The sequence below is a fragment of the Ornithodoros turicata genome, chromosome 6, assembly GCF_037126465.1.
Source record: "Ornithodoros turicata isolate Travis chromosome 6, ASM3712646v1, whole genome shotgun sequence".
NCBI classification, from domain to species: domain Eukaryota; kingdom Metazoa; phylum Arthropoda; class Arachnida; order Ixodida; family Argasidae; genus Ornithodoros; species Ornithodoros turicata.
Genome location: NC_088206.1, coordinates 30,533,856 through 31,072,069, shown reverse-complemented (window position 1 = coordinate 31,072,069; position 538,214 = coordinate 30,533,856). Strand labels below are relative to the sequence as shown.

Genomic DNA, 538,214 nt, shown 5'->3' with positions numbered 1-538,214 from the left:
TCCTGTGAATAATAACAATAATGATGTAAATGTAATGAGTTGAAACAAAGTAAAACAAAACATTAGACCATTAGGTCACCCAGTCTTTTACGATGATTCGTGCAAACAAATCGAGCAACAAAGGGGGCATCTTCCAAATATCACAGTCTCACTTCACAACGCACATACTTTGTTGTCAGATTGCTAACATGTAAACATAACTGCAACTGACGTAAATATAACTGCAACGCCAAGCAACCACCAGACACTTTCCATTGGTGACGGCGGTACAACCAATACATGTTGCGGTGAATCGCTAGAGGCCCACGTAACTCGTCAGCAAAACTCTCAAAGCCACGGAGGTGCGTCAGTTCCTTTTTGTGAACGGCCGCAGATGAGACGACGAATACATTCGATGAACAAAGTACAGCTCACATGTCATACTTGCCAGTTCAACTGTAGCAGACGATTCACATGCAAAAAGCTGTTCATTATAGCATGTTATCCGAACGCCTCCAACCAAGAAAACGTAATGCTTCAACTTCAACCCTCAGACGCGACCAGAGACCTTGTTACCTTGTATGCGCGATTGGACGGCGGCAGTGGCGGCAGCCACAGCGCGAGCTCGCGGCATTACTTGCCATTGTGCAACACCGGTGACGTAACGGGGAACCGAAGTGCGGTCTGTACAGTTACACCATGGACAGGGAAATATGCGCAGGAGAGGATGAACGCGGAAGAGACATTTCCAGCGCGCGCTCCTCGCAGAGTGGAGCGATTTCGTCCGGAAAAATTTGTGGCATATTAGTTTCTCTGCGGGAAGAACAGTTTCCAGCGAAAAAAAGTATCGTGGTTCGGGAAATTTCATAGTCCCTTTAAGCTGCTGGGGCTCAAAGGAAAATATCGATCAATCGTCTGCTATTAAGAACATCTCAAATACTTTGTTAAATGATTCAAGATGTCCACAAGGCAGTCAAGCAAAAGACCAATCAACCATGAAGTATTATCTATTCCATATAACTCTGTAGTTCATCTACTGCTATAATTTAATTACATTATAGTTACGCTACATATACATTAGATTATGTGTAATGTTTGACTACAAATAAAATACAATTTTGCATTGCAGTTCTTTGGATCTACCGTTGCTGGGAACAGCAATCCTGCAAAGGGGCACCGGTTACATACAAGCTAACCTTTGTCCGAACAGGCCGCTCTAAGTGAAGCCACTTCAACCGGTCCCAGCTCAACAATGAGGTTTGTAACCAGTTTCAGTCGAGACTGCGGCCGGCCAGAAACCAGTTGGGCCAACTGGTACCAGTTGATCGAACTGGTTTCTGGCTGGTCGCAGTCTCAACTGGTACCAGTTGGCCCAACTGGTTTCTAACCGGTCCCAGTCTCAACTGGGACCGGTTGCAACTGGGACTGGGTGAACTGTGTTATCGAACAGGGACCAGTTGTCCCAACTGGTACCAGTTGATCTGGGACCGGTTGAACTGGTCCCTGTTCGATAACACAGTTCAACCGGTACCAGTTCAAAAAATTTTCGCCTGGGATAGCTTTCTTGACCGTGCGATTCTCTTCGCGCAGGGAGATCACTTCATCGTTCAGGAAAGACACCTGTTTTTGTAGATCCAACAGCAAGGTGCGAAGATCGTCATCAGTGGCAGAACCTTTCGGGGTCGGGGGATTCTTAACCCTAACGTCGGAAGCCGATGTAGAGCAAGTTTCGCAGACATATGGTGCGTTACCGGCGGACAGTTCTACATATTCGGTGCTCAGAAGGTTTAAACATGTCACATTGCACATTCAGAACAACGCAGGGACTGTTGCTTACTGGGAATCCTCTCAGAGCAAACAGCGCATGATTCAAACCTGGGCGCCATCTTGGAAAGTAAGGTGACAAAGTTGAGTATATTTTAGAAAGAAGGTTGAGGTGAGGTGAGGAAGATACTTTAGAATGCAGGTTGAGGTGAGGTGAGGTGAGGAAAACATCTGTGACGAAAATTGAGGTGAGGGCAAAGATCATGAGGGCATTTGCACACCTCTGGTCGTGAGTGATCTGCGTACCATGGTACTTCAGGGGTACGGCCATCTCTCCTCGGTCGGCCATCGTATCTGCCTTCAGTGGGTACCCGGGCATAGAGGGCTACACGGAAACACTTGTGCTGACGCGGCTGCGAGACGCGCCGCGCTTGATGCGGCCACGCCGGTGTCCCTACTGTCGCTCCTGGTGTCTGCGTGTCGCCTGCTAATACGGCGTCGTTGCGGCGACGGCACCCGTCAGTTTGTTGCAGACGCTACCGGACCTAATGCGTTCCTGCAGCCCATCGACCCCTCACTGGAGTTTGTCATCGGCTGCCGCTGTACCCGCGAGGAGGAGTCCCTCCTACATCGTCTTCGGCTGAACGTTGTCCTCACCCGTTCACTCCTGTTCAAAATGGGCCGCGTCCCATCTCCCACTTGCCCCTGCTGCGCCGTAGAAGACGATATCTCCTATCAGCTCCTGCACTGTCAGCGTCACCACCATCATCGGGCCGTGCTCTGGCAACACCTCTCAGAGCTTGGGTGCACGGACGGACGCACAGACGTTTTGTCCCGCAACACTCCTTGGCCCCGTGCAGCAGCTAGCCAGTGGAGTGTCACAAAAGCGGTGCTCCGCTTTCTGCGTGATACGATCCTCCTGGGCTTCCTGTGAGCCGAGCTTCTTTTTCATGTTTTCTTGTTTTTATTTGTTTATTTATTTATTTGTCTTTTTGTTATTCCTTTTTCTTTCTTGGTTATATTTTGACTTTTATTTTTTTTAATTTTTATGTGTTTAGGGAATAGCAAGCCGGCGTGGTGCATGGCTGATCTTTCCCCTTTCTTTTTGTCTTTTTCTTTTTTTTCTGCCAATAAATCCCCCCCCCCCCGGCTGTTGACCCACAATTCGCGTGAACCTTTATCACGTCATACCTAACCCTTTAAATACCATGCCAATGATGCGGAAGATGCCCAGACGAAGTACAGTCTATATGCTCCAAATATCGTCAACTCTCGTCCTGAGGCATTTCCCTTCAAACAAGTGCCTATGTATGATGTGCTCTAAAACCTTAGACCACGTGTGCAATATGCTCACTGGTCTGTAATTATTCACCAGCTGCACGCTAACCGACTTGTGCATAGAGACAACTAATGAAGAATTCCACTGCCTTGCTAATCTATTGCACGTGAGGAACCAGCTGAATATATACATAAGTACGGGTGAGAAAATATCACAGTACGCCATAAGGAAGACAGCATGAATGCCATCAAGGCCAGGGGTAGTCGTTGGTTTAATCTTACGGATTGCAGCGCGGACATCATTTTCAGTAACCACGAATGGAGTCACGCAAGTATGGAGTTGACTCACAGAAGTATACATAAACGCAAAGTGAGTCGCAAACAAATTCGCGAGAGTTAAAGGATGAGACTGCACTATGTTGCCGTCATGCAATGAAAGCATTGCACCACGACCACGTGTATCTTGTTTATGCCACTTTCAAAATTTCCCAGTATTTTAACATACGTCAGCTTCCATATTGTCCAGATACTGTCTTCTGTCACTTGCAAGAGATTCCTAAATAAGTGAACGAAAAGCAACAAAGCGATCACATTCTGACGTATGTCCATGCTTTTGAGATTTTTTTATTGTAGTATGTTTTCTTATTCAAGCACGAACAGAAGAAAATCAGGTAGGATATTTGCAACGACGAGGGGTGTAGTACGGGACAACTTATACAATACTATCTGGAACGATAATGGTAAAGCGAGAAACTGCTATGAGGGCCGGTACATCATAAGAAGCAAGGTGATGATAGAGCCCTACAAAATCACCTCTGTAGAACGGGGAGGGCCAGGAGGCAGGGAATGAGCTCGAATACGTGGCAGTATGAGATAGACAAAGGGGGATGACAGTTATCAACAAGAACAAGAGGTTATAGAGCACATGCACAGAGGCGCTAAACTTGGAGAAGCATAAGTCTAGGGTGTGGTCATCCTTGAAAAAGAAAAGAAAGAGAGAAAACAACAGGAAAACGATGAAAGCGAACAAAATCAGGAGCGTACGACAAAGGCGAGCTGAACAGGAGCCACTTGTTACCCTGTCATGACCTAGGTCAACATATGGGCGTTAAATTCACATGAGATATGAGATCAAAATTTTGCACGTAACATGAACAGGTTTCTAACCCACAATTAGGCCGCCGTTCCAGGTCCTTCCGCGACAACCTGAAGTCTCGCATGGCCAGCCTCGGGTACTCCATCTCTCTCGCTACACTACTTGGCACACGGAGCAGTGGTGTAACCGCGGCGCTTCTCCACTACCTACGTGATACAGGCCGCGAATTTCCAAACTCGCTCCTGTACGACAGATCGCATCTTCAGGGTTTTCTGCCGCCGCCGCCGCGCTAACTGGAGGCGGCGGCGGCCGATCTGTTGTACAGGAGCGGGCTTGGAAATACTCATACCCGTCTCCTCAGCGGCCTGTGACATCGTGTGTGGACGGCGGAAGACATCTGACCCCCATCGCCTTACTTTTAACTACCGCAGGACCACCCTCTAACGAATGAAGTATTAAGAAATCGCAAGCCGTCCTTTCCGGCTCACCTTTCCTGTGAAAATAAATAGATCCCCCCACACAATTAGGAGATCAGTGTTGCGCATTTAAATCCGGGGATTTGATTTAAATCTGGATTTAAATCCATCAAATGGCTCGTGGATGTGATTTGGGATTTGATTTACGGGGAAAATATGGCGAGGATTTGGATTTGGATTGAATCACATTTTTAACAGATGATTTGGATTTCGATTGAATCACATTTTTAACAGATGATTTGGATTTGGATTGAACCACTATTTTGGCAGATGATTTGGATTTGTTATGAATCACGTTTTTTCCGACGGAATTGGATGTGTATTTGGTCAAGCTCCTTAAGGGAAATGGCTGGATTTTGACTACTGCGAAATTTGACGTTGCCGGGTATGCAGATTCTTTGTCAGTCGTATCTGAGGCCGTCTCTATAATTACATTTTTACAAGACATTTGGATGAATTGCATTTCACATATGTTTGCACATGACGCAATGCAACTCTTAATGAGGAGAAGGTTTAAAAAATGTTTGGATTTGGGATGGCTTGTCTTTCATCCCGCCATCTCGGTTCCCAATGTCCCGCCGAAAGTTCCGTTTCGTTCAAAAAGAAATCCCGTGATTTTTTGATTGCGTGAAACAGTCTATGAACACTGTCTGTAGTCTGCTTCAAGCTTAAGAGGTGGTCTGTCTGTCAGACAGACCACCTCTGAGGCCTATAGACATCTTTCCTTCAGAGCACTAAGAGTACGTCATGCAATACTCTCACACGTAATCACATGGGCAGTTCGACGTTTAATTCACAACGGTATCACAGCTTTCTATGATTTCTTAGAAATGGAACGTATTGGAGAAAGCGCACCACTGGGTCGCTGAGCTCAGGCAAAGTACGTTCGAGGAAAGGGCTACCATACACGCATTTTGTCTGTTTTGTTGGTTCTGAACTGCGACTGATGTCACGTTCTGGTGTCCCAGAGATCGCTAAAACAAGTCCCGAAATGTGCACATGAGAACCAGTCGTATGAGGTCATTGTGTCCAGGAACAGGAATGTGAATGTTTGTAGCCTTTTTTCATAGTGGCCTGCTTATGGTCAACTTGATGCCACCGCAGAACTTGTACCGCAAGAATGAACGACGAAATAGTCCTCTATTTAAGCGAGTGTACAGTAGATGATGATGTTTCCCCTCTCGGCTATTAAATGTCCGCAGCGGCCCGCTACTCGCTGCTTTCGGAATTTAGCGAAACATGTATTTGCAGTACGTGGAAGTTCTGGAGCAGTTGAACGAGTGTTCTCTGCAGCCAGCCTGATCAAGACCGCGAAAAGAAACAGGCTGCATCCAGCTACATTGAAGCAGCTGGTCTTCCTGAACAAGAACCTGAGAGAATAAAACTGCTTACGCGTGTTGGGCGGAGGTACTATTGAGTTTGTTATAACACAACTGCGGAGTGCAGCACGCAGCCATCACATTTAACGTAACATAATTCCCGACAGGTGGCTTTATCATGTGTGGCGAGTAGGCGTATTTGACAAATGTTACTCCCGTATCCACGTGAAAATAAAATATCAGCTTCAACCTTCGAATCGCTATGTTGGCTGTTCATACTCTTCGCTGCAGGTGACGTTTATAGGTGTTTGTACCATGTCACGAGCCTTATCCAGCGAATGCATGCAGTAATTGTATACCTTCTACACATGGTCAGATGCATGGTACAGTTATTTCGGGAACTTTAGCCCCCGGATTCGTTGACGGATTTGATAAATCCGGATTTAAAATGATTGGATTTGTTGCCTCAAGTTTAAATCCGGACTTGATTTGGATTTATTTGCGGTGTTCTGAAAAACAGGGATTTGATTTAAATCCGATTTGACTCGTTAAATCCGCGACACTGTAGGAGATATATCTCGAGAGACACAGCGTCATAACCGCACAAGCAGCACAATGTACTGAAAGTCGAGTGCTATGGGGGTAGACAGTATGTGTCTTATCAATGTACTTTAGTTTCACAGATCTGTTCAAGGCCTCACCTACCCTCCACCCCTATTGCACTCGACTTCCAGTACATCGTGCTGCTTCGGCGTCGTCAAATATGCATGCACTCTTCCGAAAAACCATGAGCGCAGGTGACCTACAGATTGCTCGGGAGGCTCGTGCTAAGTACACTTTAAAAAGACGAACAGAAAAAGAAGGATATTTGACAGGCTCTATCTCCATTTTCAATTTCTTCGTCTGCACTAAAGCATTCACCATGTAAACTATGAAGTTGAAAATTGTGCGAATAAAGAAATATTAACAATATTTTTCAATATTAACAGCGATCGTGAACGTCGGTTGCTATGACATGTCTGCGAGGCAAACTGGCCGTGGCTTTACCGACAAGCGATGCTGCCGATAGCCGGAGGGCCTTTAAGGGCAAGCCGCAAAATTTGCCACCAAGCTTGCAGACATCGTCGTGAAATATGTTTTAGTTTGACCTGGAGCTATAAGATCGTATCTACATGTTTTCCCTCTCATTTTAAACCATTTAACAATTTTGTTATATGGGCGCAAGGTAGAATAATGCACCTGCCAAATTTTTAATTCAGGTGCCATATTTAATCCGAACGCAAAAGTTTTAATGCTGGCGACAAATAAAAAAATCTGCATGTAACATTTTTAATCCGCGCCCCATTTATTTTGATTTTAATCCACCAACGAAAGAAACTGCTGTGTATTTGATGATGCGGCGACTCTCGCAGGCAGCGATATGTGATCGTTCCGTAGTTGCGATAGCAGGGCCAAGACAACTGTACTGCATGGTATTCTCTGTTGTGTTCATTTTTGCCAGCGTTCTTCCCTGACCATGTAGTGCTTTTCACATTACATATACCCGGCTCAAAGTACATAAGACATTATCAGGCCAGAAACGTCGTCCGATGATTTGTGTTCATGCTCAGAGGCACAGGACAGCCATAATTTAAAAATGTATTCATGTTTCTTAAAAAAAACGTATGAGTTCACGTTTCACTGATGAAAACTGTCGTTTAGTCACTCGCAATTTAAAAGAGAACATGTTTACATCGGAAACAAAACCTTGTGAATTTTCGTTTGTCGCATGCAGTTCGACGACCGCGTTTCGCTCGTGTTTGATAATTTCCTCTCGGGGAGGGGGGAGGGGGGAAGAAATAGGATCATGGAAATCAAATATGAAGTTCATGAAATATGAGCTATCGGAGTCTACATCTACATACTGCTAAAGCTGGCATTTCTAAGGTGGAATTAGCGGCCCTTAATTGTCCCAAATCCGTATTACTGTGACAGTAACATAAACTAGTTACAGTTTGACAGCGTATGCGGCTGTTATGAATAATATTAGCCATACACATGGTGCACAACAATCCATGAAATCGCTTTTCCTGCTTTGTTTGTTGAACCAGAACAGAAGTTCCCGTTCGTCTTTCGGCTCGTCTGTTTTATGTAATGTCTGCTTTTGCATTCTATCTGCGCGAAACAATTTCAAAGATATCCACTGTGCAACTATAATACAATGTATACGATAAGATTGATAAACTCCCAGCAGTGACTTCAACATTTTTGCAGCAAGCGGGTTGGTCTATGTCGAGCTTACTATCGATAGGTGAAACTATCGATAGTTTTGAACAAAACTATCGATGCTTAAATGAGTAGTCCTCTCAACCATTCATAGTATATCGATTTCAAGAAAAAATCTTCCCGGGAACAGCACCACAACCGATATTGCCCCGACGACCTTTTTATTGGCCGCGCATTCAAAGACACAGGCCACCGGGGGGTGGACCGCGTCTCTCGCAAATCTAAAAGACCAGTTCACTTTCGCCTCCCTCGCGTACGTACAGCACAAAGGAGCGAAACACTGTCGTAACGGTAACGGACATACGCCTCAGGAACTCACACTGCCAGCAGTAACTTGAAAGCACCTAGCGTACAAAAGAGGCATCCCTTCCTGCAAACATTGTGTTTTTTACTTGACATGCCGCAATTCCGTTGTCAGGAGGGTTGATGAATCAGCGACATTTTAGCCCGTATGAAACGTCCGATCCGAGTGTCGCGCATGCGTTCGGGAGACCCCGTATAGGAGACACGTCCAAGCAGTCAGGGAAGATCGCCGCAGTGAAAGCGTAGAACCCACAAGATAAAGCTCATATGCGTCTCTCCCTTCTCTCCAGCTGATCGGGTGCCCCGTGGTCAGCCGGTTCCGGAAAACTCTCTAGACTACTAGCAATCATGCGGTAAGCGGTGACGCCGCCTGCCTTGGCGCTTCGCCCTGTGCATCTGCCTCGAATAAAGATGGCATGTCTTAAAATGCATTTGTCACAAAACCGCGCGCGTCCTGAACAGATAATTTCGTTCTGCGTTCACGATCTAACATCACTTGAGTCAAACAACAAGGAAAATATAGCTGTATAGTCTTTTAAGGTTTCTAGATGAAGGACTACCGCGGGACACGTGGGAGGATTAGGCAATTACTCAACTTACTTAACTTTGTTGCTCCTGAAAGTCAATACGGTGGTTTCCCTTTGAGTCTTACTTACGTGTATAGTACACAACGTTGCTGACGTTATATCCCGGGCTGGATCTGAGAAGGTAGTCTTGATTGTACCGAGCGACTCTGCATGAAAAGAAGGGAGAAGCCAAGCCAAAGATATACATCCTCGGACTCATAAGTGACAGGCTCCTCACTATTGGCGGTAAATTCAAAGGAAAAGGTCTCGTCGCACCCAGACGTAGATAATCGTAACATATTTACTTTTCATATGCGAACAGCACGACAACACCAAGGTATCCCAGTATTACTCACATTTGTCCATTATTGTCTCTGAACGCAAAGTTGTACGTTGCCACCTTATTTTTGGCTGGATATAGCTGCCTTTCGACGAAACAAGTGACACCCCCGCCTTCCAGGTAGTTCTTGTAGTATACGTAGTAGGTATACGGGGTAGCGAAACACTGTGACACAGAGACCACATTAACGTTGTGATTCTTGCAATACAGTGAGAAGCAATGCGCGATACCGATCTATATGCTCCAGAGACATATTAGGAGCGCGTCTAAAATTTTAATTACTGGAAAATACTGAAAAGCAGCAGGCATGCAGTTTGTTTTGGTGGCGTAGCTTAACAGCCTGCTCCTTGAAAACCGGTGCAACAAGTTATACTTGAGGCAGAGTGTTCATTTAGCAGCAAAGGTGCGGTAAAAAGCTCGGTGCGACGTCTTTTGGGAAGGAATACCTAACTCGTAAAGCAACTATGATCGACGTCACTTAGAATGTTTCGCTTTCTCCTGATGGCTACGTAACCGGCTGTTTTTTTCATTTAATGTCATTTTCATTGTCATTTCATTTTCAGTGTCATGCGCATGCAATGTAGTTTTGACGCCTTATTTGATGTACAATGAGAAGTCAGTTGCAGCTTCGGCACAAAGTTACCTGTAGCTTTCAATTTTAATTTCCTAAAAAGTACATGAGACAATTGGGACGAAAGTTATGACGTACAGTTCTGACGGCATAGACTATACGATAGATAAATTTTCTGAGATTGCACATCAGCAGCTTCGCTGTACCTTTAAAAGGCAAGGTAATTCGGCTTACCCTCATGAGATGTGTTCTCATATGTGGGTTTGCGATCATGTAATCTCAAACCAGGGTTCGGAAAAACCCGGGTTTTTTTAAAAAAGCCCGCCCCAGTGGGTTTTTTCGGGTTTTTCGGATGCTGGGATTTTTTTTTCGAACTGCTGCATATGGCACGCAACAGCCGTCCTCCGCCTATTTTTCATGTTTCTGGAAGAAATAATTGTTTGCCGCTGTAGAATTTACGGTAAAGTAACCTCCGAAGCAGTCGTCCCTTTTCCTTCTTTTCTTTTTTTTTCCCTTCGTTTCTGTATTTCACCCGCGTGTGGGCTTTATTGGGTTTTTCAGCCCGGGTGGACCCAAAAAAACCCGGGTGGGTTTTTTTAAACTGAGTCCATTCGGCGAACCCTGTCTCAAACCCACGGAATAACCACAGTGGAGGTAGTAATCAGTGTTCGATTCCATCAATTCGCGCCGCCGCGGTGTCCTTGTGTGGGGTGTGGTGGTTCCCATCACACCATGGTGTGATGGGAACCACCACCCCTGAATACTAAAAGTAGCGACAGTTCCTTCTGCCCTCCCCCCACGCTCTCTTTTCTCATTTCGCCTCAACAGTATAGTGCCGCCTGGATGACTGCACCGTATAGCAGACGACAGCCGCGTTTTAGCCGCGCCATGGAGGAGAGAGAGGAGCCCTATTGCTTTGAGAAATGAAGCCGAGATTGGGGGACACTCCAGTAACATCACCACACACCTTCCTCGCTTTCGGTTACATACATCTCTATGGGAGCCCCCAATGCATATAGTTCCGGAATATTTGGAGAGGTGTGATGGTAGCGCGCCAAAGTTGGCGTGTGCAAAGCGCCCTCATTGGACTATTCAGGTAACGTGACCCCCGCGTGGCTCCAAGGAAGCAACAGGTCATCTCCTATCCTCACGTCACTTGCCCCACGCTTTTATCTTCTGTCGAAGAGGAGTTGGGGCACCTCCTTTTCTTCTTTCCTCCATGAGCTGCGCTCAGGTAAGCACAACGTTACTGTTTGTTTTGTTTGCGCCTTCTGGATATGTCTTCTTCGAATGTCCTCGCGGAATTTAGTACCACGATGAAAACTGAAGTGTCGAGGTAAAGTTAACTAAACAAACGCATTAAATAAAGCGCCAACGTGTTTGTGGCAATGAGTAGATAAATTGGAGAGAGGCATCACACGCGTACTAGACGATGATCGCTCGACGGATAATTATTTATCCGTTTTTTTTTTGTTTTTTTTACAAACTCCTCATTGAAGAAGTCTGTTTGGAAGGACGCCCTTATATTCGTCTGCTTTTTCTATTTTGGTTCTCAGTTGCTTGTCGTGTCAGAAAGCATCTACTGCGGTCAAAACACCTCTTTTCCATAGTAGGGACATACCGACGGCATGAGAAGTAAGAGTAGCCAATCCCAAAATTCGCGGTCACCCCCCCGCCGGCGCACTCCGTCACTATACTCAGCCGCTATGCGGGAAGCTGCCTTACAGGGTGTTAATTCAATGGGGGACAGCGTTTATGCCAATTAACAGCAAAACAGAATAAAATTTTTAAGATGTCATCGCCTAATAGAGAAGAACACCATGTAAAGAACCCCTGGAGACATGAAAGGCACCAGCAGAATATAAGCCTAGTGCACCCTGGCCAAATGAATTTTAATGCATTGCGCCTATGGGGATTCCGTCGATTTTTGCACATCGCCCATGTTTAGATACGATTTTTCGACAAAGCGCAGTCAAATTCTGCAAATGTCATCGCCTATTTTCGTTCAGTACGTCCTCCAGGCCACATACCAACCACGGCACGATGTGTGAGTGTTAATCCTGATGCACCCAGGGCCTTCAAAGTTGCGACTCAGACAGGGTTCCCCTCCTAGGCGCTCGACGGACTAAGTCCCAGTATTATCGTAATACGCATGCGCTGAGACTGTACGGCCGGTCTGAAGGAGTTCGAAACGAGCACTGTCATTTTTTCCAGAACTCGAAGTGGCTGACAGAACAGACAACTTTTTCAGTGAGTAATATACAAATGATACCGTCTTGTATTTTATATCGCTTTTATATTAAACTATACAACTTGATAAAACTGTCCATTTCGAGTGCCGTTTTGGAAGTGATTTTGTCAAACGCGACCTTTCAGGGTGCAACAGGGGAACAAGATACGGGGTTCAAACCTCGTGATCTTACTTTCACATATACATACACATATACATTACGTTATATAATCAGCTTAGGATGATGAAATTCGCCATTTGGCCGTTTTGGAAGCGATTTTGTCAAACGCGACCTCTCAGGGAGCAACAGGGGAACATACGGGGTTCAAACCCCGTGATCTTAATCTCACATACACATACTACAAAATCAGCTTAGGACATCTTTAATATTATTTTTATATCAAATAATATTAAGCCTCGAAGTTGACGAAATTTGCCACTTGGTCATTTCGAGTGCCGGTTTGGAAGACATTATGTCAAACCCGACCTCTCAGGGTGCAACAGGGGAACAAGATACGGGGTTCAAACCCCGTGATCTTAATCTCACATACACATACTACAACATCAGCTTAGGACATCTTTAATATTATTTTTATATCAAATAATATTAAGCCTCGAAGTTGACGAAATTTGCCACTTGGCCATTTCGAGTGCCGTTTTGGAAGCGATTTTGTCAAACGCGACCTCTCAGGGTGCAACAGGGGAACAAGGTACGGGGTTCAAACCCCGTGATCTTCCTTTCACATATACATATTACAAAATTAGCTTAGGACATCTTTAATATTATTGTTATATCGAATGATATTAAGTCCCGAAGTTGATGAAATATGCCAATGGCCATTTCGAGCGCCGGTTTGGAAGCGATTTTGTCAAACTCGACCTGTCATGGTGCAACAGGGGAACAAGGTACGTGGTTCAAACTCCATGATCTTAGTTTCAGATATACACATTAGAAAATCAGCTTTGGACATCTTTAATATTATTGTTATATAAAAATATATTAAGCCCGGAAGTTGATAAAATAGGCCATTTGGCCATTTCGAGTGCCATTTTGGAAGCGATTTTTAAAACGCGCCCTCTCAGGGTGCAACAGGGGAACAAGATACGGGGTTCAAACCCCGTGATCTTACTTTCTCATATACATACTACAAAATCAGCTTAGGACGCTTTTTGCTTAGGGAGTGTCGTTTCGGAAGCAGTTTCTTCAAACGCGACCTCTCCATGTACGGCCTGGCACCAGGATTAAAGGGGCTTCGCACGTTTTAAAGGGCTCGATCTGCTGCCGAGCGTTGCGGTATCCTCTGTTACAATCCCAGTACAAGCCGTTCGTAGTATCTTTTTGGCACAATGATACAAGTCATTTGAGTCATTGTAAAGGGCCCTGCTGCTGCCTTTTCCAAATTTTGCGGTGGTTTCCGATGCAATCACAAGAGAGGGGCATAACATAAGCCGTCGCGTCTTTATAGGTGTGTAAAATGTCGGCCACCATGATTAAAGGGGTTTTTGTCCGTTTTAAAGGGCTCTGCTGTAGCCTTTTATGGAGTTTGCGGCCGCATCCGTTATAATTCCAGTAGAACGGCAATAGCATGCATAACCCGTTGCGTATACTTATATGACTTTGGAACTATGATACAAGGGGTATCGACCGTTTTAAAGGGCTCTGCTGCCGCATTTTCTGTATTTTGCGGTTGTCTCTGTTACAATCCCAGTAGAACGGTATTGCACAAGCCATTGATGACATGTCATCGGCAGCATGATACAAGAAGTCTCGCCCGTTCTGAAGGGCTATGCTGCATCCTTTTCCCGATATTTGCGGTCGCCTGTGTTATGATCTCGGTAGAATGACATAGTATAAGTTGTTGATAATATGACTGTGATAGCATGACACAAGGGGTTTTGCTCGTTTAAGAGGGCTCTGCTGCCACGTTTGCCGAATTTGGCGATCGCCTGTGTTATAACTCCAGCAGAATAGGATTGCACAAGACACTGGTAACTTTCTTTCTTTCGCTCCATGATACAGGGAGTTTCGCCCGTTTTATAAGGCCTTGCTGCTGCCGTATCCACATTATGCGGTCTCCTCTTGCGCAATTCCGGTAGAAAGGCACAGCGTAAGCCGTCATTAATATGCCTTTGGTACCATGATACAAGGGGTTTCGTACGTTTTAATGGACTCTGTTGCTGCCTTTTCCGCATTTGGTGGTCGCTTCTGTTGCGATCCCTGTAGAAGAGCATCATAAGCCGTTGATAGTATCTGTTTGGAACCATGATTAAAGAGGTTTTGCCCGTTCTAAAGGGCTCTGCTGCGATCTTTTACGGATTTTGCGGTCGCCTCCGTTACAATCCCAGTGGGAAGGGCAATAGCATAAGCCGTCTCGAATATACCTTTGACACCATGATACAAAGGGTTTTGCCCGTTTTAGAGGGCTCTGCCGGCGCCTCTTCCAAATTTTGCGGTCACCACTGTCAAAATCCCAGTACAAGGGCCTAGTATAAGTCGTTGATAATGGCTTCGCTATGCAGAATACACCAGTGACTCTTTGTGGTGTATTCCATGGGTGCCCCTGCCATCATCGGGGTTGCAGAAAGGTTACTTTTTACTTTTCTCAAAGAAGTTGGCAAGTGATGCAATGTTTCAGAAGGATACTGTGGTGGTGATGGTGAAAGGGCTTGCCGTTGTCGGCCTCGCGTATATGGGCAACGTCACGACTGGCGCCCTGGTGAAATGTGCGTCCTGGGCAGACTTCTAGGGTCACAGTGGGTCATTTCTTGCAGGTCGAGGTGTAAGCATACCATGGACTTGTTTATGCGTGCTGCACTTCGAGAAAAATTGGTTGATTACCATGAACAGTGAAATTCAAAGGGCTTCGTAACGGATATGTTCTCAAGCGGTGAACCACCCCAGGCCATAGTCATGAACTATTTGTTGTTGTTGTTGTAACGGATGTGTATTTTCATCTATGATGTCTTTTCCTCAGACTTTAGCACCAGTGCTCGTAGGTGTCTGTTGCCGTGTAAATGTTCGGACTGCCGGTGATTTGCTGTGCAAGTTCACTTTTGTGCCCCGTATCTTGGCAAGTTTTTTTCCTTGCCGTCGCGGCTCTCTCATGCTGAATTCAAACGGAAGGTATCAGCCTTTGGTCCGTTGCGCAACTCGTATCAGCAGCGAAGAGGAACGACAATTTCTTCTTTGTCATTGTTGTTGCGGCTGGCACTATCATCAATGCGCATAGAAGCCAAGATGCGGTACCCGGCGTGATAACATGTCTGCGTGATTTCGAGTGGAGAGAACCATAGGGTGGTATATCTATATGGATACATATCTATGCGTATGCATTGGTGGCCAAGGTGTATCGGGAAATCTCATGAATTACAGGGGAGTGGTTGGAAAAATTCAGGGGGAGCGTACACCTCCCTGGGGGGTGGGGGTAATCACCCTGGAAAGGACCGCAATTATCGCAAAGTACCTTAGCGTAAACAGCTGAGCGGTATAGTTATTAGGCATTCGCATATACAATTCGTCAATGAGAAACTTCACTTGACACACCAGCAGAGACAAATGAGCTTCTTTTCCAAATTAGACATTGAAAATTTGAAAGGCGTTGCAAGTTCTTCGTACATAGTTCTTCGCGAACGATTATCCCAACGTCCAGGAGCACTGAAATTGTCGGTTTACACACTGTATTGCTGATTTTGCTTGCATTTTCAACGTGAAAAAGAAAAAGGAAATCAGGGAAAGAGAAATAATTAAAAATATTCACACAATGACCCTCGAACATAACTACTCCATCTATTTTTTTTCTTTTTTCTCACTGCGCCTCTCTGTGCTCAGTATACAGTTTTTCGGGCATGATATCCGGAGAGGCTGCTGCTATGCTGTAAGCCCATAAACTTAGTGTAATAATTAAGATGATGTCATTCTCTGCACTTGTCTCCACTATAACTTCTCAATTATCATATTACTTACAGTGTAGCTTATCAAAATGCACGTTCAGACCAGATCGCTAATCGCTATAACTACTAGCTGAGGTTCATGAGTCACAAGAACTGCTCGAATGTGAATGTCCTTCCTAACGTCGACAGGAGCAACACTACATCGAGCAAGGGTAAAAACAATGCCTGAAAACCTGGTTTCATTCCCACTTCTTCATTATTGGTGTGCGTGCGTGTAGGGGGGGGCAGCTTTATTCTATTTAGTGGTCAAGAGCCCTCGGGACACAGAATAGCTGACTGCAAGCCATGCACATGCGGCCCGCGTGTGTGAGAGCCCTGATTGCCCTGATCTAAGCATTACTTCATCTTAAGCGAGAAATAAATAATGTACTCGAGGGCGCGTAGCACTTGTTTAGCGTTATCTCCAAATCTGGTATTTAGTTCTGCTCCAAAATATCTGGTCCAAAGAAGTCGCGTTTGATCAAACTATTGCCACTCGCATCGCCACAGCACTCGCAGACGCCAAACTGTCCGTATCTTCCATTTCATTTAGTAATAATTCTGGATATAAACGTGATATCGAAGATGTCATCACTTAATTACGTAGTCTGTGTATCCATGCTTAATAGCTATGAGTCCGCGGCCCATACCTGATTCCCTTGCCAGAGCCCGCGAAGTAGCGTTTGGTCAAATCATTCATTTTCAAGCGACCAAGCGACCAAGATCAGACACAAGTCGCTCTGTTGTTGTTTCGTGTTTGTTCTTTGGTCGCTTGTGGATTTACACCAACCAGCCCAATCTATATACTTCAGACATTTTGCCAAATCGTCGCCGAAGAGGCACTCACTGGCACCAATTTGTCAGTTTCCTCTATTTTAGCTCGTAATAACTCTTGATACCAATTTGATACTGATGGTATCATCATAAAATTACGTAGTCTGTGTATCGTCTGTGGATCATAGCTGCTGTCCTTGCTGCACTCTTAGAACTCGCATTTAGTGAATTTGTCGTCCAGAAGGCTATCACAGGCGCCAACCTGCCAATTTCATCCGGCAATCTCCCGATATCTGGAAAGTCTCATGCTCGTTCCCACAGTTATACATCAAGTCTTATTCTTTATCTTACGCGAATGCTCCCGGGCGTGTTATCGGTGTTGTTATCAGGTCGGGGCGCGGAAAGGGAATTGTTCGCCTCAGATTATGTCCTCCTCTCCCTGCCCAGATCTGTTCCTCCTCACGTACTCACGCACCACCCTGTAAACTTAGCTTCCTTGCGTAGTCCTCTGCTATCAGGTCAAGCCGGGTTTCAGAGGGGGTGTCCCTGAATGCTGCTCTTGTGTGGTAGGGCATTGCTTAAGTAATTATGCTGTCCTCTATTAAAGATCTGATAGGTCATACTTTGGGTTAATTCAAACAACCTTGAAATATTGTAGTGTCATGTTTAGCGTATTGAAAATCCGCTCACTTCGAACAGCGCCCTTGCTTGGCTTAGACGAGTTGGTACAACTTGATTCAATAAAGTAAAGTGGTCTGGGACAAAAAAAGTAACACTCAAAAAAGCATCAAACATCAAAAGGAGTAACGCCAACGGGAGTTTCAACAAACACCACTGTTCCGCGAGGTTGCTTTACAAACAGGAGAACGGTATTCAAATACACTGCACAATTTTACATTCTCAACAATGCATGCAATATTCATTGACTGCATAAGCATGACCCATCCGTGAAATGGTCCTAACCAAAAACAAAATTTCTCAACAGCGGCGCAACCGCACGCAAAATGTGGCTACGGAGTAAAGATGAAACCTTTGCACGGCGACAGCATGAGCAAGCTAAGACAAAAGTAATAAAGGTGTATGCTTGACAAACAAAACTACTGCGAAGCCTTTTCTTCGCAAAGCTGAGATGGTAGCGTTCCCTTATAAATACGGAAAAAGCTCTTGCCTTCACCATATCGTGCAAGACAGCCGAACGGACAGCAATTAATTTTTCCATAAAACACTGAGGGGAAGAAGATGCTATGGCTTATGGCCCACAAGCCATAGCACAAAATCATTGAATTTTATCCTGAAGAAGGAGGAGCTTCCTCCGAAACGTCGACCATCTGTATTTTTGTGACTTTGTAAATCTAAGGGATACTTGTTTCTGTTAACCAATGCATTAAACGTCTAACTGTTTTACTTCCGTTCATGTAACTTCCGTATCTATAACACGTGACCTTCCGACGCCACTCGCTCAAACGTCGCTCACCTGCGCACTGCTGGCGATGGCCCAATAAGGCCGACACAGCTGTTCAGTTCTGGTGCAGCGACTTTTGGGATGTATAAACATCCACGTATAAATTGGGACGTATAAACGTGCAGCCAAAGAGCTTCTGCTACTTGTGTTCCACTAATATATATATATATATATATATATATATATATATATATACATATAATAGGAAAAAAAAATCGCCGGAGCTCTTTGGCTGCACGTATAGCATATGTCTGAAACTCAAACATCGCCATGACAGTACTGGAGAGCTGTTTCGGCCTTCTTGGGCCTCATCAGCAGTACGCAGGCACGCAACGTTTGAGTGGATGGTGTCAGAAGGACACCTCCAAGGACGTGATTCCTCCTGTCAGGGTGAGATAACTCTGAGTTCTCTCACCACTCGCACAAACACGGAATCACGTGTTCAGTCAGGGAGGAATCACTGGCCAGTACTGGCATGGCGATGTTTGAGTTACAGACATGCTATACGTGCAGCCAAAGAGCTCCGGCGATTTTTTCCCTATTATACTTCACTGGCTTTGCACTGGGCTTTCAGTGAGTAAGGCCCAAGTAGGCCGAAATAGCTGTCCAGTACTGGCATGGCGATGTTTGAGTTACAGACATATATATATATATAAAGTAGGTTGACAACATTTATACAGTTGAGAAATCTTTATACATATCGAAACGTCATCGAAAATCCGAAATGTGCAAGAGGATTCAGCATACAAATATGTTTAATATTCATATAATAACAAGTAAAGTGAATTACTTACCACATCGAGGTTCTGGTAGTTTGATAGGTCAGGCCTTGCTGCTGCACTGGCGGTGGCCCTGAGAAAGGCAGAAGACAAAATTACGATTGCAACGCCTATTGTAGCTGGCATTATTGCAAGTCAGGTAGCTTTCCCAGCAGCAACAACTGGGTTCCACTGATCGTGTATCATATACAGAGAGCACCATATGAGTCTGCGCGCTTGCCCTACTTTATGAAAATCATGTGGAAGTCAAGCTGCCACCCTGCGTGAACGCGGAAGCGTATCACCATACGACGGGAATAATGCGTAGGTCATTGCCCTGTCGTTGACCTGCGGATGGTGCAAAGCAGTACAGAGGATAGTGCTTCCGCGGTGTCGACACTATCAACGTGTCGTGTACGAAAGTTGGAGTATTTTGGTGGCTCCTTCTATCTAACTAGAAATAATCACATCACCTTGTAACGTATGAACATGGGATGCATCTGTATTTCCTCCTCAAAACATGGATTGAGCATTCATAATGACGTTGTAGAAGTTGGTCCTCACTGATGCGTTTTGACGCACAGGCATCCGTTCCGTTGGCCTGTATCCGTCAGTTACCATGGCAACGAGTTAGCGGACAGCTCCCACGCACGGACGTACAAGAATTCGCAACGGCTCAACTTTTCCGCACAGCAGCGCTTTCGACGCAGCAAGGAGACCAATCAGGACGGCGAACCTGATGCATGTGCGGCTTGTACTTGGTAGGTAAACAGCAATGGCGGCCAATGGAGCAGCGTTGTGTGGTTTTGTGTATCTGGTGCTGCCGTGGGAGTTGCAGTGCAATAAATGCTCTGCAGCGAAATAGAAGTGACACGACGGGGCTAGGTTATAAAAAGGCGATGCAGTGTGAAAACGTGTGTTCTTGTCTCCTTCAATTTCTGCTGCAAGAGTAGCGCCGCCGAGGAATACTGGGCCACAAGAAATTTAGCGAATGCATCGCACAGCGCCACCGTTTTCGGATCTTTCGTACCAAGGCACCACAGCACGCAAACAAAACGCTTTTGAAACACAATGTTCAATCGCAGTGCCTTCACTGTGCCTTCGTCTGTGCTTTCTGGGCACCCACTGAACCCACGTTGATGGCCTTCGTCGATTACATGTGTCGACCACCGTCAACCGACGGACTTCTGTCCGTGGCAGTGAGAACATATCAACGCACTGCGCTGCATTGCGCACTGAGGATGCGTGCCAACGGAACGCATGCCTGTGCGACAAAACGCAGACCCGACCGGGAAAGCTCGGGACCCTAATGGGAGTTTTGGCTGAGAACTGGCGGATATCGCTAACATTTTCCCGGCTGCTTCCCCATAGCTTCAGATAGGAGAAACTAGAAGGTAAGGATAAATAGGATTCTCTCCCGACCTACTCCCGTCCGCGAGCCAGTACTCGGAAACGCACCGCTAGCGCTGTTCTGTTCTCCGTTACTTGGCGATTTGCCATTACCGGGCGGTTCCGTGCACTGCGGTGATGTTCTGGACATAGAGTTAATATAGGAAGACTCTAGAGAACGTACTTGGCGCGCCGTCAATGGGATTCTCTCATCCCCGAGCGTGACCTACCGGGCGTAGCCATCCGTTGGTCATGGACAGTGTTGGTGGACGAATTTCTGCCCCCTAACTACAGCGGAGCTGCTCCGGTTGTTGCCAACCCTGTGCAGTCACGTGGTATAACAAACGGGCCGATGGAGGGAACGACGCCCAGTGTAGGAAGCGAGGCAAGCCGTGTATTGAGTACGTACGAACCTTCGGGATACGTGCAGAATTGAGTAACGCTATCGGAATCTTAAGGTAAACGTCGTCATATCAAACGTGAACCATAGTTTATCTATGAGATTACCTACTACACCACCAACCCTCTGCTGTCCACCGACACGTATACCCAAGCAGCACAATGTACTGAAAGTCGAGTGCAATAGGGGTGGACGGGTAGGTGGAAGGACTTGAACAGACTCGTGAGACTAACATTGATAAGACACATACCGTCCACCTCTATTGCACTCGACTTTCAGTACATTGTGCTGCTTGGGTAAAGATGTTTACCGCGTATGACGTGTTGTGTGGCGTTTGTATACTTTGCGAGCGAAATCAATAAATCGTTACGCATCGTAACGAATGCAGGCATGCATTTCCGAAGACAGCAGTAAACGAAAGATAAATACAGATGAAAGATAAACACAGTAAACCGTCTTTGCGAACCAACGGGAACTGGAAATAGGAAAACCGAAATCACCCGCCATTCCATGCTCTTTTCTGTCGAGTTTCATGATAACAAAGTGACGAATGAACAACAGAACACGAGCAAGTGATGTAGTAGGAAATATTCACTGCTTATTTTCTCACAAGTACATATGTGATACGCATATAGTACGGTGAATTTAGATAGCAAGTGATGAATTTAGGAAAACGAGCACGTCAGGTTTGGCGGAATGAAGCAGCCAACGGAAAGCAACGCCTTCCATGACCAACGGATGGCAGCTCCCTTGTGGTCACGCTTCCCTGAGCGAGTCCGACCCCCCTGGTTCTGGCACAGAGAAGTGAATCCGCGCCGCCGTGGACGATGCAACCACGTGATTTCCACATCGCTCAGTCGCGGTTGCAACTAGGGTTGTCAATCCAAGCTATTTTTGCAGTCCCGGATTTCGGGATTCTTTGCTGTCGATCCCAGAAAGGGATTTCGGGATTGTGACGAGTTCAGGTGGTTCTTCCAAGTATAAGCCTGCGCGGATCAGAATTATCTGACCCGCATCCGACCCGTACCAGCAGGTACACATCCGCACCCGACACGCAACCCGCGTGCCGTTACAAACTGAGACCCGCATCCGCCCGCAGCCCGCAAAATTTTTCCAAAAGTTCACCCGCACACGACCCGCTACTCGCAGCGCGATGAACGTTGACCAGTAAACTGAGAGTACTCCCTGGTCTACGCCTGATGGTTAGCTGTGTCTGTGTAGATGGCTTCTTGTACGACATCAGCGCAGGGGGCAAAAAAGTGCAAATGCGTGTTGATTTGTGACTGGAAGGATGATGATACGAAATCCAACATGGACAAAGAAGGACACACATGCGCTGTTGCACACTAACGGTGTGAGCGTTTGTTCCGCCCTTGTCATCGACGTTTTACGTCATATTTCGAGCCACTGCAGTACAGACGCGTAAGAAATTGAGCAACTCTGTGTACCTTCTATTAGTGTTTTGGTAAAATGCGTCGACCGCACCCGAATCGCTCACCGCTCCGCAGTCAACAATGGCGCCGGTACCCGACCCGACACGACGCAGAAACCTGGACCCGCCACCCGCAACAACGTGCGGGACACCCGCGGGTCCCGCCGGCCGTGCATGAGTCTACTTCCAAGTTCATTTACTTCAAGTCAAGTGACTATATCGGCGTGTTGTGCGGTGTTCATGTGCGCTTTGTCAATTCAACCTTTTCCTGAAGGAAAGCACTCGAAAACTCGCAGTGTAACCACATGGTAAAATAGTGACGGCAAAATGGTTACATTTTATTGTGTTATTGTTTTGTTATGATGATGCCCACTCCCTTTTTATTCATGTGCATGTGTTGCACGTGAAACAGCAACAACAGCAACAACAAAAAGCAAATGAAAGAAACGGAAAACCCGAACGGTTTACAACACCGCCGCTGCGTGCCTATCACATTGTACAATGATTAAAACACGACCTGAGAAAGCACAGAGCAGAGGCGGAGAGTTTTCATTTTCCCAGGGGGGGCAAGGGCGCACCGCGAAATACAGTAAGTACTCTGCCGGGTGGGGGGGGGGGGGGACATGTTTATTCAGAAAAAAAGAAAGGTAAGCCAGATGGATGTCGGTGTGTTATTCCAAAAAAGAGTGAAATGGGGAAGACAAAAAAGCAAAGAAAAAAGAAAGCAAAAGAAAACAAAAAGAAGGAAATAAAAGGAAAATAAAAATGAAGAACACAAAACTGAGGCTGAAGAATCACACACTCTGGCGGGATCTCATGATGTATGCAGAACTGGTATAAAAATAAGAGGAAGGAAGAACAGAAAAAAAGAAAAAACAGAGAGAACGTAAACAGTGAACATGTGCACAACTGAAGGCATTACGCCTTTGAAAACTGACTGCAAAAGGAACAAAATGCATTGAATCATCGGTGTTTGACCCGAAATGCGCGCAATATTATGAATATGGTCAATGAAATGGAGCAGCTGGAGTTGAACCCGCTCCCACCGGATATGCGTTCCGAAGATTCTACCGTTACACCTCACTGGCAGCTGCTGGTACCTTTCCGACTGCTTCGTTTCATTGATCTGATTGCTTTGGGCGAAATTCAGGCTATGTGTGTGTCATTCTCTGTGTTTCTTCGCCTCACTTTCTACTGTGATAATGAGTATGGTGGGCGGATACATATTTTCAAATTGCAAGATGCATTTTTGGGGTTGGTGTCTCTTCGCTCTTTTGACCCGGGCGCGCCGAGCCCCAAAGGTTGGTGTCAGTCTCTTAGCGGGACTTCCCGGGGGAGGCGGCGCCCCCCCTAGTTCATGTTCCGGTGGGGGCAAGGGCCCCCGCGCCCCCCCCCCCCGCAGTCGGCGCCTATGGCACAGAGCGTCGAGGGTGGTTTACCCCAGTTCAGAGCGAACTTTTGTGCAATACTGGCTGCCGAACTGAGGTCCGTTCAGCTCCTGTGCTAGAAGAAACGACAGTGAGCAAACATCACGCACGTGTATGCAGTGGTCCTCTGCCATCTCCAGTAATAAAAAGTGCGATTTCCTTACGAAGGAGTGAGTCTGCGCATGATGGCTTTCAGGTGTTAGATTTTCCTGTCATATTTGCTCTCACGAAATCTCGGAATTCTCCGGAAGAAATCCAGGGACTTCGGGACGTCAAAAATTGGCCCGGATCCCGGGATTCGGGATATCCCTATTTACAACCCTCGTTGCGACGGACCGTTGAAGGAGTGAACGCTGGGCGCCATTCTTCCTTCCTTCCTTTCATTCCTTACCTCAGGTCGTACAGAATAACAGAGGGGAGTGGTATATAATGCATCAACTATTCGCGTTTTGCGCGACCTGTAGGTGGCGCATCTTAATTCCAACATAGCGGACGTATCCAGGTTGTCACTTAGTTTCGATTTTGAGATTTCTGAATTGCAATGTTGATTCTCGATGCGTTGAAAGCGAACGAGTATTAAACGCTGCTTATACACATCTGGCAGGCGTAACCGAGTTGCCAAAAGAGAAGGCTGTAGTTGTCGCGTATTATTTGCGAAGTTCCGGCGTGTCAACCACGTGATCAACCACACTTCGTGAAGGTGAATTCATGTTTACCCGTTGCGAGGCCGAAATAGCAAGCAGCGAGTGTCCTGTGCTGCAGGAATGTCAGAGTCATGCAAGCACAGGATATCTGTGCTGATGCTCTCTTAGAGATAAGATCTTCTAAGTGTGTAGCGCGTGTACGAATGTAGTTTAGAATTGACAAGGTAATGTTGTCACATCCGTGTGTCACTGGTGCGCATGTTTTTGGGAACCTTGACGAAACGTCGCATTCTTTCTGCATTCTTTCCCAAGTGATTTGACGCGCTAATACAATGCACAGTTACAAAACTGACTTGGTATACGTTTTCGCGCTATTCCTTGCGCTTTATTGCACATAATGGCTACACAAGTTTGAAAAATATTGTTCTGTTTTGCCTAGACTAGGTTTTGCTTCCGACGTGACTTGCAGAGAAGTGTGCTTCAGAAAAAAAAAGAAAAGAAAAAGAACGTTCATCAGATATGTAGGCAGTACTGCTCACAAGAGCTCTGCCATACACACATAGGCATTGCTGCTCTAACAGGTTTGCTCATTTTGCGTCGCTCAATCCATCTCTTCTGAGGATGCGTTATAGTAGGCGGTATTCCATGTGTGGAAAGAAGAAAACGTGGAAAGACAAACTGGCTGAACCCTCGGCGCGCATTGTCGCATTGTGGCACAGAACAAAAGTCGTTTGGTTTTCTTTGCTGGTCGTTGTCTGCATTGTTTCGTTCATCTATGATTTCAACAGCAAAATACAGGTGCAGCTGAGCGACCCATGCGAAAAGCAGCAAGTTCTCCGCAAATGAACGCGGGGTCGGCCGTATGTACGAGGGTGGTTCCATAAGTTTCCGGCCCGACCAACTTTTAATAGTCATAGAGACGAAACAAGTGTATCACTTTTCGACATAGTCACCCTTAACTTCGATGCGCTTTTGACACCTTTCAACCAGCATTCGTATACCCTTCAAAAAATAGTCCGAAGTTTTGTCCGCAAAATGCTGGAAAACTGCCTCTTGCACCTCACTATCGTTTTGAAATCTCCGTCCTCTGAGATCCCTCTTCAAGTTTGAGAACAGGAAGTAGTCACTTGGTGCCAAGTCTTGACTGCAGGGTGGGTGGTGGATTTCTTCGAAGCCGCACTCCTTCAGTGCAGCCTTGGCAACAGAAGCCGTGTGGACAGGGGCATTGTCCTATAGCAACCGGACACCTCGACTCAACCTGCCGCGCCTCTTTTCCTTGATGGCGTCTCGCAGTCGGTGCAGGAGTGAAGCATAATAAGTCGCATTCACTGTGGTGTTCCTCTCTTGAAGTCGATGAGGAGGATCCCGTGACAATCCCAAAATATTGTTGACATGATCTTCTTTGTGGATTGTGTGACCTTGGCTTTTCTTGAGGGTGCTTCTCCTGGTTGCGCCATTCCATCGACTCCTTCTTCGAAAGGGGATCATAGTAGAGCACCATAGTCTCATCCCCTGTGACAATTGACTTTAATATTTCTTCTTCGTTCTCTTGACAGAGCTCCAAAAACTCTTTGGCACCGACGACGCGCTGTTGCTTTTGAACTGACGAGAGAAGTCGTGGCACCCATCTCGCACTGACCTATTTCATGTGAAGGCCCTCGCCGATGATGCGTAAAACGGTTGTTTTGGAAAGCCCCAGCCTTTCTGAGATTTCCTTCACCTTCAGACGCCTGTCGCTCAGCAGTTCCTCCTCGACAAGAGACAATTTTTCTTGTGTCACCACTTCCACTGGACGACCATTGCGTGGATCATCTTCAGTGGACTCTCGCCCCGGTCGAAACTGCTTAGCCCAGACTTTTACCGTTGTGTACGACGGAGAGGCTTCCCTGTACACGTTGTCCAGTCGCGCTTTAATTTCTCTAGGCGAAAGTCCCTTTGTTGTCAAGAATTTTATCACAGCGCGGTACCCGGTATCACCGCGGTACCGGTACCGCGGTATCACAGCGCGGTAGAGTGCACCCTGGCTGTTTGAAATGCCGCTCTCCAACCGACAAAAGCATGGAGAGGATTGAGGGTGTTGCTCCGGCCCTCCAACAGATGGCGCCACGCGTTATTAATCGCATTTTCAAATTCGCGCGCATTTTCTACCTCGGGCCGGAACCACTCTCTCCTGGATCGGCTAGTCCCGAGTTTCACCGCTGTGCGGCGTTGATTTGGCGAAAAACGCGAATAAATATAATCCTTTGAGTAACTTCCGAAACTTCGTAGGATGACGGACGACGACGGTGGAGGTGGGCTTAGCAGTCTTAGGTACGAAGGAGTTAGCATAATAACTTGTAAGGCCAAATGGAACGAATAGTTTCTTAGACTGGTCTAGGTAATTGGATATGCGATGAGGAGGGGAAATCGAGAGTATCTAGGAACAGCGTTTTGATAGTAAAATTTATGAAGTAAAGAAAGGCGGGCGATGATATGGCAAGCAGAAAGAAGCGGGAGAGAGGTCCGCTGTTTGAGGAGTTACGCTAGAAAGACGGGAATAGTCAGGGAAGATGAAGCGGGCGGCTTCATTTTGTTGCCGTATTCGTATTCAGGATTTTTGCCGTATATATATATATATATAAAGAGGGGGGAAAAGCCATTAAATAAATAAATAAATGACGCTAGACGTGTTTGAAATTCAAACTTACAGATTAAGATGGCTTCTATGGCTGCACGTAGAGAAACAGATACTCATGGAACGATGCGACAGCACCAGAGGACACGTGTTTCGCCGTGTTTGCGGCTCGTCAGTCCTGGGTAGCTGCGCATCGTTCAGGATTGGCAAACCAGGGGTCACTCAGCGAGCGATATACACCTGCGAGGGTGACTGAGCACTCCTCAATGCCACAGTGCTAGCCAGTGAATTATAAAGAGGGGAAAAAGCCATTAAATAAATAAATAAATGACGCAAGACGTGTTTGAAATTCAAACTTTCAGATTTAGATGGCTTCTATGGCTGCACGTAGAGAAACAGATACTCATGGAACGATGCGACAGCACCAGAGGACACGCGTTTCGCCGTGTTTGCGGCTCGTTAGCCCTGGGTACCTGTGCATCGTTCAGGATTGGCAAACCAGGGGTCACTCAGCCAGCAATATACACCTGGGAGGGTGACTGAGCCCTCATCAATGCCACAGTGCAGGCTAGTGAATTATAAAGAGTGGAAAAAAGCCATTAAATAAATAAATCAATGACGTTAGACCTGTTTGAAATTCAAACTTACAGATTAAGATGGCTTCTATGGCTGCACGTAGAGAAACAGATACTCTCTACCTCACTCAGATACCTCTTTATAATTCACTGGCTTGCAGTGTGGCATTGAGGAGTGCTCAGTCACCCTCCCAGGTGTATATCGCTCGCTGAGTGACCCCTGGTTTGCCAATCCTTAACGATGCGCAGCTACCCAGGCTTACCTAGCTTTTACATTGCTTCAAGTGTTGGAATAACTTTCCATCCATCTAGCCCTGATCAGATGGCATCTCGTCATTTACAAATGGAATCATGACCTCTATAGTGACTATAGAAGACTGCCTATATCACTGCCTATATGGGAAATCCCTTGGGGAACTTCCTCGAACTGATTGTTCCTTGCTTGATTAGTGGCTTCTCGTCAGCAAGCTATCTGCCCGCCGTTGTAGCGGCATGTTGTTTGGCTCGGAATGTGCCCCATGGGCCGACTTTTCAGGCTGCTCGAGTGACATTTGCGTTAAAGCGTCTGAAGAAAGCGCACTGGAATCACCGAAACAGCACTGCCCGCGCCGGGATTCGAACCCGAATCACATTATAGTTTCGGCGTTGAAGGCGCTCACTACGCACTGAGATACTGTGCTCCAGGCTACCTTTGCGCACGCGCTATCTGCATAGTCAAAAATCACACGGACGTTCCGTCTAAACAAAACCTGTTCCTCGGTTCAATAACATCGGTCCCTCCTACCACACCTGGATTATCCATCTTCGTCGATGCAATGCATTGAATGCGATTTAGACTCATTCTAAGGGGAAAAAGAGTAAATGGATAGCAACTATGAGCGCGTTAAAGGGAGACTGCGCAAGGATTCTAAAAAATAAAAATAAAGATACCGAATACAACATTCGCATTCATTTTGTGCGAGTAATTAATTCGTAAATGATGACAATAGCAAACCGAAACCGAAATGTGAAGAGCACAAAACAGAGCTCCACCGACGACCCTCTGTTTACAAACATGTGACGTCACGACGCTAAGGCGCTTTGTCAGGAAGAGGATTCCATTACGCCACCCAGCATTGTCGTCTGCTTCAAAGCCTGCAGTCTTTCTCCCTCTCCGGATGCCGGATGATGTCAGCAGTGTGTTGCTTTCAGCGCCCTCTCGCTTCACGGATGCGAAGCGCTCGCTTCCTAATAATTGGTTTGAGTAAAGTCGGCACAGTTTCGGACCGAGATATTTCGTAAATATGTTCCCGATATCGGGAAGATTACGGATATACCACAACCTTTTAAGTGCAGCTCTTGAGCTCAGGAACAGCCGTCCTTTTAAGTAAACTGTATCACTCCTTTTCGTGAGCGTGCTATTCGACTCTCCCGTGTGGTCTTTCGTCGTAGCAGTCATGAGAACGGAGCGGCCACGCGTCACGCATCGTATCCCGCGCCGAAGGTTGGTTTGTTCGTGACTTTACGGCAGTCTCGTCATAACCATATGGTCGTCGCGAGCGAGAGACGAAAGAATTCTTGTCCTTCGACCCCCGCTTGATCACTGCTAGCACGGTGCTGCGGTCAAACATGGCAGGTCTCCATGCTCTTGTTGCTATCGTATAGGAATAAGCGAGCGCGTAGCATCCAGTGGATTCCGTAGACTTCGCGAAGCGTTGAGCAGTGCAGTGGAGACCGCTTTGGAAAAAGGTGTCACAAGGTTCCGAACTTGATAAAAGTGATGTGTTTGTTCTGTTAGTACAAGAGCTGTGTGAGCCAGCTAGGTACAGCATCCTGTGCAAAGAAAGGTGTTGTAATCAAATATCGATTTTCAGTATACCCTATATGTATGAGAAACTTGATTCTCTGGGCATTTCTCTAGCCATTTCATAAAATGCCTGGGATCATTTAACGAAATAAACGTTTCTCGTCGCCGTCGTCGTTTCTAGTTCGCATAATTTCGACCACTACACTAAGCCTGCAGCGTTTTAGAGGCTTTGTGTTGTTGTGCCCACTTGATGCTGTTGTTCAAGCAACCCGTATCACTTTGCAACTGTCCGTAAGTGGAAGCGTTTCTTCCAACCGCCATCAGGCAAGTCACTCTCATTTGAAATATCAAAGAGTGAAGACGTGGCCCTGCCTGGATCTGAAGCCAAATCGCTCTTCGTATTCAGGATTTTTGCCGTTTCAGGTGTGTAATTAATATAACTGTGAAGTAATATGTTCGACTGTGCCATGCATTCTGATTGTCCATTCTACTCGAGTACCTGTCGTTATCCAGATAGCCTGCAGGTAGATCTATCTGCAGGCCATCTGGACAACGACAGGGAGGTAGAACGTCAGATGAAACTGTTAGCGACTGAATGCTTTGTGCAGACGGCATGTCATATGTCTCGATGCTACTCTACATGGGTATGCCGCCATCGTGTTCAATGTGGTGGAGACTGATGCACGTCATGACAAGGCTTGGAAGTGCTTTTTCGGAAATGAAGACATAGGTGTGCTCTTTTTCGTTGTTATTCATAGTTCGATCATTACCAATTTTGTACCCCCATGAGTTCAACGCTCAGGTATGTCGATGATAAAGCGATATGCTATGAAAGGTACGTGCTCATGAGTGGTGAATAAAGTGGATTGTTGCTTCTATGTATATTTTGTGTGGGTTCATGCGGGTACTCATCTACCACAGTCATGAGGCGGTTTCTTCGCAGCACATTTCAGAAAACAAAAAGACTGCACCGTTTTCCAAATTACCATAACGAGTATCAATGCAGTTGTCATGTCAGCATCAACACAGCTCTGACGTTAGCATCAGCCAAGGTAGTTCTGACGCTAGTATCAGCATCAGAGCATGCAGCTCTAATGTTAACGTCAGCCTGGACAGCTCTGATGTAAACATCATTATCAGAGCAGCTTTGATGTTAACATCAGCTGATGTTAGCACCAAAACAGTGTCCCAAATCACATTCAGACCTGATGTTACTTTTCTCAATAGGGTTGGAATCAGGTGGGCGTAAGTCGCCATCTTCCCATGCATTTCTCCCAATTGAGGGCGTCAAACACGGGAGGCAGCCAGTGCGAAGGCGAAGAATGCGAAATCATCGGTTTCTGACCTGAGGAAACGTATTTTGAAGTTCTTGATCTACAATAAGCTGCAGAGTTTTGTGAAATTGGTTATTTGTGGCTTCCGTGGCTTCAAGCCTTGTTTACGTCGTCACGCTTGTTGGAGTAGTGTTGTCGGTGGTGTATTTTGCGTGTCATTCCACGCTTTTATCGTGAACAGTGACCTGCGTTCGTTTTTGTGAATTCGTTTCAAGTTAAAGTAGAGGGAAACCTGCACAAAGTAGAGGGAAACCTGTAGGTGAATGAAAGAGCAACACACAACTTTGTTGCAACAAAGACGATCTGGTTATTAACGCAAGTCACAATTTCATTAGAGCACAGTGCAGTAAAATTAAGCTGTTTCACGAAGTAGTCGACAGACAAGGAGCATGTCAAAACATAGATATGGATGCTGTTCCACAGGCTAAGTCTGAACAAACAATACTATCGTCTGGCTTTTTTGGTTAAGTATGCTCCCGAAATAAGGGAAGAGAAATGTGGGGGTACCGTCTTTCAGTTTCCAAACTGTAAATGAGGCTGACACCAAGTGCTATTGATGTATTTGTGTTATGAGCTTCGTCATTTTTTTTCTCTTCTGTCTTAGCAACGAGCGTCACAATTTATGGTTACAGATGCCAAATGTTCTGATATCAAATGTGCCTTGCACAGTTTTTTTGCACTAAAATAATATTGCATAACACGTACGCATTCTCATTGCCACTAAATAGTCGATGTGAGTCGATGATTGGGGTTCCAACAGAAATCATGTTCAACCCAAACTGGGGTTCAACTTGTTCGGGGTAATAATCAGTAGGAGATGAGTTTAACTCCAGTACTCTCTTCCATTTTTTTTTACTTTGCATTAAACATATCCCCCCCCCAGCACTCAAACTGTCAGTACTCCCCATGCTAGGATTTCTCGCATGCCGTGACCGTGCACGTGACGGGGGAGGAATGGCGAATACGTCCCAACAAACCGCGTCCTGATAGGACCGTTTTAGTCCTTAATATTAGGCAGGGAACCCATTCGAGGGACACCGCGGCGTCGCTTGATGGGGTTCAACCACCACCTCGAGCAGGGTTCTCTGCGCACGCAACAATGAACACCATCCAGCGCTGGCTTTCTTCCGAAATAGTGCCCCAACGTTTGAAAAAACAGCGCTACGAACGCGTCTCTGCACACAAATTCCGAACCTTTCAGCAAGATGAAAGAAATAGCCAGTGTTGCATCTATACGTATTGCATATTTTCTGCTTCTGTTTGGTCCAAACCCCTCCACCTACTAGACCACATGAATCAGGACAATTTTCTTGGTGGACACAACCTGTCTTCTGGACCAGTAACCAAGTCTGCTGATCCACTAGCCTCGCCTACTGGACAAGAATAATGTTTTGCCTCCACCAGTAACCAAATCTGCTGGTCCACTAGCCTACCAGTAGCCCTATCTACTGATCCAGCAGGAGTTATTGACGGACCAACAGAAAATCTTGATGGAATTTTGAATAGATATGTCTCTGTCTCTCTAGCGCGCTTGCGAAGCCAGGAGACTGACCAGCGCGGTCGCCGCGCTGATAACGTCGCGGGATTAACGCTAGCACTATATCCGTTCTTGTTTGCTAAGGCCAACGCCGTTTTATGCCCAGACAACCAAAGAACATCCCACGAATATCCTGTGGGCATTCCCTTATGGACGTTCAAATATTCCTGGTACATTCTGCGGATATTCCTGGGTAGGCCCTCGCAAGTACGTGGGTCCCATTTGTCACGTTCCTGGGAATGTCCGAAGAATGCCCCCACAAACGCATAAATGCCCTTATACCGGTCGTTAATGTTCTTTTAGATTATATTGATATACTCTTATTATTTTGAGTAGATTTGATGTTTAAGACAGATTTGCATATTTATCATATTTCTATCGTTTGCTTTCTTTTACATGTTGATATACAGCTTTGTGTAAGCATCCGCACTTAACACGGTGTTGGAGGCCTGCATAAAAAGACACAGAGCACATACAGGGTGTCCCAGAAAACGTGTCATCGAATTATAATAAAAAAACTACACTACCTAGAGTCATGCAGTCAATGGCATTTGTTCTTACTGGGTGTTTGCCACCTCCTAATGTGAATGTCGTGTAACGTAAGTTTAATTATGCAAATTTTTGCGTGCCTAAGTCACAAATTTGCCAAGTAAAGGTCACTTTTTTACCCCACCAATGTCAAGAGCGTGTTTAATGTACTAAAATTAATGATAATTGACAGGGATATTCAGAAGCTTTACCATTGGAAAAAATAGCCGAACATCATGCTCCACGGGGGTCGCACAGAATAGCACACGATGAATTTTTCAGCGCAATCTTTGTCAGTCCGACGAAAGGAGGTTGGAAACCCAGCCCTCCCCGACATCGCAGAAAGAGATAAAACACGAACGGCGTATCACGTCCAACTTTCGCTGGGATAATGCTTTCCCTCTCCCAATTTTAGGAACTGTTACTTTTTCTACTATCACTCTGTGGGCTGGCTTCGGAACCTCCTTTCGTCGCACTGAGAGCGATTGCGCTCAAAAAGTCATCGCGCGTTATGGTCCGGTGTTCCGAAAAGCATGGTATTCGGCTATTTTTTCCGATGGGATAGCTCGTGAACATCACTGTGAATTGATGTGTGAACCCACTGTGAGATCGTGAACATCACACTGGGCTGCTAATATGGGACCAATATGGGGAGCGCAACCAGGCTTCATATTGGACCAATTTGTGTTGCCCATACTGGCAGGCCCATTTTGCACATATTGCGCCAATATTTCCGTGATGACGCCAACGTGGAATCCGCGTAATAATAAAGCATTATCCGGTTTAAAATCCACCACTGATATTACTTCTCTCTTGTTTTTGCTTTTTCATTTCTGCGTTCTTATTAATCCACGGTGCATAGCATTACAAAAACAACACCGCATCGCCCTAGAAACGAAGAACAGGTGCTATGCCCGTGTTGCTGAAGGATCCAGGCAGTCGTACTGCCAACCGTACGACAGGACAAGCGAACGCTTGCTCAAATCACATTTCAAAAATTGCAGTGCTCTCGCCCTAAAAACGAAGAGCAGGATTAACTAGTGCTTGCAGTCAGTACCACGGAATTCTCACGGAACTGCCTACGCCAAACATTCCCCAGAAGCCTTCATTGGGATCGCAATAGCGTATGCACCTAAAATTTCCATCCCGCTCCTACAGTACAAAGGAGCGAAACACTTTCGTGAGGGTGACGGACATACGCCTCAGCAACTCACACTGCGTGCAGTAACTTGAAAGCACCTAGCTTTACACAAAAGACATCTCTTCCCATCAAACATTGTGCTTTTTACTTTACCTGCCGCAATTCCGTTGTCATTAGAGGGACCAGCACAGTGTCCCGCATGCGAATTAGTTGTAGGACGCGTGATTTCGCTCAAACGACCATGCTCTAAGTCGGTTCCATCGACAGACATCGAGAAGCAAGCCCAGTAAACCACATATGCCCTTTAGACATCCAGAGGATGGTTCAGCTGGGACGTTTAGTATGTCCAGTGGATATCAAGATATATCTAGATTACGTTGAAAATACGTACTATAGATGATCGAATGCTTGTCCGTCCAGATCACGTTGCAGGTACGTTGCAGAGGTATCCCAGCTGGATGTTTCTCCCCTCGAATGAACATGCATCTGAAGCACATATGGATGTCCACTGGACGTTCTATATGAACACCGCCGTGCACTGTACATGCTATGCATTATGATACAACAAATATTATTCATTTCACCTGAGCAGCAAACGAATTTCACAATGTTTCAATCCCTTGGTCGTAACGAGGTAGCAGTAATTCAACACAGCGCCGTTTTGGGTGTAGTCCCGTATCGGGACCACTCGTTTTTAAAAATTAGTGAAAGCGTTAGGAAGGTAAATATTGCATAGAAGTGGAAGAAGATCATATACTGAATCTAAAAATGTAAGAATTTTAAAATTCTGCGGACTAGAAGTTTTTTATACGCATTTCAACAACCCCATCTGATTCACTTTTAGCGCGGGAGAAACACTGGAATGCTAAGCCTAACGGACTCGAAACTTGCCATCTTGCAAGAGGTAGGGTCGTTGGATTGGGCTAAATCACCTTTAGTGAGGTTAGTCTAGGTTAGATTCTGCAGGTTGGGGGGGGGGGGGTTCGGGAAGGCGCTGCCCCCCCCCTCTAACCAGGCACGCACAAGGCTGTGCGGGCGTCTAGACAGTGCCTCGAGTTAGATCAGAAGGTGCTGAGTAAAGATGGCGAATCGCCTTCAAGAAACGGGCGATATAATTCAATTTTCATACGTTTCACGTACTATACGAGGGTAGTTTCTGTTTAATTTCGTTACTGATTAGCTCCTCTTTCACGTTAAAGCGTTTGATTTTTGGTTTTATTCTTTCTTCATTAAAAAAAAAGCCAATGGTCCCGATATGGAACTAGATCCGCAGTTTTAAGTCACAATTCTTCTAATACACTGAACAACAAATACTTCCAACACGAATCTCACTGAAATTGCTTGTAACGCTGTACACACAAATTTGTACTTTGGTACTTTCAGTATCCCATTAAAATTTACAATCCCGACACTCTTGTCTGAAGTCGCATGTCAGTAGTTCCGCAGCCCATATTATCTTTGCGGTGCTCGAAAGTTATATATAAAGTTAATATTGGTATGATACAGCGCGTACGCGCAGCACGACATTTCAACAAGGATGACAGTGCTTATAGGGTTCTCCGGACGTCGTCACATGCTACCAAACTATGCAACGAACACAGAGTAAGACCAATACCAAATGTACCCACTTGTTCTGTTAAACGGAGCCGGAGTTCCAAGCACAAAACCACAGAAAAGAACAAAGACGCGCGTGGAGCGAACACGGCGAGTATGGTGAGCTATAGGCGAGTACAGACAAAGAAAATGGCGGGCGATGATACCGATCACCATCCGCCGGGAGCTCCCATTGACGCAATGGTCCAGGGAAAATCGCGTGTGCCCAAACCACGTGATCTGCAGGAGACACTCACAGCGTCCCAGATCAGCAGCTAGGGGAAAAAGCTCGGGTCAAGTGCGCATGCGCAGACCGACCTCCTTTCTCAAACTCCTTCCCCTTCTCTCCTCTCGACCCCCCTACCCCCAGCTTCGTCGGTTTTTCTTCCGCGCTTCATGTAGAGCAACGATCATGTTGTCCCAAAGCAGACAATCAAAAAGCGATGGTGTATGATAATTGATAAAGCACGTTTATTTGTCCTCGGGAACTGCTTCGAAAAAGTTACAGTACATATCTTTTCACGTCTTGTAAGTAGTAAGTATTCAACCCAATTTCTACACAGAAGATCCACGGCAAGTATTGCACTTTTTACTTTAAAATTACTTAAAATTTTTTTAAAAATTTAAAATTTTGAATAGTGCAAAATCTAACTCAATGCAGTACTTGCCGTAGATTTTCTATGTAAAACTTGTGTTGTAGAAAAAAATAACTAAACAGTAAGGGAGCAGACAGAGATAAATAATTTATTTGAAAATGAACGACGCCATCTTGAAAAAATCACTTCGGTGCGGGTGACTGGGGCAGGACGCTTGCAGAGGCAGGGGGCAAGCTAATTGCGGACGAGATGGCACCACCACCATGTGGATATGTGTGTAAGAGAGAGAACAACAAGATACTAGTGTCAGGTAAAAATGGCAACACTGTTCAACAAGTCTAGGTATGCCAGAGCGCGTGGAAAAGGCCTAACCCCTACTGCTAAACAGCACGGAGAAAACAGTACACATCGGGGAACAGGCGACCGGTTAGGCTTAACCACAGCGTCATCACCTACGAAATTCAACAGCTAACACAAGACCACAACCACAAAATGCCAGGCTCACAACAGTAAACGTACATCAACAGGCTTGGCACGCTACGGGTCACCGCTGAACAAGTCTAAAATATGCGTACGGCAAACATGCGAGAAAAGGCTTAACACGAGTGCGGTCAAACAACGCGCAAACATCGGCAAATCACTCGTTGGTCACCGCTAAACAAGTCTAAACATGCACATACGGGGCATGGCAAACATGCGAGAAAAGGAGCGCGGTAAAACAACGCGCAAACATCGGCAAATCACTCATGTTTTCCCCCGCGGCGACTGCTCCATCCGACAGCTACGCAGAAACTGAGCGGGCGCGGGGACTGCGGAGCAACCGAGCGCACGTCTGCTCTCCACGGCAAACAGTGAGCAAGTGACTGAGGCGCCGCGCCGCGGCAGCTATGCATGCGCGCCCGCGCTCCTAGAGTCCTCTGCGCCGCCCGCCCACGCGCAGGCGGGTGGTTTCGGTTTCTCTCCTCTCGGCTCTCTGCTCCTTCCACTGCGCGCGCTCCTAGGGGCGACGGGTGGCTTCTTCGTTTCGGTTTTGCTCTCGTTTCTTTGCACGTGTTTATTTGTATAAAGGCAGCGCGCACTGCACTTGCGTCATCAATACGTGAAGATGTTCAGCTAACACTCGTTACAAAATTGTTCCTGCACCTACGGTTCTGAACTGTTCAGACTACGGTTCAGAAGTGGAGAAGGAATGTTTTAACAGCGAAAGTCCCCGCAACGAGCTCGTCATCACTGCTTTTCGCTACGCGATAGACATGATAGGCTTTGGTAATATAGGAGAGATCTCGCCGAGTCCGCTGCAGGAGATGTTACGTCGGATCTACGCCCGTTACAGGAACGTCTGTATAACGGTTCCGGACGGACCCCTGGGACTGATGAGCGAATTTGTGAGCTTGGCCAACGCAGAATTCAACCACATCGCTGCAGACATCGTGGACCTTCTCGCTCGTGCCATCGCTCATATTAAGTACGCCCTGCGGAAGCAGTGACATTTGCAACAGTCTACATCGTGAACTTTGTCACAGATTTATTTAAATACCGTTTGGTTATCGACATGCAACGCATTAAACAGTCCGAATAACTTTGACAAGACTCTGCATTTTTTTCACTGATACATCTTTATTGAATACATGCAAAGGAGTTTGTCGATAGATGACTGCACCCTCCCTGACTTGTCTGATCTCACGAACAAAACATTACGATATGATCAGACGTGCCAGTAAAGGAACGGGGAATCTCCATCGTAGCGTTGTCACTGCGCGGGTCACTACACCAGTATGATGACGGAATGGTCATTCTTTTCATATACCCATTCTGCTCCCACACTGCCACGACGACCCGTGCTTCTCCTGTCTGAGAGAGAACGAGAGAGAGAGAAGCGTGTCTCGACTAGAACTTTTATTCTCGATTATATGCGCATGCAGCTCTTTGTTCCACGATCAATCGATGCCTGACGACGACGCTCTCGGGCTCTCTTCTTACCGTATTCGCAGCTTCCATAAGGGAAGGAGTGTATGGCATCCACGAGATAGCGCTTGTCATCGTAGGGGACCAAGCTCTTCTTGAGTCTTGAAATGATGTACATTGTTTGCTTTGTACTCTGGATGGTGCACTGCTTCTGAGAGACTGCCATTTCATTGAACAGAGAATCTCGGTACACTTCGTGCAATGAATGTTTCCTCACCACGTCTTTCTTAACTGCTTTTGCTCTCGCGATCTGTTTGTGTGTCCCATTCAAGAGAATGCTGTACATTTTGACTCGGATTGCTACGACTTCCTGAATAACTCCGCCTCCCGTCTCGTCTTTGAAGTACCCCATCTGATTCGCGTGCTCGTCGTTGAAATGCAGGTGGTCTGGTGAATAGGAGGACAGATCTAGCTCACTCTCAATTTTCATCAGCTGCTCCTTCAGGCTTTCACACGTGAGAGAAAAAATTATGCTGTCCGTATCGCTATAGATCAATTGCACTGGACACGTCAAGCGAGAAAAGAGCGACTCGTCGATGAAGCTGTACATTCGGACTTTGGATATCTCTAGAATGGCAAAGCCCACGTAAAGGGGGTGCGTGCATTTAACCCTCTTATTCTGCATCTCGTACAAGATGCACTTGTCACTCAGAATGTGGAAATGCTGACTGTTGATGGAACTAGCTTTTCGGAGCGCGGTTTCTTTGTAGTAGGCAATGGTATACTTTTCCATACGTCTCACATTTTGTATTGACTCACCGAACGTGCTGTTCGACATGGCTTTGTACAGATGTCGCTAGAATTTCGTGGTGGCAGCATTCCTCAACGCAACGTTTCTGTGCACGAAGGTTCTCAAAAAATTGTCTTGACGGAACGAGAGGCTGCTTTTTTTTTCATGGAGGAACATTTTTTTTTCATGCTCAACCTCACGTACAGAGCGAGCAACGCATAATGAACGACGTAGCGTTCCTTGTCGTAGCACGTCAGCAAGAGTTTCTTTGTGGGAGGAGCGCTCAGCATCAACGCATCTTTCAAGTGACGCTGGTAGGGGGAGAGTTCGTTCTCGTCCACGCACCTGTGTTCTGGTGCCAGGGGAAAATCCCTGGTGAGCGCGTGCAGTTCTTCGGGATACGACACGTCTACCACGAAGACGTAACGCACTTCCGAATCGTGAGGAATGTTGAGAAAATCGATCTTGCTCCACCTCGAAGGATCGACCCACTCAAAACCACCTGTTGGGAGATGGAAAGTCATCGCGTACGGGTACAAACTGTTAATGTCGAGGTACTGGATAAAAGTCTTTTCTTGCTGGGGATCGTAATCGTCACACCCCTCGTGATTTGCACGACAGTATCTGTGGAAGCTGTTACAAATGCCTCCCTTCGTTTCGTACATCTCGTGATCGCTCATGAGCTCGAGTTTGACTTTGGTGAACTTCAGAGCACTACTCCACGCGTAACTGACGAGGGACACGGTGCGTAAGATACCTAACCTATCCGTCTCTAGCGCAATCTTTCTGAAATACAGTACGACGTCACAGACCTGACAGGCGTCGAGCGTGACATAGAGACGCGTGTAACCGCCGCGGTTCTTACATTCGAACAATTCGAAAATGTCGAGGGCATACTGATAGTCCTCCTCCGTGATCTCTTGGTCATTCAGATCACTTTTGAAAGCTGCCTTTGGCGGTAGTGCTGGCAAATTGTATGCTTCAAAACTGTCGACGAAGGTGTACGGATAAATGCCCTTCCTGAGGAGGCGGCGGAAACGGTCATGAAACATTTGATGGGTACAATGAAATGCGCTCTCGCCGCCGATGGCGAGGAGAGTTTCCACCAGGTTAGACAAGGACAGGTTGAAAAACTGCATGGTATCGCGGAAATGGAGATCGCCAATGTTGAACCCTCTTTTCTTTTCCGAGCTCGAAGCTAAGATCCACGGTTCGCCCATATTTAGAACGTACATGTGGCGGAGAAGGGAGCTCAAATCGTATTGTAGGTTGTGCACGCACACGACGCATTCTTTGGTGTTACGACCAGGGAAGGATAACGGATGTATTTTGGTTACAGTTTCCATTCTCGTTACTGCTATATTTTCGTTTCCGTTATCCGTTTCTGATACCCGCCTTTCAATTTCGTTTTCGTTTCGTTTCCGTTGCTGTTTCTGGTAATGGAACGGTAGTTACAGAGCTGCAAGAGGACAGCCCGTCCTCCTCTATCAGCACCCTGTTTTGCCCAAGTGCTGCTTCGGTGTCACGTGTACACACTACACAAGTAATTTTATGTCGTTGGGATGCGCACATCTTGCAAGATAAAAATTATATATATATATATGTAGCAACATGTTTTCAGTCTTCAGTCACTCTGAGTCCAGCAACTCAAGACGGGCGTAACTTTCACCCTGTGTCGCATTCATAAGCGGGCGCTCTTGATAGTAAATATAATACTGCCATGGCCATGGTGAAAGGAAAAAAGCACAAGATAAGTAACTAAAAATCATAGGCTGGCATCCTCGTGCTATAGTGGAGTATAGTCAAGTGTTGATGTCATGGAGTTATGGGGACTGGGGCGTGGTAAGTGAGGGATGCACTCTCGAGATCCAATATTACGCTTTCTTTCCATGCTCTCGTGTAGTATTTAGAGCATTACTGGGAATGGAGTCATCAAAATACAAAAGCAAAAAAATGAAAAGTCACTCAAATGTCATGGCACAACAGGAATAGCCATTACCCGAATTCAATACCGGACGATAAATTTGTTTCCGTTTCTGTTTCCGGTAATGGAGGACCGTGGTATGCGTTTCCGTTTTTGTTATCGTTACCATCTCCAATTTCGGTAATATACCGTTTCTGTTTCCGTTACCATTACCGTTACCCTTCCCTGGTCGTCTGTACTTTGCCCACCCCGCCTTCCGTCTTTCGCGCCTTTTTTCTTTGCGATGTCGCATATGACAATGATACCATCGACGTTGAATAAAACATTACACTAATGTCTGGCTTACACTCTAGGTCGACTTCTATATGGCGACAAGAAGGCCCAGAGTGGGATTCGAACCCAGGAACCTCCTGCACTGGTCGTGATACACTAACCACTAATTCGTGCTGCGTGACGTTTTTCTTATCGCGGGGTTCGTGTCTAAACACGTCCAAACATGTCCAAACACGTTCACTGACGTTATAGAGAGTGAGAGGAAAAGTTTTACTATAAATGTCGAAGCGAACGTTTGATCGTCATTCTCGTGCCATCATGCTCAGCTTGGTAGATCCTCGTAAGTAATACCCATGACGTCATCATCGAAATGCTTGAAGAGTTTCGTTTCCAGTTTACAACACTTTTGCTGCGCGTGAAGTCATTTTTTTCCCGCCTCATATATTTCGGGATATCGGCAGTGCCCTCTTCTTCTGCACCAACTGCGGTGGATGTGGTCAAAAGGTATGCTTCCTCGTTATTTTTAATACGTTCTATAACCGGTTCCATTTTTTTTTTCAGAGCAAAAGCATTGGATGGACCGATTGATACGCCCGTTTCTCGGCTGTCGGATAGTACCGCTCGACGTACGTTGCAAAGGACTTGGACTATTGAAGGAAGATGGAGAACATGAAAGAATCCAGAAGGTGTGGGTTCGACTCCTACAGCTGGCTAACCTTTTCAGTGACTTTCATCTTTCATCGAAAATGGAAAAGATGGACCATCAGTGTCACTCTGTGACTGAAGAAGATTGTACGTGTGTGTTTGAGATAAAAATACGTGTTTCTCACGTTCCTTTCGTGCATATTACCAATGGCTACTGACGGGACATCTACCCCTGGTCCTAACCTTCAAGCCTCCTCCGAAGACCTTCTTTTTGCGGATAGGCGATCAGCTGACCACCTGTCGTTGCGATGGACTCTTGTTGAGAAACCCCAGCCATTGGTTATACTCGAGCCTTCGTCCGTATTTGGGCAGTCTTCCCGGCTTCGAAACCAATGCTGCAGATTGATTCATGTATAACCTCTCACGATAAATAAATAAAAAAAGGTTGTGTATATACCCTCATTCCGTCTCAGTTATGACGCCCGAGCAGAGGTTTGCAACCTTTGTGCACACGCGAATGTATCGGGACTTGCTGCGATTACGTGATTATATTCACGGCGATGGGTGCGAGGGTGACTTTCGCTCGATTCTCGAGACGATACCCTTACGTCTGTTCACCGTCAGTGGGAAGATTGCAAAGAAAATGAAGCGTTTCGTAGATTACAAGCTCGAGCTGTTGGAAAAGTATAGACGAGGAGAGGCAGTCAACCCGTGTCTTATCAACGCGGGTTTCAACCGACCTATCGTCCGTCATTACTGGCTTTTCCACACATCCCTCGACGTCACGGTGACCGGCGACGAGCGTCGGGTGAGCACGTTGGAAGATCGTCTCGCAAGCGTCTTGCGTATGTCGTGAAAAATAAATAGACTATTTTACGAAACGAGTTCGCTCGCGAGGAGACGTTTTATTGTTTCGTAATTCTCTTCGAGGTTACAGGAAAACATGGATACACAAATTTTCAAGCTGTAGCGTTTCGACATGCGCGTGGCTACGTAGACACAAAAAAGCCCACAGAAAGGCAAAAAGGGCGACTGAATGCGCTTGTTGTTATACTCGTCCACTATTAAGGTTCTTCGAAGGTTTGCTTCGATGAGGGGAAGTCCGTAGCTGTCGAAAAACACGGCAGACCCGTCGTAGTTTTTCAGGTAGAGCACCCAGTGCTGCACACGGTTTCTTCGCTCTTCCGTATTGATGATTAAATAGCCGGACTTCCGTAAGACGTAGGCTTCGTCCGAAGCGCAAATGCCTCTCAGCATGGAGGAAGCGAGGGGATTCAGGGACACGAGTTCCAAGATTTTGCTCTTGTACATTTGTTCTATGGGAAGGTGACGGTACGGTCCTTGTCGACGTACATCAGCTTGGGACACTCAGAAATCAAGAGGACGGTGACCGCGTGTGGAAGGGCTTTAGCGAAGCGTAATTGCAGGCGAACGTTCCCTTTTCGCCTCGTTCAAATGCGAAGGAGAGGAACACTTGTCCACGTGCAAGTTGAAGTAGAGAAGGAACCCGTTCGCTTTAAATTGGTCATAGCTGTACTTGAAGTGTTTTTCACCCAGTTCTTGCAAGAAGTTGAAGTAGGGAATTTTGACGAGGTCGTTCTTAAAGACGTACTCGGCTCGCATGCTGGCCGTCCACGGAGAGCATCGAATGAGACGGGTCGTAATGGCGGAATTTGTAGGGGTTCGACTGCATGTCGCCGAGAAAGTCGGACGTGGCGAGCAGGACGACGCATAATTTCGGCACCCTTTCGGGGTAAACGTTTTCAAAGTGAGCGTCCAAGCTCCCGGCACTCAAACTCCGCACTTTGGTTTCCAATCCGCGTAACACGTAGATGGCGGGCGTGGTCTGAAGCCGCCTCGCGTATTCCAAAAACAGGGAAGGTGCAAGCGTCACCTTTTTCAAGTGTAACGTCATTTCTTTAATGTCCACCTTGTGATTGTACATTTTCTTGTCGTTGCGGGCCGATATGAGTTTAAATTCGTCGTTGTTTAACAGGAAAACGACGCGAATTTCGACGGCAGGTACCATCAGGCGCGGCTGTTGAAACAGGTCGGTATTGATCTGTCCAACCAGGTTAAAGTATTTTCCATCCTTCGTCGCTTCGTAACATTGTTTTGGACCGCGAGTCGTCCTCGACAAAGAGTCCAGCCGCGTGCACGGTTTCTTGACTCAGGGGCGTGGAATGAAGCACGACGTCCAAAATACTCCTGTAGGCATACAACTCGTTGGAACTGACGAGCTTGTTGTTCGCATAAACGGTGACCGCCTTAAACATGCCGCTCAACAGATGGTTTATTGGGAAAACGACATCTTTCTCGTCCATTTCTTCCCCGTCGTCACAAACAATGCGCGCGGTCAACGACACGAAGCTGCGTAGAGGTCCAAGTGGGCCCTTTGCAAATTTTGAATAGAAAATTTGATAACTGTACTATTTACCCCTTTGACCGGATAAAAGAGTTGGTATGAAGTATCTTCCACGCCGTATTGAATGGAAGGGGGTTCGCATATCATTACGTCACTCGTCAGAGAGAGCGGCGACCGTTGCGACTGTTGTTTGTCTTTCGTTGACGTCATGATGGACTGAGCGCACAGCGGATGTGTGACCTTTACGGCGTACCAAAGACATCTGCAGTTGCGTCGTGTGTCGGCACCTTTTGTTGTCTTTTGCGCCGTTTCTTTCCATTGTTGTTGTTTCCAGAGCCCTCCATGGAATCCAGCACGTCTCTGCCCGTTGCTATGGCCGTCTTTTTTACTGCGCGCGATATTCCTTCGCCGTCGGCCAAATTCCGCGCCAAGCGCTTCAACGTTCTCTTGGCGATCGGTGTTATTTGCTGCCAGATGGGAACGATAAACTGGGATATGTTGCTCAACACACCGCCCCCTCGTTGGAAAAGGGGTCCCGTGTACACGGGAATTATTTTGGGGGAATTACGGTACATATTTGAAATGCAACGTTAAATTGGTTCTGCCTTTGGACCGCCACGGCAAACGTCTTCCCGTTTCGTCAGCGAGAATGATCTTCACTGAGGGAATTTCGAATTGACCAGGTTAAAATACTGGATGTTATCTAACGTGTAGGTGATGACGTGCTTGTCTTTCTCGTAATAAAAGGGTAGTATTTTTAATATCAGTTTTTTCCCGCTCCCTACGTACGTGGGTTCCACGATATCCGTGTAGACGATTATGTTGTGAAACGGGAGTTCCAGGAGTACCTCGACGGAGCTCGTGGCATCCTCCCCCGTGAACACGGTGCGCGATTCGAAGCCCCAAAGCACGGCCAGGTACTCGGAAAGTCTTAAAGTGGAGGTGGCCTCGGAATGCCGAATTTACATTTCTGTTCGGTTCCATCGAAGCTGAAGAGCGCGCGTTCGCCTACGCTCTGGTTAATCGCATCCAGAAGTGCTTGCGGCGTCGCATAATAGCCGGGAGGCAGATGAACTTGCAAAGATCGAGGGATTTTCGTCTTGATCGTGAAAGAAAGTTGGCGCGCTACGGGAAGAGAGACGCGAAGCGTTTCTCCATGTCCCTCGACAGGTGTGAGCTGTAGCAGCTTGACAAAGGGTTCCGGTACGTGCAACCCTTTCGGCGTTTCCAGAGAGTAGACGTTATCCGCGAATTCTAGCGAGGCGGTCAGCTTGTGCGTCTGGAAATACTTGTTGAGTGTGTTACGTAGAGACGTGGCTTCCGAATTCAAAGTGACGTCGCCGAAAGCGACGGATGCGGCGTGCTCCAATAAGATGGATGTGGCTTCGCATTCGCTCAATTTGGGAGGCTTCACCGCACGACCTGCTTCGCGGGACTCTAGCGAGACGTCGAGCAACTGTGCGAGCCCAGGGGCCAATTCCACGGCTTTCACGTCTGCGGGATTGACGAAGAAGTACCGCGATTTATTGTACGCGAAAGAAATGTTAAATTCTGAAAGGGCTTTTCCTAAATCTCTCTCGAGATCCGAGGTGACACGAAAAGTTCTACCGGCTTCGACCATGTCCTCGAAAGAAACCTCGATTTTCGCATCTTGCCTTTCGTACCCGATATTTAAAAAATCATTGCTTATGCTGAGATCCATCAGACCGACTTTATAGCGATTCGAGAGCTGAAGTGGACTATCGAAAGCTACCGTGAAGGCGTTGAGTTTATTCGAGGGAAACTTATCCATGCTGGCGTTCGAGAGCAGGTGGACGTAGATGTCTGACATCATTTTCCAAACTTGACCACGTCGCTGCTCGGAACCCAACTGTCGTGTTCTTTGTCGGAACCGAACCAGAGAACCAAGGAGAAGCTCTGACCATTCACTTTCTTCTTTCTCAGCACTTTTGTTACTGGCCAAGGCTGATTGGCGTCTCGGGTTACGACAAGTATCTCCTTCGGGTAGAAAGATCTGTCCACTTCCTTACCTCGGCAATCTTCCAGATGCACGACGGGAGGGGAGGTGTCTCTCAGGCGGGAGACGGTGAAAATCTGAGGCGGCCAACTTCCTTCCAAGCTCTTTTGAAAACCTTTTCTGTGTAGTAGGACCCTCACTTTATCTGCCACTTTGAGCTTCTTTTTCACGGAGGGTACGACGAGCTTCCCATTTATCTTATTGAACAGCTCCAATTCGTTTTGAGGTGTGACTTCGGACGGGCTGATGCCCAACGTCCTGTGTTTGGTGTTGTTGTAGTCGCGCACGATCTTGGGGAGCACGGAAACGAAGTGGTATTTTCCGGTTACCCTAAATTGGCAAAATATTTTGTCGCGTAAAGTGCGTATGACCCATTCCCCCTGCGATGCCTTGATTACGGGAGAGAAGGTGGAATACATGTGGACCTTCTTTCGTGACAGGTAATCCTTGACGATCTTGTTGTAGAATTCCCCTCCTGTGTCGCAAAAGATGTGTGTAGGCGCGTTACCTCCCCGAAAAAGTCTTATGGCCCTTTTCATTTCGGCGGGGCACTTCGTCTTTAGGTGGAGGGTGCGCAGAAAGCGGGAGAGGGAATCGATCGCTACGAGAATGTAGCGGTAGCCGCCGTTGAATCTCTTGTATTTTGAAAAGTCGGCGAGATCCATTTGCCACACGTCGTTGATCTTGAGCGCGATGATGCGTCTCCTATTAAACTTTCTTCTGACCGGATGGTGTAACGTGTAGGCGTCCAGCTTTCTGAGAATGGCGAGAGCCTTGTTTTTGCTCATGTGACGCGCTTTTCTATAGCTCATACCCCTCTGGCTGAGATTGACCCCCTGAGACTGGCTGTTGAGGCTCGCGAGATTTGGGCAGAGAAATCAGGCGCGATAGTTTCGAGACTTTGGGGAACCAGGAAGGTTTCTTTCGCGTCTTATGTTGCAACAAATAATTGACGAGTTCGTAAATGAAGGAGTGCCTGATGGGCTTGCCCAACACGGAGACACAACCCTCGCGATCGCAGGAAAGGATTCCGAGACGACCCTTTCCGCTTCCTCTTCCTCCACCTCTGGAGAGAGGAGCGAATAGTCAAAGTCATTTGTAGCATCGGACGCCTTGTTTTTATTGTCGTAGGGGTCGAATCCATACTGCTTGAGAATGCGATACAGTGTTTGCAGTATGAGTTTCACTATGACGTCGTCACTCTCCTTCGAGAAAAGAATGTTCCCGATGGAGGAGGTGGTCGCTTTAATTCTCTTGGCCACTGGCGAATAGGTTCAACACGGCGGAAAGTAGGAGAGGAACCACCGACGAAAGAATGCCCTGTCCTCGCTGCTGAGACAGATAGCACTTCAAACGTTGCAGATTCTTGTGAATCTTTTTGTAGGCGAGCCGTCGTAAGAAGCGTTTGTGCTTCTTCAAACGCATGGACGTATCTGGAGCTAGAGCCACCTTTCTGTTCAATACACTGAGGCAAATTTCGGAGAGGTGTTTCATGTCGGACGAAGAAGAACGTCTCAAGACGTCGCGGAGGGGGTAGACTCGAGAGTACTTTGAATAAAGTGAGGTGAGGGCGGAAGTTCATTTCAGAGCGTAGATATATTGACGTTCACCCGGAAAGATATTGCTACGCAACCTGTGGTCCTCGTCCGTATAGTTGTGAAGATCCACGAGTAAATAAGCGTGGGGCGACGACATCGCTTGTTTATATGCGTCCAGAAAATACTCCAATCTTTTTCTGCCAAATAGCTGTTGCCCGATATGTTCCATCTGGTGCACGCTGCGCACGGTGTGCCACAGGACGACGTAACTGGCGTTGTAGGATATAGTTCTAAAATGGCTATACTGTCGAAAAAGATGTTTTGAACGAGTAAGAAGATGGGAGCGTTGGCGTGGTGAGAACCCCGAATGAAAAGATCGGTCACCTCCTTCAAGGAACCGGCGTCGGTCATGTGATCGTCGACGACGATCAGCGATGCGTGCGACGTTTCCCACTCCCGTGGTAGCTCCTTGGTAAATTTTACAGAGTCCCCAAATTCGTCGTGCATGCTCGGCGGAGCATATTTCTGTACGTAGAATATTGTCCGTAGAGGCTTGTCCACCACGTTGCTCAGGTTCCTCAGCACGTTCGCAACGAAAGTAGATTTGCCGCACATGGAGAGGCCGCTTACGATACAGCAAAAAGGATGACGGAAACAAAAAGGTTTAGGGGAAGACATGTTGCGTGCGTACACGTTGCACGAAGAAGCCGAAGAGACTGAAACTCGTAAAGAAATGCATTGCTTTTATTTACACATCGTCGCGTCCTCTAGATCGGAACTGCGTTCCCAATACAGATTATCGAGGCTAAAGTTGGACTTCTTTTTCGTCAGTGTGTCCGCCGCTAAGATGCAGTAGAGCGTGTTCATCTTGTCCTGACACATTTCTTGACGTGCTTGCAACCATTCCATGCGGTGGACTTGAAAGGCTTCCTCCATGATGCCGCGAATAAATTTGCGAAGTTCTTCGTTTTTTGTGTTTCCTTGCTGACGAGAAGCACAGGAGAATAAATCACACATGGTGTTTTCTACGTATCGGTCAGAATGATGATGCAAGCGCAGTGCGCGCTGCCTTTATACAAATAAACACGCACAAAGAAACAAGGGCGAAACCGAAACGAAGAAGCCACCCGTTGCCGCTAGGAGCACGCGCAGTGGAAGGAGCAGAGAGCCGAATCTACCCGTGGGCGGGTGGCGCAGAGGGCGCTAGGAGCGCGCACGCGCACGCGTAGCTGCCGCGGCGCGGCGCCCCAGTCACTTGCTCGCTGGCTGCCGTGGAGAGCAGACGTGTGCACGGTTGCTCCGCAGTGCCCGCGCCCGTTCAGTTTCTGCCTGGCTGTCGGATGGAGCAGTCGCCATGGGGGAAAAGGTGAGTGATTTGCCGATGTTTGCACGTTGTTTTACCACGCTTCTTTTCTCGCATGTTTGCCGTGCCCCGTACACGCATGTTTAGACTTGTTTAGCGGGGACCAACGAGTGATTTGCCAATGTTTGCGCATTGTTTGACCGCGCTCGTGTTAAGCCTTATCTGGCGTGTTTGCCGTACGCGCATGTTTAGACTTGTTTAGCGGTGACCCATAGCGTGCCAGGCCAGTTGTATGTTTAGTGTTGTGAGCCTAGCATTTTGTGGTTGTCGTCTTGTGTTAGCTGTTGAAGTTCGTAGGTGATGACGCTGTGATTAGGCCTAACCGGTCGCCTCTTCCCCGATGTGTTCTGTTTTCTCCATGCTGTTTAGCAGTAGTGGTTAGGCCTTTTCCACGCGCTCTGGCATACCTAGACTTGTTGAACAGTGTTGCCATTTTTACCTGACACTAGTATCTTGTTGTTCTCTCTCTTACACGCATATACGCATGGTGGTGGTGCCATCTTGTCTGATGTCTTGCAACTAGCTTGCCACCTGCCTCTGCAAGCGTCCTGCCCCAGTCACCCACACCAGAGTGATTTTTTCGACGTGGCGTCATTGATTTTCAAATGATTCTCGCCCAATCAGCGCGAAGGAAGACTGGCGCCAGTTCTCGGAGACCAATGAGCATCCATATACTTATACATACACATATATATATATATATATATATGACCCACAAGGACGATGACCCCACTCCTCGACCTGACACAAAAGCGCTCTGGAATTTCCCCAGTTGAAAACCGCCAGGTGGCGGGAATTTCCTCCAACCGACCACGTCATTCTCAGGCCCCTTATCAGCCTCCTGGCCACATTTAGCTCTTTCGTCCCGAGGAAGGCGGAGCTTCCGCCGTAACGTAGACATCCTCCCCAACTTTTATAATTTTTAAGTTTTAATAAACCCCTTTTTTGTTACTTCCCCTACCTTCGTCTTCTGTCTCCCATTTATTTCAACTATAATTACGTAGCCGTCCGATCCAACTCCAACTTTTCAAGATATATATATATATATATAGGTACTAACAAAATATGAGGCAGACAACGAAGATGTAGGAAGTAGAAAAAGGGGGGAGTTATTTATTTACTAGTGGAAAGTTAAGGGGGAAGTCAACGTTGCGGCGGAAGCTCCGCCTTCGTCAGGACTGCTTCCTGCGTCCTGACGAAGGCGGAGCTTCCGCCGCAACGTTGACTTCTCCCTTAACTTTCCACTAGTAAATAAATAACTCCCCCCTTTTTCTACTTCCTACATCTTCGTTGTCTGCCTCATATTTTGTTAGTACCTATTTAATTTCGCGGTCGCCCGAACCCCTTTCTTCCAGCATATATATATATATATATATATATATATATGCGACCTTTTATTGACAGGCGCAGGGAGTTCCAGTGCAACCCCCGGGCGTTCGAATTTAATCGGCGACTGGTAAGGTTGTGCAGGAGCTCCCCGCACCTGTGTTACCTCGACCACGGCTTCCAACACCAACGCCCACCCCACGTGCTAGCCGCGGACGGCCTCCACCCCAACTTCGAGGGCGTCCGACAGATCAGCGCTCATCTTCAGGACCTCGTCCCACGGCTCCTCCGACGACTGCCACGACGACGACAGGACAACCCTGGAGTGCCGGATCCGGTGTGGCCTACACTACAGGAAGCAGACTCCCTCCTTCAACAACGGCAGCGACGAGGAGGCCGCAGCACCACATCGAAGCACGACTGACTAACCGCCGGTGAGCGTAAATTTTCCCAACGAAATAGCGACGTAACTCCCGAGACTGAAGCGTTCTTTAGGCTCCGTCAAGTATGCGATAAGAAAATACGCTACAATTCTCACTGCGCCGCACTCAAACTTTACAAAGAGCAAGAAAAAACTCCTAGAGGGTTGACCATTAAAGTGAACCCGACATTCCCCCTCGATGATAGACTTTCCCGTCAGTGGAATAACATCGTTCAAAATGCCTCTACTGCGCTAATAGATGTACTAATCTCTCATTGCGATGACTCTATTAACGAACTTTCTCGAGAAGCGAAAATCATCCACGATACGACGACATTATCCGACGCCCATCAAGAAAAATTGTCAAAATTTTGCAGGTCCCGTGAACAGCTCGTATCGAGAACTAAACACAAAAAGCTTGCCAGGGACGGAGTATGCTCACCTATTTTAGCTGATAATAATGAAACGCCTCCAGAAAGTATCTCGGTAAATAAACACCCGGTCACTTCTACTCAATTATTACTGCCCCAACTTCAACGTGATCATGATGGTTGGACGGTGCGGCCTCTTCCGTCCAACAACGTGTAACTGTATCACAAAACGTTGTGAACTTGTCATCCCGCACCCTCACCGACTCAGAATTCTCACTTCTGAATCGGGGTCTGTCATTCTGCCCCAACAACGCTAAACTAAATGAATATCAACTCCATCTTGATTTGGACAATTTCGCAAGACGTATGCGCCTAAAAGAATATTTTTTCGACAAACCTAACTCCAATCCGAATCCCTTTAAACCAACTTCTGATTTCACACCCGATGCCAACCGCGACAAAGCCCTGGATATGTACATCAAGGCTGTTCAAAGGGATGTACTTGACGCATACAACAATCCATTTAACCGCAAAACTAAACCAAATTTAACAGCAGCTGAGCAGCGCAGCCTCTCCGACTTACAGAACTGTGGCGATATCATTATCAAAAGGGCAGACAAGGGAGGGGCAATCGTAGTGATGGACAAACAGGACTACCTTAACGAGGGGTTCCGACAACTGGGCTGTAACACGTTCTATGAGACGCTTGACAGTGATCCAACAGATAAGATAGCTGCCGAAATCACCAAAACCCTAAAATCCCTAAAAGCGCGTGAAATAATCGACTCCTGCCTATATGAATTTCTAGCCCCCAAAAACCCTAAACCAGGCAGGTTCTACATGTTACCGAAAATCCATAAACCAGGAAACCCAGGGCGACCTATAGTTTCCTCAATCGGCACCGCCACGGAGAAAATTTCTAGCTTCGTTGACCACCTCCTTAAAGATATACCTCCCCGATTACCCTCATATATTAAGGACACCAACCATTTCCTCGAAATACTTAGCAAATGTGAACCACCCAATGCAAGCTTGCTTGTAACGCTAGACGTTACCTCCCTTTACACTAACATCCCACATGAGGATGGCGTGCTAGCAGCGAAGGCGGCGTATCTGAAGTACTCCGATCGCGCGGTTGACCCATCTGTATTACCAACTCTACTCAACTTGATCCTCAAAAATAATAACTTCGAATTTGACGGCCGCCACTATCTACAAATAAATGGCACAGCTATGGGAACCAAGATGGCACCAACGTACGCAAATATTTTCATGGGTGCACTAGAGGAAAAATTTCTAGCCGTGCGCGACAAAAAACCTAGTCTATACAAACGCTTCTTGGACGACATATTCATGGTTTGGCCACACTCCGAAGAAGATCTCACAGGATTTATTCGCGATTTCAACCTGGTACACCCCGCCATGAAGTTCACCCACTCCTTCTCGGCAACGACTGTTAATTTCCTAGATGTAAAAGTAACCTTAACCGAGAAGGGGTTTTCCACTGACCTGTACCGAAAGCCAACTGATGCTCAGCAGTACCTTTCCTTTAACAGTTGCCACCCGCGCCATACTAAACTCGCCATTCCTTATAGCCAGGCACTCCGATACAGGAGGATCTGCTCAGACGACGATGTTCTAAACAAAAACCTCGCGGAATTAGAGCAGACCTTCGTTAATCGTAATTTTCCACCCAGTCTAGTAAGAGACGCCCTGTCCAAAGCACGACAAACAGACCGGAGGAACTTATTCGGTAAACGCAACGACGAACCCAAGGGCGACCGCGTAAACCTTGTTCTTACCTTTGGTGCAGGCGCGGGTAATATTAACAGTATCCTCCACCGCCACCATAGCATCCTTCTGCAATCTGAAAGGACACGACAAATATTTGCCGAGAAGCCACGAGTTACCTACAGACGTGCCCGCAACCTCCAAGATAGACTAGTCAACTCCAAAGTTCCCAAACCATTAACACCTACGGCGGGATGCCATCCATGCAATGGTAAAAGATGCCAAATATGCAAATCAATGCAAAGCACGGCAGCGGTCAAGAGTACAAACTCCGACTTCTCCCTTAAAATCAATGGCGAGTTTGACTGTAACTCCAGTAACATTATTTATATCATTCAATGTACAACATGCTCCGCGCAATATGTAGGTCAAAGTAAAAATTCATTCAGGATTCGATTCAATAACCACCGATCAGATGTTTCGAAAAAAGGTAGCCTCCCGGTTTCTCGCCATTTTAGTCGACCCGGTCATTCCATTAATAACGTCGCACTTTTTATTTTAGAGTCAAATTTCACATCCGATCGCTGCAGAGAGCAACGCGAATCGTACTTGATCTACAAATTCCAATCTCTAATAAATGAGGATAAAGGAGTGCTATCAACTGTAAGAAGCATATCCGGATAACTTTTTTTCTGTATGTCCTCGGAGTGCCCGCTGCCTCTTTTCTTCTTTTCTTTACAGTTGGACACAATGACTCTAAGAACACCCCGGACAACAGGTTTTCAACGAGCGCGACCCAAGACTCTGACACGTAATCTCCCCGGCCGATGACCCAGGAACCTTCCGGAATCTTCCAGAACATGACTCACTGACGACTGCCTCGCAGTGGAATTGTACCAACTGTGACGACACTTTTGTAACCTTTTAAAAGACCTTGTACATAGATTGTCGTCTCAGTCCCGAAGAAGGCGGAGCTTCCGCCGAAACGTAGACTTCCCCAGACCCTTAGTTTAAATGCCAGCTTAATAAATAACTTCCCCTACTCCCTACTTCAGTCTCTGGTGTCTTTTCTCCCCTATATATATATATATATATATATATATATACATACATACATACATACATATATACATATATATATATAACGCAGCCAATTAGGGATCCTCAGATCGGCCGCGCCAGTGGCAACGATATTTTGGAAGCGGTCCCAGGCAGCACAGCGCGACGACCCAACGTCGGTGCGCTGGCGGCGACCCACCCGACCGGGTCGGCTCCCGACCATGGTCCGGCATACGGTTTGCAACACGGGGATGTTAATGGTCCGTTATCGGCAGCCTGTATCGTACCCCAACGATTTCCCGAGGTGCAGCCAATCCACACTTACCGGTACCTCCTACTCCTCAAACAAGAGTTAATTTGCGCGATTTTTAAAAACAAAATCAATATGTCATTGTAGAAGACTCTTTATTGCATCATAGTCACAAGATACATGGGTTCTTTAATGCATCACTTCACCAGCAATGAAAAAAATTAGTGTTTCATTGAAAGTATATAACCACCAGTCCCGCATATGCACTATTTACTTCACAAATATTCACTTAACACAGGTTATATGGAACAGAGATAGAAGTTGGAACTCGTTGCCAGTTAAGTTAGACTGTTGAAAGATGGAAGTCACTGAAAAGGTTAGCCAGAACATAATTGTAGGCCGGTTCCACGTTAGCTCAGACAGGGAGGTCCCATGGACCTCCTGAATTTTCATGATTTTTTATATATATTTAGACGCTCATCGCAGATGATGATCGACATTGGTAAAATTAATCATTCGAATACTTTCCGTGCAAAAAATCGAGAACTCCAGCCCTGAATTCGATTGTTGCAATTTTGCCGTGTTTGCACGTGTATACATCCTGAGTTTTAAAATATATCATAGTGCAATTTTTTTGTGCTTTAGTATACCTACCTGCCAGCACTCCGAGCGCAAATTTAGGCGCACAGGTGCAACACAGTATCGTATAAAAAGCGGCGAACATGCTCTGTTGCGCTGTTTTGTTCGAACTTCGACGCGTTTTGCGCTGGCTGTAGATATCTCCGACACGTTCGTACGCAGTGGGGCCGCGTTTTAACGCGCTAATCAGCAGTATACGCCTTTGGAGAAGAAGTTTTTGCGTTAGATGAAAGGCCTAACGTCGGGCCATACCCTAGCAAAATATATACGAAATCAAGTGGGACCTTTTTGAGAAATAAACGCGCAAAATCTATGTTTATTTCGAAATATGCCTAAACGTTTGCCTATTTCAGCACATGCCGCTAGGAAGTATATGCAGGGTAGATATATCATATGAAAGAGCATTAAAAGCTAAGTAAGCTGATACCAAGTATTGCGATCAGGGAGATCTATAGCCAGGGATATCAGGCGTCGAAATTAGGACAAAAGTGCGCGAGAGGGCATGTTCGCCATTTTTTATGGCACACAGCGTTGCACCTGCGCGCTAAAATTTGCTCTCTGACAGCTGGCCTGTAGGCATAATAAAGCAGCCTCAAAAAATTTCACAACAATATCTCTTAACACTCCGGAGGTATACGCATGCAAACACGACAAAAACTGAAACATCCGAATTCAGGGCCGGATTTTCTCGATTTTTTTGCACGAAAGCTATTCGGCAAAAATGTTGATCATAATATACGATGAGCTTATAAATAAAAAATACTGAAGACCCAGGAGGTCGATGGGATCTCCCTGCCTGAACTGACGTGAAACGGGCCCGTAACTAAATTTCAAACGCAGTTACACGTAATAAAACGTAATGAAAATTGACGTGAAGTTCCTAAGCTACTTTAGAAATGTAACAGGTTCCCTTCAAGTTATTTTCTACTTAATATATACACTTTTCAGCTCTTGACCTGTCTATATGGTTAATTCAGACCTTGCTGTCACAATGGGCGATTCAAGACGTTTCAAAATAGCCTTGATATACAAAAATGATATCAATATCTGCTACCACAAAAGAAGCCTACATTTATAGGCTTCTTTAGGGAGGGATTTGATGATTTTGATCTCATAATAAGGCACATGAAAAAGGAGCACAAAGCAAGTTTATGCTCTACGAGTTGTCCCCTACATACATATCATGGAACCGTGCAAAGTTTTAATCCTGCTACTCAATGCCCTCTATCATTATCAATACACTGCTTATCGTTAAGATGCGCGATACCTGAGCTTCCTAATGCTCTAAAACATAATTTGTAACATTCACCGTGTAACAACGGGAGTTAGTCGCGCCATGCACGTGCCATCTTTCATCTCAAGTCATTGGGGGAGGATTCAGCCTTGGATGTTTGTAGACCAGAATCGAACAAAAGCAACTTCGAACTTTCTTCAAGTTACTTTGACGAACTTAACCCCCCACCCCCGAAACAAAAGAAAAAGGCAAAGGAACGAGCTCCTCAAGAAGTTACTGGAGCTCAAAAGCAAAGAGCTATGCAAAAAAGTTACTGAAATAGCTAAGCCGAGTAGCCCAGTTACAGTATCGAATTACTGGTAACGAGTTACGCCCAACAACATGGAACACGTGAACACCTTGAGAATCCGTACTACATGTGTCATAATGGTTCTATACCTTCTTTAAGAAAATAGAAGAAATATTTGCACACCTTTGCTAATACGAGGGCAACATACACACAATTTGGGAACCACAATCTAAGAAAAAAGGTGTGAGAATGTGGTAACTTCCTTAGTTACCTCCTAAGCCAACATAGCGTCTGATAAGGGGGGTAAAAAGGTGGCAAAAGAAATTATTTGTTTGTTTGGGCTAAAGGTGACAAGGCCTTAACACTGCTAGCGAAGTCGAAACAAATAAAGTACGTTGGGTTGGACAAGAGTCACGTATTATATTACCCAGGTGAAGAGATTGGCTAGTGGCTACTGAGGGAACCTCCTGCGGACTCCGTGTTGCTTCTAGAGCAGTGGAAACCATTTGTTGGTTGCGTTAGACAGGGACGCTTATGTGTCACAAAGGGTACTTGTTGCAGGCATTAGCCTACCAGAAAGGGGTGGACATTGCTGGTGGGCAATTGCACCGAAGCCGTGAGATCTCTCTTCTGGTGATTCAGTGCTTTCTGAGGCATCGGCCAGTAATGGAACTGGAAGGCAGAGATACACAGTAACATACCAGAGAAATATAGGCGAAAGCGCCATATGCATGATAGCAATGGTCCCAGCATGTAGAATGGTGTTGTTGTTGTTCTGTGCAAAGACAAGTCTCGAAAACTGGACCCAGATGTTTATCGTCCGATTACTTTACTGACTAGCGATTATAAGATTTTAGCTAAAACTCTTCTATTGCGCGTTTCACCTCTGTTGGAGAAGGTGTTACATCCTTGCCAAGCATGTTCCGTCCCCGGCAGGTCCTCAGACCTTCATAGAATCGCTCTTCGTGATGCCATCCACTGGATGCCCATCACTGCCATCACTGCATGATGCCATCCACTGGAACAGTGGTCATGCCCCGCTGTGCTGGCGTCATTCGATCAGTCCAAGGCATTCGATCGCGAGCGACACGCATACCTGTTCTCTCGGCTGAGGGCATATGGGTTCGCCGTTGCTTGGGTCAGGTATGTGGAAACGTTGTATAGGGGCGCTAGAAGCGTTGTCTCTGTCGCTGGCGGGCTGTCGTCCCCCTTTGATGTAACTTGTGGGGTCCGTCAAGGATGTCCCCTCTCTCACGCCTTGTACGCCATTGCCATCAACCGTCTACTCGAGAGACTGTGCTCGCTTCCAGTTACATTGCCACTGCCCAATGGATGCCACCCACCTGTTTTTGCGTTCGCGGACGACATCTCTGTGATCGTTTCTCGCGAGTGTTCCCTAGGGACCGTTTTGAAGGCGTTTGAGGATTACGGAGCCGTTTCAGGGGCAAGACTGAATTGATCAAAAAGTACAGCACTGCTTTTGAACCTCCAGCCTTCCTGTGGGGCTCCTTTCTGTGTTCCAGTGAGGCCAGAAGTCAAAGTTATTGGCGTGACTTTTGATTGCACTGGCATATCTACCGCAAATTGGCCACGAGTGTTTAATCGTTGCAGAGCAGTCCTGCGGCAGCTTAAGTTTGTTGATTTGCCCATCACGTTTCGCGCTCATCTGCTAGTGGCCTGGTACTACAGTCGCTTGTGGTTTTTAGGAGTCGTTGCCACACCGCCACGACTAATCCGTACTACCATCACTAGGCACGCGTTCCGTTTCCTCTGGGGCGGTTCGGTGGAGTGGGTCGCGAGATCCCGCTTGCACCGTACACGAGACCGGGGCGGCTTTGCCTTGCCGGTGGTGCTCGACAAGTGCCTTGCACTTCAGTCGCGCGTTTATTTCGAGGCATTGCACACTCCCGAACACCCAGCGTGCGCATGAGTTCAGTACTCTCTGGGATTTGCTACCAGGTGGTTCGTTGAGAGCCCTAGGTTTCGGCCTAGGTCCGAAGTCCTGCCTCATCAATACAGTGCCTGTGTTGATGTTGTACGGCGTTTGCGACTCCAGCTTCCGGACGCTGACATCCAATTATGGGCTGTCAGCGATTTTTATACAGCTATCCGGGAGTTGGAGTCTGGTCTCTCAGTTCCTTTGGTGCCGACGAAGCTGTCTTGGCGTCGAATCACTGCGGGCTGGCTAGATGCCCGCCGCGCCAGTCTTCAGTGGAAGTTGGCCCACGACGTTCTTCCTCTTCGCGAGCGACTACATCGTTTTCACATCTCTCGCTCTGACGGTTGCCCGTCTTGCGGTGTGTGTGAAGCCGCAGAGCACTGTTTCAGGCGTTGTCGTGTTCCTCTTTTGCTGTGGCGCAGAGTAACCCAGATATTTCAGCTGTCGACTGTCGCCTGGGCCACCTGGAACCGTTGCCTGTTTCGCGCGTTCAGTGTAAACATTTGGCTTTATTAATTACCGAGATCAACTTCCAAATTTCGATCCGTCGTTGCCGGCTGGCTTTCGGTGGCCCAGACTTCGGAGACGCAGCTATATTTCAGGCTGTCAGGGCAGGGCTTCGTAGCCACATTGTCCGTGGGCAAGCACTGTATGGTCTTGTGGAGTGCTCTCGCCGCTGGCTGACGTCTACTCGTCTTTTCCGCCACGTTCAGGGTGAGTGGCAAATCATGTTCTAGCCAGCTCGCTAGGACCGTACTGCACTCTGCAGCGGCTCTCCCGTGTTTGGATTGTTCGCTTGGTATGGTCAGTACGAAAAGCAAACTCTCCTAGAGAGTGTTATCTAGCTTGTAGGACTGTAACGTAAAGTTCCTCCATAGGTAGCTCTACTGCTTGATGACAATACACACATATTAGCGCGCATTCCCCAGATAGCGTCACACTTGTCCTGTCTACAAGTGTGATGTTATTAAGTAAGTGCTCTAATATGTGGCATGATCACTGATACGCCATGTTGACCTTCACGTGAGTTCGTAGCCAGGTCTGAACTCACGCCTTATCAGATGATTGTGATCGTGGGTTTCGAGGCCAGAAATGCCGAACAATGATCGTAAGCACAGACACTGCATTATACAAGTATCATAGTGGCCAGGTTACGACTTACTGAAGACACCTTTTAATTGTATGCTGTACTTCCTCCAATACAACCCGGGGGTATCCTTTTCATTATCATCTGCTTAGCTTTCGACATTATGTTGAATTGACACATATATGATTTGGCCAGAAGCACTAGGTTCCCGTCAGCCATGAACAAGGTACGACCTCCACCTCATTGTGGCCCACAAAGTCGGTGATGGCAAAATGCATCAAAACAACAGATCACATGATGTGTGAACAGATGCAGTAGACACGCGTCAAGCTGACCTGTACTGGCACACTGCCGTCCTCAGATTATACGGTCTCATATATCAATGAAACACAGAGCTTGAGGGGGCCACAAAAGGTATTCGTGAACTCGACAGAAAGGTAGAATGAAAAATCATGCATATTAATGGAGAAAGGTGTAGCATATTCAACAAAAGTAAGACATGAAATCAAACGACATGGACACCTGAGTGTTTCATACCGCATCTATAAACATTTTTACTGCGCGTGGAGCAGAGGAATTACAGCATGCTTGCCCCCGTAGGGAATCTTCATTGCTTTCTACAGGGTGTTTCATTTAAATCGAACCCCACTTAAAAAATAACGGCTGATTGCATCTCAACGAATCCAACTGCGTAGCATTACTAGTAGCCTAAAGTGTTTCAGATTATTTTTGTGCCGCAATTAATTAATTAATTTGTTGAAATTAATTTTATAACTTTCTAGTTACGAGTATTACAACGAAGATGCCAATTGTGAAGTTGTAGGCGCTGCCATGAGAAAACGAGTCAAGTGGCTTGCAACACTCGAGCTCTAAAGACTCGTTTTTTCCCGGGTCTGCAGAAATGCCCGGACTTCCGAAACTTGGATGGAGCACGTTTCCGTCACGCCAAAAGAGCGCTCGATCGCAGCGCCCTCCCACGTCCACTTGACGAAAAAGGAGATATGCGATCCATTCCACATACACTCTTATCTATCATCCTTGCATGGTGCCATATCTGCTAGACGATCAGAGGGCGCAGTGACGATGACAACGCGGTGCTTTGTCTTTTTATTGTTTGTTTGATTCCCTCCTGTGTTTTCTTCTTTCGCCGTGGTGCAACTGAAAGTACGGAACAAGGAATGTTATCTTTCAACCGAAGCACCTTGATTCTTTGTTCACTACGTCTCCGTACACGCACTCCTTGTTGGGTGCTCTGCAGGTCAAATAATGTCCTATTCCAACGAAGAAAGACCTGACATGGTGCTTGCACTAGGTGCTGCACAGAGCAATAAGAAAAAGGCAGTGAAGATTTTTCAGGTGTGGCATCCCGGCAGGAGACCAAACCCTGCGACGATTGTTCGTCAGTACGAGACGATAAAAGAATTTGGCAAGTTTTCCCGAAAGCGTCATAGGTCATCGACACCTTCAGACGACGTTCGAACCAACATTCTGGCGTTCTTTGACCCACACGCTCTAGCCAGCATCCGCGAGGTCAGCAGTCAGAGTGGCGTTCCGTTGTCGACGGTGTGGAGGGTAGCAAAAGAGGCCTGCCTCCAACCTTACCACGTTCAACTGCATCCACAGTCGCAGCAAGGAGACTTCGAAAACCGGTTGCACTATGCCAACTGGCTTTTGCGCACTGTCGGTCAGAACCCGCAATTTTTGAGTAACAACTTCTGGACGGACGAGGCAAACTTCTCCCGGGACGCGCAGGTGAACCTGCACGACGCTCATTATTGGAGTACCACCAATCCCCATTGGCTTCGCATGTCCCATCATCAATACAAATGGTCCCTCAACGTCTGGTGCGGCATTTGCGACGCGACCGTCATTGGACCAGTCTTCCTTGATGGGACATTGACCGCGGACAGATACCTAAATGAGGTTCTTCAGGACCTCGTGGAAGAGTTCTACGCCAACCTCCCACTCGTGCGATATGGCCAGCTGTGGTTTCAGCACGATGGCGCTCCTGCACACAGCTCCAGCCCACCTCGCGCCTATCTCGACCACGCATTTCCTAACCAGTGGGTGGGAAGGTTCGGACCAGCGCCATGGCCTGCCAGGTCCCCGGACCTTACCCCTCTGGATTTCTTCTTATGGGGATATGTGAAGGACCGCGTGTACGTCGAGGACACGACAACACCTAATGCCCTCAAGGCGAAGATCACTCAAGTTTGTCGCGAAATCCCCGAGGATATATTGCGGAGGGCGATCGAGAACACAATCAGGAGATGCCGATTTTGTGTGATGACGCACGGCGACCTCTTCGAGCACCTCCTCTGAATGTCCATAATATTGTTTCTGTTATGTTGGAATACATGTGCGAAATACAGACTCACGTTGTTGTTGTCATTAAAATAAGTTACACCAAAAAGAGGCAATTACTTCTATCTTGCTCTTTTCTGTTTTCCCTGTGCAGCACTTAGGGGAAGCATCATATCCGCTGGCTCTTCGCTGAAATAAAGCATTGCTTGTGCCAGAAACCATTTTACAGAGAGCGGCTATAAATGAGCAAATGCGTAAACGTTAAAAGAGCGGCTGAACAAATGCCACCCGTGACAGCTCTTCTTTGTGTTTTCTGGTTTGCTTGCTTTTTTCTTCTTTTTGTAAACACATGCTACAGGTTCAAGGTTCTTCCGTGGAAAGGTAACCTTCCCTGTCGTATTCTTTGAGTTGCTTCACGGTGAAAGAATGAAAAAAAGAGGAGGAAATCAAACAAACAATAAAAAGACAAACCGCCGCGTTGTCATGGTCAGCGTGCCTTCTGCTAGCAGATGCGGCACCATGCAAGGGTGATAGATAAGAGTGTAGGTCGAATGGATCGCATATCTCCTTGTTCGTCAAGTGAACATGAGAGGGCTCTGCGATGGAGCGCTCTTTTGACGCGACGGAAAGATGCTCTGTCCAAGTTTCGGAAGTACGGGCCCATTTCTGCAGACTCGGGGAAAAAACGAGTCGTTAGAGCTCGAGTGTTGCAAGCCACTGGGGGGGGGGGGATATAGGTTTATTGCAAAACAAAACAAAAAACACGAAAGAGGGGAAAGGTTAGCCACTGGATTCGTTTTCTCATGGCAGCGCCTACAACTTCATAATTGACATCTTTGTTGTAATCCTCGTAGCTATAAAATTAATTTCCACTACTTAATTAATTGCGGTACCAAAATACTTTGGAACACTTTAGGCTACTAATAATATATACATTTGTTTTATTTAAATGCGCACATAACGACCTCGAGCCTTGTAATGTTACAGATTGTAAACAAGAAGCATCCCAATACAAACAACATCAGACATTAGAATCACTCTAATAGCTTAACAGAACTCCTGAATCGAGAAAATGTGTTAAAAATCACAACATCGTGTGGCATATGGTTGTAAGCAATTTGCAACCTGGATGATGGTAAAAGCTTCAATTGAATTAGGTGATAAAATAGCGAAACCTGTCGGAAACGTCTAGTCGGCACATGAAATGCTAGACAAGCTAACTGTAATACTATGTAAATGCTAAATGCAATACTATGCAGTCGGTTTCGTTGTGATGCAATGAGCCGTTATTTTTAAGGTGGGGTTCGAGTTAAATGAAACAACCTGTATAGGCTGTCTAATAGCCAACATTTGATATCTGAAAGGTCAGAGGCCACAAGTATTCCTACTCTTGAGGATTCAAATGGCAAAAGGTATAATTTGTCCTTCTCGAGGTACTCCCGACCAATGACACGTGGCTTAACAGAAGATCTGAGCTGTGCTATATTCATCACTTCAACAATGCTGTCTCCCATGCAGCAGTTGTCTCCCAGACAACCAGCTACGCTGTCTGGTTGTTCTGTGGACGTCCTGGTTCGGATGTTTCGATGTTCACAGGTCATCCAGCCTTGTCCATGGGATGTGCAGTGGATGTTCCGCTGACCGTCAAACTTGCATCCATGGATGTCCTGAACTTATCCTAAAGATGTCGTTCCTGACATTCCTGGTACTTAGTTGGGCTCTACTTAAGGCGATATCATTTCATGCATTGTACTGGTGCTCCTGTCGATTTTGGTCCAGAATCATCAGTGCAGCCAATATTCCTCAATGTCACGTAAAGCAAAAGTGTAAAGATCAAAAACCTTTATTAAAGGCGCCTTTGAATGAAAATATTGCATCCAAATATTTCACAGATTATACATAAGGGAAAAAATTAGCCGGAGCTCTTTGCTGGACGTATAGTATATGTTTGTAAGTGCCTGCGTTGTTCTAAACGTTGCCTGCCTGTGTACTGCTGACGATGGCCCATTAAGGCCGGAACAGCTGTCCAGTACTGGAATGGCGACATGTCCTTAAAGACAGAAGGTAAGTGCATACAGGGAGAGACACGTAAAAAAGCAATGCAAGTGTTGTTGTCAGAAACGGAGTTTCCACGCCCGCCCGTCAGACCGTCGATAAACCTTGCGCACCGACGTCACTTCTCTAGGTATATCTGTCTTTTGCTTGCGATCGACTCTTGGCTTGGCCGCTTGGCTTCTTTGGTTTCGTTCTCTGTGCATCGTACATTCGCAAACATCTGTTATGTTTTTGCTAACCCGGAAACAAAGCATGTGACAATTTCTTTGGCACGACGTCTATACTGAGGATTTCGTCCACGAATGTTATAATAGGTTACGCGTGACTGCAGAGGCAGTTTGGGATCTCGGCACGAAACCGTCTGAAGTGAGATGCCCGACACCCGAATTTTGAATATACCACGAAGGATCAAGGTAAAAAACGAGAGCAAAAGGTAAGTCGACGTTCAGACTAAAAAATTGGAAGCTTCAAGAATCGATGTCGCAGCTGTCCTACTGCGCTTCCTCTGATATAGCCACGATTAGCAACACAACAGTATTGATAATCTAACTTGTGAATTACCACAGGTGCACGCTGAAGGCAGGGTCTGGCTTGCATCTGGTACATGAAGGATTGCTGACACGTTAGTTACAGTCCAGCTGTCCACCAACAGTTTTGACAATGCCACAATTTGAGTATTCACCTATATTCTACTTTTCATGGGCGCTCTCATTCAGACATCTATGCACCACTCTTAAATCTGCCCTCAGGGTGGAGAACAAAGGTCGCTATTCCGATTAACTGCTATCTCCCAGTTAAATCACTTTTGCTGTCCAGACACTGGTTCCTCTGGATGGGGTGGTACAAGATTCACTGCCTGGTATAGAAGGTACGTTACATTAGTTTAGTTAATTTGCCTTTTACACATTTTTGTTACTGTTAGGCTGTTTTGTTGCTACAATCCTTTCTGACACGCAGAAGCTGGTGTCGTCTCCGATAACGTTTTAGAATTTTCACTGTCATCAACGTTCATTGAGGAAGGTGCTTTTACTATCTCCGAATTTTTCATTGAGGCTAGCCCAGAATAGCCCAGAATTCATGTTAACATTGTCTACTCTTAGTAATTCACTGTCTGTGTTCTGAGATCTAAGAAAATGGGAAATATTTATATGTCACATCTTCAGACTGGGTGGTGGTACTGGATTGGCATGTAAGCTAAAATACCTGCATTCTATAATACTTGTGTTGCAACGTACTGTAGTGGGCAATGCCACACTCACTACATTTCTAGTGGGTCTACTGCACAAATACAGTGTGCATACTGCATATTTCAATATGCAAACACACCTGAGCAGTGCTGTGTAGTCGGTTTATCCGAAGTCCATAACCTTACTACAAAATCCAGAGATGCACAGAGAAAGAGTAATGCACAGGTATCAGGCGATAGAGATTCACAAGAGAAGGAGACGGTTGAGAACATTTAAATTTTATCGAGACGAGACTTTCTTGCAGGAGGCCTGCACTTCTTCAGGTCTAGCATCATGTTACAAAATTCCAGAACATATAAGACATGATGTACGGTAGAGGCGAGGGCTGGTGCGAACATAAAAATACAAATATATATAATAAAATAAAAAAGGGGTACGACTTCATCAGCTTCAAACAGACAAGGGACGAGTTGACACTGTTTCCCTGAGTGTCGCCCGTGAATGCCTTTTGTGCCAAATATTGTCCTCGCCAATGTGGTCATGCATGTATTATGCTACAGTGTCTTGTCAAGTCATCGTCCCTTGTCTGATGGAGTCGTACCTCCTTCTTATTTTATTATATATGTTTGTATTTGTATTTTTATGTTTGTTTCAGCCTTCGCTTTGTACCTTACAACATGTCTTATATATTCTGGAATTTTGTAACTTGGTGTCAGACCTGAAGAAGTGCAACCTTCTGCACTGAAAGTCTCGTCTCATTAAAATTCAGATGCTCACAACTGTCAGGAAGCGGTGTTTCTCAACACAGCTTATTAGTGGCCTTCCTGCACTACTGCTGCGGCCATTAGGCGTGAATGGTAAGCCGCAAATTATATTCACTGTACTTTTATCCTGTTCAAGTTCTGTCAAAGGAGCGTGTAATTCCATTCAGTGTAGTGATATAGTTCATTACTTCCTTAAATGGGAAGAATGGCAGCGCATGAATGCAAGAAGGAAACTGTCATGTTATGACAAGTGTTTTTGTGTTGTACACTTAATTACTTACCTTTTTCTCAGCTTTCACCAGCGTATCGTGTCAAGCCACGTTGTATTAATTTGGATCATGTTCATTTTAGTAGCCAGTGCAGCTGTTACACAGTGTGAACATTTGCCCGTGTGTGTTTGTCTTTTCACCGCGGCCCTTGGTTTTCCTCCCTGATGTCAGGAATAGGTTGTGAAAGGGTGAAAGAGCACACTATCGCCTCTTGCGTCCAGGAAAAAGAAAACAGAAAATGCAACCTAAGATAAGGCAGTTCCGATAGAGTCACCCGATACACTTGTTTTTGGTTTGCTTCCGCAAGTTAAACTCATCTTCGACGCATGAGGCGGCACTGTGCTCCTTCACCCTCTCACATTGGGAGTGAAGGAAAGACGCGTCTCCGAAGATTCGCAATGAACAAAATAAAGAAAGAAATGGTGTTTTTTTTGCGGACGATCTATCGAACAGATTTTTCTTCTGAAAACGGTTCCAGTATCAGGTGACCGAAGAGACCAGATGTCTTCATTGGGGCAACTTCGTAGCTTTTAGAATTAAAATGTAAATTATTGAAAGTTAAATAGAGTTTGCCTTGTCCTTAAAGCCTTAAGAGTTTGCCAATGTCCTCCTGAGAGGTGCGCTTCAGCATATGCTATATTGCAATTGATTTCACCTCGGAAAAAGTGATATAGTTGTTAGAAATATGTTCGCATTTAGCTGGGACACCCTGTAGAACGAGGAGAGGGGTAAGATATATAGCCCTGTTTTTCTTATATGTGATTCTGTTGGTTAAATTGTCATTTGTTTAGCAGCATGTCAAGTTGTATACTTGAGAGCAGCGTGTGGGTGTATATTCCAGAGTCTTCTAATAAATATATCAGTTGAGAGCTAGCAGGTGTGTTGTAGCTGACTCATCCTGTCCTTCGCTGCTATTGCCATGTTTGCTATTGCACAAAAAAAAGAAAAGAAAAAAAGACAATAGAAAAACATGAACAAGCGACGTGGAAAGCTGCCTGTTCTAGTGCTCACATGGAGGCAGTGCAACGACGTAACATGTTCTATTCATGAACTGTACGTAGGAGTACAGATCAAAACGGTAACCAATTATACAGATTTCTCTGAAACTATTTTGTCTTTTGGAGCTTTGATTGTGCAGCCTATTATTGGAGCTTTATGTGATTCCCCTCTTGAAATATTTTAAGATTGCTGATCCCGTACAGTTCGTTAATTTTGAAGCTGTAGTGTGCTGAGGTACAAAAAAGAGAATTATCATATATGCATTTGAATATAAAGGAATAGCTTGTAAGTACTTTCCTTGTTGACATTCATATTTCCACCAGGTCCCAACATTGCTGATTGATGAACAATGTAAATAAAGAGATTTATTTGCTTGCCAAACAATATACAAGTGTCGTCTTTTCCAGTGAGATATTCCGTGTTCACGAGACATAAGTCGCAGGGCAAGGTGTTGTACGGTCACAATGATGGCAGAGTCTAGCATTGTTTTTTCCCACTTCACATACAGGGTGTCCCAGAAAACGTGTTATTGAATTTTAATAAAAGAACTACGCCACACAGAATCATGCGGTCAAAGGCATTTGTTCTTACTAGGTTTCTGCCACGTCCTGATCTGCATGTCATGTAACCTAAGTTTAATTATGTAATTTTTTGCGAAGTGAACTCGAAAATTTGCCAAGTAAAGTTAACTTTTTTGCGCCACCAATTTGCCAAATTTACTCAAATTAATGATAATTGACAGGAATATTGAGGAGCTATCGTATAGGAAAAAATAGCCGAAAATCATGACCTACGGAGCTTGCAGAGGATAGCGCGCGACGAATTTTTCAGCGAAATCAGTGTCAGTCCGACGAAAGGAGGTTGGTCCCCAGTCCACACCGGCATGGTAGAAAGAGATAACACAGACATAGCTTATCGCGTACGGCTTCGGCTGGGACCATACCTTCCCTCTCCCAATTTCAGGAACTGTCACTGGTTGTACTATCATTCTGTTGGCTAGGTTTCCAACCTCCTCTCGGACTGACAGCGATTGCGTTCAAAAAGTCCGCGCGCGTTGTACTCAACTGCCCCGAGGACCATGATGTTCGGCTATTTTTCCCGACAGGATAGATCCTGAATATCGCTGTCAATGGGGTAAAAAGGTGACCTTGACTTGGCAAATTTCCGAGTTCACTTCGCAAAAATTTACATAATTAAACTTGGGTTACATGACATGTACATCAGGAGGTGGTGAAAACCTAGTACGAACAAATGCCGTTCACCGCATGATTCTAGGTGTCGTAGTTTTTCTATTAGAATTCAATGACACGTTTTCTGGGACACCCTGTATATTCACTGTTATCCGTGTGCACACGTATGACTGGGAAGGTACAGCATGTGCATAAAAAAGAATTTCGTATACAGCCACACATATGGTTCAGAAGATTAGATAATGCACTACACAATATATGCCCAAGCATATACATTGTACTTCATGTGCGATGGTTATGCTAAAGCATAACTTCCATGAAGACTCTAGTTGCACGGGTCCAGTAAGACTGTCCATTGCGAATCGTTTGGTAACGTGTCTGAAACTGTAAAGGGAAGATGCCATCGAGAATGCTGCAGAAAGGGTTGCATCTTAAGAATTGGTTATCGTCTCCTACATGATAGATATTGAATAGTGATTTGTGCAATAATTCCTGAGTACGGAATTAATTCAGAGGCTGACCAGTGATGTCACCCATGACGGCAGTGACATAAATTGTCTCTAACACTTTTACACTCCATGGGCTTAGTTGTAAGTCATAATAGCACTCCGCAGAGGGATAAGATGCACCCACTGATTCTAGCTTTGCTATGCCCTAACTCTTGAGACCCCCCAAAACAAGCTTTCTAAGTGGCAATATGTGCTCTGGCATTTCATGTTCGTCTGCATGGTGTGCGACCACGTGGCTTCTGGAGCTTTCGTGTGCATGCTTTTGTGCTACGGTGCTCATTAAAAACAAAGTTCAGATGTTAGACATAAAATGCAGTAGGATCAATCATTAATTCTACTGTTTATGAAAACTGCGCCTCCTGCTCTATAAAGTAATTGCGCTAGTACTTAAACTACCATCAATCAAGTGATTTAGAACTGCCTTTGGGCCGGTTGGTGAATCACTGATGCGGGTAAAAGTGCTAAAACGGAGAGGGACGAAAGAGAGATAATGAGCGGAACTTTCAAGTATTTATTCACGTCCCCGCCGATCAAACGACAGGAAAGCCATCTCGGTGTCTCCCAATCAAATGGTGGCTGTGCTCACGCACCTGTCTCCCGCACTCCTGTTTGTCTGATGTCCGCACAGGTCTGATGTGCAAATTGTTACCATTTTGTGTGGTTCAAAATTCCTGCCACTCCTCAGCAGAGGTCTCAAATCCTGATGAGGAAAGTCAGCAGGAGTGATCTCCCCCAAGAGAGCGGCCTAAGCAGCACCCTGATCAGCCTTTTCATTCCCCTGTATGCCTACACGGCTGGGTACCCAACAAAGGGTCATGCGATGACCCCTTTTGAGCACTGTCTTGGCGAGACATCGCGCTTGCTGGACAAGAGTGTTTTTTTTTTGTTTGTTGCAGTCCACAAATAGAATGCAGAGCGCTGGGCGAATCTGTGTAGACGATACGGATGATTTAATTCAATTTTCAAGGATGAAGCCAATGATTTCTGAAAAGCACTGAAAATTGAAAAGCTCTGCTGTAAGCGGCTTGCATTTGTGACGTTCTCAGTCACCATGGCGCACGATACACCGACTTCGCTCTACGCTCCATCTGTATTGAAGGCAGCATTGTCGCCGAAGCTTTCCCTCAAAGTCTCAAACTCCTGCTTCAAATCTACAGTGGTTGTATTTCTCTTGTCGTACCTTGTTAAAGAAATGTCTGACGGTATAACTGCCAAGGAGGTATTCTTTCGTTGCATTTTAAAAGTGAAGAATAATGGAGCGTAAAACCGTACATCCTGCCGTGTTCGCAAACTAAATGGACGAATGACTCTTGGCCTGTTCAGGAACATGTGTTTAAAACGGGTCTCCGTAACACATCAGAGTGCAACGTGTTCTGTGTAGCAGGAAATTTTTAGTGCCTAGAGGACTCCAAGGTATGCCCGTCGTCTTTCGAGAGACCACTCATTGCATTGCACATAGAGACTTTGCAAAGGCGATGTTCAGAATGCTCCCAGGATTAATCGAAGGAGTGGTGGTGAACAGGATCTATGCATTTCATAGCAGTCTGCCGGGCTGACCCGTACACTATGACCCCATAGTCAAGTTTAGCCCTGACAACACAGATGTAGCCGCGGTGCAGTGTTTCACGGTCTCCGTCCCAGGATCTGTGGGCGATAATCTTAAGAGGGTTCAAAGCACTCACACATCTAGTTTTCAATTCCTTGATGTGGGGAACAAATCTGAGTTTCTTGTCAAAGATGACACCAAGCAATTTGTGTTCGCTCTTCACAACAAGTTCTTGACGATTCATTCTAAGCGAGGGATCGGGGAACAACCCTCTGACTCTCGAAAATCGGATACAGGCAGTTTTTTTCTGCTCAGAACTTGAAACGGTTATTATTTGCCCACTTTACAAGATTATTGATGGTGATTTGACGTTGTCTCTCACACCTCGATATACTAGCAGAAGATAATAAAATTTGAACATCATCCACATATAGAGAGTATGTAGCCGAAGGGGGAGTGGCGTTTGCAATGGAATTTATTTTAAAAATAAACAGGGTGACACTGAGCACAGATGCTTGCGGGACGCCATTTTCTTGTACAAATGGGCGTGATAGCTTTGCGCCAAGCTTGACCCTAAACCCAGACAGAACACTATCTCCTGCGGACGTCCGAAACAGATACCAAGGTCCATGTCCTGAAATGGATGTCATGTGGACATCTCTGGGAGCTACATGAATGGACGTCCCCAGGCGTACATCCACAGGATGTGCCATAACGGCTGTTTGAAGAATTGTCCGAATAGTGTCCCTGACGGGATGTTACATGGATGATTATCGTAGGAGAGAGAGAAACATGGCAAAATGTGTCGTGGCGTGAGTTCGATTTTCAATGAACCAACTGAATGCCTCACAACAAAAGTTGTAAGAAACACAGATGTTACGTCATGGTGAGTTAATACACCAAGCAGTTGTTCAGTCCACTGTTATTGGTATACGCAATCGCATTAAACTTATGCACCTCACCTTTTAGTTTGACTCGCAGGCAAACTGGACTCTCGAATTTGTGAAAGCTCCTGAGACAACCAATATATAGTACCTGTTTTCGCTTTGGAAAGGTATGGCACTGCCTTTCTAAGTGGTCTTCATGGTTCTAGGAGCTTGTATAAGTACGTCTTTATTTTTAACTTCATGCTCATTGTTTGTAACGGAAATACGAGAAACACACAAAAACGAGCAACAGAGAAAGAAATATGCAATGGCCGAACCTGAACCAAACTGGCAAAAAAAAAACACCTACAGGCCTTGTAAGAATCTGTCCACTTACGCAGCAACTCAATAAAACAGTATCAATAATAATAAGAAAATGCAGGACCCTGAGCACGTACGCAAGTAAGTCCGTGCAACGTCCGGGCATCTCCGTGTAACTTCCTGTGAGGACAGACGACGGATATTTGTGGGAAGTCTAAACCGTGGCCATTGGGAGATGTGGGGGACGTCCGTCGGAAAAATGTCTGCCTCCTAGGGAGATCCGAATTTCCGGGAAAGGATATCCCCAGGAGCACCACGGGAAGTTTTGTTCCGTTTGGGAAGGTGCGTCCCCGAAGGAAGTCAGTGATATTCAGCTTACCATTCCACCAGAGCACAAATCACGAAGGATACCATACCGCCATGTGGTATCATAAGCCTTCCGCACATCGAGGAAAACTGACACGCAGAGCTGCCTTTTCACAAAGGCTTCTCCAATGGACGTTTCCAGGCGAACAAGATGGTCAACAGTGGAACACCCCGCTCTGAACCCACATTGGTATTTGTCTAACAACCCGTTTTGTTCAGTGACAGGCGCTGGGCCCTGATGTACTAAATACAGTGCATATGTACCTGGACGTACCATATACGATGCGTACACTGGGGCAATAACTTTTCAGTGAGCCTCAGGTCTTCACTGTTCCATAAATAATATGCAAAATTCTCATCACGCCTGTTACAATACTTGATTCATATTGTGTACCTCCCCCGCTTAGCAGTAGTTTTTCGCACCGCATTTTGCTACTGTTTGGGACGATCTAACGTTTGCTTTTAAAAAGCATGTACTCCCGTTAACATGACACAGCAGAACACCTATACATGGCCAGAGTCCAGATGGTTCGTTGCTTCTGCAAATCCCCTGTAATTTGCTGCTGGCTGTCCATCAATGTCCACTTTGCTAATCACGTGCTCGTACACAACTGAAAAAGAAAAGGTAGCATATTGAGTATGAGAAGCGAGAGATGAGAGTGACGCACCGTTCTGCATCACTTCCCAAACAGAACAAAACCTCCCGGGGTGTTCCTGTGGATATCCTTTGACGGAAATTCGGATCTCCCTGGGAGACTGACATTTTTCCGACGGACGTCCCCCACATCTCCGAGTGGCCACGGTTCGGACTTCCCACATACATCCGTCGTTTGTCCTCACAGGATGTTACATGGAGATGTCTGGACATTGCACGAACCTACTTATGTACATGCACACGTTGTGTGGATATACAAACATCCGTAGGGGAGAAAGACAGTTTTCATAGAAATAAGCATTTTTCTGCCTGCCATTTTGTTTTAATCCCCGCCTCCGCACCTTTTAATTTCTGTTGCTCCTCTTTGTTTTTCGTACATGCCATGACGGAGAACGAACGCAGCGTTTTAGTCAGAAAAAAAAAAGACGTATAAGCTCCGACAGGACCACCCAGTCCCAGAAGCTCACTTCGAAAGACAGTGCCAATTCCTTCCAAAGAGAGAACAGATACTACATACTGCTTGTCTCGCGAGCACCCCCATATTCCAGATACCTTCTCGCCTGTGAATCAAAATGATGGGTGTGTTGTCTAAGGGGGGGGAGGGATTTATTAGCAGAAAAAAAAGAAAGGGGAAAGGTTGTTGTCTAACCTTAATTCGATTAGGCACGCATACAACAACGAAGTGAGAAATTGCTTGATGTATTAACTCGCTATCAAGACAACGTCTGTGTTTCCTACTGGTTTTTGTTAGAGACATTCAGCTGGTACATCGAAAGTCAAACTTCGCAGTGCTACATCGCCACCAGTTTCTGTCTCTCCCGCAATAAATTATCCGTGTAACATCCCGACAGGGATCTAGCTCGGACAATTCTTGAAACAGCCGTGACCGGATATCATGTGGATACAGATCCTGGGACGTCCATGTATGAGGCTCCCAGTGATATCCAACGGATATAGATTTCCGGATATGGACCTTGGGATCTGTTTCGGACGTCCACAGGAGAAAGTGTTCTGTCTGGGTTGCTACTGTAGTGCGAGTGTAACTTAAAAGCGGCCCGGTAGATTTCAGACACTTGATAGGGCAGTGCAGCAAGTGATAATGCAGATAGAAGAGAGTACGCAGACTAGCTGGTACATAAAGAACAACGAAAATCCAAGAGAGAGAGACAAAAACACTTCACATAGACACAAGTTATTAGCGATATGAGACGAGAAATGCCCCCGTTCTCCTGCCCCAAGAGTTGGAAAAGTGTACACGACAGTACATCGTAGTCATGATGACAATCACACTCCACATGCAAAATGGCTGCAGTGACTAGTTCCTGCGAAGAGCGAATTGTAGCAGGAAGAAATCTCATCCCGACCGAAATGCTAACACGAAATGTTATGATGCCGATCGTTCACTTACGTGATCTTTAGATCTTTTGGCCACCTTCGCGTGTCGTCGACCCACTCCATGTCTATGTTTGTTGTTGTCATTGCCTACACATGCCACAGAAGTATTTGTAGAGATGAAGATATGCAGGTTACGTTGTGAAAACGGCTCCCGAGGGAAACGCGCGACAAGGCAAAGCCGAGAGAGCGGACGCGGCGCAGCGTTTCCAGCTGACAGATTCGGCTTTTGAAGGCGGGCAATGGCGGCCGATCACGTGATACCAACATGGCGGCGCCCACATCGACCTTCGGAAAAGCGTGTGTAAAAAAGGTTCTAGACCACATAATTTTATAATTCTTATATTTTTAGAACCGGTGTATGGCTTTCTCTCACTTCCATGCATTATTTCAGTTTTAACACACTCACCAACTTTTAAAAGGCACTAGTCCCACTGCTATAGTACAGCCGAACAGGGTTTCAGATCAAGGCAGGAGCGAGCAGAGAACTTGCCGTCGTCTGCATCCTCGTCCATCGGCCTCGATCCGCAAATTGAGATGCTTCTTCTTCGTCAACAGTGGCTCATAGTTCACTGGGACACTTATTTAATCACAAGATCTTATCACACTATGAGAAACGATGGCGTTTTCTTCTGGGAGTTTGGCCCTGGGGTTTCCTTGGACGGGAGGTTGTCAGCCATATGCCAACACAGTTGCCTTAGAAGCCGGCTCAGGACGCACATTCTCCAGGGCGTCAGTCGTGACGTTGCTCACCTTTGTGAGGCACCACCACCTACTGTGACTATGACATCAGTATGACAAACGGAAAGGAGAATGTGATGGCGGGGATGATAGAGGTGGTGAATGAGGACCACTTGAGTGTGTGTGTGCCATAATACTCAATAGATGGTGGGTGGAGGGGTCATCGTGGGTGGATGGGGAATGATGCAGGATTAGCTATAAGCGGCGCCGGCGGGAAAGAAAACATTAACACCCCTCTGCCACAAATCTATCACAAACCCAAGTGCTCTCAGAAAAAAAAGCGAGTATGGCGGACCCCCTTGAGGGTGTTCATGCTGGTCACACATATGACGACCTTTTGAGGTGTTTAGACTACTCCAATTGTAAGGGTGCTTTCTTGACAACGTTGCTAAGGGTGTTCCCTTGACTCCCCTCCCCGATGGTGTTCCCCTGACACCCTTCGTGCAGATCGTCCCTTGACTGCCCTACAAAGCACATTGCAGAGAACACTAAGCACTCTGTTTTCCACTCTGTCATGAAGTGATGCTACTTAATTGGTCTTTTTCGTGTGTGTGTGTGGAGATACTCGTCTCTGTTGCACCACGTTACAAAAACAATAGTGCCCTCGCCCCAAAACACGAAAAGGTGCAGTGCCCCTCCACCTTTGTATTGCTCAAGAATCTAGGTAGTCCACCCAAGCGGAACATCCCTACACCAGTACTACACCAACCCAAATTTTACAACCCGCTGCTATAGAAAACAAAGGAGCGAAATACTTTCGTAACGGCGACGCCTCATCAACTCGCAGTGCATCTGCAGTAACTTCAAGGCACTTAGCTCTACAGAACAGATATCCCTTTCTATCGGACATTGCGTTTCTTACTTGGCTTGCCACTTCCTTTGTCATGAGGGAGTATTTCCACGAACATTTTCCGTCGAATAAAACGACCGATCCGAGTGTCAATTACAGTTACAACAAGAAAGACTGCATTGTAGAGGCGACACCTTTAAGAGCACAAGAAAACAAGATGTAGGTACCAGCATGCTTGGAAAGTTCCAGTAGCTGTTCCCCAGTACAAGGTGCTCCCCTTTACATGGATATCTGCCATCAGCGCCTCTTTTGTTTCTTTGTGCAACCAGGACTTGGGAAAGTTAATGTCCTCTGCAGAGATACAACTACTTTGGCCATATCAGACACAGGCTTGTTCGACTCCTTTTTTTTTTTCGTTATTTGCAGCTGTCTCTCGATAATCTTAACAAGTGAATAAATGTACGAGGATGCACTGTTGCATAGTCCGGAAGAACCTCGTCATACACATTGCGGAGTGAGGCTAACACCCCTCGATGAAGGGGGTAATAATAATTTATTTTTCATCACAAGTTAAAGGGTACACGCAACATAGGGCAATAAATAGGTCACGGAAGGGTATCGCCCTCTCAGTTTGCGAGGGTGCCCGAGCATCATTTGAGTCCCCTTTTTCTAAGCGGCAAGATGGGCTCATGTCGCACATGGCGCACCGATGCGCACTACATACGTTAGCCAAATAAACGCGCACCGAATTGGCACAATTGGCACTCTTACGAGACGTCTGTGCAGTGAACACTGGTAAAGAACTGTACCTTCAACGTCATTCCTGCGCAAGCTGTACCCAGATCTCAGTTTTTATATGTCGTCAGCGCTTCCTCGACCCATCACATCTATCATCTACAGGCCCCGCCTCCGCGTACCATACAGCGGCCAACTATTCTTTGAGCTCGGCGAGGTTTCATCCTCCAACTGCAGTCTGTGTGGTGTAGTTGAAGACGTGTATCACATACCCCAATACTGCCCGAGGTAAAGTGCACACGGTCGTACCCGCCGTTTCCTTGTGTCATCGCTGGCCTGCCTGGATAATCGCCCATACTCCACCGAAAAGATTCTTGGGCGCTGGCCCGGAAATCAGTTCATACCTGCCAAGCGCGCCCTTGTGCAATTCCTCGTCTCGAAGGACCTCCTTGACACCCTGTGACGCTCGTCGTTTTTCTCTTCCTTTTTTTCTCTTCTTTGAGATTTTTGCGTTTAACTCTCCTGCACTGTTGCCTTTGGCGCCAAGTTCTGTGATGATGCCTTCATCTATACGGCATGTCTACGGCGACGGCATCCGCCTGTTTCTTGTAGACGCTATTCGACCTCCTGCATTGCTGCAGTCCCTCACTGGATCTTGCCACCGGCTGCCGCTGTACCCGCGAAGAAGCGTCCTTTCTACATCGTCTTCGGCTGAACGTTGCCCTCACGCGTTCACTCCTGTTCAAAATGGGCCGCGTCCCATCTCCCCACTTGCCCCTGCTACGCCGTAGAAGACGATATCTCCCATCTCCTCCTCCACTGTCAGAGTCTCCATCATCATCCGGCCGTGCTCTGGCAATGCCTCTCAGAGCTATTCCATCATCTATCCCCTTCATCTATTCCATTTCGAAGTGTATAGATTTGTGCTGCTTTCCTTTCTTCTTTTCCCCGCCCTCCTTTCCCATCATTTGTTTACATACAACGAGCCCGGAATAACGCGTCCTGGAGTAGCCAGTTCCGAGCGGCTTTCGGCTAACATCTCCATTTTTTGTTTTACAAACCGATCAATTAACTCTTTTTGAAGTCATAAGTCTGAGGCTGGAACAACATAGAAGGGACAATCACATACAAGGCCTCAAGGTGCCTAAGAAATTAACGATGAAAGATGGAAGTCACTGAAAAGGTTAGCCAGCTGTAGGACTCGAACCCACATCTTCTGGATTACCGGTCCAGGGCTCTACCAATTGAGCTAAGCTAACACGCCAGTCTAGTGCCTAACCAGTCACTCTCTCTATGAGTGAGGGAGAGTGACTGGTTTGTCCCTTCAGATGACGCAACCTTGGAAGCCGCTGAGAAGGCGTGTTAGCTTAGCTCAATTGGCAGAGCCCTGGACCGGTAATCCAGAAGATGTGGGTTCGAGTCCTACAGCCTGGCTAACCTTTTCAGTGACTTCCATCTTTCATCGTGCATTTCCTTATTCATCTCCCACAGGAACAGCTTTCTAGTAAATATGAGAATAGAAAAGAAAGGACAGTGTACCTGTAGCATAAAAATACGTAAGATTAAAGGTGTAGCTGCACCGCGGCTGCCACCCCAGTAAGAGCCCGCTACTTAGCTTAAAAACAGTTCAGGCGATGAGTTTTTAGTTCACGTGTGTACTCTCGCCAGCCATGCCGCCCAAGACGTATCACCCCGACAGCGACAAGGACGAAGCGCCAGTTGCAAGGCAGCTGCTTCGGCAGATGAAGGTCCTCAGCATTCTACTGCCGCAGCAGCTTGGCAGCAGTACGTCCGCCACCCAGCAGTCCTCGGAAACCACGCTACGTCTGAACCTGACGGCATCGGCATTTTCAGGCTACTGCGATGCCATGTACGTCGACAGCTTCCTTTCGGACCTGTAGGCTTGCCAAACGGTCGTTGGAGCAACTGACAACGTCGTCCTGCGCCGGATATTTCACGCTGCACTGGTAAGCTCAGTTGCTTCATTGCGTAGGTCTCAGCGTTCATTTGTTTCTAGGACAGAATTTAAGCGTATGTTTCGAGTGTAATTTTTACCGCCGTATTACCTAATGAGTATGCGTGAACTAGCAGCCCGAATGCAACATGCGGAGGAGAGCCTGTTGGAGTGTATCCAGGCAACCCAAGAGTTATACCGCAAAGCTGAACCTCTTACGACGGAAACCGGGAAGGTGGCCCGTGCTATTCGTCAATGCCACACTCGTTTGAACGGCTCTTTTACACGTCCGTTTTTGTCGCCCGTTTGCTTCAAAAATAGAAGCTAAGGGCAATCGAGCCTTGCGGGTCCCAATGAGTCCGTTAAAAACACGAACGAGAAAAACGTCGTGTGAAACAGGCCTAAGGAGTTGAGGAGGTGGTGTTCCCCTACATGAGTCCTGACCGGCGATGATGGAATGTCCCAGCGGGCAGATGGACGTGGCCTCACACTAGGACGGTGCCGGTAGAACTGGCTGCCAGGCGCAGTAGCGCGCGGCAGCAGAGGCGCGTCGTCTTCATCTTCCACGGGCCGCCACATCACTCCCCCCCTCAGACGCGGAGCGGTGCATGCGGTTGAGGTCCGCGAAGATACCATGAAGAGGAGAATGAGGACGACTCGTGGATGGTGGACGATTGGAGACACGGCTTGCGATTGTGGCTGTTGATGCAGCAGCGGGATGGCGGGAACAAGGGCGCTGCGGTCCGGGCGGGTTCCAGAGATGAGTTGTGAGTGCTGAGTGGTTGGGTGCTTGAGTGCGTTGTGTGGCGTTGAGTTGCTGCGTTGCTTGTTGCTGAGGGAGTGCGTTGACTGATCGTTGTTAGGAGCTGTTTGTTGCTGATTGTGTTGAGTTGCTGAGTGGGCGACAGTACCGCGACCGGTACGACAGCGTGAATGCCGGTTGCCGCCAGAGAAGTGCCGGGGAGGACCATCATGAAGCAGGTGGAGGCCGGAAAGTCAGCTTACTGTGGTCTCCCTGCGGGTCCCCGGTGGAACAGTGGTCCCGGTGCGCCTTGTCTGCTAGAGGGTGGTTCGCCGCTGGTTTGTCGAAAAATTTAGGATGTTGCATGGCCCAATTACGCCGAACATGGTGTTCTTTGTTCGGGTCACCAAATGTAGAGGAGGTGGTGTTCCCCTACATGAGTCCTGACCGGCGATGATGGAATGTCCCAGCGGGCAGATGGACGTAGCCTCACACTAGGACGGTGCCGGTAGAACTGGCTGCGAGGCGCAGTAGCGCGCGGCAGCAGAGGGGCGTCGTCTTCATCTTCCACGGGCCGCCACACAGTATTTACAAGGTCGAAGCTTATCTTCCCTGGATGACCTTGCTGAGAAAGTCTGTAGCATCCAAGCAGATTTTTTGTGTCGGAATCGCATACCACCCATGCACCACCTAGGCAGGAGCAAACACTGGAGCCTATTTGGGCATGGAACGGGCCGGACAATCACTAGACATGGAACTAAACCCCAGCGGGATTGTAGGAATACACTGTGGTTCATCCGTCAGAGCGGCATGTCGTGCTTTGGACCCCTTTGCATATGAACAAAGCAACCAAACGCGGTCCGCTCAAGCCTAGTACCGCGCACGCTAAGTCGGTGAGGCACGTCATGTACGGCGGCAGGACCGGCGCGACTTTCGACAGGGTAACAACGCTGGAATACAATCCCTTTGTTACAGTTGCGTCGAACGCGGTCATTTTAGTCGTAACTTCCCGCAGCAAACGCAGGCTGCACCCCGACAACCCCCGTTCGGAAACTCAGGTCGCCGGTGGCGTCAATTGGAAATGACTCAATTCTGTCGTCGGCTGCTGAAAGCATCGGTAAGAGTCAAGTGAATTCTAACCATGCTATCCCGTCTGGTAACGCAGTGGACTCGGTCCCGCTCGCATGCCGAGCGCAGGATGACATATGCAACCTTGGACCGTTTATTGTGGTGCGCGTCAATGACGTTGCAACTTTGGTGGGCACTGTAGCGGTGATATGCCTGATAGGTGACAATAGCAGATGAAGGAGAAGTGACGATGACATGGGTGACACCATTCACAATTTTTTGCCAGAAACGAAACATCAGCGTACGCACAACCTGGAATTACCTAAGACTGTCCTCAGATGATGTGGTACCAGCCGGAGGAGCCGTATGCCTCATCTTGACTGTGAATGTACAGAGCGTCATGCAACGCTTCCTATATCTGCCTGGACGGGCAGGGTTGATAATCCTGGGACGAGACTCCATTATCCGAATTGGACATGTCCTGTATGTATGTAGCGGAGGCTACCAGCACTAGGATTGCGACGCGAACAGTTCGGAAATTCAAGGCTTGCATTCGGAGTACGGGTGAAGGTGTAATTCGAACATGAAATGTTCGAAAATTGGCGTAGTCGGAGTAAAAATGTTACGACTTGAGCTTTCTGTTTGCGTCGTCGTCGCCAAATACTGAACGATAGCCAAAATCAAAGCTACCTTGAGCCACATGAAGATGATGTAAACAACATCTCATCTACCATTAGAACCCTCCATACACAGCGCATAGCTCCCAAAATCTCAAAAACCTGATACGGTCCCTCAAAATCCACTTTATTCAATTCTAAAGACAGGACAAAAATGGAGGGAGGCGTGGGAGGGCCCTGCAGTAAAAGCTCTCCGTAGAACCCATAGTTTGGGATAGGTCACACAGCACAGGGCACAATGCAAGTATACTTGATTGGACAAAAAAATAAAAAATGCGACGTTATGCATTTCAGCTGGACAATCAGGGTCTCCCTGCTTTTCGGCGTGTCCTGGCTACCGTCAACTTCTACTGGTTTCGCGCCTGACTCCTAGTTGTTTGTATTCTGAATTAATTAAAGCAACTTCTCATTAAAAATGACATTTCATACATCATTCTGATTCAAAGGTCTATGTATACAAAGCCCACTGCGTTGAGCCTGCTACCACACTGTCCCGAAGTCCGAAGCCGCGAATCGAACGCGCTCTTTACGAGTGAATCTCGTGAGTACATACTACTGCGTAATGAGAATCTCATATCGCTGGAAAGAGCGACAACCCCCCCCCTTCCCCCAAAAAAAGGTGGCAACCTTAAGCATCACACAAGCGGCAGCAACTTCGATCTGTTCACGAAATGGATGACCCCTGACACGAAGCGTAAGCGGACTTTTAAGGGTACCGAGGACGACTGTTAAAGGCGAGAACGGGAACCGATCGCTAAGGGCCGTGACCCGATACAGCAAACCGTTGAAATTTATCTCGGAGATGAATAATCGATGCGCGGCGATCCATTTTTCGGTGCAGAACATTTAACAGCCATGATCGTACCTGCTGTTTTGGAAGAAACTCCGAGTCTCTTTCTAGGAACCGCTGACAGATGCTCACCAAAGCATTGCTGCTATTCTCACGTATGTTCACGGAGAAGCCAGGTCTAACCCATGCTGTAGTGCACAGGATAGAAACAGGCGACGCAATGCCCTGGACATGTAATCATCGGTCTTTGAGCGTTCCCAGGCGCAAGTTCCTAGATGCTGGGCCGGACGAAATGATCGAGACTGGTGCTGCCCTGCCTGGTTCATTGCAGCCCGTGGGATGCAAACACTAGTACGCAACCACTTTGCGTTCTCCCGCTGTTGGGTCATCTACGTGCAGCCAATGCGCGTTGGCCTGCCTATGCGTACGATGTGCTATGCCATTTGCGTGTTGCAGACGTCTCGCCGAGCCCTGAACTCGGCGGACTCTTCGTGGCCGCCACTAAGCGCCATACACTGACTGCGCTCGCACCTGGCTTTTCTTTTACAGCGATAGATGTAAAGTGGAGGTATATTTATTTTGTATCTCCTCTTCGATTTGCTGCTGCCAATGGCGCGTCGAATAAAATGCCAGGAGCTACGCCTTGACCTTTACAAAAGTTCCCTCGTACAGCTGTCGCTGTAAGTGTAAGTGTAGTCCTGCACGTCGCCTGTAACTGTGTAAGTGGTCTCTCAGTAGAGTACACGTTGGCGTTAAGGATGCTTTATTGTTCATATGTATCTCGCTGAGTTGTCTTCGGGGTGAGGAACTTTACTACATCATGGCTTACACATAACCGATTGCTTCTGCGTGAAACTGTAACTTACATATGCCTTTCGTAACATGTTACGCGTACATGGGCTGCGACTATTGGAAGTCGACAGAAAGTATACGTTGGATTAACGGGAATAACGTTTCGTCTATTGCGCCGCGTTTGAGATCAATTAGTTGTAGGTACTGTTATTGCTCTGTTTGGGAAATATAGTGCACTATGTAAATCCTCTCCTTGAGCATTTCAATACATATCAAAATATATTTCAATAATCGCGACCCTACAGAATTATACGTCGCACTCCCGCTGTCTCATGAAGGCCGAAGAAAGCCATTGGAAAATTCCTCCAAGCTTCCTGTGATCGGGATTCCGAGCAGAATCCCAGAATATCTTCGTCCTCTTGTCCATGTAGTAGCGGCGGCTGCGAAGGAATAGAAGCAACTGGTCACCATTCGTTGCGAAGGCTGTTGTAATAGAATTGGCTCTAACTGGAATAATTGGGGGGAAAAGAAGAAAGATGGCCCTACGTCATGTGTGGGCGTGCGTTCGACCGACAAAATATTGTTCTGCACCTCATGAAAGAACAAACGCTTTTGGATTGGTCTCATACATTTGGTCTCATTGGTTGCATGGGTCGTGTTCGTCGTGTTCGTGGTGACCCGTTCGTGATCTTCTTTTGAGGAAAGTAGATAGCGAAAGAGGAAGGTGAGATTTACTTCTGTACATTTCATTTTAAAGTGACTGTAAAGTGAGATATTTTGAAACATTTCCACAATCTTTGTTTTGGAAGCTAACGAAATAACAGGAAGTACTCCCTGTTCTCTTTGTTGGTTAGCAAGCATGTCATTTCTTGCACAACGCACTTCGACATTATCTATGGAAGACAGGGGGTGAACAGAAAAGAGGCCCCGTGATTGGACCGACGAGAGGGCAACCCGCAAAACACGTCACCGTTGTGCGGGCACATCGCGTTGTTGACTGATTCCCTTTCGTCGCCGAGCCTAAAACCATGCCGGAAGTCAGTGAAGTACTTGAAGTACTCAAGTAGTACTTTAAGTACTTTTTAAATCCTGTACTTTGTACTGCAATTAAAGTACTTTTTCCCCAGTACTCTCCCACCAAGTACTCAAGTACCCAAACTTAAACTCCAGACAAAAATCACAAAGGAAGTGTCAAAATCGCTTTTGTGCTTTCAAAGAGCATATTCGAAGAATAAAATCCATTCTTAATTCTAAAGTGTTAACAAAGAATTAGTTCTTCTATGTTTATGTTAAAGGAATGTAATGCAAAGGCACGCACACAATATGACACTGCAAGCGGCAGCACGATTATTTAGTCTTGTTAAGGCCGTGTTCTGATTGGCTGTGCAGGGAATGACGTTTTCACACTTTTCCACAGAGAGAATTCTGGTACACCCTCAACATCCGGCGTCTGCTCAACGACGAATACAATGACACCACAGTTTCGAAGTCGAGTGGAACCGATGCAATCGTCATTTTAAGTGATTTGCTGCGAAAAATTTGCCGGAGACGTGGAAAGGCGCCTCAGAGTAGCTCTGCAGCTGAACAGCAGCTACCAGCTCTGAAAGCAGTTCTAGGCAGATGATAACATAAATAAACGTGAAACAAATGTCACGTTCGCAAAATATGAACTGTTCATAAGATAATATAACTATTCGTATAACGTATGTTTCATAACGTAAAACAGTAAGACGGTTTTGCAAAAAAAAATTTATGATCCCACTTTGCACCGACTGCTCATGGTGTGCATGAAGTCCACAACAAGACAAAGAAATTCAATGGTTACTGGTTCTTTGGCGCTAGTCTTACCTGCGCGGTGCGCACGTAAAACCGCTAGAGCATACCATTCGCCAGGGGACCGCAGGACACTGTTAGATTGCGCTTAACGCTGCTGATGGCAAATACAGGACTCAACACACAGTCTCAACACACACGTGGAGCAATTGTTAGGCAATACGTATTGCGAGGATGAAACCATTACCAGTTATGGTTCTGGTGTGTGGACTCAAAATCCCTACACCACCCCTGATAGGGCTGCTTCATTGATTGGTAATGCAGTAAATATACCTGACGGCACCATGGCTGTCTTCGAAAGGCTCTCTGTCGTGTCCGAATATGTAGTAGTCATGACCCCTAAGGAGGTCCGCTTCCTTGCAGTGGTCCCTGCTAACTATTTCCCGATCGTACCCTTGCATTTGGTCTGTCCACTCTTCACCTGCGAAAAGACTCTTCAGCGAAATGCATGGGCACAAGAAGAGGTCCTTACCTTCCATAATGACCTTAGATACCCTGAAGGTGATTCTTCTGAAACCGTTTATCTGCCTATTTTCCAGAACTCGTCCTTTCCACACTGCGTGAAGACATGCTCATTGATATGAAAGCTGACTGCAGAGAGTTGTGCCTCATGGTAACCGTAGGCAAATGCGATAAATGTGACCAGTAGTTTATCCAGACTCCCCTCCCCAACACCCCTCACATGCTGTGCAACAGCCCCCTAACTTTTTTCCTGTGTACTGCTGTTACAATGTAACTGCAGCCCCAATTTTTTGCACCCCCCTCCCGAGCTTGCGGTTCTGCATAAACAACTGAGTATGATGATGTAAGAAGAAGCTCGCACAACGAGCCTACAGGCAGATTCATATTACTGCGTACGGCTACGTACAGAAAGAAAATACAACTGCAATGAGTTGTGATGTAATGCTAGAGAGGATAACGCGCTGTTGGGCTTCTTGTGCAGAAAATTTTTTTGGAGTTCCTTAAGTAGCACAGATAACCGTCTCGCAGCGTAGTCACCCGATGTGAAAGTGGAGGAACCGCGAGCCCGCAGTTTGTCCCTCAACGAGTTTGAATGTCGCACAACACGGCAACCGTCCACCTTGCGCCTGGATATGCTCTCAGGGGGACATAAACAAGCTTCCTGCTCCGGACCAGTGGACGCCATGCGTCTACTGATGTTTATTTACTATTATTTTTGTCTTACAGTGGCCAGGAGGACCTGTGCTCGTACCCCCCAATGTAATACTACTGCATAAAAATAAACCTACTGCTAGTAAGCTAGTCTTCTACTAATACCTGCCTATGCGCCAACATGGGAAGTCCGAGAACGACAGTTTGTTCCTGTCGACAGGCCTACGCCACGACCACGATCTCCCAACTTGGCAGACTGCCATAAATGCGGCTGCGCCCAGGGTTCCTGTGCCGCTATCTATCATCCGAGCTGAGTTTTCGGCGCAGAACACATGAATTTCCGAAGATGTAAGGTTGAAAAACACGCCACTATTGGGCAGCAGACATGACGTCGCAGAAAGGCAGCCAACGGAAATTTTGATGCAAGTCTAAGTGATGGATTGTCCCAGCCGGCAGATTCGTGGCCTCACGCTAGCACGGTGCCGGTCATAGAAATCACAAGGAGAGACGCTGCAAGAAAAGCTGGGAGTGAGAAAGTAATAGGGAGAGCGATGGAATTATGCAGTGGCGAGACCCTCTCCCAGCGTCCAAGTCCGAGAGGCGCCATGATTGAGATTGTGGATTCGGCCTCAGCCTTTCCACGCGTAAGGAGGGGGGGGGGGGGGTGTCGAAGCAGCTTGCCGTTGTTGGCCGCACTCAAGCGGGCATCATCACGACTACGAGGGAGAGGAGAGTTCACGATTTCAAAGTGAGGCGTAGGCATAATGACCGATACTGATAAGACGGAGGCACACTGTAGATGACAGGTGCGCTAGAGTGGTCTTTCCGCGAGGCCCGTTTCTTGAAGAAAACGCACGAGGCCGCGTAAGTACCATGAGCGTTCGGCGCTGTGGTATCTAATCCAATGTAACTGGTGCTCGCTTCCGCTGGGCTCCGTGTGTGAAGTGTGTTTGTTTTGTCTGCTCTCACATTTGCGCTTAGATTGTGTTTTATTCCGTAGGGAACGAGTATCATACGGTTTATACCTTGTGCTGCGACATGAAAAAAGCGGCGCACGGAACTCGTAGGAGCACCGTTCGTAACACGCTAGGCCTACCATATCGATCATGGTGGCTCACATGTTGAGATGCCCGCCTTCGCTGGCTTAGTTTCTAGTTATTATGAGAGTCCTAATGTACCGGTACATGGAGGAAAGAGGAAAAGGATATGCTCAGCGGCTTTTCGACAGAAGAGAGAAGCGTGAGGGGGGAGGGGGATATGTGTATTATAGAAAATATTAGCCTGCGCTACGGCGGCTTGCTATTCCCAGCAAAAAAAGAAAAAAGAAGCGTGAGGCAAGTGACGTAAGGATAGGAGGTGAGCTGTAGCTTTTTTGGAACCATGCGGGAGTCACGTTAACTGGATAGTCCAATGAGATCGGTTTGCACGCGCCACTTTGGGGCCATATTTGCGCACTACCACCACGCTATATATAAACTGGTAGCGAAAACAAGCGAGAATACCAAATCAGACCCATCGGCAAGGCTACCATCATGAGACGCGACCGACCCTGGGTGTTGGGATTAGAGGTACGATCGTAAAAAAACTTTACAACATAGGCATGGCGTGTGTGTGTACTAATAGGTTATTCATATTTTCAATGTAGAAACAACTACCTGTTGCCCACTCGTGCGCGTATACGAAATCATCTACCACCCCAGTACATTTCCGTATCCTGCTCCCCTGCGCATGTGTCACAGTGGGCTTGTTTATCCGTGCATCTCTGTATCTGTGCCGTTTGTTCGTGCATTGTAATACGAAGTTCATACACTCTGTGGGCTAAACAGGAAGCGACGTTCACATCTGGGAGCTGCAAACCAAGATTAACATGTGTGAACAGATGGATACAATGCATCCCCTGTTGCTGGTCCCGCGAAAAAAAATTGTTACGGCACGACCAGCCAAGATGGCGTGAGTGCTAGCAGGGATCTGATGTGCACCAACGATGACATGTTTTTTGGCAATGGGCCCATTATAGCCACTCACTGAAGAAATGCAAACGTCTAGTCACTACGTGTACATATAGCTCTAGGTGAGAAATGGACCTTAAGCCATATTCCTAATTTCTGTGTGGTCATCAGGATGCCCTTCTATTTGGAGTTGTCAAAATGATAACTGTATGCATTTTGAATTGATGTATGTCATTAAACCTGATATGGTTTATTTCTCTCTGTTCTCGTCTGCTATTGTTGCCCTGGGTGATTATACGGTTTGGTCAGGAAAGGGGAATGCAACGCAAACGAAGTGCACGAATGTAAACGTGCCGCGGCTAATTATGCACTGCTTATTAGTCATATTGCTGACGTCATCTTTGACGTCATTTATTTACAATTGTAGCAGTCTGCACAACAGATGGCTGGCGCTGACCGTCTCTTACATGGCGTCATTCTGATGACGCAGGGGCTTATGGGAGTTACGCTTGATATACCTTGTTACCACCACACCTCTCCATGTATTCCGAAACTACGCGTTGGGGGCTCCCATAGAGATGTATGTAACCGAAACCAGAAAGCCAGCGGTGATGTCACTGGAGTGACCCCCAATCTCGGCTTCACTTATCGGCGCAGTTGGGCTCCTGGTGGTGGTGGTGGTGGTAGGGCTTGCCGTTGTCGGCCTCACGTATGTGGGCAACGTCACGACTCACGCCCTGGGGGAATGTTCGTCCTGGGCCGACTTCTAAGGGAACTGTGCCGACATATGTCTGGAAGCGTCTGAGGAAAACCCAGGAAAAATCCCAGACAGCACAGCCGGCACCGGGATTCGAACCCGGGTACCTCCCAGTCTCGACGTGACATGGCCAGCACGCTAACCACTGAGCCACGGGAGCTGGTCAGTTGGGCTCCTCCTCTCTTTCCTTCCTTCATGTACCGGTAGAATTGACAGGCCAATGTGGTAACGCGCCACAGCAGGGGCACATCATCGTCGTCGTCCACGGGCCGCCACACATCTTTTCTGACCCGCGAGGTTGAAAGCGCTCTTGCGCACCATAATTGTGCGCTGCACTCTTACTTTGTGTGCGAATGTGTATCCCATGGCTTCTAATTCGAACGTCGACACCTCCTGACATATTCTTGAGCCCTTCCACGCTTACTCGTAAAAAATGAGATCTTCCATTCTTTTTGGATTGGAAAAGAAAGAAAAATATGGAAACATATGGAAAATTCTTTTTTCTTTTAGGTTTGTAGGTAGGTATTGCCTTTTCGAGAAACCGAAACTCAACTCAAGAGCGCGAAGCCAACCCTCAAGAAGGTAACTCGTGTAGTTACAACTGTTGATGAGATACTAAAAAGGCTGATTTTCGTAAAGTGATGTAGTTTTTCGAGAGAATTCCGACGCTTGTGATCGTGTCCCTAAGCGTTGACTGTATTTATCAAATTTAATGTTTTTTTTCTCGTGTTGTCAAGCATTCCGGTTCGTTCGGGTCAACCTGTATAGTGCATTTAGTTCGAACTTGGACACATACCGAAGTCGTGCTCTTTGCAGGCGATTTTCCGCAACAGTTCTCTGGCAGCGCTATTGCCGGTTCTTCGCAGACTTGCGAAGGGTTCTTTTAACGGGCAACCGTCTGTAACACAATGCCTTGGTTAGTGCGGGTAACATAAGAGAGGCAGCGAAGTTACCTTCTGCACATTGGCACTGTGCACCTTCACAGATGACTTTCAGCAGGGGGCTGGTCAATGCTGGAGCATACAGTTGCGAACAAGAGTGCACTGGAATACATACCATATTTCAATCCGTGTATTCCCACGAGCGACACACCCAATAACATGCGAAAGATGCGAAAGACGTCCTATAGCCTTCAGATGACACGTAAGTGCTGGACGCTATGTATTTTCGTGCACTACAAACCGTAGGGAATATACTGCGGCGCAATCACAAGATATTCCGTAGCAGACGACTGGAACAGACGCAGATGGTGTCTGCTAAATGCACCGTGTGCCACTCTCGATATTCTGGCACCGTGCATATGCTTAACATAGCACGCGGCGGAACTTATGCCCAGTGTTTTAACTTTTTCTTCCGCAACGATATTCCGTGAGGATGTCACTGGAATATCGCTGAAATGGTAATGGTACCGTGATGTTACACGTAAGGTTTGTCTGCGCAGTGTAGCGACAAACTGCGGATAATTTGGAGCGCCGGAAATCTCCGACGCACGTTTTATGCTTTGCGCAAGGTTTTATGCTTTGTTCTGCTGATCTTGACACATCATGTCTTAAAACGCATATGACATTTGCATCCGTCACGCACTCTCGTCATGCAGTTTTCACAGCGAGTGCTGTAAAATGGAGGTATAAAAGGGAGATTCTGGAGTCGGTGGAAGAGTTCCCGAAGCACCCAGTAAAGCGCTTTCGTCCGCACCTCACAGGGGGCGCCTCAGGCTCACGTCGTACAAAGCCGTTTAGAGAGCGTGCTGGGCGAACACGTCACAGCAAACGTCACCGCACACGTGACCTTAAAGATGAATGATGGTGATCGGCGGATAAACCTTTCGTAAACAGCGCGTGTGCTCTTTATGTGCGCCGTTTTGGACGTTTTTCGATCCCGGTAATTTTTTTTATCCGATGATCTCTCAGTAAAACGCACAGTTTTTCACGGGAGGGCTCTGTAGGGAGGGGTACTGTTTACCTAAGATGTGATGACGACCCCGCGGCAACACACGCTGAGCCGATGTGACGTACTTAAACTAAGGAGAAACGGGATACCGTGTCGACGAAGAAGCACCGTATAGTTTACGTTGGCAAAATACGTTCATTTCTTGAATGTACGCCAACTGGAATTTGGAAACAAGCGCTAGAACGACATATAAACAAACAAACAAAACACCAAGTCACATGACCTCAAAATGGCGTTGCCTATGACGTGTGACCACGACAAGATGGTGGTTTTGCGAAAAGCACACGCTTGAGGGTAGTTATAACGATGGCGAGTGTGCGTTACCCCAGTGGCGGAGAGGAAAGAATCCGTCGCTCTGCGCATAGTTGTACACTCTGGCTACTGTTTCGCCTTAGCTAGAAAGCAAAATAGACAGGCCGAGTTGTGCGGTAGCTCTGCGTTGCGCCATTGTGCGATGAGTTGTCCGGTTGAGCGTTGAGCCGTTTTTTCGTATGTTTCCTCATCCTTGTGTGTGTGTGTCTTTTCTGTGCTCTTCATACTCAAGGAATATGATTCTTACTAGAGATAGGACGAATCCAGAATTTTCAGAATCCAAACCCCAAACCAAGGAAGGTTCTGCGAATCCACGAATCTTACGAATATCTCGAATCTTTGGAATTCTTTCTTTAAAAAAAGAAAAAAAAAAGGGTTTAAGAAGCAAGGGGAAAACACTTCTGTAGTAAAGTGTTTCGAAGCAGAAGTTGATAACTTTGTTTAATGAGAAGCAAATTAAATTATAGAATTATAGTTCACATTCACGAGCAAACATACCCGTACACTTCTTCCTAAATGTAATTTATTTAACATGTTGTTCATCGACTACAGCAAGTACGGAAATTCTCGAGTCTGAATTCTTTCCGTGAAACTAAGAAACAATCAAAAGCAAAACCATGTTACCTGAGTGTTTCTGCTTGAACTTTTTCAGTCTAGAGCAATGTAAACAAACAAACAAGAAAACACTCAGCGACGAATTAGGCTTTCGGTGGACTCCGGAGGCGCCAATTTAAAAAGAAAGAAAGAAACAAACGTGTTTGGTGGATTCGAGAGATTCGATTCGCCGTTTTGGGCACTGGGATTTGGGTTCCCTAATCTCGAATCCCTGCCTAGTATTCAAGAATTCGCTTTCGTTTGGCCCATCCCTAATTATTACAAGTCGACCCTTTCATGCGTTTTTCTGTATAGTTCGGAGACTGCTGCATGGGCGCGGGATCTATAAAGCCATGTGCTACATGCAATCATGCAGAGTACGCACAGTAGAACAGAGGAAAATCAACTAACCGGTGGAGAAATGTTAAAGGGGCTCTAAAGGGGTGGTAGGTCTCATGGGCTACTGGAAGCAGGTATATTCCGTACACAATGTTCATTATTTCGAATATACTCGCAACGCAACGTAGGAATAACAAGTGCGCGCTAATTGTGGGGTATCTGTAATCAAGAGTTTCACGTAAAAATGACGAATGGATACATTCTAATGACGAAATGTCTCATCTGCCACTTGAAGACCGCGTTCGTACGTGCGACTCGGTAGCTCCACCTACTGCCCAACCCACAAGCAACCTTACGTCAATCGGAGAATGTGGGTTGAATCCAACCGGTGGTGTCTTTCCTTTAGCTGCTGTTTACCAAACTTTAGTCTGTTTATTGCGCCAAAAGATCATCAGTATCTTCAAGAAATGGCTATTGACATGTTTTTGTTCCGTTAACCAAAAACTATATAAATATTTTCGAGCTGATGGTGGTCGTGCTAGTGAAAGGGCTCGTCGTTGTCGGCCTCACAGAGGTGGGCAAGTCACGACTAACGCCCTGGCGGAATGTGCGTCCTGGGCCGACTTGTAAGGGAACTGTGCCGACATATGTCTGAAAGCGTCTGAGGAAAACTCATGAAAAACCCCAGCCAGCACAGCCGGCACCGGGATTCCAACCCGGGTACCTCCCAGTCTCGATGTGACATGTCGAGCACGCTAACCACTGAGCTACGCGAGCTGACCCTGCAAGATTTGAGCCCATGAACCCACGGACGAAATCCCATCACGCCATCGGGAGTCACGTGGCAATGGAGGAGGAGTGTCGTTGGGAGGAACCCGAGAGGTCTGCCTGCCTGATTAGGCGGCATGTTTCTCGGGAAGGGAAAGGTGGTGGAGAGGAGGAGAGGAAAGGGTGAAGTGGAAGACCGAGCGTAATCCGCTCGGAGGGAGGGTCCATGGGCCGACTTCAGGGGAACTGTGCCGGCATACGCCTATTACACATCTGAGGGAAACCCAGAAAAAACCCCAGACGGCACAGCCGGCCCAAGGATTCGAACCGCGGACCTCCCAGTCTCCAAGCGCACGCGTTACCGCTGCGCCACCGGAGCTGGTGCGTGGCAATGCTCCTCTTCATCGCAGCTTCCTGCAGCTTCCCTTGCGTCGCGTTGATTGAACAAAGAAACGCGGGAAGAGGCAGTTCCCGCAATATGTTTGCTTCGATAATTGGGGGCGCTGGGGGTGACGTACCCTTGACGTTTTGCGCCGGTTCGGAAGTAGGAAAGAGGAACCTTCAAACTGGCACTTTATTCGCGTTTTTAATTACAAACGGCACAACGAGTGAATCTATAAATGGTGAAGGAACCTTTCATATCGCGAAGAGGCATTTTTGCACTTTAGTGCTCCTTTAAGAGAAGAGCCTCAGGCACAACAATAGCAGATAAATACACTTGTCATTTGGGTGGTTCTTCCGCCACAGTGTGTGGAAAATATTTTTTTATTCCGTGTTAACACCGCGAAGCAGCTGTGGCAATGAGCGGCGTACAGATGAGGACAGGGAGAGAAGACAGCAGGAAAGAGTGGAGGACAGGGGGGTTAGTATGCGTCATTCGACTGACTGGAAAAGAACGTCACGTTAATTCTGCTACACCCAACATGTTCCCTGTAATCAGGCAGTTTGTTGTATCTCATTCAAGTAGTTTCTGTTCTTTCTAAAATAAATAAATAGATAAAGGATGCATGAATGAAGGTCTGCACCAACATTTCTGCGACGGGAAGAAAACGAAAGATGCAAGAGTACTGGTGCGGGCGAGTTGCTTTTGGATCAAACGTAGACATGATGCTGAAAGAAGACAGGACGCTACACAGATAACCGCTTTGTATGCTTCGTGAGCTGCACATTGCGAGTTTCCAGCTCGTGTGCTCAGTAGTTAGCGTACTGGCCATGTCACGTCGAGACTGGGAGGTACCCGGGTTCGAATCCCGGTGCCGGCTGTGATGTCTGGGGTTTTCCCTGGGTTTTCCTCAGACGCTTTCAGACATATGTCGGCACATTTCCCTTAGAAGTCGGGCCAGGACGCACATTGCCCAGGGCGTCAGTCGTGACGTTTCTCACATCTGCGAGGCAGACAACGACGAGCCCTTTCACAAGCACCACCACCACCTTTGCGAGTTAACCAGCACACTTCCGTCTACTTGGTATCCCAGAAAACGTGTCACTCAATTATAATAAAAAAATTACGCCACCCAGAATCAGGCGGTCAACGGCATTTGTTCTTACTAGGTTTTTGCCACCTCCTGGTGTGCATGTCATGTAACCTAAGTTTAATGTAACCTAAAGTCATGTAACCTAAGGTGAATTTTTGCGAAGTGAATTCGAAAATTTGTCACGTAAAGGCCACTTTTTTACCCCACCAACATGAAGTCCGTGGCGAATTCCCTCAAATTCATGATAATTGACAGTGACATTCACGCGCAGTGGCTAAATAACAACTTTAATTTAAGCTTAAATTAAAGTTGTTATTTAGCCACTCCAGAAAACCCAGAGCATTCCAGCAGGGCACGACTTTTTCGGCAGGCAAGCGGAAGGCTGCAAGACTAATAAAAGAAGAAAAAAGATAAAAAAGTTGTTATGTTCATGCACAACATGCAAAGTTCCGCCCTTAGCTCCGTATGAACCGTAATTTGAACCGGTTACCAGTATTTTTTTAAAGATTCAGTTCCGGTTCAGCTCCAAGATGGCGTCGACTGTTTCGGTTCGGTTCAGTTATGACTACTAATGTCTACTAATGACATACACATGAAGTAGATATAAGAACTAGGGATCAATGACAGTTTTGAGTAGCATTCAAGAAGTCACATATATTATAACAATATACTAATCAACCTGAGCTATACAAAGTGTCCACCCTAACTGCAGAAATCATCGCTGACACATAGCGCTGTCCAAGAAAAACTGACTACTCTCCTATGACGTTTGTGTTACAAACAGGTTCTGTATTCTAAGATTGGGCTGTAACACAAACGTCATAGGACAGACATAGGAGAGAGCCCTTCTTTAACATCGCTATGTGTTAGAAATCATTTTTACCGTTATCGTGGACATCCTGAATGATCAGGGATGAATATAAATGCATTTTTTGAATGTTTAAATATAGACACAAAATACTTTGTGGAAAGCGATATTGAAATGCTCTGCATAAATACACTTGGATATGATTATTTAAATACAAAATATCAATACAGTATTTAAATACCATAACTACTACCATAAATACTGTGAGGAAGTCATCTGGAATTACAGAAACAATAATGATCATGACAAATAAGCAAAGAACAAGATCAATTACTTGTTATTTATCATGGCGATTTTAATATTAGAAATTTCTCGAAGAATCCATCTTCTAGGTATCTTCTATTCGGCCATAGAATCAGTTTCCCAAAGGAGAACACCTCTCCACAGATGCCGATGAAGAAAGGCTCGTATTAAACTTGACGGTGATGCTTCGTACAACAAGGTAGTCACGATCGTTGTCCGCAACAACAGTGAAAAACTGGCCATCTAAAATTGTTTGTCGCACAGGGTAACTTTAAGATATGAGTCGGTATTTTACGTATTTAGGAGTGTTTATACGGTATTTAAAAAAATAAATACTGAAACATGGTATTTAAATATAATTATAAATACATTTTTTTTCAAGTCTGCATATAAATACAAAATATAAATACATGTATTTATATTTTAAATACTATTTTAATTACAATGTACTTAAATACTGCCCATCCCCTGCTGTATATAAATGCGAGGAGGCAGACAAATGAATGGATACGTCGTCGGCTGCATGGTCGGCTGTGCGACTTTCGGTCTTTCAAATTTTCTCTTTTTCATGTTTTCTTTTTTTTTCTGTCTTTCTTTCTTCTGTCCTTTTTTGCTGAGTGCATTGCGAAAGCAAACTATCTGAGCTCAAATACAGCATGCGTCCGTGTGTAGGACGCTGCAAGATAAACTGCCAACATGCGCGTGTGAACTTACAAAAGAGCATACCAACGTGGTTTTCTTTGTGCATTTGAAATAAAAAAGGTAAAAACAACCACACTGGCTGTATTTAAAAATCACGAATTGGTCGAAAATGAGTCGAACTCTCTGTTTGCACTTGCCCCTTGCTCTCTCTTTGTTTCACAGACACTTCACTCTAACGGCGACATGGTAGGACGGCGGCGGTCAGTGATGAACGATACCGGGCCTTTTACATAAAGACCGCGGTCTCAGAATCGCACCATTCCAATCCAACTACCATTAAGAGTCATTTGCTGATTAACGTGTATTCGCGTCTCCTGACTGGTAACCATACAGGGTGTCCCAGAAAACGTGTCATTTAATTATAATAAAAAAACTACACCACCTAGAGTCATGCGGTCAACGGTATTTGTTCTTACTGGGTTTTTGCCACCTCCTCATGTGAATGTCGTGTAACGTAACTTTAATTATGTAAATTTTTGCGAGCTTAAGTCGGAAATTTGCCTAGTAAAGGTCACTTTTTTACCCCACCAATGTGAAGAGCGTGTCTAATTTTGTCAAATTAATGATAATTGACGGGGATATTCCGGGATATTCATATATCCCATCGGAAAAAATAGCCGAACATCATGCTCTACGGAGGTCGCACAGAATAGCGCACGATGAATTTTTCAGCGCAATCTGTGTCAGTCCGACGAAATGAGATTGGAAACCCAGCCCACCCCGGCATCGCAGAAAGAGATAACGCAGGCATGGCTTATCACGTTCGACTTTCGCTGGGATAATGCTTTCCCTCTCCCAATTTTAGGAACTGTTACTTTTTCTACTATCACTCTGTGGGCTGGCTTCGGAACCTCCTTTCGTCGGACTACGAGCGATTGCGCTCAGAAAGACATCGCGCGTTATGGTCCGGTGCTCCTAAAAGCATGATATTCGGCTATTTTTTCCGATGGGATAGCTCGTGAATAGCACTGTCAATTATCATGAATTTGAGTGAATTCGGCACGCTCTTCATATTGGTGGGGTAAAAAGTGACCTTCCCTTGGTAAATTTCGGAGCTCAGTTCGCAAAATATTTGCATAATTAACTTTACAAGGTGGCAAAAACCTAATAAGAACAAATGCCGTTGACCGCATGATTCTAGGTGACGTAGTTTTTTTATTATAATTCAATGACACGTTTTCTGGGACACCCTGTATATCAATATCAATGACTAAATGAGTTAGGCCGAGCTAGCAGGCTTGATTGACTGTTATATTCCTGCCGAGGTTCTGCAAACAACCCAGTGGGTAAGTTAACCACCGCGACTTGAGCTACGTGCAGGGGCAGTCAACCCAAACCGGTAAATAATGGTTATGCTGCTGTCGTAACCACTACTAATCTTGTCTTTCATATCGCGCAAAATCTTTCAAAATCTTGAAGGACCGTTGACGTCGTCCTGCCCACTTCAAGTACTGTACCGCACAAACGGAAGTGTGCTTTCACCTGCCTCTTGTGCTTCATTCCCACCTGTGGCCCCTGAACCGGTTCGCGAACCGAACCATTATAGTTGCCTTCCGGAGCTGAACCGGAACTGAACCCTTATCGTCGAACCTAAACCCGAACCGAACCGATAAACGTTTCGGTTTCTACTCTCTGATTGCAGACGCGATGGCCGAAAATGAGGAACACAAGCGGCGTGCGACACACGAAAACATTACTTGCAGCATGATCACTTGACAGGGTTTAAAAAAAATCGCGATTTAAAAAAAATGTTAGATTTATTTTATTCAAACGGGTATTTAAATCAGCCTTACGTATTTGACCTTCTCCGTCATAACAATGAGGTATGACGACAATCCGTGAATAAATACGCAGGTATGGTGGTGACAGGAACATACAGTGGAACAAGGGGAGCGCAAAGACATCGGGCAGGTTAAACACAAGAATGACGCGCTCGTCCGTTCTTCGCGTTTGTTGGTACTTGGCTACCGCAAGTAATGTGGCCGAGAAAGTGGCTCGTTTTGTCTTTGTCACGAATTCGTCATTTCCAGATTTCGAAAACCTGCATTTCGTGCACGTCGTCGAGTTACTCGGGCTAGGGTACATACCGCCTTCAAGAGAGGATATCGGCGGGAGGTTATTGGACAAAGTGTATGAGCTTGACATGGAAGAGTATGCGGCCATATTTGAGGGGAAAGTGGTAAACCTCGGGCTTGACGGTTGCAGTAACGTGCATAATGACGCCGTAATATCTGGATGTGTCACAACGGACGATGGAGGGGTTTACCTCACCGATGCTGTGAACACTACAGGATGCTCCCACACTGCAAAATACCTAAAAGAATTCACGGAGGCTACGGTCACAAATGTTCAGCGTAAATTTTGATGTCATGTTCGAAGCCTTGTGACAGACAACGCCGCGAATGTTGCCAACACGCGGAAGCTCTTGGAGGAATCTACCGAGGAGCATTGTGCTTGCTTTCTCACGTACGGATGCAGCACCCGCCTTATCCGTGTTCTAGCAAGGGATTTGGCTCGGAAAGAGGTAAAAGAAAACGTAGTGACAGTTGTGAAGTATTTTCGTGACCATCACTTCACATTAGCTGCACTGAAATCCGCTGGTGCATCGAAGCTTATTTTGTCGCAAGACGTGTAATCAATATAGAGCTAAAGAGGCGCGTGGACGGTGATGGCGATGTGATAAAGAAAAAAAAAGGGGGGGGGATATGAGCCGCAACGAAGTTGAACTGGCTACCCCAGGACGCTTACACAGAGACAATACAGATGAACGGGTTAAGGTGATGGAGTGCAGCATGTTCGCTCGTGGAAGACAATGTGAGAACGCTAAAGCCAATATCAGTCGCCCTCGATAAACTAAAACAAACCACATGCTCCATCGGAGACGCTGTAGAAGTTTGCGAGAAACAGAAACCTTAGCACGTTTCTCGACCAAAAGGTGAGAGCTACAGGCCGTACGCCAAAGACTTGGTCCAGCACTTAGCCTTTAAGGACGGATGTTGCCTACAGGCAACACAGCACAAAATATTTATTTTCTCTCATATGGTTCGATTATCTGCAGGTTTCGTGGTCGTGAAGAATCCTCGAGTATCATTCTAACAGATCTACACCACCGTTCTGCGCAAAAAATGTACAAATAGTCGAAAAGAAGGAAGAAGTTCAGCGCACTACCTCATGTTATGGTGAACTAGAAGTTCACCATACTCATGTCCGTGGTCATTTGTGAACTGTAATTTGGTGTTGCCTTCTTGATTTTCGGCAACCGGATGGTTCAGGTGTCATTAGTTGGAGTAACACAGTCGCCAATGAATGGTTTTGAAAAATGCACTTCGCGATTCTGCCTGCAATTCAATCAATGACAGTATTCTGTTCAGGAAGTAGGAACCGCTGTCATTGAAATGAAGCTGAACCATTGTGCGCCCACATGAAGTAAGATGCAAAGCGTTCGAACTGTTGGACATCGTTCATGTTGGACGGACGATCTAAGCGTGTTGCACTCCTCCGCAGGCAACTCAAGGTCTAACTGAACTGCTCGCGCGCGCTGCACCTGTGTAGTGCTATTTTGTGTCCGAAGTAACTTGGAAGTAACGCGTTCTTTTTTTCAAGGAACTCCGTAACTGCGAGTTACATTTCAGGCTGAAGAACTTCGTTATTAACTTAGTTACATTTTTCACACGGTAACTTAACTTGTAACGAGTTCTTTTTGACGGGTAACTTCTCAATCTATGTGGTATACACCGTTTTCCTGTGGACGCCGCCATATTGAAACGCGGCGCCGTCTAACTGGGGGAGCACGTTGAAAACTGTTTACCACACATGCCAGAGAGAAGGAAAGCACACGGGCCGTATGCTTCCTCCCTGGTATCGATTTCCTCCTTGCTGGTGTGTGCTGCGTAAGAAAGCGCTGGGTGTGAGGCTGGCTGGAAAACGGTGTATACGTCACGGGCAATGTGTCACGTGCCCATCTTTTTTAGTTTCCCGCCTGCCTTTCTGAATTCCCGCCACTCATTATCTCGCCATGACCGTAACGACCGCCTTGGAAATACTATACAACCGTCCTCTAGAGTTTGTGAAGCTCCTCAGAGAATGGCCGAAGGATCTTAGACAGCGTGCTACAGCCGCTTTAATAACATTTATTGTGGACATTCCAGCGCCTCTAAGTTTTTAGACTTACTGATTTGTATTTTCAATTGTTTTGGAGTAACCGTATCCTGTGTTTTGTGGACCCACCATCTCCATATTTTTCTTTCCTAACTCCAACTCCATACAAAATAGAGGGTATTTTAATCGCGATTAAAATCGCTGGTTTAGATCAGAGTGATCTAGATAGCGCAACCCTGTCACTTTCTCACGGTTGCTGTTAGCAGAGCGGCTTTCTGCTGCTGCTTTACAATAGATACTCGCACGGCTCTCTTGCACATGTGCCAGCATGTGCATGTACCGCATGCATTGATGCTGCTGCGAGTAACGTCTCGTTGCGACAAAGCATGCCGCCATTACACTCGGCAAGATGTTCGGAAATGCTCACCAAAGAGTACAATAGCCTTAACAAGAACTGAACACGTTTGCAGACGAAACATGACAGACAGACATGACAGAAGACATGGATGCCCGTATTCACCAGTCCCACTTAGCCACTGGTTTAGTGACGTCTGGTTTAAGTTGATCACGTGAGTACTTCGTCCGCCAATCACGAACAACCACCCCGCTGGTCTAACCCGGCTACCGTGAGGCGCATGGCGGGCTCCATGGAGTTTGTGTGCACAACGCATAGGCCTAATCTACGCATCGCCGAAAATGTTTCGGCGAAATACAGGTAAGTTTTGACTTGTAAAGCTACTAGAAGCGTTCGTAAGGCGAATGTTGTTGCACTCCAATCAATATTTGCCCTCAACGTCTCACTTCGTTCGCCGTTCACACGACGTAAACCCGGCGGCCTAGCCATGGTCTAACTCCCATGTATTTGCATAGGACTGATTTAAACTAGGGGTGGGGGTAGTTTAAAGCCGGTCTACCGCGGAGCAGCTGTGAATGAGCCTTTCGAGAAACAACCCAAAAATAGTTTTTGCTGGACGCTGGCCTAGTTTTCAAGTCGAAATTGCGCAAATTAAGCAAAAAGAACGTTGTGAGGAACCCGTGAGCGAAGTAAGTGAATAAACCCGCCGCTGAGTTAAAAGTCGGTATGACGATACGATGATACGATGACGGTACGATCGGTATGAAGTGGAATTTTGAAATCCGCTCTCCTAATTTAGGACCAACATCGTCAAAGTTAGGGATGTCAACATTGGCAGCTAGACACAAGTCACTTTCCGATCCAAAGCTGACAGGAGGTCGTGCACAAACAGCTGTTACCTCCAGCAACAAAAACGACACTGATTGTGCGTGGTACTTTTAATACAGCCCCTAGTGCCTCTGTTATACATCACTAACAATAGTTCGTACACAATCACACATAGCACAATCTCTCAGCACATAGCTGTGCAGTTTATAACTGCGTAACTACGCAGTGCATAAATGCATGGGGCACATGCACAAATTTTTCAGAGCTTTACCATCTGTATTTCAGGTTGTCTGCAATACAGGACAGTGTAGAAAACTGGGAACAGTCAGAGAACTATAGCATGACTTAAAAGCTAAAAAAAAAAAAAACTATCCAGAACACTGTATAGAGCTGCTGATGTAATCGTGCAATACCTTAATTTGCACAATTGGACAGTGGCAGTTCTCAGAGCAGCCTTGCCAAAGGAGAAGCAGAGGTCACGCGGGCCTCTCATGTGGGGGGGATATGTTTAATGCAAAGTAAGAAAAAAGGGAAGGGAAAGGTTAGCCACGGTGTGGGCTTGCTATTCCCTAATGCTTTCAAGCAAACAGAAGAAAACAGCTGGGATACAGAAAATTATCAAAAAATACAGAAGAAACAGTTCCTTCACTAATCGTTGCGCATAGGACGCATCAGAGAATGCCCAGGAGTTTAGATTCCCGAAGGAATCGTGTCAGCGCAGACGTGACTTCAGCGTGCTGGGTAGGGCCAAGTAGCACAGCGAGGGAAAGCTCTCGGTAGCCTAGATGAGCAAGGCGGCGCCGGAGACTCGATCGGTGGTCTTCGTACCGCTGGCAGGCAATGAGAATGTGTGGCACATCGGCTTCTACGTTGCACGTTGGGCAAAGAGGTGATGGGTAGTGATTCATCTTAAATAGGAGGAGAGGAGTTCGGGCCACATTCAGCCGCAGCCGATGAAGCAGCGATTCCTCGATGCGCGGGATGCGGCCAGGCACAGCATATGTCATTAAAGGGTCAATGGATTTAAGGAAGGCATTGGTTCGTATAGCTTCTTGCTGAAAGAGCTGTGTGCGGTTGGCAGTGAAGCGGCGGATTTTCAGCTGGCGCATAGAGTGCGCAAGGGGAAAGACAGTTGGTTGCTCAGCGTCGTGGGCTTGCCGAGCAAGAGCGTCAGCACGATCATTGCCTGAAATTCCGACATGGCTCGGAATCCATTGGAACACCACTTCGTGTCCCAGTGATACAAGTTCAGAGTGCAGGGCGATGATCTTGGTGTAGGTGTCACTGATGACTGCGGCAGAGTAAGCGGCCAGCGCCTCCAGAGCCACTTTACTGTCGGTGAGGACCGACCAGCCCTGGGCGCACACGAGGAGACATGTCTCAAAGCGGCCAGTAATGCGAATGCCTCGGCCTCAGCAGATGACATAAGAGGGAGCTTGAAGCCGTGCTCAGCTCCATCCTCTGGGATGCAGAAGGCAGCAGACGACCCAACTAGAGAGACTGAAGCATCGGTGTATATTTGGGTTCGATGCCGGTGGTGACTGTAGATGTGGAACAAGGTCAGTTGGCAGGCCACAACTGTTGGCACAACCTTCTTTTTCCTAAGGCCCGGAATTGACGTTTGTACAGTGGGGTAGTGAAGTGTCCACATGGGTGGCGCAGAGGAGGTCCGGGCGGAAGTTGAGGGGATGTTGCTTCGTAAACGGCAAATAGCTTGACCGAATGCACATGCGGGATAACGTTGCGCAATGTCACAGAGGTAATGGGCTGGATGGCGGGCAAGATAACGTGTGTACGCGTGTAAGGCGACGCTATCGCGAATAATAAGCACCGATGGCTCGCGTGCCTCCGCCAAAACAGAGAAGGTTTCGGTTGTCTTTGGCACTCCCAAACAGAGACGGAGACTTCTGGCTTGAATATTGAGCAGCTCCCGCTCGTGAGTGTTGGAGAGCCCATAAAGGACAGGCAGGCTATAGCGCATAACGCCAAGCAACAGGGAGCAGTGCACACGATGGAGGTCAGCACAGGACGGGCCCCATGTGGATCCACAGAGGTGCCGGAGCACATTACAGTAGATGCGGGCGCTAGCAGAAAGGGAGTTGATCTGCCGCGACCATGTCAGTCCCCTATCAATGATGATGCCTAGATACCGATAATGCGAGACGTAGTTCAGTCTAGAGCCAGCTAGGAGTAGGGGGTACTTGGTGAAGGAGCGACCCGTGAATGCCATAGCTACTGTCTTAGCCTGCGAGACCGACAACCCACGGTCAGCAAGATGAGCCACAAGAAGGTCTAAGGCATGTTGCAGACGACGCTGAATGGCATCACGGCGCGCTGCAGAGGTCCATATGCAAATGTCATCGGCATAGATCGTGATATTGGTATGCTTGGGCAGAAGAGAAGGGAGATGTGCCAGGATGACATTAAACAGGAGCGGGCTGAGGACGCTCCCCTGTGGAACTCCACGATGCACAAAGTAGTTGGCACTGTCACCATCTGCTGTGCGTACGAACACAGACCTGTCAGAGAGGAAGGCTTGCAACCAGGTAAGGGTACAGCCACCCACACCAGCTTCTTGAAGCGACTCGACTACAACATTATGGAGAACACTGTCGTATGCTTTCGCTACATCCAGGAAGACAGCGGCCGTTAGGAGCCCATCAGACTTGCTTGCTGGATGGAGGAGACGAGATCGATGACGTTGTCAATCGCGGACCGCGCTTGCCGGAAACCAGCCATAGCTTCAGGAAAGAATCGGGTGCTCTCAAAATACCAGTTCAATCGTGCGGATACCATCCGTTCCATAACCTTCCCGACACAGCTGGTGAGGGCAATTGGGCGGAAGGCATCAATGGCGTGTGGAGACTTGCCTGGCTTCAGGAGCGGCACTATCATTGCCTTCTTCCATTCTGCTGGGAAAACACCATCCCGCCAACAATTATTGTAGAGCTTAAGGAGTGCGTGTCGGCGATGGAGGGGTAGATTTTGGAGGGCCTTGTACGTAATACAGTCAGGCCCAGGAGAGGTGTGAGGGGGTGATTTCCTTAGGGCAGCCTCCAACTCCATGAAGGAGAACGTAACATCCAGACATTGCTCCTGCGAGGATTCCAGGACGACCGGGATGGCACGAGCTGACGATCCCTGCGACATCGAAGCTGTCGTTAGACGGGCACAGTATTCGTTTGCAACGTCGATTTCCGAGCGTGAGGTTGCTAGCGCGAGTGCTTGAAAAGGGCGCCGTTGAGCAACAGGTGTAGAGAGTGCCCTGAGTATCCTTCATATTCTGGAAAGTGGCGTCCGCGGAGACAAAGAGCTCGCAAAGCGCCGCCAGCGGTTTCTTGCAAGGGTGGCCAGGTGTCTCTGTATGGCCTTCTGAATACGTCGTGCTTCAGCGATGTGACACGGGAGACCGGAACGACGAGCCTTCCGTTCAGCCCGACGACGAATAGCACGCAACCGTTCATACTCTGCATCAATAGCTGAGAAGGCGATGGGGACACGGCGCGCCGTTGTAGTGCGAGTCACCGCATCGGTTACGACTTCAGCAAAGGAGGAAGAAGTCAGATGCTCTAGCTGCTGGTCTCTGAAGGCCCACTCAAGGGTGGACCGAAAGGCGTTCCAGTCGGAGCTCTTGATGCAGCGTGTAAGTGGGGAGCGCTGCGCACCACGAATGTTAATCAGCACAGGGAGGTGATCGCTGCCAAGGAGTTCTGCACCAACTTGCCACGAGAAGCGCCGCGCTATAGATGAGGACACTGCCGTAAGGTCCAAGCACGAAGACAGGCGCATTGCCTGAATGAATGTTGGTGACCCATCATTGAGGAGGCACAGATCCAAACGCGTAAACAGAGACGCTAACTGCCGGCCCCTCGCATCAGAGCGCGTACTTCCCCAGAAAACGTTGTGGGCATTAAAGTCCCCGCAGAGCACGTAAGGAGGAGGAAGAGAGTGAAGTAGTTCTTCGAGACTGTCTGTGTTGAAGGCTGACGCCGGCGGCAAGTAAAGAGACAGAACAGTGACGTCCATAGAGCCCAAACGGACTGTGCAGCTGACGCACTCTCCTCTGCCATTCGTTTGCAAGGGTCTATGTATGACGGGTATGTCAGAGTGAACGAAAAGGGCTGCAGAGCTTTGACCTTCACCAGGCTTGGAGACGTACGTTGTATAGCCAGATAAGCGAAAAGACTCGGATATCCTGCATTCGGAGATGCATATCAAGGGGAACTTGTGCCGCCACACGAACTGGCGGAAATCGGGGAGCTTAGACGGCAAACTCCTCGAATTCCACTGAAAGATGGTAGTTGACTTGTACTCCACTGCAGCTAAGCTAGCTCATGCACTGTTCGCTGAACATTCTCAGACAGTCCGTGCCCACACAATCAGTAAGGAAGGAACAGTAGCAGGTAGGGAGAAAAGACAGAAGACAGAAGAGAGAAGAGAAAAAGACAGAAGAGAAGGGGGGACAAAGTATGGCCGGTGTGGAGGTAGTGTTATGACGAGCTATGCCGTTGCCTGCGGCCTCTTCGAGGCGACACCAGCATCCACCGAGCAGCATTTCCGTCCGCAATGTCGGACGAATCTGTGTCGCCCGCAGATGTCATCTCTTCATTAATAAGTGTGTCGCTCGAGTGCTCCAAGGGGTCGCTTGGAAGATCAGGTCTTAAAGCTTTGACGACGACCCCAGCCGGTGACGTCGATGGCTTCCGCTTCGAAGAGCCGTCACGGTGGTCCATAGTGTCCGCGAACGCACCCTGGGTAACATAACGAAACCAGCGCTAACACACACACACACACACACACACACACACAACACACACACACACACACACACACACACACACACACACACACACACACACACACACACACACACACACACAGGTGGCGGATGTAAACAGGACTGCGCAGTTCGTTTTCCGTCGTGCGCCCGAACAAACGCAGCCAGCGAAGCGATGCTTTAACGATTTTTTTAAAGATTTGTGACACCCGGTAAAGTACCACGTCAATTTCTTGAAACCATAACACTATAAAAGTTATGCGTGCGGGAGTCCGATGCAGGATATGGCCACCCTTGCATCAATGTTTGCTGCTTACTTACAGGCAGCCTACCGTGATGATGCGCCTGCACACACGCTGCGCACATGACACGAGACTTGAAAGCGTAAAAACACGCTGCTGACATGCCCCAGCGATCGAAAGGCTATCTTTATTGTTGCAATTCACCACACAGGCCACACAACGAACGATAAACAAGCGATGGTCCATGGAGGTGCAGTTATTATAGGCAACCACACTCGACGACCAAACACTGACAAAAGTACAACGATCCCCTCCACGAGAATACGTACTCCTGCCTCTTTAACAAACGCGCTCTTTGTACATTGTTTTAGCGATCATATTAACAAACACAAAGGCAGGCTTAACCGCCGGCTACCCACACACCATCCCGCAACCACCTGTAGCAGCGCCAGCGCCGCCTGAACTTTTCTTTGTCAACCTCATAACAAAAAACCGGGAGTCTTCCTCTTCGCGGCCCTTCCGTCGTCTGCTAATTTCTCCCTCCCTCAACCATCTCGTGACAATGTGAATAATGCGCATGCGTTGTGGTCAAAGAGCTTCAGAGCCGGAGAGATCACGTGATCAACTTAAACCAGACGTCACTAAACCAGTGGCTAAGTGGGACTGGTGAATACGGGCAGGAGTGTTTGCTGCATTTTGTAGCTTTTTTTCCGTATCTTCCATTTCGTATGAAATGAACAATAAAGTAAAAAAAAACATACAGGGGCGTCAGAAATCCTCCAAGGTAGAGGAAGCGAATCCTATCCCAACCCGACCCAACATAAACTAATCTAACCTAACCTAATCTCACCTATTCTAATCTTACCTAATCTAATCTAATGTCATCTAATCTCACCTAGCCTAGCCTAGCCTAGCCTAGCCTAGCCTAGCCTAGCCTAGCCAAGCCCAGTCCAGTCCAGTCCAGTCCAGTGCAGCCCAGCCCAGCCCAGCCCAACCCAGCCCAACCCAGAGGACAGCACTACGGTGCATGGTTCTAGACTGCGAAGTGCACCAAACGCAAAAATGGGAGTCATTGATGCGCTTATTAGAAATGTGTCGTCCCTGCAATCCGATGACGATGGAGGTTGTAATGCAGATGGGGAAGGCCACCTCGCGTTCTTTATTACTTTGAGGCGAAAAGTAGCACGAAGTGAACTACTTGTTGATAGTGTAATTAAATGCCATGAGTCAAGTTCATAGGAGTAAGCCAGCGGTGGAGTGTTTCTTTATTTTTATGTTCTCGTCAAAAGGGCAAAAATTGCTTAAAGACTCGTTGCAGAAATACGCACTAAGGAATTATTCACAAAAGGAAGAGCAAGCCATCCTTTCTGGCTGACTTTTCCTTTCAAAATAACAAGATCCCCCCCCCCCTTGCCGCAGGATGAGCCTCCAATCCACAAAATGCTTCCCTGCGTTGATGAAAAAAAAAAAAACAAGTCGACGCACTTTGCTGGAGCTCAAATTCGCGTTTTCCTGTACGTCTGAGCAATACACCTCTACCAGAGAAACGTCATCATGACGCTGATAAACAGACCGAAACCGAAACAAATCGGAAGAGGAGAGCTGGGTTCCACGAATGGGCACTTGTTCGTTAACCTCCTATTGAAAGAAAAGTAGGACCGAAGGTCGCGTCCCTTTTAGGAACCATCGTAATGCCCTCACGACCGTTACTTTCCGACGTGGCTTTGTTCGCCTCTAGCATCGAGCGTAGTTCAACTCTACCAAATTGGTGGCGCTGTCGAACACTATGACGTCATTTGTTTACAAACAGGGAGAGGTCTATTGGCTACTGAATGGCGTGTCGCTACTCTTTGCGCAGCAGGTCCGCACATGCAGTATCACATAGGGTAGTATGGTGGATGATATCTATTCGGGTAAATTTCGTCTTCTGCTTTTTAAAGCGGGGTGTTCATTTTTAGCCTGCGGTGACACAGCTGAAAGTGAATCTGTCTCGGACGAGACTTGACATGAAAGATGGGGTGGCGAGTCCCTCAGAACGAAAGTTCAGGGCTTGACATTCCCGCCTTCCCCAACCCTCCGACGCCTCTGAGCCCATGTTTCTGAATGAGGCCCATGGTAACCAATGGTCGGGTTTATCGTCGCGCCGCACGCAAATCCTATACGGTCGCAGCGCAGGAACGCCCTTCGTCTGCTGCAATGCTATCGCATTTCGTATTCGTTTGGCAGTGCACCCAAGAGTATGTTCTTTTCTTTTGGCGATAGATACACTCAAGGGCTCCGCTGTACCTCAGATTGACTTTTATTAAAGGTCTCTAGTATTTCTATTCATAAGGTCCTGGTGTTTCAACTGGGGACGGGGACCCCGCCTAACTAATTATCGTGACGCAATATTCTCGTTAACGATGAGTCAACGCGGATAATTTTTATTTTTTAACCACTTGTACCTAGTCACTAACATACTTACTTGGATTGTAGTAATCATAGACCTTCACTGCTGCTGCTTGCACGTTGTTCACCACGTAGTTCCGCTCGATGCGGAATTCGACGCACGTCTGTTGATCAGACGATATCTGAATGTAGAAAAAGCCAATTAGGACCCATTCCCCTGCAACGCAAATGCAGAAACCTTTTCGAAGTAGAGCACAATGTGCTTGTCTTGAACATCATGCTTGTCAATTATTTTGTCTTCACGCAGCTAAGGATATGCAAATAATGGTAGGTTAACCATAGGCGACCTGAAATAGAACATGCTGCGACATGCCTTTTCCAAGTCTTCTACTATGGGCTCAAATCCACTAAAAAGACCGATGTCGACCACTGCCATGTTGGAATCTCCGTCGCCAAGGTACCTGGGTGTGTTTCATAATTAGTTTCGCTATATACAGTGAGAAGGATGGCAATCAGGGTACCTGGTGCAGACCTTCACGTCATACGTCAATTTGCTTCGTCCCCGGCGAGAAAGAGGGGGCTCTTCTTCTGCCGAGGCGTCCACGTCTGCGAGAAGAAGTCGTCAGCGCTCAAACGACTGCTTTTCAGTGCAGATACGATACTGAGCGATAATATGCAATGGCAAACCCGCGGGAGATGTTGTAAAACGTAAAATGAAAGATGTCATTCACGGGCAGGATTTCCTTACGTGTGACTCTCGTACATCAACCAATCCCCCTCTTCTATAGTAAACATTTCCGTTGCATTTAAAGTGTGCAAGCTACCGACCAGAATTTTTTGTATTCCGTGTTAGCGCCGCGGAGCAACTGTGGCTATGAGTGGCGTACAGATGTGGACAGCTGGAGAGTGGACAGCAGGACGGTGTGGGGAACGGGGGGAGGGGTTGGTATGCGTACTGGGTCGACTTCAGGGGGGACTGTGGAATATTCGTCTGGAAAGCCTTCGGGAAACCCAGGGAAAACCACTAACGTGCGAGATGCCTTAACCAACTCGGCAACGCCGCTGATCCACCCAGAATTACAAGTTCACAAATTGTAATACCCGTTACACTCTAATTTTCCCCATTGCACAACAAGCGCAAATATTACTAAGCACGCATACATGTTGGAAATACGCAAAAGTACTAGCGTAATAGAATACCACAAGGCTGGGTACGAAACTTCAAAAAAGTATCTTCGATACCGATACCCGATACCCTCAAAAATTGTATTTCCGATACCCATACAAGATACAGAACCGAAATTGATTTTCGATACCGATACTCGATATTGTATCCTCGATACTTCGATACATCACTGAAATCCCAAATATAATAAAGCTGGTAACATGACCAGGGAAGTAAACAAAAACTTCTCTGTTATTTCTGGAAATTTTTATAGTGCACTCTTTCTGAAAAAAAAACGTATCAGACTGCACGGATAAAATGAAGCAGCACTGTCTGAGCAGCTAGCCTTGTTAGAACTTTAGATTGAACTGAAGCCATGGGTACACTGAAACGATCGCTTCCATATGCAGCCTAGCAAAAAACAATTCTTTAAGGTAATGTTCTTCCTTGGTACCGGTCTGTGAGTAATTGACTATACAGATGGCGCACCGGAGTTCGTCAGCCATAGCTGAAACTTGATTTTCGTAGTTGGCCGTTGTGAATTGTGAGCTGTACAACGGGCTAGAGTGCTCAAGCTAAGCCGGTAGCTTTTCTTTCGGCATGACAGACGTGGAATCTACACTTCAAGTTAAGTGGACGTGCTCTTGCGCACTGAGCAGGGGGACATCGGGCAGCGCAGTTCCAGAAGCCCTGAGGTTGGTCCCCTGTAAGTCCGCTATGGATGACGCCGAGCGTTTGCGGCGCGCCCGCTATAAAAGAGACGGGAGATATTTTTCTGGAACCACGTGGAAGCTGCGCGCGCCCGCGTCCCAGAGCACGGCCCAGGGCCTCCTCTCCCGGCGATGGAGCGCGCGAGCGGACGTAAGCTTCGAGCGAATTTATGGTCGACATGCCTACACCGCTGCGGCCTGGCTTGTACTACCGCCTTAGCGAGTGCCGCCGACCCTAAGTCTCACAACAGTCTCAATATTTGTGGCTTTTTTTTTAAGTATCGGGTATCGTTAAAATACACGATACACTGAAAATGTATTTTCGATACCGATACTCCGATAGTTGCATTTTTTGCACGCTATACATAATACCGTTACAGAAAATGCATCGAAAGATAGTATCGAAGATACATGTATCTTCGATACTGCCCATGACTGGAATACCAATACATGTGATACTGTCTGCGCATCTGTGATTCTGTTCTGTCCATCGTAAGAAGGCCAGAGCCTCTCTTGTTAGTTCTTTGACTACGAAACATTGCGCATGAATACCTTTTTTGACGTTAAAATGTCTAAGTTCGGTTGGGTAACCCAGGTCAAAATTTACTATGCAACGAAGTTATGTCGAATTTCATGACGCGATGACCCGGCGAGTAATAAACCGATAGCAACTAACTGGCTTTATCCAGATAGCTTACACGTGTAAGCTCACGATCACCGCGCGATCACGCTGAACAGGGTCACCACGGCGGCTGTTGTAGTCTGTGGGTGTGGCGTGCGCGTGCGAAAGAGACGTAAATAGCCGCGTTTACATGCATTCGACAGAGCGCATCGAGTTGACTGTCGAGTCGAGTCGAACTCGACCCGACGCTGTTTACATGAACTTGCTCCAACGGGAGACGATCGCAGCGACGCTCCGCGTCGAGTCCAGCTTCCAGCGCAGTGAGAGCGCCTTCCGGTTCCTGTTTCTGCTCACGTCTGCCGCCGCCTGCGTAGAGCGATGGCTGTACTTGATCCCGCAGTTCCTCGCGTCCGGCGAACTCGACCCGACAGTGTTTACATGAACTTCGCCCGTCGAGCGGACCTCGGCAGTATTGACTTTCGCTCACTCAAGTTCACTCACCACCCACCCAGTTCTCAATGGTAGAAGTGCAAGGGTGCAGACGAGCTGGTACATTGTGAAAACGACGATAAAAACCAGAGACACGGAACAGAAAAAGACAACACGACATGGGTTGCTGTGTCTGAGAACGTGTCGTGCTGTCTTTTTCTGTTCCGTGTCTCTGGTTTTTATCGTCGTTTTCACCCAGTTCTCAGCTCGCTCACTCACGCTCACTCACCGCCCGCTAAGCGTCTTGCGGTCTTACGGCTGTTCCTTATCTTTCATCAACCCCGTGTGTCAACCAAGCGGATGAACACGAAATTGACAGCCGGATAGCTGATCCAAAGGGCGCATTGGTGCCCTGCTCCGCGCAAGAAATATGTAAACCGAAAAATCACTAAGTATCGACGCAGTTTTTTTTTCTTGCAATATTTTTCGCTGAAGCTCCTGATGCGTAAAACAGAGGTTCCGTAATTTTAAATTAAAATTCCGTGCGAATTAAAATTTAAAAGTTAGGATGTTTATTTAATTAGTGAGCGTATGCAAATGGGCCGCTCACTACTCAGTTCATAGCCCCACTGGCCACTCAGCTCCAGACTCGCGCACTCACGCTCAGTCACTGGCCGCTCAACTCTCAAATCGCGCGCTCACGTTCACTCAGTGCGCACTCACGTTCACTCACTCACTGCCCGCTCAGCTCTTGGTTCGCTCAGTCACAACCCATTCACTTCTCGGCTCGCTCACTCATGCTCATTCACAGCCCGCTCAGCTCTCGGCCCGCTCACTCACGGTCACTCACCGCCCGTTCAATTCACGGCGCGCTCACTCGGGTTCACCCATGGTCCGCTCAGCTCTCGGCTCGCTCACTCGGACTCACTCATCGCCTACTCAGCTCTCGGAACGCTCACTCACGCTCAGTTCATTAGCCGAATCGGTCGTGAGTGAGCATGAGTGAGCGCGCTCATGAGTGAGTTTTGCCGAGGTCTGCCGTCGAGTCGAACGCGTCAACCCACGCCATGCTGTCGAGTTGACTCTACTCGACACGACGCAGAGTCAGCTCGACCCAACAGCGTTTACGTGAGAGAGTTAACTCGGCTGTTCAACTCAACCCGCTCCTGTCGAGTTCATGTAAATGCGGCTAATATAGGGGTACGTCTACCTTGCGGGCAGTCTGTCTCGCGAACGCGTGAAGCTAGGACGCCGATCGAGGTGTCGTTGGAAAGGAAAGGAAAGGAGGTCGCTTGAGAGGATCTTAAGGCGCAGATATAGTCCAACGTTTTTGGCGTCGCAGTCAGCGACAGCCGAAGTCAGACACGCCAAGCAAAGCGATCGGGGAAATATGTGTTTATAGTCAGACACGCGTCAGCAGTGGCCTGCGACCGTTGCGCATGCGCAAAGTCGCTGTGACTGCAGCAGCGCGACTGCGACTGCGCTGATCTGACTGCGCGAGCGTGGTCGGCGAAAAATAGAACATGTTCTATTCTGCGCGGGCGACGTCCTAGCTCGTTGAATGCCGTCGGCCGCGCTAGCCACTGGACTATAGAGGATGTGATTTCCCCCGGCGTAGCGCAACTGTGCAGCGCGCGTACGCGCAGCACAGTTACGTCGGACTATATCTGCGCCTTAACTGTACCTTAGGCGATATCGTCTCCCAACAAGAATAACTACAATTTTATATGTTTGAAAAGTTGCAATATCAAAATTTGGCTCGGGGGGAACGGCGATCAGAAGAAAAGGCGGCTCGAGAGGAACCCAAAAGGCCCCCAAAGCCCAGCACCGAGCGACCGAGAGAGCTACGGAGAGAGGCGGAGTGAAATTCGGCGGCCGGCGCGCGCAGCGATCCCTTATCCTCTACAAGCCGGGCAACTTCTGCGACTTGTGCGAGTGTGAAAGTGACCTACAAGGACAATGGAATGCATCCAGAGTGGTAGTGGTCGTGGGAGGGGAGCTCTGCACCGGGGAGGAACCAGAGCTGAGGAAAGGAATCGAAGACCATGACGTTTTCATGTAAACCACTACGGCTCGGTCATGGCTAGGCCCGTTCCATATTTTTTCTTCTTTTCTGGGGGATGGGCAAACTTGGGAAGAGGGGAGCCCTGTCATGAATACACCCCGGGTACGAAACAGTTACAGGATGAGTTTATAACTCAAACGTCGCCATGCCAGTCCTGGACAGCTGTTTCGGCCTTGTTGGGCCTCATCAACAGGACGCAGGCAGGCAACGTTTGAGTGGATGGCGTCAGAAGGTCACGTAACACGTGATTCCTCCCGTCAGGGTGAGATAACTCACTCACTGAAAGCCCAGTGCAAAGCCAGTGAAGTATAAAATGAAAAAAATAGCCGGAGCTCTTTGGCTGCACGTATAGCATATGTTTATAACTCAAACGTCGCCATGCCAGTCCTGGACAGCTGTTTCGGCCTTGTTGGGCCTCATCAACAGGACGCAGGCAGGCAACGCAGGCAGGCAACTCAAACGTTGCCTGCCTGCGTCCTGTTGATGAGGCCCAACAAGGCCGAAACAGCTGTCCAGGACTGGCATGGCGACGTTTGAGTTATAAACATATGCTATACGTGCAGCCAAAGAGCTCCGGCTATTTTTTTCATTTTATACTTCACTGGTTTTGCACTGGGCTTTCAGTGAGTGAGTTATCTCACCCTGACGGGAGGAATCACGTGTTACGTGACCTTCTGACGCCATCCACTCAAACGTTGCCTGCCTGCGTCCTGTTGATGAGGCCCAACAAGGCCGAAACAGCTGTCCAGGACTGGCATGGCGACGTTTGAGTTATAAACATATGCTATACGTGCAGCCAAAGAGCTCCGGCTATTTTTTTCATTTTATACTTCACTGGCTTTGCACTGGGCTTTCAGTGAGTGAGTTATCTCACCCTGACGGGAGGAATCACGTGTTACGTGACCTTCTGACGCCATCCACTCAAACGTTGCCTGCCTGCGTCCTGTTGATGAGGCCCAACAAGGCCGAAACAGCTGTCCAGGACTGGCATGGCGACGTTTGAGTTATAAACATATGCTATACGTGCAGCCAAAGAGCTCCGGCTATTTTTTTTTCATTTTATACTTCACTGGCTTTGCACTGGGCTTTCAGTGAGTGAGTTATCTCACCCTGACGGGAGGAATCACGTGTTACGTGACCTTCTGACGCCATCCACTCAAACGTTGCCTGCCTGCGTCCTGTTGATGAGGCCCAACAAGGCCGAAACAGCTGTCCAGGACTGGCATGGCGACGTTTGAGTTATAAACATATGCTATACGTGCAGCCAAAGAGCTCCGGCTATTTTTTTCATTTTATTAGTTACAGGATGAGTACGATGTGTAACTAGCCTGAGAAACAAATGCCCGTATTGTAAGAGTGAGGTACAGTTAGATTAAAGGGACGGTCTCGTATAGATCGAGCGATTCCGAAACTTAGCTGAAATTATATTCAAGAGTGCTACAGAAACACAGTCGCTAAGTTTCAACCAGAACAACGAAGTGGTTTTCGAGAAATTTGAAGAAATATGCCGTGACAGCAGACGACGGAAGTTGCAGCTGGATTCAACTCCCTCTCATGCTGCGTCACATCTGACGTGGTTATGGTATTTATGGTGGCAGGCTCAATCACAATCACAATGCTCAATCACAGTCGGAGGTGTATGCGCTTTGCGCTTGGAAGTTGTCACGCGCGACGTCGTAATGTCTGACAGCAAATTTAGCGATAGTGACGGGTCCCTGTTACTAAGCGGTGAAGATGAGCTCATCGGCGCCGACCGATTGACTAACGGGGACGTTGATGAACCTTTAGCTGCTGACCCTTTGCCACAACAACGTGGTTAGCCAGTGGAGAAGTGGATGATCCGGAATCGATTGACGGGTAAGACTCATCCATAAAAGCGCACTTTTTGCGTATATATGTTCCGCCTGATCGTGGCACCATTCTAAATTGTACAAACATTGCAGGTGTGTGTGTAGCCACTGCTCGCCAATACCAGGATGTGTTGTGCGCACAATCCGGAACCTGTTTCGATCCGTCACGTACACATGGCGTTGTATTCTCCTGACAGGTGTTGTAAGGTTTGTTTTTGTTGCGCAGTTTTTTATTTGCATATAAAAATGTGTGTTTCATGGTACGTTACGCAAAATTTCAGACTTGGGCATTTCGTCATATATGTATCACAACTTGGATAGTCTTCTGAAGGAAGCTCTCTCTATCCATTCCCGCAAGCGGCAGGAGGTTGTCAACGTGATAATTTAAGGCTTTCCATTCATGTGATTACACATGGAGCAAATGACAAAATCAAGGATAAGCTGATCTACGTCAACGTCTTCAATTACCCCGGCCTATGAAAAAAAAGCCCTTTTCAGCACCATCCAACATATCTGCATCAAAGACCATGCTTCTGCATCGAATAAGCCCTTATCATCATTGATGATTATAATATTTCATATCAAAAATACCTAGACGTGCATTACGAATGTGCAAGATGAAACAGCCTTATTTTTGCTAATGTTATGGCAGTGTGTTCATGAGCCCATACTGGCTCAGATTTTGATTGTGTCAGGGGTTGCACACTAAGATGTCCAGCACGTTGAATATAAAAGATTTGGAAATGTTTAAAAACTTTCAAAAATATCAAAAATACCTAGACGTCCATGACAAATTTGTAAGATGGAGCAGCGGTTTGCAACTTGTCGACATGTCGTCAGTCTTATTTTTGCTCATGTTACACCGGTGTGTTCATGAGCCCATATACTGGCTCAAATTTTGATTCGATATCAGGGGTTGCAGACTAACATGTCCAGCACGTTGAATATGAATGTGGAAATGTTTAAAAAATATTAAAAATACCTAGACGTGCACGACAAATTTCTAAGATGGAACAGCGGTTTGCAACTTGTCAACATGTCGTCAGTCTTATTTTTGCTCATGCTACACCGGTGTGTTCATGAGCCCATACTGGCTCACATTTTGATTCGATATCAGGGGTTGCAAACTAACATGTCCAGCACGTTGAATATGAAAGATGTGTAAATGTTTAAAAAATATGAAAAATACCTAGACGTGCATGACAAATCTGTAAGATGGAACAGCGGTTTGCAACTTGTCTACATGTCGTCAGCCTTATTTTTGCTCATGTTACACGGGTATGTTCATGAGCCCATACTGGCTCACATTCTGATTCGATATCAGGGGTCGCAGACTAACATGTCCAGCACGTTGAATATAAAGGTTGCGGAAGTTGAGTGTTTATGTAGTCATCTGTTACTGTCCCTTATTGTAATGTACGTCCACAGCACTGACCAATTGTGTTAAAATTGGTTTGTTGGTATCGGGTAGTCATAATGATGTTCAAGCAGCAAGCTCTGAGCAACCTGTCGCCCTGTCCTGTCAACAAGGTTGTCTTGCCTTTTGCTGCTTGAACACCATATAATCACAACACTGATTTGTGGATATAACTTACATATTTATATTATGCAATACTTTTCTCACATCAGCAATGTGCAGGGAAAAATTAAATAGAGCTGTGAAGCCGGCGAATTTGAGTTGTTATATTTGTGACCCATTAATAGGTGTTGATTCTGGCACAGGAAGGAGTGCCACTCTCATCAGTTACTGTCAGCTACTGAAGGGGTACAAGACAACATTATTGACCATAGTTTGGCGATATACTGCTCCGGTAGGGATAATACCTTAGAGAGGCTATATGCAAAACAAACTGATGTAGCCTGCTGGATCAAGCACTTCCTTCTCGCAATACTACCGAGGTAAGCGGGACTGCCGTTTCGTGCGGTGCCGACAATTTCTGTACACATCACTTTTGGCTATCATCAACAAAGTAATACCTACATTTCAATACTGCGCGTATCCAGTTCTTTGGACACCGTTGCCGCTAACAGTTGACTGCGTGACGGTCGACATCTTTTAGCTTGAGCTGCGTCCGGCGCCGTCCCATGCATATCGTGCTCGCAGAACGTCTCTTACCTCATATGCATCGTGAACGAAACGTGCGGAGTACACGCACGCGTGTGACAATCAGACCTTTTGTTGAAGATGCTTCGAGTATGTGACTCCCACACTTTCGTCGCATTGTCGTCGACAAAAGAGTTGTTATACACCCGGGTTACATTTCCACCACCTCCATACGGAATATTCTTTTCGCAGGTAAGACGAACTAAAAGTGCTCAAAATACCGAACGATACGAGACAAGTTAGTAAATAAGCGTCAACTGCCTTTATTAGGTGGAGTCATCCACGTAAACTCCCGCTCGAAATGAAGATGCGAGACATATTGACATTGTTGTTCGGCCACATTTTACAATACGCGTCTTTCGTTTGACCAGACCACATGCAGCAAATTTATTGCCGTCGCAGTGATCCTCGAGCACCTTTTGGAAGTCGTCTGCTCTCACCGCTGCAAAAAGGCGCGAGAGCAGACGATTTGTTCATCCAATAAGCGGTCTGCCATCGTAACGGATATATCTGTTGCCAACAGAAATCGCAATGTGCTGGCGCTGTTCTTATCAACTTAATTCGTTTATTTAATAACCGTGACGATTCTGAACGAGCGAATTCACAGTATTACGTTTTCAGCAATGAGGAATCGAATGGTACGCTTTGTGCATGGGCCAGGGGGTACGAGACCGTCCCTTTAAAGACAAAAAAATCGATGGGGAGTGAGCCGCCTTTCTACCGCTGCAAAACACGGGCGCAAGGAAGATTAGCGAGCGCTTTGGTCTCTCGAAATAGATCCTTGCGGCATTTATTTCATTATTTTGCATCTGGTCGTTGTGGGGTAATTCTATAATAAATGTTATAGGAACCCACATACACACACACTCGGTGGCACTATTTACGATACTCAAGATAGCCCTAACAGTCTGCAGTTTCCTTTCATGATTATGCATAAAAAGCGCAAGAGCCTATGTTATGAGTGCTACCTCTGCAACATAGGGATTGCGGCGGCAGTCATTTTTGTAACTACCCTCAAGCGGACCACATTCATGCCTTCCATAGCCATTAACGGAAATGTACACTGACGGGTCAGTGAGGCCAAGTTTGCCGACAGCGGCGTGCTATGTCCCTAGCGAATATTTCAACCGTGCGTCTCTGCCTCCCTATGAAACGTAGTGTGTAAAAGCTGGGCTGTTTGCTATTCTTGCTGCCTCGAAGCATATGTGCGGAAGTCATTGAGCAAGAGAATGTAGGCGGAAATACGGAGACGGTGTTTATTAGCAAGGCGCCGGACACGGACTGAGAGGCAGCCAAAACCAGCCTTTGTTTTTGAAAAGGAGTTAGGCTCGCGCCATGTGACACACGGCAGAGCGGGACCTCTTCGTCCTTTCCGGCTGGCTGCTACATATGTCTGCTTCTGCGCCTAGTGCCTGGACGGTACTCACTGACAGCAAAGCACGGTGCAGCAAAGCGACCCTAGCTGTCCTGGTATCTTACTCTGTCGAGATCGTCTAAGTTGTGCATTCCATGATCCTCGTAATGTATAATGACCTCCTGTCCTCGGGTCACGCTGTGTGGTTTCATTGCATCCCGAGCCATGTACTGCAATATCCGCGGTGATGCCGCACTGAAACGTGCCCATGCGTTAGAGCCGATTCGTGGAATACATATCTCGACATCCGCTTGCCAACTGCCGCTACGCCACTTCCTTACTGTCAGCACGACCAACCACTTTCCAAACAGCACGCCAATATTGCTCCAATATTGGAGCCATGTGTGTTGCCAGAATTACCAATATTGGTCCAATGTGGGACCAATATGGGGAGTGCAACCAGGCTCCATATCGGTTCAATATGGGCAGCCAATATTAGCAAGCCCAGATTATCCATATTGTCCCAAATATTTTTGATAACGCCAACGATGAATCCGGGTAATAATAAATCATTATCCGCTATAATATCCACTACTAACGGTAATGATATTTATGTCGTCTTTTTCAATTTTCTGCGGACCTTTTAATTGATTCACGTTGCGCCACGTTAAAAAACAACACTACCTCGACCTAAAAACAAAGTACAGGTGCTGTGCCTGTCTTGCTCGAGGATCCCGGCAGTCCCAAAAACTGCCAATGGCAAACATCCCTGTGAAACCTAAATTGGGATTGCACTAGTATATATGACTCAACAACTCCCAACCCGCTCCTGGAGTACAACGGATTGAAGCACTTTCGTAACGATGACGGACATACGGCTCAGCTACTCAGACTGCCTGCAGTAACTTGAGAGCACCTGACATTACTGAAGAGACATCCCTTCCTATCAAACATTGTGTTTTTAACTTGACCTGCCGCTTCCGTTGTCATTAAAGAAACCTTCGACATTTTAGCCCGAATGAAACGTCCGATCCCAGTGTCGCGCACGCGCATTAGTTGTAGGACACGGATTCTGCTCAAACGACCACGCTGTCAGAGGGTTTGACTGTTTGGCATCGCGAAGCAAGATGGCGGCTGCTTGCAGCAAGTGGAAAGTTGCGTTGAGTTGCAGTGCATGTTGCAGTGGGATTGCCAGATATGTTGACTGTTTCGAACAATGTGTATCATCTGTGGGAACTTGTTGGGTGTAACGACGTATTGAGTTGGGCATTTCACACGCTTCAACGTTCAATCTTGCCGTGTTGATTGGGCACTTGGTACAAATGCCAACACGGGCACGTCCCATTTTCTGCATTTTCAGTCAATATGGGGTGCACACGTGCAATATGAGGCCCATATTGTCGACATTTTCCCTATATTGGCTCAAACTTAGCAATATGGGGCCCATGGTGCCGACATTTTCCCCACATTGGTTGTAACTTGGCAATATGGTCCCCATATTGCCAAGTTTTGGCAAAACTAGTCCCATATTGACAGGTATCGCCAGTGCCCATCCAATATGGGTCAAATATTGTGTGCTGCCAGGGTTCTTGGGGTCCATTGACCCAAAGGGACCTCACCTTCTCATTGCTAAAGGACCACACAGTTTTTGGTAATTGTCAATTGTAATATGATGAAATAAAAGAAAGAAAGAAAGATGGAGTACACTATCTGCAGCGGTGTCTATAGGAGGGAAGAATATGTCCGCCATCGACTCGCTGTAACGTCGCCAGTACTCCGTCGCTGCTGTTCAAAATGGACCAGGAACCCCTCCCCCCCGCCCCCTATGTTCCCTATGTTCCACCTGCAACGTTGAGGCAGACATTCGACACATTCTTCTCGACTGCCGCCGTTTCAAGAACTTCCGTGACACACTCAAGTCTCGCCTGATCTGCCTCGGATATTCGAACACCTCTCTTGCAACATTACTTGGCGCACGCACCAGTGGTATAACCGCAGCGCTTGGCAACTGCCGGCGAGATATCGGTCCCCTCAGCAGCCTCTGCCATCGTGGGTGAGAAGGCGGAAGACATGTGACCTCACATCTCCTGATTCTGACTACCCCGCAGGAACTTGATTACCCACTAAGGAATTATGTACTGAGCAATATGAAGCCGTCCGTTCTAGCTTCTAACTTTTCCTGCCAAAATAGATCCCCCTCTGCTTACGCGTTGTAGGCAACAGCATTTTGAGCTCGTGTGATTTTGTTTTGTATTTCGCTCGCGCTACTTCTTTTTCGTCATTTTCACACGCGACGGGCTTCCGCGTTCGCCACGTGGTGGTCCGAAGTTTGTGCAAAACCGAAGACACGTGCTGGATAAGATGGCCGACAACGAGGTGATCGCGCACATCGAACAGCGAATTGTAATGAAGTTTCTCATGAATGAAGGCGTAAAGTCATCTGAAATTCACGGAAGACTTGAGGCTCAGTATGGCCACGATACACTTAGCCGCAGCAACGCGTTTGAGTGGTGCAAACGGTTCCGAGACGGCCGTACATCAGTGCAGGACGATCCCGGCCGGGGCGGCTCAAAGCCCAGTGTCAGAGTTCCTTAGAACATCCAACTTGTGGAGCGCCTGATTCTCAAGGACCGACGGATAATATGTCTCGAACTGGCTCGAAGGGCGGACCTTTCTGCAGGAATGTTGAACACTATCATTCGTAAACGCCTCCAGTTTCAGAAGGTTAGTGCGCGTTGGGTCCCGAGGCAGCTCTCCGTGTTTGACCGGCACAGAAGACTGGAAATCTCCCAGGAGCTAAGGTACCGTTTCGTCACTGAAGGACAGCCGTTCCTTGATCGGATCATCACGTGCGATGAAACGTGGGTGCACCATGTCACTCCTGAGTCTAAACGCGCATCCAAACAGTAGAAGCATCCGGGTTCGCCAGCTCCCAAGAAGTTCCGAAGCACCCCGTCTGCGGGTAAGGTCATGGCCACGGTTTTCTGGGACAAGGCTGGCGTTGTTCATTTTCTGCCCAGTGGCACCACCATCAATGGTGCATATTACTGCAGGTTCTCAGGGGTGTGCATAAGGCACTGAAGCAAAAGCGACCGGGCCTCATCACCAACGGAGTCCTCCTCCTACAGGACAATGCACGCCCGCATACCGCTCATCTCACGACACGTTCCTTCCCGGGTACACCCACATGACTGGGTACCCAGCAGAATGCTGAAGACAGAACCTTTTTTATTACCAAACCAGGAAGGCACTGTGCCTTCTGTACGAGAAGGTTTTTGGACATCCCTATGTTGCCTACTGCTTGAGAAGAACTCAGAGGATCTGTGTGGATCTCAGAGGACGATGATTTGGTGTGACTTTCTAAGATTTAGTTCAGTGCAATGATTATTCCGTATACCTCAGCATTAAAAACTGAGAGTATATGAGGTAGACGATGTGACTGTGTGAGTCCACCGGTTACCACTGCACATGAGGCTCAGGTGCGTGTTTAGGAACCATCACTGCAAAAAGCTCTGTGTTGCCCAAGACTTTCTTTAAGGGACACAAACTCCTGCTAGAGCACAACAGGTGGTGTGTCCTGTATCTTGAACATAGTCAGGGAACGATTAAAACATGGAGGAGATTGCCACGGCGGGACCCGTGGGCTAGCCTCTACTACGGTGAAATCATTATGTGGGAAATTGTAATCCTCGCATCCCTGAAGAACACACATGCCAAATGGTGGGATAACGCTGTGCTTATTAAGAAGGAGCTGCTTGAATTTACTAAATGTACGCGTTGTAAAGCAAGGGTAAAACTAATTACGGAGGTTGAAAACGACGCACACAGACAGCATTGGCGTCGTTTAAAAACGCTTTTGCCGCCGATCATGGGAGTCATTAGATCACGTGTACGCTGAGGCTTGCAATGACCATCCCACAATACATTATGATAGCAAGGCACTGTACGGTCTATTCCCCTATGCCTATATGGTCGGAGTCACGATGAAAGGGGGACTACACTGCAAACATTTATCCTGGCGGGATGAAAAATACTTTACCATGACAACAATAGAAGCGCCACGGGATACATCCGTTGCACAATTCCTAATTTGTGTGCGAAGGAAACTACCAATTTGCATGTTCCCTCTTGTTTTCTTTTCAACGCCCCCAGGCCAGGTGCGTCATCGTGGGATATCTTTCGCACGAACCAATGGGAGGACGCTTCTTGAGAAAGAGAAAAGGAAGAAAACCGGAAACTAGGACGCCTTCCCATATAAATCACGAGCGGTGCAACGAATAAATCCAGTGCCTCAGCGAAACGCGCCGCTTCGAAAACATTGTCGCCACTGGCTTAGCCACTCCGAATATCCCTAATTGGCTGCGTGATGTATGTGTAAATATGGGGATGCTCATTGGTCTCCGAGTACGACGTCAGTCTTACTTCGCGCTGACTGGGCGACAGTAATTTGATTGAGGAGCGATGAGTCGAACGGCCAACGGAGGAGAAACGAGAAACGTTGGAGGTCGAAAAAGTTTGAAGTCACGCGTGCTCTCTCGGACCCCGACCGTTGTGCTCGCAGACGCTAGCGGATGGTTTCGATGGTTTTGAATGCTTTCGATTTGAACGTAACGGCTAATGTGAACACGGAATGCCTGATCCAGCTGATCATCGCAACACTCGAAAGACGGACATGACAGGGAATCCCTGCAGCTCCAAAGGACATAGAAATCGTGAGGATGTCGGCACTCCTCCTTCAGATGTCACGCAGGTGAACGGTAATACAAGTCTGGTTACTTTTTGTTGAAGGATGTAATGCAGGTTTATCGTGTGAAGTGAATTACAACATTTACAACTCACTCTAGAACGTCAGAGGCGTTTCATAGTCCGGTGCTGTGCCGTAACTTGTGCATTTAGGATACGCCACTAATCAATTTATATGTGCTGAATATACTAGTTGTCCCTCACGTCTCATCAATTTATTTATTTATTTATACATATGCCCTCAAGGCCCAGAGGGCACTGAAGAGCGAGGTTGGAGTACACGATGCAAGGTTAAAGCACAGTAACAATCGATAAACATTCGGACGCAACAAAAAGACAATAAACGAGCAACTTCGACAAGAACATATTAATGAGATAAACGCGACAATATACAATGCCATTACATGTGAAGGAGATCGCACAAGCTGTTTTTGAATTCTATACTATTAGTAATCGCAGTGACAGAACGAGGTAAACTATTCCATACTGATGAGGTGCGAGGAATGTATGAGCCCTGGAATGATCTTGTTCAAGAACGCACTGCACCTACTTTTTGACGGCGATCAACGCGAATGGAAATGTACGATGGTGGAGTGATCAAAGAAGATTTTAAAGTTGCGTTGTGATAGCAAATTTTATGGAACAGGCAGAGGCGGAGCATTTTCTGTCGCAAAGAGAGATCTGTTAATCGTATGTTAGTTTTCATAGCGGTGACACTGGCAGTGGGATTGTAGTTGCCTAATATGAAACGGGCTGCTCTGTTCTGAACTGACTCAATTAGTTTGATGAGATTATCTTGATCAGGGTCCCAGACTGAGGCAGCATATTCTAGTTTAGGCAAGACAAGTGTTTTATATAGCGTGGTCTTCACGTGAACCGCGGCAGATGAGAACTTTCGACGAATGTAGCCCAGGGTGCGGGACGCGGTATTAGTTATGTACTCAATATGCGTACGCCATTCAAGGTTGTTAGAGATGAAGACGCCCAAGTATTTATAGCAGGAGACAGACTCAAGAGGGATGTTGTTGATAGTATAGACCTGACCAGTTACATTGCTGCGGGACACCGTTACAAGCTTGAATTTTGTTAGGTTAAGTGCCATTGCCCAACTGTTACATCACTCGGATACTTTATTAAGGTCGGCCTGCAACAGGTCAGCATCATGACTGTTAGTAATTTCTTGATAAATTACACATTCATCTGCGTAAAGCCGGAGAGACGACGTAATATAATTCGGAAGGTCGTTTATGGAAATTAGAAAATGAAGGGGACCAAGGATAGAACCTTGAGGCACGTCCGAGTGACTACATGAGTGAAGTCAGAGTTATCATTTACAGATACGACATGTTAGTAACGTTAGTACAATATGTTAGTACACGTGTTAGTAAGGAAAGAGCGAATCCAAGCTAGGATAGTGTTATCGATACCAAGACCATTTATAGTTTGTGGAGCAAAAGCGGGTGGGACACCTTATCAAATGCCTTTGAAAAATCTAGGAATAAGCAGTCAGTGTGGGATCCCTTATCAAGCGCATGCAGGCAAACGACATCGCTTGCTGGCGATATCACCTGGCACACAGCTTGCATAATCAACACATCCGCCGCGTTGATAACACGGTCAAGGCAACACTCATAATCTCGTCATACACCGCGCCTAGCTAACGACGGTCAACCCTGTAACACGAAAGGGATAGCTAAAACACTCTGTTCCTCTAATTCTCCTAAGCGCCGCCAGGGTGTCTCTCCCTGTTCCACAGAAGCTGCGTTTAAGTTAACCTTGCAGCAAGCAGTACATATATTTGGACGATATGTTGGGGACACCTACCTTGGCTTCCCACACGGTTCCTTGGATTAAGATTTAGGGGTAGCGAAATCGGACTTTGAGGCCTCCGGTAAGGTGGTCGAGACAGGCTGAGCACTGGAAAAAGAATGGAAAGTGAAAACAAAACAGTTATTAGAGAAGCATTCGAAAATACTCTTTTTGCCTGTGGAAACGTGTATAGAGAAAAAAGGCAAAGAAAAGCGCAACTTACTTTCTCTTCCCCAAGACGGCGACCGTCGCTCTGAATACATGAAATAGATTGAGTTATTAATATACGTGTGTCCTTTTACCAATCGGTTTATTCTCTTCAATATGTCAACTGGACAAAGAAAGACAAAGACACGTACTTCTGTCAAAATCGGAGCTATCAAGTCCCAAGTCCTCCAATAAGTCACGAGGGAAGTCCAGGTTCCGGTCCTCGCGTTGCTTCGTGGGCTGATGCACATCGGCTTTTGCAGTAATGTTGAACTGCACATGGAAATTGTGTTATTGTTGTCCTTCGAACATGCCATTTAGAAAGGTTCAAATAGGTGGCACTTGTGCCCATCCTCATTTATTTCGTTTCAAGTTCATACAGTACACTGATGATCCATTCGGGTGGCAAGATCGTTCTTAGCTGCCAACGCTACCACGCCTTTTCTCTTTCACTGAAGGAATAGCAAGTCGGCTTACTTCTCCACTGACTAACCTTTCTGTTTTTTCAATAAACATATCCCCCCCTCCCTCCCCCCCTTGGATATCGCCGCGATGTCATCTAAGGCGCATCTAACATACGAGAGTGGTTTCATAAGTTTCCGGCCCGACCAACTTTTAATAGTCATAGAGACAAAACAAGTGTATCACTTTTCGACATAGTCACCCTTAACTTCGATGCACATTTGACACCTTTCAACCAGCATTCTTATACCCTTGAAAAAATAGTCCGAAGTTTTGTCCGTAAAATGCTGGAAAACTGCTTTTGCACCTCACTATCGTTTTGAAATCTCCGTCCTCTGAGATCCCTCTTCAAGTTTGAGAACGGGAAGTAGTCACTCGGTGCTAAGTCTGGACTGTAGGGTGGGTGGTGGATTTCTTCGAAGCCGCACTCTTTCAGTGCAGCCTTTGCAACAGAAGCCATGTGGACAGGGGCATTGTCCTGGAGCAACCGGACACCTCGACTCAACCTGCCGCGCCTCTTTTCCTTGATGGCGTCTCGCAGTCGATGCAGGAGTGATGCGTAATAAGTCGCATTCACTGTGGTGTTCCTCTCTTTGAAGTCGATGAGGAGGATCCCGTGACAATCCCAAAATATTGTTGCCATGACCTTCTTTGTGGATTGTGTGACCTTGGCTTTTCTTGGGGGTGCTTCTCCTGGTTTGCGCCATTCCATCGACTCTTTTTTCGAAAGGGGATCATAGTAGAGCACCATAGTCTCATCCCCTGTGACAATTCACTTCAATATTTCTCCTTCGTTCTCTTGACAGAGCTCCAAAAACACTCTGGCACAGACGACGCGCTGTTGCTTTTGAACTGACGAGAGAAGTCGTGGCACCCATCTCGCAAGGACTTTTTACATGTGAAGGCCCTCGCCGATGATGAGAAAAACGGTTGTTTTGGAAATCCCCAGCCTTTCTGAGATTTCCTTCACCTTTAGGCGCCTGTCGCTCAGCACTTCCTCCTCGACAAGAGACAAATTTTCTTGTGTCACCGCTTCCACTGGACGACCATCGCGTGAATCATCTTCAATGGACCCTCGCCCCAGTCGAAACTGCTTAGCCCAGTCTTTTACCGTTGTGTACGATGGAGAGGCTTCCCTGTACACGTTGTCCAGTCGCGCTTTAATTTCATTAGCCGAAAGTTCCACTTTTATCAAGAATTTTATCACAGCGTGGTACTCGATTTTTTTCCATTTTAACTGAAGAGTGCACCCTGGCTGGTTGAAATCCCGCTCTCCAACCGACAAAAGCATGGAGAGGGTTGAGGGTGGTGCTCCGACCCTCCAACAGATGGCGCCACGCGTCCTTAATCGCATTTTCAAATTCGCGCGCATTTTCTACCTCGGGCCGGAAACTTATGGAACCACCCTCGTAACACAGCACAAACAACCACGATCTTGATAACAGCATCTTCAGTAAGCAACGTCCGCCTTCGAAGTGTTTGAGTAACAACGGAGACCCCTAGACCTCTCGTGGAACACCCCGAAACGTGCTCTTTCAATAGTTAAGCTGAATCCCACTGGGGTGTCTGCTCCCACTCCGCCGGTCGAAGCCACGTTCAAGTTAAGGTTGCGGGGAGCTGTACCTTGCAGAGCACTTCAGGAGCGACCATCATGTTGTACTTGAGCTTGACAGATAGAAGGCCGCTGCCGATGCCGCTCGCACTCACGTACATTTTTCCAGTTACATCTACAAGCTGCAATGGACGGAACAAACCATGTGGTTAGTTATAAGATTGACTACGCGACCTCAATACCGAAGTTATTACTTCGTGTTGTGATCACTTACACAACACTGGAGAGATTAGGAAAAATCTTTACAGGAGCAGCACTGAAAGAGATACTGCCCCCAATACAATATTGGAATTCATTGCTGATGTGCCTACGTTAACGTTTGTCAGAGCTGCTTCACCGACACGCTATTCTACAATTACTTGCACAATTCTTTTAAGGGTGACCGTGCACCGGAGAAACGAACACAGAGACACCTATGAAAAGTAACTCATGCACCAATTTATTGCCGGGGAGGCAGTAGTCGAGGCTTACGATGGCAAACGAACGTGGAAACTTGGGGTAGTACGTTGGTGCATGACTAGAGAATATACCGGCGCAGCACTCCGACTGGTCATCTCGCTATACATGTTGACAAGTTCATGTGTACCTTCATGTTTGAAAGAACTGTACTCTCGGGGTGCTATCGCGAACGCACTCCACGTTAAATCCTTGAAGCGTACCGCTTGGGACAAAAGTATACGGAACACCACGGTGTCGCATTTCTCCATAGGAGCGACACCCCAGTAGCGAGCAGGAGCGGACACACATACTGAGAGATGGATAGCACATCCGGTCACCCATTTCTTATTTGACCTCTTCCTCATATCTAGCGGGGGCCCGCACCGATGAAGGAATACGCCAATGCTATGTTCCGCAAACTTATGTCCCAAGCTGTACCACATCAACCAAGATGAGAGCGATCAGTGCGTAAGTTCCCCTTCTTTTGCGCTTTTAACGGAATAAATGGCACATTTGCATTTGGGCAGTCACTTGTGACGGCTGATAATGTGTGTGACCTTCCATTAAACCAGATGGAAGTTCGGCGTCGTAGTGTTTGTCTCATCTGCGTGTGTGTTCTATTTGTGCCGGTATATTCTCTAGTCACTTACGATGGAGGGCAGTTTTAGCGAAAACACTTCGACCTACTTAATCAAGTGTTGTTGTTTATCGTTTTTCTAACTGTCTGAACCGAAAAGGAAAAGCCGCGCGACCATGCAGTGCAACAGGGGCCTTACGTCCAGCTGCTGAAGAATGGCGGCATTGTCTCTCCGAACACGGATGCTCTTCTTGAAATCACGCTTGTCGCTCAGAGTGATGTTACACATGAGGTCCAGGTAGGAATCGCGTGTACTAAGGGCGTACTCTGACAGGGCTTGCAGGGCGACCACCGTGTCCTGATAATAAGATGCGGGAAAGGAGTTGTGGCGAAAACACGTACTCAATTAATGGTTCAAAAAATCATACTTGCGTCGATTGAAAGGAACCAGAAGCCGTGCGATGCATGTTGAGCCAATTGACGATGGTATTGCTGGACTCGATGTCACCGTGTTTGAGATGGGCCAGTAAAGCGTAGCTGCTGCCCTCAACAACGAGGGCTGTTGCTTCCTCACCCGTACTGCGAGTGTTGAGGTCTGGCACCAATAGCATGAAAAGATACGGCATATATCCGGACCTTCAACTGTAGTGAGTTTTGCTTACGCGTCACATCCTTTATGAAAACCATTTGATGTTTTCTAGATACACTAGAGTTGATCAATAAAATGCAAACTGGTAGCCGGTGTCACTAAATTAGGCAGAGCATACACAAAGTATGCGGGGCGAGATGCTGTAGCATCTTGTGAGTGCGGCACTCGCGACCCTATACTGTTTTTTACACATACGGTAGGTGTCAGAATGATTTGAGTGGTGATTGGACATTACCCGTTTGCTTTCTTTATGCATCCTACTAGCCTGCTTTAGTGTAGTTTAGAAGGCAACGAAACGAAAACGGAGAAGAATGAAGTCATCAACACAAAAATGGTGATCAAGGGGCAAAGTGGTGCAACCAGTAACTACAAATGCTCAGTAGAATAAAATATGGCTAACAGAAATTTTGAAGGAATTCATGAAACACGATGGTTGTTCTTCTCCCTTGCTTAATATTTCCTTCTTGTTAAGGGGGCTGGGGCGGTCGCCGCCTATGCGTTCCGGTGCTGATAGAGGAGGTTGACCGAAAGGAAAACCAGCACATGAATTTGTATTCATTGTATATTACGTGTAATCATTTCGTTTGCTCAGCTTATAGGCATGTTGCGCTAGACCTCATGGCACAGCAGAACTTGCGTCTCAGCGCCTGGTGTGGTGGACGCCTCATAATACGGCCGCTCTGTAGCAGACGGCAATCTTCGCAGTTCATGAATCTTTAGTAACGGAACAACGTTTAATTCCCAAAAAGCCCGAACCAAATTGCCATCGGGCACACACAACTCGAAAACGACAAAACACGCGCACACATTCTTTTTAATCTTCCTGGTTAGTTCATCTCAACACAGTTCACAGGTTATTACATTTCTTCTCCGCGGGATTCCTCTCGCCGGGATCTCTTCCGGCTGGAATATCGACACTCGCCGAAGAGGCAATCTCTTCGGCGAGTGTCGATATTCCAGCCACCCTGGTGGGCTCCTGGTTCACTCAGGGTGTTCTCTCTAAGCGCTCTGTTGCAGCTCTTCCGGCGGTGACGCTTCCAATTGTCCTCACGAGTTGGTCGCTTCCTGTTGCGGTGATGGCAGCTCGAACGGCCAGCGCGATGCACGGTTCAGGTGCGAGGCTCTGTGTAAGACTGGTCCGCAAGTACTTGGGTTTTATCTTGACGTATGTGATCGACGTGTACCTTAACACATCGATTGCTTATCTGCACAATGTAAGAAACTGGTCTGTGTCTTGACATGCTACGGCCCGGTACCCAAGACAGCTTGTTTCCCTGGTGGTCCCGCATAAGGATTCTATCGCCAACGCAAAACTGACGTAACTGTATACGGGTCGTCTTGTCATGAACTTTCCTTTTGGGCTTCTTGGCGTATGTCGACCTCTCTCCATAAACCAGACTTTAACAGGCCCAGACTTCTCCGCAGCTGTCTTTTCAGGAAAAGTTCAAGTGACGTTCTTCTGGTGACGCTGACACCATCCTGCATGAAAGCAAGAACCGTGCCAACTTCGCCTTGCCCGAGAGTCTGCCTTCGTTACCCGTGGCTACCTCCTTCCTCCAAATTTGGTTAAACACCTTTCGGCTGCTTCGTGTGAAGCCGGGTGGTACGTTAAAACCCGGATGCGTTTTTTCCGCTCGTCTCTAAGAACTGAAAGAACTTACTTCCGTACGAAGCGAAGCGGCCACGCAGTAGGTCGGTGGGTAAGGCCTCGATCCATTTCGAGTGGCTGCCCATAACGATAAGGTTATTTCTTCCAGCCATCAGTGCGTAGTCGATGTGTATCCTTTCCCATGCTTTCTTACCCCCGACCATGGGTGTAGTGGTGCTGGCAGGTTTCTTGTCACAGCATAAGCGACGCATCCAGAGACGTAAGACTCGATGTCATCGTCCATTTTCAGCCATTTTGTGCCTTTGCCTTCATGCGATGATGCCCGGATGCCATTCGGATCAAGTTCGTGCAGAATTATCTGCCGTAAGCCAGGGGGAATAATGACTCGCATTACCCACACGATTGATCCCTGATCCGCAGTTAGCTGTTCTCTCCTTTCGAAGAACGGTTTCAGTGCGGCGTCTGCCATGTTCGTAGGCCAACCGTGTAACAAAAAATCCAATACCCGGGCCCAACCTGTATATCGTACAGTCTGCCGCGCGATGTCCCAACTACATAGTGGCAGTTCGCTGAACTGAGAGATCATGAGAGTATCTCCTTCAGTAATTTCGTTGCCGCATTCTTCAGTTGGCAACCTTGATAGAGCATCAGATTTTGCGTGATCCTTAGATTTCCTGTATGTAATCTCGTAGCCGTAAGCTGACAAGATCAAGGCCTAGCGTTGTAGTCCCATGACAGCTAGTGCCCCTATGCCCACCTTCAAGCCGAATATTGTCACGAGGGATTTGAACTGTGACCAACGTGAACTTTCTACCGTACAGATAGCGATGAAATTTCTTCACTCCGATCACTGTGCGACGTAAAGTCGCCTCTTCTACGTCATAGACCGTGTTTCTGGCATACGCTTCCTCGTGACACCGGTGTCGATATGAGCGTCTTACCTGCGACTCAACTCCGTCGCCGCCGTGAGCCTTGCTTTTTACTGAAGGCTGAGAATGCTTCGACCATTCCTGTTTATGGCCAGCAGTCCTTGACCCTCAACCTCGGCCTCCGCAGGGATTTCCGTTGGCTATTTCGGGTCGACTGGTTCACGGACTTGTTCATGGACTGGTTCACGGACTGGTTCACGAACTGGTTCACGAACTGGTTCACGAACTGGTTCACGGACTGGTTCACGGACTGGTTCACGGACTGGTTCACGGACTGGTTCACGGACTGGTTCACGGACTGGTTCACGGACTGGTTCACGGACTGGTTCACGGACTGGTTCATGGACTGGTTCATGGACTGGTTCATGGACTGGTTCATGGACTGGTTCATGGACTAGCTCATGGATTGGCTCATGGATTGTCTCACGTCGCCGACGTTTCCGAGGTTATCGTTCGTGATTTTCTCACTGAATTCCAAGAGCCCGTCGACTGCTTCCGGAGGCGCCTTCTCGATTATTCTACTCTTCTACACCTTTGTACGTTCACGGCATTCGAAGCCCTGTACCAAGCTGCCACACACTTTCATACTGTGCGCCTGAGTTGTTCTATTCGGCGATTCTCGAAGCTTTCCGGACCTCACCAAGCCACCGGACTGGACACGCCATGTGAGGTATGATGTCGTCCATCATGTCATTACATCATGTCACATTCGCCCGCGCCGTCTCGCCCCCGAAATGCACACCATCGCGAAGGCGGAATTCGAGCACATGCTCGACCTTGGAATCATCCACCCATCCAGCAGCAATTGGACTTCACCACTCCATATGGTGCCCAAGAAGACCGGCGACTGGCGCCCCTGCGGCGACTACCGCGCTCTAAATGGTTCACAGTTCCAGACCGCTATCCTGTGCCGCACATCCTTCATTTTGCAGCCCACCTAAAAAACGCCACCATCTTCTTGAAGATCGACCTTGTTCGCGCCAACCACCAGATATCTATGGCCGAAGAGGACATCCCGAAGACAGGCATCGTCACGCCTTTCGGGCTATTCGAGTTTCTGAGTATGACATTCGGGTTAAGAAACGCCGCCCAGACTTTTCAGCGCTTCATTGACTCCATCATCCGGTACGTACCATTTGTGTACGCTAACACAGACGATCTCCTTGTTGCTAGCACCACTTCTGAAGAGCATGCTCAACACTCACGCGCTTTCTTCACCCGTCTGCAGGATCACGGTATTGTAATTAACGACGCTAAAAGCGAATTTGGGGTTTCGGAAATTGATTTCCTGTGCCACCGCATCAACCAGCATGGCATATGTCCCCTAACAACCAAGGTCGCTGCAATTCGGGATTTCCCCCGGCTGACATCTGTCACTCAGCTCCGCCGTTTCCTCGGCTTAGTCGATTTTTATCGCCACTTCCTGCCTTCATATGCGACGACCATGGTCCTCTTGAGGCCTTACTCACCTCTGGCAAGCGGAACTCTTCACACTTACTATGGACTTTTGACGCCACTGCTGCTTTCGACAAGATCAGACAAGCCATCGCCGATGCCACTCTTCTCATTCATCCCCGGTACGATGTCCCAACTTGCATTATGGTATATGCGTCGTGTGTTGCCGTCGGTGTGGTGCTCTAGCAGCGCGTGTTTTCCGTCTGGCAGCCCATCGCCTTTTTCTCGCGGAAACTGAAGACCCCCGAGACCAGTTACAGTACGTTCGGACGGGAACTTCTTGCAATTTTTCTTGCTTTGAGACATTTCCGCCACTTCTTGGAAGGGCATACCTTCACCGTTTACACCAACCAAAAGTCACTTACGTACGCTTTCGCATCGTCCGGTACCGGATACCTCCCCCGCGAAATCCACGGCAATTATCGTTTATTTCCGAGTTTACAACGGATATACGCCACGTTAGTGGCATCACTAATTCTGTGGCCGACGCCCACAGCTGCATATGCTCGGTCAATTAGCTCCAAGCTCTATCGTCAGCTATTCTCTCTCTCGACCTGCTTGCAACCGCGTAGTCGGCTGACGAAGGGGTAGCTAACCTTCGTTCGTGCAGCAACACCAGCCTCAAGCTCGAGGACGTTCACCCTGCCTGGCACGGCGTCCCCCGTCGCTTGGGACACGTCTCTCGGCTCAGCATGTCCTTTCGTGCCCCGACCTCTTCGGCGGCCGATCTTCAATCATTTTCACGCCCTGAGCCACCCTGGTGTCAATGTCACCCAGAAGCTCATCGGGTCGCGCTATGTCTGGCCGAAGATGAATGCAGACATCAAGTTTTGGGTGCGCGCGTGCCTGCCCTATACCAGCGTATCAAGATTCAACGCCACACTCGACCAGCCCCGTATCATTTCTGCCCCCAGATCATAGGTTTGATCGCCTACTGGTCGGCCTCTGCCACTGTGCAAGGGTTACCGGTACATTTTTACGGTCGTCGATCGCCATACCCGTTGGCTTGAAGCCGTTCCTGTTCCCGACTCGACAGCTCCCACGGTCGCCTCCGCCCTTGTTAGCGCCTGAATCTCGCCCTTCGGCGTGCCGTCAGAGGTAACGACCGATCGTGGGAGCCAAGTCGAGTCTGCCCTGTTTGGCGCCTTGACCATCGCCCTGGGCAGACGACGAATTCACCTCCTGCCTCCAACGGTCTGGTGGAACGGTTGCAGCTCACGGTCGCCTTGCGGGCCAATAACACCACCCCTTGGCCAGAGATATTGCCCGTCGCACTCCTTGGCATCCGGGCTGCCTTTCGGCCGCATCTTGGGTGCACGGTTGCCGAAATGGTTTATGGAACCACACTGTGCCTGCCTGGCGAGTTTCTCGCTCCCTTCGCAGACCCGGTCCCCGACACCACTGTTGACTATGTTTCCCGCCTCTGTCGTGTCATGGCTGATCTTCGACCCGCCCCGAGCCGCTCAGCAACTTGCTCAGCCAGTTACGAGCACTCTGATTTGAGCACGTGCACTCACGTTTTCGTCCGCTGCGATGCCCCCAAGAGGCAGCTGCAGCCCTCGTACTCTGGGCCATTTCCCATCATCCGGAAGAACCCTAAGCACTTCACCGTCTTGCTTAACGGCCGGCGAGACACCATCTCGCTTCACCAGTTGAAGCCCGCCTACCTAGAGAATCCTGGTCTCGTTGCACCGATCACGCTTCGTAAGCCGGACGTCTCCTTACCCTCATCACTTGTACATCCCGAACGCCCGTCGTCGACGCCCGCTTCCCGTTATGTCTCTTGGGGCCTTACTCTTGCGCGCCGTAGCGCTCTATCGCTATCGCTATCGATCTGTATCTCGATCGCTAGGGGGGGGGGGGGGGGGCGCTTGTAGGGCCCGTATGGCCAGTGTCATCATCGGCGCCGGAAGCGCACTTGGCGCCAGCATGAAAACCTCGCGGTCAGTTTGATTCTGGCCGCCGAACGAATTGCCTGTCCCTCTCTGACTCATACTGCCTAGTCGCGACACGCGCTTCACTATTGCATGACTGACGTGACGTCCCAGTGAGGCAAGCCGAGGGAAGCATCTTTTCTTACCCACGTAGCTGTCTTGGGCAACAGGATTTCGCTCTGGATCTTTCCTGAGAATATGTATAGGACTTGTGATCCTAATACCTGCTCCTCCTGACATTTTTTTTATCCATGCAAGCCCTTCCGTGGTACTCTAAATATGTACTAAATATGTACTCTAGAATATGTATAGGACTTGTGATCCTAATACGTGCTCCTCCTGACATATTTTTTATCCATGCAAGCCCTTCCGTGGTACTCTAAATCAGGGGGCGTACCCTTTGATTAGGTGCGAAGCTCTCTTTATGTTGTGCGCGTGCGCAGTATCCCTTACGTACGCAAAGGCGATAACGAACGATGCACTAAGACTCAAGGTTTAATCGAAATCCCGGTTGTAACATTAACTTCGAATGTGCAGGAACGAGAAAATTAGATGCAGCATTCTCTTTAATGAACCTTCTGTGTGCGTTATTTGTCCTGCGAAGAGCTGTACGTTTTATACCAATGTAAATATTTCCAATGGTGAGGCTTTGCAGATCGAAGGATGTTCTTTGAGATTCTCCCAAAAAGGGAATTAGCCACGTTATTCCTTTCAAGTGGCTGTTATCAGATTCCTGGTCTTATATTTAGCAACTGAACTCGCCTCGCTTGCGTAGTGGGCTTCCAATGCACTAAAACTCACGAATGCATTGTCTAGTACGATATAGAAAAAGGAACGCTGTAGGCAGTGTACTAGTGTACGGCGGGTACTACTAACAAAGCTTCGCGTGTTCAAATCACGTTTTTCTCCCTGAATGAAGAGGCTGAAGAAAAAAAACAATATAAGTGTCCGCAGTTGACAGGAACGTGACGACTCCTGATTTGGCCTACTATTTACAAGTTATTTGGCCTACTGTTATTTAGTTTGTGACCTGTCTAAGAGCGCAGGGCTCCGCTACAGTGGAACATAATTAATTGTGGGGTTGGAAGCTGTACCTTTATTGTTTATAGCGTTCAGAGCTCACACTACACTGCAGCTCCGTGAGGGAAACACACACTACACTGGCTACACTGCAGCTCCGTGAGGGAAACATTCACGTATGTTCATATGACACTATGTTACTAATAAACTTCAGAATGCTCAATGATGATAAGCATGGTCAAACAATTAGCCCCCTGGGGCGCACCTGCAGAGATATAGCAGCTATGTTTTGTACACAACCGGTAGGACTTTTGCCGAGACGCTTTCTTTCTACTTCATAGATGATGCGAGTTCGTTTCAATCGTGTGGTCGTCCTTTACCTGTGTCATAGTACATCCTTTCCTTGAGTATGTCCATGGCATCTTTGGCACCGCGGCCACCACTCAGGCTTAGGGAGTAAGCTACCAGGGCAGCGATGTACGGCTCGTGCACGTCGTAAAGTCGCTGATTCAAGAAGTTTTCCGCCCGCGTCGTGGTAACGCTCAGCACCTGGAAGGTATTCCCTACTGAACGTAATACAGCACCAGCTCACGCGGGCACTCGCATACGCTTTTCCCCCTTGCTTTCTAAGCAGGATAACACCTCTCGTTATTTATGGAAACCATATCTGTTTTACGTAATTAATGGAGTGTCACTGCAATCGGGGAGATAGGGTACAGGCGACGCCACTGTTTTGCAGTCAGCTGTGCAACACATGCCATCGGCACCGCCACACACGCAAAGTCATTCTGACATGTCTCATCGATCAAAACACCGATAGAAAACAGGAACAAAGGAGGGTAGAGCTCCCATCATTCCTGTCACTGTTTTCTAGCCGTGTTTCGATCGTAGTGAACGTTCACGAAGCACACCCTGTAACGCCTTGATCCCTTCGATAACTTATGAGTCCCGTGATCTGTTCGACCTGCCTGAAGTGGCCGATAGCAACAACTTCTGAGATCCGTGGTGCCTCAGCTGTGCAGCATGGCGTCGAAGAAAAGGTAACAATGACCAACAGCTGTGGGGCTGTACAGGCAAGTGAAGACAGAGCCCCAGAATTAAAAGTCGTGCAATAAACTTGTGTTGCCGCTGCATTTGGCCTCCTATTCAAGTCACTTATGTTGTCAGTTCTACTCTACGGAGGCATCCCTGCGAAAAACCGGGCCGTTGATACCCCCAGTGCTCCACAATGATACAAAACCAGGTACAAGAAAAGAAGAGTATTTACATCGTCTGGTGCGGATGCGAAGCATTCGTAGAGTGCGAGCAGCACAAAGGCCGTCATCGGGATTTTCCCACGAACTCCTCCCTGCACAGAAAACAAAATGAAGTTGGCGCAGTGCTAAAACCGGACTTTGTGCTTACCAGCATGCTCTTGTGCATGATAGGCTTGAGTTCCTCGAAGCTACCGTCCGCCAGTTGTTTAGACGCCAACCATTGCATACCACTTTTTATGACGACCGGGTCGACGGTTACATACGTCCTCGCTCTGCAGAACACTCGCATGACGAACGCCGTCAGCCTGCATTTGGATAAAAGGAAAGCGACAACGTGTCAAGCACGAACTTTCCCAAAACTCCGTGAAACCTAGCGCAATTGTTGGACTACCCCGGACTTCCCCTTCGTCCGGATTGACAAAATGACACGCGATTCCCAAAAATAAGTGCAATCAACAGACAAGGGGCCTTCTCTAAGGTGATTAAGGTGTCCTGCTCAGTGTGATTGTTGGCAAGACGGAACAGGGAAGATCGTGAACGATCATAAGCGTAGTCTTCCCGGCGTACCTTCCACTATACAGTAGCACAGGTATTCGTATTTAGGTAAACGTTGAACACATACGTGTGCGAGAGTATGTATTTTCTCGAACGCAATGGGTGTCTGGAATTTTCTTCAAGGGGCTTACCAAACACTGCTCGCCCTGTGCCTGAACGCAGAGAAGGAACCGTCTTCTTGGCGATACGTCAACTGTTGCTCATAACCTATTTTAAAGAACACTGCAGATTAAACAGCAGTATCTCTTGTTAGGAATGTCTGTCATACCAATGCGCAGATACTGGTACGCAGTCTCTTCAATGGTCTCGTTGCTGTCTCCTTTCTGCTTAAGGTAGTCGAGCGTATACAATGTGGGAGCCATGAGCATCATGTTCTGTTCACCACATCCCCGTGGCATGGTGATCAGCGTCTCCAGGTTGTCGAGTGTCGTATGCACAGATGGGCCGAGTTTATCGCCTATGCGAGGAACCGTTTTCACCTGTTTTCAGCTGACCAAGTGTGTACTCACCGATCACAGATACGGAACATTGCTTGGTATCTGGCACGGCGTCCGGTGGAAGGCGAGTGTTGACGGCGATTACTTGCACCTTGGCTGCAGGGTCCAGAGAGTCTACGGCAAACGACAAGCTCCCATAAAATAATACAGGACAGTGTACAGGCGACGTACCTTGGAAGCTATCTCCTCGTATACTTCTGGTTTTCCTGCGTCGTTCGTTAGTGGGATCGATGGCGACCGATATACTCTTCTCCACCGTAATTCCTTCGGGCTAGACATGACACAATAATACTCAGCGTTATACGCAAACAATACTAATAACACTAATAAATACATTTCAAATATGGCAGTCGTCCAAAAGCCCAGACACGGCGGGAATTGAAGCAAGCTGCTGCCACGCTGCTCTCTCGATTGCTGGTCGAGTGCGTTTCCCATATTTGAGTTGTTCACATTCTCAGACACCTTGAGGTTTGTGTCGTGTTCGTCTGCTTGTGTTCCAGCCTCAGAACAGTTACTTTCAGTCGTGTTTAAAAGGAAGTCATGAAGCTCTATGAAGCTCCTACAGGCGGATTTCTAATTTGTATTCGATCCTATGAAGGTTCAATGTCTAGTACATGCCACAAACGAAGGGGGTAATAAGGGGCTCGTTACTGTTACCTGAATATATTAGCGGGACAGTAGCCGTAGCCAGCAAGTACAAAGAAAAACTAAGGGATATTTTAGTGCACGTTATGGACACTTTCAAGTACAGGGTTACGCAACGAAGAGTATGTTTTTCCTGCGCTTCATTTCACGCTTTATTTCATGACGTTACGTATCTAATACATACCGTTTCCAGCCTTTCACTTCTTCTATCATTAAACATACCCCCACCCCCCCATATCACCATATGCAACTGGCAGGGCTTCGCCGACTCTTGCATATTCCTCATAACGTCAAACAACATTGTGCAATAATACAGCCAATACAGCAGAGGTTTGAACCAGCGAAACCGCTCTGGCTACGCCGCTGGGAGCCCACAACATCAATATTGACGTGTTCAGTTTTAACGTTCGATGCCCAAAGGTCGCGCTTTATTGCGTCTGGCACTATATGCGCTGAAAATCAATCGCATTCGGTAACATAAGTAGTTTAGTGCATCATCTCCGGGGCTTGCTTTCAAAGCATTCATTGCCACTGTACACTGTTTGAGGCAGAACATTTTGTTGTACTTCAGCAGTGAAACTGCTTCAGGGGGTGCTGGCTTAGGTGAGGCTAAGTTAGGTCAGATCATATTACGTAGGCAAGTTCAGGTTAGTTTTCGAGTTTTCGAGGGGGGTTTCGAGCCACAATGGGATCATAAAACTAATGCGCCCCACTCTGCATGTCCGACCATCCGGCTGGGGGAAGAATGTTGTGAACATCACATACGTTCACGAGCCATCTGGTTCAGAGGCAAGAGTACGAGAGACACTGGTGATACATGATTTTCCCAGAGTGTGCTTCTGGGTTTTTTCGAGGATGAATCCGAAAGACCGGGCTCTACAGGTTTTCCCGCACATTTTAGTCCAATTGCCATCTGAATTAGTCCAGGTGCCATCTGAAATAGTCTAAGCGCCATTCAATTTAATCCGGGTGCCATCTGAAAAAATCCAGATGCTATGCAATTTAATCCGTGTGCCATCTGAATTGACCCACGGTGTTTTTACGCACTATAACCGTGTATACAACGAGGGGCATCCCCGCAGGATATTCTACAGACGTGTAGTGGAAGGAAAAGTAAAAAGCTCCTGACGGGACTTAAGTTCTGTTGCGTCTTATGTTGAGCACTCGCACTGCGCCGAGATATCGGAAGTTGGAGGGGAAGTATATATGGAAGGAGACGACACCATTGGTCATGTCACCTGTCACAAGATATTCCTCAGCAGACCACACCATTGGTCATGTCGTCTGCTAAGGACTATCTGGTGACTGATCGGCAGGATATTTCACGCGGTTAGCAGAGCGCGAAAAGGCATGATGCTCATAGCAGACGACACCGGTGGTCCTGTCGTCTGCGATGGAATATCTTGTGACCCTGCCGCAGGATATTGACATAAAGACATCACGCACATCTTGCAGCTTAGTCACAAGATATTTCAGAAGCAGGCGACACTGCTATGTGAGTCATGCCTTTTGGTGCTCTTGTAACTGTGCGGAATATCTGCAGCATGCCAGGTTGTGCCCGTGCAAGTTATGCGATCTTTCGAAACCCAGATATCACGGGCTCATTCGCCAGCTCTTTTAAGGGAAAGCAAAAAATTCAGTGAAAAAGAATGAGCCTAGAAATCACGGAATGAAAAACTACTAGTGACGATGGATGCCTACAAAAAGAACTTGAACACCCGAAGAAAGAATGCTACGTGGACAAGTTTCTTGCTGTCGCAAGGGATTCTGAACACGGCATAAAAGCGAAGCTTCTCATGTAGAGCACTGCACGGGCCTAATTTTCAGGCCCGTGCCCGGTCCAGGCCGGCTGCAACGGCCCGCACCCGGCCCGGGCCTGACGTCTTCTATAGATTTCCAGCCCGTGTCCGGCCCGACTCGGCCGGCCCTGGCCCAGCCCATACCCGACTGTTTCCATGCTTAGGCCCGGTCCCAGCCCGCCTCTGCTCTATGTGTTCTCGAGGCTCGGAGGCGTATTTAGATTTACTAAAAAGCACAAATGGTACTCTGGTACTGTGATGTTGCACGTAAGGTTTGTCTGCACAGTGTGGTGACATGTTGCACATGCCGCAGGGTAGGAATGCGGATAATTTGGACCACCTGGGGTTCTTTTGATGTTCTGGTCTCTGCTCTGGTCTCCCTTCAAATGCATGTATTGAAAGAGCACAGCGCAGCGAGGAAAAGGACGCAGCTAATTGGTGGAGAGTGAGGAGGTACGCTCTGTGTTTTACAGGCTGTGTCTCTCTGCCGGCAAGCCGCTGTGTGCTTGGCGCTTCCTGGCTTGGCAAGGCAACGCGCAGAGGCGCGTGGGCGATATGTATGTACCTTGCGGATCAAGAGAGACTCATTTCCGCTCTATTGCGCATGCGCCGGTGTTATGCCCCCGTGTCGAGCTCCTACGCGAAAGAAATATGTCAGAACACCTAACCTAACTGACCCTCGCGCCGGACTCTCACGCGAACGAAATATGTCAGAACACCTAACCTAACTGACCCTCGTACAGGACTCTCAGGGGAACGAAATATGTCCCAACACCTAACCTAACTGACCCTCGTGCCGGACTTGCTCAGCGCGCCCGCCACACCAAACGTCCCCAAATGTGTGTGAGTGCACGCGTGAAATCCACACCCATTACACGAAATAAGCATGATCACATATAAAAAAGTGATAGCTCTCAGATGAGAATACCATGACACACCACACCCAATGAAAAAAAAAGAAACGTGAAATTAAAATTCAGCTGTCCGGTCTCGCCAAATATGTTCGTGTACATGCCCGACCACGATCGGCGTTGTGAAGCCCGTACCCAGCCCGGGCCCGTTGGCTGAAACCAGAGCCCGGCCCAGGACCGCATAAAAAACGCAAAGCCCGGCCCGGCCCGGCCCGACCCGCGGGCCGCGCCGGGCTCGGGTTTTCGGGTAAGCCCGGGCCCCTGCAGTGCTCTATTCTCATGAACCAAGCTGTAAACTACGATGCCAAGCAACACAAGTGGTCCGAAGCGACCATGCGACACTGTGTAATCCTGCGCAACTTTTTAGCGAAGTCGTACGAATACATGAGGGCAGAAAACCTCTTTTCCCTTCCCTTCAGGGTTACACTTCAACAGTACCCGGGCAGCTCTTCAGGCGGAGTCGGCTTCAGCGACGTGGTGACGAAAAGACTGCGCACTGAGGGTGAATCCTTGGTCACACCTGAGTCCCGAATGTGTAGCCTCGTCGTGAACGAAATGCACATAAAACAAAAACTTGAATATCACAAACAAGGGGACTCCTTTCTTGGGTATGTTGACATGAGTGAAGACCTTGAGCATCTTTTGCACAAATCTGAAAAGGATCAGCTCGCCAACTGGCTCCTGTGTTTCTTGCTGTGTGGACTCCACGCGATCTCAGATCCCAGTGGGCTACTTTTTTACAAAGGGTTGCACTGGTGACTTGATAGCAGAAACAGTGAGGCACGCCATTAAGAGGACAGAGGAGATAGGATATCATGTCGTAAGGCTCGTAACAGATAATCATGAGGTCAACGTTGCAGCCACGGAGGTATTGTCGAAAGGGGAGCCCCGAACACGGGTACCACACCCTGCGGACTCCTCGAGAAGTCTCGTGCTTGCCTTCAACCAAAGCCACATAATCAAGAACATTTTTTCCCAGTTTTTGGCCAAGGACATGGGCGCCAACAAGGAAATTTCATCTGTGTAGCTCAAGGCGTTGTACAAGACGCAAAAGGGGTCCACAGTAAAACTAGTGCGCTTCCTCACCAGGAAGCACATCTTTCCATCGAATATTGAGAAGAATATTGAGAATATTGAGATGGGCATGAAAACTGCAATTCTAGTCTTTTCACCAAAAGTGACAGCAGCCTTGAGCTTTATGAAGAACCAAGCGGGGCAGACTTGTGACTTACAGTTTGCGGACACAGGCCCGACCATCGATTTTATGTCCACCATGTACAGATGGTTTGTCATCATGGATGTGAGCAAATGGAATGTGATGTTGACAGTTCTGTCAGTGCACCGCGCAGTGGCGTCCCCTAGAATTAGAGCGTATGCAAAAAAGCCCAAGAAAACAGATTCGCGTGCGTTGTCGGTGAGCGAATCATACAGTTGTGCAAGCATACCGTTGAGCAATACTTCTTGGCCCAGAGAGCTCGCTCTGAATGTAGCTCCAATGAAATGCCAGTGTATCTCCATCATCGCGACGAGGTAAACCGGGCGGGGGGGTGGCGGATGGTGACGAGGTCGTCTATATTTTTATGGGCCGAGGGGCGGCGAAGTTTGGGAACCACTGCCGTAATCGATGCTTTTTTCGGTATCGAAGTGCGCCTCACGATGCATTTTTAAAACGGTATCGGAAAAGTATTCTCGTTGAAAATGATGGTAACGCGATCTTCGTATCGTTGTCAATACCTATACTTTTTCAGTGCCCCCCCCCCCCACTTTCTTCAACGACCATATTCCTTACTCTTATTCATTGTCACTGGTCCGCCTATACCGCTCGACAAGAAGCATGTGGACACATCCACGTATTCAGTAACGCAAACTCTACCACACACATGTTTATTTTTTCCTTCGAACCTGCCCCAGCAGCAAAATGTACTGAAAGTCAAATGCAATAGGGGTGGACGGGTAGGTGGAAGGCCTTGAACAGAACATGATGAAACTAAAGCACAAACACATACCGTCCTATTGCACTCGACTTTCAGTACATTGTGCTGCATTGGTGGAGGGAATACAGCCGTTGTTTCCAGACGCACAAATTGCCAGCCACCCCCAGTACCGCGTCAAGGAGCGAGCCGAAGAGGGAGAGGAGAATACGGACCTGCCCTTTCAGATTCCTTTTCAATGCTTCTGCTGATAACGGCAGCAATGTTAGAAGGCCACAGTCATTTTAAACAACAGTGAGAGGGCAAACAAAAATAGTAGGGTCGTCGTGTGCTCTTAGCGCTTCTTGTATTAACTCGATGCTGTCTTACAGTAACGACAGTGTTTACCTTACCGTTTCCTTTTTCATTTCCGGAACATTTTCGTTTCCGTTATTCAAGAACTTTAGAGTTCATAAAGTGAGATGATAAATGGAGAGTTTCATCACCAGAGTTACGCTACCCCAATGTTGGTGGCGATGTGGGGGATGAAGTAATGAGACCCTTCACGGTAAGGATCGAAGTCCTATGGTGTCCGAAAACGTCAAAAGAGCTTTGAGGGCAGAGCGTTGGTGGGCTGTATTTGACCAGGGACCAAGCAGTTTTGATAGAGAGAGGTAACGAGAGTCAAGCTGATTAAGAGACACGGAGAGTGCGGTTCGGGAATGTCGGTAGTGTGGGTAATGAAGAACAATGTGCTCTAGATCTCCTTGTAGATCCTGTCTAGATCTTTTAGAGCACCGCAGAGGCAACATCTTGGAGAGTCAACTTGTCTCAAGCGGTAACGCCACTCAGCTGTAAAAGCCACATTGAGTCACATTCGATGAATTAATGGTGGGAATCCAGGGTCCATTGGTAGGAAGCCAGGGATGTCACGAGACGTCGAATAATGGAACGACGGTCTCCTCTCAAGAGTGCAATACTCATCCGTGCCCGAGACGAGAGTGCTGCTTGTGCGGCGATATCGGCCTGTTCATTCTCCGCTACAACACAATGGAGTGGAATCCACAGGAGAACCGGAATGTTCCCTGCTTCGTACACAAGGTGGTAACCGGGGCAACACACTATCCTGGTCCATTTTTGTCAGGACACTGGTGGTGGTGGTGGTGGTGGTGGTGGTGGTGGTGGTGGTGGTGAAAGGGCTCGCTCGTCGGCCTCACAGAGGTGGGCAGAGGTCGGGACACTGGAACTACCGGTCTTATATAGGACTACGTTTACCATTATTCTTCCAATAAACTTTGCTGCGTGGGAATGCTGGTCCAAGGTTGCCATGAACCGGTCAAGGCGATGCGAAAGGTGCCGCCCTTGCACGACGTCTTCGGTTGGTATGACAAATGCCGTTGCGGACTTGGTGTGCTGCCTGGGCAGAAACGGCAATATTGGCCCAATATTGGACCAATGCGGGCTGCCAGGTTGACCAATACTGGTCCCATATGGGCTGCCAGTAAGCCAGCTGCAAGCGGCGCTGAATGGCAGCTCTTGATTTTCCTACTGTCCAAAGGGTAACGTCAACTGCATACAGAGAGAACGCCACTTTGCGAGGAATTATCGATTTTGGGGAAGCCATCACCACATTAAAGAGTGTCACCACATTAAAGAGATCTGGAATATATTTATTAGACGGAAGGGAAAAAAAACGGGGGAAAGGTCAGCCAAACGGACCTCGGCAAGAGTGTCGGGCTCAGAATGCTATCTGGGGGACACCTTGCTGAACATAATGCTTAGGGGTTTGGCTTTGGGATATACGGACAGCTACAGTTCGGTCCGTATAGAAGTCTTGGAGCCAGATGAAGAGCCGACCGGATACACCAAAAAAGTGCGAGGCGTGCAACACACAAATGTGCGAGACGGTATCATATGCGCTTGATGTCCAGGAAATTCGATACGACGATCCGCCGATGAGCAGGAGCATGGTCGACAACTGGATCCATGAAGCTTCGGTGACGACGAAATCCAGCCATTTCATGAGAGAACACAAATTGCTTTTTGAGCCAGCAGTCGAGACGATGCCAAAATATTCCCTTCACCAGTTTTCCATACAGCCTGTCAGGCTCACAGAGCGAAAGGAGGATAGGGCATTTGAGGGCTTGCCTGGTTTCAGGACGAATGTCTCCTTCAAGGTAGATGATAGAGATCCCTGTTGCCCAGATGTATTATACACATGAAGGAGAGCTTGGAGTTACCGCTCGTCAAGGTTTCGCAGTGCGTCATAGGTGATTTTATCTTTGCGTTATTCGTTTCTGGTACCGGCCACTCAATTTCATTTGCGTTACTGTTTCCGGTAATGAGATGCGTGATGGGGAACCATGAACAAACATCACATAAAACCTTGTAGGCACAGTGTTGGCACGCCGTTCTAATTTTTAAAGCACCCAATGAGGCCACACTTCGTTACTCTTTCTATGTCATTCCTCCACAGTCGCTTCGCGACGCTAACACGGAATAAAAAACTTCATGTTCAATCCATTGGTAGATACGACACAAATGCATTCAACTTGAAAACCCTTTGGGATCTCCTCTTCACAACGCTACACAACTCTTCACACGACCCTACACAGTGCTAACGTAAGACAGCATACGCAGCCAAACGAGCCCTTCGGGCTTTCTCAGATTTATCTTGGTGGCGGCGTCTCGCAGCCCCAGCCTTCTCTCACCGCCGCTCCTCCGTACAGCTTTCATAGCCCATGGCAGGCCCACGCAGGCACGCCTCAAACTGTCGTCCACCGCAGCTGCACTGCCGGCGCGTCTCGACGCGCTCTCTACACCTCTCCTTCTTTCCCTTCCCTCTCCATTCGCCCCGCATGCGCGCCTTCATCCTCTTCTCTATGACCTACTTCTGCTCGCTGCACTCTCCCTCCCCGCAATAAGCACCTCTCCCCAACCTACTCTCCTCCTCTCCCATAGGAGCACCTCTCTTCACTTCCGTGGCTACAGACAGACTACGCCGCAATTCTTTCGTACGAGGACTCTAATGGCAACGCATTAATAACCACGCTGTGATCAGCAAAAGAGTTGTGGTCAACGAACAGAGGTCAAGTCCTTCATTGCACAACTAAGCTGCCGTGTCGCAGTTAGTCAGTTAGACATTTCCTGTGCTATTATTCACTTCGGATATGTTTCCTTGGTCATTCGACTAAATGGTATACAGGGTGTGTCAGAAAACGTGTCATTGAATTATAATAAAAAAAAGATCCGCCACCTAGAATCATGAGGTCAACGGCATAATTTGTTCTTACTAGGCTATTGCCACCTCCTGATGTGAATGTCGTTTCATTTGCCAATATTTGCAAATTGAACTCGGAAATTTGCCAAGTAATGGTCACTTTTTTATCCCACCAATATGAAGAGCGTGCCGAATTCACTCAAATTCATCACGCACAACGACTTTTTGAGCGCAATCGCTCTCAGCCCAACGAAAGGAGACCCAGCCCACAAAGTGATAGTAGAAAAAAGTGATGGTTCCTGAAATCAGGAGACTAAAAGCATGATCTCAGGAGAAGCCGGACGCGATAAGCCATGCCTGTGTTATCTCTTTCGGTGCCGCCGATGTGGGCTGGGTTTCCAATCTCCTTTCGTCGGACTCACAACGATTGCGGTGAAAAATTCGTCGCCCGCTATCCTGTGGGAGCTCCGTAGAGCATGATGTTCCGCTATTTTTTCCGATGGCATAGCTCCTGAATATCCCTGTCAGTTAATTTGACTAAATTAGGCACGCTCTCCACATTGGTGGGAGAAAAAAGTGACCTTTATTTGGCAAATTTCTGAATTCAGTTCGCAAAAATTTACATGATTAAACTTACGTTACATGACATTCACACCAGAAGGTGGCAAAAACCAAGTAAGAACAAATGCCGTTGACCGCGTGCTTCTAGGTGGTGTAGTTTTTTGTTTTTTATTATTATACAATGACACGTTTTCTGGGACACCTGTATATGTGACCCTGGCACTAACGTAATTGTCATATCGGCCTCTGTCAGCTGACGGAGGGACCACGGTCTGCTAGGATAACAGAAGGAAACTGTGAGAACCAGCTACTGATAAACGCCAAGCAAAGTGTCTGAGCTACATAATAAACATGGTGTCTTTAGCTGCAAGATTGTCTTCTCCCAGTTTCCTAATATAAGTCGGGTGTTCACGTAATCGAGATTTCGATGTTGCATCATCATCCCATTTTTGTGCTACTTGGCCCTACCCAGCACGCTGAAGTCACGTCTGCGCAGACACGATTCCTTCGGGAATCTAAACTCCTGGGCATTCTCTGATGCGTCCTATGCGCAACGATTAGTGAAGGAGCTGTTTCTCCAGTATTTTTTCATAATTTTTTCCAGCCGTTTGTGTCTTCTTTTGTTTGCTTGAAAGCTTTAGGGAATAGCAAGCCCACACCGTGGCTAACCTTTCCCTTCTCTATTTTTTTACTTTACATTAAACATACCCCCCCCCCCATTTTGGTGTGTGAATTTCTAGCAGAAGTATCGAGCAAAGTATCGCGTAACTTCTTTTAGTAACTGTACTCCGTTACAATGAAAAAGAAGTATCGATACTGGTATTTCTGTACTTTTCACCCAAGTAACGAATATCGGTATCGCGATCTCATATTTCGGTAACGGTTACAACACTGTAAACGATTCAATTAAACATAGAGCGACGAAAACAACACAAGCCTCACATTTGCAAGCACATTTGCAAATATTGCGAATATACCAATATTGAAAAGTTGCGTATATTTACAGCTATTCGTCGTACATAGCTAAACACTGTGCACAATAATTTTTGAGCATTATACTTAGAACATAGAATTATGTAGTACATCAAGTATGCTCCATTTATATTGCATTTACGCTAGTTATTTGGCTGCAGGACAGATAGCTAACCCTAATGTCACAGCAGGATTGTAGTACTGGAAATCATAACATGATTCAATGAGAATACATGTGCTGTCATTTGGCAAGACGATGATCCGTCATTAATGGGGCCTGCCTAGCTATGAGCATTCACGGTCATTGTGCTTAAAGAGTGTTTGATGAGTAATGTTTAAATCAAAATATGCAAGGGAAACCTACCACAACGTAGAGTGTCTTCTCTACCTTATCCCTTCCTCCAGTGGAGGTGATGATGACCCGCAACTTGAATTCTCCTTCGCGCAAAGGAACGACGGGAAAAGTGACACTGGAAGCCGAATTAGCCGCCACGTTCACTGGTTGCCGTTCCGTTCTTTCACCCGCGGCAGCGCCGGTGCATAGTCCGTCCACGCCGTACATGTACACTCTGCCCTGCATGAAATAATTGCGTTCCACCAATGAGGCCGCCACGATGCACATTTCATCAATTTCATTGTAGTGGTTTGTGTGATTGCGCCACCCACTGGAAGAGATACCAACAGCCCCCTTCCAGTGTCATCACACAAGCAGTCCGTTAATAACGACAACGTCGTCACCGGGGACGAGGACTTCCATGATGGTCGATAAGTTGCTAGGTAAAATTTAAAAAATATTTGGAAAGGTTTCCATGATGGTATTCAAGCTGTGTGATATTGCGAACAGCCAATTTCTGCCCTCAATAACATGAAGCTCGCTGTTCAAACGCACATGCAAACCAAAGCAAATGTACCATGCTGCGCACTTAATAATAAGGTCGAGCTGGCATACAAAAGATAAATAATGCTGACACTGTGGAATAACAAAATCTCCTCTACATTTGACAGCTCAGTCCGGTGAACAAGTCGGCCTTCTACCATCTCTATACCGGAAGCGCGAGCTCCAGCAGCATTCTGTAAGCCTACCAGCACAGGTGTGGTCATCTTTTCTTCTAGGCTGTCTTCTTTGCAACCAAAGCACCTTTACGATAAATATTACGCCAAATTGTGGCTTTGCAGTGCACACTCGACAACTCTGACCATGAACGACGCCAAAGTGCATGGTCGACCTGTGGATTAGAATAGACAAAAATGTGTGTAGATTAATTGAGCTACTCTGAGGGTTCTTTAATGTGCGCCTAAATTTCAGCACACCGTATTTAAGAGCGAGGCAAAGCTTACAGGTACAGTTTCCCAATCTCACGGTCTCGTGCTGTTATGGATTTCTGTGAATTTATCTTTTTTTCGGTAGCAAGGCTCTGTTTTGGCCGCTGTCGAGGGCTGCCCGTTTTTTACTGTTTGCGAGAGTGGGCAGCTTGCAGGTTACACAGTTTTCGGAACATCCTTCCTTTTGTGCCCGTGTTGCTCCTCAAATGGCGTATCAACCACCAGCGGCATGGCCGAGTGGGCTAAGGCGTCCGCTCGTTGGTGGTAACCAAGGTCGTGCTGTAGACTGGGAGGTGGTGGGTTCGAATCCTACCGCCGGTTGTGCTGTCAGAGGTTTTCCCTGGGTTTTCCGAAGACTTTCCAGACGAATGTCGGCACAGTTCCCCCTGAAGTAGGCCCGGGACGCATACTAATCCCCCTATCCCCTACTCCTTCCTGCTGTCCTCTCTCCGTCTGTCCACATCTGTACGCCGCTCATAGCCACAGTTGCTTCGTGGCACTAACACGCAATAAAAAAAGGCCTATCGCTACTGGGTTGCCTCGGTTTTCCTTACGGCCTTCGCATCAAAGGCCTTAAATGTGACTGCCTTAGTAGGGTTCTGCAATCTCAGAAAAAAAAAATGTGTGAAAATGTATCTTTTGTAGTTACCAGCCTACCAGAAATGCACTCTGATGGCGAAGATCGAAAAGGATGTAACAACGTTCCTTTGTGAATGTGCAGTGGGCTGTATGGAGAACCGGAGAACTGTTTCGAGGTTTGCTTAGTGGCGATCAGAGGTGGGCGTTTGTCCTCACTAGCCTCGCCCTCACCTCAAAATTTTTCTTACAATTTTTCCTCACCTCACCTCAATTTTTGCTTAGAAAATTTTCCTCACCTCACTTCAATTTTTTTCGAAATTTCCCTCACATCACCTCACCTCAATTTTTTTAAAGCTATTTGTGTATTCGATGTGAAGATTGTGTATTCGTTGCGCGTTGGCTTTGAGTGACAATGTAAATGCATATACCTCAAGCGTGAGTATATAAAGGGTGCGGCACGAAACGTGTCATTATAAGAAAACGGCTTAACGGAAAAATATGGGGTAAACAACTTTCTTCTGGACATTTAGCTTGTCACCAAATACAAATAGTTTCATCAATTTGCGATTGAAATACATTTTCGAAATTGAACTCATTAAATTGCTTAGTCAATATAACGTTCTCTTTTATTTCTTCTTCTTCTTCTTGCTGGAGGATTTGGCCTAGTCAATCACAGAAAACGCTTCGTGGAACGATTGTTATACCGATAAAAGTTGAGCGCGGAAACTTGAAAGTTGAAAGCGGAAAGTTGAGCGCGGAATAAAAGCGCGGAAATTGAGGTTCAATTGCGGGTATGCGAATGGCGCGCAAAGTCGGGCGCCAGAGCAGCGGCGAGAGAGGAGGGCAGTCCCCGCCCAGATGAGAGACAGAAGCTGCGGAAAGAAGGAAAGATATCCCGTGTACTCGCGGGAAAAGTTTTCATAAAGTGTGCGTTCATAAATTTTTCCTCGCCTCAACTCAAAAAATTTTCGCATGGTTTTCCTCACCTCACCTAAAAAAATTTAAAATTTCCTCACCTCACCCCAAAATTAAAAAAAGATTTTCCTCACCTCACCTCAAATTTTTTTTGAAAAATTTACTCACCTCAAACATCACCAGAAAAATTGGCTCTCACCTCACCTCACCTCAAATATTGCGCGGTGAGGATGAGGTGAGGGTGAGGAAACCCTCATCCTCGCACGCCCTCGTGAGGGTGCCCATTACTGGTGGCGATTAATGACATTTGTCTCCACACTGTAAAAAGTTGCTGTAATTTTAACGGGCGTTTACCTTTAGACGGCTATAACAACGTAAAACAATGCTGAACGGGACATCGCGGCCTGTTCGTGCGTCTGTGCAGCGAAAAATTTCAAATGCTGCCTTCAAACGAAGATGGCTGATTTATGCGATATAAGTGACTATGTATCTTACTTATACATAACATTTGACTTATATACTCAGCTTGTGAATCAAACAGTCTGTAACAACAAAAGCTCTGTCATTACAGGACTAGGCAATGTACGAGCAAATATCGGCGCCGCGACACGGAAAGTAAATAGACGTTGGGCTGACGCAACGGCGACGAATTGAACGGATGTGCAAACATTGTGGTACCATCGTTGTGAAATGTTCACGGCACGTGATGGCGCTTTCGTGCTTTTTACATTGCTCAGCGTATTGGCACGACAGCGTGTATTTGCATTTGCGGATATATATATATAATTTACTTGCGCGTCCACATATTTATGCTCTTAGGTTTCCTTACCTGCAGGTGATTTGTGGGATTTGCAGGTTGAAACTGCTCTCATGTTTTCAGAACCCTTGTTGGTTGTATTGATCACTATAGGGACGCATGCACATCGGACGAGGAAAATACCATGCTCTCACGTTTCACGGTTGCATGAGACGCTAACGTATTTGGCGCAGATATTTGCAGGTCCAACAGTACATCAGATCCATCCGTGGGTCCATCTGTTCTCAGAAAGTTGCAAGCTTGGTCCCATGCTTTCGTAAGTTTTGAGATGGGTACGTGTGTGTTTGAAGCGCTTGTGCATGTCATACGAAGTGTTCTCACGCCCGTGTACAGCAGGTCAGCAGCGTTTTGTGCCCTATTTTGTGCCATATTAGTGATGCCTTGCGGCCTTTTACAGCCGTACCCTTCAATGTAAAAAAACAAAATAAAAAACGCTGAATGATTTTAATAAATAAATAAATAATCTGTACGGAAGTAGAATGTATTTTTCGTACATCGAATGTGCATACATGTATCACCACGGCCAAATTGTATGCCATGTTTCCCGTACACACACGGTATAGGTCATATAAGAGATATGCGTTAGAGCACTGCACGGGCCTGAATATACCGGTTCGACCCGGCCCGTACCCGAAGCCAGCGGGGTGTAGGCGGGGCGTACACAGCGACTTACCCGACCCGAGCCCGACCCTGTTGCCGAAAACTCGGCAATGCCCGACCTGTACTCGACGCCACGGGGACTTACCCGACCCGAGCCCGATCCGGCTGCCGAAAGCCCGGCCGAGGCCCGACTCGCATCCGCAATGTGGCGGGCACCGTACACTGCAAACAGCACAAACTACACATAGTTGGAACGCACAAGCGCAGCTTTTAGTGCGGTTTGTACTTGTTGCAGCACGTGGTCTTCGAGTCTAGCCACCTGTCCCCGGTACACGCCGGAGCGAGGGCGAGATTCATACGATGGCGAAGCCTAGAGTAACTCGACGCCTATGTTGTAGCGTTTTAGCAGAAAAACGGAGGGGGCACCCGGGTACATGGTTGCTTTGTCTTGAAAACGTATGCTGATGATTAAATACTGCGAAAGAACGGCTCACAAAACTGGGCGCAACAGAGGCCCGACAACTCTTGGGCTGACGCGAGCCCGCAGTTGAAACGGCTTTCAGGCTCGATTTCGGCCCGCGTGCCGGTTCGGGATTTCGGACCAGTCCGGCCCTTTGCAGTACTCGAATATAGGTCCCATATCTCCTATGACACCTATATTCCCTATAGCCCCATAAGACCCATAATTCCTATATCACTTATGGGTCCTGTACCTAATAACATCAAAGGGCTGTATTGGGGTAGTTGGTACAGAATAACTGCTGCGAAGAACGGCGAGAAAGGCAAGAACAGGAACGACGCAAGCATCAGCAGACTCTCAGCTGGGGTTTTACTAAAAAAAAGGTATAAGTACACAGTATAGGGAGCGGATCCGAAACTTTAAACAACATAAACGTGGTAAGTTCAAGCACGTGCGAGACAGGTCGAGATATTGCGTCGACAAAACACAAAAGAGAAGTGGCGCCGTTGTCGCCCCTCTTTGCAGCAGTTATTCTATTATATCCAATAACATCATAAGTCTAGGCCCTATACAGGGTGTCCCAGAAAACGTGTCATTGAATTATAATAAAAAAACTACACCACCTAGAGTCATGCGGTCAACGGCATTTGTTCTTACTGGGTTTTTGCCACCTCCTCATGTGAATGTCGTGTGACGTAAGTTTAATTATGTAAATTTTTGCGAGCTTAAGTCGGAAATTTGCCTAGTAAATGTCACTTTTTTACCACACCAATGTGAAGAGCGTGTCTAATTTACTCAAATTAATGATAATTGACAGGGGCATTCAGGAGCTATCCCGTCGGAAAAAATAGCCGAACATCATGCTCTATGGAGGTCGCACAGAATAGCGCACGATGAATTTTTCAGCGCAATCTTTGTCAGTCCGACGAAAGGAGGTTGGAAACCCAGCCCACCCCGGCATCGCAGAAAAAGATAACGCAGGCATGGCTTATCACGTCCGACTTTCGCTGGGATAATGCTTTCCCTCTCCCAATTTTAGGAACTGTTACTTTTTCTACTATCACTCTGTGGGCTGGCTTCGGAACCTCCTTTCGTCGGACTGCGAGCGATTGCGCTCAAAAAGACATCGCGCGTTATGGTCCGGTGCTCCGAAAAGCATGATATTCGGCTATTTTTTCCGATGGGATAGCTCGTGAATATCACTGAGAATTATTATGAATTTGAATGAATTCGGCACGCTCTTCATATTGGTGGGGTAAAAAAGTGACCTTCCCTTGGCAAATTTCTGAGTTCAGTTCGCAAATATTTGCATAATTAAACTTGGGGTACATGACATTAACTTTACAAGGTGGCAAAAACCTAATAAGAACAAATGCCGTTGACCGCCTGATTTTAGGTGGCGTAGTTTTTTTATTATAATTCAATGACACGTTTTCTGGGACACCCAATATATATAAGATTTTTCAGTAGGGCTTTCCTCTCTAGATGAGGCATAGTTTCCTGCTGCATGTGGTAATGTTACTCCCTGGCATAGGATACAACTTTACACCCCCACTAGGTGTAAAATGTTGTAACCTTTTAGTCATAACATATGCGACGACCAGTTTCCCCCTAAGAGGTATAACGACTCCACCCTCTTTTTCTGAGAGGCGACACGCGGCGATCCCGGTCTTCTGGCACATAAGGGTTTGCCGTATGTAGGTAGAAAGACACTTATGGTAATACGGGAGGGGCCGAAGTGTGACCAAGTTTGATATCGGTGCTTCGGAAGGACAAAAAACAAAAAGAAAAACTCCATACATTTTCTGCATCCTAGTTCTAATACTAATTAATTATTGTGAGTATATTTATACGAAAGGTGAGTCAGCCTATCTCTATGGCCGGTGGAGAAATGCTGCACGTGCCGCAGGATAGCATTGCGGATAAATTGGACCACCAGGGGTTCTTTTGTCGTGCGCAAGAAATGTCCGACTCACGGAGCTGGAAGCAATGTTTACCACCCCCACATTGCTACCGTTCTCGACCTGGACATCCTAGTGCTCTTTCTCAGAATAACTATCACAAGACCATACTCCGCGACTCCACTGCTGGATGAAAACGAATGCTGACCCTGAGCGACGACTGGCCGTAGTTGTAGACGGTTACGAGAACCTCGATCTGTTCGTTTCTGACGACCTTGTAAGGCACGCTGACTTGGAGGAAGACGCTCCTGAAAGACCGTACGTCTCTGGGCTCGGCGACACACAGGCCGCCTTCAGGAGACACAGACACAGCCTGCACCGACCAAGTCGTGATGCTATGAGGAAGCGATGACTCAAATTCTGCAACGCCATCAAATCTAAAGAAAGGAAACACGCATATAGATACAGTAAATAAGTTTCAGAGGAATTGTCTCACGGAACAATTTTTTCCTCGAAAAGCCAGGTCTCCTGAAAGTTGTGCCGCAGATATATGTTTTCGTCATCGAACTCTTCCTCTAGGAGAGCACCATCATCAGGTCCCTTTGGGTTCACCCGGGCTCGATCAGGAGGACCAGCATAACCTGGCATTGCTGCCAAAACTGTAAATGAATGAGCAAACACAAGGGGCTTGAAGCGGACACCGTTGTCTTGTTCATTGATTAAAGAGTAATAAGGTAATATTAACAAAAGTAAATAGATGCCCCCCCCCCCCCCCACTTGTTCTCCAGGAACTACCACGCCAAATATTTTCGTAAGGGTGCACCCTTCCCCTTCTTTCGCTCTCTTTCACACTCTTCGAAAGAGTGGATGATCTTTGAAAGGCGCGCGGAACAGAGGGTGAAGAGAGGACCCTTGTGTTCGTCCTTCTTTCGCAAGACATGCCGCAGCAAAAAGAGAAACAATTATCATTATTACAATTATTACAAACAGTATCACCTCAGTGCTCCCGCAATGCAAAATCATCGCAAATAGGTCGCTCACTATGAAAGATATTAGAAGACTTCTAACTAGACTAACTAGTAGAGAAATGAGTGAGTCGGTGTACCAGGTTCTGTCGGGGTACCAAGTTCTGTAACAGGTTCAGGTACAGTTTCAAGTTTCAGTCAAGGTATCTCCGGAGCTGACCTTTAAGGTTGTACTAAGGTGTTATAAGGGTGCAATGGTTTAAGGGTGTTTTGCCTTACTGTAAAATGTTTAACATTGGCGTGGAATAGGAATGGCGTGTACACCGAGTCTTAATTTTCCCTCATACCAAAACCAGTAAGAAACACAAACGTTATCTTGATGGTGAGTTGATACACCAAGCCAATCCTCAATTCAGTGTTTTGTGTATATAATCAAATTAAACTTAGACATCTCACACTTGGTTTTGACTGGAATGCGAGCAGGGCTGTCAAATCTGCAGACACTCGCAAGACAGGCAATGTATACAGTATCTGTTTTGCTCTTAGGAAGGAAATGCCTTTCTAAGCGAGCTCTTGGTTCGTCATCCCATGTATGTTATGTTTCAAATTGATCTCTAAATTTAAGCGCGTATATCATAATCCCTATATCAGACCGTATATTGGCCTGATATGGCACCACTTCGTAATTGCTATCATGCAGAACACAATGCATTACGTGTTCATGTTATGCATTTACTTTTGCTGATATGCATGATACACTCACTATGGCACACTCGTTACGCCACACCAAAAATTGAATCAGTTTCAGTTATAGGGTATCGTCCAATTACCAGTGTAGACCAACAAGCCGCCCGCCCGCTAAGTAGATGTTACACCCTTTCAGAGGTATGCATGTGTGTGCGTTGTGAAATACACCCTGAGAAGTAGGTGTATTTCATTACACCTACAAACTTTAACACTCAAAGGGGTGTGAGTTATGGTACACCAACCTTACACTCAAAAGGGTGTAAAGAAGTTTAGTGTGTTCCTGTAGCTTCCAATCATCTCCTGAATTGCACTGTGCCATATTCCAAGTCTTCCGGCTATAATGTCCACAGTCGCACGCTTGTCGCCTTGAATAACCGCATTCACTCTCTCTTTGTTGTGTTAATTGAAGCTGTCCGAAGGCGAGCGCTCCGAGGCTAATTTTCGATGCTGGCGTCTCCACATTTTAAATGTTTCACCCATCTCCATCCACACCAGCTGGCATCATACGAGACGTGGAAACACTCCGGGCTGGAGCGCCTCAACTCAGCTTACTCTCAACGACTCCCTGTGTACACAGATGGATCAGTGTCTCAAGGCAGATCAACAGCAGCCTTTTACACATTTTCAGTTTCTTTTTTGGACTAGCAAGCCGGCTCTTTGCCTGACTACCTTTTCACTTCTTAATAAACATAACCCCCCACACACACACACACACGAACATCAAAACCTTGAAGTGGCGCATAAAAACTCCCCTATGAAACGTCATACACCTTGTCGGGGCTCTTCGCCATACTGACCGCGTTGAATCATATAGCGCGTTCCTCTCGTCGTGTCTGGACCTCACCGTCACCTCGGCGTCCTTAGCGCGGCGGCTCGTCTGGCGCGTGGATGCTGACACACTCGGTAGCGACCACATCCCAGTTTTGATCGGCGTCCGGAGCATTCGCCACATTATTATACCATATTGCTGTAAAACATGTGTTTCTCGCCATCACTGCCATGTGATATCGCGGACCCCAGGTGTTCTCAAGCAACAGAAATGTAGCTTTTTGCCTGGGGCCACCGCAATCTTGTAGATGGGAAACGGACAATAAAGAAAAAGAGGCGTATGCTATGCCTCATGGCGAGATGTATCCCTACGCGGCACAGCCAAGTCGGAGCTCCTCATTCACGGGCTTCCCGCTCGTCATTGAAGGTTCACCACTGCCATTTGTCCTGTACTGCAAGTCGCTGGGCGTGGTACTCGACCGTGACCTTTCCTGGTCTCGCCACATTAAATGTGGCAGCTTAAAAGTGTGCAGCTCGCCCCCCCCCCCCCCCAAGCACTTCGACATGAAAGAGATCCACAGCCAAGATCAACAGCTACGTGGCGGTTCTTCGTTGCCTCGCTGGTTTGCGATGGGGCCGGTCCTTCTTTGACCTCCGCCGTGTCCACCAATCCCTCGTGTTGGGTTATCTCCGGTATAGCTTTCCGATCTTGCATGATATCAGCCGAAGCAGAAATCGAAATGTCCTCTTTAGCCAAGCCAGGAGCCTCCGCATCTGCTTGGGAGTCCACCTTCGACCACCGAGACGTACTCTTTTCTAGCCGAACCACGCGAACCGCCGATCGATGTCCTGCTGGACGGCGCAACCCTCCGCGTTCTCGCACGGTACCTTACTCGGCACCCTCTTCACTACCTTCGTCAAGTCGGCGAAGACTGCCCGGCCTCTGACATCGGTCGTGCTCTCGTTCGCCTCAAAGGGTCCGTCCCTGCAGAGTTCTTCCTGTCCTTGCACGCCCAGGCGATGTGGATGCTTGCAAGACCCGAGGTCTGTGCCAATATCCCGGGCCTCCAGAGGAAGAACGATGTGCCTGTAACAGTAGCCCGTCAGTTTGCGCTCGAGCATCACAGTTCGGCCTATCCGCAGAGCCGCGCCATCTATACTCATGGGTCGGTTGCGAATGAGTCATCAGCAGCGGCCTTCTACGTCTTGCAGGAAAACCGTGACCTCGCCCTCCGACTTCCCTACACAGTTTCCTCCACGGATGCGGAGCACCTTGAACTGCTTGCCGCTCTGCGGCATATCGCTGAATCTGTGCCTGATGCGTGGGTCGTCCTCACAGACAGCAAGGCGTCTTTGGCACTCCTCTCGGCATACCACCCGAGTGTCGTGAGTGATCTGCGTACCATGGTACTTTAGGAGTACGCCCACCTCCCCTCGGTCGGCCACCGTATCTGCCTTCAGTGGGTACACGGGGGGTACAGGGCTACACGGAAACACCTGTGCTGACGCGACTGCGAGACGCGCCGCGCTTGATGCGGACACGCCGGTGCCCCCTACTGCCGCTCCCAGTGTCTGCGTGTCGTCAGCTAATACGGTATCTCTGCGGCGATGTCACCAGCCAGTTTCTTGTGAACGCTATCCGACCTCATGCATTCCTGCAGTCCATCGACCCCCCCCCCCCCCCCAAGCAGCACAATGTACTGAAAGTCGAGTGCAATAGGGGTGGACGGGTAGGTGGAAGGCCTTGAACAGATTCGTGAAAGATGAATAATTCGTAAACATGGATAAGACACATACTGTAGACCCCTATTGCACTCGACTTTCAGTACATTGTGCTGCTTGGGCACTCACTGGAGTTTGTCATCGGCTGCCGCTGTACCTGCGAGGAGGAGTCCCTTTTACATAGTCTTCGGCTGAACGTTGCCCTCACCCGTTCCTTGACGTTGCCTTGCCCTCATCCGCTGCCCCTGTTGCGCCATAGAAGATGATAGCTCCCATCAGCTCCTCCACTGTCAGCGTCACCACCATCATCGGGCGGTGCTCAGGCAACACCTCTCAGAGCTTGGGTGCACGGACGGACGGACAGACGTTTCTCTCGCAACACTCCTTGGCCCCGTGCAGCGAGCTAGCCAGTGGAGTGTCACAAAAGCGGTGCTCCGCTTTCTGCGTGATACGGGCCTCCTGGGCTCCCTCTGAGCCGAGTGTCTATTTCATATTTTCTGTTTTTTTTAATTACTTATCTTTTTGTTATTTTTTTTTCTTTCTTGTTTATATTTCTTTTTTTGTTTGTTTAGGGAATAGCAAGCCGGCGTGCTCTATGGCTGACCTTTCCCCTTTCATTTTCTTTTTTTCTGCCATAAATCCCCCCTCCCCATTATAGCGGGATCAGCGCCTGGCGCGTGGACTGTGTTCACGGACAGCAATGCGTCGCTAGAAGTCGCACCCGGCAGTCTCAAAAGGGCGCAGTACGCTTAAACAATCATATCCGGTCCATCAGGCCGTCGATGGATTTAATTGCCACACATCACCGCTCCCGTCGAGAACCGTCCATTCAACACCACCCTTCGACTTAAAGGGGCACAAAACAGGTCGACGAACATACTCCAATTATTATGCCTAATGAAAGAGTGTAGCTCATGATATCCAAATATGAAATTCTTTTGCTTCCAGCGAGCGTCTTTAACGCGAAACAATGCCATTCAAAGAGCATAATCCGCGCGAGCCTCTCCTTATCCTTGGAACCGGGTCACGTCACTATATTTCAGCGTATAGCAACGCCGAATTCTAGGCGCTGGAGGTGGGGGAGACTTCGCTCTCGTAGCCAATGACGGACCCCACCGAGACAAGCTGCAACTCGCGAGGGAACCGGTTACGGGAACATCGCGGTGACCTCGCGGAGCAATACAGCACAGAAAACATAATGCGCACGTGAAATAGAATATTGAGGGTTTTTGGTACAGTTTGAACTGGCTACCTTAGATTGGACAAGTGGGAATATGTTTAGAGTTGACCTCACTTCTCGATATTACAAAAAAAAATAATGTATAAGCGCCCCGCATTCTAAATGGTTGAAGATGCGCGACGTCAAAATTACGTGCCGCTATTGTCGCCAGGACATCGCAGGGCGGGGCATGAGGGCGAAAGAGTGCAGTGAATATTCAGTCGGTTTGGAGCCATTATTTACTTTTTTTGCGACAACATTTTGTTGAAAACGTTCACAGGCGGCAACGTATCACAATGTATTTAAAAAAAAACACCTGATCACAATGTACCTGAGGTATACCTGTTTATTGCCCCTTTAATGTCGCCAGTACACTTGTGCTTCTCTATAAAATCAGTCCTCTCCACTCGCCCAAATGCCTTACTTGCGCTGTTGAAGCTGATATTTCTTTTCTGCTCCTCGACTGCCACAGATTTGACATCTCTTGCGCTGCGGTGCACAGACTTTTCTCTGGCCACTCTGCACGGCCCAGTACCACGTCCCGCACAGCGGTCTGGGACCAAAGCAGTTTTGACGTTCCTGAGCGACACGGGTCTCATGAACAGCCTGTGGACTCAAGTCTTGTCGCATCATTCGTCAGTGCCCCACCCTCATCTCTCACCCTCATGTGCACTAGCCTTATCTTTTCTTCAATAATCTTTGTCTTTAATCTGTCTCATCCTTCTTTCATCTTTTGTTAGGTTATCCTTTATTTCCTAATTCTTTTCGTTTCTGATTATTTTAATTTTCCTTCTGTTTTTTTTTTAAAGGCAAGCAGCCATACGGTTTGGCTGACCTTTCCTCCTTTTTTTCTTTGTTCTAATAAATATACGAGGGTGGTTCCATAAGTTTCCGGCCCGACCAACTTTTAATAGTCATAGAGACGAAACAAGTGTATCACTTTTCGACATAGTCACCCTTAACTTCGATGCACTTTTGGCACCTTTCAACCAGGATTCTTATACCTTTGAAAAAATAGTCCGAAGTTTTGTCCGCAAAATGCTTGAAAACTGCCTCTTCCACCTCACTATCGTTTTGAAATCTCCGTCCTCTGAGATCCCTCTTCAAGTTTGAGGACAGGAAGTAGTCACTCGGTGCCAAGTCTGGACTGTAGGATGGGTGGTGGATTTCTTCGAAGCCGCACTCCTTCTGTGCAGCCTTGGCAACAGAAGCCGTGTGGACAGGGGCATTTTCCTGGAGCAACAGGACACCTCGACTCAACCTGCCGCGCTTCTTTTCCTTGATGGCGTCTAGCAGTCGGTGCAGGAGTGAAGCATAATAAGTCGCATTCACTGTGGTGTTCCTCTCTTTGAAGTCGATGACGAGAATCGCGTGACAATCCCAAAATATTGTTGCCATGATCTTTGTGGATTGTGTGACCTTGGCTTTTGATGGGGGTGCTTCTCCTGGTTTGCGCCATTTCATCGACTCCTTTTTTGAAAGGGGATCATAGTAGAGCACCATAGTCTCATCCCCTGTGACAAATGACTTCAATATTTCTTCTTCGTTCTCTTGACAGAGCTCCAAAAACTCTTTGGCACAGACGACGCGCTGTTGCTTTTGAACTGACGAGAGAAGTAGTGGCACCCTTCTCGCACTGACCTTTTTCATGTGAAGGCCCTCGCAGATGATGCGAAAAACGGTTGTTTTGGAAAGCCCAGCCTTTGAGATTTCCTTCACCCTCAGACACCTGTCGCTCAGCACTTCCTCCTCGACAAGAGACAATTTTTCTTGTGTCACCACTTCCACTGGACGACCATCGCGTGGATCATCTTCAATGGACTCTCGCCCCAGTCGAAACTGCTTAGCCCAGTCTTTTACCGTTTTGTACGACGGAGAGGCTTCCCTGTACACGTTGTCCAGTCGCGCTTTAATTTCTTTAGGCGAAAGTCCCTCTTTTGTGAAGAATTTTATCACAGCGCGGTACTCGATTTTTGCATTTTAACTGAAGAGTGCACCCTGGCTGTTTGAAATGCCGCTCTCCAACCGACAAAAGCATGGAGAGGGTTGAGGGTAGTGCTCCGGCCCTCCAACAGATGGCGCCACGCGTCCTTAATCGCATTTTCAAATTCGCGCGCATTTCCTACCTCGGGCGGGAAACTTATGGAACCACCCTCGTACGTCCTCCCCCCCCCCCCCCCATCTCTGGACACTTCTAGCACCACCGCACCCTCTTGCATTGGCACGTTGCAGACTCTGATGAATTTCGGCAGCAGGTACGACTTCTTTAAAGGTACTGTAAAGCAGTAGACAAGCATGATATGCCGGAGATGTGACTAGAGACTTTGTTGCTTCTAAGTACCATATGCGGAACCATACGACCGACAACGCGCTATAAATATTTTTAATTTGCGTTGAAAGATGCGGCGTAGTGGAGCGGTGCGACGCCTGATGTCAAACAACCTCCTGTACAGCGGGCAACGCTGACAATTGGTATTACACACTATTACGTCGGAACTTCATTATTTTAGTAATCATATTATTAGTCTTCCTGTTTACCTATGCATTCTGACACCCCTGTTAACAGTTTAACCTGTAAACTCCTGTCTTTGCGAAGTAACCGAGCGCTGGCCGCTGTTCGTAGGAGGCTCTCCCTACTTCTCAGCTACGCCTGCGCGCTCCTTCTGTTCGCGTCCTCTTTCGAACGAACATACGCTCTCTGTGAACCCCTGTGAACAAACAAGTCCCGAGGCTCTCTGGCTTCTTGAACGTCTGACACATTTTTTTCAACGGATCAGCATTTCATTTCAGTCCGCGTATCCGTTTATCCTCAGATGTGGGCCGTTGTGTGGATTGCAGGGGCGGATTTTATGGTGGATTGTTATGTCGGGCCCAGTTATATACGCATGCAATGTGGTTGCCGCCGTATGTCAGGAGTTCATTTCGAATACCTAGTACAGTGTTGCCCTCAATCTTTAATTGAAATTTTGTAATTAATTGCACCGTCGATTGGAATGAAACTTGCGCAGTTTTTGTCCTGGTGGCTTGGACTATCGAATAGCCGCACTAAATAACATTTGATGGGTGCTGCCTTTAACTAGAAATATTCCATGACAGCTGACAAAACGACATATCGTTATCGGCACTGTTGTTAGAAGTGCCGGTGGTCACGTGATTCCAGATAATTATGTCACAAGACTGTCAAGGGTAACACAACAACACGCGTCACCCGTGGCGCTGTCCCCTTTGTCTGCTTTAGCGGCTGATTCGCAAAAAAAGAAAAAGGAAAAAGTGGGTTATTACTTTCGGCACGACCCCCGTAGAAAAAAAGGTAGAAAAAAAAATCGATCATTGCAAGGTCAGATGAAGGTTGACAGCACAATACGGCCACTGGCTATGCTACCTCATCGAAAAGTTCCCTTTAGAAAGCTACAAGGACTCAGAATAATAGAGAAAGTAGAAGGCAAAAGCCCTATACCTTGGATGTCACGAGTCGCGGTGGTTCCAAAGAAGAACGATCCTGTAGCAGTTAGACTGTGTGTGAACATGGGAGAAGACAGCAAGGCAACCCAGCAACCACCTCAAGTGAGGTTCAATACCCCAGGTCTACCACACCGGAAAGATGTATCGACTCAAGTCCTCTGGCAACTTAGTCTAGACCTAATGGAGAGATCGGCGGGTAGAGTTCAACTTTTCACCGACGCATCTACAACGACATCTGGCTCTTCATGTGTGTTTTTCATTCCTGAGATGGGTGTCGAAAGATCAGCACGGCTGTCACACACCACTTCGGCTTCAGCATGTGAGCTCTACGGGATCCATCTGGCACTAAGCTTCATCATTTCTCAACCCACGTGCTCTCAGTGGTCTGTGTACAGTGACTCAAGATGTGGCCTAGAATCATTGGCCTCTATGCTTATCACAGGGTATCTGGCCCTAATTGTTCATGATGTGCTGCAGCTATATAATGCCGCAGTATCACAGTGACATGATATCATATTACAGTGGATTCCTGGTCACTGCGGCATAGCAGCTAACGAGACTGCCAATGCTGCTGCGCGCCGAGCACTTCAACACGGTCACGTGCAAACAAAGGCCATTTATTTCTCCACAGGGGACGCAAAGAGAAAGATACGTCAACTGAGATAACAAATGTGCAACTCTTCTTGGCTGACAGGATCTGCTCGATCTTCGCTGTTGTACAGGGTCCACCTGAGCTACGCTACCAGGTACCTCCGTAGTTTCCTCGGCAAGCAGCATTTCTCCTGCACAGGCTCGGGCTGAATGTTCTGTACAGCGGTCGGTTGCTCTACAAACTGGCCAAGTCCCCATCTCCAAACTGCAGTGAGTGCGATGTTGTCGAGAACACAGAGCACATCTTCCTCAGGTGCTCCAAGTATGCCGACAGTCGCAGGACACTAGAAATAAGTCTGGCTCGCCTGGACGCCCTGCCATTCGACCTTCCTTGGTCCTCAGCCATTCAATCACCAAGCGGCTGCATTGAAAGCGCTCCTATGTTTCCACGAAGAAACTCGAAACAGAAATTTTGTGAGACTTTGTGGTCCCTCGTTTGTGACAAGTGTTCCCACTAGTTCGGGATGTTTTTCTCCCCCCCTCCCCAACCACTGGGTTTTCCCCTTTTTATTTATTTCGACTAACTGCGGCTAAGTGGTCTGGGGTAGCAAGTCTGACTTTGTCGTGACTTAAATCCTCATTTTTTCTTTTTTTATCACATCACATCACAGCAAGGCTATACAAAGGGAACGACACATCATATAGCAAAGTACCTCTAGCCACCTTAAACTAACTCTCTATACGTCTCTAGTTAGACCCCAACTTGAATATGCCTCTGTAGTGTGGCACCCTCATCTTTCCTCGCTCACCAAATCACTGGAACAAATACAGCACAGGGCTGCAGGTTTCATACTTAGTAACCTCCATCGCACGTCGAGTGTGACATTAATGAAACAACATTTATCGCTATTGACGCTTAAAACACGACGAAACATCGCCACCCTCGTAATGTTTCACAAGATCTACTTTCACAACCTTGCACTTAAGCGTGAATTAATATCTCCCCCGCAATACACGTCAGCTAGATTGGATCATCTGTATAAAGTCCTTGTCCCGTCTGCTGTAACGAATACGTTCGCCAATTCATTTATCTCCCACTCATCAGCTGCTTAGAATCACCTTCCCCTCAACAATCTGTAACATTACTTCCATCACGCAGTTCCATGTTGCACTAACGGATCATCTCGCTTACCTCGCATAATCATCTTTAGTTCTGTCTCGATTTGTTTTGCCTATGTATGTGTACAAATAGCGAGCTCCTATTGTATTACTGTATTATAACCCACTCCCCTCTGTAGTGTATACCTTGAGGGTAACATAAATAAATAAATAAATGAATGAATAAAGTTGGGTCATGTCCTCACAATATTAATAGTGACAAATATTTCTCCAAATCGACCTAAGAGGCCAAGTGCCTACCACAAGTCGGTGCTGGAAAAGTATCAAATAGAATTATTACGTTTTTAACGTCTCTGACTAACCTTCTTGAATCTAAAAAGAAGAGTATTAGTGTCGACGGCTTCGATGCTATGATACGACGTCCCTACGTTCTTTCTCTTGTTTTCTCATCGGTACTTTAACGAGCCGTTCGAAGGTAGAAGCTACTGCAAGGATGACACGCCCACGGAACCCATTCGAACTGAGAAGTTTACTGGGGACAACAAACTATTGCAGCAGGATAATTCCGTACTTTGATCAACTCTGAGAACCACAACATTTGCTCACATCGAAGGCCGAGAGATACTAGCGGGAACAAGAGGATCAACAAGCTTTAGAAAGTATCCAGCAACCAATGAGAGATGTTTGCTACTTGTATATTTCGATGACGACTCAGCAAAGACGCTCGGGCGACAGACATAGCTGTAGTGCTAACCAGAGTGCCAAACCGAACCCGAACCCGAACCAAAAACCGTACCCGAACCGTTAATTTTGCCGGAACCGAACCCGAACCGAAATTATTATGATACTGTTGAACCCGAACCGGAGCAGAACCGGAAAAAATAATTGTGGTAACGGGTTCGCAACGAAATGGTTCGGAAATAAAAGAAGTCAGCATACGAGTTAAAGTTCCTCTCAATCCCCGAACGAGGACACATCAGTCTTTTTTTCACCTAGCACTCAAACGAGAACGTATAGTAGGTATGTGTTCCGCGTCTTTTTTAACACGTTGAAGCGCAGTTGTCATTGTGAACGCCGCGGCTAGCTCTCCACCACGCTCTGCGGCGTCCGCTGTTCAGAGAGCACGAGGCACACAGACGCTTGGCAAACGCTGGGTTTCCAAGCAAACGACGCAGCAGTCTTCTACTAGTAACTGCTGTATTTTGTGAAAGGGGAGTGGCCTGCCATTGACCACCGAATTAAGCAGGGATGGAGTAGGCCAGTTGTGTAGCACTCACCCAACATTGCCATCTACAGGTGAGCAGTAAAAATTAAACAAGTCAGAAACATAAGAAGTAGAGAAGGAGCATACTGTTGTGACTTGAGATATCGCCATATTGAGCTTCCCGGGGTACGCGAGCGGACATCTTCCCGAGGGCCACTGGAATCCTTCCACTCCCTAATGAAAAGGGTAAACAGGACGGCTTCCCGGAATCCTTCAAGGCTGGAACCTCATTCCTAAATAGCGCTGGCTATTTAAGCCGCCACCTGCAACCCACGGGTTGTCTGTCTATACAATCATGTAAATATATACACGTCGTCTCTCTCTCAACCGGCCTCTGCCTCGATTTGTCTACCGTATGGGGATCTCGCCACCTACCTCCTCAGTGGCTCGCAACAACTGGATGGCAGCGACGGTATCGACTACGGCGCTCGACTGGTGATCAACAGCGGAACGGAGTTCACGGTCATGGTGTTTGCCCGTGGCCAGGATTAGAATTTTGAGTCAATTAATTCTATTCCGGGAGTCCCTCTGTTTATATTAGCTGAGTTGTGTAATATATCGGAGGTGTGTGCGGACAACATTACCGTTGGTATCATGGATTTAATGCAATTCCTTAGGACCGATTTGCTTCGTGTGTGTCGGGAATTAGTGTTAAAGGGGCCGTAAACAGGCCACCAAACATTTCTGAAATAATGATACCCCATTAAAGAACGCAGATCATAATACCCAAATATACATCTCGTTCGGCTCTGGCCAGCTCATTGACCCATATAACGGCTTTCAAAGATGAGTAACCAGCGAGCCTCTCTCCACCACGCATACGTCACATGGCTACGTAGCGTTTTGCCGTCCAATCGGCGGGCCGAGCTGCGCACATGACGTTTCAAATTACCAGCCAATACACATACTTCGTTATCAGCTGTGAGTCGGAGCGCTCAGTTTGTTTGTGTGAAACGACGTTTTGCGATCTTAAGATTCCGAAATTCAACGTCATGACATCTTCAACGTCTCCGGCTGGCTCAAACGTCAACAGTTGGGCTGCTATCACATGACGCGATTCGAACCCGGGTTCCTCCCAGTCACGACGTGACACTGCCAGCACGCTATCCACTGTACCACGCGAGCTGGTGACGCGATGCCGCGTGGCTCAAACCAAAGTACGGCAGCCCAGTTGTCGGAACCATTCGAAGATGACGAAGATGTTCCATCGCGCACCCACCTAAGATTCCGGAACTGTAGTCCCGGATATTCATTCGCGCTCGTGGTGTGCTGCGTGCTACTGCCCAGAAAACGTAGTGCGCGTATGATACCTAAATTAAACGCATTTCTTTTTCAGTTTGAGGCTGTAACTGTTTAGACTTTGAATAGAAGAGGATTCACGCTCATCTAGTCCAATTCCGCATTTAAAATAGAATCATACGTGGAACACTCTATCGTAATTGGTGAGGAAAGCTCTACGTCAAAATGACGTAAAGTTAGAGCGCGGGGCGGAGCTAAAATGCGAAAGAGTGCAGTGAATACTTCAGCCGTATGCAAGCGCCTTTTGTTTTTGAGCGTTAGCAATTGCAAGGAGTTTTCACTGCATAAGTTTCAATAATATAACACAAAGAAATGTGCACCTTCTGTACCTGTTTACGGCCCCTTTAAATGAAATAGGTCCATTTTTTATGTTTTTATTTTACTTAGGCGATGACGATGTACTGTAGACCCTCCAACATATAAAGGAAGAGAAGGAATGCGAAAATAAGGAGAAAGAGTTGGAGAAGCTGAGATTAGAGGCTGAACTTAGTCGTCAGCTAGCCAGTCAATCACAAAGTGTGCAACCCACCGTCAGGGCCGAAAACCTTGATATGTTGAGGCTTCTTCAGCCGTTCAAAATAGGGCAAGACATTGGTCTATTTTCGGTAAATTTTGAACGTGCGTGCGAAAGGGAAAGGTATGCGAAAGAATCGTGGCCGGCTAGGCTTCTGACAGTTATTCCTTGTGAAGCAGCCGATAGTATAGCACGTTTGTCCGCGGAAGAACCTAAATGCTATGAAAAGGTCAAACAAAGCCTACTAAAGCGGTTTCGGTTGTCGGCAGAGTCATTCCGCCTAAGGTTCCGTGACGGGGAAAACAGAAATGTGAACAGTTACGCTGAAAGAGCGTTTGACTTCAAAGCTAATCTCCGAGAATGGGTGAAGAGCGCAGAAGTATTTGGGGACCAAGAAAAGATATTGGAAGCTATTGCCTCGAGCAGTTTTTCAATGCGCTTCCAAATCAGGTGCGGACGTGGGTCAGAGAAAAATCCGGGATCGTGACGATTGAAGCAGCCGCAGATTTAGCTGACGAGTACATCGCTTTGAGGGGGGTGGACCTAAAGGACGGGAAGGCGTCTGGGAGACACAAAAAGCAGTTCCCCGAGAACGGCCGAAAACGGGAACAGCGAAACAATGCCGTGGAGACGTCTAGCCGAGAAAACCCCGTAAGCGAGGAGAACAGGCGTAGAGAAAGGAGAAAGTCGCGATGAAAGACAGGGTAAACGCGTTCGAGAAGAAACGGCCTATTATCTGTCATAGATGCAAAGAAGGAGGCCACATCGCGGCAGCGTGCAGAAAACCACGGGTTATTCTAGCTTATGAGAGCGAGAGCGGTGAAGCAGAAGAGGACGACCTAATGAAGCCTTATCTGTATCAATTTGAGGTAAACGGTCGCCCTTGTACAGTTTTAAGGGACAGTGGTGCTAGTCTGGATTTGCATTGCTAGTCTGGAATGATGCATCCGTCATTCATCTTGCCCAAGCACTATGTATCGAAGTGTGTCTGGATCCGTCAGGTCATAGAGGAGCAGACCGTATGTCTGCCGGTAGCTCAGGTGTTCATTAAGGGACCTTTCGGAGAATTCAAAACAGAGGCGGCAGTTACTGACAAACTGCCTGGGAAGTACTTGTACTTGTTGTCCAACCGCACCGCTCATTTAATGCGCAAGGCAGGCGTTAAGATAGAGGAGCAGAAAGTACTCGGTCTAACGAGAGCGAAAGCACGCGAGATCAGGGCTAAAGAGGAATCAGAGGAAGATGTGAAAGTTGCTGAAATACAACAAGTAAATCGGACCGGTAGTTCTCTTAGAGATGATGACGAGGAAACGAGTGAACCCAGGGACGGCGACCCTGCAGCGTGAGACTCCTACCAGGTCGGGGAATATCTTGCACCGGCGAACGGAGCGCTGAGAAATCTAGTTCGGGTTAGTAAACTGCAGCTCGTCAGGCTACAGAGGGAAGACGCGACACCCAGTAAACTCCGGAATGCACAAGAAGAGGGAATTTCTAAGAGAAACGTGAGCATTGTTGTCGAAGATGGGATACTGTATCGACATTACGCAGATCGAAGGGGTAAAGCAGTTGATCAGTTGATTGTACCACAGGGGTTGCGCGGAGACGTTTTAAGATTATGTCACAGCAATTCATGGGCGGGACACTTGGGTGTGCGCAAGACTAAGCAGCGTCTTTTGCAAGAGTGCTACTGGCCAGGGTGTTTTAAGGATATGGAACAGTATGTGCGAGCTTGTGACACATGTCAGAAAGTGGGCAAACCAAACGACGTTGCAAGGCTCCGCTAACACTGGTACCTGTCATCTCAGAACCATTCCAGTAATGTGGTTAGTAATTGACGTTGTCGGCCCACTTCCTGTTTCCAAGTCAGGCTGCAAGTTCACTTTAACCATGATATGCCTAGCCACAAAGTTACCTGAGGCAGTGCCCCTAAAAGAACAATGCTCTTCCGAGATCGATGACGGTCTGCTGTCAGTGCTCGCGCGCATCGGATTCCCGAAGAAATTCAGTGTGATAGTGGATCGGTATTCACGAGCACACTGACAACCACATTCTTGGAGAAGTGCGGGATCAAAGTGATCCATAGTTCATTGTCCCACCCCCAAAGTAATAGTGTCGAAAAGTTGCACTCCGTGCTAAAGCGAGTCCTCCGAGCGCTGACCCATGAGCACAAAACGGATTGGGAATCAGGATTGCCAGGCGCGATGTTCGCGTTACGTTCCGTGCCACACGAGACAACGGGTTTTAGCCTAACAGAATTGGTTTATGGGCGTGAGATACGCTCTTCTATGAGGCTATTCAGACAAAATTGGGAGGGCAAGGAAAGCAACAATACCGTTATTGAGTACGTTTTGGAACTGCTGCAAAGACTGCAGGATACAGGAGAGATTGCTGAAGCAAACATGCGTGAGTCGCAGGAACACGCCAAGACGTACTATGACCGCAACGCACGACAGAGACTATATAAGGAGGGCGATAAGGTGCTAGTTCTGCGACCAGCAAGGGCAAATAAGCTCCAGGTGCACTGGGACGGGCCTTTCACGGTCCTACGGAAATTATCAGACACGACCTACATGGTCGAATTTAGGGGCAGAAAGAAAGAGGTGAGAACGTACCATACGAACCTCATGAAGCCGTACGTCGACTCGACTCATGTCGTAAGTGTGGCTCTAAACGCGCCAGAGGAAGAGCCGGCCGAGATTCTTGAATGGGGTGAGATTCGCTCAATAGCACCCGGAATAGATGAAGCTTTGAAGTCGGTAGTGAAGGAAGAAATCTCTCCGAGTCCCAGTTAAACGACTTGCGGGAGCTTATAGGCGAGTTCGAGCAGTTGTTCTCCGACAAACCAGGAAAAACGGACATGATATGTCACAACATAGCGTTGAATAGCGAAGTCCCCGTATGCTCCCGACCTTCCAGGATATCTCCACGCCTGGAGGAAATCATGAAAGGAGAAATTCAGCGCATGCTAGATCTAAAAGTAATCGAACAAGCTGAAAGCGACTACGCGTCACCCATGGTAATAGTTGAGGCTCCGGGCAAAGAGGCTAGGCCCTGCATTGACTATAGAAAATTGAATTCTGTAACGAAAACGCAGCTGTATCCCATCACAAATCTAGAGGAACGGGTCGAAAGGGTTAGCAAAGCCAAATTCATCTCAACTTTGGATCTTGTCATAGGATATTGTCAAGTTCCAATGACAGAAAGGGCAAAACGATACGCGGCCTTCACGACGCCGATGGGAACTTTTAGACCGTTAATGCTAAGTTTCGGCCAGAAAAACGTGCCGTTTTGTTTTTCTCGTTTGATGGACCAGGTACTACGTGGGGCGGAGAAGTACGCAGTCCCCTAACTTGATGACGTAGCCATATTCTCCTACTCCTGGTCGCAACACGTGGAACTCCTCGGCGACGTCTTCAACAGGTTGGGGCGTGCCGGATTAACGTTAAAAGCGGCCATCTCGGACAAGCCGAAGTCTTGTACTTAGGTCACAGAGTTCGACAAGGTCAGCGGAAGCCAGACGAGTTAAAAGTGTCAGCCATTGCACACTTCCCGAAACCTCAAAACAAGATCGAAATGCGCGCCTTTTTAGGTCTTACGGCTATTATCGGAGCTACATTCGGCAATACTGGGATATGGCTAGTCCACTAACGGACGCACTGAGAAAGTCAGCTCCAACGCAGATACAATGGGACGCGGCCAAAAGAAATGCATTTCGTAGCCTAAAGGAGGCGCTATCCCAACCACCTGTCCTCCTATCACCAGACTACACCAAGCCGTTCATTGTCCAGTGGGACGCGAGTAACAGAGGAATGGGGGCCGTGCTATGTCAGGAGGACGAAAACAAAGAAGAGCACTCCCTCCTGTATGCGAGCAGAAAACTTTCACTTAGAGAAGCATATAGCGCTTCGGAGAAAGAGTGCGGATGCTTGGTGTGGGCGGTTCAAAAACTCGAGTGTTATCTTTACGGTACACAATTCATTCTGGTAACCGACTATTGCCCACTCACATGGTTGAACCAAATGCCGGGCAAAAACGGTCGGCTCCTTAGATGGAGTCCAGCACTTCAACAACACGACTTCGTTGTGCGGTACAAAAGGGGTAGGAAGCACACCAACGCAGACTGTCTCAGTCGTTGTTGACTAATGTTTTAGTAATAATGGCGAGAAGGCTGAGTTGCACATAGCTATTTCTGATTCTTGTAAAACATATGAGTTTGTGTCTTTCTTGTTGCACTGCTCGGGGGAAAAAAAACAAAGTGACAGTAAAATTGTTTATTTTGATAAAGCCGAGGGAAATGTGTTCTCCTACCAGAAGGGATGTTGTCCGACGAAAAATTCTGGGGAACCTAAATTGGTTAAAAGATTATTTAGCTTACAGAAAACCTGGCTAAGTGGTGAGATGGTTAGATCGCTCTAAGGTTGTGTACCTGGACTGTGGATTTTTGTTCTGTTGTTTCGCCGGTCGTAGCGTTCTTCAGGAAACCGTAACCAGGTGCCTTTTGAAGCTTGAGCCATTCACATTGGAGGAAACAATAGGTTGCTTTCATCTTCGAGGGTCCTGCACGAGATAGCCAGACCCGGCCAGCCACTGGAAGTCTTGAATCTACGCTCGGCTTCTGAAGAAGAGTACTGGTCTTCTCACCTCAGTCATCATGTCTTCTCCCTGACATTTCACTTGTTGAGGAGATTGTGTCAACTCTTTGATCAGCGGACTTTGTGCTGTGTCTATTGGCTGACTGAAAAATACCACCTCGCCCGTCTACCAGTGTTGGACTGCTTGTGCGTCCGAGGTCATCCCGGGGCGGCGACGAGCTGTTGTGACTTGAGATATCGCCATATTGAGCTTCCCGAGGTACGCGAGCGGACATCTTCCCGAGGGCCACTGGAATCCTTCCACTCCCTAATGAAAAGGGAAAACGAGGACGGCTTCCCGGAATCCTTCAAAGCTACAACCTCATTCTCACTACGCGCTGGCTACTTAAGCCGCCACCTGCAACCTACGGATTGTCTCTGTCTGTACAATCATGTAAGTATATACACGTCGTCTGTCTCTCAAGCGGCCTCTGCCTCGATTTGTCTACCGTATGGGGATCTGACCACCTACCTCCTCAGCGGCTCGGAACAATACGCAGAACGGCTCCTGTATGATTGGTGGGGGTTTGAAAAATAAAGATAAATAAATAAATAAAAACTGGTACACTGCTTTGAGCTGGGACAGAACAGGGCTGGCAGACTTATTTCGACATGCTTCAGTACGGTTTCAGAGCGATTCATGCGAATGCAGAGTGCCGGTCAGTACCGTCGTCTATGTAAAATGCTGTCCATCTTATTGGCTTCCTTTAAGTGTACCTTGCTGGCACTGTGCGTGTGAAAAACGCGATTTTGGGGTAGAAAGTAGCAGAACTACACCGCTTCGTCAGCGTGGACGCTATTTCGAAGTGTTCGTCCATTTCTCCTTTCTCTCGCTAAACTAAACGCCTGGCTAAATACCTCGCCACTGAAAACGTCAATGCAGACACCAGTAAGCTACTAGCCACGCATTTCCTTATAAAAGCAGTTTTATGGGATATATAAAACGGAAGCGTTGAATAGGATCGATGGTGCGAACCGGAACTGAACCGGAACGGAGTCCAAGCAACGCGAACCCGAACCGAACCCGTATTTTTTGCGGTTCGACACCATGGTGGTAACACAGGAAACTTCAAAAGGTTGTATCGAACACTTCAGGCCGTACGTCATCGGTGAAGCTTTTATGGTGACACAGGTGATATGCGTTTGGTGTCACGATTAGTGAACCCAAGATCATCTGTGTCGGCAAGGTTATTTAATTACTGAATGCCCTGCAGTTCCGCTACGCATACCATTACAACTTTTGCAACTAATTCTACAACGCTACACGCGCGCGCGCACACACATGCAAACATTAAAGCTCCTAATAAATCGTGGATCTTCCGATCCATAGGGCTACACAAAGTATTGCACGGTCTCTCTCTCTCTCTCTCTGCAGAATTAGCCCTCTTTGTTCTTTCAATCGCCATGAATATGTTTGAAAGTGAAAGAAAACCTGAGACAATCTTTTGAGAGAACACGATTGGGAATCTCCAAACCAGAACACAACAATCACTGTTGATGAGTAAAAGAGGATAAGCGGAAAATGCGCCAGTCCACAGAATACTCCAGCGGAAGATGCGACAAACGTCATTGCTTTTAGCTGCCGCTTTAGTATATATAAGTGCTGAACGTCACGTCTTCTCGTGCACTGCTATCCCGGGAAATATGTCCTGGAACGCAGCCACAAGATATTCCGTAGCGGACGAGAAGAGACGCATTCCAACGGAAAGAACATAGTCCTGCATGATGCGAAAGCTCAATATAATACGCGGCGAAACTTTTTCCCGGTCAGCAGTGTCTTTTTTTGTGTGTGTTCTTCCACCAGAATGTTCCGCAGGGATGACACGAAGCGCATTGTATCGCAATTTGTGATGGTATGATGGATGTGCAGGGATACATTTCTATACGGGATTCTGGGAATAGCGGCAAAAATCCTGATCCGGTCAGAGGGATCCCGGGATTCACATATAGAAATCCCGAAATCCCGGGATTGTAAAAGTGGCCCGGGATTCAGAACCTGTATTCTTCGGCTGGCTTGACACCGCAGGACGATGTTGCGGTTACGTGATATCGTTTACTGGCACGTGTTCTCGGCGCCGCCGCCGGAGTTCAATGAGTATGTGAGCCGCCGCCAGGCGAACTCGCATTCTAGGGAAATCAGGGTACGTTTTTCGTCCAACACGAGGGGGGAACCGAGTGGATGCGAATGTAGGTTCGGAACACTCCGTCTGTCTATGCGGGTGCCACGAAGGGTGCGTACGGAGACGAGCGCGAACGGTGGCACCCCACCCGCGGCGGCGGAGCGAACTGTGCAGTGTGGATACAACGCCGTTCACCAGCTGCCAACGCATGTTTAGCTGATTTCAATGTTCGTCAACGGAGGGACAGCCCTAAACGTTGCCTGTCCCGAAGCGTGGCTACGACACAGTCAGATGAACATGAAATTCGTAATGAGTATGTTCTCGTTTAAATTTGTGCGCGCTACAAAGGTGCGCGTGTGATGCGGTGCTGTTACGGACGGGACTTGCCTTCCAGTTACCCTATCGATGCCAAATGCGACTCAATCTGGCTTTTCCAGCTCAGTGACGTTTCCGCTTGAGACAAGTTGACTCTCCCAGATGTTGTTACTGCGGTGCTCTAAAGGATCTGGAACACATTCTTCTTCATTGCCCACACTAGCAACCTTCCCGGACCACACTCTCCGGGTCTCTTAGTTAGCTAACCCTCGCCCCTTTTCCCTATCAAAGTTGCTTGGTGCCTGACCGCATCCAGCCCAAGCTCGAGCGCTCTGCGTTCAAAGCTCTTTTACCCTTTCTGGACACAATCGGACTTCGATCCTTATTGTGAATGGGCTTATTATTTCATTCCCCACATCACCCCCAGCAATGGGGTAGAGTATCGTCTCAGGCGATGAAACTTCCCATTCATCACCTTAAAATAAAGTTGTTGTTGTTGCTATTGTTGTTACAGGTATTTGGTGCGGTGCAGAATTACTCAGACCAATCTGGTTGCTCACGGGTACCGTAAAATTTGAACTGAATTGAAAGATAAAAAGTGTTGCGTCATAGAACGAGTGTGCTGGCAACGTGTACAAGTACATTTGAGGATAATGAACACTAGCATCCACTACAGAGTTATTCGATGCATATCAACTTTCCAATGGTAATAATAGTTGTCAACAGTTTTCTTCCTTTTTCATTTATACAAATACCAACAGGACTGCAATTGTGTGAGGTGCAAGCTTGATTGCCCCCCCCCCCCTTCCCGCTTTAGGAGCTCAATATTGCGTACCTGCACAGCGCTGTCATCAGCAATAATGTAAGGTTATCTTGTGTGTGCATAGTATTTCATTTCGGACTCCAGCAGGATGGTGGTGGTGACGCGATAAAGAAAATGTGAGTTACGACGAAGTCGAACTGGCTACCCCAGTACGCTTACACACAGAAAACTCCACACTCCACAGAAACACTCCAGCAGGAATTTGTATGTATTCGTATTTGTTTCATTAATGTTAGTAGTGTTCTTGTATTGTACAGTGTGATGTCTAGATCCATGAACTACTTGTACATTGGAAATCATACAGCAGTGTAACACCTTTGTACGAGTGAGGCAAAAGGTTCCAAAGGTGGAGTGTCATGTTTGACTGACGCTCCCAGCTCCAGTCGGGCTCACACTTCGTAGCCGCACACGATATCTGGAATCGAACGACTCGTACACGAAAACCGGCGTGTCATCATCGAGGAAGTGGCTGAAAAATTGAACATTAGTCACGGTTGGCGCACCATACCATTTATGACATTCAGAAGCAGCACAAAGTACCCGCCAGGTAGGTACTGTGTGGATATTTGTGAGATTGTGCGATGCGGCTGCGAAGAAGCCGATGCAGATGCTTTTTGTCAAAGGTGAAGAATGCTGCATCCACTAGTCCCACCCAGAGAGCAAGTGAGCAAGAAAGGAGAGGCGATGCACCAAGGCCAAAGAAGCTCCCGGCATCTCCAACGGTGGGCAAGTTCATGGTCACGGTCTTCTGGGACCATGGAGCTCAAGACTGGAACATTACATGGCCGAGGGTGTACCGTGCATCATATCGAGAATTGCTTGAGGACCACGTGACGCCCACAATCAGGTGAAGGCGTCGTGGTTTGCTCACCTGTGGTGTGTTGCCGCAGTACGACAATGCGCGCCCCCACAAAGCGCGTACGTCTCAAGCAAATCACACGTCTGCATTTGGCGTGCACTCCGCATTCGCCATACTCACCGAGCCTCACACCGGGTAATTCTCGGATTCCCCCCCCCCCCCCCCCCGGGAGGGGCTTTCGCCAGAATGAAACTCGCCACTGACGACTACACCTGAAGGCGGTGGTGCATGCCTGACGTCGAAGTCAGTCAGAAGTTATTCTCTTTTTTTGTCTGCTCCTCGCGGCATCCATGCGTCGGTGGAACGTTTGCGAAGCTTGGGCGCACATGTGTTAATGGGGAAGACGAAAAGTGACGCATTGCTTTTTATCATGTCTCCAATTTTATGCACATAAAAATAAATTGTGGTTGCTTTGTGATTCTGTCTCGTTTTAAACACGACAGGAAATCCTGTAGCTTATTAGGGCAGGTTGAGAAGGAGGAATGTTCTTGCTTTACAATGTGTACAAGCAGTGCGGCTCTTGCTTACTGTAGTTACGATTATTCATTGTTAATGATAATTCCTGGAAAATTCCTACATCTAAACGATGCTTTGCGTGATCTTAACAGGCTTCATTGTTTACTTACCATGCGAGTCCCGGCAGCAATCGCGAAAGGCATCTGCACATTCGTTCGCCCGGGGCTCCCTGTTGAGAAAGCGACGTACAATTTCAGCTCGCGTCCGACAGTCTCTTCTGAACTTGTCCTCGCGTTGGCCCAAGCTGCAACATTTCTGCAGATATATGTCCGTGTGTGAAGCACCTGTGCGCAACAAGAGAAACAATATTCAGCCTCCTCCGTATCATACCCCTTGGTATGCTCCACGTACACTTTGACAAGGTATTTGCAGGGTATCAAAGCCAAGATTAATTAAGATACAGCGTACAGAGAAAGGAAAATCTTCAGCCTAGAGTACACTCTTAAAAATGAGGGGGGGGGGGTGTCGAGGTAGCTTGCCGTTGTTGGCCGCACTCAAGTGGACATCGTCACGACTATAGCAAAAAAAAAAAAAAAAGGAAAAGAAAGTGGGAGAAAGGGGAGTTGAGGACTTCAAAGTGATGTAGAGGCAGGATGACCAGGCGGTACTGATGGGACGGAAGCACACTGTAGGTGAGAGGTGCACTAGAGTGGTCTCTCCGCTAGGCCCGTTGCTTGAAGAAAGCGCACGAGGCCGCGCTTAAAAATGAACTTCACCGCATAGCACGCTCCTAGCCAACCATCATCTTGAACGATATCGTTATCTGCCCTGATTTGTTGAAAATGGGGGCGTACGCCTTTTTTGTGACACTTATGCTGTTCATAATTGTCACAAAAAAGGCATACGCCCCCGTTTTCAACAAATCAGGGCAGATAACGATATCACTCGAAATGATGGCTGGCTAGGAGCATGCTATGCGGTGAAGTTCATTTTTAAAAGTGTATGAACTGTCCAAGAACAGTAAAATATTTTATTGAAGACTGGAGGATGGGCAAACGTTCAAGATATGTGTACGAAACGGAGATATAGTCTGTTGTTTTACAACTTCGCAAATATACTTTGCAATCTAATAACATGAGTAGTATTTTTCCTGTCTTCTTTCGAAAAGGCAGTTCAGCATCTATACACTGCACCGTGTGCTATTTCCTCAGATATCGAGTTGAAAAGTATTACATCAGCCTTCCATCAAACTGCATGGGTAGACGGCACTTAAGTAGTACACCGTCATGGCGGTTTCGTCGCTGCCACACCGTCGACGACTACCCGCCCGCGCCTGCACGCAAACAATACATAGATATTTACTAAAGTAATATTTTTTATTGCGAATTGTAATCCCAGTTCACGGCCCCTCGATCGCTCCTCTCTGCTCCGCTGGTACGGCCTGCCGATGTGGGGAGAGAACAATAGAAAAAGCGTGACGAGGGAATCGCCACATTTCCACGTTAGGGGCGCGACGGAGCGGGGGTTCCCCGTCGGATTTGTACGTTGCTCCTATGGGGTTTTTGCCTTTAAATTGCGTTCCCAATTAAGCGACTTGCGGACAGGGGTGTAAAATATCCGAAATTTTTACCTTTATGCGATACAGATTCATCAGAGAATATTAGACAGCGAAATAATAACAATAATAATATGCCGTGAACGATAACTCGAAAGTTTTTTTTTTTTAAATTTTTTCCGGGGTATAACCTGACCTGCTTTCTTGCGTGTAATTATCATTTTATCATGTGATTGCGGTTCTGTTTGCTTGTGCTGTCCTGACTGATTAATGTAGCCTCCCCTGCTTGAGAAGTTGGTTCGGCCTGCACTATATGTAAATAAACGAACAGAAAATAATAAAGCAATTGTAAAAAGGACGGCTATCTGGAACATTCTTTTCAGGAGGAATTTAAAAAAATAGTCCAACTAACTTTCCGTTGTTTAGTGAGTTGTTCGTCATACAGATAAAATGTGGAATGTCTTTTATATGGTCTATCTCAACAAGGCATATGTTTTGTTGATATTTTGCCTTGTTCATGCATTATATTTTGCCGGAACGTTTGTTACTCTTTTTGGTCGTTATAGCGACGTGTTATTTCCGAGCGGTCTGCATATCGACGTGGCAGCATGTTGCAAGGGGGTGTCGTGTGTCCTGGGCCGACATGAGTGAAAAACCAGGGAAAACATCAAGACAGCACAGTCGGATTGGAAATTTTGATGTTTTTTTTTTTCGGCGTCGTGTAAACAAACAAAAACAAATAACAAAATAATAACTAAATAAATAACAAATAAAGAAAGCTTGTCTGCTTTTTTTTTTTTTTTTCAGGACATCGCGTCTCTCCTTAATTAAAGTTCTGTCGCACTTGCTTCGTGATATGTCGCTGATATGCTTAAACGGGTATGTACACATAGTCGCGCTGTAACTACACTTATGCCAGCACAATGGGCCATCTGCTCATATTTTCGTCATGGAAGGAACAAAACTAGTGCCGTGGAGAAGTCAAGATGTGCGTCCGTGTGCTCGAGGCGCTTTTGGTCTCCATCTGGTTGCGTTTGTCGCGTTCTGAGCTCACGTCTGAGCGCGTTTTCGGCCACAGACGCTCTCTGTGCTTTGCTTCTGCAGCATCGAAGTTCACAAGCATATACAATCATTCAACTGGTCACGCACAACTTCGTACAAGGTACGCATTTACTTCTTGTTTTATCGATACACACTGCAATTGTTTCGGTCGCTATAGGCGAAACATCGCTAGTTTGTGTTATTTACGTACTACTCATAAAGGTTCCGTATTACGTGTTGCTTTATATTGATACTTTCATGTGTTTGTGAACTTCCCATTGGTTTTGCAGTCAGTATAATCTTGAAAGCGAGTTCGGGATTATCACCACAAGTACCAACGGGGCTGTTATTCCTTTTTTGACGCTGCGAGGCGCTTATTCCTCGCTGAATAGTTCGCTAGCTTGGAAGTATTACACAATTGAGATCGCGAAACGCGTCATTTTCTTGCTCGCCCGTTTAAGAGTCGCTCGTTCGTGAACGCAGTTTTATGTTGCAGTTTTGCGTGCATAAACGTGCTGCATTTTATCTGTCATCATTATCTAGGATGAAAACTAACACTGTGTTTGTTTTCACTAGGTTCGTACGCATGCCCCTTATAACGACATGCCTAAGAACTGCTGCGTACCACGCTGTAAATCGAACGCAAAGCACCATCGTTCTCTGAGTTTCCACGAGATACCTTCAAAGCCTGAACTTCGCGAAGCCTGGTTAAAAAGGATATCTCGTGATGGTAATGAAAAGGGAACGTCCTGGAAGCCAAGCTCCCGATCAGTTGTTTGCTCAGTGCACTTCCAGGAGAGTGACTACAGGATTGGGCAAAAGCGTAAAACCTTGCTGCCGACCGCTATTCCCTCACAGTTTCCGGCTACCCCTCGTACATGCTGCCCCTAGTACAGCCAGAGCGCAGACAAATGGTCCGTATGGACGTCAATGCGCTTGACCATTATGAGCATGTCATTCCAGCAGCCCACGTTGCGCAACCTGACTGCATCCCTGGACCTTCCTGTAGCACAGACCTTCCGACAGACGAAAACAGAGACCTTGCAGCGAAAAAGGAAGGAGGATGTCAAACGATATTTGACTTTGATAAATTTACTGAGGAATGTAAAAGAGACGTTCACCGTTTAAAGATGCAAGTGGCAAGGATGAATAAAACCCTGCAAAAGCTGCAGGAGACGTGCGATGATGTTAGGTATGAACTAAAGAAGTACACGGAAGATGTCTTTGTTCAGGCAGCAGTGAAACTTGCCGCGGCTAGTGAGGATGATAAATCAGCCCTCTTCCTGAAGCACCAGCTCCTGAGCTTTGGCAAGTCTCGTCCAACATGGCCAGAAGCTGTGTTAAGAGAATTGTGGGCTATGGAAGGCGTGCTCCACCAAAGGGTTCCAACATGTAAGAAGCCGTAAGCTGGTGAGACTTCCGTGCAGAAGCACATTGCAGAGGTACATTGGCGTCTCAAGTGGAGAAACAGGGGTGACTAGCGTCATAGCTCAGCGCTTATCTGCTGAGCACAACAACGTGGCGTCGGACAGGGAGGCATATTGCTCCATCATCATCGATGAGATGGCAATTCAGGAGAAAGTTGTCTATGACAGGCAAGTTGATCGCGTATTTGGCCTTATAGACAGTGATTCAGCGGCAGTAGCGGACACTCCGCCAGTGGTAGCCAACAAGCTGTTGTGTTTCGTACTAAGAGGTCTGGCCACAGCATACGTTATTCCAGTCGCATACTTTTTCACTCGCTGTCTCAAACATGAGCAGTTACTAAAAATGACCACTGTAGTTATGCGAGCAGTTGAGGAAGCAGGCTTTTCTGTCGTCAGGCTGGTCACAGACAATCACCAAACGAACACTGCAATGTTCAGAAGCATGTCTGGATGCGGCACACTGCAACACATGGTTCCTCACCCATTTCGTGAGGGTGACCCGCTATTTTTGTCGTTCGACCCCAGTCATATCATCAAAAACCTTCGAAACAACCTCCTCGAGCGAGAAATGCATAATGGGAAAGAGACCATCAAAGGTGGCTTCTTCCTGACAGAATTGTACAAGTTGCAACATGACTTGCTAGTGAAGCCAGTTCGCTTTCTCACACGGAGCCACGTCAATCCAACCAACATCGAAAAGATGAAGGTCAGCCGAGCGACACTTCTCTTTTCATCTGTGGTAATAGGAACACTTCAGTTCCTGAAGGACAGTCCCAGCTGCCACTAGAAAGCTCCTCTCTTTAGTGATGCTGGGGCCACCATCGAATTTATGGAGATGATGAGGAAGTGGTACAACCTGCACAATATTAGCAGCTGGAAGACTACAGACATCAACATGAAGCCGTTCAGTGACCCGGAAGACAGCCGTCTACTTTGGCTCGAACTGGACTTCCTCGACTATCTTGAACACCTGAAGTCAGCGAGCTTGAACTCGAAGTGCCAGTTCCTGACCAGGGAAACGTACCAAGCCACAGTAATGACGACTATGTCAACAACAGCACTTGTCGACTACCTGCTCAATGCTGTTGGGTAAGTGACATTAAGACTGTTAAGTTATTCATTAAGTTCATGCAGTGGTTCCCAATTTTGACATATTCTGTATGTGCACCCTTCTCGTCATCGTCATCATGTATTTCTCTCTCTCTCTCTTCTTAAGAAATTTAACGGAATTCGTAACAATTATGCAGATTCCGGTACGTTCTGACAAGGCCTCTGAACAGCGACCCCGTCGAGAGCCTTTTCAGCTGCTTCCGCCAATTCAATGGCGGCAACGACAAGGTCGATGCAAGGACTGCTGTATTCACAGCGGAAAAGTTGCTCAAGGTTCGTGTCTTACGCACAGCAAGATTTACCTGTCTCGGTTGTAATTCACACATAAATTTGTAAGCCGACAAGGATGCTCTCGACTTCAGGTTGGCATCCTAGAAGCAGCCCGGACCGGAAACGCTCCCGAACGGTACGAAAGTCGGGTCACTTTCAAGAGTGCTGCCATCAGCAGGGAGGAGGAGGAGCTCTCGCCAACGATCCCAGAGGAAAGCCTTGTCATACTGGATGCCCGATGTGCAGCACAGGGGACGAGTGGTTCGTCTTGAAGATGCTCCAATTGTGTATCTTGCAGGGTACCTGGCTCGTGCTTGTGAAGAGAAGGTCAGTGACGCGCGTGGAAACAATTAAGTGTGGTGAGACTGCTTATTGGGTCATAATGGAAATCTTGTAGGATTCTGTTGAAGCATTTTTCTTTTTTACCTATATATCACAGGCGTGGAGTTCTGCTAACACCTGATCGTATACGTTGTTTGCAGGTAATTTGCCCTGAATGTCAACTTCTGCTTCATGATCCTGCTTCGGGCAACGGACTGTACGAGTTCCTCCACAATATTGATTTTGGTGGCCTCAAATACCCATCACTCAATGCTGTGTGGTTGTGTAAAGTCATCTGCAGGTTTCTCCAAGACGCAATGAGGAATCCAAACGTGCATCGTTCGTACCGCATCGCATCGCTTTTCTTGGACACGGTCCTTCCCCGCCTTTAGTCATGCACTGTAATGCAGTGCAGACTACACTCCGGTGATCACTGTGACCAGCTATGTCGGATATTTTTGACAAAGCTTTAGCGCCCACTGCTTGCAAACTGGGCAGGTAATGTGACAGCCTCAGTGGAAAAGATAGTGAAGTACATACGAAAGCCACTATCTAGGAAGTTTCTACGTTTCTAACTTTTGCGTGTAGTTGTGTGAATAGTATTGTATATAGAATTACATCATTTCGATTAAAAAGCTATGACAGCAGCGTTGATGTCGTTTTTGCAGTTGAGTTCTACGACCCAGCGGACATCCTCTGGAAGGAAGTATGTAACTACAAGATCACAAATTGCCTGATATTCATTAATTAACTCTTTAATTAGAGAATTTCGTACAAAAGCGAGATAAGAGAACGGAAGAACATCCTCGTTGGAACTACCTTCATCACTCCAAATTACGTGGCCGTCTCACGTGAAGTGAGCGCTGTACTTTTTGGCTCATTTGTATATCAAAATTTGGGTATGGACATTATAATGTGTGCGTTTCAGGATTTGTTAAACGTGAAACGACTTTCAACTAGTTTCCCAATCTACTACCTCGCTTTTGCCCGAAATCCCATAATTAAACCTAATAAATGAATTTTAGGTCATCTTGTAGCACACCTTCTTTGATAGGATGTCCGCCTGGCCGTGGAACTCAACTGAAAAAAGGACATCTATTGCTGATCCCTGAGCCTTTTTATAAAAATGCTATAAAAGTTTTTAAATGATAGAGTTGTGTTCAGATGCTTACACGTGCGTGCTGGTGTGGGCGCGATTGCTTGCTTCTGTCCTGTCTTTTTTTTTTTTTTTTTTGAAGAACAGACAGTTTTTCATGTTCACCTGCGTTGTGGAATTTACGCCCAACTTAACACGTTACCACCTGGCACACACGGCCGTTACAGAGTTATTTCATACATTGTAGCATATGCATTCCCGTTTTTCACCTTCTCCAAATGCACTGCGTAGACCGGCTGGCATACGATGCCCCTCGATCGTAGTTTCGTCTACTTCAATGACGTTCATTCAGCGTTATAGCTGGCACGCATACACAGTTCAACTGCACGAGGAACCAGCCGCCCTGACGCACACGAATTCGATAGCAGGACACCTTGCATGCCGCTAGATTTCGGCGACATTTACAAGAGGTAGCGCACAGAAATCACCTTAATTGTTTGATCAGCCTCAGGAATTTATGTCTGCTGTATTCACACCGCACATACAGAACGATAATTTCCCTGAAAATGAAGCAAAAGTGCATCTATAACCGCACACCACATGGGTAAACACGCCTGCGAGCGAGCGCCGACAACCCCCGATGGTCAGCGCCCTGACTGAGAATGCGGGAGGAATACAAACGTTTCCGATCACCGGCGCGGGGGAGCATTCGGCAGGCCGTACCAAGCGAAGCAGGGAGAGCGATCGAGGGGCCGTGCCCAGTTCTATCGCTTCTTCGTCTGCCGCTAGATACCGAACGTCCGCGAGCCGACATGCAATGAATGCACATACACAGGTGTACCCTCGAAAATATTCTTATTACCCTAATGGAATTGAATTCAAGCAACTCATCTCACATATGCGAATATCTTTTTCGATTTCAACCAACACGCACTCTCGATACCAGTTCCAACGTTGTCTTTGATCCATACCAACGCAAGGACCTGAAGAAATAAATGAGACTAGTGACATCGCGACAGCGCTTTGCTTACCTCGTTTTAACGAAAACATGATCAACCAATGAAGTTATTAATTTTTTTATAGTGATACACAACTAAGATAAGTATTTAAAGAGATTGAAACATTTATTTTACTGAAAAACAAGCTTTCGGACGGAGTGTGTCCTTCATCCCCTGATGAAGGACGGCTTGTTTTTTTAGTAAAAGAAATGTTTCAATTTTTTAAAATACTTGTCTTATTCACTTGCGAGTGCTAGACTTCTCCCATTTTTTCAACTGCTGTAAAGAATCGAACTTTGAACACTGGTGGTGGAATTGCAATTGGAATAGAATAGAAGTGGGAGTAGAAAGAAGAAAATGGAAACGTAGGTAGCACTGGTGCAACCAGCTGTTCCGTGACGCTTGATGTGTGACAGCACTGAATGATTTAAAAGATTAATTTCAGCCCGGATGTCATTGAGGTAGTTCGCCAGGGCACACAGCGCTAGTTGTTGGTGCCGCTTTGGCCAGCTCCCCAGTACCTTCTCAACACTAAAAGGTCACTTGTCAAGTTTAGCAAGGGCATTGCATTATATCCTTGTTGCGTCAATGATGATGTTGAATGAATAGCTGTGTTGTGTAAAGGTATGATGATTGCTGGATTGCACCGGCCTTATTCATGTAGAGTATGTCATTGTTTCATTGCAAGCTCGAGACTTAGCTATATGGGATATGCGCAAGCACGTGGTGATAATGAGGGACTTCAAGGTTGATTTATTACAAAACTCCGCGGCATCCCAATATTTAGTTCATTTGTCCTCATAGTGTAGTAGAAATATTATATCCGGTGCCTATACTAGAATAACAACTACGCCTGTAACACTATCAGATCTATGTCTGGTAGGTGGTGTATCCATGTTTCTGTCACTAGGTGTTATTACACCAGATATCAGTGATCCATTTATTTATTTATTTTTGCCCGCGTGATACACCGAATGAACGGCGACACATTAAACTATAACTTTTTTTTCTCCTATCATCATCATCATCACAGTACAATCAATGGTGAGAACGCGAAAAAGGCACGAGACAACCGACACGAACAGCGTACACAGCGTCCCTTTACCATGATCTCTCCATATTGAACTTGAGCCAACATGTTGTTCATCTCCTAGCTCTCCAATCAATAGTTGAAACTTAAACTACTTTAGAGCACTGATGACTGTGTGCGAGATGAAGTCACTGATGAAGCGGATTGTGATATGATATGTTTTACTCAAAGATAAAGCTATGCTATGAATATTTATTTATTTATTTATTTCCAGACCTTCAAAGGTCCCTTGTGGGACATTACATGGGTTGGTGGGTTACAACAATAAAGGGTTACGCCATCGCGAGTATGACGTTGCTTTTCCGACAGATACTGTTAAACATGCTAAAATGAGAAAACCTGAGAGGAATGACGGCACAGTTTCCCCTGAGTTCGGCATGGGACGCACACTAACCACCATCTTTTTCATTCTTCCACGCCGGCCTCTTCCCACCTGTCCGCGTCTGTACGCCGCTCATAGCCATATATACTTCGCGGTGCTTGTGGCGTATGATAGCTGCCTGTTGTCGCGATCAAAAACGCCCCTAACACGTGTCGCTTTTGCTTGGTTGTTGATATCTTGTTATGCGTTCGCAAGCGGATCTATTTAAGCGACCTCTGTCAGTATTCAGCAGGCACTTGCTCCGTGAGCCTGCCGGTTGTATTTTGTTCATGATCTCGTACTGGAATAAAGCAATTCCGTCTCCTCAGCAGCTATAGTTCCTGCATGTAAACACAACAGTGCTAACACGGAATCAAAAACGAGAAACATCATAGGATACAGCTGGGTCATGCAAACGGATCACCGTTAAAGGGACTATCGCATCCCGTAACGTGTGTATCAGACCGATACGGTAATGTTCCTCATCGCTTCACAGTCAACTTGGCCAAGTTTCCGTTCCGAAAACAGCTTACATATTAAATAAACGAGTTTTAAAGATTCGCACTCTCTCTGCAGCTAACACCATAATGACGTAAGGCAGGCAGACGATTGGGAGCGCAGAGCAGGGGATTGTCTCCGCGGCAGTCTGCATGGCGTTCGCATCGCAATACGCTAGGTTTAAAGTTCTCAGTCAATACGCAATCTTTCGCTTACCAGTGGGAGTTCTGACGTGACTTGTTGCGTGGAACACGGTGTTACGCTCCTGGCTGTACAAACACGTCCGACGCTAACCAGAAACAACATGTTTCATCACATGTTTCAAGTTTTCATTATACATGCAGGTGGAGAAAGCCATAATTTATGTAACCACCGTTCCATATCTGTTCTCCCACTATTTTCGAAAATTCCGGAGATTCTTCAATGAAAGATGAGCAAACTACTCCATATTTTGTTTTTCAATCAATCAATCGCACATATTTGTAAGGGATCTTCTGTTTAGTGAAGGGCTTCAGCAGGGCTTCCGTAAAATCAACAGAATCTGCCTTAGTAAAGGCAAATAAATTATTTATCGAATATGGAACGGAAATTATATATGACTGGATTATTTTCGTTTCTCAAACGTCTTTGACTCAGTTAACCACAACATTTTTTAAGGAAATTACACATATGTGGGTTACGTGGAGTAGATTATAGCTTTTAAAAAGTTAGCTTGAACGCGGAATTCAACATGCCCAAGTTAACAATACCCGACATGACCGCCGAAGTATAACAACAGCTCTTCCCCAGGGTTCTACTTTGGGACAGACCTTATTTTTAAGATACAGGGCGTATTTTTATATTTTACATAATTTTTATAATAAAGCTATGTGACCTATCTGGACGCGGTTTTCGCAGATATGTTATGCGACCAGGCGGGCAGCCAAGTGGACATCCTCTCGAAAAGCGCATGCAACAACTGGACGACTAACTACCTAAAATTAATTAACTTATTAGATGTTTCCGGGGAACGTGAGGTACCAGAATTGCAGCCAGCTATTATGTAAATCCGGCCTCTTTTTTAAACATCCTGAAATGAGCACGTACTTTGAAACATCAATCGTTAAATTTTCTTATGAAAATGAGCCGAAGCCAGAGCCACACACTTTTCCTGCAGAAAAAGAACGACGGGCGTTCGCGTTGGAGGGCTACGTGTTTTGTAGCGACGGAGCCGATGGGAGTAAGTTGTGATCTGTTTGCCAGATAGACCGCTTTCCGCATGCCGTAAGCGATGTCGTTTCTGCGCTCGAGAACTGCGTAGTTCTGATTCCGGCTCATTTGCGTATCAAGATTTCGCGATTTATATCTTAAAGTACGCGTTGTTTAAGGATATTTAAAAAGAAGGTGGTTCAAATAAGGATAGCCTCCAATTCTGCTGTCTCGCATTTGCAAGAAAACATCGAATTAAAAAGTTAATTGATGAATTTTAGGTCATTAGTCGTCCAATAGTTACATGAGCTTTTCCGCCTGCAAAAATGTCATCAGTGCTCGTCTCACAGCTTTAAATATATATGTATATACAAATGAAAAATAGCCGGAGCTCTGTCGCTGCACGTTCAGCATATGTTTGTAATTTGATTGTGCACTCCCAGCCTCGCCTGAAAGTGCACAATCAGATTACGAATAATAATATATATGTAAGTAATAAATATATGTATATATAAGTAAAATAATATATGTAAGTGGTAGAAAACAACACCCTGTATATCAAGAGTATATTTTTTTATGTCCCTAGTACACCGCACATAATGTATGCGGGTGACGTTTCTCTATTGCTTGCTTGCACAAGCCGCATTCTTTTCGCCTCCACTCCTGCTGTAAGAGGGCAGCATCTTAGCATTCTTTTTGGGATGCTCAACCCGTAGCCTCGCATGTGCCGTTGCAGCTTGCACTGTCTCGGCCCCAAACGAGAGAGAAAAAAAAGAAACGCGGTCGACTGAGCTGGTGAAAGGAACTTCGGTTCTTTTCATGACGTCATATGATGACACGCTAACATCACGACAACAGTATCCTGTTGTTGTGACACAAACCTGTAGAGCGTCACGTCACAGCACCAGTGTTGTCGGTGGCAGTTACAGTGTAGTGTTTGCCAAATATAACAGAAAAGGACTCACGTGAGCGCAACATAATGCTTCTACGCTTCCGCACTCGTGCTTCGCAACTATTATCTGAAAACAAATGAAAGAAGGGCACATAAAGCAGCATGTTGTGGGACTCTTATGGACACCATGTCTTACCAGGATGAATAGTGTTCTCAGCTAAATGATGAGAGATGATCACTACACCCGCGTTGGCGATCACAGTCTCCGAGGTCAACCCACCACCAGGACCGCAACCGAGGTCATGGGATCTAAGCGCTGCAAAAAGCTGCACGATGTGTTCCAATTATGAGCGCGATTCAGGCACAACCCCATTGACTCCAATTCCAGCTAAAATACAAAGCAACGACTGGATAACCGAGGCAGAAGATCATGCTCATGGAGCTGACAGCATGTATTCAGCAACAATAACTTTAAGTTGATGATCATGATTGAGGTGTTTCATCGCCACATGCGATACTCTACCGCATTGTCCGCGGTAATTGTGCGAAAATATAATGTTGACGGAAGTACTACATTGTCTAGCAAACGAAGGGAGTTGCCTCAGGACAGGAGCGCCGATATTTCGAACAGAGACTGTTCTTCTTCTGGGCACCGTCCTCATCATTGGCATGGTATTGAAAGGGTCAGGTGTGACGTGTTAAAGGTTCATGCGAATTGTGGGTCAACAGCCCGGAAGGAAGAAAGGGCCGTACGGGCTCCTACGGCCGGAGTGTGTGTGTGTGAGAGAGAGAGAGAGAGAGGGAGAGAGAATACCTGTTTATTTACAAACATTGGAGCTGAGTGACACCTATAAGGGTCTGCTGCTCCATTTCTTGAAAGCGTTTCAATAACGCATAAATAAAATAATATACATACAGTGTTAGAGTGTGGAGGGGATTATGTGAACGGAGTGATCTTTGCTCCAGAACGATTACAGAAATGAGAGGTTCACGAACAAGGGAACGAAACGGCAGAACAGGCAGGAATTGGCAAGCGTTCCGAAAGATAAGGAGGTTAGTGGTTACGTGGGGAAAATTCCAGAGCGAGCAAAGCATTTTTATATATATATATTCCTAATAAAAAGTTATGAGGGCGATCCAGGCACAACCCCATTGACTTCAATTCCAGCTGAAATACAAAGCAACGACTGGATAACCGAGGCAGAAGATCATGCTCATGGAGCTAATAGCATGTATTCAGCAACAATTTTGCCACAACTTTTCATTACGTATATATATATATATATATATAAATGCTTTGCTCGCTCTGGCATTTCCCTCACGTAACCACTAACCTCCTTATCTTTCGGAACGCTTGCCAATTCGTGCCTGTTGTCCCGTTTCGTCCCCGTGTTCGTGAACCTCCCATTTCAGTAATTGGTCTCGAGCCAAGATCACTTCACATAATCCCCTCCACACTCTAACGAAGCGGCCATTCACTGCGGCCGTAGAAGCCCGCACGGACCCTTTCTTCCCTCCGGGCTGTTGACCCACAATTCGCATGAACCTTTAACACGTCACTCCTAACCCTTTAAAGGTCAGATATGCCGATTTTGAAGTGCCGCAGAACTGAGCGATACTCGCGCTGTGTGTTCATTACCGAACACTGAATATGTGTGCGAAATATCTTGCTCCAACTGTTCGTAGTTTTTAGAAAACAATTTTTTTAGTTCCCACGCCCGGCCGTCAGACCGTCGGCAAACCCTGCGCACGGGCGCACCGACGTCACTGCTCTCGGTTTATCTGTCTTTGGCTTGGCATGGACTCTTGGCTTGGCTGCTTGGCTTCTTTCGTTTCCTCCCTCTGTGCATCGTACATAAGCTAACAGCTGTTATGTTGTTGCTAAGCCTGAAACAAAGCATGTGAATGTTTTTTTTTTTTTGGCACAGCGTCGTTTGGAAAGTGCACTTTCTTGTTCTGACCTTGCCTTTTATGGGCTGGAGCGATATGATTCGTGAATATGCCACGGCGAAATTGTCGAAGATGCGACAGTGCTACGCTGTTAGGACAATTCATCGGAGCATTCAAGTGTTACCTATTATAAGCTGCCAAAAGACCAAGCAGTGCGAAGCTCTTGGCTGACAGTGGTGCCTGCTAATTTCCACTGCAAGGATTTCGTCCACGAATGTTATCATAGGTTACGCGCGACTCCAGAGGTAATTTGGAATCTCGGCACGAAATCGTGTGATGAAAATCTGAGGTGCCCGACGCATAACATTTTGAACGTGCCACGGAGGATCAAGGCGAAAAACGAGAGCAAAAAATGGTAAGTCGAGGTTCAGATATAAAAAATAGCAAGCTTAATGAATCGATTGTGCAGCTGTCCTACTGCGCTTACTCCGATATAACCACGATTAACAACACAATAGTACTATTGATGATCTAACTTCTGAATTATCACAGGTGCACGCTGAAGGCGGAAATGAAGCATGATCTGGCTTGCATCCGGTCATGAAGAAATTGCTGACATGTTAGTTGTAGTCCACCTCCACCAACAGGTATGACAATGTGATGTTATAATTTGAGTATTCATCTATGTTCAACTTTTCATGTGCACTCGCATGCAGACATCTTGACACCACTTTTAAATCTGCCCTCAGAGTTACAACCTGTGCTTTCAGGGTGGAAAACAAAGGTCGCCATTCCGATTAGCTGCTATCTCCCAGTTCAAGCACTTTTGTGTCTGGACACTGGTTCCTGTGGATGGGGTGTTACAAGCTTCACTGTCTGATACAGAAGGTACGTTACATTAGTTCAGTTAATTTGTCTTTTGCACATTTTTGTTACTGTTAGCTGGATTACTGTTGGACATACAATCCTTTGACACACCGAAGCTGATGTCGCCTCTAATAACGTTTTAGAATTTTCAGTGTCATCAACGTCCATTGAGGAAGGTGCCCTTACTATCTGTGAATCTTCAACTGAAGAATAGCCCAGAATTCATGTTAACATTGTCTACTCTTATTAATTCACTGTCTGTTTTCTGAGAGCTAAGAAAAATGGAAACTATTTATTTGTCACACCTTCACACTGGATACTGGTGTGGTACTGGCTTGACATGTAAGCTAAAATACCTGGATTCTACAATAATTGTGTTCAACTTGGTGCATTACCGTGGGCAATGCCACATTCACTACATTTTTAGTGGGTCCGGCGCACAAATACTGTGTGCATACTGCATACATACATACTGGTCGATAGGCAAAAATACCTGAGCAGTGCTGTGTAGTCTTTTTACCCAAAGTCCATATTCTTACTGCAAAGTCACAGTACGTAGAACAGCAATGTGCAGGTATGCTGCGATAGAGATTCACAACAGAAAGAAGACTGTTGGGAGCATCTAAATTTTAATGAGACGAGACTTTCGTGCACAAGGCTGCTCTTGTTAATGTCTAACATGAAGTTACAAAATCCCATAATATATAAAACATGTTGTAATGTAGAGAGCGAGGGGTGGTACAGACATAAAGATAATTATATAATCATATATAATAAAATAAAAAGGGGGTACAAGTCGACAACTCAATAACTCTACTTATTCTCTACCTTACAACATGTCATATATTCTGGAATTTTGTAACTTGATGTTAGACATCAAGAAGTACAGCCTTCTGTGCAGAAGTATTCTTTCTGTTGTGCACAATCATTATATAGTAAATGCGACTATCCATTTCTTGTCATTAAATGTTTTTCCTTCCTTTCTTTCTTTTTTTCTGCAGTGATGAGCATCCATAAGGACACATGCCAGAAAGGGAGTCTCTTTGGGATGACAAACCCTCATCACCTCATGAGGATACAATGGTTGACGAATGGTTCTCAAGCACATCGAAACTTCCAACAAATAATTCATGAAAAAGCCAGTCAGTGCTAGCACCAGGAATTGAACGTGGACCGTCCTGCTACCAGTCAGAGATGTTCAGTGGCGTAGTCACGGGGGGGCTAGGGGGGGCTCGAGCCCCCTCTACCTGCCACGGACCGACCCACACAAATCGTGCAAATCCGAGAACATAATATATGGGGGGACCAGTGTGACTATCGCGAAAGTTCTTGCAGTTCATGGCGTCTATCTAAGAAGCACTCTTGAATGGTTTTCAAAGTATGAGCTTTTCAAAATACTTCCAATCTTGTGACACCACTTCATTGGTCATGACAGCCTGTACATGTAATCGTACTGTGAACGTCTAAATCAACTATTTTCGTTCCCTTTTTTAATCCTCAGTTTGCAGTGTGCACAAGTGTGTGTGTGTTGTCGACACAGGATCAGCGGGGGGGGGGGGCGAGTTTTCGTATCGAGCCCCTCCTACCTTTGAGGTCTGGGTACGCCACTGGAGATGTTACATTTCAGGCGCTCATTGACTTTTGGTGAATTACTTGTTGACTTTGTCCCAAGGTGGAGCTCGCTACAGCTCATTTGCTATCTGTTAATGTTGTGGTGTGTGTTGCGTTTTTCTCTTTGTGTGTTCCAGATTCAGAACGGTTAATTTGGATCAGGTCAGGTACGTTTCATTTAGACATGGCAAACATAAAGTGGTGTTTCTCAACACAACTTAGCAGTGGTCTTCATGCATTACTGCTACGCCCATTAAGCGTGAATAGAAACCTGCACATTATCCATGATGTAAAACCCCAAGACTAGGGAACACGAAGGGACAGACACAAACATGTCCCTTTGTGTTCCCTAGTCTCGGGGTTTTACATATGCATCATCTTCACCAGCTCGCTTGCTTGCAGCCATTTTTTCTGCACATTATGTTCACTCTACTTTTATCGTGTGCTATATAATCTTGTTCAAGTTCTGTCAAACACCCTGTAATGCTATAAAGAAATTCAGTACACTGTTTGTGTGGGTTGAATGGTAGCGCATGAATGCAGGAAGGAAACTGTCATGTTATGGCAAGTGTTTACGTATTGTACATTTAACTACTAATTTTATTGGTTAGCTTTCGCTGGCGTATCATGTCAAGCCATGTTATATTAATTTGGAACATGTTCTTCTTAGTAGCCAGAGCAGCTGATACACAGAGAGAACATAGCCCGTGTGTGTTTGTCTTTTCCACCGCAGCCCTTGGGTTTCCTCCCTGATGGCTACACATGTCAGGGGTAGGTTTCAGAACCGGTAGTTCCCGCCAAGTGTGAATTGCTTTTCAGGGGATCATCACGCTGGCAGATGAAACATATGGTTTAAATTATTTGCAGGACAGGAATTGCGCAGCTTCACACAAATACTACTACTACGACGTAAGAGTGGTTTCAAATCTAGCTTTTTTGTGTTCCTGACATTATCGCACAAGATGTAGTATCCACTATGATCCTTTATGTGGGGGGTATGTACAGTGCAATCAACAGATGCTATTTACAAATCTGTGTTTTCTACTGTGTTGAAATGGGGTAGTTTGTATCTGAGAGCCATATTGAAATACAGGCCCTCGAGAAACCTGGCAACACATTGCAGGGACTCTGGATGCTGCCTAAATTTCCAGAACACACAGCTCAAGGCAGCGGTTAAATAACAAGTGGTTAGAGAAATCCAAGATAGTTGCATCCGTAAGCAGTCCGCTGTTGGATTTGCTTCTGTCAGAGATACGTTATCTCAGAGGGAACGCACGGACACACTCAGAATGATACTAGGGCTGCCTGTGAAATAGAATGAGGAGAGGGGATGATATATAACCGTTTTTCTTGTCTGTTATTCTATTCGTTAAATTGTCATTTTCTTAGCAGCATATGTGTGTATATTCCAGAGTCTGCTAATAAATATATCAGTTTAGAGCTAGCAGTCGCATTGTAGATGTCTCATCCTGTCCTTGGTTGCTTGTGATTCACTATGGCCATGCTTGCTATTGCAAAAACAGAAAACAAAAAAAGACAATAGAAAAACACGGAAAGAGCGACCTAAAAAGCTGCCTGTTCTAGTGCTCACATGGAGGCAATGCAATGAGGTAACATGTTCCATTCATGAACTGTGCATAGTAGTACATATCACAACGGCAACCGATTATTCAGATTTTTCTTGAAGTACGTTGTTTTTTTTTAGCTTTGTTTGCACAGTCTATTATTAGAGCTTTATGTGATTCCCCTCTTCAGATACTTTAAGATTGCTGATGCTGTGCAGTTTGTTAATTTTGAAACTGTACTGTGCTGAGATACAAAAACAGAATTGTCATATCTGCATTTGAGCACATAGGAATAATTTGTAAGTACTTTACTTGTTGACATTAATATTTGCACCAGGTCACAACATTGTTGATTTATGAAAAATGTAAATAAATATATTTATTTGCTTGCCAAACAATGCACAAATGTCTTCTTTTCTAGTGAGATATTCCCTGTTCACCAGACATAAATGTGGAAAAGTTAAAGGGGCACAATGATGGTAGAGTCTAGCGTTGCTTTTTGCCACTTCACATATATGCACTGTTATTCGTGTGCACATGTAGGAATAGGAAGGTAGAGGATGCACATAAAAAATTTCGTATGCAGCCACACATATGGTTCAGAAGATTAATTAGATGATGTCCAAGCATATATAATTGTGCTTCATGTGCAATGGGTATGCTAACGGATTGCTTCCATGAAGCCTTTTTATTTATTTTTATAAATTCTTTTTATAAATGTTATTTCTGATTTTATATAAATTTCATATTACATATTGTATACTTATATTTTTATAAATTTTAACTAAATTAAAAATTAAAATTTAACTAAATTAAAAATTAAACTAAAAATTTATTTAAAAACTCAAGTTACACGGCCCCTGTAAGAGTGCCCTTTGCAAATGGTTTGGTAACGTGTCTTGAACTGTAAAGGTAAGAGGCAATCGAGAATGCTGCAGACAAGGTTGCAACTTACATATTGCTTACGTCCTACATACAAAGTGATTTGTACAATAATTCCTGAGCACGGAATTAATCCCGAGGCTGGCCAGTGATGTCACCTAGGACGACAAGTCACATAATTGCCTTTAACACTTTTACACCCCATGGGCTGAGTTGTGAATTGAAAGAGCACTCTACAGAAGGATAGGGTGCACCTGATTTCTATGATCTATGCTATGCCCTAACTGTTCAGACACCATATTTCTAAGTGGCAATATGTGCTCTGGTACTTCTTTTGCGTCTGCATAGTGTGCAACCACATGGCTACTGGAGTTTCGTGTGCATGTTTTTGTGCGACGGTGTTCATTACAAACAATATCCAGATGTTAGACATAAAATGCAGTAGTTTGTAGCGTACCACACAACGCAGCGTGACATGGGAGTGTGTGATTCAAAGAAAGCTTCTGGAAAATGCACAGAATCCCACAAAAAGTTTAAACTGTGATTTGTATTTCGTTTTACGTCTTTCGTCGTTACATACCATCGTCGACGCTGTTGCACATTGATAAATCGAACGTAAAACTTGTCCCATAGCAGTATGCGGTTTCTCAAATATATAGCACAATTTTCCTGCAGTAATAAAACGCTGTCGGCATTTTCTTGCTGACACGGCTGTCGAAACGTCAGCCTCTACAATGGGCAAGTGCTGTAAAGGGGCTAACGCAGACGCGACTTGATACAAATTGTACGTGCTCACACAAACGACGAATTCCAGTCACAACATCCCACAGAGGTTGGTTCGCGAATGAGTTCTCAGCTGCTGCACTGTTTACTTATCGCGGAACGGTGGAACCCGGCTGTCCGCCATCTTCAAGCACAGATACGTGAAGCCGCGAGAAGCCGTAGCTGAAATCCACTGACAAGTACGAAGGCGCGTACACGTCACAATGCCCGTTCGGGTGCATCTACGTCATAAAAATGGCTGCGCCCATGTGTGTTTCGGAATGAATTACCTATTTTTTTGACATGGTACTGTACTGAACTGAGAGAATGAAGGTGTATTTTGGGGAGAGCTGAATGTGGGCTTTCAGAATATCACAACCGTTTCGACTATTTGGGATATCGGCATAGCTGACCTTTAAATACCATGCCGATAATGAGGACGGTGGCCAGAAGAAGAACAGTCTCTGTTCGAAATGTCGGCGGCTCCTGTCTTGAGGCAACTCCCTTCGTACTTCTCTACCGGTTCGCTGGATCTCTACACATCTACTGTCCAGAAAAGTTAGTAGGGCTTATAGAGCAGAGCGTTAGTGGGCTGGATCTGATTATGGACCAAGAAATTTTCTCATTAACTTTCCTCATGCGTTCAGCTTTGCTATAATGTTATAACAAGGGCTGTAGGACTTAATACTCTTTATCTACACTCTTAAAAATGAACTTCACCACATAGCACGCTCCTAGCCAACCACCACCCCGAATGACAACGTTCTCGCCCTAGATTTGTTGAAAACGGGAGGAGGAGCCTATTTTGTGCCATTATGCACGGCACAAAATAGGCTCCTCCTCCCGTTTTCAACAAATCAGGGGCGAGAACGTTGTCATTCGGGATGGTGGTTGGCTCGGAGCGTGCTATGTGGTGAAGTTTAAGAGTGTATGAGTATCCAAGCAATGCACCTGGCTCCAGACACCTGGAAGCTTCAATTTCCGTATTGTTAACACACCTGACTCGGCACTAACTCCCGTAAGTACATGTAACGGTGAATGCTTTCAGAAATCAAGAAAGCGAATGTTATCTCGTGCAGAGCTGCACATATATTTTTAGCTTCGTACAAACGCGGACAAAAGCTACCAAACGTCTGCATCGAATTTCCAGAAAGATATTCCGAGTATCCTATAAAGAACATAAAGCATTTTGGGTGACCACGACAGTGTGGGAGACGAACTTCGCTCTGAAAAAAAAAACAAAAAAAAACGGATGAAAATGTCATCGTGGGCGCTTCAGAGTGCGATCCATCGCGTCTGAACCATCAGACGTCACACAAGATTATCTGAGGACATCGAGAGAATTTGTGCAAACTGAATCGAAAAGCTGCGCGGCATATCTACCTCTCTTGTGTGGTCGTAACATGTGTAGCGCGATTCCATGAACCTAGGGACGCGCCAACTAGTCCAACAGCACATTTTGTTAAGCTATGAACCGAAAACACCGCCAACCAACAAAACAACAACGGAACATATGTGTGTCTGGCGGCAACGCAGAAAATAAAAAATTCGGGGTGAGCTCGAACCCCCTACCCCCGTGCATGCGCCAAACAAAAAAAAAAAAAAAAGAAGAAAAATCTAACTGGCGACGATCACGCCGGAGGATTGTGGGACTTTCGGCAGTTACCTTCTGGAAACTTCTGCCATTATCGAGGAAGGCTTTGGAAAATTTTTAATTGCGGATTTTTTTTTTCATTTGAACTTTGAAAATTGCCAAGCGAACCTCAGTTTTGTGTAGAAATATGAAGTCCTCCACGGATAACGACAGACCCAACAAAAATTATGCACAGTATCGCAACAGAAATAGTCGAAAAAAAAAAGTAAAAATTACGCTTTAGGCCAGCCTGCTTGATTTTCGCAAAGAAGCGGGCACGAAATATGCCTCTAGAGGAGGAAGGGTCCCCGCCTTCATCTGTTTAGCCTTCTTTGTGATAAGGCGGTTGTTTCGTTTTCTTTGTTATAAGACGGTTGTCACGAGCATCAGGGCCAAAGCGGGGGAAAGAAAGGTAAAACAAGAGGCGGGAACGCTTCCTCCTCTCCCCGTACCTTCCGTGTGCTCTTCTTTGCGACAATCGAGAAGGCTGTGCTAAAGCGCAATTTTTACGATTTTTTTAGACTGCTGCCCGTTGAGCATACGTTGCGCATATGCTGCACGTTGAGCACATGCAGCCACAAAGCTTAATAAAGCGCGGAAATATAACTGTTACAGATACTCACAAGTCCCAATTGCTGCAATTTATAATAAACGAAGAGAGCGATGTATGTAATACCGGATGTAATGTAAGGACGTTGCGAAGTACGTACGATCATGTGACAGATGTCAGCGCTACAAAATCAAGTACCGTCAATGAATTGACTGGATGACGTTACCAGAGCACTCCCTCGTGCCTTTCGAAGTTATCCACCTAGACTTCGCGGAACTCAAGAAGAAATCCGAGGGAATAAAAAGAACGCAGGCATTTCTTCTTGCGATCGACCAATGCACACGTACCGTAGCCACACGCCCTGGTGGTGAAGACGCTAACAGCGTTATTGCAATGTTAGAGCGGCGAATGTTTATGAACACAAAAGTCATTATCTGTGACAATGGACCTGCCTTTACTAGCAGACGTCTTTCAACATGGGCTCAAGAAAGGGGAATCAAAATCAAGCTCACGGCGCCGTACCATCCTGCAGCAAATGGCCTGGCCGAACGCGCCATCCGCGACGTTAAACAGTTCATCGGCCTCAACCCCGACTTCCCTGGTGGATGGCGTCTGTGCCTCGAGGCGGCCACACGCCACCGCAACCGTTCCCACAACACGGGAGACGGCTGACAAGGAGCTCGGAATAGCTGACGCACTTCAGTTGAAAGAAGCAATGAACACATCCGTGCAAGAAGCGAAGTACAGGAGACGGATGAAGCACTACTTCGACCGTCGCCACAGTGCCAGTGTCCCTGACATTCAAATAGGTGACCTTGTGTTTGTGCGCACTGGACTTCCCGGACCACAATCAGTCTTACATGGTCCTGTTCCTGTCGTCCAGACAGCCCATAAGCAGGGCATACTTAAAACGATTGGGTACACACACACACCAACGGACAGTTTAGACTTGCCACTATTGCCAATGTGTTTAGATACCATCCCAGGAGGGATGAACCCGTGACCCCCCGGCCCTTGTAGCCAGCCGGGAGAGACGAGGAAGAAGAGAAGAGGTAGGATAGAATAAAGGAGAAGGTTCTGAGACAAGAACTGTTACATTGGTGGGGTAAAAAAGTGACCTTTACTTGGCAAATTTCCGAGTTCAGTTCGCAAATATTTACATAATTAAACTTGGAGTACATGACATTCACATTAGGAGGTGGCAAAAACCTAAGAAGAACAAATGCCGTTGACCGCATGATTCTAGGTGGTGTAGTTTTTTTATTATAATTCAATGACACGTTTTCTGGGACACCCTGTATAAGGGCAGTACAAAGCTACAACAGCATACAATTATTCTCGCAAACCCAAATCCAATCTTACCTCAGCTGAGCGTCGTAGTCTTTCTAATCTCAAACAATCGAAAGACATAATTATCAAAAGAGCAGATAAAGGGGGGGGGGGCAACTATTGTAATGGATATGCAAAATTACATCGATGAGGGGCTACACGGCTTATGATCTAACGAAGCGCGAGGCACTCGTGAAATCGAGCACGTGATGTATGACGCGCTCTTTTCGTTAACGTGACAAGGGCGTAATCTCTCAGTCCAGTAACGATCGAATGAGATCGTTTGTCTTACGAGTAGGTCTACCCACTCGTTAGAATGTTAACTATCTTCATTTGGAGATTTGCAGAAACAGAATTTCTACAGTAGCGGATATGTATTGCTCCACGACTGTATACAAAAGGACATCCTGTCCCTTTCATGGCATGCACACCAGTGGTTTCATGAGGGCTGTGAGATATTCTCGAGAAGATGCAGATCAAGACGAGAAAGAAGACGAAGAAGTGACAACGACAAGCCATAGACAAATCATAGACAAATCATGCGAGCTATCCAAACAAAATTAAACAACCCCATTAGTCGAAAAGATTGCAGCCTCGTTGGCAGCTGTAGTTCGCTCAGGCCGATGACATCACGACACGTAAGGGCTCGTAACGAGCACGACAGCCTCAACGAAGGAGGAGCAGAGATTGCGCCAATTGCGCCACAGCAGAGCGTCGATAAGGATCTTCGTTTCGTTATTCCTACCGACTCGATGACGTTGAAGCTGCCAAAGAAAGATGGCGGAAGGATACTTCGCTTGGGCGATCACACAAGCGGCTAACTGTGTCCCACGGACGTGATGGCGCCAGGATGCCTTTCAACTGGACGAGACAGATTTTGTAAAGTTGTTCCGTCCGTCAAGAAACGCTGTCCGCACCGTTTGTGAGGACTTGCGACTGCAGTACTATAGCAGTGGGACTGGTGGCTTTTAAAAGTTGGTGAGTGTGTTTAAAAGTGAAATAATGCATGGAAGTGAGAGGAGACCATATACAGAGTCTGAAAACATGACAGCAACACGTGACATGACAACACGTGAGCGCTCGCAACGTGCACAATAACCACAAAGAAGGAGCATCACGAGGAGCAGAGATTGTGACCGCAGCAAAGCATCGATAAAGTTGCTCGTTGCGTTACCCTGAACGACTCGTTCAGCTCTCTCGTGTCTCGTTCAACGTCTCGTTAAGTTGAACGTGCGAAACGATTAAGCCCCCAGGGAACCCTAGCACTACCGGTGGCGCTAGACAAGTGCCTTCCACTTCAGATGCGCGTTTATGGCACTGCACACTTCTGAATATCCAGCAATGGTGGGGTTGCCACCTTTTCCGTCGACCAATACGGAACACAGGGGGTGTTGCAAGCGCAACGCAGTGGGCTTTGTGTACATAGACCTTTGAATCAATAAGATGTATGAACAGTTTTTAAACAAAACATTGCTTTATAGTTATCTGAGACTACAAATAACTGGGCGTCAAGCGGAACACCAGTAGAAGTCTATCGCAGCCCGGTCACGCTGAATGGCGAGACAAGCAAGAAGGCCCCTGTTTGGCCGGCTGGAATGCATAACGTCGCATTTTTATTGGTCCTGTCAGTTTGATTTCCATTGTCCCCAGCGCTGTGTGAACTATCTGAAACTATGCGTTCTATGGGGAGCTGTTACTGCCCCGCCATCCTCCATTTTTTGCCCCGTCTAGGATAGCACGAAGTGGATTGTGTAGGACCGAATCAAATTCTTGAGTCTTGAAAGTTGAGCACTGGGCACAGGGGGTTGTAATAATAGGTTCTCTCCAGCATATTCATGTGCATCAACGTGGCTTTGATTGCCCAGTTAAGCTATAGCTCAATCTTTGGTGACGATGATGTAAAACACGGAGTCGTAACGTTTTTACTACGACTTGGCCAGTTCCCGAACATTATATGTCCTGATTACACCTCCACCCGGACACCGAACGCAAGCCTTGAATTTCCGAACTGTTCGGGTGAAATCAGGACAGGTGGCAACCCTAAGCAACGGGGTAGAGTATAGCCCCTAGCGATGAAAATCCCCATTCATCATCTCAAATATACGAGGGGTGTTCAAGTCAAACCGGAACTTTCTGTCTCCTGAGTGTACAACTAGCTCGCGCTACTTCTTTTTCGTCATTTTCACACGCGACAGGCCTCCGCGTTCACCACGTGGTGGCCCAAAGTTTGAACAACAGTTTGCAAAACAGAAGACACGTGCTGGACGAGATGGCCGGCAAGTCATCTGAAATTCACAGAAAACTTCAGGCTCAATATGGCCACGATACACGTAGCCGCAGCAAAGCGTTTGAGTGGTGCAAACTGTTCCGAGACGGCCGCACATCAATGCTGGGCGATCCCAGCCGGGGCGGCTTAGAGACCAGTGTCAGAGTTCCTCAGAACATCCCACTTGTGGAGCGCCTGATCCTCAAGGACCGACGGATTACATATCTCGATATCAATAGTGCATATAGTGCGATCAATAGTGCATATTACTGCTAGGTTCTCGGGGATGTGCATAAGGCGCTGAAGCAAAAGCTGCCGGGCCTCATCACCAAAGCAGTCCTCCTCCTACAGGACAATACACGCCCGCATTCCGCGCAACTCACGACACGCACCTTACAGGAACTTGGCTGGGAGTTTCTGCCACATCCCCCTTACAATTCAGACCAATGAAGGCGTTCCTTGGGAGCCGCCACTTCAGCTGCGACGACGAGGTCACAAATGCTGTCCGACCATGTCTGCTGCACGCCAGTACGGATTTCGACGCTGCTGGCATTCCAAGCCCTCGTGAAACGCTGGGAGAAGTGCATTAGTGCAGCTGGAGATTACGTTGAAAAATAAAAATAATTTCTCGCATGTAAGTTTATTTTACTTTTGCGAAAAATGAAAAGTCCCGGTTTGACTTGAACGCCCCTCGTAGTTGTTGTTGAACACCCAGCGTGCGCATAAGTGCAGTACTCTCTGGGTTGTGCCACCGGGAGGTTTATTGAGGTTTCGGCCAAGTAATAGTCAAGTCCTGCCTAGTCAATACGCTGACTGTGTGGATGTTGTAAGGCGTTTACGACTCAAGCTTGCTGACGCTGATATCCAGTTATGGGCTGTCAGCTATTTATTTTGATACGGCAATCAGGGAGTTGCAGTTCGGTCCCGGGGATGGCTAGATGCCCGCTGCGCCAATCTTCAGTGGAAGCTTGTCCACGACGTTCTTCCTCTCCGCGCTCGATTACGCTCTTATATATCTCTCGCTCTTATGGTTGCCCGTCTTGCGAGATGTGTGAAACGGCCGAGCACTGTTTCAGGCGTTGTCACGTCCCTCTTTTGCTGTGCCGCAGGTTAACGCAAGTATTTGAGCTCTCGACTGTCGCCAGGGCCACCGCGCGGTTCTTAAAACCGTTATCCGTTCTGCGCACTCTGCGTAACCAATTGGCTTTATTAAAAATACGGAGATAAACTTGGAGGTTTAGATCTGCCGTTGCCGGCTAGCCTTCAGTGGTCCAGCCTTCAGTGGCCCAGGCTTCGGAGACGCAGCTATATTTCAGGGTGTCAGGGCAGGACTTCGTAGCCACATCATCCGCGAAGCAGGTCCCGTGGAGTGCTGCAGCCGCTGTATGGCGTCTATTCGACTCTTCCGCCACGTTCAGGGTGAGTGACAAATCATGTTCTAGACTGCTCAGTAGGACTGTAGTGCCCTCCGCAGCGACTCTGCCGTGTTTAGATTGTTCGCTTGATATGGCCAATACGAACAGCAAACTCTCCTAGAGAGCAATGCCTGTAATCATCACAAGGGGTCTCTACCGGACTGCTACAAGGCTTTAAAAGGTTTCCTCTTCTCATGAACAGTTCCTTCACGTTTTTTAAAGCTGATGAGGATGCCCGCATAGGCGTCGAAACGTCCTTTTCTTGTTTGTTTTTATTTGTTGTGCAAGCCAGTGTGACGCAGTAATTAAACATCATGACCCCTGGCTTTTGGTCTATTTTCATCTCCTAGAGAGTGTTGTTATCTAGCTTGTAGCGATTTTAACGTAAAGTTAGTGTGTGTGCGTGAGGATTACATCCATAGATAGCTCTCCTGCTTGATGACAATACACATGCATCTGCGATTCACACAGGTTCTTTGCCATTCTGTGGCGGTAATCTGCACCACCTTGCTTCACATCTGTGCTTTTCGCGTGCGGCTTTGCACGTGCGGCCTTGCACGTGAAGTTTGCGTTTCGTAAGCGCGGTTAATTTCTATCTGCCTCTTTCCGCTGGTGGGCAGTCGATAAATATAATTCCTTGATTTCTCCTTTTAAAATCATTAACAAATCGCAAGCCGAAATTTGACTGAGGGGTCACGACTGCTATAGATAACAAAATTTGCAAAACAAATCATGAATTTGGAATACACGTATCGCGCTGAAAACCTTAGAAAATGCAAGACAAAAGTTGACAAGAGGAACAAAACATACACAATTAGCATACTTCGAGGAAGTCGTACTGTCCACAGCTCAAACAGTATAGGCCCTCGGACGATCCATTTCTACACCTGAAGGGTGCAAATTTGACACACAGGGCGCTAAAGTTAGGACTGAACAGTACCACCTTGCCAAAGGGATTAAACTCCACACATTTGTGGTGTGGACTAACATTTGTGACAAGCCATTACCACCCTAAAAGGTATAAGAAGACAACCTTTTTTTTTAAAGAGTGTGGTTGTGCTCTAGTCCGGATGGCGGTTCCACAATCTGCGGAGCCGCGGTGATTTGATTACATCAAGTTTCTGTTCTCCAGCAACTGCCAAACCTTCTCATATTCCTTGTTGACTACCTTTATAAGCAGTTGACGACAATGCAATACAGACAATTTCTTGTTACGTGGCGAATAATCTGCATGGACCGCATCTCTGGTTCACAGTCGTGCTTTGTGCTCGATCTTGTGCTAGAATTTGTGCGCGTGCGTGACCGGTTATGTTCTTCCTCTTGTTATCTCTCGTGTTGATTGTTGTTATTGAAATACATATTGTTCTAGTTCCGTTGTATATTCTAACTTGTTGCCTATAGATAAATAGAATGTTTCTGCTTTCCTCTAATAATATACCATGTCGCGGGTATATTATATACAGGGTGTTTCACAAAACCTGTCATTCCGACTTAATAAAAAGACGGGGCGGCAGAAAAATATGCAGTCAACGCCATTTGTATGGCAACTAAATTTGCTACCTTGCAAAAATATTCTCATTTGATTTTGATTAAAAGAAATTGAATTTCTTTAATTGAATTCCAAAATTTCCCAAATCAACCTAACGTTTCTTTTTTCTTTTTTTTTACAGAATTAGAGAGCCCGTAGCGAACTTAGTCAGATCCACCAAGAAATCCGCTCGATGTTGCAAATAGAACTGCCAAAGTAAGGTCACGCAATTGAGGCTTCAAAGTTTCGGGTATTCAACGGCGCACCAAATCAGTCGCAAAGATGCGCGGAGGGGTGGACATGCTCTTGCCCCGTGAAGCTAGAACAATTTCTCGCCGGACCGGCGTGCAGGGCAAGACGCGCCGATAACACGGCGGGTGTCATTCCACCATACGTTGATAAGCGAAAAAAAGAAAAACATTACGTCTCTTTTTTTTTTGCCCTCTTTTTTTTTCCGACCTTCTATCTTTCATGGTGGCAGGAGCCTGTCCTCCTCTCCGCTAATCTTTGCGACTGATTTGGTGCGCCGTTGAATACCCGAAGCTTTAAAGCCTCAATTTCGGGACTTTTTTTCGGCAGTTCCATTTGTAATATCGAGCGGATTTCTTGGTGGAACTGACTAAGTTCGCTACGGGCTCTTTAATTCTGTAAAAAAAAAAGGTTAACTTGGGGAAATTTTGGAGTTCAATTAAAGAAATTCAATTTCTTTTAATTAAAATCAAATGAAGATATTTTTGCAAGGTGGCAAATTCAGTTGCCACACAAATGCCGTTGACTGCATATTTTTCCCTCGCCCCGGTTTTTTGATAAAGTCTGAATGACACGTTTTGTGAAAGACCCTGTATAACAGTATACCAGTGATGGGCAAATAATATACCTTTAGGGAGGTATAGAATTACTATACGATGAGGAAGTGGTATAGAATCGATACTTCAAAAGGTATTCGCCTCAGGACAAGTTCTCTACACAAAATGCAAAAACAAAAAAGATAATTTTTTTAAACAGTGCAGTGGACCACGCAGCCGTGCCTGCACCGTTCGCCATAGAAGAAATTTGCATTTGAGGAACAGCTTACTCTGTTTCTGGTGAGAAGGTCCTTTTTTCTGAGGATGTAAACGGCTTGGTCCACGGCAAGAATGCCCACGAGTGTTCCCTCTGTACCTTTCACTCTGAGTGTACCTGCCTCTCCAGGTTCATGCGTCTTGAAAGTTGTCTCTATTTCAATCTACCCAAGGAAATATGATTGTTACATGCACCTATTCGATCTGATAAAGCCTCACCTGCGAGCTGCCTGTGCAGGTTCCTTGAACTTCAAATGCAAGGGCATCTGCCAGCAAGTGACCTTTGTAGAAGGCATAGACCAGTACCCTTGATGTCGGAGACATGTTGTACGTCAATGTGAAGTGGAGCGGCATTCCAGGCATGATAACGCCATAATGTTCCACATGGCCTTTACTTAATACCTGCAACGTTTTTGCGTTCAGGTCAAAGTTCAAAGACGTGTATCATAAACTTACCACAAAGTAGAGAGGGTACATCTCTGTTGGCATCACTGTCACATGGCCTTCGAACTGCTCTCCGACCTACCAATGAGAGCGTACTCAGAATGAGCAAGTGCGCCAGAAGCAACATAGGAATCCAAACTTTCACACTGCCCGCGTACAAAGCATGCTTTATAATATCTCTTCATAGTGTTCCTGTAGTCCTGACTGTCAAAGAGAGGATACTGGTATCGGCGCCAAGCAATTAAGGACACGGGAGCCAACGATTCTGCACAGGCATGTGTGTTCTCAATGACTTGGTGCCCAGTCTTGCAGCCCGTGAACGCTGTCCATACAGGGGGTTAGGATATACTATGTATTGCAGAAAGACGGGAACAGCTGAAGTCTCTTGTTGATGATGAGGTTTTGTGCGAAAAGCTTCGTCCTTCCACTACGCCGTGGGTACTATTAGAACTGTCGATACTAACTGTTACCGCAGGACGAAAGCCGCCGCCGCGGCGGCTCTCATCCTCAGGTACTTCCCTTAACATTTCCTTAACGGTTCAGTGGGTCTTCTTTCCTTCTACGATACTAACTTCGTTTTTCTTCAAGAGCTATCTGTGTATACCACTGTAGCAGCTATTACTGGCGCAGTTTCCACATGCTAACGTACAATCACTCTAGCATAACGCCGTAAAATGTTAGCGTGATATTGAAGTAGTCAGGTGTGTGTAGTCCAGCGTTCGTGTTTTAGTTTGTTTCAACGCCACGTGGTATATTTCGTAATTCCACGATGTTGAACGTTTCGTAGTAGTAGATGGGAACAGAACACGGAACCCTTACAACGCGCAGTTGATGAAAAGGCAGCAGCAGTGGGACTCGAAATTACATAACCCGACTTACTGTAAGAACTGCTACCGCTGACACCGTGCTAGCCACCCTAGTCACACAAGCCATACTAACATACATAAGCGTACGCACGCATTCTCTTGCACTATTGCCAGCTACACACTCAGAAGACCGATTCCGTTCACAGGCTATTCCTTCAGCTTTTCCACACAGATCCGGTGGATTTTCTACCTTTCTACAACCACATAAACGGATGTGTTCGAATCCCACTGCAGGTGCCTTTTTATATAAGGTGTCATTTTTAATCGATATAGGCGATTGGGCAGCCACGCCTAACCTACTCTTACTGCTGTTTCATTCGCAGCCATATCAGCCACGTCCGATATGAACGTTCCGATGCGTAGTGGGCGAATTCAGGCCTTGCACAAGGAGCGCCAAAGTAGACAAACTGAGAGACACACAGAGGAATCGCAAAGGCAACGTCCGACGAAGAAGACACAACACAGCGCCACAGCAACGCATGCTAAGGTTGTTCGAAAAGGCAGAGTTTACTTTCTGCCATTGCATCTTTATGTCCCTACTAAAATGAAAGGCATGAGTGGCGGCGGTGGTGACAGTGTGTCGTCAAATCAAGGACATCAAATGCATTGCGCTGCAGTCGGGGCAAACAGTGCTCGACGAGAAACGCATTACCGCTCGGGACGACAGAGGCACTCAGACGACGAGATTCCTCTGTCAGAGATCGCACAGACAAGACGCTCGGGATACTGTGTCCATTGAGCGACACCCCAGCAGCAAATAGGAGTGGACAGACATAATGAGAGATGGATGGAATTGCCGGCCACCCGTTTCTTATTCGATCTCTTCAATGATTGCAAGCAGGGGGCCGCTCAGATGAAGAAATACGCAGGTACCGTGCTACCTAAACTTCTATGGACAATTGCGGTTGATGAGGTACACAGGAACGCTGTTCCCAGATACGCAGTTTTGGTGTCGGCAGCTACGTTTGGCATTTAGCCTCGCTCTCACCATTGACGAATCCAGAACCCGCGCCAACAGGAGTTCCCGGCTGTCCTTAAAGGGACTATGAAACGATTTTTTTCTTCGTTTCGTTCGAAAGAAGACATTTTTCTGAGTCTAGAACCGAAATTTTACTTTCGTCGCGCGAGCGGATTTCTCGGGAGCTAATTTAAACGGAGCGGCGAAGGGAGGACAGCTGGCGCCGCGCCGTGGCGAGCTGCCGAGCGGAGACACAACCGGCAACTTGGCGCGACCACGGCCGGCTCAGCAACACGTCATCGTGACGTGTTGCCGAGACGAGGAATCCCGCCGGGAGCATGCGCCGTAGGATCCCTCGTATGCGTTCATCGGGAGTGGAAATCTCCATGACAGCAGCTTTCGCGCGATCGGCAGATTTCGGCAGTGGCGGCAGCCACAGCGCGAGCTCGCGGCATTACTTGCCATTGTGCAACACCGGTGACGTAACGGGGAACCGAAGTGCGGTCCGTACAGTTACACCATCGACAGGGAAATATGCGCCATTTCCAGCGCGCGCTCCTCGCAGAGTGGAGCGATTTCGTCCGGAAAAATTTGTGGCATATTAGTTTCTCTGCGGGAAGAACAGTTTCCATCGAAAAAAAGTATGGGGGTTCGGGAAATTTCATAGTCCCTTTAAGCCTCAGAGTTAGAGTTCTGGCGCTAGACATACAGCACGACTCCTCAAAGCTCTTGGTAGAAACGCTCGAGCATAGCAACCATTCAAATTTGTATCCTCTAACAATAGTAAAAAACTTTTATATATAACAATTATATAATGTTTGGGGCTATCAGATCATAATGCTATCAAGACATCATATAATTGAGAAGACTGATTTGGTACAGAATACTTCATTCCGAATTGTAAGAAAGTCGAAAATCGGTTTACCGTGTACCTCTTCGCAAGCTTCTGCGGAAAGCCCTAAAATCCGATAATGCTGTCCGTTGGCGGAAGAGCGTTACTCCCAGTATGCACTATACCACAGCTCTTAAGACTAACTGGTGTTTAACGGGGTCAGAACCTTGTGAAACCGACTACTTCCATCAGTCGTGGAATCTGGTACCGTGTCGTAGTTTAGTTTAAAATAATACTATAAAGCTCTTTTATAGCAGTTGTTCAACATCAACCTAAAGATCAGAATGTTTGATTCAGTGTGTGTTGTACCCGTTACCGAAATATGGTATCGCGATACCGATACTCGTTACTTGAGTAAAAAGTATCGAAATACCGATATCGATACCTCTTTTTTAAAGTAACGGAGTACCGCTACCGTTACTAGAAAAAGTAACGCGATACTTTGGGCGATACTTTTGTTTGAAATACGAAGATGATGCAGCATAGAAATATCCCTTACGTCAACAGTCTTGCAGTAAAAAGACAACATATTTCATACGTCCACACCTTATGCTTGACTTTTATCAATAGCTGGTTCTCGAAGTCGTCTTTTGCCATCCTTGCAGGCCGTGGTCTCTCCGGCAGCTGACAGAGGCCAGTGTGACAATTTCGTTAGTGTCAGGCCCACATATACCGTGGAGTCCAATGACCAAGGAATCCCATCCCGAGGTTAACAGTTAAGTTGCCACAGCATATGTGAGCGTGACCCACTGCGTCACGGCAGCTTATCAGTGGAATCCAGAGCGCACTGTCAAAGACTTGACCTCTGTTCGTTTACCTCAACTCTTTTGTTGAACACAGCGTGGTTATTTCCTCTAGTTTCAAAGAAAAACATTGAACATGTGTTTGGTATAATTCCATGAATCCGGTAACGGAGCGCGTAGGCGTGTTCACAGGCTTCTTGTTGAGGGCTAGGCGAACCACTGACAATGAATAAGAGTGAGAAATTTGGTGGGTGAAGAAAGGGTGTGGCAGCAAAAAGTATCGGTATCGGTAACGATACAGAGATCGCGTTACCATAAATTTGTAACGGAAATACGTTTCCGATACTGAATTAAAAAAGTATCGCGATACTCACTCCGATACCGAAAAAGTATCGATTACTGTAACGGCGTTACTTGTAACGGCGATACGTACAACACTGGTTTGATTGCATTCGGTTAATGAACTATATTTGAGCACCTGGTATCTCCTCCTTGTATCGATCCTGTTGAGTGCAAGGGTTGCATTTGTCCGTGAATCATAAGTCTCCAGATTAATGCTGTTTTCTTCTTGTTGGTGGTACGAATACCTTGGGTCCGCCGTCCGCACCTAGACAATAGAGTTAAGTGCTGTAAACCGTAATTTTAGCCGTCGGAACGGGTTCTTTACCTTGCACTTGAGCCGCTTGTGATATGCATCCGTTTGAATGAAGAATATCGCCTTGCCTCCGTCGTCGGTGATGGAAAAGTCTACATCAACCGGAACCCTCTGCTCGCGTTCGTTCAGCACCGTGATTTGCGTGCGCACTCCAGAGGCCGGGGTCGAGTTGGGGTGTTCCACTAGAGCCTACATTCCGTAAATGGTGTCTAAAAGATCTGCATTACCCAGGCTTGTACAATATAGCTAAAAGTGTATTCAAGTTCCTGATCACCAGTGATGGGCAGTACTTGAAGTTCCAACTATTTATGTGCTACAGTAAGTAAATTTACAAGTTCTTGTACTTTACCATCAGTAAGTTTCCAACAGTGTACCTTGTACTGTAACTTTATTTAGTACTTTCCCATAAGGTACACGACTGGAAATGCAAACACCAAAAGAAAAATATTACGTACAATTTCTGTCAAGAGACAGTATTTTCGAACAAGTAAATGGATTGCTGTCCTACTTTGTCTGTTGCAAGAGAAGTGAAGGTAAATACATCGAGAAACGAAAATGCTTTCCACTAGCTAGCTGGTTGCCTGAGCAGCTGTGAACGGAAATTATGTTATCTGTTATACAGTTCATATTCATGGGTAAACACTGGACGTCAGAACTAGCATTTGCACCAAATGCTTGCATTGGCATTTAACCAATCAAAACATGAGCACTTTATTACACTTTGTTTGTACCAAACGGCGACGCGTCGCGCTATGCAGACTAACATTGAAATCTAGAAGAGGGAACACGTCTCAAAAGAATATAACTGAACTAAGAAAGAGATGCAACACACACTCTACGTTAGTCCTGTTTTTTGCACTTGCACATCAGTTGCAAGCTTTCCCTCTGCAAGATGTACTGTTTGGGACAAGGTTGTTTAAAATCTCCAGCCCGTAGCAGAGCGATCCCCTATCAGCGATGTCGAGCGCAACGCAACTATACCAATACCCTCTCCGAGGGGAGGCTGCGCTCACTAGCAGACGACGCTAGCTCTCACCAACTCCCCGTTGAGCCCATAGCATAGGTAAATTCACACAACACGGGGCACATCACCAATGAGAATGCAGCGATTGCTCCCTCAATCCTCCAATCAGAAGTCTTTCCCTCCGGCTTGCAGCCCGACCGGTTCTGGCTGTTGCTGACTTCTGTTTTCCATACTGGCCTGTACCGGCTACCCCTGACCTCTAAGTCTACTAGCTTTCATGCACGCCGCAAAGTTATTCCGTGATCCCCAAACAACTGTGAAAAGTGTCGTAATGAACAGAAATTTATTTGAGTCATTATACTGACACAGTCGGCAGGTTGACGCATTTACATGCACTGAGCGTAGAGTCCATTGCGTAGCGCTTCCTGGCACACTGGAACAAAGTTCAAACTTGCAAAATATCGACACAGCTTATTCCCAGCAACGAACAACTGTCACATACTTGCGCACAATCCCTTGATCATCATGACCTTGCCTGCTACACGTCAAACATAAAATGCTGCTGCTTCATGAATCCTATTTTCTTGTCCCCGCTATGCGGATCTGACGGCGCTCGAACATGTTCATCGAGCCAGAATTCACGACAACACTGAAATCCGATTGTAGAACCGTAGAGAACCGTAGAACCGTGTAGAATCCGTTTGTAGAACGATGCTTGTATCGAGAAACAGTACAACACGATCGAAGGCACCATAATACATGGATACGACGGCGAACGCACTTGCCTCCCAACGAAAGACACCGCCGACCCGGCGGCTGCCGTTCAAATTTCAAATGAAACCGCCGAGGGAGTACGGAGCACGCAGGCAAGGAAGCGCGAAGTGCCGTTTTTAAATTCCGGCAACCAATCCGGACACCTTTAGGCGTCCGATCAATAGAGAGGCACGGATTGCTCCGTGCGCAGTAACACGGACTTTGATACAGATTTTGCGAGAGCTGTGGGGGGCTGCTATTAGTACAGTTCCTTTGTGAGAATTTGGACAGCAGTGTCCCAAACAGTACCAACTTGCCAAGATTACTGCCCTAACTCAGTTGCAATGTAGTTGACAAGTACTTTAAAGTACAATTCCCAGTACTTTTACTTTACTTGTAGTACACTTAAAATGTAGCACTCTGTACTGTACTTAAAGTACTATTGACCCCATGTACTTTACTTGAACTACAGTTTCTGGTACTTTGCCCGCCAGTGCTGAGCACGTACCACAAAAAGTAACTGGGTAGAATACTAAATACACAACCTTGCAAAATATTGGAGTGGAATAGTAAATACTGACAGAAGTAACTTGTTGCCATCAAGATACAATCAAGTTACAGCTTGTGAAATTCGCTGTCGTGCGAACATGAGGGTGTTGAATAAATAACCTTACAAATTCAAATTCCGAGCTCTATCACAAGCTTAATATTCTTGCAGCGGGTGGTAGTGCACGTCTTGTACTGTGCATCTCGTGTCTTGAGACCTGAGCCTGGCACGTGCACGCACCTGACATTTGATTAATAATGGCTGCCCCGCTTCAGGTTTGCACCGAGGAGGAGAAACGGTCAGTCATCCGCTTCCTTATCAAGGAAGGTGTGAAGCAAAGCACGGAGAGCTAATATTCTCTAAGACCTGACTCACTGTCTAAACGTTCAAAACTACATCGGCAGAGTTTCTACGATACAAACGTTAAATGATCTCGTTCATCTGACACGTGCGTGTACATCAACACTTTTGTTGCAGGCAACAAAACCATGGTGCCAGTTACAGAAGCTTAAGCTGAAAATCTATTCCGCTATGTCTGTCCTACGCTTTATTAACACCACCACCAAAGCAAGCTTACGCCCGGGACTTGCGATGTAGTCGTCATCATGTTCGTTGTGTTCCCCCCACTTAGGACATGAAAACACTCAAAATTTACTATCAGAACGTTAGTGGTTTACGCACAAAAGATATCAATTTCATTCGTGCCGTATTTGAAGATGATCATAGTGTAATATGCTTAACTGAAACCTGGCTCTGGCCTGGTATACCCAATAGTACTTACATTCCTCCGCCTTACAATGTATTCCGCTCTGACCGCTGTACTCCACAAGCACAACGTGGAGGCGGGCCTCTAGTTGACGTTAACACCCTCTTCCCTGTTTCCGGCGCACTGACCTTGAACTAACTGATAAATGTGTTTGGATTGAACTCAAACTCGACAGTAACGTCAAATTACTAATTGGAATTCATTCACCGGCTTTTGATGCAAGCTTACTTGACAAGTACGACAGTGCTCTTGATCGTAGCTATCTCGGTCTCGGGACAAGACCAGTACGATCATCTCTGTAGCCGACGGCTGTGCCATTAATTCTGACCCTACATTTGTTTGCAACGGCTTTGCAGGCCACTTCTCTTCCGTATACGCTAGTTCTATCAGGACCGGCAATAATGGTTCCCCATCTCGCGCACCCGACTTTTGTAACACTATAACTCAATTCGCAGTCTCGGAAGACGACGTCCGCTTGTCCATACGAAAGTTACAGCTAACCACAACCTCCGACCCAGATGGCATACTCGCCATTTTTAGAATAGAATAGAATAGAACAGAAACAGACAAAAAAAATGGAAACGTAGGTCGCACTGGTGCGACCAGCTGTTCCGTGAGGCTTGCTGTCTGAAAGCACTGAATGATTTTAAAAAAAAATATTTCAGTACGTATGTCATTGAAATAGTTCGTCTTGCCGTTTTTATCAACGCCACGACAACCACGTACACTTAGACTATTTCTCTCAGAACTCAACGTAGTATATTTAGCTTTAAACGTCAATTCATCAAATCACTGTAAGGTACTCATCGTCGATTTGGATAGGCCAACTCTGGAACAGTATAATTTCAGGCCTTTGTCCACGACGACAATAGGTAAAGCCGTCGCCTGTTTAGTGGACGCACACTAGGGCACGTCAACGCAGTGGCCCAGTGACTTATAGGGAAACGTGAGGCACAGTGAGGCATGGGGAAGAGTGTTACATTGCTCATATCTGCCTGATTCGGGAAGCTTAGAAAAGCGAAACTGTAACTGTGTCCGTCCTACGGCACAACATCGTCATCAGGTCACGTGGGAATCGGCAAGCAATCGCCCAACGGTATAGGCAAATCATATTGACCGGCGTGTTTCAACGAAGAAAACAAATATTTTGATGACATTTCTTTGTGGTATACAATGACAGTGACTTGAATCCTACGTATTATGAGTACAGTAGATGAAACCGGAATCACTCAGAAGTAGAACGAAAAGATGGCATGCTGTTTGCTGGCGCTCAGCCACGTGCTGATACGCGCATCTCAATAACTATGTGATGGGGCACGGTGTTACGGGAGCACATAGGGCACACTGAAGCAGTGCACTCCACGGTGGTGAATAGTACGGCTACTACATAAAGTCGCCTTTCTGACAGGAGAGAGTTAGTTTTCTGAGGCAAATCAAGAAAAGACCGAATTCGTTTGTCGAACCCGAAGTTCTTGATATGGCACTGCTAAATGGGGGCGATATTGTTGACGCTTTGCCTAGCCCACAGTGCGCTCTCGCCAGCAGGCGCCTCGAGCTCTGCTACGATGTTCGAAGTTGACTTTGCATCAATTAATTAGTTGCATGCCCTTGGTATTACACTCCCCCACTGGTTGTAACACTCTGCTCGAGCCTGGGGCACGCAGTGAATTTTTCGTATATTTTCGCAATTTGTCGGGGAATCTCTTCAAAAATTACGTGTATTTTGTATGACCAGTATCAAACAAGATTTCACCTAGCCAGTGGAGTAAAAAAAGGAAAGCTTTCTTTCCAGTAGAAAAAAAAACAAACAAGAAATCGACAAACATTTTCCTCTCACTGTGCCTCACGTTCCCCTACACCTCGTACAATTGATACCTGAGCTAATACTTGATACATGTCTACCGATTGCATACCAATAGAATCTCTCTGTTCGATTATGGCCGGGATGGCGCGTGCCAAAGTATGCAAGTTACTGAACTTCTGTTACATCCTGCAGATACTTGCGGTGCGAGCTATACCTCGCTGGATACACCCTGGTGGTAAGGTACACCTGGTGGTACATACTGGTGGTAAGTAACACCAGTTACTTACAAGGATTATAGGTTTGGTCGTTAACCTACAATAATCCCTCACAAACTGAATGCTTTCGATCGGGATGCGTTTGTATTTACTAGCTCCATTTACCGACCTTGGTTATCTAAATGCGCACTCTTCTCAGAGTTTTCACTTACAGTTGTGCTCGTTTCCACTTCTATTTGATTTTACTTCTGTATTCAGCTTTTCCTGCTTCTTACCGAGACCAGAGAGCGGAGCTACTCTTTTTCCTACTATTCATAAGCTGGATGAAATTTCGTGATTCCTTGTGTCTTACCACGACGATGGTTCTGGTGCCAGGTCTAAAGTCCCTGGGTGTCGACTTGAAGGAGATGATGTAGGGCGAGTTGGCAAATACGGCCATGTCGTTAATGGCTGATTCTCTCTTCCCGGTGGCTCCGTCCATGACGATTACCTCGACGACCAGCCGATTACCTCTTACCATGGGTGCCCAGCGCTGGCTCCTAGGCATCTTTAAATCCGCTGTCCTTATGGTAAAGGACGTCGTTCCTTGAACAAGCTGCAACGTAGAGCTAGTATGATTCATGCAAGGCAAAGCTCTTCTAAAGCAACGAAGCTACCATTCTAGCGACGGTCACCAGCAAGGTTACCCAAGGTATAATACAACATTTTAGACGAAACCATAAGAAATGGAATATAAAGCTCGAAAGTTACCTTGCATTAGCAGGCGCGTACTCAACGAATTTTTCACGAATGAATAGCGAAAAATGGCGAACTTCCAAACATTTCCAAAGGTCCTGTGTCTGTGCTGGTTTGGTTAGATTAGATTTGTAGCATCGTCAGAATTATTATGACAAATATTATTGTATTATGTATGATATATTTTGGAGAGGAGTGTAATCTTATTGGGAGTGTTTTTTTTTTTGCATTTACACATTTTTATAAAAGTATGAGAGCAGCATAGACTTTCATTTTTGTGGTTCAGTTTGACGTCCAGGTGGACATTCTCACGAAGAGAGTATCTAACTACTAGATGACTTAACTTTTAATTAACTTGACTTTCATTTTTAATTTTTTAAGTAACTTCACCTTTTTCATTGCCTTTTAAATAAGGACATTTCTGGCCAAGGCGACATAGCAGAATGATAGGCAATCCTCGTTGAAGGGCATTACATTGATATAAAATCCTGAAACGCGCATGTGCGTTGAAATCTCCATCGTCGAACTTTGACAATGTGAATAAACCGAAGCTAAAACCGCGGCGACCGGGAGCGCCAGGAGCACAGCCCTCATTCCATATGAGAGGGTCAACTGCCTTGCAGCGACGGAGGTGGTTGGAGTATATATAGGTGGTCTCCTGGTCAGATGAACCGCTCTGTGGCCCGGATAAGCCTTCGTCGAATAATAATAATAATAATAATAACAATAATACCTTTAGTAATGTGCCCAACAAGAGCCGAAGCCTTAATAATATTACCTTTATGAACGTGCCCAAGAACAGTCAAAGCCTTGGTGCACTTAAAAAATGCATTACTTATAACATATGACATATATATACACACATATATACATACATATACAGATTAGGCAACACATAACATATTCAGGACATATTCAGGAACATGAACATAACAGGAAAATATCCATGTTGATACATACAGTACAGACATAGATATACAGTACATGGCACTAAAAGGAACGAGAAAAAAAACTGTACAACTTCACATGTTACTGAGTGAACGCTAGAGGAGAGTTTTGAAAACGTTTGTAAGGCAGTTAAGGCTATCAAGAGAGGAGTGAACTGCATTTGTCAGTTGTTGAATACGTGCGATCGGATTTGCAGACATGTGGTGGGATAGGTACAATATATTCGTGCCTGGTTACATTGACAGATACAACGATAACAATAATAATAATAACTGCGATCTCGTCGGAGAATGTGATGCCGTCGTGAGGCGCACGGTTTTGATTTAGGCTCATTTGCATATAGCGAACTTCAGTTATGGATATTTCGTGGCTCGCGGAAGAATTGCTTTCAACGAGGATTGTTTCCCATTAAATAATTCCCAAGAATTAATGAATTTTAGGTAATTAGTCACCTTGTAGTTACATAATTTTTTCGAGAACATGTCCTTCAGACCGTATAACTCAATCGTAAAAACAATATCGAACCTGCTGCTGTCATAACTCTTTTTATACAAAAATATGTAAAGGATACAAATGACGCCCTGTATACTATGATGTTTACGCAGCATAATATGTAATGTTGTACCACATTTACCAAACATGACATCGAGAGCAAATTTCAAAGAGTATGCGATCCGCGAACAGCAGAAAGAAAGAAAAAAAAAACTATCGCGGAACTTGCCAGAACAGCGAGTGCAGCCAAATCGAAGAGACAGTATGAGGGCACGATGCAAACACTAAGTGACCAGTGACCAGCATACTCAAGCGTGAAAAAGTTGCGTCCCAACTTTCAGTGTGGGAATTTTGACACGGAAGACGCCGGAAAATCAGGGAGACATCGAAAAGTTTCAACACTCGAAATTGTTTTCGGGTCCTAGACCTCATTTTTGATAGATCGGCGAATCTGGGCTAAAGCAATTGCAGAGACCTTGGGTATATCCAGAGAACAAAAAGGATGGTATGCGGAAGCTATCCGCCAAGTAGGTGCCGAAATGTTTGAATGCCGATGAGAAGCAGTGCCGAATGGATGCCTCCAAGTTGATTTTGCAGCATTTTGAGCGTTCTATAGTGACGTTTTTCTTGAGCTACTTGTTACGATTGATGAAACATGGTTGCATCACTATCATCCTGAGATAAAACAACAGCCCATGGAATGGCGGCACTCAAGTTCTCAGAGGCCGAAGAAATTCAAAGCTCAAGGATCAGCTGGAAGGGCCATGGACACGGTCTTTTTTGGGACAAGGAAGACTCTTTCATAACTGACCACCAGTTAATGCAGCGTACTACTCTAGCTTGCTCATCCAGTTAAAAGGTAGTGTAAAAGAAAAACAACAACTTTATTTTGAAACGGAAAATGGGGAGGTTCATTGCCAGAGGCGATACACTACCCCCACTGCTCGTGGGGAGGTGGGGAATAAAATAACGATCCCCTTCACAATAACGATCGAAGTCCGGTGGTGTCCAGAAATGTCAATAGAGCTTTGAGCGCAGATCGTTGCTGGGCTGGAGTGGGCCAGGGACCAAGCAATTTCGATAGAGAGAAGGGGTGAGAGTCCAGCTGACTAAGACTAGGAGAGTGCGGTTCGGGAAGGTTGGTAGTGGGGGCAATGAAGAAGAATGTGCTCCAAATCCTCAAGAGCACCACAGTGGCAGCAGGTGGGAAAGTCAACTTGTCTCAAGCGGTAACGCCACTGAGCTGTAAAGGCCACATCGAGTCGCATTCGGTGCATTAATGCAGCATCTTGAAGAGAGATGTTTCGTGGCATGCAGAAAGCGAGTGTTGAATCAACTCTGCTCAACATAGATGGGGGAGAATGTCGGTTGTCCGTTGGCGGGAAGCCAGGGGTGTCACGAGGCGCCGCAGAATGGAACAATACTGCTCCGTTTCCGATACGAGAGTGCTGCTTCTGCGGCGCTGTCGGCCTGCTCGTTCCCCACGACACCACAATGGGCTGGAACCCACTGGAGAACTAGCCTATGGCCTGCTGCGTAGACAGTATGGTAAGCCATTAACACATCTGTGACTAGGGGTGTAAAAGAAAAACGAAAAGGGAGGCTATGCAAAAGCGTTCTCCTTCCGCCATATGCGCGGGACCTTGCCCCATTGGACTGTTTTTTTTTGTTTTTTTCACACTTGAAAAAAAAAGTTTGAAAGGAAAGATATTATCGAAGGACTCCGAGGTGATGGGAGCAGGCGAAACATATTTCAGAGAGCATATTTCGTTTTTCAAGAGTGAAGAAGCTTCTGGGACGATGTGCAAAGTCTGTTGAACTTCGGGGCGAATATGTCGAATGCTAATAATAGAGCTGAGCGCGGGTGCGGGTATACCTGCGGGTACCCGCAGTTACCCTCGCATCGTCACGATTTGCGGGGTAGGAATTAGCGATCACTGCGGGCAAAATGCGGGTATGTACACGCATTACCCGCACTCCATGACCAACTAAGTGATCCCTCTCTGTCATACGAGAGCTCAGGAGTGCCCTATGTCGTTGGCATTATAAATCCATGTGCCAGACTACAGCAGGCAAGTGCTGGGGGGCGAGTTCGATTATTAATGCAGACATATATGGCTCTTTGTCGAATTCCAGTTTTATTGGCACACGATTGACGCTATCCGAGACACGTAGCCAACACTCAGAATTTCCATTATTTTAAGAGAGAAACAGCGGTAAAGTGGCCGAGGAACACTTCCCCCTGCGGGTCCCGATGCATGTATGCGGGTATAGAGACAGCACTGCGGGTGCGTGTCACACACGCGCGGGTACTGTGCGGGTGCGGGTCCAAGTTTGCTTACCCGCACTCACCTACTCTACTAATAAAGCTCTAAGACTCTAGCGCCTATGATCGTCGTCGTTGGGTTAGGAGCTTAAACAACGAGAGCATGTTCGATGTGCGACGTGTGTGTAGGAATTAAATCTTCCTGTGTTCTTAAATTTGGAAGGCATCGCCGATAAGGACCCAGTGTGCAAATACGGCACTCATCCGGATGCCTTCGCTACCGTGTGGGTGAGACGTATTTCGGAGTAATATTGTTAGCTTTGTGTGAATACTAAACTTGTAAACAATGTAAGGGAGCTATGTGTCGTGTCATATCCTGACAAATGGCTCGACTTGAATATCAATCTGAACACGTATTAGATCTTCCGTGCAACATTGTAGTGAAGCGTCAGAGATAGCTAATAAAACACAGGCAACCAATGGACAGTAGAGGAGTTGGTATTCCTCTACAGGAGTCCTGACTGCCGTCGATGGGACGTCCCAGCGGGCAGATGTTCGTGACCGCACGCTCGGTACATGCCGGTAGAACTGAGAGGCGCGGTGGGGTGTGGCAGTAGGGTAACATCGTCGTCGTCCAAGGACTGCCCCCCTCCCCCGACCAGGGATCGGAACCGTTATTTTTTTTTGTTCGGTTCGGGTTCAGGTTCAGGCATATTGGTTTGGTTCGGGTGCGGCTCCGCAGCAGCGTAAAATATAGGTTCGAAACGGTTTAAACCGGTTCAGGAAAGTGAATTTTGGGCAGATTGCCATGGGTTAAAAGCAAGCACATCCTTACGATTCTCAAATAACACAAATGTACTTTTGTTGTTGTTATTGCCGACACAGCAGTGGTTCACAGCAACACAGCGTGTATGTCACAGATCTGCATCAGGAACAACGTTACGGTAACATACTGTATCCTCTATGTTCACTCATCGTATACACCATGTTACATCCTGCTCAGGGACTGACCGTTATTTTCACAGCCAAAAATTAAAACTTTGGGTTGGTGGACGACAAAAATCGCGTACAAGGAAGCCTGCAACTGCCAAAAGGAAGACCTCAAAACAAACTAACACAAACTGAACAAACGCAGTACCTGCTAGGAGGAAATGCCTCGCGCACTCGGGTTGCAGTTTTGTTTTGTTCAGTTTCGGTTTCGAATTTGTTGGGGAACGCGGCTCAATCCGCTGTGTAAATTGTAGTTCAGATCTCTCACAACGCACATTACGTGTGAACCGTTTCGCGAACCGGTAACCGCCTAAATTTATTTCGGTTCACTTCCGGTTCGGTTCAACGCGAGAAAAAAAAATATTTTGGTTCGGTTCAGCGAAAAATACGGGTTTTTAGCGGTTTTCGGTTCGGGTTCAGTTTCGGTTCCGATCTCTGCACCTGACGCGCTGTGGTACTTGCGACTGAGTTCCGCGTCGATAACGACGACATTCGATGACGACGACACGTGGATGAGGAACGGCTGGGCGTACGGCTTGTGTTCGTGGCGGGCGCGGCAGCAGCAGGATACCGAGCGTCGACTTTCGTTTGCGATGCAGTCACCTGTGCGTCGTGCTGTTGCGCCAGTGGACATTTAGCGTCGTGTCGTGTGGTAGCAGGACGAAGGAAGCAGCGTGAGGCATTGCCGGGAGAGTCCTCCAGAAACCAGTAACGAGCCGACGCATGTGCTGCGTCACGGCGTAAGGCCAACGACATACAGAGAGCAGTAGCAGAGCAGAGACCAGTAGCAGAGTCTGTCGCTGGCAGGGCCGGCGATAAGGGGGGGGGGGGCGAGTACGGAGACCGCTTGAAGCCCCGCGTTTGCATAGGCCCCGCGTACAAAGCCCTCAACCAGGGATTACTTTTTAAAAAAAATATCAAGTATACACTTAATCGTGCGAAACAGGCCCCGCGATGTGCCTTTGCCTCAGGCCCCGCACACCCCTAGCGCCGGCCCTGGTCGCTGGTGATGTCGGGGAGTACCATCACGATGTAGTGGAGGCCTGGAAGAGTGCGGGACCATCAGGTACCGCGACCGGTACAGGGTGTTGAAGCCGAAGGGTGCCGGGTCGGAATAAGTGAGCGTAACCTCCCATTTCGAGTCCCTAGTGGAAAGACATGCTCGGTGGCCCACGCGGCGGACCCTAACACCATCGACTGCTTCCTGAGCAGGTGCGCGGATATTGATGCCTGATGACGGTGGTCGTTATGAAATTTGAGATGGTAGAATGTCGAATTATTGACCGAACTGCGGTGTTCGCAGTTCGGGTAATGTAGAGGGTATGTGTTCGCAGTTCGGGTAATGTAGAGGGTATGGCATTCCTCTACACGAGTCCAGAACGGCGGTGATGGAATGTCCTAGCAGGCAGATGTTAAGACCTCACGCTAGGACGATGCCGGTATAACGGGGAGGCGCGGTGGCGCGTGGCAGCATGGTCTCGTCGTTGTTCACGGGCCACCACAGGACAATCAATGTAGAACAGAATGCTTTATTGTCCACGTGCTCTTGTGCGGGTTGATGGTTGGCGACGGTGATTGAAGCACTACAAAGCAATGGCTTTTTCGTTTTGTTGACTTCACCATGGCCATTGCACGGCCTGTGGCATTGCGGTGATGAGACCGAAGCAAACGCGAACTGGCGAAGCTAAAAAAAGGGGCGAGGAACGCGACTCGGAAGAAGGAAAGTTAGACTTCTTAGGTTCCTAGGTCACATGTCACGTCAACAACAACCAAGAAGTCGAGGGAGGTTCACCACGACCGTCGCGAGGCAACTGATCACAGAAAACCAATCGCAGTGTAACTAGCATTGACACATGATTCTCTAGCTGCACTTGACTGCATTTTTCTGTTCCAAGATAGGCGGAACACTATGTAAGGAGCATGTGACATATGTCCCCACCGGTAGATATCTCCAACGTCAACAACAGGGATGAACGAGTGTGGGCAGGAAGTAGAAGTTCGTTAGCCGGCGTTTCCTTCAGCACGAGAGGCAGTCTGGATAGTCGTGCGCATCTAGGATGCTTCTTATCCGCGGCGCTGTGCTGATAGGGCAGTTTCATCTCGGAAGCTTTCCGGTAGTCCAGCTATAGCATTATGCAAGATGTCTTGCTCAACTGATTACGTAAATAAACCTCTACATGCTTTCTTACCCCGAACTGAGGAATCATGACTGGGAAGAGAAGGACACGAGAAGGCGAGAAAAACGGCAAACAAGAAGCACGTACGTTATACTAATTCACTAACGTATGCGAAGCTCCATATTCAAATGTATAACATTCCGTAACACGAAGAGCAATTAAGCATGAAGGTAGGTCACTCGAGGTATCTAGATCCGGATCACGCTCCTCTGTGCGAAAGACAGGACGGGACAGCAGCTGGTTCCGTTTTTCGTGACTAAATGAACAAACGAACCGATAAGAAAGAACGTCCTCGGTCACATAACAGGAAATTTCGCTTCGAGATTCGTCAGCATCAATTGTTGTTGCCTTAGGTATAACGTCAGCCCCACGACACAATGCGCAGAAATGCAATAAAAATACATCAAAAACAACAGCAAATTTCAGTAAGCAATTGCTGCCAATCAATTTGTTTACCGATTTTTCTATGAGCATTGACGATTCAGCAACGCTCACGGTTGTTGTGCCCACAAGCCATAATTTAGCTCACAGTTTTTTCTAAGTATGAGGGCTGTGATACGAGTTTGTTGGCTATGTGGTTACCGCACTCCGCAAAGTAGCACAATAGGAAAATAGATTTGATAAAGCACTCACCTCCTTGTGTGACACAGAGCCGATTTCCCTCTCAGAGTTCGCTTCATTCTTCACCTTAAACCTGAAAACTGCTGATCCTTCGACTGGTTTTCCATAGACGTATCTGAAAGCAAAACATTCATTTACACTCCTTGTTAACTGACAACGTAGATCAATTAGTGCAATGAGCGACGCTTACCTGGCAGTCACGCTACCACTCACAGTGTCTTGGTCAGTCAGGATGACAGTAGGCACACTCAAGTTGACGGAAAATGTCGGCAACACTGAAACGATAAATATTTTATGCCATGGAAGCGTCGGTCCTTGTGAATAACTTCACTCACCGTACTCGTCAACCTTGAATTTTACCTCTGTCATTTGGTCAGGCTGAAAAGCGAGCACAATTGGAGAATGTAAACGTCATACTGCGGATGCAACGCCCAGTACCAACGTCACTGGCGATTCAAGCGATGGGTGGCAATCAGATTCATCGCGTGATTTGTTAAATACCAGGAAGCAAGATAATGTATTTTTATTTCGTGAAGCACCATTAATGGGCAGAGTAAAACTAACCGCAAAGAAAGCAAAGATCCTTTAGACGTGGCAGTTAGCACACTCACACAAACGTCAGATTTATTCTTACAGTATGTCAGTTCCCACAGTCAGTACACTACATGAAATTGAACGCACGCAGCACACCAACGCGAACACCCCGCCTCCCAGCCTAACACCCACACCCACCACACACAGACACACACACACAACAATCATCCCACGACCTGCATTTTTCAGTTATCCTTACTTTACTTTCGGTTGAAGGGACAGCAAAATGACGAGTAGGCTTGGCTAAGGCTCCCTTGTGTGAATCATTACGAGAACACATCCCCCCCAAAAGTACGTGGAAACACCAGATCAAGCTGACGATTACAGTTAGGATTTCATACACGTCTCATTGCGAACGCAGGGTAATTCACGCAAGCCGTTCACATCTGAACTTTGCGCTCTGACTTGACGTGTCATCTGTTACGTATATCTGTTGTCGCCGCGTGTTGTCCGCGTTTGTTACATATTGTTACTGAAATTCCGGTTTTAAGTTCACGCGAGTTGATTAGTTTTCATGTGAGCACCAACCATAAGGAGTATAGTTAAACGTAAGGTGAGACCGCCCGTGCTTGTGACGCTACATAGAGCACGCGCCGCAGGGTAGGACTGCGGATAATTTCGACCGCCTGGGGTTCTTTGATATGCAGTGGAAATCTACTCGCTGTACTGAAAGCGAGACCTCTAGCACATTGCTACCACTCTAAGCGGTCATGCAGTGTTCCTTCGAGTTTCATGGCAATTTCTTCACATCAATTGCCGCGGATTGTACAGTGTCGAACACCTGAATTCAGGTGTTCGACAGTGTACAATCCTGTGCGTTGTCCTGCCGTGCATGTGCTGTTCATCTGACTTTGATGTCATTGTGCAGTCCCTGTATGTGGTCCTTCTAGGAACTTGTGGGTGACGGAAAACTCTTTGAGGTGATTTCCTAGGGGCGTAGGGTGTGTTTCTAGGGATTCTTGGAAATAAAACCATTATCCTGTCCGTGGATGTGTACATGTCGTGTTTCATTTTATTTATTCAACGACGCGCTGCTGATCCCATTAAGGGGACCGTTACAGCAGGTACTCTACAGTGACATTAAACAAGAAAGCACTCCATGACTGCAGCTTCAAACACAGCATGATGCTTTCAACACACTATTTGAGCAGGAAGCACGTTCCACAGAGATATCCCTATTGAAAGGAGGTCTGAGGAGACCCCAGAAAATCTTGGTTACCCCAGAAATCCTGGGGTTCTACTGAGGTAATTCCAGCAACTCATAGGGTTACCATAAAGTCACACTTCGGTTACCATAAGACATCCTAGGATTGCCCCAAGACGCCCTAGGACTGCTACAAGACACTCTGGGGTAGCCCCAAGACGTCCTCGGTTACCCTAAGACGTCCTGATGATATTTTAAGAAATCATGTGGTCACCCTAAAATGTTCTGTGGTTTACCCGGGACTTTCAGGGGTTACCATAGGAATCTTCAGTCTTCTCCCTAAAGTTCCGGGCGTCACCTTAACATATTCTGTGGGATAACGACAAAGGTCGCAAGGTGGTCTGCAAATAATCGGAGGGACCGCTCACAGGACCCCAGGACTACAGCTGTATGACAATGCTGACTGAGTATCTACTTGGATTACCCCAGCCCTATTGAAAACTTGTTCCTGGGGTAACCCCAGAGCCTGACGTATCGTGGGACGGTTGGACAACCCTAGGTCCTGGGATTAAACCTGGGCCCTGAGGTAACCCATGGTCCTGGTGTAATCCGAGCCCCCGTATTCCCAAAGGTCCCCGAGGGTCCCCTATGTATGCGGGAGCCCTGGGGGTCAACCATTTTGTTTCTCGAAACTCCCGTATCTGCAAGGGTGCCCTGAGGGCTAGGGCCAGCCAAGACAGTTCACGGTTATGTGGCCTATTTGCTGACCATGAGCACAGGTTACAGTACAACGATTAAGAATTATATTTGCAATGGCTGACTGACTCGTGTGATCAACAAGCCTTATGGGCTTAGGCTGTCTATGTTGCAAAAGTATGCATTGTGTGATAAATAAAATGTCAAATGTCAAAAATCGAGACTGGCCTTTTCTGCTGACCCAACAAGTGTTATTTGGCCTGCGCTACTTCCAATGTGCTCGTTTTAAGTTGTTGGTGTTGCTCAAATTGGTGTTCAATATGTTTCAGTGTCATGCGTGGGATGCGAGCACTTTTCATATAACGCCTGATGATGTGAACATGACAAAAACAACCAGGGGTGCCTTTTTAGTGCAAATCATATCCCAAGTACGCAGCAGTTTGGCAACGTTCACAATTTTTGGTTGTCTATTCGGCGCAAGTTGAGGTGTGGCATCACCTGCAATGCCCTCTCCGATGTCGCGTGGCGGGAGAAGCCTGCCGCCCTGCCTCCGGTGCCCCGCCAGGACTGCACATTTGCCGATTTATTTGTCGTTTGCTTTGGCTTTTACGGTTCCTAAAAGACTCTGTAAGTGTCCTACAGTCCTCTCAGCCGCTATTCCCGGAGCCTTAAACTCCGGCGAACTGCGTCCAAGATTTCGCGCCGAACAATGCGCTGTCAGACTTTTTGTGTTTTCAATGGCCCCTTTATACGTTTCTGCTAGTGCTAGCAGCGTCTCCCGCCCCTCTGCAATATATTCTGCACGTGAACCCGTCGAAACGCAGCTGTTGAAGTCCCCGGGTCTAATCCCAAACGTCCCATACTACTACAGTCATGGTTTTCCCATCATTCAACTGCATTTTTTTATCGTCCCATAGTCGTCGTTTACGTGCTATGTATTGCAGTCGCTTGTGAATTAAAAACTTACGTGGGGGCCGTAGGAAGCAGTGACTGTCCATTCCCCCAGTAAAGGTGAGCGTGGAAAGTCGTAGGACTGACTGAACATCCCCGTGCCGTTGCCCTCCAAGACGGTCTTGTATGTAACAATGTCTTGAGGATTCTATGTGGCAGAGGAAGAACACTTATGAAGAGTCCAGCTCCACTTGTTATGGTACCTTGATTTCAAGGCTGAATGGTCCATCAAGAGGCCGGAGGTGTTCTCCCACCGCTACAAAGCGGATTCGAACTGTAACGACAGAGCGGTATATAATCACCAACGGTTATGAATTTCACGTACCCCAATGCTGGTTATTCCTCACATGTAGCGAGTACTGACCGAGCCCAATCCCTATCAACCAGACCCGCCCGACCCCTTCGACACTAGCATATGTCACCCGTAATCCGGCAGAATCGGTGTAGTTATGAATCCCCAGCTATATAAAAAATAAGCACTCCCTGAATATTTATCGTGAATTCGGGGCAATGTATACAGCATCGATCAGGCATTTCTGCGAGTCCATTGTTATCACTCCTTATCAGCGAAACCTTATCAGTTGTATAGACACATGCAACGAATGTTGGGTTATTATCAATCGTTATTCGTTCAGTTGGAGCGACAAAATAAGAACCACTAGCTCCCCATAACAGTCGGAAACTCCATACCTGCAACCCGGATAACACCCAGTCAAAAGTACCCGACAGTCAGTCCAGTGAGTTTTCTATCAGTCTTAATCCCTGTTTCACTCTGATATTAGCCAGTGATGTTATCAATCAGCACAATCAGTTCTTGGCTGGTTTCACGTCAGTTCAGGTAGGGAGGTCCCATCGACTCCTGGATTTTCATACTTTTTTTTATATTTAGAGGCTCATCGTACATGATGATCAACAGAGGTAAAAATATTAACTTTTGCCGAATACTTTTCGTGCAAAAAAATCGAGAAAATTCGGCCCTGATTTAGAGTGTAAGTTTGCCGCATTTGCGCGTGCATATCTCCCGAGTTTTAAAAGATACTATAGTGAATTTTTTTATACTTTAGTATACCTTCAGGCCAGCAGTCCGAGCTCAAATTTTATGCGCATGTACAAAGCTCTGTGCTATAAAAAATGGCGAACAGGCTCTCTGGCGCACTTTTGTTCCAAGTTCGACGCGTGATTTGTCTGTCTGTAGATGTCTCTCATTACCATACTTTGTATCAGTTCAGTCAGCTTTTACTGCTCTTTCATCTGATATATATATCGTGCGTATACCCCCACAGATATCTGCTGAAGCAAACAAATGTATAGGCATATTTCGAAAAAAACAAGGATTTTGCGCGTCCTTTTCTCGAAAAGGCTCCTTTGGATTTCATTTATATTTTGTCAGGACATGGCTCGATGTTATACCTTTCATTTGACGCAAAACAAATCTGTTTCAAAAAGGCGTACACTGGCGACTAGCGCGTTAAAACGGGGCCCTACTCTGCGTGCGTACATGTCGGAGACCGGCTGGCGGTACCGCGGTATGGAGGGCCTCCTGTCGATGTCGTACAAGAAAAGAGACAACTTTGTGTAATCAAAAGTGGCAGTTTATGTCGATATAATCACAAGACTGCGGAAGCAGTATTTTGCAATGACCGCGACAAATGACCGCACTCACGGCCGAATTCATGAACGAGCCTAGACTCGAAACTCGGCTCGAGTTGCTCCTCGAGGACGGTTTTGCGCTTCATAAATCGACCTTGACTCGAAACGCTCCTGGAGTGGAGGAATTCCCTCGCCCATTCTTCGAAAATCTCGAGGTAGCATCGGTGCTACTTCGAGAACGCTCCTCAACTCGAGTTTGGTTGGTGTCATGACGGAAGACATGTAGTTCGCTGCGTTCATCGGGCGTTTTGCGCACGATGGCCTTTAATTGGGCGCTGAACACAGTACCACTGAGCGACAACGTTCAATAAGGGGCCATCAAACTCCTTTTGAGTTCTCGCTCCGGCTATACGGTACCGCTTCATGGAGACAACCGTACGAAGCCTTTTGAATACATTGCCGCTGGAGGAAACTTTGTGCAATCGTAGGCTGCCGCTACCTCCTGTGCTACAGCTGCCCGTCGACATGTGATTTTATGGCGTTAGGACTTTTCGAACTGCCACAACACACATTGTGAATGTGAATGCGTGTGTGTGTGTGAATGTGTCGGTGTGCCGCGTTGTGCAAAAATCCCACACCTTCTCGCAACCACACTTTTCAAGATAAGGTGTAACAAATTTTCCTTCTGTCGGACTATTTAGCATAAAGAAGGTATGTTTGAAGGATGTTGTCACGCAAAAAGTGGTGCAAAAAAAAAAAAAGAAACAGTGCATTGACTGGACATCTGATCTGCCTCCTCAATGCTTCTGTTTCTCTGTAATATTTATACTGTATCAAACTGGCCCAACCCCTGCTCCAGCTATCACGAAAACGTCTCAACAAACCTTTCATTCATGTTTTTCATTTCTTGTTTTTCTTTTTTGCAGCTAAAGACAAAGCGGCAAAGCGTGCATCTTTCGTCTCAAACGGTCGCGAGAGTTCTGTGGCATCCCCCCCCCCCTTTTAGGGTATTTGGGAGTTGTTCCAATAGTGCCAATTCCGTTTGTTGGGTGGTATAGCAGGCTCCACCGTCTAGGCAAAGCGCGAATTAGGACCATAAAAGTTCGTACGACATGCTCGCGGTGACTCCCCAAGAATGGTCCCCCGATTCTTTGCTCGGGACGTTGTTGTTAAATCTTTTTTGTTTGTTTGATTGTTTATAGCTACCCTCAAGCCGTTGGGTAAACGTAGCAATCCGCTAACAAACAGTCATTCACGCCACATATTGTAACATAATAGAAGAATGACAAGCAGTGACACCATCTTTCATATTCTTCGATACGAGGTGACCATGCCATTAAGCTAGCTGCTGCCGTTGTGGTTGTAGTTGCCAGACCCGAAAACTAGGAAACAAGTCAGTCTGTTTCCCTGTTCGAAACACCTGCTCCCTTCTTCAAACACTTGCAGTCCCTTGTGTTTGTATTTGTATTGCACGTTGGTCGAAATAAAGTAAAGAATTACATTTATTTTTCATGCCATAAGTGTTTTAAGCACGATAATTAACATTTTCGAGGGGTCCCGAAAGACGGCTGGGGACAAGAGTACAGTTTCATTTGAGGACGGTTTCTCGAGGACCGCCTTGGCGGAGGAATCCCCGAAGCGGGTTCATGATCTCTCTGTGTGGAGGAGCGGTGCTTTCCTCCACTCGTTGGAGTCGAGGAGGAGCGTCGAGTCGATGCTCGTTTATGAATTCGGCGGTCAGTCCCGATGCAAACGTCACGTTTCTGCATTCATTTTTCACTGTACGAGATATGAATGTTTCTCGGACTCCACTTTCCGATGCCTTGCTTTGCCACGCATGCGAACCTGACACTTTGATGCGGTATACATTTACCAATTCCTTTTTATTTTGCATTCTAAAAGAAGCCACGTCCTCAGCGCGCAGATGGAGTAAATGGATGCGCTTTAGGTGTTTTGGCAAGCACGTTATCATATCTTGTGACCGTAGGATGACCTCTTGCTCGGGCATAGAAATCTTAAAGGACGACGGAAGTGAAAATAAGCTGCAAAGCTGTTTGCCTCATATTGCGATGTGTACCAAAACAATCTGGAATTCGACTTACATTTACGTGTATTAGTTGAAATGCCGCCATAATCGCGATATAAAATTCGGCCGCGGAGCACTCTGAGCCCCTGGTGAGCGTCGCCGCTCCGCCGTAGCAGACCACGGAAGTGACGCACGTTGTCTCTCCTGTTGGAGTTCCCTTCACTTAGCGGTTGTTTTGCGATCGGAGGTTGATTTTCGCGACGAGAAAGCTTGTGAAGTCTTTCCTGGCTGTGCTCCAGCATGTTGCCGACTTCCTTTCAGCAACGCGAGGACACAGTGTTCGTTGCACGAACGGCACACGGATAGACAGCACAAACACAGCGTCAAACATCGACTGGCGTTTATTACAAAGACAACACTACCGAGGTTGGCCCCTAAAATCCATATCCGAAGGAAGGTGATCTCATTCTCTCCAGGGGTGAGAGTCTTGCTGCTTAGTACATTTTAGCTGTCTTACCTTGCGTTCGGCCAGGATATGTTTCAGAACAAACACGCTCTACCAGTCTGTGGTTGTTTCCGTGGCCGTATTGGCCATTGGCGCTCGACTGGCAATCGAGAGATGGGAAGTTCAAATTCCGCCGATGTCTGACTTTTTTTATGACTGTCATACTTCAATTGTTTCCGAAAGACAGGGATCTTATTCTCATCGCGAATTCGTCTATGCTTATACTTGCAGACAGGTGAAACAAGACAAGTAGTGTGCAGGAATATTGCTGACGAATAGTTCAAAACAAATCCAGAGGTGCTTATGAGCCTTGGCTTGTCAACGAAGTACATTAGGCTGAAAGAAGGAGCGTCCCCTTCTGTATTTTCACGAAAACGGAAGGCACAAACCTTTGCCTCCACTTGTCGTTTCGTTCTACGTCTGATTTCCGCTACTGGGAAAAAACGGAGACGAAGAAGTATAGGTACGAACCCATCTCTCATAGGATATACCGCCTTCACACTTCCACGAGATCTCCGAATGCAACACCTTGAGGCTTTATTCGGAATTCGCCGTGTTTATCTCGTTCACCTCGCAGCCGCACATGAAGCTCGAGAGATATTTGACGTCACGCGCTCCTCAGATTTTCCCAGATTTGTGCCAGATTTGTGCTGCAACGTGAACAATCAGTGCACGGAACTCGTAGGAGACACCGTTCGTAGCACGCTAGGCCTACCGTATCGATCAAGCGGCTCACATGTTGAGATGCTCCTCTTCTTGTAATTGTAATTGGGGGTTTGCGTAGCGAGACAACGGATGCTCCTCTTCGCTGGCTTGGTTTCTAGTTATGAAAGTTTTATGTGCTCGGGTGAACGCAAGTTAAGTGTCGTGGCATGGTGCTTGATTATTTTACCGATCCTGTCACACCCACTTTTGTCGTGGTCTTGTCCTGTGAACAGCCATGTTGCGCTCGCAAAAGTAGATTTTGAGAGCTGAGCCTATGCCGATTTTTAAAATGGCTTGCCACTCCATGTGGCACGTAAATCATTAGATACAACAGGAACATTCTCGTCCAGCCACTCTTCAATAGCGATGGGAGCTAACATGAGTATGCTGAATCGTAACACAAGTCTTGGCTCACCACACCAAAACTGTACGTTTCCGTGCCAGCTGTTACCACACATGTGAATATGGAAATATGTTGTTCCCCAATGGCACGCTTGTATTGCGCTTGGCATAGCTACTGTACAGTTTTCTGCGAAATCGAAGTGCATTATGTGATTCTTGGAAAGTGGATTAGTATTTTTCTCCCATATGGCATTGCTCTGCGACGTAATTATGACAAATGTGAGAACCCGCCCACTTCCGTAGCTCTGAGAGGAAATTTACTGCTATAACTTCAGCACAGAACACGCGTTTTGTGGTGAAAGCCCTCTGCATAACTTAAAAATATCGTAAAATGCAAGCTTCGTAGGAACTTGCTGGAACCCTGAAAAAAGCAACTCCTAACACGATACTTATTGGTACAGTATGCGTATCACCGTGTAAACAGCTTGCAAGAGAGAGGTTTCCCTCCGCTGGCCATTTAGTCGTAGAAGTACGGATTTACGGCAACGTAGGATTTCATTCAGATGGTTTGCGGGAAATAACGAACTCCCAGCGCGGATTCTTTCTTCAGCAGGACGTCAAAAGTTAGCCGACGAATAGCTCAGGTAAGACTAAGGCGAGGCAGCCTTGCCCAAACAAAGGCAGGGAACTATAACGGACGTATTTTGGTTACCGTTTCGTTTCTATTTTCGTTACTGCTATATTTCCGTTTCCGTTATCTGTTTCTGATACCGTCCCTTAAATTTCGTTTCCGTTACTGTTTCCGGTAATGGATCCTGTCAGCACCCTGTTTTGCCCAAGTGCATTCGGTGTCACGCGTACACACTACGCAAGTAATTTTACGTCGTTGGGATGCACACTTTGCAAGATAAAAGAAATGTAGGAACATGTCTTCAGTCACTCTGAGTCCAGTAACTCAAGATGGGCGTAACCTTCATTCAATGTCGCGTTTATAAGCACACGCTCTCAATAGTAAATAATACCGTCATGGCAACGGTGAAATTAAAAAAAAAAGAACAAAGTACAAAACAAGTGACTAAATATTAGGCTGTCATCCTCGTGCTATGGTGGAGTATAGTCATGTGTTGATGTCATGGAATTATGAGGACTCGGATGATGTAAGCGACGGATGCACCCTCGAGATCCAATATTGCGCTTTCCTTCCATGCTTTCGTGTAGTATTGTAGTATTTAGAGTATTACAGGGAATGGAGTCATAAAAAAAAATAAAAAAAAATGAAGAGTCACTCAAATGTCATCACACAACAGTAACAGTCATTACTCGAATTCAATACCGGATGATAAATTCGTTTCCCTTTCTGTTTCCGGTAATGGAGGACCGTGGTATGCGTTTCCGTTTCGGTTATCGTTACCACCCCCAATTTCGTTAATATACCGTTTCTGTTTCAGTTACCCTTACCGTTACCCTTCCCTGAAAAGGACGCATGGACTGTTGGCCCGCCATCCCGCGGTACCGCCAGCCGGGCTCAGGCACGTACGCACGCAAAGTAGGGCCGCGTTTTAACGTGCTAATCGCCAGTGTATTTATTTTCAAGCAGAATTTTTTGCGTCAGATGAAAGATCTAACATCGGGCCATATCCTGTCAAAATAGAAATGAAATCAAAAGAGGCCTTTTCGAGAAACGGGCGCGCAAAACCCTTGTTTTTTGTTTGTTTGTTTTTTCGAAATATACCTAAACATTTGCTTGTTTCAGCTGATACCTGTAAAAGGTGTACGCACAATAGATATATCAGATGAAAGAACATTAAAAGCTGAGCAAACTGATACCAAGTATGGTAATGAGGGACAGCTAGAGGCATGTTCGCCATTTTTTTTTTTTTTTTGCGACAAAATCTGCCCTCGGACTGTTGTCCTGTAGGCATAATAAGGCATAATAAAGCATAAAAAATTCACTACAATATTTTTTAAAACTCATGGGCTATACGCGTGCAAACAGGGCAAAACTGCGCTCGAATGCAGGGCCGGATTTTCTTGATTTTCTTTTGCACGAACACCATTCGGTAGAAATTATTCATTTTACCGCTGTTGATCATCATGTACGACGAGCTCCTCAATATATATATATATATATACTACAAAATCCAGGAGGTCGATGGGACCTCCCTGCCTGAGGTGACGTGAAACTGGCCTCTTCCCAGACAGAACACTATCTCCTGCGGACGTCCGAAATAGATCCCAACGTCCATGTTCTGAAATTAGGTTAGGTTGACAGCTCTTGGAGCTACATGGATGGACGTCCCTAGCCGTACATCCACTGGATGTGCCATAACGACAGTTTGGAGAATTGTCCGAATATGGTCCCTGACAGGACGTTACATGGAGCATTATCACAGGAGAGAGAGAAACACGGCACGGTGTGTCGCGGCGGGAGTTCTTTCGATGAACCAATCGAATGTCTCGCACCAAAAGCAGTAAGAAACACAGATGTTACGTCTTCTTCAGTCATTTCTATCAGTTCTTCAGTCCACTGTTATTGGAATACGCAATCGCATTAAACTTAAGCACCTCACCGTTTAGTTTAACTCGCAGGCAAACTGGACTCTCGAATTTGTGAAAATTTGCGGGACAAGCAATATATAGTATCTGCTTTCGCTCTGGAAATGTATGCCACTGCTTTTCTAAGGGTAGTTTCATTTTAAGTCGAACAACGGATGAAAGTCGTATTTTTTAATTCGCCCAGAAAAAAATATATGTTAGAGGACAGCTCAAACGAAGCAAATCGCACAACGTGCGACGCTCGTGCGTGGGGTAGTTTCCGCGAGGAAGAGGAGGAAAGTCTGAGGCTGCTTGAGCGCGCTTTCTTCTGGACCGACTTTGATGGGATCTAGCACCGCTGATTTTATGCCCAGGAACTGGAGGTTTTTTGTGGTTATAGGCTGCTCCATAGACACTGTCGACAGCTACCCACAGAACTCTGAGGGCCATAAATTTTCAGTTAAAAATGCCAAACTTGGCGTAAACGTTCAAAAAGGCCAAACTTTGTTACCAATTTGCTTCATGACGGAACGTCTGAGTACATCGAGCTTAGTGCCATTCGATAGGACGTTGAAAGACCTTTCGTGCTGTATAAAGTTCGTTTTTCTCAGTCCAGTGCTTTCTGTGTTATTAGCTTTAGAATCGCACATGGTAGGCGAAAATTGCCAATGTTGCATCTCAATTTTCTCAAAAATTTCATCTTCGATTTCCTTCATTATTTTTGAAAAGGTGGCGTCATGCCTCTACTTTAGACGCCAAGTTAGACAATCTTTTATACTTACCCGAGAGACGCGCAGCGTTTTCTTTCTTTTCTTTTTTTTTTTTTCTCAGGCAGGGTCCACGAGGCTGCGGCCTTGCCCGCCCCACCTACGAGCACGCGACCTTCAACCTCTTCTTTGCTACAGGTCTCCCGCTGACGGAGAAATGAATGATCACATTGCGTGAGCTTGTTGTAGTGTCCCCAGACCATCACTTTACGTTTACCCAATGGTCTCCCAGTTCCGTCAGGCTCATTCAAACCGTGGGAGAGTACAGGAGTTGCCTGTGCGCCCTTGACGAGGAGCCCCAGTCCTCGAACATACCGACAGAGTAGTGAGAGGAAACCAAGCGCTTCGTAAAGATCTTTATCCAGTGGTAACATCGTAGCTTTTGTTTCAGGTTGCCACCAGTCCCCCAGGCAGTGTGAAAGTCACGTCCTTTTCATTGGTAAAAGAACGTTGTGGAAGTTTCGCAAAACGTAAAATGTGCCCATTGCGAGACCCCTGCAGGTGATGGATGCAACCATTGGATTAGCATCATCTGATAGGTTTAGATATGACCTTTCACATGATATAAAGTAACTGGGTTCAAGCGCATGGATGCCAAAAGGATTACTGAAGACCACACCGAGGGTTTAAGGTGGTTAGGCCTCATATCCTCCAAATGCCTATTTCCACCGACGTCCCAAATCAACCAAAAGCTCATTTCATCCGAAAAAATGTTCGGAGGTTCCGGGCTTTCGGTTGATCTGGGCACGCGGGTGGTAGTGACCCATATCCCCCAAAAGCTCTTTTCATCCGAGCGCCCAGAACCACCGAAAGCGGGATACTTGAAAGGACACGATTCCCCTGTTTGTCAGGGAGAGGAGGAAGGCTGAGCGGTTTTTGGGTGTGCGGGAATCCAATCCTGCAACTGAGTCAGAAGTGAAGTTTGCAAAGGAAAGGTATTATTGGTGTCGATCGCGTTCAAGAAATGATCCGATCCGAACAGAGAGATATTTTCCATGTGAGTGACAGGGCTCCAGGAACTGTGTAGGTCATCATAGTGGAAAGCAAATATAGTAACAAAGCACCCGCTTCACAGGTCTCGAAGAAGGTTACAAAAAGGACCTCCTCCTTTACTTTTCTTTTATGCGTTCTGTTAATACAGTTCAGACGTTTAGAAAACACGCTATTAACCGGTTGAAACAACCCCTAGAAAAAGCTTGCAAACAGTATGAATGCATGAAACCAACATATCGTCTGAACTGTGGATCTCCTCTGAAGGCGCTTGAGGTTTGTTTGTTTTCCGCCGTCCCGCTAAATGTTCCAGCCACAGAACATACCACTCCCACCATGCTCTTTTTCCGTGAATCATGACGCGGACTTCCATGACCTTCCGAAGATAGTGCTTCTCCCGTCAGCAAAGTGCATACCAATAAAATTCATTTTCGGGATACCTCTCCGTTCAGATCACTTCTTGAACGCGATCTCATTTGTACACACCGAGTATCGTGTCATTTCTATCCAACTACGATCAAGCTTCTTTAATATAGATCTCGTGCACCAGCTCTCATATTTATATTACTCATATATGTTACATCTCTAAGGAGAATTATTAGTAAGCAGGGGAACAAAGGAAGCTGTGCAAATCAACGGACCGCATACCTCATGCTACAGAACATTTCGTGCACGGGATGAGCAGCAGTCAGGAACCCACGTGACCCTCTCTGGCGAGTTGAAGGAAGTGCAGCTCGAAGCAAAGTTAACTGGAACGCCACTTCGACCGCTGAATCGGGAAGAGAATCACCCTAGCGGCGCTTAGGATAAATAAAGGGAAATAATGTTTCCACTGTCCTACTTATGGCGAATTGTGGTGGTCATTTAATTACAACACTGCCTGGCGCTCGGAAATTGCTAGGTCGGCTCCGGAGCTGGATCATGTGACAGTTGCCACCCGAACATGAGTGCCAGGGATCTGGCAATTTTAGGATCAGGATCAGGCTCGCCTCATCCCTTTTGAATCAGGGCAGAGTTCGTACACTTGGATCACGATAGGGCCATCGCTGTCGCCTGTCTTCGGGTTCCGTCGTCTGCTAAATCACGTGGACTTCGACGTGCGGTTCAATGAGAGCACTCGCCATCGTTGCAGTGCGGATTTGACGACACCGGATATAGTTGGGCAACCCGCTGCTCGATCCTTTCGAGACCGGACCGGAAGTAATAGCTGGGAAATTCCGGGCGCACGGAAAGTGCCACGCGAACATGCAAGATTGCTTGACTGCTCGGGATCTGGCAAAAAAAAGAAAAAGAGAGAAAAAAAAAAGAAACGTTGCCACCTAATGATCACCACAGTGTGTCCGTCTTGGCATGAGTTGTTGACTCGGCATTACTCTCAACGGTGATTATCATCGCGATGTTTGTTGGGGTTTGAGACGATTATGTAAAGGTGTATGCTGGCCGATATCACGCGGATACGATGCTGTTATCTCACTGATACGCGCAAAGGTGGACAGCAACTCCAATAAATTTTCCACTAGACCTCGTGCATCCTCATTTGTTTTATCACAACTCTGAAAATGCCCCACAGAGCGAACGCGACCACTTTCGCGTGTATCAATGAGATAAAGGCATCGTATCCGTGCGATATCAGCCGGAATACACCTTTACATAATCGACGCAAACACAAACAAACATCGCGACGATAACCACAGCTAAGGGCAATGCCAAGTTAATAGCTCATGGCAAGGCTTACACCTCCACAGCAACACAGCCACAGTGGGACAGTCGGAACACCATTTGCCTTTATTCTTCGTAAGAGCCGCTAGGGTTGCTCTCTCCCCGAGTTTAGCTCCGCCAGTCGAAGTGGTGTTCCAGTTAACTCTGCCTCGAGATGTACATCGGATTCCCGCATACTTGGGAACCGCTCACCCTTCCTCCTATCCCTGTTAAAATTGGACGCGTGTTTTTTGAAGTATCCCGCTTTCGGTGGTTCTGGGCGCTTGGACGAAAAGGTCATTTGGGGGATATGGGTCACTGCCACCCGCATACCCAGATCAACCGAAAGCCCAGAACCTCCGAATATTTTTTTGCAGGAAATGAGCTTTTGGTTGAATTGGGACGTCGGTGGAAATGGGCGTTTGGAGGATATGATCTGCTACCGTTTAAGGTACCTACGGCTACCGGAAACGAGGGATTTTAGTTGTGCCTTGTTCTGTCGGAAATTTTGATTCCCACGGTGGCAGTGACACAGCTCGTGGAGGGCGAACGTGTTATACTTGAGAGCAGCAACATACTGTCATCACAGCGGTCTTACGGGCTTTGTATATAGTACTCATCGTGGTTCCGAAATAACGCTACGGTGCATAAAACTAATTAAAGGTAGCATGCACAGCCTCGGAACTATCACTTATTGCGCCCAAGCTAAGAGACTGCTGCAACCAGGCAGCCACAAATTTGTATTCTCACGTGTTGTAACTTTCTGTCCCCTGTGGCCGTAGTTCTGCCTTCCTAATATTAACTCGCACGACAGCCTCATAGCGTGCGTATGTGCATTGCCTCAAGCACATGTGCAGGAGAATAGTGAATATGCGCACGTGCATACGCACACGTCGTGCGTGCGACTCCCATGAAAGTGCGTAATAGCAAGTTCAAGGCGCCCACGAAAGTATTGCCCTGCGTCTCTAAAGGAAAAAATAAACATACGTACCATAAGTGCAAAATAAGTACAGAATGCAACATCTGGGCAATAAATTACAAAGCAAAGATTACGAAGCAAAGTGCGCTCGTAAACATACGAGGAGCGCCTTTGTGTGGAAAAATCGCTCCACGGAAAGGTAGCCCAGCGTCTCAATCAAAAGAGAAAAGGTACCTACCTTACCAGTAGCGCAAAGTACAGGCATAATTCTGCCCCTGTGGAATAAATCGTGAAAAATATTCTGGCGTTTTAGAAATAATTAAGATCGAACATGCAAAATTTTCGCGTACCACTCGTGGTTTTGCGATACTAGGCGGACGAAAAATGCGCTTGAACAAAGTCACTTTATATCATGTGAAAGGTCCTGTAAAGCTTTCGGATGATACTAATACAATGGTGGCAGCCATCATCTGCAGGGGTCTCGCAATGGGCACATTTTACGTTTTTCGAAACTTCCACAACGTTATTTTACCAATGAAAAGGATGTGACTTTCACACTGCCTGGGGGACTGGCGGCAACCTGAAACAAAAAGCTACGATGTTACCACTGGACAAAGATCTTTACGAAGCGCTTCGTTTCTTCTCAATACTTTGTCGGTATGTTCGCGGACTGGGGCTTCTCGTCAAGGGCGCACAGGGAACTCATGTACTCTTCCACGGTTTGAATGAGCCTGACGGAACTGGGAGACCATTGGGTAAACGTAAAGTAATGCTCACGCAGTGCGGTCATTGATTACTCCACCAGCGGGAGACCTGTAGCAAAGAAGAGGTTGAAGTCTGCAGTCTCGTGGACCATGTCTGACCAAAAAAATCGCTGCGCGTCTCTCAGGTAAAAATAAACGATTGTCTCACTTGGGGTCTAAAGTAGAGACATGACGCCACCCTTTCAAAAATAATCAAGGAAATCAAAGATGGCATTTTTGAGAAAATTGAGATACAACATTGGCAATTTTCGTCTACCATGTGCGATTCTCAAGCTAATAACACAGTAAGCACTGGACTGAGAAAAATGAACTTTATACAGCACGAAAGTTATTTCAACGTCCTATCGAATGGAACTAAGCTCGATGTCCTCAGACATTCCGTCATGAAGCAAATTGGTAACAAAAATTTGGCCTTTTTGAACGTTTACGCCAAGCTTGGCATTTTTTAACAGAAAATCTGTGGCCCTCAGAATTCTGTGGTTGGCTGTCGACAGTGTCTATGGTGCAGCCTACAATCAGAAAAAACCTCCAGTTGCTAGGCAAAAAATCAGCGGTGCTAGATCCCGTCAAAGTCGGTTCAGAAGAAAGCACGCTGAAGCATCCTCAGACTTTCCTCCTCTCCTACGCGGAACCTACTCCACGCACGAGCGTCGCACGTGGCGCGATTTGCGTCGTTTGAGCTGTCATCTAACATATATTTTTTCTAGGCGAATTAAAAAATACGACTTTCACACGTTGTTCGATTTAAAATGAAACTACCCCTAAGTGATCTTCATGGTTCTTAGAGGTTGTATCTGTACGTCTTTATTTTTGTTTTTTAAAACTTCGTGCTCATTGTGCGTAACGGAAATAAGAGGAACAAACAAAAACGAGCCACAGAGTAACAATCTGTCCACTTACGCAGTATAACTCAATAAAACAGTATCAATAATAATGAGAAAATGCAGGGCCCTGAGCACGTACGCAAGTAAGTCCGAGCAACGTCCAGGCATCTCCGTGTAACTTCCTGTGAGGACAAACGACGGATATATGACATTGAATCCTATACGGACATTGAATCCTACGAGTTGTCCGCATGCGGTCGTCGTGTATTAAGTTTGTATTTCTTACTGCGACACGACACTTTAGGATTAGTTCCCACGGTACAATACTTATAACTGGAGGCAACAATATTGAGCCGCATGGTACACATATTAAAAATGGCGGCATGAGAATAAGATACGACAAAGAAAGAAACAGACGGTATGCTGTCACGATGTGCCGCTGTGTTCGTCGTCCAATAGCACCAGTGGTGCTTACACACACAAACCATGATCACCCTTCGTACCTGTTTGCTTAGGAGAGTAGATAGGCTTGTCGGTCTGCAAAAACAGGTAGCCCGACTTCTCGCTGACCATCAGTCTGGCCTCTTTCGTGTAGAGGGAACCGCATTGAACGGAGAGAGCAATGTACCTCGCTGCATATGTTTCTTCTCTCTGTAGCTGTTGGGTGCCAGTGCGCAACTTCACTTTGCGTATCTCATCTGACAAAAGAGAGAGAGAATCGATCATACAAGAGCCTGGCAATGTACAAATTTCTACAGCAAGGGGATCTAGTTGTTAAGGACCAAACGAAGGATGTTTCACGCATATATACATTGACATAATCTCCACGTGCAAAAGCACCCGTCGCGAGCGTACCATCTCTACTTGGAAGGCACGTGAACAAAGTACATCTCCGACGTTCCCCACGAAGTTAGTTGAGTACTTGAGAAATTATGCGGTCGTCAGCGGCTTTGAGCATCATAAATTTGCTGAGGAACTCGCACGATGTCATGTGCTGTACGCGAGCTGCCATCATGAGCCTTCATTGTACGACAGTGTTTTCTTTTTGTTTGTTTGTTTGTTTGTTCAAAGTGCCACCGTGAGGACTAAACTATGATATTTGCCTTTACTTCGTATTATAGATTAATCTCACTCGAAGAAGCAAAAGATGAACATAATAAAACAACTCGCATAATATCGTCCAGCAACAGAGCGCGTTTCCGATCGCTGGGAATCCGCACGAGGGACTTTATCTGGCGAGATGTCTGCAAAGGAGAGCGAGGACGAAATCACGCGCCAACGAGATATCGCGGAAGAAATGCCAAGAGCATCCAAACGACGTCTAAGGTCACGGTGGAGGAGTTACTCAAAACGCTACGGAGCAGGGCTCGAAACCGTTATTTTGGGGCGTTCGGTTCAAGTTCCGGATCAAGGTTATCGGTCCAGCGCAACTAAAATAACGGTTTGAACCAATATTAATCGGTTCGGACCGGTTTACGTGTGCTTGCTAATCAGTGTACCACATGTCAGAAGTAACATCAGGTTCCGGCGATCGCTTGCTCCCTCTTCACCATCGCCTCTACACTTCAAAGCTACAAAGAACCATGCAGCAGATCATCCTTTACTGTACCAAAAAGTGCTGGGAAATGGCGTACAGCGTACCATTGAACTCCAGTGCAAAAAGCTATGGCCAGTATTTAGCAAAAAGTATGAAAGAAAAAAGAGAGGTCGCGTCTCTTGGTTCAGCGATCGGCGTCTAGTGGGCCCAGAACTCGACGCTATGCACCATGCTCTGGACCACACGCCAACCTAGCGACAAGTTTCCCTTGATCGCTAGTTGTCCGCGTTGCTTGTGGATGTCACAGTGAACTATTAAAATTTAAAGATTGATATTAAACGGTAGGTTAGAGGTAGGTAAGGTAAAATTTACGTTGCCTTCACGCTGCGACGCTGAATGAAAGGGAGCAGCCGAGACAACAATGCAAAGTGTAGCCGTCGTGTACCACATTTTTTTTTTCACCTCGAGTCACAAAAATGTACAGAAATGTCGTGGACCTTCGGAGGTCACGCTGTAGGAGGTGCATGGACTCACCACTCCTTGGTTTAATGAATTCGGAAAGATTCCGAGCGATGCAGGGAGCTGGTGGGCGGCAGTCGAGTGGGAAGGTATAGGAGTTTTCATCGTCTGCCGAATCGGTCACCGCAACATAATTTTCCGGTTCACTTCCGGTTCGTTCAAGGGGCGAGAAAAAAATGTTTACGGTTCAGTTCGGGTTCGGTTCGGCAAAAATTACGTTTTTTTTTTTTTTGCGGTTTTCGGTTACGGTTCAGTTCCAGTTTCGACCCCTGCCACGGAGGACGGCGCTGAATGCGGCGTAGTAGCAGACGCAGTTTCTCGTCTGAGAAATTCTGTGGAGCGCGCACAGAATCTCTCGGCGGCAGACGAGTGCACGAGAAGATGTGACGTTGCTCACGTGCACTCAAGAAACTATGACGCCGCTCCTTTCGCCCTTGCGCCTCCGGCGAGATCTCGCCCGAAAACGTCGATCGTGCGGATACCCGGCCACCGCCAGAAGTTGCGAGACAGCTGTAGTGAGCAAACGGTAATGGACATCGGAGAGGCAACCATGGCATACGTGTGTGTACATTAGTCCACCCATGATGTCACTCTTCTGGAAACTAAAAATTTTACGATACTTGGACGTTGCATCGAGAAATAGTAATTTGGGAGAATACAGCGCGAGACAGGCAGACTAATTGCATTGACAATATTCTAAAGCTACTACGCATTCAACACACTGCATAACAAAAACATGAAAGAGCGGGCAGGAGACGTGTTCTGTGTTTGTCTGTTTGTATGTTCCAGCCTCACAACAGCTACTTTCCATAGTATTATGTTCTAGCGTGGAATGATGGCTGATATTGTGCCTGTAGAGGGGGGGGGGTAATCTATTTATTCTAACAGCAAAAGTCAGCCAGAAGGAACGGCTTGCTATTCCTTGCCTGTAGGGGAAGCTACTCTCAGTTTGATTGGCTTGGACCGAGATATGCGAGGCTCCGAATGCTGAGTCACAAACTTCCACGATTGCTCTGTAACGTGACAGACGGCGACCTGTTCTATCACTGTGGAAGAGAGAGTCGGAGAGCTTGCAATATGGCAGTCGTCGAGAATCCAGACAACGGCAGGAAGATACGAGGGGTGTTGGGGGAGGGGGGGGGGGCGTTGAGCTCTTTGATGCACAGACCAAGTTTTGCATCGGAACGCACGGAAAACAATTTTCAAAACCAAACTCCTGTTCTCGTTCTCCTCCTTGTACTCGAAGATGCCTGCTACAGCAGACCATGGTCCGCTGTATTTGTTGCGTTGCTATGTTTCATGGCAGACAGGCGGCATGACTGACAAGGATGACTGGGACCACGCATTAGGGTTAAGCCCATACACATAAAACAATTAATGTAACCAGCGAACCCAGCCTAACGTTAAACATAGCTAATGCATGATTTATTCCGAGGAGGGCGCGTTGCTTCGCAATCTTTTTTTTTTTTTCATTCCTTCAAACATAGGTAGGGTGAGTAGCCCATACCGTTTACTGTACCTTTCTGGGGCACTTTTCCTTTGTTTAATCTAAATTCGCATTTGTTAATTTATAGGTTGAGGGACGTGTGCAGTCACGTTGCTGCTACCCTGTTCCATATCGAAGCAGTGACTCGATCGCATGAAGACGGAATTTCACCCACATCAGTAACTGGAAACAAAATGCAAGCAAGGGAAAGGTGAGTGAATGATTGAAGCAAACGCTTCAGTCTGCTCTTACACATGCTACTGTTTAATGGTATATGCCGCGGATGCTGCATTGCATGCCACAGGTAGAACCAGCAGCGATAGTGCACATCGATTTCAGACGCCTAAAGAAATCTCAAAGCAAACAACCACTAACACCCTCCACCCTCCACTAACATCCTCCAGTGTTTCAATGCCATCGCCAAGAGTCGTCCAGGGCTTTTCCAGATTATCAAGGTACCATGATGATTTATTTCCCGTTGTTTGCATGTTGCTGAGTTTCGAATGTATCCGTGGAAAGTAATGTGCATCCAAAATTGCAATCAGAAAAGATGTCTATTAGGGCCTCCTTCTGATGAAACTAAGCATTTATTTTCTTAAAGGAGCACTGCCCTGGTGCAAAAGTGCACAAAATGTTGCCTAGAAGAGTGCTGGATGTGGAAGAAACAGACACTGCTTCAGAAGGGAAAGAGGAGTGTGAGCTGCTGCCACTGCCACTGACAAGTGTTTTCAATGAAGCCTACAGAGGACTATGCAGTGAGGAGCTTGAAGGTGTCATCATCTGAATCTTTGACTGTCTTGTCATATGCAAGAGGGAGGCTGATTTTCTGGAGAGGAGCACTAGGAAACAAAGGCTCCCCGAGCTGTGGTTGAGGCACAGAGAAGGCAGGATAACTGCGTCGCTGTTCTTCAGGGTGTCATCCTTACAGGAGAGTACTAGTCCACAGTCTACACTTATAGAAATAATGGGGTACAAACACAGAGAACGTTCTTGCATCAATTGCATGGGGGGGGGATGAAGACGTAGGAAAGAAAATGTCAAAATGACCAAACGCCATGATAACTTCACTGTATTGCACTCAGGGTTGATTGTGAACACTGAGTGGCCTTATGTCGCCGCAAGTCCTGATGGTGTTGTTGAGTGTAGCTGTTGTGGGAAGCGGCTTTTAGAAATAAGTGTCCGTACAAAGGCCATGACACTTGTCTTGCCAGCATTACGGACAGCAGCTTTTACCTCGATAGCATGCAAGGGCTAAAGAGATCACATCAGTACTTTTATCAGGTGCAAGGCCAAATGGCGATTGCAGATGTCGTGCTGGTTTGTTGTATGGACACAGAAATCAATCATTGTTACAACTGTTGAGCGTGACAGGGCCTTCTGGGATGGGCCGGTCCAAACGCTGGAGTTATTCTTTTAAAAATGGGTTTTGCCAGGGCTACCTACCCGTCGTCTTGATCAGAGGAGGGATGCAGATTTCACACACTTTTGCTTGTGTCGGCAGCACCAGGAAGGAAGAATGATTGCGTGTGACGGAAACAGTTGCCCAACAGCGTGGTTTCACTTCAAGTGTGTGAAACTTACGAAAACGCGACGTGGCAAGTGGTTTTGTCCTGCCTGAGTGTACCGCCATAACGGGCTGGTTGTTCTCACTTTTTAGACGAGCATTTTCTGCAGTGAGTTCCTCAATGTAACGTCCTGTCAGCTCAGTTGCACAAGAGACACTGTGCGACTGCTCCTCTGCACAAGCAGAAATGTCCTCGCTGTCAGGCAGCACTTCAACTGGTTCTGCTGCCTGGGCGTTCTCAGTCTCGCTACACGCCGCACTGGGTACAGCAACTCTAAGCGGGCTTGTACGCGTTCATAGCGCTCGAGAGCACGTTTCCCACTGCAGAGTCCCTTGCAGGGTCCTCATGAGCGAAGATGCTCGGAATCCAGTCCGAATGAGTTGGAGTGTGTACAGGGGCCCCTGAAATAATAGCAGTTGCCCAATTCTTCATGCCATAAGACCAAAATATAGACTTTCAAGGATTGTAAAGACAATAGTAAATGAACGTATGGTGATTCGTGCTCATAAATGCAGAGACAGTCCGATTAAGCTGAACCTAGGGCGGCTCTTGGGTCTAGACGAACCGGCAGCTTAGTCGAACAGGGATCCCCCCCTCCCATACACACACACACACCTAAGACCTTTGGAGAACAAATTGAACATTTCACTCACCAGTCACGAAGTGTTTCCTGCTTATTCGTGACGCATTTGCCGGCGTGAAGTTGTCCCGTTTCACCGCTAACGCCCATGCTCTGCGGCGCTTTTCGTCCTGCGGATATCTATAAAACCTCACTGCTGAAAACTTGTTCACCCCTCCCCTCATTGTGCAACCGAATGCACAGTACTGTGGCATGTTGAGGAACAACATGACACACCGGCCGGTTTTCCAGGCCGGTTTTCCATGCCAGGCCGGTTTCGTGACAACCACCGCCACCAAAAAGATAGTGCGTAAACAACGAGAATTAGACGATGTAGGCACAAGCGTGGAGGATTTCATTGATTGGTTTCATTGATTTCAAAAAGATATAGACCTGTTTCTCTGGGCCAGGTGGCGCGAGTGAGCAGTAACGTCAGCGCCCCAAGTTGTGCAACACGCGGTCGTTTAGCAGTCTGCATGTTTAGGAGTCTGCATGTGGAGGAAGTCTGGCAGCGAACATATCAATCAGAATACGAAGCGAGGAAAGGCTAAAACGGTGCTAGCACGGTGCTAGTGGATGCGAGACCGGAGAGGGAAGCCGGAAGCGATGAAAACGGCATATATACTCCCAGATACGGAACACGTGAAAGCAGGTACAGCCTCCTTGTACAGCGTTGGCTCTCGTTGTTTAAACGTATCGGAAGAAGAAATGTGGTTAATGGGTTACGGTTGTAAAAATAGAGCTGTCGTCGAGATGAGCTGCGAAAATATCGGTATCAGTAACATTAGAAGACCGCGATACGGAAAATTTGTCACGGAAATACTTGCTTCGTTGCTATATTAAAAACGTAGCGCGATTCCTACTCATCCACTACCATGCATTGACAAGACACGTACTCGCTCTCGCAGCGCTTAGAATAATAAGGGAAATAGTGTTTTCATTATCCCACTCAGTGTTATGGGGTGTCCGTTGTTAGCCAGATGCTGCTTACTGCGAAGAATACGAGTCTGGCCTTCAGTTGTGGTTATCAACGCGGAGTTTGTGGCGATTATGCAAGCTGTATATCTTCCGGAAGTGATGCCTTTGCCCCGTTGGCATCTATTTGGGGAGAATCTTGTGCGCCCGAAATGATCGCGTTCTGTAACTGAATTGGAAGGAATGAGTGCGTCTGTGTTGCTCTTCAGAGTGAGTACAGTACATACAGTCGCAGCCTTGCGTCATCGCCGGCCCGCATGGATAATCGTCTCCACTGCAAAGGTTCTTGAGTGCTGGCCTGGATATCAGCTCATACCTGCCATGCGTGCCCCTGTATAATCCTCGTCTCGACGGACGACACTCTGTGACGCTGTTTGTGTTTTAGTGCTTGGAGTTTTTCGCACTTTCGCACTTGGATTTCTTTCCACGCTCGTCTTGGCATGTGTGCTTCCCAAAGTATATATAGTCAGTGACAACATAAGTCATACACTTGACCACGGCCCCACACAAGAATCGCTCCGCACGCGCGAATGTAGTGCGGCGCGGCCAAGTGGGGACTGGGGTGAGAGAGAGACAGAGCCGGTACTACATCGCGATGCGGGGGTGTCGTGCAAAGGCTGGTAGCCAATCGCATGATCCTTCCACGGAGGAGTGGGCGGTCCAAATTGTAGGACTTAAGTTGTCACTGACTTTAGATTTCTATGGTTTTCCTTTTCTTTTTTCCCCACCCTCCTTTCCCTTCATTTGTTTTACATACAATGAGCCCTAAATAACGCGTCCTGGAGTAGCCAGTCCCGAGTAGTTTGGGACTAATATCTCGATTTTTTTTACCACAATCAATCGATCAATCAGAGTGAGTTCTTGCAATTGTTAAGTTTACATGTCGCTATTACGTGTTCAGTTCGTATTCCAAGTTTTCGCGCACACAAGGATCTGCTGAGAACGAAACCCTAGGAAACAAAACGTGAGATGTAGCCCGCCAAAGCTGTGACGTCTTAATTATTGTTTCGATACCCAGCGGTCAGATTGGCTATCGTTAAAGGACAGCGCTGATAAGATTGTTCGGACCATATTGAAGCAGTCTCCGCGCTTGCAATATCCGCGAGCGGATCCGCAACCACGCTTGTTCAAGTACGTGTATCCGCATTTTATCCGTGCAGATTTTAAATCCTTATTTTGTTACCCACAAATGCAGATTTCAGGAAGATATCAGCGCGGATCTGCGGATACCTGCACACCTCTAGCAATCATTGTTATTTCCAGCTTGGTTGCTGATATGCTCAATTGAATAACACAGAAGTCAAGATGTAGCGCCGAGAAGTACCCGCACAGTAGCCAGAAAATAGGCAACGTCTAAATTTCGGCGCCACGACAGTCAGCATGTAGCCAATTTGGCAACCCTGACCCTGGCGATATCAGCCTAGCATACAGCTTGCATAATTGCCACAAACGCCGCGTTGATTACCACAGTTCACGGTAAGATTCGTATTATCCGCAGTAACATAGCGTCTAGCTGACCGACAACCTCTGACTCGAGTAAGATAGTCAAAACACTATTTCCTTCTATTTCTTCGAAGCACCGCTAGGGTGGCTGTATTCCCGTATAAGTTAAGTTCAAGTTATTTATGATTGAATATGACCAGCGTTTTCGCTGCCCTGGTGTCACTGCCAACAGCTTCCGGGTTTTCTCCCAAGCGTCGCAATCAGTGATTTGAAACAAAACTCGCAGACTCGTCAGCTTTATCTCAGTCACACACCTTCGGGATATCCGCTAAGATGCAGTACCTTACGCTTACGTCAAAGCAAAGCCAAATCCGGAAGTTTGTCTCAGACACTACGGCTCTCTATTAGATGAAATGCTGCATGACACATCTACATGGAACTCATAGTCATATACATTTCTAGTCACAAAATCAGTCGACGGTTCCAGACTCTCTGTAAAATGCTGCACCAGAACCGTTATTCGACGGGACTTTCGAAACGCAAAACCGCTATTCTACTACTAAGAGAATGAAGCGAATACGACAGCGCGCTACAGCCAACCGGAGCTGGAATACCCCTTTGCAACATTAAAGTCGTGAGTAAAGTTTCAGGAAGATGATTCGCCTGTGAGGTCGGAATGACGCCCGCAATTTCTGAGACAACAAGGAAGGCCTGGTTGCGGAAGTTGGCTCACGATCCAGAAGAAACACGACACGGAACTTATATGCCAGGACATCACAAAAAGGAAATATTTGGTACCGAGTAGAGGATACTCCAAGACAGCATTCGTAAAAGAGTACCAATGCATCGGGAAAAAAAAGGTAAGAAAATGCAGCAGTCAATTGTATTGGTGCATGTTTTGCCTTTTCGGAAGCAGAACGATCCTGGCTACAGACGTGACGCAACCCACATACGTGAAGCCACCAGCGGAGGGCCGGTTTTCGTGACAACCACAGCCACCAAAAAGATAGTGCGTAAACAACGAGAGTTAGACGGTGTAGGCTCAAGCGTAGAGGATTTCATTGATTGGTTTCATTGATTTCAAAAAGATATAGACCTGTTTCTCTGGGCCAGGTAGCGCGAGTGAGCAGCAACGTCAGCGCCCCAAATTGTGCAACACGCGGTCGTTTAGCAGACGACGCGGCACTTTCAAATGCAGTCTCGAGTTGTTCGCACTTTTCAAGAAGCACCGCTTTTTCTGTGGATTTCCTAAAGATTTTGTAGCTTCCTTGGCACCATACCGTTTGAAACACCATGCAAAACACGCTGATGAAACGACCTACTGTTGGGATCTGTGGCCGTTTGGGCCCGAAATGGCGCTGTGCAAACTTCACTGCAACAGCCCTATTGCCCCCGTCTCCCCTGTGATAGTCGTGGCTTTGCCGTTCTGAGCATGGCCGCCACGGCAAGCAATTTCATCGTCACCTCCACCACCACTAAATATATATTGTTGTTATCTGTGATCGTGGATTGATTCTTCGTTCATCGAGTCTGACAGCGGGAAAAAAGCTACGGTCTGATCTCGATCGAACCGCAATACGATCGAGCCCAAACCTTCACTCAGTAATGATGACCCCACTTTTTTAGTTGTAACCGTCGCATATAGGCAGCAAGAACTGCGGGATCTTATTAGTTAGTTGGCGAACAGACCCCAGGGCCCGTTTTCGTAAAAGTTCAGTGTGAGACTCGGACTCATTCTGAATAGCTTTGGCAGCGCTTCCCGCACGAACAGCGACCGCATGCTCAATGCGCGACAAAGGCTATTGCGATTGATGGCTTGGTTTGGTTTGGTTTTAAGAAAAAGAAAATAAGAATAAATAAATAAATAAATATTGCGATTGAGTATGAGACTAGTACTTAACTTTTATGCAAACGGACCTAGGACCCAAGGGATGTCTGTGCTTTTTCCAAGATTTTCCTCAGACGCCCTCAGACGTATGTCTGCACAGTTCCTTTAGAAGTCGGCCCAGAACGCCCACTCCCCAAGGGCGTCAGTCGTGACGTTGCCCACCTCTGTGAGGCATACAACGGCGAGCCCTTTCACCATCACCACCACCACCTGGTCGAAATTCTCCGCAGCCCTACCTTGCGGCACCTGCAGCATGTAGCCACACAAATGTGTGCGGACACACATTACGTGTAAACCTACTCACAGTTGTCATTCTTATTATTAATACATCACGTCTTTGTCGTTTGAGACTATTTCCGTCTCTGCTACCTTCGCAAAGAGAGAGGTTATTTACGTGTTACATACGGCAACGTGGCGGCTCTAATGGAACCAAATATGCAGTACCAAATGTAGTACCAAATAAACCGATAAATAAAATAAATAATAATAGTGGTAATTGAATATATACAAGGGTACCATCATTTTAAATGCAGGTGTAGAATAATTTTGATACCTATAAAAGGGACCGAGAAGAGATCCTCAAAACGTCTGTAAGCATTTCAAATACATTCTTGGAGTCTGACCTTGAAAGCTCCGCCAACACTTATGACGCGTTATGCACTCCTCATAACGCACGTTACCGTAATGCTTACTATGTTTCTCGATAGCGACCGCTATCCATAACGGCGATCCGCCCACCGCCAGGGACGCGGCTGTAAGCATATGTGATGCCGAAGTGTTTGTATAGGTCGCGGTATGCTGGACAGAACACGGAATTTCAGCTCCAGGTCAATCTGATGAAGCAAGGATGACCCCCTGTCGACTTGTAACCACTGCCTTCTGCATATGTCTTCTGTCAGCAATTTTAACATGTGTTTCACATCTGACGTGGAATATGTCACCGTGTGTTCGGTTGACGATAGGTGCGCTATATCCGCCATCTCATTTGCAGCTTCATTACCCCGTATGCCAACAAGTCTAGGAATCCACTGAAGCAGTATGTCGTGGCCAGTATCTACTGCTTTCTTGTATGCGATGAGAATGTCCCGTACTATAGGTACCATACAGGCACTTCCCAAGAATGATGTTATGGCTTGGAGGCCGGCCTCTGAATCGCAATATATGACCCATTGCGCGGGCACCTGGTGCGCAACCACATATTGCATTGCCAGCTGCATGGCTACCGATTACGCTGCTGTCGACGATGTTCTGTGGGAAAGCCTTGCCATTCCTTCTCTACTATGTTGTTGTACAACAAACGCTGATGAAGACCCAGACGTTGACGTCGACCAGTCTGTGGAAATCGAGGTCCTAGCACGATGGCTCTCCTTCAGAGACAGACAGTACTGCTTCCGCACTGGAGAGGGTATTGAAGCCTTTTGGTGATATTGGTCACAGATGGAAACAGACGAGCGAGACGACGAATAATTGGCGAACGCTTTATTCAGCTGCTTAGCTGGTTAACACCAGAGCGATAGCTCTTAAACAGAACTAAGGTGAATAATGCTCCGACTGGGAGCTCACAAGCTTTTATGCACAGCGGCGAACATTGTAGAAAGCGCGCGTCGGTGGAGAGAAAGAAATACAGAAGCCTCTCCAAGGTCGTCTGTCCGTACTTGAGATTGATGCGAGCGAAGGAGCAGATGCTTCCAGAAGGATCGCTTGCCATGTAGCGCGACGTGTCGCGTACCCCAGCCCGTCGTTCGACGCCTCGTTGCCTGCTGTTGTTGTGTGTGGTCGCTTCAAAGATGATACGTGGCATTGCCCCCTCCGTAGACGTGGCATCGTCCCGATGCCAGAACCTGTGTCGAGGGCGATAGAGCAGTTTCGGCGGGCGTTCCGGGCTCTCCAGGTACTCGAGGTAAAGAAGTAGCGAATTTTCTTCTGGTTCTGGGGATCGTCCAAACTACCTGGAGTAGTACGGCTTGAGGCGAACGACGTGCACGATTTCAGGGGTCGGGGTTCGCCGAGAAGCTGTGCTGTCTTGAGCTACTAATTCGTAGTCCAACCCTCCTACGCGTCGCAGTATTTTGTGTGGGCCGAAATAGCGTTTGAGAAGTTTCTCGCTTAACCCTCGTCGTCGGATCGGAGTCCACACGCATACCAGGTCTCCTGCGCTAAACTGCGTGTTTCGTCGGCATAGATTGTACCGTCTCGTATCCTCGCGTTGTTGCTGTCCGATCCGTAGCCTAGCGAGCTTCCTCGGCTCGTTGGGTGAAATCCAGGGCATCGCTTATCTTCTTCACTGGGCTCGTGAGGCAGCATCGCGTAGAGCATCGTTGCAGCATCACGTCCGTGCACAAGGTGAAACGGCGTGAACCCGGTTGTTTCTTGGACTGCCGTGTTGTAAGCGAACGTGACGTACGGCAATATTTCGTCCCAAGGCTCTCGTTTGTTTTTGGACGATACGCCGTCGTTCTGCGGTGGACAGTATGGCTGAGGCGGAAAATTTCTTAGGTGAGTCTGCTTGTGAATGCTGTTCCTCTGTCGGTGATTATGGTCGTGGGAGCTCCGTGGCGGAATACAATACATTCAACGAAGAACTTTTCCACTTCAGCGGCAGTCTCTTGAGGGAGGGATTTTGTCTCGGCGTACCGTGTTAGGTTGTCCGTCGCTACGATTATCCAACGATTTCCGGAAGACGATCGTGGGAAGGGTCCGAGTAGGTCCATGCCCATCTGTTCAAACGCTGCCGACGGCGGCAGAATCGGCTGAAGGTATCCAGACGGACGCACTGGTGGCGTTTTTCGGCGTTGACACTCCCTACATGTTCTCACGTACTGGTGGACAGCTTTGGCTAGCTTTGGCCAGTAGTACTTTTCCCTTATGCGGGCCACTGTTCTGCTGTACCCCAGGTGACCCGAAGACGGCTCGTCGTGACAGGATGCGAAGATTTCCGTGCGCATCCCTGAAGGTACAACTAGAAGCCATGCAGCGCCCTGTGGCTCGTGATTCTGCTTGTAGAGGACACCATTACGTATGGAGAAGTTGGGAGCGATCGTCTGAAGACGGCAGGGACGTTGCCAGCCCGAGTTTGCAGGTAGTCGATGAGAGGCCTCAGTTCTGGGTCGCTGTGCTGTTCTGAAGCCATAGTGGTCGCACTGACGAGGCCCAGGAAACTGTCTTCGGTCTCGTCGCCGCTGTCTGTTCCCTGGAGTGGTGCCCACGACAAGCAGTCTGCGTCGTTGTGCTTTCTTCCCGACTTGTAGGTGATGGTGACGTCGTACTCCTATAGCCGAAGACTCCACCGTGCTAATCAACCCGACGGGTCTCTTAGGGCGGCGAGGCAGCATAGAGCATGATGGTCTGTCACTACTTTGAACGGGCGTCCGTACAAGTAGGGAAGCAGCTTCGTGATGGCAAATATATGTGCAAGGCACTCCTTCTCTGTTGTCGGGTAGTTTTTCTCGGTCCTGGATAGGGTTCTGCTTGCGTAAGCGATGACACGTTCGAGGCCGTCTTGTAGTTGAACCAGCACTGCCCCGAGACCTTCATTGCTTGCGTCGGTGTGTATTTCGGTTTCGGCGTTGGGGTCGAAGTGTGCCAGCACAGGTGCAGTCTGGAGGCGTGCCTTTAATTCGTCGAAGGCCCGTTGTAGCGCTTCGCGCCACTCAAAAGAAGCTCCATCCTTCGTCAGTGCGTTGAGCGTTGATGCTTTTTTCGAGAAACTTCGGATGAAACGGCGATAGTAGGAGCAGAGACCAAGGAAGCTTCGTACGTCTTTAACGTTAGAAGGGACAGGGTAATTGGCGATAGCCGCTGTCTTTTCGGGATCCGGGCGTATGCCGTCGCCGCTTACGAGATGGCCAAGAAACATGAGTTCTTGGTAGGCGAACCAACATTTTTCAGGTTTTAGCGATAGTCCCGTAGCTCTGATGGCCTCGAAAACTTGTTTCAGCCGTTCTACGTGTTCCTCGAATGTTCTTGCGAAGACAACGACGTCGTCGAGGTACACAAGGCAGGTTTGTCATTTTAACCCAGCCAATACGGTGTCCATTACTCGGTGAAACGTAGCTGGAGCTGTGCAGAGGCCGAACGGCATAACCTTGAATTCGTAAAGCCCACCCGGAGTAACGAAAGCCGTTCTCTCACGATCGCGTTCGTCGACTTCCACTTGCCAGTACCCCATCTTGAGGTCCATGGAGGAGAAGAACTTCGCATTTTGGAGACGATCGAGTGTGTCGACGATGCGTGGTAACGGATAAACGTCCTTCTTCGTGACCTCGTTGAGTTTTCGGTAGTCGACGCAGAACTTGGGTGTTCCATCCTTTTTCTTCACGAGTACAACCGGCGACGCCCAAGGACTGGGCTACGGCTGGATAATGTCGTCTTCCAGCATTTCTTCTACGTGTGCTTGGATGGCTTCTCGCTCTTTAGGTGACACCCGATACAGCATACGATGAATCGGCCGGACGTCTTCGTCGACTATGATGCGATGCTTTCCTACCGTCGTCTGTCGCACTTTGGACGAAGTGGCGAAACAGTCACTCGAAGCCTGTAGTACTTGCAGAAGGGTGTGCTTCCGCACCGCAGTTAGTTCAGGGTTTATGTTGAACGGGCGGTCGTGGTGTTCTGTGGTGCAGTCGGTGCGTGCACTGTCCAGGAGACAAATAGTTGGAGTGATATAATCGTCCGCAAGGACAGCTATTTTTGTGCCACTTGTGAGATGCTGCGGTTCCTGGCTAAAGTTCGTAATCAGTAGCTGCATTTTCCAGTCTGACAGGCACAATTCCTCTTGCTATCCCGATGCCGCGTTGTAGGAGGAGGTGAATGTTTCCTTCGGCCAACAGAGAGCCATTCGGGGCTGTGTCACTCACAGCAGTAATAATACGTGATGACAAGGGAGGAAGGTTGACCCGGTGACTTGCTATAGCTGCCACATGCGTATTTGTGCGCTTCTCCGGGCTTATACGTGTCAGCCGCGCATTATCGTCGTCTTCCCCTTCTGGCGTCTCTAAGGAAATTACTCCGTTGGTGAAGTCGATGACCGCTTTATTTTCTAGTAGGAAGTCCATTCCGAGGATGACGTCACGTGGGCAGTTCGGCAGGACGGCGAAGCTGACGACGTACTGTATGTCATGCACTTGTATGACTCCCGTGCATCGGCCAGTCGGTGTTACGATGTGTCCACCAACAGTCCCGATGTCAGGCTCATCCCACTTCGTTTGCACCTTGCGAAGCTTCTTAGCCAACGTAGCACTCATAACAGAGTCGTCGGCTCCGGTATCGATTAACGCAGTCGTCTCATGGCCGTCGATGAGTATTTGCAGGTTATTGGTAATTTTTCGAGCGTCGCGGCGGTGCTGCGTTGCTGTTCGTCGAGTTGGAGGAATTGTAACTTTTCGTCGGCCCGCAGCTTCACCTCCCGGAGCTGCAGTCAGTTTTCCTGGTTAGGGCTGCGCCACACAGGTCGTCTTGTCGGTGACGGTGAACGTGCTCTTCGTGGCGACCTGCTGCGGTGGGGGACGCTCGGGGACAGGTCACGTCGTGAGCCAGCAGAAGCATTCTGCTGCCGTAGATAGTCTTCAATTGCGGCGGGGCGACTACCGCGCTGAGGGCGGGGGGCGTCGGGTGAAAATCCGGGTAGACCCAGTCGTCGGTACGGGCAACGGCGGTAGACGTGATTGGCTTCACCACGGTGGTAACAAAGCGGCCTCAGGTCTGATGCTCGCCATACATCTGTCTTGCGAGTTCATTGTGCGCATAGTGGGTAGCTGAGTGGTGTAGGTTGGGCGGGTCGCGAATGCTCCCAGTCGTTGCCGTACCGCGCTGGCGCTGGTGGCTGTCGTAGTGCGGCGGCGTAGGTTGGCTTCGGTACCCGGCGACGGGTGGCGGCGCTTGGAGTGCCTGCCTGCACCTCCTCCTTGATTATCGCCCCGATGGAGCCCAAAGAAGCTCAGGTTTCTTCTGGTCGGAGGAGAGCTCGTACTTCTTCTCGGACCACCTCTCGGATCAATTGCCAGAGAGAGTGTATGTCGAAGCCTCCATGCGCGGCGAAGGCTGGGTAGTCCTGAGGTCGCTAGCTGTCCGACGGTGGACCGAGAGTAAAGCCCTCTCAATCCTGACTGCTTCGATCAGGAAAGCTTCCGTCGTCGTGGGTGTCCACGGAGGATCGACCGCCGTTAATGTGAACTGGCCTTTTGGTAAAGCACTGCAATATGGAGCGATCACGTTGATGAATTGCAAATTTTGACGTTCCACTTTTTTTGCAAGGGGGTGTTTGAGATGCCGCGTGCATAGACGAACGTAGTGCCGCACTGTTTCCTGCTTCCTCAGTACATCTAATGGAAGGTCTCCGGATTCTACTGTAGTTAGGACATTTGAAGTTGCACAAGGTACACCGAGGCACTTTTAGGCTTTTCGATAATACGCTTTGCAGCGTCCTCTCTGACGTGTTGCTTATTCCATGCTGTACGGGCAAATGGTAAAGATCTAACGACTGGCTGTGTACGCTGTGGCAACATCAGCCTCCCCATGGGACGACAGCAGGTGTGTACGACGATCGACGGTGTCAATATCCAGTAACACTAGGATGGATACTGCACAACAATATTCACGACGAGTGTATATTGCCGTATCTGTGCGTGCTACGTTAAACCAATCTGTCGGGCTACCGATAGGGTTCACAGGCCCACGCCATTCCACGACGCCAAGTGATCCAGCGATATAGTGCTCGACCACCACAGATGGTTACCAGAAAAAAAAATCGATTTATTGTGGTGGTAGACGTATACCAAATCCGAAATATTAGCCTCAAACAGATACGCGTTCCGACGCTAGAGAGCTCCGAAGTTTGCGGTCCGTGCAAAAAAAAAAAAAAAAACATTCCTCTCTGAAAACTTGTTGTGAGCGTTCTACAGGACAGAAGAAGTTCAAAGCTTAAACGTGTTTTCTAGATGGACCATGCCACCGACGGAACGGGTATCCATAGTCTATCGCAAAATTTAGGATTTAGGGTATTCTGGAGTGGACTTCAAAATTTGCCCTACCTTGATATCTTTTATAACAATCACTACAACCTCTACCAAAGCGAACTACATGAACTACGAAACGAAACGAACGAAACTTTTGAACTACCTGTTGAACTCCATTATCATCTCTGTTCTTCTCCGGGCATCATATGTATTTTTTTCATCATCTGTTTGTACTTTCTATGTGTAGGTGTACTGGGGTAGCCAGTTCGACTTCGTCGAAACTCACATCCTTTTTTTTATCATATCACATCACATCTACCAAAACGAAGTTTTGGAGGTGTAAAGTTCGTCGGGACTACCTTCAAATAAGAAAATATGAAAGCGTTGAAAGCAACATCACGTCTACCAAATCCTCATGCACGAACATGCATGAAAATATCCATCCCCGAAATTTGATACGCAAATGAGTCGAAACGGAAACCGCGGCGAGCGGGAACCCAGGCAGTACAGCCGCCATTTCACGTCACAGGGCCACGTGATTTGGAGCGATGAAGATGATTGGAGTAGGTGCCGATCTGCTGGCCAAATAAACCGCTTTTTGGCCTAGATAGCCTCCGTCCATGTAGATGAGGCACGCTCTTTCTTGTTTCGGCTCATACGCATACCAAAATTCAGGGATGGATATTTCACGGCACGCGCTGTGAAAAGATAAGATAAAAATTAAATCTTTAAAAGATAAAATGCCTTTCAACGGGGCTTTCATTTTAGCTAATTAGTCATCTTGTAGTTACATACTATTTTCCAGAGGATTTCCTTAAGAGGGGATATCACCAAGGAGCCATCTCAGACTCACGACTTCGTCGCATGTAGATAGCACCACACAAACATCCGGGTCTCAGCAGGGTGAAAGCTCTAACCAATACCCCTATTACGAGTTACTCCTCCGCGCGATTGTGTAGTTCCATAACCACATGCGACCTCCATGTGTGACCTCTTAGTTCCTTCCGAGATTGGGATTGATACCCGCCACTGTGGCAAATCCGTGACAGACGCTGATTCGTGCAGATTGAGGAATATCGCCAGCGCAGCACCGCTCCCGCTTTACACTAGCAGTGTCCATTCATGCATGGGTTTGTGGTTTTCGCAATTTACTTTCATGCCAGTTCAGGGTGTGTTTATCCACATTTATATGGTTTATTAAAAATCGGATTCTTTCTGCAGCTACGAGTATGTACCGTCGGAACGGACGGGACGCCCGAATGCGAGCGTCGATTTAATTGCAAGCGAAGTAATGGCTATTTTGTGAGTGAGGGAAACAACCAACTAGCAAAAGTTTAATACTAAATGAACAATGCTGTTTATAGTCAGTACAATACAGGCAAACAAGGTAAACCTATTTCTTGTTGTAATAAGTGCAAGGGTATTGAGCATACTCAGGGGGATCACTCTTTACACTTCGCAAAATAAACTTCGAGAATAAACCCGTCGAAATAAATCACGAAAAAATCCACGGTGTAAAGATAAAGCCGTAAAAATCAACTTTTGCGATACAAACGCTTCAGATTCAAACTTTAAAAATAAATCGTCTACGATTGGTGTCCGTGTATATTTCCTAGCGTGGTTTGGTACGTTGAAGAAATGGTAGTTCGCACGGTGTAATTGGTAGCATCTCGAACTCTGACTTGGATATAGGTTCGAATCCCACCGCTGGTGCCATTTCTTCAGCTGCCATAATTCAATTGATTTATGCTATGCGAGGAGCTGCTATCACTTTCTCTGGGATAGGGGGTTTTGTGCCACAGACACGGAGATCTTCTGAAACCTTTCCGTTAACAGCTGCGGGTGTAAAAAAGCTACTAAAAAACTACCTTGCCCGTTGCACTCTTCCAGGTTCTCTAGAGAAAGGAACGTGGATACCACAGCGGATTCCAGGCCACTGCGGTCTAAGAGGCAACGAGGAGGCTGACAGAGTAGCAACGGCTGCCCACGAGTCCCCGACAGCCGTGCCCATTGTGCTCTCGAGAGGCGACAGAATGGCCTTACTAACTGCATGGTTTCAACCCCTGCCTCTGCAGCAATGGCGCCGGGACATCACGCCTCAACCTCCAATGCATTCGGTAGATCCAAATCTGTCGTTTTCTTTCCCTGCCCGTCTCCTAAGCCGTTTTACCTCCCTCCTGCGTAGACTTCAGCTCAATGTTGCTTTCATCCTGCAATTTAAGTGTATGATCCAATGCTGTGACACGGGCCTCTGTTCCACCTGCGGTGTCGTGGCGACCGCCCAGCACATTCTTATGGAATGTTCACTCTACTGCCCGCAAAGATGGACATTGTGTGGTGAGCTTGCCCGCATCAGCAAGAGGCCGCTCACCTTAGCTGCACTCATTGGTCCCTATGAAGACCCTGTGCTCCATCGTCGGGTTCTTCACCTGTTCATGGACTTCCTGTCGTCCACTGGATTGCTGCAGACGCTTTAGTTCTTGCTTGTGTTTCCCATCATCATCCCTTCATCCCCCCCCAACGCGAAATAGGGCAGTGTACCGCCTCAGCGGCGGTGAATCGCCCACCCCATCACCATCCAATGTATATGTGTGTGTGTGTGTGTGTGTGTGTGTGTGTGTGTGTGTGTGTGTGTGTGTGTGTGCTTGTGTTTTCATCCTTCCTTCATCATCTTCACATAATGTTCCCGTGCAATGGGGTAGGGTAGCGCACCACCGCGGTGAAACACCCCATCTCATCGTCATCATTTATTGTTGTTGTTGTTGAACACAGCGGACCTTTTTTTAGCTCAAATAAATTACTACAATGCCGGGTACTTCGTAACGCTTATATCCTTGAACTTATCAAGAAGGAAACTGGATTTTCCATCACTGATGTCGTCTCTTAGGTCTTGCATGAACTATGGAGAGATTGAGTGTCTGGAAATCGCCGTGCACTTAGTTTTATGAGCCTCACTCTGGTTGCCACGTGACTATATTGGTATTTTATTTTTGCACGATTCGTCTCCATGATCCACCGGAGATATCGAGCAGTGGATGCAACGTTAAGCGAAAAGGTCCCTTGAAATACACTGGGGGCTCAATCGCTTGCATGTCTAAAGGCCAACCTCCATGGAGCGATTTTCCTCCTCTCTTTTATGGCCTTCTTTTTTCTTTCAACGAAATTCGCGCGGTAGACTGCGCGTGTGCTGCCAGTTATTTTGAAAAAACTTGAAAAACCAGCGTCGGAGAATGTTCTTCTTCTACTGCACGGTGTTGGCGGCGGCGGTGAAAGGGCTACTGCACACAGAAGAACGCAATAGCCACGGCTACCAATGGATGGACGCAAACGTTCAACCTGCCAGCTTTGGAAATCTTTTGAGTTTGGAATCATTTTGGAAGACGCAGGAAACATTGCCCCCCGCGCTGTATTGTCCAACCACCTGTAGCTCCAGTTCCTTTATACACATTTCTTATGGTGACAACAAAAAAGTGACCTTAACTGAGCAAATTTCGGAATGGCATTCGTAAAATCAATGACAATAAAGCTGAAATTTAAAAAAAAGGAAGTAAAGAAACGGGACCATGTCATAGAAGAATCTGTGCATAATGTCCCGGCCAAAAGAGCCGTATCCCATGGCGCTTCCCTAACTCAAGCGCTATCCATGCCGCTGCCATCCAGAAAAGCGACTATTCATCCACCCACCCAATGCGCATGCGCAGACATGCAGATTCTTTCCTCTCCGCAGACACAACCATAATGTCACATGTGGACCCGACATCTATCGCTGTTGGTGAAATAGCTCGAAGAATTCGCGTTAAATCTGCCATATTTTTTTCTCAGAGCATTAAGCACGCGCTCACTTTTCGCGTAGGAAACGCTGCCAGTTGAATGACTTGTACGAAAAGAAAAAAAAAAGTACAAGAAAACAAACAAAAAAGGGTAAAAACTCATATGAGCGTCAGCAGACGAGTGCTCCTACGAGGCTATCGAAAAGCGCTTTAGGAATCCTTGAGAGCGGGGTGAGAATACGCCGGTAAGCGGAGCCCTGAGGGAGCCGTGTCTGCAAGCCGTATCCCACGTGCGTCTGGGACACCAGACACCACAGTGACGGCAGCCTGAGGAGTTCAGCTATCACAAGGGTGACCACGGTTGACTAGTGAAAGCAACATTGGGCCTCGTCTGATAAACTAACGCAGCTTCCCTTCGAGAGAGATTACGTGCCATCCCGAGTGCAAGCGTAATAGCCTGAATGTATTTTATACATATCCCCCGCATACAAGGACGCGCTGGAAAGCTAAGGAAAGAAAGGAAGTCATTGAAGAGGTTAGCCAGCTGCAGGACTCGAACCCACATCTTCTGGATTGCCCGTCCATGAATCTACCAATTGAGCTAAGCTAACACACCTCCCCAACGACTTCCAAGGTTTCGTCATCTGAAGGGACAAACCATACCCACTGACTCACTCATTCCACTTTCATGTTTTCTCACTCACACACACATCCATAGAAGGGGTGACGCAAGCTTTGATGCTTTGTGTGTTTATCCTTTCTTCTCTGTTCCACCCTCAGAACATCAATTTCCAACGAAGGGTTAATTTTTGCTCGGGCTCTCAACAGAACCATGAGGCGACAAGCATGAAATTTCCAAAGGTTGAACTTCGGGCTGTCATGAAGTTCCTGCTCATGCAGAAGAAAACTCCAAGGGACATCTATGCGCGCATGATGCAAACATCAAGTGATGACTGCCCATCATACCCAACCGTGAAGAAGTGGTGTGCCAACGTGGATCGTGGGGACTTTGACACTGAAGACGTTGGATGATGAGCGCGACCTCCAACGGTGTCAACACCAGAAATTGTTGATTGTGTCCTTGACCCCATTTTGGCAGATCGGCGAATCTTGGCTAAAACAACTGCGGATACCTTAGGATTATTCAGAGAACGCATTGAGTTTGTAGTTCATGATGAGTTAGGTACGCGGAAGCTGTCCGCCAAGTCGGTGCTGCAATTTTTTTTCTATACCGATGAGATACAAGGCCGAGTGGAGTCGAGTGGCCAATTTGACTTTGCAGCATTTGGAGCGTTCTAGTGACACTTTCCTTCAGTGATATGTTACAACTGATGAACCATGGTATCCTGAGACAAAACAACAGCCCATGGAATGGTGGCACCGGGTTCTCAGATGCCGGCCATATTCAGGACTCAATGATTACCGAGAAAGATCATGGGCACGGTTTTCTGGGACAAGGAAGACGTTGAAGATATTTTGACGACTGACTATCTCCAGAAGGGTGAAACATTTAATGCAGGTTACCACTGTAGCTTTGTAGAAAAAAAGGCGCAGGAAGTTGTCATTTCGCACATGCACCGGCTCACAAAGCAGGCAAGATATAATGCAGGTTCTGAAGGACTTGCGATTTGAATGCATTGAACATCCGTCGTACGCGCTGAATCTTGCCCCACCGGACTAGTTTTGTTTACAAGCCTGAAAAAAAGTTCGAAGAGAAAGATATTCTTGGAGGAATTGCAGGTGGGAGCAGCATTTCAGATAGAAGACGTCGGATTTCCTTTTTCAAGAGTGAGAGAAGCTTGAAGACCCATGTGCCACGTTCATTGAGTTTGGAGGTGAATATGTCAAGTTGTAATATATCCCGCGTTCCCAAAACTTTCAACGCACCCGCGTAGATGCTTCAGGAATCTGCGTTTTTAGACCGCCCATTTGTTTTCTTTTTTTTTTTCTTCAACGGCACGACACATCATGCCCACTGGGACGAGTCACCGTGTTTAATCGTGCATCGGATAAACTGACAGCCACCCCGTACGATAATCGGCCTAACCGTCCGTCTGCTAGAAATGTTGCGAAAGCGGATAGATTGAGAAAAATATTTCCATGGAGCAGCACCGCATGCAATACCGCCCGGCGACCTTTCGTCCACCAAGGCGGACCGGGTTATAAAGGCGCTCTCGCCCAAATCAGGAGATTGCTGGCTCACTTCTGGCCCCCTCCACCAAGTAAGTACTCGCAGTTAAAAGGAGACCAGAGCATTTTGACCAGAGCGTAGAATAAGAAGAATCTTTCCAGGAGCAGTACTGCGATCAATACAGGATATTTAAGAAAAATCTTCTCGGGAACAGCACCGCAAATGCAGGATAGATTCAGAAAAATATTTCCATGGAGCAGTCGTATTGCGAACTCTTTCTTTCTGAACGCACGCTTGCCTGCAGCACTGCCCCGCGACCGTTCGGAGGAGTTTTCTGTGGGGTGGCGTACAGACTCGGTCAGCATGCTAGAAGCACTACCTATAGGGTAAGTGAAGCATTTTGTGACGACAGAAATTGAGGGTGTGCTGGACGTCCAGATCCCCCACCCCAGCCCAGATCCGCGCCTGGGTCACACTTCCCATTCCCACTGGTACTATAGACTTACTCAACTGCGTGACGTCATACCGATGCGGTGGCGATACTGCCCTGTTCAGTGGGCAAAAATGGAGCGATCATCGAGTCACTGGGTGTTTTCGGTCGTTATTAAAGGCATGCCGCAAAGTGGTGTATCTATGGGATGTGCTGCGCAGTACAGAAAGGCCAAATACGCCGTACACACTATGCGGTTTGCTACTCCCTTTTGCCCACCAGCAACGTCTGCTCTATGCGCATGCGGATTCTTGTTCACAAATAGAAGTTTGTCTATACCCTCTGGAGAATTTGAACCTGGCCGGCTTCACGTGCTTTGCGGCAGTAATTTCTCTAGAAATCAACGTCTGGGAAGTGGGTACCGAGCTTACGAGGGGGAATATGGATACATCTTTGTGAGTATATGCATTGAAAGCCGGGCTGTATTGGACAATCTCAGAAATGTCAGGGGGTTGAAAAAAAAAAGAATAACATGATTGTGTAGGGAAATTCCTATTTGCGATAAGACATCGACATATCCGCTATACGGAGTAGGACAAACCTCGTAGGCCTGCTTTCAAAAAAGCCTACAATGCAGATTTTCTTCCCGTAAGCACTGTTCAGACACGGTTACTAGTAGACTACAGTACTCAAGAAGAATGGTGTGGCAGCGGCGCTGCCATGGTGCCTATTCGGCACTTGTACTTTACTGCCCATGCATGGGCAGAGCCCACGAGAATAAAGTACTCAGTTAGAACCAGTCAGAACAGTCCTCAGTTTCCGCCTATACAACAAGAGAATAGCATGAGCTTTGCAGTTGTCGCTGTTTTGCGGGGCGAAAGTACCAGTACGAAAGAAAGTATACGTGATCAGAAATGTAAAAATTTACTTTTGAGAAGTAATTCAATCACAATTACGATAACATGCTCATCAAAGTAACTAAAGGAGTTACAATTTCGAGGTCATAATTGTAATTTTATTACAATTACAGTTACTATGAAAAAAAATACAAATAATTGCATTGACTTCAATATTTTAATTTTTATGGGTAACTTTGTTCTTCCCTAAGAAAGGAAGTACAAATATTGGAATACTTATTGAAAGAGCGAATGAAGCGCCACACTTTAGTGAACGCCCAAAAACACGGGCATCGCGTAACGTCATTCCGGATTTAAAATGAAACAGAATTGCAAAGTACGTGCGAATTAATCTCAAAAACTCAAGAGTAACTGCATCATAAATTACTTACAAACAGATCTGCTCATGATACTTCTGTGTATGAATGTAGATTTTGGTGATGTTCTAGCTACTTTTCGTTTTCCTCGGCTGTCGCTACACTGAGGTAGCTAATGGGTGACCAGCTAGCATTTGTTCATTGTATAGAGCCTTCCACGCCGAACAGGCAGACCTCACTCATTTCCTAGATGAATATTGGACGTGTTGAACCTCCCCCGCCCACCCCCGCCGAGAATAAGAGGTGACGTGGGTTCCAATCCCGTCACCGGCTTCCAAGCGGGGGTCGGACTCTGTCCAGGAAGTGTTACCACAATGAGCTGCCTTCCGTTGGTCATGGAAGGCATTGCCCTCCGTTGCCTGATTCAATCTGCAAAACTAGACTGTTTCCCTAAATTCGACGCTTGTTTTCTAAATTCGGCACACTAGGTGCGTGTGTCATGTATTTGTTAAGCAAATAAGCAGTCAATACTTTCCACTACATTAGTTGCCTGTGCGCTGTCGTTCGTACGTCACTTCATTATTACAGAAACTCGACAGATCGGAGCAACGAATGACGGGTGGTTTCGGTTTAGCATATTTCCTGCTTCCGTTTGTTCGCAGAGCAGCATGGTGACGACAGTTAACTGTTTCACACTGTGTGTGGCCATCTTCGGATTGCGGTTGTCTTTGGAAATGCAAGCTATATTTCTTACGATTTATTTATTTCGCAGCACAGCATACAAACGCTGCTTCAACACGGAGCCCATCCGGTTAGTGAGCCTCGCCCTTCAGCAAGAGCAACAGGGTAGTGCACTTCCACAATGGCGGTGAATGACCCACTACATCGTCATCCCAATTTTGTACATGTTTAAATGTGTGCGTGTGTGTATGTGTGTGTAGCGAGCCTCACTTTAGCGTACTTCGTTTTAGGGGCTGCTTCCTAGAGAGCCACGTTTTATAGAATAACGTGTAAAGGAAAACCACGACCCGTAAGTCGGTTTTAGCTGTTTAGCGTAAGTCTGCTTAGATAATTACGTTTTTAGCGAAGTGAACTCTGATTCGTTTTTGTTTCTTAATAAACTCTACACGCACCCGCAGCCAGCGGCGTGTGATGCTGGTGTACTCGGACCGGACTATGCCCGCGGGGGCCGTGCGGGTACATTCTTAGCACTTTACCCGCAACCTGCAGCGTAACTGAATTTCTAGTGGAAAATTAGAAAAGCTGCGAAACGAATCAGAGGCGGGAACGATATCATTCTCAATGGCGGTTAGTGATCCTGCGCGTGTCATGCGGTTAGTTCTGTTCTTATGCGGAACGAATTACAAAAAACTCACCATCTATTTTTAGAGTCTGTGTGGGAAAAAGACTGACATCATACTGGGAACAGCTATTGCAATCAGACCACTGCGTTGTGAGGTGATCAGCCCGTGTGTTGTCAGAGAGAATTGTATTGGAAACAACTTGAGGAATTTCTATAATGTCGAATTTGCCAACTAGTTAAGTGAAAGCCACAGGTGGTCCGGTGAAAAGTCCAACGGCCATGGAACACGTGAAAAAAGTTTACTTCTTCGGGTCTTTTGCTCGATGAAAAATGCGAAGAATGCCAAAATTTAAAAAAGTGGTGAAAGGTTAGTTTAGTGGATACGGGTCATGCGGGTTTATCCGCACAACCTGCGGACGCATGTTATCAACAACCCACAGTTTCTTTCATTCTTTCGAATAGCAAGCTGGCATCAGCCTGACTGACATTTCCATTTTTTTTTCATTCTATTAAACTTACCCTCCCCCCCCCCCTCCCGCGCCGCAACGACATCTAATTTCTACCCTAAAATCGCAAAACTGCGCGGGTAGCTGCAGGTAACAGTGAGTACACCCGCGCACGAGCTCACCTGTAATTATGCGCAGCATAATTTGTATCACTTTCTTCAGTTTTTCACGTTCGCTGAGCGATTCGGTTTGACACCTGTTACGTTCTACCAATCGGTCTTTCTTTTTTCGCGGGAGAGGGTGGTGGTGGTTCTTGGCGTCGCTTTTTAGAGGTACTGGAGCACTTGTTTGCTGTAGAACGAACAGTTTGACAACCAGGGTCGATATACAGGGTGTCCCAGAAAACGTGTCATTGAATTATAATAAAAAAACCACACCACCTAGAGTCATGCGGTCAATGGCATTTGTTCTTACTGGGTTTTTGCCACCTCCTCGTGTGAATGTCGTGTAACGTAAGTTTAATTATGTAAATTTTTGCAAGCTTAAGTCGGAAATTTGCCTAGTAAAGGTCACTTTTTAACCCCACCAATGTGAAGAGCGTGTCTAATTTAGTCAAATTATTGACAATTGACCGGGATATTCACGAGTTATCCCATCGGAAAAAATAGCCGAATATCATTCTTTTCGGAGCACCGGACCATAGCGCGCGATGACTTTTTGAGCGCAATCGCTCTGAGTGCGACGAAAGGAGGTTCCGAAGCCAGCCCACAGAGTGATAGCAGAAAAAGTAACAGTTCCTAAATTGGGAGAGGGAAAGCATTATCCCAGCGAAAGTCGGACGTGATAAGCCGTGCCTGTTTTATCTCCCTTTGCGACGTCGGGGAGGGCTGGGTTTCCAACCTCCTTTCGTCGGACTGACAAAGATTGCGCTGAAAAATTCATCGTGCGCTATTCTGCGCGACCTCCGTAGAGCATGATGTTCGGCTATTTTTTCCGATGGGATAGCTTCTGAATATCCCGGTCAATTGTCAATAATTTGACTAAATTAGACACGTTCTTCACATTGGTGGGGTAAAAAAGTGACCTTTACTAGGCAAATTTACGACTTAAGCTTGCAAAAATTTACATAATTAAACTTACGTTACACGACATTCACACGAGGAGGTGGCAAAAACCCAGTAAGAACAAATGCCATTGACCGCATGACTCTAGGTGGTGTAGTTTTTTTTATTATAATTCAATGACACGTTTTCTGGGACACCCTGTAGACGCGCTACTTTTTTTCGCGCGCCACTAGTGTATCTGGATTCCGAGCTGAAGGGCTTCAATATGAGCACAACAATATGAGCACAAAATTACGCTTCCGGATGGAAGCCTTAGTCAGAAAAGCGCACCAGACAAGCAGAACTCAAAAGACGAAAACGAAAGTGACTAAAATTTGGGAATTTTTCTCGTACTGTCTGAAAGGTCTGGCATCATCAACGAAGTCTGATGTCGTAATACATGCATAATGTAAAACCCCGAGACTAGGGAACACGAAAGGACAGACACAAGACGAAGTCTCAAATACAGCTGAAAATCTTACTTCACATACAAGAAATATATACACAAACAGAATGAAGAGAAACAACCAGTTGAGGACAAAATCTGTACTATTCACTGCAAGAGAATGTGTTGTTCAATAGAGTACGCCGATTTCTTGAAGATAATTTGGTGCGCTTTCAATCGAAGTTGGTATATCTGTCACTGAATTTTTGAGCATACTAGAACTTTATCTGAAATCTACTGCCATAAGTATTGACGGGCAATTGTACACCCAAAAAACTGGCATCTGTATTGGCTCGAGTATCGCGCCCGTTCTTTCAGAGATTTACTTGAGTGTAATTGACAATGCTGTATTATCCTTTATATCCTCTCTGTCTTCAAATGACGTCATTGTAAGAAGGTTCGCAGATGACATGGTTTTTGCTCAATGTAAGAATGTAATTTTGTCTGCGGCCCCGGAGCTTGTGTTCACTATTGAGTTCCCCACTGTTGGCGTGCTTGAGTTTCTTGATAATCTGACTTTTGTGACAACCCGCTCTTTGCTGGGCTTACGGCAGATCTGAAGCGAAACCCATTTTGCCCGCTTCAAGTTGCCACTCTAAAACTGTAAAACGGGGTTTGATCACAGGTATCCTATCAAATGCCGCAAAAAAAAAAAAAGTATTGTTGTCATCATACCCTTCCCTCTGCGGAGAGTCAGCTTCTCAGTTTGAATGATGCTGGTTACACCCAACACAAGTTACTTTGTGCTTTAAATGTTTTGTTAAACACCTTGCTTCCTCGTTCGCCTGAAACTAAGTCCTCTGTCTCCAAACGTGTGGTATTACCTTACTTCCACAAAGTGTCTCACAACTTGTTGGCCGTTGCGAAGAAATTTCAAGTCAACCTTGTTTTCAAGAACAACTTCCGTCTTGATCGCCTCACGCCTTTCGCGAATACTGGAGTTACCTGCAAGAATCACCGGAACAAATTCGTCCCGTGTTCTTCAAACGTTGTTTATCAGGTCCCCTAGCTGTTATATAGGCCAGACAAAACGTTGCTGAAATGATGGTTTCAGAGAGCATTTAAAAGTAAAAAATAAAGCTTCAAACTCTGAAATTGCCAAGCATTTGGAGAAATGCTCAGATTGCTTCCCTCTATGGGGTGAAACAATTGTAAAGGCTGCTGAGCCCTCACAGAACGCTTTTGAGAGACACCCTGTGCATAACCTCTTGTGGGAACTGTGTCAGCAACCCATCCGTAATCCTCGGTCCGGCCTTGAGCAGACTTCTCGTTCTCCGAACTGGCCTCCCATTTTGTCCTGAACTGGTTTTTTCTCTTCCCTTTGTTTGTGAATATATTATTTCTTGCATGTGAAGTAAAATTCTCATCTGTGTTTGAGACTTCTTCTTGTGTCTGTCCTTTCGTGTTCCCTAGTCTCGGGGTTGTACATGATGTAGCACAATACAAAAAGCAACACTGAAGCTTCCTTAGTTTAGTATATATTAAACTAAGGAAGCTTCGGTGTTGCTGTTTGTATTGTGCTACATTTCTTATCGGACTTGACTTCCCCTGTTTCACCGAGGTTTTACATGATGCATAATCTTCACCAGCTCGCTTGCTTCCTAGCCATTTTTTCGTTGTCCTTATACCTGCCGGTTTTGATTACTAAAGAAAAGAGAACAAGCTCTACGTCGTCTATTTACTATTCAAAACGAAATTAGTACGAGTGAGTATCTGCGCGCCGTTGCACATCATTTGAAATAAATGGTTCCGAACGCAACGTGTCGCATCTTTGCATTCTAACATAAAGCACGCATTCTCTACGAAATATCCGTACTCTTCTTCCACGGATAATACAATCAAATTAAAGACAAATAAAAGACAATCGCGCAAACACGTAAACATTATACTATAACCGAATACAAACTGCGGGTTCAATCGCTATATATGTTAAAACCAAAACTTCATTGGTGGGAACGGTGTTCTCTAAAACGTGCGCCCTATTCTTAAACCGTAATTAGCTCAAGTGTAACCTCTTCCCTAAAACGTTCTCTAAAGCCAGACTCGCTAAACTGTAGTGGAACCGCTTCAACACGTCATAGCCGGTAAACATGTTCGTGCCGCTGGGAACGAAAGGGTTGGCGGTGCCGTTGACGATCTCACAGATAAGAATGATTTACGATGTTTACGCTGTGATACCGATAGCATTGTTAGAGAGTTTTAGTACATCATACGCAAACGCGATAGCGTACGTAACAGGTAGCCTTATTGGTACTGCGCCTTTGGTTATCTTTGAGGAATTAAAAAAGGTGTATTTGCTTAAAAACACATTTTTTTACCCAGAAAGGGTGTTTTTGAATTTACTGTGCAGAAGGGCTGCACGTACGCAACAGAATGTACAGCGTTTTCTTCGCTTCTTTCGCAGCCCCCCGTCGTTCCCTCCGTCGGTCCGTTTCGCCGTTCTCTTATCCCATGTGACTGCACAGGATTGGTAACAAAATGGAGTAGGTCCGCTGTTCTGTCGTCCACTAACACTCTCCATGGGCAACGGATGGCTGCTCCCTGGCGGTCATAGTCGGGGATAGGTGGATCCCATTCCGGCGCGCAAGTCCGTTCTCTAGAGGCCTCCTATATTTGCTCTATATGCCGGCTTCACTGTCTGGGTGTTGTCTCTGGATGGGGGTGGGGAAACAATACAACTGCATGGTGGATCTGCTCGGGATTCGCTTCTGTACAAGGTCGACTCAGAGCTACGCTTTCGTGTACCACCTTCACGCGACAAACGACGACTGTCCTACATAGGCTACGGCTCAATGTACCGTACAGCGCACGTCTCCTCTTCAAACTTGGAAAGCGAGACTCTCCGAACTGTAGTGAGTGTGGCATTGTAGAGTATGTGGAACACATCCTTCTCAGGTGTCAGAAATACATTGATGCTCGAAAGGCATTAGAGACGAGCCTCTCTCATGTGGAGTCCCACGTCTTCGACATCGCGAAGCTGTTAGCTTCTCTGTCGTCCGACAAGGTCGTCCTAAGGGCACTTTTATTTAGCTTACCTTCGAGCGGCCTTAGGCCATACAAAGGCAATGGGGCACTCATAACACACACACGGAACAAGACTTGAAGATACTTGAAGACTTTCTGCATAAAACCGGGCTTGTGGACATTCTATGACTCGCTGCATGTGTGGTGTGTGTGCCTCCAGCGATTCCGACATTTTACTCTCACTTGGTCGAAACGTTTGAACTACATGTTGAACTCCATTATCATCTCTGTTCTTCTCTGGTCATCATCTCTGTTTTTTCATCATCTCATCATCTGTTTGTACTTGCTGTGTGTAAGTGTGCTGGGGTAGCCAGTTCGACTTCGTCGAAACTCACATCCCCATTTTTTTTATTTATCACATCACATCACAACTGCGTGCTTAGATGCTCGGGCATTGGATGCCTGCGCGTGACGTTTCTTCACGCATTCTTCATTTCGCGACCAATGATAGCTTCCAAAGAAAGTAATGCATGCATTACTTTGACGAGAATAGGTCCCCTGTAGGCCGCTGATGTAAATTCCGACCGAGTATAGTCGGAATTCTGAGTATAGGCACCGAGTAAGCAGAGGAGGCGCCTTGCGTTCCGCGCCCTCTGCGGGACGTTGTGTCGGAAGTTGTAGGAGGCGAAGTGGCAAAGTCAGGTGTGTTATATCTCGAGGGGCCGTAGGGGCCGAGAGTGGTATCGGTGTGCTTATTACATCCAAGACATTCAATCTATCAGAAGTGGAGGAACAGGAGCGCTACTGTGTGTCGGGGAACAGTATTTTCGGGGGGGGGCTGCAATTAAACGAAAAACAAGAGCGTTGCGGCTAGTTCTGACCGATCCTTGACAAAATCCTTATCCGTTGAGTACATTTTTCATGCCTGAATTTTTTTAAAAATAAAATCAGTTCATTTTTATGTTGTCAGCGGAATTGTTTAGGCAGTTAATTTTTTGCGCAATTACATTATATAGTGCTCTTTTTGAAAACCATGTCAGGCGCCCTGAAAACCTTGTCGCGAGTATTTCAAAACACGACCGCGAGTCTATATGTGCATTCGCATCGGACTTGTATTCTTGAAGGTGGAAAGCATCTTCAGAACAAGTTCAAAAACGCCGCAGGACGGCAGGCACAAAGGAAACGCACACAGAGAACAGGAAAAACTGCAGTTCTTCCTGTCCTCTGTGTGCTTTTGTTCTTGTCTTCTGCTCTGTTGTGCTCTGTGTGCTGTGTTCCTGTCTTCTGTGTGCTTTTTGTCTGCGTTTGTCGCTGCAGCGTTTTTGAACTTGTCATGCACCGACTTCCCCAACTTGGGTCTCTGAGCATCTTCAGAAAATTGTTGGGGTATTTCCGCACCTATACCAGTGCTAGCTTGAGAGAACCGTCTGTTCGCTAGCTGTCCCGAATATCGCTTCTATTTGTTTATTTTTACTGTTCTTACTCGGAATCCTTCTTTTAATAAGCAATCCTAATAACGGCCGTCTACTAATGTCCGTCTAATAAAAGACAAAAGACAGGGCAGCATATTGGCGAGTCACGTTGATAAAAATAATATAAAGACCAGTGGCCAAGACCATGAATGAACCACGACCACTGACCTGACCAAGACTGACTGACTGACTGACACTGACATGAACCAAGACCTCACCAATATTACCTGGAGAATATCTCCTATTGACATTAAGTACGTACATTCTTAGACAATCAATTCCACAGTTATGGGAATCCTAATTTTCTAATATTTAGTCAGCGTTGGAGGTTATCAACAATAACTACTTTCCAGCCATGATGTTAGCTGGTGATCTGAACCTACTAGAAATATATTTTTGATCACAAATACTGTTGCCATGGGTGACCAGCTGTGTGAAAGGTGATGAAGTTGAGAGTCCGCCAATCAGTGTCCAACAGTATAACTCCTTGTTTCATGTTACGCACTTCCACGCGTCCGTAGGGGAATAGGGAAGGGAAATATGTGCTTAGTCCAAGCAAAATACAACAAAAGATCAGTCAGACGCAATGTGCACTTGATATTCTATCAGATGAAAATGACGAATAAAAATCAGTTTGCAAAGAATATGCATGAAAGACAATGTGGCGCTTCCTTCGAGGAGAAACTCGTTGGCTCAGTCAGAACCCTCGTATGTTCCGTCACTGGCACACAGCAGTAAAGGCAATATCCGCCAACGTGAACCTACGTCGTAGCTAAAGAGTCCACCTTTCGTACCTTGGACGAACCGAACACTACGTAGGGAGGGGTATTTAAAAGGCAATGATGTAGACAAAATATCCCGGAAAAGAAAGATACATATCAGAGTAGGCGTGCGTAGTAGTGGAGGAGACAATCAAACATAGAAGGACCAACACAACACAGGCCTCACAACACCCATTGCATGCTTCAATTGAATGGTGGCAGTTGAAGCTAAAGCAGCAGCAGTGGGATTCGAACCAACACCCTCTGAAAGAAGTGACAGGGCGCTGACAAGTTGGTGCATGATGAGAGAGGCGGAACCCGAGACGAGGAGGCAAGAATAATTCCTCTTTCTCCTCTCCGAAGGTTCTTGAATATATAGAGCTTTGGAAAATTAAAATTTTTGCTGTGTTCCAGAATTCTTTTTGTGTCGTCCTTCTTCCCTCCTCGTCTCGGGTTCCGCCTCTCTCACCCTCTGATTGCCAGTCAGATATGCCATCATACAACTGAAGTAATAACAAGGGGCTGTTCCTGGAATGGGATCATCCGTCTTCTTTGTCTTTTTTGAACCTGCTCCACCGATGTTCAATTCGTTGATACGCATTCTCAGTGAGCAGAACACTATAGAGGGTTACATACGGGTATTGGTGTTGGCAAACACAGGTGCAACCTGCGCGTAGGACACACTACAAAAGGATGACCATTCCGCTATCATTTTTACGCTGATCATTTCGCTCACCATTTTTTGAATCCACTATTCATATCATGGCAGTATGAGGCAGTAAAAGCGACAAGAAGACTTCTTTCAAACTCACACTCAACTTCTTTCTATTTTTTTCCCTTGAGAGGGGGGAGGGGGTCTGTTTATGAGAATAGCCAAATTTGTCGTGTGACAAATTCGATATCTCCCTATTATTATTATTTTTTCGTCAACAACGTAATTCTTGCGCTTGGCTTGCGGAAAATGATGGTTTCAATCTTAGTTGACAGTCAGATAAAGGTGGATAAAGAATACGATAAAGAAGAACATGTACGACAATGAACAAAAAATAAATAAAAAAGACACGAATGAATGAATACCAAAGATAAATGTGTAATATTATGTAGATATTTGTGTACGGCTCAAAAGTGCAACAGTAGTGATTTCCCCAGAAATTCACTACTGGGGGGGAGCTTTCAAGGGGGAGGGGGGGGGCTTGGTGAAGGTTCCATTTAAGGATTTTTTCTTAGACACGGAAAGAATCGTGGCACAACGTTAGAACACAGTACGTTAGAATACAGATTCATTATGAACGGAATTTCAACATTAAGATGCATAATCACACGACCGATAAAGAAAAAAAGACTAGCACCTTGTTTCGCGAAGCTCAATGAATACCTAGCAACCAACGGTGAAAACCTTAGACGAAAAAAGCAGAATACCTCGCTTGATTGAGTTAGGCGCAAATGGTTCTTGATGATCAACATTGAGTTTGCGTGCCTGCACGCATTTTTGCTCGTATATGCACACATTATATGCATTGACGAGTCACTTTAAAATGATTTTGGACAAATGCATGATACGATCATCAGCATGACTGTGGTCCTACAGCCCAAGTTGACAGTACAGGATGTCATTCGCTGCGCCGGACTCTCTACAAGAAAGTGTTGGTGGCCGAGCTGGGTGGAGTCACCTGATAAATTTCAGGGGTGCGTGGCAAAAATGCAGGGGGGTGTAGGGAAATCCCTGGCAACAAGTTTCCAGCACCGAAAGAATAACATCTATCTTCCACGCTTTGCATTACGCATTTTTCAAAAGAATCACAGTACTAATTTCCCTTTTACCAGCTCCATGCAGGTGGATGATTTAATTCATGTCGAAATACCCTTCCAGGGCATACTATGACGCGTTTCCTGTTTGCACGATGAAATGTTATTCCCGTGAATGCGCAACCGGTGTCTGTCGATTTTGGCAGGGTGGGTTGACACCCGACACCTGCCACATGGTTATCTCCAACCGCGGTTTCACTTTGCGAAAGCGGCTGTATCTTCTAGCCGCTTCTACGATAAGGGTTTCTTGGTACGCCATAAGCTCTGCTCCCGTTGACACACAAGGCACCTTGGAACATCAAAAATGAAGCCCTCTTGTAATGATGTCGCATACTCATCCGACGTTAGAGGTTGATTTAATTTTGTCCTCGTTGCTACAACTAAAGCGTGAAACAGTAGTAAACATAAATACCTTTCTCTTATACAATCAGTTTGCCGCGATGGTAGTTCTAATAGTAGGTGCGTTTGAATTCGTGTGGATTTTATGAATTCACGTGGATGAATCCATGATGACAGTGAGAGTCTGATGATTTACGCATTGCGTTGCCATTTCCTGCGCAACAAATGCTTCACCATTCCCGTCGCTGCTCTAAGTGGCTTATGCGCTGTGCTGTTTTGTTTCGTACTATGGATACAGCATTGCACAACCTAGGGCAAGAAACAACACACACGGTGGAACTACATTTTACTACAGTTCAGCGGAACGGAATTAAATAGCGTTTCGCCCCATTTTTCTGCTCCACACATGTTGTCATGACCGATGACTTGTTCACCTTTTCGCGCTTCATCGCTTTCTCTAGACCTCTAACTTCGTGCTCTCTTAACAAACGTTCGTACAAAAAACAACGGGAGAGGCTACATGTGGAATGCAGTGCGCTTCAATAGGGCCAATGTTATGCAGTTGAAATACCTTTGTACAACCCTGCGCGACATTTACTCTAGGTGATTCTCTTTTAACACGCTGTCGTCAAACAAAAGGCCACCGTCCCTCTCCGCCAGTATAAAGTGAAAAACTTGTTTTCATCCAATAAAAAAGCAGTGTTTTTTTACTCGTTCGTACGGTGTGTTCTCAGACCATAATGGGCTGCAGGAAAAACTGCCTAAATGACATTCGACTTAACACCGTAGCACAAAGTGAAGCAAACAGCCGGAACAGTAATCTTCCGGGAAAGTATTGGCTGCCCCAAGGGTAGGAAGAAGTGACGTACCTTTGCTCAAGTGAATTGTTTCCCGGTAAAATGTGTTGAGTCGAGCAGGAAAGTCTTGCACTTGCAGAGTGACGTACTTGGCATCGCCTTGGTTAATAACCAGTACGGATTCCTCCAGTTGCACGCTGTTGGGAGCCACCACCACGCAGTCATTCCTAAATAATATATTCCATTCATGTACACTCGCTCACTGAAGGTCGCACTGTGAGACAAACGATCACCAATGTTTTATCCCACGGATATTTATTTGCTTCCTCCTCCATATCATTTATGCAAGCCGGCTCCCTATAGTACGAAGGAATGTCTCATTACACGTACGGGCAGAAATACTTGGCGGATTGCTGAGGCGGGGCCTTTCGCGTGCTTTACAAAGAAGGAACGTAGCCAACGAAGAACAAATGGTTCAGGGAAGCTTCATTTTCGAGAAAAGGCAAATATATGCCTCTAAATGCCGAACCAATTCGAGTAATTGTCGAGAAATCAGTTTTTTTAGAGGTGCGCCAACGATCGTCTATTGCGAAATCACCACAAGCGCGCGAAATCAGTGAAACCACACGCAGGCTGTAAAGCACCACACTATTATATACACGTCTTCCTCAATATTATTTCTAACTCATACAAATCTTGTGAATATGAAAAACGAATGTCAAGTACTTACTGCGTTGCACGCGCAACTGCGAGGAAGAGCAAGACTAGCCACACAGCTAGCTCCATTTTCGCCGCTCCAAATGAGGGCCTCCGCTGGGTTATCATTTCCCTCCTCTCCTTTAGAGCGCCACCTTCCTGAGAAGAACCAGTGTTACCACTTGAAAACCGCACGCACGCTTATCGCCCATTCTAGTTATCACCTCCCGTGACACCAAAGACCAGTGACACACAACAATATGCGAGTGGAAGGGGAAAAGCGACTCTCAAACAGGCCATGTGTGCTCGAACGAAGACAGCAATTATATTCTCGGCCTGTCTCCGCTGGAACGTCACTCAACGTGCGGGATGACGTGGACCAACGATCTCTCCTTGTCGAAGAAATTTTCTGTAATTCTCTCTCCTCGACAATTGTACGTATTCGGGATGCTTCGTATGAGCTTCGATTAGTCATCCTAGCAGCGCGATAGATGAGTAAGACGACAGCAGCGGAAGTGTTGTGTTGCGGAAGAATTATGCGTTGCTGGGATGCATTCTCTAGCTGACAGGGTACGGCGTCCGTTGCTAGAAGTTACACTGACAATGCGCGTAAGACGCGTATGACCACCCGATTTGCCGCTTTACTGTTCCGTTTTTTTTTTTTTTTACCTGTATGGCTCCATAAGCGTACAAACCTCTTCGGTGTCGCAATGTGTTTTTCACACCTATGTGAGAAACGCTCGGTGTGTTTGCCTGGTGGTCGTCGCTCTCAGCTAACGAAACCCACATGCCCCCCCCCCCCCGAAAAACAAACAAACAAACAAAACGTGGAGGGGGACCAAGAATCTGGATGCCTGCCTTCGTTTTCAGAGCGACTGTAGTACTATTTTTAAGATGAGATGTGGGCAGGCATTGTGCTTGTCCCATCCTGAAGTTAGTAATAAAAACAAACCACTAAAAGGAAGAAAATGTGGTAAAAAACAAGGGAAGGCTAAAGACGAGGCCAATGTGTGCGCTCTGTTTATTATCGCCAGCGGTGATGAAACCCCAATCATCATCAAAATAAAGTTTTTCTTTTATTCAGAACTATGGCTTCTTTAATTCAGCTTACAATGCACCAGTTGTGTTCAAGCCTAAGGTGCCTCAGAACGCATTGGAATAGTATTGCGTAGATGGAGAGGCCCAGCGTTAAGCAGGGAAGATTACATACGAAACGTTGTTTCAGTCTGTGATAGAATGTCAGAGAAGCAGAAATCATAGGTGGGGAAGTTACTTTTATTTTGTAGTGCACTACCGTTACTCACTACTTTTTCGAAAAGTAACGCGTTACGTTATTCGTTACTGTTGCGGTAGTAGGTAACGCGTTACTAACGCCGTTACTTCTGATAAGTAATGCCGTTACTTTTGCATTACTTCACTAGTTGTCCTTATAATATGTATCATTTTTGGTTGAGTCACATAAGTGCATTCCGCAAATCAATACAAGCAATGTTGGGCACAAACAAGGATCACGCATGAACACAACTTACATGTACGATTTATTGCAACGCAGAAGTAGTTGATGGTCAAAATTTTCATCGGTGAGCTTCGCCTGTTGGGCTGAAAGGACGCCTAATGACCAGTGAGTATTCCTTGTCAAGGTTGATAGAGACGGTGACCTTTTATCTCAGAGGGTAGAGGCTATTTTTCTGCCGCTTTTGCCCCATTCGTCCGAAAAATACCAGAGGGAAAGAAAAACAGAGGTGGTAAACAAAGGTGACACCTCAACCGGGGTAGGTCAACAACCCTTCTTTTGCGTTCTTTGTGGGTGTCGATGTGACCTTCTTGTCATTGTTGAAGATGAATAGAAAAAATCGGGGATTTTCCCGGATTCTGCAGGCACGGTCCTCGATCAAGCTTTCAAGCTCACGAACACGTAGTAACGCATAACGCCGTTACGGGTTAGTTGTTAAAAGTGTAATGACGTTACGTTACTCATTACTTTTCTCCCAAATGTAATGCGTTACCATATTTCACTACTCGAATGTAACGCGTTACCGGTAACGCACTAGTTTGTAACGCGTTACTCCCCACCTATGAGCAGAATTAAGATAAGGAGTAATACCCCTGTCAGACGTACTAATTTAGTGTCACTTTCAGCGAGTACACTTGCAGTAAGTGTCATTCTTTCGGAGTCACACGGCATCTTTTAGTGACACTAAATGCAAAGTACACTTACGATGAAGTGAGTTCGCCAAACTCACTTCACTTTGCCTGCGACAATCAAGTACGTAGCCTCCACGGCAGGGATTGCGTAACAAAAAGCTTATTTTTGGAAAAGGAAAGAAACAACCCAATCGGAATTTATTTTTGGACAAATTTGTTAAGACAGCGTTGATTTGTATAAGAAAGACGTAAGGATTTTTGGCGTGATTTACCGGTATTCTCGTTCACAGACTGCCCAGTAGAGTTCGTAATCCACTTCGCGGCAGCCATATTTGTTGACATTGCACGGTGGTTAAGTGTTACCGGCGAAATCGCGAAATACTCGCAGTGAAGCACTGAATAATGGAAGACAAAAAAGACAGGGCATCGTGGTCTGAGATAGAAACCTATGCTATCAGCAAAAACCTATGCTATTGCGAAACGCGAAAGTGTATGCTGACATCGCGGGCCAGTTCCACGCGCAAGACATAGTAAACACCACCAAAGAGGTGAAGAAGAAGATTGAAAATTTGTCAGATAAATATACTTGCGTTGGTTCGCAATAATTATATTTATGACGTTCAATCGACTTCAACTGCGAAGAAAATCTTTATGCAATGTTTCTGGACGTAAGAAAAATGATTTTACCAAGAAAGCATGGCGCACTCCCCGATGTTAGGTGGGAGTTCAAGCTCGCCCATCGTCATCACCATGACTGCTTAGTGACACTTACTTATGCCGTGTAGCAGGAGCCTAGTGAAAGTGACATTACGGGACGGAGTGCACTTCAAATAAGTGACACTAAATTAGTACGTCTGACAGGGGTATAAGGTTTAGTATTTTCCCCTTGCCTCCTATTGGTGATACTATCTTCGAGGTGATGGCGACAACCGTAATTTCATTGTCAAAACATGAAGTGCTAGTAATTTACCTATCACTGTATGACAAAACATATCATGGCCCTGGCACATGCAAGATACTTCGTTCAAATATTTAAGTTAACAAGAACAATTTTATTTCAGTGATGATGACTGGGCAGTTTCATCGCCAGGGGCGATACTCTACCCCATTTCTAGCGGTTATGTTGTGAAATCGAATAATGAGTCCCCTCACAGTGAGGATCCATGTCCTACGGCGTCCCAAAACTTTGGAAGTGCTTTTAGGGCAGAAGTAAGGTACGGTATGCAGGTTAAAGGGACTATGAAATTTCCCGAACCCCCATACTTTTTTTCGATTGAAACTGTTCTTCCCGCAGAGAAACTAATATGCCACAAATTTTTCCGGACGAAATCGCTCCTCTCTGCGAGGAGCGCGCGCTGGAAATGTCTCTTCCGCGTTCCTCCTCTCCTGCGCATATTTCGCTGTCGGTGGTGTAACTGTACGGACCGCACTTCGGTTCCCCGTTACGTCACCGGTGTTGCACAATGGCAAGTAATGCCGCGAGCTCGCGCTGCCGCCACTGCCGAAATCTGCCGATCGCGCGAAAGCTGCTGTCATGGAGATTTCCACTCCCGATGAACGCATACGCGGGATCCTACGGCGCATGCTCCTGGCGGGATTCCTCGGCTCGGCAACACGTCACGATGACGTGTTGCTGAGCCGGCCGTGGTAGCGTCAAGTTGCCCGTTGTGTCTCCGCTCGGCAGCTCCCCACGGCGCGGCGCCAGCTGTCCTCCCTTCGCCGCTCCGTTTAAATTCGCTCCCGAGAAATCCGCTCGCGCGACGAAAGTAAAATTTCGGTTCTAGACTCAGAAAAATGTCTTCTTTCGAACGAAACGAAGAAAAAAATCGTTTCATAGTCCCTTTAAGGTGAGGTACGAAATGCCCAAGAGGTAAACAGTAATTAAGATACAGTGCCCATACTCTGAAATCAAAGTACTTAGAGGTACAGTATCAACGAAGAAGGGAACACGGCACATTTAAGATTCTTGAGTCATCATCGTAAACGCACATAAATTCCGTGGTAGCCCCGCGACAGCAAAAGTTGCTACCAGAGACGTGCAGAGGTGGACAGATTGAGACGAGATAGCAGGAGGGAGTGGGGGTGCTCGTGTGCGTCCAGGGCCGATTTCAGGGTGTCGGTCAACTTTTTTTCGCTACCGGTACATTTGATCAAATGCAAGACGTGAAAAAAGAAAGAGAAGCGAGACATGAGCAAAAGGCCTGCCGCGTGTCCGACGTAGAACGTCTTCCCCATCGTCTATCGTCGTCAACTTATGTGACTGACACTAATAAATTCTATGTAAGGTATTGCCCTTACTGTTTCGTGTGCGGTTAAATTAACCAGATCAATTCAACTATTTTCGTGTCTAAATTAATTAACTAATAAAATCAGTTTACTTAATGTAGCTAGTCCCATGAAATAGTAAAATACAGTCAATACAATAAACTAAATTAAATCTCACGAAAGTGAATTCTATACCCGGGACCTCGTGGACGTCTTCAATGGAGGCAGCCACCCTATTTTTTATTCTATGTGTTAAAATACAGCAGTCTTAAATTCTCCTTCCTCGCCCATGTCCACGTGTCTATCATTTTTCCCCATGCTTTACATCTGCAAAACATAACATTCTGAATACCGTAAACCGTGACGCTACTTTTTCTTCCGCCAGGAATCGCTGGCAGGACAGTGAGGCGCTCCAAACACGAGACAAGGTAAAAGACGATAACACACAACAAAACACGGTCTCATCATCTTCATCGCACCTAACCTTCATTTCATTTAGGCGCGTCCATACTCTGCCGATCGGTTCTCCCCGTTGTGGTTTTTCTATGGCTTACTATACCGATCGTCCTTACCGATCAACATAGTGAGGACACACATTGCGACACCAGCCCACATCGAGTTATCTCACCTCCTCGCACCTATCTTGATCATTCAGTTGGTTGACGTGGCCCTATCTGAGAGGGCTTGTTACGATAAATCGAAACGATAGGCTTTTGTCGCATTCATTTAAACGTAGCTATTGATAAGGCATTTCAGGGAGGCGCTTCATTGTTTGAGACAGATGAACAACGCGTGGTTCCAAAAATTGCATTGGAAACCCAAAAAGACGTATCTTCGTAGTCAATGCACGGGAAAAGTACCACAGACTTTAACTGCCGGTTTTTGTGGCTGAAGTATTTATGGTGAGTCAAAAAATATTTCGGCTGGTTACCGAAATGTATGGAATTCTTGTTTTACCAGCATGCAAAGATGTGGGTATCTGTGCCTCGCCAAACGCTGAACAAAATGCAGTAATAATATTTACACACAACAGAGTACACCAACATTCTCACCAATGTTCTTAGTGTTTTTAAGTGGTTGAACGATCATAGTTTAGTTTGATTGCAATTAATCATTTCTCGCGGTTGATAGCTTAAATTAATTGTCGGATATATTTTGTACTGTGAATGCATCATAACGGCGATAGCCCCACGGAAGTGCAACCGCGTTCCCGAAGACTTTTGGTGCAATACCGCTAGAAAGAGAATCGTCATGTGGCGATCGGAAACAGGGGTTTGAATTTGCGCGTTATCTCGCATACCATCAACTACAATATTGAGAAAGGCACCCAAGGAGGCATCAAGATTTGTGTCCTGCATTACAGGCGTCCAATCACAGTTTTCAAAATACTTATTATTGTTGCGGTATTTTGAAAACTGTGATTGGACGCCTGTAATGCAGGACACAAATCTTGATGCCTCCTTGGGTGCCTTTCTCAATATTGTAGTTGATGGTATGCGAAAATACATACCAATGAATAGTCGAAGAAGGTCACGTTATCCATCGTGGTTTTCTGTCGAACTAATTAAGTGTCTTAGAAAGAAACTGCATTGCCACAGAATGTGGAAACGTTCTGGTTTAATGTACTGGCACGATAAATATAAGGCCTATCGCACGCTAGCTAAAAAGTTGTATAATTATGATCACCTGAACTATATGTTCAAGATACGGAACGTAGTCTGAGAACTCGTCCGAAAGAATTCTGGCGATATACCAAATCTTTGTTGAAGGGCTCGTATCCGGATGTTACCTTGCGTGATGGTGGATGCTACTACAATGACCCTATGATTGTGGCAGATATCTTTAGTAAGCATTTCTCTTCGATTCAGTGTCAGTATTTTACACCTGGCGTGAGTTGCGAGTTGTATACTGGACATATGGATGTTATGCAAATGAATGATGTCGGCCTAGATGAGGTCATCGTTGCCATATCCCGCCTTAAACCGAAGATTACGTCGGGTTATGACGGTGTCCCGAGTTTTATACTAAAGGGGTGTTGTGACTTAATTGAAGCACATCTTCCAACTATCGCTGAGTGCAGGTGTATTTCCTGAAGCTCTGAAAAAAACGGTAGTTGTTCCGATCTTTAAAGCTGGAGATGCTACTGACCGGAACAACTATAGACCAATATCGCTGCTAACAAGCGTGTCAAAAGTGTTTGAGTCAGTTATGTATACCCGTTTATATAGTTTTTTTAAGCATAAAATTAACAACTGTCAGCATGGTTTTATCAAGGGAAGGTCAGTAGAAACGAACCTGAGCGCATTTATGAATGAATGTGCGTCCATTGTAGAGAATCGCGGCCAGTTGGATGTAGTTTATTTCGATATGTCGAAGGCTTTCGACATGGTGAGTCACGAGCTGTTACTAATGAAACTGGCTGCGTACGGTCTTAGTGACCGTTTAGTGGCATGGTTCAGGAGTTATCTCACTTGTCGGGAAAATGTTGTGCGTGTTGGTGGCTCTCTATCTGAATCATATGAATCTTTTTCTGGGGCGCCGCAAGGCTCAAATCTTGGACCTCTGCTCTTTGTTGTATTTGTGAATGATATCATTCAAAATATTAAGTATTCAAATTGTTTGCAATATGCTGATGATTTAAAAGTGTATAGACGAGTTAATGACGCAGGTGACGCCACAAAGTTGCAGCGTGATGTTGATGCCATAGAATGCTGGTGTCGGGTTAATGGTTTGCGCTTGAACACAGAGAAAACGAAAGTAATATCTTTCACACGAAAAAAAGGATGATCTTTTGCATGTTTATAAGGTCGGTGGCGTAGATATGAAAAGAGTAAAGGTTGTACGTGACCTTGGCGTAATTTGGGATTCGGCTTTAAATATGGAGGAACACGTCACTAGTATAGTGACATCGGCAACACGCTCGCTAGGTGCAATTTTTCGTATAACTAGAGGTTTTCGTAACAAGGAAAGCGTACTGGCGCTTTACAGGAGTTTAGTAAGGTCAAAATTAGAATTCGCGTCCGCTGCGTGGAATTTCCTAAACAGTAAATTATCAGCTAAGATTGGGTTAGTACAGAAACGATTTATCAGAACGTTTTTTGATAGATTTTTCGACAGAAGACATTTTTATGATTATTACTGGATTCTGAAGAAACTTGACTTGTGTTCTCTAAATGTTCGCAGAGATATTCATGGTGTGTTGTTTTTGCACAAAATTTCAAACAGTTCCATTCATTGTCCAGACTTACTCTCGTCTGTATCGTTTTGCGTACCTTCTCGCCAACGGAGAAATGCTAATTTGTTTTACGTTGCTCGTGTGTTATTGTCTTCACCTGTGGTCAGGAGTGAATTAATGTTTAATACTCTAGAATCTAATGAGATTGATATGTTCATGAGTACGAATTTTTATCATACTGTTCGAAGTGTTTTTGCCTAACAGTGTTCTGCTTTTTTCCCTGTATGTGCTCCCTTTTCTTTTCTCTTTTCCTTGATCCATTTTTCCATGTATGTGCACCATTCACAAGGCGCTTTATTGGGCTGTTAATGGGCACAATAAAACCAAATCAAATCAAATCAAATCAAATCAAAATCTCAGCATAAAATTACGGAATGAAGGATTCCTTCCTTCCTAAGGAATAAAAAAAAATCAGGATTGAAATAAGGAAGATAGAAGGAGCCGGGAATTCTTATAGCAACTATGAATTGTTGTATGTTTTTAAGTAACACTGAAATATGCCATAGGATAATGGGTATGGGAGTTTATCCAAAATGCATATTTTTAGAATGCATCCTAACGGATATGCAAGCACAGTTGAAAGTAACTGTTCCGAGGCTGGAATATAAGAAATAGAGTTATATATCGGCACGACGTAGGGATGTGATACGCTCTAGGGTCGGCGCGACCGCCGACTCTAGAGAGTGTCACATTCTTACACTGTGCCGATGAGAGCCAAGAAGCTCGTCGGCCGTCCACAGCTGGGATGTGCACACTTGACTTATAAACATATACGTCACATGCAGACATGCAGCACCCGCTCATTTCTCTCTCTCTCTCTCACTATATATATATATATATATATACGGCGAAACACGTGTCCTCTGGTGCTGTCGCATCGTTCCATGAGTATCTGTTTCTCTGCGTGCAGCCATAGAAGCCATCTTAATCTGTAAGTTTGAATTTCAAACACGTCTAGCGTCATTTACTTATTTCTTTAATGGCTCTTTCCCCCTCTTTATATATATATATATATAATGCAGGAAAAAAAGCCATTAAAGAAAGAAGTAAATGATACTAGACGTGTTTGAAATTCAAACTTACAGATTAACATGGCTTCTATGGCTGCACGCAGAGAAACAGATACTCATGGAACGATGCGACAGCACCAGAGGACACGTGTTTCGCCATGTTTGCGGCTCGTCAGCTCTGGGTAGCTGCGCATCGTTCGGAATTGGCAAACCAGGGGTCACTCAGCGAGCGATCTACACCTGGGAGGGTGACTGAGCACTCCTCAATGCCACAGTGCAAGCCAGTGAATTATAATGCAGGAAAAAACATTAAAAAACAGGTAGATGATACTAGAATAACAAACACGTCTACTATCATCTACTTGTTGGCTTTTTTTCCCGGCATTATAGATATATATATATATATATGTGTGTGTGTGTGTGTGTGTGTGTAGAAGATATATATGCATATAACCATGTATTTAACTATTGTACCATATTAGAAGGCTATCGCGCTTTTTATGGGCAAGCTAATAAAACTATATAATATATAGCATATGCAAAGGAAAAATACCCAAAGCTCTGTGGCTGCACGTTGTGCATATGTTTACAATTTGATCGTGCACTCCCAGCCGAGGACAGCTGTTTCACTCTACACTGTTAGAAAAAATGTATTATTACGAGTGGTTGTCCGTTAAAACTGACGGACGCTCGACCGCTTCGTACGAGTGGTGCATAACGTCCGTTTCCACTGGAACAGTGTAAAAAGCAGTTTTTTGATGGTGTAATCATCTGTATCTTTATAGCACGTTCGTTCGTATGCTTCAGAAACGGGTATAACGTCCGTATTCGCCCAGCGCTCTTTGCGTTACAGAGAGGGGTATTATCTTCGAAATCCGCCCACTAGAGGACACCACGGTTGTGCCGTTGACCGTTGACCTGTTTTCCTTTTCAAATTTCCAATGGCGGTGACAGCGACAGACGCGTATCGGTCTTTTTTTTCTGCCAAACTCTAGTACTTGGGCCCTTGAACTTCTTCAGTGCTTGCGCCACCGAAGGTAAGTAACTGATCCCATACTCATTGTTACTTAAATACCACAGTGCTCATGTATGTATCGCAAAATGTGTATCGCAAAAACATGCCGGCTAACATCAGCATAAGCACAGACTTCTTATTCCCCAGGCTGTGGTTCGTCTCATGCGCGTTGTTATATCCTGCATTCACAACCCGCTGCAGTGTAGGTATATTCAGAAGTTTGTGTATTTTCCTAAATGACAAAAAACGAAAGACCGAATGTAATAACAATTACGCCACACACAACTCGGTAACATTAGCCAGCGTCTCATTTGCATGTCATTCTTGTAGTGCAGCAAAGCTTTGTCTTTTCCTAAATGATTGTTACGGTCTGATTTGACGTGACTTTTTCTACTTTTTGCAGACTCGGATAGAAGTTCCAGATTTTAAGTAGAACTCCTTTTCTATTTCTGGGGAATGTGCTGCCGCAACCATTACGCTCAGGTTTATACATTCTCGTTTCAGGTGGTGACATTTTCAGTCAGAGCAATTTTTTCTTGACGTGAAACGAGCGATACCCTTTGAAGTTCGGAAGTTCGGAAGTTCCTTGATGCTGCGATGCTTATGTTCTCTGCATACTATACCCTGAACATGAAACACCCATGATGCATGCGAGCTTCACTGGAATTCATTATTGAAAGGTACGTTCAAGGAGAAATGTATGTAATACTTGGCCACTTATTGTTCACCAACTAAGCGGCATGGTTTATGACAACGTCCTACAAAGCCGGCGTGTGTATGACACTACTTATACGCATGATACACTATTTCATTAACGATAACGAAAAGCAACATGTGCAGGTCATGGTAGCTGATACCTGTCAACATAATTCTGCACTGCGAGTGTAGTGAAAGCTTAAATCCTGCCACGATTTAAATCTGAATGAAATCGAAACCCATTTTATTTATTCATCATATCATTCCATTCATTTATTATATCGATTGCCAAATCCAGAACGCTGGCAACATAAAAACAAATTCCTGGAAGAACAAGGCCAGCCAGCCAATCTAAATCCTTATACTTCCACAGAAGTAGAATGCAGTCAAATTTTGAATCCTTTGTTAGATGCACTATTCATTCTGAAGCTAAATTTGCTTCTAAAATGAAGTTTATATCTAAATTCATTGGAATTTTTCCCATACTTGATTTTGATTTGATTTGCTGCATCCTTTCAAATAACCTCCAATTTGTTTGGTCAAATTCACATCCCTCATGTAGACTGGTATACATATTATACTGTGAGTGTGAAGCCAATGTACATATCATTGGCTAGTCGGCCACTGAAACTCCAATTCACTAACGGACGAACGTTTATCAGTCTCACATACGGCATTTGTACCTTACTAAAATGTTTCGTGTTTCTTTCTTTATACATATCATGAACCAGCCAGAGGAGCGGGGCACAAAACAATCCAGGAAGACCATTCAAGAAAGGCACTTAAGGTGATTGAGCTGTTGCGTCAAACGAAGTGAGCCTTCCAACAATACCAACTGGTTAAATAAATATTTTTATAAAGCACACTTCCTGCACCTGTTGTGTCGGTGACAAGTAATCTGAGCAGCGAATGTTACATTGTGGATGTATTCAAGTAGGTTTTCCAGCTTAGAAGAGACGTATCACCACTCCAGAGCACAAGTACATCGTACCGTATATCGGTCAGAGGCTGCGATACCCTTCTTCTAGTTGTCTACACATCTTTGTTCCTGTGGAGCATTTCTATGCGGTCTCCGTTAGTACAATTGCGTATGGGTTGAATAAACGTACCTCGTCATAAGTACCACTGGAATGTGCGTCGTACAGGAGCTAGTGCAAACGCTAGGAGCTGTAGAAAAAAGCTGGTACACTTCATTATAAAGCAACAATCACTAGTAGAAAAACGGCACACCTTAACATTTTATAACGGAAAATGAGAAGAGACAGAGCGCCGTACACCGTAGAACGGACAAATCTCTGCAAGTACGGCATCGGTAAAAATGTCCGTTTTTCTACGGCGCTTTCGTAAAGTTTTGCAACGGAGCATTTGTTTGTAAAGAAACTGTGCTCCGTTGATCACGGAACGGACAAATGTATAGCAATATCATATCGAGTAAAATTCCCGTTTTTCTACGGATTTATTTTTAACAGTGTACTTGGAGCACGTGAGCCCGGCGCAGGGAAGTGACACGATCTTGGGTCAGCGCTAACAGTGCGTCTTGCCGAAACGTCAATGTTCCACGGTGACGGCGCCACCTGTGGAGGCCGCAGTGCAAGCCAGCAAGTACATATACAAAGAAAAAATAGCCAAAGCTCTGGAAAACAGCTGTCCTCGGCTGGGAGTGCACGATCAAATTGTAAACATATGCTCAACGTGCAGCCACAGAGCTATGCCTATCTTTCCTTTGTATATGTACTTGCTGGCTTGCACTGCGGCCTCTACAGGTGGCGCCGTCACCGTGGAACATTGACGTCTCGCCCAGACGCGCTGTTAGCTCCGACACTTCCCTGCGCCAGGCTGACGAGCTCCAAGTAAAGTGAAACAGGTGTCCTCGGCTGGGAGTGCACGATCAAATTGTAAACATATGCTCAACGTGCAGCCACAGAGCTATGCCTATCTTTCCTTTGTATATGTACTTGCTGGCTTGCACTGCGGCCTCTACAGGTGGCGCCGTCACCGTGGAACATTGACGTCTCGCCCAGACGCGCTGTTAGCTCCGACACTTCCCTGCGCCAGGCTGACGAGCTCCAAGTAAAGTGAAACAGGTGTCCTCGGCTGGGAGTGCACGATCAAATTGTAAACATATGCTCAACGTGCAGCCACAGAGCTATGCCTATCTTTCCTTTGTATATGTACTTGCTGGCTTGCACTGCGGCCTCTACAGGTGGCGCCGTCACCGTGGAACATTGACGTCTCGCCCAGACGCGCTGTTAGCTCCGACACTTCCCTGCGCCAGGCTGACGAGCTCCAAGTAAAGTGAAACAGGTGTCCTCGGCTGGGAGTGCACGATCAAATTGTAAACATATGCTCAACGTGCAGCCACAGAGCTATGCCTATCTTTCCTTTGTATATGTACTTGCTGGCTTGCACTGCGGCCTCTACAGGTGGCGCCGTCACCGTGGAACATTGACGTCTCGCCCAGACGCGCTGTTAGCTCCGACACTTCCCTGCGCCAGGCTGACGAGCTCCAAGTAAAGTGAAACAGGTGTCCTCGGCTGGGAGTGCACGATCAAATTGTAAACATATGCTCAACGTGCAGCCACAGAGCTATGCCTATCTTTCCTTTGTATATGTACTTGCTGGCTTGCACTGCGGCCTCTACAGGTGGCGCCGTCACCGTGGAACATTGACGTCTCGCCCAGACGCGCTGTTAGCTCCGACACTTCCCTGCGCCAGGCTGACGAGCTCCAAGTAAAGTGAAACAGGTGTCCTCGGCTGGGAGTGCACGATCAAATTGTAAACATATGCTCAACGTGCAGCCACAGAGCTATGCCTATCTTTCCTTTGTATATGTACTTGCTGGCTTGCACTGCGGCCTCTACAGGTGGCGCCGTCACCGTGGAACATTGACGTCTCGCCCAGACGCGCTGTTAGCTCCGACACTTCCCTGCGCCAGGCTGACGAGCTCCAAGTAAAGTGAAACAGGTGTCCTCGGCTGGGAGTGCACGATCAAATTGTAAACATATGCTCAACGTGCAGCCACAGAGCCTTGGCTATCTTTCCTTTGTATATATACTTGCTGGCTTGCACTGCGGCTTGCACAGGTGGCGCCGTCACCGTGGAACATTGACGTCTCCCCCAGACGCACTGTTAGCGCCGACCCAAGATCGTGTCACTTCCCTGCGCCGGGCTGACGAGCTCCAAGTAGAGCGAAACAGCTGTCCTCGGCTGGGAGTGCACAATCAAATTGTATATATATATATATATAGCGTCGGTGGTCTGCGTGTGCGTGGTCATGGTTCTGTGCAGCTTCCGCCAAGGGCCGCTAGAGACGTAGAAACCGAAGCAAACTCATGTCGCGGCCAGCGCCCCTATAGGCGGATGCTGTACCCAACCATGGGTAGCCGGCATTGTTTACATCGGTATAGAGCACAGGAGATGCATGAAGACGAGAGTTGCCGTAGTCGTATTTATTTTGACGCGCTGCCTGGTAAGCACAATTTTTTCGTACGTTTCGTTTTTCGTACTCTGGCATAAATAACTTTACTCTCAGGAAGCGGAAGCCTGCTCGTCAAATAGGTATCGCGTCACGCGCGAAAGCACACTTTTAGAGCACCCACCCTCTATATGAATATGCAAGTAAATGGCAACTTAAGGGGGTAAAACTTAATGATTTATTTACATTTAATGCAGGTTATGTGTGTATATTTCGGCGGAGGCTCGGCCTTTTGCAAGACAAAATATCTTTAGTCCTGAAGAAGACGGAGCCTCCGCTTCACTCATATCCACTCTTGTAGCTTGTAGGTGGTATCCGATAGGTACTTGTAAAGAAAAAAAAAATCTGCGATTGGTGCACACGTTCGTGATTTATTTCGCTCGGGGACTTAACTGAAACACCCTGTATATTCCGCCGCTGTCTGTCTTTTTCGACTGCTGCCATATTTCTAATGATATGAAACGCTTGCAACCACATGTTTCGTGTGTCATATTTCGGCCTACTTTCTTCAGATGGTTATATGATATTACGGTACCATATACCATGTTTCGGCGATATTTCGTTCATTTTTTTCCCTTTCCCGTTCCCTTTCGTTTGGTACTGCTCACGTCCTTTCGAAAGGCAACTGATGGGCCCAAAACCAGTGTTCCACCTACCCTTCTAACCAGCTGCTCTGTTTTTAAACTCCTTGTTGCTACGCAGTCAGTACACTCCGCCAACGCCGCTAGCACTCACGACCAAGACCTCAAAACAGAACGTGTGACAGGTACTCGGAGAGTTGGAGAAAAAGGATGTCGCAAACTACTGTGTGTCGCAACACTTTTTTGAAGACATTGGCATGAACAATGACTTAGCGGTCAATCACTGTAATTTTTCGATTCCTCCTACTTGCATCATAAATCTGTATCTGTAACCTTGTCTCTTGTAGATGCTTCGGACGTCACCCATGAGGACACTTTACGAAGAGCACGAGGTGTACCTGTGCTTGTCGTGGCGTAGGCGGAGCTTGAAGCGTTCTTGATAAATATAAGGGCCTCAAAGTATTGCTGTCTGTGAACGCCGTTGCCGAAGGCAATGAAAACCACAACGAACCGCTGCCTGCACATAGTATATAGTTGAGCTAGGCAGCTAGCAAATTTCAAGGAATAACATCCCGTGACGTAATGTGCACGTTTTTGCGGTGCAGGGCTTTCTTAGCTGACAACAGGAAGTCTTTCATCATCCCGAGTATATACATAGTGCGCGCATGCATGAGGAAAGATATTCTTTTTTTAGCCGCATAGATGTGTGAGTAACTTCTGTCCTCAACAAAACGGAGCTTCCGCAGCAACGTTCATATCACAGTAAATTTCCATCGACGCTAATTCGTTTAACGCTTCATTAGTATCCGATTACCTCTGTTGTTCGTGTCTGCTTCGTTTTGTTCCTATGTGAATTCGTGCTAATCAGAACCTCTCGTCTCTTAGCGTACGTATAGATATATGAAGGGTGTGTCAGCTAACGTATTTTGAATTCCAACATCTAAAAAAAATCTACTCGTCCGAAAAGAGATGGGGTCAGCAGTATTCATCTTCGAAGAGCTTTTGCCACGACATGCGGGTACTTTAACTAGCGGGAAGTTTAATTTTCTCAATTGAACTCGAAATTTTCTCAAGACAAGGTAAAGTTTCTATGGCAGAAATAGACAGCCCCATCTAGGAAATACCCCAGCCCATTAAGCACACAATCTATTACGCATTGGTAATAGCTAAAACAAGTGCGACAATCCTTGTTTTGAGACACGCAAATTGCCGGCCAGCATAATTTCGCAGTCAAAACCCTCAACTACTTCACTCCGTTGTAGCAGGTCAGTGAATCATAATCTGACTGGGATTCTATGTTGTGCGTGTCTGTGCTCCAGTTTATTCACATACCATTTTTCAAGATGCTTATTCAATTTGTCCAAAGTGTCTGAAGTATTTTTAATAGTAGTGTACGTACACTATACATGCTGTTACATACAGTATAGTACAGTATAGTGGGAGCTATTTTTGCAGAACAGAAACACATTAACTGAAATGGATGATTTTGTGTCAACCGGACATTCAAGTAGAAGTCCAAGAGCAGCATTCCGGGTCACCCCCTCTGAAACCCGGCTTGACCTGATAGCAGAGGAGTACGTAAGGAAGCTAAGTTTACAGGGTGGTGCGTGAGTTACGTGAGGAGGAACAGATTTGGGCAGGAAGAGGAGGACATATCTGAGGCGAACAATTCCCTTCTCGCGCCGCAGCCTAATAACAACACCGATAACACGCCCGGGAACTTTGGCGTAAGTTAGATAAAGGCTGGTTTAGAGTCCGACGTAGTCTTCGCCCGCCGTCGCCTGCGTTCCGCGCCGACAGCCAACGTTCGCTACGCCACACTTCCTCATCCTACCGTGTTCATAGTCTGAAACGATTTGGAGCAGCGCAACGAAAACACTACCGGGGATTTTCGCATTTCGTAGTGGGAAAGCAGTCACATCTGGCAACTGAACCCGCGTGCTGGAATCGGACTAAAGACAATCCGTGTTCCCATCGTTAGTACTACAGTAAACGGTTCGTGCCCTCAAACATGGACATTGAATTGAAGAAGAAAGTCGCTATAATTTTGACCTATAAGCGATGGAAGCGCAGGAGAAAACCAACGAGATCGTACATGCGGACTATCCAACTCCCGGTGTTCAGTGTACGGCGCGTTTCATCAGCTCGTCCAGGAAATGCGAATAGGGGACCCGGAGTATCACTTTCGTTACTTCAGGTACGTGTTACAAACCAACGCAAAATAAGTACTGGTTTCTTCGCAGGATGACTAAAGGGAAGTTTTATGAGCTCATGCACCTTGTTCGACCGCACGTAACCCACCCGCCGAACCATGCCCAGCCAATCTATGCGGACGAACGTTTCGCCGTGACTTTGAAATGACGTTTGAATCTGCCTTATCACACATGCGTTCAGACTTTTGCCATGAATGTATCGTGCATGGGCTGCTGCGAAGGAATTTAAAAAACTGCTTAGTACGCGTAAGTGAGAGCTGATTACTGTTTTAAGCAGCAATATGTCATGCGCTCGCATTTATGTGACTGCAGAGTGATTTTTTCTCACGACTGAATCCAACAATCTGAAGTATGTTTAATGCAGGTACCTTGCTACCGGTGACACACAACAAACACTAGCCATGTGCTACCGAATGGGCAGAGCCACAGTGTCAAATACATTACATGAAGCATGTCATGCCATTTGGAAAGCAGTAAGTCTCCGACATACTTGAAGCACCCATCGTAACTGGACTGGAACCTCATCAGTCAGGAGTTCACGGAAAAATTGAATTTTCCAGACTGCATAGGTGCGATAGATAGGAAACGTGTTCACATCCAGTGCCCTTCAAAGGGAGGTTCCGACTACTTCAATTATAAAAAATACCACTGAATTGTGCTTTCGGCGCAATCAGATGCCATGTACCGATTCATAATTGTGTGTGCCGGCACTCCTGGGCAGTACTCCGATGCAGACGTATTTGGAGAGTCAGCCATCGCAGACGGTTTCACGACGAATAGTTTTAACTTGCCAAGTGGAGCAGACTTTCACTTAGTTGGCGACGAAGGCTTCGTCTTGAAGTCATATGTCATCCGGCCCATGAAAATGCATTTTGTCTTTCTGCAGACTTCTTGTGGACTTCTTGTTTCCTGTCTTGACAGTGTGTTGACTTCGACTTCTTGTTGATCAAGTCAACAGGAATTGCTGTTGACATCATGTTGACAGTCTTTTGAAATACCTTATGTGTACCTTGTGTGGACAATGTACATAGGTGTCGTTGTTGACGCTTTGTGGACTTTCTGTGCACCTGTGTAATGAGTATTTATTTCGACCGTTTTATTTTATAGATGTATTTTGTATTATTAATTACTGCATTATCGGCCAGTAATGTCCCAGAGGTCGACCTCTGGGGGTACCGAGCATTTCCTAACGGGGTGGGGGTGGCGGTATATATGTATAGAGGCATATTTGTGAATCTATTCATTGGGAGACAGGCTGTATGGGTAATATTAGCAATTTCAGGGTGAGTTCAAAAAAAAAAAAATCCTCCCGGGAGGTAGACAGATCAGTGTTACCGTCTTTCTACTAAACAAAGCGGTATTTGAATCTGAACTTATGATCAAATGTAGCTTAAATGACACTTTGCCACATTTTAGCTGCACACTAAAGCTCTAAATACATTTTCGTTGGCTTTGGGAAGGCGCTTCCTCGTATTATTTATATTTCAGTTTATTATGCAATATATTTCCAACTTATACGACCACATGAGGATCATGCGCATGCGACAAGTTTGCTCCACATTTTGACTCTGCGCCGCCGTGCTTCACCCTCGCCCCTCGCCTCGTCACGAAGGAGTCATCGCCATTAGTATCATCGGAATGTCGTTGGAACCGTTGCAAGACGTTTGAACGGTCTCCGCGCTCGCTCGTCCATTTGTGAACAAAGGAGGCCGTGATTTTGTGTCGTATGGGGTAAGCTGTGTGATCGAAGTGTGTGATTAAGCTTCACTTGTATTCACACCATGACTGTTGGCTTTTGTTGTTTGTTTGGAGCAGCGGCTGCAGTGTTGCGTCCCGCCAGGTAAGTGTACAAGTATCAGTTCGTGGCCGGTGTTGCTTCTGCTAATTTCATTCTCGTTGTTGCAGGCCATGAAAGAAGGAAGGAGGATATGATTTTGCGTCGGTAATGGGTAAGCTGTGTGATCGGAGTGTGTGATTAAGCTTCGTATGTATTCACACCATGACTGTTGTGCTGTAGGTTTTTGTTGTTTGTTCGGAGCAGCGGCTGCAGTGTTGCGTCCCGTCAGGTAAGTGTACACTTCGTGGCTGGTGTTGATTCTGCTAATTTCATTTTCCTTCTTGCAGGCTCTACTTTGTTGAACACTAAGCTGGGTGAACCAACTTTGTTGTTGCTATGACCGTATTACTCAGTTTTACTCACTTGTGTTTGAACGTTACTAATTTGCGATTGCACGCCCTATTTCAGACACATATCTCTCCAGCGCTTCAGAGACGTCGCTGGCGCCGAAATTCTAGCTGTTTCACCGTGGGTCGCCAGAAGAACAGTAGATCATTGACTGTCAATTGTGCGACGCGACACTATGTGGCACGAAGGATGTGTACGTGTGAAATACGTAACTACTGTGTGCGCGGGATGTTTTGTATGATTGTGTCAACACTGGATACCACTTTCAAGGTATGCATTTTCGGAATAAAGTAGATACATATATAATTTTGCAGTACTTCATTTCGTGTATTTTGTGCGTGTTGCGAGTAAGTGAACATATGCACTCTTAAAAATGAACTTCACCGCATAGCATAGCCGACCATCAACTCGAATGATATCGCTATGTGACCTGATTTGTTCAAAACGGTAGGCGCACGGCTTTTTTGTGATACTTACGCTGTTCATAATTGTCACAAAAATGGCGTACACCTCCCGTTTTCAGGCAGATAACGATATTCGAGATGATGATTGGCCAGGAGTGTGCTATGCGGTGAAGTTCATTTCTAAGAGAGTGGAGTCACAGGAAGTCTACAAAAAGTCTTCACATCATACGCGGGATGGTGTTACTAGAATTATGTTGACAGTACACAGAAAGAGAACAAAAAATTCCACAGCTATTCTGTAGCCAAATGTCTACAGAAAGTTGAGGGCCATAAGTCAACAAGAAGTAAACATATGATGTAAACATGAAAGCAACACAAACTCTGAAGAATGTTTGTTTTCCATGTTGACCTTGGTCTGTAGAAAGTAAACAGAAACTAAACACCCATTTTCATAAGGGAATTCCCAGGCCGAGGGCTTGACCACAGGAAGAAGGTATTCAATTTCCGGCTTTCCAGGGCACCAAGAGTTGTTGAAAATGCATTTGGAGTAATGGCTGCAAGATGGCGAATTTTTTTGAGGGGTTGAGAAATGCAGTTGTCCAAGCCTGTGTGTGCTTGCACAACATCCTCATGGGAGCCAGTGACTATTGCCACACGGAATTTCTTGACAGGGAAGACAATCTCAGAAATGTATTCCCTGGGGAATGGCGTGGAGTTGCAGGTAACCTTGAAAACACTGGCCAACTAGGTGGCAATTTCGCGTCGGCCAAAGCTGTGAGAAAGCCGGAAAAACTAGCTGATTATTTCGGTCGGAACAAGATTGCCCTGGACTTGCAGGATGAACACGTGCGCAGGATGTGATTCCACCTACATTTACATGCTACTGAACTGAGTTCTTCATGCTCTTCCACTGAAATCTTTAAATGGAATGTGAAGCTTATTTACACAGTGTCGGTCAAACTCAATGTCAAAAAGAATCTGCTGTATTTTTAACTTTGCGAAAGCTTTTTCCTACTTAAAAATCGCCCAATGATGGCAGCAACTGCATGTCCATAGTGCTCGTCCTCCGACGCCTCTTTGCGGAGACAATGCATAAGCTCTGCATCAAGTTCGCTGCAGTCCTCTTTCCGTCTTTCTTTCTTTTCTTGGTGTATCGTGCAGCAGGTGTTGCGGACGCATCTGCAGGAGAACTGCTCTCCCGAACGACGCACACTGAGGATTGGGTTGACTCAGAGGTAGTCGTAGTCTGTGGAGCACGTACCAAATCATACAGAATGGCATCCTCAACACCAGGAGACGCAGCTGACACAGTCGTTGGATTCGGTGGCATGTCATGGCTGATATTGCCTATGGGTGCCAGAAAGATAACGGGAGTTAACGAGAATTATATGTATAGCATGCTGTAGGTCATACATAATAGTCTCTTCAACGGCATGTGAGGCAGCATATGCAGCTGTTCGGCTGGATGGTATGCCCGGCCCAATATTGTCTATTGATGATCTACCAGAAATTGGAAGAAATGAGACACTTTACTTCGTAAAAGGGTATATACAGCGTACGGGTCACAGGCAAGGGGCATAAAGGGGGAGCTGGTACGCATTTATACTATGTGGCACTGTAGTACTAAGGGACAGGTATAGAGAGGGTAGGATAGAGAAGGAAACATGATGACTGCAGATTCTCAACTGGTGAAGTTTTTTTTAAAAAATAAGCTCCTCCAGTTGAGAGTCTGCAGTTTTCCGGTTTCCTTCCGTGTCCTCACCTCTGTGTCCGTGTCCCTCAGTGTTGCAGTGCTACAGTGTATAGGTCATACATACGACATATAGGTCCAGTCACAGCAAATGCACGCATAATACGAACATGTCGATAAAACTTTACCATTGAATTTAATATTCTGACGCACGCGTACCATCCATTTACAAGAATACGTACCTTTGAGGTCTTCCACAGTCCGTGTAGAAGCTCATTTTTGGAAAAAAAACTCGGACACTCGTACATTTGACGCTGCCACGCCACTCCTACCCGCCGCGTCGATGGCTTTTAGATCTCTCACGAACTTGTCCCGAAGAGCTTTCCATTGCCTTTCACATTCATCCACTAGGAAAGTACAACATCGTCAAAATAAGGCAATACAAAAATACTGAAAGAAGAACATGGCGACAATAGTTCGCTGGAGGTATTGTGTACACACTATCCGTTCGGGAGCTCGCTCTTTTTCTGCACGTGCGCAGCTGTTCTCCTTCTTTTGCTTGTCTCTATAGTCCATTCGTCGTGCATTATATAGGCACGGATTTTCCTCAAGAGGAGATGTACCCCGCGCCGTTTCGTCGTTTCTGGGCACGAGATGGCGCCGAGGTCTACCCAGCCGCGAGGTGGCGCTAGAGGCGCCGAGTGCTGTAACTAGTGCCCTTGTTGAAGAAGCGCGCGATACAGCGCGGGGGCATGTAGTCCCCACAGCATGCTTTTACCTTGTTGTTTTTGTTCGCCCCGACTTCGCTCGGGATGCGCGGTTATCTCCTAAGAAAAGAGGGGTTCTTGAGGAGAACGCAGCTTTGGGGAACAAACGCGTCTATTCATGTGTCTGTCGGCCGCTTCCTTGCTTTGCACTCTATTCGACTTGTGTATCGTTTTGCTGCTTCACCAAAATCTCCCGGCTGGGAGAATAGAAAACGGTTCACGATGGCGAAATAATTTATTCTGTGTTGGCATCAGTGGGGCTGTACTTATGCTATGCAATGTTCGTTTGCAATACCTTCACCAATTAAACAAACATTACTAACTTGTGAATTTCGCAAGTGATGGTACCAACTGTCTACCCCATGAACGTGCACCTTCAGCAACTACATTTTTGCGACAATCCCCAAATCGGCACCTAGTGGCTAGCGCGTGGTCCGCCAATTTGACCGAATGCTGCTCAGTTGAATGTGGTTTTGTTCAAGACGTTTGACTGAACGCCACTTTTGACTGAACACCTCCTTTTGTGTACAAATTTTACACGAGAGTATGACTTGTGTATTTATTCTCGCTCGGTACTGAATAAGGAAAAAAAAAGCACACACATACACATCGTATACATGTCTCCTTTCCCTTTTGTATCTTCGCCCAGAAATAGTATCAGGTTGGAATGTCCGAATACGATCATTTGGGCTGGAGTTGAACATATGGTATTACCATTATCTTATACGTTATGCACGGACGCAGGGATGCAACCGTTCCCTGTTGCGCGTGCACGTCTTGAAGTATAAATTAATGCACGAACAAAAAAAAAAGACCTCACTGGAAGGTGGGGATCGGCACTAACCACAACAACAACAACAACAAAATCATGACTATGGCCTGGGGTGATTCACCGCTTGAGAGCAGTACCCTACCCCATTACACGAGAAGCATAAGATGTGAAATATGAAAATGAAGTTATGTGCAAGTCCAACTCGAACTCCCGTCGTCTGGTTGCGCAACGCTATACGTCGCACAAAAGGAAGAAGCACATGAAAGAAGCGCCAATGGTCCTTGAGATGCAGGGGTGGACCCTACAGCGCCTGGAGTAAGCCGGTAGCCAAGAGGAACTCCAAGAACATCAGAAGTCCTCGACGGTGTTGGGCATGGCTCTGACATGGGCCAAGAATTGCAGCCAGGTTGAACGTTTGTCGGCTAGCACCACTCAGCTGAGCACAGAGTTGCCGCCTCTCCGTTTCGTAGAGCTTACATTCTATTAGGACGTGCTCAATGTTCGCTTCAACGCCACATTTGGAGCATAGGCAGCTGTCACAGTATCCGATTCGGCACTTGAATTGGGGAGTGAAGGCAACGTTGAGACGAAGCCTGTGCAGGAGGGACGTAAAATAGCGTGGTAAACGGTCAGGAACTGAGAAGGACATAGTGGGATCCACAGAATACATGAGAGACCTGTCAGTGATGTCCCGACTCCACCGCTGGCGAGCTAGTGGCTGAATGAGCTCATTCAGAAGTGATCTCCTGTCTCCTCTTGATAACACCGTTGGTACAACAGCCCGAGACTGTTGGGCAGCCGTTGCCGCTCTGTCGGCTTCTTCGTTTCCGCTCAAACCACAGTGACCCGGGACCCACTGCAGGGATATATGATGACCGTGATCGCTTAGAAGCTGAACATGATGGAGGATATCAGTGACAACTGGGGCGAGCGATCCACGTATTCCGATGTTGGCTATACATTGAAGAGCAGCCTTTGAATCTGAGTAGATGACCCAGGCCCGCGGATCGTCACAGGGCGTCTTACGTAGAAACAACAGGATAGCATATAACTCAGCCGACGTTGATGATGTGCGGTGTGAGAGACGGTATCCATGTGACACACCGTCAGTTGGAATAACAAATGCAGACGATGAACATTCATGACTGGAGGATCCGTCAGTGAAAACTGCAGTGTGGTCAGGATAGCGATTGTGCATCATATCCGCTGCAACCTGTTTCAGAACTGATGTAGGCACTTGGTTTCGTTTGACATTAAGACCAGGAATTGACAATGCGATCGATGGTACTGGAAGCGACCACGGAGGCGTCGTGGGCACCACTGATCTTGCAGAAAACGGGGAAACCTTAGGTTTCACTTCCATGAAACAGTTGTATGCGTTACATTGCTTCCGGCGACAAACTTTTGCTATTAGTGGATGGCGGCGGTGGTGTGCTCTGAGGCGCAAGTAATGGCGAATGGTCTCCCTCTGCCGTAAGACTTCAATGGGTATTTCGCGGGCTTCTGCTATCACCATCCGCGTTTTCGCGGCTCTCGGGACGCCAAGACATACCCTTAAGCTCCGTGCTAGAATACACCGCAGTCGTTGTTCTTGCGTCTGTGAAATTCCGTGCAAGACTGGTTGGCTATATAGCAGAGTCCCTCGGACTAGGGCTTTGTGGATGGTCAGAAGAGACTTCTCATTCATTCCCCACTTCGGCCCAGCAGAGTGGCGAATGACGGAAATCCACCGGTGTGCCTTTGTGTCCAGGTGATCGATGTGTTTCTTCCAGGACAAGTTGGAGTCTAGGATGACACCCAGGAATCTATGGTGTGCTACCAGCCTAAGAGGCGTATCGCCAAGGAAGAGCTGATACCGATGCATATGCTTCCGAGTAAAAGCCATGACTGCTGTTTTCTCAGTTGACATATCCATGCCTGCCTAAGTTAGGTACCGCAAGATGTTATCCAAGGAATGCTTAAGACGGCGTAGGATTGCAGGCCTCGATTTCCCAACAGTCCAAATGCAGACGTCATCAGCATAGACAGATATATTGACTTTAGGGGCGATACAGGACTTTAGGCCTGCCATTACAAGGTTGAAAAGGATAGGACTTAAAACGCTGCCTTGTGGTACGCCCTGAGTCAAGACAACTTTCGAAGTGACTCCTTCTTTTGTGCGAACAGAGAGTGTTCTATGGCGCAAAAAATCAGCCAGCCACAAGAACATTCTGTCGGGAACGCCTGCTTGCAACAAAAGATGCAGAACGTTGGCATGACTGACGGTGTCGTAGGCTCTCTTGACGTACAGGAACACTGCCATGACTATTTTCTTCTGGCTCCTCGCTTGCTCGACGGTGGTGACGAGATCGAGAACAGGGTCTATGGAGCTACGATTCCGACGGAAGCCCGCCATCTCTTCGGGGAAGGTACGATGACCCTCAAGCCACCACTCCAGTCTATGCAAGACCATTCGCTCCAAGACTTTACCAAGACAACTCGTCAGGCTAACTGGACGAAAGGATGACAGGTCAGATGGGTGCTTTCCAGGCTTTAACAGCGGGACTACTACGGCATCTTTCCAAGACTGCGGCACTTCACCGCTTCTCCATGATGTATTGAGGACATGGATCACACAGGAAACACAGCCGTCGCTAAGGTTTCGGATGGCTCGATAGATGATTCCGTCTCCACCTGGCGTCGATTGTACTCGTGACAGGCACACCGCGGCTCTGAATTCACCCAATGTGAAGTCCATATCCATCTGTTCGTTCACCACTGGTTCTCTTCGTGAGATCGCCTCCTGTATCTCGGAAGTGGAAGCGCGGAATACGTCAGTGTTTGAAGCTTGCGAATTTGCGGATATAATCTTGCAGAAGTCCAGCGCAACAGAGTTCTCGGACCGCATGAGAGACAGCGCTAGCACTCCCAAAGGATTTTTGGGCGGGAGGGTCTCTCTCAGACTCCGGGCCACGCTCCACACTCTGGCAGCGCGAGTAAAAGGCGACAGCGTTGCGCAGAATTGACGCCAGTGCTCTTTGTCAACATTCTTTAGTTCCTTCTGTACTACCCTGGCAGTATGCCGGGCTTCTATGATGTCTTGAAACAGCCCCGATCGTCTAGCCTTTCGTTCAGCTCTCCGCCTCTGCGCTCGTAGTTGTTCCACGCGAGGATTTGTTCCCATATGTCCTGTCGCGACCTTTACGGTTCGCGAACAGCATCGAAGAGAAGTAGTCAGCGTTTCGGTTAGCTGCTCTGCTGACATGTTCGGCTGCGCCAATTCTGTCGCATGAAATGTAACCACGGTTATAGTGCATGAAATATACAACCAATGCACAAGACGTATCAAAAGCCGAAATATTTATCGATGATTTTCAGAATCTTATTAACTGACAATGACCCTTTAGCAAGGAGAGTTACACATTCGGCAGCATACGCACAGACATACAGGCAAAGATGGTGGGTTCAGACGACTGTCCGGACTTCGTATTTTATTTTATTTATGTATTACTATTATTTATATTTATTTATCATAAGTACGATTATTTGGTACTTTTATCTTGTTTACTAAGATAAACGCTAAACGTTTGTTCTGACATTAATTTTTACTTGATCACGCGCACCCGCGATAGAGAACAAAAGCATCCCTGCGTTTGAGCGTATATTATAATTACGTATAACGCATAAGATAACGATAATACCGTATGTTTGTCTCCAGTTCAAATGATAATATTCGGACACACCTACCCAATACTTTTTAAAGGACGACGGAAACGAAAATAGGCTGCACAGCTATTTGCCTCATATTGCGATGTGTACCAAAACAATCCGGAATTCGACTTAGATTTGCGTATATTAGTTGAAACGCCGCCACAATCGCGATATAAAATTCGGCCGTGGAGCACTCTGAGCCCCTGGTGAGCGTCGCCGCGCCGCCGTAGCAGACCACGGAAGTGACGCACGTTGGCTCTCCTGTTGGAGTTCCTGACTTTCATTTCGCTTCATTTCGTTTGGTGTTTCGGCGTACGTCTAATTCCTGCTACGGGGAAAGAACGAAGACGAAGAAGCTTGTACGAACCCATCGCTCATAGAATATATTGTCTTCAGACTTCCACGAGATCTCCGAATCAAACATCTTCAGGCGTTATTCAGAATTCGCCGTGTTTGTACCGTGCAGCCGCACATGGAGCGCGAGAGATATTTGACGTCACGCGCTCCTCAGATTTTCCCGCAATGCTTGGCGCGCTCCATGGGCGATCGTGTCGAGTGGGCGGCCCAGCGCTCTCGTAATCGTCAGAAATATGGCCACCGCACAGCGTACTTGCAAAATACTAGTGGCACCATAATTTTACATGATATTTACACCTTGTTCGGTCCCCTTTTTGCAATGGACAAATTTCGTTTCCGTTGTCCTTTAAGATTGCAATTTATCAGCGCGAAAATACAAAGAAGAAAAGGAAAATATATGCAGTGAAGTTGTATTCTGAGCGGAAGCAAAGACAGAGAGAGAAAAGTCAACTAGACCGTTTTTCTTTTCTCTCTCGCTGGCCGGTATCATTTTTTCCGGGGCCATTCCTACGGGAGCTATTCTTTCTGGGACCATTTCTTCCTACACGCGAGACCGACATCGCAAGAAACTGTTCACATGCGCGCACCTCAACGTGAGAAGAAGAGCATTCCACACAGCCGGCGCTGGGCTTGAACTCGTTAGCACGGGAAGCCAAGTACAACGACATGTCCATTCACCAAGTCGGATCAACTGGAAAATATGTAGTGCTTGACAGGCTCTTCGCAGAGCTCCCGCCATCATAGCCGCTCAACCTGCTTGTTTCCGCCTCTCACTTTCCGTTCCTTTTCTGTTTGTTTTTTCGTATTGCATGACGGCATGTAACTGAGAGGTCCACTACTCGCTTAGGAGTGTGGAAGCCTTCTTTCGTTTTTCTTTTCTTTTTCTTTTTGTGTGGGGGAGTATAATAACCCCTTTACCTCCCTTCAGTATCATCGGTCTTGGGTCATCGTTGCTTTCTACCTACACAATGTCGGTTCACTTCGAGTCTGCGCCGGCCTCTTTCTTTTTTCTTCCCTCCTTGTTCCGTTGCTGCTCATGCTCACATGAACACAAAGCTGGCTGATTCACCATCCCCTTGGCCTGTGCACATATAAAGTGGGGCATGTAGTGAGAGGTCGAGCTGTGGCTTCAGTGTCTATCTGGTCGCGTTCACGAGAGATACCGTCAGGGACGACCATGAAAGGCGCTTTGATCGGGTAGTAGCTCATAAGCACCAAATGCTCAAAATCTCCAAACGCTCATATGCACCGAAAAAAAGTTGGTGGTCTTGAGCGTTTGGTGGAAATGAGCAGGATGGGAGAAGCTGCTCATAAGCACCAAACGTCCAGAACATCCGAATGCTCATATGCACCAAAAGGCGGGAGACCACAAAGGCCGGGTCTTCCTCTCCCGCATTCGGAACAAGGTCATAGGGTGAGAAAGGTGGAATGAATGGCGACTACCAAGGCCGCTTAATGTGTCAGTTGGAATTTTATGTAACAGCTTGGTCCTGCTTGTATGTAGTCAGAACGATTTTTTATGGAAGTTTATTTTTATCTATCGTGAGTCAATGGGTGTTTGAACGCCGTAGTGTCCGCCCATTTGGGCGAACGCCGTTTGGTCAAATGACGTTTGATCGAAGGCGTTTGATCGAACGCCGCTTGGTCGAAAACCATTTGATCGAAAGGCGATTGATCGACGCCGTTTGTTCGAAAGACGTTTGTTCGAAGGGAGTTCAAAACTGCATGCACTGTGTCATCCGCACCTCTTTTTCTGTAACTTTTGACTCGAGCATATGGAGCTGGCAATCAGGGTACTCTGCTTTTTTTTTTTCATTTTTATTATCATTATTTCTTTTTCTTTTTTTTTGCAGGGAGACCGCTGGTTACTTGCAGACGTTTGTAATTTACGAACCACACATGTTGAAGAAAGTTGCCCCAGGTTGGGAGCAGCCGATAGTCTGTGTTTCTTCTGAGCACCCTTCTCATTGCTGGTGACATATTTAAAGGCTCCATATGTGCGCGAAAGCCACTCGAAGTCTGTGGATGTTAAGAAGGAAATTTCGCCATGGCACAACGAAAGATATTAAATTAACAGCATGTAAAACCTTAGTTCAACCTCGTTTAGTGTATGCATCTGCAATCTGGGTCACTACACATGCACGCTATCCGAAAAAAATAGAGAAAGTACAAAGATCTGCTGCCCTGCTTATCTTGTCTAGGTTCCGAAGGACTTCTTCGGTTACATGTCTGTTGCAAGAACTAAATTTAGATTCACCGGCACATAGGCGAAAAGTAAATGAACTAAAACTGTTTCTCCTATACAACGGTCAGTTGATTGTCAGAAACAATAATACATTGTTAAAATTTATCCACATTCAACAGGAATAAATAATCGAAAAATGTCATTAATTTATTTTTTATTTATTTGCCAAGAATGTTTAATACTTGAAATCAATTACTATTTAACAAAGTCGGTTAGCATGAGGAATGTGTTTACGAGCAAACGGGTTACACGCAGTTAAATGTTGCTTAGGATAACGGCATTTAGAACTCCGGCGTTCAACACTCCAAGTGAACCAATAAAAAATCGATCAAACGACCGCTGCCGTTTCGATCTCCGATGATATGTCTTTCGACCAAATCATATGTCGGCACAGTTCCTATAGAAGTCGACCAGGATGCACATTCCCCCAGGCCGTCAGTCGTGACGTTGCCCACACCTCTGTGAGGCAAACAACGGCGAGACCTTTCATCGTCACCACAGTGAATTAAATTCGCCTACCTAAGGTAGAGTGTGGTTGACAAAACGTGTAGGAGACAATGTGGCCGATGAACGGATATCAACATGGAACGCCGTCTACTCCATAGCGCCTTAAGCTACATAAACGAGTAAACACAAGAGAAAACTAGTAGTAAAAATAAACTGAAGAAATAACATTAAACTGAATATATGTTAGAGGTTCAACGATAACACCCAGTGAGCTTGAAATAGAGGTGCAGAAAGGAGGATTGACGCTGCACAGCGTCGCAGTCAGGCACTGGCGTCATCGAATGGTTCTGTAGCATTCGCTACATTTCCACAGTATAAGGTCTGCGTCCTGAATCGTACATTAGAAGTAGTTTTGACATGTGCTACAACGTGTCTGTTTTTGCATGTTCTTGCCTGTTTAGGTATTTTTTTTTTGTCTAAATATCTGTCTATTTTCATGGTTTTGGCACGTAAATTTCCGAGTTCTACTTATAAGAGGAAGTAATGTTGTTCTTGAATGCCTAAAACGGTGGGTACACAGAAATGAGTTGAAAACCAATCATCCAAAGAACAAAGCCTTCCATCTTCCAGACCGAAGGTAGAATAACTATAGGAGCGAGAATGTGTAGAGCATGTTGGATGCAGTTTCGGAAAACAATAGTCCCGGAAAAGTTCGTCCCGGAAAAATTGGTCCCTGGTTGCGTGGCGGAAGAAATGGTCCCGCGCGGTTCCGTGCGCCCAAAAATACAGGAGCGTCGTTGTGGACATCTGATAAACCGAATCATAGCCAATCAAGTGCTATCATTCGCACTCCTCATTTGTTCGAAATTGGAAGACATGCTTTTTTAAATTAACATTAATCTTAATGAACAATAAACGCTGCACACCATTTAATGAGGAACATAAAAGCGGTTCCATTTGCTGCACCGCTTGTATTGTACAAATTGCGTCTGTTCTTTCTGTTCCTCTCTTTATTTAGCGGAGTACAGACAACGCGACAAGATCATGAAGCAGTTCTGCAATGTCTGCTACCTTCTCCTAAAAGTGAAAGAAAAAATAAATGAATAAATAAAAAGGAAGAGTCGTGTTTCTGCAGAACGAAAATTCAAATCTCAGTTCTTTCTTATTCTCACTGATCAGGCCACATCTTCTGTTTTGTCGACCAACTCGTGGAGTGGTAAAAGTTGCTTGGATTTCTGTAATACGCTAACAACTTGGGGCAGCGTCAATGGGAACTTGAACTGGAGAATCGCAGCAAAAATTTTGAAGTAAAAATGGTAGACATCGATGCCAGCGAACTATATAATGGAATATCCTTTTGTGTCATTGAGAAAAAGAGAGGACGCTAAACAAAGAGACGCCAAACAATTTTTAACGTACACATACAAGAAAGCCTCCAGGAGATATATCTGAATCCTTGCATTTGCGTCAGCATTCTATTTTCTGACCACACCAGCTACTGTCGCTGATGCTGAAAGTAGTCTCAGCACAATGAAACTGACCGATCAAGAATATCCTGCGCTCAATTAACCATACGAGATGTCAGGCTTTCTGAGTTCATAGTCAACAGAAAACATGATTATCATATCTCTAGACTATGACGCATTGATTAACCAACTTCCGAAGAACAAGGCTCGAAAGAAGACTTTTGCGCAAATGTTCACTGCAGGCCTATGTATGCATAATATAATATAAACCCTATATAAATATCGTATTCCAGCTTCTGCACTGTAAGTGAACCTGGACATATGTTCGGAGGGTACCACGCTCTTTGTTGCTACAGCCCTGGGAGCCGAGTGCCTTTCGAGCTAGAATCAAGTCTTTTGTCCTAGGCTGCCTCCATGTCTATGAAAATAAAGCTCAAATTGAAATCCATAAACGAGAAGGCGCTATTCGTTCTGGTGACATAAAAGCAGGACCAAGCTGGTACATAAACTTCAAACTGACACATTAAGCGGCCTTGGTAATCGCTATTCATTCCACCTTTCTCACCCTATGACCTTGTTCCAAATGCGGGAGAGGAAGACCCGGACTTTGTGGTCGCCCGCCTTTCGGTGCATATGAGCATTCGGATGTTCTGGACGTTTGGTGCTTATGAGCAGCTTCTCCCCTCCTGCTCATTTCCACCAAACGCTCAAAACCACCAACTTTTTTTCGGTGCATATGAGCGTTTGGAGGTTTTGAGCGTTTGGAGGTTATGAGCATTTGGTGCATATGAGGCACAACCCTTTGATCGGCAGCAGCCAACTAAAGTTTCTGGGCAGGGACAGGCTGCCCACCGACCTGTCGGTGAGCATCCTGACGTTCAGCTACCCTGGGGCAACAGCTGCTGGGCTGACACAGAGGGTCCGAAGGCTCGGACTCTGCATGCTCGACTTAATTGTAGTCTACGTTTGGCGCAACGACTTGCAAAATGGCAGAAATGCCCGGGAGCTGATACGGGACATCTCGGTAAGCGCAAGTCTGTTTATGCCGTCGGTATATCCTGCTTGTGTTTAATTGATTCTCTCTGCCGTTTTAGGTTTTAATTGATGAGCTCAGAAGGCACGCCCGTCATATCTTCGTGTTTCGTCTCATGCCACAGCTCAGAAAGCCCTCGGTTTCGCCCGAAATCAAAAGGTACAACAAACGGCTGGCCCGCCTCCCTCAAGTCTCCCTGGGGGGCGTCACCCTACTGAACGTACACGTAAGTATTCGATGTTATTGCAGTGGGCTGGCCCGCGCGTAACACGTGTATCACCAGCCGTTTGTTCGTTTTAGAAACTTTCTCGCATAACATGTTTGTCATGCAGCACAAGGTCCTCACGAAAGACAAGGTGCCAAAGCCGGGAATGCTCGCCAGGACGGCTACCATATAGCCCAGGGCCGGGGCCTTTCCTGTCTTGCAGGAATAATTTCCCTGGCCTTGGTGAAGGGATACGGAACGTCTGTGAAAGGCAAGAGCACGCAACAATGGAGCTACCGGAGGAAGCCAAAAGCCTGCAACAGATGTGGAGCAAAGGGTCACAGAGATGGGCAATGTTTGTATTTCGTTCAATAAATGTCGTGTGGTATGGGCGTGGAGTACACTGCAGATTAGAACATTCCAGGCATCCGCTTTGGCTGTTTGATTCGCTGGGCGCCTCAGCTGCTGTCACCAGAATTACATTGGAGATGAAATAAATTGGTCCTTGTGCTATAAAGCAGTTGGCATTCCCTGTCAGTCATCTGTGTTCCTATTTTTTCCTTTCGCCTGAATACGTTAGGCGCTAGAAAAAAAAAACACAGAATACGCAACCAGCACAACTGGAACGGCTCATACAACAGCATAAATAAATAAATAAATAAATAAAGATATATCCGGGCCGTTATGACTAGACGCCGTTTGTTGTATTTGGGAGGCCGCAAGACAATGGGTATGTTGTGCTTATCTCACTAGTATTTATTATCATCATTATTTTGGCGGGTGCCGAATTTTCAGTTGCTCAGCTCATCATCGCCGCTCGTCCCTGCGCCAAACATATCTTTCGACGCTTCCAGATGTTCGGAACAAACATGCGCGGATGGTTGTGCCTCATATGCACCAAATGCTCATAACCTCCAAACGCTCAAAACCTCCAAACGCTCATATGCACCGAAAAAAATTTGGTGGTTTTGAGCGTTTGGTGGAAATGAGCAGGAGGGGAGAAGCTGCTCATAAGCACCAAACGTCCAGAACATCCAAATGCTCATATGCACCGAAAGGTGGGCGACCACAAAGGCCGGGTCTTCCTCTCCCGCATTTGGAACAAGGTCATAGGGTGAGAAAGGTGGAATGAATGGCGATTACCAAGGCCGCTTAATCTGTCATTTTGAAGTTTATGTAACAGCTTGGTCCAGCTTGTATGTAGCCAGAACGAATAGCGTCTTCTCGTTTATGGATTTCAATTTGAGCTTTATTTTCATAGACATGGAGGCAGCCTAGGACAAAAGACTTGATTCTAGCCCGAAAGGCACTCGACTTCCAGGGCTGTAGCAACAAAGAACGTGGTCCCCTCCGAACATATGTCCGGGTTCACTTACAGTGCAGAAGCTGGAATACGATATTTATATAGGGTTAGGCCTGCAGTGAACATTTGCGCAACACCCTTCTTTCAAGCCTTATTGTTCTTCGCAAGTTGGTTAATCAATGCGTCATAGTCCAGAGATATGGTAATCATGTTTTCGGTTGACTACGAACTCAGAAAGCCTGACATCTCTTATGGTTAATTGAGCGTAGGATATTCTTGATCGGTCAGTTTCATTGTGCTGAGACTTCTTTCAGCATCAGCGACAGTAGCTGGTGTGGTCAGAAAATAGAATGCTGACGCAAATGCATGGATTCAGATATATCTCCTGGAGGCTTTCTTGTATGTGTACGTTAAAAATTGTTTGGTGTCCTCTCTTTTTCTCAATGACACAAAGGGATATTCCATTATAAGTTCGCTGGCATCGATGTCTACCATTTTTACTTCAAAATTTTTGCTGCGATTCTCCAGTTCAAGTTCCCATTGACACTGCCCCAAGCTGTTAGCGTTTTACAGAAATCCAAAAACTTCTACCACTCCACGAGATGGTCGACAAAACAGAAGATGTGGCCTGATCAGGGAGAATAAGAAAGAACTAAGATTTGAATTTTCGTTCTGCAGAAAGACGACTCTTCCTTTTTATTTACTTATTTATTTATTTTTCACTTTTTGGAGAAGGTAGCAGACATTGCAGAACTGCTTCATGATCTTGTCGCGTTGTGTGTACTCCGCAAAATAAAGAGAGGAACAGAAAGAACAGACGCAATTTGTACAATACAAGCGGTGCAGCAAATGGAACCGCTTTTATGTTCCTCATTAAATGGCGTGCAGCATTTATTGTTCATTAAGATTAATGTTAATTTAAAAAAGCATGTCTTCCAATTTCGAACAAATGAGGAGTGCGAATGATAGCACTTCATTGGCTATGATTCGGTTTATCAGATTTCCACAACGACGCTCCTGTATTTTTGGGCGCACGGAACCGCGCGGGACCATTTCTTCCGCCACGCAACCAGGGACCAATTTTTCCGGGACTATTTTTTTCCGAAACTGCATCCAACATGCTCTACACATTCTCGCTCCTATATAGTTATTCTGCCTTCGGTCTGGAAGATGGAAGGCTTTGTTCTTTGGATGATTGGTTTTCAACTCATTTATGTGTGCCCACCGTTTTAGGCATTCAAGAACAACATTACTTCCTCTTATAAGTAGAACTCGGAAATTTACGTGCCAAAACCATGAAAATAGACAGATATTTAGACAAAAAAAATACCTAAACAGGCAAGAACATGCAAAAACAGACACGTTGTAGCACATGTCAAAACTACTTCTAATGTACGCTTCAGGACGCAGACCTTATACTGTGGAACTGTAGCGAATGCTACAGAACCATTCGATGACGCCAGTGCCTGACTGCGACGCTGTGCAGCGTCAATCCTCCTTTCTGCACCTCTAGTTCAAGCTCACTGGGTGTTATCGTTGAACCTCTAACATATATTCAGTTTAATGTTATTTCTTCAGTTTATTTTTACTACTAGTTTTCTCTTGTGTTTACTCGTTTATGTAGCTTAAGGCGCTATGGAGTAGACGGCGTTCCATGTTGATATCCGTTCATCGGCCACATTTTCTCTTACACGTTTTGTCAACCACACTCTACCTCATGTAGGCGAATTTAATTCACTGTGGTGACGATGAAAGGTCTCGCTGTTGTTTGCCTCACAGAGGTGTGGGCAACGTCACGACTGACGGCCTGGGGGAATGTGCATCCTGGTCGACTTCTATAGGAACTGTGCCGACATATGATTTGGTCGAAAGACATTTCATCGGAGATGGATAGGAGAAACAGTTTTAGTTCATTTACTTTTCGCCTATGTGCCGGTGAATCTAAATTTAGTTCTTGCAACAGACATGTAACCGAAGAAGTCCTTCGGAACCTAGACAAGATAAGCAGGGCAGCAGATCTTTGTACTTTCTCTATTTTTTCGGATAGCGTGCATGTGTAGTGACCCAGATTGCAGATGCATACACTAAACGAGGTTGAACTAAGGTTTTATATGCTGTTAATTTAATATCTCTCGTTGTGCCATGGCGAAATTTCCTTCTTAGCATCCACAGACTTCGAGTGCCTTTCGCGCACATATGGCTATCCCGTTTCAGACCGTTCCCTTTAAATATGTCACCAGCAATGAGAAGGGTGCTCAGAAGAAACACAGACTATCGGCTGCTCCCAACCTGGGGCAACTTTCTTCAACATGTGTCCGACTGGTTCGTAAATTACAAACGTCTGCAAGTAACCAGCGGTCTCCCTGCAAAAGAAAAAAAAGGAAAGAAAAGAAAAAGAAATAATAAATATAAAAATGAAAAAAAAAAGCAGAGTACCCTGATTGCCAGCTCCGTATGCTCGAGTCAAAAGTTACAGAAAAAGAGGTGCGGATAACACAGTGCATGCAGTTTTGAACTCCCTTCGAACAAACGTCTTTCGAACAAACGGCGTCGATCAACCGGCTTTCGATCAAACGGTTTTCGACCAAGCGGCGTTCGATCAAACGCCTTCGATCAAACGTCATTTGACCAAACGGCGTTCGACCAAATGGGCGGACACTACGGCGTTCAAACACTAATTGACTCACGATAGATAAAAATAAACTTCCATAAAAATTCTTTCTGACTACATACAAGCAGGACCAAGCTGTTACATAAACTTCAAACTGACACATTAAGCGGCCTTGGTAGTCGCCATTCATTCCACCTTTCTTACCCTATGACCTTGTTCCAAATGCGGGAGAGGAAGACCCGGCCTTTGTGGTCGCCCGCCGTTCGGTGCATATGAGCATTCGGATGTTCTGGACGTTTGGTGCTTATGAGCAGCTTCTCCCCTCCTGCTCATTTCCACCAAACGCTCAAAACCACCAACTTTTTTTCGGTGCATATGAGCGTTTGGAGGTTTTGAGCGTTTGGAGGTTATGAGCATTTGGTGCTTATGAGCTACTACCGGCGCGGTTAACCCACACAGCAGGAAAAAGAATAGCCCCGCTGTAGTGGAGCTTAGCGCCCTTCCCCCTTTTTTCCTGGGAAAGGGAAACTCGGATAGTATGCTGAAATAAGGGTCACACGTTCGGGAAAAACGTTACGACATTCGTTTCAGAAGTATATGCTTGGTATGGGCGCTCCTGGAAAAGCTTTTCTTTTCTGTTGAAAGCGTTTGTCAACTTGTTTGCCAGCATATGATACCCGTTCCTCAGAATCACGATCGTCATCGGTACGGAGCGATTGCCGCGCCGCCGCTTCACGAATGGCGCGATCTCCCAGCGGTTCCTCAACTCATAACGGTTCCTCTTTCAAATGTGAGTGGTCTTTGTTCGTTGTGTAAATGCATCCGCAGTGCAGAGACATTGACTTATCACAATGAAGAGGCTGAGGAGGGTGTTGTCAGAAGTTGGCAGCCGACAGAAACGTCGGCGCATAGAAGACAGCGTGCGTTCTCATCTTGCGTCCGCTCTCGTTTTCTCTGACGTTGGCACTGATGACAGCGAAAGCACTGAAACTTCGAACTCCAATGGCAACGATGAACATGAGATTGTTTCTCAAATGGCCGGTGCATCTTTCTTGGGGGAGACTAGTGCGTCTTGTTCTAGCGTCCTCCTCTGTGACATTCGAAGTCACATGGCCGCTGTACAATCATGCAGCAGCGGGAGCGATATGAGCACGCATAACGTGCTGTCATCTGACGAAAGCGAGTCGGGAGAAGTGGACGATAGCAGATGGCAAGAGCTGTCAGTAAATACACAAACAGACGAATCAAACGCAGCTGTATCTTTGTCAGAGGAAGGAAACATCGAAAGCTTAGAAACTAAGCTTCGTAACTGGGCCGTACAGACAAATCAGTGCGCGTCGCACCTTTCGAGACTTTTGAAAATTTTGCATTCCTACCACCCAGAACTTCCTCGGGATGCACGGACTCTGCTGCAGACTGTTAGAACAGCTGAAGTTAGGACCATGGGTAGTGGTCTGTACTACTACTTTGGCATAACCCACAAGCTTATAAGCATAGTTTCAGAGGGTCAGTTGCCCAGTGGATCCACAACAATGACACTGAATATAAACATTGACGGGCTTCCCATTTTGCGAAGCTCTCGAACTCAGTTTTGGCCAGTCCTTGTTCTTGTCAACGAAAGCAGTGTGCAGAAGCCCTTTGTTGCAGCATTATATGTGGGTTCTGCCAAGCCAGCTGATGTTAGTGACTATCTAAAAGATTTTGTCGAAGAGTTGACAGCCATTACACTGCAGGGCCTGGTTTACTGCAACGTAAAATACACTATCAAAATCAAGTATTTTGTTTGTGATGCTCCTGCAAGGGCCTATGTGAACTGTATCAAGGGCCACAATGCCCTCTATGGCTGCGAGAAATGTACACAGAGAGGGACGTACTCGAAAGAACACAGGAAAGTCATTTTGCCTGACTCGCAGTGTCCAGTTCGCACTGATGAAAGCTTCTCACAGCAGCACCAGGCCGAACATCATCGAAGTGTATCCCCTTTGCTTGCTTTGAACGTTGGCCTGGTTACTCAATTTCCTGTTGAGTACATGCATCTGGTGTGCTTGGGGGTGACGAAGATGCTCGTTGTAAAGTACTGGACCGGCAACAAGCCTTGCTCATCTAGACTTCCACTTCAGTGTAGGGCAGATATCTCGGCAAACTTGGAAGCTTTGCGATCCCATACGGCTTGTGACATCAGCCGCAAATCTCGTGGCCTCACTGAAGTCTAACACCGGAAGGCAACAGAATTCCGGAGCTCCCTCCTGTATTTCGGGCCCGTAGCACTAAAGAAACGCTTGACAAAAAAGTTTTACAATCACTTCATGATGCTTAGTACTGCGCTGACTCTTCTTGCCAGCCCGCAGTTTTGTATAACGCACTGGGATCTGGCAGACAGCCTTCTGAAAAAGTTTGTTGAGACAGCTGGAAGGTTATATGGGGAAGGAATATACGTGTACAACTTGCATTCCCTGGTACATTTAGCAGAGGATGTTCGTTCACTGGGTCCTGTTGATAAGTTTTCTGCATTCCCATTTGAGAACTTTCTGGGACAGCTGAAACCCATGTTAAGATCCCGGTCCCTTCCCCTCCAGCAGATTATTAGAAGGATATCAGAGGAGGACTCAGTTCGTCCAACAGTACATTCCAGAGAGAATGAAACACAGCTATGTCAGGTGCACACAAGAGGACCGTCACCCCCAGGGTTTGAAGGAACACAGTATGCACTCCTTGTAGTTCGTAACATGCGCCTGTCACTCAAGGTATCTGATTGCTGCGTTCAACTGAAGGATGGGAATGTTGTGATCATTAGAAACATTCTTAAAGAAAATGGAGTTGTGAAGATTTGTGGCAGCTATTTCCAAACACTATGTGACCTGCACACATGCGGACTGTCATCGTCAGATCTTGGCATATACAGAGCGACAAGACTGTCTGAGAATCTGTCAGTTTGGGATGTGGAGGAAATCAATTGGAAATGCGTTTGCTTGCCATGTAGTGGCGGTAGTCACGCCATATTTCCACTGCTTCATCTACACTCTTAACTCCGTACCCTTTAGTAAAGGGTAAAAAATTGCAATATTTTACCCTCTATTTCAGAAGCTACCAGGTACCCTCTGAGTGACACCTTTTATAAAAGTTACAAGGAAACCCACTAATTAGAGGTTACGGCCTTCAATCCAGCACCTGCCCGTAAAGGTTACGCCAACGTGCGGCTTTTTATACAGGATGTTCATTTTTATTCGCAACAGAGTAGCGCTCATATGGCAGGTGGGTTATGTGAATCTTTGCTAATTAGTCGATCCGTATAGTTACAAACACATGCGTCAGGAAATGTCGGAAATGTTTGTAACTACGGATGGGTTAATTTGCGAAAATTAACATAACCCACCTGTCAAATGAGCGCTGGTGTGATGCGAATAAAAACAAACACCCTGTGCGTGGGATATGGACAGACATTTACAGAACACACCAAGGTACCAAAATGAACCAACAGAAAAGGAGATCTTGAACATATGTATATTACAAAAACAGAAGTCTGTCGAGAAGTGACACATTGTGCACAAGTGCGATTCTGGTGTGAGGAGAAACCATGGTCGCTTTACCATGTATGTGGAAAAAAGAACTATCTTCTAAGTGAGAAGCAATGCATAAAAGTGCGAGGAAGCTAGCGAGTCAAAACAACTGATCTATGTTTGCTCAGCTGAACACACCCAACGAAATGGAGAACTGCAGCAGAAAAAAATTTATTCCACATTCGTGTTGCAGAGGCGAGCGCAAATGGCAATACAGTATTACATAAAACGCACACAACCTTGAGGAATATGAGTGTACAGTAACGCAGGAGACACTACATTACTGCGTTATCAGCCTTGGAGGCGCTCTGGGACGAGTTTGTGAGGTACTGCATTGCGCTGGTGACGGTATGTGAACCTGCATGTGGGATCCTGGGAACAAAAGTTTGGGCAATGAGAGTAACATTTACGGAACCATTCAAATCCGTACAAAGCACAAGGTACAAAGCAGCATAAATGCGGGAAGGCGTTCACTCCGCGATTGAGTCTTAGAATATCGTAAGAATACAACAAGTAGGAAGCTGCGAATTATATATCTCGATGCATATATCCGCAGCTCGCAAAATGCACGCCGGTGTATTGACTTGGCGACCAAGTAAGAGCAGAAAAGTAGCAAGCGTAAGTGGCGTTCATATGCAGGACCGCAAAACGCTTGCCATAATCACAACAAACCTGCGCTAAGAGCTCTTGCTATCAAAATAACGCACGTACCTAGCACAAAATGTACACTTACCCAGTGTATGAAGTGTGTGAATTAGGGCTGCGGTGGTGACGTTCGTTTTCGGTTATATATTCTTTGCAATCTTCGCACTCACTACACTTTCCCCTGAGAACACCGAAAATATCCTTGTTTGCTAGCGACATCTAGCTTTTCCGTTGTTCCTGACGATACTATGATACATAGGCGCCGACTGCGGGGGGGGGGGGGGCGGGGGGCCCTTGCCCCCCCCCCCGGACATGAACTAGGGGGGGCGCCGCCTCCCCCGGGAAGTCCCGCTAAGAGGCTGACACCAACCTTTCGGGCTCGGCGCGCCCGGGTCAAAAGAGCGAAGAGGCACCAACCCAAAAATGCATCTTGCAATTTGTAAAATATGTATCCGCCCACCATGCTCATTATCACAGTAGAAGGTGAGGCGAAGGAACACAGAGGATGACACAACACATAGCCTGAATTTCGCCCAAAGCAATCAGATCAATGAAACGAAGCAGTCAAAAAAGTACCAGCAGCTGCCAGTGAGGTGTAACGGTAGGATCTTCGGAACGCATATTCGTTGGGAGCGGGTTGAACTCTCGCTGCTCCACTTCATTGACCATATATTCATTATATTTCGGGTCAAACACCGAGGATTCAATGCATTTTGTTCTTTTTGCACTCAGTTTTCAAAGGCATAATGCCTTCAGTTGTGCACATGTTCACTGTTTAATTACCGTCATACATTAGTGCATACAAGTGCATTCCATTCTTATGGCGCTTTCCTTCATGTCCCGCCAAGCCCCGATTCACTGGACCATTAACAGTGACTCCAAAACCGCCCTCCAAGCCCTGCACTGCCCCATGGGCTCGAGTTCCCAGGGAGTATACGTGTGCTGTCACACAGGGACATAACATCACCTTGCAGTGGATCCCCAAGAGATGAAGACCAGTGAAGGCTCCTTGGCTTCAGGCACGACAGGGGCAGCTGGCGTTGGTTTGTGGACACCAAGGCACTGTTTCATGCTATTTGCAAGGACGGTTTCCAACACTTGTTCTGACGAGGGACAAAGGTTATGCAACATTGGAAGATGATACATCAACATCTGTCGTATGAGGGACCGGTGTAGACCAAGCAATGCCCTTGTAGAAAGTCCCCAGCGGGCACCGCAGAGGTAGCGCAGGACATTCAGCCGAGACTTAGCTCTACCTCTCAGATAACGAACCTCCGCTCTCCAGGACAGACAGCGTTGAAGAACCACACCAAGAAACTTATGGTGCGTAACACGCCGCACGACATGACCACTTATATGAAGCTGAAAGTTCTTCAAATGACGGCGAGTGAAAGGCACAAATACAGAACACTGATCAAATATCATCGTACAGAATGATTTATCACTGTTAGCCACATTTCATTTGTTAAAATTTGTCGACATAAAATAACAGCACAATTTCCCAAGTCCGCGTAATTTAACTCCTCTCGCTGAGATGCTAGATTACGGCAAACAGTCAGATATAGATATCAACCGGTGTGCCTCACGCACCCTGCTACGTGCAAAAAGTATCTGATGGAATAAATATTCCACGGCAAAGTCATTTAAGTATACTTCCTTAGTCATTTCAATGCAGGCATGCATTTTACGGGCCCCGCATAAACTCTCAAAGACATTAATAATAGCCATCCCATGAAGGCATGTGCAGGCGACGCTGTATGTAATCTGTATGTGTCTATATGCGGCACTAACCCTTAAATGCATAGCTGCATTGTCCTTCGGTAGATCGCCTATGACTGGAACTTTTTCCATTCCAGTCATGTGCTGTGAGTTCACGAAGGATTCCAGACGAAACATATAATAAGACGTTGTTGCCCAGATAATCCTGCAAGAAGAGGTGAGCTGTTCTTACAACAAAAATATCAGTCTTGCTGCAATGTGAAGAGTCGCCATGTTACACCCTTCTAAAGTTGGGGCACTTCTTCCTTAAATAATGAAACGAGAAAAAAAATACTTGTGTCGTTTAGTGAACTGTAATTTTTCATTGTTAATGTTCTTGTGTCACTATTTGATTTCTACGTGTTTTCATATGTCACTAATAAGAACCAAATTCATTTCATGATCATGCTATCTGTCTTCCTGAATTGTTTTCCTGGAACTTGCATTTTAAGGCCTTCTCTTTTTTTCTCCAGATGAATATTTACGTCAGCATATCATGAGGAGACGGATGCATGCCAACAACAGCTTCATTTCAGGAAGATGACAGGGGGTTCCATCGCCAGGACCGATGCAGTTTGCTAATGCAGTTTGCATACGTTAAAATCGGATATGTATGGACAAATCCTGTTGTTCGGTTTTGTTTTTTAGATTGCAGCATATTCAGAGTTGCTTTTTCCTACTCATTACAGAAACAATAACTGTATCATTTCAAGCTGTATGGAAATAAATCGAGGTCGAATGACGAAGATGTTCTTTCTTGGCCAGTGACTGTTGAACGACTCCAAAAGAAAGTTATAACAAATTCTCTATTCAGCTAAATCTAAACTTCATGTACCACCAGCATTCTTCACAACAACATCAACAAAAACTCCTGATGACCACATTACTCAATGTGTTGCATGATCCTGCGATATGATAGTTTTTCTCACAATATGTACATGCACATCCCTGTATGTACGTATGTATTTGTATATTTGTGTGCATTCAGCAGAGTAGGAGTCATGCAGTGCACCCCTTTTGGCTATCCAGGTTGCACTAAATATGACAATAATGCATAATGTAAAAACCCCGAGACTAGGGAACACGAAGGGACAGACACAACACGAAGACAGGGACAGACGGAAGGGAAGGGACAGACACAACACGGGAGACTTCGTGTTGTGTCTCTCCCTTCGTGTTCCCTAGTCTCGGGGTTTTTACATTATGCATCATCTTCACCAGCTCGCTTGCTTCTTAGCCATTTTTTCATAACAATATTTTCAATCCCAAAATTCGCGGTCACCCCCCGGCCGGCGCGCTCCGACACTATGCTTAGCTGCTATGCAGGAAGCGGCGTTACAGGATGTGAATACAATGGGAGACAGCGTTTATGCCAATGAACGGCAAAACAGAATAAGAATTTTAAGATGGCATCGCCTAATACAGAAGAACACCATGTAAAGAACCCATGGAGATATGAAAGGGAATGGAATGGAATGAAAGGGAATGGAAAATAGACAGCGCAGAAATAATCTTGCATTTCGCGGTATTGACGATGAGCAGAAAGAATCCTGGGCCAAGTCAGAGGAAAAGATATTACAAGTTTGCTCTGATATGCTCAATATCACGCTGCAGCCAGGGGAAGTTGAAAGGGTTCACCGGGTAGGAGTGTATAGGACTGGGAAATCAAGGTCCATTGTTGTGAAGTTCCTGTCCTTTAAAACGAAGAGTAACGTTTTATCTAATGCAAATAAATTCAAGGGTACCAATATTTTTGTTCACGAGGATTTTTCTCGGACCGTTCGAGTCGCACGTAAGAAGTTACTGGAATTCGCTCGAACTAATTCAGGAGCATTTAAATTAAAGTTTGACAAACTGTGCATTGGGCAGAAGACTTGCGTCTATGACGGTGATAGTGACAACGTGAGGGAAGCTGTCAAGTAGCAAAAACTGAACGTAGAAAATGATAATCTGATCCTTGTGAACTTGAATGCTAGAAGTGTGGTCAACAAAGCTTTAGAGGTCGAGCGCATTGTATTAGAATTCGATCCACACATCATCGTGATCACAGAGACTTGGCTTGATACTACAGTTCAGGACACGGACTTTTTCCCCCATGGTTACAGAGCATATAGTAAAGACAGAAATAGGAGCGGCGGAGGCGTGGCCATACTCCTCAAATAAGTCTTAAACTCTAAAGATATCGTTGAGATTGCTTTAATAGAATCACTGTGGTGTAAGATCAAATGTGGTAACAGCTCGATTACCATCGGTGCTTTGTAGAGACCCCCAAATTCCCATATCGCAGTGTTAAATCATTTTATGAGATGTTACGCTAGAAATGATAAGGTCATTCTCGCGGGAGATCTTAATTTACCGGAGATTGACTGGAGTTTGTTGGTACCTGGACGCCAAGACAGAGCTGAATCTGAAGATTTAATTAGCGTTACAGAAAAGTATAACCTTGTTCAGCTTGCAGGTACTCCAACTAGAATATCTGAAATGCGTTCCTCTGTTCAGGATTTAGTGTTTGCAATTAGAAGGTTGAACCAAGGCTCATTACGGTGTTCAGTCGAAGAAGGTGTTTCAGACGATAAAATTGTTGTTGTAGAATTGGTTCCGTGGAAGACTTTGTCGCGAGAACCAGGGCGTGTGTCCTTTTATCATGATTACTCGCGCGCAGATGATGTTGCAGTAATTAACCACTTAGCAGTAAAATATGACGAATTCTTGAACATGGCAGAATGCTTTGACGGAGACATTGATAAAATATGGAATTATTTTAGGACGGTTGTTAGACACTGTATTGACAAGCACATACCCAAGCGTAAAAAGGTCCACAAGGTTCACACTCCCTGGGTAACCCGTGATAATATACATATAAAGCGAAAACTAAGAAGGCTGCGCAACACATCTTCCAGAGCATTAGTGGCTCCAGAAATATCAGCCTTGCGAACACTGTTAAAGAAGAAGCCAAGAGAAGCAAAATACAATTTTTACAATACATCACTACATAATTTTATTTCTGACACCCCAGCTACCTTCTGGCGTCATGTATTACGCACGAGTAGAAGTATGCAAAAAAGCGTTGCGAATTATGGCGCTTCAGAACGTTTCAACGAATATTTTCAGTCTGTTTTTACGTCATACGATGGTATACTTCCGATATTCTTGAGCTACGAAAACCTTATACCGTTATCTGATTTGCAGATAACATACACGGGAATTTTTTCCCTGTTGCTTAACTTGAAGCATAAGAAAGCATGTGGACCTGATGGTATTCATAATAGCTTCTTGATAAGGTACGCAGAATGGGTGGCGCACTATTTATATCAGATCTTCCACTTGTCCTATGAACACGGTGTGTTGCCCAGGGAATGAAAGTTAGCTAAAGTCGTGCCCATTGACAAAAAGGGTAAAGTCGATGACGTTGCTAATTATAGGCCTCTTTCCTTAACCGTGGGGTGTCGCAAAGTCTTTGAGCATATCTTGTCCAAACACATGGTTCAGTTCTTAGAAACAAATAGCATTCTATGTAATAATCAACATGGCTTTCGTCAATCGCGTTCAACGGTTAGTCAGTTGATTGTTGAGCATTGTCCATGACCTCGCGTCGACCGTTAACAAGAGTAGGCAAACGGACATTGTGTTTTTGGACTTCAAAAAAGCCTTTGATAAGGTATCATATTTTAAACTCTTGTTAAAGATACAAAGTATTTTTAAAAATGAAAATGTCACGAACTGGATCAGGGACTACTTAAGCGACAGACGTCAGTACATCTGTTTTGACTCTGGCGAATCTAAGGTGTTATTTGTTTTTTCTGGGGTTCCACAGGGATCAGTTATTGGGCCACTTTTTTTCTTGATCTTCATTAATGATATAACGACCGGAATTAAATCAAACATCAAACTCTTTGCAAACGACTGTGTACTATATAGAGAAATTAATTCACCTGATGATCCATTTGTACTAAATAACGACTTAAATTTGATATCTAATTAATGGTGTCAAACATGGCAAATGCAACTTAATGTCAATAAGACAGTGTGTATGACGGTGTCACGAAACCGAGACATTCATAAATTTAATTATTACATTGAAGTAAATGGGATTAAACGCGTTGCGGAATACAAATATTTTTGCGATTTCATCGACAGCCGGTTAAGCTGGGATAGCCACATAGAACACGTTATTAAGAAATGTACTTTTCGTGTAAACATATTGAGTAGAACGTTAAGATATGCCACGCTAGAGACGAAACTATTAATTTATAAAGTCTTGATACGTCCAGTTTTAGATTATGAGGTTGTGGTATGGTTCCCCCTTCAGACGACCAAAATTAATGCTCTCGAAACGGTGAAAAGGAAAGCGGCAAGGTTTCTGTGCAGTAAATATTCCAGGGACATTTCGGTATCCACGTTGTGTCGGGACTTGTGCCTAGCAAACTTAAGCAGTAGGGTCAAGGTTCAGCGACTGAAATTGTTTTGGCAGTTCCTGAATAATGAATTGATACTGAACGCTCCTGACATAGAAAGTCTAGCGCGACCTGGACCGTCACGTATCAGACACTCGATGCACATCACGCCTCCTTTCGCTAGGGTAGAAATGTTTAGGCATTCCTTCTTCGTCCAGGTGATAAATGATTGGAATAATCTGCCGCAAGATATTGTCGTAATCAAAAACAGAACAACTTTCTTAACAAACTACATTCTTTACTATTACCATAAACTTCAGGAAGGGGTGAGGGTGGCGTATATGATTTACCGTTGTCTTTGTTCCCAGTCGTGCTTTAATCTGTACTGCCCTATACTGTATTGATTGTATTATCTCTATTGTTGATACTGCCCTTCTGGTTTAAACGTATGGTACCCACTTAAATTTTCTGTTGTGCTGTGTTGTATATAGGTTGTGGTACAGCGTCAGAATACCGTACTTAGTGCTGTCATCTATATCTTATGAGTGTCAAGGTATGTACATACTCTCTTTATTTGTTACATCTGAAATTTGCTTGTTGTATCTGCCCTTCCTGCTACGCATGCCGATTGGCAGTGCATGCAGGATGAATAAATAAATAACTAATAATAATAATAATAAAAGACGCTAGCAGGATATAAATCTAGTGAACCCTGGCCAAATGGATTTTAATGCATTGCGCCTATGGGGATTTCGTCGATTTTTGCACAGGGCCCATGTTTACACTACAATTTTTCGACAATGACAGTCAATTCTGGAAATGTCATCGCCAATTTTTAGTCATTACTTCCTCCAGGCCACATACCAACCACGGCGCGATGTGTGAGTGTTAACCATGACGCACCCAGGGCCTTCAAAGCTGCGACTCAGACAGGGTTCCCCTCTTAGGCGCTCGACGGACGAAGTCCCAGTATTGTCATAATACGCATGCGCTGAGACTGTGCGGCCGGTCTGAAGGAGTTCGAAAGGCGGACGGCCATTCTTTCTGGAACACCACGGGGCTGTTAGAACAGACAACTTTGCGTTACAGGTGATACCGTTTTGTATTTTATATTGCTTTTATATTAAACTATACTACTTGATAAAATCGTCCATTTGGCCATTTCGATTGCCGTTTTGGAAGTGATTTTGTCAAATGTGACCTTTCAGGGTGCAGCAGGGGAACAAGGTACGGGGTTCAAACCCCATGATCTTACTTTCACATATACATCTTACAAAATCAGCTTAAGACATCTTTAATAGCATTTTTATATCCAATGATAGTAAGTCCCGAAGTTGATGAAATTGGCCGTTTGGCCATTTCGAGTGCCGTTTTCGAAGCGATTTTGTCAAATGCAACCTCTCATTGTGCAACAGGGGACTAATGTGGGATCTTACTTTCACATATATATATATATATATATTACAAAATCAGCTTAGGACATCTTTAATATTATTGTTATATCAAATGATATGAAGCCCCGAAGTTGATGAAATTGGCCATTTGGCCATTTCGAGTGCCGGTTTTGAAGAGATTTTGTCAAAGGCGACCTCTCAGGGTGCAACAGGGGACCAATGTACGTGGTTCAAACCCTGTGATCTTACTTTCACATATACAAATCAGCTTACGACATCTCCAATAATATTGTTATATGAAATTATATTCAGCCCCGGAGTTGATGAAATTAGCCATTTGGCCATCTCGAGTGCCGATTTTGAAGGGATTTTGTCAAACACGACCACTCAGAGTGCAACAGCGGAACAAGGTACGTGGTTCAAACTCCGTGATCTTACTTTGACATATACCTATTAGAAATTCAGCTAAGGACATCTTTAATATTATATTTATATCAAATGACATTAAGCGCCGCAGTTGATGGAATTGGCCATTCTTTCTGCATGGTTCTCCAAAATGGGAATCTGGGAATCTTTTTATTACAGCACTTGCACGTGGTTCCACTTGCAAAAAAAAAGTCCACCTTGGTTGTGTGGGCAATTGATATGTAAAGCTGCTGCAACCATTGACCCTCCATTTTTCACCACCTCCCCTTGCGATTCTGGATTCGCGTTGTTTTCTCTCTTCTACTGCACCACGAGTAATGGGGCAGAGCATTGCCCCTGGCAATGATGCTCCCGTCCCCTCAAAATAAAGCTGTTGTTGTTGCTGTACTCGATCAGCAGCATAGTAATTTTCCATGTAGACAACGCAATCATCAGCGAATAGTCTGACAGTGGATGACATGCCCTAAGGAAGGTCGTTATAATATATATATATAAGAAATAGGAGGGAACCAAGAACTGAGCCCTGTGGCACTCCCGAAAGGACAGGAACAGTTGAAGATATGTGATGGTTACATGAGACTGAGAACGAAAGCTGGGAAAGAAATTGAGTTATCCAATGGTCGACATACGGGTGGAGGTTCAGGAGAGAGCCATGAAGAAGACAGAGAGACACGAATACAGAAGACGACACACGTAGGTTCTTAGACACAGCAATAATTTATTGGTTCATCTCAACTTGAAAGCTAAAAATTTGAGCTAAATAATAAAGCTATAAAGCTAAAGCTAAAAATTATAAGCTAGGTTTTTAGCTTTTAAGTCGAGATGAACCAATGAATTATGAAAGATGAAAGTCACTGAAAAGGTTAGCCAGCTGTAGGACTCGAACCCACATCTACTGGATTACTTTGTATGTGTCTGTCCTTTCTGCATCTGAGAACCCACGTGTGTCGTCTTCTGTATCCGTGTCTCTCGGTTTTCTTCATGGATCTATACCAGCTAGCCTGCGCCCTTTCCCTTGTTTCAGGAGAGAGATTTTAGTATGAGCCATAAGTAATTTTCTGAGAGGGTCGATGGAGACTTCGCATAGGGATGAGGGTCTCGCCCTCTGCCCATCCCCTCCCGAACCAAACCCTTGGATAAGGTAGTGGCTAGAGACTGTCAAGGTTAAGCTTACAGCCGTACAACTCAGCTGCACAATCACAAATAAGCTTCACTAGTAGTTGTCCAGTAAACATGAAAAATCAAGTGACCCTGCACTAAATAGGCATAGGAAGAAATGGGGTGGAATACTGGCATATGCTTCCATGTGCCTTTTCGAAATACGTATTCTCACAGTTATTACTGAAGCATTAGCACTATATAGGTACCCGTAATTCTATTGGGACAATTGTTCAAAAAGAAACAAGCGATGCAAAGCCTGTCCGGAGCCCGCCGGTTTAACAAGCCTCGTTTGAGAGGCTTCTTTTTAGACAGTCACGTTCAGAACAACATTTTATGGAAAATGATGACTCGTTTCAGCCAAGTTTCCTATTCGGTTTAGAGTATTACGTTTTTAGCCAAGTGATCTAAAATTCGCGATGGCTTTCAGTTTCGTTTTTGCTTCTTCCCTGATTTGTCCTGTACTGTATGATCAGTGCAGGAGTAAGCAAGGTCGTAGTAGATTGGTTCAGTGGTGATAGTGATGTATTTTTTTTTCTTTTTTTCGCTTTAACGATACTTGCGGAAGGGATTTCGATTTCCAAAGCGCTGGGAATTGTGCGCGGGATGAATCGAAAAACTGCGGGACTATCTGCGGGTACATGCGCTCACCTCTATGATCGAATTAATCGCTGTACACCCAGGTTCTCACATTCGATGAACGGCATCGTGAAACCTGTTACGTTTTACTGCTGTTTGCCAACTGATCTTTCTCCCCCCCCCCCTTTTTTTGTGAGGAAAAAGAAGAAGGGGGCAGTTTATTCTACGTGTCATTTTTTAGTGCTCGCATATTTGTTTGCAGAATTAAATGGTATACGCAAACAGTACATAAACAGGGTGATTCCTATTCGATGCAGACCATATGTGTTTTTCCACGCGGGGCAGCTGTATTTGCATTCCCATCTGAGTGGCGCCATCTGGAATGTCGTCTGCTACTGGTTGAAAACACATGCTCGTGAGGAGGCACCGCGGTTTCGTTACGTTGCAGACTGGGAGGTACCCGGGTTCGAATCCCGGTGCCCGCTTGGTGTTTGTGTCTGGGGTTTTTCCAGGGGTTCCCTCAGACGCTTTCGAACATATGTCGACACAGTTCCCGAAGTCAACCCAGGACACACATTCCCCTAGGGCGTCAGCCGCGACGTTGCCTGAGGCCGACAACGACGAGCCATCACCACTACCACCATCGCAGCCACCGGTTGTAGCTTACAGAAGGGTGACGACAACTTCGTCGTCTACTACGAATTTCCGCCAACTTGACGCCCACGCGCACCTCGCGATTCGCTCACAAAACTGATACACCACATTTTGGTGTTAAGTAGACACATACAGCAAAGAAGGTTTGAAAAGATGGTGAAATCGGTACGCAGCATTCATGTATGCCTAGTTATTAAAAAAAAGAAAAAAGAAAGATAGCCTGAATCCATATTGTGGAACCAGCCTGGAAAAGCCATCCCACGCTGGAGCTGGGCTGGCCGAGGCTGTTTCCATGCTGGGTCTAGTGCTGTCATGGAGATAATATAGGAGTGCTGTTTGAAGTTCCATTCTGAAACCATCCAACTTCCATTCCGAAACCAGGATGGTTCCCTGCTGGAGCCGAGCTGGAAATGGGATGTTCCAGCGAGTACGCTGGATTGTGCGAGATTCTTGGCTGTGAACGCTGTGAGGATAATCTTGGCTTATATAAAGCAAAAAAAAAAGAAGCCGAAATTAATTTCACAAATGTGTGCAACTAATTTATGCCCAATATAATAAAATAAGTAAATAAAAGAAACAACTAAATAAATAAATACCCAAAAGTGTGCAAGGTTCACATAACTCCGCGTACATAAGTAGATTGCAAAAAAACAAAAAAAAACACAATTATTGTTGATTGGCTTTATGCTGCGAGACGTGAGCTTTCCCGGTCTGTCAAACCGAAACTATAGCCATAATGCTATAATCGTAAAATGCGGCCAAGCGACATCGACATCAACTCAGAATGGAAATGGCGGTTGTGTTTCCACCTACATTTCTCCTTCGCCGACCGTATAAAAATGTGAACGTATTTGCATTTGTGTAGTCGTGTGCTCCGTTATGCATTTTGTTCCTGAGTCCGTGCACAAGCTCCATTACGACAAAGGGTAAGCGGCGTGTGTAGTACGGTTGACACTCAAGTGCTCAATCTGAGCCAAGAGGTACAGGTTGGGACAAAAGTTTACGGAACACGCGAGCGGCGTACTTTTGTCTTCGGTGCGACACCCTAGCGGCTGCCGGAAGCGGGTGAGTTCACAGTTTCGGAGGGGTGGAAGGGTGCGCTGTTAGCGACACACAGCGGTAGCTTCCCTCCCAGGCACACCTAAGCGACACCGGAACCACCACTACGTGTCCCTAACAGCGCACCCTTCCGCCCCTCCGAAACAGTGAACTCACCCGCTTCCGGCAGCCGCTAGGGTGTCGCACCGAAGGAAAAGTACGTCGCTCGCGTGTTCCGTAAACTTTTGTCCCAGCCTGTACAGTAGTGACCCGACACTTGTCTATCGTTATATGAACTGCCTTCATGATGTGTCATTGTGCCGCTTCCACGAGACGGACTTACTTTGTCGGACAGTTAAATGAGAACGAGCGACTGAAAAGTGACCTTTGTGATTTTACATATACATGTCTCAAAGTTTGCATCAAATTGTGTGATATCACATTATTTTCTCATAGTGTTGCCACTGTTGCTGCACGCACACTATTATGAGTATATCTGTTATCATACCTGTTATGGGGTGTTAGTTATTCTTGTTAAAATAAATATTTGAATTTATTGCTGATTGACACTTGATTCATGTGTTAGTGTGTTTGCAGTTTTTGCTTTGAGCAGCAATTTATCTTGTATAAGTTGCTTCTACTTGAGCGGAACCTCCTACCTTGGAACATGGGTTCCAGCAGAAGGCAGGCTGAAGTGGAAGCACTCCTACATCGGGACACAATATTCTGGACTCAATATGCCTCAAAGCTGCCATGTTGACTTGTGGGAGTCAACAGCTGACGTACAGAATTAGATCCAGATCCCGTACCTCTGAAAACTACCACACCAGACATACCTTGGTGCCTTGGGTATTGTACTTTTAGATGATTCAGAACTCCACCAACAAACAGAACAACAGAACAATCATAAAAGAAAGGTACCCAGATAGCTGAACACACACATGCCGCACGCACGTAAAAAGAAATAAAAAAAAGGAAATGGAGAAAGGGAACCGAAAGGGAGAATTTGATTTCATTACGTTTCTGGTTAATGCAATGGGAATTTGCATTGACTCGCTTTTGGTCTCTGCTCACGCTACGACTCACGCTACGAAAAGAGTTCCTACAGGTGGCGGACAGCTAGACCACTTTTTCGGAACTTCTCCTTTCTTAGAAATAAACTTCAACACAAAGCATGCTCCTAGCCAACAATCATCCCGAGTGAGATCGTTTTCTACCTTGGTTTGCTGAAAACGGGAAGCGTACATCTTTTTTATGACAGTTAGGAACCTTGTCAGTGACACAAAAAAGGTGCACGTCTCCAGTTTTCAACAAGAGAAGAGAGAGAATGTTGTCATGCAGGATGACGGTTGTCTGGGACCATGTCATGCTGTGAAGCTGTGTTTTTAAGTGTGTAGGGCATAGCTCGACCATCAATACAAGCGACATCGTGCGGAAGCGAAACCTGAGAAACCTTTTTTCCTTCATCGTGCACTTTATACGTCACATCTGCTATGCTTACATGCGCAGCAACAATCAAGCTAGGAGCCTAGAAATGTGTTTGAGTCAATTCCGATTGCGGCCACGAAACTGGAAACGAGGGGCAGCTCCTCAACGACGAGTTTGGGTCAATTGCCTGGGTTCGAAATCGTGAACCTTTCACAGCAACTTTCATACCGGTTTCACAGTTTCCCTGACAAGCAAAATGCTGAGAGGCCATTCAGAAGATGGCTGGAGTGACGGTCTTGACAGCATTATGTTTCGGTTTCCCGCTGGCTCAAAAACAAATAAATTGCGCTGATGTTTGCCAGGCACTGTCATGAGGAAATGGAATAAGTGACCTAAGGCACCTGGGTCTTCTCCTAGACTGAACTTGCATTGCCATAGTCCTGCAGACCTGTATGGGCCATATGGGCTAACACGTACGTTCGGTACCGAACCCCCTTCTCTCTGTGATCTCTCTAGAATGACTAACACTGCAACGTAAAACATTTGTACATTTACACAAACTGGGTCGCTGCATTTCTGAAAATATATTTATTTCTCACTTTACGCTTCTTGTATCATTGCACCATACAAAATAAAATGTGCACGTGTTCGCTTCGCCCGCACGCACAAGCGCCACAGAGACGTTTGGTGCAAAGATTTAGAAGTGGCAAGATGGATGGCCAATTCATCGAAACTCAGAAAGGAAAAGACTCCTTGCATGTGGACGGATATAAGTACGTCCTCCAGCGTACTCCAGCATGTGGAAATGCAAGGAGTATTGGATGATCAACTGCCCAGTTGTTGCTCGGACTGTGGAAGGGCAGCTGCAAGAGATCAGTGGTAAGTATGAATACCCAGCAGCTCAAACTGCACTAGGAAAACAGCACAATGTTGTGTTTCATCAACACTAGCAAAACAAGACTCAGACTCATTTATCCCCTCATATTTATTTTTCAAATCCCCTCATGTTTGGTGACACCCCCTAATGTGTAAACCCCACAGGGATGGCTACTTCAGTTATGATGAGATGCTGGTAATGATATATGTGTAATAATTACCCCCATGCTTGGAGTTCTGGATAAACCAATGGAGCATGTTATAGCTTCCTCACAGCCTCCCCCTACACAAAAAGAAGACTGCTTACATTTATCTAAATAAAGGGACAAATATACAAGGTTCAGATATGCTACGAAACTTAACTGAAATTCGATGGTTTGTTTTACTGCATTTATTTGTGGGATGGCTTACTTCAACTTGCTATATTATTGGAAAGTGACATTTGCTTGTTGTGGCGTGGTGCTTTTCTGTATTCCCCTCACAGACCCCAGTGGCAACAAAGCAGGTGCCTCTATATGAAGGCCTCTCAACTGTCGCAAAACTGGTTCAGGTCTGGTGTGACTTTGCTTCATTAATCACAATCTATAACACGGGATGGCCCATTGGTCAAGAAAATCGTTAATTGCTTGTGTGCAAGGAGAGACATAGGAATGCAAGGTAAGAGCTTGTATACAGGAAACTAAAACTAACAGGAAACTAACTAAAACTGAATGGAATATAAATTGGTATACGTTATTTATCGATTTTCCAGCGTATAACACACACCACTTAAAATTTGCAGAAATTGACAGTTACATGTATGATGCACGCCGATAGATAACGAACATCTACGTCATGCAATTCCCAGTTTTGAGCAGGAACTAGAGAGGAACACGTCTGGCCCAAGTACGGGTTATTACCTACTATTCTCACTATTATATTATTACATTTTAATTACCTACAAGGTACTTCATCTATTTTAAAGCAGGAATGTCTGCCACCTGAGTGACGATCTAGAGAACGTGAGGTCACGTGAAAACAGCAGAGTAGACGGGTATCCCGAAGATATCTGGGGACCCCCATCTGACTCGTGTGCTATGTCGCCCTCAGTCAGGAGCAATCCCGCTGCAAAGGATAGCAGCTATCCATCTGCAACCCAATATGTAGTGTCCCTTTTTTGCCGGACATCTGCCCCGTCGTAGTCGGGTGCAGCAATGAAACTCCATGCATGGCTATCCGGCTACAAGTCACCTGACATCTCCCAGAAAGGTTGAATTTTTGGAAAGGAACTGATATGCAGAGGGTCTTTTTCTTTGGTTCATCACAGATCTTTTATTAAAAAAGCTACGATATCGGTAGGGATGTGGTTTTTGCAGTTGCGTTGTAGGACCAGGCAGACGTCCTCTCGAAAATAGTACGTAGCTTCTAGGTGATTAATTATGTAAAATTCACTAATTAACTCTTTAATGATGGGACTTAGGATAAAAGTAAGCATCCAGTGTGACAAACAATTCTCGATGAAGGCAATTCTACCTTCTAAAAACCCTGAAATGAGCATGTGCGTTAAAATATCCATCAAGAAAAACATTGGTATGCAGATGAGGCAAAGACGAAACTGTTCACCTGAGAAGTGCATGTCCTTGGCCCCCCAGCCTTATCAAGGCTGCAAAGTCTTGACAGCACGTCCACACCCTCTGACGTGGATTGAACCATTTTTCCTCAGCGCATCTGGTTTGTGTGCTTTTGCCTCATTCGCATAGCAATATTTGACGATGGATATTTCAATGTACGGACTCACTTCGTGGTTCGTAGAAGGTGGAATGACTTTCATCGAGGATTGTCTCTCACTCTGAAGGCTCGCTTTTATCCAAAGTCCCTTAATTGAAGAGTCAAGGAGGAAATTTTAGGTAATTAGGCGTTTAGTAGTTACATACTGTCTTCCAGAGGATATCTGCCCTGATGTGAAAATGAATCGCAAAAACAGCATCTGTGCTGATGTCATAGCTTTTTATTTAAAAAATCCAACGAATAAAAAAGAAAGGACACCCTGTATAGCACACACTACTAAAAGATGCACATTGCCTCTTTGCAACTCTTTCTTTCAATGTGTATAACATGCAGGTTATACACCAGAAAATATGGTACATCTTGAGCTGAAAGTCGGTTGAACACCTACCTGAACTAGGACAATACTTGCCATACCATGAATTTTCCTCTTCCAGGAGATCACATTCGTGCTCCTGTGGTTGCCTGTGCAACAGAAGACATGCTGCGGGCGAGACCACGATGGGCGAGACTGAAAGACTGGGCACGGGAGGAGCCTCACCTGCCTGTCCCTGACATTTATGAGCAGGAGCTCGTATCCCTGGACAGAGCACATGTATGTAGCATTTCCACAGCATCACAAAAAGTGACATAGTAAATTCATGAGTCACACATCTTACATGATGCAAAATGCCAGTACAACAAGAATTGCAGATGCCAACAGAAACAAAGCTTGACGATTAGAAATACAGTAAGTACACACACACACGCTACTATACTGCATGCAACATGGTGTAAACAAAAGCATAATAATAAACAGACCGTACATTCTTATTACCTCATGGCTGTTGTGGTGGTGGGCAGACCCCATCCAAATATCTACACGTGCCTGGAAGCGCTGCGCCAGATCGAATCGGCACGTGTGAGGCACCTCCAAGGAGCAAATGGTGCCATTCAACGGCAACAGGCATTCAGGCGGGGGAGACAACTATGGACACATTCCTCAGAAAAGTCCAGAGGTACTGCGCGTCCTAGTTTCATACAACAGCAGCACACATTTATGTAAACAGTGCACCTGTAAGCTATATTACTCTTAGTAATTTATGATCATTTTTGGAGCTATAGCTATGTAAATTGCCCTGACACACCCACAGGAAAAACAAAGTAAACAACAATAAGTCTATGAACTGCAGAATGTAAAAATGCAAATTGACAGACATCTCAAATTGGAATTTAGAACAAAAAGAAAATCAGAATTTAATTCTATTTGATCGTAGAATTTCATGAGAATGTGTTATGAGGATTTTCAATTCAGAATTTGGCTGCAATTTCGAATTTTGAACATAAAATCAGTTTTAATGATAAATTTTGCACTTCACTTTAAAATAAAATGAGAATCTTCAATTCTGAATTTGGCACTGCAATTTAGAATTTTGAACATAAGATCAGAATTATGACCCGAAATTTCACACTTCAATGTAAAATTGGAATTTAAAAAGCAAATTGAGAATTTGTTCAATTCAGAATTTGACTGCAATTTTGAATTTCCAACATAAAATCAGATTTCTAAATACAAATTTTGCACTCCATTTTTGAATTGAAAATTAGAATGCAAAATGAGAAATTTTAAATTTGGAATTTGACAGTGCGGAATCGGACACTTTCCAGGCAGTTATCTATACTGAAAAAAGACAGAATCGGCTTCTCCTGGCCGCATGGTGCTGCAGGCTCAGTGGTCGGAGAAACTGAATAGGAGTAGGTTCCTGCTTTTCAGTGAGGCAAACAATGGGCAACACACATTGTTCTTCTCTAACGAAGAGCTCTTCCCCCTGCTTGCACAGAGTCGCAAACATTCTTTTTACTTGTCCACAAATTTAGGTCAAATATTGATCATCAGTGTGAACGAGAGAAGTGCCTTCCTGATGCCTGGAAAAAGTTGGAGGTGCATCAATTTGCATTTTGAAGCCTCAGGGAGAAATTGCTAGTGAAACATACCTTCAACAGGCACTCGCTGGTGCACTGCAGGCAGTGTTTTTGCCTGCGCAGCAGGTGTCATTTTCAGAAATGTGCAGGCCTGTGGACTGGCGGCTGCTTACACCCACAATGAAAATATGTGCACATTTGTGCCACTCGCTTTTGGGCAGACAGCGTGGGATCTACTGAAGGCAACTGCACTCAGGGTGTCTGGGGGCACCTACAGCCTGTTTTGGAGACTCCTGCATGCACAGGGCCCTACTTGCTCAGGAAACAGGAATAGAAAGTGGTGCAACAACAAATAATGCAACCCTAACTTGGTACATGAAGGACCTTCTCAGATGCACATTATACAAACACAAAATGAGAATTTTCAATCACAGATTTTACACTTCGATTTAGAAATTGAATTTTAACAAAAAATGAGATTGCATTGTATTTAATCAGGATTTTCAATTAAGAATTTGGCTTTGCAATTTGGAATTTTGAACATAAAATCAGAATTATAATGATATATTTCACACTATAATTCAGAATTGGAATTTAGAATGTAAAATGAGAATTTTCAAGGTTTTCGTGGATGGGGCATTCTTCACTTGCCCACATATTTCGACCAAATATTGATTATTAATGTTGACAAGGATAGCAAGCACTTAATCGTGGCTTTCTTCTTGATGCCGGGAAGGAGCTGGGACACCTTTGGACATGCCTTTCAACGGTTTCTGCGGGAAATGCAAGATCAAGACCTTGCGTTATCCTTGGACTTGACGAGAAGTGATTTTGAACAGGCGCTCATTGGTGCGTTGCAGGCTGTGTTCATGCCTCCTGGCAACTCGCGGCCTCGTGCGCTTTCTGCAAGAAACGGGCCTAGCGGAGAGACCACTCTAGTGCACCTCTCACCTACAGTGTGCTTCCGTCCCATCAGTACCGGTCATCCTGCCTCTACATCACTTTGAGGTCCTCAACTCCCCTCTCCCACTTTCTTTTCCTTTTTTTTTTTTTTGGCTATAGTCGTGACGATGCCCACTTGAGTGCGGCCACAAACGGAAAGCTTCTTCGACCCCCCCCCCCCTGGCATAGAGGGTGCCATTCCCATTATGGGCAGGCTGTATGGCGCAATGTGCAGGCCTGTGGACTAGCGGCAGCATACAGACACAAAGAAAATGTGTGTATGTTTGTGAGAAAGACTGTAACACTGGCGTTTGTGCTAGCCACTTTTGTGCGGATGGCATGGAGCCTACTGAAGGCTACTGCACCCCAGATGCCAGGGGGGGGGGGGGGATTTTGTAGTCTACTTCGAAAACATGTGGATGTATGGGCAGTACCCTCCGTTAACATTGAACCAACAGGGAAACCTTGGTGCATGGACAAATAATGCAATGGAATCGTGGCAGCATACGTACATTGTTTTCCTGCCCTTTCTACATCATAGAAACGCGGACAGCAATTAGGACAGATAAAGAGAGTGCCTAATGAGAAATCTGAAAGCAGCAGCTGGAGATTGAAATTCAAGGTCACCTGCATAATATTTAAAATTGCACAACACATTGTTAGTTCATACTTACATCTCATAGTAATTAACCTAATGGCATTAATAGAACAAGATTATTTGTATGCAAACTTGGTAATTTTGTACACAAAAATTTCATGTCATGGTCTTTAGTTGATTTCAGAATTTTGCTCTGCAATTAGGAATTCTGAACATAAAATCAGAATTATGATAAATTTAACACTTATGATGAATTTATAATATAAAATGAGAATTTCCAATTCAGAGTTTGGTTGTGCAATTTGGAATTTTGAACATAAAATCAGAATCCTAATGATTCATTTCACACTTGAACTTAAAGTTGGAATTTAGAATGCAAAATGAGAATTTTCAATTTATAATACCGCAATATGCTCTTGCATAACACCGTCAATGCATCTACCGTCAAAACAGAGGGAACCACCCCCTTTTGGGCCACAGGCCAGATCAGGGTGCCAGCTCCAGCTTGAACAGTCTTTATTCTGGTTGTCCACAGAATTTTCAATTCGAGATTTGAAATTTGATTTAGAAATGGAATTTAGAGTGTAATATGTGAATTTTCAGAGTATTTGTCCACAGATTTAGGTCAAATACTGACAATCCAAGAACAAGAAATGCTTAATACCTTCTTAGGGTCTACAAACAGCTGGGAGGCCTGTGAGCATGCATCTGGAGGCTTTAAGCAGAAAATGAGAGAGAAATCTTGCACGTCTTTGGCCTTGAAATAGGTGCACTGTGGGTAGTGTTTGTCTCTGCATGGCACAAACTTGTGCCATTTTAACTGCAGTACAGGCAAAATATGCAGGCCTTTGGACATACATAAACATAACGTAACAAATATAAAAGACAAATAACACACTAAGATAACATAGAAAAACAAAGAAAATTAAAGTTTTCAATTTCAAATGATGCTTGAATGTAGAATTAGTAATTGGAACAAAAATGAGGATTGACTGTAGAATTTGACTCTGCTATTTTGAGGTAGGTAGAATTTTGGATATTTGGAATTTTAGATACCAGCCAGTTGAAGAAGTCGCCAGTAGCATTATGTATCACTCACACACTGAGAGGATTGGTACAAATAGAAACGATTACCAACAGACCAAAGGTTGTAGACGAAGGTGTTTTCTGAGACTAACAAGCAGTGGTCACTTGCAACAACCCCCCCTTTAGGCTCATTTGTGTATGAAAATTCTGGGATGCATACTACAACACATGTGCATTTTTCAGCATTTTAAAACGTGGAATAGCATTCAACGAGGATAGTTTTCCAATATGCTATCTCGCTTTTCCCTGAAATCATCTAATTCAAAAGTTAATTAATGAGTCTAGGGTAATTAGTCATCTGGGAGTTCAATACTGTCGTCCAGAGGGTATCCGACTGGCCGTAGAACTCAACAGCAAAATACGACATCTATACTGCTCTCATAGCTGTTTATAAAAATTCTGTAAATGCTAAAAATAAACACCCTGTATTCCTCAGTATTTACGTTTTGACCATCCGACGTGTCCTTGGATGACATCGACAAGTTTAAACTCATTAAAGCAAAAATCCTATTGCTACTCTAGAGGTAAGAAAACAGAAACATATACTACCTTTTGCATTTTAGGAATACAGGTATCGTAATTCAGCAACAACAAAAATTGGGATTTAAAACAATATTACTCAAAGCTTATCTTGAGAAATTCTGGTTAGATGCGGTTACTGTAGTTAACAACAGTTTTGATGTTCTGGGTGACGCACTAACACTTTTGTATAACCATTCTATTGATGTAGGCAAGTATTCTGATACGTGTACTAAACAAAGGCCAAGGTTGTTCCCATATATAAGAGTGGCGACCGAAATGACTATCATAATTACAGGCCCATGTCTGTACTATCCGTAATTAACACAGTCTTTGAAAAACTTGTTAGTGTTAGAGTCAATTCTTTTTCAGAAATGTTTCAGCCTTTTTCTTCCGAGCAACATGGCTTTCGAGAAAAGCAATCCACTTCTTCCGCTGTACTAATTGCCACAAAATTTATTAATAACGTGTTAAAAGATAACCTTGTAACATTCCCTGCTGGCATCTTTATATACTAAAAAAAAGCATTTGACACGATAAACCACAAGATCGTGTTGACAAAAATGGCTTCCATGGTCATGCCTTCATTTTTTTTTTCAGAGCTTTGCATCAGTTACCTGTCTTCACAAACACAAGCAGCTGTACGTAACAATGTTCCCTCCCAGCCTCTGTGTACCTCTAAGGAGTCCCATAGAGCTCAGGTTTGGGACCAATATTAATTTCCTTTATACAATTATGATCTTCAGAGGGGGCTCAAAAATTCCAAATGCGTAATGTATGCGGATGACATCAATTTCTTTATGCCTAGTGTCGCACAAATTCGATGGCATGCTGAAGATAATTCAGAATACACTGATTAGTGGTTTAGACAAAGCAAAATTATGTTAAACATATATGAAACTTGTGCAATTGTTTTTCGTAGCACATTATCTAAATCACGAAGGATTACACTTAATCTTGCTATTCATGGTAAACATATACTGCAGGCTGATGAAATCACCTCAGTGTAATTATGGACGACCATCTTCATGGGGGACGTCACATTCAGCACATTTGTCAAAACCTTTTGAAAGCCTGCTCCCTGCTCTTACTTAGAACTGTTTCCAATTAGTGTACTACGCTCTATTTATTTCACGCTAGGTCATTCATATCTCGCTTACTGTTCAGAATCATGGGGCCACAGTGTACAGCCCTATGATGAACCTATACTTAGGTTACAGAAAAGATGTCTATGAATAATGGCATGTAATAACTACTACAGCCCCTGATTGACCTTATTTTTAAATCAAATAGTTCTAGATCTGATTACGTTGTTAAACAATGTACAGTTCTACTCACGCATTGTATTGTTAATTGTAATTTTCCAGTTTCAGTTCACTTGTTACATCCCAAACTGAGATTGACCAGGGAGAAGGATTTAGACAACTACAATCTTAGGAAGATCAGTAGTGTATATGGTCATAGGTCTGCAGCATTTCAAGGAGAAGATATGGGATTCTGTAGACACAAATAGAGTGCATAATATTAAACCTGCTCTCACTAGGCTCTGTGTTTTTAGTGACTCCATTAGATTGGTCCAAATCAAGTGTTTCAGTGCCATTGTTGTTTTCTAGTTGTTTCATTGTTCTGGAGTTCTTCTTTTCACGTTGTTGCAAGCAGATTTGCACCAGGATTTTTCGGGGGGAGGTCTTGCCTTGGATAGCTTGCTGCTACACTGTCAAGGCCAATTGAAGCTTTATGTAACAATGGAAATTGAGGGGGTGGACAGGATATCCGCCCCCACCCCTCTTTCTAGATCCTAGAGACTGTTTATGTAAATTATAGTATCAGTCCCATTACCTGCATATTGGTATAGGTCCGCAGGTGTTTGTTAATTATACATGTTCTTTATTATTCGTAAACCTTGGGTAACAAAGGAACTCAGACAAATGTTAAATATTAGAAATAAGCTTTATAGGAAGTTCATAAAAATAGGTCACCCGAAGATCTAATTATTTTTTTAAAATACCGAAACAATGCAAACTGGAGGTTACGTAGCGCAAAAAAGCTATATTACAATACAGTTTTCGAGAATGTTTCAGCTAAGCCAAATATTGCATGGAAGAGTCTTAAATCAATTTACAGTCGGGAAAACAGCCCTGTCGAGGAGTTGGCCGTAGGCGGAGCGGTTCTAGTGGTGCACGGTTAGCTGGAGAGTTTCACACTTTTTTTGCAACCCTGTCCAACTTACACAATTCCATAGGTACAAGTTCACATTCTCCTGGCATACACTCCGTTCCACGCCAAGACCATGGTTTCTTTCTGTTTCCAACAGATTCACAGGAGGTCATTTCAATTTTTAAAAACCTAAAGAATAGTAGTAGTTGTGATAAAGACGGGTTTCAGATCTGTCGAATTAAATTCGTTCTGGATATAATTGCTCCTGTATTAGCTTTTATTTTTAACAAAATAATTTATTCCGGTGTGTTTCCGAAGGACATGCAAATTACAAAAGTGGTCGTTTTACATAAAGGTGGGGACCCTAGTGTTCTCAGTAACTATAGGCCCATATCAATCTTACCAGTATTTTCAAAGGGTTTAGAGAAATTAATCCATAGCCGTCTTTTAACATTTTTAACAGAGAATTCCATGCTTTCCGATTCTCAGTTTGGATTTGGAAAGCAACGCTCGGCAGAACTAGCTCTTCTGTCCCAGAAAGAATATATCCTTTCCGGGTTCGAAGAAAAACTCATTACTCTCGGTCTGTTCATCGATTTCACCAAGGCTTTCGATTTACTGAATCACGGTGTTCTCTTCTTAAAGCCTGAGCACTACGGTATCCGCGGTGTTACATTAAATTTAATACACACTTATCTTCAGCATCGCAAACAGTTTGTTGATATTCAGGGGCAATGTTCGGGAATACACCACATCACAACCGGTGTACCACAAGGGAGCATTCTTGGGCCACTGCTTTTCATTATCTATGTGAATGACATGTTTGCCTTATTGAACCACATTAAGATAGTAGCTTATGCTGATGACACCGCCCTATTCCTGCAAGGAAAGTGCCTCACAGATTTAACAACAAGATGAGCAACTTCTTACCAACCTTCTACACGTGGCCTACAAAAAAAAAAAAAGAATATTTGATCATTAACCCCCTTAAACCAAGGCTGTTGTTTTCCACCCACTGCATAAGGCTATTTCCTGCTCCGAATCTATCGGTACATTGTTATCGGTACAATTGTTATCGGTACAAGCACGATATCTTTTGTCAAGGAGGTGAAGTCACTGGGCGTCTGGTTCACTGATACGATGTCGTGGGATAAACACGTGGGTTACATCACTAACAAAAAATATCGCGCGTGATCGGCATTTTAGGTCGACACAGAAACGTCCTTCCAACTACGGCAAAAGTTATGACCTATAACGCACTAGTTTACCCTCACCTCACATACTGTCACCTAGTTTGGGGAACCACAACGCAAACAAATCGTCGGTAGCGTGTTCGCCTTCTGATCCCGAGATCGCGGGTTCGAACCCGGCCGAGGACGCCAGCAACTTGGTGGCAGGGTACAAGTTGCTTAGACACGCCGTCTTCCGCGAGGGACGTTAAATACGGGGTGCCGTGTGATGAGCTTTCATCGCACGTTAAAGAACCCTCAGGTGGGCAAAAGCAATCCACAGACCGACCGCTGTGGCGTCGCTCATGATCTCAGTTGTCTCGCGACGTAAACCCCCAATTATATAATTATAAGCAAACAAATCTTGAAAGGTTACTTTTGTGTCAGAAGAAGGTACTTCATCACATAGCAAGCGTTCCCTTTTTACATCCCAACAGGATCCCTCTTCGCGAAATTTAGCATAATCAGAATTATGGATCTCTGTAAGTACCGGTATAACAAATATAGCGGAAGAGAGAGACCACAGAGACCATATTACATATGCAACTTCAGTAAAGCAAAATAATCACATCTTTCTAGCCCTAGCCAATTTAACCATGAGATTAACCTCTTATTCACTACGCTACATTGAGCCCTACTTCACACCGTGTGCACGAACTAATTATGGCTCACAGTTGGTTTCATATAATCTTCCACGACATATCAATTGTCATATCCAAAACAACATTAACATCAGCTGTCTTTCAATTCGCTCTATAAAGGCCATGTATGTTCACTAGGATAATCATATTATTTCGTGTATTCTCGTAGCTTTTTTGTTTTATGCATTTTAATGCATTGTGTTCATTACCATTGTCTCACTCTGTAATTCGTCTGGTTTGCTATTTTGTCATTGCTGTTCGCTTTGCATTGTCTTGTTTGCTATTTGTCATTGCTTTGTCGTATCTGCCGCGTGTACAAAGGCGGGTCAGACCTCGTCAAGCTGCAGTTTTTGCAGCTTTTAGTGTGTATCCCCTCACCAAGTGTCATTGGTGAAATAAATTATTGTTATTATTATTTTATTTGAAAAAGCAGGCAATTTAATTCACGTAGAAAGTAACGAAGAAAGATGAAAGTCACTGAAAAGGTTAGCTAGCTGTAGGACTCGAACCCACATCTTCTGGATTATCTTCTCTTCTCTCACGTTCTCTCAATTTAATTCAACTCATAGGTAGGGCGCATGGGTAGGACACAGTCGGCCATTTGAAAGAAAAAAGGAGAAGAAAACAGCAGTTTGCCTGCTTCCCCGCATAGGAGGCCATCCTTGAAATGCTCCTGTGCGAGGTTCGCTACAGACACAGCCGCAATAAAAATAAAACAGAGATTTGTGTCACGCGTGCAGTTCAGAAATTAACTATAGGGTCATATGTGCAATACCTATATTGTAACATAGACGGGTGGAGGCAGGTTATAATTTTACATATTATGCTTTCCCACCCTGCTGCAAGAGTATAGAGAAGGATTCGGCCGGGATACTTGAAGGGACCAAAGACAGGTGTAAAACGAAACGAAGACACGAAGTGTAATAGTTCTACACACAGCTAAACGCCGTACAAGCAATCTGTGATACACGAAAGGGGACAACTTGGCAGTGTTATGTGTCAAGATCAACCGCATGAGAAACGGATACATATGCGGAAATTCGCTATGTTTTTATTTGCTCCAACTCGCCATATTAAGTTGAACAAACACAACCAGATATTACCACTAGTTCAAACAACTCGGAGAAATGAGGTGCTCACGCCACTCAGGCCAGCAATCGCCCCATTCCTGACGTCAGCACCTCTTTTCCTTGAGTCGTTTGAATTCGTTAATTTTCGGGGGTTTGAGGCTCACACGTCTGTGTCGTCCCGAATTGTGGTCTACCTCGGCAATTCTCGTTGTTTACGTCGTAACTTCTCGCTTCGTACAGACAATGATAGCCTCCGATAGCCTCGTGTCAGTTGCTTTCCGGTGAGAGACCTGTAGATCGGTGTATTCATACGCGACATTTCATTTTGCCAATATTTCGATGATAAAAGCTATAAATATGAAGAAACACGATAAATGCGAGGCAGAACATCGCAAACTGCCCTAATCTTTTGTTGCCGCCCACATAAAACACTGCGTTGCCCACCCAATGTAGTGGGCATAGTGTACACATAAGCCTAACTATGATTTATTTTGAAAGTGTGGATTTCAAAGGCATGGATTTTTCGGCGGTTTATTTCAGCGGATGGATTTTGGTGACTGGAATTTTAAGCGTGAGTTTTTCAATTACTTATTCTTAATGGTGTAAAACAGCGTACACCCCTGAGTCTTCATCAGCGTTTGTTATACCACAGCACAGTAGAGAAGGAATGGCAAGGCTTTCCCACAGAACATCGTCGACAGCAGCGGAATTGGTAGGCATGCAGCTGGCAGTGCAGTATGTGGCCGCACGCCGGGTCCCCGCGCAATGGGTGATATATTGCGATTCAAAGGCCGGTGTCCAAGCCATAACATCATTCTTGGGAAGTGATACCCCTGTCACACGGCACTTTCAATGCGGATTGAATCCGATCCGCATCGAGTTTCTCGAGAACGTTCGGTGCGCGATGCTGCTACACGGTCCAGTTCAATGCGTATTGGAAGGTTGGCTTGTCGACAGGCGGCGCTAACAGCCTCGGGGCAGCAGAACCGTTTATAGAAAGAGTTTGGCCATTAGGAGGAGCCTAACTTAAAGCGCGTCATGAGACGTCATGGCGGAACAACCTCCCTCCCCCGTCGCGCTCCATTGTTATCCAGTCGTCAACTGGTTGCCGACGCCATATTCATGCTGATCGTTGTTTAGAATCCAAGGAGAGAAGACACATGCGTACTTCTTGCTTGGAAAGCCTTTCGTCCTTGAACTCTTTCAGTTCGGCAACAAAGCTCCCTTATCACTGGCGCCAGCGGTTCATAAGCCGGTTATTCCTGTAGATTACATTCAACGCGACCAGGAAGCTGTCGACCAGCTGGCGGACAGCATCAATATGGCGCGGACTAGACGGCTGATAAGCGGATTCCGCTCGGATTTAGGCTTTTTAGGCGGCGCAACGGTGACTCTGACGTTAAAATAAGCTCCTCCCATGAGGCGGCAAAAGATCAAAGAATGGCCAAACTCTCCCTAGGCTTAGAAAACAGCACTATGCGGAAGCGGATTCTCGACTTTTTTGGAACATATTTGTCAATCCCAGCGCACTGCCCCGCAGAGCTATTTGCACTGCGGGACGTTCTGCACTGCGGCAGTTCGCACTGCCCCGCCGCCAGCAGGCTCTGCGGGGCAGTGCGCTGGGATTGACAAATATGTTCCAAAAAAGTCGAGAAAAACCGCATCCGCTTCCGCATAGTGCTGTTTTCTAAGCCTTTACGGGGAGCGTGGTGTCTAGAGTGGTCGAGATTAAACAAATTAGCAAACGCAGTCGCCCGTCATACCTAGACTAAAATCCTAATCGTGAAATTCCATGGGCTTTTCTATGAACAATTGCAAATTAATGTAATGTTTTTGTTTACTACTACAAATTCGCTGAGTTCGAGGATGCCAATGGCGGCCTTCGAGCCGTCACGAGAATCTCAATCCTGTTTCACGAACTAGATCGGGTTAAGCAGGATCGGAGTTCGATCCTGCTCGAACGTGTCCGTGTAGCAGCGCCGGATCCGCATTGAGCTCGAGGAACATTGGCTCAATGCGGATCGAAAGTGTCCGTGTGACACGGGTATGACTGTATGACGCCAATTGTACGGGACATTCTCATCGCATACAAGAAAGCAGTAGATACTGGTCTCGACATACATATTGGCACATGGGGTAATGAAGCTACAGATGAGATAGCAGATATAGCGCACCTATCGTCAACGGAACGCGGTGACATATTCGAGGTCAGATCTGAAACACATGTTCAAATTGCCGACAGAAGACATGTGCAGAATAATAATAATAATAATAATAATAATAATAATAATTCTTGTACTGGTTACACATTGAATAGAAAACAGGATGTCCTATGCCTTTTGGCATGTGGGCCGTCTTTGCTAGATGGCAGACAGTCACTAATACTAGTAGTTATGCATTTACATAACCTTGAAGAAACAAAAAAGAAACAGAACAAGTAAGGAATAAAAACAAGAACCCATTACAGTAATATGTGTAGCAAAGAACGATACAATTACTATAGTACAATACACACTCAGAATAATTCAAGACAAGATGGAAAATGAAATGTACGTGTGTTTTAGTGCCATGCCAGTACTCATCAACCTTTCAGAAACAACCATTTTCTTTTTTTTTTTTTTGATTGCGTGTTAGCGCCGCGAAGCAACTGTGGCTATGAGCGGCGTACAGATGTGGACAGATGGAGAGAGGACAGCAGGAAGGATTGGGGGACAGGGGGATTAGTATGCGTCCTGGGCCGACTTCAAGGGGAACTGTGCCGACATTCGTCTGGAAAGTCTTCGGAAAACCCAGGGAAAACCTCAGACAGCACAGCCGGTGGTAGGATTCGAACCCACCACCTCCCAGTCTACAGCACGACCTTGGTTACCGCCAACGAGCGGACGCCTTAGCCCACTCGGCCATGCCGCTGGTGACAACCATTTTCTGATTAGTTTCCGCGCATCACGTTTTGATTTTTCAGGTAAGTACGTACCTATGTACCAATGGTTGCCTAGGTAAGGCAATGGTTACAGGTCGACAGGCGGTCATCCTTGCTTCATCAGATTGGACCCGGAGCTGAAATTCCGTGTTCCGTCCAGCATACCTTGTTGAAGATATCACCAAAGAAGATGATGAGTCACTGTCTGTTACGCTCACGTGACAGACATCGCGTTCATTCTAGTTCCTTTCAACACAATAAACACATCGTCATCCCTCTCAGCTGTCTTGTCTTCCACAAAATGGTGCCGTGACCAGGATTGCATCGAACGGATCGAACATTGACAGGGAAGATTGCAGCGAGAAACACTTGGAGCAAAGTCGACCGACATGGAAAAGCCCCAACTGTTAAAGAAGCGCAAAGTACTGCGAACACAGGTAACCGCATTGTTGAATGATATTGAGCGGCGAACGAGTAGTGAAGAACAAGATATAATGGACTTAGAAGAAAGGATGGAACGTCTTCAGAGTATTAACGCAATCCTTACAGAAGTTGATAGCCAGATCGAGCCGCTGCTTACTGAAAACGAATTTGAAGACGAGTATACGAGGCAGATGGATTACCACAACAGAATAGGAACAGTAAGCTTCAAGGCGAAGGCATTCATAAGGGGGAGTAAGGTTCCGCCGTCAACATCTGCGACAAATACGGCAGAAATGAACGACAATCCCACAGGGACTAACGTGCAGCATCAGGAGACTTCTACGCAACAGGGTGTATCTAATCGGGCGCATGGAACAGTCCGGCTTCCAAAACTAGACTTGCTGAAATTCGATGGCAAAAGACACCAATGGCAAACGTTTTGGAGTCAGTTTCAGTCAACTATCCATGATAACCCAAACCTATCTCTCAGCGATAAGATGAATTATCTCATGGCTGCGTTGCAAGGAGAAGCAGCTAGTGCAGTAAAAGGTCTTCAGCTTACATCAGGCACGTACGAGACAGCAGTCAAGATTCTTCGTGATCGTTTTGGAAACGACAACCTTCTTATTCAGGAGCACCTGAAAAGCCTAGCAGACCTCGAACCTGTGAGATCAAGCCGGCAAATATATCAACTAAGAAAACTACATGATTCCGTACAGGCACATATTAGAGGATTGGAATGTTTAGGTACAACAATGGATTCATATTGCGCGATGCTCTATTCAGTACTTCTCAGAGCGCTCCCAACTGATATGGCGTTGCAATTCAATAGAACGCTTGGTGAAAAAACGAGGCAAAGCACCTCAGAATCATCGACAACTGCAAGTGTTCCTTTCCACAGACAAGCTTTGAAGATATTGTTAACTTTCCTAGGCGATGAAGTGAAATATCGCGAAGAACTTAACACACGTACATTCGAAAGTAGTACCGTGCCTGACCCTGTAAAATCGACGTTTCACTACAGAACAAGGCCGACAGATACGCATGTCACAACACTGCAAAGCACAGCGAAACCATGGAAGCGAGAGAAGTGTACATTCTGTAACGTCACGGGGCACGCAACGCCAGACTGTACAGGTCCCAAGTCACTCGAGGAGAAAAAGAAAATGCTGGCAGCAAAGCACTTGTGTTTCCGATGCACCAAGCCTAATCATTCGGCAAAGCAGTGCAGAAGTCACCCCAAGTGCAGGACATGTTTGGGGCGACATGTATCAAGTATGTGCGACTCTACATATTAATGAAATCTCCTGAGCTGATGAAGAAATACGACGGTGCTATACGAGAATATCTCATCTCAGGAGTTTCAGAGAAGGTCGCAGATGATATGGATGAGATAAGCGGTCAAGGACACCTATACTACATGCCACATGAGGCAGTAATAAGAGAAGACAGAGTGACCACGAAGATAAGAATAGTTTTTGACGCCTCGTCCCATGAAGACTGGACAGCATCGCTGAACGATAACTTGGACCCTGGCCCGAACTTAAACATATAATGACAGTTCTATAATACAGTTCCCGCATATAATGACAGTTCTGCTTAACTTTAGGCTGTATTCGGTCGCGTTGATTGCGGATGTGCAGAAAGCCTTTCTGCAGATAGCAATTCGGGAAGAAGACAGGGACGCGCTACGTTACTTATGGTACGAGGAGGAGCCATAGGAGGGTCAACCACTCCCGAAAATAGAGACTTGGAGAATGACGAGGGTAACGTTCGGCACAGCCCCTAGTACATTTCTCCTTGCGGCAACCTTGCGTCATCACCTTGCACAAGTCGCCAACAAACATCAAGAGATCGTAAGTCTACTTAAGAAATCAATCTACGTTGATGACATCATTTTCGGAGCAGCGGATGATGAAGAAGCAGAAAGAGTGTACACCGAGACTCAACAGATATTTCTGAAGGCGTCTATGAAGCTGCAAAAGTGGGGATCTAATAGTGCGGCAATGCGTGCAACTTTCCGAAACGAAAAAGACTCCATTGCGATAGCCACAACCACGAAAGTACTTGGAATACCATGGAACCAAGAGACAGACACTCTCTCTCTACACTTAAAAGATGACGTAGAAGGTGACCTGCAAGCGACAGTAACTAAGAGGCATGTCATGCGTTTGGTGGCACAGATTTATGACCCGCTGGGATTCGTGCTACCTTATACAATAACCGGAAAGCTACTGCTGCAATCGATATGGAAACGAAATCTGGACTGGGATACTCCACTACCGCTTGATCTTCAGGATAAGTGGCGAGATTGGTACAAAGACGTGTCACTTCTAAAAGGTGTACGTATTCCACGCCACTACGGGACAGAGTTATCTGATCAAGCGGAATCAGAGCTACATTTCTTTTCTGACGCTAGCCCGGCTGCTTATGGGACGGCAGTCTACTTACGCTACAAACGCAGCCCAGACACCTATCAGTCACAACTACTAACGGCAAAGTCTAGGATCGCCCCCTTGAAAAAGATAACGCTGGCGAGACTAGAGCTGCTCGGTGCATTAATATCTTCTCGTATGTCCAAATATCTCCACGAGAACTTTAAGTTAAGGACCGCGAACTATTTCTGGACCGACTCTATGACAGCGCTAAACTGGATAAAAGGAGATCCAGCACGCTGGATACCTTTCGTACGTAATCGAGTTATGGAAATACACGCCAATGTTGGAAAAGACAACTGGCAGTATGTACCAACGGACGTCAACCCTGCGGACCTACTGACCAGAGGCATCCCTCCGAGACTACTCATGTCATCTGAGTTGTGGTGGAATGGACCGTCATGGCTACAAGCGCAGTCGAACACGTGGCCAATGATAGACTGTATTGTAACTCCCGTTGTAATAGAATCCCCAGAAGCAGAGATCACAGCGCTGCAAACAGTGGTACCGAACTCACAACCGATATTGGATGTGGAAAGATTCAGCAACATCAATTTCCTGCACCGGGTAACAGCGTCGGTAATGCGCTTCAAAACAAACGCAAGGAAGACGGCGAAGCTTGTAGGACCACTTTCGGCGAACGAAGTGACGCAGGCCGAAAGTTACTGGATAAAGCAGACTCAACATTCAAGATTCGGAGACGTAATCAAATGTGTACAAGAAAGTAAGCCGATACCTCAGGCCTTTTCTGGACGAGGAACGTATATTAAGGGTTGGTGGACGGATGAACGAAAGTCAGCAATCATTTGCAGCTCGACACCCAATCCGTATTCCACTATACGCGCACTACGCCAAACTATTAATATTAGCGGCGCATCGTCAAGTGCTTCACTCTGGGGTGCGCGACACGCTCCTCCAGGTCAGAGAAAGGTTCTGGATAATTCGCGCTCGGCAGCAGATCAAGCAAGTGATCAAAAATTGCGTGACATGCAAGAAGAACGATTCCAGAAGCATGGTTCAAGTAGACAGTCAACTTCCAAGAGATCGTATAGCTACGTGTCATCCCTTCCAAGTCATAGGCGTTGATTTCGCAGGACCTTTGACGCTGAAACGAAGAAGGAATACTTACCACAAGGGGTATATTGTTCTCTTTACTTGTGCCGTCACTAGAGCAGTACACCTTGAGCTATGTCCGCCACCAAGTTTTTGCAGGCATTCCGTAGGTTTACAGCGCGACGGGGAATCTGCCAAACAGTATATAGCGATAAAAGACGTTCAAGAGAGTGGCAAAAGAACTCCGAGCCATTTGGAGATAGGGATCCACTGATTAAAGACTATTCTTCTGCAAGAGCGATTCAATGGAAATTTATCGCTGAACGAGCCCCATGGTGGGGCGGCTTCTATGAGAGGTTGGTACGGTCGGTGAAGTCAGCTATTAGGAAGACCCTCTAAAAAAGCGTAATAGACTTCGTAGAGATGCAGACTCTTCTTACCGAAGTGGAAGCCGTAATAAACTCCAGACCTATAACATTTGTGTATAACGAACATACAGAGCCCATACCTCTAACTCCGGCGGCCATGCTAACTGGAAGGCGTCTGACTGCACGCCCATCAGCGCACTCTGTTCCTTCGACAGAAGTGTTATCGGATGCGACCCAGTCTTACTTCGTGCGAAGAACGTGGAGGTGTCGCCTAGAATATATTGACTTGGTATGGGACAGATGGAACAAGGAATACCTTGGAGAGTTGCGGTCGGCACACCACTCAAAAGGGCTAAGAGCAACAGATGTGAAGGTAGGGGACGTTGTTCTCATAGAAGATCCTAACCGTACCAGGTTACAGTGGAAAATGGGACTCATAGAAAAAGTCTTCCCAAGCTCGGATGGAAGGGTTAGGGCCTGCCTGCTGAGAACGGCTAACCAAGCGATACTTAGAAGGGCGGTCCAACACCTGTATAAACTAGAGTAAAGCATCGTCGAGGGTGGCAAGCAGTTGAAGATATCACCAAAGATGATGATGAGTCACTGTCTGTTACGCTCACGTGACAGACATCGCGTTCATTCTAGTTCCTTTCAACACAATAAACACATCGTCATCCCTCTCAGCTGTCTTGTCTTCCACATACCTCGACCTATACAAACACTTTTGCATCGGTTTCGCCTTAACGTTCCGTATGGTCACCAGTTTCTCCATAAAGTCGGCAGGGCTAGTTCAACAAACTGTGCAATATGTGCATCTGCGGAAAACGCGGAACACATCGTTATGCACTGCACAAGATATGCATTCCAAAGAGCTACATTGAAGGCTGCTCTAGACTGCTTGGACAAAAGAACATTCGACGTAGTCAAGGTGCTGGGTGTATGGGAACCAAAGAAGAGAGATGTGGCGTTATCAGCGCTTGTCAACCTCATAGTGAGCAGTGATGTGGAAGCTGGATTTTAGAACCGCATGCTAGGCATGTGTCGTCGATTTACCCGTTCCTGTTAATTTCTCGCAATACGGTTCACTACACATGTGCACGTACAGTTCGGTGACTGGAAGGGGTGATGTTTTCCTATTTTTACCTTTTCATCTCTTCAGTTTCCTCTTCCCTTTAATTCATTTCATTTCCTTTGTGGGAGTAGCAGAATTCGTCAGGTGACGAATTCAATGTCTTCCGGGTTTCTTTTTTCTATAATCAAGCTCAAACTGTCGTCCTCTTCGAAAGTGTTCATGTCAGGCATGAAAGGCAAACCTGTCTTCTACGGCGCTTTTAGTGCAACTGTAGTATGCCCCAGTTTTATTTTTATTGTTTCCACGTCGAAAGAAGTAACCATTGCTCAGTACGCCTTCAGAAGCGGTTGCGTCTTGATCCCTCAGGATGACAACATTCTGGGCTGTTGGTTCAGTGGTGCAGATGTCGATTCTAGCCTTCATGTTCCCTGGTTCAATCTGAGGGTCATTTATATGAGGCCTTTCTTATTTTTTATGAAGCGAGTTTTGACATTATGGCAAAGCATGATATTGAAGGAATGATATTGAATATATGGCAAGATATTGAAGACAGATGATACGCCCCTGTTTGTCACAGAGAATTTAACTCAGTCAAACCGAGAGTTACTGTTCCTGAGCAAAAGATGGGCTAGAGAAAATGGGTTCAAATACGTATGGCACAAAAATGGCAAAATGCTTATTCGTAAGATAGACGGCGTACCGGTAACCATGATTAAAAAGCCGGAAGACCTTGCAGGGCTGATGTGAGTTGAACGTGTTACTTTGTACACTTTAGGCATAGGATCAATGGAATCTACACTAGGCTATGTGAATGCAAGTTAACTATCCTCTCACGTTGTTGAGAATTTGCAGTCAGCGGCATTCTTGTGCTCTGTTAACACCTGGCTTTCTGTGTTTTGGGCTTGGTCTGGTTAAAGGCCTCCAGAGTACCGAATGTTATCTAACCCGCAACACGTGCAAGTGATCTAAGGCTGAACCGGACTGGTGGCAACAACCTACGTGAAGTATACGCCGCACGCTCGTCAACAAGCTGTTCTGCACCAACTGTCAACCGATAAAAGGACCACGGCCGTCAGGAGAGAGTGCAGTCAGCGGAATTCTTGTACTCTGTTAACACCTCGTTTTCTGTGCTTTAAGCTTCGTCTGGTTAAACGCCTCCAGAGTATCGAATGTTATCTTACCCGCAACACGTGCAAGTGACCTGAGGCTGAACCGGACTGGTGGCAACACCCTACGTGAAGTATACGCCGCACGCTCGTCAACAAGCTGTTCTGCACAAACTGTCAACCGATAAAAGGACCACGGCCGTCAGGAGAGAGTGCAGTCAGCGTCATTCTTGTACTCTGTTAACACCTCGTTTTCTGTGCTTTAGGCTTCGTCTGGTTAAACGCCTCCAGAGTATCGAACGTTATCTTACCCGCAACACGTGCAAGTGATCTGAGGCTGAACCGGACTGGTGGCAACAACCTACGTGAAGTATACGCCGCACGCTCGTCAACAAGCTGTTCTGCACCAACTGTCAACCGATAAAAGGACCACGGCCGTCAGGAGAGAGTGCAGTCAGCGTCATTCTTGTACTCTGTTAACACCTCGTTTTCTGTGCTTTAGGCTTCGTCTGGTTAAACGCCTCCAGAGTATCGAATGTTATCTTACCCGCAACACGTGCAAGTGATCTGAGGCTGAACCGGACTGGTGGCAACAACCTACGTGAAGTATACGCCGCACGCTCGTCAACAAGCTGTTCTGCACCAACTGTCGACCGATAAAAGGACCACGGCCGTCAGGAGAGAGTGCAGTCAGCGTCATTCTTGTACTCTGTTAACACCTCGTTTTCTGTGCTTTAGGCTTCGTCTGGTTAAACGCCTCCAGAGTATCGAACGTTATCTTACCCGCAACACGTGCAAGTGATCTGAGGCTGAACCGGACTGGTGGCAACAACCTACGTGAAGTATACGCCGCACGCTCGTCAACAAGCTGTTCTGCACCAACTGTCAACCGATAAAAGGACCACGGCCGTCAGGAGAGAGTGCAGTCAGCGTCATTCTTGTACTCTGTTAACACCTCGTTTTCTGTGCTTTAGGCTTCGTCTGGTTAAACGCCTCCAGAGTATCGAACGTTATCTTACCCGCAACACGTGCAAGTGATCTGAGGCTGAACCGGACTGGTGGCAACAACCTACGTGAAGTATACGCCGCACGCTCGTCAACAAGCTGTTCTGCACAAACTGTCAACCGATAAAAGGACCACGGCCGTCAGGAGAGAGTGCAGTCAGCGTCATTCTTGTACTCTGTTAACACCTCGTTTTCTGTGCTTTAGGCTTCGTCTGGTTAAACGCCTCCAGAGTATCGAACGTTATCTTACCCGCAACACGTGCAAGTGATCTGAGGCTGAACCGGACTGGTGGCAACACCCTACGTGAAGTATACGCCGCACGCTCGTCAACAAGCTGTTCTGCACCAACTGTCAACCGATAAAAGGACCACGGCCGTCAGGAGAGAGTGCAGTCAGCGTCATTCTTGTACTCTGTTAACACCTCGTTTTCTGTGCTTTAGGCTTCGTCTGGTTAAACGCCTCCAGAGTATCGAATGTTATCTTACCCGCAACACGTGCAAGTGATCTGAGGCTGAACCGGACTGGTGGCAACACCCTACGTGAAGTATACGCCGCACGCTCGTCAACAAGCTGTTCTGCACAAACTGTCAACCGATAAAAGGACCACGGCCGTCAGGAGAGAGTGCAGTCAGCGTCATTCTTGTACTCTGTTAACACCTCGTTTTCTGTGCTTTAGGCTTCGTCTGGTTAAACGCCTCCAGAGTATCGAATGTTATCTTACCCGCAACACGTGCAAGTGACCTGAGGCTGAACCGGACTGGTGGCAACACCCTACGTGAAGTATACGCCGCACTCTCGTCAACAAGCTGTTCTGCACCAACTGTCGACCGATAAAAGGACCACGGCCATCAGGAGAGACTGCAGTCAGCGGCATTCTTGTACTCTGTTAACACCTGGTTTTCTGTGTTTTGGGTGAGGGAGGTTTTCCTATACTATGAAAGTTTGATTCCGCCGCTGACTGCAACACTGTGATTTAGCAATGTCTCATTTGGATAACACCTGTATTGCATGCCAGGAAGCTTGCCATGATGATATGTCTTTGAAGTGCTGTGAATGCAGCTTCCATTATTACGTTGATAAATGCTCTGGTACAACGGAACAATTGCTAGCAAAACGAACCTTTGATAAATGTACATGGAAATACGCCACTTGTCTCACGGTTAGAGCTCGCAGTAAACAACTAACGAAAGAGGGCGATGGCGGCATGAAAGCTATTCAAGACCAGCTAAGTGCCATGAGTAAGAGCCTGATGTGTCTTGCCTAAATTAAGACAAATGTTCACAAGCTGCTGTCAATGAAGAATACGGTAGACAACATCGAAGCTGCAGTTGAAATGCTATCCAGCAAGTACGATAACATTATGACTCAGCTAGCAGATCAGGCGAAAGAAATACAGGATGTAAAGAAACGGGTCCCTGTGCTTGAGTCAGAGAACCATGGTATCCAGCTCCAAAGTGTGCAAGCTGATTTAAATAAACTTGAGCAGTACAACCGACGAAACAACATTGAAACCCACGGTATCAAGCACTCCATGAATGAGGACCTCTTTCAAAAAGTAAACACAATCGCAGCTGCCCTGGAGCTACCGCCTCTTACCTGTGACAACATCGAAGCGATACATCGCTTGCCCCCAAGACCCGGGAAAATAGTGCCAATTATTGTTAGGTTTATCAACAGATTCCAAAGGGACAAGTGGGTGGAACGTAGGAATAAACTACGATCTGCGACCAACATGCAATCGGTTTATGTCCAAGAGAATCTAACGCAGCAGGGAAGAAAACTGTTCTGGATGGCGCGTATGAAAGCTAAGGAAAAAGCCCACTCCTTTGTATGGACATTCCAAGGACCTGTTTAGGTCAGAAAAGCCGAAGCCATCCTTCTATCAGCATTGAGTCATTGTCTGACCTTGACAAGATAAAATGAGGACAGTTACCCTTCTTATCGACCTCCATTTATCACTATGGCTGATTACAAATATATTTCTACGCGTGAAATAGGGATGTTGCAGGAGTCACAATCCTTGAAATGTGTGCATCTGAATGTGCAATCATTGAGTAATAAATTTGATGAGCTTGACATATTTATTTCTGAACTGTCGGTCAAAATTGACGTACTGATGCTATCGGAAACATGCTGCCAGGATACGCACGACTATTTCACCCGCCCGGGGTATGATCATTTTTACTTGAATAGGGAAGGTAAACGGGGAGGTGGCGAAGCTATCCTTGCTGGTAGAGACCACAATTGTGAAATGATGCCTCAGTTCTCCACTGCAGACTACGAAATCTTAACGTTACGAAGTCGTAAATGTTTGTTCTGTGTGGTATATCGTCCACCACAAAGGGATATAGTCCCACTTATGAATGCCCTTGGAACGTTATTTGCGTTCATTAACGATGAAAAATACACTCTCATACTAGGGGGAGATTTTAACATTAATATGTTTGTAACTTCACGTCTCAAAAAAGAATTTACCAGCGTGCTCCAGTTGTATGACATGCGCAATGTAGTTAATGCTCCTATACTAGAGTAACGGGTTCGACTTCAGCACTTCTAGACTTGCTCAGTACGAACTGCCCCGAAGATTTAATCACCTGCAGTTGCGTAATTAACGTTGGTATCAGTGATCACATGCCTGTGCCTTTATGTCTGTGAGATCTCAGCTGAGGACAAATAAGCATCCAGACGTATGGCATAGAACCATCTCGGAAGAAAACCTTGTGGTATTTCGAGAGTCGATTCGTTCAGTGAATTGGGATTCAATAGCGAATATCACTGATGTGGAACAGGCCTATAACGTCTTTCTGTCCATGTTACTCGAATGCTACAATGCTGTCTTTCCCCTGTAAAAGCAATCCGCAAACAAAAAAGCAAGAAGTCCCTGGATAACCAGAGACCTTTTAAAATTATTGCGAAAACGGAATAATAAATATAAGCAATCTGTAAAGACCAGGACAGAAGAACATCTAGCAGGATTTAAAAAAAAACGGGAAACACTGTAAATGCTAAGATTCGGCATGCTAAAGTTGACTATTATAGCAAATTATTTTCTGGTGTCACGAATCAACGAATTACGTGCTCCAAATTAAACGGCCTACTGAGTACTAGCAAGTCCTCAGGGCCGCCGAGTACCATGCTGATTAATGGTTATGAATTACATAGTGAGGAGCTAGTTCATTGTTTTAATACTTACTTTACCTGGGTTGCAACAACATCACCATGTCCAAATACTAGCACACCAAGCAGCGCCTGCTCCGCATCAGTGTTCTTTGCCCCGACTGATCCTTCCGAAGTGACCGAAATAACGCTAGGGCTCAAAAATAGCAAAAGCACAGCCATAGATGGCCTGCAGATTGACCCAGTCAAGTATGTAATCGATCTCCTGTCACCGCATCTAGCGCATATCTACAACTCTTGTTTGAGCAATGGCGTTTTTCCTGGCAGGATGAAGATGGCTAAAGTTACTGTATTATATAAAACAGGCGATCCGAACTTGCTCTAAAATTATAGGCCAATTTCTATCTTGCCTGTTTTTTCAAAAGCACTTGAGAAAATAATTCACAAAAGACTAATGCCATTCTTGAATAACCATGAGTGCATTGCGAAGGAACAATTTGGGTTTAGGGCAGGGCGATCCACTGAGCTAGCCCTGTGACATGCTAAAGAGAAAATCGTAAAGAATATCGAAAACCGACTCATTACACTGGCTATTTTTCTAGACTATTCCAAGGCGTTTGACCTTACTAATCATAAAATTATGCTACTTAAGCTTCAGAGCTATTGTGTACGTGGGCTTCCACTCAAGCTGCTACAATCATTCCTGCAAAATAGGATGCAGCAAGTTATGATAAAGGAAAGTGTTTCCACGCCATTAAACATCAAGTCCGGTGTTCCTCAGGGAAGCATATTTGACCCACTTCTTTTTAATTTGTATATTAACGACATTGTTACGCTCTCAGTAAATGCGGACTTCATTCTTTATGCTGATGACACCACTATACTAATCACTGGGCGTAAATTGGACAGCATCATAAATGATGGAAACGAGATTCTGGCAAAAATAAAGCAATGGGCGAGAGCAAATGCACTAGTAATAAATCCATCGAAAAGAAAGGCCATTATTTTTAGGGCAAGAAATAAAGCTGTGGGTATGGTTTCAGACCTGCGATTGGGCACGTCTGCTATCGAAATCGTCGATAGAGCTAAGTTTTTAGGTGTACATTTCCAAGAAACAATATCATAGAATATACATATTGAACTCCTTTGTTCCAAACTTGCTAAGATTACTGGCAAGATTTACAGGTTTAGAAACATACTCCCCTGTCATATTAAAATAGCATTGTATAATACACTATTCTTTGGCTTACTAAATTACAGCCATTTAGTATGGGGTAGCACCAGAGCGATTCCACGCGAAATGATCCAGCGGATCTGCTCGTTCCTCACAAAACTATCGCGAATTTTTACAAAATTTTTTTTAGCTGTCCCTAATAGTGCAAAACGACACACCACGAAACATTTCTTCCCAGATCTCAATATGGCGGGTGCTACACACGAACAAAGTTCGCAGCGCTGGCGAAAACCGTGCCAGGCGTGAACGGCAGCTGTGGCTCATAGAAAGCACCTAGAACTGCGCGGTTTTCTTTTGCGTATAGAGGAAATCATGCTTTACACAGAGTTCAAATCTCGGTTGTCGTGCTGTAATCGGCGCTGGTATACAAAGGCAGGAAGTTTCGCAATTTTCCTCCTACTTCGCGATTTTTTTGTGGAAAATCAAACCATTAAATTTTAATGAATATTTTTCCCTGCGAAGGCCTCGTGAAATACTTCAACAGTAAAAATAGCAAGACACGTAATTCTTGTAGTCATTGCAGGAAAAACAGAGGAAATGTGCGATTTTTCCAAAATTCGCTACAATCGAGCGTAAAACACGCAATGAAGAGGTCGGAAGAGACGCCTGAAACCAACGCAGTTTTATAGAACGAGCTTTCCTCTACAACATATTAAAAAATCTCAAGGGTGTTTTTTCGTATACGGGAGAAAAATTTTTTTTTTTTTTTTTTTTTTTTGCAGTAGAGGGTATTACGGCCACACAGACTCACGTTGCATGTATCCGGTGGGGTGCTATATTTGTTTCTTGGGCTCCCGTTTTAATTATGCGTATTTCCGACTTTTTTTCTGGTTGGTTTTCAATATGACAGCCACTCGGACGAAAGGAACATGGCTCCAGTTGAGCTCTGTGGAGTTCCAATTCACCAGTATGAATACTATAGGCGAGTGGATGCAGGTTCAGTTGAGTAAACTTTCCTTTAACTGGTCACGTTTAAATGCTGAACAATTCAGCAAAAATATTAACCACGAAAAGTCTAACAAATTATAACGCTAGAGGAAAAGACGCACGTGCAAAAAAGTGATTTACATGGCAGTACTGGAAACGACGGAATCTCGTGGTGGTGGTTCATCGTCCATGCTGTCCTAGGTTCCAGTGAGGCTCACACCTATATAAAGCCTTGCACCATTCGCGTATGGAAGCGCATACCCGCGGATATCCGCAAGAAACTTCTGGGTTCGGATGAAATATGGACGCTTGTTGTGATCTGCGGATCGGACGTGGATGGCGCCGGATCAGGAGCAGGTCAGACTCGAATAAACCTCGAGATTGCGCCATCGGTTTGCTTCACACTAGGTGCAGAAGATAGAGTACAAGGTGTACGAAAGCCACTCGCGCATCTGAGAGAGATCTCTAGCTCTGGCGTCTCGAGTCGAAGTGCGCGTTCAGCGCCGATCTTGCTGCAATAAACTCTACTTATCCCGTTTGGTGCAAAATGTGTTGCTGTGCTTGGTGCCGTATAATCTTTCGTGGAAGCTAAATCTGTACTTGCTGTCGTGTATCGTCATGGACGCTCAGGACTCGCTACAAAAGCTATGCCGCTCCGCTATGCTCTCTCGTTCCGACACTGAAAACACTGTCGGAACGAGAGAGGAAGTCGCCCGTGCGGATGAAGTTTGGTGACAGCTTTTTTTGTTGCCCCCTTTTTTTCTTTTTGCTGTTTTGTGCTGACGGGAAATAATGTTTATTTCCTGGAATATTGGCCTGATATATCGAGCATAGGAACTGAACTATTGCTGCGTGCCGTGGGAGACGCGGATATTTCGGATAGGATGCGGATGTGAAAAAGCTCACCCGCGCAGGGCTTTAGCTCACACGACAAACAGTATTACTTAGACCTGTCCATCACCGCTAATCCCCAATCTCCGTTGCCGGCACCCTGCACACCGGAAACAATGCCATAAACTTAACCATCCAGGATTGCAATACGCGTGTTATGCTACAGAAGCAAAGGCTATGGTAACCTTGCAGAAGTCTGTGAAACAGCATATTGCTTGCTCATTAAAACCCAACCAGACCAGAGAAAAATTGAAAATAAAAGGAAATAAAACAGGAGCCCTATAAACACATGTTCAACGTGCAGCCAAAGAGCGTATGCTATTTTTCTTCATTTAGTACTTTACTGGCTTCGCACTGGGCTTTCAGAGGTGAGTCACTCACCCTGACCTTCCGACGCCACTCGCTCAAACGTCGCCCACCTACGCATTGCTGATGAAGGCCCAATAAGGCCGAAACTGCTGTCCAATGCTGGTGTGGCGACGTTTGGGACTTATAAACACATGTTCAACGTGCAGCCAAAGAGCGTATGCTATTTTTCTTCATTTAATACTTTACTGGCTTCGCACTGGGCTTTCAGAGGTGAGTCACTCACCCTGACGGGAGGACATCACGTTCCACGTGACCTTCCGACGCCACTCGCTCAAACGTCGCCCACCTACGCATTGCTGATGAAGGCCCAATAAGGCCGAAACAGCTGTCCAATGCTGGTGTGGCGACGTTTGGGACTTATAAACACATGTTCAACGTGCAGCCAAAGAGCGTATGCTATTTTTCTTCATTTAATACTTTACTGGCTTCGCACTGGGCTTTCAGAGGTGAGTCACTCACCCGGACGGGAGGACATCACGTTCCACGTGACCTTCCGACGCCACTCGCTCAAACGTCGCCCACCTACACATTGCTGATGAAGGCCCAATAAGGCCGAAACAGCTGTCCAATGCTGGTGTGGCGACGTTTGGGACTTATAAACACACATTCCATAGGGACGCCTTGGTGAATGTCGTTCATTCATGGACAGAGGAACTCTGGTCCATAAATGAGTTTGTGCTACAATTGCTCTAAATGTATCCACTGTCTACAATATGAATTTTTTGCGGTCATTTTTTCTTTGCTTTTCACTTTGGGTTACTTCCACATTTCTTAGTTACTCACGCACACAGCCACACTCAAACACACGCTTACATTGTTGCTGTTTAGCATTTCCCTTCTACTGACCTCTTCAGATCAACTTTCTGCATTTCGAATTTAGTGTCTTAGTTTCGAATTTAGTCACTTCTTCACACTATTTCGTTTCATTTTTGTATCACTGCGTGTAATGTGTATGTACTGCATGTGACAGTGCTATTCATGCTATGCTGTGCTATGTCATGTACTACGAACTTTCTACTTCAATGTTGACAAATTCACAATGTGTTTAGAATCAGGAGATTCTACTACTTCCTTTGAGGGTGGATTATTAAACTCTCTTAAATCTGGGTTGTTCTGCATTTCAGGACAAAAGATGCTGCATGCTTCTGCCAAGGGCCCTGGCATGAATCATGTTCTCTTTGTTTTTTATCCTGTTTCAGAACAGCTTCGATTTTAAACTGTTAAACTTCTGCATTAACGCTATTGTAACGTTTCATTTTTCCTCAGTGTAATAACAAAATAAGGAAATTTCATTTTTTTTGTTAGAGGTGGGCGTGTGAGAGCCAATCTGTTCAAATCGGGCTCATTGTCATGAGCCAGCAGTGGTGCCGCTACATGCTTACAAGTGCGTGCCACGTGCTGTTGTGCGTTCTTTCATCGTACGACGTTTATCACCATACGTCGTTAGTCTGTTGGATCCTCGCTTTAGCTCATTCGCCCCTTCATCACCAAACTTGCTAGGTATATCTTTCCAGTCATTTATTCATTGTATGTATCATACTAGAGTGCTAGTAAACTGTCTGTGTTATCCAAATGCCGTATTCCTGAATCTTATTTTGAGTTTGGAAGATAGCCAGGGACATCGGGTCCATCACCAGCATTAACACCTTTCTTCACCCCTTTCCCTTAGTCTATCTTCCCTCACATTCCACAGTAAACATGCATTGGTGCTTACTACATATGGTCCTTTGCGGATCTCTTACCTTCGCACTATTAGACAAAACTTTTTAAACAAACTCTTTTAGCGATAAAGTAATTGAAACCTAAGTCGTCTTGTGGGATAGATAAAATCCCGAACTTCATTGTCAATGGTTGTTCCGAACTGCTCCTGCAATCACTTGCTCACATCTTCTGGTGTTTTTCCTGAATGCTGGAGGACAGCTATAATTGTCCCTTTGTACAAGTCAGGTGACCCTTGTTTGGTAAATAACTATAGACCAGTTTCATTGCTGTGTGCCTTTTCAAAAGTTTTTGAGATCATAGTTCACGATAGATTATACACGCATTGTTGTACACGAATCTGTCCTGAGCAGTGTGTCCGCGCATGCAGTGTTGCTTTAATGCCATTGAAAACACTAGTGTGGACATTTTTGCTGATATTACTTTATTTTTATCCTCTTTGTAACTTTTTATCGTTTTGTAAGTTAATCTTCTTTCCGTGCACCTCTATGTAGGCTCACGTTGTTGGTGGGCACGTGAAACTAATAAATAAATAAATAAATAAAAACATCTTCATATACATGATGATGTAATTCCTTATAAATAATACTTTTCTTCACCTTTTGCTCTAGCAGTTTGACTATCATCACTTAATCGGAGGGAATACATTTTTCTTTTCAGAGCAACCACATCTTCAATTATCCTACCTCCTGTTTCCTTTATTTACCCTTTTTATTACCCCTTTATTTTTATTCTATAGAGCGGATGATCAGTGGGATAGGATGAAAGATCGAGGTGGTCATCTCCAATCTTTTTTTTTCATTTCCTCTTCATACTCCACACACCAATGATAGAATCGGAACCCAAATACATGATGCTAATGGGACAATTCATCTTTTCCAAGAGAGTGCAATAAACAAATTCATACACTATCAACTTACTATAATATAAAATATAAAAACCAATCTGCAATGGAAAGCTGCATTTTACCTTCCTTTTCTTCATCTCATACAACACACAATTCTCTGACAAAATTTCAAATCGAATGCAATCGTTTGAGGAGCTATATATCTTTCGGCCTCTTCGTTGGTGAACGCTATCTTAATTGCTCTATATCGTATGGGTGAAAGTAGTGTTCCGCCATAAAGGGCATTACAACTTAACATTATTATCTGCTTCTCAAAGTCTGTTTGTGCTGCAATGCGTTGCTTAATGTTCATTTCAATGTACAGACCAAAGGCTGTACCCTGACAAAATTTCAACACTCTATGAATTTTGCTCACCCGCATACCCAACCAGCAATATAGACTCAGCAAACGATAATGCACAACATACTCTGTTTTATCATTGCCAGTAAGAAATAACTTACCCTGTGCTACAGGTCTGTAATTCAACTGCTCTTTCAGAGCCAAACGGTACTCAGACGACCAGCTCTCGTCAACCGAGGTAGACGAGGTCGCACACGTAAATGTAGCCATACTCTGTATCCTGAGGCTGGTTAAGGAAATCCAAGTTCGAAAAATCGGATTTGGGCACCCACTCGAATCTTCCAATATGCAATGGCAATGTTTGGCAACTGGCATAAGGACTGTTTGCATCCCAATATGAGATGTAACTCTGTGGCTTCTTTGTGTCAAAGTTTGCACCATATTTGCTATTGGCAGCAGTATACCTCAATCCTTGCTGGCAAATATCACCTCTAATAGAAGACTGAATGGTTCGATACATATCTTCATCTGTAAGCAGCTCGATCTCAGCCTTTGTATACTTGAGTGCTGCCTGCCAACTGAATCCAGGTAGACTGACAAAGTGAAACGCTTCCAATCCATATGTCGGTCTAAAATGCTGCATAACGTCTAACAGGAGCAGGACATCACATTCTAAATAGATCAAAGTATAATCCTTCAGCGACTTCCAATCAAAATGATATGTTTCCTGAGCAAAAGCATAGACATCATCACTGATATGGGTACCATTCAAATCATCAGTAAAGCCCTCCATGGCGGGCAGACATTCTTCATTGTACGCTTCAAAACTCCAGGAACAAGGGTACATATCCTTTCTGGTTAAGCGCACAAAGTCATTACCGTACATTTGCTGTAGGCATTTAAATGCTTCAATCCCTTCGTACACTTTCAAACTATCTACCAAGCAAGAAAGGGAGCTATTTAGAAATTGTGCGGTGTCCCTAAATATGAGATTGCCGTATTCGAAATTCCGAATATTCTCCAAACTCGTTGCGATGAGCTTGGGTAGGCGTTTCTACTTCAAAGCATGGAAGCAATGCAACAATGAGCTAGTGTCATACTGAAGGCCGTGGATCAGCACAGGAATTTGACCATGATAGTAGTAAATGGTCTGGCCGAAACTACAAGGTGTCCACTTAGAAACATGGGTGTCTGGTTCGAACCCCACAGCGTCTGGGACACCGTCGCGTGTGCGGAGGGCGCGGCGCCAGTGCGGAGGGTTGTCCGCGCGCTTATGGGCGGGGAGGGCTGCGCGTGCGCTCATCGTAGCGTATTTTTCAGCCTGGGCAGACTTCTTTGGCCATACATGGGCCGACTTCACATATTTTTCCGATACAACAGGTGAGCGGTTTACATGCAGAGACATGCAAAGAAGGGTCATACACAAAAAGTACAAGTGAAAATATATTTATTAATGCCAATCAAGTAGCCAATTGTAAAGCCAATAGTGCTGGGAATTGTGCCAATTGTGATGCCAATCAGGTGAAGGAGAAAAACCCAGCCGAAAAACCTTCACAACCTGTAATAGAAGAAACACAACACACATAATAAAGAACATACTTACTCATTACCAATTTCACAGATTCCATATGGATATGACTCAATGGCATTAAAGAGGTATCTCTTATCAAAGTGGGCCAACTTCTCTCATCATTTTTCAATCTGCGCCGAATTTTTTCGCGACTTTTTCCCGTGCGCGACAGGCGGCGCTCGGGTAGAGGGCTGCTGCGGTGGGCGGAGCGTGGCCGGAGGGTTGCGTGAGCGCTTACTTGCTCACATTTTTCAGCCTGGGCCGACTTCTTTCATCCTTTTTCAATCTGTGTCCACTTCAATCGCAATTCTTTTCCGGCTACAGCAGGTGTGCAGTAGGCGATTTACATGCAAAGGATAGCCATACACAAAAGTACAAGCGAAAATATATTTATTAAAGTCATTAGTGTCAGGAATTATGTTATGACTCCACGTGAAGGAGAAAAACTCAGTAAAAAAATCTGATGCAATAGCATTGAAGGGGTATTTTGTTAGTGATAATCACGCAAGTTTTCAATTAAGCAGAAGGAGTAGCACATTTTTAATAAAAGAAGATATTTTTAATCAATACGATTACTATCAAATTAAAAGTTTTATTATAAAAAGTCTAACATGACAACCATAGCGGAGTTTTAATTACAGAGTTCTAATATGTAACTTCATGCGCAACAGCTAATATTTCATTATGATACATTTAATCAAAGAATATATTTTTAATCAATAGAATTACAATCAAAATTAAAAGTTTTCTTATAAAAAGTCTAACATTATTATACGTGACCACCATACTGGAGCTTTAATTACAAGTGCCGATATATGTATGTGAACAGCAGAGAACCTGGAAGACCATGAGACACGAACACGAGAGGAAGTAAAATCTATAACAATACATTGGTTAATCAAAACAACAGAGGAGGAGAATAATCTATCATTTTAACTATCATAAAATCATCCTCGTGACTTCCCCATGCAATTTTCATTCTAAGAGACACTACAAACCTTACTTTGTTTTATGAATTCAACACAGAAAATATATTAAAAAATGAACATCAACACATAGCACGCTCCTAGCCAACAATCAGCTCTAATAATATCTGCCTTGATTTGTTGAAGACGGGAGGCGTACACCTGACAGTTATGAACATTTTCGAGCGCAATAGGGAAGATTATTCCAACATTACACAATTAATCAATTTCTTATTAAGTAAACAGCATAGACATACGGAAATAATGAGAAAAACGATCAACAGCTAATAGAGAACCAAAACACATCACATAAACAACAGATACATGCAAGAAAATAAATGAAAAAGAATCTATCAAAACGATCAACATGCACGGATGAATGGCAGAGAAACACTTTGAACAGCACACGATGAATAATTTAATACAGCACAGAGCTAACGCTGAATAGCAGAGAAACAATCTAAACGGCGCATCTGCCAACGTGTAAACAACAGACAGGAAAATATTACTGAAACAAGATCAACAGCTAAAGAGAGCCAAAATCCAACACGTAAACAAGAGGTACACAAAGGATAAATAGTTGAAGAACAATCTAACAAAACAAGAAACATGCACGGATGAATAACAGAGAAACACTCTAAACGGTGCATCTACCAACGGTAAACAACAGACACATGCAGGAAAATAATTGAAAATGAATCAATCAAAACGATAAACATGCACGGATGAATAGCAGAGAAACGCTTTGAACGATGCATCTGCCAACATGTAAACAACACACCGGAAAATAATAGCGCAACATTACAATTTGAAATAATATATCGTTTGAACTATCATAAAATCAACCTTGCGAGCTAACAATATAGAATTTTCATCCTACTCAGGCACTATAAACATTACCTTGACAGAGCTATCCAAACACGCACCACAGCTATGCTTTACAATAATTACAACCAGACTCGAGACCCGGCGGGGTCACTCTCTCCCTCTATGCAGCCCGGTGGGGTCACTCTCTCCATCTATACAACCCAAAGCCAGCCAGTTGTCAATCTGTGGGGGTGGGGAAATCCTCTCTCTTTTTCACATTCTTTTCTCCAAAAGGAAATATTCTTAGGTTCGGTGTACAGAGACGAATTTTTTTTATTGATCGCAAATAGACATTGGAATTATTCGACTCTCAAGAACACAATAAGAATTCTATCAAAAACAATAGAATGCAAAAAATCTAAGAATAGACTTTCTAAGCCAACGAGAAAATATTATCGGTGCAAACAATACTCAACGAGAAACGTTGCATTTAATGTATTTCAGATCAGACACAACTATTAGGCAATCATTATTCTTAACTCACAAAATATCAATCGAGTGAAAGTCAAGTTTATTCAGTGATAGAAACAATACTAATTCGAAAACGAGAAACAAATTTAATTACATATTTTTTATGTTAACTATGCAATACATGCAGAAGCCACAAACAACTCATCTGAAATGCAAATTATTGTGTTTGCTATAGCGGAAATCAACGCACACAACATTCCAATCTAGTAGAATATTTTGATTAATATCAATCGAGTGATCATCTGAAACATAGTTAAAGCAGTAATTAATTTAGGCAAACATTTTCCTAACCAAGTGTGCAAATACATCATAGAAACACGTCTTTTTTCATTGAGGACCCAATAGTGGAAACAAAATATCAATCGAGTGAAAGTCAAGTTTATTCGGTGATAGAAACAATACTAATTCGAAAACGAGAAACAAATTTAATTACATATTTTTTATGATAACTTTGCAACAGTAATTTCTACATGAAGAAGCCACAATCAACGCATCTGAAATGTAAATTATAGTGTTTGCTACAGCGAAAATCAACGCACACAACATTCCCAACTAATAGCATATTTTTATTAATATCAATCGAGTGATCATCTGAAACAAAGTCAAAAGCAGTAATTAATTTAGGCAAACATTTTTCGTAATCACGCAGCGCAAATATACATCACAGAAACACGTCTTTTTCATTCAGGACCCACTAGTGTAAACGAAGTGAGAGAGGGAAGCTGAGTTCCCGTACACTTTCGTTAAGGTTACACCCGCAGGGAGTAGGGGAATCCAACAACGGTCTTGGTATACAAAGCCATAAACCGACTCCAGCAAGTCAAGTTAGGGAAGGATGGGCTCTAGCGCTGTCTTGTACATAGAATCATTGAAAGCAAACATTTTTTTCCTTACACATCACATCTTTTTGTAAATTGAATTTCATAATTCTCACGGCAGGTGGAACATTCTAAACGCGATAATAAATTTTTAATTAAATGTAGAGGCGCACTACAAAACAGAACAGACAATTGCTATACATTGAAGAGATGGACGGATGGAGAATTCACATTATGTTGTAGAGTATATAGAGTAGAATATCAATACACTCGATTAAATTCTTTGTCATCGTGAAAGAGTTCTAAAAACCTTCGCGTATCTAAGTAAGCCAGCTAAAGCTGTGAAATTTTTAATCTATATATTAAAAAATTGTAAGAAAGAGTATACAGTTTTGACTTTGAAAATTTAAACAAGAACCTTTGGTGTTGGAGTTTGCGTTTTGTTTCATTATCAGATAAAATCTTCTAAAATTAAAGTATGCCCTTCCCATTTGTAGTGCCTCATATGCCGTGACATAATGAACAGACTCATAGTCTTTCAGTATGGCTAATGAAAAACCTCGGGTACATTCTGTGAATTGGAGCTCCGTTTATGGGTGCTGCTTTGGTTAAGTTTGCAAAAGGAATATTTACTTATTATAATTATGTATCTTATGGATAGTGCTCATCTTCATTGTATATTGGTTAAACATTTCTGATGACTTTTGCGTGATTTGATTCTCCCCAAATCTTATTGGAATTGTGTGCCGCATGTTGTGATGATTAGAATTGTAGACGCCGCTAGCGCATCATGCATGTCCATCACTTGCATCGCGTCATTTGATAATAGATTCCTTTCAATATAGTATTGTCATCTGTCCAATTGTTTGAGAAAATATATACGCTGTGCAATTTAATTCATAAAATAAGCTTTCGCAAAATATTAGTGATCCTCTTTGTAAATAAAGATTGATGTAGCATGCCTCTAAATTTCTATTATCGATTCTTCTACAATTCTTTCCTTCGGGTGTCGGTGTTGTACAGAGTGTGGTGATGTGTAAAAATCTCTGATTGCCAGCGCTGATTCCGTGCGAAGATCCTTGTATGTAGTGTCTCCTTAGCAATCTTCAATCTAGTCATAAGCTGTTTTCGTTGCGCTGTGTAGAATACATTACAATGATGACAGAGAATACAATTATTATTTCAATTATACACATGTTTATTTCGATAAATTACAGTTCTATTCCAAAACTCCGAAGTTTTCGTTTGTTGTCTTGATTGATGAATTCCGAAGACATCAAGTAATTTATTCTGATTATTGGGCGCTTAAATCCAGCGTTGATTAACGCAGGTGATATGTTGTCGCCGTGTTTGTATTGCTTCAACAACTTGCACTTTGTTGCGACGAACTTGCACAGTCTCTTATTGATGCTTCCTTTCTTTGTATGAAGATTCTTGAATGGTGTACAAGAGAGTATTAGATGAAAATCGTCCGGTGGCCCACCGCAATTGATGTGTTTGTTGAGTTTCAATAAGTGATGATACATCAGACCTTGCACGACAATATTGAACTTCTGTTCATTCGACATCATTGACTGGTAGAATAAAATAAATGTATAGAGGTTCTATGGTGGAATATACCACGTGATAAGATTTTTTATGTACTTTCCATTTCAACCGTTAGGTGTAATTTCAACAAATCCGTAATGAATCGTGCGATATAGACTGCTTGTATATGATAATTTGATCTGATTGCTTTCTTGATTAATGCAGTGCCCATTGCAATGATTACAATTACGTTTGGTCTAGTGTATTTCAATTCTTCGTTAGCAAACAGGGTGTCGGAGCGAACCGAAAACCGGAACCGAAAACCGAAAAAATCCGCTATTTCGGTGAGAACCGGAACGGAATCGAAACCGTATACGTTTTTTTCGCTCAGGAGGGAAACCGGAAAATATATTTAACGGTTTTCGGTCCAAGAAAAAACTTCGCGGTTTGGACTACGGAAAGGCGAATGAAACAGACGTCGTGTGCTCTGAAGTCATGTCATGGATACTATACGAGGGTTACGGTTACGGTGGAATGTATGTTGGTATACTATGACCCTTAGGCTCCCTTTGTAATGCTTTATGGTTCGCGCACGCACACAGACTTAGAGGTACATGTGACTCTCTAGCAATGTGCCGTAGTGTTCGTTTTAATTTGATCCCCCCAAACTCTCCTCAACTAAACAGCGACCCAAGGGGGCTGCATAACGGCTTCTTTATCGGTAATGTCGCGCAACGCGTCCCTTGTTTGAGAGCAGCTAAGTTGAATACATTTACGTATACGCGAGGGCAACCCTGTGCGATGTGGCAACTCTTTTGTGGACAGGACACGAAGCAAATATAACGGAGCCATCGAGCGCGTTTGTGAGTGAAGGTGTTCCTCGATTTGCGTCGTACTCGTGCGGTGGTGCTTGCTGGCTAGACAGTAGCAACAGACATTCGGATGGGACGCGATCGTTCCAACCCAGCAAGAAAGTACTTTACGTATGACATCACGACAAAGAAGTCCGTTTGTAGCATGCGCTTCAACAAAGGAGAAAGCTCATTCAGACAGTAACCTACAGGAACCAGGAGCTACTAATTTCACAGCTGTCCATTAATATTAAATACCATGTATTCGGAATAAACGGGTTTACATTTTGTAACATTTTTTTTGTGGGGATGAATATTCCCAGCAGAAGCGAAACCGGTTAAAAACCGGTATGAACCGTTATTTTTTTGCTCCGGAGCAGAACCGGTACCGGATCGTTTATGATGTAACCCGAACGAAAACCGGAACGAAAAACGTTTCGGTTCGACACCCTGTTAGCAAACCTCAAAAACTCCACCATCAATCCAAACGGTCCTTCCGATGTTGACGTGCAAATATTTTTATAACTATTGTAGATTCGACATACAAGTTCTCGCATCTTGAATTCCATAATTTGTGCCATATCTCCGAATACGACCATGTCTAGGACGTATTGAAATGCAGCGATAAATGAATCGTTTCACGGCTCCTCCTTTTCGAAGCAGCTTTTTATCATGTCCTCCCATGACGTATGGTAACGAGTACAAAATCCGTCCATCTCTTCAATGTATAGCAATTGTCTGTTCTGTTTTGTAGTGCGCCTCGACATTTAATTAAAAATTTATTATCGCGTTTAGAATGTTCCACCTGCCGCGAGAATTATGAAATTCAATTTACAAAAAGATGTGACGTGTAAGGAAAAAAATGTTTGCTTTCAATGATTCTATGTACAAGACAGCGCTAGAGCCCATCCTTCCCTAACTTGACTTGCTGGAGTCGGTTTATGGCTTTGTATACCAAGACCGTTTTTGGATTCCCCTACTCCCTGCGGGTGTAACCTTAACGAAAGTGTACGGGAACTCAGCTTCCCTCTCTCACTTCGTTTACACTAGTGGGTCCTGAATGAAAAAGACGTGTTTCTGTGATGTATATTTGCGCTGCGTGATTACGAAAAATGTTTGCCTAAATTAATTACTGCTTTTGACTTTGTTTCAGATGATCACTCGATTGATATTAATAAAAATATGCTATTAGTTGGGAATGTTGTGTGCGTTGATTTTCGCTGTAGCAAACACTATAATTTACATTTCAGATGCGTTGATTGTGGCTTCTGCATGTAGAAATTACTGTTGCAAAGTTATCATAAAAAATATGTAATTAAACTTGTTTCTCGTTTTCGAATTAGTATTGTTTCTATCACTGAATAAACTTGACTTTCACTCGATTGATATTTTGTTTCCACTATTGGGTCCTCAATGAAAAAAGACGTGTTTCTGTGATGTATTTGCACACTTGGTTAGGAAAATGTTTGCCTAAATTAATTACTGCTTTAACTATGTTTCAGATGATCACTCGATTGATATTAAAAAAATATTCAACTAGATTGGAATGTTGTGTGCGTTGATTTCCGCTATAGTAAACACAATAATTTGCATTTCAGATGAGTTGTTTGTTTCTTCTGCATGTATTGCAAAGTTAACATAAAAAATATGTAATTAAATTTGTTTCTCGTTTTCGAATTAGTATTGTTTCTATCACTGAATAAACTTGACTTTCACTCGATTGATATTTTGTTTCCACTATTGGGTCCTCAATGAAAAAAGACGTGTTTCTGTGATGTATTTGCACACTTGGTTAGGAAAATGTTTGCCTAAATTAATTACTGCTTTAACTATGTTTCAGATGATCACTCGATTGATATTAATAAAAATATTCTACTAGATTGGAATGTTGTGTGCGTTGATTTCCGCTATAGCAAACACAATAATTTGCATTTCAGATGAGTTGTTTGTGGCTTCTGCATGTATTGCAAAGTTAACATAAAAAATATGTAATTAAATTTGTTTCTCGTTTTCGAATTAGTATTGTTTCTATCACTGAATAAACTTGACTTTCACTCGATTGATATTTTTGTGAGTTGAGAATAATGATTGCCTAATAGTTGTGTCTGATCTGAAATACATTAAATGCAACGTTTCTCGTTGAGTATTGTTTGCACCGATAATATTTTCTCGTTGGCTTAGAAAGTCTATTCTTAGATTTTTTGCATTCTATTGTTTTTGATAGAATTCTTATTGTGTTCTTGAGAGTCGAATAATTCCAATGTCTATTTGCGATCAATAAAAAAAAAATCGTCTCTGTACACCGAACCTAAGAATATTTCCTTTTGGAGAAAAGAATGTGAAAAAGAGAGAGGATATCCCCACCCCCACAGATTGACAACTGGCTGGCTTTGGGTTGTATAGATGGAGAGAGTGACCCCACCGGGCTGCATAGAGGGAGAGAGTGTCCCCGGCGGGTCTCGAGTCTGGTTGTAATTATTGTAAAGCGTAGCTGTGGTGCGTGTTTGGATAGCTCTGTCAAGGTAATGTTTATAGTGCCTGAGTAGGATGAAAATTCTATATTGTTAGCTCGCAAGGTTGATTTTATGATAGTTCAAAAGATATATTATTTCAAATTGTAATGTTTCGCTATTATTTTCCGGTGTGTTGTTTACATGTTGGCAGATGCATCGTTCAAAGCGTTTCTCTGCTATTCATCCGTGCATGTTTATCGTTTTGATTGATTCATTTTCAATTATTTTCCTGCATGTGTCTGTTGTTTACCGTTGGTAGATGCACCGTTTAGAGTGTTTCTCTACTATTCATCCGTGCATGTTTCTTGTTTTGTTAGATTGTTCTTCAACTATTTATCCTCTGTTTACGTGTTGGATTTTGGCTCTCTTTAGCTGTTGATCTTGTTTCAGTAATATTTTCCTGTCTGTTGTTTACACGTTGGCAGATGCGCCGTTTAGATTGTTTCTCTGCTATTCAGCGTTAGCTCTGTGCTGTATTAAATTATTCATCGTGTGCTGTTCAAAGTGTTTCTCTGCCATTCATCCGTGCATGTTGATCGTTTTGATAGATTCTTTTTCATTTATTTTCTTGCATGTATCTGTTGTTTATGTGATGTGTTTTGGTTCTCTATTAGCTGTTGATCGTTTTTCTCATTATTTCCGTATGTCTATGGTGTTTACTTAATAAGAAATTGATTAATTGTGTAATGTTGGAATAATCTTCCCTATTGCGCTCGAAAATGTTCATAACTGTCAGGTGTACGCCTCCCGTCTTCAACAAATCAGGGCAGATATTATTAGAGCTGATTGTTGGCTAGGAGCGTGCTATGTGTTGATGTTCATTTTTTAATATATTTTCTGTGTTGAATTCATAAAACAAAGTAAGGTTTGTAGTGTCTCTTAGAATGAAAATTGTATGGGGAAGTCACGAGGATGATTTTATGATAGTTAAAATGATAGATTATTCTCCTCCTCTGTTGTTTTGATTAACCAATGTATTGTTATAGATTTTATTTCCTCTCGTGTTCGTGTCTCATGGTCTTCCAGGTTCTCTGCTGTTCACATACATATATCGGCACTTGTAATTAAAGCTCCAGTATGGTGGTCACGTATAATAATGTTAGACTTTTTATAAGAAAACTTTTAATTTTGATTGTAATTCTATTGATTAAAAATATATTCTTTGATTAAATGTATCATAATGGAATATTAGCTGTTGCGCATGAAGTTACATATTAGAACTATGTAATTAAAACTCCGCTATGGTTGTCATGTTAGACTTTTTATAATAAAACTTTTAATTTGATAGTAATCGTATTGATTAAAAATATCTTCTTTTATTAAAAATGTGCTACTCCTTCTGCTTAATTGAAAACTTGCGTGATTATCACTAACAAAATACCCCTTCAATGCTATTGCATCAGATTTTTTTACTGAGTTTTTCTCCTTCACGTGGAGTCATAACATAATTCCTGACACTAATGACTTTAATAAATATATTTTCGCTTGTACTTTTGTGTATGGCTATCCTTTGCATGTAAATCGCCTACTGCACACCTGCTGTAGCCGGAAAAAAATTGCGATTGAAGTCGACACAGATTGAAAAATGATGAAAGAAGTCGGCCCAGGCTGAAAAATGTGAGCAAGTAAGCGCTCACGCAACCCTCCGGCCACGCTCCGCCCACCGCAGCAGCCCTCTACCCGAGCGCCGCCTGTCGCGCACGGGAAAAAGTCGCGAAAAAATTCGGCGCAGATTGAAAAATGACGAAAGAAGTTGGCCCACTTTGATAAGAGATACCTCTTTAATGCCATTGAGTCATATCCATATGGAATCTGTGAAATTGGTAATGAGTAAGTATGTTCTTTATTATGTGTGTTGTGTTTCTTCTATTACAGGTTGTGAAGGTTTTTCGGCTGGGTTTTTCTCCTTCACCTGATTGGCATCACAATTGGCACAATTCCCAGCCTATTGGCCACTATTGGCTTTACAATTGGCAACTTGATTGGCATTAATAAATATATTTTCACTTGTACTTTTTGTGTATGATCCTTCTTTGCATGTCTCTGCATGTAAACCGCTCACCTGTTGTATCGGAAAAATATGTGAAGTCGGCCCATGTATGGCCAAAGAAGTCTGCCCAGGCTGAAAAATACGCTACGATGAGCGCACGCGCAGCCCTCCCCGCCGATAAGCGCGCGGACAACCCTCCGCACTGGCGCCGCGCCCTCCGCACACGCGACGGTGTCCCAGACGCTGTGGGGTTCGAACCAGACACCCATGTTTTTAAGTGGACATCTTGTAGTTTCGGCCAGACCATTTACTACTCATGATTGCTGCAACTGATGTTACATTAGTTACAAATGGTCGCCAAAAAGTGCTGACACCGCTTTCACGACTATGACCATGAATGACGCACCTTTTCCCTCTCGTCAGTAAATAATACACCATAATACTGACAGTGCGTTGCCACGATATGTTTACGACTTTCTTCGGCTGTGAGATTAATGGGAGCAGGACAACGACCGATATCAACTGCCTTCCTATGTAAACGTAACAGGCACTCTACACACCTTAAAGCGGCATCAGGGCCTAAATATTTTTCGTTTGCAAGTATGTTTAAATCATATGTCCTGATTAGAATACAGCAGAAGGAACTCATAACATGCTTTTGCACAGCACTTTTCACATTTGGGTCAGGATCGAGGACAGACTCTGTATCGAGTCCGATAACATAGGGAAATGCAAACATATGACCAAACCTGTCGAATTTTAGAATATTTTTCCCAGGCTCTGGGAACTCAAACAAAAGCTCCTCAAAATTTCTGCACACTCCGCTATCCAACACTAAGCTTTCTTGTGTTCTAAAACTTCTCATACAGTTTACACAAAAAATATATACTTTTCCATCGAAACAATGTACCGAAATTCTTTATCCCAAAGAAATGGTTATCACATTCCAATAATTGCACTTTATCGTCAAATGTGAGACGCGGAACATGTGAGGTGTGGACAGTCCCATTTGATTCCGTTCTTCAAATTCTGTAATCTCCGAATACGACACCAAACCGCCAATGGATTCGATTCGAGATCCACCACATACTTGCGATATCGTTTCCAGTCATTTATATATTTTTTAGGGATGCAATAGTGCTAAAGTGTTCTATCTGAAATACTCATTATCGGAGCATTTTACATTTGGGAGTGTTTTGCTTCTTTTTTTCAATTCGGCACAAATTACAGTGTCACAGCCAATCTTCTTTTTTTGAATCCTGCTTATCATCAATTCGATTTCGGACATGGCCCGAGAGACGTAACGGCTACCTTCACCCTGATAATTTTCCAGGTTGCGCGCTAACTCGCTAATCATTTCATTTAGCGCAACCATTATATCTGCGAGACTGTGAATTTCACGCGACACGGCACTTAGAAAAGTAAAGCGGCTTGTCATCGAATCGCCAACTTGCTTCACCATCAATACTTTCACTTGCATATAAAATTTAAATAGTATGGGATGTTGTTGTAGTATGGAAACTATATCGTGCTGATAATGTATCAGGTATTCGAACGGATCCTCGACAACGTCGCCACACGGTGACGCCAACAGGACGTAACGTACATGGCAACCTTCAAAAGCCGCAGTGGTTTCAAAGAACGGAAAGCATGGTAAACTAACACCGAAACACGTTCCGCGAGATTTTTCACAACACGCTCTGGGGACAAATTATCTATTGCACAGCATCTGCTGGCGTGTTATCGTCAAAAACTCCATTCATCAAAACCCAATCCAATTCCATACCCCACTCTTCATCAAACAAAACAGGATCGATTTCATTTGGATTGTTCGCTTCCTCCTCCGTACGACGAACTACCTCCTCAGCGCAATCATACCCACAGGTTCCACAGCGAGGCACTACAATAGACATTCCACAATTTGGCAAATTTTGGCAAATGAAAAAAACAACAAAAAAACACTGCAACCAGGGCAACAGAACTTGGTGAAAAAAAACACCCATCGGCCACTATTATATAGTAAATGTGGGCGGACCCGGTGGTGGTGGTGGTGAAAGTGCTCGCCGTTGTCGACCTCACAGATGTGGGCAACGTAGCGACTAACGCCCTGGGGGAATGCGCCTCCTGGGCGGGCTTCTAAGGGAACTGTGCCGACATATGTCTGAAAGCGTCTGAGGAAGACCCTGGAAAAACCCCAGATAGCACAGCCGGCACCGGGATTCGAACCGTGCTACCTCCCTGTCTTGACGTGCCGTCTGTGTGCGGACCCGAAATTGTGTATAGAAAATTGTTAACCAATAGCAATAAAGAAAACATAACCAATAGGAAACCGTTCGCATCCTTTCCATTGTATTCTCTCCCAAGTCAATGATGGAAACAGACAAGTGCTATTCGCTCTCCCTGGAGCACTCTGGGCAACCACTTTATTATGGGATGATGGCTGGGGAGTTTCACCGCCGAGGGCTGTGAGTTTACAGCTTTTCTTATCTCTTTCCACATACTTTAAGGAGATTTTTGTTATACATTAGGAGTGCCTCCTGACAGGCGATTTGCCCATTGTCCAAACATTGAAGACACCACCGACGATGTCGCTGCGGGGGATTGATTTCAACGAAATTATCAGACTGGCTAGACCATAATATCAGGCCATATCTCGGATGCCCCCCCCCCCCCCCGGCTCAGACGGAGTATGATCTCGGCTGAGAGATTTCATTTGACTGTACAGTGGTTGATGTACAAGGACCTGATGAAATTAAACTCATGCCTGAATTGCAACGGACCAGAGAGCGACTTCACACTCATCTTCCGAAGTTTACATTATCAAATCAGAACACGACTCGGACAACTAAGGAAGGGGCTACAAGGTTTTGTCGCTGTGATATGCGACTTGTTAAGACGCTATAGTGATGGTGAACAGATTTCACCAATCCTTATAAATGCCGGTTTGAGAAGACCGATCCTTCGGAATTATTACGTTCAACATTCACACTACATCGTCCAGCGAAAGGAAGACTGCTCTCGCAAGACAGTGAATCTGGAGGACTATCTTGAAAGAGCTTGTACATTGAACAAATAAAAAGTGAATTTTTTTAAACGAGGTATTCCTCTTCAGTCATTCTTATTACCTTGAGATCGTTGTGTACAAGGTTTTTGTCAAATAAGGACATAATGCTTTTGAGTGGGCAATTCTTACAAAGACGAGAAGCAAATACGGAAACAAAGAGGCCGCAGTGGGAGCTGTAGAGATTCTGAATACACTTGTCACAATATTCATCAACAGAGAGATCTAGCTGTTCTTAATTGGTGGTACACCAAAGCTGTCCACATCTATGTATCATTTCGATCCCTCATGTACAGCAACCAATGTTCTCCCGGGCCGTCGTGTGGATGCGTAATAATGACATTGACACCTTGTTCTTGAAGTGGCGAAACTCTGTCGATAGCATAGGTTCCTCGATACATTCTCACAGTTTGAGGATTCATTGAAAACAATAATTTAAGATCTACAACATCCATAATTTAATCCAAGTTAACTGGAAGGTCGGCATTGACTGTCAATATTTTGGGGCTCTTATTTATCAGTATAACCGAAATTTAAGTTCAATTCTACAATTTCTCTTGCGTATGGGATTAAAGTAACCACCTACAGACTCGTCTGTAGGTGGTGATGACAATGATGATTTCCGTAATGACAATATTGCATTGTGTATCTTGATTTGGTGTTGGTGTGTTTCTCCTGGACCAGTCAATAAACGATCACCCTGAATGTGTGTCAACCAGAGGCGAGAGCACTCCACAAGACCGTACAGTGCTTCGTCAGAGACAATGTGGCTACGAAGCCATGCCCTGACAGCCTGAAATATAGCTGCGTCTCCGAAGTCTGCGCCACCAAAATCCAGCCGGCAACGACGGATCCAAACTTTAATGTTTATCTGGGAAATTAATAAAGCCAATTGTTTACGCTGAGTGCCCGGAACAGGCAACGATTCTAGGAACTGTACGGTGGCCCAGGCGACAGTCCACAGCTGAAATACTTGCGTTAATCTGCGCTACAGCAAAAGAGGAACACGACAACGCCTGAAACAATGCTGTACGGTTTCACACCCCGCAAGCAACCGTCAGAGCGAGGTATGTGAAACCGGTGTAACCGCTTGCGGAGAGGAAGAACATTGAGGGCCGAACTTCAGGGAAGAACTCACACTGAAGACTGGCGCGGCGGGCATCTAGCCATCCCGCAGTAATTCGACGGCCCAAAAGGTTCGTCGGCACCGAAGGGACTGCGGGACCGGACTGCAAGTCCCTAATTGCTGTATAAAATTCGCTAAAACCCCATAACTGGGTGTCAGCGTCATGAAGCTGGAGTCGCAAACGCATCATATCATCAACGCAATCAGCGTATGATGATCAGGAGTTCGGACCTAGGTCGAAATGTGGGACTCTCAATGAACCACCTGGTGGCGCATCCGAGAGAGTACTACACTAATGCGCACGCTGGGTGATCGGGAGGTGCAGTGGCCCGAAATAAACGCGCGAGTGAACTGCAAGACACCTGTCGAGCACCACCGGCATGGCTAAGCCGCCCTGGTCACCTATACGATGCAACCAGGATCTTGCAACCCACTCCACCAAACCGCCCCAGGCAAAACGGAACGCGTGTCTAGTGATGGCAGTACGGATCAATAGTGGCGGCGTGACAACGGCTCCTAGGAACCACAAGCGACTGTAGTACCAAGCCACGAGCAGGTGATCCCGAAAAGTGATAGGCAAATCAACGAAGCTGAGCTGCCCTAGGACAGCTCTACAACAACTCTCTACAACTACAGCTCTACAACAACACGGGGCCAATTTATATCCTAGAGATACTAGATAACCCAGTGCAATCGAATGTCACGCCAAGAATTTCTGAATTTTTATCTCTTATCTCACTGGAACCCCGAGGGGCATCCCAGAAAGGCCGGAAGTTGCACTTTTTGATCTGTTCGGTCTTGCCCCTGAAACAGCTCCGTAATCTTCAAACACCTTCAGGGCAGGTCCTAGGGAACACTTGCGTGAAAGGATGACACAGACGTCATCCACGAACGCGAAAACAGGTGGAGGGCATCCATAGGGCAGTGCCAAGGTAACAGGAAGCGAGCCCAGTCTCTCGAGCAGAGGGCTGATGGCGATGGCGTACAAGGCTGGAGACAGAGGACACCACACCTTACCACCACAAATTACATCAAAGGGCAGCGGCAGGCCTCCAGCAAAAGAGACAACGCTTTTTGGGAGGCTATATGGGGAGTGCAGCCAGGCTCCATATTGGCAAGCCCATTTTGCGTCAATATTGCCAATATTTCTGTGATAACGCCAACGGGCAGTCCGTAATAATAAAGCATTACCCGGTTTAACATCCATCCACCACTGTTATTAACTGCCCTCTTCTTCTTCTTTTTTTTTCATTTCTGCAGGTCACATTGATCCACGTTGCATAAAATTACAAAAAAAAAAAGCCACTGCATCGCCTCAAAAATGAAGAACGGGTCCTACGCCCGTCTTGGTGAAGGACACAAGCAGTCCCACGGAACCATCCGCCGGAAGCTGCCGTTTACGCAATGGTCCAGGGAAAATGGCGGGCGCCCAAACCACGTGATCCCCAGGAGCCACTCACAGCGTCTCTGCTGGCCAGCGCGGGAAAAAAGCTAGGGCCCAGTGCGCATGCGCAGACCGACCTCCTTTCCCAACCTCCTTCCCCTTCTCTCCTCGGGTTTTTCGTCTCTCCTCTCGTCCCCCCTATCCCCCCAGCCTGGTCCGTTTGTGGTTTGTCTTCGGCGCTTGCTGTCTTGCTGTAGAGCAACGATCATGCTGTCCCAAAGCAAACAATCAAAAAGCGATGGTGTATGACAAATCAACTTTATTTGTCCTCGGGAACTGCCTCGAAAAAGCTACAGTACATATCTTTTTACGTCTTGTAACAGGCTTCACTGGAGCTTTAGGTGCTTCGACATCGAAGGGCAGTTCAAAAGCCAATGCTGAGATATGTGCGTCGTTGTTGCCGATGGCTGCGGGAGAACTAAACAAAACAAAAAATATATTGATGATCCGTAACTCTGCACGAAAATCACTGCTATGATAGGCAATCGACTTTGATTTCGTATTTGAACACCAAGGCATTCGTCACGAATGTTCGTAGATCACAGTGAATGAACGGCTGCGACGCGCATGAGGGGCAGCTAGCATAGCACACATAGTTTGATTAACGGCATATCAGAAACGTACAAGTTACGGCAATGCACTGCACAATGAAACGCCGCTAACGTACTGAGTGACCCGTAAATGTTGTACGTAATACACTTAACGTGATAAACCTGCATTACTTCCTTCAGTCACAAAAAGTAATTAAACTTGTCTTACCGTTCACCTGCAGTACGTCGGAAAGAGTGCAGACTTCCTCTCTGACGATTTCTGCGTCCTTTGGAGGTGCAGGGATTCCATGTCATGTTCGTCTTCCCGCTGTTGTGATGATGAGGTGGATGTGTCATTCCGTTCTCACATTAGCAGTTCGCCACAATCTAATTCTAAAGCATTCAAAACTCTCAAACTACCCCCTAGCGTCTGCGTGCACAACGGTTGCAGTCCGAGAGAACACGCGTGGCCGGACGCCAGTTTTTTAGACCAATGAGCATCCAAATATGTATACATATATTGCGCAGCCAATCAGAGATCTTCCGCGTAGCGCGCCGGTGGCGACTATATTTTGGAGGCAGTGCGTTTCGCCAGTCCTCCTCAGGTAACCGAGGATGCGGCTGTAGAGTATGTACCACTGCGCCAACCTACAACGTTGCAAGCTCATTGGCCCAGACTGCGTGCGCGCTCCGATTGGTCGACAACGTTTTGAAATCGCATTTTGTACGCGCGCATGTGTGTGCAGCGTCCCGGCGGCCGTTTCAGCAGTTTCAGCATAGTTTCGAAATAGCTCGCATCGGTCGGCACGGCGTCCGTCGTCTTGTGTTCCGTGTTTCGGTGATGTCAATCGGCAGAATAGTTTGTGATTCTACGCGTGTTGTGCTGTTCATGGACACGACTATTATCCCACGTACAGTCTATCAACTAGGGAACTGGAATGCTTCGTGGGCTGGTGCGGTTGGAGCGTGAAGAACGCGTTCGGGCGCCGTCGGAATTTGAGGCCTGACAACAAAGACAGGATTACGATTACGTGCCACACAAGCGCCTTTTCCGCTCTGCAAACAACGAAAGAAGATGCTCATCATCAAATCGGCCGGCAAGGCGTCCTCTTGTGTTCCGTGTTTCGGTGATGTCAATCGGCAGAACAGTTTCTAGAAGTGTTCGCTGGTTTATTCATGCGTCGATGTGATTCAACGTGTGTTGTGCTGTTCCTGGACACGACTATTATCCCACGAACAGTCTATCAACTCCGGAACTGGAATGCTTCGTGAGTTGGAGCGGTTGGAGTGTGAAGAACAAGCGCGGGCCCCGTCGGATTTCGAGAGCTGTATTCGTTTTGCTTCAAGTTCGAACTTAGTTACAGTGCGTCAGCAACGCAGTGGACTTTGCACAGTGCATCCATGTATCAGATCTTTGAATCCGTGCTTTGTGTCAAATAAATATTTCTTTTAGCCGAAAGAAGCTTCCGTTATTTTGAGTATCGGGTAACTGCGGTAGGCGTGGAATCCGGTAGAAGTCTATGGTAGCCAGAACCGGTCGAAAGGTCAGCCAAAGTTAAGGCTCCTGATTGGCCGACTGGCATTGCATAATTTCTACAACGTTGCACTCTCATTGGTCGTGTGCCCAGTGTTGTGTGAATTTTCTCACACTATGGGCTCTATGGGGAGCTGTTGGAGCCTGGTTTCGCTTTAGAGCCGGCGGCTGACGGAACTGCCAATGCCAAACATCCCTCAGAAGCCTTCGTTGGGATTGCAATAGGTTAGGAACCAAAAATTTCCAACCCGCTCCGAGGGTACAAAGGAGCGAAACACTTTCGTGACGGTGACGGACATACGCCAGAGCAACTCGCACTGCTTGCAGCAACTTGAAAGCACCTAACTTTACAGAAGAGCCGTCCCTTCCTATCAAACATTGTGTTTTGTACTTGACCTGCCGCAATTCCGTTATCATTACAGCAACCAGCGACATTATAGCCCGTATGAAACGTCCGATCCCGGTGTCGCGCATGCGCATTAGTTGTAGGACGCGTCATATCGCTCAAACGACCCGCTCGCTCTCAGTCGGATCGACCGATTGGCATTGTCATCGCAAAGCAAGATGGCGGCTGCTTCCAGAACGTGGAAAGTTGAGTTGTAGAGTTCTAGTGAACGTTACAATGGGATTGCCACGTATGTTGACTGTTTCGAAAAATGTGTATCATCTGCGGGAAGTTGTTGGATGTAACGACGTACTGAATTGGGCATTTCACACGCTTCAACGTCCAATCTTGCCGTGCTGCTTGGGCATTTGTGCAACACGGGTATGTACCATTTTCTGTATTTTCAGTCAGTATGGGGTGTACACGGGCAATATGGGGCCCATATTGCCGGGATTTTCCCAATATTGGCTCAAGCTGGGCAATATGGGACCCATATTGCCCAGTTTCAGCCAATATGGGGGAAATATTGACGAAACGGGCCCCATATTGGACCCGTATCGCCAACGACCAGCCAATAAGGGCCCAATATTGTGTCCTGCTTGGGTATAGACGTTTCCACATGGCTGACACACGCAATGGAGAACCCGTATGCCTTCAGTCGAGTGAACAGGTATGCGTGTCGCACGCGATCAAATGTCTTGGATTGATCGAAGGATGCCGGCACAGCGGGGGCATGGCCACTGTTAATCCACTGGATGGCATCACGAAGTAAGATTCTGTGAAGGTCTGAAGACCTGCTGGGGAGCAGAACATGCTTGGCAAGGGTGTAACACCTTCTCCAACAGATGTGAAGCGCGCAACAAAAGTATTTTCGCTAGGATCTTATAATCGCGTGTCAGCCGAGTAATCGGACGATAGGCATGTGTGTCCAGTTTTCGAGACGTGTCTTTGCACAGAAGGACGACGACACCATTCTGCATGTTGGGGCGTAGCGACCCTTGGGTTAAGCAGACGTTAAAAACCCGAGTCATGCAAGAACGAATTACATTCCAGAAGCGCTTGTAGAACTCAACTGGGAGGCCATCAATGCCAGGGCTCTTTCCGCTCGTCATTGAGGATACAGCTGGATAAACCTCATTTTGCATGAGCGGTCCTGAGTCAACCTGCTCCATTTTTTTCGCCGAAAGTGTGCACTCTCGGCTGACAACAGGATCGTCGTAAGGTGACTCCTGATAAAGGGCCGCGCAATGCTCACGCATTGCATCCTGAATGTCACCGAGATCAGAGAGAATTCAGCTGACCGGAGCTCAGCGCTTCCTAAGTCCGGATTTTCTGCCACATAGCACTTGAGTAGCACAGCAAACGGGAGCAATATGCCTTCCGACAACGAATGTACGCCACGACTACATTCGGGAAGACGCTAGGCGCCTCCGCACGTCCTCGATGTCGGACGCAGATTCAGAACTGCGTGAGTCAGGGTGGCGAAGCGCAGATAACACCTGCCTGAGTGCGTCTCTACACTGTCCGTGTTCATGCGCACGCTGTCTTCCCCAACACCGAAAACGGTGTGCGGCATCCAGCTTCAGAGCCTCCTAGTGACTAGGCCCAAAATCGGACGCGGAACAAACACCCGCAAGTCATCGTGCAGTTGAAGTCGCCCGCAAAGAGTAAATTTTTGATACTATAAAAAAAAGGCCTATTGTGCGAAAGAAATCGGAACGCACGCTGCGACGGGTAGGAGCGTAAACATTAACAATGCGAAGACCACTATTGCCGTACTCCAATATACGACCTGCACCCCTATGTCATCCATTACGTTTCACCGCCGCACAAAGCATACTGGTGTACACCTATCAACCTTATCAGCCTTTTAGGCCTATCAGCCGACGCGTTTTTCCCGCTTCTTGCCCACCACAGCAAAATACAACCTCGAACCGGTCTTCTCCTTACGTCACCTGTTTGTAAACAGAGGGTCCTCTATCCCACCGCCACAACCCTACCCTCGGTGTCTGTGTCGAACCATCCGACGGTACCCCGGAATGACGGGAACACTAAAGCAGGGAAGGGTAACGGTGATAATAATGGGGAAGCAGAAACGGTATATTACCGAAATTGGAGATGGTAACGATACGGAAACGAGATTTTGATGACTCCGTTCCCTGTAATGCTCTAAATACTACACGAGAGCATGGGAAGAAAGCGCAAATTGGATCTCGAGGGTGCATCCCTCACTTACCACGCCCCAGTCCTCATAACTCCATGACATAAACACATGACTATACTCCACCATAGCACGAGGATGGCAGCCTACGAGTTTTAGTTATTTATATTTTTACTTTTTTTATTTCACCGTGGCTATCTCAGTATTATTTACTGCTGGGAGCGTCCGCTTATAAATGCGACATTGGATTAAAGGGACCATGAAAGGATTTTCGAGAATTCCGAGTACTCTGCAGGAAACCGTTCGCATGATCCATCACTATCGTACACACATCGACTTTTAACCGTATTCAGTACAACGGGGGCGCAGTTATCAGACAACAATAGCAGGGCGTGACCGCTGGATATATGCCTTCGAAGAGGGCTTACGTCATCGCCATCCAATCCTCTCAGCCAACTGTGAACGACGAGGAGGACACACCCCACCGGACCACGTGGATGCACGGTTTCGGTTTAGACAACAACGACGTCGTATATCTCCCGTCGAAATCACTCGAAATATGGCGAAAGGCAAATTATCAGCAATTGAGGAAGAGGTTATGCGACACATACAGCGTCTATGGATCGTTCGGTACGCAGCAGCTCGTAAAATGTCACCGACGAAGGTATGTTCTGACGAAGAAGAAGTTCAAAGAGGAAAACATGCTCCGGCAACCATGCTGACAGTCAACGGCTATATTACATTTCTCGTAGGATTCTGTGTCAACGGTTAGTTACATTCTTGTCTCCAAGTCAAATTAAAACATATTCCATGACAAAGTATGCAAGCTTGATTGAAAATTTTGCACTTTGCTCGCAAAAGCCCGTCCGCGAATCCTCAACATGTTCTGTGTATGATGTCATGGCCAGTTCGCCTCGGATGCGGGACGTTGCAGCTGCCGTTCACGCCAGTGGTAAATATAGAATATTTTCGCTATTTGTACGATTTTCAACTCCATATTTCACAGAGTGAATGCTCTAGTACAAGGAAACCAATTAAAAATGATCGTGGGCTTGTCAAATATCCTTTCATGGGCCCTTTAAGGTTACGCCCATCTTGAGTTGCTGGACTCAGAGTGAGTGAAGACTGAAGACATGTTCCTACATCAAAAAAAAAATAATTATAAAAAACCTTGCGAGATGTGCGGATCCCAATGGCATAAATTTACTTGTGTAGTGTGTACGCGTGACACCGGAGCAGCACTCGGGCAAAACAGGGTGCCGACAGAGCCGGACTAGCTGTCCTCCCGCAGCTCTGTAACAGCGTTTCCATTACCGGAAACAGTACAAGAAACGTAACGGTAACGAAATTGAAAGGCTGATATCAGAAACGGATAACAGAAACCAAAATACAGCAGTAACGAAAATAGAAACGGAAACGAAAATACGTCCGTTACCCTTCCCTGATAGCTGCCCCATCAACGAAGTACACTTACCAAATTCTTGGCCAACATGGTAATGGTTGTCGCTATAGCAGTTGCTTCAAAGACCGCGCGCTAACGGCTCCTCCTTTGAGCTCCCCAAATCGTGCTTGCACAGCGTGCATGACCACATATACGTGTCCTCTCACGACTTTGGTTGAAAACGCTTCGACTGTGTGACTCCCGATCATGGAGGAAGGAAACACGGGAGCGGCCGTTTCGAACAGATTTCCGTGGGACCCCTCTGGCGGTCGCTCCTGTCAAAACCGCCATTACCACCTGTCCACCACGTGATCCTCTCTGAAGTTTCGATTTAGCAGCGCTTTGTTGCTCGCGCTGCTTTCTGTGCTTTTATGCTTTTCCAAAGTCATTTACTCGTAAAATGCGAGCACCAGTGCGGGAACAACGTTTTGTTAACGTGTTCTTACCGCGGTTGCGGTTGCCGTTTAACAGAAGTCAGCTCTGTCACGGGAATAACCTTTCATTGGAAGTGTGTACAGGATCGGTTGTTTCGTACTCCTGTCTGTGAGAGTCATCTTGAATCGTTCCTTTACAAACGGGCGCTGTGCTACAGTTGCAGATTCATTTGATCACCTCCACTGTTGTACAAGTTTGATTACTGGCATGATTTACCACATCAGCAACAAACACACAAAACGTGGCCACATCGTCACACAAAGTCGCTGCCACGAATGATGTTTCTGGTCCTACGTGCTTGCCCTGCTGACCGTGAGCGGTCTTGTATAGTAGAAGGGTAAACCGAGAGTAAACTTACGAACACACACAAATAAAACTGGACGCGCGGCGTTCATCACAAAGCAGATATCTGAACTGCAAGACAATCACGACACCCGTCGTCTGCTTTGGCAGCTGGCCTGCGCATGCTCTTGGGGTCACGTGAGCGGTCACATGGTAGACAGGAGCATCCCAGAATGCAGTGCGAAGCTGGCACGCCCGTCCCAATGACAAAAAGTTGAAAGGGCCGCTCCTGTGTTTCTTTCCTCCATGTTACCGTAGCTGCTACGCACTTGCTCTTCATCATTCGAGCAATAGGAACTCGATCATGTTAGCCATTGGCAAAAGCTCTGTCAACACCCGGGCACTCTGCAGCGATTTCCACCACTCCCATTGAGCACGTTCTTTTCGCAGGTGAAATGTGGAGAAACGTGCGAAAGACAGAACGATACGAGACAAATAAAGTGTCAATTGATTTTATTTAGGTCGCGTCACCCCCATAAATTCCCGTTCGCACTCGGAATGGGGATGCCAGATGGATCGACACAGTTTTTGTTCTAAATCAGTGCGTATGCCAATTCTTAGAATATGCGTCTTTCTTCTGACCACTGAAACAAAACTGAGAAGCGTCGCCACCGTCCCCAGGCAACTTTTGAAATCGTCCGCTCTCGCGCAAGTGGTGGTGGTGGTGAAGGGGCTTGCCGTTGTCGGCCTCACGTATGTGGGCAACGTCACGACTGACGCCCTAGGGAAATGTGCGTCCTGGGCCGACTTCTAGGGGAACTGTGCCGACATATGTCTGAATTCGTCTCTCGCGCAAGAAGGCCAGGGAGCAGACCATTTCTGCATCCAATCACGAACTTTGCATCAGCTCGACGAATTGGGTGTTGCTGTTGCCAACAAAGTTCGTGCTGTGCTATGTAGCTTTTATTAACTTAATTTTTCTATTTAATATCAGTGAGTTCTTGATCGAGTAAATTCGCAGCATTCCATTTTTCAGCAATAGGCAATTGAATGGTACACTTTATGAGTAGGTAAGGCAGTACGAGACCGTCCCACTTTATTCGTTTATGCGGTTTGTGTAGCTTGAATTGATTTCTAGCGAAAGATACACGACGTCAAGCAAACATTGTTACTGGTGCTAAGCCAGTAGAGCAAAAGCATTGACCGCTGCGCGTGCATTCTAAAGGAATTCCTGTTAGCCTACATCATGGCTAACCTTTCCCTTCTTTTTTATCAGCATTAAAACATATCCCCTCCCCCGAGAGATGAGCATTGAAAACGCTTGCATGATTGCTTGGTTGTTCCGGACAGACACCGCATGGGTTACGTCGATAATACTAGCCGATCATTTTGCTTGCACAAGTGTTACGTTTGTGTCGAATTTAGCTCTGTTGGGCTTCAATATTTTCTCTGGGGTGTGTATTGATCGATAATGACGCCCGAGTCTCTTCCTTAGCTTGTCAGCGGCACTCGGTCCCTAGTATCAAGTAGCTGCTACCTGTAAGGCAGGAGTGATCGAAAGATGTAAACACGCGGCGGCTCTATGCGCGAACGTGAATTATTTCCATGACGACTCCTGCACCAGTATGCTCTAGCTTGGGGCAACACACACACACACACATGCACATACATTGGATGATGATGAGGTCGGCGGTTCACCGCCGCTGTGGCGGTACACTGCCCTATTGCTCATTGGGAACGGGTGAGGGGATGATGGCGGGGGGGGGGGGGTAGCACTTTTAGAGATCCGTCGCTAGACCGGTGGAGCGCAAGATCTCCACAGTCCAAGAATCTTGGCGAGGTGGAACGGCCGTTCGTCAATACACTGCATAGCAATTTCAATGAGTGAATGCTTTTATGATGTTGCCCACAACCCAGGATGACGTGGCAGAGTTCGCCGTGCACTCCACAGGTGGGGTAGAAGGAAGACGGTGTTTAAAGGTAGGTGTAAAAGCAGCGCTCAGCCTCATGCGGTGGAAGAGTGCAGTAAAAGGATGCGGTAGTCGCGGATGAATTTCAAGAGAAAGCGTGGGGTCTACAGCAGAGTGAAGGGAGTGGGCTACGTCGTGTTGCCATTGGGCCTACATCCTGGGGCCGGTGTGTTTCAAAAGGAGGTATGTACGGTCGCCCGGAGACTGAGCGTGGGGCAACAACGACAGTTATATTCTGACGATGAAGTGGGGAGGTTTTCCACTCTAGGAGTGGAACACTACCCCATAGCTTGGGGCAAGCCATTGAAGAAACCAGTCTATACACGAGGGAAAACCAAAGCTGTACCCGAATTGTTCCCATGTTTGCCTTCCGCGCTTGGATTGTCTCCAAAGGCTTCTTTCTTGGGCTTCTTATCCTTGTCGTATCAGACTTCCTTTTCAGAGTTTTTACCGGTTTTTCATTTTTTCGGTGGGAAACTCTCCGTGTCGCACTCCATGCTTAGTATGGTAGCACGCATGCCTACCCGCGTGGCACGAGAGAAATAATCCTGCTCCTCTCGCCAGGGGAGAGCTTGGGGCTGGTGTGCACACGCCAAACTCCAGCAGTCCTCTCCTGTTCGGCGCGCAGCCAAGACAAAATAGAGAGAGGGCGCTTGGTGATGGAGAAACGGGAAGCACCTCACTGTTGTTTCCTCTGAACTTTGAACATTTTAGCTGAATCGAAGAGACAATGCAATGTGAACCATGGTAGCAAGGGCATGAAGATACCGAAGTATAATCCATAATTCGACATATTTCTCATATTACTTTGTGTCAGACTTTATTCGTCACAGACAGCGATATACAGACAGTGATAAGGTCACTGTCGTTGAATGCATGTGGGAGAAGACAGGAACACCCCTCTTCTCGAGGGTGTTAGCCGAATGCCGATGTATACGCAGCCTTCTGAGTGAAATATGTTACGTATTAGCTGGTGCTGCTTAACTTGCGTTTGTAAATGTTAAATGCGGTGAGAGCTGCGACTCCTAAACCAATACCGATGAGCAACAAAAGCACGGCAAGACCAGCAGCTGTGCCTGCGACCAGAATACAATGTGTTGGCACCTCGTTTGTAATGTCTGCGAAGGCTTACCTTTTGAGTACCCGTTGGTCACGTTGGGATTGTTAAACTGCAGCACTGCAGCATCGGCTGGAACAAGAAATATTGACTCAGAATCGCTTTGGATTAACCGCCCAATAACCCCATTGAAATCTCTCGCTTATGTAATGCCCCCACAAGGGACCCTGAGGTTCAAATAAATACAATGAAACAAAACCTAGCAGAACATGACGTCAAGTGCAACACAAAGCTCATAAGTAATGTATCGCGAGTCCATTAAAAGTCACATTCATGGTGTGAATTAAAAGCCTCTGTGAGGCGGTGGAATTGTCGGGGAGGGAAACTTTGTGTCCAGCACCTTGCGTCGAAGATTTCCGGCGCACGTGAAAAGAACCCCAGGTGATTGAAATTATGAGCAGTCCTACCCTGCAGCACGTACAGCATGTAGCCATATAAATGTGGCCGGACTCACCTTAGGTCTAAATCCACTTGCAATTATTATTTTCAAGTCAATGGAAATACTAAATGAGCAGTCTCTAATTATGAGTCATGACAGTTGTGGTGTCTCCACCTGTATCTCGGGGCGGAAGAAACTATGTCCGACCTCCAGTAAGCCTGTTCCCAAAAGAAGACTTCCTCGTCTTCCACTTTATTCACGTGCCCCCCATGATGTGGCTACATCATCTTCCTCTCAGTACACCATAACAGTGAGCTATACTTCGCAATTTAAAGACAAAGTTTCACAACAAAGAAACGCAAAGGAATGAAATTACTGACGGGGCACTGACCCACAGCAACGTCCCGAGAAATGTGCCGCTGACTACATAAAGGGAATTATATTCAAAACGCGGCTCAAAGAGTGAATGATCCAAAATGTAGGACATGTTCCCACTAACGTCTATTCTAAATGTCTTTTTGTTTGTGAGAATATGTTGCCAATGCTCCTTCTAATGTTCTCCCCAAAGGGAACATCCTGTCCAACAGTGAATGAATACGCAATTCACAAGGACGTATTATGATATGATATCATGCACTATCGACAATGCTACTAACTTGAGTCAGACAAAAAACTGATGCATTATACTCTTATGTTCTCCGGTGTTCAAGACACACTGAGATCATTTCGCGCCCACGAGCTCATCATTTCATATCACATACTGGCCATTTGGCAGTGAACCACATATTAAGCGTCAAATTTCATAATTCATCGCAACTTCATTTATTCGTCGTTGTTCCTCCCGCGGACTTCTCCAAATGACGAAGTAATTTAACAGTACAAAGAACTAGACACATCTCGTAATAATAAGTAATAATTAGTAAAATGAGCCCACCCACAATTGTGCGGCTACATGCTGTACGTGCTGAAGGGTAGAACTCCTATAATTGCAATATCTACGGATTCAACTTGTAGAAAACCTCTTCACACCACATCCTTTGGCGCCACTCTTCTCAGCTAGCCCCTAAGTAGGGTTCGGTTCCCGAAATCCCGAGATTTCGTGAGAATAAATTTCGGTTTTCTTAACAACGAATACTCGGTGGTGCGGGTGACTTTTGGTTTCAAACGTTTGAGAGTGAAAAGGGAAAGCGGAGACAGTCTTTCAGATAACTAGACTTGGCTGCTCAAGATGCGAACACGACAGTTACCGTGGATGTAAAAAGGGGAGAAGAAAAAACAGTCCCATTCCATGTATTCACACAAGCGACATTCCCCAGACCACTCCAACGGAGCTGCCGCGTACAAGTGTTCAGCATGATGTCTTCTCGTCCGCTGCTAACCGCGAGATATATCCTGGGGCGCAGCCTGAAGATATTCCGTAGCGGAGAAAAAGGAGAAGCGCATTGCAACGGAGAGTCGATGTACGGTGCGGCTGAATGCGAATGGCATGCTACGAATGCTCAATATATAATACGCATAAGGGAGAAGAAATGAAATTACACCGACTTCACGTAACAAGCTAACCATTTACTTCAACGAACGTTTCATCTCCCATTCAGGAGACATTATCAGATTGAGCACACAGGAGAAAATGGCAACCAAATCACTATTTGAGGAGATCGCTATACATGTGTGGGAGAGGGCCACGGTCCACATTGCACGCCAGTGGGTCACGTAGAATATGCCACGACTCCACAAACTTGCTGTAACCCCACCTTTGTTCCCGAACCAAAATTATCGCGTTCTCAAAGTGAAAGGTGTGCCCCGTTATCCAACAAGGATCAACAAGCTCTGCTATCGACCTTGTCGCATTCTTCACGTCCCGTTTATGTTTCTTGAGTCGGGTAATGCATTTACGGCCAGTTTCGCTGATGTAAATGGCGTAGCTGTCCTGGCGTTTTATCTGGTACACCAATCCGCTCTAGGATCCCGGGGGCACCGGGTCTTTAGGCTTGGAAATTAAGTTCCCGAGTTTCATGAAAGGTTTGAGGGTCGTGTTGATGTTTAAAGGGGCGACCGCTCTGCGGATAGATTCTGACACGCCTTTGACATGAGGGATGCACAGAGTGCTCTGATTGGAGTCGCGTTTTTCGAGCGTCCTTTTCTCTTGCTTTCGTCCTCTTGTGTTGACAATAAATTCCCCCGGGTACCCAAGCTTAGTCAATGAGCCGACAATTTTCGCTTCCTCTGCTGCGCGTAGTTTGGGGTCGAAGCGACCTTGTCAGACCTATGTAGGAGGCTTCTCACGACGCTGTACGTTTATGTTCCGCTGGATGATGAGATGCAAAACTAAGGAAATTTCCAGTGGTGTCGCATTGCTTACGGTGAACGCTGGTTTCCAGTTTGCCAACGTGGCATCTGCTTTGCTGACGTCTAGAAAGAAAAGCATGCCATATTGTTCGATATCGTGCGCACATTGTGTGACTGGTTCGACGCCGTTCAAGGTTCTTTCAAGGAAATCGTTTAGCTGGTCTTGTTTGAGTACGACAAAGGTGTCGTGGACGTATAGCCCATAAAAACCTGGGTGTGTGACGTGTTCTCTGCAAAGCGGTCTCCTCCAGGTGTTCCTTAGCAATGTTTGCCATGGTCACAGACACAGGACTATTCATAGGGCAGCCTGCAATTTGGTGGTACATTTGTCCACGGCGTAGAAGAATCAGCAAGAAGCGCAAAAGCGTAGAAGAATCACGATATCCTCAACCGCAGGGAAGTGGAGAGCGTGTTGCTATTACGGAGCCGCGTCTCGGCCGCATATTGCCAAAACAACCGTCGAGACATTCGTAAAAAGAGACACAACGTCAAATGACATCATTACGTCTTCGTCGTCGAGCGTCAAATCTTGAACAAGCTGCACAAATTCACTCGAGTTGCGGACAGTCAGATTGTTTTTACCGGCTACTCGGATGATGAGTTAAACCAGGAATTTAGAAAGGCTGTAGGTGGGGATCCGACGAAGGAAACAATAGGCCGTAACGGGCACTCAGGTTTGTGTACATTGGATAGTCCGTAGATCCTGGGAACTTCACTCGCTGGGCCGAGGTGGCTCCCATCACGGACATCACCTCCGATACAGTGTGCAAGACATTCTTCTCGACCTGTGTCACCATGTTCGGGGCTCCAGCTGCTATCACCACCGGGGGCGACAATTCCCATCCCGATCTTTTCAACGTCTGTGTCGTTTCCTCGGTTACCGGCATTTCCACACTACCCTTCCGGCAATGCAATGGTCTAGCGACTATATCGTCAGCTCAAGGCTGCACTACGTGCCACGGAAGACCCGGCGCATTGGATCGATCACTTGCCACTCGTTCTCCTCGGTGTCCGCACGGCGCTCAAGGTCGACTGCGGTTGTTCTGAGGCGCAGCTTGTTTACGCCCTTACGCGTACCTAGGGAATTCCCCGAGCCTACCAATTCCGTTATCCCCTTTCCCGATCCGGCGACCTTCGCCGCGCGCAAGAGTGAGTTGCCGTGCCCAGAGACCTCTTGCACCCCGCTCGTCTCGTCACCTTCTGGTTCGGTCTTCGTGGATCCCGCCCTCTCTACCTCAACTCACGTCTTCGTAGTTCATGACGCCCCCCGAAAACATTTGCAATAGTCCTACGGCGGTCCTTATCTTGTTCTTGACCGCCAGCCAAAATACTACAAGCTTCTTCTGCACGGCCGGGACGAAACCTTGTCCCTTGACCGACTAATGCCGGCCCACGTTCATTCACCTTCGCTGCCGAACCCGTCTCCCATGTCCGGATTTCTACATCCACAACCTGCCTCCGACGCGCCAATCCCATCGCCATTGTCCCGACGTCGTGTCCAATGACCCCTGGTTTTGTGTCAGACGCATTTCTACCGCCCCCTGACCGCTCCGCACTCAGTTTCTAAGGAGGAAGTACTATAGTGCGTCGAGGAAGACGAGGGGCTAGTCTATTGCCTGCCCCGTGATTTGGGTATCGCGTGATTTGCTCCCGGCGGACAGCTGATTCTTTCTTTCTACTAACGGCCAAGCTGTCGTCCGGAATAAATGCTCGTTACTAAGTCTATCCGCCTCATCAACAGCCTCAATCAGACGCATTTCGCTTTCCATGGACAAATGTACCACCAAATTGCAGGCTGCCCCATGGATAGTCCTGCGTCTGTGACCACGGCAAAGATTGTTATGGAACACCTGGAGGAGACCGCTTTGCGGATAACATGTCACACACGCAGGTTTTTATAGACGATACGTCGACGACACCTTTGTCGCACTCAAACAAGACCTGCTGAACGATTTCCTTGAAAGAACCCTGAACGGCGTAGAACCAACCATACAATTTACGCATGATATCGAACAATATGCCGCGCTTTTCTTTCTGGACGTCAGCGTAAGCAGGTGCCACAGTGGCAAACTGGGAACCAGCGTCCTCCGTAAGCAATGCGACACCACTGGAAATTCCCTGCGTTTAGCATCTCATCATCCAGCGGAACATAAACGTAGCGTTGTGAGAAGCCTCCTACATATGTCCGACAAGGTCGCTTCGACCCCGAACTGCGCGCAGCCTAGGAAGCGAAAATTGTCAACTCACTGACTAAGCGTGGGTTAGCGAAGCAATTTATTCTCAACACAAGACGACGAATGCAAGAGGAAAGGACACTCGAGAAACGCGACTCCAATCGGAGCACTGTGTACATCACTTATGTCAAAGGCGTGTCAGAATCTATCCGCAGAGCGCTCACCCCTTTAAACATCAAGACGGCCTTCAAACCTTTCATGAAACTGGTAATTTCATTTCCAACCCTAAAGACTCGGTGCCCCCGGGATCCCAGAGCGGATTGGTGCACCCATAAAATGCCAGGACAGCGACGCTATTTACATAGGCGAAACAGGCCGTGAACGCCGTACCCGACTGAGGGAACACAATCAGGACGTGAAGAATCGACAAATGCGACAAGGTTGAAAACAGATCTTGTTGATCATTGTTGGACAACAGGGCACACCTTTCACTTCAAGAACGCGATAACTTTGGCTCGGGAACAAAAGTGGGGTCACAGCAAGCTTCCGTGGTCGTGGCATACTCGACGTGACCTACTTGCGTGCAATGTGAACCGTGGCCCTCTCCCAGACATGTATGGGCCTGTAGCTCTCGGCCAGGCGGCGTTGCGATCAGCGGACGACAGCGCCGCATGTGGAAGCAAATCGAAACAATGGTCCGCACTCAAGAGTGTTTCGGTTTCGCGGGTTTCGCTCTGGCGCAAGCAAGCAATGTATCGCATCCTGCGTGGGTTTGAAAAGCTGGAGGCCACTGACGATTGAGCCAGTTACTAGTCAATGTTTTCGGCGTCGACGAACCATCTGACGGTAACGAAATCGTCGTTAAAGCGAAGTGCATTTCGGAAGAAGTGAAGGACAGCGTGGTTTATAGTGTCCGGTTCTAGGTGAGTCGGCGTGATCGTACATAATATTTGTTAACTGTACATCAAAATGATATACCTGATCAGAAAAACATTGAATGCACATTTTACCCGCACTGAAAGTTGATTTAACTCGATTTCGGTAGCTCTCCATCACAGGTGTCCAAGTGCCCGTGAACAGTTTATGTTGCGTCGTGTACCTGTAAAGCGGGAATTGCGGGAAATTGTAAGCACGCGGCAGCAGTCTGCTGCTACCTGGCAAGCGAAGCTCAAAGCCGCAGGCGTGACTTGACAAAGGGTATCGCTGATTTCCGAGTACGTATGTATAATGTGGACAATGTGCTTTCCTTTATACGGGAGCTCGGGTGCAGACCTTTCGTATTGTATTTTTAGAGCTGATGAGGCTACAGTCATCTCTGCTGCATCGTTGATCATTTGCCAATGATCTTTCTCTACTGAATGCTGCTGCTGTACCCTGCTGCATCGTTGATCGTTGGCTATTCTGTTAATGGTAATTTTAAGCATTTTATATGCTTCATCAACCAGTATTGTACCTAGAACGTTGCCTCAAAACAATGCTTTATTGCTCTTGGTAATAAACAGCTTGCATCTGATATATTTCTCCTTGTTTGTGTAATGTTTACCTGTACAGGTACATCAAATCTCTCCCCACTGCAAAAAGAAAACCGCCTGGTGATATCATTCACGCGTACCCAGGCATAGTTTGTCCAGGTCCTTGTGTCTGAACAGAGGGGAGCCTTACAGTGGGACTGTAAAGAGGTTCTGAACGGCATTTTCGACAATGTAGTAACGGGAGAGCAAACGGAGAATCTATTTCATCTCCTAAAGGTCATGAGAGGGACACGCACGGTGTTCCATTATAGCATTCCAACAAAAATGCCAGGGGGTAGCTTCATAGCGGGTCTCTTGGAGAACATAAGTAAGTAATAAGTAAGTAAGGTGATTGCTTTTTTCGAAGTAAACATCACACTGCACGAAGACCCTCGAACATAGCAGTAAGAAGAACCGGCGGGAGTCGATGCCCACTGTAAGCCTTTCATATTTCCCTCTAATCTGCATGCGTTATGTTAGAAAGTAATAACTGTTTGGCAGAATTTGCGATATATTCAAGTAAATTTCTACCGCAAGTTGTTTTGGTATAACTCTACATTATCCCCAGGTGGAATGCAGAGCGGAAACTTCGCGGCGTTTTTACGGTGTACAGACGCAGTTAACGCTTTCCGCCTTTCTGTCCCCCAAAGGTTTCCGAGGAAGCGATAAAACCTTATTTTTTGACGTTTTGGAATCTGTTATGGTAGCCAACGACATAACAATACTGTGTGCCCGATTTGTGTTGTGGTTTGCCTTACGTTGGCAATCTGAAAGGCGGCATATTTAACCACGATACATGCTTGGCTGCCTGGCTGTGCGGACCAGTCACTGCTCCCGCTCCCGCTTGGGTCCCGATTGGCGCTCGCGTCGCCGCGCAAACTTGAGCGCAACAGGCCCATAGCGACCTCCTGAAATAGTGATTTGGTTGTTATTCTTGTTGAAGTAAATGATTAGCTTGCTATGTGAGGTCGGTGTAATTGCATTTCTAGTTTATTATGTCTAGTCCCGGCTTTTGGAGTATCTTTGCAATATATTACGCGGAGTAAGTTTTACCCGGCGGGGGCAAGAGTTTTTTTCGTTTTTTTTCCCACGTTTTCTTCCACTGGAACGTTCCGTGGGGATGACACGAAACGCGTACGTATCGCAATTTGTGACAGGATGCATGTGCAGCTGGATACAGTCCTATGCGGCATTATGGGGTAGTTGCAAAGAAATGTCGATCCCGAGCGGGATCCACATTTAGATATCCCGAGATTGTAAAAACCGCTCGGCATTCCGAACACCACCAATAGCAGCGTTTTTAAGGCGCTTCATTGCTGTGACCGCGGCACCGAATCTTCGGCCGTCAACAAACCTAAATATGGACAAACCCAAAATCACGAGTGCTGTGAAAGACGATTCCAAAGGTTACGATTTCAAAATCCCCCCCCCCTAACAAGGGTGCCCCTTTGAAGCGGCCCCCGGGGCTTTGAAGGCCTGCGGAATGCCCCATGGCCAAGGGAAATAATAACAATAGTACCGTGATGCTACAAGTAAGGTTTGTCTGCGCAGGGTGGCGACATGTTGCACGTGTCGCAGGGTAGGGCTGCGGATAATGTGGACCACGTGCGCCGGAAATCTCCGACACACGGTGCTGAAAGCAATGTTTACCTCCCCCACATTGCTACCGCCCTCGGCTGGGATCGAACCAGCGATCTTGAGCTCAGCAAGCCAGCACGTTACCGACTGAGCTACCGAGGACGGTGGCCAAGAGAAGGCTGCAGTTTTGAAGGAACCGCTTCATTTGAAACTGTAGCAAGATTAGGTCGCTGAGAGGCGCACATAACCGATACTCTTTAATCGCCCATCTCTTCTCAACTTTCAAAGTAGATTATACTATGGAATTAAAGTCGTTTTAAAATCGTGATATGTAAAACATTTCCGTACGGATGTGGGTCACTTACGGTCAGAAACGTAGATGTACGAATTACACATTGGTGCATCAATGAAGGCACCATCGCCAGCCTGGTGCTGGATGCAGGTGCCGACACCTCTCGGTCCCCCTGCGCAGAAGTCGAAGGAGCGGCAGTCGAAGACAGATTCGCGGCACAACTTTGCGCATTCTTCAGCCGTTAAATTCTGGATGGTGGTCGCCGTAGGCCTCATAGAACGAACTCCGGCCTTCTTCTGGAAGTCAGAGAGGAAGATCCCTGAAAGAGGATGGCGTTGTCACACGGTATTTCGTTCAATACACGGTGAGTACAGCTATCATTGGAGATTTTGATGATGTCGGGAAAAATAAAAGACAGGCAGTAACTCCGTCAAACTTTGTATAGTCTTCTATACGTTCATCTGAAGCTTTATTCCACGTTCTTTCTTTTCACGTTTTGTTTCTCTCTTTTTTTCATTTCTGTTTCGCAGGTGTTACGTGTATAATCAAAAACAAAAATGCAGCAAAACCTTTCATCGTACATTCGAACGGCGAATCTCGCCGCAAAGGGGCAAATATTTTCACTGAGCTTGGCTCATTTCCAGCATATTGCATTCTGGAGCTATTACAAGATAACACGAACACCGAATAACTACAGTAGTAGTAAAGTAACAGTTTTAAATCATCTCTTTAACGCACTTTTGGGCCTCGGTAAGAGTAGAGTCAGTGGAGAGGGGCACTTTCACTCTCGCAATGCGCTGTCTCCCCTTCGTTTGTTTCTTTAATGAACGCCTCGGATGATAAGAGTCGTTTCCGCTGGCGGGGATTTACCAGATTGCAAGGTCATCACGATAGCGGTTCCTAAAACACGATAAGCGCTTATTCCTTTAAAGTGGCTGGCATCATGCTGTAGATCTTTGGTTTGACAGCTTGCTTTATTGTACCGTTTTTGTAGAGCGCTTGCGACATGCTGAAACTCCGTAGTGTTTGCACAGTGTGTTTCGTTATGTCGTTAATGTCGTCCGACACCACAGAATTGTCAACGACGCGACCACGACAAACGTCCATGTGCACGATGGTATCATTAACGGTCCGATGAGGAATCTCCGATTCATTGAGAACGATGGAGTAAATCATATCGTCCGCCTTTGCCCCAGTTTCCCGGTGAAGTAACGGGTCGCATCAATAAAATGAAAGCCGACTCGCTACGAGCCACCAACCCTTGTCTCAGTGGGACCCGATTGGGTACCCACCAACCTGAGAACAGTCACCACCACGCTGTCCATGAACGCGGGTGTCGCCTGCAAACGCGTTCACTTCCCTCTCCTCCAGGCCAAAGCCATGACCATTCATAAATCGCAAGGTGCGACCTACAGCAAGGTAGTGTACTCCTATGGGAACAGCAACGCTTCGTCTATGTTAGCATGTTCCGAGTGACAAGCCTCGTAGGCCTGTAGGAATTAGAGTTCTGCACGGGCGTGGGATCCCGGACCGGGCATCTTTTTTGCTCTGCGCTCTCGGCGGGACCAGGCCGACACCCGTGTCTCCGTGAGCCCGGCTGGGCCACGCAGCTAATTTCATACAATGTATTAGTTCGTATGATCACGTGTGTCACTTCTGTACATACACTTGCAAAAACAAAACAAAGGACGCTGTATTATATTCGTATGGTTTTACCCTCTAGAACCTTCTCAAGGCCACTACACATTGCCCATGACTCGTCACATCTTTCACTATCACGCTTACAAAACTTGGTGAGATGGGTATAGCGACTGGAAGCAGGTGTCTGTCCACAAGATATCCTCTACCTCCACAAAAGCTCGTAGCGTAACGACAACTATTTTGCCCGCGTCTGTTCAGGACTTTGGTCTCACGTCGTTGCAATGCGGTGTTGAACTGCTAGTTTTAGTGTGTTCTCTTATTGATTTACTAATATACTTGTGTGGTTAAGGCTAGAAAGACATAAGCCATAGCCGGATATGCCAGGCCCTGCATTCTTCGTTGTGTCTTGAGGCCGGGCCGGGCTCTACTCACTGGGCCAGCTACTGCGGGCCGGTTCGCATAAAAGGACAGGGCGGGCCGGGCCATTTTTGATGCGCCAGGGCCGGGTTGGGAAAGGTCGGCCCGTGCAGGGCTCTACTGTACGTCATCAACGACGACGGAGAAGTGAAGCTATATCACACCAAGCGCAATGCAGACAAGCATCTACACGACGAGTTTCCAAGATTCGAGCAACACAGGCTCGATGCCGTTCAGCGACACGCTGAAGAGGTTCTCGACTCGTATTAGTAGATGAGGCAATGAACATGGAAGGCAAATACAACAGTCTCTCACAACGCCCAGTTGCATACCTTCAATTGAATAGTGTTAGTTGAAGAATCGCGATCCTGGTATCTTTGGTTCACCTGCCACTACTCAATTTCTCGACTCGGTCGAGCATGGCGAACTAAGCTCTCTCAGTATGATCAGTGCGAACGTTCGGAGTTTGCGGGCGAACGGAATGGAATTCCCGGTGATGCAATTCTTACAAAGGCGCACGTGCGTTTCCACAACCACGTAGCAAATAAATCTTGCGCGCTAAGCGAACGTAGCAATGTCTTCCGATATAATGAACTAAAGAGTACTACAGAAGTTCTTCCGATGTTTCCGGATAAAATTTAATGATTGCAACCGACCCAGAGGCTACAATGGGGTTTAATGACTCGAGGATGTGAGGAAGGAGGGAGGGGGTTAATCTGAATCTGCAGTGCTTAAAAATATGATATCGCTAATTAACCTCTCGACTTCACTATTTTTCGATGTCCGCCGAAGTCATTTTAGCGAATGATAGCCACATTTTAGTGGCCGTCAGGCTTGGCGGACACGCCGGAACAGGTTTGTTAGTGCATTATTAGGTTAGTCCGAGTTCGGTGTTTTCATTTTCTGTCCAGGTTAGTCTAACTGCTGTTGGTATTTCCCAGCGCGCGAGTGCGCATTTTAGGTAGCTCATTTAAATCATGGGGACCACGAAACATTTATTTTCAGCAGTTTACTTTGAAACGGGGATTTGGATTCGGCGATTCTGAGCGACTGTGTTCTGTGTTCACAATCTGTGTTCTGATGATGACCAACTTGTCCTTTTATACAAAGAGCGGTGCAGTAACGTGACAGCCCTGAAGATGAAGCCTTGAAGATGCTACGGACGAAATGCGTGGCCGTGTATCTCGCAACAACAAGAGGCACTGGAAAACTTCATTTCCCCCACCCCCACTACGGACGAACGCACCAAACCCTTCCAAGGGGAACTGCGAACACTCCTCTGTACCGAAAAAAGAAAAAGACAGTAGGAGCGAACAAAATGTGACACCTGCTTACCATTATGCCATGTTCGCATTTTGTAATGGGGTAGGCAGCGCCGCCTATCTCCGGTTATGGTAAACCGAAGCCATGGAGGAAAGAAGAAAAGGAGGCTCCCCGACGGCTTTTCGACAGAACAGAAAAGCGTGGGGCAAGTGACGTGAGGACAGGAGATGAGCGGCAGCTTCCTTAAAGCCACGCGGAAGTCACGTTACCTGAATAGCCCAATGAGGTCGCTTTGCACACGCCAGTTTGGGGGCCACTTCGGCGCGCTACCACCACACCTCTCCAAGTATTCCGAAACTATGTGTTGGGGGCTCCCATAGAGATGTATGTAACCGAAACCGGAAGGCGATGTCACTGGACTATCCCCCAATCTCGGCTTCACTTTTCAGAGCAACAGGGCTCCTCCTCTCTTTGCTTCCTGCATGCCCGAAGCAAACAAAGGAGAAAAGAAGCAGAACATTCAAATGTGTGCTTTTGCTGCAATTCTGTTTGTTCGCAATGATACTGTCTCGAAAACACTGCAATAAAACTTCAGACAATGTGCGATCCGTTTGCAAAGTTTCGGGGAGCTAAACACAGTCTTCTATTTTCGGGACAGACTCGAAATATGCAATGATAGCTCTATTCATCTTGTATAGCTTGGAACACAAGCTTACGGAACATGGAGCATTCGTATTTCTTCATCGAAGCGGCCCTATATGCTACTTATCAGGAAGAGATCGAATAAGAGACTGCTGACAGGCTAATCTATCCGTATGTGTGCCCACTCCTGTTTGCTGCTAGGGTGTCGCAGTAATGAGAAATGCGACACCCCGGTGTTCCGTAAGCTTTTGTCCCAAGCTGTACATACTGTGTATCTCGGGTTTACTCACTGGAAAAGTGAATACAGCCCTCGACAGCGGACTTGTCCACTTGGCTGGGATCGACAAGGTCTCGCAAATGTGTGCTGTGTATGCGGCACTTGGTAGCAGGATCCCTCGGCTTGGCACAGTAGTCAAACGACTTGCAATTGACGTCCTTGTCCGAGACACAGAGACGCGCGCAGTCATCCACGGTTCCCGCTACAAAGCTCTTATCGGCTGTCATGTCTAACGACATCCCTTCGTAGGCTTCAAAGCTGTCCGAGTATCGCTCTGCAAGGAACCACTATGGTTTCATGGAGGCAATATGGAAAGAGAAAAAGGATACGCACTTGAGAATACAGCGCAGCGGGTGTCCTTCACCAGCTGGCTGCGATTTTCCGAATGGACAGAGCTAATGGTACACTCGGAGGTTGACAGGCAAGACGAGAATGACTCGCAATCTGCCCTATTCCTGCATATCTCGGCGCAATCGCCGAGGGGGTAGCGTCCAAGGGCCTTCACATATGGCGCAGAGGTCTTGTGCTTTACGCCCAGAGAGGACACGAACCCATCCACATCTGGCCCTGCGCAGCACGATCATACCTGGTTATATTGCCACATCGTAGAAACACTAGGCATGCGCAAACAGGAAGACGGTTTAGCGTTATGACTCGTCGCCATCCCTATAAAAGGTGCTACGAGCGTGCGTATAGGCATTCAAGGTATATTTATGCGTTCCATCATTTCATTACCCCAAATTTAAAATTTTAAAACGAAGAACTCCAATAACTATGCAGCATAGGGAACACTGGAGACATCGAATGTGTTCCACAGATCCAAAACAAATACATATGTACTGCAATGAAGAAATTAGTTTAAACATGTCGAAAACTGTGCCTAGTGTTGACCACCCTTCTACAAACATATCACCAACATTTCACAATGAAATTTTCAGACCATCATGGCAAGTATTGCGACATTGAGCGCCAAGTCAAAATTCTCGTCAGCGTCAGCAAAAGTGCCCAACAGCTGCTGCTGGAAATCGCGACATCTTCCGTCGTCCTGTGCATTTTTTTATTTATTCCAATTTTGTTAGTCGGTGGAGAGTATGGGTATTTGAGTACCCAGTACGAACGTATCGCTATTCACATTCAATGTGTGTGTGTTTAGCATCATCATTGTCACTCTCTCCATCCTGGATTTGACCAGTTTCCAGAACGTATTCATACTTCTGCCGTATAATAACAAGCTATGTTTCTTCCATACCTCTTCTATGTAAACGGCGGACGCCTGCGGACGCGCTGAACACCTCTCCGGACTGTCCTTCCGAATCTTGAACAGACACAGCTACGAAGTTACTTGTGGCCTGTATCCGTGACAAGATTCAGTTCGTGAGCCTTGGCGTATAAAGAAGCAGATTAGTCGAGTATCATGAATGGAGCACTCACCACCCAAGACGAAGGGAGTGTGAGACTAAGCACAAAGTCCCCAGCCAAGACAGCCTTCTTGATGTCATCGATGGCTTCTGACAGAAGGGGCAGCTTTCTTCGCCGCGCACGCTCATTTTCTGCGTAAGCAATGCACAATGATCACGTCACTTTCCTGTGCGACATCCATTTCCACTCGTAATGCGAATGTGCCAAGCTGAGCTGTGAGAGAGATGTTCTATCTGAAGGGAAGCAGGCTGCGGGGTCGCGGTAGATACTGGGACGTTAGCAATCATGTACGGAAATCATCATGACTTTGCTATCTCGCTCGGCCAAAACAATACAGTGTAGAGCCAAGTGTATCCGAAACCTTAGGAGCAACTTGACTGCCGTCACTCATTTAGGTATTATACCATGATCTACCTATTCCTTCGAGTGCAGCTATCGGTCACTCTTTGCTCTACGTGCCTCCCTTTAGTTCCGTCATAGTCATCCCAGTATTACTTTTGATGGTGTCAAGTCTGCGGGTCATTGATCAGCTTCTTCTTCATATGGGATGCGGACGTTTCGGTGCAGGACATTCTCCTATGCGGACATCTCGGTACACGAACTTTTCTGTGCACCAACATCTTGGTTTGTGGACACGTCCGTACATGGGTATGTCATCACGTATCATCATCGTCATCTCAACATCTCTCTCTCTCTCTCATGGACCATTTCGGTAAACGTCACCTGCAGAATGCGGGGTGCACGTACTGCACCCGTGAGTATTCTACACTAAGGTATGCAGGCGTGGCAATTTGTGATAATTCATACTGAGCGAACAAGCCATTCAAGCTTGTTCACTAGGTATGAGATTCTACGCGTGGGCCAGAACCTGTGGGGAACACATGAGCTTATAGAAGGACAACCACCACCACCAACCAACACAACCACCACCAAGGTCATTTGATGGGTCGTAAACACTTGTCCTCATTTCTACTTACGAAGTACGAAATGCTACGAATACGAGGAAATAGTATACTGGGATAAAGGCTGGTTTAGAGTCCGGCGGAGCGGGGCGTAACGACGCGCGTCGCGAGCCATCGTCGGTGAGTTCATAGTTCGACGACACTCGCCGAAGCGTGGCGTGGCGGCAACGCGCGTTACGTCGGCCGCCGTCGGGGGAGTAGAGCAATGTTCTACATCTGGCAGCGGCCAGCGAGCTGTGTACGGCGTGGGCTCCGGTGGACTCGCATTTCCAAACATGGCGTCGCCCATTGAGCCTTTGATCGAAGCTGCTAAGGAACATCCGTGCCTATATAATACACGACGGATGGATTATAGAGACAAGCAATAGAACGAGAACATCTGGGAAGACGTGCGACTTTCTTCTTCAATGCAATGCCCATTTTTGGGTATACCAACCGTATTACAGCAGTACAAACATACGATGGGAACACGGATTGTCGTTCGTCGGATTCCAACACGCGGGTACGGGTGCCAGATATCACTACTTTCCCACTACAAAATGTGAAAATCTCCGGAAGTGTTTTCGTTGCGCTGCGCCGAATCTCGTCAGACTATGATCCCGGTAGGATGAGGAAGCGTGGCGTAGCGAACGCTGGCTATCGGCGCGCAAAGCGAGCGGCGATGGGCGAAGACTACGTCGGCTCTAAATCAGCCTTAAGACCTCGCGAATAATATGTCCCTACTCCGAAATGTATTATTCTTGGCACAACAGCTTCCCCTGAGGATGGGGAACAAATCGACAGTCAATCAATTCTTTGACAAACTCCTTTTTATGAACTAATACGACTTGTTTTCGCAAAGCTTTGTCGTACCTTCGATACACCCTGTACTTCTAGTAAATGAGATTAAGTAACGTGCGTTTATGAGCTTCATGCGTATGCGCAATTGCAGTCTTGGTCGCCTGCAGGGCGGAGCGGAATGTATCCACTGTTTCCTCGTGGACTCAGCCATATTGGAATCGCGGCGCCGTGTAGCCGGGGGAGCACGTTGAAGACAATTTACCGCCCAACCAGTGAGAAGGAAAGCACACAGGCTTTCCTTCTCACTGGTTTGGGCGGTAAATTCTTTCCAACGTGCTCCCCCGGCTTGACGGCGCTGCGATTTCAATATAGCGGAGTCCACGAGGAAACAGTGGATACACGGGCCGTGTGCTTCCTTCCTATAGTGTCGCTTTCCGCTTTCTGGCTTGTGCTGGCTCCAAAGCCCTGGGGGTGAGGCTGGCTGGAAAACTGTGTATGTATGCTCGAATAAAATCGGCTACTAATACTGCTTTTCGTATACTTATACGCTTTCCCTTCAAGTTGGAGACCCTATAACCGATACATTAGTAGGTAAAACGTATTGGCTGATGCAAATCGATAGATTTCACAGCAGCGGGCAAAATTTTATGTATATCGTCCATGTGTGCATTAAGTCTAGCGCACCCCCTGCGCGGCAGCGACGAAATATAGCAGCACGTAACTTTTGTGCATTTCGGTGTTGTCACAAAAGGCATAGACTCTTACTGATGTACGTGTTGCAGTCTGGTGATGGTTTAAGTACACCCATGGTGTCCGGGTCACCGGCTGTAGTTGCATAGCAGGATGCTCCACAGTAAGCCACGGCACTAGGGAAAAATCACATGTTGTATAATGATTATCACGTGCATGAGAACATCGATCGAGCATATCAATATCTATATCGAAGTCGATATATAAAATATGTAATATATAAAATATCGATATTATAAAATTATCGATAATATCGCGGGCTTACAATATCGTTAATATGATGAGAATATCGATATCGTTCCAGTTTCAACAGGACAGTAAAAATTCTGGTTTCTCAACTGATTATCGCAATAGAGGCTCGAAGCAGACGACTGAGGTTTCAACCGAAAATACCCGATCACTTCTGAAACGGTGAAGGAAACACCCGATTAACCCCCTAACTTTTGTGTGGGAATATTACCCGATTTCGCCCTCCGAACTGCAAAAATCATAAAACCTGGAAACGAAAAACGGCATACTTCGGCAAACCCATTTGCGAAGCCAAAAGATCGTTCATACCCAGGCTCATGAACAAAATGGTGTTGTGTGCCGTCGATTGCTTAGATTTGGAGGCTACATATACCGGGTGTTTCACGAATATCCCCCGGCTGAATAATTCGTAAACAGTTGGCGCTACCAAAAAGCTTTCTTTTTTTAGTTATCATCCCTGGGACCCAGAACTGAACCGGCTCATGTGCATACGCTCATTAGTTAAATAAATCATTAATACATAAATAAATAAATCTTGATTGATCCTTGTAAATCCAACTCGTAACTTTTAAATGTTACTTCGGTCGCTTTCGGAACCTCTGTTTTAGCGACATGAATCTTCAGCGACAAGCAAGACCAGCAAGCAACAACAAGAAAACAGAAGAACAAGCGTCGACACTTAGCGACTTTTAGAGTAATTAATTGGTTTTGGTTTACATATCTCTTGCGGGAAGCAGCACACCGATGCACTTTTTCACTCAGCTACCCGACTGCCAATTACGTGTCCGTCGGTCTGGTTCGCATGCGGGGACGGCGGAGGATAAGGAACAGACATAAGGGACGCTTCGGTGTATTTGTTGTCATCAGGACAAAGGCATGCTCTGCGGCGGTTCCTTAGGTCTCGATTTGGCTGCACTCGCAAAACTAGTTCATGCAGTTGGTGCAGTACTTGTGTATTCGTTTCGTCAGTGCCGCTCGCGCCCTCTACACTCTCGTATTCGTTTTGTAACTGTGCAGCACTAGAGTCACTAAATAAGCTACGCTTATTTAGTGACTCTATGCAGCACTAGTCCTACACGAGTTCACGGCCGGGCTGCACTTGCTAGATAGGAAGTGCAGTACGAGTGCACGACACGTCTGTAACGCTGATGTGTGTGCGATGCAATACCAATTGCATCGCCGCGATAAACATGTGGGTAGCAATAATGCGGTCATAACTGAGACCTACCAAGCGGATGGTTCGAATTTTTGCCTGCACGGGAAGCATATTACACTCGTCTTTACAGTGTTCGAAAAATGCGCAGGCTTTGGAGCGGCCGGTAATATTTTTGCTTTTTTTCATAAAAATATATATCGATAAAGGACCGAGTAGGAAAAACAAGACTCCTGTTCGTAGTATCCTCCTACAATGTTCCGGTGATAGCCGGTAACACGAACGCGATTTTCCTTCCCTTCCCCGCAACCAAATAGAATGCATACGTCGTCAACTTGGTGTTACTGTCGAAATCCAGCAGATCCAATTCTGCTTACAGGTACAGAGCCATAACAAACACTTATACCAATGACTAGTAAAGCGAATGAAGTACAACTCACACAAACAGATATATGAAAGGAAAGACAAGCGTAACCGTGTATTCACACGAGCGCCTTTTCTGGCTGCGCAGCGACTGAAGGAGGAGAAGGAGGAATCATCCAACCATTCGGTCGCGGGCGGGGCTTATCGTACAGTAGAATCTATGAAGCGCCCAAGTTTTTATCTTATTTTTGGCGAGATATGAAAGAGCCTTGTGCAACATCACTGCTCTCGGCAGCTCCGTCGGTCAGAAAGAACTACACGGATAGTTTGTTCGCGGAGCACAGAATCTGACGACTGACGCGCAGAGCCTTGCGGGAGGACGAAACGAAAAAGAAAAAAAGCCACCCTCTGTTGCCAATGTGACAACATCTTTTGTTCTTTATCTAATACACCTGGTAGAGCAACACCCGATATGGTGGAAACTTGCCGATGATGAGCAACACCTCAATGTACCAAGGAAACATGCCATGTGGAAAAAGGTCGCTTTTGAAATGGAAAAGAGACACCCGGACGTCGAAGCAACGGTAGCCATGTACACCAAAGCACTTTTTGGGTCGCCATATTCACGGCGCAGTCGTTGTATTAGTTGAAAACATGTTAATTATTATCAACGAGTTGGCTGTATGCTCGCGTTCAAAACCAGAAGGTAGCGACTCAGTTTCGGTTAAAAACGTGGATTAACGAGATTCCCACTGTCCCTAGAACACAGACAGAGGGCGAATCCACATGCAAAAGAAACCACAGCCGTTGCAGGAGCCTGGCCGCTTCCGCGGGATCTGTCCCCCAATGGGGGTTTGTCAGACCTGAACCAACACGGAGGCATTTCTTTGCAGATTCAATGGACGTTGGGCTTGGTGGGGTGTTCCCTCCTCGTCGGCCCTGCTGCGGTCGTCCCCCTGGCCGTGGCTTCGCTGGAAGATAGCTTCATGTCCCCCCGACACATTACCGAGCGATACTCTTAGTCAGTCGTACTCGGGCTGGGGTTCTCTTCGTCCCAATTCTCCCACCCTTCCCATTATAAACCACTATTTACTCAGATACTCAAAAGGTTAAAAACGAGAAAATATGTGAGCAGTATGTCGCACGCCAGGTAAGCCAAAGGGTATCAAAATTTAATCCACAAGCCGGCCACTGCAGGGGTCGCACATATTAATAGTTGACTGGCATCATAAATTAACCATGAATTGCTATAATATTTTAGGGCTGTCATTACACAAGCCTACATGGTAGCACCTCGAGGTCACCATCACCTCATGCAGTGCGCTTGCGGGAGGCCACTGTGTGCATACATTGTGTTCTGACAAGCATCAACGAGGACGAACAGTTGTAATAAAGGGAGCCAGTTTTCTTCAGTTTCACTGTTTTTACGTGTTTCCCATCCATCGCAGTAACACAGCTTGGGAACTGCCACAGCGCTTCAAAGTAACGTGTTTTATGCGTGGGCTAGTGCCAAAGATGCAACATATTGACGTATGTACGTTATAGGCGTCTCGGTTTACCATGGCATTATTTCGTAATTGTTAACTGGGGGAGCTTCTTATACAACGCGATATGCATAAAGCGCGAATTCGTAAATTTAATTTTGTTCCATAACTTTATATGTTTGGATGGGAGGTAACGTACCCCCCCCCCACCATAAAAAAAGGTCAGGATAGATCATAAAGGTCGTTTGAGTGGTGGAGGATTATTTCCAAGAGAGGTTCTTTTCCCGTTCCAATTGCACTACCAAAGGTGCGGGTTCATGGTGGTGAACTCTACCTCGCTATGCCACCGGTATATGCGATGATGTTTTATTGCAATGAGTTGTGTACAAAGGCAGTAGACACAAAACCATGGCCTGTCCAACGCCTAATGCAATGGGGCCAATGAAACATAGGAATTGGAAGCTACCAGAGGAGGGGATCGGATCTGACCCATCCGATTTCTGCTCTCTAATAACTGAACTTCACGGCATAGCACGCTATGCGCCAAGCATGGCCACGAGCGATAGGGTCGTCGCTTCTGATTCGAAGAGAGAGGAGGGCGGACGGCTTTTTGTGTCAATTATCATTTATTCGAATTTGGGGGAGGGGGAGTAATGGCAGGATCGGCTCGCCGTTGTTTTCCACACAGAAGTGGGCGGCGTCACGACTATAGGAAAAAAGAAAGAAGTAAGACAGATGGAGGATATAGTATGAAGGGTGGTGTTAGCGAAGTAAGAATCCATCGCCAGGCATCGCTGCTTCTCTAAATACAAGTATCGGATGACAAAGGAGGCGCACTGGCTGACGCTCGAGGGAGAGAACCACGAGACACGAACGAATGCGGACGCGTGGCTGCACGAATCGTTTAATTTTATCCTATATCTAGTATGTAACCTACGAAATAAAATTCAGTTATCCCGTTACGAATTCACTGTGACTATGGTGCTCACAACTGACAGTGGAGATGCGTAGACGGTGCATGAGTTCGTCGGGTGGAGGAAACTGTTAGATGGGTCATTGAGCAAGACCTGCCTTCTGCATAAAGAGGACAAGGTTTCTTGCTTTAGCAGAACGTGCAGCAGAAGAACTACCACACACACACACACCATTGACACAAAAAAGGTGTACGCTCCACTCTGTCTTCCAATCAGCAGTGAGCCCTATCATTCGCCGCAATGGTTTGCGCAGAGCGTGCTATGCGGTGACGCTGGTTTTACTGTGTTCGAAAAAAGTGACCTTTACGCCACAGCCGTCTCTGCTTTGCATCGGCGGTCAACACCGGTCAACACCGTTGACCGCTGCGGAGTCACGGTAGAAAACGAAGACACACAGCTTTCACAGCACTCTTTCCTACGCTCTTTCCCGCTCAACCGCTCCCGCTCTTTCCCGCTCATTTACGAACGCTTTATGCATTTAGAGGCATGTTTAAAGGGACTCTGACCAGAAGTTCAACAAATCTTTCGTTTGCATCTATTACGAAAGTACATATAATATGCCTCCAAGCCACACGCGAAATATTTTGGCTGTGCGCGGCCGCAAAGTTTGCCAAACGGGGAGCTGAAAACCAGCTTGGGTTTTCCTCCTCAACTCGCACAATCGGCGCCAAAATCTAGCCTCTTTGTAGTGGATACCCGCCAATTTCCGTGTGCGTGACAAAAACATGAGGTTCAAGTTTCATTGGGCGCCTTGCGGCGCCGTGCAAATGCAGAGACTTCGAGCCCGGAACTTTTTTCTGACCTTTCTGCGATCGAGAAGGAAATTCTGTGTGCTGAACAGTTCGGAAGCCTCGCTTTCCAACGTCGCCGATGCCGCAAATGCGAACCGAAGTCAAAGCTCTACAAACATCGGTCACAGATGAAGCAAACAGCATCAGTCGCCTGTCTTCGACAGACAGGTAAGCGATGAGCTCTTTTAACGCACACTGTGATAAAACATGTAAACGCGTTCTCCGAAATTTCGTGTCCTCATATCTAATGCCTACTTGCTGTTTAAGGTGCCGGTGCGGCTGGGATGTCATAATGCCGAAGGATCTCGAAAGCGCAGCCGAATGACAGCAATTTGAGTGCATTACAACCCACGAAGATTTGCAATTTCTATGCCTCAATACGACTGTCCTGAAGGTGGATTCCGTGGGCAGCGCGAACCTATGAGCGACCATATTCACAAGTAAGTCACATTTGGCCCTATCGAACGATGTTAAAATTTAGTTGCTCAAAATTGGTTTGGTCCTGCATTAAAGTCGCTAAAAGCTCCAGGACAGGGCGCACCACATAAAAGACGACACAATACAGAATGAAATGGAGAAAATCAATGTAGGTAACTGTGTAATTGTCAGTGTGTTGCGTCTTAAGTCACCTTTTTATGTATTGCCCTGTGCTTAGGTTTTAGCGTAGGCTTTTAGCAATATTGAGTGTTCTCACTTTCAATTCACTGAAAAGTAGAAAAATGTTGGTTTCTAAAAGAATACAGCATGTGTAGTAATATACAGGGCGTGTGCAGATAAATTGCAGTTGCTCTCAAGTACATGTGGAAATGCCACGACACACACCCTGTGCTGTGACCGGCTACCTGTTTGCCTAAACTATATTTTATGTACATCTGCGTAGACGATATGGATATACTGCGTATCGCCAGTTTGCAACGTGTTTTTACCACAAGCTCGGGAAAAACAAGAACATGGTCATCCGAGTAGTTGCTCGCCTGTGCAGTGAACAGGATCTGGGGGGCCTTCCACACAGAAGCTGCCACAGGCTTCAAGTACCCAACATCCAAACTGGAGGCACCTCTTCGCACAGCTCGTCTATCGCATTGAAACTAATTCAGCATCTGTATTTAGGATTACTTATAGCTCTCAGGATGATGCATGGACCATGATTTCAATATGTTGTGTTGGAACACAACATTAGTCCTTTTTAATAAGTCTTGCGGAACGATAGATGAGCACTCCTTTCGTGACATTGTGTACCGTTGCTACACTGAACAATTTCTTGAGCAAGACGGATGAACAAATGAAAAGCAGAATCTGTCTTTCCACTATGCATGTTCCTTGTAACTTCTGTATTTGTTGAGTGACCCATGTTATTGTCCCCCCTCATGTAATGCCCGCAAGGGCCTTTGAGGTATATTCACGAATAAATGAATATCAAAACCAGAAAGAGATGTAACATCTATTGTAATACCTATCCTCTCTTTGTGTGAATGATACATAAACATCCTCAGAAGGTATGTTGTCACACTTTGCCTCATTGTGCTTAAAGCCCAATTCCACCTCTTACATCATCTCCACATCCTCAATTTCCAAAGCTGTACGAGGCTAAAGTAATCAGGTACGAATAAAAAAAAAGGGGAAAGAGGAAATTGAAAGCTGACGCATCTAAATTCAAAGAAACCCTGGTGCTTTCTCGGGGCTACACATGTCTCAGTCCTGGATGATATAAAACAGCTTTTCCGTGCCTTAGTGATTGATTCCCTTGATTGCCCTGACGGTGAGGCAATACTCATCGGCTTGGTGGCAAGTGGGCTTGTGTCTGATAGTGCGGTTTGTAATAAAGAGAGCAAGGAACATCTCTCTACGGTCTTAAGAAGGATATCAACATAACCTGTCAAGGCATGGCATTTCATATTGCTTTCAGAAGTACAACACTGCTCATAGAAGCTGCAACCATTCATGTTGGGACAGCATACTGGAGTTACCTCAGGCAGTGCATCCAGAACTGGGAATCAGGTTCATAGAGATCACCTTATGAGAGAAACAGCGACCGTGCCAGGTGAACACGCTCCAGGAATTTTGTGTAGGTTTAGGGGGTACGCCTTTTAACAGTTTTGATGGAAAGCAGGGTGTGTATAACATTGACCTCTGGTGTATGAATTCTTGTTATCGACGATCAGGTACCCATGTTCTAGTAATCTGGAAAAGCCTTAGCCCTCTTGCAGGAAATTGCTAATGAATCAGAGTGTCTTCTGTGGAAACAGGTCGTAACTGTCTTTCTAGCCACCCTTCTTAGTTGCCCTAGCAAAAGCAAATATGTAATGCTGCAGACAATATCTAATGCTAGCACACCAATTGCTTTGAGTGTTCTCAGGCTCCTGAAATGGACCTACCTCGTGCATACGCTGTGCCATGTCGGCAAGAACATAAATCAGATTGCCTTTACTTTCGAAATTGGCCTTTCGGTGCTCCATGTGACTACAAGAATGGTATCCCCTAAACAATAGGCAATAAGAATGATTTCTACAATGTAATGAGCTTTGTAAAACTACAACTTTATTTGAAAATATATTCCAAATGCCGGGTGGCGACCTCATAATGTAGCATCCTTTACTGCCAACACCGATAACACAACGATTACAAACAGAGCGTAAACGTTTTGCTGCCTATCCGGATGGCATCATCAGTACAACAAGGGCCAAAGACGAGCACATCAGCCTACTTATCTAAGAGGGCGTCATACACATCCGATAGGGGGCCACGGTTTGTATTACAGGCTGATGCATCACGTCTGATAAAAAAGGACTCTAAGCACTTTCTAGGGCCACACCGCTTGTCATGTGCGAAGGCTACCACACCATTAAAATTAAATACATGTCCCTTCGGCCAACAATGATAGACTAATTCGGTCCTGGTTTGAGTAGCATTAGAAGCCTTGGCAACGTCCCTTGTGTGCTCTTTTGGTCTTGTCTCACGTCTTTTTGTCTCTCTCGCCAGTGTAGGTTGCATCACAGTCCATGCACTTAACTTTATATGCACAGTCTTAATGCCTGATTGGCACAGTGCCCCTCAAATGGCGTATGAAACACCTTGGATGAGAGGAATGCACACCGTTGATTTGACTCCTTCGATGTTGTTTTTGACTCTTCACTGTTGTAGCGATGATGCCACCCGGATAGGCGACGAAACGTTCACTCTCTTTGTTCTCAATTGTTGTGTTAAGTCGGTGTTTTCAGTAAAGGATTCTACATTATGAACTTTGTTTGAATGATGATTAGTGCCGAGCTTCATACCCTGGGCCACTACTCTGGCAATTGCTTGCGGTGATGTGGTGAAATGGGGTAATGAGCCTTGTAAACAATTTACTTGGCAATATATTTATTTATCTGTCATAGGTTGAAGAACCGTGTGGTGTTACATAACGAAGGCGCGTGTAATTATACAAGACCGATCACCGAAAGGACTTGCTTCACACTAGGTTAAAATGTGATGCAAATGTAACGTGACAAATGCTGCATGGTGGCAATATGATAGGTTCTCTTCACGAATTGCTGGCACGGTTGCGGTTAGTCAAGAAACTGCATATCCAGTTAATAATAGCAGGATCAAATTTTAATGAGGCTAGTTTGGCCATCACGCAAGCATAAAGCATGTCAAAAGCCCTCAGAAAATAAAAATTATGCTGCATCTACATGAACCCAGAAATCAAGACAGTTTAAAATGCGGTGACCGAATTTTGTTAGTTTTGTCTATATACGTTTTCTAATGCCATGTTGGAATTTTTAAAAAAGAAACATAGACTCAACATGGTTAACAACGTGCTGGTGTATGATGTGCTCCACTATACTACAGGGAACCCTAAAAATTGGAGCTGGTTAGTAGATAGAAAGAGCATAGTTGACACCTCTTCTGAAGACAGAAATTAGCTTGTGACCTGTGCCCACGACTCAGACACATACAAAGCACCTTTCACACAGATTAACACATCTTCGTTCCAGCACTTCCACCTTCAAATGTTCATCGCTGTTGAGTGGTCTGTCATTCTTGTAACACAGATCTTAATTGAAATGCAGGTGCATAAGGGATGCCCTGAAAGAAAAGCGTTTGGTTTTAGTCCCCTTAATGTTTCCGAAAACAAACTTCACAGTGACTATTCTTCTGAAATGAGCAACTCTGGAACGAAAGCAAAAACTATCTCTGACCACATCATTATATCCAACTGAAACATGACACTTCAATTAAATAATGGCAGTTAAAGATGATGATGATGATTCAATTTTAATGGCGCATAAGCAACCCAGGCTATAGTGCGCCACAACAGTGGGAACATTGTGACTATGAAAAATCAGACGATTATACTAAAATAATATTATAATAAAAATAAGCAGTGGAAGAAAAGGCAGAAAGAATTGTTGGCGTTGTGCGGCTGGTGTCGATTTTTCCACACTAGGCGTTCAATAATAATGTACGTAGATATGCTATAGCATCAAAAGTACAGCGATATACACACTCAATATGTGGTGGAGATACGTGAAACCAATATAACACATACTTACATTTCAAAGTTCCTTGAAAAAGGCAGTCCAGGTCTGTCGGATTTGTCATACTTGATACAAAGCGAGTAACCACAGTGTGGAATGACGTGCAGACGTCAGACGTGCAGACGTGCAGCCCCCACGACCTTTCGTCAATTGCTTCTTTCGTCCATTGAGTACCAAGCGCCGTGCACATAAAATTAATGCTGCAACCTTCAACCGCAGCATGAACGTTATCCACGGCCGCTAAGCTGACAGCACATTGGAACACTATCTGTGTAGGCATTCCAGAAGGGCATAGCCTCAGCGCCTAATCATTTACCCTCTCGCTCCTTCAGTCGCTGCGCCGTCAGAAAACACGCTCGTGTGAATACACGGTAAACACGACAGTGGTCGCGGAAGCAGACGACTAGCCTGCTCCTGCCCAAGCAGCACAATGTACTGAAAGTCGAGTGCAACAGGGGTGGACGGGTAGGTGGATAGCCTTGAACAGACTCGTAAAACTAAAGAACATTGATAAGACACATACCGTCCACCCCTATTGCACTGGACTTTCAGTACATTGTGCTGCTTGGGTGCACTCGCTTCTTCGTTTTGGAAGCGACCGCGCAGCGTTAGTACTGAACTTACACTTACACTGTCTCAGTCGGCGGCGGACGCGCTTGCACCACATCGGCACTCCCCTGAACTAGTGCCGGAAGTGCAGGGCAAATCGAACGAATCGGATGAACACGTAATTGGCAGACGGATAGTTCAGCCAAAGAGCGCATTTGTGCCCTGCTCCGCGCAAGAAATATTTAAACCCAAACCAATTAATTACACTAAAATTCACAAATTGTCGACGCGGGTTCTTTTCTCGAACATTTTTCTCTGAAGGCTCCGGTCGGTAAAAGCAGAGGTTCCAAATGTGTCCGAAACGTTTAAAAATTACGAGTTTTATTTAAAAGGATCAATCAAGATTGACCGAGACATTTGTTCGAGAAAAATCAGTGAGTAAATGTAACTGAATAAAACTTTCTAAGGACGAAGCGCAATCCTTCTCGCGTTAGCGGCACGTGCAGCAGTGGCAGCTATCATGGCTGCGAGCAATGTGTCTGTAGCTGTAAAACAGCGATGCATAATCAAGTTCCGTGTGGAGGAGAATATCAAACCAGCTGAGATTTTGCGATACAGGAATAGTATGGAGAACGAACTATGTCAAGGGGATGAGTGTGAGAGTGGTGCAGACAATTTGGTGAACGACGGGATATTATGACGAATGAACCACATGGACGCGTTCGTCCGGCTACAGTCACGCCAGTGAACATCGCAGGCGTTGAGCAACCCACCCTCGAGAACCGACGAGCAAGAATTCGGGACATTGCAGCTCAGCCTAATATTAGTGTCCGCAGTGTGGAGACAATCATTCACAAGCACTTACTGTGCACGTCTGTGCAACATGGGTTCCCCGACACCTCACTTGTGACCGGAAGGGAACGCGCGTGTCAGTCTCTGAGCAGCTGCTGTTTCAGTCCCATGGGGACGAATGTTTGCGATAAATAATCACGTGTCATGAAACCTGAATCATTTCAGCCCAAAGACAAAAAGGAGCAGCATGGAATGGCGATATAAGGTTTCCCCGCCGCCACAGAGAAGGAAGAGGCAGCCGCCTGCTGTAAGCCCATGCGAACTCTCTTCAGGGACATGCAGGGTGTTATCCATGTGGACCTCTTGGAGCAAAGTGTCATGATTAACGCCCTGTACTGCTCCACGTTGATAAAGTGTGCCGTGCGAAACGCAGTCCGCAAGAATAGGCCTTAGATGTTGTCCGGAAGGGTCATTCTTCTTCATGACAATGCCCGGCCTCACACGACGAATTTGACGGTAGCAACCCTGGCTGAAATGCGCAGGTATGTCTTGCCCCATGCCTCCTACAGCCCAGATTTAGCCCCAAGCGATTACCATTTCTTCGGGACCCTTAAATAGGAGCAAAGACGGTCTACACAAATGAGACCCTCCAGAAAGATGTGTTGCAGTGGCTACGACAGCAACCCACTTATTTCTACGCCAACGTCGTCCAAAGTTGCCAGAGCGATGGCAGCGGTGTATAGGTACGCATGGTGAATACTTTGAAAAACTGACGTAGTTTGGTGATGCCGGAATTTTCCATTGCATTTAAAGGAATAAAAGTCTCGGTCAACCCTGAACGAGGCTCGTAGCTAATGAGCATATTGGAATGAGCCGCTCACTCTTCAGTTCATGGCCGATGTCTCAGGGATGCTCACTGAAAAGGCACCTTTACGATAGCGCCACATATTTACGAATTATGCAGCCGGAGGACCTTCGTGAAACACCAGGAGCAGAGAAGCGATGTGGGCGACGCACGCTAAAAAACTGAAATTGTCAACCATTGTTGAACTAAAGGACATGTGTTTAATTTTGTCGGTGTGGCCCGTATGGGTGGCTAAACGTCCGTTTTGTTTTGCGTCTATGTTGTGTTAAGCCGGAGCAAGAGGGAAGTTTCACACAATACGAGTATTTATGTACCGCACAGTATATCAGCGTTATTGTACCTGTATGACTTACCAAAGTTAAGTATTCTGGGGGCGATTATGCAGACAGTGTTTTAGACAATTTGTCTTTTCTTATATTAACTGCTGGTGCTGTTTTACCTGCTACCGAAATGCCGAGTAACCGAATGCCGCCACCTGCCGCTCAAATGTTCCGAACTACTAGCGTCGCTACAAACTCGAAAACGTGTATTTAATTGAAGTTTCCTTAGAGGTTGGAACTATTGCGGCCAGAGTGCTTAAATATTCAATTGAGAGAGGTGGCTAGGAATCTCTTGCGGCGAATCCAACACTGTTCGTGCAGGGCCATCAAAATTGAGCTGTCGCAAACAATGTTCACAGCGACAAGGTTTACGGAACGCTCCTCGGTAAGTTATTCGGCTGTAAAAATCGACAGCTCAAGCGCTTGCTTGTGCTCTGCGGTACTTTGACACACGCAGAATATGTTTGCCATTGACAAGGGAACAGCATGATTGGAAAAACTACAGGCTGAAAATTCAGTTGTAAACGGACTTTTTTTTTTTATTTCTTCCGCAAATAAACGATGTTCTTCAACAATGCCTCCTGTTTTGCAGTAACTAATGGCACAGCCTTATGTTGTTTTGTTCATATCATGTGCTGTTCAATAGCAGGAAAATTCGATTTACGACCAATATCTGCGAGAACGGTGTTGGTCAAATTAACGAAATTCGGCTGTATTGCGTTTTCGTCTCGTTCAAGACAAGTTTGCGTTCGCAGTATCTAACGTCAAGCTTTTCCATCTCCTTCACTGGCGGATTGTTGGATTTTCCGTCTGTCTGCCTATATTAAATATCTAATATATTCTCGAAAATATTCACATATTTATTTAACGACACGCTAATATACCTTTTATTACGAGGTATTTACCAACTGTGGGTACATAAGTCATTCCGTCCTGTAATTGAACAAATAGGCGGGACCAAGCAAACTCTGAGGATAGCAGACAGCATACAGAAGCGACAGGATACATGGCAGACAAGATAACAGAAGCGACATACGGCACCGAAGTCGACAATGGGTTTGGCAGTGTCATTCTTGCCGTGCACATTACTCCATTTAAGCTTGCCACGAATGGATAGTTTCGGCAGAGACAGGTCAGTTGAGACGCCTCGCAAAATACAGTGTTCCTACTAAAAGCAGATAACACGGCATAGATGCAGACGAGCTGGTGGATGGACTCCATAGTAGAGGAGCCTCACCATCGGCAAACACGACGAAACAACACACCACAACAGCTTGAAACCAGCAAAACGTTTACTTTCCACAAGGACACAACATTTGAAAACTGTACACGTAGGAAACGAAGGGAGGAAGGGGAGCTTTCACAATAACGCAATTTACTGAAATGATGCACGACTTCGCTTCTGCGGTTCACGAGATAAAGCAAACAGATGCTGTATTTTTGGATCTCTGTCGCGTGTTTGATAAAGTGGTGCACAAGAAACTTGAACAAAAACTCCAACATATTTGACGTAATGATGCAGTTATTAGGTGGATGTCTGATTACTTGTCTGATAGGGAACAATTCGTGCACTTCGCTGGCTCCAGTTCCTACGAGCTCCGGTTAGCTCCGGAGTCCCACAGGGATCTGTGTTGGGACCAGCACTCTTTCTTCTTTATATGAACGATATCTGTGAATCGGTGTCTCACTTACCAGTATGTATCAGACTATACGCTGATGACTGTGTTGTTTATTGTCGAGTCAGTGATGAGAATGATCATATTATACCTGCACATGCTCTAGAGAAAATTAACGATTGGTGCGATATGTGGCAGATGTCAATCAATCCCGAGAAAACCGTTGTTATGTCTATATCACTCAAAAGGAAACCTCTTATTCACAGTTACAGTATCCGAAATATTCCACTTAGGAGAGTTGAACAGGTTAAATACCTAGGGATAATCATTCAGTCAGATTTATCATGGAATACGCAAGTAGACCACGTTGTGAACAAGGCCAGAAAGAAACTGTGGTACGTAAGACGAAATTTAAGGTTTCTAGCATGTGAAACGAAATTGAGTTGATATTCAGTTTATATAAATCCCTTGTGAGGCCTGTACTGGGGTATGGGTCTGCTATTTGGGATCCGTTTACCAAGAGGAATTATGACAAGTTAACAAGGGTTCAAAATCAAGCACTGAGATTTATTTTTAACAGTTACGGCACTTCTATTACAATGTTACAGCAAAGAGGAAACTTAGGCAGCACCCCGGACAGATTTAGGATGGAGAGACTCAAGTTCCCGTACCAAATAGTGCGTGGAATATAAAACATCGACATAGATTCTTACACACGGTTTCGCGAACTTCGTCCTACAAGAAGCTCTCATAGTACCCTTTTCCAGGAACCATTCGCACGTGTAGATTGTTTCAGGTATTCGTTTTTTCCACGCACTATTCGCGATAGGAATTCGTTGCCACAGGCCGTACATAATGTAACCAAATTACAGCAGTTTGTTCACGGGACCACCTGAGTCTGACCAAATGTATCACACTCTTGTATTTGTATGCATGTGCTTGCAGTGCAGGTGTGTCTATGTGTGTCTATTCTGAGTGCCATTTTGAGTGAAATGTTTTGGCCCACCCTACGTGAACCCTTTGATAGGTTTGTAGCATATCTAAATAAATAATAAATAATTTCGTCAACAACAGAATAGGGTCAGCGAAAGTAAGCAGGGCAGAGGAGGCGTTTGAAAGCATGGTGGGTAGCCAACGCTTGTTTCAATGGACGCTTTATTGTATCCGGCTCCCGAGCTAACACAGCGGTTTCACTCCATAACGGTTGGGAGCTTGACTTACACAGCTGACTCATTCCACGCCAAGTGATCCAGCGATGCTGCTCGACCATCCCGATTGTCACGAAAAAAAAAAAAAATCAGAGTCCATTGTGGTGGTAGGCGTATATCAAATCAGAAATATTAGCCTCAAACACCGACGCGTTCCGACAAAAGAGCTCTGAAGTTTGCGCTCGGAGCAAAAACCATGCCCCCTCTGGAAGCGTGTCGAGAGTGTTCTACTGCAGTTTGTGCCCTCTTCCATGAACAACAAGACACTCGTAGGGATGTCACATTGAATAGTTGAACACTGTCACTATCGGTCTCGGCATGGCGATTGCAGATATACCGCATCCGCCAAAAACTAAACTCAACAATTTCACGAGGGCACTGTCCGATTCAACGATCTCCTCCGGTCCATGAACCCGACGTTGGATTTTGTTGCAATACAACACTGCTCGTATAGAGAAGCGTCCATTTTACACCGCCTGAGACTTAATATCGCCAGAAGCCTCCGGGTTTTCTACAAGATGGGCCTTCTCGACTCGCCGAAATACCCTACTTGCGCTGTTGATGCTGATATATTACACATCTTCTCCTCGAGCGCCGCAGATTCAACAGCCCCCGAGTCACCCTCAGACGACGCCTTCTGGAGCTACGGTGCACATACTTTTCTCTGACATTCCAAAGCGGCAGAGGTCTCATGCACTGCTTGCGACATGAAATGTTGTGTCACCTCATCCCTCACTGCCCCCACGCTCACATCTCACCATCATGTACATTACTCTAATCTGTTTTTTTTTCTTGTTGTTTTTTAAGATTTTCTCTTCATTCTCTCGCCTCTCATTTTTTTGTCATTGATTTTGTAATTATTTACTTGAGGAATAGCAAGCAGACAGTACGTTTGGCTGACTATTCGTTCTCTCTTTTAATTCTTTTTCTTCTAATAGTATGTCCCTCCCACCTCTCTTCCGAGGCACGTAAACGTCACTTTTGTAAACGTTTCTAACTAAAACCGGCCTAGCCCGGAGTCAATTGAGACAATGCGTATTGAATGAATGAACGGCGATGGTACAAATGCTGTGCAGGGTGCCGGAGTGCAAATAATTAGTACAAGTGGTGGGAGATGGCTTTTTTTTGCAGCACCCAAGGCGCAACCCTTGCAGGAAGATGAAAAAAATTGTATGTCAGTTCGAATAGAATAGAATAAAAGTAGAAAGAAAAAATGAAAACGTAGGTCGCATTGGCGGAGCTGGTGGTGTAGGTCACTTTGGTAAGGCATAACTCGCTAGAGTCGTAGAAGTGCGTATCTCAACGTTAATACTTCGAATGTAAAGGCTTTTGTCCTTTACAAAATACGAAGTTCCTTTTCTATTTCTTTTGATGGGTAGCACGCTCACGTATACATACTGGCACAGTACCAGAGAGAAGACTAAAATATTGAAGATGTTCTATGTGGATCAACTGAAGCTCGCCATAATGCTAAAGGAGCTCCTACCAGATACTGACGTGTTCCAGATAACTGTTACCTGCACTCTTCAAAGTCTCTGCTTGAGCACTCCTTGAAGCAGTCGTCCAGTGTCATTACTCCAGCTGACAAATCAGGACGAGTTATACCTGTGCCAGCCTTCAGCTTGTAGTCACCTGCGGGAATGATAAAAACAGCCCTTTTAAATGTGCAAATGCAATGTGGTTCACTACAGCGAACAGGAGCCCGCGCAAGACTTTGAAGTTATCCTAGATTTCCCGAGTTCAAAACTCCAAGCTGAAACGACCAGTCAATTCAAGCATGAGAAATGTGAAATGTGGAATTGAGAAATGTGCAGAACACTATCTGGCCGCATCCGTCGGCTTCCAGCGAAGCAGTTCCCCTAGAGCTTCTGGCCATGCCTTTGCGTGCCTGTGCGTGTTTCGAAAAACGAAATAAAAAAGAAGGAACAGGTGGGATATTTCGCCGACGTCCTCTTACAAATATCCGCAGCACCAGTGATACCACTGGTGTGGATGATGTGATGTGGATGATTACAGATTGCGATGGGTAATGCGCGATAGCTGTAGTACTACACGTTTGACGTTTGACAGCAGACTTGCGTTTGGAGATCACACTGTTGTTGTTACCAACACGGCTTACTCTATTTTTTGAGCAATTGCAAGACTGACGAAAGCTTTTAGCAATCCCATCTGCATTATATCTTTATTCCGGTCACTTGTTCTACCTATTTTGGAGTTCGGGTCAGTGGCCTGGAATTCACTGTCAAAATCCAATGCAGAGAAAATTGAGAAGGTGCAAAAAAGACTCGTGCGCACAGTAGAGTATCGCTTTCCGTGGTTAAGTGACAGCATTTCACTGCCATCCCTTTTGAGCAAACGGGTTTACCGTGATCAGATATTTTTGTATAAGTGTCTACCAAATCGTGTGGATTGTACTAGTGTAATTACGAGGCTAGCTCTCTCCGTCCCAAAGCGCAACACCAGGGCGCTGCGATTGTTCCATGTTTTTGGTAGCTGTACAGAAAAATGTCCCTCATTAAGAATACATATTTTAAGTAACATCAATTCTGCTTGCGTTGACTTGTTTAACAGCAATATGAGAAGTGTCCAATCAGCTCTTTGTCGCGCATGTGAACTCCGATGTTTGTATAAGTATGGCCAGTGCGAGCTGCTTTGTGTTATGAACGTTTAATTTTATTGCATTAATACATTCCTATGTTGTGTGTTTTTATTGTGTGCTGCTGGTAAGGCTTTAGGCTGTTAGTAGACACATATAAATTAGTGAATAAATAAATACACAGACGTGCCAAACCGAAATCATACCAATGTCTCCGATACACTGCGCAATGCAATTGCCAAACGCCCACACCACATGGTGACAACAAAACGACATGAGATCAGCACACTGTTGGCACACGAAGCGTACAGGCGGCAGCAAAATCCAATTAAACGAATTTCCAAACGTTTCCGAATGTTTAGACAAAGAAATATTCCGGTGACGTACAATTCAGGCGCGCAGCATTCCGATCGCACTCTCAGTTCAACTTTTTTTTTTCTTTTTGTGCAGACATAGGCTTTAAACAGGCTGGGACACTTTTATAGATGTGATTCATTACATCACGGACGCGTTGTAGTGCACGCCAGAATACTGAAGAAAAAATAATTATTCTTCTACGTGTCTTACATAACCAGATACAAGCCCTTAACATACTCCCGAGCGTTGCGCCGAGGTCAGAGAGCTCAGAGTTGCGTCCATTCCCGTTGGCAATCGTAAGCACGTGACTTCTCGTGCGCTTCCGCGCTGGCAGCGGCGTGCGCTGTGATGTCAGAGCCGCATGAGTTTCGGTATTCGCGGTGCCCATTTTCTCCACTTCTATTATTCTCTTTGCTGTGAAACTTTCAATGCAGGTTCACATTGGTGCAATGAACAGTCTTTTACGTTTTTCTGTGATAACGTGGGATAACCTACCTCAACCCCGTTAAGTAATTGTGCGGAACCATGTTTTTTTTTGGGGGGGGGGGACTAATTTAGACGTGACAGAGCACCTTTCAAAAATCATATCCACGCTTTGAAAGAGAATATAAGAGAAGGAGGGAAGAAGGCCGGCACTTCGAGACGCCTCCCGGGGATAAGTTCCGGGACCACTTCCTTTCCTGGGTGTTCAGGAAAATTTATTAGCATCAATGTTCCTGGCTTTTATAAATATCACCTTATTGCCCGCTGTATAACGCGCGCGTTATACATTGCATAAACTGTCACGAAGAAACAGTGCGCGTGATCTACGCGTTAAACATCGGAGTCCTTTCAAAGAGAGCCGTCCCTAATGCCGCGCAACCTCTACCATCTAGTCTTGGCTCACCCGAGTGATATCGATTATTTGAGCGCCACGTTCGTGTAAAATAGGAAAATATGTAGAATAGAAAGGCGTGCACGGGCACACGGAAAGATGACACGGGTTGACAAATGGCTCATTGCACATTGCAAAGAACACTAAGCACACTGTTTTCCACTCTGTCATTAAGTGATGTTACTTCATTGGCCTTCTTTTTTCTTTTTTTTTTTTGCTACTGGTCTCCGTTGCACCACATTACAAAAAAAAAATACTGCCCTCGCCCCAAAACACGAACAGATGCAGTGGCCCTCCGTCTTTGTATTGCTCATGAATCTAGGTAGTCCCACAGAACTACCCAAGCGGAACATCCCCTAGAAACCGTCATTGGGATTGCAGTATAATACGACCCAAAATTTTACAACTCGCTCCTAGAGTACAAAGGAGCGAAACACTTTTGCAACGGTGACGCGGATATACGCCTCATCAACTCGCAGTGCATCTGCAGTAACCTCAAAGTACCTAGCGGTACAGAACAGATATCCCCTTCTATCGGACACTGCGTTTCTTACTTGACTTGCCGCTTCCCTTGTCATTAGAGAGTATTTCCACGGACATTTTCCCTCAAATGAAACGACCGATCCGAGTGTTAATTACAATTATAACAAGAAAGACCGCATTGTAGAGGTGGTATCTTTGTGAGCACAACAAAACAAGATGTAGGCACCAGCATGCTTGGAAAGTTGCAGTAGCTATTCCTCAGTTCGTAATGTTGGACACTTTCGAAGGATATCCGCGACCAACGCCTTTTTTTTTTGTACAGCCAGGACATGCGAAAAGTAAATGTCCTCTGCAGGGATACAACTACTTTGGCCATTTCAGACGCAGGCTTGATCATATCTTATTTCATTAGTTGCAGGTGTGTCTCGATAATTTTAACGAATGAATAAAAGTACGAGGCTTCACTGTTGCATAGTCTGGAAAACAACCTCTTCATAAACATGGAGAGTGAGGCTAACACCCCTCAATGAAGGGAGTGCACGCAACACCCCTCATTAAATATGATCATGGAAGGGTGTCGCTGCAACGCCCTCTCCGTTCGCGAGGGTGCCCGAGCACCATTTGACTCCCTTTTGACTCCCTATTTTCTAAGAGTGCAGGTTGGACTTTGATGACTTCAACCAACACCACCTAACCACTGAAAAGGCTTGCGCGCCCGATGCGTGACGTCATATCCTTCCGGCTGCTCACGTCGGTTGCCTTGCAATGCACTAACGCACGGGACCGTTCCCAATCGCTTGAGATATGACTTACCAGCCCAAATTTCCCCGAAGTTTTACAAAGGCGTGGACAAATGTAGTGCTTTCATTTAAACTATTTTTCATTTATTTAGAAACAACTCAAAATAGTCACACAAGTCATACAAATAATATGTAGAATCTGTGCTCTGAAGTATATGACTTCAACGTCAATGTTTTTATCACACGACATGAAATCTAGCGTCTATTCAGGAACCAGTAAGATGAAATGCAAAACAAAAAGACCGATAGAAACACTGGCGATTTAGCGGTAAATGCGAGAGAAATGCGTTAGCATTAACCGCCTTTTCTGGTACACATTTGACTTCCGGGTATCTACTTCCAGTCTAAACCCGACTTCCGATAGTCCACCTCCATTTAATGCTTCATTTCCGGTTTCACAGTCCATTTCACTAACCTTTAATAAGAACTTTAATTTAAACCTCAATTACTTTCAATTACTCCGTAATTACCTTAAGTAATTACCGTAATTTCCTTAGGTAACCGCAGGTTACCTGTTGTAATCTTGAATATCCTTGACTACCTTTAATTACGTTTACTTGCCTTAATTACTCTATTCTATTTAACTCACGTTAATTTTATTTAATAATGTCTAATTACCTCCGGTATAACCTGCGGTTACCTTCGGTATTCTTTAATTTCACTTAATCTTTCTCTTAATTACATATATCACATTCACTACCTTTAAACTCAACTTTCTTGTGTTAGTTGGCTTTAATTACCTCTAGTTTCCTTCAATTGCTCTTACCTCTTACTCTTAATTACCTTCGACTACTTCAATCTCGAATCATTTGCCTCCATTTACATTTACACTCTGATATCCCATTTGCATGTCCACTTCTACCGCTGTTTTTGGTGAGGCTTCACCGTCTAACACACAGACTCACACACACATACATACAGCTTTTTTCCATTTTGACACTCCTAGTGCTAACGCATTAAAAAGGGAGATATGATGCAAGTTACAGTGGCATCAGATCAACGACAGCGACAGAGCTGTTATGGTAGTTCCATGGTATTTCCCCTATCGATGTAGTTCTCCTCCTTAATGGCTCCGCACAGACAGAGCTGTATATGACGGAATGTACTGTGTGTACGATCGGATTCAACTGCTGCCCTTTTGAAAGAACCGCAGATTCCCTCCGTCGACTATGTTGGCTGTCAACTTCGTCTCGGCAATCTTGTACTTACAGTTGCGAGTTTTTATATCCCACCATCAGTTCCTGTTTCACAGTGTAACGGATATCTTCACTAGTCTGCAACCGTCGTTTCTGGTTGTGGGGGACATTAATTCTCATCATCCGCTGTGGGGCAGTGTTAGAACCAGGGTGTCGAACCGAACCCGAACCGCAATTTTCATGACACTGTTGAACCCGAACCGGAGCAGAACCGTAAAAAATAATAACGGTAACCGGTTCGCAACAAAACGGTTTCGACATAAAAGAAGTCAGCATAAGAGTTCCTCTCTATCCTCGAACGAAGACACATTGGTATTGTCATCACGCGCCTATATAATGGATTTCAGAAATTTTCACCTAGCAGTGAGACGACGACGTATAGTAAGTATACTTTCAGCGTCTTTTTAACATGTTGAAGCGCAGTTGTCCTTGTGAGCGCCTCGGCTAGCGCCCCACGCACGCGGTGCGGCGTCTACTCTTTAGAGACGAGGTGCCACGCGGACGAATGAAACAGGAATGGAGTAGGCCAGTTATGTCGCTCTACTGGACGAATAAGTGATCAAATAAGCGCCCAAGATTTCCCTTTACACGTGAGCAGTACAAATTAAACAAGTCAGAAATATGAGAAGTGGAGAAGGAGCGTACGCAGAACGGTGCCTCTTTGATTGGTCGTGGTTTGAAAAGTAAATGTGGTTCTGCTTATTGGTAGTGCAGTTGTGTCGTGACACATTGACTTTGTGTTGTGGATTAACTAGTACACTGCTGTGAGCTCGGACAGAGTAAGGCTGGCAGGCTTATTTTCGGCATGCTTCAGTACGGTTTCAGATCGATTCGTTTCAGACCGGCAAGTACTGTCGTCTATGTTACGCTGTCCATCTTATTAGGCTTCCTTTAAGTTTATCTTGCTGACACTGTGCGTGTGAAAAAAGATATTTTGGAAACAGAAAGTAGTAGGACTACACCGCTTCAACAGTGTGGACTCTATTTGCAATAAGTGTTCATCCATTTCTCATTTCTCTCGCTAAAGGGCTACCTCACCGCTAGAGACGTCAATGCAGACAACAGCAGTAAGCTATTAGCCACGCATTTCCTGATAAAAGCAGTTTTATGGAACATATAAAACGGAAGCGTTGAACCGGTTCGCGAACCGGTTCGGGGCTGCGAACCGGTTCGATTCTTGGCGTGGCCGAACCGGAACTGAACCGGAACGAAATCAAAACAACGCGAACCCGAACCGAACCCGTATTTTTTGCGGTTCGACACCCTGGTTAGAACAGACCAGAGAGGGAAGACGTGGCATGACATCATTGATGAACTGGACTTGTGTTTACTGAGCGATGGTTCGCCGACATTTCTGCTTCTGCGAACCTTCTGCTCTCTCCTCCTTTCGTCCTGTCAGCCTGACAAGTTGTCTCGGTAAAGTTTTGGAGCGAATGGTGCTGCATTGGCTAGAACGGTGGCTCGAGGGACATGGAGCTTTCGCTGCAGAGATGACAGGTTTCCGTCGCCATTGCAGCGCCATGGATTCGGTCTTCCACCTTGTCACCTCCGTCGAACAAGCCAAGAGCCAGAAGAAAATTGTCATGGCGGTTTTCCAGGACGTCAAAAGAGCTGACGGTACCGTCGGTCACCCCTTTGTGCTGCGCGCACTGCTGCAAGCCCAGGCCTACCGACAGAATGTTCTTGTGGGTGGCGAATTTTCTGCGCGACAGAGCACTCTCTGTTCGCACGCATAAGGGCTCCACGCAAAAAACTGGTTGAGCTCATGAGGTACTAGAAGGGTGTGCCTTAAGCCCAATTCTCTTCAATCTGGTAATGGCAGGCCTGAAGTCCTGCGTTAGCCGAAGAGTTAAAATTCAGATTTTTGCCGACAACATTTGTATTTGGACAATTGGGAAATCAAGGCAAGCCCTACGCCGTCGTCTTCAGCTTTCGCTGGATAGGATTTGGCGGTATCTCACTGAAGCAGGCATGGATATCTCGGTTGCAAAAACAACAGCGCTGGCCTTTACTAAGAAGGAAATGCACGAGTGCCAGCTTTCCATTAGTAATATGCCGCTCAGACAAGTTAAACACCACAGATCCTGGTTTCCAACCTGTCCTGGGAGAAGCATGTCGACCAATTAGACACCAAGGCCCACCGGTGGATATCTGTCATCCGTCACTTTGCTCGAGCTAAGTGCTGAATGGATGAGAAGTCCCTTCTGGCCCTCCACCACGCTTTACTTCGTGGCACACTTGTGTACAGCCTCCCTGTCCGCATGGCGTCTCCCAGACACAAGAACAGCGACTTCAATGTATACTTGCGCGGAGCCTGAGGATATGTCTCGGTGTTCCGAGAGCCGCGGAAACTCGAATGGTGATAACCGAAGCACGTGAGTTACCGATAGAAATCCTACGGCAGATGGAAACCAATCGCCATTACGTTCGCATCAGAACGTACCACCGTCATCATCCCTTTCTAGCAAAAATCCATCGGCGAAGCCAAAGTGTCTTCAAGTGTCTAATGCCCAAGCTTCCTCCGTTCATAATCCACCCAACAGTTCCCACAACGCTTCCGTGGTCGCTTGCGCTCCCATCACTCTCCCCATCTGTCCCTGGTCTCAAGGTTCCAAAGCATCAAGTGCCACCTTTAGTTCTTCAACAGTTGGCAGCGGACATGATGCACCCTAAATATCCTTACCACACTACCGTCTTCACCGATGGACAAAAGCACGCGTCGTGTGCTTTTGTCGTCCCATCTGATGCAGTCATACGTGGATATCGTCTTTCACATCGTACGTCATCAACATCGGCAGAGCTGTATGCCATTACTACTCTTTCTGCAGCAGATATTCCAAGTTCCTCCTCGTGTCTAGGTGGTCTACACCGATTCACGGGCTGCTCTGCAATGTGTGGCAACCACCATGTGTGTTCCACCTGCGGTGTCGTGGCGACCACCCAGCACATTCTTATGGAATGTGCACTCTACTGCCCGCAAAGGCGGATACTGTGTGATGAGCTTGCCCGTATCAGCAAGAGGACGCTCAATTTAGCTGCTCTCATTGGCCCCTATGAAGATCCTGTGCTCCATCCTCAGGTTCTTCACCAGTTCATGGCCTTCCTGTCGTCCACCGGACGACTCCAGACGCGTTAGTTCTTCCTTGTATTTTCATCCTTCCTTTGTCATCTTCACATAATGTTCCACGTGCAATGGGGTAGGGTACCGCACCACCGCGGTGAAACACCTCATCTCATCGTCATTATTTATTGTTGTTGTTGTTGTATATTTGAGCTCGCCTGTCGGTAATGCAGGGTCTCCTGCAGGGTTTCGATCGCAGCAGCTTTGGTGCGTCTCTGCCGTGCTTATGCAACGTGACGTGCCCGAAGCTCTTCAGAAGATGTACACTTGTTTGGGCGGCCCATAATACCGCTATTCGCCTCCGCAAACACACGCAACACCGTCTCCGCTGCTACTATAGGCCACGAACAAGCACATCGGTGGAACCTTGCATTGTGCGCCCTCTGCGGGATGCGTGCTCGTCAGGTGTTGGACGCTAAGTGACGAAGTCAGTGTGTGGTGTACGAATGTGTGAGATGGTTGGTTGTATCAGAGCGCTTATTACAAAGGCATCCAAACTGTCAGAAGTGGGGGTATAGGAGCGGCATTCTAACCCTGTGTTGCGGGGGACGCTATTTTGGAGGACGCAATTAAAAACCTAACTTCGCGAGAGGCATTGATCTATCCTCGACAAAATCCTTCCATGTTGAGTACGTCTTAGGTGCATGAATTTTCCTTTAAACTAACTTCACCCTTGTATGTTTTCAATGCAATCGGGGATGTGCACCCTGACAGAAAATCATGTCACTCGTCCTCAAAACATTGTCAAGGGTATTTTGGAAAGACGATTGCGAGGCAATATCCGCATTCACATAAGAGATGAATGTGATAGTATCATCAGGAGGTTGTTGGGGAATTCCAACACCTACCACTGCCAACTGGAAGCAGCCGACTGTTTGCTGTACGGCTGGCTAGCAGACCCGATGTTCTCTTGTGTTTTATTTATTTATTTTTGGCTCTTTTTACTTGTAACCCGCCCTTTTACAAAACATTTCCAACAGTACCTACTTACTAAAGATAAGAACGAACAGGCAGCGTATTGGGTCAACCAGCGTTGAGTCACGTTGATAAAAATACTTCAAGTGCAACTCATCAATAGCACCTGTAGAATAGACGACCTACGCCCCTACGTCATTGATTACATAACGCCGCCGCGGAAAGCACGCCAGTGGGCACTATCAGCTTTATCAGCCTATCACCCGACGCGTTTTTCCCGCTTCTTGCCCACCAAGGCTAGAAATAACCTGGAACCAGTCTTCTCGTGCAGTTGTGTGTGCAGCGTCCTGTCTTCTTTCCGCATCATGTCTACGTTCCAAACCAACTGGATCGCATCAGTGCTCTTGCAGCTTTCGTTTTCTTTCCGTCGCATAAATGCTGGTGCAGACGTTCATAGATGCATCATTTATCTATTTATTTATTTTAAAGACAACAGGGACTACTTGAATGGGATACAACAAACAAGTGCCTGCTTGCAGGGAACGTGTCGCGTGTAGCAGAATTAATGTGACATTCTTTTCCAGTCAGCCCATGACGCATAATAACCGCCCCCGTCCCCCACTCCGTCCTGCTGTCCTCTTCCCATCTGTCCACATCTGCACGCTGCTCAGAGCCACAGTTGCAGTTGCCCCGTCTTTCCGCAGGCGCAACCGACATTACAACGTGAGACTGTTGCGCCCTCTGTGATGCGCGGGCGGAAGCACTTCAGCGCAGGCTTCTCCCAAGGTCAGAGCCGTATATTAAAAGGGAGTCTGGCCATTAATGGGTCATTCCTATACCTGAAGCTCCACCCACTTTTTCAGCTTTCTGACGGGTAGAGTCTTGAAATATAGGGCGCTATCAATCAATCTATCCTCACTATTTTTCCCCCCTATCCAAAATGGGCAGCGCCATTTTGGGTGGCAAGTGGTTTGGATGGGATTGAAACCTCTCGCTATCTGCAAAACTTGTGGATTTTTGGTGCAAATTCGATGAACGCCACCTAGAGTACGTGGGGCACGTCGGGAATTGTCTTCTGCCGTCGTTGTTCCCAGAGAGTCGAACCGAAGCGTTTATAGGTTCGGTTCGAGTTTAGGTTCGACGGTAAGGGTTCACTTCCGATTCAGCTCCGGGAGGCAACTATAATGGTTCGAAATGTTTTTTGTTTTTTTTCAAACGGTTCGGTTCAAGAACCGGTTCAGGTGCAACGGGTGGAAATGAAGCACAACAGGCAGGTTAAAGCACACTTCCGTTTGTGTGGTACAGTGCTGTGGTACAGTGGACAGGAAAACGTCAACGGTCATCCAAGATTTTGAAAGATTTTGCGCGAAATGAAAGACAAGATTAGTAGCGGTTACGACAGGACCGTAACCATTTAAACCCCGGTTTGTGTTGACTGCCCCAGCAAGTGGCCCATGTCGCGGTGGTTCACTAACCCACCGAGTTGTTCTTAGAATCTGGGCAGGAATATAACAGTCAACAAAGCCTGCTACCTCCGCCTAAGTCATTTAAGTCATTGATATTTATTTATTTATGTAAATACCTCAAAGAGCCCTTAAGGCGATACAAGAGGGGGATACGTACAATATATGCAACATTAGTACATGAAACAGCACAAACACTGCACAAAATAGTTAAGGTAATAACAAAATTCACACACATACAAGAGATGAGATAATGCTTTCTCACTAATGTGTAGATATGATGGCAAGTTTCTACGGAAAGTTTGATGGTTACGCGAGGTGACTAAGGACTGAGGAAGGTCATTCCAATCGGCAATCGTATGTGGAAAAAAAGAATACAAAAAGTGGGAAGGGTGACAAGTGATTGGTTCTACCTTACATGGGTGGTCTAATCGGCCTGAGATGTAAGGTGCGGCTGTGATGAAAGATGGTCGTATAGATGGGCTGGAATAAAATTTGTGAAAAAGTGAAAGACGGAAGAAACTTCTGCGAGTTAGGAGAGGCGGAAGGTCCAGAGAAGACTTAAGTGATGAGATGCTAGAAGGACAGGAATAGTCTGAAAGGATGAAACAAGTGGCGCGGTTTTGAACTGACTCAAGAATGCAGATGAGGTTAGCATGGTGCGGATCCCAGACGCTTGACGCATATTCAAGCCTGGGCCTAACTAGTGTTAGGTAGGCCAAGCGCCTGACATTGGCCTGATATACTGATTACCAGTCAGGAGACACGAATACACGTTTATCAGCAAACGACGCTTCACGGTAGTTGGATGGGAATTGTGCGATTTAGCCCGGGGGCTTTATGTGAAAGGCGCGGTATCGTTCATCACTGACCGCCCCCGTGCTACCATGTCGCCGTTAGAGTGAAGTATCTGTGAAACAAAGATAGAGCACGGGCAAGAGCAAGTGCAAACAGAGTGTTCGATTCATTTTCGACCGATTCACGGTTTTTAAATACGATGTCAATATGGTTACTTTTACCTTTTTTTATTTCGAATGCACAAAGAAAACTAGCTTGGTATGTTCTTTTGTAAGTTCACACACGCATGTTGCCAGTTTATCCTGCAGCGTCGTACACACGGACGCATGTATTTGAGCTCAGATAGTTTGCTTTCGCAATGCACTGCACAAAAAGAACGGAAGAAGAAAAAAAAAACGAAAAAGAGAAAATTTGAAAGACCTAAAGTCGCACAGCCGACGACATGTCCATCAGTTGGTCCGCCTTTATATACACATATACAGGATGTCCACGATAACCGTAGAAATCCTCTCTAACACATGGCGATGTCCAAGAGAAACTGACAGCTCTCCTATAACATTTGTGTTACAAACAGGATAATCTTACAACGCTTCACCTGTTCGTAACACAAACGTCATAGTAGGGCAGTCAGTTTTTCTTGGACAGGGCTATGTGTCAGCGAGCATTTCTGCAGTTAAGTTGGACACCCTGTATAGGTCAGGCTGATTACTATATCATTATAATGTACGTTTCTTCCCGAATGCTACCCAGAACTGTCGTTGATCCCTAATTCTTATATATATTCTTGTGTATGTCTTAGAGATTATTAGTCATAACAGTCTTCTGTCATAACTTCCCATTCATCATTCTCCATACATAATCTTAAAATAAAGTTGTTATTTTGCGACTCGAGAAAATCCAGAGCATCCCTGCAGGGCACGACTTTTTCGGCAAGCAAGAGGAAGGCTACGAAGCTAATAAAAGAAGCAAAAAGAAGGGAAAAATTATAGTTTTTATGTTCATGCACAACATGCAAAGTTCCGCCCTTAGTCCAGTACGAACCGTTGCTTGAACCGGTTGCCGGTATTTTTTTAGCGGTTCAGTTCCGGTTCAGCCCCAAGATGGCGTCGACTGTGTCGGTTCGGTTCAGTTCCGGTTCGGCCAAAAATAACGGTTAATAACGGTTTTCGGTTCAGGTTTGGGTTCAGTTCGACTCTCTGGTTATACCGCTGCCGGCAGAACCACCTGTTGGGGGCACATATTCTGTCGTCGGTACGATGTTGAAACAAATCTACATGAATTGCTGGAATATAAAAGGCAAGAATAATTATATCCATGAAATCCAGCAATTAAATATAAGATTGTACAGCACAGTGCCGTTTTTGTTATGATTTCGTTGTGATCCCCGCGATCGCCGTGTTCACTAGGCCTAACACCGGCGACAAAACGTATTATTTTCGGTTAGGTATCGCTGAGTGAGCATCAGTTGAAACTGATTTCCGAGAAACGTATATGAGGATGTACATTAGCAGCGTAAAATCAGAGTAGTCTCTGAAAAGTTTTTGTCACGAAATCCCCGCTTGACTGTGTTTGTTTTCGTCGCCATTTTGGGTGGCAGTAAGGTGTCACGGCGACTCCCTTGATAAAAACCGAACCAATCAGTGGAGCGAAACTGTGATTGACAGGTCGAGCGTCTTTTTGTGGCTCGTTCCAATGGCCAGACTCCCTTTTAATATACGGCTCTGCCCAATGTGTCCTGAGGTGCCCTCTGTGTGGCGCGGACGGAAGCGATTTACTGGGTGCTTCAGACCAGACAGTCGAACCCAACCCTAACTGAAAACCGTTATTAACCGCTATTTTTGGCCGAACTGAACCGAACCGAGACAGTCGACGTCATCTTGGAGCTGAACCAGAACTGAACCGTTAAAGGAGCACCGGTAGCATTCATGAAGTGACATATATTATAATAATATTCTAACCAGCCTCATCTATACAAGGTGGCCACCTTAACCGCAGAAGTGATCGCAGACACATACACAAATAGCACTGTACACACGCACACAAGCACACACAAATAGCGCTGTCCAAGAAAAAAAAACTGACAGCTCTCTTTTGACGTTGGTGTTACAAACAGGTGCTGCATTGTAAGACCCCTTTGTAACACAAACGTCATAGGAGAGCCTGTCAGTTTTTCTTTGACAGCACTATGTATTAGGGATCATTTCTACAGTTATCGTGGGCATCCTGTATATGAATGCGAGTACGCGGACCAATCCATGGATATGTCGTCGGCTGTGTGAGTTTCGATCTTTCAAATTTTCTCTTCTTCATTTGTTTGTGTTTTTGTTTTTTATTTTGTGAAGCACATTGCGAGAGCGATCTCTCTCAGCTCAGCTACAGCATGCGTCCGTGTGTACGAAGCTGCAGAATAAACTCCCAACATGCGTGTGTGAACTTAAATAAGCCCGTCAAGCTCAGGACTCATGAACTGCACGTGACGTTGTTATAGTGTCTCTTTCCTTCTTTCTTTCGCTCCCTCTTTTTCGTTTTCCTTCTTTGTTGTTTTTTCCTGCTTTTCCGGGTTTTTTTTATTTTGCCTTGTTTTTGTGAAATAGCAAGCCGGTCTGGCTAACCTTTCCTTTCTTTTTTTCTCAATTAAAATATCCCCCCACCCACACCTACACACTTAGAAAGTAAAGGACCAGAATGAATGAAGAGAACATACCAAGCTAGTTTCCATTGTGGATTTGAAATAAAAGAGGTAAAACTACCATACTGACATTGTATTTAAAAATCGTGCATGGGTCGAAAATGAGTCGAACTCTTTGTTTGCATTTGCTCTTGCACGTGCTCTGTCTTTGTTCCACAGCACGGTTCCACAGACACTTCACTCTAACGGCGACATGGTAGCATGGCGGAGGTCAGTGATGACACGATGACGCGCCTTTTACATAAAGACCCCGGGCTCAGAATCGCACCATTCTAATCCAAGTACCACGAAGCGTCGTTTGGTGATTAACGTGTATATACCTCTACCCGAGAAACGTCATGATGACGTTGGTAGACATGCTGAAACCGAAACAAATCAGAAGGAGAGGGCTGGGTTCCACGAATGGCCTAGGGAGCCTCCATGTGCGTCCCATTTTCAGGGAGGCGGCAACTCCGTCGTCTCCGTCGAGCGACTCGTCGAGCGCCGGCATGTTGACTCCCACATCGCATTGGGCGTCAGCGGCGGGGTTGCGTTTTTCTCGATTTTTCACGACAGGAAGGGGGTAAAAGCAGAATGAAGGATACTAGCATAGCAAAACTGTTATATATGCTAGTAGAGCTGGTCATGGGTTGTAAAATATGTTGTTAATGGTTTGTAACGTTTGTCTAAACTCGTCACTGCACCTGGACACGTGGTCGCGTCTCGACCAGCGAATTACAATAGTAAACATGGGAATGTGTATTGACAACAGAAATATGTTAATTGCAAGCATATTTTATTATAACATCCCATTCAAGTGCAACGCCAGCTGCCGTTGTGCTTGAAAACGACGTTGTTCTACCGACATATGCTCCTGTCGCAACTGCACCCTTAATCGCAGTTGTACAAATTTGTCCACGATTACATGACATAGTTCTTCTTTGTGTTGGTTACAAGTCGGGAGATTATTGCCCACATTATTATGAATAAAAGACGAATGCCTCTTCACATTTGTATGAAGAAACGTGTAGCACATTTCTCACGCTGCCCGAAATATACCGAAGATTCATTGCACCACGTACGTGTTCACGAAGCTCAATGAGCTTGTTGTGGCTTTGCGGAGATTTAACGCAATTGGCACACTTGGGCACACAGCACCCTGGCATTTCGCTGCACGACGTATCATGCGAGTAACGCACTCTGCAGATCTCCACCCACGCTTGTCTTCATCCACCAACGAATGTATTTGCTCAATCAAGTAGGAACTACTCAAACAAGAGCGAACGCTGGTTCGCGACCTAGCTCTTTAGGCGACAGATCAACGACCCCATGCCAACCATACGGAGATGAACTGAGCCCTAGCAGTGGTTCATAGAAATAGAGAAAAGAAAAAAGGAGCTCTTTCATGAGTAAATTCCGATGCAAAAGAACTGTGACCCGAACGTGGTACACGCAGAAAAAAATCTCTGGAACTCTGGTAGAAGCCGCAGCAACCCATGGAGGCTCCCTACGAATGACCACTTGTTCGCTGCCTCCTATTGAAAGAAAAGCAACACCAAAGGTCGCGTCGCTTTCAGGGAACATCGTAATCCCCTCAAGACTGTGGCTTTCGTGCGTGACCTTGTTCGCCCCTAGATTCGAGCGTAGTTCAAATCTACCATACTGGTGGCGCTGTCGAGCACTACGACGTTATTATGTTTACGAACAGGGAGATGTCTATTCGCGTCTCCTGACTGGTAATCAATAATTTCACTGAAAATAACTTAGGCAAAGGTAGCAAGCTTGGTTGACTGTTATATTCCTGCCGAGATTCTGCGAACCCGATGGGAGAGTTAACCACCGCGACATGAGCTACGTGCGGGGACAGTCACCCCAAACCAGTAATTCATGGTATGCTCCTGTCCTAACCACTACGAACATTGTCTTTCATATTGCGCAAAATCTTTCAAAATCTTGAACCACCGTTGACATCTTCCTGTCCACTTCAAGCACTGTACCACACAAACGGAAGTGTGTTTTAACCTGTCTATTGTGCTTCATTCCCACCTGTGGCCCCTGAACCGAACCCTTTGGAATAAACCGGTTGGAACCATTATAGTTGCCTTCCGGAGTTGAACCGGAACAGAACCCTTCGTCGAACCTAAACTCGAACCGAACCGATAAACGTTTCGGTTCGACTCTCTGCTTCAGACACTCTTGCGCCGACTCCAGAATCTCCTCCCTTCCCATTTATACCTCCACTTTACAGCCATCACTGTAAAAGAAGAGAGAAAAAAAAGAGGCTCGAACATCACGGCCTCACTTATCTCGCGCATGCCTCATCTCCTTTGTCGTGTTCCCTTGGATTTGCCCGAAGGAAATCATCGGGTCAAGAAGTATTGCTGCTTGGAGCGAATTTTTTGCTCCTGCTCCGCCAATTCAACGTATGCCCCGATTCGGCCGTGGAACATTCTTGCCCCTGCCTGGGGCAGAATTTTGGCCCAGCTCTACTAATCCTATTGAAAATTTTTCTGATGGACCATCAAATCTGGTGGTTGATGGCTCGCATCAGGCCTCATAGTTGGTCCGCCAGGCCTGAAGTGGTCGAACAGTTGTGTATCTCCAAAGCAAGATCATGCATGATTTAGGACATAGATTTAATAATACAGTTATGAAAGTCCAGGTGTCACGCGGGAGTTACGTAATACTCTTTCCTAATGCATCGTAGATCAACGGCCAATCTCCACGGCACGGGGCTGCAAGACAGATAGCCGCCCGTCGGAAACGACTCATCGCAGACGCATTAACATGGGCTGACCTGTATTTCAGACGGAATAATTCGTCGATCCTACTTGTTGCACCTCTCAATAGTGAAGCTGAAATGCCGACTGAAAATAATACACAATCCCCTCGACCGACTCCCTCGAGCAAAGGTTATGAGTGACTGCGAAGCGGTCGTGTTAAGCCTTACCGTGTTCAGAATACATCTCTCGCGTCCGTGTGGGTGGGTCTACAACCAAATGCGGTCAGTCCGAAGAAGCTTCCGAAAAGTATCATTTCTTTGCACACCGGGTTTCATATTCTATCCGCAACGTCTCAGCCACAGTGAAAACGTGCAACCGCATGTGCTGCGAACAGGCGAACGCCGACGCGAAAGAGGAAATCGCGTAGGCGGCAACCGCATGGAGCACTTTTGCCAACTGAATGGCAGCAGAACTTGAAAGGAACGGTGACTTACTAAGCGAACAATAGACGACGGACGGATGAGCCGGTTTCTGCCAAGGATAGATATTTAGTCTGAGGAGAGGAAGTGACACAACCCGACGGAACCGTGTGCGCCAATGAAGACACGCTTCACAGGAAATGCCACCAGCACGTGACAAAGTCACCTGTGTCCATGCCTGTGACCGCTCTTTTTTTTTTTTTTTTTTTTTTGCGGCCTTTGCTTTCTTCGCCCTGCCTCCTAGAAGGACACGCAGATGGCCCGTCGCGCGGACTTCGACGTGGATATATTAATATCGGAGGTTTCAAGGAGGCGGCGAAGGTGACTAAATGAAACGTCAAAATATTATTAATATCGCACATGGGAAATCCGAAATGTGTGAGGAGACAGCGGTAATAAAAATGCAATCTGATATTTCTTTAGTGAGCATTGCTAGAAACACTCATAAGCCAACATTCTCTTCGTATCTAAAAAAATTTTGTAAACACCTGATTTCTAGATGTTATTAGCACCGTACTTTTTCAAGAACCGCTAAATATAAAATTTATGTTACTAAACAACGCGTACAGCAATTTACTACAATAAGCATTGCCATATCGTCTTTTTTCCTTTTCGGCTAATAAATATCGCCCCCCCCCCCCCCCTATTGCCACATCGCGTGCAACAAGCGGTGGTAAACGCTAGGCCGACGCTTCCTCATGATAACCTGAACGTGGACATTCTGCTCCATGCGGTTGCGTAGCTTCGATACCGCTCTGTTCACGCTGAGTTGGCGCTCCGTTGGCCCGATTCAGTTGGCAAAAGTTGCTCCATGCGGTTGCCGCCTAAGGGTACAAGGGTGTGGCAGAATCAAATATGTTCACAGATAAAATGCGTACATAACCATGGCGTCTGTGATGGATGTAATAGAAAATAGCTACACTCGACAGAGGGCTTTGATTACTGCGGACACCATTGATATAGAGTTAACAGTTTCCGTATATTAATACTCCTGATATTTTCACAGCATCGTGCGCATTATTCGTCGATGTACACTATACATAGGGCGCACACCGGAAAATGTGATAAATGTTTGCTCGATTATTACTAGCACTAACCTAAGTAAATCAGCATCGATTCCAGACAATTTGTTTCTGTGAACCTGGTAGTGGTGTCAATATTCACCCAGATTTTGCCTGTCGATATGGCGGTAACAGTGTATCTTTGGTCGACTTCATGAAGAGCTGTGCCGAAATATGCCTTAGAGCGTCTCAGAAAAACCCAGGCAGCGCAGCCGGTGCCGGGAATTGAATCCGAGTGGCTTCGAAGTCTAATGAAGTTTTTGTTTACGGTACAGGTCACATACAATCAAAGATGAGCAACTCAGAGCAAGCTGTGCATTGGTGGGATACCGCAGATGGATCTTTAGCGGCAACACTTTTTTTCACGCTTTGTAGTTGGTGTATGCGGCAATCTTGAACATTGTGAGTGCAAGAACGTAGTGCACCAATACTTGCAAATAGAGTAACATCAAATCTAGTGTGTTATTTTTAAGATACGACGACAGAAAAATAGGTGATGTCAAGTTGCCGGTGATGAGTAGATCAAAGAGTGATATTAAACGATAGGAGCAAATTATTTTTAAGCAGACTCAATGGCTTGCATGGTGAGCGACATGCACAGCAACAGCACATGCAGTAGCACACAAGCTAAACCAGTGTTGCCAATGTCGTTTTCGTATCGGTTTTGTAACTTCCTTATCCAGAGGCGGAGAGTTTTCATTTTCCCGGAGGGGGCAAGGGCGCTCTCTGGCGGGGGGGGGGGGGGGGGAGGATATGTTTATTAAGAACAAAAAGGAAAGATAAGCCAGATGGACGTCGGCTTGTTATTAAAAAAAAAGTGAAAGGGGGAAGTCAAAAGAGGCAAAGAAAATAAGAAAACAAAAAGAAGGAAAGAAAAGGAAAAGAAAAATGAAGATCACAAAACTAAAGCTGAAGAATCACACACTCTGGCGGGATCCTATGATGTATGCAGAACTGGTATAGAAATAAGAGGAAGGAAGAACAGAAAAAAACAACAACAAAAAAACAGAGATAACGTAAACAGTGAACATGTGCACAACTGAAGGCATTATGCCTTTGAAAACGGAGTGCTAAAAGAACAAAATGTATTGAATCATCGGTGTTTGACGCGAAATGCGCGCAATATAATGAATATATGGTCAATTAGGTGGAGCAGCGGGAGTTGAACCCGCTCCCAACGAATATGCGTTCCGAAGATCCTACCGTTACACCTCACTGGCAGCTGCTGGTACTTTTTCGACTGCTTCGTTTCATTGACCTGATTGCATTGAGCGAAATTCAGACTATGTGTTGTGTCATCCTCTGTGTTTCTTCGCCTCACCTTCTACTGTGATAATGAGCATGGTGGGCGGATACATATTTTACAAATTGCAAGATGCATTTTTGGGTTGGTGCCTCTTCGCTCGTTTGACTCTGGCGCGCCGAGCCCCAAAGGTTGGTGTCAGCTTCTTAGCGGGACTTCCCGGGGGAGGCGGCGCCCCCCCTAGTTCATGTTCCGGGGGGGGGCAAGGGCCCCCGCGCCTCCCCGCAGTCGGCGCCTACGTCCTTATCATTCAAACACGGCTTCCAAGAACTCACCGCCAAGAAGTGGACGTTCGAGAAGCAGAACTGTCACGTACACCATGGAATCGGCAAAGTCAACCTGAAACACAGTGCCGGTCTTGGTAATGATGCAGTTCTCGCACATGTGTCGGTAGACAAAGACGCCCAATAAAAAGAGACCCACGAGAACGCGCGGCACTCGTAGTGGCGACAGTTTAGTGATCCGCAGGAACTCTGTCTGGAACTTGTCTTTAATTTGAGGGGCACTTTCAGCCAGAAATGCAGGGTATCTGCTTTGCTCTGCAAGATGTAGAAGTCAAACTTAATTTGTGTTCCGGGTTGGCTTCGTTCCTAGAGTTCCCCTCTTACCTGTGAACGCAATCTGTAGCCAACTGTAATCTGTCTTTTCGTCGGAGTAACAGCTCACAATATTCAGCCTTTCGTGTAAGTCTCTTAAATTGGTGTCCACGTGATGAATATTCATTGCCAGGTTGTAGTAGAGCTGAGGGGCAAATGTTATCTTTACACATTTTCGAGAAATATTCGGTTACCTTTGTCTCTGTAGTGTATGCCGCTACTGTCACTTTGACAGGAAGGTTCGCCTGAGTCAGTGGCCCCGGCCCAACGTCCTAGAGGTTACATAAAAAGTCATGCTACTTGCAACATGATTAACAAGCTAGACGCTTGTGATGCAGCTGTTTTGTAGAATGGCTGTCTTACCGCCAGATATGAATATGTGATGACGGCTTGCTGGAGAAATACGGTGTTCACATACAGTCCCTTCCTGGTCACCTCGAACACATGTACTCCGAGTCCACGCTCGTTTTGCTGAAAAATACGTGGAGAACAACGTTCTACTTCGTGACGTTGAAGAAAAAAAAAGGGCGATCTGCCTGCCAGAAAGGTGGCAAGGTACCCTAAAAAAAAGAAAGGTAAAAGAAACACAACACATGAATAGGCCCCGTACAGGGCAGTGAAGTGTTCACCTGTTAACGTACGATAGCGACACAGTCGAATTCTGTCTTAGATGCACTGACACGTGAAAGAAAAGTATCACAGGACGGACTCAAGTACGACCTCGATAGGCCCGATCTTGAAGTGGTCGATATCCCGAAAGCTCCGCCCACATTTATAGCGCGTTACGCGCTTCTCATAACGCACGTTACCGTAACGCTTGCTATGTTTATCGATAGCGATCACTGTCCATAACGCTACTGCTCCCATCGCCAGGGATGCGGCTGGTTACGAGAGTAAAGGCGCAGACATAGTCCGACGTAACTATGCTGCGCATCCGCGCTTTGCACAGTTGCGCTACGCCGCGGGAAATCACACCCTCTATAGTCTAGCGGCTAGCGCGGCCGGCGGCATTCAACACGCTAGGACGTCGCTCGCGCAGAATAGAACATGTTCTACTTTTCGCCGACCGCGGTCGAGCAGTCAGACCTGCGCAGTCGCAGTCGCGCTGGTGCAGTCAGCTCGACTTTGCGCATGCCTCACGGCAGCAGGCCACTACTGACGCGCGTCTGACTGTAAACGCATATTTCCCGAATGGCTTGGTGTAGCGTGTCTGACTTCGGCTGTCGCTGACTGCGACGCCAAAAACGTCGGACTATATCTGTGCCTTAAGAGCCGCAACGAACCACTGATCTCTATAGTAATAGGCTGGATAGCGGATTGAGGGTGCAACCGTGCGGTCACCGGCCGCCATCTTGCGAAACTCAAAACATTGCCGTCCGCGACTCAGCTGCATAATCTGCATGCGCCTTTGCGTAGCATTTTTGTGGTGTCATGCCCGCCTGCTGTGGTTATGGGTGTACTGTCCGTACTGGCAAGGCACAGTGGACGCCATTTCACAAGTAAGTGACTTAGTTTTACAAATAAATGTGATTTATTAGTCCACGAGCGCGGTGACAAAACGTTGCTGTTGGAGCATGTGCGCGGCACTTTGTGACTCGTATCTCAAGATCTAAACGTTAAACTTCAAGCAGTACGTTATCGGGATAGAGTCACTGTAATAGTCCAGACTTCCTGAAGTTCACGGGTATGGTCTTGGGACGCAGCAGGCGTTGAAGTGCGCTTGTCAGGTGTGGTATCTACGGTTCATTGTTGGTCACGGTATCGACGATTGCTGGCTTGGATCAGCCTTGCCATCCCTTCCGTAATTGATGGCATAAATTGTTCAATGCAGGTTCCCTCACAGCCGCCCAGAACATTTAAAAAAGTGTGCGGTGAATGTCAGGCGAAAGGACTGGACGCCGTCGAGGACATCACTGGTCTGCAGCAAACATTTTAAAAACAGGTTCTTCGACAGAACGGGTCAAACCGTTCGACTGAGGCCAACACTGTGCCCAACAAGTTCGACCCCCAGAACACCTCCAGAAAGTAATAATGCATGCGTCATATGTAGAGGCTGGATGTATCTGCACTAAAAGCTTGAACACACATGCATGAAAAATTAATCTTTCTCAAAATATGCACCTCTAGAAATTCACTTGCATGCATTTAAAACACGCAACAAATTCACTGGGGCAAAAGTATCTTACTTATGCAGTGTACAAAAAGCATGCAGAGTTGAAAGCATAGGTCGAGAAGTTACCCGTCAAAAGGAACTCGTTACGAAGTTACCGTGTGAAAAATGTAACCAAGTTAATAACGAAGTTAGTCAGCCCGAAACGTAACTCGCAGTTAGTGAGTTACTAAAAAAAAAGAACTAGTTACTCGCAAGTTACTTCGGACACAATATAGCACTACACAGGAGCAGCGCGTGTGAGCAGTTCAGTTCGACCCTGAGTTGCCTGCGTTGAGTTTTCGTTTATGTCTAACAATTCAAACGCTTTGCATCTTATTCCCTGTGGGCACACAATGGTTCAGCTTCATTTCAATAGCAGCAGTTCTTACTTCCTGAACAAAATACTGTCATCACGTTTTATGACATAAAAGTGCCATGGAAGAACCGGAGAGAAAGCAAGAAAATAAGTGGACGTGAGTGAAAAATAAAAAGAAGTAGTAAGTAAGTAAGTAAAAAAAAGAAAAAAGTCCTGTGAAAGTTACCACGGCGCAAAAGTTGCGAGTTAAGTTATAAGTTACCAAAAAAGGATCTTAGTTGCAGTAACGAGTTACCTCGAACTCTGGTTGAAAGTGTGTATTTGCATGAAAATCTAACCTCTATGAATCATGTTCTCTAGTTAAGAGTTTCAAGCCATGGTTGATGATTGGAATCAGTACTGCACCATTGGCACCTTAAAGCTGCAGCTAGTCCAATATATGAAAGCACTCCTGAATTATGCATTCATATGCAGTTAAAAGCCACTCCATATTGGATAGGACAATACTAAGACGAGCGAAAACATATAAAGAAAAAAGTATTGCATGAAAAATTTGCCTAACGTACAAACTCGTATTAGTGGAACATACAAAGACACCAGCCACATGTATCTTTGGTGCGTTTCAACATGTTTACTTTACTTAGAGACAATAAATAATTTTTCAACCTGGAATGTCTACTCTTTATTCTCCCTGCTTAAGTTTGCGACAACATGTGTTTGGATGCAGCCCAAATGAAAACAATGTGATCCGTCTGATCAAAGAAGTTTCCCAGTGCTATAGCAGTATCGGACTGTACCACCTTGCCAAGGAATATACAGAGAAGGTGACAGCCAGGCCTCATCTGCGAAAGAAATTCTCAAGGTTAATCATATTCATCAACCAGTAATGCACTCTGCCCACCTACCTGGTCGACTGCTTCAAACTTGCCTTTGCAACTGGAATTGCAACTGGACTTGTGATACTTTGGTGTTGGAGATTTCACCACAAGACCTTGCTACTTAGCCTTTTTATGACATATTCACTCTACCCCTTATAATCTTGAATTGTCTTTGCCGTCACTTACCTTCCTAGTGCACATTTTTCTAGTCAATATGTTTTTGCCGTCATATAGCCTTTATATCACATACTTAATTTCATCCTAGTCCTTTGGAAGTGCTGTACAGTCGTTCGGCCCTTCCTGTCACACCAAGTCATATCTAAACTTCCCGTGCGAAGCATAATGTTTATGGCCAAGTATTCACAGGCATATTAAGGTAGTTTCATAAACAACCGTGCCAAACATTGCTGAATGCCACGCCACAATTATGAGAATACTGCTCCCTAGCATTCCAGACCCTCAAGCCGAAAGGAAATGGGAGAGACACGAGAAGTAACACGCGCACACGATGACAGACCACAAAGGAAACGTAACACAACAAATACAACACCACACGAAACCAGCAGATCACATAATAGAAGTTCAAAGTACAAAACTGGAACGACACGAGCGTCTCACGAGTACAAAATAGACAGGAAATAACATGTACGTGACAGGATTTTACACAAAAAAATGTAAGGAACCTAATCACGGGGAATTTCTGCAGCGATCCGTGGCAAAATTTTAGCGATGCAACAAGGGAAGCGCTCACAAACAGCAAAACATGTCACAGCTTACATGCATTCCTATGGGCTGCAATCGCCCTTTTGAGCACCGCAATATGGCGGCCGGTTGGCGTACCCTTTCCCGCGATGCCCTCGCCCATCTGCTATCCAGCCTTCTAAATAGAGATCAGTGCAACGAACCGATGTGTTTACGTATACTCGACGTCAACCAAAATGGCAGCGCATCGAGCTGTCGCTTCGAAAAGGCTTAGAACACTACAGACGTCCACGGAATCATTTCGTGAGACTCCTCAGTCTTTCTGTCGCTCAGTTTGTTCTGGTAAACATCATGGTAAACATCGTTGGTACGGATGCACGACCAGCTGTTGTGACGAAGACTTTCAACGTACGATCTTCAACCAGGATGTACGTGACGTTTTTTGGCATCCACGAAATGTGGTGTGTGTCCGTGCAAGAAATGTAATGTAAACAACCCAAAAACGCATGAAATTTCTGAGAGGTTTCATTTTAGTTTGGTTCAGTCGTCTGCATTCGTCTAAACAAACCAATGCAGAATGCTTCCATACATCACCAACAACAATGGAGTAGAGTATCTCCTCTGGCGATGAAACTCCCCATTCATCATCTCACAATAAAGTTGCTGTTGTTGTCCTTTGATTTGCCTACTCCTGCATAAAATAATGGGAAGTTGAGAATAACCAAATAATGGTAAAATTCCAAAATCCTTCGAGCGAGCAGAATTGCTCACGCGCTTGGAAGGAATATATGTCTTGATGTTATTCTTAACAGCTTCCAAGTATACCCCGTTTTCTCACTATCAAATAAATAAATGCATAATCTGGAACACAATAAGAATGATTACCTTCTGGTGTTCCATGTAGGTCACCAATTGAACAGCCCCCGCATTTTCATTGCACCTCTAATATGGAATGTATGATTTTAATTACGACGTGTGTACCCAGGTACCCATGGGTACTCAGTTCAAGTGCCGCTGGCAATTACATGTCCAAAATAAATATGTACAGTGGTGGACAAAAGTTTACGGAATACGCTCTCGCGCATTCCTTCCTCGGAGTGACACACTAGCAGCGAATGGGGCTGTACGAGCTTACAGACATGCCTATAGGCAACCCAGTGACCTGTTTGTAAGTCCGTAGGGCACCATTCGCTGCTAGCTTGTCACTCTGAGGAAGCAATGCACCGGAGCGTGTTCGATAAACTTTTGTCCACCACTGTACATAGAAACAAAAAAGGGGAGAAGAAATTACTCTATCAAAGTACATGGGATAATCGCGAACAAAGCAAGATAATACCGTGATTGCGATTGTTTCAGGACACAAAGAGACAAACAAACAAAAATATTCGAACCTTTACTGACAGCCATGACTCTTACAGAAGCCCGAGAATTGTTATTGAAAGAAATCCCGTTTTTATGTATTCATCAACAAACACTGAGATAATGTAGATAGGTAGTGCAGCAGGGAGATAAGACTTAAGGAGATGGTTATAGTAGTTACCTGCTTTAATAATATAAAGGTTCATAAATATGTCTCCAGCTTGACATTTGAAACGTACACTTGCTATCAAGCGGATGGTGCATTTTGCATGGAGAAATATGCTTTTTATATTATTTTGAGATCTCTCAAAAAAAGGAGTCAAGACGAGCAGTCAAACAACAACAACAACTTTATTTTCGGCCTTGGCCGAGCAGTCAATAGTACCAATACGCCCTGGGATATATGACATTGAAGTGAAGCCTCACCTTAAATGGGCCTCTTCGTCAATGGACTGTGGAGAGATGCAGTAGAATGACAGGATACCCTTATAGTGGGCTCTTGTCCACGCAGCTTCTTTGGTAGCTGACGGTTTGACAGTTGCATCGATTCATCATGATTTCACCATGAGGGTCTACAAAGCCGTGATGGCGCATCCTTTTATTTAGGAGGAAGCAACAGGATAGGTTTTTTTTTTATATAATATCCCCAAGGTCCTTGTGGACATTGCTATTGTTCCACCGTTGTTGTTTTCAACGAAGATCGATGTACATGACATGAATGCGCTTGTATTTGTGTCTAAGTGTATTTAATATATTCTGAGCAGTATGATAAGTGCTGCAGCAAAAGTTCAATCAACGTACCTTTGCCTTCACGAACACTGCTGTTGACCTCGCAGTTTAGAGTGCCTCTACCCATGCAGCACACAATATTGGGCCCATATCGGCTGGTCATTGGCGATACGGGTCCAATATGCAGCCCGTTTCGCCAAGATTTCCCCCATATTGGCTGAAACTGTGCAATATGGGCCCCATATTGCTCAGTTTGAGCCAATATTGGGAAAATCCTGGCTTTATGGGCCCCATATGGCCCTGTACACCCCATATTGACTGAAAATGCAGAAAATGGTACATACCCGTGTTGCACAAATGCCCAAGCAGCACGGCAAGATTTGACATTGAAGCGTGTGAAATGCCCAATTCAATATGTCGTTACATCCAAGAACTTCCCGCAGATCATACACATTATTCGGAACAGTCAGCATACGTGGCAAACCCATTGTAACATTCACTAGAACTCAACAATTCAACTTTCCACTTTCTGGAAGCAGCCGCCATCTTGCTTCGCGATGTCAATCGGTTGAACCGACTGAGAGCGAGCGTGGTCATTTGAGCGAAATTACGCGTCCTACAACTAATGCGCATGCGCGACAGTCGGATTGGACGTTTCATACGGGCTAAAATGTCGCTGGTTCCTCTAATGATAAGGGAATTGCGACAGGTCAAGTAAAAAACACAATGGTTGATAGGAAGGGGTGGCTCTCCTTTAAAGCTAGGTGCTTTAAATTTACTGCAGGCAGTGTCAGTTGCTGAGGCGTATGTCTGTCACTGTCACGAAAGTGTTTCGCTCCTTTGTACTCTCGGAGCAGGTTTGAAATTATTGGTGCATATACTAGTGCGATCCCAATGACGGCTCCTGAAGGATGAAAGATAAATCGGTAAGCCGGTAATCCAGAAGATGTGGGTTTGAGTCCTACAGCTGGCTAACCTTTTCAGCGACTTTCATCTTTCGTCGTAATTTCTTAGGCAACTTGAGGCCTTGTATGTGATTGTCCCTTCTATGTTGTTCCAGCCTCAGAACATCAGTTCTCTCCTGAAGGATGTTTGGCATTGGCAGTTCCGTGGGACTGGACTGCCTGCATAGCACTAGTTGATCCTGCTCTTAGTTAGGGGGAGAGCAGTAGTGTTTTTGAATTGTGATGTAGGCACGCTTTCGTTTGTCCCGTCCTACAGTTGGCAATACGAAGACTGGAATAGCACCTGGTCTTGGTTTTTACGGCGATGCGGTGTTGTTTTTGTGATGCTATGCAACGTGGATCAATAAGAAGATCTGCAGAAATGAAAAAGCAAAAAGAAGAGAGAAGTAATATGTGGATAATAAACCGGATAATGCTTTATTATTATTATCTTATTATCATAATATGCTTACATATATTATTATATATATACATATGACTATGCTTTATATTATTATCCCGCGGTATCGCTGCAGTGGATGCCATAAGGGAATTTCAGGGAATGACCGAGCTGATGAGCTGGCCAAAGCAGCTACAAAAATCATACCGAAAGGCCAGGCCCATGCCCATTCAAGTAGTTTCGCCTGCTCCAGAGCTATCAAAAGACATGTATGAAGGTTACATCATGGTACTCGGACGGGAGACGGGACTGCACCCCCATGAAAGAAATGATGTTCTGAGGCTGGAACAACATAGAAGGGACAAATGGACAAAAGGGACATGAAGGGACACAAGGGACGGCACACGCCTGCACGCGCAGCATGGGCTAAAAACACCGATGCACGAGCTGAAACGACGTTCACTGCTTAACGCCGAAGCAAGAAAGAGTCCGGTATAATTTCGATTGTAGCTCCGTAACGGAATCAAGGTTTTGAATTATGATCACAAGTACGAAATTAACATAGCGTGTAACGTAATTTGAAGTGAACTTGTTTTTGCATTTTAGTGCCCCTTTAAATAATATCCATCTGTACCTCACGCGTCTTGGGATGGACCTTTCGCCGGACCGCAGCTGCAGAAAAGTTGACGTGCCTCGCGTCTTATTTATGCTGTCGTACACACATCACACTTCTGCCACAAACACACACCATATTTCGTAGGTGCCACAAACATGACGGATATCATAAATAAACATTGTACGTTCAGAACCTTCGTCACACCAGCTGATCGCGTAACTGCACCAACCTTGGAAGATCAGCTGTGAACCCCTATCGGCAGCCGGCTAGATTGTTTCAACGTAGCAGGCGTAGTACACATATCACGACATAAAGTCTTTACCGTCTTCAAGATTTACGTCACGACACGGCAAACTACACACACTGCAGAGATGAGTCCCCAGTTGTGTAGCACCGATTGTGAGGTTACGGTGTGTTGATGCCGGGGACCGTCGTACCAGTCCTCCTGAGGTACCCGAGGATCCGGCTGTAGAATATGTACCACTGCGCCCATCTACAACGTTGCAAGCTCATTGGCCGAGACTGTGTGCGCGCTCCGATTGGTCGACAATGTTTTGAAATCACATTTTGTACGCGCGCATGTACGTGCAGCGTCCCGGCGGCCGTTTCAGCATAGTTTCGAAATAGCCGGTCCCGGCCGGCATAGCGTCTTCTTGTGTTCCATGTTTCGGTGACAGTTTGTAGAAATATGTTCGCTGTGTTATTCGTGCGTCAATGTGATTGTACGCGCGTTGTGCTGTTTCTGGACACGAACAGTCTATCAACTCCGGAACTGGAATGCTACGTGAGTTGGAGCGATTGGAGGATTGGAGAGTGAAGAACATGTTCGGGCGCCGTCGGATTTCGAGGGCTCACAACAAAGACAGGATTACGTGCCACCCAAGCGCTTTCCGTTCTGCAAGCAGCTAAAGAAGACGCTCATCATAAAATGGTACGCACTCATGAGACTGCCTCGGTATTGAAATGAACGGTGCGTTCGTTTTGCTTCAAGTTCGTACTTGGTTACAGTGTGTCAACAACGCAGTGGACTTTGTATTCACAGTTCATCCATGTATCAGATCTTGGAATCAGTGCTTTGTTTCAAATAAATGTTTCTTTTAGCCAAAAGAACTTCAGTTATTTTGAATATTGGGTAACGGCGGCAGGCGTGAAATCCAGTAGAGGTTGGTGGTAGCCTGAACCGGCCGAAAGGAAAGCCAAACGTTAAGGCTCCTGATTGGCCGACTGACTATGTATAATTCCTACAACGTTGCACTCTCATTGGTCGTGTGCCCAGTGTTTTGTAAATTATCTCAAACTATGGGCTCTATGCGGAGGTGTTGGAGCCTGGTCGTACCAGCAGCCCGTCGCTACAAAATTACACTAGCAATCTGTACCACAGAGAGACTGACGGAGTCACGAAACTGTTCCACGGACGTCTGTGATCTTCTAAGCCTTCTCGAAGCGATTAGTTGATGCGCTGCCATTTTCTTTGGCACAGAACGTACACAAACGTACCAGCGGCAGCGATTGGCTGGACGGCAGTACTCTCGCGATCACCGAACCAAGTCGGAGCGCTCCGTGATGTGGGATCGGTTCGCTCACATTGATCCCACCTTGCGCTACAGCAGCGGTCGTTTCGAACAGATTTTCATGAGACCCCTCTGGCGGTCGCTCGTATCAAAACCGCCATTACTTCCTGTCCACCCTGTGATCCTCGTTCAAGTTTCGGTTTAGCAACGCTTTGTTGCTCGCGTTGCTTTCTGTGCTTTTATGCCTCTCCAAAGTCATATAAAATGTGAGCACCAGTGCGGAAACAACGTTTTGTTAACGTGTGCTTGCCACGGCTGCGGCTGTCGTTCAACGGAAAGCAACTCTGTCACTGGAACAAAGTTTCATTTGTAAGTATGTACTTTATCGGTTGTTTCGTGCCACTGTGTGTGAGAGAGCCATCTTGAATCGTTCGTTTGCGAGCTGGCGCTGTGCTACAGCTGCAGGTTCATTTGATTTCCTCCATTGTTCTACAAGTTTGATTAATGGCATTCTCTACCACTTCAGCAACAAATGCACAAAACGTGGCCATGTCGTCACACAAACATCGCTGCCACGAAATGTTTCTAGTCCACCGTGATTTTCCAGCTGACCATAACTGGTCTTGTAATACAAGAGTAAACCTCCAAGCACACAGAAATAAAACTGCACGCGGGCGCTCATCACAATGAGGATATCACTCCAAGACGCCGGCATGCGCATGCTCTTGGGGTCACGTGAGCGGTCACGCGGTAGACAGGAGCATCCCAGAATGCAATGCGAAGGCTGGCTGGCACGGCCGTCCCAATGAAAAAAAGTTGGAAGGGCCCTCCTGTGTTTCCTTCCTCCATGTTGCGCTGGATGGGTGCAAATGGAAGCTAGTGAGAGAGGAGGAGAACGTAGGCAGAGAAATTCAAGCGGCGCCCCCTAGGGAGAGGGGCACCGAGGTGCGTACCGAGGCGTTTACATGGCCACTCCAAGCGAACCGAACCGACTCCATTCATTCCTCCGAAGCGGATCAAGTTGGGCCGCATTTAGAAGCGGTCTGAGGCGTTTACATGAGTGCATCGGGACCGCTCACCCGGTTCGGTTCGCTTTAAAGGGACAGTCTGGACCCCAGATGTGAAGTAAATAGGCCTCATCAGATGATTCCTTATATCTTTCCGAGCCACCATGCAAAATATTTCGTTTATATTCGGCTCCGAGAATTTGTAATGCAATTTTCAACTTGCATCTTTTGCCCCCGACTAAAAGCCGCACTTGGACAGTCGTGACGCCAGGAGCGTTCTCTTCCGGCGATTGCGGCGTCTGCTCGGCTCATCTCGGCGAGCTGTGTGTTCTTTGTCCGTCGCCGCTCTTGGTTTCCGTACTTCGAATACACATGGCATTCGTGCTTTTTATTAACAGTGACTGGTTACTGCATATATGACGGTGTTGAGCCATGAAGCATAGGTGTTGCGTAGTACATCGTGAGAACAAAAATGAAAACATAACGGTGCGTGTCATTTTTCGGGTTTGCGGAGACCGAACCCCTAAAACAGTTGGGGGTAGCCAGTATTCACCGTCCTGGATAAAAGCTCGGTGCAGTACCAATGCCTTTTGAAAAGACAAGTAAGTGTTGTTAAGTTTTAACCTCGTTTCCGTCACAGATTTGGCCTACACAGGCCACGTTTGTCAGAAAACGTTTACGTACAAAAACGTTTGTCGGACGCGTCTCTCTGAGTTGCAGCACCAACCCCCTGCATAAAAAAGTTACAAGTTAGGAATAACATAAATTATTAAACAACTCGCCAATCCCACCTGGGTCAAGTCTCACCTGAAAATCTCACTTTGCACCTCAAACAAGCGCTCAGAGTTGTTGTGTCGTGTTGCACAATTGTGACGTCGTGAACAACAGTGACGTCACGGAGAAACCGAAACCGGATATAGGTTAACCATAGGATTTATTTCATTTTCTCTAAAACGGGGAAGCTTTCACCGTTTCTATTTTACGTGCTGGATATACGTGTGGAGCACAATCGAATGGAGTCGCAATCCGAATACCCTCCGGAGGTCCGGACTGTCACTCTAAGCGGTCCCGTGTAAACGGGGAGTTGGATAGCGCACGTTATCAAGAAATTTAACGCAACGCGGGTTACGAGGAGCAGATAGCGTGGGCTAAATCTGTGCGGAGCTTGAGAATAGCGACAACTTGAAGATCGAGCCCCAGATCTTACCTAAAGAAGAAAAGATTCCACCACCAGCAATTCAAAAACTCATTCAATGCAATTCATAACTCCATAACAGACTACATACTATTAGCTCACCACAGGACACTCTTTAAGCACTCACAATCACGTGACTATGGTAGCCGCATCAAATCCATCGAAATGAATCCCAAGAGTAATCCTAAACTATTTTGGAACACGTGCATCTTTCTAAAAACGAAAACAATCTATATGCTTTAAACACTAACAGCGAGGTATATTCTAATCCAACCTCGACGTCTCAGCTTTTCGCTACACATTTTTGTTCAGTATATAAATCCAGCAACGCACAGCCACTATACCACGCGAATTCGAGCTCCGTGTCGAACGCCTCCCATCACCTTCCTTGAATAGCGGTGTCCCACGAGGACGTCATCACAGCTATTCGGTAGCTAAAACCTACTTTGACCCCAGGGGTCGCCAAAATTCCTACTGAGGAGGGCGCGCTCTGGCTTAGAGCAGTCCAAGACACCATAAGGAAAGTGATATCCCCGAGCTTCGGTGATATTTTTCTGTTTGCCATAGGGAGAAGAAGACATAAAAGGAAACGATACGAGGCATTCATGTCATGCAATTTGACACAGAAAAATGTGTCCGCGAGCACTCGTTGCTCCTAAAAGATCAGGTTTTTGAACCGGTCCGGCTAAGCACACGTCTTCACCATGTTCTCGTTGGCATTATTGTCTTCACTTAGTGGCACATGCGCACCAAGTGCGGTTGCGAAGGGCCTTGTGATTAAACTTGAGTAGTAAGTCCGGCAGGTGCCCTGTCAACGTTTCCCTATGTTCGCGTCCTCTCGCTGGTTAAATATCTCAATGAAGATGTAGGTCCTGATTGTTTTTCTTGTTCATCTAAAAAGCTACATGGTCCTGCTAAAAGGAATGTCGCATGCGAATCTCTACACATTAGGGAGCGACGGTTGTCTCGGTGGAAAAGCGTCTATAAAGGGCATGCGTGGGCACTTCGTATTCGTATAAATCACCCAGTATGTGACGGGTACGTGATACACTCACTCGTCCAAGGTAGACGGCGTCCTTTAACATCTGTGCTGTAGGCAGGAGGAAATCTAGCACTGCCATGCTGCTGTTGTCGGGCAACTGGACAGTGGGCCTTGAAGTCTTTTCGCTCGAGATGAGGCAGCGTGGAAACTGCTTTTGCAGATGGTACTTAATACCTACGGCAAAGCAAACATTGTTTAATAAGGAAGTAAAGCTGTTCCGGGGAAGGGGTGCGAGAGGGGAAGGGGTGCGAGAGGGGAAGACCGTGGGCTCTCATAAGAGCGGCATGTAGCGGCAGCCGAGGGAATTTCACTGTAGGATATAGAAATGACATTAGATTTTTTTCATTCAATTTTGCTGCAGGGCATTGCTGTGCAGAACATTTATGAACAAAACAAATTACTTGTGATGTCTGTAAATACGTAGAGCACATATGTGAATTCTACGTCTAATTTTCCCCTTCGCTATTGTTGTGCAACATTTTGTAGAGACTGCATCTGGATGCAGGGGGCACTTTACGCTTGTCCTACTTAATGGAGCAGTCTAGTGGCGCACAACTTTGTTTCTGGTTTTGGTCGGTATAGAATGTTAGGCGACCGAAAACACTTTTCCCACAATTAGTGCAACCGTAGCGAAATTGGGACGCCTGCAATAGCCCCCTGAACCCCTCCGTGCGCGAAACACCCTCCTTCGCCTTCACGATAGACACATGATGAGCGCCGCCACACGCGTCACTATGTGACGCGAGCGGTAGGGACGCTCTTCATTGGACCTGGGATCACATGATCGAGGTGAGCAACACCGCGCAGGCCGGAACGTCTGCTACCGCTTCGAAGACGCCATGCGTTCTCCCGCTGCGCGATGTCCGAAACGGAGGGTTTGAAGGTTGCAACGACACGACCACGATTTTTTGGGACAGCTGACACCACGGGAAGAACGAGTGGTGCAGCCCGAAATTAACTGTGGGTTGTACAGCGATACCCCAGTGCTTTCCGACAGTGTGCAGCCTCTCTGACCGTTTTCACCACACAGTTGGTTCAGTGGCTAACAGGTGCCGCCACAATACCGCCGTCATCGCTTGCTTTCTGCTGCTGTGAGTTCTGAGATTGCACAGAAGCCATGGATATATTACTTTTGTGATTGCTACCTTATTTTGTCAGGCTGCATATATGCTTTGTTTTTTTATAAAACGTGATATAAATCATATGAAGAATAGAAGTCAACTAGAAACAGCTCGCAATGTTCGTAGCAGACGGTTTTTCGTAAAAACGACTGATGGGGCTCTGTACAACAAACGTCACACCAGAGTGGGTGATTTGAGAGAGTGGGTGGGCGATTTTGCAAATTAATTGCGCCGCGGAGAAACAACTTTGGACAAAAATATCTTGTGGGAATGCTTTTCACGTACTGCTTTACAAGATGACAGCAGTTTCTGGCCATGTTAGATACCACTTTACTGCTCCTTTAAGGCTGATACTAGCTCCGGAACAACTCCGATAAGAGGGCACATCAGAACGATGACTGCCGCAACCGCTTGGTCGCAGTTTGTAATGAGAGACGAACCAACCGTTGGCGGTATCGAAGATCTCCTGGTACTCTTCTCCAGGAATGAGTTGACTCTTCGGAGCAGCTGCTGTGTCCCAGGGAGAATAGGTCATGCTGAAATGCTTCGAGACCGGGTCGTTGACAATCTGCGGGGAGAAGCATGTGTTGTTTTGTGGAGGGTGAAGCAAAGCTTGAACGTACATGGAAGGGCTCCAACAAAAATTATGCCAGGAGGAGCCGAAACTAGGATTACAACTCCTGGGACACATATTCGCAGAAATAGGTAAAGTGCATCGCGCAATCCTGGTGCGCAAGAGAGTTCTCAGTCTCGCAGGACAGAAAAGTTTATTTCCTCTTCTGCCAGTCTCAGTCACCAAATAATGTAGCAAGCAGTTTTTTTTCTTTTTTTTTTTTTTTGCGGTTGTATTTGGCACTGCACTGAAGCAGAGCAGTTAACTGTAGCGGAGTATTCTCGGCAGCTCGGCTCATCCTCACATCACAACACGCCAGAAAGAGCTGGGAAAGATCACCGCTGTGCGTACTCTTGCGTACTAATTTCCTCAGGAAATACTCGCTTTTCAAAGGCGCGTCAATATTTTGCATTGCAGTTCCTCAAGGTAGTGTTAAAGCTCAGCTACGCCGATTTTCGAGTGTTACAGAATGGAATGGTACTCACACGATGTGTTCATAAGGGAACACTGATTATGTGTGCAAAATAGTTATTCCAAACTCCTCGCGGTTTTCCGAAAAAGTGAATTTTTAGTTTTACTGACATTTCGTCTTGTGGCCCGCAAACCCTGTGTCGACGACACATTCGTGGACTGCCCGTGCTCCGGCTTGGCATGACATTTGGCTTGGTTTCTTCCGCCAAGCCGGCCAGTTTCTTCTGCAGAGCCGTGTGCTGCGCAGATTGACATTGGGGAAGTGATAAACAGTTCGCTATTAGGGAGCCAGTATATTTCTGGACTTCACTGAACCCACGAGGAACGCGAGTTTTGCTTCCTTCGACTGCAAAGTATTTGCTAGGCCAGTACAGACTTCCTGGTGTGTTTCGTGTTCTGTGCTGCGTGCCGAGAATGCGTGAGCGTTTTGCCCCCGTCTGCAAGAACAGTTCATCATGCAGTTCCAATGTTTCAAACCACAACTTTCCGAAAGGCGAAAGAAAAAGCTATTGACTGCAACAATCAGTTACAACTCCGACTGCGTGCCACCTTCGAAAGCAGCGATTCGATCTGTTCATTTCGCTCATACGAATGTTACGGATGCAATGCGCAACTTGTTTCACACGAAGCCGAAGATGTCTCGTCCGGGATGCTGTGCCAACCAGCAGCAGGAGATAAAGGTAAGACGCATAATGTTAGACAAGTCAGTCATGCGCTGCAAATGCCATCACATAGGAAAGGAAAATACGCTATCTGTCAGTTACTGCTTCATCCTTTACAGATTGGGCCCCAGCGGCTGTATTCTCAGCACAGATTTGGAATTGCCTTATTTGTTAAATGATTTCGCAGGCATTCTGGCACCACCGAAAAGCTTGCACTCCACGTCTCAACTATCACCGTCTGGGTTTCAAGCTCAATGCTGTCACCAGTGCCAACCTGACGCCCCTTGAAACTTCATCTGTTTTTGTTGACGGAACAGTCACACCTGGTACTGAGACATTTCATTTTCTGATGAATCAAGTGCATTGCATCACCTGTGCTCGACTTCTTGTGTTCGTATACCCTTGCTGTTGCTCGCTAGCTTAGAGCAACCATGCCTGAGGTGTTGGTGTTCTTACTCCAGCGCTTTCAGAGTACATTAAAGCAGTATCATCGTTCGGCAGCACATCTGGTGTATTTTGAGTAAGGTATAAATTAAAATGTTGGCTCAGCTGTTGTATTTTGGTCACAAATAAGGTGTTCTTCGAGAGCCCTCAAGGGCAGTATAAGCAGTTTCATGTGTGCAACAGCACATACCTTTTCTTAGTTTTGAGTAAGGTAAATCGAAATCTTCCAGTTGATGTGTTTCGATCATAAATTATGTTTTTCGAGACGTTTCAGGATTACATTCAAACAGCATCATGTGTGCAACAGTACATTCTTTTTCTCAGGTGAAGTAAGGTAAGTCTGTCCGCTGTTGTGTTCTGGCAATGCAGCAGAAGCTTGTGTTGCATTCAAGTGGTATCATGTATACAAAAACTTGTTTTATGCCTTTCTGTAGCTGCTGTACTGATATTATGAGTACAGAGACATTCCTGCAGAACATATCGGAGCATCTTGAGTGCTATTGTTGGTATGACCTGCAGCAGTATATTGATAATGTTAATTATTCAATGACTTCAGCTAACATTTACATTCTTACTTCCAGGTAAACCTGTTACGCAGATGCCCTACCCCTTGGTATGCTTAGTTCAAGATTGTACCGAAACAGTCCACCTGGAGCATTATTTTTCATTTGGCAGTGGTATAACTATCACAACACACCACACACTGCATGTCTGAGGTGCGTGTATAATGCATCAAACCTATTCTCAGGTACAGGCGAGCTGGTACGCAATTACAACATGAAAGAACTGACACAGGGATCGTAAAGTAATGCCTTTTCCTCCGTGCCTCGGGTTTCATGTTGTTATCCTCACATGCAGCTCATTTCGCCTGTGGGGTGCAGCAAAAGCACATATTGTTTTTTGGTCACATGACACGGGGCATAAATACAGTGAAACCTTCCAATGTTGGACACCCGCGGTGCAGCCGAAGCGTGTCCTACTTATAGAGGTGTCAGAGTTACAGAATATGAGGGAAACAAAAAATCGAAAAGATCACAGCTGTGTTGCCAGAAATGTCCCCCTTCTTCAATTTATGGTCCTTAGTGGTACCTGGTGGTGGTGCCTAGTCGTGGTACCTCGTGGTAGTGGTACCTCTACCCACTCTTCACTGATAATTATTACTGATTTTGGTAGACTCAATTCCGTTCAGATTACACTCAATGGCGGTACCTCTGGAGCTTTTCGAGCAGCGAGGACTTGTCTCTGAAGCGTCAGCCCGCTTTTCATTGCTTTGGTGCAGTGCGCGTTTAAAGGCTCTAGACAAACCGAAGACAAGTGCTCCCACAAAGAATTATAATGTAGACTGACAGCACTTGTTTCTGGACTCTAAAAACTAAACAAAATGCTGAGACCAGTATAGGGGGAAAAAGGGGCGAAAGTCAAGGCCACTGGCTCATTTTGGGTCTTTTTGGTGCAAACATGGGCCGAGATTGAGGTAATTTTGCCAGGGTTTTGTCCGACTTAGCACAGAAAACCCTGTCCTACTTCCAGGATAAGGGAGTGTCCGTGCTCATGTAGTTTCAATGGGAGCCTGCCCGTGCAATGAAATCTTGTCCGACATGGGGAGTTGTCCGAGGTAGGGAGGTGTCCGACTTTGGAGGTTTTACTGTACTATACTGCATTCTACATCATGTAATCTAACAGTTGTTCACGTTTGGATATTTTAACCATGGAATTTACCCTGTATCCACCATACCTTGTCCAAACACGAACAACTGCTAGACAGCAGCATGTACTGTTGCCGTATAGCACTTATGGCTTGCGTCCTGTGATCGGAAACAATGGTATCTTTTTCTGTTATAGCCGGTAAACTACAGTAAAAATGGGAAACACTGTGTCATACCATAAAGCACTATGGGAAATGGCAGTTTGAAAAACTAGAGAAGACTGTCATTAGAACGGGGGACATGTTCTACGGTGAAATTTTTTACAGTGTGTGCTGTACCACGTAATGCACTGCAGGCCCACCACAGTATGGAAACGCTCTGAATACTGATTTGCTCAAAAAAGGAATGTGTGCGTTTCTTGTACTAACTTCCCCTTATGCAAAGTAGTAGGAAAACGTTTTCACTCAATGGGGAGGGAGAGGACATCATCTTGACCTACAATGTGTCGTGTGTGAAGGTCATTTTGAAGATTGTAGGTGGTACAAGACTGTGTTCCCGCATTCCTGGCAGTGTTGACTAATAACCATAATAAAGTAGAGAGTACATTTGTCGCTTCATATATTTGTATCATGGCAAAGTATGTAGAGATACATCTGTCTCAACATACAGGTGACAAAACTGCTTTTTCTGCCTAAAATATGACACATAGTTGTTTGTTCAACACTAATAATCATGTGCCGGCCTCCATGACATGCCTGTGACATTAAAAAGTGATTAACGTGTCCCATAGATGTGTGCAATGCTGAAGATGACTGTGTACCTTCTATGGATTCTTGTTTCAAGAAAAGTACTGTGTGATTTGCTAACAGCGCCTGGCTGTACCGTCACAATTCTACATAAAAATATGTAAAGTTTCCGGAAGGAAACATCATGAAGGTCCATAGCGAAAATCCATGAGGCGAGGGATAGGAACGGACATACACAATGTCTCAGCATAGTGTGCGTATGTCCCTTCTTGTATCTCCCCTTCAGGTCTCGCCATCATGGACACTATCACCAGCTCGCTTACTGTTGAACCGTTGTTTCAGCGATAAAGGTCACTTTCATGAACTGGATGGCAGTCAACGTGCTGTGAATAAAAAGAATAAACAATAATGGAAGGAGCTCAATATGATCCTTAGGCTGTGCGTGGTCATTGCTGTCTGACAAGTGGTGACTTAGAATTTCAGGAGCCTACGGTGGTAGTATTCTTGTGTTCTCACCCTTGATGCCCATTGTGTGTCATCGATCAACTGTAATTTGCTAACATGCACATAGCTAAGACAAAGTATATTTGTATTTCTTTGAATACAGTTGGTACAGCACATTGTTTTTTACGTGTTCTTTGGAAAATATAAATTAACAAAATTCTCTACCCTGCAAGTCTCCTGTCAGCTCTACAGAGCAGCTTCGAATCTCACTAGAAGCCAGGTGTGAAACCTAGACGAAACTAGTGTCCATATAGGTCATAGGTAGATACTATTATTATTATCAGATCATAGCTCAGGCTTAGGTCCTGGTTGGTAGCAACGCAAGTGAACCTCATTAAAAAGTGGTGGAGGAGGCGACCAACATTACTAAATACACCAACTGACTCTCGCAAATTTCGTGGTGCAATACTTTTCAAGCAACATTAATACCCGCAGTGGTGTTTTCTCCTTTGTTCCTTTTAACCTAGTAATATTAGGTCCTCGGCATCACCATCCTTAGTTCCTGTGCATGCAGTTATTTACGTTGAGCGCTGCAGTTATATATTTGTTTCTCTGGACAAGCAAGCCCGGGCTTCCCCATTTTGATAAGGGTCTTTCAGCTTTGACAGGGCATTTGTGAAAAAGGAAAACATTTGGACTCTGTGTATTTTGCTACGAAGTGCACCGTACAAGGCAGAGGACAGCATCAACCATTTCCACCAAGGTTATTAAATTTGTGATAAAGTGCATATACTTTTTGTCACTGGCTAATTTTGTGGCAAGGTTACTCGAGTGGCAGTTGTGCAATTTTAAGCACATGTTCAAAAAAAAAAAAAAAATAGGGCATGGGAAGTGCTGCCTGGTTGAACATGTGGAGTACACAATATAATAATTGGGGGTTTACGTCGCGAGACAACTGAGTGTGGAATACACAGCACAGTGTAATGTTCCTCATTCTGGCAATGTTAGCATGGTTCAAGAAGTGGGAAAAGGAGCACTACCCTTAATAAAATCTGTTGGGCCCAGCAAATAGGATATATATACCCTGATCTGAAGACACTATGTGTAACTCAAAAGCAGTATGAGATCGACCCGTACGTGTTTATTTGCGAAACTATTATGAATGAAATATGGCCTGTGTGGTATAGAACGATGCCCACACTCAAGTAAACATGCAAAAAATACGTATAAGGGCTCTCGATCTGTATGCCGCGATGCGCTCTACGAGATAAACAACACACTACAAAACTGCATCCAACACTTTTTGTGCGGGACAACTCTAATGACCACTTTCATATAACCCACGAATGGTTGAACGAATGCAGTTCGAATGGTCACGATACATTCCTACGTCGTTCATTGTGGTCACGCTATGATGCAGTACAATATATGTATCTCGTGTAACAAGCCTTGTAATCGCACGATGTGCATGAGCAGAAATACGGTCTTCTTTCTTTGAAGACCAGTCCTCTGCAGGTATATGCTCAAACGACCACAAAGTCTCACGTTGTTGCTCAATCGCTCCCATTCCTGCACTTGCAGTAAAAGCAGCAAACGGCTCGACGTGAATGGCAGCTGAACGGTTGAGCTGCGAAGTTCTCGAGCACATAATCACAATTTCACGCCGAAAATGCTGTTGAGGTGAGTTCGCAGTTGCTGTTTCCATCGTACAATAGTTATCGGGATTACCTCGGACGAAAAGCTCATCGTAGCAGGCGGCCATAACTGGATTTCCTCGCAATCGGGAGAAGACACCAGGGAAGTCGGAGAAAGCCTCAGCTATCATCCAATCAGAAGCACGATTGTCTATCTACGTAGATGGAGCAGTTTTTTCCCATCTACGTCACAAAAATGGCTGCGCCTATGGCTTGTTTTGGTTCCCTTGATTAATTAATTCTCGTAATAGGAAGACAAAATTGAGAAACGAAGGTGCGTTTCGGGGGCAGTTGGATGTGCTCGTTCTGAATATCACAACCGTTTTAACACATCGGGAAATCGGTGTAGCTGACCTTTAAGGGAATAGCCGGTACTTGGAATAGAAAAGTCTCATGACCAGAATTCAGGGGCACCTCCTCTGATGCCAATTTTACCTGATAGCAGAACGACATGTAAGCGAGCCAATTTAAAAGATAATAATAATAATAATAATTGGGGTTTGCGTCGCGACACAACTTAAAAGATAAGCACGACGTGAGGAAACAAAAGACGATGGAAAGAGGCGCGGGCAGACGAGAAAGGGAATTGGTACACCAGATTTGTAAACGATCTCGATATCTATCGATATGATAGATATCGAGTACGGGGCAGCCTACAGCAGACAAACAAAGCCTGGGGAGACTGCACGAGCGCACATGCCGAACGCAGAGGGGAAATGTGATGAATCAGCGCTGAAATTTTTTACCAAGCTTTTCCGTTGCTGTACCGTTGCCCAGAAGTCTGAACTTCAACTCATAGAGTGTGGAACGCGGTGATTGGCGGGCGTAAAGCAGGGTCTGATCCACGATTTTGGCAGTGGCGGCTGGCAGGCTACTTGGTGTGTGACGGAACACTAATCACTGCAATATCGTTACAGCTCACATCGCCGTTTCACCGCTTATCAATTACCACTCGGCACGAGGGATGTCGCCTACCTGCAGAACTGCTTTCTGGTAGTCACATAACCGTCACGTCACGTCGCAGCAGCTGCTAAAGAAGACAGCGCACATCGGCCCAATCATTTGGCAGTGGCGGCTGGCAGGCTATACTTGGTGTGTGACGGAACACTAATCACTGCAATATCGTTACATGTGTGTGTATGTCTTTTTTCATTGTCAGCTCAACTCCTTGCTTGTCGCTGCCACTGCCACTGTGACATAGTTGGTGTATTATTTGTCCATTTCTCTGCACTGCGCTGTGCCAAATGGCAAAAGAAGTTACTCTCTGTCATAAGGATATTTCAAGAATAACTGATGAGCTGAGAAAGGAATTAAGGAAAGAATGGCAAAGACCTAAAAGAAACTCTTGAGCGAGAAGTACGGCAGGAGGTACGCGAACTAAAAACAACCCTTGAAAATGTGCAGACAACGGTTGTGAGTATGAAGGAACGCATGGATTCTGCTTTGGCTGACCTTGAGATGATAAAAGTTGAAAATCAACAGTTGAAAGATGAGTTGAAAACACTCAAGACGCAGTTAGGGCAGCATGACATGCAGATAATACAAGGTCAGCAATACTCGCGAAATGCAAACATTGAAATCAAGGGCATTGAGGTACAACCTGATGAGGTATTACAAAATATAGTTCAGCGTATTGGCGACCTAATAGATGAGGAAATATATCCCGGAGATATCGCTGTCTGCCATAGAGTACCTTCCCGCTCTAACAAGAACACAGTGCCGAACATAATTGTTCAGTTCGAGCGAAGATCAAAGCGAGACGTTGTCTTATATAAGGCCCGGAAAATGAAATTATCGGGTGCAGATCTTGGAATGACATCCAATGGGCACATCTACATCAACGAGCACCTTTGTCCTGCCCTAAAAGTTTTGATGGGCAAAACAGTGGCCAAGAGAAAAGAGAAAAACTGGATGTTTAGCTGGATACGGCATGGGAAAATCTACGTACGAAAAAATGATAACAGCCCTGTTCTTCCGATTCAATGTAACGAAGACATCGACAACATACTCTGAGCGATGTGACGTGCATTTTGTATACCTTTACAGTTCTTGTTAATTTTTTTTTTTTACATTGTGTGAATCTGAATGTCAGTGATCTCGCCTATATTGCCATCGTCTCTGAAGCGAATCGTGCAAGGCAAACGCGAGTTAACATGTTTTCATTAATACACAATCCCTTGTGAATAAACACGACCAGATAGAATTACTACTTCATAGCTTCGGCTTCGCTTTCGACTGTGTAATGTTTTCAGAAACCTGGTGTACAAATGAACATGATTATTTTCACTTAGAAGGGTATGACTCATTTTACTTGGACAGGGAAGGCAAACGAGGTGGCGGAGTTTCTATTTTAACTAGGTCTAACCTGAAATGTCATATAGTTCCTGAATACACGGTAACGAACTCTGACATTGAGATCATTACTGTAAACTCCGGTAACATACTTCTTTTCGGCGCTTTACCGTCCGCCTTAAGGATGTATCACTTCTTTTCTGTCCAAGTTGGACGATTATCTGTCGTTTGTGAATGTGAATGGCGGTTTCCTGTTTATGGGAGGAGACTTTAATATCAATGTCTTGGTGTCCGATATATCAGAACAAAAGTTAAGTCGACTCTTCGAGTCCAATTGTTGTATAAATGTAATCTCATACCCAACAAGGGTCACCGACGTCTCATCCACCCTTATCGATCTGTTTGTCACGAACGTAGGAAAATCTGATGTAAAGGCTGGTGTCATTGCTGCTGATCTCGGAGATCATTCGCCCATATTTATGATTGCCGATACTAAAACTGTGAACGTCCGAGGGTGGTCAGGACGCAAAATCAGCTATCAGCCGATAACCAGTCAGAAGCTGGAGACTTTCCGTAATTCAGTTGCTAATACAAACTGGGACTTTGTATACGAGGGGTATGAAGTCTCTCCTGTATACGACAGGTTTCTTGACGTGATTATTAAGCTCTACAACGATAACTTTCCATACTGCACGAGGATGCAAAATAAACGTTCGCGTAAGCCGTGGATTACGAGAGCACACCTACGCATGTTGCGGAAACGCAACTAACTTTACTTTCTACGTAGTCGGCTTCCGGCTGATTACAAAGCGTTCAAGCAGTATCGAAATGTTGTAAACAAGGAAATGAGACAAGCTAAATCAGAATATTATCACACCCTATTTAATACCAACACCGGACGTGACTCGCGTATAATCTGGAGAAATCTTAATGAGGTCATGAATCGCACACCCAGACGCGATGGTATACTCTGGAGATGAACATCGACGGACGGACAATAAACGGAAAGCAACTAGTTTAATACCTTTTTCTGCAGTGTTGGAAGTACCTCTAACGAACAAAGCAGACCAACACTGCAGCCTAATATTTGCTCGAGCTCATTTTTCCTATCACCTACATGCTCTGGTGAAGTAGTTCCAACCTTCCTAAAAATGAAAAACTCCAGGAGTGCGGACGCGTTTGGACTTCAGATTATACCAATAAAATATGTCGCCGACATTATTGCGCCGCTACTCTCCCACATATACAATCTTGCTATCGCAAGAGGTGAATTTCCAGGTAACATGAAGTTAGCCAAGGTAGTTGCCATTCATAAAGGGAGCGATAAAAACTATATGACTAATTATAGGCCTATCTCGGTACTACCAATATTTGCAAGAAACTTCGAGCATATTTTACATAAACAACTCTCTTCATTTCTGGATCAACATAATCTGCTTACTGATTCCCAGTTCCGTTTTAGAAAACTTGGATCAATTGAACTTGCCCTCCTCAGGGTCAAGGAAAAAATACTTCAAGATTTCGAGGACAAGTTCATCGCTTTGGGTGTATTCATCGACCTTAGCAAGGCCTTCGATACGTTAGACCATCAATTATTACTGCGAAAGTTATACAGCTATGGTGTCCGTGGAACTCCATGGGAGTTATTTAAATCTTACATGTCTGGCAGGAAGCAAATGGTTACTTTAGGCCCGGTAAGCTCTGACCTGTCGAGTATCGTCTCCGGAGTGCCACAGGGCAGTGTTTTAGGACCTCTTTTATTTAATGTCTATATTAACGACATTATAGACTCATGCAAACACGCAGAAGTAATTATGTACGCAGACGACATCACCTTGTTATTCTCTGGGACAGATCTTGCTGATTTAGCAAAGAAGGCAAACAGCGATCTTGATTCTCTGGGTCAATGGACAGATATGAATAAATTGAAAATCAATACAAGTAAAACGAAAGCTGTTGTATTTAGACCCAGAAATAAGCAGGTTCCGTCCTATGTTGATATAAAAATCAAATCTGACCCAATTGAGATCATGTCAGGTATCACGCTACTTGGACTTTAATGAATATTTAACTTGGGATGAACATATAGCCGTTTTGAAATCAAAAATTGCTAAAATAGCAGGGTTTATCGATAGAAATCGCTATGTCCTGCCTCGGCATGCAAAGCTAATAATCTACAATTCGTTACTGCAATCTCATCTGAACTACTGTTGCCTTATATGGGGAACTACTACACAGGCTAATTTGCAGTCTCTGTCAATAATTCAGAAAAAGGCTATTCGAGGTATTGTTGACTTACCTATGTTATCTGACCTGAAAGGTGTCTACTTAAAACTGAACATTTTCCCAGTGCAAGATCTATAAAAATATAAGCTCATGGTAACCTACCAACATGCCATCAAATCAAATAACATGAGTTTTCTTAACATATTAAGATTGAGAAGGCCCACGCCTACATATAACTTTCGTACGGTGTACGAATGGGATATCCCTTTTTCCAGGACGACCTATGGGGACCAGAGGGTTGCTTATCAAATGCCGCTTTTACTCTCATGTTATCCTGGTCTCGTAACCTATGGTAGGAAGCAGCTTCGCGACATCTTTCAGTCTTAATGCTTGTTGTGTGCTTTGCTCTGCTTTGCTGTGTCCTGCTTTTTATCGTTGTAAATCATCGAAAAGAGTTAATACCAGCTTGTGTTTCTGTTCTCGCTGTTGCTGTTCTGTAACCCTATCATTGTTATTGTTTCTTTTTTTGCTATCAGAGTGTAGATGCCTTATGTTGGGCTTTCAGATGATGTGCGTTTAGTATTAATATTCAGACGCATCTCAATGCCACTGCCAACTGTAGGAGCTCGGGACCTCGTCAAGCTGCCCCGAGCAGCTTTTTGCCCCGAGTCTCCGCACTGTTACATTGAAATAAAGATTTGATTTGATTTGATTTGATGACAAAGTGTGGCTCTGTTTCATCAAAGGTTCCCTAAACTTAGGACTAGTCCGCGAATTTTTGTATCGTCTGTTGGCGGCTTAACGTGAATTCTATAATGTTAGCCAGCGCTGGCAAAGAAGAGTTGAGAATGACAGGAGTCCAAAGACGTGTGTTCTAAGTTCAGGTAATAGTGAGTTTTAGTATATAGTACGTTGTCGCTTTTGCGTACGTAAGGGATAGCGCGGTGGTTCTGCGCAATGCGCAAAGCACTCTTTATGCTCTGCACGTGCGCAGAACCACCAACGCTATCCCTTACGTACGCAAAGGCGATAGCGTACGGTGTAATAAAACTTACTATTAATGTGCGTTAATTAATGCGCGAAAGCGTAGTTCAGGTTCACTGTGTAAGAAATTTGTATTCGAACAGAACAATAATAAAAAGAGTGACGAAGGGTCTCCACAATTTTCTTCTCTACGATGTATTCTAGAAATATTCGTTTCCGTTTCTGCCGTAGCACGAGCCGAACTTGCAATACATCTTCATCAAAATAGGCGTCGTCAGCGAAATGACAGGAACAGACGCGTGAAACATACAATCCTTGGGCCACACCACAGTAGTGGCTGGCGATCGCTGCCTCCCACTCTTGTTTCGTCTCGCCATTGCGAGGTCGGTGAAATGTAAGCTCGGGATTCGAGGTATATGTCTTTGTGCACCCGGGCACGTAACACCGGTTGCCTGGCTGTGAAATCGCACGTCAACGGCGTGAAATCCTAGGGCACACGCTGTGGTTCAAAGTACTTCAAAGCAAACGCGAAAAGACAACAAGAAAAAGGGTCAGACGCACGCTCAGACACACACACAACTCCGGCGGGAAGGAGCGCCTCCTGATGGTTGGTTTATCCCGGTGACGTCATCCAGTGTCGGCGCCTTGCGGGGATTGCCGTGCGCGCCGAAAGCGCGAACATTTAAAAATCGTTTCTGAGTCAACCAAGTAGATTTGTGCGGAGAAAATTTGCCGGCGTACATTATGAACGACAGGGAACATGACCATAACAGTTCAGGAACACGCTTCCGGATGCGACTATCCCTTTAAAGGCGATAAAATACCACAGGTTTCGGGTTTCTGACAAGGAGGTCCGAGTTACTTTGTTGAAAACCTTGTCTTCCAATATGCTACGACACTATGTCTCTGCACATGACAGAAAGAAAAGATTGGAGCAAGCACGTGACAAGCAGCACGTGACCATGAAATGATTTTCGCGAATTCCGAGTACTCTGCAGGAAACCTTTCTCATGATCCCTCACTATCGTACACACATCGACTTTTAACCGTATTCAGTACAACGGGGGCGCAGTTATCGAACAAAAATAGCGGGGCGTGACCGCTGAATATATGCCTTTGAAGCGTGCTTACGTCATCGGCATCCAATTCTCTTAGCCAACTGTCAACGACGAGGAAGACACACCCCGCGGCACCATGTGGGTGCATAGTTTCGGTTTTGACAACAACAACGTCGTATATGTGCCGTCGAAATCACTTGAAATATGGCGAAATGCAAATTGTCAGTAATGGAGGAAGAGATCATGCGACACACACAGCCTCTATGGATCATTCGGTACTCAGCAGCTTGTAAAATGTCACCGACGGAGGTATGTTCTGACGAAGAAGAAGTTCAAAGAGGAAAAAGTGCTCCGGTAGCCATGCTGACACTCAACGGCTATATTACATTTTTCGTAGGATTCTGTGTCAACGGCTAGATACAATCTTACCTCCAGGTCAAATTAAAACATATTTCATGGCGAAGTATGCAAGCTTGTTTGCAAATTTTGCAGTTTGTTCGCAAAAGCCCGCCCACGAATCGGCAACATGTTCTGTGTATGATGTCACGGCCAGTTCGCCTCAGAGGCGGGCCGTAGCAGCTGCCGTTCACGCCCGTGGTTAATATAGAATATCTTCGCTATTTGAACGATTTTCAACTTCATGTTTCACAGAGTCAATGCTTTAGTACTGAGGAACAAATTAAAAATGATTGTGGGTTTGTCAAATATCCTTTCATGGTCCCTTTAAGGGGGCATTCGCAGATGGGCCACAACATTATGGTGAAAACGCGAAGCCATTTGGACCAGCTCGCGTGGCTCAGTGGTTAGCGTGCTGGTCATGTCACGCCGAAACTGGCAGGTACCCGGGTACTAATCCCGGTGCCTTCTATGCTGTGACGGGGTTTACAGTAGAAGCCAACTGTCTTTTCTGCAGGTTTTCAACGTCGGCCCCCAGCTTGTCATTTTCCGTTTTTCCTCTTCGATTGTTTTCGATGACGAAGAATGGGTGACGCGGTATAAAAAACAAAAATCTAAAAGGTCCTGTGCCACTAAGTCTAAGGCAGCCCACTCTGAAAGAAATATGCGGCGGTGGCATTTCCAACATGTATTGGCATTTCCTTGTATTGCATTGTATTGCATTGGCATTTCGCCGATAAAACATGGACTGTTTTGCTTGTCTTGCGAACTCCCTGATGTGCGAGAGTCGCCCCTAGCATCGCAGACAAAACGAAGGGTGAGGTACCTAAATTTGATTCAATTTCGTGTATAAGCAACACTACAGTGTTGAATTCCTTTGAGTATTAGGTTACAACCAGAGTAATGTCCGTGTTTCTTACGTAGTTGATTGGAAACATCCATCGAAAGTCAAGCACGCGCTGTAATAAGCCATCACTTTTCTGCATCTTCCACGGAAATGCACCGTGTAGCATCCCGCCAGGGACCTTGCTCGGATGCTCATGGCAATAAGATCACAATGAAACATCTGGCAAGCTATATTATCCTGCATTGAACCCAGTGCATGGAGTATCCATTGAGATCATTCAATTGGTATTTGTACCCCTGTATTTTTGTATTTTACCATAAATACATATACAGCGGATGACCGAGATGAAATACTCAGGTCTATAGCACACACTCAGACTACTTTAGTGCTTCATCAGTGGTTTGAGCGGATCCTGTGGTGACCAGGCTTTAATATTGCAATTGCAATGTGCTCCCTAAAGTCAATACTTAAAAAGTTAATCAAAATATCTCGGCTAATTAGTTCCCCGATTGAGCAAAAAAATGCTTTCCTAGTAGCAGCACTGCCGAGTAATCCAATGCCAAAAGTAAAACCGCCCTAGGCAACTCCCCTTTTTATGAAAATTTGTTGCAGATAAAAGGAAACATCCTGTATAGTATATACCATATATGGCGTCACTATTTGAGCGAAGAGGTACCGGTAGACATGGAATTACTATGCACCAACTACCCTGTGCTCTTGCCCTTCTGTCGATGGCATCACTATACGATACCGCCTCACCATCTTACTGTGCTGTGAAGTTATTGCCTCCCACGGACATTGTGGACTTCTGCCGAATCTTGGAGTGATCTGTTTTAGCGGCGACTCAAGGCCAGAGCGTCGAACCGAACCGGAACCGAAAACCGGAATTAACCGTTATTTTCAGCTGGAACTGAACTAGAACGGAATCGTAATTGCTAGCCTCATCTTGTAGCTGAATCGGAACCGAATGGATCTAAAAACTTCGGTTACCGGTTCGGGATACCGGTTCGGTTCGGTTTGGTGTGTGCCGCCTGTTATCTATCCCATCGTCTGGCGGCGACATCCGTTTTATGTGACATAATACTCGAGATCTGGTGGTCCATTCGGTAGCGCGGGACATACAAGGCCAGGGATGAAGGAAGTTTTGTCATTCCTACCTTCGAAAGTTTGCAGCAGCACTGCATTGTAACAACATCATGTGAAACATTAAAGACGGAACCAAAGAACCACGATGTTCAATAAGGCTGCACTGCACACACTAAACTTTTCTGCACTTTTTTGGTGTAAATGGCTTGTCCCATGGCACACACGTGTTTGGTGTTGCCTTTGCACCTGGCAAGCACCATCTTGAACACGTCAGACATTGAGCCTAACATCGTACAACCTAAACCGGAGCGCAGTGCGTCGCAGGCACGCCTCGTTAACTCCTATTGCCAAGTGTAGGATGAGACAAGCGAAAGCTTGTCCACATAACATTTCAAAAATAGTATATTGGCCTACTGGATGCATCATATACTGAAATACAATTTGTTGGGGCACGTTCGTTAAGTGCAGCGGGACGGAAGACCTTTGTAATGGTGATATGAATGCGTCTTTGCAATTAACACGTGCGCCTGCAACGAGTCATACCAGCTAAATTCCCAAGATCCTTCTCAGTCCAATACTGTGTTGTTAACTAAGGTCATCGTCCATAATGCGATTAGCTGCTAAGCGAGGCTGTGAAACCAGCATAACCTTTCTTTGACATAATAAAGTACCATTTCTAACACCATATACCGAGTTCAAATGGGGTGTAAAAAGATGTATTGCACATAAACGCCTCTTTCAACACGTCACTTTATACCCTGAATGATCCACATTGGATAAAATGCGGTGTACGTCGATATTACACCTTTAGTAATGCTCTTCTTGCACTCCTCACAATACATGGGACGGGCGGCTGCATTTTCCTCAAACCGCTCCAGTTGCAGGTACATAGTTATGGGTAACATAGTTTTGAAGGGCAAGGGAAGGTTTGCAAACGGGCACAGCACCTTTTCTTCGTTTTTTATGTTATGCGATGATGTTTTTGTAATGTTATGCAACGTGGACCAATAAGAAGATCTGCGTAAATGAAAAAGCAAAAAGAAGAGGAGTAATATCAGTGGCGGATATTAAACCGGATAATGCTTTATCATTACACGGACTCCCCGTTGGCGTTATCACGAAAATATTGGCGCAATATGGGCAAAATGGGCTGGCCAATATGGGCAGTCCATATTGGTCCAATATGGAGCCTGGTTGCGCTCCCCATATTGGTCCCATATTGACAGCCCATATTGGCAATCTTGGCTGCCCATATGGACCCATATTGGCCGCAAAGGTTGCCAATATTGGCCCAATATAGGACCAACAATAATAAAGCATTATCCGGTTTAATATCCACCACTGACATTCCTTCTCTTTTCTTTTTGGTTTTTCATTTCTGCAGATCTTCCTATTGATCCACGTTGCATATAGCATTACAAAAGCAACACCGCATCGCCGCAAAAACGAAGAACAGGCGCTATGCCCGTGGATTGGACAAACGAAAGCTTGCCCACATCACAATTCAGAAATAGTACTGCTCTCGCCCCTAAACAGTGTGTCGTTCGTGAATGAACCGTTCAGACTTCACGACTCACTTGCTTGGATTGAATGAACTCGTTCACCAACGACCAAAGTATTCGTTCACAGTACACTTCGCATCGGAGTTCGAAGCCATTGGAAGCGTCACTGGTTCCAGAGTTCTCCTTTTTCCCATTGGTATGGTGGGCTAGAAGGACTGGTGTGCCGTTCGGCGGTGGTCAAATGTACCCGCCGATGTTCCTGCCGAGAGATGGCGCCAAGCGTATCGCGGCGCTATGCGATCTAATGGCCTCTCGCGGCTCTTTTCAGTGCTGCTCGTCACGTGATTACACACCTGCCGTTAACCCATGAGCGTGCCTTTTCTTTGCTCTGCATGCAAAATGCCCCTTGAGTGTCACCTGCAGGAGCAAACGAATGGCACACCTAGATATCAGTGCTGACATTCGTCGGCGCGTCCCTATCAGCCCTCGGGTCTGGGACACGTGTACTTTAATAACGATAAAGACGTGTTCGAGCAGCCGGTTCTGCCTTTGGGTAGTGATATGCGTGATATGTGGTCATCGTTCCCTTCATTTGAGCGACCTTTACCTTCCAGGTTGCGAGGCCCGGTGACGGGGGATTGTGATCAGGGGCGGATTTTTCCGAGGGGGGGCGGGGGGGTCCGCTATGGACAAGTGCCAGGTGCATGCTGGGATTGGTCCATTGAACCTTATGTTCAAGTCTGGAATTGAGGGGGGGCAGGACATCCGGACCCCCCCCCCCTAAATCCGCCCCTGTCCCTGTCTGTGATAGAAATGTTTAAGTCGGTGGTGGGCTATAAGCTTGAGATATACGTTAACTGCAGCTAACCAACGGAAGCGATTGAATTGCTGATAACAGTCTGCATATGAGCAGTCAGTAGAGGGAAGGAATCCGGAAGACAAAGGGGACGACACGAAAATATAATGATTTATTCACTTATTTCAGAATACTGAGCAGTATTCTGAAATAAATGAATAAATGCATTATATTTTCGTGTCGTCCCCTTTGACCAGGGAAGGAGTACATTAATTATATAATATGTGCTCATAATGCACTCATATAGTGGCGACCAATTCGAAAGAAACCCACAAAAGAGACGCAGCAAAGGGGTCCCAAGTTACCTTCGCGAACGTGACGATCGCTAACACGAGTGTTCTATATACCGGTAGTCTGACCTAAGCAGTAGCATAATGAAGTGTTCTTCTGAGATAGAAGAGGCTTTCTCTTGACCCTGATGCCAATTCAGCGCACGTGAAAATTCCATCTAAAATCGGATGGGACGGTGACCCCAAGATATTTGTACTGAGCTCCCTTGCAAGTATAGTATGATGTTGCAAAGCCTTTGTTCTACATATAAAAGCATAGACTCAGTTTTGTCGGTGTACAACTTGATTTGCAATTTGTAACACCACCCGTTGATGCGTTCTAAACTCTTTGCAAAGGTGTGCAGTATGAGGCGAGCAAGGTGAGCCATAAGCAAAGCATGCAGAAAAAAAAAAAGAAAGAGAGAAAGAGAACGATCGGCATATTGAGAACGCACGTTAAGACATCCCTCTGTGTTTCGGAACATATCGCGCGATATGTTATGCAGTCATCAGCGAATAAACATGCTTTACGATTAATTTTACTAAGCATATCGTGCATATAGACAAGAAACAGCAAAAGTCTCAAGACTGACTCCTGTCGTATACCCCAGATGTATGGGGTTCGATCAGACAGGGAATCAGTCCCGAAGCCAATCCATGATCTTGGTATTAGGTGTCAGCTTTTTATAGGGTACGTACACAGTCAAATGCCTTGGAGAGATGCAAAACCAATATGTCAATTTGTAGGTTATTATATAAAGCAAATGCAAAGTCGTGGATGAAATCAAACAGGGCCACGAAAGATATGCTGCAAGGAATGCTGTCACTTGATCATGATGTTACTTGTTTGGAAAAGATGTGCTTTAGCAATTCACAAAAGCTGGAGAGAAGAGTAAATTTGAAACCAAGCTCGGGACTCCTGCTTTACGTATCGGTTTTATACTAGTGCATTTTCATTCGTTCGGGACAGTCCCTTCGTCCAGCGATATCTGGAAAATAATTTTGAGGAATTGCGCAGCTTACTCGGCGTACCTTCTAAGAAAATCATTCAGAATATTGTCTTGCCCAGAAGACCACAATATCGCGTCCTGGAGTAATCAGTCCCGAGACGTTTTGGGCTAGCATATCCACTTTTTTCCTTTGCCAATCAACCCCCAGAGGACTTCTTCATATTTACCTCCCACAGTGGCATAACAAGAAATAGAGATACAAGTGCTGATCTAAAGTAATGTCATACTAATAATAATTCGGGGGTTTAAGTTGTGCGACAACGGTGATAGATCTATTAGGAGTTCGCCACACCTTCTATTTAATCTGTTCTCTGCTGGGCGTCATTTTGTTCCTCTTTTGCTCGATACTTTGAGTAGTCATATGCCAAATTTACTGGGAGTACGCAACAAAGATGTAGCTATAATATTTCTTTTTCGTTTCCTCATTTCCTCCTTCAGTGCCTTCGTGAAACCTGGAACCATGCTTAGTTTCCATCGCCGTCTAATTTTGTTTCTGCAACGTTTAAGATGCTAAGCTTCGCGTGTCAGCCATGGTCTTTGAGTGTCCTTTATCTTTCCTTCCTACTCTTTTTCGTTTTCCCCATATTTTTTTGGAATAGCAAGCCGGCTCTTTGCCTCGCTAGCCTTTCCTTCTTTTTTTCCTTAATAAACATGTTACGCCCCAGCAACTCACACTGCCTGCAGTAAATTGAAAGCACCTAGCTTTACAGAAGAGCCATCCCTTCCTATCAGACATTGTTTTTTACTTGACCTGCCGCAATTCCGTTAACATTAGAGGAACCAGCGACACTTTAGCCCGTATGAAACGTCCGATCTGCCGCGCATGCGCATTAGTTGTAGGACGCGTGATTTCGCTCAAACGACCACGCTCGCTCTCAGTCGGTTCAACCGATTGGCATTGGCATTGCGAAGCAAGATGGTGGCTGCTTCCAGAAAGTAGAAAGTTGAGTTCTAGTGAATGTTACAATGGGATTGCCACGTATGGTGACTGTTTCGAATAATGTGTATCATCTGTGGGAAGGTGTTGGATGTAACGACGTACTGAATTGGGCATTTCACACGCTTCAACGTCCAATCTTGCCGTGCTGCTTGGGCATTTGTGTTACACGCGTACGTACCATTTTCTGCATTTTCAGTCACTATGGGCTGTACACGTTCAATATGGGGCCCATATTGCCAGGATTTTCCCCATATCGCCCAATTTCAGCCAATATGGGGAAATCTCCGCGAAACGGGTCCCATATTGAACCCGTATCGCCAATGACCAGCCAGTACGGGCCCGATATTGTGTGCTGCTTGGATAGTAACGCCCAAGAAGGCAAGTCTTGAGACTTCGATGAGACGTTGGAAGTTCAGTGACTACTTCATTTGCCATATGAAGATGCTACATACGTTCCACTTCCAGATGACGTGGTACCGTTATAATATAGGCGTATCGTTTTCTTTTCCCTTTTTCTTGTTTGTATTGCAATTTAAATAATATCCTGGGGGGTGACGTGGGGATTCGAACGATCTGCCTTGCCTAGATTGATGGAACGTTGCTCGGGGAAGGGATGAAAGAGGGACCTGTTGGTCGAAACACAGAAATAAATGCATAAAAAACGTAACTAAGAGACATTATATCATTTTAGTGACTACCTATAATTTTGTGGCATACTAAGACCTCGATCCGGTGCCGAACCGGTTTACAGCCTCTTAACTGGTTAATCAAACCAATATGTGTGAACTCCGGAGCTGAACCGGAACCGAACTTTTATGGCCGAACCCGAAACAAAGCGAAAAACGTTTCGGTTCGACGCTCTGCTAAAGACCACTCTCGTTCAGGAGCAGTGGGAACGAGTTGTCGCCATTCCCACTGCTGGTTAACCCACGAACATCTGTGTTGTGTCCGGCCTGGTGCTAGGTTATCCGTCGAACAAAGCGAAAAAAAAAACAAAAAAAGAGGGAACGCTTATTCCCCGAAATGGGTCGGCAGCGAGGGATCCTCTGTATGCGTGTGAGGGGTTTGTAAGCAGACCTCGGACCGATGTATAACGGAAACGAAAACTAGACCAAACTGGCAGTCAGTATATGCCAGTCGAGTTGGACATTTGCCTCATCGGTGTAAATAAAACTTGTATACAGTGTACCTTTAGTCCACGTCTCTTCCTGCACCGCCGTCAAGGCACGGACGAACACCGAAGATATCTCCCCGGTCAATACCATCGGTTGGGTGAAAAATTACTGGCGCAGTCGACAGCATGTTCGTCGTCGACTAGCTCGGAGCAACGTTGGACAGCGGTGTGAGTCTACAAATTCGGACAGTTCTGAGTCACGGTACCTCATCTGATCAAAGCGTTGAGGTGAGAGCAGCAAATCTGCGAGCAGCGGTGTGCAAAGTTCACCGAAGGAGGTCAAGAACCGGCGACCAGTACGACGATTCTCAAGGGAGGAGTGCGTCGTGGAAGCTGGCGCTGTGCAATGAGCTACGGGCCTGAATCCAGAATCTTCACTGCACAGAAGTCATCTTAGCCGAAGGTAGGACACTCTGAGCTGTTTTCTCCTCTGTCAGCATGTCGGTAGTTAGGCGATCACAGAAGGTACAGAACTGCGATGTAGGGGAGGATGGTGTTGAAGTTTCGGACTACCTAAAGTCACAAATGAAAGCTCAGAAAATGGAGCTTGAAGGGCTGAACTTGCAGCTGGAATTAGAGCGCGTAAAATTAGCGCAGACGCAAGTGAGATCACGGAATGTCAGTTCGGCGGTTGCATCGCAAAGCTGAGTGGGCTAGTATGCAAAGGAGCTGAAAGGGGTTATTGCGTCCATGCCCGAAGAGTTCAAGTAATTAGTTGTATCAGGTCGCCTTAAACGAGTGCTGCCTCATGAGATAAAATCCTACGTAATTGAACGTGAACGAGGCTTCATTTATATATTTATTTATTGTTGTCGTTGTTGTCACCGCTGAATACAAAAGTAAACAGTTTTCTGCAGTCCTTTGTGCATTTTCGTAGTTTTCCTTTCTTTTCCTTTCTTTCTTTCTTTTTGTGGCGAAATACTATCGAGCCATGCATATTCCTGACCATTGCCGGACTTGCTAGCTCGCCGGCGCTTGACACACGAGAACCCCCTAAACACGTGGGACCACATACGGACAACATGAGAAATCCGTCGCGACGTCAGTGTGTATTCACGCGCCTCCGGGCTTTGGTGCATGTAATCATTTATTACCAGCTAGCCTGCATTTTGTGTCTTCGTCTTGTCGCCGACGCTCACTGGATAGCCATTTGCACACGCACACGCCTTTACACGTTTTTTCTGCACGGCGCAGGAGGGGAATCCCCTGTATGGAGGCTTACTCACTCTGCCCAGTACTGCATGCCGGATTAAAAGCGCTAAAAACGAGACGAGGACAAGAATGTGCGCCTTCCGTGTGTGTTGTCCTCGTCTGTTTTTAGCGCTTTTAATCGGGGAGCTTGACTCGACGAAGAATTCGGGGGGCGCAGGCTGCAGCCGTAGACGAGCTGCGCTGGACTGCAGCCAAGTTTGGCCTTGAGGTCGGCCACGTTGCCATTGAGACTGCATCATGGGGACAGTGAGGCTTGAGACGAGGTAACGGCGATCCCCCCGACACAAGATGTACTGACACGCGCTGCGGCTGTGCGATCTGCGTCCTCGTTTCCGCTGATGCCCACATGACCCGGGATCCACTGGAAAACGATAGAGTGGCCCTGTGTACTTGCTTTCTTATGTACTTCCAGAATTTCATGACCACAGGACTGAGGAAGTCCCATAGTTGACACATACTGCAGCGCAGATCTGGAATCCGTAAAAACGACCCAGGAACGAACGGGGCTGTCAGTAATTTTTCGCAGGGTGAAAAGAATAGCATAAAGCTCAGCGCATGTTGACGATGTTTTATGTGAGAGATGATGGCCATCTGCAATTGACTCGGGGGAATGGCAGACGACGAACTTCCCTTCGTGGTTGAGCCGTCCATTAAAACTGCGGTGGAAGTCTCATAACACGAGCTCATCATATCGAGAGGGAGCTGCTTCGTCACGCATGCAGCAAAGTTGCCTTTCTTCCCTGTTAGCCCAGGCACCGTCAGGGAGATGCAGGGTGTCGGAAAAGTCCAAGGAGGAGTGCAGGGAGCTGTGGGTGCATCAGGTACATTAGTACCACATCAGGTATACTAGTCTTCAGTTGAGAGACACATGGGTGTACGCTGCTGTGCTTGCGCCTCCGGAGCTTCATAACTAGCAGATGCCGCCGATGGTGGGCTAGAAGGCCGAGGTACTGCCGACACGTCTCCCCGTAGCGAAGAACTTCAAGCGGGGCTTCCTTAGCCTCAGCAATGACCATATGGTCTCTGCCGCCCGAGGATATTCCCAAGCACACCCGGAGACTGCGCGCCAGGAGGCAGTGAAGCTTATGGACTGAAGAAGGTGGAAGTCCATTCAACACAGGCAAGCTGTATGCAAGTGACCCGCGAACAAAACTTCGGTGGACGGCCAAAAGCGACGCCATGCCACTTCCCTACCAATTCACTACTATAAGCATGAAAAAGGGAGGGGTAAGGTGATGCATTGTTTTCGAGAACGGTAATGAGCAACGGCAATGCGTTACAAAATAAAAGCCGTTTCCCCACCTCTGTTCCAGGACTATATTCAGTTTATCAATCAGTTTTCGGTGTGATACCTCATTCAAAGCTTTCCAAAAGTTAACAGAGAAGTCAAGTCAAAGTCAACTCAATAGACTTATGGCATTATGCCCTCCGATTACCCTCGATGCTGCTGCTTGAGGACCCCTCAATTGCTTTATGGGCTGCATCACTCATCTCCACTTGATTCTCATATCACTCATCTAAGGTCTCACATGTAATGCGGTAGGGTACCGAAAACCCGCGGTGACACTCTCTACATATTGTTGTTATTGTTGCCGTACTTACGTCTAGATGTGAAATGTAGTGGTAGGGCCCGTTGACCACAGGATTCGTGAACATGAGTTCTGCGTGGAATGACATCGTGATGTTGCCGAAAGTCACTGGTTTTTCTTTACTCTTGAAAAGCCGGGCGCAGCCTTTGCTCTGGGGAATCTGTTGAGCAAATATGAAACTACGTAATTAGGTGCACTCGTTGCGTTTGACGTCAATTGCACGTTTATATTAGCGAATTTAGCTGGTCGTTTACACGCAGAAAACGTTGTACTGGCTCGAGTGTGCATGTCACATGGCCGCTTCAATTGAATGTGTGTTGCGTTTCATTGGTTCCTTCTGTTCGCGCTTCGTTCATTTCTAGGCTGAACCCACACTACACGGTGGTACACTACACTACGTTGCACAGAAACGACCAGCTGAATTGTTACATAAACACGACACGTGTACTGACCATGTGGATTGCGTGCCGCGTTAACGTGTGACTCTGTGCTCCTGTCGTGGCTATAGTTTTATAACAATCACACACAGCGTGACAGCGTCAAGGTGATCAAAATGAGGGTACACGCTCGATAGTCGACTCACAGCGACTCTCCATTCGATGTGGGTCGCTGGAGTGGATGACATACGATGACTCTCATACGTCATGACTCCAGCCTACGACTCACAGGTCCCTGCAGTTGCGAGGAACATCCAGCCCAGGTGCTCCCGTCAACATACCTCTTGCGTGGGCTTTTTTCTCGCAAAAAAAAGAAGAAGAAAAGAATAAGAGTGCGTGAAATTGTACCACGTGTCAGCCTTCGCGAGAAGCTCGGGTGCACCTCGACCGCACTGCCCTCAGGAATACGCTTACGGAACTTACGTAACCATGCTCAGCTGATGTGTACGTCGCTGGCCTTGCAATGAACAACCACATGCTGACGCATCGGGCAACCAGAATAGAACTTGGTCCTCTCCTTTCTTCACGATAAGAAAAGAGAGAGGGCTATAGAGCACCTGGGTTAGATGTTTCTCGCCATGATGTACAACGTTCCAAATTACACGGTTGCTCCCAGAGCAATAACCGAAAAGTTAGTCAACTATTTAGATTTAATTGACTATTTATGAACAATTAACAAATTACTCGTGAACGGCGAATACGAGTCCGGTTGTTTTTCCTCGGGTGGATCACTTCGTCGCTATTTATTTATGTATTTATTTTTTTAAATTCTGGTCCGACTTAGCTGGAACACCCTGGATTTGCTGAGTGCGAATGTATGAACAGATGAGCCGGATCCCGCTCTGAGAAGAAAGTTAAACTGTCTCAGATTTTGCTTCCGTAATCACATTTTATCGAATGATGAGCAGAAGAAGCGTTTGGAGCAAATTAAAATTGAATAGAATGCCTTTATTTGGTTTAATAACAATAATTCGGGGCTTTACGCCGCGAGACAACTGCGATCATGAGCAACGCAACTGTGGTCGGGTCTGCGGATTAATTTTGCCCACCTGAGGGTTCATTAACGTGCTCCGAAATCTTGACACACGACACAACACATTTAACGTCCCTTGTGGAGGACGGCGTGTCTGAGTAACATGTACCCTTCCACCAAGTTGCCATCGTCCTCGGCCGGGTTTGAACCCGCGATCTTGACGCGCTACCGACTGAGCCACCGAGAGCGGCTTTATTGGGTTCGTAACATAAACCTACAGTAAAGTATACGAGCCAGATAAAAGGTACAAAGCACGCCTGCACGAATCGAAGTAAACAGAAGTGCAGATCCCACGCGTATTCCTTAGCCTAGTAAGCATGGCTCCCTTAGATTCAGATTCGGATTTATTGCTCATCGTCATACACAGAACTGCCATTGTTAAGTAGCAACTGAGTCAAAGTAACTGAGTGTATTGAGATAATTTTTGTGTATCTTGAGTGAAATATCAGAAACATTTTCATGTATCTGTAACTCAGTTACTTTCTCAGTAACTTTTACTCCTTCTCAAAGTACTTTTTCTTAAAATAGCGACAACCGTCATCAACAGGTGGCGCATTTGTACTGAGTAACCTGACCTGATTGCTTTGCAATCATTTCCAGTACTGAATGGTGCTGTTTTTCAAATATACCGACGCACCCTACGTATTTCACCCAAGCGGACGCGAAGCAAGCAATTGGTACCTTTATGAGACGTCTGTGCGGTGAACACTGGCGAAGAAGTGTCCCTTCTACGTCTTTCCAACGCAAGGTAGACCCAGATCTCCGTTTTTGTATGCCGTCAGCGCTTCCTCGACTCATCACGTCGCTCATCTACAGGCTTCGCCTCAACGTGCTATACAGTGGATGACTTTTGTTTAAGCTCGGCATGGTCCCGTCCCCCAACTGCGGTCTGTGTGATGTAGTTGAGGACGTGGATCATATACTCCAAGAATGGTATGGTACAGTGCACACCGTTGTACCCTTGTGTCATCGCTCACCCACCTGGATAATCGGCCATACTCCACCGAAAAGGTTCTTGGGTGCTGGCCCACAAATCAGCTCATACCTGCCATGCGCGCCCTTGTGCAATTTCTCGTCTCGACGGACCTCTTTGACACATTGCCACGCTCTTTGTTTTTTGTGCATTGAGATTTCGCACGTGGACTCTCCTACACTGTTGCTTTTGGTGCCAAATTTTTTGGTGATGTTTTCATCCACTCCGTTTCAAAGTGTATAGATTTGTGTAGTTTCCCTTTCTTTTCTGAATAACGCGTCCTGGAGTAGCCAGTCCCGAGTGGCTCGAGACTAACATCTCAATTTTTTTCTTTTACAAATCAACCAATCAATCAAAAGTAAACGGCTGAGATAAGTTGCTGGTTGCTAATGTGTGCTATCTGGTCGGTGTCCAGAGTATTTTTTAATGAAGATATTTAATGGTCCATATCTTAGATGTGTACACAGTCACGAAAGACAAGAATGAAAAACATTATGCGTTTAAACTTCATGTGACCCAAGGTAACCGGCTTTATTAATCCTAATGCAAACAGCAGCTCTTTAAATCAACCCCATCAATTTAATGGAAAAGTAACTGTAAAAGTAATGAGTACATTTTGCGAAGTATCTGTTATTGCATCAGCACATTCCCCTCTGTAGCTATAACTCAAGTATTTTTCAAGTCATTTATCTGTAACTGTAACTCATATACTTTTTAAAAGTAACCGAGTACCAACCCTGAGTACCAACTACCTGCAATGGAGTGCCTTAGAAGAAGGATCACACGCCGGCGGCTTGTAACTGATCCCAAGACAGAGCATTATCAAAAATACTACATGACACACATGACAGACACGAGCAACAAGGTAGAAACTCAATATAATTAAACACTTCAGCAATGCAGACAAACAAAGCAGCAGAAAGCTAGGGATGTCGCACCTTTCCCAGGACCAGTGCTGGTTTGAATGATTCCTGAATAATTACGTAGGTTCTTGTAGCATAAAGTGACTCTTTATAACATTTTTGAAACTATATCAATATTTTAAACCCTGGATATATGTTTGCAATGTATTCCAGGTTTTCACTACTGAATACCGGAATGAGAAGTATCCGAATTGGTGGGCATTCTGTGCAAACTAAGCGTGAATGATTCAGTAGCGGAATTTCGGTAAGACAATTTCGGTGGCGTAGTCACGAATGGTACGGTACATAGATTATTGATTAGCTTATACACTAATGTACACAGTCTATACTTAAGTAGGATCTTGATAATGGGAATGTTAAAGACTAAACCCATAAGAGTTTCATGTGGAAAGATAGCCTTGTGCGTATGCAGTTTTTGAGCAATACAATGGCTTTACCGTGGAGTGGTATGCCAAGGTGTAGCATTGTACATCATACCAAATATGACTCTGAACAAAACACACATATAAACTGTCCTCAGAACGAACCAAAGGAGCAAAAATCTTAACTTTGCTATTGCGTATGATCCAACATATATCTTCTTACATAGATACGAAAGATGGTCATGCCAGGGTAGGTATTCGTGAAAAAGATGGTCATGCCAGGGTAGGTATTCGTGAATTATTATACCGAACAATTACACAGTTGCACGCTCATTAATTGTACATTGTACAAAGACGAGATCCCGGATGTATGATCTCGCAGGAGCCTGGGATGGTGTAAATATGACGTACGACGTTTTGGAGGAGTTAACAACAAATCTTTCTTGTAGTTCAGCCAATCATGTAACCTATAGAAAGTGCGGTATTTGCCTTCGCATGCAAGTCCACGATATCTCTACTTTGAAGGAACATTGATGTATCGTCGTCACATTATATTGTGTATGCAAACCAAGATATGCTACCAGGTCATTTATACAAACAGAAAAGTGGACCAAGTCTAAGACTGTATTTAGACTTGTCCTAGACTTAGACTGTACTCTGGCCACAATAAAACCCACCAATGCACCGTACATAAAACCCCGTTCATCTTGTACGTTTGTGGTTCCGGAGACGCGTGTTTAGAAGTCTGCACCTTTGTCATGCATTACATCAGCTTCTGCTTCAGCATCATGCTGTATAACACGAGGCGCCAAGTTTAATGGATTCTCGTCCTACACAAGTTCTGGCTCGTTCATGTATAGACTGATGCGAGTGGCTTACAATCTTTGGAATCTATGTTTATTACGGGACCTGTGGCATGCAGTGACGCAAAATGTACTGCACTTGTATAGCGCTGCAGTCGCAAAAGGGCATGCAATCCAGTTTCAGTGGATCACTGGCCACTGAGGCACAGAGGGGAAGGGGCTGTCGACGGTACTAAGCCCTTCAACGGTCACGTCCAGCCTAAGATCCGCATGTTAAACGGAAAGTGATGCAAAAGAAATGTAAAGTAAATCCGTTTTGTGCCGTCAAATGCACATCACTGGCAGTTATGTTTGCAGAGACACTAGTGTGACTAACATTCAATGTCTACAGGGTGTTACCCTATAAAAGTCTACCCGTGCCGCTATGCCGTACTCGCCAATTACTCAATGCAGGTGGCACATTGTGCGATCTTCATATAAAGCTCATAAGGACATTTAATCTTGGTGAATTTCGAAGTGATTAAGCGCCGCAACACGAAGTTATAACTCAAAACCTGAGATTCCCGTAGTCAAAACAATCAAGATGGCGGCGTTGAGAAGAGCACTTGCCATGCTGCTCCCCAGACGACGACGTGTCGCATATCCTGCCAGCCGGATGGAACTGCAGTTTTCATTTCGCTTTCGTGTAACTGTCGTATTTTGCTCAGAAGTGAGCAAGTGAGGTACGAAAAATGCCGGCGTACTCAGCAGACGACACCCAAAAGGGATGTCGTCTGCTTACTGAGAGGCGCCATCTTGGCTGTTTTGCCTACGGGAACCTCACGTTTTGCGCTATAACTTTGCGTAACGGTGCTCAATCACTTCGATATTTGCCATGGATGAATGTCCTTATGAGGTTTATACATAGACAACACATTGTACCGCCTGCATTGAGTAATTGGCGAGCACGGCATGCCGACGCGGGTAGACTTTTATAGGGTAACACCCTGTATATTTATCTGCGTTTCGTATTTTTCGCCTCTTCGCGTTTTAACAGTCCTGTGCATGAGCATAGGATTATGGACATGCATCAAACTGACGTCGTTTAAGTACGCTAATTTTTTAATGCATTTTGCAATTTCTCTTCGTGATTCGTGGTCACATGTCGTCCAACTTCATATACATCGTACCCGTGTGGTTTTGTGAGTTCTGTAGAAAACAAAACGCTTACTGAAACCGATTGTTTTACGGGGAACAACGAAAGCAAAACGAAGTAGCGAAAATTTAAGTTGGTAGATACTGGGGATTCTCTCGGTATATTGACACGTGAGAACGTTTTCATGACAGGGAAAATAAAGTGCCGTGAGTGATGAGGACCATCAAAACCTTCCACGCGCTGCATTATAGAGAAAACTGTGGCGTGGCAGTGTGTTAGCGTCATGTGCACGCAGCAGCTTTTGGACCTCCTCAAATGCTATTTTCTAGTAGTTCATAAAAAAACAGCGGCGACATGGTACGATACCTGGAAAACACGATTGCTGTCGATGTTGTAAGGCTGCACTTGCATCAATTCGGTGTACTCGTCTCCCTGTTTGATGCGCACGGGCAGAGGCTTCATCAGGTTACCATATCCGTTGTCCCATGAGGGATCTACAACAAGCATTGCAGTTTTTTGTCAGATATAACTTGAGGTGAGAAGTTAACAGACTGGATCTGGAAATGGGACTTCTTGGAAACTGATCATAATAGGTCGAACAAAGGTTACGGTTTTTACTTATCGCAGGCAGTTTTGATAAAGATGACAAGCTACGACTTTCACTTTAGTGTAAGGGAATGAAAATTCATCAGTGGGGTGCAGGTGAGGGCAGCTTGTCCAGTCCAGTTATTGTGGTATGTCCTCACCTGCGAAGTAGAACTCGTAGGGTGGCTCGTCATCGTTCAAGCAAAAGTCCCACCTCATTGTACGAATTCCGCGAACATCACCTCCAGAGCCTTGGTAAATCTGAAAACAGGCACCTGTACTAGATATACTTTCTTGAGTAGACGCCACTGACTTACTGGTCGGTTGCTTCTGCGTTGGGTAAAGGCGATGGCGGCCACAACGAAGAGAGAAGATGGACCGGCGATCTTATAAGTTCGCCATGGTGTAATAAATGTGAGAAGCTTTGTGCCTGATAGAAACGGTGCAGCGCCATCTAATTTGGTAGTGACACACGCATCGCCTGTAAAGAACGCTGATATGTAGTTATCAAGCACTTGCGATAGTTACATGCATTATCGCCTAGATAACCTTGATCCAAGACGAGCATAGTGTGCTTAAAAGCAGCAACGCCCCTGCTAGATCCTGCTGCCGAGAAGGCAAGTCAGTCAGTACTGCAATGAAGGAACCTGGGCCATTCCAGCCGAAACCAGCCAGAGGTGTAGCACGACCCTCTTAGATATTGCTGAAAAAAAGTGTGTGCATTCCCTTGGGGGGGGGGGGGGGGTGTATGTGGGATATTAACCTTTTTTTCTCGAGATTTTGTTTTCTTGACCATTGGGGGAGCCTCGAACTTGGCCCAAAGATGAAAAAGTGTTGCCCGTTCCGCTCGTCCTTCTGAGACATAGAGACGGCATTTTTGCGCTTTCTTTGCCTGGTGTTAGAGGAGAAGGGTCGATCTACCTTCCTGAATACCTTCTACCTTCCTACATATAAAACGAGAACCAATCTGGTGAAGTAGTGGGAGTTTAAGAACGGAGCGCGTTTTGGGACAAGTTTACGATTAATTTTTGGCACATTAGCATTCTCGCAGGATCCCGCGATTATGTATGCTCAGAAACTACTGTATGGGTACTAGCTTCACGTAAAAATATGAAACTGAGCTATATTCATTGCTTAACTAGGCGACCGAGAATATCGACAATTCACAAAAAAATTCACTTTTCAGATAGTATTTTCACATACCTGAGGTCGTCTACGAAAGTGAAACAAATCGTGCCATTTGTAGAACAGATCGTCTCCTCTAACATATTGAAAATCTACTGATGTATTTTTCCTTAAACGAGAATTTTTTTTTTCCTCACCATACTCCGCTGCAGCTCATTCGTTAGTTGAGCTCGTGTAGGAAGTAAACGTGATGCCTCTGTGACCCTCTTCTGTGAAAAGAGACCCTCACCTTTACTATTTTGAAAATCTACTGATATATTTGTTCTAACGCGAGAAAAAAAAATTCGTCAGTGTACTTGCATCCCGTCTGTAAGGTACCATTATCACCCCTTGGACAAATTCCGCCTCGTGCTGTTCTGCCAAGATCTACCACACAGCCACACTCACAGTCGCTTCTTCGTAGCAGATTCGTCGTCATTTATAATTGCTTTCACATACCTGAAGTCGTCTGGGAAGTGAAAAAATCACACCATTTCAAGAACAGACAATCTCCAATATAACATATTTAAAATCTGCTGGCGTATTTATTCTTAAAAAACATCCCCAGCGCATTTGCATCCACTCTGTGTGGTACCATTATCATCATTTTTCTTCCACTGTTTGCTGTGGATCTTACTGCGCCAGCTGACCATAGCTATTGACTCAGAGCGCGTCAAAACGCGACTTAACAGTCTTTGGAAACCATTTGTTATGTCTCGCGCACACTTCTCCTACAACCCATGATAGGCAAGCCTGAGCGATGGGCAAGACACGTAATCAAACACAAACACGAAGGCTCAAAAGCCTTCGTGTTTGTTCGTGTCGTGAGGCTTCGTGTTTGTGTTTGTTTACGTGTCTTGCCCATCGCTCAGGCTTGCCTATCATGGAAATCCACCAGCTAGCCTGCATTTACGCCATTCTGTCAATGACCTTCTCCTACAACAGAAAGTAAAAAGAGGATCAAAATTTAGCTGGATGCGCACTGTCTTTGTTTCACTGGAAGTAGACGTTTTTGCTGCATATACCTGAACAGAAGATATAGGCTCAAAGTCACAGTACCTCCTGGTGCCCTGGATGGAGCATGCCTCAGTGTGCATCGCGTTCAGTAATGTCATCTCCAACCGTAAGTCCTCGGCGGTGAGCCACAATGCATGCACCCTCTTCTAGCTTTGTTTCACCCATGCACAGGAACAGCTGTGCTGGTGTCAGAATATCAGCATTCAATAGGGGCGCTACAAGCTAGCTCTATGGCTGCCGACGTTAAACTGAACTGCCAACGCCGTCGCATTGCCCTTTACCACGGGATGAGGCAAAAAAGTGCTACGTGGCATGCCAAAGTCATGCTTGTGGAGGCAAAGGTTAGCAATTGTATCTTCCGTTTCTATATTGCGACGCGCCATCAGAGAAGTAATACAGTTATCGGACATTGTTCAATAAGCAAGTGACGAATGGTGTGTACCGTAGCACTGCCATGACTCCCGAGTCAGGCAACCAGAAACGACGACGAAGCTGCTACGAAGAGGCGGCTGTGAGCACTGGCGGTAGAACTAACAGTGGAAGGCGAACTTCCTTAAAAAGGTGATAATGGTACCGTACAGATGGGATATGAATGCGCTGACTATTCTTTTTTCCTCCCGTAAGAAAAAATAGACACGTAGACCTTCAAAATGTTATAAGAGAGGGTGTCTTCCACAAAGGCACGTTTATTTCACTTCCTAGAAGACCTCAACTAACGAACGAACTGCGGCGGAGTATGGTGACAAAAAATTGTTTTTTTCTGATTTAAGGAAAAATACACCTGTAGATTTTCAATATATTATAGGAGAGTGTATGTCCAACAAATGGCACGACTTCTTTCGCTTCCTAGACGACCTCAGGTATGTGAAAATACTATCTGAAAAGTGCCATTTCTTACGAATGGTCGGTATTCTCGATTGCTTAATTAAGCAGTGAACACAGGTCTGCTTCAATTTTTTTACGTGAAGCGAATCTGCATACAGTACTTTATGAGCAAAAATAATCACGGGCTGCTGAGAGAATGCTAAGTTAGCAAAAAATTTTCGTAAACTTGGCCCAAAACGCGCTTCGTTCTTGAGGTCTTACGACGTGACCAGATTTATTCTCGTTCCATATGCTCCTCGGGAAGCTAGATGGACCCCTCTACCCCTAGATTCCCCTCTAACACCAGACAAAAAAAAAAGCGCAGAAATGCCGTCTGTGTGTGTTAGATGGACGCGCGGAACGGACAAAACTTTTTCATGTTTGGGCCAAGCCCGAGGCGCCACCAATGCTCAAGAAAACAAAATCTTCAGAAAAAAAAGTTAATATCCTGCATACACAACCATAAGGGAATGCATACAATTTTTTTCAGCGAAATCTAAGATGGTCGAGCTACACCTCTGGCTAGTTTCGGCTGGAATGGCCCACCTGTATATCTGTGTCTCCCAGTCTGGCAACTCTCGGATATACATAACAAAAATGACGACGAGCAGATGAAGCAGTACTTCGAGCATCATGATCCTAGCGTCTACAGAGGATACGTGCCTGCTTTATGGATGCTTTTGACAAGAAGGATGTCATTCCACATGAGTTGGACCGCAACACACTTCCTGGCTACAGGTATGTCAGCCATGGGAAACATTGAGCCCTTCGATAAGTCTGTCTCAGACTGGAGGACGTACGAGAAACGTACTTCTTCGTATTTAAAGGTGAACAAAATGTCGAGCAACTTGCAAGTAGATGGTTTTGCCACATTGATTGGACCCAAAACTTACAGGTTGCTGCAAGATTTGGTAACACCCTCTGAACCAACAACCAAAACGGTGGAGGAGCTAAAGAGTGCGTTATAAGAGCATTTGTCTCCGCAGCCGTCAGTAATTGCGGAGCGAGCGAAATTTCATGTTAGGAAACAGAAGGAAGGCGCTGTGTCAGGATTCGCCGTGGCGTTCAAACACCTTGCACAGACTTGCACGTTTGGTGCCTACTTTTGAAGAAGTTGTGCGAAGTTGTAACAGGACTCTTGAGGATGGGCATTCTAAAATGCATGTACGCCGAGGATGAATCATTGACCTTCACTCGCGCACTGGAGAAAGCATTGTCCTTAGAACAAGCGAGTAAAAACGCATAGGATTGCCGAACCGATAGTACTGCAAAGACCAAGACAAATATTGCATCGTGACGGAAAAAGTTTGGCGCAGAAGCAAAACAAGCGCACTGCGTGTTATCACTGCCGTGCTGACGAAGGGCATCGCATAGTGAAGGTTGCCCTTTCCGAAATGCAACATGCTTCAAGTGTCAGAAAAATGGGTACAATCAAGTAGGTTGTTTGGCCAAAGGGAAGAAACATCTCTCAAAAGCTAGGGCCGCGAAAGCGGTTCTTGTGAAAATTACATGGAAGATCCTTGTTCCCAGCTATACACGTGGGGTGTTCAAGCCAAACCGGGACTTTTCATTTTTCGCAAACGTAAAATGAACTTACAGGCGAGAAATTAGTTTTATTTGTCAACGTAATCTCCAGCTGCACTAATGCACTTGTCCAAGCGTTTCACAATGACTTGGATGCCAGCAGCGTAGAAATCCTTACGGGCACGTAGCAGCCATAATCGGACCGCATTCTTGACCTCGTCGTCGCAGCAGAAGTGAGGGCCCCCAAGGAACGCCTTCAGTGGCCCGAAGAGATGGAAATCGCTGGGGGCGACGTCTGGACTGTAAGGGGGATGTGACAGCAACTCCCAGCCAAGTTCCTGTAAGGTGCGTGTCGTGAGATGCGCGGTATGCGGGCGTGCATTGTCATGTAGGAGGAGGACTCCTTTAGAGATGAGGCCCAGCCGCTTTTGCTTCAGCGCCTTATGCACATCCCTGAGAAGAACCTGGCAGTAATATGCACTATTGATGGTGATACCACTGGGCAGAAAATCAACATGAACAACGCCAGCCTTGTCCTAGACCGTGGCCATGACCTTACCCGCAGACGGGGTGCTTCGGAACTTCTTGGGAGCGGGCGAGCCTGGATGCTTCCACTGTTTTGATGCGCGTTTAGACTCAGGAGTCAAATGTAGCACCCACGCGTTTCATCGCACGTGATGATCCGATCATGGAACGGCTATTCTTCAGTGTCGAAACTGTACCGTAGCTCTTGGGAGATTTCCAGTCTCCTCTGCCGCTCAAACGCGGAGAGCTGCCTCGGGACCCAACGGGCACTAACTTTCCGAAACTGGAGGTGTTTATGAATGATAATGTTCTACGTTCCCACAGAAAGGTCCGTCTTTCGAGCCAGTTCGAGACTTGTTATCCGTCGGTCATTGAGGATCAGGCGCTTCACAAGTTGGATGTTATCAGGAACTCTGACACTGGGCTCTGAGCCGCCCCGGCCGGGATCGTCCTGCACTGATGTACGGCCGTCTCGGAACCGTTTGCACCACTCAAACGCTTTGCTGCTGCTAAGTGTATCGGGGCCATACTGAGCCTGAAGTCTTCTGTGAATTCCAGATCACTTTACGCCTTCATTCACGAGAAACTTCATGACAATTCGCTGTTCGATGTGCACGCTCACCTCGTTGTCGGCCATCTTGTCCAGCACGTGTCTTCTGTTTTGCACAAACTTTGGACCACCTCGTGGTGAACGCGGAGGCCGGTCGCGTGTGAAAATGACGAAAAAGAAGTAGCGCGAGCCATTTGTACACTCAGGAGACAGAACGTCCCGGTTTGACTTGAACACCCCTCGTACTTTGAAAAGTTCATCAGCGCCAATATGTTTGGACATGCCTGGAAGGCCACGTCATTCAGACGGAACTGGATACAGGAGCAGCTGTTTCCGTGACAGAATTGTTTTGTCAAAAGAGTTCTAACGCATGTAATACTTGGCACCTACACGGGAGAACTTGTAAAGCTAGCTGAAACCAGCTGAAATTTTATGCAGCCCTACAAGTTGGGAGAGGACATAGGTATGTACCTAGTAAACTTTGAACGTACTTGCGAAAGGCAAACTTTGGTTAAGACTTCCTGGCCACAAAGGCTCCTTACTCTTTTGCCTGGTGAAACAGCAGTTGTTTTAGCGCGGTTGCCAAAGGATGAGTCTGAAGATTACAATAAAGTAAAAGCATTCTTTTGAGAAAGTATCGCCTATCTGCTGAGGCTTTCCGCCAAAGATTCAGATCAGATGTGAAGAAACCTAATCAATCTTATGTAGACTTCGCGTATAATTTAAACTCGAATTTGGTAGAATGGTTGACGGAGATAAAGGCTTATGGCAACCATGATAAAGTCATACAGCATATTTGCCTAGAGCAGTTCTATGATCGCATCCCAGAAGATATGCGATTCTGGATTCAGGACAAGCCAGACGTTGACGCAATAGAAAAGGTGTTCGAATTGGCTGATGATTAAACCATGTTACAAGTTATTATGCAAATCCGATTTACGTATCATAACGATGTATTTTTTTTTCTAAATTAAACTCATAGGTGGTATCGTGTTTTGATGAGTCCTGGATCACTGATATCAATCTCAGACGCCAGTGATAACGTGTTTGCCCAGTCAGCCCAGATAAAGAAAAACTAGGGGAGAAACGCGTTCCTCTCCGCTGCTGAAAAGAGTCAAACAGTACAATGCCTGGCACAAGGTATGAAAACATCGGATATTTCAAGACAACTCAAGCGTGACCATCGGACTGTGAAGACATTTGTGGCTGACTCCGAGCACAGAATGGTCCGCGCAGGTAAAGGCACAATCAGGAAGGTTTGTGCAAGATAAATGCATCGGATCAAGAGAGAGGCAGCTAAAGTACCCTTACAAAGCAGCAAACAGATATTTGAAGCTGCTGGTGCCTCTGGAGTCCCGCGAAGCTCAAGGTGCAGAATCCTCCAGAGGATTGCAGCTTTGCATAAGCCTACTACTCGGCCACCTCTCGCCAGTGTTCACAAGCAGAAACGTGTAGAGTGGGCACAGACATACATGAAGACTAATTTTGAAGTAGTCTTGTTTACTGATGAATGCCGCGCAACCCTCGATGGCCCTGACGGATGGAGTAGTGGATGGTTGGCGGACGGCCACCACGCCCCAACAAGGCTGCGACGACAGCAAGGAGGTGGCGGAGTCATGTTTTGGGCCGGAATCATTGGAATAGATCTGGTAGGTCCTTTTAGGGTCCCTGAAGGCGTGAAAGTGACCTCTGCAAAGTATGTTCCTGACTCAACACTTCCTACCATGGTACAGAAAAAAGAACCGTGCCTTCCGTAGCAAAGTTATCTTCGTGCATGACAATGCACCATCTCATTCTGCAAAGAATACCTCCGAGTCATCGGCTGCCATGGGTATAAAAGGAGAGAAACGCATGGTCTGGCCGCCATGTTCGCCCGACCTCAACCCTACTGAGAAGCTTTGGAGCATCCTCCAGCATCCTCAAAAGATATATGAGTGTGGGAGGCAGTTCAATTCCAAAGAGCAGCTCTGGGAGGCTATTTTGACATCCAGCAAAGAAATTCCTGCAGAAACCGTGGAAAAACTCACAAGTTCGATGGTTGCAAAAGTTCTGAAGGTGATATCAAAGAAGGGGTCCTATATTAGCATGTAACGTGGCCTGTTACGATGTTTTTCTTCTGCTTCTTCCACTTCGATGGCGGTGGCCACGATGTTTTGGACTGAAACATCCCATTCATCTTCTTTCGACTTCCTAACGTTGCAAATGCAACAAATTACCATTTTCAGTTCACTACAACATACAAAACGTTTGTTGTGCATAATAATTTGTAACACAAGAATTTGATTGTTTCCTCTGCTGAAAAGAAAAGAAGAAAACTGTTAGCATTGGGAGGCTTGTCTAATAAAATTTGATTTATACCACAAATATTGATGATTTGGACATTATAATTACCGTTATCTGCATAGACCATTTAGGAAAATCAGATAAAAATATGATTTGCATAATAATTTAGAACATGGTGTATGTATCTAGGAGGGGCAACAACTCTTCATCCACGAGCTCGAAAACACGCAAACCTTTCATACCTTACGGGAAGTTTGCTACTAACAAACCGGAAAGGGACGTCCTACTTACAACATCTCGTGAAAGCAACCAAAAAGGTGCACAAAGTGCCACCATGAAAAGCCTCTTCCACCAGAAAAGACTCTTCAGAATAATACGAGAGTTTTGGAAGCTAGAAAACCTCCAGTTTGTTATTTCTGTCATGAAACAGGTCACATCGCGACTGTTTGTGATAAAAAGGCGAAAACAGCTTTCTCCTACGTAAAAGACGACGAGTAAAACCTTAAGCTGCTAGGACCTTACCTGTGTGACTTAACGGTAAACGGTACACCGTGTAAAGCACTAAGAGACAGCGGTGCCACAATAGATGTTGCCCATCCTTCGCTGGTTAGGCCCGAGGATTATACAGGCGAATCAACGTGGCTCAGGCAAATTGTGCAGGAAACAGTGTATGTCTTCCTGTAGCTAATGTAACCCTTAAGGGATACTTTGGTGAAATCACAACCGAAGCTGCTGTATCTAAAGGTATTCCCCAACATTATCCCAATCTATTTTCGAACAAGTCTGTAAATCAATTAGCAGAACAAGGAAAAGAATGCAGTGCACTATACAGGTCAATGCTCTCACACGTTCGAAAGCGCGCGAACTGGCGAATAAGCTTCGATACGATTACCACACAAAGCAAAACCTAGAGACAGAACTCGAAGTTCCCGTTGCGAATCCTAACGAAGAATCCTCCCCAGATGTTGGTCAAAATAGTATTCAGTTGGATCTTGAATGCGCAGAAAACTCCACAGCTAGCTTCTTTTTGCCTCCCGTATCAAATAGTTTTGACAGCTTACGGGGGCTTGACAAACAAACCCTGAAGCTCGAACAACAAAGTGACCCAACGCTAGAGAGGCTTTCCTAATTCGCCGATGGTGTCTGTAGGAAAAATGCGGCGTTAGCCAAAAAGTCGAATCTCGTGTATCGATATTACAACGACCGCAAAGGCAGAACCCTGGATCAGCTAGTTGTATCACAAAAATACAGACAAGATATTCTACACCTCAGTCATGCATGTTTATGGTCAGGTCATTTAGGAATCAGAAAAAACTAAGGACAGACTCCTTCAGGAGTACTACTGGCCAGGATGCTTTAAAGACGTGGAAAACTTCGTTCTGTCATGTGATTCATGCCAAAGGGAAGGGAAATCTACCGATCAGTGGAAAGCACCATTTAACCTAGTCCCTATAATCACAGAACCCTTCAAGGGCTTAGTAATCGACACGGTGGGTCCTTTACCACAAACTAAGTCAGGATACCGTTACATACTAACGATGCTGTGTCCAGCAACGAAGTTCCCTGAGGCAGTGCCTCTCAAAGAAATAACTTCTTCCGAAATAGGTGAAGCCTTGCTTGGCGTCTTTGCACGAATAGGTTTCCCCAGCGAAATTCAAAGCGATCAGGCGAGCGTGTTCACTAGTGCATTAACTACAACCTTTCTACAACGCTGCGGGAGTACCATCGTCCACAGCTCGGTATATCATTCACAAAGCAATGCAGTTGAACGTTGGCATTCAACACTCAAACGAGTTCTACGAGCTCTCTGTTATGAACATGAAAAAGTCTGGGACCTGTGTTTGCCGGCAGCAATATTTGCTCTTAGAACGGTTCCCCATGAAGCAACAGGATTTAGCCCTGCGGAACTAGTCTATGGCAGATCACTAAGATGACCTCTGAGAATCATCAGATAACAATGGGAAGACAGTGGGGACGATCCCACAGTGGTAGAGTACGTTTTAGAATTGCCAAATCGTTTACATGTAGCTCAAGGGGTAACACTGGAAAACATGAAAATTGCCCAGGAAAAAGCTAAAACCTACTACTACAGGACAGCTAAGTCACGACTTTTCTCTCCGGGACAAAAAGTGATACAACAAACAAACTGCAAGTTCAGTGGGAAGGTCCAGCACATGTAATAGAAAAACTTTCCGACACTAACTATGTGTTTCAGCTGGGCAAACGTAAATCAACCGTCAAAATCTACCACGCAAACTTGATGAAACCCTACACTGAACGCGACGCTATTGTTAGCATCACATTAAACGAACCTGAGGAAATTCCCGTGGACATCCCTTCTCTAGGAACTGGTAAAGTTCCCACAGTTCAAGAAATAATACATGATGTCGTTGAAGCCAGTGACTTGCAACCTAATCAAATACAAGATATGACTCATTCAATCGAGGAGTGCCAGACTTTATTTTCTGATAGGCCCGGTAAAACGATTATTGCAGCATTGATTATAGAAAGCTCAACGCAATAACGTGGGATCAAATCTACCCTATTCCGAATATCGAAGAAAGGATTGAGACTGTTAGTGCAGCAAAATTTATTTCAACCTTAGATTGGGTACGAGGATATTGGCTAGTGCCGCTCACAGAACGAGCAAAAAGGTACGCAGCATGCACATCACCAATCGGTACTTTCAGACCGGTCATGCTCACATTCGGCATGAAAAATGCTCCTTTCTGTTTTTCGAAGCTCATGGACACAGTTCAAAAGAGCCTCGAAAACTTTGCAGTTCCCTACCTTGATGGTTGCATTTTTTTCTCTTCCACTTGGGAAGACCACATTCATCACATTACAATAGTTTTTCAGCGTTTTAAGGAGGTAGGACTTGTCATGAAAGCAAAGAAGTGCAAACTTGCACGCTCCCATGCAACCTTCTGGGTCACATTGTTGGACATGAGTACCGCAACCCGTTTCAAACAAAAGTTGCTGCGATTAAAGATTTTCCTCGCCCGACTACAAAGACACAAGTCCATGCAGACATCGCCAGTTCTTTAACCGATGCATTGAAAAACAATCAACCCAATCGTGTTGTATGGGATTCGACCAAAGAAAGTGCCTTCCATAAGTTAAAAACAGCGCTATGTTCAAAACCACTCCTTCGGGCCCCAGACTTCACACGTCCTTTCATCATTCAGTGTGACGCAAGTGACCGAGGTATAGGTGCGGTGCTTTGCCAAAGGAACGAGGCTGGAAAAGAACACCCCATTCTATACATAAGTAGAAAACTAACTGTGCGTGAACAGGTATACTTTGCCTCCGAAAAGGAATGTGCCTGCACTGTATGAGCCATTCAAAAACTCTGTTGTTACATGTACGGAACGAGGTTTACAGTCGAAACAGACCACTGTCCTCTCACGTGGCTAAACCAAATGTCTAACAAAAACTCTAGACTTTTACGTTGGAGTATTATTCTTCAACAATATAACTTCGACGTTCACTACCGTAGAGGCAAAGAGAATGGGAACGCTGATGCTCTCAGCCGCGCCGTTTGTGTTCATTTTTGGAATCTTATCTCTTTTTTCATTCTCCCATTCTTCCCTTCGTTTGCTATGGTGTATCATAACTTACTTCGTTAAACAACAACAACAACTTTATTTTCGGCCTTGGAGAGTGGGGAGTTTCATCGCAACAGGCGATACTCTACCCCAGTGCTTGGTGGAATGGGGGGAATAAAATAACGAGCCCCTTTACAATAACGATCGAAGTCCGATGGTGTCCAGAAATGTCAGAAGAGCTTTGAGCGCAGAGCGTTGCTGGGCTGGATTGGGCCAGGGACCAAGCAATTTCGGTAGGGAGAAAGGGCGAGAGTCCAGCTGACGAAGAGACTCGGAGAGTGTGATTCGGGAAGGTTCGTAGTGAGGGCAATGAAGAAGAATGTGCTCCAGATCCTCAAGAGCACCACAGTGGCAACAGGTGGGAGAATCAATTTGTCTCAAGCGGTAACGCCACTGAGCTGTAAAGGCCACATCGAGGCGCATGCGGTGGATTAATGCAGCATCCTGACGAGATGTGTTTCGTGGCATGCGGAAAGCGAGCATGGGATCAACTCTGTTCAACATAGAGGGGGGAAAAATGTCTGCTGTCCATTGGCGGGAAGCCAGGGTGTCACGAGGCGTCGCAGAATTGAACGGCGGTCTCCTCTGAGCAGAACAATACGGGTCCGGTTCCGAGACGAGAGTGCTGCTTCTGCGGCGCTGTCGGCCTGCTCGTTCCCCACGACACCACAATGGGCTGGAACCCACTGGAGAACTAGCCTGTGGCCTGCGGCGTAGATAGTGTGGTAAGCCATTAACACGTCGGTGACTAGGGGTGCGGATGGGCCTCGTATGCCGGAAGTTTCAATTGCTTGAAGTGCAGATTTGGAGTCTGTAAAGACTGCCCATTCCCGGGGTGGAAAATCAGCGATGTGTTGTAGAAAGAAAAGGATGGCATAGAGTTCCGCAGCTGTGGAGGAGGTTGGATGTGAAAGGCGTCTTCCGTGCACGACGCCTTCGGATGGAATGACGAAGGCTGAGGCGGACTTGTTGTTTCGGGATGCGCCATCAGTATATGCTGCCGTAAACGTAGAAAACTTCTCGTCTACCAGAGCATGAAAATGGGCTCGGAGGACTTGAGGGGGGACCTGATCTCTTCTTTGCAGAAGGTTTGGGAGGCGTACAAACGTGGGCGGTACCGGGAGAGACCAGGGGGCTTCCGGCGGTATAGTGTCCTTAGTTATGAAGCCAGTGAGAGTCTGGCGTGTCCTCTGCGCTACTCGATAGAAGTCGCTTCCAGGGCGGTATCGAATTTTCCTGAGTAGCGGGTGGCGGGGAATGTGAGCACGCAAACGGAGGTAGTGCCGAGCCGTTTCCCGTTCACGGAGAACTTCAAGCGGGAGCTCACCAGCTTCAGCCAGTACTTGTCGTGTTTCAGCCATTCTGGGAACTCCGAGGCATCGACGAAGGCTTCGAGCAAACAGGGACCGAAGCGTATTTAATGAACTTACTTCGTTAGATTGTTGTATTGTTGTATAAAAATGTGCAGTTCACACTTTGGTTACAATTTGGGTATCGTTCTGGATATTCTGATTTCATACTTACTTCGCCTTCATGTGATTAAGGATAGGACAACTTTTCTTCTATACATATCCTGGTTCAATTGAAAGGTAGGCTGGGCCTCGCCTGAGCTGCTTGGGGTGCTTTGGTGGTTTGTCTGCTTCCGGTTTGCTCACGCAGGCTTCACAACCCCAACTATACATTTGGAGGCATCATGCATGGGTTTCCTTTTGGTCATCACGCAAACGTCATCGGTTGGCCACTCTCCAAGCCGTCACATTCAGGCCCTTGTTCAAGCCGCTCCTTTGAGTCTCCACCATAAGCCAAGTCAAGCCACGCCGCAGCAAGCCGTCACACCTCCTTGGCTTCTAGTAGAGTAGAGTAGAAGTAGCTGCGTTTTGGAGCTTGGCGACGCCCGAGTTTGGGGTCTGCTGCTCCGTCTCTTTTAGTTGAGGAGTATGTTCCTCTTCTTCGCTTGTATGTCGGCTGGAGGGAGGGGGGTAGCTGGATTAGGTAGCTTGTTGATGATTTCATTTATGAATCGAAGGAGGATCGTCCTTTGCACTTTGGATCTGTGGTGACTGCCAACGACGAAGCCGGTCAGCTGGCGCCGCCCACGCATCGCGCCTCAGCGCGAGGCCGTGCAGAATAAATCATTCTTTCGTTTTTGGGCTCGCTGGCCGGACGTGTCTCTTTTATCTGCTGATAGTCAACATGCGGAGTTTCTTCTTCAGTGGACCTGTCCTAATATTCGTGCACGATTTGCATTTCTTTGAGAAAGTCACATAGCACACTGAGTGCAATTTTTCGGTCTGAGCTTGTATTCCAATTGCCCATTATCTTGGCAAAGGTGAGAGGTGTGTGACTAAGCTTTCTTAGTTCCTTCTCTAATTGTTCACGTTCTTTAGAGAACTTCTTGCACTGAGTGATGACATGGTGGGTGGTATCGGGAAGCATACGCGTTGAGCAGTCAGGAGAGTCTGCTTTGCCCTGCTTGAAGAGGACTTATACCCCAGTCAGACAGCATTTCAAATGTCAATTGAGAGAAATGGCCTTCAGCCTCTCAAATGACCTTTGTTCGCGGGCGCCTGCCAGACAGGCGGGAAAGGAGTGCTCCTCAACTGACTGCCCTCACCAGCTCCCTTTTTCGGTTTCGTTTTCTCTGTCTGCTGTGGAAATTTGAAGTTGGTCTGTGCGCCACAAATCAAGATGCAGAAGCCATATGCACTTCTCTAAGTAGAATCTAAATACGTTTACACAGTTTCACTCCATTATCCGCATTTTATAGGTTTTCTTACATACAGCTGCGAAGGTAGCGAGGGTACAATGGCATAACACTGTTGTCGAGATTGCTCCTTTCTGCTCCTCAAATGTGGTTGGGGGCCTCCTTTCGCATTGATGGTCATTTCTTAGAAAGGTCCTTTGAGCTGCCGTCTGACACGGCTTTCAAAGGTCATTTTTTGCAAATGAAACTTCTCCGAAGTCCTTCGAGCATGCCGTCTGACAGGGGTATTAGTGGGTTGGCAGGACTCCGAGACGTATGCGGTGAATCAATGTGGTGTATTCCCGTTTTATGTTGCCAGGTATGGAATACTTGAGCTCTGGATCAATATGTTTGATGTAATCTTCTGATCGCAGTATTTTCAGCCAGAGTTTTTTTGCGTATGCTTTAGTTTTGCTGTTGAGCAGGTTTACTGCATCTCCTTTAGTGAACGGGGTAGGTGATCGTTTCCGATGAGACAGGGCCTCTTTTGCAAACTTGTCACCTAGTTCATTTCCGTCGATACCACAGTGAGCTGGTACCCATTGTAGTTCGATATGGTGTCCTCTATCGATTACATCTGAGTGATCAGTGTGAATCTTGTGGTGGAGCAAATTTGTCATGTCCGGTAGACATAGTCCCTGTAGAGCAGCTTTGAAGTCACTACAAATAATCTAGGAGCTGATTTCGCATGTCTTGATATAGGTGAGAGCTTTCAATATTCCTTGCAGTTCTGCTGCTGTGGATGATGTCGTATGTGACAGCTTGTAGCTTTTTGAAATGTCTTCTCCATAAACTGCGCTGGTTGAGCCGAGTGCCCTAGTAGAACCATCCGCAAAAACCTTCTTTGCTGACGGGTGGGCTTCTTCCAGATAGCTCAGTGCAAGTTGCTCTAGCGCCACGGGTGGGAGGTCAGCTTTCCTTTTAATACCTGGGATTTCAGTCCTGATGGCCATAGTCGGCAGAAGCCACGGTGCCTTTTCACGAGTAAGGGTGCGTTTTCTGCATTTTGGAAGAAACTTTTGTATGACTCCAAGATGCCGATGCAACGCAGATTTTTTGCGATCTTGCATTTTTTAACCAAGTGGTGCTGAGTGTGCCTGGTGATGGTTCGGATCAGATGGGGTGGGGTTTCTCTTTTCCGATGTGCTTCGAGTGGCGGTTCTTTTGCCTCGACAAGTACCAACTGTGACCGCACTGTTTTTGGGACTCCGAGGACTATTCTTGCACTGCGAGCGAAGATAGCTTCTAGAGTGTGTTCCTGCTTCGCGGAGAGGTTCTGTATGACGGGGAGGCTGTAGTGTATACTTTGCCGGCTCAAAGCATTATGCAAAGCTGCCAATGTATGCGTGTTTCCCCAACGGTAGCCTCCGAGATACTTCATTAAGTTCATGTAAGCGTTGCATTTGTTGTTCAGGCGCTTAATCTCTTTTGTCCAGGACAGCATTCTGTTAATGTGAACACCGAGGAATCTGTGTGTAGTGACTCTCTTGGTGGGTTCTCCTTGCAAGGTAAGCTTGACGTTGCCGAGACGCTTGCGGGTGAAAGGGAGATATACAGTTTTTTCAGTAGACACGTCCATGCCTCGTTCTTCAAAGATATGTGAGACCGCTTCTATGGCGTACTGAAACCGGCGTCTAAGGGGCTCCGACTGCCTACCGCATGCCCAGAGGCACATCTCATCAGCATAGACAGTACAGTGAACCTTAGACGGTAGTAACGCTATGACAGATGCCAAATGTTGTGTCTATGAGTGGTTCTGATAGGGCAAGTACTGGGAAATGGTAGCGGTACAGAAAATTCCTTATATTTCCAATCTTTTGTTTGAGTCCACGAGAGTTCCAGTGCATGATAAAGGCACTGTTATATATCCTATTCATGACTGGTGTGAACGAGTGTCTTGTACAGGATTGGCTCAAAGGCTAGAACGCGCTGAACTTCGGGGAGGTCCTTGGCATTGGGAAGAGCAGCCATTACGGCCTTCACAGCAGCGAGCAGGAACGGCACTATGTAGACAACAAAGTCCGTGTCCTGGGACTTCGGATCGAGCGGGACATTGCTCGCAGTTGGTGGCGGAGGAGGAGGAATTTTGGGGCACGGTTTTTGGACTTTCGATATGACCGTGGCCCTGTCCTTCTTCCAGGCGTTAACTTGGGGCTGCTGTTTTGGCTGTTGAGGTTTAGGTTTCCGATCGCGTGGTGGCAATGGGGGCCTTCCCAACTCATTGGCTTCGGGAAGACGTGGAAAGTCACTTGAGTAACACGCTTGTTGGTTTGGCTGTTGAGTACTCTCTGGCTGGCGAACCATCTTGCGATTCAATGATCCACTATTTGCTGCCCCTGAGGCTCCATCATACGCTAGCTGTTTGAGGGCTTCGACGGCTGCGCGTCGACACGGACATCCTCCGTACGTTGCTGCATGTGGACTGTTACAATTCGCGCAGCGGCGTTCCCGCCTACATGTGCAATCCTTGTGACTGTGCGGTCCAGCGCAGGATTTACATTTCTGCGTTCCTCTGCAGTTTTTGGCTATATGTCCAAAGCGAAGACATTTATAGCATTGTGTTGGGGATAGAAATTCACGAACCTTGTAAGTTTTGAATCCTAGGGTAACCTCTTCAGGCATGGACATGTCTGATCTGAATGTGATAATCACACTGTCGTATTGCCTGACTCTTGTGACACCTGTTTCGTCGGTGTTAAAGCCTCGCTGCCGGCGGACTTCGATAGCCCCGACTGGCTTTAGAAAGTCCAGTAATCGCTCATCCGTATAGGGAATGCGTAGACCAGTGATCTTTCCAACATTTCTTGCATAAGACTGTGGTATTCGGGTAGTTGCCGCCACATTCATAATGCTTGTAAGTGCCAGGAGCGCTTTCGCAGCTGTGGGCGACCCCACCGTAATAATGAGGCTACCATCTCGGGAGATGCGATTGCTTTTAATTCGCTCTTGGGTCGCCTTCATAACATCGCTGGCTATTGTGTTGGGGTTCACTTGTAGGAACGAGACATCTGCTTTTACTGGTCGCAGTATGACAGGAATACCATACTTTCTGTTCTTCTTTGCAGCAACCGTTACAAATCCTTCATCGTCTTCTATTTGGTTGTTGCCTTCAAGGTTTTTGTTCACGTGATAATAACGGACTTTGAGAACGTGAATTCGTGTCAGATGGAGACTGGCTCTCATCAGTTCTGAAGCGCTTGCACGCAGCAGATGACCTCCCGCTATTAGCAGCTGGCAGCGGTGATTCCATGAGGGACGGTACGGCTAATCCTTCCGAGGTGTCCTGCATGTTTCGGCTAAAAGCCCACTGAACTGCTGTTCAAGCTGAAGCTAGGCCTAACGTAGAAGCTCGAACAAATGTCGTCTTCACTCGTCAGTATCTTCTTCTTTTGTTCTGCTTGTTTTGTTCTGTTTGTTTTGTTAGGCTTCTTGTTCATCTACAGGGCAAGTTGTCACGACTGTGTCGCTACCGTCGGCCCTGGATTACTTGCTAATCGGCACCGTCATCGTCGGGCACGGGCGAACCTCATCCGGCTCGTGCACGAAAGCCAGCAAAACTGGGGAGCACGAGAGCTTGCGGTTGTCTTTTCTGTTTTGGGCCTTCTTCCTGTCTGCCGGCCTTTTGTTAAAATTCAGTTCTGAAAGTCACTGCCTCTTCAATTTGGAGGAAAGAATGCGTCACTGCAGTAACTATCCGTGGGAAATGGTCTCTGGAGGAATTTGTGGAACCGAGCACCGCCTATTTATTGAGGATACGATCCACCTTGCGTAATTACACGGTATATGCAGAACCTTTTTGGTAGCCCGCGCTGCGTCCATCGACGAACCGCCTCTCAAGGAACTCCTTCTTCAGCACCTTCCTGCGACGGTTCAGATGCTGATAGCCACCGCCACCAACCTGTCGATTGCCGAACTTGCTGCTCATGCGGTCAAAAGTATGGAAGTCGCTGTGCACGACCATTGCCACAGTGAGACAACCTGAGCCACTCAGCGTTCCTCGCCTTCTCCGAGCCCTTCAACTGCTCCGCACGCTCTTGACGAGTTGCGGTCGGATGTTTACCGCATGACCGCTCTTTTGGCTGCCGTTTCACCCGGCAGACGGGACATCTCTGAAGAGCGAACTCCGCGCAAGCAGCATCGTCGGCGCCGTTTCTAGTCCCCCCGACGCCCTAGCAGCACCTCCTCCGCCCGTGAAGATGAAAATCCCACGGATTTCTGCTGGTTTCACTGGTCGTTCAGCGCCGGCGCGCGAAACTGCAAACCTCCATGCGCGTGGCCGGGAAACCGCTCGGGTGGTCACCGACGGCGGCGTGCGGACCTCCTTCGGCAACCACTTCAACGTGCCGCCTTATCTTCATTCATGACTTTGTGTCCCGGTGCTTGATTGACACGGGCGCCGAAGTCTCAACTCCCTGAGCCGCTCTATCAAATGCAGTGCCAACAAGTTTCTGGATGTGTTTTACACGGCCAAGACCCACAAGGAAAATATTCCTTTCAGATCCATAATATCTGAGAAACACACTTGGCAAAAAATGTATCTACCTTTCTACTCTCTAGGTTGAAACAACTAACAGTGACCGACTGGTTTGTCGTGAAGAACTCCTCTGATGTGATTGACTTGAGGACAACCCGTGCAAATACCAAATACTATCGATAGACGTACAGGACCTTCCTCTATTCCATACGCTCTATTCCATACTCAACGCGGGTTCCTGTAAGTTCAAGATATTCCGCTATGCTGACGATTTTTTGGGTTTTTTCCAAGCCTTTGACCCGAGTAAGGAGACTACAGTGGATAGCCTGATACAGGTTTTTCGAGACTCCTCCCACGGACTAAACTTCACGTTCGAACTCCCTCAGAACGGAACATTACAATTTCTCGACCTGAACATTAGGAGTTCCCCTACGCACATGTGCTGGCTCTACAGCCCAAGGTCAAGAAAGGGGTTTTGCTGTACCATTCTGCCCACACCAAGATCGTGAAAAGAGGCTTAGCCTCGGCTACCCTAGAAATGTCCCTGGTCCGATCCTGTGAGCATTTTGTACAAATCAGTTTTCAATCGCGAATTGACAAGTTGCAGGAAGCAGGATATCTCACGGTGCTTCTCTTAGACATTGCCGAAAAACTGCTACGGAAGTTGGGAAGCAACAACAAAAACACACGCGAAACATAACCAGGGAGGCCTGTTACGGTTCCATATGTACACAGGCTTTCGCAGAAGCTCACAAAAGTAGGGGAAGACACGGAGTCCCAGTAGTCATCTCAACACCGATCAAACTGCAAAGCGTGTGTCGGCGGGTAAATAAACCACGGGAACCAATTGAATACAAGTTCAAACATAGGTTCCAAGCTGTAGAATGTGAGGAACAGGTCGTTTACTCGATTCCAATGTCGTGCGGCAGGCAATACGTCGGGCAAACGGGCAGGTGCCTGAATACCAGGCTCAATGAGCACAAGACGTTGGTGTCCAACGGAACTCCATCGGGCCATCTTGCACTACATTGCCGGAATTGCGGATGCCATCCCCTCTTCCAACAGTTTTCAGTTGGGGCAAGGGCAAAAGACAGGACGACTCGAGAAATCATAGAAGCCTCCCTCATGACCGAGCTTGGAACCGAACGCTGCATAAGATGTCCGTTCCATTGCCCTGACAGTCCCCGAATTGGAGTTTTTGGGACACTGCCGACGCTGACCCTCAAAACCGAGCGACCCGTTTTTTCCCCTTAAACATACTCTCCTCCCCCTCCCCTAACCTTTCACGTTGTTCTCCTCTGTGAATAAATCTTCAGGTGTGAGTTTGCAGTCATCGTGTTGTGTGTTCCTCCTCCTTGTCTTTTTGCTGCATAATATCAACAATGCAACGCCGAAGTCAGTTTAATCCCAGCGTCCAAGAGTCAACAACTGGGGCGCCCCCTCTATCTTGCGGCTGCGAACAACAGCGGTATTGCCGTCTACGGTGAACGCTCCCTGACACTGTCACAGAACTCCGCCGCTCTTTTTCCTAGATCTTCCGAATCGCTGCTACCCCCCACTGCATCATAGGAGTGGATTTTCTCCACCGCTTCGGAATCGTCGTGGACATTCATCGTCGGACACTTACATACTCTACTACCAACTTGTGCGTCTCAAGTTCTGGTTCACCTAACACCTAGCGTTGCGATTGCCTCCCTCCAGTCGCCCTTAACGGAATTCCCTTCGCTGTCGAAAACTCCTGATTGGACGAAACCTGTGCGGCATGATGTTGTGCACCACATTGAAACCTCGGGAGCGCCTGTGCACTTCCGTCCGCGCTGGGTGGCTCCACAGAACCTTGCCGTCGCGAAGGTGGAATTCCAACACATTATCGACATTGGCATTGCCCGTCCGTCTCAAAGCGACTGGGCTACGTCGTTGCATATGGTGCCTAAGAAGACTGGGGATTGGCGGCCCTGTGGCGATTACAGAGCTCTCAACCTGGCGACCAAACCAGACCGCTACCCCCTGTCGAACATCCAATACTTGAGAAAACTGATGTTCTGAGGCTGGAACAACATACAAAGGACAAATACATACAAGCCGAGACCAGGGACGGTGCTAGGGGTGTGCGGGGCCTGAGGCAAAGGCACGTCGCGGGGCCTGTTTCACACGATTAAGTGCATACTTGATATTTAAAAAAAGTAATCCCTGGTTGAGGGCTTCGTGCGCGGGGCCTAACTCGCCCCCCCCCCTATCGCCGGCCCTGGCCTAGACTTACATCCAAGACTTTACCACCAACTTGGCTGGCGCACGCCTCTACTCCACGCTAGACCTGGTCAAGGCGTACCATCGTATACCCGTCGCTCCTGATTGTCTAAAACTGACATCACGACGCCTTTTGAGATTTTTGAGTTCCTCTGGATGCCGTTCAGTTTGCGAAACGATCCGCAAACCTTTCAACGGTTTATCGATACGATCCTGTCCGGTCTGCCGTTCGCTTTCGCTTAGATCGACGACATCCTCATTGCCAGTGCGTCAGAAGAAGAGCACCTGCAACACCTTCGCCTAGTGCTTTCCCGCCTCGAAGAGCACGGCATCGTGATCAACGTGCAGAAGTCGGAGTTTGGCAAGGATTCCTTGGACTTCCTTGGCCATCGTATCGCATCGACCGGCATCTCCCCGTTGCCCGAGTGTCCGAGTCCAGGCCATTCAAGACTTTTCCCAGCCGACTACTATTCGGCAGTTAGACCGGTTCCTTGTTTCTTTTCAACTTTTACCGATGCTTCCTCCCTGCTACTACGGCTCTTCTCAGGCCTTTTGAAAATCTCAAGAGCTCTCGCGGCCCTCCCTCAACATCTGTGACGTGGTCTCCTTTTCTCTAGACAGCCGTCGACGCCGCAGAGTAAGCCTTGGCCTCGGCCACCATGCTGAGTTTCCCTCGCCCGAACGCTCCCACATCCCTCCTTCTGGACGCCTCCGACAACGCCATCGGAGCGGCTCTCCAGCAGGTGTTGGACGGCGTTGTAGCCCCACTTGCCTTCATTTCCCGGAAGCTTTCCGTTATGGAATCCCGCTACAGCGCCTTCGGTAGGCAACTTCTCGCCGCTTATTCTGCTGTCCTGCACTTCAGGCACTTCTTAGAGGGCTGGCAGTTTGTGATCTGGACTGACCATAAACCCCTGGTTGGCGCCTTCATCTCAGCTAGTTTGAGGTACAGCCCGCGCGAAACTCGCCACTTTGCGTACATCGCAGAGTTTTTCAGCGACATTCGGCACATCAACGGCACTGCCAATATCGTCGCCAACGCACTCAGCCGGGTTGAGGCAGTCACACACCTTACGGTTCTTTCACCCACTTTTCTCGCTCAAGAACAAGCAAACGATCCCGAGATGCAGCACGTCCGTGTCTCGCAGAAGACCAGCCTCAAGCTGAGCGACGTCACTTTTCCTGGCTGCGGAATATCGGTCCTCTGCGACATCTCGGGTTCTGAACCGCGCCTAGTTGTGCCCTGTGCCCTCCGTCGCGCTGTCTTCGACAGCATCCATGGCTTAGCCCACCCTTGTGCGTGCCGCAACTAGCATGATCCTCCGCCGTTTCGTATGGCCGGCTGCACGAAAAGACATCTCTCAAGGAAAGGAAGGTCTCTGGGTGCGCGCCTGTACGCAGTGTCAGCTGTCGGAATGTCATCGCCAGAATGTCACGCCTCTTGGCACTTTTCTACCGACCACGGACCGTTTCTCTAAGGTCCACCTGGGCATTGTGGGCCCGCTACCTCCGTCTCAAGGTTTGCGATACCTGCTGACGTGCGTGGTTCGGTTTACGCGATGGCCTGCAGCGGCTCCCATGCCTGACGCCACCGCGGAGACCGTCGCATGCACATTCCTCGGCACATGGATTTCCGGCTATGGAGTCCGTCAAGAGATTGTGACGAACAAGGGCCAGCAATTCGAAAGTCGCCTCTTCCAAGCTTTTACTCACCTTTTGGGCAGCACACAGTTACGAACTTCGGCTTACCACCCCGCGTGCAATGGGTTAGTCGAGCGGTTTCATCGGCACTTGAAGCAAGCCATCATGGCCCACGACAACCGCACCCGATGGCCCGATCTGTTGCCCCTCGTCCTCCTCGGGATACGTTACGCCGTGAAGCCCGACCTCGCCTCATCTTCGGCTGAGTTGGTGTATGGCTCTCCTTTCCGATTCCCTGCCGCGGTTTTTGCCACGCCAGCCGTCTCTGCCGGAGATCCTTCTTCTTTTCTCGCCCGCCTTCGCCGAGCTTTTGCGACCGCCAGCTTCACCCCGACCCGCGCCTCAACTTCACGGGCCTCCTTCGTACACCCTGAACTCATCGGCACACGTTTTTCTTCGAACGGATCGCATCCGCTGCTCTCTGGAGCCTCCCTATTCTTGGCCCTATAGAGTTCTCGGACGTAGTCCCAAGACCTTCACTATCGACGTTCGCTGCAGACCACAGCCGGTCTCCATTGACCGTCTTAAGCCCCTGTTCCAAGACGACCCACCTTCACGCATCATCGCCCCCGTCCGCTCATCGACGCCAGACCACGACCATCTGTATAGTACACGACCATAACACACGCCCGTTCGCCTATGGGACTTCCGTCCGCGGCTCGAGGAGCGGAAGTGCCGTGTTTACGCGCGGAGCGCCCGCCAGGGGCGTCACTTGCCGTACCCAGAAGAGCGCCTGTTGTAGCTCAGCTATGTGCAATATCAGTGGTCCTTGTGGTTAATTCTTCCTGCGTACATGTTTGTGTAATATCGCAGGTTCTCTGTGCATGTAGAGCTAAGAGTTATGAAACTAAATCCTCAGAAATGGACTGTGCTCTGAAGCGCAAGGTGGCATGTAAAACTGTGAAACTCGCGCGCCATGAGCCGTACATCGTACATATAAACTTGGCAGCAGCACCTTGTGTGTTGGGCCAGTTATGATGCGTTTATGATTGCCAGACACAAGCGCGTTCAGAGTTTACGTTTCGCGTGAGAGGCGTTCCGTGTTAACATACAGGGCAATTACAGAGCATGGGTGAATGCGAGCGTAAGAAGAAACTGTTCCTGGCAAAGAGATAAGACTGACACCACTTACGACGTCCAAAAGAATTGTTGTATAAGCAAGCACTTCAGTTTTGTATCAGCAGTTCCTTGTTTTGTTTTCCTACTTATTGGTCCCTTCTTTTCTTTTCTTTTTCGGTCTGCCATTGCAATGCTCAGCTAACCTTATTATGCTGTTCGGATAGAAGCCACTTTGAGAACTTTTCTTTATGGTGGCTTTTCTGACACGCTACCTTGTGGTGCCTTTTTTGTGTGCCTTTTGCACTCGTGGGAGATGCAAGGCCCCGTGAACTTCGTGATCACTAAACATACAGGATGTTTCAAAAAACGTGTCATTCGGACTTTACAAAAAAACGGGGCGACGGAAAAATACGGGGTAAACGGCATTTGTGTGGCAACTGAATTTGCCATCTTTCAAATATATTTTCATTTGATTTTAATTAAAGGAAATTTAATTTCTTTAATTGAACTTCAAAATTTCCCAAGTCAACCTAGCGTTTTTTTTTGTTTTTTTTTTACAGGATTAGAGAGCCCGTAGCGGACTTAGTCAGATCCACCAAGAAATTCGCTCGATATTGCAAATAGAACTGCCCCAAAAAAGTCCCGAAATTGAGGCTTCAGAGTTTCGGACCAAGTCACCAGTCCACCGCCATGTGCCAGTACCATCAGCAGTTCGGCAGCGAGGCATTGCTTGCAACCGTGCTTGTGGACGGGTCCCGCACAGTCATTAATGACGACGGATGGACAGGTCTTTATGGAAAGTCGCCTCTTCTACATCATAGACCGTGTTTCTGGCAGACGCTTCCTCGTTGACATCGGTGCCCATGTGGGCGTCCTACCTGCGACTCAACTCCATCGCCGCCGCGTGCCTTGCTTTTTACTGAATGCTTCGACCATTCCTGTTCATGGCCAGCAGTCCTTGACCCTCAACCTCGGTCTCCGCAGGGATTTCCGTTGGCTGTTTCACGTCGCCGACGTTTCCCAGGCTATCATCGGTGCTGATTTTCTCACTCAATCTCAACTGCTCATCGACGTCTTCCGGAAACGCCTTCTCGATTCTTCTACACGTCGGTACGTTCACGGCATTCGAAGCCCTGTACCAAGCGGCCACCCACTTATATACTGTGCGCCTCAGTCGGCCTATTCGGCGATTCTCGAAGATTTTCCGGACCTCACCCAGTCACCGGACTCGACACGCCCTGTCATACATGATGTCGTCCATCATGTCATTACTCGCGGCCCGCCAGTCCACTTTCGCCCGCGCCGTCTCGCCCCCGAAAAGTACTCCATCGCAAAGGCGGAATTCGAGCACATGGTCAACCTTGGAATCATCGGCCCTACAGGGCTAACACTCCTAAAGGTGCCCAAGAAGACCAGCGGCTGCCGCGCTCTAAATAGTGCACCAGTTCCAGACCGCTATCCTGTGCCGCGCGTCCTTGATTTCACAGTCCACCTCGAAAACTCCACCATGTTCTAAAAGATCGACCTTGTTCTCGCCTATACCATCAGATACCTATGTAGCAACGACAATGACGTACCACCATGCGCCCAGCCATCTAGCACGCTCTGCGCGGCTTCGGAATAAATCTGTTTTTATCGAGACATTCACGGTGGTCGGATCGTTCTTCATTTAGTCTGCTGGTTCGCCACACATATGGCCGAAGAGGACATCCCGAAGACGGCCATCGTCACGCCTTTCGCGCTCTTCGAGTTTCTGCGCATGCCATTCGAGTTAAGGAACGCCGCCCAGACTTTTCAGCGCTTCATTGTCTCCAACACCCGAGGCCTGCTATTTGTCTACGCTTACATAGACGATATCCTCGTTGCCAGCGCCACTTCTGAAGAGCATGCTCAACACCTACGCGCTCTCTTCAACCGTCTTCAGGATCACGGCATTGTAATCATCGCCGTCAAACGCGAATTTGGAGTTTCGGAAATTGATTTCCTGTATCGCCGCATCAACCAGCATGACATTGTCCCCTACCATCCAAGGTCGCTGTAATCCGGGATTTCCCCCGACCGACCTTTGCCACTCAGCTCCGCCGTTTCCTCGGCTTAGTCAATTTTTATCGCCGCCTTCATGTGCGCCGACCCTTGCTCCTCTTGAGGCCTTAGTCAAACCTCTGCCTTACTATGGACTTCTGACGCCACTGCTGCTTTCGACAAGTTCAAACAAGACATCGGCGTTGCCGCTCTTCTCATTCATCCCCTGTACAATGCCCCGACTTGCAATATGGTGGATGCGTCGTCTGTTGCTGTCAGTGCGGCGCTCCAGCCGCGCGTGTCTTCCGTCAGGCAGCCCATGGCGTTTTTCTCACGGAAACAGAAGACCCCTAGACCCGTTACAGTACGTTTGGACGGGAACTTCTCGCAATTTTCCTTGCTGTGAGGCATTTCAGCCACTTCTTGGAAAGGCGTACCTTCACCGTTTACAGCGACCACAGGCCACTTATGTACGCTTTCGCATCGTCCGGTACGGGATACACCTCCCGCGAAATCCGGCAATTATGGTTTGTTTCCGAGTTTACAACAGATACACGCCACATTAGCATCATCAATAATTCTGTGGTCGATGCGCTCCAAGATCGATCGTCAGCTATCGTCCCTCTCGACCTGCCCTTCGTTCGTGCAGCAACACCAGCCTCAAGCTCGAGGACGTTCGCCTGCCTGGCACGGCGTCCCACGTCGTTTGTGACACGTCTCTCGGCTCAAAACGTCCCTTTGTCCCTTGACCTCTTCGGCGGTCATTTTCAATCATTTCCACGCCCTGAGCCACCCTGGTGTCCGTGCCACGCAGAAGCTCATCGGGTCGCGCTATGTCTGGCCGAAGATGAATGCAGACATCAAGTTTTGGCTACGCGCATCCCTGCCCTGCCAGCGTACCAAGATTCAACCTTACACACGACCAGCCCCCGCATCATTTTTGCCCCCGGATCATGGGTTCTATCACCTACACCTTGATCTCGTCCTGCCTCTCCCACTGTGCCAGGGTTACCGGTACATCTTCACGATCGTCGATCGCTACACTCGTTGGCCTGAAGCCGTTCCTGTCACCAACTCGACAGCTCCCTCTGACGCCTCCACTCTTGTTAGCGCCTGGATCTCGCGCTTCGGTGTGCCGTCAGTGGTAACGACCGATCGTGGGCGCCAATTCGAGTCTGCCCTGTTTGGCGCCCTGACCGACGCCCAGGGCACCCGACGGATTCACAACACGAAGTACCATCCTGCCTCCAACGGTCTGGCTGAACGGTTGCACCGCCAGCTCAAGCTCGCCTTGCGGGCCAATAACACCACCCCTTCACCCGAGATACTGCCCGTCGCGCTCCTTGACATCCGGGCTGCCTTTACGGTTGCCTTTACGGTTTATGGGACCACCCTACGCCTGCCTGGCGAGTTTCTCGCTCCCTTCGAAGACCCGGTCCACGACACAACTCTCGACTGTCTCCCGCCTCCGTCCTGTCATGGCTGATCTTCGACCCGCTCCGACCTGCTCAGCAACTTGCTCAGCCAGTTGCCAGCATCCTGATTTGAGCACGTGCAGTGACGTTTTCGTCCGCTGCGATGACCCCAAGAGGCAGCTGCAGCCAGAGTTGTGCCTAACTCGTTACAAGTAACTTGTTACTTGGTAACGGTTACTTTTTTTGGAAACGAAGTAACGATTCAGTTACTTTTTAAAATATGGTAATAGTAACGGAATCAGTTACAAAAATTGGTAACTCGTTACTGACGTTACTCGTTCCTTTTCTTCAGCGCGTGGCAGCACATTTCGGCACTCCCTGTGGCGCAATGCGTGCGGATCTGACCTGCGTGACCCACGACCACGTGTGACTCAAAGTATTATCGCAATCCCTGGCTGGATGTGTTGTCTTTTCTCTTGTTTCCGTGATCTCCGACCATCACTCCTTCCCAAGAATGGGCACCAATTGTGTTATGGCTACAAAAAACGCGTTTCGACTTCTAGCCTTTTCTTGTGTTTGCTAAGCTTCTGAGCGCCCTAAATTGTGACGCAGCCCCTCGTCTGTTTTCGGGAACCGTTGGTGATCGGTGGCACGAAAACCGGTGTCTTTTCTTGTGTCTTCATAGTCTCCGATCACCCCCACTTCGGAAAGAAGGAAGGGTCCAGGCAAGCTGATATAGACTCATGGTAAGGGGCCGAAAGACACGGACCACGAAGGACGGACGACACATTATCAGACTCAGCAAAAGGTTTATTACAATGACCCACACCCAAGACGCGACGCAGAGAGGCAACAAGACAAAACGAAGGGTCACTAATCACGTTGATCCACGTGTGGCGGCTTGTCTGTTGGATCCTTTAACTATGCGCGGTAACGTAAAAGTAACTCGTTACCTGTGAGTAACGAGAACTCGTTACTTTTGTATGTCGGTAACGAGTAACGTATTTAGTTACTTTTTTCTGAAGTAACGGGTAACGGTATTTAGTTCCTTTTTTTGGGTAACGGGCACAAGTCTGGCTGCAGCCCTCTTACTATGGGCCATTTCGCGTCATGCGAAAGGACCCTCAGCACTTCACTGTCTTGCTTAACGGCCGGCAAGACAATATCTCGCTTCACCGGTTGAATTGGCCTACCTAGAGAACTCTGGTCGTGCTGCACTGATCACGCTTCCTAAGCCGGACGTCTCTTTACCCTCATCACTTGTGCATCCCGAAGGGCCACCCTCGACGCCCGCTTCCCGTCATGTCTCTTGGAGCCCACTCTTACGCGCTATCTATATCTGCCTCCAGCCGATCGCTAGGGGAGTGGGGGAGCCTTGTAGCGGCCGTATGGCCAGTGTCATCATCAGCGCCGGTAGCGCACTTGGTACGAGCATTAAAACCTCGCGGCCAGTTTGGTTCTGGCCGCCGATCGGATTGCCTGTCTCTGACTCCTATAGCCTAGTCGCGACAAGCTGTTAACATGTGCTGTCCAGGAAAGACCTTTCTGGAACGGTACTCCGAGAAAGCTAATCGGTCGTGTCTCATTTTTATATTAGTGAATTTCAATTCGGTATCATCTGGAACAATAGATCCTCTTCGCCTAAATATTAAGTACTTAGTTTAAATATTTAATTGCAATCCGTTTGTTCTTAGATTTAACATCCATTCATTCGCTGTACTAACTATGTCTTGAAAATTCTCTCCCCCCCCCCCACACACACAAAAACATCATGCATTGTTACCATGCAGCTCAAACCATTAAAAAATTACAAAAAATAGTTGGGATACCGTGTATAAACGCCGTACAAAAGTCCTGCCTGCACGAAACTACATAGTGATAGTATCTTGTATCAGATAGACCGCCTGAATGAAGCAGGTTATTCTTCGCATGCAATTTTGGCAATTTTGAGTTGCATCAGTGGCGTAGCCAGACCGCCAAGGTAGGGGGGGCTCGATACGAAAACTCCCCCCCCCCCCCCGCTGATCCTGGGTGCGACAACACACAATATACTTGTGCACACCGCAAAATGCGGTTGATTTGGGCGTTCACAATACGATTACGCAGTGATGTCCAATGAGGGGGTGTCACGAGATCGGAAGGATTTTGAAAAGCTCATACTCTGAAAACCATTCAAGAGTGCCGATTAGATAGACGCAATGAACTGTAAGAACTTTAGCGATCGTCACACTGTCCCCCCCCCCATATATTATTTTCTCCTCGGATTTGCGCGATTTGCGTGGGTCCGTCGTGGCAGGTAGGGGGGGGGGGGCTCGAGCCCCCCCTAGCCATGAGCCCATAGCCCATAGCCATAGCCCGAGCTACGCCATTGAGTTGCATGCATCAGGAGTTAAAGGGAGTGAAAAAAGTGATACAGATTATCCACCAGTAGACGACAGGTCACACCCTATTTGCACAAGACTTCACATCGCATGAAAAAAGTAGCTAGCAGATATGGTATCCAGGTGGCTTTTAGTTCCCTACCTAAGCTGTCTTCACTTATTCCACTAACGAATGGCAAACCCCAAGGAAATTGCGACAAAAAGCACAAAACGACTTATGTTGAATGTCGGTCTTCTATTGCTTATCAGATTCCGTTGTCATGTAATAAGTTTATGTGGGCCAGTCAGGACACTGTGCAAATGAAAGACTGGGAGCACCACAACAACTTAAGGGGCAATGTAGTGAGCACATTGGGGGCCCATGTAAAACAGTGCGGGTGCACTCCGATTTTTAATAAGACTGAGGTAGGCTTCTTTAAGACAAGATTAGGAAGAGAATTGTTTGCTGCCTTTTCGATAAAAGAGCATGGAGCAGAATGTATTAGTGATCCCTCTGGTTGTTCTGTCCTTCGAAGAGATACGATATCTGGGGGACAGAATAAAAGCACGAAAAATTATCTACGTACCGCCGGAGGGCGTGCTCTCCCATCTTCGACGTACGTCATTGGTTTATGTTACATTAGCCTTGTTCTTGTCAGACTTGCCTTACCGGCTGACGAAATTTCAATAAACAGTTGTTAGTGGAGCTGTGTGGTGTGCCATCCTCCTGTCCGTGTGTGTTTGCTCCAAGCTTCACGAACCTCTAGCATTGGTTGCACGAAGACCCAAACAGTGAAGGAACACAAAGCGGTTGCGATAAGACGAAGCCGAGAAGACACGAAAATTGGCGAATTGGAAGCTGAGGCCAAGAGACGAAGACGGGAGAATGAGATCCCGGACGTGTGTACTTGACCATTCTTTAAGGCGGACTCATGCGATCTAGTCAACGTTCGCTTCCGGCGATGGTTGGCGGCCACCGTCGGAAAATTCTTTTCTTCGTTTCGCTTTCCGCCCGCGCTCTAAGGAAGTAATGCAATAGGCATCAGCGTGCAGAATATGGTAGCAAACGACAAAGCCATTATTTTCATACGCAGCGATCTGGAAAAGTGCAGTAAGTTTGTCGAATTTGATTTTATTGCAATCAATTCCTGGACTGTTACTGTTGGGAATGACATCATTCTGACCAAAAATATGGCGACCGTGCGCGCCGAGAGCAGTGATTTTGTTACATCTCCGGTCCATAGACTCCCATGTATTGAAACTTGGACAAATTTTAATCCGCCAAAAATCAGTGGATCGCGTCAGGCCTTCAAAGACGTGCCACTCCCTAGATAAACTCGAGAGGAGCACGCCTGTACCTGTTTCGTGTAGAAATTTAGCAAAGTTTACGAGAACCCTGTGAACAAAAATTCCCCATAGACTTTCTTAAGAAGTGAGTCCGCATTAAGTTGGTAGAACTTGGCAGAACAGCAGCGGGCGAAATTCGTCCAAAGGGTGATAATGGTACCTTGCAAACGGGATGCGAGTACGCTGACGAATCTTTTTTTCTCGCGTATGAACAAACACGTCTGTAGATTTTCAAAACGGTAAAATAGAGGGTCTGTTTCCACAGGAGCGTCACAAAGGCGTCACTTTTTACTTCCCAGACGACCTCAACTATATAACGAATGAGCTGCAGCGGAGTATGGTGACGATTTTTTTTTCTCGTTTAAGGAAAAAACCACCTGTGGATTTTCAATATTTACAGGAGAGGATTTGTTCTACTAATGGCACGATTTGTTTCACTTTCTTCCTAGGCGACAACAGGTATGTGAAAATAGTATCTGAAAAGTGTCATTTCTTTTATGAATTGTCGGTATTCTCGGTCGCTTAGCTACACAATGAATACAGGCCAGCTTCATATTTTGCGTGAATGTAATCTCCGTACAGTAGTTCATGAACATAAATAATTGCTGGCTCCTGCATGAATGTTAACTTGCCGAAACGTAATCGTAAACTTGGCCCGAAGCGCGCCCCATTCATAAGCTCTCGCCACTTTACCAGATTTGGTATCGTTCCATATGCCCTTCGGCAACGTAGATCGACCGTTCCCCTCTACCACCAGGCAAAGAAAGCGCAGAAATGACGTATGTATGTGTCAGAAGGCCGCGCGGACCAGACAACACTTGTTCATGTTCAAGAAAACAAAATCATGAGAAAAAGTTTATATATTACATAAGGGAATGCGCACAATTTGTTTCGTCGAAATCTTAAGAGGGTCGAGCTACACCTCTGGATGGTTTCGGCAGGAACTGCTACGGATGAACGCGGGTATGAAACTTCCTACCCGCACCGCACCCGCGGGCGCACGGCCCTCATCCGCATCTGCAGCAATGTCATCGGTGCAATCAGCATCCGCACATTCCGACGCGAACCCTTATACCCGCGCACGTACCCGCAGCCCAATGCGTACGCAGCTTTCAGTTATGTCACATGATCGTCACAGCACATGATTTATTGATGCTGGAGACACGTTAGCTTTTTACAACACTCCAGTCGCTGTGGCGATTGCTGATATTGTTGCGTACTAACGCGAAGCGTACCAGTCGTGGCGCCGAAAGATAGCCAAAATTAGCCCCATGCGGCAAACATAGTCAGAGAACAAGCTTAGAACGCGGTGCCAGTAAATGACAACGCTGTCATCATCTCACATACCACGGAAGGTTTTGGGAATTAATTTATTAATGATTACTAGCTAGGTAATCAGAAAACTGCTCATCTAATTATTCGATTAATTTTTAACGAACTAAAAATTAGTTAAGCTACCAATCAACGAATCGATAGATCCATATCCAGGACACCGCATGTAGGATAGTATATGTAGGATAGTACGTAGGATACATACTACCGCATTATGTGGTTACATACCCCGCCTCGCCTAAAATCCGTGGGCTTCGCTCATAAATCCCGTGTCTGCGCTGCATCAGAGCCGTATATTAAAAGGGGGTCTGGCCTTTGGAACGAGTCTCAAAAAATGAGGCTCGACCTGTCGATCACAGTTTCGCGCCTCTGATTGGTTTGCTTTTTACCAAGGGGGTCGCCATGACACCTTACTGCCACCCAAAATGGCGACGAAAACAAACAGTGAAGCGGGGATTTCATGACAAAAAATATTCACAGACAACTTTGACTATGCGCTGCAAATGAACGTCCTCATATACGTAAACAACGAGATTTAGCCGAGGCAGACCAATTCCTGGCGATTCCTGGCGATTCCTGGTTCGATTCCTGGCGTCAGCACCTCTTTTCCCTGAGTTGTTTCCATCCTCATATACGTTTATTGGAAATCAGTTTCAACTGATGCTCCTTCATCCATATCTAAACGAAAATAATACGTTTTGTCGCCGGTGTCGCCTAGTGAACACGGCAATCGCGGCGATCACAACGAAATCATAACAAAAATGGCACTGTGCTGTACAATCTTATATTTAATTACTGGATTTTATGGATATAAACATCCTTGCCTTTTTATTCCAACCATTCATGTAGATTTGTTTAAAAGTCGTACCGACGACAGAATGTGTCCCAGCAGGTTGTTCTGCCGGCAGCGGTACAACGACGGAAGCAGACGACAATTCTCGACGCGCCTTACGCAGCCTAGGTTGCACCAAATCCACTTTGCGTCATCAAATTTGAACCAAAAATCCACTAGTTTTGCAGATTGCGAGAGGTATCCATTTCAATCCCATCCAATCCACTTGCCACCCAAAATGGCGCTGCATGTGTTACAAATGGAGACAAATAGTGAGGATAGGTTGATTGATAGCGCCCCATATTTCAAGACTCCATTGGTCAGAAAGCTCAAAAAGTGAGTGGTGCTCCAGGTATGGGGCATGACCCATTAATGGCCAAACTCCCTTTTAATATACGGCTCCGCGCTGCATGTAACACTGACACTTCCACACAGCGCGTGCATCGCCGAGATAGTGCGTACCTTTAAATATGAAAGCTTCATCCGTGTCACCACTGTAGTAGGCGTCCACCGTTTCGTTGTCCTGTTTACTCGTCAAGTAACCTTTGTTGTGGTTGTACGAGAAGTATTCGGTAAATACCACCGTCGCGTTGCCCTGTCACCATAAATAGAAGATGTTCCAGGAAGGCGCACGACGAAGCTGAAATAGCCTTACCGAGTTCACTTCTGCAGACAACTTGTAGCCAGCCTTGTAATAGAACAAGATGTTGGGAAATCTTTGGAAACGCCATCCTGTAAACAAACAAATGGCATTAGAAAAAAAGAAAACGCTGCCAAACAGAGACTTCCATCCACGAACGGCAACACCCAAAAAAGCACTGAGAACCAGTACATCATTGTAATAATGCATTTCGTCCTCTTGTGTGGAATGACCATCGAGATGAGTTCACTATCCATTCGACGAAGCTGTTAAAGGGGCATGTTATCAACGCATCTGAGGAGTTGATCTGACCACACACAGGTGGTCAGTGTTGGAACACGCGATTTCGCACAATATTCTGCACTTTTCATTCGCCGATGACGCACCGGGTTTTTCTTAGACCCCGATGCACGTTAGCCTCGGACACCCTGTGTATGTATTATTTAGTGATGGGATGGGTCATGAATATCCCGAATTCGGATCCAAGGAAGGTTCTGCGAATCCCACCGACAGACGTCTGGCTACATTGACAGCGTCGCTCTCCCATTGGACAAAATCTGCAACTCTGCAGCATTTTTCGGAGATAGCCAACTGGTATTTTAATCACGCACTGTTTATTTCTCATTTTGTTTCTGGTGCACGATGTAACTACACCTCGACGTAGCAGAAGACCCTGGTACAGGCGGACATGACAATAAAGACGCTATTTCTAGCAAATGATCAGTTGCATTACATTTCTTAAAAGAAAAGAAACCAAAGCGGAGTCACAATATCTCATAATCAAAGAGCAGTTCATTGCAGTAAAGTGTACATACAGGGTGTCCGGTGAGAAAGTTCATTAAATTTCTAAAAATAGGTTTAACTTCAAAAAATTATGAAACTACGTACTTGGAATACACACACAGAGAGACTTTTGCCACAGATTGAGGCCGTTTGCATTCGCGTCACACATTAATTAAGCTAATTTCGCTAATTGAACTCGAAAATTAGCGAAGCAGAGGTAACGTTTTTCTGGATGAATTCGGAAGCCAATGGCCATAGCAAACTATTCCAACCACAATCACAAGTTTTTTCTGAAGATTTGTACAAAAATTTGACAGCCGCAAAACCGTCACTTGGCAAGGCGTGCTCCATGAAATTTGCGTTTGCGTAACTGCTGGCTCTGCCTTTATCGAGACAAAGTGGAAACAGCCACACCCGATCACGGGCATTACCGCGGTAACCGACGTTATCAGTGGCTGGGGACTGACGGTATGCACGTTGATAAGGGCGGAAGGCGTGATTATGTCCTTGTTCGCATAGGAGAGAGGGTATTTGGATGGAACGAAAAGTTCCGCAATCGTAAATATCAGCAAGCGCACCTCGCACGGGGACGGTTTCGCGGCTGTCAAATTTTTCTACAAATCTTCTGAAAAAACCTGTGATTTCGGTTGGAATACTGTGCTATGGCCATTGGCTTCCGAATTCATCAAGAAAAACATGACCTTTGCTTGGATAATTCTCGAGTTTAATTTGCAAATTTAGCTTAATTAATGTGTGACACGAATACAAACAGCCTGAATCTGTGGCAAAAGTATGTGTGTGTGTGTATTACAAGTAGTTTCATAATTTTCTGAAGTTAAACCTAGTGACACTTTCTCACCGGACACCCTGTATATGTACACGTGCAACAGTAGCGGCGAAACCCGGGCGCCTCATATTTACACATACAGGGTGTTTCAAAAAACGTGTCATTCGGACTTTATAAAAAAACGGGGCGACGGGAAAATACGGGGTAAAGGGCACTTGTGTGGCAACTGAATTTGCCATCTTGCAAAAATATTTTCATTTGATTTTAATTAAAATATATTGAATTTCTTTAATTGAACTCCAAAATTTCCCAAGTCAACCTAACGTGTTTTTTTTTTTTTACAGAATTTGAGAGCCCGTAGCGAACTTAGTCAGATCCACCAAGAAGTCCACTCGATATTGCAAATGGAACTGCCCAAAAAAAGTCCCGAAGTTGAGGCTTCAGAGTTTCGGGTAGTCAACAGCGCACCAAATCAGTCGGAAAATGCGCGGAGGGCAGGACATGCTCCTGCCCCCATGAAGCTAGAACAGTTTATCGCCGGACCGGCGTGCAGCACAAGACGGATTCCGTGTCACCTCATCCACCATGCCAGGTCTTCCACCATGCCAATTCGTCCACTGGTGGATGAGATGGCACGTTGGATGAAACAACTCGGTGGATGAGATGGCACGGATGTTCCAGCTCTGTGGATGTCTCAGCCCGATGGATGACCCAGCTCGGTGGATGAGATGGCACGGTGGATGAGAATACTATCGCGACCCACTTTAGCTCCCGAACTGACCCAGTAAGCGACCGCTCCCAATTGGCAGCAGAATGTACTGAAAGTCGGGTGCAATAGGGGTGGACGGGTAGGTGGAAGGCCTTGAACGGACTCGTGAAGCTAAAGAGCGCTGATAAGACACATACCGACCACCCCTATTGCACTCGACTTTTAGTACACTGTGCCGCTTGGGAAGGCATTCTGTCGAGTATGATGCACGCAGGGATCCGTTATCGGTTACCCGTTATCGGTGGCCGTTATCGGTAGAGCCCGATAAGTAGGCATTTGAAATGGTTTTCCAATTTACAATATATTCCTGTGTTTCGACCACATCACTGCCTTGTCTGTGAAAGGAACTTGACAGAAGACTTACAGACGTTTTCGTGTGGGATGGTGTGGGACAAAGCACTAAAAGCATAACCACCGCGCTTATCTACAACGCGTTCTACCTCCCCAAGAACAAAGGGCTGTGACACGAACGACGAGACTTTCGTTAAATACTCAAATGTGAATGTGTTGTGAGTTAGTGTTGTCCGTGCCTGTTCAACACTACACTGAATTTGCCCAAAGAGGCTCTTTTTACAATTGTGTCAGGGAGTTTTTTTTTTTACCAGAGCGAAAATATGTGGCAAATTTTCTTAACTAACAGAACAAATTCAACACTGGAATTGTGATGTTTACGATAGAAATGTTTCAACATGTGGCCGCTGATTGAACAATTGAACAAAAAAGCTGCTCTGCCGCGGTAGGGTCAGGCAAATTTCAACGGAAGACAGCAAAAATTGTATTGTAGCTGAAAGGGGTAAATTTAAATTAGGTAAAAGGTAAAATTGTCATCAGTGTTTGGATAGCTAAGGATGATAGAGGGCACAGTGTTGAACCAGGCATTTATCCTAATTGAATTAGTTAACTCCCAAAAATTTCGATAGTTCAATTACTTCATTTTGTTTCGGTTTACTTCTAAATCATCTTGCATTAAATGTTAGGAATTTGAATGTCATAATGGAGTGGAGTGGAGGAGACTCAACTGACTGACACGGTAATATATTTAACAACTTTGTCTTAAATATCAACCTTCGCTTTTCTGCCACCTGTCTTTGCCTTTCTAGATCCCCTTCTCCTTTTTAAAGCCATACAACGACCCTTCTTATCAACTTCCTCGCTTTCTTGTCCCTCACTTTCCTCTGATACCACCGTGTGGAAGCTTTCTCCACTGTCAGAATGTGTAACTTGTGGCTCTGAAGGCACGCTTAAGGTTGTGCTTGTTACAGAGGAAGCATCGTCCTGGCTTGCTTCCTCTTCAACATTGCCATTGCGAGCCTCTGACCCTCGCTTTTCTTCCGTTCCTTCACTCTTACTGTCATCATTTGCGGTTTCCTCCACCTCCTTGCTGACCTTCATTTCGTGCTCTAAACCTTTTCCTTCTGCCTCTTGCTGCTTATCACAGGCCCCTATTTCTCCCTCTTTCTTACCACTGACTACTTCATTCACTTTCTCTACGATTGTGGTGCCCGACTTGTTTGCTTCTTCTACAACCTCCTGCTGCACTTCCTGCTGCTCTGTACTTTCCAAATGTGGAAAGTTCTCCTCTGCCACCCATGGCGTACTCTTCAGCTCAGCCACGCCTCCCCAAACCGATGGCCTTACATCTGCCGGGACGTTCCTCTTTCTTGCCAGATCGCTTTTGCATTTCCCACACTCCACCTCGTAGTAATACCCACACCAGCGGCATCTATGAGCCTTACATTCACGAGCTAGGTGATCAGTTGCATCACACTTCGCACATCTCCGTGTGACCCCATGATACAGGCACTGAATTCTGACACCCATCACCGTCAAAAAAATTTGGAAGGTCCCCATTAAGCTCCATGATCACCAACCTTGTTCCAGTTTCGCAGTCTTCATGCTCTCCACCATATTTTTCCCTTTGGGTCTTAATCACCAATCCATACTGCCCTAACTCTTTTTCCAAGTCGATACCCGGATAATCAATGGGGTATCGAAATACAGTTATCCTCCGCATTTTCGCTCCCAAATGATATGCTTCTACCCGTTTTCCACCAATCACTACACCTCCCTCTTCCTTCAGTAACCTGACACCCTCCATATCATTCATAACTACCTCATAGAAGCCATAACCCTGATTCTGTGCTCCGCGGACTCTGCCGGCGTCTCAGTCTACGAGACCCGGCTACACCCCGGAAGCCGCTCAGCGCTTGAAACTCACACTTGAAAAACAACACCCATACAACTATACAAAAGATACAAAATGAACAATCTCTCGAGAAGGTTTTTAAGCCTACCGCGGAGCTGTCACAGAACACGTCCACACGCGCCGACGATTCCGATGACTCAAATACTGAGGCTATAATCACTTTGTTCGGCGCGAGTGAATGAAATACGTACGTCCGGAAGTAGAACCGCTAAACAACACGAGGACGAAACTGACAATCTGAAGAAACACACAACACGGAAGCCCGCGTTTCGTCAGTACGTCAGTTTCGTCCTCGTGTTGTTTGGCGCTTTTATTTCAGTCATGCAGCACCAACGGGCCCAAGGATATGTCCTTTCAGAAGTACGTACGCGTAACAATTCATAATTCATTCGCAATTCGCAGACAAGATACATCCAAAACAGTGCTCGTAAGAAGAAACAATTTCTGTTGCGCTAACAATAAATAAGATATGGATTGAAATTGTTGTGCTTCCATGTTACCGGCTGCTAGTTCACTGACACAGAGAGAAGCGTATACTACCTGAGACGTTAGGCGCATTCTTCACTTCGCATTTGGACTCTACGGGCAGGACAGATGTCAGCGACAAAAACAGGCCGACCACAATCAGTTGCTGCATTCTGAAAGAGAGTGGCATTTTCATTTTATAGCGATCCAACTTATACGTATCAATGGTTTTTATTTATTTATTTAAATAGTAACAACAATGAAATTGTGAAGGAACAGCGAGAAAAAGTCACCACAGTGACTTGACGAGCTCGCCATAAATGCAAATTTGCAAACGTAACGTGGATGTCTACATTTGGGTCGTTGCTTTTAAAGCATTTAGATCATGTAGTACCGGATGTTCAATCCTGGTGATTAAGTGGTATGATAAAATTAGCGTGCATTAAAAATAGCTGGGTTTATGACGGGTTCATTGTCGTACACTTTTGATCTCTTTTGCTTTTAGTGTCACGTTGAGAATGTTGTAACATATAATTTAAAAGTTACACTACTTTTCTGACAACGCTACACAGCCTTCTATAGGTCACAACAGAGGGTACTCGTCGGTAATATAAGTGACAGGCCGAATGCCAGATGGTGTAACTTGTAAATATTTCTGTTTCCTACCCATAGAAGTAACGGCGATGTTACTTATAGTTTCACCCTCACTTGAACTGGACTTGTGCACGTGGTTTTCGCCATCTCGTTCTTTATCATTCGCCCCTCGACATGCAGCTGCTTGCAGACGCCATTTTACCAGCTTTAACATCTCATGACCTTCTTCATATCGGAAGTTTTCGGTTGTCACCAACGCGAACTCTGCTGACGGAGGTCGCGCTAATGTGCCAAAGGTAAACTGTTTCTATACTCAACACTTTCTGGATGTCATTAAACGCTGTGTCTGCTTTTTCATGCATCATGCGGTTCTCAACTACGGACGTTCGCGGTGTCTGCCGTGGAAGGCGCACAGGAGATGAATGCGACTGCCCAGAATACATGTCTGACACAGACGAAACTGGAAATCATAAACATATATTGTGCTGTTACGGCGACCATGCACCCGGAAGGCACTGGGCACTTTCTGAAATCGGTAGGAATGTCGACTTAGTTGAGGCTGTACCTTTGTTCAATAGTCCGTGAAAAACGGAGAGGAAGATGTAGTTTTTATGTGAACAATTTCATTGACGCATGAAGAGACACAACAGCAGCCCGCACATATGCGCAGCGAACATGTTCCCTCATGCCGTGTAAAAGCAACGCTTAACACCGCGTCAGTCGCAGAAGGAAGAACAGGCATTGAGATGCTCGATAAAAAAAAAAAAAAAAAAACAGTAAATAAAGTAAGGTTCGGAAGACAGCCAAAGGAAATAGGAATAGAGCAAACGACAAGTCAAAAGGGTAAATGAGAACAACGTTTTAATATCGTCCCTTGGAAATATATAATTGGATATAATGTATGAGCTTGAAAATTGCTTCAGGTGAGTTTCAGTGAAATTCACTGTCGTTCTAGAAATTCTAGAAGATTCTGTTCTAGAGATTTTGCAGCGTAACATCACTAGATTAGATCCCCACACGAGGCACACTTCCCGATTATATTAAGTGACCTAGGGCCTCTTCCCTTACGCCATGAATGTTCCTGAATGTTGATTTTATTGAATGAATTAATGCGTTAAAAGTGAATTTACCGACAAGCTGAACTGAGAGCACGGGCGCCCAAAGTGTACCTACATCCGCATATAATTTCTTTCTGGTGCAGCTGTAACAAATATGTGCAACTGCATGGATTTTGTACCGAAGAATGGTTGTAAATACATGTAACGGGAAAACTACTGCCTGTCATTGTTGTGGTTTGCGTACACTGACATTAACGTTATCACCACGTTATACAGGTCGCTATTATAAGGCAGTCACAAACGCTGACGTCTGAAACGGACGTCACTGGCTCTTATAGTAGCTAGTCCTTTTGTGACTAACTAAAGGTCTTAATCGCATCAGTCTTACAGATTGGTCTTTGTGGCTGTCATTTAATAGCGACCTGGTCTTAGAAATGAGGTACAGTGACCGACAAAGGATTACGGGGCAGAGGCTGGCCTAATTTGTCTTCAGCGTGGTACCGTGGCTGTACCTGTGGCAGGGGGGAGTGGAAAACAGAAGAACAATCCGTTACTGCTTCTGCTTTTCACTTGTCCTCACGTGTCGGCGGTGGCAGTGTCACGCTGAAGAAAAAGTACGCCGACCTCGCATCCTGTAAACTTTTGTCAAGCACTGTATCCTTCACATAAAGGTAACGGGAATATACTTCCTTAAGGCTACGATAGAGCCTCAAAGCAGAGGCTACAGTGACCTTAACAGAAAGGTAACGGTGATAATTCCCCATAAGGCTACAAACAAGTCTCTAACATAAGAGTTACACTTTGTAAAAAGGACCTGCCCTAAACATCAGGGTACCTGTGTTAGTTTAAGAGGTACACCGTAGCTTTTATTCAAAAGAAACGAAAGGGAATACTTAACTCTTCTAAATAGAGATAATTTATCGGCCAACTTTTTGCCTTTAATATATGGGTACGAAGCTAACCGTGTAGTTAGTGACATCATTTACGCGATGTATTCATTCGTCAATTAGACGTGAAACTCCGCGTTCCACACACATCACAGTCTGGGCGCATCCCCAAATAGCGCGTAACTGAACTCCTTTCTGCGTTGCAGTGCGAGTGTATTCCACAAAACATAGTGTACAAAACATACCTGCTCCTATTAGCCTGTGAGACGTACAAACACAAAGCCCTTTATAGCCCCTTTAATGGCATAATGTTACATACACGGCTACCCTAAACGCGGTTGACAGGAACTTCGCTACCAGTGTAGTGCAGCCCTAGAATAAACAAGTCGTACCACAATAGACGATTGTAAAAAGATACACGCAGAGGAGCATGGGAAATTCGTGTGCTTCGGTTATGATGTACCCCGTCTGACGTTGCCGCTGCGCACACCGGGAAGGTTGTTGTTCTTCCTCTACCTCCGCTACTGACACTCTCTAATGCTTCAAAATGCTCTAAGTTGCTTTGCTTTTGCTAAAAGGGTGGCGCTTTATTTTTGAAGCGTGATGTGGGCAAGCTTACGCTTGTCCCATCCTACTGTTGTACGAAGTCTATTGGTTAGGAATGATGGGCAATGCGGATCCGTTAGAGAGGTCTGAGACGGTGTCCAGTCAGTGACCACAGCGTAGCGTTCTTCTATAGGAAACTGGATGTGTATGATGTTGTGCATTTTTTGCAAACAATTGAACCTCTGTATGCAATAAGGGGATAGGTGGGAAAATCGCAAACCAAGAAAACTTCGAGTGAATATTTGGCAAGGTGATTGCGTCTGGTATATCCTCGAATAACGCAAATGCAAAATGTGTACGATACATGTATGCATGTGTATACTCTACACGCTGTCTTTTGTTTGTAGCGTTTTAGGGTGTATGACTTGCCAAGTGGGATGAAGTCGCGTGTCACGGAGCAGCACAGTTGGGCTTATGTACTGCTCAATGAGCGCGCTCTTGGACATAATGTCCTAGATGACCAGAATAATATGAATTATTAGCATAGTCCACACGTTTATCTGATTGCAACGCTCAGGGGCGCTGCTGAATGCTGACACGGTCACGTGAGGTAGGATGAACATGTCTTTCGAGTGGAAGTTGAAGTAAATGTCCGCATCATAACAAAATTTAAGCGACAAGATTTGTATGGATGTATAGAAAAGGAGCCTGATCTCACTGTCCGTCCCATTGACACCCATGCATTATCCCTTTCACACCGTCCTATAGCGGGTCAATAAATTACGACATGGTCCTAAATTTTCGTGGGCAGGTACATTCTGGTATTTAGATGTCACTGCAGCAAAAACATTGAAAAGCATATAAGTCTACTTACCCCCTATTGCATACAGAGGTTCAATTATAGGTCAAATAATAAATTTTGATAGCAGGAGTCATTGTGCCGGTGATGACCAATTCAGTGCACGCCTACAATGTTCAGGTATAGCAATAGAAAGTGCATTGGAGCAAACGCAGATCTGGAGTACACAGCATTGCAGAGAACCATGTCAATGTGCAAGACGTTCAAAGAGTCCGTTATTATTAGTAGTAGTATTACAGAGTATGTTCAATTTTAAAATTATACATGCAAAGAATCCGTCACTAGCAATCCTTAAGAAAAGTGCCATACGTTAGCCTGCTAAGTGAAATAGTATATTACCCACCTGTGAGACGACATTGAGCAGATTCCACCCCTTAGTCAACACTGGAAGTAAAGCCTGTAAGAACACAATAGATGGGTGTCCATACACAAGCTGTCTCCTCAAGCGGTGTTATCGCCTTTCATTGTTCCCGTAAGATATGCGGTAGATATGAGCACGTGTAGTTCCCAGTGCAATACCGGAGACGCCTCCTAAGGCATACAAACGTCGCATTAGCAGCATTGGCCTCATCACCCTTGCTGGAGCACTCCTATAGGCAATCCAAACCACACGGAATATATTTGTTTCTTATCATATTGGCGTCAGGGCATGATCTTCCAAAGGAGCACGGTGGAATCATTCTTGTGGGTCACTGAAACGTCCCAGTAGTCGATAATAATACTCGTAATCCGTAGCTTTACGTCGCTGGGCAATTATGATCATGAGCGGCGCCACAGTCTATGCATTATTTCTGCCCATCCCAGGGTTTTTTTCGTGCGCCGAAAGCTCACTGATTCCCAGAATTCAGGGACACCATCTCTTGAAGTTGGTTTTAGCCTGCCTGCCCGACACATTCCCTTAGAAGAAATGCATTTCATCCAGTTTCCCTCCAATATCATATGATGGTGAGGGTTACAAAGAACTAGCAGTGAGGGCTGTGTACCTTGCCTAACAATTTAAATCAACAATCAGGCTAGAATATTAAAAAAAATGTTTTGCCTGGTAGGCTTAATTCTGACGGGTCGATGTTATACCATGTGATGTGATAGGGGAAGAAAAAAATGGGGGGCGTAAGTTACGACGAAATCAGAGTGGCTACCGTAGACTACTTAGCCACAGTAACTTGAAAAAAAAAAAAAAGAGAGAGAAAGAAAACCCAGTAGTTGGGGGAGACTGGTCGACTCTTCTCGAAATATTTAGGCGTTATGCTTCGCTTCATTTCTGCCTCAGAAATACGCTTCCAACAAATTGTCCACTTGAATCCGAAAGGTGAATCTTTCTATCACACTTTTAGCTTCATGCATTCCTCTGGGACCGTGACTATCGAAGGTTTTTGCTCCGCCCCACCTATAAAGCAATGCACGCATAAAAGTTGGAGGTATTTTATTGCTTCTTCCGATTTTCTTGAAAGTATTGTTTGTGGCAACCTTACTCAGCAATATAGATAGCCCTTGGAGTACCTTTCGCGCCCATGGGCCATCATACCGTCGAGGTGTTTCTGAATAGAATATTTATTTCGCTTGTCTACGAAATGTTCGTAACGAGGGAGGTGTTCCGTGATTATGATAAGCGCACAGTGAGCGCAAGAGTCGATTGGAAGCGACTGTTACGTGGTGTCATCCCTGCATGACATTCCCAAATGCCTCCCCCGGGACGAATTTCCCACCGGTTGGGAACCCCTGATGTAGGACGCCCCACTTTATTGCCCAGGGTCAGAAAAGCTCATGATAAGACACGCAACTATTTAGAACTGTGCCCTGCGTGCACGTATCATCTGTCGTCATAGCTGGCTTACCGATAGAGCGTTTGATTATACATAGAATGGACTTCAACAACTGCGTGGAACGCATCAATGCCCCATGGACTTGGTTCGTATCTAGGGTCTCCGCCACTGCGAAACTGGAAGGCAGGAGGAAGGCGCACAATGGGCATCAGTAAAGGAAAATATCGCTCAATAACCAGAGCCGCCGTGGTAATAAGCAGATGCGGAGCAGAGGAATTACTGCAACTGGGGACTAAGCACATAGAAATAGACTACTTAAGCGAGGTGGTGCAGGAGTCAAAGTGAGGTTGCTTGCGCTGCATACTTAGCTGCCCTTTGAAATAGCATTTGCATTAATGTAAATATATTTCAAGTAGACATACTGGACCAATGCTTTCTTTTAATTCGAAACTTCAGTGAGTATTGTGCAAAGCTCTCACCAGACGGCGTCAAATGAAAACCTGGATCACGAACGTGAAGTGCGGACGGCGCAGCGTGTCCAGCTGGATTGCGCCGTCCAGGATTGCGTGTCGATCCAGATGGTGTGCGACAGTGCGTTTTGGGTATCTTCCACTTATCGCAGACCGGGCATGATCCACGTTCTCAATAGTTTACAATCCTCGAAATATAGACAAAGGTTCCCCTGATTATTACATCGTAGATATTGCTTTACTTGTGTGTAATGTTGTTGCTGCTTTTTTTTCTCTGCCCTTGGTAGGCATCAAGCGTATATACAAGTGTACTGGTTCTCCTGTGTGTGGATATTGTGTTATTTTTAGGGATGTGCCCACCGAATCCGCGAATCCTCGAATCCACCCAGGGATTCGAGGTTCGGGAATCCGAATCTTACTGCACAAAACGGCGAATCGAATCTTTCGAATCCATCAACCACGTTTGTTCCTTTCTTTTTCAAATTGGCGCCTCCGGAGACCGCCGAAAGCCTCATTGACCGACGGGAGTTTTCTTGTTTCTTTGTTTAGATTGCTCTGGACTGAAAAAGTTCAGGCAGGAACTGTAACATTACTGTAAGTTTAACAGTAATATGGTTTCGCTTTTGATTGTTGCGTTAGCAGGCTATATCCTGAGCTTTATGGAAATAATTCAGGATCAAGAATTCATGTATTTCTTGTAGTCGATGAACAATATGTTAAATAAATGAACTATATGGGTATATTTTCTCCCGAAGCTGAACTACTGTGTGTTGTTGTTGTTTTTTTTTTTTTTTTCATCATTAAACAAATGTATCATATTTTGCTTCAAAACACTTTTCAGTTGAAGTTTTTTTTTCTAACTTTTTAAACTGTTTTTAAAGAAAGGATTCGTAAGATTCGTGGATTCGCAGAACCTTCCTTGAATTCAGATTCGTAAAATTCTGGATTCGTCCCGTTTCTAGTTATTTTGTTGTGCCCTTAGAAAGAGACGTATTTGCAGATGTTATGTACATACTTAGCGTGTTTATGCCTATGACGTCCGTGACTACTCATCGCTTTATGTGTTTCGAAATAAGATTATTTCACATCTTCAGTGAATTTCGGTGGTTTGTTTTTTTCATTTTTGCAGTTGTTATGCTCCTGCCATACAGCTGTTGTATTCATGTAATACATTTGGTGCCATACAACATGTTGTTTAATATTGGTGCTCTGTTGCTTTAATCTTACTATCGTTTTCAGATTTACTTTATTATTTCGCTTGCTGTTATTTATTGCTGCTTGTGACATTGTTTGTTGTTGTTGTTTGTTTTATAGCACTCCCTTAAGTCTTTGTTATCATTGAAGGGAAACCGCTTCACGGGCTTGCCTTGCGGTTCCGATTTCTATGTTTCACTAAACTATTTCTTGACTTTCAATAAAGAAAATTTGAAGTTGAAGTTGAAGTTTAGGTGTTGTACATACATGTAGGTGTTGTACGTAAATGTAGGTGCATACATGTACATGTGCATGTACATGTGCATGCGTACGTACATGTAGGTGTTGTACATAATGCACTTGTACATTACTCACCATGCTTGCGTTCTTTTATCAGCCATTTCCTTTCTCGACGCCTCTCATTATGTAAATATATTTCGCATTCTGTCATATCGCTACTATCTTGTATGTCTGCATGCCCTAATACTGTTCATTAAAGGTTCTCAAAAAAAGAAAAAGAAACAGCGGTACGGCGTGCGCCTTCTGAAATCTGAGACCGCAGTTCGAAACACCGGTTATCGTTGTCCTCGTTCATGTTTCTCTTTTTTTTTTTTTTTTTTGTCGTTATCTCCAGGTCTTAGCTGCTTACTACTTATATTTCGCAGAATTCCACAAGTGGACATTGTCTTACAGTAACTGTAAAGTGGAAAATAACCCCCATATTTTTGCCCACTATCCCGCACATTATCATTGTTTGATAACACACAGAAAGCATTACCTCTCAATTCGGCATATTTTTTACGTATAAATATTTTGAAGGTTGCTGGAACATGGACGGTGCTGCCAACGAACGGCAAAAAAAGACGTAGTTTTGTAGATAACAAAGTTGATGCACATTATCATTACAGCTAAACGACATTTTGCAAATGACATTCACTTCCATAGTTCCGACATTAAAGGCACTGTAAAGCAGTAGACAAGCATGATATGTCGGTGATGTGACTAGAGACTATAAATATTTTAATCTGCCATGAAAGTTGCGGCGTAGTGGAGCGGTGCGACGCCTGGTGTCAAACAATCCCCTGTACAGCGGGCAACACTGAAAACTGGTATTACACACTATTACATCGGAACTTTGTTATTTTAGTAACCATATTATTAGTTTTCCTGTTTACCTATGCATTCTAAAACCCCTGTTAACCGTTCAACCTGTTAAGCCCTGTTTTTGCGAAGTAACCCAGCGCGGGCCGCAGTTCGATGGAGGCTCTCCCTACTTCTCTGCTGCGCCTCGTTCGCGGCCTCTTTCGAACGAACAAACTCTCTCGTGAACCTCTGTGAGCAAACAAGTCCCGACGCTGTCTGTCTTCTTGAACGTCTGACACATTTTTTTTCAACCGCTCAGCATTTCATTTCATTTCAGTTCGCTTATCCGTTTATCCTCAGATGTGGATCATTGTGTGGATTGCAGGGGCGGATTTTATGGTGGATTGTGGTGGATTGTTATATCGGGCCCAGTGTTATACGCATGCAATGTGGTTGCCGCCGTATGTGCCAGGAGTACGGATTCATTTCGAATACCTAGTACACTGTTGCCCGTAATCTTTAACTGTAATTTTCTAATTAATTGCACCGTCGATTGGAATGAAACTTGCGCAGTTTTTGTCCTGATGGCTTACTATCGAATAGCCACACTAAATGACAGTTGATCGCTGCTGCTTTACAGTACCTTTAATAAAGCATTCACCTACTTCGCCGCTACGAGCTACGATCCGCCGCGCCGACTGCAAGGCCGTCTGTGTTATCGCGTTTATTGTCTACGCCATGAGTGGTCACGTTGGGATCACTCTGGTTTACACTTCGCAAAATAAACTTCGAGAACAAACTCCTCAAAATAAATCACGAAAAAATCCATGGTGTAAAGATAAAGGCGTAAAAATCAACTTTTGCGATACAAACGCTTCAGATTCATACTTTCAAAATAAATCGTCTCTGATTGGTCGACAGGCACGACAGCCTCAGAGCAGCGAAGGCTTTTGGCTCCCGCGTCTCGTAATAGTTCCCCGCAGGGTGAGGCTTCTTGCGGTGGGCTGGGAACGAGAACACCGAGTCTGGACGAATCGTTTACTGTATTCTCCCCCGGCTATCAGGATTCTGTTGACACTGCAGTTAATGCCAGCCCCCCACAGCTCTCGCAAAATCTGCATCAAAATGCGTGTTACTGCGCACGGAGCAATCCGTGCCTCTCTATTGGTCGGACGCCACAAGCGTGTCCGGATTGGTTGCCGGAATTTGAAAACGGCACTTCGCGCTTCCTCGCCTGCGTGCTGCGTACTCCCTCGGCGGTTTCATTTGAAATGCGAACGGTGGACGCCGGGTCGGCGGTGTCTTTCGTTGGGAGGCAAGTGCGTTCGCCGTCTTATCCGTGTGTTATGGTGTCTTTGATCGTGTTGTACTGTTTCTCGACACAAGCATCGGTCTACGAACAGCCATTCGGATTTGAAGTGTTGTCGTGAATTCTGGCTCGATGAACATGTTCGAGCGCCGCCAGATCTGCATAGCGGCGACAAGAAAATAGGATTCATGAACAGCAGCATTTTATGTTTGACGTGTAGCAGGCAAGGACATGGTGATCAAGAGATTGTGCGCAGGTATGTGACAGTTGTTCGTTGCTGGGAATAAGCTGTGTCGATATGCGTGATTTGCAAGTTTGAACTTTGTTCCAGTGTGCTAGGAAGCGCTACGCAATGGACACAGTACGCTCAGTGCATGTACATGCGTCAATCTGCCGATCGTGTCAGTATAATGACTCAAGTAAATTTCTGTTCATTACGACACTTTTCACAGTTGTTTGGGAATCACGGAATAACTTTACGGCGTGCATAAAAGCTAGTAGACTTAGAGGTCAGGGGTAGCCGGTACAAGCCAGTATGGAAAGCAGAAGTCAGCAACAGCCAGAACCGGTCGGGCTGCGAGCCAAACGGAAAGACTTCTGATTGGAGGATTCAGGGAGCAGTCGCTGCATTCTCATTGGTCGTGTGCCCAGTGTTGTGCGAATTTACCTATACTATGGACTCTCTGGGGAGTTGGTGAGAGCTGTTAATGCTTTGTTCTGCTGCTCGCCTGTCAAATTTGAGTGTGTCGAACTCTGAATTCGTGTCGTGTCACCAAATGAGTTCCCGGTGTTGGTTCCAGCTGTGGTGGACACCTGCTATATTATGAGCATTATCGCGAACATCGCCATTCTCTTGAAGGGCTGCCTCGGTTGTGAAATCGTAGAGTTGAAAAGTGACAATCGACGAAAAAGCCTGAATCCGATACCGTGTGGATGTGTTGTGTTTGTCCGTCTGTATGTGTTTGTGTGTGTTCCAGCCTCAGAACCGTAGAATCGTGAAATCGGAACCTGCCTGTGGTTTTCCTTGTGAGCCTACGTGCTCACAAATGCAGGGAACAGGTACTGGACAGACTCTCGAAATACATTTCTGCAAATAAGATGCATATGAATGTGAAGAAATTGTTTGTTTGTTTGCAAGAAGAAACTTTTTTCTCTCGGATAAATTACTCGAGTCAGCGGAGGGGCCCTAATTTTTTGTAACCAGCATACGGTAATCTCAAAGAGTAACGAAATAAGATTCTAATTTGAGGAACATCCACATTGATTCGCGCACCTTCCTAGGCAACGATTTGCCATGCAAAAGCAGCAAGAGATCATGCCCAAGAATTAGGGACAAAACGTAAAGCAGGCTTCACCTAAAACAGCTCCCATAGAGCCTGTGTATTTTGGAACGAAAAGCGCGTGCTACATATTCTGCTGGCAGCGCTTTGCATTCGTTCTCTAATGGCATGTTGCCTCTGCCAAGACGAAACTTTTGAGCATTTTTTTGGGCATGAATAGTGGCATCTTCAAGGTTTCATTCGGGTTCCAAATTTTGAACATGTAAAGGAGCCTTCAATCGCCGCACGAACGCGTAGTGGCGAAGCCTACGTTCAAGGCCACGCGCAACCACAGGTTTGGGAAATGGCTCGCCGCAGAAGAGACTACAACAGATAGAGAAGACAAATAAGAAATAACAATACGAGGAGAAAAGATTCGTGTGTTACTTCACGTGGTAAGGGTATAGGATATAAAAAGCTAAAAACTTGACAGCTGTTAGGAGAACTAACATCGTTGAGCAAACGTGTGTACATTATGGCTGTTACGAAGTCTGTTGGTATCCGCTAAACTGTGAGAAATCAAACAAAGCATAAAATAAAGGCGTGGTCGGAGTGAACGGCACAACAAAGACAACAATAAATGATGACGTTGAGATGGGGTGTTTCACCGCAGAGGTGCGCACCCTACCCCACTGCACGTGGAACATTATGTGAAGATAATGAAGGAAGGATGAAAACACAAGAAATAACTAAAATGAACGGCAGAAAATAGACCAACGACAGCTTAAGACGAGACATGTACTACTTTGCATTGGAAAATGTGATATCTGAGGTTCTACGATGCCCAACCTCGATGCAACCGATGCAACCTCAACCGATGCAACTACGATGCAACCTCAAGCCCAACATGCCACAACTCCTGTCTCATACACAGCCCCGTTGAGCCCTGTTGTGCCACTT

At 46.1% G+C, this 538,214-nt stretch overlaps 2 protein-coding genes and 2 long non-coding RNA genes across 6 annotated transcripts; 2 read left to right on the top strand and 2 right to left on the bottom strand.

Moving 5' to 3' along the window:
- Positions 1 to 81,939: 81,939 nt before the first annotated feature.
- LOC135396505 (complement C3-like) lies at positions 81,940 to 292,679 on the bottom strand. The gene is made up of 43 exons (XM_064627518.1): positions 292,597 to 292,679; positions 277,902 to 278,026; positions 277,244 to 277,398; positions 241,710 to 241,904; positions 227,745 to 227,815; positions 227,558 to 227,689; positions 224,492 to 224,534; positions 224,347 to 224,431; positions 224,169 to 224,271; positions 216,280 to 216,522; positions 210,891 to 211,067; positions 210,702 to 210,830; positions 206,777 to 206,842; positions 206,540 to 206,722; positions 206,335 to 206,484; positions 189,158 to 189,287; positions 189,035 to 189,088; positions 177,285 to 177,458; positions 154,737 to 154,899; positions 154,449 to 154,677; positions 148,010 to 148,219; positions 137,799 to 137,898; positions 137,640 to 137,741; positions 137,399 to 137,587; positions 137,262 to 137,337; positions 136,724 to 136,880; positions 136,587 to 136,667; positions 135,700 to 135,868; positions 128,152 to 128,318; positions 127,923 to 128,081; positions 126,720 to 126,830; positions 124,787 to 124,907; positions 124,651 to 124,680; positions 124,443 to 124,535; positions 108,098 to 108,182; positions 107,950 to 108,037; positions 107,815 to 107,883; positions 107,653 to 107,758; positions 88,591 to 88,680; positions 88,434 to 88,535; positions 84,291 to 84,374; positions 84,092 to 84,239; positions 81,940 to 82,425 (listed from the first exon to the last, which is right to left on the bottom strand). Exons 1-43 carry the CDS (start codon positions 292,654 to 292,656, stop codon positions 82,293 to 82,295), a joined length of 5,337 nt encoding a protein of 1,778 aa, XP_064483588.1. The 5' UTR covers positions 292,657 to 292,679; the 3' UTR covers positions 81,940 to 82,292.
- On the top strand, positions 291,652 to 320,396 carry LOC135396507 (uncharacterized). 2 transcript variants are annotated; one of them, XR_010423410.1, is made up of 4 exons: positions 291,652 to 291,702; positions 294,867 to 294,975; positions 319,736 to 319,815; positions 320,111 to 320,396. It is a non-coding gene; the product is annotated as an uncharacterized LOC135396507 (long non-coding RNA). The 2 variants fall into 2 exon arrangements; XR_010423411.1 differs by lacking the exon at positions 291,652 to 291,702 and adding an exon at positions 294,144 to 294,486.
- On the top strand, positions 295,855 to 297,642 carry LOC135396506 (uncharacterized). Of its 2 annotated transcripts, XR_010423409.1 has the most exons (6): positions 295,855 to 296,233; positions 296,318 to 296,342; positions 296,408 to 296,451; positions 296,520 to 296,568; positions 296,627 to 296,653; positions 296,748 to 297,642. It is a non-coding gene; the product is annotated as an uncharacterized LOC135396506 (long non-coding RNA). The 2 variants fall into 2 exon arrangements; XR_010423408.1 differs by having other exon boundaries at positions 295,855 to 296,451.
- A 69,667-nt stretch (positions 320,397 to 390,063) lies between the features above and the next one.
- Positions 390,064 to 530,627, bottom strand: LOC135396504 (uncharacterized). Its single transcript, XM_064627517.1, has 24 exons — positions 530,520 to 530,627; positions 526,308 to 526,405; positions 521,238 to 521,314; positions 521,045 to 521,177; positions 487,833 to 487,996; positions 487,677 to 487,776; positions 487,297 to 487,424; positions 481,278 to 481,424; positions 457,548 to 457,671; positions 455,996 to 456,156; positions 443,495 to 443,602; positions 443,326 to 443,403; positions 443,144 to 443,276; positions 442,959 to 443,074; positions 442,811 to 442,874; positions 423,216 to 423,330; positions 406,827 to 406,927; positions 404,332 to 404,450; positions 404,150 to 404,249; positions 403,234 to 403,467; positions 402,914 to 403,174; positions 398,734 to 398,979; positions 390,393 to 390,449; positions 390,064 to 390,336 (listed from the first exon to the last, which is right to left on the bottom strand). The coding sequence occupies exons 1-24, from the start codon at positions 530,531 to 530,533 to the stop codon at positions 390,227 to 390,229; spliced, it is 2,988 nt and encodes a 995-aa protein (XP_064483587.1). The 5' UTR covers positions 530,534 to 530,627; the 3' UTR covers positions 390,064 to 390,226.
- Positions 530,628 to 538,214: the final 7,587 nt, after the last annotated feature.

Excerpts from the sequence above, each read along its gene's own strand:
- LOC135396505 (XM_064627518.1), bottom strand. The coding sequence starts at position 292,656 with ATGGGTGACGTCCGAAGCATCTACAAGAGACAAGGTTACAGATACAGA. Across the intron at positions 154,900-177,284 it reads TTGCTGCCGGGACTCGCATG|TTTTGGCAGCAATGCCAGGT; the intron begins GTAAGTAAACAA and ends ATTCATTTACAG. Across the intron at positions 108,038-108,097 it reads GACGTGAAGGTCTGCACCAG|GTACCTTGGCGACGGAGATT; the intron begins GTACCCTGATTG and ends AAACACACCCAG.
- LOC135396504 (XM_064627517.1), bottom strand. Across the intron at positions 521,178-521,237 it reads TGTCTGCAGAAGTGAACTCG|GGCAACGCGACGGTGGTATT; the intron begins GTAAGGCTATTT and ends TTATGGTGACAG. Across the intron at positions 456,157-457,547 it reads GATCTTCGATACCGCCAACG|GTATTAAGTACCATCTGCAA; the intron begins GTTGGTTCGTCT and ends GCTTTGCCGTAG.